This window comes from Mchenga conophoros, linkage group LG6 (assembly GCF_057382185.1).
Source record: "Mchenga conophoros isolate Kocher_MC1m ecotype Shallow Benthic linkage group LG6, M_conophoros_male_GT1.1, whole genome shotgun sequence".
NCBI lineage: Eukaryota > Metazoa > Chordata > Actinopteri > Cichliformes > Cichlidae > Mchenga > Mchenga conophoros.
In genome coordinates this window covers 30,687,765-31,213,081 of record NC_140531.1, presented here as the reverse complement: position 1 = coordinate 31,213,081, position 525,317 = coordinate 30,687,765, and the positions used below count along the sequence as shown (strand labels likewise).

Here is a 525,317-nt window from a genome sequence, read left to right as displayed (position 1 = left end):
CTGTAAACTCGGGCTCTTTAATGAAATGCTAATAACCAATGCCTTCAGTGTGTGAATGTGTGTGTGAATGGGTGGATGACTGGATATGTAAAGCGCTTTGGGGTCCTTAGGGACTAGTAAAGCGCTATATAAATACAGGCCATTTACCATTCAAGAATCAAGAAAAATTGTTACAATCTATTCTAATGAGAGAACACTATCTCTATTACTTTGCCTGCTCACTAGCCCCAAAACCTTTGTCAACTTGCTAAGTGTGGTTAAATATGGATAACTGGATAGCTCTGCTGTCCAACAAACTTCCATTCAGGAACAACTCTAAAACCTTTGCATGTCCACAACGTCAGTGACAATTGGCAACAACTTCTGCTGTAAGAAAAAAAACATATTTTGACAAATTAAGCACTACTACTGTCAAGTTTTTGCAAGATAAAAGTTTGGACCTCTCTCTCTCTCTCTCTGGTCTGTATCAAAGGGATAAAGACCAGCAATCCCCTCCAACACTGATTCTATTTGTTTACTGGTAAGCCTTTGTTGATGTTTGAGAAAAGCTGCAAGATGGGTGCATGATGTATTACACAGATTCTCTGACGTACAAAGAACATGACAATCATCTGGCAATGACATGTCCTTTGATATACTGCAATGAATTCTGACTAAATGAACTGCAGAATCTGTCCAGAGTCTTATCGTCCTTTGTGATCTTGCAAACTTCATATTACTCAGCTTTAAAAAATAAAAGAAACATTATACACCTCTATTTAACTAACTATATAACTATAACTGTTCTCTAAGCATGGGGTGAAATTAAAGCACCATCTCCTGTCTGTCACAGTAATTAGTTACAGAATCTCCAGAATTTTGTGAATCGGTGAAGATGGATCACAGTTATCTAGGTCATACAGAAACAGTAATTAATTGACTGAGTTATACAATAACCTGTTTAGCTGTTTATTTTATCTGAAGACTTTGGACTAACTAGGGACAATTTAAACTGCTTCTGGGCTACAGAACTCACCCAGCAGGCATTACAGAGCTCTAAATGAAAGCTCTCAGAGTACTTAAAGACAAAACAAACGCTTGTCTGACAAAGCCAAGTGGATCCTAAGATGCATGTCTCCTTCTCAGTTTACTATAACATCTCTGGACAGTTCATTGTTTCATTAGAGTCTGTGTTTACGTTTTGTTAACTCAGTCAGTGCTGGACTGAAGGCAGCGTACACAAACACTAAGGTAATTAGTCTTTCAGTTAGCTTTTGACTGAGCTGCACACTTTAAGTTCTCTGGATAAATCGTAGTTTCTTTTCTCTTTGAAACAAAGGGAACTGAAATAAAATGTAAGATGTGTAATCTCTTTATTGAAAACAGCTTATTTTATCCATAAAGAGACACATTGTGACACAGTTCTGCTGTGTAAAAGAATGTAAAAAATATAGCAAAACCTTGCTCAAGTTTCCATAGTTTTTAAAAACATGTGTCTGCATTAAAAACGAGAGTCCAACCACAGCAAGTGTTTTTCTCAAAACTGATATTTCCAATAATTGTCCATTTTCTTTGGCTATCCAAAGTAATCTTGAGTGAAACCAACAATAATCTTCTATCTTTATTTATTCCATTGAAACAAAACAAATCATACACCACAATGTTTGAGACACCCAAATCACCTTCCTACAAAGAGACAATTATACCAGTGTTTCCACAATGAAGACTGATATGGTGCCAAACCTTAGATCCATTAACCTCCACACTGATCTCATTCTTAGTAATGCTTCAAATGTACTGACTCCAGCAGTTACAAATGTCTCACATGCACTGAGACTGGTTTCCTCAGTAATATGAGCCTCATTATGAACTAAATGGTAAGCGGACTGGTTCTTATATAGTGCTTTTCCAATTTACCTGAGCATTCAAAGTTCTTCATACTTCATAAGCTACATGAAGTTTCTGTAAACTCATTCTCCTATGATTCATTCACAGATGGGCCATATAGAGCAATATTCTCTAGACAGATCTTCACTCAGCCTGTACATGCATTAAATTTATGTAAGAGGATGTTTGTTCGTGTATACATCATCCGACATTGCTTTTAAATATCATCATTGTTGGTCATTTGATCTGCAGAAAGATGTCTAAGATATTTAACCTTATTACAGACAGTAAGATTATTATCTGATTATTTAAACTTGAAAATCTTTGATATTCGTCCTCCTTGTTTCTACAAATCATCGTGCAGTGTTCTGGCATTGTGTCTGTTTCTCTGTATTTCTATACTGTTTTCCACACCATAAGCAGAACGTGTGAAGAATTAGAGACTACTAGGACTAAATACCATAAGATCATTTGCATACATAATATTACCAACTATGCACTTAGTGTTATAGGCTCTGAATGCCTTTGATAATTCATAAACATGCAGATTAAAAACTATTGGGGACAAAATTGGTCCTTGTTGAACTCTGTAGCCCACCGAGGGGCCAAAATGATAACCCCCACCCCCCATTTTCTTGCAAAGTTTGTTTTCCATATCAATAAAGCAGAATTCTCACACATAAAGACTAATGAATTTCTAATGTTCAAAAAACAGTTTAATAAATGCACTGTCAAGAAAAGTAAGAGTTAATGATACAGCATTTGTAGAGGAATGTGTCTTGAAAGTACAATAGCATACATTGGTGAGCTGGCAACCCAATAATGTATATATATCACCAGTACAAAGGTAACTAACTAACTATTTTTTTTACCAATAAAGAACATTTGAATGATCCAAGCCAACGGTCATATCTTCATGTGGTCACAAGTCTGAATTAGAAGAGATTCCAAAAGCACATTAATTTCCCAAGAGCTTGTAGTATTGTGATCAAGTAAGCGAACTCACACTGTGCCAGCCATGGCAAACTATTGTTCTCCAGTCAGTGGTAATAAAGACACCAACCCTTTACATATAATTGCAATAAATGAAGTGAAGAACACTTCACAGGAACGACAGATATTCTGATCAGTTTTCATGAAACTAACTTTACATCACACAGTTTCTCAATCCTCCTACCTCACTCTAATGAAAACAGGCATCTCCAACTATCCCTCTGGACTGGGCAGAGCTGAAAATGCTGTACTCGTGTGCACCGTTTAGATTTTGCTGTGTGATTTTTAAGTCAGTTTTATTCCTCTTATTCTTGCTGTCTTAAAATACTCTGAAACCAGACACTGTGACTTCTTATTTTTCCTAAATGTCATTGTCATAGCATTTTTGTACTTCCCACTGAAAATGTGAAAAAGTGATGGAAGGGAAATATGCCAGAAAATACTTTTTTCTTATTGTGACTCATTGTGACTAAGAAATCAAGCCAATGTTAGCAGCCTTGTTTGTGCTAAAGCGCAATTTGCACAGATACTGTGATGGAAACTCTGAGATAATAATAAGGGTCCACAGTTATGGTGCACATCTAGTCAGTCTCTTTAGAAAAGGCATTGAAAATTATTAATTTAATTAACTGGTTAAAACCTTGAAACCATTGAGAAAGACCATAGTTATTATTACACAGGACTAAAGCCTTCTTTGAAAACAAAACATATCAGTGTCACTGGTGTAGTTTGCTGTTTCAAAAAACACAACACAATCATCATATAAAGCTTGTTATCTGAGACACTTACTTGTGTCTAAAATGTGAAAAACACAAAAGAGAAGGACATGGACTTAACAGGGGAACAAGGCTCCCATGTCAAGGTTGACCTGAGTGATAAGGACTTCTCAAGAATTTCTTGCAGGCAGTTTTTATTCTGGGTTTCTGAATGTGGGTTTCCATTAAAATACAGCTTGTTGATTCTCTCGCTTATGCAACTGAAAGCATATCTACTGATTTTTTCATCTCCTATTTTTGTGAGTAAATATTTTAATGTGTCTTTGTCTCAGTTAATGAATCGTTTCTTTGTTTCGTTTTTCAATAAGGGACCAAATGTGTCTCAGCTTCCTCGTTTTCGGGTTGACCGATAGTAACCCGGGTCTCTCTCTTTTTGCAGGATTTAATTAACATGCAACATGTTTCACTTTCAGCCGTGCAGCTCGTAAATTGTCGTCCTTGGAGAAACATATCGTAATTTTTAAGGAGTACCTATGCTTGAAAAATATGCGGGTCCAGAAAAACAGGAATAAAACAGGTCAGGATGAAAATGAAGAAGAACAGGAGGAGAAGGAGGATGATTTTGTCCGATAGTAACCCGGGCAGTGGAGGAAGGGAGGTTTGTCCGATAGTAACCTCGGCACAGAGAATGATGGAGAAAAGCAGAGTAGGAGGGGGTGGTGTACATATCACCTAAATTTAACTCCGCATCGCAAAAATGTGTCACATCTGTTTGCTGTGCTTTAAAGAAATTACTGCCCTAAAACTGCATGGTTTTTAAAACCGTGTCAGTGCCACATTACACCCGTGGTCTTTTGCACTAAGCAATGCGGCGAGATAAACACGACACGGGAGTTTATTATTATTTTTTCTTATATTTGCATATATTTATCTAATGACTGTCACAGATAACATTGAATTGGTCTAAATACAATAGGACACCTTTCTCCTAACTGTGCAGCAGGCGACACAAATGACTCCCGTATTCAGGAGTTCTGTTATACCGACTCCCTGCATGCAACGTAGACATCTTATGTAACATTAAGGAGCTGTGGGAAATTTGATTGACTAAAACATTAGTAACATAACATAATAATGAGGTTCTTTCCCCCACTTGTTCTAAATTCCGGACTATTGTGTTTTATTGTCTGGCATTCGTGTAGGGCAGTATCATTTATGATTATGGCAGCAAGTGTCACTGTTCCTTAAGTGCTCCACAGAATGCAGTTTACCTTCCTCTCTTCTCAGGAAGTGAAAAATGCAGAATGGCCTAAAGACACATGCATAACACAATCAGCGTAGTCTTTAAATTCATATTTGTCAGATGTCAGCAGACATACATATTTAGCCTATCTGGAAAAATGAGCCCACGTTAAAGATGTGTGCTAGTATCTACATCTAGATGAAGGTACTAGCGATTTATCTGTGGACATCATTAATGGAATATAACATCAGTGTGGAAGTCATTGCCTTTAATCATTGCCTAAAGCAGGAGGCTGGCTGGAGTTATTAAAAAAATTAATAAATTAAAAAATGGTACTTTATTCTACTGCAGTCTGTGCCCTGTGATATTTTTTGTGTTTGACTTTTGTGTTACAATATGTATATTTATCATATTTATTGTGTATGTTATTCATTTAAATATTTTTTAAAGGCCCAACAAGGGACAGACATATTTCTTTTTCTATTTCTTTTTCCATCTTTAATCTTACGGTTTTCGGAGGTTAAGAACGGCATTTGAACGCATCGCGGTTTGACCGCAAGTTACCTCGCACTGCAGCCGACGGAGAACTGGGTGAAAGGGGAATGATGTCACTGCTTAGCCGACGGATGAGAACAATAAAGACGCCGAGACTACTGGAAATGGTTACTGGGCATAAATACAGCAGCGAAGACGCTTGAATAATTTATCACTTAAAGCATGTTTTAAATCTGAACAGGACAGAGATACTAAGTTTACATTTCTTAAACTTACAGTATCATTTAACATGGAGTCAGTTATACCGCATAGTTTTAGAACAGTTTTGTTTCCCTTTCCTTTTTCCTGTTTCATAATCATAAACAAAGAGGCTTTTCATCTGTCAACTAATGACTTGTTAATAGTTCACTTAACATGTTTGTTTTTATTTTCATTGCCACACTTCAACACTTATTTAAAGATCCATAGCTGCAGATAATTTAAGATTAAATCTCAGAATCGTTGCTGTTTGTTTCCTTTTTAAACAAGTTGTGTGTTGTGGATCCAACCAGGTCACATCAACAGCAGAAACTGACACAAGCTCAGCTCAGAATGAACTATATATGCTGCGAGGTCAATCCGTGCTTCACTGGATAAGTAATACATCAGATTTAATTGGCTCTAATGTGGCAAGAAGTTCTAAGAGGACCTGGGGTTTTAAATCACAAGAAAGGGTCGAGAAAGGATCACAGCTTTGAATCCATGACCTATGACAGAGTCAAAGGAATAAATAAACTTTTCTGTATTGTAATTTAAAGATCTAAAGAAAAAAAATCACCAGGATGGCACATAAGTAAGCTTTGGGTGACCGTACAAATTTTGTGTTGAGTACAGTGTGGTCACTGAGCTGCTTTCTTGTGTGTATGTAAGGTGTATATGTGTATGTTGTTGTTTTTTGATCATGTGGGCTATTATCAGTTGCTATTAAATATCTCAAAATAGTGGCGACAAAAATGCAAACTGCATTGTTTTCCTTTATTTTGTCTCTTTGTTGATTTATTGCATAAACTCATGACCAGTAACTCACACACTGAATAATGATTTTCCATGTAGCTGCAATGAAGCTCTTTCACTCCACTGGGGACGACCTACATATTCGCAGTTGTTGAATGAGCCTGTTGTTGTTGTTGTTGTTCCACTGGGTTTCAGATTTTTGATTTTTTTTTCTGGGAACCATCTGAAAGAATGTATTCTCACAAGTCATGACCCAAACTAATTTGTATTCTGTTATGTGCCCTATGTCCTGCTTTATTTCTAAGCAAGCATTTCTAAGCAAGTGGTAAACAAGTGTTTCAGCTTTTGGGACCAACTGTACAAATAGATCCATACACAATTATAAAATGTTCTATTTTTTGGTTCCCATTATAACATCTCTGCAACAAATCCAGCTATGATGAAGCTTATAATAAGCTTATTGGCTTCACAGCTTGTTTATACTTTGTTTAATCATCTCTAAAATGATATCAAAGGCCCTTTTGAAGGGTGTGAAAAGTTAAGTCTTGACCTTTGAAATAAAAGCATGGGAAAAATATAGCATTAACTTCATATAGTGACAAAGTGACAAGTGAAAAGTGGACAACTGTAGTTTCTGGTATGGCTACTGAGGGTTTCTTCTATGTTAAAACACCCAACTTTAGTCACGAGAAGGACATGTTTATAGTCTGACACCAAAAAAGCAACAAGAAAAGGTTTAAAAAAACATTATGATGGTTGATTTACAATTTTTTTTAAACTTTTACATTTTGCTAAGGGTTAAGTTAGGTTTATGGTGTGGTTGGTGTGTGTAAACACTGTAGACAGTATCTCTCTGTTAGGCCTCGCCTCCGCTAATGTGAGTCGTTGACCTGGACATCTCAACTGTGTTTGTGGTCTTTGTTCTTTTGGAGCCTTTTAATGAGATTATCTGATGTTATCTCGGCCTGTTGCAAGGTGTGAGCCATCCTGACATTTCTTTATCTTATTAGTCTTTTACTTAGCACTAATTACGAGGTATCTGGTGCTAATGACACTTCAATCTTTCATCAAAAAGACAGCGATCTTTTATTAACACTATATGGTAATAATATGGAGTTAAACTGGATATAATTAGACCTACTGGCATGAAAAGACTTTACATCTTGCCATGTTTGATTAATTTGTGTCACCAAGATGATACGGTTATCTTCAGGCAAGGATTTGAAAACCTTTTCTTTTTATTGTTTTTAGGTCATTCTCACAGGAAACTTTAAAGATCAGTACCTTTTTTTTAAATAAATGGGCTACAGTTAATATTACAGATATATAAACTCATAAATGAAACATTCATAACACCTCTCCTGTCCTTGACACCTTTTCTTGCAATATGAAAAGAAAAGAAACACATTTCCTTTCAAGTTCGATTGATGATAGTACGAAAACATTCATCAAAAGAAATCACATGATTTAGCTTAGGTGAAACTTGTTTGTTGAATACAGTATGTTGCATAATGTGTTTACAGTGTGCTTTTAGTAGGCTGCTATTGTAAACTTTTCTTTGACCTGACCAGAGCGTATGTGTGAGAATTTAAGGATGTTTATGTGAACATATTTATATGTGATTTGATTTTATCTCAGTGGATATCTTAACCGCAGCTGCACTCACTGAAAACTCCTCACAAAATCAGCAAGCAGGTGTCAGCAAAGTGTCAACTAAACTGTTGCACTTTGTTTTTCATTCAAGTTTTCATTGATTTGATGACCTAAAATATTTTCTCACTCACTACCAATGGGCTGTAAACCACACCACGATGTTACTTTTTGTCAGTTTATTCCCGACCTTGTACAGGAATTCCTTTCCTTATAAATGTGGATAATTTATGCCACATGATCAGATATCCTTTTGGAATGCAACAAGTCTTGCATGTTTGGATAACTCTGAAGAAGACTCTTCTGCAGGTCACAGAAAGCAGGTCACAGAGACAAATTTATGCATTAGAGTTGCACTTTTACTGTAAGCTGCTTGCATGTTTTATGTCGTGATCACAAAAAGGACTTAAACAGGACTTAGACACACAAAGTAAACTGGAAGGTGAAATAAACAATAGTGACTTAAATAAAAGCTTTTGGCAAACAAAAAGCCTCTGGAAGAACAGATAAGTCCCAATAAAACCATCAAAGAAACATCTGCAGATTAAAGCTGAAAATCTAAAGGCCTGAATTTGTATAGTGCTTTACACGTTCAGTCATCCACACACACACTGGTGATGGCAGCTACATTGTAGCCACAGCCGTCCTGGGGCGCACTGACAGAGGCGAGGCTGCCGGACACTGGCGCTACCGACCACCACCAGTAGGTAACGGGTGAAGTGTCTTGCCCAAGGACACAATGATCGAGACTGCCTGAGCCGGGGCTCAAACCGGCAACCTTCCGATTACAAGACGACCTGCCAACTCTTGAGCCACGATTGCCCCAGACACAAAACATAAATCATACTGGGAATAATAAAAACCAGCTGTTGTGGATCTGTGCCACTGCTTTTTAGATATAGCAGAATAAGAGAAACTGGAGTCTAGTTTACCCTATTTTTGTGTTATATTAGAATTTTAATGTAGATATTTTATGCAAACAAACAAAGCAGTCACAATTATAGTAATGGTTGAGTCAGTAAAATGGACTTTCTCACAGAATATAATAATTCTAACTGACCTCCATTGTGCTGAATGTGTGAGGAATACAGGAAAGGGACCTCAAACATCTAAAATGATATAGAAGTTATTATATGTGATAAGTCAGACAGTGGGCAAGTTTTCATATTTTGTCATTTGAATGTGTAAATAGTGTGTGTGTGTGTGTGTGTGTGTGTGTGTGTGTCAGTGCTGACTAGCCATCTGCCGCCCTCTGTTCTATATAACGGTCTATTCTTCTCAAACAGCTGGCGACCACACTGACCTCCGCCTATTCTCTCTCTCTGTCTGTCTGCTTTTCTTTTCTCAGTCTAGCATTTAGTAAGTATTTAGGTCCCTACACTGCATGTGGTATCCCAGCCGCACCATTTAACATCTGTTTAAATGCTCTTTACTTTTTCAAAGGTAACGCTCGAGAGCACATTTGTAACTTTGTTTCACTACAGAGCGATCTCACTGAAAACAATAAGTTGCTGTTGTGTTGTTGTCCTGCCTCAGTGTTGTGCTAAATGTTTAAAAGACTAAGAGTAAGCCTGTAACACAGGGGAGTGGAAAGTAACAAGGCGACAAGGTTACTGGGTTCAAGATTAAATGTAACAAACCTACCAATGTCAAACACACTGATTTAACTGTGGGCGAGACCAAAATTAAGGGTGTTTAGTCTTTTTTGCTCGAGAAGATTTGAAATTGTGTAAAATGCATCTAAGTAGTGGTCAAAATATGAGCCTTGAATGTTAAAAAAAAAAACCTGTTTCAAAATTCTTTTCAAAAAGCCCAGTGCAAGTAGAGCTTGAAGGAAGATGAAGTAGAAAAACAATGGGTGTAATTTGTTTGACTGAACCCAGGAGACCTGCTGGCTGATGCCAGCTTTTATAATGTAGAGCTAGGTTCACCAGTTTTCCTGATAATTTTTAACTCAAAACAGATGAGTAACCTGTAGGTGGTGTCATTATTACATTATATCTATGCATGCAAGCAAAGCTAAAGTTAGCTATAAAAGCATAAAATATGTTGTTATTTAAGTAATCTTAATGTATTCTATGTTAACCGCTGGTGGTCTCACAGTCTAAAAAGGTGAACAGGAACATAATTTAAGAATGTTTCTGCAGAGATAACCTGTTTTTATGTGTTCAGATCTTCTTTTCGTTTCCTTTATTTTGCTCCTGTCTCTTTAAACATTTCACCCCCGCTGACAACTTTCAGCCATTTTAGGAATCTCTGCACACTGTTTGCAGGGAAGTAATGCTATGTTATTTTGACCCCCTCTTTCTGTTCTGCCTCTTTCACCCCGCCATTTGGAATTCTTGTCCTATATTTTTCTTTCTCTGATTCTGCTGTCGCGGTTGTTTTCTCCTGTCAGGGCCTCTGTCTGCTTGTGCTGATCAAGCAACATTTATGTCCTGTGCAAGTTATTCATGCTCACAGACACGCACATGCACAACCACACGCACAACCAGCAACACACAGGGAGTCTCATCAACCAAGTTCAATGCCATGCTCAGAGATAACTTATTTAGAAAAGCTAAAGGAATTTATTTCCTAATAGGTTTTGGTTTCAGCTGTGAAAGTTCCCCTGCATGTAATAAAACACAGCTGACAGCTATTCTTTCTCAATCTTAAATGATGCTGTGTTGGGGAAGATGTCTCTGTAAACGCTTTTGAAACTAGGCACACACAGATGCAAGCACGCATGCATGTACACAGACATATACAAACAGATTATTACAGCAAAGCTCTGCTGTCGTTCCCAAAGGAGAACCCGTGGCTATTTTTGGCAGTGTGGAGGACTTAATACTGAGTGAGAGAGGTTTATAGAAAAAGGATTGAATAACCCCCGTGATCCTCTCTAGAGTGAGAGAGACAAAATTATTGCTGGTAAGATAATTTGCATTAACACAAATGACAAAACAGAAGTTTAAAGTTATAAATATAACAAAAAAAAACAAACAAACAAACAGTCTCCTCATTTTTCTCAAGTAATTTTCAGTAGATAACTGGAAACTTGAAAACCAACAAGTCTATCTGTAAATGCCAGTGATAAAAGTATCTGTCTGTGGTACCTTCAGAGGTTAATTATTAACATGCACAGCTCATTTTATGTAATGTACAACAGCTGAAAAGTACAACACCTTATACTAGAGCTGAAAATTCTGGCTGTGTGAGAAACAGCCTGCTTTCAAAAGAAAAACACATTTGCTATTAAATGCAATATCACTAAAAAAACAGAGATAATACTAATGAGAGGCCCAATGACAGCAACCAATCTTAAATTGCAGTGGCACACTGTGGTACATAAAGTTCAACATTTTTAAAAGGCTACAAGTTGCTCTGCTGATTAAAGAACTGAAAAATACAACTTCATAGATGTATGGCGCCTTTAAGGTATTGATTAATATATATATATATATATATATATATATATATATATATATATATATATATATATATATATATATATATATATATATATATATATATACATATATACATACATACATATATATACATACATATATATATACATACATACATGCATGTGTATATATATATGTATATTCTAAATATACATATGTATATATGCAAGAATACCAGAGGCGCAAAACACCAGCTACTGGCAGACCAAGCAGTCAGCCTAGACTGCAGGACCAAACTGACCAACCTGTGCACTGCCTGGATTGATTACAAGAAGGCCTATGACTCAATGCCCCACACCTGGATCGTGGAATGCCTAGAACTATATAAGATCAACAGGACCCTGAGAGCCTTCATCAGGAACTCAATGGGGATGTGCCGGACAACACTGGAGGCCAACCTCAAGCTCAAGCCCATAGCACAAGTCACCATCAAGTGTGGGCTCTACCCAGGAGATGCTCTGTCCCCACTGCTGTTCTGCATAGGCCTGAACCCCCTCAGTGAGATAATTGACAAGACTGGCTACGGATACTACAGCCACCTCCTGTACATGGATGACATCAAGCTGTATGCCAAGAGTGAATGAGACATCGATTCACTGATCCATACCACCAGGATATACAGCAATGACATCAGAATGTCGTTCGGACTGGAGAAGTGTAGTCGGATGGTAACAAAGAGTGGGAAGGTAGTCAGAACTGAGGGGATTGAACTACCAGAAGGCAACATTGCAGACATAGAGGACAGTTACAAGTACCTAGGCTGCTAGGAAAGCTGCAACCACCAAGTACCTGCAGAGGGTCAGGCAAGTCCTGAGGAGTCAGCTGAACGGTAAGAACAAGATCCGGGCTATCAACACGTACGCCCTGCCCGTGATCAGGTACCCTGCTGGGGTAATAGGCTGGCCAAAGGAGGAGATAGAAGCCACTGACATAAAGACAAGAAAGCTCCTTACCATGCATGGAGGGTTTCACCCCAAGTCCAGCACCCTGAGGCTGTACGCTAAGCGGAAGGAAGGGGGCCGGGGACTGGTGGGTGTCGGCACCACAGTCCAGGATGAGACAAGGAACATCCACGAATACATCACGAAGATGGCCCCAACTGACCGAGTGCTCAGTGAATACCTCAGGCAGCAGAAACCCAAGAAAGTGGAGGAAGGCGAGGAACCATCATGGAAGGACAGGCCGCTGCACGGTATGTACCACCGGCAGATAGAGGAGGTGGCTGATATCCAGAAATCCTACCAGTGGCTGAACAAAGCTGGACTGAAAGACAGCACGGAAGCCCTAATCATAGTAGCACAGGAACAAGCACTAAGCACAAGATCCATTGAGGCTGGGGTCTATCACACCAGGCAAGACCCCAGGTGCAGGCTGTGTAAAGATGCTCCAGAGACAATCCAGCACATAACAGCAGGGTGCAAGATGCTAGCAGGCAAGGCATACATGGAACGCCATAACCAAGTGGCCGGCATAGTATACAGAAACATCTGTGCTGAAATGGCCTGGAAGTCCTGGGGTCAAAATGGGAGATGCCCCCAAGGGTGATGGAGAATGACTGAGCTAAGATCCTGTGGGACCAGATACAGATGGACAAAATGGTGGTGGGTAACCAACCGGACATAGTGGTGGTAGACAAACATGAGAAGATGGCTGTAGTGATCCATCTAGCGGTTCCGAATGACAGCAATATCAGGAAGAAGGAACACGAAAAGCTGGAGAAATACCAAGGGCTCAGAGAAGAGCTCGAGAAGATGTGGAGGGTGAAGGTGACGGTGGTCCCCGTGGTAATCGGAGCACTAGGTGCGGTGACTCCCAAGCTAGGCGAGTGGCTCCAGCAGATCTCGGGAACAACAGCCGAGATCTCTGTCCAGAAGAGCGCAGTCCTGGGAACAGCTAAGATACTGCGCAGGACCCTCAAGCTCCCAGGCCTCTGGTAGACAACCCGAGCTTGAAGGATTGACCGCCCACAGGGGCGAGTGGGGAAAAAAATTAAATAAAAATAATACTGGATGGAATATCGGGGGGGGGGGGGGATTGTAATGTTTTACAAAGAGACAGCTTAAGGTGACTAAAAAAAGCATTGTGAAAATTGTGAGTTTGGGGTATTTTAATGAAGGTAAAGTGGGACGTTTGTGCTTGATAAAGGCTACTGTATCATACTCCCTTCTAACACAGCACCACACCCTGTGGACAAACATCAATGAGAGCTGTTTTCCTCCCATAACAGTGCAGTGACCCAAAGCACTGCTCCAAAACTTGTAACAACTATTTAGAAAGTGAAGCAGTCATCTGACATTCTGTCTCTAGTGAATCAGGTAGCACACCAACACCAATAAATTGTTGTGGGACCCGCTTGACCATATGATGCATAATAACAGACAGCTAGAATGCCAGATGTGTGTAAACATGTGACTGATCATCATTGTGATGGTGATAGCTGATTCTTAGATCAAAACATAATCTAAGAAAAACATTTCAATTACATTTTTAAAGATTAGTTCTTCAAGCCTCAGAAATGTCTTTTATTCACTTCAATTTCATGAGTAGATTTTCATTTTTCCAGTCCAGCGACTGTCAAAAACACACAATTCACTTTTATTGGAACCTGCACTTGCCTGCACATGTTTCAGATCTGCTACAATGTTAGTGAAAGCAAATTAAAGGAAAACCTAGTTGAGATCAAAAAGACAAAGCTGAACAACTCAAACGAGAAAAAAATGAAGGAAGCATGGAAAAATGAAGAAAAAGAGCAGAGGTGTATAGATTGTGAGAAGAGAGGACACAAATAGGGGACAGCAAACCAGCACAGCTGCCCCAGTGAAAAAAGATGAGCCTTTTTTTCTTTTTTTAACGTTCCTCCTCATGCTGCTCTCGCCGCATCCACGTGAGAGACAAGGGGAAGGAGGGGAGAAGCAGAGAAATGAGGAGAAAAGGGCTAAAAACCACTGCATGGCAACCTGCGCCATCTCTCAGCCAAAAACCCTCCTTAAGAAGTTATTTGATTAAAGACTTAGGTTTAAAATGTCTTGGTATAACAGTGAGGTATTTAGAAAATATTATTATTGTGCAATAAGATACAAAAAGCACAAGTTAAAGCTAAATATAAGAAAAAAGTTGTAAATTAAATGTTGAATTGATAATAGGATAAATGGAAAGAGAAGTCTAAAAAGGAAAAGAAAAAATGTTAAGAATGGGTATATTTGATAGCAAGATGATGACCCCAAAAGACATCTAAACGCACATGCTTGTGCTAGGGTTTTTTTGCTGTGAACCCGAGCTGGTTTGCTGAAAGCTGGTTTGGCGATTTTTGGCGAAGCCAGTGATTTGGGGATATAAATAAATCTGTCATGTGATGGCTTTGGCCAGTGGAACCCGGGACCAGCTACAGGATTCCATCATGATTTAGTCAGCCTCTTAGTCTCCATGAAACCTGGAAGAATCCCTTATCCTGGTGTCAAATCCATGCACAGCACACTGAACAAAACACACTGATGTGTGTATACATAAAACATATTTAACAAGCGAGTCCAAAAACTTTTGACAACGTGACTGAGGCTGAGGCTAGTTATTTCTTTTACAGGAAAAACTTGCAGCAAGCAGCAGTATCATAATGAAGCCTTACCTAAGCAGTCATGCGAGCAGTTAGTTTGTGGGAGTGGGCCGTTGCCTCAAGGAAATGCCTGATATCTCATACTGAAACTCCATGAAATTCTCTAGGTGAAAAGTAGGAACAGATAACTCTCATTTCTTTCAGCTACATTTACCAATAGGGTGTGAACGTCTCTGCTGTCAGTCTTGTATTTCATTTCCTTTAGCCTGATGTGAGGACGATGTGTTCTCAAAGTAGTTTGCTTTTATATTCCTAAAATAGAACTGAAACTAGAAGAATGGTCTCCAATTTTTCTTCTTTGCACAAAAGGACAAAAACACTATTAAACTTGAAGAATGATGTCTGCAGCCTCACTAATAGCATTTTCTCTCATCTGTTCAAGTAGTCCTTGTGTCTCCCTTAAAGTTTTTTTGAGTTCTCTGGTCACTTCTATCACATCATAACATTTAGCTATATAAATAGACAAAATCTATTGGTTGACAAACATGTCGATCAGTAAATATATACCTATATTAACTGATCGACATGTTTAAACACATTTCATGACATTTCTTTTTCAACAATATTTTTAACAGTAGTAAAACTTCATTACGCCCTGCACCCCAGTCCATAGGGACTAAGTAAAGCAGGCCATTTACCATTTCCAAACATACATATTGCTAATCTGAAAAATCTCATACAGAAAAGGATACATTTTTCTTTCCTCACCTCTTCTCTCTACTATGGTAACAGCATCTTATTCCTGGTAATGCTTCACTGGCAGCATTTTCCCGTCAGTGCTGTTTTTGTATGAAGGCCACAGTATCTTTGTGTAGTCTGCTCTGGTTGGTCCCAGGTGCATTATGTCCTCTCATGAAGGACAGTCTTTCAGTTTAGTGTGAATTTGTTTTTCTGTGTGTTCTTGTAGAGTCTATGTATATGTTGTTGTCCATACTTGTTACATAATATAATTTCAAAATGACCATGAAGGTCTGGATCCGTGGAATGAATCATCTTATTCTCTTTGGACTCCAGCTGCAACAGCAAGACCAGCAGCAATGGCAATGCTGGTCTCTAGCGCCATCTGCTGCACCACATTTGGAAAAGCACTTTTGTGAAACAAAACATCTGTATACATTTTCAGTTCACTTGGTTATTGTATTTGCCTTTTTTAAAAACTTGTTTCGACCTTTCCCACTTTGTACCATTCTAAAAGGTACAAAGATATGACGTATGAAGTAATGAGGCTTATTTAATGCTGTCTTTAACTCTTTAACGCACACAGAGTGTCTTTAACTCTGATCTTTAACTCCTGATGATCTAGTGAGATTATCTCTTGCATCAGTGCGAATGCAGAGTTGACATCAATAGTGTGAAATTAGTCACATTTACAGAGAAATACTGTCATCCTAGAAAAATGCTCCATTGATTTAGTGTATTACATACTCTCACAGCAGAGTTAGAGCATTGCTTTTACTATAACAACAGATTTTTACATTTGATTCAGTTCAGCTGAAGATTGTCAACAAATGTAGTGTATTTTACAACTTTGTCATACAGCTTCGATTTGGTCAGCCTGCTAAAATGTGTTTTAAGAGTTAAGTCCTGAGTTTATTAAATATGTTAGACTTCATGTTCCCACAATCCAAGGAAATTTAATTGCAAAATACTCATGAAGCCTTTGATGGTTTGAAGTATTAATTCACACAGCCAGAGAAATAAAGTTACATTAGAGACTTGAAATAAGATTGATAGCTGTTGTATTTCAGGTAAAATGGAACAGTCACTCAAATCATCTACTGAAAAAGAAAAGAATCAGTTTTCTTGCCTTTCCTCATCCAAGGGTGTTTACTCTGAGGGTTTTTTTTTCCCCAGTTGCAAAAATGAAAGAGTTAACCAAGCAGAACCAGGCATTGATTTTAACATTTTAAATAGTCAGTGCTGCTTTAAGTAGTACTGAAACTTTTACACGTCAAAATGTTTACTTCAATGTAAAGCACAAATTTAGAATTTAGATAGAAAAATGTGGTACCAACAGGTTTGATGCAGCTTTGCTCTACAACCTTTAATGAGACTTCCACAAAAACAGCAACATTCTGTTTTCTCTTCTTTAATGTCACATCTGCAGTGGCAGATGTGTGGAGCAGAGGGAGACAGGACCCAAGTGCAGACATAACTGTGAGTGAGCCTTTATTTACAGTGAGGACAGACAAAAACAGGAAAATGTCAAAGACTAAACTAAAGTAAGCAACTAAAAAAGCAATACAAAGGAACTAAAAACCTGATTGGAGACATGAAACACAGAACAGGAAAACCTGAGACAAGGAACCCTGGAACAAGCAGAGGATGATGCTAAGTAAAACAGGAAACATGAGAGACACGCAATCCAAATTATGTTAATCATATAAACTCCACAAACTGCATCTAGGCTCCTACAATTTCAATGACCCTAAGACTAGAAGGAATCACATGTAATGTTACTCTTAATTTATTGTCTTAATGGGGCCCTATTTGTGGCTTCTTTTCTGTCCAGTATACAGTGCTTTACAAAAGTCTTCTATCACCCCTCACGTGTAGCAAACACAATGGGTATACATTATATAAGAATTAAACGTAGTTTAACAAGCTTGAAGGTCAATATTTGGTATGATCACCTTTATTCTTCAACACAGCCTGATCTCTCTTTCTTTAAGTAGTCTTCAAGAATAGCTATACCAGCTTCTTGAAGCAAATCCAAAGCTCTTTTTTTGTATGTTGGCTGGTGTGATCTGTCCAGTTGATCCCACACTGTTTCAGTAATGCTAAGGTCAGATTCCAGCAAAGCCAATCAATGACTGATAATGTTCAGCTGGCTGTTTTCTCCTATGCTTGATCACAGAGTAGGTGGCTCGACTGAAGGGATGGAGCGTTCAGGTCCTGTGTCAGGTCTTTGTTGGATTTTTCTCCCCTGTTTCTTAAAGACGTGACTTTCTGATACAGTATCATCTGCTGTGGATAATTTTTTCAGGCTTGCCACTTCTTTTTAAATGTTTTCGGAACAGACAACACGCCAAACTGACAGCTCTTTGGGAATCACCTTGCTGATACAAAAATGCCCTCTTAAGCCAAAGTCAAAATTTGTTATCTTTGACATTTTTCATGATTTCAACTAAAGAAACAAATTATATGTTTTTGCATCAGACACTAGTAACAAAGTGCCTAAAGCTACACTTTAAAATGAACGATTTCTTTGCTATGTTTTCTGTTATGTGTAGACACAACATTACTTCATCCTTTGAATTAGGTGCCAATTTTATGCTTGAACGACAACACATTATAAAGTGACTGCAGTGAAGACAAAGAGACACAGACTGTCTTTTGTACCTAGTGCTATTATCATAGTTAACAACACTAAACCGTAAGTGTTGTTGCCATTGCACATTGCACTTTTTTGATGAAAAATCTAGGTTGTTTTATCTGGCTTTTATTATATTATCTTGGTGAGTGTATGTGATGTGTTGGCTGTCTGTTTGTTTGTACGGACATACTGCAAATCAATTTCCCGTTAGGGACAATAAAGTTACCATTGATTGACCATTGATTGGCTTGATCATATTGGATTCAGCCTTGATGGAATGACCTCCTTCAATGCATGAATACAGTCACTGTACAGGCATTTCTATAAGTGAGCTGTGCCACATCAATGGCCATGCACTTTGTAGATTGGTTTGTAAATTCCAAGTTATAATATTAAGAATGGCAATCTACTTCAGGGCTTTTGCCTTCAGCTAAACAGTCAGATTTGATACAATCAGAATCAGAATCGTGTTTATTGGCCGATTCTGATTACAAAGGACTACTTTTGGAACTTGAGCAATTCACACATCTTCCAGCAGAGGGTATTCGTGAGTAGAATTAGTGGCTCCTCAAAGTGCTGTATAAGAGAATTAGAGTAAAGAGAAAATATCCAGTTAGTGACAGTTCTGGGGTGAAAATGCCTTGCTTATGCCAATGGTCAGAGGGGAATGGCTGAACTGCTTCAAGCTAATAGGAAGGAAAAAATAAATCAAAAGTGACCAAACAAAAAAAAAATGTCAGCAATAAGCCAGATTGTGTCATCTTCATGTGGGTCGTGAGGATCCAGGGTGTTGTCCTGCTTAATGCCAAAGCAGAGCAGTTTGAATAGGGAGAAGTATCAGTATCACACAGGAATTGTGTGATCTTGTCTTTAATCATAACTCAGTAAAGTTTGATACATAAAGTTGAGCTATTTTTTCTCTCTCCATGCAACACCACAGCACATCTGTTAAAAAATTAATAAACAATTGTAATTGGATTTAGAGTGAACGTTTTTGTACAAGCACACAAAGCACGCTTGTAAGGTATGTTCAGTGTTAGAGCCAATGGGTACAAATCCTTATAATAATTTCACAATCTTTTGGGGACATCTTTTTTCTGCACCACACTGTACGTTAGATTTGCAAACAAAGTTCTAAAATGAAACATTGTGCGATAGTCCTACATTTAAACTGTTGTTCCTAGCTTTTGGATGAGGTTAGGCAACTGCATATAAAACTGAGAAAACTGAATTTTCACATTTTTACATAAAAAGTTCCTTCCAAGAAAACATGATAAATTGACTTGAACTCCAAAATAATGAATATCAGTAAGGTCAGCACTTATTTTCACAGAACTTAATCTATGGTAAGAAGCCTTACACTGTCAATTAAATCTGTAATAACTGTGGCACGGACACATCTCATTTTCAGGAGCCAGAAGTCTGTTCGTACCATGCATGCATTTCATATTTTATGGATAAGGGCACCCACACATAAATAGGTATAATTAGGGGGTAAGGTGCTGAAGTTAAAAGATAAACTTTAAAAGTCAGAGATAAAAGGTCAGAAGGTTGAATCCAATATGAGAAAATTAACAAGGCACTAAGGCACCATGTGTGATTTCTTAATAAAAAAATCCTTGCAGGTACTCTGTATCTATAGAGTGGAAAGTTTTAATAGTAATCTATAATTTACTGGTGCCTTATTAACGTGTCCTTCAAATTGGCTGATATCATTTCAGTAAGTCAGTAAACTTAGGCAGGTAGACATGGTTAGGACAACCTGCTGACATTCCCAGAATAGGAAAAAGAAAGATGGTTCAAATGATTTTGAACACGGCATGGTTTTTGGTGTCAGACTGGCACCGGTGGTCTGAGTATTTCAGAAACTGATCATCTGCTGGGATATTTTGTTGGCACACTTTGGACCTCTTACTACCAATAGAGCATTGCTTGAATGCCTCAGACTGGATGAGTATTGTTGCTGACCACATCTATCTCTACAGTGCACCCATCTTCCGATGGCTACTTCCAGTGGGATAACACACCAAATCAGAAATATCAAATTATCTTAAACTGGCTTCTTGACCATGACAGTAAGCCCACTGCACTCAAATGGCCTTTGCAGTCACAGACCTTCCAGTGCAGCCAATGATACCATGATAACATGGCAGATGATGAATCTGCAGCTGTGATGCTATCATGTCAATATGAACTCTTAGGATCTCTTAAGAATATCAGTACGTTGTAAAAAGGTTTCCAGCAGGTTATGGACAAATATAACTGATCTTGCATGGAATCTGCTAGTCCCTCTTAAAAAAGAAGAAGAAGAAGAAGCACAGGACAACCTATAAATGGCATACATTTAAACTGGTCATACATTGAAGACATGCTGTACATGTCATGTCATTCCAACATTGTACAAACCTATATTTTTATGACTTTATTTTAGAACCTAAAATACAAAATATATATAAATCATGTTTTTTAAAATGTGCTTTAAAAATTTGAATCTACAAGTGACAGGAGAACATAAGATTTGCAAATTTAAATCTGACTTATCATTTATATAACATCCAGGACTCTCAGATCTAACGCTGAATTTCTTCCTGTCAGCTACTATTTCAAATCAAATTTATATGGCTTGTTTATTAATTCATGGACTCAGAAACCAAAACTTGCCCAGGTATCAGGTTTTCTATCCCAGATATGCTTCAGGAAAAGCCAGTAAAAAAGGCATTTTGCAGACTTCTCAGCTATTTGGCTTTAATGCAGTGTCCTGACCACTTAGGAGACGCCTTCATCTCCTGGTTCAACAGAAAACTTCATTAAACCAGGGAAGGATGATCAAGGTCAGTAGAATCTACTACCACTTGTTTGTTTTTAGATTCAGTTCAGTAAGTCTGATTACCCACAAAAACTATTCTCAGTTGGTTTTTGGTACTCCAGAGGGCAGAAAACACATTAGAGTGAAAAAAAATTGTAAAAGTAAAGATACTAATGCTTTCAAAATGGGCTGGGGAGAATAAGAGAGGCAAAGTGTTTAGAAAGTTTGCTGAACTGCACTTTGTATTCGTATAACTTTTAAACCACAATCCTGTGATGTAAAATGCCCCAGTTTTCCATATTTGAAATTTTTTGAAAGAAGGCAATTCTGAATAGCTCAAATTTGAGGTTTTTCATATTTTTTCTACACAGAGTAGATCACTATTATCAAGGCTTCAGTCATCACAACATTTACATTAATTTAAATGTTGAACATTTAAGTGGTCTAAACACAATCTTCAGTCTAACACAACTGAAGATTGTGTTAGACTTTCAGAATTATTGTAGTGTCTTGCTTTACCAGCACTGTTGCTGTTTAGTCGTTTGTAAAAGATTGTACTGTTTTGGGCTTAAGGATCTGTGAACTCTTCTCATGCTGCTAATAATAATAATAAAAAATCCTCCTAAAAAAACTAAACAAAAACTGTTACAGACCAAAGTTGTTTTACCTCTGTAATTATTCTTCATCTTGGAAACGAACACAGAAATAGGATTTACCGTCCAAGTAATTCAATTTTACTCATTTTATGTGTTAAAATGGGGCGACCGTGGCTCAAGAGTTGGGAGTTTGCCTTGTAATCGGAAGGTTGCCGGTTCGAGCCCCGGTTCGAGTCTCGGTCGTTGTGTCCTTGGGCAAGACACTTCACCCATTGCCTACTGGTGGTGCCAGGGTGGCTGTGGCTACAATATAGCTTGCCATCACCAGTGTGTGAATGGGTGGATGACTGAATGTGTAACGTGCCTTAGGGTCCTTAGGGACTAGTAAAGCGCTATACAAATACAGGCCATTTACCATTTAAACTCTGAAGAAAGTAAAACCAGAGAGTAAAGCCAGTGGTAATTGGAGCACTAGGTGCAGTGACTCCCAAGCTAGGCGAGTGACTCCAGCAGATCCCGGGAACAACATCTGAGACCTCTGTCTAGAAGAGTGCAGTCCTAGGAACAGCTAAGATACTATGCAGGACCCATCTACCTCTGGTAGAGGACCTGAGCTTGAAGGATTGACCGCCCACAGGGGCGAGTGGGGAATTTTTCATATATATATATATATATATATATATATATAAAAATTAATTAATCTGTATATTAATTAATCTGCTAGCATCTGCTAGGATTAATTATGTATATTAATGCTAGCAGAGACATATAAGGTGCATGTATTTCCTGATATGATAACAGCATTCCAGCAGGTTTCACTGGGTGCTGTGGGGAGTGAATGACAAGATAGCAATGGAAGGAGATGTGATAAACCTGTAATTGGATGAATGCTGAATATCTCACTCCACTAGGCAACAGAAAATGAAAAAGCCTCCTACTAGCTAACCAATCACCAACTTTGCATATGAATAGTAAGAATATGAGAAATCATAACCATGCCTTTAATAATAACTACATCTGGAACATGAATTATTTATGAGGTGTGCATCCCAGACTGTGTGAGGGAGCCGGAACATTATGGACTACAGATGTTACCTTCTCGCCTCCTCTTCTATTTTCTCATTAAGTGTAGAGAGGAACAATAATCACAATTTTTTAAAACAGTATTATTTTTTTGGTGCAGCTCAATCCTTTACTCTTCATATCTGTTCTCCATAAAATGGGCTTTTGCCTCAGAGGGAGAGAGAAAAACAAACAGGCAGCTTTTTGTTGAAGTTGTGATGACAGAACGTGGGCCAATGTTTACTCATCTTGGGAATGAAAGACTCCTCTGACTTTACAGAGGATTTAGAAGTTAGACAAGCATGTCCAAACACACACACACACGTCCATACAGCGAAGTAAAGCCTTCTGACTGAAGTCCTTCTCCTTCTCGTCTCTCCTTCTGCCACTTACTCCTTAATTAGTTTCTCTCCCTTGTTCTTCCTGTTTCTTTCTACTAGTTTTTCTCCACTCTCACCCTGCCTGTCCTGCTTTCAAAGCAATACTTCACTTTGCAACAAATAAGTTTTCATGCAGTTTCAGCTAGGGAAAATTGAGCACTCAAGTGACTTAGAATAGAAACATGGTATTTTTCATTTTCAAGATGGAAATAAACTTGTCTCTTGCCTCTTTGATGATGTTTACTATCCAGTCATTGCAGCTTTATCTTGGATGCCCTGAATAGACACTAAGATCTGACTGCAAACCTCTTATTCCTGAAGGTTATCAGCCTTCATCCACCAAGGCAAGAGCTAAGGGGAAATATATATTTCAGTGCTGCTGAAAGACAGCTAGACAATATCTGTTATGCAAATCTGTTATGGTTCATTTCATAAAAACATAACGAAGACAGGCAGCACGGTGGCACGGTGGTTAGCACTGTTGCTGCACAGCAAGAAGGTCCTGAGTTCAATTCCAACATCAGGCCGGGGTCTTTCTGTGTGGAGTTTGCATGTTCTCCCCGTGTTTGTGTGGGTTCCCTCCGGGTACTCCGGCTTCCTCCCACCGTCCAAAGACATGCAGCTTGTGGGGATAGGTTAATTGGAAAAATCCAAATTGCCATTAGGTGTGAATGTGCGAGTGAATGAGAGCGCGAATGGTTGTTGTCTGTCCCTGTGTGTTGGCCCTGCGACAGACTGGCGACCTGTCCAGAGTGTACCCCGCCTCTTGCCCTATGACAGCTGGGATAGGCTCCAGCGCGACCCTGAAAAGGAGAAGCGGAAGCGAATGGATGGATGGATAATGAAGACATAGAGCAAAGTGTAAGGCCTAACCTATTGCACAGATCTAAAAGGCTTCTATAAAAAAGCAAGGGCATTTGGCCTTGCAGAGGATGCTCTTTATCAGTATCATTCAAGCTTTTGTTATGTTTTTAAGGCTATTTCTGGTCTTATATTTCTTTTAAAAAAACTGTATTTGATTAAAAGCACAAAACAAATAAATAATAAATAAATAAATTAAAAAGTGGGCAAAGTCATTTTTAGGCTAAACTGCTCTATGATGTTACATAAATTATCTTTGTCAATCTGCAGTTAAATAACAATAAAAATGTCCTTTAGCTAAACAATAGAAAACAATAGAAAAAAGTAAATAATTAGTAATGAACTAATAACAGTGTATGTTATAGAAATACACTGGTCATTTTGAGTTAATTTTATTATCTTTATGATTAGAATACTTACCCTCATATTTTCATTTTTCATTACATAGTTTACGCCTCCATATATCCAAAACAAAACACATTTAAGGAAAACAAAAGATCTTTTTTTTTTTCATTTTATCTTTACAATTAACACAATCTATTGAGTTTTGGAACTCAGAAAAACAACCCAAAAAACTATACCACCAGTAATTGCAGCACGACTATATCAATTTGAAAAATAGATATTTGATTGTTTGATTTGATTTAGTATCAGATACGCTAGCATGAACATCACTTTTGAAGCTTTTTATTATTGCATTTACTTGACTGCATTATTACTTAAATGATGTGTATACAGCATTGAAATGTTGTAAATTGATAGTTAAGACCAATACCACAAGCAGAGCTATCTACTGAAGTAACACTGGAAAAATAATAAAGATAAATAGAATAAAGAATAAAACATAAGCAAAGTAACGTAACGCCACTTGGTATTGGCTGCTGTGCTACTGCAAAACATCAAGTCCTTTCAGAGTAAATTCATTTACATACTGGACATTTAAGTGAAAAACCTTTGCAAAAACTCAAATGAAATGAGATCAAATGCCATTAGTAATTACAAGATTAAATCACGTAAATATCATCATCATCATCATCACCGCCATCATCATAATCATTTCCATCATCACTGACCTTCAGAACTGAATTTGAAGCATTTCAAATATTTATAGCATTCAAACAGGTAATCAGAGCCATAAGCAGTTTATAGCCTACACACACACACACACACACACACACACACACACACACACACGTGTGCACACAGCATGCCTCCACAAAGTACATGCAGGTTAACAGCTGCTGAACACAGAGCTGATAAATATTTTAAGGGGTACACAGATTTTCTCACCAGCTTGCTTCCCCTGCTGATGTATTATGTGGTGTTATGGCCAAAAAGGATGTGCATGACTTATTGATGTGACCGAGGAGACTGCTAGATGATGAATGATGGAAGGAAATAATAAGAATTTATGCTCATTATGAAGGGAAGGATTGCTTTTGTGTGCTCATTAACACTGACTTTGTTTATGCATGCATTATGAATTAACTTAGGTCTTCGAGTTACCTCGATAAACTGATAAACTTCACTCCGAATTTCAGATCTTTTTCACAAACTTCATGAGCAAACACATATTTATAACTGGTGTTCTTTCCAACTTTGTATTTCTATGATCTGATATTTACACGGCCGTTAAAATATAAGATTTTGCTAAAGTTGTTGCCCAGCAGAGATAGCACAGTAGTGTCGTTTTTAGATAAATGCCTGGAGACTGGAGTTCAATCTAGGACTTTCATGTGCCCCTCACAATGAGTTAGGTTTAGGTTCCTGTCACTGCAGTTTCAGGAAATTACAGTGGCTCACATTCATTTTGTGGGCACAAACCATAACTGCTAAATGCCTAACTAAATCCCTTGTTTCATCTTGACATTAGCATGATTAATATGGTAGGGACTCTCTGGCCTCAGAAGGGAATATGTCCCCTCAATGTGCAATACACGTGCGTGTGTACACACACACACACACACACACATACAGGGTACAGTACAGTTTACTGCTAAAGAATAACATTTGTGTCTTGTCAGCATTTTCTTGTCACTGTATGGGGTCAGGGCAGCTGTGAAGACACTTAAGCTGACTATAAAACGTACTGGATGTACTTTTACATTGAGGACTGGCAGCAGGGGGAAACATTTACTGCGATACCAGCTGAGTGAGTGAAAAATGATGAGAAAAGGTTGTTATTATGAATGTCTATATGAATTTGCAAGTCCATAACTACAAATTCATTTAGATTTTCTTTTATCTTTCTTTCTTGAGTTGCCATGCAAATTGCCAAATAAGAAGCACATTTTCATTTATTGAGACTACACTTCCATTTAAAATGTTTTCCCAGTTGTAAGTGTGAAGTTACTGACAAACATGATCTTGGTCATCTCAAACCCCTGTGGAGAAAAAGGGCCTTGCTGCACTTTTCTCTGTTCCGTGTGCCTTTGATAACTTCAGCTCACAGCTTCTCTCAGGACCTCAGGAGCTATTTTCTCCTTTCTTTCCTTCTTTCATTTCTATCCCCTTTGTCGGACCCACTTTCTGTTTTGATATTACTCTGCTTGTTTTAGTCCAGCTTTGTAATCATGGTATATGACACCTAAACCATCTATTTTTCTCTTTATCTCACTATGCGCCACTCATTCCTCTCCTTAGATTTTTACCTCTGTTATTTCAGTTTTACTTGTTCCATTCTGTTCTCCCCACAATGCTGTGTTCTCTTATACCCGCCTGCCTTGTGGTCCAGGGTGATTACAGTATTTATGTCTTTGTTATTCTTGATTTGCAAAGCTGTCCACAGCCATTGCTTAAATTGTTACGCTTCGTGCTCGTGAATGCAAAATGAATCCTGAGTGTTTCTCAGCAGCAGCTGAAGCTCAGTTTTACTTATCGTGCAAATTTTTCTTTTCTGTCCCACAAATCCAAATGTAGTAGCCTGAATGCAGTGCCGATGAAGAAATTTGTGCTTTATAGATATATGCACACTCTGCCGTGGACGTACCTGTGTGTGGCACTACACTATTAAATATCGAGCATTAGTAGTGCCAGGAAATAAAGAACTTGGCTCAACCCATTCATTTAGATGAAGCCAATTAGAGGAGCTGTCTGGGGATATGGCCCTCACTGGGCCATTTATATATACCGCTAATCAGCACACACACACAAACACACACCCATATGTATAGATATGTGTGTGTGTGTGTGTGTGTGTGTGTGTGTGTATGTGTGAGCTTTTTCATAAGATAAATGAGTGCTGCTTAACAGTGCAGTAAATACTGAGGTCTCACAAGGGTATTGCTCTCTTTATTTCCTGTGTAACTCTCTTCCTTAAACACATGCTTACATTAGGTCTACCACACTCTCTCCCTAATTAATCCCTTAACTTTTTCTTGGTGTCCTATTTTGCCTCATCAGACTTTAAGGGATTAATTTGAGAAATTAGGCCTTTTTAAAAAAATATATAAAACTAAGTGAATAAGAATGAAAAATATTCTGAATGAAAAAATACAAACACAAGAGAATGTGAACTATGAGTGGAAAGATTAGTCTTTATTGAGGCAGATGCTGCTCTCATTGCCCTCAAAGCTGTTTTCTTTTAATCAGAATTGTGAGTGGGGGAAAAAAGGTGAACTGAAAAGAATTCATAATTTTAGAGCCTGATGATTTATATTGGTATTTTTGTTGACCTCAAAAAGGCCTTCGACACAATCAATCACTCAATTTTACTGGATAAATTGGAAAGATATGGTATTCGAGGGAAAGCTAGTAACTGGTTAAAAAGTTACCTAACAGGTCGGGAACAATATGTTAGCATAGGGCATTACCATTCAGAGAAACTTGGTATTACATGTGGTGTTCCCCAAGGGTCAGTGTTGGGACCAAAACTTTTCAATGTATACATAAATGATATTTTTGATGTTTCTCAAGTACTTAAACTCATACTGTTCGCAGATGACACCAACATATTTTTCAGTAGCGATGATTATACTGATCTTGTAATGACTGTAAACAGGGAGCTAAAATTAATAAAAAAATGGATGGACATAAATAATCATTAAATATAAATAAAACTAAAGCAATGTTTTTTGGTAATTTAAAATATAATATAGAATTACCAATTATCATTGAAGGTGTACCAATTGATAATGTGAGTGAAAACAAATTTTTGGGAGTTATAATTGATAACAAAATTTCATGGAAACCCCACGTCAGACACATAAAAACCAAAATTTCTAGAAGCCTCGCAGTTTTGAACAAAGTGAAACAATTCCTTGATAAAGATGCACTTCGTACTCTGTACTGTACCCTGGTTCTTCCATATCTTACATATTGTGTGGAAGTGTGGGGAAATACATATAAAAATACAACTAATCCATTAGTCACAGTACAGAAACGAGCACTGCGTATTATTCACAAGGCTGGTTATCTAGATCATACTCACAAATTCTTTCTTCAGGCAAAGTTACTTAAATTCCAGGATCTGGTTAATTACAATACATCCATAATTTTGTATAAAGCTTTTACTAAACTTTTACCGGCAAATTTACAAACTAGATTTAAAATTCGAGAAAAGGTTTATAATGTGAGAGGCTTTGGAGAATTCAAATTACCCAGAACTCGAACAACCCGTAAAGGCTTTTGTGTGTCTGTATGTGGTGTGAAAATCTGGAACAGTCTGAGTTTACAATTGAAACAATGCAAAAATATTCATAGATTTAAATTTCTCTACAAACAGTTGGTCTGGTCACAGTATACTCAATGATGGGTTTTAGTGTGCTCTGTAATGTCTGTCCTCTTACCATTGCTGGTATGGATTCCAAAATAAAAAATAAATAAATAAAGTGTGCGTATGTATGTACATATATGTACTTGTGTGTGTAGATATATATGTATGTATATGTATGTGTGTTTGTTACTTGTAGTTATTACTGCCTGTTACCTGTGGTAATGCAATTTATAATTTATATATTCTGTATTCAGTTATGAAGGCTCTAATTGTTGGTTGCGAGCTGCCGCTTAGATGCTTGTATCTGCCCGGGGCTGTTGATGGGTCTGTATGCAATGATGGGCGTAGCTGCGGGAAGTTTATTGTTTTTTTTTGTTGATGAGTGAGTATAGGGGTGGGATTTAATAAGTTTTCTTCGTCCCACTCCTTTTTCAGGCAAGTTTTGTTTTTTGTTTTGTGTATTTTATGTTCAATATAGGTATTTGTTGTGCCTGAAAATGAATAAATAAATGAAATGAATGAATGAAATGAAATGAAATGATTTATCCCAGATCTTTTCCATCTTAGGATCTGCGCCCACTTTTTGTTAATGTTCCCGTTTGTCTCTTCATGACTGCCCCTTATTGCTTTTCCAGAGCCATTTTTTCCCCTTTATCTAATATTACCTTTGTTTTTTTCCTCTCTCAGTCTGCGTCTCCTGTTTTAAGCTGTTCAGGCGTATCATCATTTATCTTATCAGAATATACCATCATCATCTGTCACTGTAGGTTTTATGGGATGTGAAAAGTGAGTGCGGCGTATGTGCATGTTTCAAAAAGATATTGTAAAGTGGAGTGATAAAACAATATCAACCGTTATTGATGACGAGAACTCGGATGTTTATAAAGGAAGTAAAACTTTACCAACAGCACCAACACAGGAATAAAGTGATTAATCTGCTTGGGTTGGTAAGTGCTTGCATTTATTTCAGACTGCCACTTCAAAAGCTGCCATAGTTGACAAAAGACCATGTGAATATAAACAACAGTGTCAAGTTAAAATGAATCCCTAAAGACAGGTAGCGTGAACATAAAAAAGCAGGAGGGAAATGTGATTTTATTCTTCAATCAAAGTGGCAGGCACTTCCTTTTTAATGCAAGGAGCAATTTCAACTCAATTTAGTTTCCCATTAAAAATGTAATTGTGTCACCCGATGAGAAAGTGATTCAATCAAAACTTCAAAATCAAAACTAAAATGATAGGAAAGAAATTATTGCTTTTTCTTAACTAGAGTGCTGGGTGTTTTATACCCATAGCCAGACATTATTTTCATGCCAATCCAAGTGCCCCCAACTCACTCTCCAATCTAATTTCCTATCATTTTCTCTGGGCAGTCACAAGTGCCATTATTTTTATGGTTGGAAATCATCAGGCACATGTAAGCAATTTTAAAAAAAAGAAAAAAAAAAAAAGTCAAATCATATGGCGTACGAGAGCAAAATTGGTTGAACTGAAAGTGCTTATACCTTTGCAATGAGAGTTTCTAAAGCACATCAATTGTTTCTTGAACTTGTTAAAAGTTACAGACTTCGTTTCAGCTCACACATGGAACTGCAATTACTGCTGGTGGCAGCTCGCCGCAATCAACACTACAGAAATTGTTCAGGGAGAAGGTGTTCCAACTAAAGGTGCAATCTGTAATATATCCTTGCACACAGTGCCTGTAATTTCAAAAAGAGACTTTGTAAATGGACTGGTTCATATATAGAGCTTTTCTACTCTTCTGAGCACTCAAAGCCCTTTACACAACTTGTGCATTCACCCATTCACATTTTTCTTGGTGCTTTCTAAGTAACATTCACACACACACACACACACACACACACACTCCGATGGATGCATCGGAGAGCAATTTGGGGTTAGTATCTTGTCCAAGGATATTTGGCATGCAGACTAGGGGAAGCCAGGAATCGAACCACCAACCTTCCGATCAGTAGATGACCTGCTCTACCGCCTGAGCTACAGCCACTTTGTAAATGCTGCTGATCAATGGCAGTAACTCCTCAGTTTGCGACTGCTGCAATTTTAAGATTTTTCAACAGGCACATCCTGCCCAACTGGAAATTTTTTTTTTCTTAAGCAAAAAATGTCTTCGCTACAATGGTTCGTTTGGCTATTGTGCACAATTTCATAGATATTTAAAAAAAATTCAACAAGTATTTATTTATTTATTGTCACAACTGCATAAGATTTCGTCACTGTTGGACGAGATCATTATAATTAACTTATGGCTCAGTTGTCCCTTTCTCTCTTTCTATTACCCTTATGCTATATAACCCTTTGGTCTACCAGTTTGAGCCAGAACCAACCGAAACTGTGATTAGCTAAAAATGAAAATGTAATGAATCCTTTTTTTTCTTTTATCCAATTCAAGGCCACAATGGGCGTAGGGCTATACTAGGGCAACAAGTCAGATACACCCTGGACAGCTCGTCAGACAGACAACAATTCACACTTACTGACAACTTAGAATCACCAGTTAACCTAACATGTATTTCTTTGGACTGTGGGATGAAGTCAGAGTACCCAGAGAAAGCCCAAGCAGGCACAAAGAGAACCTGCCAACTCCACGCAGAAAAGCCCCAGCTGGCTGGTGGATTCAAATCCTGGTCTTGCTGTGAGATGACAGTGTTAATCCACTGTTCCACTGTGCTTCCCAAACTAAATAAAAATTAAAGAACATTTTGGATGCAAAAACAACATAGGCATTTGATCAACAATCACACCTCTACAAAATAAAGGATGTGATAGTATCACTGTGAACATTTTGATTATTTGTGACACAATCGAGCACAGAACATTGTCATGTTGAACTGCCATCTTTATTTTTGGATTAGGAAATTAATTTAAAACTACTGCAGCCATTTTTATATTTTATTTTCAGCCAGACAGAAAAGTCTTTGAGGACAAAATACGTATTCACAGCTGCAGGAAATGCCAAGAGATGTTATTTTCCCCACGTTATCTACCTAGAAAACATTTTCAGTTTTCATCAGTCATGATAAAAATATCACAGGAAAAGGAGGCTTAAAAGGTCCCTGTAAAATTTTGAATAAAGAAGAAATGAAAAGCATCAAGTAAAAGAGAAATTTGACATTACGTTACTCAAGTCACTTTGTTTTGTGTTCTTATGCTTTTCTGGAGTTTATCGTGAACATGAAAGCCAATATGGTAAAAAGTAAAACATGGATGACTGTCGGCGCAGATGTTCATGTAGTTTATAATGTCAGCCACTAGATGCTCCTGAAGAGACATATTTCACTGACAGAACCTTTAAGGTCTGCACCATGTTCTCATCCCTTACTGTGACTCAGAGTTGTGACCTTCCAATCAGAAGCTGGATTTTTCAATCTCCAGACTACAAACAACCCAGCCTGGCCCTCTCTGTGACCCACACGACTTGTGTATAAATATAGATGCCTCAAGCCACGGTGTGTGCGAGTGAATTGATTGTAACAACATGAGGCTGCTCGTGGTGGATTCAGGCCTCACAAGGGAAAGAATACAGAACGGGACAGCAGCATGTCTCAAACATGTCTTGAACCCGACTGTAATTTTATTGAGAAAACAAAGAATCTTTTATTTTTTCAGCTGGACACAAGCCACTCTCAGATTAGAGTTGCGGCATTACAAACAGAGAGAAGGAATTGAAATTCAGTGAGCAACAATGGCACTGCTGTGATGCTAGAGTAGACTGTTGGGGGAGGAAAAAAATCTCACTATAATCATCTCAAATCACAAAGTGAGTCTGCACGCAGAAGCAAGGCATCCCATTCCCGTTAATTGAGATACTACAGCGGCAACCTATTTACCCAAATTAAATTTTGATATTGAGCATGGGCATTAAGTGAGGATTTTCTTTGGAAGAGAAGTGATGAAATTAAACTGTTTCATAAGCAGAAACAAAGGCAGTGCACTGTTATTAGTGGCACACTGTGAAGCATTCAGCATTCAGCACCATTTTTTGAACTCTAAAACATAGATCCAATTATTATTCAGTACCATTTGGAGGGAACTCTGAAACCTCAGTGGTTCAGTAATATAATTATTTTTATTTTTTCAGATTTCATTATTTGCAATCTGTGAATGTGACAGGGCGAGGTGGGGGAGGGAAGGAAAAATGAAGGAGAGGGAGGATGCAAAGATCTAACTACTGACGTTGCTAAATGTCTACATTTGGCCATCACTCATTCCCTGTGGTGTGTGTCTGTGCCTGTGTGTTTTGTCCATTAGTCACTGAGAGCTTTCTTAACGAGGTGCTCTTAATTGCCAGAGTCTGTTGTAAGTTACTTTTCCTTCTGTACATCTCACCATCTTCTTTTCTTTTCTTTTCTCATGTAAAAAAATTTACTATTTGTATTAGACAGATAAATGTTTAAGTCATGCACTTAGAGGTGGTCTTTGGAGTTTTCTTTTAAAAAAGAATATTTGGAAACTTTCAGTGTTATTCACCAAAATGCATTTGTATTGCAATGTATTTCGTTCCTCATAAAATATTCACAAACCTGAAATACGCTTTTCTTGAAATCTTGAATATATATTGCACATATATTTTTCTTCCCACTATCCCTGCCCTTGTTCCACCACAAATAAACAAAATGTTTCTCGGCTCTTCTTTTCTCTTTGTTTTGTCACCTCATCCAGGCTAGGCAGAAGGCTGCCCTGCTATCGCTTTTTTTTTCCTGTTAAAGAGAATTGTTTTATCCCCACTGTCCCCAAGTGCTTGCTTAAAGGGTTTTGTTGGGTTCCCTTGTATGTATCATTATGTAAAGCCTTTATCTTACAGTACGAAACCCCATGAGATGACTCGTTCTTAAATGGTAATAAAAGGCTAAACAAATTTGATGTAAAATGTTTAAGCTGTTAAATACAATGTGTAAGGTTACGTTTTTAACAAGTAATGTAAAAAATATATTTTTTAGATAAATAATGTTATGTAATGATATGTAAACCTGACAGCTTGGGTGGAACAATGTAACATGTTAACAATATATTAAAATTCAGCTTACATCCACCAACGTTAATTTAATGATTCATTGGTTGAAAACTGAAAAAAAGCCTTGGAAACCCAAAAACTATCATTCTTACAGTAAGTAGCATTTAAAGATTTTTAAAAAATTATGTCATGTTTGTCCTTTGATCTCTATTTTAAGGTAAATAAATTGATCTGAAGGTCAAAGTGATAATAATGCTATTTAAAACAGTATTTCTAACTGCCATTGTTTGTAGTGACATCATATAAGCGTACAGAGAATGATATACCGGTATAGGAATTGTAAGTATCACGTTCCTTTGGACCCCTGACCACTTCAATGTCAAATAAGGTCAACTTTCAAATGTATTTTATCTTTATGCTTAAAATTGTACTGCCTGTTTTGTATTGAGAACATTTATGGAATTACACTGATATCTGTGGATACTAAATATTCGTGGAAATATGTCACATTTGACCTATGATGGTACCTTTTTTTCAAGCTAACCCCAAAATGCATTATAGGCTCAATAATCTTTTTAAAAAGAGAATTATATACATACACACATCATAGCTTGATGCATGGATTAAGAAAAGCTAAGCCAAGTAATGCTTGCTTGCTACATTATTGCAGGCCAAACACCCCAGGCCCCATTCTGCCACAGGCTGATAAACCAGGATGTTATGCACTTTATATATAAGCACAAGCGAGTCTCTTCACAAGGAAAAGCCAAGTGCCACTGAGTGACAGTCTGTCAGGATATCACTTCATTATTTGCATTTGGGTACTTTGAGTATTAGCATGGCAGTGTGCTCACTTATGTGTGTTATTGTCTATGTGTACCAGAATTCCTACATATATTCATGTCCACTTGGCAAAAAAGTGTGTCTTGGTGAGTCAGATGGTTATGTAGCATTATTGCTCCACTGGGCTGACATTTACATGGTTGGGAAATATCCTGGAGTTGCTGTGGGTAGATATAACCTGAGTCATTGCGCAGGGCCTGAATATGAACTAAATTAGTAGACTGGAGGGACAGAGAGAGAGAAAGAGATGTCAAAATGACCGTTAGGGAGAAGTCTTAATACTGTCTTTCAGCTTATCCCAACACTCCTACCTTCTTCATAAAAGACTTGCCCAGTGGTTAGTGACTGGTGGACAATGGCATAAAAAAAGAGCAACCACATAAAGAGCTATACAGTCAAACGACACATACATCACATAAATACAGCACAAAGATGATTGATGGCTTTATGTGTATATGAAAAAGAAAACAGTTGAAAGGTAAAATGATCCAAACTTCATCATCTACTCTAATGTGTTGGATAATCTCCAACAGCTACTTTGAATAAATTACCAACTACAATTCCATCTGCCACTAAAACAAACTTTAATGCTTATGCAGTTTAATTATAACTTGATTTCAGCAGGGAGGGAACATTTTGATCATTTTACCATCATGATTGCACGTAGAAATTGGTGCTGACTATTTACACAAACTAAATATGTAAAAGCTCACATTTTTATGCATCTTTTCTCCTCGTCTCTAAACCAGACTTTCCAAAAGTGCCTGCCTAATTTTTCTTTATATGGTAGCTTTATGGATGCTACTTACCACACAATAGTCTCTGTTTTATTGGATGTGTGTTAAGGCTTTGAGTTGGCCAACTTGAAGCTATGATATTTTCAGTGTCTGTTGTTTGGATCTTTTCATTGTAAGGACTAATTTTTTTTTTAATAGTATTATGACTGTTAGATTCTGGAAATCCAAGAATCCTGCCCTAGGCATTGATCTCTGGGATAAAGTGCCTTGCTGAGGGTTTCTTTTTCTACACCAACACTTTTTTCTCCCCTCAGGGCTTCCCTTGATTCAAAGTAATCTTGTTGACCCTTGACTCGACTTTGTACTTTGAATCCAGTGCAGTACTCGCCTTACCATTTCTATTTTTCTCTCATTGTCTCTTTCCCCTTGATGCAACACAAATCCTGAGCCAGCATTACTATTCTATTCATAATGAATGTCAAAGCAATGTTAACTTAAGAAACTGAAAGCTCTGCTTCTTGGACTATGGGGTTTGAGATGAAGCAAAAATTCAAATTACTTTTGATTTTTGACAAAAGAGGAAGTAAATATTGCTTTCTTCCTTCTCCCCAAGAACGGTTAGTTGGCAAAAATAAATTATTTTTCTCCCCTCATTTGTCAGAAGTAAAAATGTAATGGAAATTAAAATGTGGATGAGTCATCTTATGCAGCTGGGACTTGCCACGAGGGAAAAATCCTCCAGCAGAAGCCAATATGAAATCATCTTTTGAGTTAATTGTCATTTTTTCCCCCCCTGATATAAATTCCTTCTCGTTATTCTAATACGCATTCTGTCAGTGCAGTTAGTGAAAACTCTTCCTTTAAATAAATATGTGGTATGCAGATTTAGCATTTTCTATTTTACATTTTCTTCTTTATATTATTTTAAAATGCAGCCCAAAATGCAAAGGGACCTTAGGAAAACATAATGCAGATAAATGACTAAATTTAGCATCATCATTTCCATATTCCCACCATGAGAATGCTCTCTCTTTAATATGCATATTTCCATATGGCTAGAGAATACTCGAGTGGATACCATATAGAGCAGATAACGATGATGGGCAGATGATAGCAGAATAAACAAAAGATAGTATCATTATCATTAGGATGTTAGCTCTGTTTCACCATCTTTAATCTTGGTTATCACTTTTCTCTTCTCTGTAAAGCACAGTAAACACACACTTTGCAATTATTTAATGTGTTGTTATTCCACTTTTGCTCTTCCTCAGCTGCAAAACACAACTGAATATAATAATAAAAAGTCAAGAACCAAGAACACGTCAACATGTCTCCAAAAAGGTGGGACAGGGCCATGTTTAGCACTGTGCTCTTCTTTTAAGCACAGTTTGTAAATGTCTGGGAACTGAGGAGACCAAACTTTTGGGAGAGAAATGTTTTCCCATTCTTGTCTTATAGCTGCATGGTGTGCCAAATGTTATCACTTGGTAAAAGGTGTGGGCTACAGGCAGGCCAGTTCAGCACCTGGACTCTGCAGTATGTGGTTTAATATTGTCTTGCTGAAATATACAAGGGGTTCCCTGAAAAAGACAATATCTCCATGGAAGCATATGTTGCTCTAAATCATCTATATGCTTTTCATTAGTCCAGGCCAAAGGTCTATCATTAGTTTCACAGCCTTCTTATCTAAAAGACCTTACAGAGACCCTGCCATTCCACACCAAAGGTAGAGAATTAAGCTGATATTTGTTTATGTTACATTGTTAAATGAAAAGAGTGGCATTGATGAGACATGTTTGAATTTTGAACCAGTTTTCAAGAAGACATTTTTCAGTGATGGTCATTAAATGGTCACATGATCAGAATGGACTTATACTCTTTACACTGAAACATAGCTGGACTGGCCATCGGGCATACCGGGCATTTGCCCGGTGGGCCGCTGGCGATTTTTTGTTTTTATGGGCCGATGGTTTTTTTTAGTTTTTTTTTTAGCGTATATATAATGAAAGGTGTTGGATTGGCCAATTGGTCATGATCGACTCTGGGCTGGACCAATTACAGCCGAGGAGGCCGGATGCACCCTCCCCCTTGTTTAGCAATCACGTGATTTTCGCACATTGCATGCCGGGAACTCGTGGCAAAACAATCCAAGTACCGCATCAAATGCAAGCATTTGCGGCACCGCAAAACGTTCATTCTCCGGTTCCAATACCTTCTTGTTTTTTATTTGCTGCACAACAAAGGAATGTACTGTGGAGCAGGGAAATTATTTTACTGCTATTGTTAAATAATTGTCATCATTACCATTGCATTAATAATATAATCTGGAGTTTATATTGCATTCAGGGGTTAAACAGTGTGTCTTTCAGAAAGGCTAAAAGTAACAGGACAGGAAACAGGCTTGGAGAGTTTTGCAGAAGTGGAAGTTATTTTGAGCAGCAGGCTAAGACGAGGCTTTAACAATGTAACAGATAGCTTTAAGAAGGCCTTAAGCAGTTATGACTATTTTATACACAATGCATATCTGTGCTTATTAAAGAGTTGGAGCTCGGTCAATTAATTGGGGGTCGGAAGCTTTGTTCGGCGCGATGTTCGGACAATCTATTGTGCAAGTGACTTGGAGCCATAGAAGGAATTGCAATACATGCTTACAAAACACTTATATATCAGATCATTTTATATTAAGGTTTTAGTAGAGGTTCTTGGTTAAAACATTTATTTAGTAGAAGACATACACATAGTCTCAGTGAGCCTCTGTCCTGGTGAAAGGTCAGAAGTGCAACAGGTGAATTGAGAAAGAGCATTTGAGGACGAGACACAGCAGGTTGGAGGTGAAGAGGTGACACAAAGAGCATGTGAGGTCAACACATACACACACATTAGTTAGATTTATTTAGAGGAGAGATTAGTCATTTCTGGTTGTAACTGCAAAAGTGTCTCGGTAAAAGAGGAACCGTCCTTGTTGTCTCGGCAAGAAAGAGGAACAATTCACTTTAAGATAAGAACGGAAAGTACCAGCCATGAAAATAGAAGATGATCTTCTGGGTTAAAAGTCTGATCTATGTATAAAATGTATCTGTGACGCATGAAGGGGCGTCAGTAAATCAAACCCTGATGCTATAAAATATCTGTTCATGCTTTGATTGAGTCGAGGACTACTGGCTGTCTGCGTACAGAGTGTCTTCCCACACGTGTGTTCATTAAAATCATTGTTGGACCAAGAGCTTCTGGACCATGGGTGGTTTGTACGCTCCCTCCTCAATTGTGAACCTTAACATTTGGGGGCTTCGTCCGGTGGTTGAGGAGGGAGAATTGGAGGTTTAGATGGAGAAATTTGGTGGTCTCTGAGGTGGTCTGACGGGCAGACATGAATTCCAGTGGTCGAAGTGAGTGGGCATAAGCCGGCTTATCCAAAAGGTAAGGCACTACCTGTTGAATTATTTCCAAAGTGTGCCAAATTGGACATGATAAAATTTAAGTCTACTCACTGAAGTTACTGGTGGATGTCTGTTTTGATTTTGATGAAAAATCTCATGAGTTGAAGCAGTTAGAGTTCTGCTAAGAAGAAATGAAAGCAGTAAAGTCTGCTAAAGCAGTTTGAGTCTGCCAGGAAAAGTTTAAATACTGGGTTGAAGTCCCAAAGAAATTGAGTTAGAGTCTCAAGTAGTTTGGTAGGGTATTTGGTCATTTTGTGGGTTAAAGTCCCGGTTGGTCATTAGGTCAGAGCTTTGTTGGTCAATTTGTGGGTTAGAGTCCCCATTGTCCATCAGGGTCGATCTGCCTCAGTTATACACTTGTTTTGGGTGTTGATTGTTGTTTCAAAGTATTATAAATTATTCTAGAACGGCAGTTCGAGTCTGCTAGGAAGCGCAGAGCCCGGAGGTTATGCTCCCTCCTTGTCGTGGACGCGCGACATTGACCTGTCGGCGAACAGGGTTAGTTCAGTTTGGCTTAACTGTGGGGTACAGGGCATCCTGGAATTAAGCTAGGAGTTAAGAGTCTCCTTACCGTTTGGAATGGTACCTGCGCTTTTTTGGTCAGAAGAAGTTGGACTTCGGGCGTGTAACTTTAACTTAACACTTTGGGGTAAGCCTTGGCTGTGAAACGCCAAAAATAGAGCTTCAGGCAAAGTTTGGGTTGGTTGACGCTTTTAAATTGAGTTAGGGATTTTAGAGATGAGGCCAGAAACAGTTAAAGTCTTGATACTGGTTAATTGGTCGCAAAAAACTCAGGGAGTTTATCCGCTGGGCGGTTATTTTAAATTTGTCTAAATTGTGTAGGCGCTAAAGCTGACAGATCTGACAGTGGTTGTAAATATAAGATGTCTTTGTAATATAAAATAAGAGATCTCTGTGTGAAAGGAGTCTGAGGCAATGCTGGAGCTATTTTTAGACGGTGTGTGTGTGAGTGAAAATGCAAATGAGTAAGCAGTGAACTGTTTAAACCACAGTTGGTTTTACATATACTGCTGCAAACATTGTTGAGTGTGTGTTTCAAATGCCATTCATGTTCATTAGAGGGTTATAAATAAAGTATTGAGTTGCCGTAGTGGATGTATAGTAATTGACTGAGTTTGGATGCAGATATATAAATATATTGAGTGCACTGTATATATTTAAGACTAACACATTACTTGCAGTAGTAACTTTTCTCCAGCAATAGTTGCTGGTGTGTTTTATTTTTTCAATTTCTTGTGTGTGCGGTGAGAATTAATGGAGGTTCCAATTTTTCGTTTGTTTTTTGTTTTTTACGTGCTCTTTTTGATTATGACAAGCATGTCTAAAATACTCTTAGGAAAGTGTGTTTTGAGTTATATTCCTCAACTCTGGTCACACTTTAAGTGTGTGAATGCGGTGACTAGAAGGTTTTGAATGATGAATAAAGGTGTGAGAGGTATTTCTTTGGTGATGTAAAGTAGGATGTTTTAAAGTTTGAAAGTGTTTTTAATTTAAGAGATGCATGAGTGATGTTATAAGAGTTTAGTTTATTTCAAAGGTGTGTGTGTGAGAGGATCATGAAATCATTGTGTGAATGTGGCTACATTTTAGATCAAAAGTTAGTAGAATTACAGAGGGTTTGTAGATTGTAAATACAAAATAAGTTTGATTAGCCTGGAGAAACAGCAAAGCAGCTTGAGCTGCTCTGAGCAGCTGCGTGCTGTGTGTGTGTAACAGGAAATGGTGTGGGTGACAGGAAGTTTGCATGCCCATATAAGGTGACGAGTGAGCACCCAGAGAGAGAAACAGATGAGTTAAACTCTAGGCAGATAAAGCGAATGGAGGTTTTGAGAAAAGAAATAAAAAGGATATTAATTGTATGTTTTAGTGTGTTAACACAGATTACAGATAAATAAAGGTGGACTTCTCTCAACCTGGAATTTTGAGTACGGCGCCAAAACCACTAGAGTAGCATAATTGGGAGAAAACAGGCCAGATTTTGGCTTAAAATTTTACAGCTTGACCTCGCACTTGTCCCCATCCTGAGAAGAAGCTCAAAGGACAGTTAATCTCCTGATGAAGACCGACAGAACATCGTGGACTTCAAGAATTAACAGCAGCCAAAAGACAGTGCAACTGACTCGTTAACACTGAAACCACACTGACGACACCAGCAGCAGCATGTAAGGAACCACGAGGTGGAAACATGTACTGTAAAATACAGGCTGGGCAGTTGAACAGTGGGATAATGAGCTGTGGAAAGCACTGGACACTGATTGTCAGATTTGCCATGCTTGGAGTAATCTTGAAAGAGATGACTGAGAGGATCAACAGAAAAGAAGAAACCACGTGATGAAACATGCACGGTGGACAGCAGGCTGGTAAGAACAGTGTGACATGACTGTTTAAAGGCACTGAATGTGGTATTTTGCCAGGCTGGGACTTGATCCAAAAGGAAAATACTGAAGAGAAACAGAGAAGAAACAGACTGTGTTTGCTGGAATTCAAGACAACAAAAGGACACTGAGAGAAGAGGACAGTGACCAGTGAGAGGTGAAGCCGGACGAGTTCGACTGTGAGAATACAGGGTGTAATTGGATTGAAATGAAAGCCTGAACTCATGATGGTTTAGAGATGTCCACCGTCACAAACAAAGAGGTAAACAAGAATAGAAAACATACATAGACAAAGTGTTACATGTGAAATTATTTCTGGAAAGAATCAGAAGTGAGATAGTTTTGAATTAAGAAATCAGGGAAAAGATGCATGAATTAAACCTGACTATAACATATAGAGGCAATGAAGAAAGCAGCTTACACTTACTGAACATTAACAAAATACATAGGAAAAGCAATGAAGACCTGCTTACACGTATATACATGACATAAGTTGGGATTTCTGACCAGAGAAAGGGAAACGGGTAGTTTAAGTACTTATGATAATAATGAAAATGTCTCAGTTGTGTTTCTTTAGGGGCTAAACAGACCTGGATCAATTCTCCCCATGCAGCGGTCGGAAGAAACCTGTAGGTTAACTTGACTGGACATGCCAAGGCAAGTTTCTGGTTGAATTGTTCACAGCGCCATGTCTCCATAAACCTGACAAGTGGGCCCGAACTTCTGGCTGAGGAGCAGGGATGCTGTTAATAAGGTGGGAACTTAAAATTTGGGTTAGCAGATTTGGGAAAGACAACTGACGGCTTGAGTGGAGAATTGTGCAGGAGTCTGACACACTGCAAAAGCAACATATGCAAATTCACATACACAAACAGAAAATGCATTAACCTTATAAAGACAAGACAAGCTCATGGAGTTTAATGCATAGACACTGATTAAACCTGGCTAAGAACACAAACATATGCAATGAAGAACAGCTTGCTATTTTGTATGAATGATACAATGGTGTGAATGTTTAATAAAATGCATTTGAGTTTGTAATTGAGGAATAGAAGAAGCCATATGACAAAGGGAATGAGTTATGTAAACAAAAAGTGATTAAAGTAGTTTTAAAAAGAGTGACTTAGGAGTGCTCTCTCGTACTGAGTGATCAAAACCAGTGATCACTGTAGAAAGAAATAAAATGATTTAATGAGTTGGGAATGTTTAAACATATGTTTCGGTTGTTACAGCTTTTTGAGAGATGACTCAGTATGCACATTAGCTGGAGTGAGTGGTGACGTAGGAGCTTCCTGTATGTGTGTGACTGAGGAAGTGACTTTCAGAAGAGGAAGCATAGCAGACACAAGAGAAGTACAGATTTGGGTAGGAAATTTATAGTTTAGTGATATGTTGTTGTAAGGGGGTTTTATGCTGAATGTAAGTATGTTACAGAGCATAAGGGGGTGATTTTTGTGTGCAAATTGTGTGGTTTTAATGAGACTTTCGGTGTATTGAGGAGGTGAAATTATGTGGTGGCAAGATTTGTGTGTTTAAGGTTGTTGAGGTTGTTGTGGTGATGGGTTGACTCTGTCAGTTGGGTTTGGGTTGTTGTTTTTGTTTTTAATAGAGGGAGTTTTAGGAAACATGGACATGTCTAAAAATTGGGCCCATTATTTTGTAACAGTGCACTTAAAGAAAACCTGTCAGGTGATTTTGTTTTGTTTTTATGAGCTAACAATCAGCTCTATTTTTTTCATTTCTGTTTTAAGCAGGCCTGCAACAGTGAATAACGGCGCTGAAAATTCTCGGGAAGAGCAAATATAAGGGGGCTTTCCAAATTACAATTGGCTGAGGAGAAAGCTACCTGGGGACTATTCAGGTCGTAAGTCCCTGTAAAAAGGATTTTATGCGAGTCAATCCAGTCCTAAAGCATAAAGAAATATTTTCCTATGGAAAATAAAAATGACTGAGCTCATTTTGCTGAGGGTGGAGAATCTGACGCGGGAAGCTCCACTATTAGCAAAAATATGGAGTGAATGTGTGAGTGAATGTGAGGATGAATAAATGTGGACAAACAATTTGTTTTTACCAGAGAAAATTTCTGTTTTGTTTTATTAAGTGGGGTTAGATTATGGGATTATAGTATATTGTTGGGAGAATGCCAAATGCTAAAGGAGAAATATTTTTTGATGTAACTCAGTTACCATTAATTGAAGAAACACATGACTGATAACTGTTCTGTTTTAAGTTTATTTTTATGACATAGATTGGATCATGAGTGGGGAAACTGAGCATTTTAAGTTTTGTATAGTATCTTGACACATGAAATGTATCAAGATAAAGGGGGGTTTAGGGTTTAATAATTTAATTGTTTAATAATTTAGGATCATTTTAGGACCTTTTGGGGTTTTTGATCATTTGGATATGGTAAAACTGAAACTGTTATTTTTAAGTTAAGGTTAAAGGATTAAAGTGAACTTGTCACGGTTTGCGGGGCAAGCCGTGTGGAGTTGTAGAAAAGGACCCAAAAGGCGGCAGCTCTGGTGCAGGTGAATATTTATTTACAACGGTGGGCACAAAACAGCACTGGTGGAAAAACAAGAAACCGGAAACCTAAACTGGGTAAGCTAATAACACAAACCAGAAACGAGGATGCAGGGAGGTCCGGGGAAATACACAAGAGACGCAGGGAGACCGAGGGGAAACAACACAGACGAACCAGCAACTACCATAACAGAAGACACAACTTAAATACACCCAGAGAACACAGGGAGATTACACACAGGTGGGGAACACAGGTGATACTGATAAACATAACGAGACAGGGCAGGAGTGAACACAACATTACGCATACTGACGAGAGACTGTCAAAGTAAAACAGGAAGTACACAGAGGTTCAGACAGGAGGAGAGAAAGCACGGGGAGAACACAGACATAACAGGCTGGGGGAAACATGGAATAAACACAAAGAGAGACGAGAGCTCATAAATACACAGAGGGGCACAAGGGGGTAAGAGTCACAAAGGGAAAAACACTTAGGGAACACCACAACAGGACACCTCAGAAAACCTGGCCTAAATAAGGAGCGAAAATACAAGGAACCAAGAATACTGGGCCAACATGGCCCAGGACCATGACAGAACTGAATCCTGTTTAGAAGATACAATGCCGGTTTTTCAAAGCTGTGAATAATTCTTAGAGGGAAAATTAGTGAGGGTTGAAGGAGTAGAACAGCTTTGATTTCTTTTTGATTTCTAGAAGTAGTGGTTATAATGTAGGCTTACACAGACAGATATTACACAGAAACACACATGACAGTATTGATTCCAGGCAAAAGGCCTCAAATTCATTTAGCTTTTAACTGACCTTAAAGAAGGACCAAAGAGGAAGGAAAGCATATATTTTGGTTAAGTCTGATAAATTAGAATTAGAAGGTATTGTTACATTAAAGGGAGCAAATGAAATAAAAAGGCTATACCAAAAACAGGTGATAACATAGGAAATGTGAGGTTAAAATGAAGTTAACACATAGGACGTTGAAGAATATATATAAATATAAGTCAATAAGTTAAGAAGATAATTAGGATCAGGCTTTTGATTAAAGAGTCCCAAATAGGATAAGTTAGGGAGATACAGGAAAAGGTGTTTTGTTTCCTTTGCAGAAGATCGATCTCGGCGACCACAGGAGGGGCGAGGATCCTGGAGATCTCGAGGCCTGCTGAACCACCAGAGAGGGACCGAGAAAACCAAAGCTTACACATGGAGTGTTCTCGAATGGGAGCTGGTTGAGCCAGAGGACGGCTAGAGAGGGTCTGAGCGAGGACACAATGTATTGCGACCTCTGGTGTTCCAGAGGTTGAGAGAGGGAGTGTGGAGCAGGGAAATTATTTTACTGCTATTGTTAAATAATTGTCATCATTACCATTGCATTAATAATATAATCTGGAGTTTATATTGCATTCAGGGGTTAAACAGTGTGTCTTTCAGAAAGGCTAAAAGTAACAGGACAGGAAACAGGCTTGGAGAGTTTTGCAGAAGTGGAAGTTATTTTGAGCAGCAGGCTAAGACGAGGCTTTAACAATGTAACAGATAGCTTTAAGAAGGCCTTAAGCAGTTATGACTATTTTATACACAATGCATATCTGTGCTTATTAAAGAGTTGGAGCTCGGTCAATTAATTGGGGGTCGGAAGCTTTGTTCGGCGCGATGTTCGGACAATCTATTGTGCAAGTGACTTGGAGCCATAGAAGGAATTGCAATACATGCTTACAAAACACTTATATATCAGATCATTTTATATTAAGGTTTTAGTAGAGGTTCTTGGTTAAAACATTTATTTAGTAGAAGACATACACATAGTCTCAGTGAGCCTCTGTCCTGGTGAAAGGTCAGAAGTGCAACAGGTGAATTGAGAAAGAGCATTTGAGGACGAGACACAGCAGGTTGGAGGTGAAGAGGTGACACAAAGAGCATGTGAGGTCAACACATACACACACATTAGTTAGATTTATTTAGAGGAGAGATTAGTCATGTCTGGTTGTAACTGCAAAAGTGTCTCGGTAAAAGAGGAACCGTCCTTGTTGTCTCGGCAAGAAAGAGGAACAATTCACTTTAAGATAAGAACGGAAAGTACCAGCCATGAAAATAGAAGATGATCTTCTGGGTTAAAAGTCTGATCTATGTATAAAATGTATCTGTGACGCATGAAGGGGCGTCAGTAAATCAAACCCTGATGCTATAAAATATCTGTTCATGCTTTGATTGAGTCGAGGACTACTGGCTGTCTGCGTACAGAGTGTCTTCCCACACGTGTGTTCATTAAAATCATTGTTGGACCAAGAGCTTCTGGACCATGGGTGGTTTGTACTCTCCCTCCTCAATTGTGAACCTTAACAGTACAAAACAAAAGGAGAACAATGCCGGTCCGTACAAAGACAGACTCGACGAAAAGACAAAGAAAAGATACGAGGAAAAAATCAAAGGAGTGAAAGGGTCAGACCCTTACGAGCACACAGAGTGGACAAAAGACGTTAGCGTGCTGCCCAACTTTCACCATGCTCAGATTTATAATTATACGCTTCTTGGAGTGAGTGCACACACTCATGAAGTTTAGTAACTTCAGGTCACTGCAACAAGCCCAGGTACAGTTTACCGATGGATGGGTACAGGACCTTGAAATGCACCGTGTAGAACGAAAGACCATCGTAGGAACAAAGGTAAGTTTACCAGTCTCACAAATCGTCGTCATAGATACACATTGGTTAACCGTTTATTAATATAACCTTTGAGCTCAACGGTAATTAATTAGTAATGGAAATAATTTCTGGCAGCATTACAGAAATGTAGCAATGACAATAATATTGTATGCTGTAATCGCACTGGACAATTAGTGATACAAAACACCTGTTTTATCCTGTGAATAAAAGTATATGTTTTTGTCAATGTACCATGGTAATAACAGAAGCGAAACGCAATATTGTGTCAGGACAATTCACTATTTATGCACAATAAACAAAGGAGCATAGCGCGACAATTTCTGTTCAGCGCCAGACTTGTTTGTAACCTATATCACCAATTATGTTAAGAAAAATGACGCATTAACTACTACAAAACTCTGACCTTTGTGGGAATGCTTGGAGCAGACTAACATGTGAGCTGGAGTGTTCTGGGACGTTATATTTGGTATATCCAGACCATCCGTCGGCTCTTACTTCGGAAACATGGCTTAAAAAATTTCTCTTCAACGACATAATCCGATAAAAAAAAACAATGATCTCTTTACCCGTCGGCTTCCCGTGGCTGCCATGCGACCGGCTATTGCAGTTAATAATACAACAGCTTCTTGCCATTTTTTGTGTTTCTTTTTATCGCTGTGTAACTGAGTTCAATTGAAAGCCTGCGTGCGCTAGTACCTCTTGCCACAAGTTCCCAGAATCCTTTGCGGTTTTACACCTGAATGACGTCACATTGTCAATCTTTATCCTGGTCTCTAGTCAAAATGCCCGGGCCAATTTTTTGTCCCAGTCCAGCCTTGCACTGAAAGAATATTATGCACGAGTTTTACTGATCTAGCCTACTCTGATAAAATTCATCTGCATGTGTCCCACAAACAGAAAAGAGTTTGATATAGGTGGTCCTGAGCAGTAGTTCTCGGTGCTTTCTGAATGTCATTGGCTGCTTTTTCATTTATTTTCAGTCTAGTATTTGTAGCTCAGCATTTTCAGAAGTTTTTCTTCTCTCTGATCCATTAACAGGGGTGCAAATAAGTGGTCCGCAGGTGCGCATTCGCTGCCAAAATAAAAGACGCGCACCCGATAAGAAGTTGCAACGCGCGTTTGCTTACATATAAAAGGCACTATTTTTGTCCGCTAGGGTGTGATTTTCACACCATATTCTGCACCACATCTCTGTGCGTTCATCATTTCTTTGAAGCCAGCTCACCTCCTGCAACTACTTTTCTGAGAATATGCGCTTCTTTTGTGGTCCGGACTCCTTCTGACATTTCTTTGGAGGTGGAGAAACACCAAAGTAATTGCTTAAAGGAGCTTTCTTCTTCGACATCTTTAAGAGTTCTAAACAAATGTCTGTCCGCCCCCAGAAAATCTTATGTACGCAAACGTGCGTTGCAACTTCTTATCTGGTGCGTGTCTTTTATTTTCACAGCGAATGCGCACCTGCGGACCACTTATTTGCACCCCTTTCCATTAATCATTTAAGGACAACAAGGGACCTAACTTAAGGGATGAACCAAGGTTCATCAGACAACTTAGCAGAGAGCCAATTTTAAATTGTATCTCTATGCTCTTTGTTTCTAGCAGCATATTCCAAAAATATGATTTGTTCCCATTTCTTTGGGGTAGTCTACAAAAAATACACTTTCATATCCAGTTTGACAAGCATAAAATTGTATTTTTGCACCAGCAAGGTGATTCCAAAACTTGGCATATCTTAGCACTGTGTGCAGTTTGTCTTTAAATTGTTTGATAAAACTGGATGGGTGGAGGACAAAGGAAGAACTTCCAGGGCTAATAAATATCTGTAGGAGATAATTGATTATTTAAATAGAAGGAAATACAAACACAGAAAAATCTGGTTTTGATCCCCCGTGCAGTTCCATCTAGGAAGTGTCTCATTGGCAGCATCTTCATTTTAATTATGAACAATCCCAAACACATTGCCAATACAGTAATAGCATACTTGGAGAGAAAAACACCCATTGGAACGCCATTACTCCTGGACTTACTTCCCACAGATCTCAACATTGTTGAATCAATGTGGGATCATCTCCACAGAGAACAGAACAAAAGGCAGCCAAGATCCAAAGAAGAGCTTTGAATGTCCTTCAAGAAGCCTGGAGATCTATTCCTGAAGACTGCTTACAGAGATTACAAGAAAGCTTGCCCAAGAGAGTTCAGGCTGAGTTGAAGAATAAAGGTGGTCATACTAAATACTTACTTTCAAAATCAGAACTGTAGAACTTTAGGAACTCTCTTCTTGCCTTTTATTCTGTATTTCCATGTACACTTGCACATTTTAAAAATTAATTGCTGGACCTATTTTTCATTTTTCCTATTAAAATATGAAGAAAACAGGAGTGGCTCATATTTGCTATACTTTCAACTGATTCTTGCACATTTTCTCAACAATGGATTTAAGTTAATTTAGGTGTAAATTTAGACTTAGGGATTTTTTGTCCTTTGCTTTGTGCAACTTTGTTTTACAAACATGCTGCATCAAGAAGTGTATAAATTGATCAAAAAGTTTCTGTTAGAAAATATGAAGATGTTATTTTTCTGATATTGTTATCCCATATAGGGCTTATAAGAGACTAATGGAAAACACACATTCACACTTGCAGCTTCTTGTTCCTTACTCCTTCTTTTTCCCAACATTACATCTACTTTAGGCAATTAGTCCTGACTACAGTGCTGTTAGTGCACACACACACACACACACACACACACACACACACACACACACACACACACACACACGTTGGTGGGGTGTGCACCATGGAGAACAACAGCATCAGTTACCTGCCAAGCCCCTGAGAGGCACAGCAAACTCCACCTCCCCTCCTTTACACTACATCTAGATAATTGCCATAGAGCGCAGGCATCTACAATCTTCTGTAATGAACTCCTGCATCCCCAGACACCTTACTTCTCCCCCTGACTCCTCTTCCTTATCCATTTTCCTCTTTAAACCCCAATCTCTCAACCGTCATTTGCTCCCTCTATTCTTCCCTTCAGACACCTTGTCTTTCTTCACACTCTCCCATGCCCGTCCCTAAACTCCTCATTTGTTGTCCTCTACTTCTCCTCCTAATATATGTTATCCCCATACCTCCACCTTTTCCAGCTTATTGGATCCTTTTCTCAATTCTTCCTGCTTTGTACTCCTCCACTACTTTTAATAGGATGCCATTTCAAGGCCATTATTGAGCTAAACTACAGGGCTGTTAGCCTTACTATACTCAACACTCTAGACCTTCGACATGGTCATATTTTACAGACTTGATTGTAACCATCCAATTTATTCAATTTATACAATGACTGTTTTATTTAACCAGTATTTTGCTAAATCAGCAAAATACAGTTAGGACATTCATTCTTTGGAATAATTTCCCCGAGGAGATCATATTCAGAATTGTAAAACCTTATTGTGGAAGTAAAAGCCAAATTATGTGGATATTTTGCATCCAACTCATTGTGTAACATTTTATTCGATGGTATTTGATGGTTTGGGCCCCAGGAAGACTAGCAACCACTGTTGTGGAAGCTAATGGGGTTCCTTATAAATAAACAAATAAACAAATATCGGAAAGCTCACTTTCATTTTCTAAATCCCTCTTAAAGACGCATTTTTACAAGACGGCTTTTTCATTGCATCCATCTTGATCTATTTCAATGTTGTTATTTTTATTGTCCTATGAGCTTCTCCTAGTGATCATTTTTAATTTATTTTAATTATTTTATACTTGCTTTTATCTGTCTTTTTAATTAAAATAGTCTTTATTCCTCACGTTTACTCATCTTGTGCTGACTGTATTTCCATACCTTCTCCTCTTAGTTGCTGTTTGTTTCTTATCTTTTCTTGTGAAAAACTTTGTTTTTTAAATTTGCAATAAATAAAGTTTCTTATTTTTATTCTCATTGTCATTCTAAACTGTACAGAGTACTTTCAGCTCATTGTATTGGTGTTATTAACAATTGTCACTTGGATTCACAGTTTCCAGCAAAGTTTTTCATAAGCACAAAATTATATATAGTTGTATTTTTGTATATATAGAAACATATCTTGAAATCGAGACTTAGCAAAAAATCGTTATATGGGAAAGTTAAACTAAAGCAATACAAACTACTCAATCGATACATAGTTTCAATTAATGAAAAAACTCACTGTACATGTGATACAAAGTTGTAACAAAATACTGTAAAATATAAAACGTCACATGCAAAACATTCATATTGAAAAATACCCACTTGTTCAAAGCATGTCTGGTTCTCTATGACTGCCTGGTGGTTGCTGCCTAATGAATGCTTTCACAACAGTCAGGATGGTGGAAAAAGGGAAAATGCAGCAGGACAGAATCTGAGAAGCAATGGTAAAATACAATGAAAACAATTTATGTTTTTTATGGTCCTAGTTCAGCGTCTCCATTGCCGAAGCTGCTGCATTGAGCTGCGGCCGCAAGGTGGTCGGTGCCTGCCGTGGTGGTAATCCCCGAACCAAATGGTGGACACCAGAGGTGAAGGGAGCCACCAGGCTGAAGAAGGAGGCATATCGGGCTTGGTTAGCCTGTGGGACTCCGGAGGCAGCCGACAGGTATCGACAGGCCAAGCGGAATGCGGCTCGGGCAGTGGCTGAAGCAAAAACTCGGGTGTGGGAGGAGTTCGGAGAGGCCATGGAAAAAGACTTTCGGACTGCCTCGAAGAGATTCTGGCAAACCGTCAGGCGTCTCAGGAGGGGAAAGCGGTGCTCTACCTGCACTGTGTATAGTGCTGGCGGAGCGCTGTTGACGTCGACTGAGAAAATTGTCGGGCGGTGGAAGGAATACTTCGAGGACCTCCTTAATCCCACTGACACGTCTTCCGGGGAGGAAGCAGAGTCTGGGGATGAGGGGTGTGACCCACCAATTTCCGGGGGCGAGGTCACTGAGGCAGTTAAACAACTCCTTGGTGGCAGAGCCCCTGGTGTCGATGAGGTCCGCCCCGAGTTCCTGAAGGCTCTGGACGTTGTAGGGCTGTCTTGGTTGACACGTCTCTGCAATGTTGCGTGGAGATCAGGGGCAGTACCTGTGGACTGGCAGACCGGGGTGGTGGTCCCCATCTTCAAGAAGGGGGACCGGAGGGTGTGTTCCAACTACAGGGGGATCACACTCCTCAGCCTCCCCGGGAAAGTCTATGCCAGGGTGCTGGAGAGGAGGGTTCGTCCGCTAGTCGAACCTCGGATACAGGAGGAACAATGCGGTTTTCGTCCTGGTCGCGGAACACTGGACCAGCTCTTTGTCCTCTCGAGGATACTTGAGGGTGCATGGGAGTTTGCCCAACCAGTCTACATGTGTTTTGTGGACCTGGAGAAGGCATTCGACCGTGTCCCTCGGGGCGTCCTGTGGGAGGTGTTGCGCGAGTATGGGGTGTCTGGCCCATTGCTACGGGCCATTCAATCCCTATACAACCGTTGCAAGAGCTTGGTTCGCATTGCCGGCAATAAGTCGGACTCGTTCCCGGTGGGTGATGGGCTCCGCCAGGGCTGCCCTTTGTCTCCGGTTCTGTTCATAATTTTTATGGACAGGATTTCTAGGCGCAGCCAAGTGGCGGAGGGCTTTCGCTTTGGTGGCCTCAGAATCTCATCTCTGATTTTTGCGGATGATGTGGTTCTGTTGGCTTCATCGGGTGAGGGCCTCCAGCTCGCACTGGAGCGGTTCGCAGCCGAGTGTAACGCAGTGGGAATGAGGATCAGCACCTCCAAATCTGAGGCCATGGTTCTCAGCCGGAAAAGGGTGGAGTGCCCACTCCGGGTCGGGGATGAGTTCCTGCCCCAAGTGGAGGAGTTCAAGTATCTCGGGGTCTTGTTCGCGAGTGATGGGAGAAGGGAGCTGGAGATCGACAGACGGATTGGGGCTGCGGCTGCAGTAATGCGGACACTGCACCGGTCAGTCGTGGTGAAGAGGGAGCTGAGTGTAAAAGCGAAGCTCTCAATTTACCGGTCGATCTACGTCCCTACCCTCACCTATGGCCACGAGCTGTGGGTAGTGACCGAAAGAACGAGATCGCGGATACAAGCGGCGGAAATGAGCTTCCTCCGAAGGGTGGCTGGCCTCTCCCTTAGAGATAGGGTGAGAAGTTCGGCCATCCGGGAGGGGCTTAGAGTAGAGCAGCTGCTGCTCCACATCGAAAGGAGCCAGCTGAGGTGGTTCGGGCATCTGGCAAGGATGCCCCCTGGGCGCCTCCTGGGCGAGGTGTTCCAGGCATGTCCCACCGGGAGGAGGCCCCGGGGCAGACCCAGGACACGCTGGAGAGATTATATCTCTCGGCTGGCCTGGGAACGCCTTGGTATTCCCCCGGACAAGCTGGAGGAGGTGGCTGGGGAGAGGGAGGTCGGGACCTCTTTGCTTAGGCTGCTACCCCCGCGACCCGACCTCGGATAAGCGGATGAAGATGGATGGATGGTCCTAGTATAACAGTTAACCACATAAAAATGGCAAAAAAAGTAATTTAACAAAGAATCGAAAGCCTTAATTACAGCTGTCAATATTAGCAAAGCAGTTATAGTCTCAGTTGCTGAAGTCGTTGATTAATATGATGTTGTTGCTGTTTGCTCCAACACTTTTTATAGTTCCCAGGAATGCAAAGAGCCCAAAGTGAGCTAAAACAAAGTGAATATTGAAGTACCATAATATTGTTAATGTTGTTGTTGGTCAGATTGATATGTAAACAGGCAAAAATTTTGTTAAATGCTAAAGTGCTAACAGGTGTGTGTCTGTGTGTGTGTGTCATGTGTACTGTGTGTAATGTTCAGCATGTTGTGTAAGTCTACCAAAATCATCTTTTATGTTTTGATGGTTAATAAGCCAGAATGGGTTCTCAGAGAAGTCCAGATTTGTATAAATCTTTGAGTTTCCATTAACAGTTAGTAAGGTTACAGTGTCCTTTCCTAAATACATTACAAAATAATATACATCCCCTCAAAAGCCCTTGCTCTGTTAGAATCTGATTGTGTATCATATTCATCCAAGATGGGTTGATCAAGGTGACATTTGCAGAGTCGAGTTGAGCGTGGCTCAGGGCCAGTGTTAGAATTGTTCCTGTGTCCTCGATTTGATAATGTGTCTAAATAGTTAGTACAGGATCATTTATCTCAATAAAGACACCACTCCAAAGACACGTTCTTGCCCTGAGACAGGAGAGTGGGGATGTATTTCTGGTACACTCACCGTGTAGTGGAATGACAACCAATAATTGATTACAGTGGCAATTAACTTTTAAATTACTATAGAGATGCAAAAGGTGGTTAAGTGGAACTTGAAGTGGAGTGGTTTTACACTGTCAAGGGAGAGAGCAAATTATAAAGTGGTGTGTGCAAGTGAATGGTTGCACCTGTGTAGTGTTATGAGGGCACACACACACACACACACACACACACACACACACACACACACACACACACACACACACACACACACACACGCACATATTTCAGTCTATCCCTACTTTTCCTAAATCAGAACCTCAGAGACTTCCTTCAAAATATCCAGCTGCCAGCTTGATGTGCTTCTATATAAAGAAATGAGAAAGAGTGTTTGTGCCAACACTCCCACGCAAATAGAGGCGCACACAAACACAGTGTGACAAACAGTATGAAGGCAAAACTAATTATTCATAGCAGGCAGGAAGATATTCACATGGAGAACACATGCGCACACACAAATGGAGGGACACTTCTTGCTAAACAACCTGCCATGAGCCTAAACCATCGAGGACTGTAGCCTGACAGCAGATGTGATACACAGGAAAGTCTGCTTGTGTTATGCATGTTTGTTTGTGTGGGCCCGTGAAAGTTGCTATCAGTGTTTTGTTATGAAAAGTGAAAAAAAAAAAAGAGTTTGAATGAGGATGTTTTAAGTAAGTTCTGGACATTTTTAGAGAACTGATTGCAATCACAGAAGCTTTCCCACATGACAAAGGAAGAGGATCTGAGAGACTTGAGATCATAAATATTACATCGCACGTAGCTTACACTGATCACACTCATGCTGCAACCACATGAAGACCTTGTCAGTTGCCAGCTTGTTTATGCACCGATGTGTGGGGCAAAAGCCAGTCTGTCAATCATTTCAGACACGCTGTTTGATTAAAACAGAACATAAAACAGCAGGCTGGTACTAACTCTACTACTCCTGAAAAAAAGCAGTATTCCTCAATTAGAATACAAACCGTTTTTTTCCTCCTTTCATTTTGCCCCTTTTGAATAATGTCCAGCATTCCTCTGTTTACAGCTGAGCTGCTATCCTTTTGTCAGAAGTATGAAATCAAACACTCTGTTCGTCTTAGTGCTGACAGCTCGGACCAAATCACAGACCACCTGACAAAATGTACATTTGAAGTGCAAATTTTTCCAGAATATTCCTGTGAGATCTTTACTCATTTAGTTTTTGCTTGGCTTTTAAATGACATGTCTGTACAGGGATAAGAGAAACTCATCAGAAAGCACAGAATGAACATTTAAAAGGGTTCTTTTAAGATTTTATTATCTACGTCAACACTTTACCCGTGAAACTGTCACAACAGAGACTGAACCTGCAGGAGATAGAATGGCAAAAACATCACTATAAGAGTCAAAGTCACACTGCAGCACATCACATGCACCAGGATAATAGCTTGGTGAGCCTGATGTTCCTTTAGGGTAACAAATTGCAAGTTTGTGCAATAATTAAGGACTCAAAGGACACGCAGTACCTGAGAGTCTAAACCCACTTAGGTGGTCTATCCATCCACTTTTCTCGCTGTGTGTGTTTGTGTGTGCTTTTTTTTTTTACCTAACTGAACTGCAGGGCCTTTATCTGTCCCACCTTTGAGGTAAAAGGCAGAGACTGTCTATTTATTATGTGTAGCTCTGGAAGCCTAATCTTTAAAAAGGCATGTTGGAGTTTTAGCTCAAAAAAACATTCATACGAGGAAGGGACTTCTCCTGATGCAGAAGGGAGCACATTGGTGGAATTAAACCAATGATTTTGTTTGTGCTTCAGCAGCATAGAGCTTTGAAAAACCCAGGAAGTATCGGTGGATGTCTTTTGATTTGCAGCAATTGAAGTCAGTCTTCACTGTTGATATTAATAAGGCAGGCAGACAAAGAATTGACTGGATTTAGTGAAGGTATATGTTGAAAATGTGCAAGCCTAAGCAGTACGAGGAAAGTTTTAAAAGTGGAACTTCTGTTAATGTTATGCAAATTTTAGGCTTCAAATGTTCTCCAATAGTAGGTCTGTATGATTGACATTTGCACAAGAAATGTCCTTATCCAAGTTCATTTTGTATAATTGAGGGGAAAAAATGTTCTCCAGGTTAATCATCATATTAACAATCTCGTTTTTGGCACAGAGTAAAAAGTGAAGCTAAACTTATTAAATTAGAAAGTAAAGTTATGATATTAGCACTTGTGTGAGCCAATCATCGTAACGGTTATAGCTAGCTAGCAAAGCTATGCAGCTGCTTTTTAAACTTGATGTAACTAAAAATAGTGTCTAATAAGTCAGGAAATGCGATTCTTCTTTCTTTCTTTCTTTGTGGAAGTCGATGATAGCAGGGACTTCAAAGTCTCCCTCTACTCAACAATGTGTTTATTGATCCGTTTTTCTCTACTCAAACATTTATACTTCACTCTGAAGTGTGTATTCTGAGTGTCACACTAAAAACATTTTAGTCATATCAGTCTGAGGAAAAGACTGACGTGGTAAAAGGAGAAAAAGGTTCCCTTCGTAGAAGACATGGAAGAGCATGATTATGCCCACAAAAGCCAAGCTAATCATAGCCGAGTAGGAAAAAGCTTGATCTAACAACATGCAACCAAGCAATGACACTGAGAATGAACTCGTAACGAGATAAGCCATCTTGCGCCCCTCAATTTCTTTTTGAATTATGGCACAATATTCATCAGAGAGTTTTCATATGTGCTTACATCCTTAGTGTATTTGATGAGAACAGCAAACAGTGAAGCTCTGCTAAGCTGCTCTTCAGTTCTACTAAACCTAACTCAAGTACAATCCAAAGACTGTACTCGATACTCTGTGTTCATCTCTACATTTTGGAATTGCTATAAAAAAAAGATTTACACTGCTACTAAAAATTTACAGTTGGCTCAGTAAGTATTTGTGTACAGCTTAATGTTGTTGTAATACCTCAGAATCACAACTGTTTAACTGGAATTGAAAGAGAAAATAGTTGCATTCTTGTTTTTGGCCTTAGAACTCTTCCGGGGCTGCTCAATGGATTTATCTGGAATTCGATCATGTACATGTACAAAAAAAATAAATAAATCCAGTGTTTGCACTTTTTTTTAAACCAACCTAGAAAAATAGCAGTGCTTCCCTGCATTCTCAGGCTGGCTCCTAAAGTAATTGGGTTTATGAGAGTGTTCATTACAGAGTGTTCTAAGCCAATTTTATGCCCTCATTTTAGTTACCCAAATGCCAGTGACACATTTGCCTTGTAATGTTGATTTCCACTGCTGACCATGAGGTGGCAACACAAACTCAGATATCAGGCGCCAGAGTCTTATCAAGGCCAATTCCATACAACCTTCCCTGTAATTCCCATCTTCTTAAGGTGTATGTGGCCACTACATCTGATTATTGTTTTTTTGAATTTTAAATCAGATAATATTATGACACACAAAAAGCAGTCTGATATCGATATTAAAGTCAAGCATTTACGTTTGTTATTTAAACATGCAGATTTAATTAACAATTTTTACATTACATGGAAAAAAATCTACTTTACGTTTGCGTCACTCACTGATAGGAGAAAGGTTCAAAACTCCAAAGAAAGAAAAATGAATGTTCACGTAGTGAATTAGATCAAATGAAATGTAAGTCTGCTTCTGGCTTTTGCAGATAAAAGGCTTACAAGATCCATGTTGCATGACCAAAACATACAACATAGTAATCCCATCTTTGGGAGCCAGTCACTAAGATATTTTACCAAATTTTTTCAGCAGCAGGAAAATCAGTGGAACTCAAACTTTTTAACTGCAGTGTCAGCTCTCTATTTGGTTAATTAGACATCTGTCTAAGGAGCTTGGAAAGAAAGCTAATAGACTTCTTTAAGTTTCATGACGATGTTTCACCTCTCATCTGAGAGGCCTTTTCAGCTCTGAAACCGATGGTGGAGATTCCTAGGTTTAAACCCTAGTGGGTGTTTTCCCTCAAGAGGGTCATTGATCCACTATTATTCATGTCTCTCATCAAATGAGCCAAGGTGTAAAAACTGCCCCAAACCATTGACAACCAGTGTACACCCTGTCAAACATACGCTCAGCAGTCACTTCATTAGGTGTACTTTTTCAGCTGCTCATTAACACAAATATCCAATCAGCCAAAGTTGGATAAGAGAAGACTCGATTACTGTTGCCTGATGACTGGAGTCTTGATATCTGCTAGAACAGGGGTGGGCAATCTCAGTCCACGAGGGCCGGCGTCCCTGCAGGTTTTAGATGTGTCCTCGAACCAAAACAGCTGATTTAAATGGCTAAATTAGCTCCTCAACATGTCCTGAAGTTCTCCAGAGGCCTGGTAACAAACTAATCATGTGATTCAGGTGTGTTGACCCAAGGTGAGATCTAAAACCTGCAGGGACACCGGCCCTCGTGGACTGAGATTGCCCACACCTGTTCTAGAATGTTCAGATTTTGGGATGGGATGTAGGGTTTGGTGTAAACAGCATGAAAGCATGCTGACCATGTCCAACCCTTTGTGACCACAGCGTACCCAAGTTGCCTGCTTTTAGCAGGATAATGTGTCATGTCACAAAGCTGATATCTCAGACTGGTTTCTTGACGATGAAACTGAGTTTACTGCACTTAAATGGCCCCACAGTCACTAGATTGCAATCCAGTAGAGCACCTTTGGGATGTTCAAATTCCAAATGTGTTTTAATGTTTTGGAGGTCACATTATTTATACAAGAGATTAATATTAAATGGAAAGGCTTTATGAAAGCACCCAAACAACAAAACAGCATGTTTGTTTAAACAAACACACTAATTAAAGCTGTAATGCTTGTTGTTGTAATTAATTACATTAACAATTGATCTGGCATTTAAATGTCCCTGTAGAGAACTACATAGCATGTGCAATCTAAGTGCTCTTTAAATGGAATTTAAAAAAAAAAGCACACCAAAAAATGGATATTATCGAGCATGGTGTGTGCGTGTGTGTGCGCGTGCGTGTATGTGAAATCTCCAGGCAAAACTTAGTTTCGTTGTCCTGCATTTGTAGTCCTCAGGTGTTACGCAGAGCTTTGCAGACCACATATACATGTTGTTGCTATGTATGGTTCCCTGTGGGCAAAATAAAAACAAAAAATGTCCAATTATTCAGCCAATCAGCTTCGATGTATGCATAGTCACAGTGGTGACTGGTGAATTGCTGTTGGCTCTTTAGAAGACACAAATATGCCTCCATAGCCACTGCATTGGCTGAATTCCCATAATGCTTCTCTCAGTGTGCCCAAAGAGTTATGCAAATAGACACAAATGTGCAACATGGCATCGCTGACCTACATTATGGGTGTCAAGAAATGAAAAGTAAAGTAGTAATATTTAAATTTCTAAAATAAATTCTTCTTATTTGACAACAATTATTTGTTGTTGTTGAAGAATTAAAGGCCAAGGCACTGTCCTCTTGTGGGGATGTGGTCAATTTTGAGCTGCTCTTGAATATGTTAATGCTTGTTGACAGAGTTTGGGTAAAGAGCGCACAGCCTGAATGGCCTCTGACAAGGGCAATGTTATTTAAAGAAAATTTCAGCCTATTGCAGAAAAACTAGAACTGTTGGAGAGCTTCTTCAGATATGATACAGCATGTGGAAAAACAAACAAACCATCAAACAAGAACAGAAAACCCTTCAGCAACATAGCAAGATTTTCAACTTTTTCCTCTTTCACCTGCACTAAACAATTAGACATACAAATGCTGCTCAACTAACTATACTTGTGTTGGCTTTTTATAAAAACCCCCCAAAAACAACAACTTATGTCTCTGCAACTGCAAGCCACACATGGCACTATTAAAGGGGAAGATTTATTCAAGGAAGCAGTTTTGGCAATGACTGACCCAAACCTGGAAAACTGGTTGCTTCTTATACAAACTGCAATCAGATGCTTGCTAAGGAGAAGCATTTCCAACCATTGCATTGCACAGTTTAGCATGGCATACAGGTTCCGTATTTTATTATAGTCATCAAAACTGAAATTGTCACCATTTTCCAATGTATAGAAATGACAGAACGCGGACCCAAGCGCAGGCAAAATGTAGTGGAGGTGACTGTTTAACAAAAGACGAGCCTTTATTATTGGCTGGAGAAAACACTACAAAGTAAAAGGCAAACAGGGAACTGAAAACATGAAGGAAAACCTAAACTGGAGTTTAGCTAAACAAAGGAACAAGTGCAACATTGAAAACATAGCAAAACCTGACAATCGGGAACGAGGAGCCTGAGACATGAAACACTGAGGAGGAACTGCTGAATGAAAACACTGGGATGACAAACAGAGGTAACGCAGACGATCCGACAAAGAACAGAGGGAAACACACATTATATATAGATACACACACACACAAGGAAATGAGGAAATGATAGACAGGCAGGGAACACAGCTGAGACTAATCAAACAAGATGAGACAACGAGGAAACAAAACTCAAAACACTGAACACAGGATGCGACACTCTCCAAAGTAAAACAGGAAACACACGAACTTGGAGACAAGGATGACAAGAAGGAACACAAGTGAGGCACAGGAACACCTAAATCTGCAGTGCTGGATCAAGGACACATCTAAAATCTGCAGGACACTGGCCCTCGAGGCCTAGAGTTGGACACCCCTGCTCTAAATTGATAGTTTAAAATGTTTAGTTTGCAACAGAAACTCTCGCTAAAGCTAGCAGTAAAACCTGATTCTATCTTGTCCAGTGATCGTTACACTAGCAAAACCTCACTTTGAATATGCCGATTTAGAAACATTAGTGACTCTTGTTCAGCAAATAGTTTGTGGGTTCTATTTTACAACACTGAATTCTCTGAACTGTAAACATCTAGTCTACTTAGCTAGTAATTCTCTTTTGCACAAAGAAAAGACTGAAATTGATGAAGATGTAACTACCAGTTGGTTAATACTTCCTCTGGCCATGACATGGCTGGACAGACAATGCTCCCTTTCTCACAAACACACATACACCCCAATACATGCAGAATATAATTGAACAGCACTGTGACAGCACTCACAGCCATTTGGAAGTAAATATGATCAGTTCCACGTACCAGTACAATTTGCACAGCGGACAATGAAACATTCTTTGGCAGAGCAGCCGTAAGTAAAGCAAACAGATTTATTAATGTAACATTACTAGTCACTGAAAGGGAAATAATGAGCCTTAGGCTTTGTTTTCACACCGTCAATAACACACTCAATACACCGAGTGCCTATTATCACATGCTGCTCCACTTGATTTTAATTTATCTTTTTGAGACCCAAAAATAACTTGGCATTCATTAAAGATTGAGAAAAAGAAATCAAAAGCATTATCTCACAGCAGCTAATAACATTCACAATGAGCTTGTTCTGAGACCCAGTAAGCCATGATAAGGTATATATGATCCCGAATGCAGAATACCTGAAAATTTAGCTATTAATCATTATCAACATATGTGTTTTTTTCTATTACAACATGTCAACAAGTCCTCTGGGTAACAGGAACTTTTTTCTATAAAGGAAAACAAAATAATTTTGCCTGCAGGCTCTAATTTAATGATCAAGGTTTTGTAGAGCAATGTTGTGTCAGATACACACACACACATACATACATACATATATATATATATATATATACATACATATATATATATATATATATACATACATACATATATATATATATATATATACATACATACATATATATATATATATATATATACATACATATATATATATACATACATATATATATATATATATATATATATATATACATACATACATACATACATACATACATACATACATACATATATATATATATATATATATATATATATATATATATATATATTAGGGGTGCACAGAGATGGGCAGTAACGCGTTACTTGTAACGCGTTACTGTAATCTGATTACTTTTTTCAAGTAACGAGTAAAGTAAGGGATTACTATTGCAAAATCGGTAATTAGATTACCGTTACTTTCCCGTAGGAACGCTGCGTTACTGCGTTACTAAAACCGTGATTTTTTTTGCGAGAATGTCTCATGACAGTGACGTAAGCAAGTGCGACGTTGGTGACAGCAGCTGTGTGCAGATCAACAATGGATAATATATCGAGTGCGGGAGAGAGTATGAGCGTGCAGCGTTTAAAGTGTGGAAGTACTGACCTTACTTTGAGTTTGATTCCATAAAAAGTGACAAAAACATTAGAGTCCATCGTGCGTGGGAAGAAAACTTCTTTTTACAGCGAAAAAAACCCCTAAACTTCCGAGCAAGCACCGAGTAGCTACGACGTAATGGGAAACTCACAGAGACACTCGCGCGAATTCTTCAACTGACCGCAGCACCAGGGTAACCCTCCGCCTACCCTGCTCCTGCTTTACAGGTGAAAATAGAGCAAAAGGACCGCTGAGTCTTTGACTTTATTTATTTTCTGCTGTGTTTTACTTGCATCTGTTTGAAAGAGTGAGTGTAAACACAAAAAATATTTTATTTTATGTGCTGGAATGTGTAGAAAATAGGTTTAAATGTTAAACTAATTTATTCAAGTCAGAGAATGTTGCATATAATTAAATGTTTTGCTTGATGCATAAAGTTAAAAGATTAAAACTGATAAAACAAGTTAAAAAAAGAGACTTTTCCATTTGATTACATTTTGTATGATGGATTATGTAGAAAAAGTAGAATTGGGCTGAAAGATCTATCGCTTTATCACCTATTCAGGTTGTAAATCGTGTTTTTAAAAAGTAACTAAGTAACTAAGTAACTAAGTAATTAATTACTTTTGAAAATAAGTAATCAGTAAAGTAACGGGATTACTTTTTTGGGGGAGTAATCAGTAATTAGTTACTGATTACTTTTTTCAAGTAACTTGACCAACACTGGGGGTGCAACGATATTCGTATCGATATTGAACCGTTCGATACAGTGCTTTCGGTTCGGTATGCATATGTATCGAACAATACAACATTTGTAATTTATTTTATCAATTTTCCTTCTGACGATGCTGTCTGTGTTGAGCGCTCAGTGAATCTGTGTTCAACTACTCCGCCTAGGCTGCACTGTCGAGCGCAGATCCACTGAGCGCTCAACACAGACAGCAGAGTCAGAAGGAAGAGCGCAGGGCAAGCTAGCGAGACAGAAGTTAAGCTCTCCTTGCAACAGGCAAGTTGAACCTCATTCAGATCTGGCGTTTGGAATTATTTTGGTTTTCATGTGACGTATGACCCTGAAGGTAAGCGAGTCATGGACTAAAGTAAAACAGTATGTTGGATGTGCCATGCAATGCTCAATTACATTGGTGTGAACTAGTGTGTTAGCGCAGTTAGCTCGTTAACGTGTTGGCAGTCTAGCCCCATGCACGGAGCGATCGGCGGTAGCTCGTTAATGGAGATTTGCCGTGTTGTGGCGTTAAAGTCATGTCAACGAGATTAACCTGAAAGCACTAGTGGGAACACAACGAATATGAGTGCACATTTATGCCGACATCATCCTAGTGCAAAGACAAGTGGAAGCAGACAAAAAAAAGCAAGCATGCTACTAACTTTAGCCGAGTCATTTAGACAGCTGTTAGCACATGATTCTCCTTATGTGTTTAATATGCTGCTGAGAATATAGCCCAGAAGAAGCGGATAGTATAGCTTTTATTTTGGAAAGAGCCATTTCTCTGTAATAAACTCTCTTTTCCAAAGATGAGTGATTCCTCAATCAGATACAGGGCTTGCAATATCGCTAGCCCGACGTCCCGGAGCTAGCGATTTTTTCAGTCGGGCTACCAAAATCTATCTCTTCCCTGCCCGTCGGGCTATTGTAGGAAAAATATATGTCAATGCTTTTGCATTCTTTCAGAAATGTAGCTGGGTAATTATGTCATTGGCATCGGTGAGCCACTGTCAATATGTGACATATTGAAGTCGCGTTTGAATTTGTGCTTGTTTTTTTGCTTTCACTTTGCAATCGTGCGAACTGTGTATAGAGAGCGACAGCACTGATCTGTGAGTCATGATAATTTGTGCACCAATTCCTCTGACATCGTCTTATTAATCGTTAGCTTACTATGCAAACATGACAAGTGAAATCTCCCGCAGCAAGCTTAAACATGTGAGAGGTTGATCGCGCAGAGAATCGCTGAGCTTATGTGAGTGCATGTGTAAAAGCATTTCAGTTCTGCTGAGCCAAATAAGACAGGTCAGGGTGAAGAAGTGACAGCCAAAGAAAAGCTTACCACAAAACGGAGAAGTTATGATAAATCAGACTATAAGGCAAAAAGAAAGTGCAGCTTTATGGTTTCATGGACAAAAGAATTTCTGTGGCTGCAATATGATGAGCTAAATAACCAGGGCTGCACATAAGTGGTCCGCAGGTGCGCATTCGCTGTCAAAATAAAAAACACGCACAAGGGTTAGGGTTAAATTTAAAAACTGTACTTTTGAGTTAAAATATATATTTATAATTTTAATACATGACAAATTAAAAATGCATGAACATTTTTTTGTATCGAAAAAATATCGAACCGTGACACCAAAGTATCGAACCGAACCGAATCGTGAATTTTGTGTATCGTTGCACCCCTAATATATATATATATATATACATACATATATATATATATATATATATATATATATATATATATATATATATACATACATATATATATATATATACATATACATATATATATACATATACATACATATACATATATATACATATACATATATATATACATATACATACATATACATATATATATACATATACATATATATATATATATATATATATATATATATATATATACACATATACATATATATGTATATATATATATATATATATACACATATACACATATACATATATATATATATATATATATATATATATATATACACATATACACATATACATATATATATATATATATATATATATATATATATATACACATATACACATATATATATATATATATATATATATATATATATATATATATATATATATATATATATATACATATACACATATACATATATATATATATATATATATATATATATATACATATATATATATATATATATATATATATATTGGACCCCAAGTTTCTGGTGAGAATAATTTCATAAGGGTTACAGAATTTGTGACCATGTTGAAATGTAGAAAGAAAAAAAATGAACTTTCTTATTTTAGTTTGAAGTTTCTTTCTTTCTTTCTTTCTTTCTTTCTTTCTTTCTTTCTTTCTTTCTTTCTTTCTTTCTTTCTTTCTTTTCAGGAGACATTTTATGCACATTTGTGTTACCTTTGTTAGCAATTGAACACCTTTTTGATCATTTATTTGCAGTGCATGTTTTCATTGAGCGTCTACATAGACATACAGTGTGTGCAGTGCCTGTGCTTATGTACACCTGTGTGTGAAAAATTGCTCTGCCACTGCTTCTCTGTGGGGTGGTTTTCATTTAAACAGGCTCCTATTCCCTTACCAAACACTGAGGCTGATAAATGAAAATTGTCCTTCTGTACATAGTGTATACTTCTGTGTGTGGGTGATGTAGTTTCATTATCTCACTTTTGACAATAATTTAAAGAAATAAACTTTGAACTAATTTACTTTGATAGCTATTAAACTGAAAATGTCCCCCTGCTCTCTCCTACATCTCACATGTTTATTTGTCTGTGTCTTGCAAATTTATGCAAGCTTGTGTAAAATGGTTTGCTCTGTGTGTAGACTAATGCACATCCAGAAATACACATGTATATGTGTGCTTTGTATGCATGTGTACTGTGTCTGTTTACAAGGTAGAAGCACTAACAGGTTTATTGCTGTTTGTACTGCGTCAGTCTGTCAGTGATTGCTGGAGTAATTATTTCCACTTTGCATTGTGTTTGTGAATAATTTAACAGTGCTGAGTGTATTTTAAGTGAACGCATCCTTTTATGTTGTAATATTTTTGTGTAAACTTGGTTAAGGGAATAAAAGAGATAAATAGAAATGGTACAGTGAGATGCAGATGGATAAAAATGACAAGTGCCAAATGTCTTCATTAAATTCTCATTTCTGGGATGTTTCATTCCGTCTGTCTTTGTAAACCTTTAATAGCATCTGTACTTTTGTCTCTGTGTCAGCCTCTTTTGTTTTCTTCATCTGTATCCTCAGCATATTTTCCTGACTTTCTAAACTTTGATAATTTTTGTTCAGAGAAACCAGGCCCTTCTCTAACACTGCATTGTTTCTGGGCCACATCAACAGAACAACCAGGCACAAACTTTCTGTTGCAGATGGCACTTTTTTTCATTTGACATTACAAATCAGCAAATCATGATTATAAAGTATTTATAAACAGTTCTGGTGTGTATTCGGCAATGGCTGGCAAGTGGTTTCTGGTGTATAATTAGCCACAAAGAGGTACTATATATGATTCTGTACTGAAAACCTCCATGTGATTGCTTTAGTTGCTAGCAGGTTTCTATGGTAGTGTTTTACGTGTTAATCAAAGTGTCTGCCACATTTGCAAACAGTGTTGGTCAAGTTACTTGAAAAAAGTAATCAGTTACTAATTACTGATTACTTCCCCCAAAAAGTAATCCCGTTACTTTACTGATTACTTATTTTCAAAAGTAATTAATTACTTAGTTACTTTTTAAAACACGATTTACAACCTGAATAGGTGATAAAGCGATAGATCTTTCAGCCCAATTCTACTTTTTCTGCATAATCCATCATACAAAATGTAATCAAATGGAAAAGTCTCTTTTTTAAAACTTGTTTTATTAGTTTTAATCTTTTAACTTTATGCATCAAGGAAAAATTTAATTATATGCAACATTCTCTGACTGGAAGAAATTTGTTTAATATTTAAACCTATTTTCTGCACATTCCAGCACATAATTTTTTTTTGTGTGTTTACACTCAGTCTTTCAAATAGATGCAAGTAAAACACGGCAGAAAATAAATAAAGTCAAAGACTAGTGGTCCTGTTGCTCTATTTTCACCTGTAAAGCAGGAGTAGGGTAGGCGGAGGTTTACCCTGGTGCAGGTGTGCCGCAGCGGTCAGTGGAAGAGTCCGCGAGTTTCTCTGTGAGTTTCTCTGTGAATTTCCCATTACGTCGTTGCGCACTCGGTGCTTGCTTGGAAGTTTAGGGGTTTTTTTTCGCTGTAAAAAGAAGTTTTCTTCCCACGCACAACGGACACTAATGTTTTTGTCACTTTTTATGGAATCAAACTCAAAGTAAGGTCAGTACTTCCACGCTTTAAACACTGGACGCTCATACTCTCTCCCGCACTCGATATATTCTCCATTGTTGATCTGCACACAGCTGTTGTCACCAATGTCGCACTCGCTTACGTCACTGTCATGAATTCAATTCAATTCAATTTTATTTATATAGCGCCAAATCACAACAAAAGTCGCCTCAAGGCGCTTCATAGATACAGAGAAAAACCCAACAATCATATGACCCCCTATGAGCAAGCACTTTGGCGACAGTGGGAAGGAAAAACTCCCTTTTAACAGGAAGAAACCTCCGGCAGAACCAGGCTCAGGGAGGGGCGGCCATCTGCTGCGACCGGTTGGGGTGAGAGAAGGAAGACAGGATAAAGACATGCTGTGGAAGAGAGACAGAGGTTAATAACAGATATGATTCAATGCAGAGAGGTCTATTAATACATAGTGAGTGAGAAAGGTGACTGGAAAGGAAAAACTCAATGCATCATGGGAATCCCCCGGCAGCCTACATCTATTGCAGCATAACAAAGGGAGGATTCAGGGTCACCTGGTCCAGCCCTAACTATATGCTTTAGAAAAAAGGAAAGTTTTAAGCCTAATCTTAAAAGTAGAGATAGTGTCTGTCTCCCGAATCCAAACTGGAAGCTGGTTCCACAGAAGAGGGGCCTGAAAACTGAAGGCTCTCCCTCCCATTCTACTTTTAAATACTCTAGGAACAACAAGTAGGCCTGCAGAGCGAGAGCGGAGCGCTCTAATAGGGTGATATGGTACTACAAGGTCATTAAGATAAGATGGGGCCTGATTATTTAAGACCTTGTATGTGAGGAGCAGGATTTTGAATTCAATTCTGGATTTAACAGGAAGCCAATGAAGGGAAGCCAAAACAGGAGAAATATGCTCTCTCTTTCTAGTCCCTGTCAGGACTCTTGCTGCAGCATTTTGGATTAGCTGAAGGCTTTTCAGTGAGTTTTTTGGACATCCTGATAATAATGAATTACAGTAGTCCAGCCTGGAAGTAATAAATGCATGAACTAGTTTTTCAGCGTCACTCTGAGACAGGATATTTCTAATTTTAGAGATGTTGCGCAAATGGAAGAAAGCAGTCTTACATATTTGTTTAATATGTGCGTTGAAGGACATGTCCTGGTCAAAAATGACTCCAAGGTTCCTCACCGCGTTACTGGAGGCCAAGGTAATGCCATCCAGAGTAAGAATCTGATTAGATACCATATTTCTAAGATTTTCAGGGCCGAGTACAATAACCTCAGTTTTATCTGAATTAAGAAGCAGAAAGTTAGCGGCCATCCAGGTCTTTATGTCTTTAAGACATTCCTGCAGTTTAACTAATTGGTGTGTGTTATCTGGCTTCATGGACAGATAGAGCTGGGTGTCATCTGCATAGCAGTGAAAATGTATGCTATGTCTTCTAATGATACTGCCTAAGGGAAGCATGTATAATGTAAACAGAATTGGTCCTAGCACTGAACCCTGTGGAACTCCATAATTAACCTCAGTGTGTGAAGAGGACTCTCCATTTACATGCACGAATTGGAGTCTATTAGATAGATATGATACAAACCACTGCAGCGCAGTACTTGTAATACCTACAGCATGTTCTAATCGCTCTAATAGGATATTATGATCAACAGTATTGAACGCTGCACTGAGGTCTAGCAGGACAAGCACAGAGATGAGTCCACTGTCAGAGGCCATAAGAAGATCATTTGTAACCTTCACTAAAGCTGTTTCTGTGCTGTGCTGAGCTCTGAAACCTGACTGAAACTCTTCAAATAAACCATTCCTCTGCAGATGATCTGTTAGCTGTTTGACAACTACTCTTTCAAGGATTTTTGATATGAAAGGAAGGTTGGAGATTGGCCTATAATTAGCTAAGACTGCTGGGTCTAGAGATGGCTTTTTGAGTAAAGGTTTAACTACAGCCAGCTTGAAGGCCTGTGGTACATAGCCGATTATTAGAGATAGGTTGATCATATTTAAGATCGAAGAATTAATTAATGGCAGGACTTCTTTGAGCAGTTTTGTAGGAATGGGGTCTAAAAGACACGTTGATGGTTTGGAGGAAGTAATTATTGAAGTTAACTCAGAAAGATCAATTGGAGAAAAAGAGTCTAACTTAATATCAATGGTACTAAGAGTAGCTGTAGATAATATTACATCTGTGGGATGATTATTGGTAATTTTTTCTCTAATGATAAAAATTTTATTTGTGAAGAAGTTCATGAAGTCATTACTAGTTAACGTTAAAGGGATGGTTGGCTCAAAAGAGCTCTGACTTTTTGTCAGCCTGGCTACAGTGCTGAAGAGAAACCTAGGGTTGTTCTTATTTTCTTCAATCAGTGATGAATAGTAAGATGTTCTGGCTTTGCGGAGGGCTTTCTTATAAAGCAGCAAACTATTTCTCCAGGCTAAATGATGATCCTCTAGATTTGTGACACGCCATTTCCTCTCCAGATTACGAGTCATCTGCTTTAGGGTACGTGTTTCAGAATTATACCACGGAGTCAGGTACTTCTGATTTGAGGCCTTAGTTTTCACAGGAGCTACAGTATCCAGAGTCGTACGTAGTGAGGAGGTGAAATTATTAACAAGATAATCGACCTCTGTTGGGGTAGCGTTCAGATAGCTGCTTTGCTCTGTGTTGGTACAGGGCATTGGAGATGATAACAGTGGGTGGATTATATTCTTAAACTTAGTTACAGTGCTTTCAGAAAGACATCTACTTTGATAAAGTCTACTCTTCACCGCTGTGTAATCAATTATTGTAAAAGTAAATGTTATCAGGAAATGATCAGACAGGAGAGGGTTTTCAGGAAACACTGTTAAATGTTCAGGTTCGATGCCATATGTTAAAACAAGATCTAGAGTGTGATTAAAGTGGTGGGTGGGTTCTTTTACATTTTGAGAGAAACCAATTGAGTCTAATAACAGATTAAATGCCATGTTGAGGCTGTCATTTTTAGCATCTACATGGATGTTAAAATCACCCACAATAATTATTTTATCTGAGCTCAGAACTAAATTAGATATAAAGTCTGAGAAATCAGACAGAAACTCTGTGTAAGGCCCAGGTGGACGATAGATGATAACAAGTAAGACTGGTTTCTGAGTTTCACAGCTGGGGTGGACAATGTTAAGCATCAGGCTTTCAAATGAATTAAAAGTCTGTCTTGGTCTTTCATTAATTAATAGGCTGGTGTGAAAAATTGCTGCCACACCGCCCCCTCGGCCTGTGCTTCGAGATTTCTGGTAGTTAGAATGGCTCGGGGGTGTTGATTCATTTAAACTAACATAATCATCCTGCTGCAACCAGGTTTCTGTAAGGCAGAGTAAATCAATTTGTTGATCAATTATTAAGTCATGTACTAACAGAGACTTGGAGGAGAGAGACCTAATATTTAATAATCCACATTTCACTGTTTTACTCTTTGGTTCAGATGTGGATACTGTATTGTTCTTTCTTTGTGATTGTTTATGTTTAAGTTGTTTGTTGCTGGTTTTTAGTTTGTTTTTTGTCTTTTTGGAAGCTGACACAGTCTCTATGGAGATGGGTTTTGGGGGGGTAGCAGGAGGAGAGAAGCTGCAGAGAAGCGTGTAAGACTGCAACTCTGCTTCCTGGTCCCAACTCTGGATAGTCATATTTTGGGGGGTTTAATAAATTTGTCCATATTTCTAGAAATGAGAGCTGCTCCATCCAAAGTGGGATGGATGCCGTCTCTCCTAACAAGACCAGGTTTCCTCCAGAAGGTTTGCCAATTATCTATGAAGCCCACATCGTTTCTGGGACACCACTCAGACAGCCAGCAATTTAAGGAGAACATGCGGCTAAACATGTCACTCCTGGTCTGATTGGGGAGGGGACCAGAGAAAACTACAGAGTCCGACATTGTTTTGGCAAAGTTGCACACCGATTCAATATTGATTTTAGTGACCTCCGATTGGCGTAACCGGGTGTCATTACTGCCGACGTGAATTATGATTTTACTGAATTTACGTTTACCCTTAGCCAGCAGTTTTAAATTTCCTTCAATGTCGCCTGCTCTGGCCCCTGGAAGACAATTGACTATGGTTGCCGGTGTCTCTAGCTTCACATGTCTGAGAACAGAATCGCCAATTACCAGAGTTTGACCCCCGGCGGGTGTGTCGCAGAGTGGGGAAAAACGGTTAGACACATGAACGGGTTGGTGGTGTACCTGGGGCTTCTGTTTAGGACTATGCTTCCTCCTCACCGTGACCCAGCCGCCCTGATTCCCCAGCTGCTTGGGACCTGCCGGGGAACAGCTAGCGGGGCCTACGCTATTTTCGGCTGCACCAGCTACAGGGGCCTGGCTAGCTGCGGGTGAATGAAGGGTGCGAAGCCGAGTCTCCAATTCAGTAATCCTGGCCTCCAGCGCTGCAAATATGCTACATTTGTTACAGATATCATTACTGCTAAAGGAGGCCGAGGAGTAACTAAACATCTGACACAATGAGCAAGAAAGTGCAGGAGGGACAGGTGAAGTAGCCATGGTGCTAATGAGTCGGCTACGAGCTAAGCTAGGCTAGCGAGACAGTACAGAGACAGTGAGTGAATACTTTGGCTATAAATTAGGTAGTGAGTACACAGAAAGTGTGCTTCGGAGGAAGCACGTGAAGATTATACTATGAAAGAAGAATGTATTTAAAAGTTGTTAATTAAATCGCTAAGCAAATAAGCTACTCAGAAACACCACTGTGTTTGAGCAGGAACAGGAAGTGATACTCTACCACAGAGCGAGCGAACACCAAGTGACAGCGCCACCAAGAGTCGCTCTCAAGAGACATTCTCACAAAAAAATCACGGTTTTAGTAACGCAGTAACGCAGTGAACCTACGTGAAAGTAACGGTAATCTAATTACCGTTTTTGCAATAGTAATCCCTTACTTTACTCGTTACTTGAAAAAGTAATCGGATTACAGTAACGCGTTACTGCCCATCTCTGTTTGCAAACCATTCGCCAAATGTAAATAAAGCCGTAGAAAGTACATTGCAAACCTGAGACCCTAGTCCTTCAAATAAAAATTGTGCCTTATACTTTGTCCCTCTTCTACTGGTGTGAGAGCCTTTCTGTGGATGTGTGGGATTTTGTGTTCCAGTGGCAGAGTGTGCCTGAGGTCTCCACCCTGCTGATCACACACCTGAGCCTCATACCAAATCACACACCTACAGGCTGTTGGACTGATTCCTGTTTGGTGAAAAAAAAAGCTGGAGCATCTTTTCGGTCATAGCCAGACTGTTGCACCGCATGCGGTATTGCAAGCTTAGCTCAAAACGATTACTCGTCTGTTGTTTAATTATTATTGTGCGCTTTACTCACCTTCATGCGTGAAGTGTCCGAAGAGAAGCTGTGGATAGAGGAGCTCATTATGACAGACACGGAAAGGAGAGAACTGCTGGAATTTGATCGTGTAGAAGAATGTTACAAGCAACATAGTGTTCGCCACGGCTTCTCCAGACCCTTTCATGTCTGTAACATGTGCTCAGGGTTAACCTGTTCTCATCTCTGAAAAGCAAAGCGTGGCAGTGGACCCGCCAATTTTATATTCTGGTTGGGCTCCATGGTCCCAAGCAGTGAGCATAAGGCCCACCACAAGATGTAGGGCCTTCAGGCAACCCTCGTGAAATTTGTTTCTGATTGTCCGGTCAGAGACTTTCGCATTAGTGACCTGATGGAGGACATTCTGTAGGGCTCTGAGGGTGCTCATCCCCTTCCTCTCTGTACAAAAGAGCAGATACTGCTCCTGCTGGTTACGGCGCTTCTACGTCCCTTTCCAGATCTCCTAGAGTAACTGCTTGTCTCCTGGAATCTCCGTCATGAGACTGTGCTGGGAAACACAGCAAACTTTGTATTGATGTATTGATGTGTCATTCTGGAGGTGTTAGACTGCGAAACCTCTGTAGGGTTCAGGTATTCCGAGTCAAATACAAAACTAGTGACAAAACAGTCAGAAACTGGTTTTACAGTGGTCTCCATCTGTAAAACCAGTTTCTGTTTTGGGGGTCTCATTGTTTCCCCTGTACTGCACCTGTTGTTAATTTCAAGAGAACCAAAGCAGCTGAATCTGATTAACAACCCCCTCTGGTACTTCACCGACCAGATCAACATCGCAGAGGTTTTACTGACTTGATGCTATAAGTGTTTCTTTATTTTTATTTTATTTTTGAGCTGTGTACAGCTACCACCTCAAGTTCTCCCCAGAGGAAAGAACCAGGTGAGGGATGTGATACAGTGGGGCAAAAAAGTATTTAGTCAGCCACCGATTGTGCAAGTTCCCCCACCTAAAATGATGACAGAGGTCAGTAATTTGCACCAGAGGTACACTTCAACTGTGAGAGACAGAATGTGAAAAAAAAATCCATGAATCCACATGGTAGGATTTGTAAAGAATTTATTCGTAAATCAGCGTGGAAAATAAGTATTTGGTCAATAACAAAAATACAACTCAATACTTTGTTATTGCCAACAAAGGTTATGTTACAGAGGTCAAACGTTTACTATAGGTCTTCACCAGGTTTGCACACACAGTAGCTGGTATTTTGGCCCATTCCTCCATGCAGATCTTCTCGAGAGCAGTGATGTTTTGGGGCTGTCGCCGAGCAACACGAACTTTCAACTCCCGCCACAGATTTTCTATGGGGTTGAGGTCTGGAGACTGGCTAGGCCACTCCAGGACTTTCAAATGCTTCATACGGAGCCACTCCTTTGTTGCCTGGGCGGTGTGTTTTGGATCATTGTCATGTTGGAAGACCCAGCCTCGTTTCATCTTCAAAGTTCTCACTGATGGAAGGAGGTTTTGGCTCAAAATCTCACGATACATGGCCCCATTCATTCTGTCCTTAACACGGATCAGTCGTCCTGTCCCCTTGGCAGAAAAACAGCCCCATAGCATGATGTTTCCACCCCCATGCTTCACAGTAGGTATGGTGTTCTTGGGATGCAACTCAGTATTCTTCTTCCTCCAAAGACGATGAGTTGAGTTTATACCAAAAAGTTCTACTTTGGTTTCATCTGACCACATGACATTCTCCCAATCCTCTGCTGTATCATCCATGTGCTCTCTGGCAAACTTCAGACGGGCCTGGACATGCACTGGCTTCAGCAGCGGAACACGTCTGGCACTGCGGGATTTGATTCCCTGCCGTTGTAGTGTGTTACTGATGGTGACCTTTGTTACTTTGGTCCCAGCTCTCTGCAGGTCATTCACCAGGTCCCCCCGTGTGGTTCTGGGATCTTTGCTCACCGTTCTCATGATCATTTTGACCCCACGCGATTGAGATCTTGCGTGGAGCCCCAGATCAAGGGAGATTATCAGTGGTCTTGTATGTCTTCCATTTTCTGATGATTGCTCCCACAGTTGATTTTTTTCACACCAAGCTGCTTGCCTATTGTAGATTCACTCTTCCCAGTCTGGTGCAGGTCTACAATACTTTTCCTGGTGTCCTTCGAAAGCTCTTTGCTCTTGGCCATGGCGGAGTTTGGAGTCTGACTGTTTGAGGCTGTGGACAGGTGTCTTTTATACAGATGATGAGTTCAAACAGGTGCCATTCATACAGGTAACGAGTGGGGGACAGAAAAGCTTCTTACAGAAGACGTTACAGGTCTGTGAGAGCCAGAGATTTTCCTTGTTTGAGGTGACCAAATACTTATTTTCCACCCTAATTTACGAATAAATTCTTTACAAATCCTACCATGTGAATTCATCGATTTTTTTTTCACATTCTGTCTCTCACAGTTGAAGTGTACCTCTGGTGCAAATTACTGACCTCTGTCATCATTTTAAGTGGGGGAACTTGCACAATCGGTGGCTGACTAAATACTTTTTTGCCCCACTGTATTTGGAGTGAGTGGGTACATTAACTGACTATAGGAGGTTAAATGTAATCACCAAGAATATGAAAGGTGTAATTTAGGTAAGGCAGCGGAGAGGAATTCAGAAAAATACTCTGATGCTTTGATGAAATTCCCATCTTTCTATAAATTAAAATAATCACACAATCACAATCTAATCACAAAACGAAATACTTTAAATGCAGTAAAAATACCAGAAGAGCACTTATAAAGAAACAGCTAAATTTCTCCTTCTTCCACAGGGTTGAGAAAGATACAAGTGATTAAATTCTGAAGGTTGTTTTTAGTTAGCAACTTAAATCAGCCTGAGTGCGAGCAGACCAACAACTGATGGAGAGTGAGTTGAAAATATTTGTTGGTCCACGCAAGAATATCATCTGCATTTATCTTTTATTGAGATAACTGGAATGACAGTATCAATCTGATAAGTTGCTCTTTGAATTACAACAGTTGCCGAAATAGCTCAGTTGGGAGAGCGTCACACTGAAGATCTGAAGGTCCCTGGTTCAAGCTTGGTTTTTGGCATGGTGGTCCATTGACATAGTTTCCTTATGAATTAATAAAGTATTGTGATAATGTTGTAGCTTACATCTGGTGGTGAGATTTACACGGCAGATAATTAAAAAAATTAAACAAATACAATTAATCTATTTTCTTCCACTTATCTATGGACGGGGGCAGCAGCCTAAGCAGAGAATCCCAGACCTCTCTCCAGCCACCTCTTCCAGCTTATCCAGGAGAACAAGATCTTCCCAGGCCAGACTTGAAGGTGCTAATTCTCATTCTTTCCACTGCACATTGGGCTACAAACCACTAGTTATGGTCCTGTAATGCCAACAGGACCACAATTTCTAGCAGAGAAGCCTATTCTGTCCATAAAAATTATGAACAGAACCAGTGACAAAGGATACCCCTGTGGACTCAACACCCACCATAAACAAGTCCAACTTCTTGCCAGCAATGCAGACCAAATTATTGCAGTTGTTGTACGGTGACTAAATTGCACGTAACGATGGGCCACACACTATATTACCAAAGTATATCTCATATGACAATAAATGAGAAAACTGTTTGTTTCTACATTTTCAATGTACAAAACCTTTTTTTTTAACTAGGATGTAATCATTTCATGATCATTACCAAACTAACTGGTAGCTGGTTTATGCTGAACTGCCATGGTACAGTTCCGATCAAAAGTTTAAGACAACCTGAAAATTGGCAAAAAAAATCACATTTTGCATGGTTGGATCTTAAAGAGATTACAAGTAGAGCTTCAACATGCAACACGAAGAAATGGGAGTGAGACAAAACATTTTTGAGCATGCAATTTATTGAAAATGACGCTTAATTCCACCTAAGATGTTTTTTAAGTGCCACAGAGGAGGGGGTGCCATAATGGTGTGAGGTGCTTTTTCCTTCAGTGGAACAATGGAGGTCCAGGGGCATCAAACGGCCGCTGGCTATGTCTGGATGCTGCAGGGAGCGTCCCTCATGACTGAGGGCCTTCGTCTGTGTGATAATGACTGGATTTTTCAACAGGACAACCCTACAGTACACAATGCTGGCAGGACAAGGGGCTTCTTCCAGGATAATGACATCACTCTTTTGGACCAACCAACTGAGAACCTTTGGGGATGGATGGCAAGGGAAGTTTACAAAAATGGACAACAGTTTCAGACAGTAAATGCCCTTCGTGCAGCCGTCTTCACCACTTGGAGAAATGTTTCCACTCACCTCATGGAAACTCTTGCATGCTGCAACGAACTTTGGAAGTGATCAACAATAACACAGTGATGAGTTGTTCATGTGTGTTTGTTTTGTTTGCACATTTTTATTCTAAACATTGCACACGCTTATAAACCTTTTAATATCATAATCCAGAATCGAAATTTTTCAGCCTAGTAATTGTAATTTTAAGCATTTATTGCTTTAGTAAAATAAAATACACTATTTGACACCTATGCTAATTAGGAATGTGCTATAAATGGTAAATGGCCTGTATTTGTATAGCGCTTTACTTAGTACCTATAGACCCTAAAGCGCTTTACACTACATTCAGTCATCCACCCGCTGGTGATGGCAAACTAAATGGTAGCCACAGCTGCTGGTGCCACCGGGCCCTCTGACCACCACCAGTAGGCAACAGGTGAAGTGTCTTGCCCAAGGACACAATGACCGAAACTGTTGGAGCCGGGGCTTGAACCAGCAACCTTCCGATTACAAGACAAACTGCCAACTCTTGAGCCACAATCGCTCCATGAGTGTGAGTTTCTATAAATCATAAAAATCAACTCATAAACAAAATAAGACCTCAAATAGGCCCACATTTTCAAGAAATTACAAGCTTAAAAAAGTTCCAACATATTTCCAAAGTTATAAAAATAACAAATTGCCATCTGATCTTTGGTTTAAGCCCTCTTTCTGCGCTGTAAAATAAATGTTTTATGGGATACTATTGAAAGGCAGGCAGACACACCAAACAGTGATGAGCTCATTACCTCCATTTTCTCAGTGAGGCAACCACCTGACTAAATATTTATATATCATGAAGTTAGAAATTAAATGCTAATCCACATATAAAATTAAACAAAACTATGTTGAAAGAATGGAAAGAAGGCCCTAGACCTGAGCACAAGCCTGTGCCTAAGGCTGTGCAAAGATGTAAGCATATATTTAAACAAGAAGCTGTTCAAAATAATGATGTATAATAATTTCAGAAAAATCTAAGAGATACATTTGCAGAACCAACAGAATAAAACTGCTTGGCCTTGAATGATTTATCACACTTAAAAGGCAATAAAACACCAACGCTGGAAAACAGAGAGAGCACTGATGTTGAATTTTGTTTGAAATGAGCCTTAATGAGCCAGAAATAGTTGCTAAGCAACATCTGTTTTGACATTCCCAGTGTGCATTTTCTGTCCCTATTTTCTTCTACTTTACCCTTTCTTCGTCAAAATATCATTATATAAAACCTATAACACTATCCAGTGTACGCACAGTGAGTAATAGTTCCTAATAGCAGTTATCTTGAATTTTGCTGGCAAGTTTTCCCTTTGAAGTTTTGGTTCCGTGGTATTGCACAAAAACTCATCAAACAGAATAAATATCAGTGGCTTCTGAGCATATTGGAATGATCAGCCAAAAACATTGTCTTTTTTGGTCACTTCTCCAACTCCAAACTGGATATGGCCAGAAATAAATCAAATCACTTTTTATTGTCACATCACATGTGCAGGCACACTGGCACAGCACATGCGAGTGAAATTCTTGTGTGCGAGCCCCACAAGCAACAGAGATGTGCAAACACAACAACACAAACGAGCAAAATACAAGAATGGCCAACCTGAAACTAATAAATATATGTACAATATATAATAGTGTATGCATTTCTGGATGTGTATACTAAATATTTTCCTACGTGTGTGTGTGTGTGTGTGTGTGTGTGTGTGTGTGTGTGTGTGTGTGTGTGTGTGTGTGTGTGTGTGTACACATTTTTACAAATTAAATAGTAAAAAAATAAAATAATAATAATAATAATAATAATAATAAAATATATAAAATATACAGAGTTGAATATGTGCAAAACAAGTGGCATTTATATACAGTGTGGAGTGCATAATGTTGAAGTTCCAGTAGTGAAGCTGAGGTGTCTATGACGTGTTCAGCAGTCTGATGGCCTGATGGAAAAAGCTGTCTCTCAGTCTGCTGGTACGGGACCGGATGCTGCAGAACCTCCTTCCTGATGGAAGCAGTCTGAACAGTTTATGGCTGGGGTGACTGGAGTCCTTGATGATCCTCCCCGCTTTCCTCAGGCAGCGCTTCCTGTAGATGTCTTGGAGGGAGGGAAGCTCACCTCCAATTATCCGTTCAGAGCACCGCACTACTCGCTGGAGAGCTTTGCAGTTGTAGGCGGTGCTGTTGCCATACCAGGTGGTGATGCATCCAGTGAGGATGCTCTCAATGGCACAGCGATAGAAGGTCCTGAGGATGCGGGGGCTCATGCCGAATCTTTTCAGTCTCCTGAGAAAGAAGAGGCGCTGCTGCGCCTTCTTCACTGTTTTGTTTGTGTGTACTGACCACGTAAGATCCTCAGCCAGGTGTACGCCAAGGAATATGACTGAACAGAAATGCTGATGCATAAAAGGAAGTGATTTAATGCTAAGTATATATGCCTGCAATTCTTAGAAAAAAAGTGTAAATGTCTTGCCCCAGTCACTCAGGCCTAGAAATTGGTCTGCAACCAGTTGCTAGGGAAAATATTATCTATTTCCTGACCAGTTGGTGAGTGGTTGCTGTAGATGACTCACTCTGAATCTGTTGCTAAAGCCTGAGTCACACAAGCCCATAAACTAGTTAGTAAACATCTGGCAACCACTGGACTCTAGGGAAAAACCTGCTAGTTGCGGTTTTAAGGCACAACTTTGTTTTTAATCACTATCAGATTTTTGATTGATTTTGCCTGGCAGCAACCACCAACTTCCAGCAACCTTTCGCCATCCTGTTAAGCAATATGCAATATTCCTTGGATAGGGCACACAGGTATAGACAGGTTTCTATGCATGTGTGACTAAGGCATTAGCTTATACTTTCATTGTGGTAATTTTAAATACTGGTTTTGCAGATTTTATTATTTTGTTCTGCTATTCTGTTACATGCTCCAAAAACTCACTCAGCAGCAAAATCCCATACAGAAATTAATGCAGACAAACTGAACAGAGAAAACTATTTCCTCGTTGTCCTTGCTTCACCAGTTATACACATATATTTTTATTTTTTCAGTGCTATTAATATGTAAATTGATATCATCCTTTCTGCACAGACAAACACACAAAGGAGACACCTTCATACAAGTGCTGATTGACAGACCAGTATGAGGCACACACTTCTTCTATTTGTCAGCAATCAATGCACTAAATTAAATAGCAATCCAGGGGATTAACTACTGCATGCAAGAAGAGAGGAGGGGTGAAGATGGTGTACACATACACAATGAAGATGCTGACTTTTAACATTTGAAAAAACTACTTAATCTTGCTGTCATTGCAGATATGAATACATGTGCACATATACAGTCAGGGACAGGAGGTGATATAAGTACTAGAAGAGAATACAACTTGTCCTGGCCACACAGCTATCTCTGTTTCAGCTGCAGGACACACACACACACACACACACACACACACACACACACACACACACACACACACACACACACACACACACACACACACACACACACAGGCCTTCATGTTCTTGTTTTCCCTCCCTTTCAGGCTCTCTCATACACTAATGGCCTAGTTTCAAACTGCTGAATTAAGGGTTTAGTGACTAACAGACTGTGTTTTTTGTGTGTGACCGCTTTAGGTGCGCAGACAATCATCATTATACTGCCATAAAAATATGCCTTCTCTCACTATTTATTCTGATCTGTCCCAGTCTGGGAGAAATAAGATCAGATTTAGCATTGCTAAAGTCATACAAGGATGCCCTAATTTGGCTTCACACATTCCAAATTGTATCATAAAATGCAAAAATTATGCACTTCTTTCATGTGTTTCTGTGTGATTTGTGAAGTGTTTTGAAGCTAGAAGACTGATTTGATCTACGTGTACACAGTTTTCTCATGGGTATGTTACATTTTCATCAGTTAGTTAAAACAAGAAAATTTCGCACTTGTGGAAATAAAGAAGATTAATACTGGCAATTATTTCCAATTATCCTCTATCTAATGGAAGCTTCATAGTATAGTTGCTTACACATTCGCCTAACAAGTGAAAGGTTCCTCATTTAGTCCCAGGAGCAGACACAAATCCCTCGGGGGTTACATCAGGAAGGGCATTTGGTTTTAAAATATAAATAAAAAAAATCTGCCAAATCGAACATGCAGAGCTACCCGCTGTGGCCCTTGGGGTCTACTGTAACAGATAGGCTTACTGTGAATGGGATTTTTTCCTCATGCAGTTTGGGAAATATAACTCTTACTTTCTTTTTTTCCCCTAAAACATTGATACATGATAAAGATGAAAGTTTTCGAATACATTTGACATTAAAGTAATGTTAACTAAGTTTTTAAATGTTCAAAAGTCATCATATCTATCCAAAGACTCAGATCAGATGGTGAAATTGTGGTGCTCTCAGTGATGTCTCCAGATTTGTTTGACACCCACGGAAGACTATTGATGGAAGTAAATCTTTCTTCATCAGATTCATTATGTCTTGTCTTTTATTTGTTTCTTTTCGTGTCCCTATCAGGCTTTGCATTGCAGTTTATGAGGAAATCATAGCTTTGGTTCTGCCTTGTGAGAACGAATCTTTGATATATGGTTTGGTATGTTTCATAGAGAATTTCTCTACAAGCAGAGTTCCATGAAGCACAGTAAAGTGTAAAGTGTCTGGTCTTCTTGTTTTGGCAGATCAGACTGATGATGTTATCAAAGAAACATAAAGAGGCTTTTAAAGTCTCTGTGAAGTCAGAATTCCAACAATAACAACAAAGAAAAGGTAAAATATTTTGGGAAATACTGATTTTGTCTATTTGTTTGTTTACTGCATGTACAGATAAACTGTTTAACAAAACAATTATTGCATTGAAAATCCTAATTTGCATGACCTCAATACATTTAATGTTACTACCTATTTTGCTGTACAGTATTTCTGATTTTTTTTATTGTATTTGATTTTTCTTGACGTTTTAAACTTTTATATTACTATTTCTAGGGAAGTTAGATAACTAACTGCTCGTGTTAACAAACAAAAGAAAATGATAATTGAACACACAGACCTTTACTTTTCAAAGCACGACATAAGTGATGCTGTCATGGCTGCAGAAGCAGACATATAGAGTTATGAGAGAAGGACCCAAGTGCAGGCACTGACGACTGACTTTACTGCAAGTGAGCTTTATTTACAGTAGGAAAGTGAAATACAAACAAAAGCTGAGGGGATAGGAAACAGGAGGGACACACAGCTGGGGCTAATCAGACATCACGCGACAGGGAGGAAGCAAGGCAGTAAACGCTGACATAGGACAAGGACTGTCAAAGTAAAACAGGAATCACGAGACATACGCAAAGACACAGACTCAGAGAGACAGGCTTCACTCTGAGACATGGCTGACTCAGGAACACAGGGAAGATAGAGACAAGGGTGACTAGACATGGGACGTGGGACCAGGACTAGCACAGAGAAGACATAGGAATTGACACAGACTAAGAAAAATAGAAAAATACAGAGGAAGGAAGAACTAAGATCACTAAGCACAACAGAAAAATAACCTAAAACAGCACCAACAATAGTCAAATAATGTTAGGGAAAATATTCTAAAACACTTCTTCAGTAAAGACTCAGAGAAGAGAAACACACAGAACTTCTTGCTAGCAAGGGCAGCCTCCAGACTGAGACTCGCACTAAGAAACTGCCCCAATCTTTATTTATACTTCAGTAGGTGTGTGTGTGTGTGTGTGTGTGTGTGTGTGTGTGTGTGTGTGTGTGTGTGTGTGTGTGTGTGTCCTGCTGATCAAAGGGTCATGAGAGCACAAAAGGTACATCCTTGGTCAGGAAAGGGGGTAGTCTCCCCCACCCTAGATAACATGGTGAGGAAGTCCAGCAGTTCATCTATATGTAAAGAAGCACTTAAACTAAAACAGACATAGCTACGTTAATCCTGCCGTAAAACAATAAAACAAGGTATGAGCTCTCATGCTCCCAGACGTGGGGGTGCATTCCTGGGATGCACCCCAAGCCTGCAGCCTGTTAGAGAACACACACAATTAATTATATGCCTCTAAGTATACATGGTTGAATATTTTCTAATACAAATAACTACATGCAGTATTCTACCATATGCAAACTTATATCACTAAAAGATTATACTGACTACTAAATACAATTTTCCATTGACAAATAATATTAAATCAAGATCTGAAACATAAATACTGGGTTGCAGACCCAGCACCATGACAGATGGAGAGGCTGAAGTGCAACTGACTATTTATTATTTTAATCTTGGCATGTGACGTGTCTTGTTTGACTATTATTTTTCCAAAAGTAAAGAGTAAAGATAAAGCAAAGATAAAATAGTAAAGACAAAAATTAAACAAATATAAAGTAAAAGATGTGGTTTCTACCCCTTTCATCCTGAACTGAAAGCATTCCCCTCTTCTACTTTTCCCTGTTTCATGTATGGTCTTTGATGGAGGGCAGCCAGCAGTGAACGACCCTTTCAGCCACTCACACTCTGAGCTATCAAAGACTGTGATAGATGATGGGAAAGAATTCTCAGTGATGGATTTGGATCACAATGTGTTGTGACACATTGTACGGGGCTGCTGACATAAAAATCCCATTTCTTGACTTACACACATATAACATACACACACGTATACATAGATACACACACTGAGGATGACAGTATCAACTCACTGTGTCATCTTTCTCATTGACAGCATTTTTAAGTGTCTCTGCAGGTTTGAAAGAAAGAGAATCTCTATAGGTTGGTGTTTTCACTAAAGACAAGTTGCAAGAGAATTTGAGTATCTCCTGTGACCCTTCCCTTACCATCAGGTTATAACACCATCTTCCACTTTGGGAAACACAACTGTCAACTCCCCCCCACCCCCTCCCCGCCTTTTTTTGTGAATACCATCTGAGCATCTTATATAAGGCTCTTGTGGCATTCCTTCTTTTCAGCCTCTGTCTTTTTATTCTCACCTGCAGGCATTTCTGAAGGAGCTTCCTCAAACAAAGATCAATGCTGAAAGTAGAGGGAATAGCCACATGAGAAAGCTTTTGTGTCTTTTTCCTTTAGCAAAAGAAAGCAGAAAAAGTAGAAAAAAATGGGGGGGCTTCATTTACTTTATCATCTACATTGGAGTTCAGTGGAAATCCCCAAGGGTAAATGCCATCTTTTGGAAAGATGAATTAAGCACACAGCCATTCATCCACCCAAATCAGAAGGTTTCAAGTTGATTTTTCTGTATGTATGTTTAAAATATACAAAAGTGTGTATTTTGTGTAATGTTTTGTAACCCTCCCTACATAAATAACCATAGAAATGAAAATAATACAAATGACATCCCTACATAAGAGCTAACCCAAAATACTGCAAAATCCAGGCTTGGATGAAGCATTAATATTCCCCTTGGTCAAAAAACATGATATTAACAAGGACAAAAAATAAAATATAGGAGAACTCAAATTAATGCATGCTATCAAAACAGGGATTTGCAGATATGCAATATATACTGTCTATGCTGTTCACTAAGACTATGGAAGGCAAGTTGCCCATTTGCAAGTGTTTTACTTAGTAATACACAATACAAATAAAATAATCTCTTCAGTGTAAACTGCATGAACTGTCTCCTTTTGGCTATCCCTGGGTAATAGATATATGATTGTAGTCCCTGTAATATCCCTTTGGATTGCAGAAGAAAAGGTTTACAGGTCTGCTACAGAACATGAAAATCTGTATTTCTGTAGACTCAGAAATCCAAACCTAATCTCATGCAAAATGACGCAGCGTCTTAAACCATGAATGGAAACCCAACTAAACTGATAGTAGGACACTGCTGACTTTCAAACCAATCATCATGCCTTCTTTGTCATAACCTTTGCCTATCTGACCTTCTGGTTTGTACCTACCTGTACTCCTTGGCAGCAAATAAATGTTAATTTTTAAAAACACTGGAGTTTAAATGTGGTCATATTCAAATGGTAATGATTATCTGAAGAACTGTAGTTTGCTAAGAATGAGATTTTGTTAGAAAGGATGTTAGTCGGTGCCAGGAAAATACTGAATGATATTGTAGACACTGAGCTTTTTTAACTTTATTCTTTCACATCTGTAAGCTGCATTACAAAAGGTTTCTCTAAAGAGTTGTAGAAGGGAACTGCTCTGCTTGTAATGATTCTTCAGCGGCAAACTGTGTGGGACTTAGTGTCATTCTCAGTAAATGGGATGCTGAGAATCTAAGGAATGCTTCTCTATCACATACCCCCGCATTCATTTCTAAAGTTATGTAAGCATTCATTTAACTTTGGAATCGACTAGAGTCAGTCAGGTTCTGTCATCACAAACGCAAGCCCCAATTTTCCCTTTCAAGGTTTACCAAAGGACACACGACAATGGAGGTTTCAGCATCAGGCCTTGTAATTATTGTGAAAAATTCAAGAGAAGGAGATTAATGCCCTCTACCATAGCACGTACTAATTTCTGCTCACTGTGTTACGCAAACTTCTTTCAAATAAACCAAGGGCAAAATATAAAATAGCCCTAATCATATTACGGCAACAAAGTATTTTTGTCATGATCAGGCTGTGTGCAGGCAGGATGGGGACCCAAACGCAAACTCACGGGAAAACAGGACTGAACTCAAAATACAGCTTTATTGCTGACAAAAGATAACGGCGACACAAAATAATATGAAACTGAATTGGGAAGTACTAAGGAACTGACTTACGAGGAAACACACGGAGGGGCACACAGTCACGAGGGAGAACGCGACACTGAACTGAGGGAGATGTGGACATAAATGCACAGAGGGTAAACGAGGGAAGTGGGAGCACATGGGGAACACAGCTGACACAGATAACCGTAACGAGACAGGGCAGGGATGAACACAACATGACGCATACTGACGAGAGACTGTCAAAGTAAAACAGGAAGTGCACAGAGGTTCAGACAGGAGGAGAGAGCACGGACATAACGGAAAACATGGAATAAAACACAAGGAGGGGAAACAAGGGTTCACAGATACATAAAGGGGAACACAGGAGGTAACCAAATAAGGAACATCTTAACTAAACAACCTAGGAACCAAGGCATAAATAGAGAACAGAATACAAAACACACAAAAACTAAGAATACTGGCCCAGGACCATGACAATTTTGCTTTCAGAATAAAAATTAAGTCCGTGGATTATTCTGTGTCATCTCCTTTAATACAATAATAATAATAATAATAATAATAATAATAATAATAACAAAAACTTTATAACAATTTCTCTCTACTAGACACAACTAATACACACACTTGTGCTGTCTATGTACTTGCATATTTCTATACTTATTTGCCGAGATGCTTTTGTGTGTTCTGGTGTATAGATGTCCTTCTGTCTCTGTTTGGAAACAGAGGCAGAATTTACTCTGTGTGTTTACTTCAGTACAAACAAGGATTGTGTTTGTTTTCTTATCTTGAGTGTGTGTTTTTGCACACCGGTGTATGTATGTGTGTGATGAAGTTTGTAATTAAACTCAAATCCATTACATTACAGTGGGGAGTTTTTCAGGAAGATTCATTTCTACAAAGGCACCACCTCCTCCAAGTCCTTTTAATTTGACAGATAAGTTTATCCATTTTTTCCTTTTGGGGGATAAACTGTACACAATACATCCCTGCATGGTGCCGCACAAATGAAAACTATAATTAAAAGTGACATGGCGGGTTTGGAGTAGTCATGAAAGCATTTGTGTGCATTTTGTCTCTCATAAACAACATAGTCATAGTTGACAAACTGTCCAGCACTTTTTGTAGTTGACATTCAATTCAAATTTTTTTTTATATAGCACTGGCTCACAATAATTATAACCTAGAGGCAGTTTCTATTGTAAGTTCAAGACCCACAAATATTAGAGAGAAAACCCCAACAATCAGACAATCATTTACAAGTAGTACTTTGTAACAACAGGAAGTAAAAACTCTCTTTAAACAAGAAGAGACCTCCAGCAGAACCAGTCTTTGGGAGGGACAGTTGTGTCCTACTTCGGGATGAAGGGAAAGACAAGAAAAAAGAAGGGCACACAGAGACGAGGACAAAACACAAACTATGGGAGACAGAAGACAAAGTATTTATGACATGTAGCAGCGGTAGTGAGTGAAGAAGAAACACCCAGAAACCTGAGCCTATATCAGCATAACTGAGGACTGATCCAATCCTAACTATCGGCTGAATCACAAATGACAGTTATAAGTCTAATATTAACAGTAGAGAGTATGTCTGTCTCCTGAATCTGAAATGGGAGCTGTTTCCACAGAGGAGTGGCCTGATAGGTGAAGGCTCTGCCTCCCATTCTACTTTTAGAAACTCTAAGAACCACAAATAACCCTGCAGTCTGAGAGCAGAAGTGTTCTACTGGGACAATATGTTATTATTAGCCTTATAGTAACATAATCAGGCCCCCTCACATCTTACAGATCTTAAAAAATCTTTAAGATGCGACGAGCCATGATGAGGTTTTGTACGTGATAAGAAGGGCTTTAAATTAAGTTCCAAATTGAGTGTAGGGAGGAATCTGATCTTTCTTTTTAGTCCCTGTTAGTACTCCAAAAGTGTGACATTTTAAATAAAATTGTAGAATGGCTTGAGATGCCAGTTGGACTGAATAGCCTAATAAGGAATTACACTAGAGTGAATGAAGAAAGCAATTCTGCATATTTATTTAACATGCATGTTGAAGAACACATCCCAGTTAAGAATAACTCCAGTGACTTCTCACAGTGTTACCGTAGGACAGAGTAATGCCACACAGAGTAGGTTTCTGGTTGGATGCCATGTTTCTGAGGTATAAGGGCAAAGTAGAATAACCTCGGTACTGTCCGGATTTAGAAGTATAAAATTACAAGTTGTCCAGGCCTTTATGGCTTTAAGGCATGCCTGTAGCACTGTGTCTTACATAGGGAAACACAGAGCTGTCCCAGTGCTTTTAATGGAAATTAAATAAAAAAAAGAATTCAAAAATTTGAAATAAAAAAAGAAATTATGTATCTTATTCTATAATTATAATAACAAGTATACAATGATACTACACCCCTTTGTTAAATTATTGAGGTTTAGCAAAAAGTATACTGTCCACAGGTCACATACAAAGCAAATTTACAAAGAAATATGATACCAAAAATACTCATTACACAGGGAAAATTGCAATACATGCATTCAATTGATTGTATATATGTTTTTACCGTATCTGCTATTTTTACATGGTCACTCACTTTGGCCCAACTTCAGTCCCAATTTTGTAATCAAACCAATTTGCAACTGATTTTACAGTCTGGCAAACTTTCTGGTAGTTGTTTTCCTCTGCAATTTACAGGGAGTGTTGATGCCTGATTAAGTCCTAAACCAATCCTAATCTGGATCTTTTGGGTATCTGGCAAGATCCAAAGTCTGATTTCCCACAACCAAGCATGAAATTACCTCAGTGGCCTTGCACAATGACAGAAGTTAACAGTAAGAAACACAGTGTAGACCAAAGAGCTTGTTTTATGGACAGAACACAGGCTAGCATTTTTACTTTTCATTTTTTCCTCGAGGACGAGGATACAGCTATCTTCTTGTAACCCAGCTGGAATAATCTTCTCATCATCCAGAACAAGAAAACAGTCTCGAGTGTGGGGGTAGAAGTATAACTTTAAAATTCACACTTATCTTTTAACAGAAGACAGAAACATGATTTCAAAAAAAAAAAAAAGGTTATTGTTGAAATTTTAGTCAGCAGTGTCCTACTATCAGTTTAGTTGGGTTTCCATTCATGGTTTAAGACGCTGCGTCATCTTGCATGAGATTAGCCTTATGTTAATTATATCTAATAACTCCTGGTGTGACGTGACTCTATGGGCCATGAAAAGAACAAATAGCTTAGTACACACTCTCTCTCTCTCTCTCTCTCTCTCTCTCTCACACACACACACACACACACACACACACACAGGGAGTCGGTGAGTGTTAAATAATGTAAAATGTGATGAGAACCATGTTGGTAGTTTCGCTCACTCGTATGTATGATTTATTCACAAAGCTCTCTCTTTATTTTGATGTGATTTTGTGTGATGCGTTATGTGAGGTGAGAGACACACTTCCTTTCTTCACCCAAGAAGAAAAAGGGGATTTAGTCACAGGATAACACAAGTGAAACGGAACGGTCGAGGAAGATGGGGACGACGAGTTTTCAGGCAAAAAAAAATAAATAAAAAATGCAGAAGCAGGGAGGACAGACAAAGTGCCTTTCAATTACTTTCCTCTAGAGAACATGAAAGAAACTCGTCATTTCACCTAAATGGAAATTGTTCCAGGTCTGGAGAGACCTAAACCCAAAACATTCCCACCCACATTTAAATAAACTAAACCCACTTAAACATCTTATTAGCAGAGAGGTCCAAATAAGATTAGCACTTACTGGACAGCTGTTAGTGATGTTACGCATTCGCTCTTTCCATTATCTCTCTTTTCCCCACTCACTAAGTGACAATAAGAAGTAGTTGTTTAACAAAAAGTCTAGTTTCTGCAATTTTTACTGCCTGTGATTATAATCTACAATAATCCACTCCATAATGCTTCCAAGACAAAAAAGAGGCAGAGAATTTGAATTGGGGATTTGTATTACTCCAGTTACTTTTGTTTTGCATACTTTTGTCTTAGCCTTACTTTTAAGCTTGCATTTGAAATGGAACACCATCTTAATCGAAGTTTGCACTAATCTAAATGCTAAATGCAGACAGTTGAGATGTGAGGACAAAAACAGCAACATTAACAGGAAAATACACAGAGGGAAAGCAAGTTTAGAATTGCAAGTTTATAATACTATCAACATTGTTTGTTGTTTATTGACCATATTTGTAGATATTTATCTGTATTTGTCTGTGTGTGTGTGTGTGTGTGTGTGTGTGTGTGTACACCAGCACTGAGAAATCTGACCTTTACTACAAGTTGTAATATGTTCCTGCTTTTCTCTCTGGTGTGCTTTAGAAGTATATTAATCTGTGGTACTAAACCAAACTCATATAACTCCAATGTCAAGTACCAAAGGGTAAAAAGGGAGCACAAACCTCAATTTCACCAGGTTATCCTGGCCTTATGAAAACATGAAACAAAAAGGACATCATGTCATTTATATACAGCAGTTTGACAGATGATTAGTTTGAAGAGTCACATAGTAATTCACTTCCCAATTTTGGATATATTCAGTAATAACAAAAACAAAGTAGTACGTTTGAACAAGGTTATCTGTTTTTGTAGTAAACATTTATTTCTATATTTTATGTAGACTGGTTCAGAGGAAACATTTCCAACTGAAATCATCATTCAGTCTAGCAGGTGACATTGTGTTGAGTGCTGGGATCCAGTGCATCTCTCTCTGTGACAGCAGCTTTGACAAATTGCCTCCTGTTGCAGGAAGAGTTACATATTTAACATCCAATAAATTCCTCCTCCAGCATTATGGATATTGCACTTATATGCAGCATACATAATGTTTTAAAAAAGTATTGGTTTGCAATGAATCACGGTGAAAGTTACTAGTCACAAATGGAATAAACTTGGAACAGTGGTGAACTTTCCCAGGAGTGGCTGATGTATCAAAATGATTCTAGTATTGCATCAACGACTGTTCCAGGAGGCCACAAAAGTACCCAGAACACTGAGGTCACTTAGGGTCAGTGTTTATTATTCAAAATTATGAAAGAAACTGGATAATAATGGTATCCATGTGAGAGCTCCAAGCTGAAAGCCACTGTCCATCCATCCATCCATCTTCAACCGCTTTATCCGAGGCCGAATGCACTAACATGAGACACAGACCTTCAAAGGAAAACAAGAAGTACACAGAGGCAGCCTGGAGGGGGAAAGAGAACTTGGAGGAGCACATGTTGGGATGAGGAACACAAGGAGTGGGAACACGGCACCAGAACTAACATCACAATATAAACACAGACACACAGAGGAGGACACAGAGGGCAACTATATGAGGGAAACTTATTAAATACTCAGGGAACTAAACAGAGAATACAGGAAACCTAAACTAGAACACTAGACAATATAGGATAAATTAGGACTAACAAAGTAAACTTTGAACATAAGCCTGTAGAGATTGGTACTGTTCTAGAGTTTCCCCCTCGAAACCACTATAACTAAGGAGATGGTGGTGGATCACAGAAGAGTTAGGCCATTCCATCCACCAGTTTCCATGTGAAGGACACTGAGGTGGAGCACTGTTATAAATGTCTGGGGCTCCTATTGAATAACAAGCTGAACCAGTCCCTGCTCTCTACATGAAGGGGCAGAGCCGCATCTACTTCCTGCAGAGGCTGACATCCTTTGGTGCATGTGATAAGATGCTGCACATACTTTATTAGTCTGTGGTGGCCAGTAGTCTCTTTTATGCTGTTCAGAGTGCAGCCTGATGGACAAATATAGCAAGTGGCTGGACAAGCTGATGAAAAAAACACAGCTTGGTGCTTGGCAGGAAACCGGACTCGCTTAAGACTGTGGTGGGGAAGAGCACAATGAATAAACTGAAAGTTATAATGAACAACAGAAAACACCCTCTCCACAGCCTCCTGGCAGGGCAGAGGAACAAAGGTAGATGGCTCCTGTCACTGTGCTGCAGATCTGATCAGTTCAGGAGGTCCTTTGTCCCCACTGCAAAAAAGCTTTCTAAGACTCTCTGTAAGTGTGATAAATGAGGAATGGGCAAATACTTTCTCAAAGCTCCTTATGTACAAATGATTTTAAATCATTTGATTTAAAATCTATAGTGCTGGTGTAGAGAGGCAAAATTACAAAAGTGTCACTTTCCAAAAACATATGGACGTAAGAGGAATTGTGACTTTCTTTTGTTGAAATGAATCAATCTGTTTTTCCTTTTAGCATAAGAGGGATTAAATTGCAACAATTAATCTTAGTGCAGCCAAGCAGCTGTCATCCCTTTGCTGCTGCTTCTTTAAAACTTTGGTAGTTTATAAAACTTGCCTGTTTTCACAAATGATGCATATGCGTGTATGTGTGTACATGTGGGTAATTGTGTTAAATTAGCTGGCTGCTGAATGACGCTACACTTAATATTGTTAACTTTATATTACCATAATCATCTTGCATTTCCTCATTGAATCCTAATTTAATGCATCATTTAAATAAAATGATCACATTACATTAACTTATCAAACAATTATAACAGTACTTGCATTACATAAGTTCTCTGCACAATGAGAGGATAGCAAAAAAATACAAAAAAACCCTTCAGCTTCATAATATAGATATTAATGTGTCTATTATCCACAAAAAGGCAATATGATGAGACATGAGCACACTGCACCTAGACCAGATATAACTATTTAGTGCTGCTAACCTGGCACCCTCTCTTTTCAAGCGTAAAACCCCCAAACCCAGAGTGGTGCTCAAGATGAGTGTATGCTGACCCCGAACCAATCAGCAAAAGCTGGATTTTCAACAGGTATCAAAAGCAGCAATGAGCTGCCAGGTTTATAGTACTGTGGCCTCCACTGTACCAAAACCTCCACCTGTACCTACTCAAAAAATATATGTTGTTTGTCAGTTGTCAAAGGTTTATATTGTTAACTTGTAATTATGAGACAATGCACCGCAGGCCATGTAATGCAAAAGTGATACAAAATAACATAGAAGTAATGTTAGGAATTTCTTTTTAGTTTTAACTGTTTTGTGTAAAAACAAAGTACAAAGTAGGAAAACTCAATAAATCTGCTTCTTAAATGTTTAGCCAGGAGATATTTTAACACACCAGCTTCCACAGACCTCTAAATAAACAGTTTAGCATATATTTGGCTACTATGATAGTACATGATCATGGATGAAGTGTTGTGTAACTTCCTATCTCTTGGTAGCCAGTTGGACATATAGATAGAGTTAAACCTTATGATCTCTGAACTCAAATGCAATAACCGCAAACAAACGAACAAAAAATCAGCCAAAAGTACGTTTATAAAGGATACATTAAAATAAAAAAATATTTAATTTCATATTTTAGCACTACTTAGCAGAAATCTGTCTGTGCAACATGAAGATATAGTGCATGGGTGCAGTTTTCTCACTAAGGTTACGTCATGAATTATGGTTATGAGCATGTTTCTAAGAGATGTGTCAAATCAAGGGCTCACAAATCAATGGGGTAATGCAGTTCTAGCTTTGTCCTCCTTTTCTATACAGTCTGTGACTATGTCAGCTTTCACCAATGCCTTCACAGCACAGACCGTGTGAGGAAATGTTAGAAGAGGATTACAAAAGTTTGAGGCGTGTTTGGGAAAAATGCACATGACCTATCCAAATTTTCCACTGCTTCTGTTTGTGCCAGAATGATACACTGGCACACACACACACACACACACACACACACACACACGCACGCACACGCACACACACACACACACACACACACACATACAGAATAAACATTTTAATTATCTCTCTCCCACATATACACATGCACATAGAGATATGTACGCAAATGCAATCTCGCATCAACAGAGATACACACACTCATACATAAAGGCAAACTCAAAGAGTGCAGACTTAGCAAGGTAAACATAGGCACCATTACACATGCAGTTTAATATGTACCCACACACACACTCACATACACAAACTCTCACACATGCACAGTCCCCCCACAGCCCAAATCCTCTCTGGCTTGTTTAGACAACCCACTGCTTTCCAGTAAATCCTAAATAAGCTAATCCCAGAACATCAACAAATGTAATTTTCAGCTTACCATAAAACACATGCAAATGGAAGGCAACCCCTCTATGCCCTCACTGTGACAATATGTGAGTGCATGGATATGGGTATTTTGTAATGTGCAGGTAATGTCCGACAGGCAAAAATGATGATGAATGTAGGTGAAGAGGTGCATAAGGCTAAGAAGGTCATCCAAGCATGGCATATATAGAGAAAAAAATATGGCTTTTGTTGGAGTGGGGGTAGCAATTAAATCCACAAATTTCTAAAGTAACCTTGACATTGTTAGTGCTGTCTATGTCATAAAGTCACTGAGTTGACACATAACCCAATAATAATGTGTTACAAAACCTGTTACAAAACACATTATCACTGAAAAATACAAAACTGGGATCAACTAGTCAGACACAGACTATGATGTGAATATGAAAATGTGACATAGTCTGAGCTAGTTATTGTGTACTGTAGTTTGTTCCTCCTCTGAGTCCAGGTTGTGGGATGGGGAGGCCCTCCAGCCACCTGCAGGGCAGAGTCTGAGTTCCCATTCACCAGGAAGGCACACCCATTTCTCACCAAGCTGCAATCAACCACCAGTACTTAAGGATCAGTTTGAGCCTCCGGTCTTTGCCAGATAGTCTGCTGCTGTTCAGTGCTTAATCTTGCCTGAATCAGGAACATATCACTTACCTGTACAGCTTACCTGACTCCACAAGACTGGTCTTCTTTACCTTAAAACACTCACCTACATTCAGATTCCTACCCCTCTCTGCTGGCCCTCCTGGAACTCTCAAGTAAGCAATAGTTTCTCAATGTTTTCCCTGTCAACAATCATCTCTGCAGATCTCTCTCTCCTGAAACTGGATTAACTCCCCTCTCCTCTTCCTCAGTGTTCCTGAGGATCCAGCCCTCAGTTCCTGCTTCCCGGCATCTGCAAATTCTTAAAAAATAAAGACTCTGAATTTTATAAAACTGTCTCAACCATGGCCACATTTGAGCCCTCCCTTTTGTTTTTGCCTGTAATAAAATGGCATCTCTTGAAAAAGAAAAACAATCAGCAGATATTTATTTATTAATTTTTTAACAGAATTCAATTGAAAAGTGCAAATAAATTATTAATAAGGGTTTTGGTTTAGGCAGCAGTTGTGCTCCTCTCTTTAGTGATCCCTTATTTGTCAAAAGTGTTGGAACAGTTGAGATGCATTTTTTCTAAACACAGCATCTCCATGACTTTTAAACCCAAAAACACGCTGCTCAAAAACACCCGGTCCACCCCATGGATCGGGTCCCCGACACAAACATTGACTTACCTGGATGATTGAGCATGCATCAATGCTGGAAAACTTCTTAAGTTTAGGCTTGAATCACTAGAATAAGGTCTTTTGTTGAGAATCAAATACTAAGTCACTGATTTTCTTTTCTGGGCCATTCATTTATTAATTATCAATATTCATCCATTTCTTTTCAAGCTGCCAAAGAGTTGTGGAGCCTTTCCAAGATATACTCACTGGAGGGGAGTACTGACTGTTTGCCAGTCATCACATAATTATGGCAATTGCATTCACAAGTATAGACTAATTAGAGTGTCTTGTTTACCTCACTTTGAATCAGCTGGTAGGAAGACACAAAGGTGAATGCAGAAACAGAAATGAAAGTTTTAACACAAATCAAACTGAATATGCTGGCTTTACAGGTTATAATGTGTTACTGATACAGAATCTGAAGGATAAACTCCATAAGTAGCTGCTGGTATGCACAAAGATACTTTAAAAAGTGTTGACTAACCTGAGAATTTTCTTTCTACAACATCCTCCAGCCTACAGTAAAGCACCAGAAGACTTAGCTCAGGATGTCATGCACCAACACAAATGGAAGGAAATCTCATTTTTGATTAACCCAAAAGTGTTTACTAGATCTAGGAAATTTGTGCATTATTGAATCTAAGGGCATGCGTATATCCCAGTGCACAAGTTTCAGTATCTACTAGGGTTATTTATGGATGTGTCTGGAAACCTGTGTGTGCGCTCTGGCCCAGGTAAACATTAATCATTAGCCTTGCCATATGGTGGCCACGTTGATCACATTCCCCTGACAGGCAGGGCAGCTTATTCTGGAAAGAGGATGTACTGGTTCAGGTGAAAGCAAGTACACATGTTCATGCACACGACACACACACACCCAGACACAAAAACACACACGATCCTAAAGCCAACAGGAAACTCAATCTGTAACACAAATTCCCCTTGCTGCCACGTTGGGTTTGAGTATGTCTACAGATATGCTGTTGCTGTTATCAACAGTTAGGAAAAAGAAAAGGACTAAACAAGAGTTGAAGTTTCTTTTCCTCAGTGAAAACTGTGTCTATATTTCCTGTGAAGACAATTATCTGGTGTTGACAGAAAGAAAAATAATATATATTTAAAAAAGGGGGGAAGAGGCAGGCATACCCTGAACAGGTTGCCAGCTTGTCACAAGGCAACCAGAGAGACAGACAACCATTCATACCTATGACCAATTTAGAATCACCAATAAACCTAACCCCACTAACTGCATGTCTTTGGACTATGGGAGGAAGCCAGAGTACCTAGAGCCCAAAAACTATTTGTAAGTGTCTAGAGCTGTCTCTAATTCTTGGTGTGATGTAATGCTAATGTTTTATAGGCCTATCTGTTATCATACAATACACCTCTACCTTCTTTTGGTAATTGTCTTTTTTCATACATACAAGTGGAAATATCTGGTTAGTGGCACAACTTTCATAGATTTTATTTTCAATGCCATCCTGCTTATTTCACTGTGACTGCAGGTGATCTAACATACTTTGGATTATGAGCTGTTCCTCTAATCTTTATCTGTCAAAAAAAATTGTTTTCCAAAGTGATCTGAATTTTCTATTCGACTTTTCTAATTTTCAGATGGATAGCAGATTTTCATGTTTTGTTGAACCTTTGTATAATGATTTCACATCTCTAAAAAATGTTCTTCACTTGGCTGGATATTGCAAAGTCTTTTTCCCCCTTTTACTTTACCAGGTAAAAGACACTGAAAACATCCAGTACTATTTTACCTCATGAGCACATGCGTCTTTTTATGTTGTTCCTTCATATGTGCAAAACTGTCCTAATATTCCCACTATCTCCCTGATAAATTTGTTTTGTTTTTGCAGTTTAAGGATTACCTTCATTTGCATTTAAATGTTTTTGGTTCACAGCAACAGCTTCCAAATGCAAATCCCACACTTAGAATCAACTTCAGACCTTTCACCAGTCTAATTTATGAAGAACTGCACACACCTGTCCATTAAAAAGCTTTTTAGTCAGTTGTGTATGAGAGTCTGAAACTAGAGGACTGTGTTTAAAAGTGACTATAATTCCTTGACAGTGAATGTAGTATTGTTAAATATGTAAACTTTGTTTTCAATTCAATTCAATTTTATTTATACAGCGCCAAATCACAACAGTCACCTCAAGGCGCTTTATATTGTAAGGTAGACCTTACAATAATACATACAGAGGAAAAAACAACAATCATATGACCCTCTATGAGCAAGGACTTTGGCAACAGTGGGAAGGAAAAAAAACCTTTTAACAGGAAAAAACCTCCTGCAGAACCAGGCTCATGGAGGGGCGACCATCTACCGCGACCGGCTGGGGTGAGAGAAAAAAGACCGGATAAAAGACATGCTGTTGACACGCATTTCAAGAATTCAACTGCATACTGATTGTTTTATTTAAAATCTGTTGTGGTTGTATACACGGTTAAAGCTGTGAACATGTCACTGTTCAAAAAACTGTATTTCCCTGTAAGTAGCACAATGTCTTATCATTGGCATCACATAACTGAATAAATGACTTTTTAGAATTGGAAAACATTTGATTTCTTTTGTTTAATACCTTGTATTGGGTGTTACTGTGACCTAGGTTGAGTATGTTTCAGTTTCAGTATCAGCACCCCAACTTCCTCTCCTGTTAATGACCTAAGGCAGTGATTTTTGTGGAGGAAGCTGTACAGAAAGCAATACACTTTTGCATCTTGAGTGTTCTTGTACTTCATATCCAACCTGTTCAAGCACACTCAGGAATGGCATGCTTAAATATATCCAAGTTGGGTACTCAGTTATCACACTAGTTAAAGAAACTGTACTGTCAAACTAGCTTATAATGGATTGCATTTATATAGCGCTTTTCGAGGCACCCAAAGCGCTTTACAATGCCACTATTCATTCACTCTCACATTCACACACTGGTGGAGGCAAGCTACGGTGTAGCTACAGTTGCCCTGGGGCAGACTGACAGAAGCGAGGCTGCCATATTGTGCCATCGGCCCCTCTGGCCAACACCAGTAGGTGGTAAGGTAAGGTGTCTTGCCCAAGGACACAACGACCAGGACAGAGAGCCTGGGGATTGAACCGGTGACCTTCCGGCTTCCCAACCCCCTGAGCCACAGTCGCCCTAATAGTGGTTTAAAATGGAACTGAACCACCCAGAAAAACATCAGCTATAATGTATCTAAATATATACAAGTCTGGTATTAGTGTAATATTACTTTGCACTATGTATTATGTATGACATAGACTAAATTCTTGGGACCAAAAATGAGCCTGTTTTCTATTTATTTTCACCTCAACCAAATTTGTAGTCTCAGTTACTTTAAATGTGCATTTATGATTGTCATGTCATAAATGACCACTCCTCCTTGAATCGCTACCTTATCGTGGTGGAGGGGTTTGTGTGTCACAGGGATCCCAGGGGCTATGTTGTCTGGGGGCTTTTGCCCCCTGGTAGGGTCTCCCATGGCAAATTGGCCCTGGGTGAGGGACCAGACAAAGAGCGATTCATAAGACCCTTATGAAAAGGACACCGAGGGAACAGTTTACCCTGCCCGGGATAGGGTTACCGGGGCCCCGCCCTGGAGCCAGGCCCGGGGAGGGTGCCCGAGGGCGAGCGTCTGGTGGCCGGGCCTTAGTCCATGGGGCCCGGCCGGGCACAGCCCGAAGAGGAGACATGGGCCCATCCTCCCGCAGGCCCACCACCCACAGGAGGCGCCATAGGGGTCGGGTGCATTGTGTGCCGGGTGGCGGCCAGGAGCGGAGGCCCTGGCGGACTGACCCCCGGCTGCCAAGACTGGCAATAGGGACATGGAATGTCACCTCTCTGGTGGGGAAGGAGCCTGAGTTAGTGCGTGAGGTTGAGAGGTACCGGCTAGATATAGTCAGGCTCACCTCTACACATGGCTTGGGCTCTGGAACCAGTCTCCTGGAGAGGGGCTGGACTCTGTCTCAGTCTGGAGTTGCCCCTGGTGGGAGGCGGCGGGCTGGGGTGGGTATCCTAATATCCCCTCGGCTTGCTGCCGGTACGTTGGGGTTTTTCCCGGTGGACGAGAGGGTTTGTTCCCTGCGCCTTAGGGTCGGGGAACGGGTCCTGACTGTCATCTGCGCTTATGCGCCGAGTGGCAGTTCAGAGTACCCAGCCTTCTTAGAGTCCCTGTGGGGGGGGGGGTGCTGGAGGGTGCTCCACCTGGAGACTCTGTTGTCCTGCTGGGAGACTTCAATGCTCACGTGGGTAACGACAGCGAGACCTGGAGGGGCGTGATTGGGAGGAACGGCCTCCCTCATCTGAACCCGAGCGGTGCTCTGTTATTGGACTTCTGTGCTAATCACAGTTTGGCCATAACGAACACCCTGTTCGAACATAAGAGTGTCCATAAGTGCACGTGGCACCAGGACGCTCTAGGCCGTAGGTCGATGATCGATTTTGTAATCGTATCAGCAGACCTGCGACCATATGTTCTGGACACTCGGGTAAAGAGAGGGGCTGAGCTGTCAACTGATCACCACCTGGTGGTGAGTTGGATCAGGTGGCGGGGGAGGACGCTGGACAGACCTGGTGCACCTAAACGCGTAGTGAGGGTGTGCTGGGAACGTCTAGCAGAGGCCCCAGTCCGCGAGATCTTCAACGCACACCTCCGGCAGAGCTTCAACAGCATTCCGAGGGAGACTGGGGACATTGAGTCCGAATGGACCATGTTCAGCGTCTCCATTGCCGAAGCTGCTGCATTGAGCTGCGGCCGCAAGGTGGTTGGTGCCTGCCGTGGTGGTAATCCCCGAACCAAATGGTGGACACCAGAGGTGAAGGGAGCCACCAGGCTGAAGAAGGAGTCCTATCGGGCTTGGTTAGCCTGTGGGACTCCGGAGGCAGCCGACAGGTATCGACAGGCCAAGCGGAATGCGGCTCGGGCAGTGGCTGAAGCAAAAACTCGGGTGTGGGAGGAGTTCGGAGAGGCCATGGAAAAAGACTTTCGGACTGCCTCGAAGAGATTCTGGCAAACCGTCAGACGTCTCAGGAGGGGAAAGCGGTGCTCTACCTGCACTGTGTATAGTGCTGGCGGAGCGCTGCTGACGTTGACTGAGAAAATTGTCAGGCGGTGGAAGGAATACTTCGAGGACCTCCTTAATCCCACTGACACGTCTTCCGAGGAGGAAGCAGAGTCTGGGGATGAGGGGAATGACCCGCCAATTTCCGGGGGCGAGGTCACTGAGGCAGTTAAAAAACTCCTTGGTGGCAGAGCCCCTGGTGTTGATGAGGTCCGCCCCGAGTTCCTGAAGGCTCTGGACGTTGTAGGGCTGTCCTGGTTGACACGCCTCTGCAATGTTGCGTGGAGATCAGGGGCAGTACCTGTGGACTGGCAGACCGGGGTGGTGGTCCCCATCTTTAAGAAAGGGGACCGGAGGGTGTGTTCCAACTACAGGGGGATCACACTCCTCAGCCTCCCTGGGAAAGTCTACGCCAGGGTGCTGGAAAGGAGAGTTCGTCCGTTAGTCAAACCTCGGATACAGGAGGAACAATGCGGTTTTCGTCCTGGTCGCGGAACACTGGACCAGCTCTTTATCCTCTCCAGGATACTTGAGGGTGCATGGGAGTTTGCCCAACCAGTCTACATGTGTTTCGTGGACTTGGAGAAGGCATTCGACCGTGTCCCTCGGGGTGTCCTGTGGGAGGTGTTGCGGGAATATGGGGTGTCTGGCCCATTGCTACGGGCCATTCGATCCCTATACAACCGTTGCAAGAGCTTGGTTCGCATTGCCGGCAATAAGTCGGACTCGTTCCTGGTGGGTGATGGGCTCCGCCAGGGCTGCCCTTTGTCTCCGGTTCTGTTCATAATTTTTATGGACAGGATTTCTAGGCGCAGCCAAGTGGCGGAGGGCTTTCGCTTTGGTGGCCTCAGAATCTCATCTCTGATTTTTGCAGATGATGTGGTTCTGTTGGCTTCATCGGGTGAGGGCCTCCAGCTCGCACTGGAACGGTTCGCAGCCGAGTGTGAAGCAGCGGGAATGAGGATCAGCACCTCCAAATCTGAGGCCATGGTTCTCAGCCGGAAAAGGGTGGAGTGCCCACTCCGGGTCGGGGATGAGTTCCTGCCCCAAGTGGAGGAGTTCAAGTATCTCGGGGTCTTGTTCGCGAGTGATGGGAGAAGGGAGCCGGAGATCGACAGACGGATTGGGGCTGCAGCTGCAGTAATGCGGACGCTGCACCGGTCCGTCGTGGTGAAGAGGGAGCTGAGTGTAAAAGCGAAGCTCTCAGTTTACCGGTCGATCTATGTCCCTACCCTCACCTATGGCCACGTCCTGTGGGTAGTGACCGAAAGAACGAGATCGCGGATACAAGCGGCAGAAATGAGCTTCCTCCGAAGGGTGGCTGGCCTCTCCCTTAGAGATAGGGTGAGAAGTTCGGCCATCCGGGAGGGGCTCAGAGTAGAGCAGCTGCTGCTCCACATCGAAAGGAGCCAGCTGAGGTGGTTCGGGCATCTGACAAGGATGCCCCCTGGGCGCCTCCTGGGTGAGGTGTTCCAGGCATGTCCCACCGGGAGGAGGCCCCGGGGCAGACCCAGGACACGCTGGAGAGATTATATCTCTCGGCTGGCCTGGGAACGCCTTGGTATTCCCCCGGATAAGCTGGAGGAGGTGGCTGGGGAGAGGGAGGTCTGGGCCTCTTTGCTTAGGCTGCTGCCCCCGCGACCCGGCCCTGGACAAAGCGGATGAAGATGGATGGATGTCATAAATGTAAGAACTCCAAAGTTTCAAAGTCTTAACTAATACGCGTTTTAACCTTTCATTTTTTGTGGTAGCTGCTTAATCTGTCCACATCTTTTTCACTCTCTTGCCTTAGTTTGAATTGTTTGACTGTAAACCTATTTTCACAAAAAAACATAATGACTCATCAATGCAGGAAACACACAACTGAAACAAATTTCAGCAATGACGGGCCAGCTCCATTAAGTCATAATAATAATTGAGCACACACACTACCTAGAACCAGAAGCATGAAAACTAGAACTGTATTTACACACAAAGGCAGAGACGTGCTTACGCATTCTTATTAAATAAACAGGTAGGGGTCCTCGTTCATAAATGTCAGTCATTATGTACAAGCCTGGCTTCCACTCCCGTCTCTAGCAATAAACTGATGTAGACAGTCATTTTTTTTTAAACCGCAAGTTATTAGAACCGGCAATGCAAAAAACAGCAAAGAAGTAGCATAATTTCACTGAATGTCAAATTCATGGAATTGTGAAACAAATAGAAACTACTGAATGGAAAAATGGAACAAAATCGACTCGATCAACTCTGCAAGGTCTGCATTGAGGAAAGCAAAAAATATAAAATGGTCACAGCATAAATATATTGGCAAGATCCTCCAACAAAGCCTGAGCAGCCATCATTTTGCACAACTGCAGGAATTTATAGCGTCAGCATTAGCATAATCATAATTAAATAAATAAGTAAATGTGAAAACAGTAATAAGAACATGATAAATTCAATACACAGTCAATTATTTACAAGACTGATTATGAATGTTAAACTGTATATATCAATATTGCTGCATTTGTAAGCTGAATAAATATTTAGATGATAATAAGAAATGCAATAAATAAAACTGGATGTTTTATTTGTGTTCACTTCATCACCGTATTTTAATCTCCATAGCTTCTCATAAACTTGATTTACTCCAAAGCAATGTGTGTACACTTGTCCGCTTATTCTTCCTTTATATTTTGTTAATTCCAGCTTACCTGTGGCATGTTTTTGTGCATATATCAAGATGCTGCAGTTAATGGAAATCAGAATTCATTGTCTTAAGATTTTCAGTTAAAGTTGTGCTCATCCTGTTGCAGAACGTCTCTGGACAAAGACAAAGGTAAGCAATATATAAATGTATGTTTTTTAATAGTTATTTAGAATTTGCACGAGTTATCTGAGTATTAGTTCCAGTACGATGAGTTTGATGTCTTGTGTTACATATCCCATTAGAAATCTTTACAGATAAGTATCATAAAGTAAATCAGGATAATAGTTTGATGCAAATGATGCTTAAGAAGTAGAGTGATGCATTTTGTGCTATTGCTGTTTACATAGGAGTAGATAGAAGCAGTAAAAAAACAGTATTTCATCCACAAAAGTGGATTTTTAGTATATTTTACCCTCAGGCTGTCAGACTCACGGGTCACTCTTGAGAGGCTCAGGAGAGAAACTATAATAACCCCTCAATACAGAAGATATCATTAAAAGCAAATAATAAAAATGATCTGTATGTTTTACATTATACTTTTTCATTTTTCTTTGTAGTTCTTACAAGGACTTAGGCTCAGAGCTATTTGAGGATTCTGCTTTGTTTCTTCTGGTGTGAACATCTAAGCACATTTATTCTGTTTCAGGGTTCAGTCCAGGCAAAACGAAAACAAAAAAATATATGTCAGTGTGTATGTGTGTGTTTGTATTAAATTACTTGTTTGCAGCACAGCACTACTGCAAATCATTAAATGTCAGAGTACAGACTTTATTATTATGTTTTAGTTTAAGGCTAAAGTAAGGAAAGGACCATTTCTAATGAGAACTCCAACTTATTTTTTCTAGAGATATCCAAATTAAATTTAACTTTACAGCTTTTGAACATGTCCTCATAATTCTTAAATTCAGCTCCTGATCTTACTCTCCCATAAGATCTTAAAAAACCCCTCTTTTTTTTCTGTCTCCACTGATCTTTTACTGGATTAAACAGCTACTCATATAAATATTTGTATATAAAAGAGAAATCTTGACTGGCTTATAAATGAGGCTTTATGTGTGTACATGTGTATGTGTGTGTGAGGTCTTGGCTACAATAAAAATACTGTAAGTGTCAAAGAAACTGTACTGTGTTGGTATTGCAGTCCTGTTGTATGTCTTTATGCTTCTTTATCTGAACAGATATGCACATATGTGTGTTTGACCTGGCTTATGCCAGAGCCTAGTTAACCAGAAATAGCTACAAGAGCATCGCATCCCCAGCAAAGTGGTAATGGTTTCAATTCCTAAGTCATTTTTCAAATGTGTGGTGTGATTGAGTCAGCCCGCCCACTGAATTCAGTATTTAATTTCCTCAAGGTCTCATGAGCCATGTCTCTATTTCCAATTTCTCCTCCTCATGAGATCAGGACAGGACACTAAATGAAGGGTTTTCTTTTTCTTTTCTCCCCTTTTTTCAGTCCATCGTTTCCTTTTCTTGCCTGTACAATGCTGAAAGCTCAGGGTTGGATAGGAGGGGACAGGTTAATAGGTGTTCTTGGAGTAGAAACACTTTCCATTATCATCATTTCTCTTTCCCTTTTACTCTTCCACAGCATTTATCAGCCTTAATCCTTGTTTCCTTTTCCCCCTGCTATCTGTCACCTGATGCCATTTATTTTCCCCATTTTCTGTAATTTCTTGTAATTTGTATTAAATTTTTTTAAATGTGCATGCTATAACATAGAAGCAAAACTTTGCCCTACCTAGAATTTGTTTCTGTTCTCTCTCTTTAAAAGTGACCAAATTATAAATTTAAAAATAAGTAGAAAACATTTAAAACCTAAAGAAATCACATTTTCCACCTAAACAATTAACACAATGCAAAATTTTAAAGAGTGGTGGTCTTAATAGTTGCAGCATTTGAAGCTGGAAATCAAAACTCATATGTATGTGTGTACTGGTAAATGTGAAACAAATACAAAAAAGCGTACTGTCTCATGGTTGAAAAGCCTGGAGGGAGACAAAAAGTTGCTATTTATGGTGGAAATGTTGGGAAGAGAAAATAAACTGACCTCAGTCTTTACAGGAAGAATGACTGCACACAAGTAAAGGTAAACATGGTTTTATTTTTTTACTTTTTACTAAGAGGCCTACGTGACCAGGCATGACCAGGCATGCCTCTGGTCAATGGCATCGACCGAAAGCCAGATGACCGCTAATGAATCAAAGATTGAAAACACGAGTGGCTCTTCCCTCACAGGAGGATGCACTTGAAATGAATCACAAACACTTTTACATATCCATCCAAGTTGATTCAAACTTCAAGGGATATACTGTAAAGTCATTACACATACAAACCCAAGCACATGCAATTAGTTTTCAGTTGTAGTACAAGAACTGAATTACAAGTGCCAGAGAGCAAATTATAACTACATTAAAACTGTGAATAGGGATGCAAACAACCCCCTTGGAAGGTAACTAACTGAATATGGAGTTACTATATCACCCTTAGTCTTCAGCTGCTTTGACACGTCCTACAAAAGGCAAAAACTTCCACAGAAAACAGGCACTTTGAGGGATTTTTTTTTTAACCAGATAAACATTACTCATTTTGCTTTTTATTTTATCTCCTGTAGAGAAAAAAATATGAAAGTGTTGACTGCAGAGGTTGGTATCACAGTATGACTTGGGGAGCTCTGGTTGATGGATGGTGCAAGCCCAAAGTCAAGTATGTATAATTAAAAACAAAAACAAAAAGTAGAAGAAAGAAAAACTAATTGAACAGCAAAGTGGACTAGCAATTCAGTTTTCTCTAGCAACAAGGGAATTCACCATAGGGTGCTATGGGATCAGCTCAATTATAAAAATGCTACAAACAATCTAAACAAATGAAAGGGACTCCTGTGGTGCTTTCAATGAGCAGTACTGCTTCATTTCTTTTATTCCAAATGGGAAACACAAGTTGCATGTAAGTGTGTTTATGTTTCAAAAAGAATATGAACACTTCTGAACAATTTTTAACTTTGTGTGCTTTGGATGCCAGTCCTCAAATGGAGAATTTTGGTTTTCACTGTTTTATCATTTAAGAAATTGTACAAGGTATTTCAGTAAGGATTATAAACTTAAATCACACATTGGATTTCAATGAATAAAATATTAATATGTTCTCTTATTCACTGAACATTGGTTTTGCATGGAACGGAAGGGCATGGTGTGAATAAGACTGCAAAAGAGCATAAATATTTAGGACAATAAATATAAAACTGGACTTTGGAGAATGACCTAGTATTGTGTTAAATTTAAATTACTAACAGACCTTGAGATAGTGGCTCAATGACAAAAGGTCAATCAATTATTTTTAAGATCTTTCTCAAATTTGGGGGATTACAACACAATAAAGATAAAAACATGATAATTGCTGTTTCCAATATACCACTGTGATTTTAAATGTGAACCACAAAACAGAGTTCCTAGGAAGGACTTTAATGTGTTTTTAAATATTTATGCCCTTTTGAAAATATTTTCCCCTTATTTTCCAAGAGTCATCCTTTCAGTAACATGCATGAGCTGGAAGAGTACATATTAAAGACTGCTAAAAGGATTCTAATTCATATAGATATAGGAGAATACCACTAAAGCACTTCTGTTGCTTGGAAAGACATGACTATAGTATCACTATCCTTCTTATGATTATTTTGAACTGTATATAAGGTAATATAAAGCTTCAGAAATGTAGGTCTATGCTTGCATGTGTGTATAGAAATGGATTGGCAGTAAAACATCATGAGCTTTTATTAGGAATAAACATTTAACTGATTGAATTTATATCAAAGCCGTTTTTCAGAATTAATCCTTAATCTTTGAGCAAAAGCCATTGATCAGTGACAATTGATCAATGGCCATTAGTACCATTCACAGAGAGTTGGGGAATGGCTGCAATGGTCTTTGATCAGTGGTCATGACAATTATTATTAATAACCAAAATACTGACCATTATCATTATGCAAATGTACTGTTTATAAGGTTGGGGAAACCTGCAGTCAGCTAAGACGAAATCACCTGGATGAGTGATGAAATGTTTCTCCCACTGAACATCCAGATGAACAGAATCCACTTTTTGGCATCCATCCTTCCATTCTCTTCTGCTTATCCTTTTAAGGGTTGCAGGGAGGCTGGAGCCTATACTAGCTCCTATAGGGCAAAATGCAGGGTACACCTTGGGCGGGGCTAACACATGGAGACCATTCACACCTGTGAGCAATTTAGAATTACCAATGAACCTAACCACACTTACTGCATGCTGTTGGACTGTGGAAGGAACATCTACACAGCAAGGTGGAATCGAACTCAGGACCTTCTTGCAAGGCAACAGTGCTAATCCCTGCGCCACCATGCTGCTTGACTTTTTGGCATGTAGATGAACTTTTAAAAGTACTTTTATTGCACTATGTTCATTCACTAATGAGCTTCTGTAACATGAATCAAATGGCTGAATTGCCACTTCAGCATTCGGTTAAGTTCTATAGAGTCTTACTAATGACCTACTAATTGTATTCAGGTGTGTTGCAACAGGGAAGCATGGAAAAGCTGCAGGACACCGGCCGTTGAGGGCTGGAGTTCGAGACCCCTGGTCTAAAAACAGCAGAGCTTATTGACGGGAATGAATATCCTCAACAACTCACCCCAGTACCGGTGTCAGAAGTGAGCTTTACTGACTTACTGACAAAGTTTGACAGTCTCTTCCAGAGTAAATAGAGGTAAAGACCCAGCCTATGGGCAGTAGGGATGGGTATCGTTTAGATTTTATCCGATACCAGTACCAAAATGGTACTTTTGAAACGGTGCCGGTGCTTAAACGGTGCTGGAACCGGTGCTGGAACCGGTGCTTAAAGAATGGAGAACACACACTTTGTCCAAAAACCTCTCATGTTTAGCTTTTTTTGTGTGAAAAGATAACAGTGTTAGCCTTTTCTGCAGCTTTAGGGGATATATGGTATGACTCTTGGCTGGAAGCAGTGCTTAATCAATGGGGAAAAAAAACACAAACTTTGTCTAAAAACCTCTCATGTTTAGCTGCTTCCCACTTTTCTTTGGTCATTTTAGCCTTTTTGGCCAGGGTGAAGGGAGTACCTGCCATCAAACAAGAAGACAACCGCACGTAACTACGACAGTGTTTGCTAGTTCACCTTACATGCATTAATGTAATAACGTGGTTAGCCTACTCAACTTAAATTACACACGAACAACATTAAGCTACTCACGCAGAGAAGAACGGCTGCTGCTGCCATCATCATCATCCGTCATCATTTCTGCTACACTGGCAGGGCTAGGGGCCAGGACTCTCCTCTTCGGGTTCTTGGGGGATGTTGCTAACTCCGGGACCGATAACAGGCACCACACTCGCAGTAGATGTGCACGGTGTGAGGTCTTGCCACAAGCTATCAAATACGGTGCATTTCTCGGCTTTTAACATAATGCTATACGTCGCCAGGTATTTCATCAGATTCCAGGACTTAACTCCTTTGCACAGAATCACAGTATCAGCTTAAAGCACTTGTTGCAGGCTGCTGAGTTTGCATATTTTGCTGTAAAGTATAGCCAGACTTTTGAGCGCTTCACCGTGGGCATTTTTAGTCTGTAGTTCTGCTCTAAAAGAACGTACGTACCTGGGCCTGCCTACTACGCTTGCAAAGGTAAAATGATTGGCTAGAATTCAAAGTGTGTGACATCTCAGGGGGGAAAAAAGCACTGAAAGAAAGCACCGAAATGTGCGCTGCTTTTCGGTCTGGTTACTACCGTTTATGTCAGAACCGGTGCCATTACTGGTACCCATCCCTAATTAGCAGCTGAGTTAAACCGTAGACTGACAGCTTACCCTCACTACAGATGAAAGGTGGCTAGAGTTTTTGAGGTGACTCGGGGATTAAAAACGTAAAATTCTGAATAATATTTAATTGACACACTCTGTTTTTTTGTCTGGTTTTTATATTATTATTCAAATAGTATGTTACAGTGCACTAGGGTTAGTTAAATTAATATGCACAATATGCTTTTGTCTTCAGACACTGAAAGTCAAAAGCAACAATACAAACAATTTAAAATGCCAGAATTAAATCCCATGTCCACTTAGCACTATGTGGTGAGATGTGCTATTTAACATCAATATTTAATAGGAAATCATCTCAAAACGCAACAGCACAAAATGCAGTCAGTTTAAAGAAAGAATGATTAAATATAACTGAGTACATTTCTAAGAAAACTGTCTGCTTTGAGGGACTTTTTCTGCTTTCCTGCCGTCGGCATCACCACTGTTTTTTTTTCTATTTTTTGTTTATTTACTTTTTCAACACAAATTTATTAATATCCACATAGGGAAGGAGGCAACTTGTTCAATTTACCAATATCAGTAGACAGTTTGAAAAGTAACAGATATATTAAGTTTACTTAGCTCTGTAATGTGTTTTACAGCATCATGGATCACAAATCTGTGAATGATATAATAATTTGGGGTCAGGATAAAGTCGATCTTTTCATTTAGGAACGTTGCTGTTCCTCTCCATTGGCCAATCACAGCAGCTTCACCATCATTTGCAAAGCCAACAAACCATACATATAACATTTGTTCAAAGATGCTCCTCAAAGCAAGGCATTCTAACTGTGGGATGTCAAACAACAGCCCTAGTGCATAAACCCATCTCCATTTACCATGTAAGAGTATTTTTTAAACACTCAGATGGTTTGGAAAATGAGAGTGATTGTCAGGACAATACATGGACCCTAGCAATTTTTAACATAAGAGTTCAGCCTTATATCATATAGATATTCACTTTTCCTCAGTTTTCTCTCATTTCTGTGAACAGACATGCTGTTTAAAGCAAGAAACACATGTGTAAAACACATGCTTACACTGAGTACATTACCTTCTCCATCATTTTTGAGCCACAAGCTTGCAGATTGCTGGTCATTATTAAAATGAACTTGGTGCATCTGTTTGTTTATAAATTTAGATAAGGCCTAGTCTGTGGCTGAGAGTTGTTTCTGCCGTGTTGATTTCATGTGATTCACTGGTAGTGTCCATCCCTGGGTCTGTACAGCACTACAAGTCTGATGCAGACGAAACAGCTGAATTGCAAAGGCAACAGATTTGAGATTTATCACAAGTAATCACAGTATTATTGCAAACAGATTGAATGTAATTACCAACTTGACCCCATTCAATCGAAAAAAACTGGTGGCAGATGGATCCCTGTCTTATAGCCATTTTCTCGCCACGTTCATGCAACAGTGTCATTTTGAAAATAAAGTCATCTCAGACCTAGTCCCTGTCTTTAAAGTGACCACTTCAAAGGCAGGGATCTGTGTGTTGATTGCCAAAGCTGTGCTGCATTGTGCTGTTTTCTCTATTGTAACTGAAGCCTGATATATTAACCTGGGGAATTATGGTCTGGCCGGGTCTTCCGTAGCCTTTCACATCCTTGCAGTGTATGAAAAGCTATGGACAGGGTGGAATGACCCATAAGTGTATTCACATAGTGTCGATGATTAAATAAAGACACCAAGACATTCCACTCCATAGTTTGCCTGTTTGTTAAAACTGATGATAACCTTAAGACAATGACTCAACAGAAAGTGCTATCAACCCACTTTCCTTCCACCTTTCCACAACAAGAGGAGCCAATGCATTTCCAGAGAGCTTGCCTCTCTGCTACTGAACCTCGGTGGAAGATCCAAGTGGGTGAGCACCTTTATTGCATCAGAATGAAGCTAAAAAAGACTCACACATCAGTAATGGCAGGAGTACAGACTTGTGGCTCTCAAATAAACGTCCTGCCCTTTCTCCTGTTATCTGCCTGACTCTGTTCAGGCTATAAATTCCTTTCACATCAGGCTTTGGTTGACTGTGGTTTTGAGAAAAGTTTTCTAAGTAAGAAACAGAGCCACACACTCTCTGAAATGATGACAGTCACAACTTTAAACAAAGATTTTTTACTTATATCACCTAATATAATTTCCCTCGTCTCAATAATCCTATCATTGATTGATCAGCTGGTAGGTGGGGTAATTTCTTTCTTGCTACCTGTTTTCCGTCCACCCTGACTTCAGTTAAGGATCTTGTTTGAGCTGAGTAGTTGCTTTCCTTAGAATATAACAACCTTGAACAGGCCTTCAGCAAGGCTGGGCCTCGGATGTTACCTCCCCACTGTCCATACAAGTGCACCACAGATGTCCTCCCTTCGGCTCTGTTTCCCTCCAGCCAGATTTATAATCTATCATGCAGTAAACATGAAGCCATGGAGCAGTTCATTTTATTCTCTTTCATTATTCTCATATCATGTGTCCCCTGTTTACAAGAAAGAACAAAACCAACACGCTTGCAGTTTTTTGTCATTGGTTATACTATTATAATAGTTTTTCTACCATTAATCAGCTCAACTTGTTAACCTCTTCACTGTGGCCACCATAATTGTTGAGAAAAACCCAACAATCATATGACACCCTATGAGAAAACACTTTGGCAAAAGTGGGAAGGAAAAACTCCTTTTTAACAGAAAGAAACCGCCAGCAGAGCCAGGCTCAGGGAGGGGCGGCCATCTGCTGCGACCGGTTGGGGTGAGACAAGGAAGACACTATAACAGACATGCTGTGGAAGAGAGCCAGAGATTAATAAGAAGTATGATTCAGTGGGGTTAGGGTTAGTGCGTAGGCTGTAGCTAAAAAGCTGCAGCCGCGTGCGTAAGTTGACAGCTGCAATAAAGAAGTGTACTGAAAAGTGTGAGTATGTGGTTCGGTCTCTTGTGTCCCAGTCCTGGGTTTCGGCACCACTGTAAATGATGCACGACAGATCCGACCACATGTTCACACTTTTCAGTACACTTTTTTATTGTGGCTGTCAACTTACACACACGGCTGCAGCTTTTCAGCGGATGCGCATATTATAAATGTAACTGCTGTGAATTTCTTTGTTCTGACATAAAAGTGATTCCTATGTTAAACATTAGCGCTGCATGACTTTCCTGCCAGGTAACTTGCTCCTCACCTGTCAGAACTCTGCGCCGCACCAGTGGGGGGCGCCACACACTTTGAGAACCACTGCATTAATCCAACACGTCACACCATAATCACTGCATTTTAATAGACAATCAGCATCATATATCACTTTGTTATGACATGACATTTATCAAATAAAGTAAAAAAAGAAAAATAGAAGTTGCGCTGTGTGTGCACCGCTGAGAAAAGAAATGAGTTTTTAGTAGAAATGTTACTAAAATCCTGAAATACTGGAGCGTGCTCTGTCCACTGTACAGAGAACAAAATGTGTTGGGATTCTTATCTCATCACATAAAGTTCAGTTTAGCTCTGTTCTGTTTTAATAAAATACTAGTGTTAATGCAAAGCATAAATATGTGGGGCTTCACTCTAAACACTTAGAGTGAAGAGTGAGTAAAGGGTTAAGGCACAGAGTCAAAGTTTTAGATCAGAGTTTTGAGATCAGAGTTTTGATCTAATGGCAGCTGTGCCAGTAATGTCTTTGTTATAATAACATCTCCCTGTCTACTTTCTTTCCCTAGCTGTAACTATCACATATATATAAGGTGCTTTTTGGTGCTAAATCAAGCAGAGTTTGCATTTGTGTGATTGATTATATTCCATGCTCACTTGGGGAAATAAATGGAAGAGCAGATGAATTGCACTCACTGGTACAGACGGACTCTGAATGACTGCAATCTGAATTGCCTTCCACCAGGTGACCTGTGCAATTGCCTTGCAACCCAAAGTCTAAACCTCTGGGCAACCAGTGGATCACTGCAACTACTCACTCTCAGTTTTAGACAGATTGCAATGATCTTTCCTGGTTGCAAGGAGGTTGCAGTTCTATGTTTACTATTGTGTGACTGAATCTTTAAAGTTATTTACATTATACATTATATACATTTGGGAGCATGCTGTTCATTTCACATGAACCATGAGATCAAGTAGCTAATTTTATCTCACTGCAGTGAGATAAAATTAGCCCTTGTTACTGCTCTAGACAGATGACATACTGCACACTGAGTAGCAATCTCTTTATAATCTTTATTCTATTTCAGTGAAATTAAATTGAGTTTAAAGTGCAGGATCCTGATCAGAGAGTATATGCATGGCCTCAGCTGGATTGGAGGCAGGAAGCCATATTTAGGCTTTGATAGCTGCTTGTAAGAGGGTTTGAAGTTCATAAAAAGATTTGGGGAGCGTTGTCATGAGCCCAACCCCCCCACCCCACCCCCACCCCCAACCCCTCAGCTTCAGAGTCCAGGGAAGTAAATTAACTTAATTGGAACAAATCATTTTGTACATGCAACATCAGAAGTTCAAGTCTGTAATTATGAGCTTAAAGGATTTTAGGTATGCTTGTTATTGGGTTAATCTAATTTTAGAACACAGATCGTAAAGGTGTTTATTAGCTACTTGATCTCATGGTTCATGTTAAATGACCACCATGCTCACAAATGTATATAATGTATATTTCAACCAGAATGTGTCGTTGTAAATAAATAACAGAATGAGGAAAAAAGGCTTTTAAATATTCTGTCTGTGTTTCTTGAAATAATCTGCAGAAGGAACTGAAGATTATCAGAATTAGTTACCTTGGGGGAGTTTAAGTCCATTTTAAAGGAACCGGATAACTCTTTTACTCAGTGCGATTGTTTTTAATGTCACTCTTAATTGATTTGCTATTGTATATTTTTCACATGTTTGAACGGGATATTGTATTTGTTTTAAATTTTGTTTGTTTTAAATGTACTTATGTGGTACATGTATTTTTGATGTTTGTGGCCATGATGCCAGGTCTCTCTTGGAAATTAGATTTTTAATCTCAATGAGATTTTTTTACCTTGATAAATAAAGGACTAGTAAAATTTGGCTGAAGTCCTTCAAAATATTTCTGCAGATGAGTCAGAAACAGGACAATTTAGCAAGACTGGGGGTCCATACCAACTGGAGAGAAAAAAAGAAACTTATGTGTAATACTGCCTAAAACAGTCCACACTATTAATTTGGCAAAGAATATGAATTAATATTTTAAAAATGAATAAATATATTTTAATAACCATTATACCCAAAGCTATCCTTCATAGTTTAATAACCAGTCATGTTTTTAAAATCAAAAATATCTATTTGCTTTTTGTTGTAAATTGCAATTAAATGTAACAACACATCTTCTGGTATCTACTCCGCACTCTTGAGACTGCACTGGGAGACACACTAAACCTTGCAACTGGCAGACGTGGCAATGGTATCTTGAAGCATTTGGACTCCCTGGGTAAACCTGAGTGGCTGCAGGTAATGTCTCATGCAACAGAAGCGAGAGGAACATTAGCAAATAGCAAAATTATAGAACAAAAAGGTCAGGAGAGAAAAGGAGATGCTAATGGTTTGTGGCAATCACCTGTAATTATTTTTTAGGAGTTGTGTTGCCGCTGCTTTTCCAGTGACCTGTTGCCACTTTCATTTCCATGCAGGTGAAACGGATTCATAATGGTTTACACTTTCAAGCTGGACTAATTGATATCCATGAAGTTTAACTGACTTGGTGTTTCACTGTGATGATTGAGCGTTCTGTTAATTTTACTGAGCAGTGTGTACCCTCAGGCAGTTTTCATCTCACCTACTTAATGAATCTACCTTAAATTTTCTTGCACCCTTCTTCAAACAAAACCAGTATAGTGTATGGTTGGAAGTGACTGAGAGTGAAAGAAAGACAGAGAGAGAAACAGATGGCTAATACTTTTCACTTAGTAGCAGTGTCATTGACTGTCACTGATAACAGAGTGAACATCCCAGGCCAACATACTCTTTCCCTGGTGGGTGATGTACACAACGACAATAACAACGACATCAAGCTGCTCTCACTCTGAGTCTGACAAGATCAGCTACTGGAGGGCATACCCGCTGCCAAGGTGACTTCAGCTGCCTCTGTGTGTGAATGAATCTAGCAAGAGTAAAAAAACAAAACAAAACAAAACATACTGGCAGAAGAAATACAACAGAAATTCATAAAACAGCCAAAACACCTGGCTGTGTATTACTCTGAGCATTTTGGTTTGTTACCAAATCATTCATCAAAAAGGAAAATGTCAAAAGAGAGATTTAATGTCATCTTTAATATTCAATAAAAAAAAAAATCGAAAGCTTAAATAGGCGTAAGCTTAAATATAAAATGAATGCAGGTATTATTGTAAAAGATGGTAAATATTTTTGCGTGTGTTGTGATGCCAGAGAAAATGTTCAGCTGCATTTTCAGTAAGTGGTGCACAGGGCAGTCTGGATCCATTAAATATCTACAGCCATTCACCACAGCCACATTAGAGCGACTGTTGCGTCAGTTAATGGAGGAATGCACATAGTGTTGATTGAAATCACATTCAGATTGAAACAGAAAGGATGATTTCTCTCTGTGAGTAATAGGAGTGCATTTCAACAGCAGTTCAGTCCTGAAGCCACAAAAATGTCACTTCACAGTTACATATCCAGGTTTACACAACTTCCCCAACTAGTGTAATCCACATTTCTTCCTACAGCTCAGATTAAGGTTGCTGTCTCCTGAAAAGTTTTGAAGCCAGTTATGGTCACATTGTGGTCCAGGAAGTGTGAGTATTGTCACGTCTCACTGCAATGCTCCATGAACTTAATCCTTTCACTGTGCTCCCATTGGTCTTAATCAGCTCACCAAGCTCACCCACAATATTGCCCATATAACACCTTACAGTCTTCATGTTTGCAGGTGGATCAGCACCATTGCTGAAAACCCATAATTTCCTCCATAGTTCCTCCTGGATTGCAGTGTAATGTGTAGAAAACTCGTGGATTTGTAAAATTTGACTTTACAACACTTGCAGAACAAAAATGACCAATTAACCTTCACAGAAATCACAAAGCGCAAGAAAAGTAAACTTTAACAGGTGATAAAATATTTTTTTTTAAATCAAGGGATCTTCTGCAAGAGCTACTCCCAATTCAATTCAGTTTTATTCATATAGCACCACATCACAAAAACAGTTGTCTCAAAGCACTTAATATTGTAAGGTAAAGACCCTACATTAATACAGAGAAATCCCAACTATCAGACGTACACATATGGGCAAGCATTTTGGCAGTAGGAAGGAAAAAACTCCCTTTAACAGGTAGAAACCACTAGCAGATCCAGTGTCAAGGAGGGCCAACCATCTGCCGTGACCAGTTAGGAGTGAAAACCACCGCAACAGGCCAAGGGAAAAAAAAAAGGTCACATACCAGAGCTGAGCTTGAGAGATGCTGTCTTCATGCAAATCTGAAACATCTGGCTTGGTCTACCTTGTGCTTTTGGACAGATAAAAATAATATGGCCATTGTTTGGCAAGAATTTCAATAGGAATTTCAATTCATGAAGTCAGTTTCACAAAAAATATAGAACCAGTGGAGACAATTATACATCAGAATCCAGTACAACACTCAGATTTCAGATTTATTAGGAAGACGCAGCTGTCAAAGTTACACTGTTAAAAACAATTCTAATGTTTATGCTTGGTAACATAAGTCTACTGTATAATGTCTCTTTAATAAATACAAAAAAACCTATCACTTTCATTCAGAGGTGTCAAACTGAAGGCCTGGGCCCATACTACACAACAGTAACTAAATAACAGAAAACATCCTACTGATTATAATGATTTCTTTTTTCTTTTCTTTTCTTTTTTGCAATGAGTCCACAATAAGGACATTTTCAGTGGGTTCAGTTTTGAGCTAACAGATATACATATTTAATTCTTACAGTTTAAGCCCAAACAGTCATGCTGACACATTTCTTTCATTTACCAAGCAGTATTTCTTTATCATGTTGGAAGACTGAGACATCCTTTTGGAACTGAAATTCTTTTTCTTATATTGAGGCATTTAATGTGTAATGAAACATCTTTACACTGACAGAAAGGGGAGTTTCGCCGGTGCTGCCCACTTAGCATCAAAGTGGTCTGCATGTTGTCCTCGATATAAAATGAGTTTGAGTCCTGCTTTTATTCACAGCCAAATCTCCCTGACCGTGGTCGTGCTAAAGGTCTCTTCCTGTTCAAAGGGAGTTCGTTCTTCCTACTGTGCCAGTGTATTTGCTTATCATCTGATTCTCTGTAATACTAAAGAGTCTTTAATATCAAGTTGACTCTTATGTGTTGGCACTATAAAACCGAGTTGAGTTGAACTGAGTTGAATATTTCGGTATGATGTATTTTTTTTTACCTTAAAAAATATCAAATTTTCCAGAACAAGTGAATGATTACTTTAATTCTTATAAGTTAAAAGGTTTTTGATGATTTTGTGCTCATAGCACTGTGCTGTTTTGTGCTTAGATTTTGTGCTGTTCAGTCTACTCACTAAGAAACTATGTGATGTTTAATGCACAGTGCAGGATATTTGTTTGTGCTGGTAAATATTTATTTTATTCATCTTTGAGACCTGAATATGAATTAAAACTTCTTGCTCACCTTCCTTATCATGTTCTCTTTTTCTTGTTCTGCTTGTGTTTCTGAAATTGACGTTCATTTACAGTATAATGATGGAAAATATGAAAATGCTTATCAGTAACACAGGATAAAGCACATGTTTGATGCTCTGTGTACAGAACATCTATCTGCTTGTAGGATTATTTTGATAGTAATCCTTCTTCCAATCCTTATTTTGATCATTTGGAATAGACTTGGACTTAATTTTTGGAATTATTTGCATTCATACATGCGTTACACAATACACTGCTATATGATAAAGAAAAGAAAAATGAAATTTTAACAGCATTCCCTTCTAATTATTTCCTGTCACAGTTGTCAGGTTCAGGTTGCCTGTGGTAGGTAAACAAGGGAATATATAGAATTACTTTTTTGTTCATTGTGTTCAGTTTTATGTTTGAGTAGTTGAGCAAAAGAGTACAATGAATCGTTTATCACTGCTTATTGACTGTCTTGGAGATAATTTGCATAGAGACTTTCAGAGTCAACATCAGCATTCATTCTAGTGAGACTTGCACTCAAGACCATTGGCCTCGCAGTCTGCTGGTCTTCAGGTCCAGTTTCATCATATGTAAAATCCTTAAAGTTTTAAAGATAGAAAAGAGAAAAAAAGTAGTAAAACATAAAAATGCTATTACCATGCTGAAAGCATTGACATAAAAGTCACTGCCATCCTTATTAAACACAGCTGATGTTATCTTGTTACTGAAGATGGCATTATAAGGTTTTAGCTATCAATATTTTAATTTATGAATTAAGCTTTAGAGAGTTCAGTAATCAATATATTACCTCAATAGACGTTACTGGTGAAATAACAAAACTGTTAACTGAATAATATGCATGCAAACGCACACACCAGCCTCCCACCCACAGACATCTAAAGAAAAGAAAAAGCAAACTAACTTACCACATGTGCATCTTCCTGTGGAGACACAATTTCTACAAATGTACAACAGGAAATGTGTCATGGACGCTGTACCACATTTTCCATGCACAATGTCTGTGGTGGTGTGTGTGACCTTACCCATTTTTTTTTTTAAAGTTTGCATAAACTTCAACATGACCATCAATACTATCATCACTGTTATGGCAATGATACCTAAAATTAAATATGGCAAAATTCCTGGCCAACAAAGAAAAAAATAAAGTTATTCAGAACAAAATCTTTATCACATTTCATAATATTCAGTATATTCTTTATCGTGCTATCATTGAAACAGTTCATCAGAGAAATTTATTTGAACTCACATCTGAAACTACTGAAAACTGAAGAAAATGCAAACATCAAACTCTGACTGAACATGATAACGTGCATGCACAGAATACAACATGAAGAAAGCATGTGAACCACTGATTTAGTTCATGTGTGTTCTTACCATCTTTTTGAATGGGTGGTGTAGTTGGTGTTATATAGGATAGGACAGACAAATTAGTAATAATATCCAAATGGCTTGAAGGCATAGTCGTTCTGTTTAAAACAGCAAAGGACACAGTTGACCCAGCAGTGACTGTCTTAGCAGGTTTTTTGGGACCTGGAACCACAAATGCAGCATACATTTATAAATAAATTAAGATTGTAAGTTCCTTCTGATTTGAACAAAGGATTTGTTTTGTTTAATTCTTGAAAGAAAAGAAAGAAAAGAAACTCACCATGTACAACTTTTAGATTGACCTCTATAAGTGGATCAGAGGCAAGTCTCTCAACTCCACAGTAATATTTTTTTGAGTCTACCAATTTAAGATTATTGAAAGTCACTTACAAATCATTCCCTTTGTTTTTTAGGATTACTCTGTTTTGATGTTTAGTCTTTCCAGGTGCAGCAGTGATGATTATGTGTTTTTTATCTGAGCATGGACTTTCACAAAGGTACTTATTATTAGTGGTCACACTGAACCAAATGTTCCAGTTTGAACATGTGAATGACACCTTTCCCCCAATTTCACCTTGTACATTGAGTGTCATTATCTCCACAATATTGAGAGCTATAAGCAGAAATAAAAAGAAAACGTTTTCAGTGAATGCATACCTTCAAATATTAACATTTCTATCAATAGTGATATGAATTGTATTTTAATATTTGCAAACATTACTTGACAGCTACCACGTTTATGCACCTGCTTATTGTCTAGGTGCAAATACTAAAAAAAAAAAAAGAAGCAACCCCCCCCCCCCCCCCCCAAAAAAAAAAAACAACAACAACTTACCAGAAAGAATAAAAGCACATCCACTGATTTTTACCATGTTTACGATGAAATCATAGAAATGATCAATGACATAAAGTGTGTGGCAGTATTAACAAATAGCTCCACTGTCGATAATTTCCACTTCCCCTTCCTGTTACTCTTTTATGAGCTAGACCAGGGGTGGGCAATCTCAGTCCACGAGGGCCGGTGTCCCTGCAGGTTTTAGATCTCACCTTGGGTCAACACCTGAATCACATGATTAGTTCGTTACCAGGCCTCTGGAGAACTTCAGGACAGGTTGAGGAGCTAATTTAGCCATTTAAATCAGCTGTGTTGGTTCGAGAACACATCTAAAACCTGCAGGGACACCGGCCCTCGTGGACTGAGATTGCCCACCCCTGAGCTAGATGCTCCTCCCTTTTGCAAACACACACAGACACACAGTCCATTCGCAGTTTTCTCCCAGTATGTTTTAAAGTTGAACAATGTTTTGTATTTACTGTTGTTGACTTTAGAACTTCACTATGAAAAACTAAAAAGACTGACAACAGCAATTGAGAATACACATTCAGTGATAACAGCAATCAGTATTTAATCAAACAATGCGGAACACTTCACAGCTTTACCCACACGGTCGATTAAGAGTGCTATAAACTTGAAACACTTTTCTTTTAACTTGTTTAACACTCATACCACTTAATGTATGCATGTGAATGTCTCAGGATCACTTTGAATCACTGTCAGAACTAATAAATTGAACATGAGCATTAAGGTCACATACTGTAAGAATAAGGTTAAAAAGGTAAAAAAATATTTTTTTTCAGGGTATGGCTATGATACGCTATGATTATTTATTTGCGATCGTTAAATGAAGCCACAAACTGTGTTTCAGAAACTCACAACTAAAATAAATAAATAAATAAAAAATCCTGCCCTCATGCCTGAATGACTACTGGCCACTTGCATTGACTTTGGTGGTAATGAAGATGTTCAATTCAATTCAATTCAATTCAATTCAATTCATTTATATAGCGCCAAATCACAACAAAAGTCGCCTCAAGGCGCTTCATAGATACAGAGAAAAACCCAACAATCATATGACCCCCTATGAGCAAGCACTTTGGCGACAGTGGGAAGGAAAAACTCCCTTTTAACAGGAAGAAACCTCTGGCAGAACCTGGCTCAGGGAGGGGCGGGGCCATCTGCTGCGACCGGTTGGGGTGAGAGAAGGAAGACAGGATGTTCAAAAGGCTGTTGAAGAACATCATCTCCTCCTCCATCCCAATCACCACAGGTCCGCTCCAGTTCGCCTACCGACCCAGCAGATCCACAGAGGACACCATCGCCTATGGCCTGCACACCACTCTCAGCCACGTGGACAAGAAACAGGGTAACTATGTGAGATTGCTGTTTGTTGATTACAGCTCAGCGTTTAACACAATAGTGCCCATCCAGGACTCAACGGCCGTCTATGTGCATGGGTGTTGGACTTCCTCACTGATGGAACTCAGGTGGTGAGGGTTGGTAGGTGTGTCTCCGACAGCATCACCATCAACATGGGAGCGCCACAGGGGTGTGTACTCTCACCACTGCTCTACTCCCTCTATACTTCTGACTGTGTGGCCACCCATGGCTCCAATACCATTGTGAATTGTGACGACACAGTGGTGTTGGGCACCATCTCCAACAATGATGAGGCAGCCTACATGGATGAGGTGAAGAACCTGGTATTGTGGTGCCAGGACAACGACCTCCAGCTGAACGTCTGCAAGACACGTAACCATTTGTGTTTTGCAGTGTACGTGACAGTAAACTTCTTGAATCTTGAACATTCCACTCACACAAAGTACATTTTCAGAATCCCAATTTAAAATTTCCAGATTATTTAATTTAATTTACTTAATGTATATAATTCACTTACCTACTACACATAATGTCCTCTTTTGTATATAATTCACTTACTGTATACAGTTTTCTCTTTTTGCACAGTCGATGAGCGTTTCAGGACACATTTCACTGCGTGTTAACTATACATGTGGCAAATAAAGAATCTTGAATCTTGAATCATCTACATCATAATTCTTTACAAAGATGAATTCTGCATTTTCTTATCTTTTAGATGACTATCACCTCCAATCTACTGAACATGGACAAATATTTATTCTCATAAACTAAACATCTTTAAAAAATCTTGGTGGACTCATTTGAACATGATACAAACACATCCTCTGGATACCATGCATTGTATAGGTCATCAGGAAATTTCAACATTGTAATATATGTGTATCATCATTCCTAATCAAGAGTGCACAGTTATTTCCCTTTCTCATTGAAAGGAGGCAGGTTTCTGAAAACATGTCATTTTGTTTTTTATAACAACAAAAAATTTCCATAAGTGTCACTGAATAGTCAAACTAAGTACAAAATCACTGTGCCAGTCATGTAAATCGAATTGTTTTGAAACGTCATCAGCTCCTGCATTCATGAGCAGATAATCTCTTTTTTCCTATTAGTCACATAATTGTAGTATTTTTGCATGCTCTCTAACATCAAAAAACAAGCTTAATCACACATGAAAATAGGCAGAATTGTAACATAGTTGTTGATGCCTGTCATTACAAAGAACACTGTGTATTGGTGTTTTGGAAGCGCAATTTGTGTTTTTAGACTACAAAGAAACATAAATAGCTCTTTGTGGTGTGTCCTGGGAGCCATAAAATCTTTTTTTCTTTAAGTTTATCTTTTACAGCTGGGACTGGGATTTAAGCACATCAGAATGCTATGGTGATTTGCTATATTTGGAAAGGATAACAAAAGCTGATTAATGCCGCCATGATTGAAGGTAACCTTCACTTCACATACCTGTGGTTTAAAGAATGACCAAAAATATGTTCTATATTCATGGAAACATAGGACCTTTATCTAACCAGTGTCATTCTTCTTCTTCCCATTTCATGTCCACTGTACTCTTTTCTTTTCTCATATGTAGTGACCATAGTGGTTAACCATTCTCCTATTATAAGTAATGTGTCTTAATGTACAAGGAGGAAATGAGAGTATTATCTTGCACCTCTGTTGGCAGTGCTTGTCATTCAAGCACACACATTTATCACACACCGGCAGTACTAGACCTCTTCTTTGTGCATATGTACAACTTGGGTCATCAATAAGTAGAGATTTGTTGGAGCACCTCAGTAAATGCTGTCACTTGAGTACATGGCGAGTCATCTACTGTCTGTTTTGTAATGCAGCATTCAGTTCAAATTTAGACAAAGAAGTGGGCAGGCAAATGAATAAAACTTTTTTAAATAAAACTTACACTGTGGTGAAAATAAAGGTAGCCAAACAAAGATTAGCTGGAGATCCAGAAAAAGTAGGTAAGTCCAAGTATAAATCAAGCAAAAAGGGGAACAAAAACAGGGTAGAGAAAACACAGAAGTTAGGCGATACAGCCAGGGAACATAGGCAGGTAAACACAAGCTGACAAAGAAGGGAAAAAAACAAAAGGCTAAAAAGTAATGAGTGTTGGGAAAAAGAATAATGAGCCTGTTATGTCTCAAACTCTAACACAGAGCACAGAGGACAGAAGGAGTGCAAAAAAAATGTGACATCAAGACACAGTAGAGACTCTCTGCATTGTTTTTTATTACATGCATATTTTGATGGATGCACCTTCCAGTGTGGCCTTCCAAGATTTACTTGCCAAATGGAAAATCTGCCTGGATTTTGCAGTTTGTGGACCCCACATAAACACCACATTTGGCCCATTCTCCTTTTTTTGTTGAGAATCTGAATTTTCTGCCACCACTTTAGGGAATTAGGAATAGGTGGCATAAACAACTTCGAAACCACATTAACAAATAATAAAAATTACTATATTGTGCAAATCTTGACAGAATTATACAAGACATTCCACTGAACACGGTCCTGGAAAGAGGTGACATCCAAATAACAAAAAATGATTAACAAAAAACAAAATATAGAAGGAGAGCACTTTTAATAAGAAAAAGGATTCTTTAATTGTTAATTTAACTTTTTATGTTTTGTTGCTTAGGCAACAAAAATGTTTCATATTGTTATAATATGAGAATATCATCTTTAATAAAAACCTACAGCTTCAAACAGAAATCAAAACCAGTAATGAAATTTAAGCTTCACTAGCCTAGCATTAGCTCACTGACTGCATTATTAATTATAAGAAAACAAACAAAGTAACTTGACTCACCGTCGAGTGGATTGAATGAGGGCACAATGCTGAATCAGTTGGCCGTGTTATTTTATACTGTCAAGCGGTATTGTGTCAGTAATTAGTCAACTTCTGACAGAGCACGCCAACTACAGGGAGCAGCAATGAAGCAGGGGAGATGCAGCAGATCGCCCCAGAACTTATGAAAAGTTCACTCCCACCACAATAACCAGATTGCTGGAAATGGGGTCTGATTTCAGCTTGTTTACACGATTCTCCTTCAGCTGCCTGCTATTGATCTGAATTGTCACATTGTTTCACTATATTACATTATATTCTAAACATTTGCAAAACTAAAAACCCTGGCTCACCAGGCACCATGACAAATAAATTACACTCAAAACATTGTCATTTTTAAGCTTGTAACCTCACACTAATTAGAGCCAATTTGAGTAAATTTGGCCTCTTTCATAAGTGCCCTTCAAAACAAACTATAATGCAAGATAATAGACTTCACTCCCACAAGTTGTCATTGTATCTTGCATCACTATAAGGTTCTATACAAATAAGGTTTAGGTATAATAAGGTTCTGAATCACTTGTCTTTATAGGACCACAACACAATTTTAAATGGTTCTACCTGTACATTTTTAAAATAGGTTAGAGCATATAACATCCTTCCATTACTGTCAGGAAGCCTAAGGGTCATGTGACCCACCGGCCTCACTGATAAATGACAATTGAATGTGCTGGTCAGGGTTGCTCTGCCCCAAAGCATCTATGTGGTTACATGTGTCTGTAAACAATTTTTTTCATGATTTTTGAAAGACACGAAAATAAATGTTTAGAGGGTGAGTTTACCTCTATAGAAAAATGTGTATACTCAGGGGTTAAAGTGACATTTGGCAGGTGGCAGAATCCTAAGATCTGTTTTAGTAGCTGAGCAAGGTGAAAACGATCACAACTCACATTCATTTCTATTGTAAGCTCTAGTATGTTTTCTTGGTGTACAGGGTGTGATGAGCTGACCTGCTTCTGCTCTGAGGTTTACTGCTCTTTGTGGAGTCACACAGCTGAATTCAACAAGATGTAAGCAGAAGTTTCAGGAGCAATCTTGGCTGATTTCCATCCCCTGCTCTAACAGTATACCATTTATACCATGGATGTGAAATGCATTTTGAAGCCAACGTACATGCCACTTTGATCTTAGGTGGGCCGGACCAGTCTAAAGTTTTTTCCCCATTTCTGTCAGTGTACAGTAGTTTAGCTGCACAATTAATCTCTGAGATACCTCAGTACAAGCTGATCGAAACATTGCATTTAAAATGACCTGTTACTTCAAAAAAAAAATACTGCCTTAATTGTTGCCCTTCTTAGTGCCTTTACGTGGTGAAAAGACTCTGAAACAAACCGTGCAAGTTTCTCCTCGTATTTGCTAAAAATAGTTCTTTAACTTTACTTAAAGAAATCCTGATCAACATGCCTTTGCCTCAAGTTTGATAACTCAAGTATCCACCCTGTATTATAGTAAAAACTGTGATGATTCATTCAGAATCTTTTTTTTTTTTTTTACACGACAATACAAACTGAGATGTGAAAATGATTGAATATGTTTTGCCAGCATCATAGTCCATTGCAAGGGGAATATGTGTGATATTATAATTGGGGGCTTGGCTTCCATAAATGTTCGATCCTAAAATCACCCCTGCTTGAGCATTTAGTTGAGTTGACACAATACCCAATGGGAAAAGACATCAGCAGTGATCTTAAAGAAGTAATTGTTCCTTCCCATTGATCTGGAAAAGGTTATAAGGCCATTTTCAAACAACTGTACATTCTACAATGAAAAAGATTATTCACAAATGGAAAACTTTCAAGTGAGTTGCCAATCTTCCCATTAGTAGACATCCGAGCAAATACAAACATTGGATACAAGCACAAACACCTCATACCACCTGTCAAGCACAGTGGAGGAGGGGGTGATGATTTGGGTATTTTAGAGCCAGGATCTGGATACCTTGCAGTCACCGAGTCAACCATGAACTCTGGAGTAAAATCTGACACAATTTGATTGAAAGTATGCCCTTTATCCTTTGAAAGCCTACTAGGAGTAACCCTCAAAGCTCTTTTCTGAACCAAGCAGTTTCATCCACATTTCAGGCATGCTTACATAACAAAATAACTAGGTGTGCATCAAAAGTTAGTGTGGGTGGTCATTGCCTGTGTAGTTACCCCTAGAAAATCCTGGAAAGTATGCTAATGGTCGTCAAACCACATCTTTATTGATAAACACTGAGAGGTCAAAATGTGAAATCAAGGGTACAAGGGGACGATGTCAGTTGTGATCTTTATGGGAGAAAAAGGTTAACCTTGGCTGAAACTGGGCCATGCAACAGGACAAGAATCCCAAGCACAACAGCAAATTTACAGCAGAAGAGCTGACAACGAAAAGCATCAAGGTGTCACAACTGCCCAGTCAAAGTCCATCTGAAATGATGCAATGATAGTCATTTAGTTTTATTCATGTTCAATTAATAATATAGCAAAAAAAAACAACCCATAAAACTATTTTCTTTGGAATGACGTGGCAAAGTGATGGTGTCCTTAACAGACAGTTATATTCTCAGCTTATCTTTGGTAGCAGTTCTGGCCATGTTTGCATTCTAGTGCAAGACCAACCTTTCTGCTTTATGTATTGTTAAAGTGAGTTGTCAGACTGTAATTGAGCGATACAGCTGGCAGCGGTCTTTCAAATTCTTCTCCTGTTGAAACCAAGTTCTTCAGGTAAAAGGTAGCAGACAAAGAAAAGGATAAGAGCAGGGTTAAATATGGTATAGCTTTCCCAAGATAAAAAGTCCCAGAAGATAGTTGTGTTCTTGTCTGACCAAGTGCTTCTCGATGTTCTATATACCTTAAAAAAACATTGTTAGGAACATAAAAAAGTGATGGTTACATACTAATTACAACACCAGTTCAAGAGATTCTTTTTAAAAACAATACTATTTTATTTTGTATTTTATTGGTATTGTTATATACATGGCATAATTTGTGCTTTTTTATTATCAAGAATAAACCATAGGGGAACACATCAGAAAATTAAACTTTAAATGATTGAATTATTCATTGTTCAGCTGGATATACTGAGAGTTCTACAAAACCAGGAGGGAAGGGGCAGAAAGGGAAAACAAACTAGATAGGTAGATTGATAAAATAGATAGTTCAGAGACACTTGCAGATGGTCCACTGAGGGTAGTGTGAATGTTCAGACTGTGATGTGCTTTTACCAACAGTAGCAAAGGCACCTGTGTATCGCTTTGTTTAAAAAAGAAAGTAAGCTGCAGGGCCTTATTCTCGTTGAGTCCATACACATATAAACCAAACCCATCCATCACTTCTTGCAGGGGGATTTCTTCCACACAAATTTTTTTTCCGCCAGCCATTACAGATTTTGGGCACCAGGTTAACCAGCTCATGGCCATTCACACTGATCCCCCTTCTGGGACTGACTGAATAATATAAAAAACAAAAATACACCCCAAAATAGTATTTCCCAAGATTTCCATATTTTCTTGCCCAGATTTAGAGATATTTTGAATGACTATAGAGGGACATTTTCAACTTAGACTGGAGAAAGCATAATGGATAGGATGTGGAAACAACATTAATGTATGCTAGTTGATTGATGATTGGGATAAAAATATGAGATAAACAGGTGAGATGCTTCTTAACTGGGAAGATAAACAATGAATAGTGAGTGGCAGGCATACTGCAATAAAATACAGAAAGGACAAAATGGACTGAGCACAAAGAGTGAAAATGTCTCTTGGTGGCTGAGAAGGAAGAGCACAAACCTGGCATGAAAAGCAGAAAGGTCAAGCAAAAAAGATGTAAAGACAGTATGACCGACAAGACAGCCTGGATGAAGACGTATAATACCCCATAAGAGGACTAAAATTGGTCTGTCTTTCAGCTGACTGCTGCCTCTGCCTGGCGTTGGAAGTTTGGCCCTATACCAGAAAGTGGTCTGTCTGCTACAGCACCTACCTGAGTATGATCGAAGACTGATATCTCATTTTCTCCTCCCTTTTTATGTTCCATTTGCTGTCTGTAGCTAACCATCATATGTCCACATAGAATAACTTGTGAGAAACAAAAGACGTGGAGACAATGGTGGAGGAGGAAGTCGAAGCAGTCTGTATGTGGCGTTTTTTTCATTTTTAAACTACACTGCTGGAAGAAATAGATAGGCCTTTTCCTTACCTGAACAGTGCTAGTAGGTGCATAGACAGAACAAATAACTAGCGCATGGAGAGGGGCACATTTGCAAAATATGAAATGATAAAGGAATACAAAAACATTGATTGGGAAAAAAGAGAAGAAGTAAAAGATTTCATCAGAAAAAACTAAAAGAAAGTAAAAATAGATATGAAGAATGTAAAAAAAAATACTAGGAAAAGAAGCTGGTGAATACAATGGTTAAATCACAATAATTTGCATTAGTTATCATATGAAAAGTGGGGATAGAGAACATTTTTACTATCAGGTGCGGATTAATGCAGAAGAGTCACATGTCAATGTTTGAGTTGAAGGGCTGGAGAGGAAATAGAGGGAGAAGGCCTTTCTGGTATAGATTGGTCCGTTAGCTAGCCTTAGCTTCCCTAGAGACAAAACTATATTTTGATTTTCTTGTTAGCTACCCACTGGGGTAAACAAATGTCATCATTGATGTCTGTTAGCCAACTGATAACCAAGTTTTCATGTCCATGTCACTGCCAAGTATGTGTTCCTTCATCATATTATAGCAACAAGTGTATGTTTTGTCAGGACATGTTGGCTATTTTCTGAACACACAAAGGTTGCTGTTCATAAAAAAAAAAACCCAAAGTCTTTGCGACCTTCAGCAATCATCATGGCAGCAATTAAACAATGGGAAAGACACTCAACAACAGCCCCAGAATGAGACTGCTCACATATGTCCAAGAGTGGTCTAAGCATGAAACCCATCAGCTGATCTTGTTGGCTTTTGTGTCCCACAAAGTTATCCATGCTCTGGACTGGCATTGGCTACCCACCAACACATTAATTCAACCAGTGAGCTGGTATTAGCTTTGCTCAAGCTCTAGTCTCTGTTGATTTAGTCCTTTAGTTGGCATTAGCTTAACACCGAGCTACAGTCTATGTTGATTTGGCCTGTTAGCAACCATTAGCTTCCTGCCAAGCTGTAATCCATATTATTTGATTGGTGAACAGACATGAAATTGTCGCCTTGTTACAGTTCATGCTGATTCAGTCTGTTAGCTGGCAAAAGCTTCCCATCAAGCCATAAATCCATGGTGATTCAGTCTGTTGGCTATATTAGCTTCAAACTCAATCGTCCATATGTCCCGTGTGTATTTCGACCTCCCGCTTTCAGCTCCAGAGACAAAAGTTACTGGTGGTTTGGCAAGTAGAGCCTTTCTCAGCAGGGGACAGGTAGAGCTTGCCGTTAGCACAGGCACAAAGCTCGTACACAGTCTGTTTGGTGTAGGTGGTACCTGCAGGCGCTCCCTCCAGGGGATCCACAGCACTACCAAGGGGAATGTTGCCCAGTCTGATAGTGTTGGCATCTAGAAAGATCTGTAAACATAAAAGAAAAAACATGCATAAAACATGGAAACAAAAGTTACAAAGAATCCAGCTGTAGGGGGCAAAGCTCTTAGGGATGGTCTTGGTGCTGAAAGTAATGCACAAACAAAGAGAATTTGAAAAAGGGAAAAAGAAAAAAAAGGGAACCAAGGAATGCTTGGTGCGTCGAAAGAGAGGTCACATTGCTGAAGGCAATGACTACTTCTTGCTGTTGACTACGGTTGTTATCATGAAAGATCTATGAAGACACAAAAAGGAATTTCTATGTAGAACAGGTCTCTTTTGATAAAGAGGTAGGGTGGGAGTGAATGAGGCAGAGAGCAAGATAGATTATGAGAAATGGAAGGAAATCAGTGGGAGAAAAGAGAAGTGAAGTACTAGCATGCAACAGAAAAAAAACACACTGGAAGCAGCTCTTTTTTTCCAGGTGATTTGATATTGTATCACACTTATCACAAATCAGACTTAAAAGAATAAGACTGTCTAAGATAGATGATTTAAGCGCCACATTTAATTAAAAAAAATGATCACAAACTGTTGAATCTGAATTCTATAGTTTCTTTTAAAAACATATGCTTATTTGAAATTTAACAGACTTCTTAAAGGGTTGAAAGGCCAACAAAATTTACTTGCACAAGTTCATTTACTTCCAAGGTGCATGGAGAAGACAAAGATCTGATGATGTGAAGACTCCAGAGAAACTTAAAGTATTAGGGAACAACTTTATTGGGTGACCAACGCATTTCGCCTTGTGGCCTTCATCAGGTTCATTGCACAATATCAAACAGTTTGTGTTTAAACACAAAAACAGGAAACAGAAGAAAGTGGACCAATCACACATTTGCAAATGCTGACCAATTAGCATTTAACAAGGTGGTACTAGCTGACTGGTTAAGCCAGTACCACCACTACTGGACTGAACCACTACAGATTGAAAGGGGGGAAAAAATCTCAATAAGTCCAAAAGTAGTTCATACTCAAAATTACACAGAAAAATGCAAACAAGTTAAAATAAAAATAAAGTAAGAACAGGGTCAAAAGGCCAGCAAAGTTCCATGTGTCTTGTTTCTAAAAGAGAATAATTTGATTATTATATTAGTTGGCAAGGTCAGTAACATTATTGAATACCAAAAAAGCATCCAACAAATATTCATATCTGAACATGAGATCACTCAAAAAAACATATTTTCAAATCTGTGTTCAGTGATTTTTTTTGTTGTCGTTTATTTTGGATTCTCTAAAATCAAGTAAATATTTATTGATATTAACACAAAAATAAATATAAGGATAATAATATTTGATACTTAAACACTTCTTTGCTATATCTGGATGTCAAGTTAGCTAAACAAATAATTTCCAGTGTTTGAACCTTTGTACAGTTTTCAGCAAGCTGATACAAAAAATGCACCCCCCCAAAAAAACAAACAAACAAACATACAAGCAAGCAAGCAAACACCACCCCCCCCCCTCCCCAAAACCCCCCCAAACAAAACAAAAAGAAAAACAAAAAACCCAAACAAAACCAAACAAAACAACAAAACAATAAAGGCCACTTTTAATTTATTTTAATGCATCCTTTGATGGACTTAATCACTGTTTTTTAGCAGCTTCTTGTTGGTGTCACTGGATCTGGGTTATGTGTCCAGACAAGCTTAGTGAAATACCCAGTCAAAAAATCAAAAATGTATTGCACTCTAATGTTGGAACATTATAAGATCAGAAGTAGTTCAGTAGATTAACATGATAACCTTGGTTTGATTTTTTGAAAATACATTTTGAACCATAATCAAGCACAGTTACTGAAAACATACTGTATAATCCACTATCAGGCTGCACAGAGTGATGTGGCTTCCCAGTCACAAAAATCATGTTCTAAAGAATCACAAGAGATTACAGTAATCAAAAAAGAACACAGTTTCATTTTCAGCTATTGATGTATTAGCCTTAATTACAACTTTGTGGACAGCTAAAAACAACACAATTGTTTCTAAAAACTATCTGTTTTTTCCTTTGCTCTGTCTGCCTTATTTTCTCCTGTCTTCATAAGATACAAGGTGAGTTTTAAGCAATAATCATTAGACAATCTTCGCTTCTATTGACAGCTTCACTTGCCTATTTATTTACTCTGTAATGTTCAAGGAAGCTCTGCTTGTTATTTCTCGCTCTCTCACACATACCCACAGGCTGGACGGTAATCTAAGCAGACATCTGCATCCCTGTTATTTGTCTACTTCATTTTAGAAATGAGGACAGGGGAAGTGAAAAAGTGTGAATATAATTGCCATGAGTGCAAGAGTAAGGAAGAAGAGATGGAAAGGAGGGTCAGATAAAAGAATGAGAGACAAAATGTCATATCAGAAGTGGTTTGAAGAAGATAGGCGACACAGAAGGAGGGAAATAGATGAATGTAGGAAAAAGAGGAAGAGAGGAATGAGGGATTAAGATACGCCGGTAGTGAGGAACCAATTAGTATAACTAATGATTTCACGTTAGCTGACGGGGCACATCTTGAGCTGTATAAACAACATCCGTACATATAGTGTATACACACACACACACACACACACACACACACACACACACACACACTCAAGCGCTCTGTGTGTGCTGCTTATGTTTCCTTTGAGTATCTGTTTCGATAAAAGCAGTACATGCATTAACATGAAGACAAATCTGCAGAACTTTTGAAATGATTGATTTCTTTGATACTTAAGAGACTCAAATTCCTATAAATAAATAAAAACTGGAATTTCATAATCTCAACATTAATTAATTAATCATAAAATTAAAACATGGCCTGATCTCTATCAACATTACACACAAGAGACAAAATAAAATAAATAAAAAAAAATCTCTAAAATGGTTTATAGTACTACCTTTACCTACACTTGCTGCAATACACTCATAAAGTCATAATCGAATCAATTCTGCATCACTCAACAATGTATATTTTACTGAAATGAGAAATGAATCCTGATCAATGTTTTAATAGTCAGATTACAGTAAATGCTATTCCCAGCCCCAATGCGCTCCCTCGTATCTTAATAGGCTTCAGCATCACTTAATAATTTCATTTTATTTAAAAGAAGTTCTTTCTTTTTATTCGTATTTTCAGTAACTCTGCAGTCAAGAGCCTACCAAGTTGTAGAGTGGGGAGTGATCGGTTCCGTTCAGACATTTAATTTGGAAATTACAAGCGGAGAGTCAGTCTGTTCTGTTACTGTAGGGCAGTTTGACATGGGCATTGTGTTTGTGAAAAAGGGTATAATAATTCTTCTACTAACATTAAAGAAAGGCACACAACCGTAACCATGGTAACTGGTCTCACACAAAAAATGGCAACAGCTTCGAACCGCTTAGCCTCCAACAAGTGTAGATAAAATGACTTTAATACAAAATAGAAGTTACTAATATCATAGTTCTGTCTCTGTAGAAATAGATGGGCAAAAAGAAATAGATGATTTTGTGTTAAATAAAATGGGCAACCTCTTTAACAGAGCTGTGTAGAGCTATCTCATTAGCCTGTCATGCCTATTGGTTTTAATGAGACATAGTAACAATGAAAAGGAGACACTTTAAGAGCCAGTGAAAAAACGGGTGTGTGAACTTCTTTACTTATGTATAGAACAAAAGAAAATACAGCAGTATCTCTAAATGTCAAAGTATTCCTTTAACAGGTCCCTGGTGCACACCTGTCATCTTCCCTTTGGCTTCCAACAAAAGCTGCCAGGGCTCAGTTATAGCCTTACAGGAGCAGGACTCAGTCACGGTTGGCAACAGAGCCCAAATCTAATTCTAACAACCTACTTGCCACAGTAACAGAAAGCTACATCTAAAACAAACTTGGGTACGGCACTCGAATGTGGCAGCGACAAGAGTTGGGTGCATGCATGTTTAAGAGAGGAAATGGAAATCGGTTCTCCTCTAAACAATAGAAACATCAGTGCAACAAAATGGTGCAGCAAAAAGAGAGGATGAAGTTGGAGGAAATAGAGGTGAAGAGTAGGAAATAATGGGGAAGAAAACAAGGGGAGAAGAGGATATGACATTGGAAAGACAAAAAGGCAATTAGTGGGTAACAATGGCTTACAAGGAAGGGTAGAGCGAGGAAGAGATCAATAAAAAAAGGAAGTGAAGAAGATGGAAATTCAAGAAAGAGAAATGTATGTACGGTGATTATGTGAAGGAATAAGGATAACAGAAGTGAGACTATGGATGGACAGACAGATGGATTGATAGAAAGGGGAGAAAGTCATTTGATGAAGCTTAAGATCGGATTAGTGATGACATTCATTCTAAATGAAAGTGTCTGTAAGTATTAGGTGGCTCGACGTTAGCTGTCTATACACGTGAGACAGTGTGTGCTTGAGAACAAGTAGTGTGGGAAAGGATGTGTCTGTGAATATAATATTGTTTGTGAACAAGTATGAATAAGTGCTTTTCATTCTTTCTTCTGTTTATACGTGTACTTACTGACATGCCTTCATTACATTAAAATGTGTGTGTTTTACACATTATTTTTATGATTAAACTATTAATTTTCATGGGGTGCACTGAAGTTACTACCATGACTGCACAAAGTACACGTCGTCATGATTAAATAGCACTCCAGTTCAGATTTCACTTTTATAGTCATTGTTATTAAAAAAAATGGTATAATTATAAACAGAAGAATCAATATTCTTTCTTTTGACAAACACTACCAATTTAATTTAAATATTAAATAACATATAAGCGAACTGAAACAGTAAAGACTAACAGTTTGAATCCATCTCCAGTGCTTCTTGCCTTGCTTCACACATCTGTCTAGTCTCTTGCGCACACAATTTATCTACCTTCTCTCCATCCTATCAGCAAACTCTCTCTCTTTACCATCATCATTTAGCCTATTTTTAAAGTTGCTCCTCTAACCTTTGCAGTCCTGCCTTTCCTTCTCTCTCGCTGGCACCAAACATGCCTTCTTCTTCTCCTCTTCCTTTTGTCTTTGGCCAACAGTTACAGCTGTTTTTTCCGCTTTGTATGTAATAGTGTGTTTATAACAGTTATGCGGTAATAACCTAGTTAAAATAGTCCTCAAAGATAAAACATCATTTTGGTCCAAATTTGGTTTTTATGCTACTTCTTTTGGTAAGCTACATATTCCATCTTTCAAGTTAAATGTACAGAATTCTTTAAAAAAAATGTAGTCTCCAAAATAAAACAAAAAAAATTAAAATAAAATATAAACATTGTCATCTTACAAGTTAATCTAAAGCTCTAAAAATAGCAATTTTGGTTTTCTGTGTGTCATATGCATTCCTTGCACATTTCAGTCCAAATATACAAGTCTGTGTGGGTGGCTGTTTATGTGGATACAGTATGAATGGAAATATGTCTACACCCATCTCTTTCCAGCAGCAGTTTAGCAACCACATTGCTAAGGCATTGAGAAGACGGAAACATGCAGGAAGTAGCAATTATGGGGGTTCAAAGCATTTTTCATGGATGATTTCCTTTGGCAAAACAAAGGAACAAAAGGGTTGAAGGCAAGTTAGCTGAAAGAGAGAAGGGGGATGTGGTGGCGGTGAAAGGACAAGATTTTTCTGGGATTAAAAAAGAAGGGAGGTGGAGAGAGCAAAACATCAGAGGACATATCAGAGATAGAACATCTGGAAAGAGACCAGGAGAGGGAAAAAGAGCTCTCTGTATACAGTGGAGTTGTTTCAAAGGAGAAAAAACATCTTTTTAGGACACCTTTTTAGGTGTATTTAAGATGAAACCAGATGCATGAGGAAGAATAGTTAAGGACAAAAACGAGGGTGCAAAATTGCATCTGCAAAAGTAAAGCACATAAGAGTAAAAAAGCCAGAAAAAAGTTTTTTTTTCAAGAATTTATTTTATTACCGCCATAAGGTTTTCCATTAAATGCAAACAATGCCATCTTTCATTTTCTACAAATACCTAGAGGACACTTTCTGCACTTGAATGTGTGTAAGTAGCATGATACTTCTCAGTTGTCAGTGTCCTAAAAAGGTGTATAAATATAGTTTCTGGCATCACTGTCATTAAAGCATCTGTCAAATTATATTAAAAATGATTTTACACAACTACCTTTTCCTTTCAAACCATTCTTGGCTGTCTTTATCTACTTTTTTCATCTGCTAAAAGCGAATCCTTATTGGCACATCCACAAAACCAAGTGGTAATTTCAGAATGAATGGGCTCTCTTTGCAATGGGTTTTATGGATTCATTCTTGCATTTATTTATTGTATCGAATGCCCCAAAGTATTCACATAATGTATGACATGTATAGGAAGAAATGAGCTGTGGCTATTGGGAAAATGAAAGCAATGTAGCTGCCTTCATCAAAAATATAATAATAAATAAAATGGTAATAGATAAGTTTTTTTTATTATTATTATTATTATAATAACCATGGGCTAATCTGAATTTGATTGGTTCCCTATGAACTTCTCTTTCATTTTGCAATTATGTCTGGCATCTGCTAAGAAATACCCCGGGTTTAATAGGGAACTGATAAAATGAACTGATAAAATATGGAAACTTGTGAGTTCAGGTAGTCATAGAAAGTTTTTTGTCTGTTTGTTGAAAGATGTGAGAATTTTACTGATCTTCATATCAACCTTTTCAGCGAGAAACTGAATAAGTATATTTGGTTTCCAGTGTCAAAATATAATCAACTGACTTAAACTGAATCATAACTGAAAAATACTAAAAACTGTGTTAACTTGATAATCTTTGACTGAGAGGATAAAAGGATAAAAGAGTAGAAGAAGAGAGGTTGAAAGGACACTAGTACTACTTCACAACACACACAGAATTCTGCCCACACAAATAGATTCAGTTCAACCTCTATGTTCATCTAGCCTTAGCTCACCTTGCCTCCCATTCTCTTTTTATTTTCCTCTCTTGCTCCCCCTGCACTTGGACATGGAACACACACACACACACACACACACACACACACACACACACACACACACACACACACACACACACACTCCAACAACACCAATAGGTGGGAGGCTGTGAAGCTTTCTGAGTGTATTACACAGACCATTAGGCTTGTTGAATGGACGGACGCTGGAATGGGAGCTGACAACGGACTAAATGACAGAGGCTGGAGAGAGACTGAGAGTTTAGTAACCCAGATGTAGCAGGGACATAAAGCAATATCAGCCTACTCTACTGTACCATACAAACAAACACATTCAGAACACACACAGGTGCAGGCATAGACAAATTCATTCACCCAAACTTCTACAGGTATACAAGAAGAGAGACTATAAAAATGATGTGTACAAACACACAACAAATGCAGGAAGTAAGAGCTGCAGAATAAATGAGCCCCCAAACATATGCAGCGACAGATGGTAAAACAAATGAGAGAGAGAGAGAGAGACAGACAGACAGACAGACAGACAGACAAAACTCCCACACACAATGAAACACTCAGACCGAGAGTGACAAAATAACAAACACATCTATGACGATCACCTCAGGGAGTGTGAAGTAGGCTAATAAATTTCCATTAATCACACCTTTGAAAAAACATACACTACTTAGAGCTATTGGCAGATATCTGTTAATCTATTCCTCACACTCTGATGAAAACAAGTTTTGGAAGTAAACAGAAAGGCTCTGGAGACCAAGAGAGCAGGGGGGCAGCTGTGGACGTGTCCTTTGAGTTCATGTTTGTGTGTATGTGTGTGTATCAGTGCATAAAAATGCATGTGCGTCTCTTCATCTGTGGGTTGAAGATTTTGCGTGCATGTTTTGCATTTAACTTGTATATAGTTATATGTTTGTGAGGCTTCCACAGCACAGCATCACTTGGTACAACAGCGAGTTACCCCCTGCCAGCATTCTAATTTACTTACTATTCTCCCTTACCCGCAGGTAAAACATGAAGTAGTGAGGAAAAAAAAAATTTAGTCCCAGTGTACCACCCCAATAATACCTCCAGGCTACAGTTTCTTAATAAGCCCCATCATTGTGTCAACAAACAATAAAACTCCATGGTAACCTAACTTTGTCAAAAGTTTGTGTAAGCTGACCTGATTTCACCTCGCTGAACTCACTGGTAGAAAGCACATACAGATGTGCAAATGTGCCATGTTGGGTATTGTAGACATCTTTTGAAAGAGTTTAAGGTGATCAAGAAACTTTGCCAAAAAAGCTGCAAGTGAAAAAAGTTGTCGGTTTTTATCAGGTTTAATTCTGCATTTAGAGATTTTGGTCTTCATTTTTTTTTTATTTGTCTTATTTGTTCAGACTGCTTCAGACTTCACACAGCTCTTGCTCCTGAGGTGAGAAAATACAGCCCACACTTAAAATACATGTGGTTGAACTAATTAAATTAAATTCAGTTATCTAAAAATTGTATTTAAACATAGTAACTAGTTCCTATTATCACCATGATAACAAAAATTAACGTGCACTCCCTATATAATGATTATAGTAATAATAGCAGTCATAGTAAAGACCAAATGGTTTTGTTGTGCCAACAACATGATAATACAGCTTTGTGGATTCCACTTCCTGGTGACAGGGGAGGTGTGAAATTGGTATACCACATTCACACCTTTACATATAGAAAAAATGATATCTTTAACCTCCTAAGACCCGAACTCTTCCATATCATGCATTTTTAATTTCTCTTTGAACTTTGGGCATATTGGGAACTGAAGAATGTAAAAACAAAGAATTGCCAGATTTTTTTTTTTTTACCTGATTTTTGTTCCTGACAAAAATGAGATGCACATATGAGGACATTGGTCTTAAATTTTGATAGAACAGTGCAGTATAATGTCCTCGTAAGTGATATCAGGCCGCTGTAGAGCAAAATTTAGTATTTTGGTCTAGACAACCCAAAATGTGATGTCCACATATGTGGACGCCAGGTTAAATAAACAAATGCAGTAATATTCAACATGCAAGCAGCAATATGCAACATGAAGTCACTTTCTATTTCTCATTATTACACATTTTGCAAATGAAAGCAAACTCTACACCAATGTATGAGCATGCAAAAGCTCTTTAGCGTCTGCAAACCAGTATGTAAACTACAATGGTTTGTGTGATTTCTGCATGTAATAAATTGTTAAAAATGGGACTAACACCCTGCCCACAGATGGGGAAGTCATCATGGAATTTATATGTCTTGCATTTATGGAAAACACATCACTGCAGTTGATTTTGTTCCCACTTAGTAAATAAATGAATGATTTCTATTTACAAAGTTGTAGTTTCACTGGAAAACTGCCACTGTTAGAACTCATAGACCTTACTCAAGGGCATTCTAATTGTTTGTAGCTTCCCTTACTGCAGTGGTTCCCAAACTTTTTTTTGCTGGGCCCCCCTTTGTTTTAAAAGAAAAATATTTGCCCCCCCCTCGCCCCCGCCCACGCACGCACGCACACACACGCACAATCACAAACACATCCTCCAACCACACACACCCACATTTTGCTCCATTGTTACGGTTCTGGGTCAGTGTTGACCCAGCATTTTGAATTTCTTATATTTTGGTTTATTTTTGCATTATGGATTGTTTTCTGATGTTCTGGTGCTTTGTTTATTATTATTATCATTATAGATCTGTTTCTGTTATTCTTGGTGAGGGATCAGTTCTTAGGTTTTGGGTTCTCATGTGTATTGCAGTTTCTGTTCAGTGTCTAGTCTGTCTCTCAGTGTCGTGTCTGCATCTTTATTTAGTGGTTCTTGTTTCCTGTCTTATTGTGAAAGTCTTTGTCTTATGTTAGCGTGTGCAGCTTAGCTCCCCTGTCTCATTAGCCCTGATCTCCCCCAGCTGTGTCTCCCTTCTGTTACCCATTCCCTGATTACCACCCTGTGTATATTAGCCCTGTGTTGTCCTCAACCCAGTGTTGCATCGTACCATCAGATTATGCCTGTGTCTTTTTTGGTCTCAGTGTTCAGTCTTCACTTCATGTTTTGTTTTCTTGCCAGCAATAAAGCTGAGGTTTTGAGTTGCATTCCGTTTTCCGAGTCCTGCATTTGGATCCTCATCTCCGCCTGCCCGCACACAGAGCCCTGACAGTTTGTCCGTGATTTAAACAGCCCAGCGCGTGCTCTCGACGCAGGGAAAACCAATTCTGCAGGGGAAGCCAAAGGGAAGATATGCTTCACCATATTTTCGAGTCTTTGGCTTAGAATGAAGTTGGTTTGGAAACATATTCAGCTATGCTTCATCTCCTGCTTTGCGTTTGTGTGGGCGCCCCGTGCTAGCAGTGTCCAAGCGTTGTTTTGTTTTTTCCCTTTTCATGCCGCGCCCCCCCTGCAATGGCTCTGCGCCCCCCCTAGGGGGCGGGCCCCACACTTTGGGAAGGTCTGCCTTACTGGAACATATTTCTGTACTTTTTACGTAACAACAAAAGTGTCTTATTAATTTTGCTCACCTCCAACGCTATGCAGCTCAGTCTTCATGAGGACTTCTGTGTCTTCCTTTTCATTTCTTCTTGCCCCTGCTTTTTTTTTCTGTGTCTGTATTTTGCCCTGTGTAGCACCTCCTTCCAGCTCTTGGCAACTACCAGTTTGGCACAGATGCATTTAATCACTCAATCAGCCTCAGTAGCATATCTACCCCAGTGTTTATTCAGTGCTCGCTAGATTATTCTGTGTGCTTGTTTGGTAGCAAACTTGGCTACTTATGTCAAGTTTGTTGGTTCCTTGTATGTTTACTGCTCCTGACTGAAATGTTGAATCCTGTATGCTTGGTTACTCGACTTCATCTGTTGTTTTCCGCACGTGCCTACTCTGCGTCTGCTGTGCTCCCAACATCCCTCGCGCTCTCGGTCAGGCTTTGTCTTTCCACTGTTTTCTTCTCTGCCAGACCTGATCTAGTACAAATTTCTCCTGTGACTTTGTTCACTGCAAACTTCAGCTTACTTCAGACACTTCTCACTTTTTTTTTATGTATTCATTTGGCAGTCTTCTCTGCTCTGAATTTTTAATAACTAGTCTGAGCTACTGAACTCCCACATCTAAGTGCTTACGTATTCCCTATTTCACAGACACTCACCTACCAAAGTTATTTGTAATTCTTTAAAATGTTAACATTAAAGCAGTCATCCAGATAAAATGAAGCCACATTAATGATAGAAGTGCATTGCTTTAGAAAATACAAGTCCAGTGGTTCAAAATGTTGGGAATTTACTCACCATTCATTATGTAAATGATGAGTAAGGGTGAGTAATTTTACTCTAATTTTACTCACCATTCATTATGTGAATGGTGAGTAAAATGGTGAGTACCTCCTGTGGGACAGAATATAAAAAAATGAAATAGAATAGACAATTAAGTAAGTGCATATTATGTGGCATACATGTCTTCTTGCATCATTTCATTTATGTTCCTTTCAACTTGACTCCTTCCAAACTGATTTTAGTGGTTCCTGCATGAGCCTCCAAACTGTTATGCTCCCTTATTAGGGCCAGGGTGTCCGCAAAACAATAACAAAGTATCTGAGTAAAAACAATGTCAAGACTTTCTTTCAAGGTTTAATTTGCATAGAAATTAACTTGAATATGTTATTTCTCTCTTCCTTTCAATAAACACGGACATTATTGCAAAATACTTTTCTGTTCTCGGATAGAAACAGTCTCACTTATAACTGTAGACTGTATATAAAAAGATGGATATGGATATGCCCATTGGTTATTAAAGTCCTGATGTGCAGCTTCAAACTGAAGATATAATGAAAGGGAGTTGATCTGACTCAAAAACCGAGGGACTGTGTATGCTCATATGCTAGCAATTTGACCATCGCATTAACGTATACTCAGGTTTATCAACCTTCAATTAGTTAACCCTTTAAGACCTACCACAGAATCACATCCGCCAGAGCTTATCTTTATATTTTTACATGCTGCAGTGCCATTTTCAAATTCAAATTTTATTTGTCACGTACACAGTCATACACAGTACGATATGCAGTGAAATGCTTGGGAGCATTTTTGGGAGCATTTCAAGTTGCTATACATCAATACAACCGTTATAGCCCAAATTTTAATAATATGTATGCATTAAGTCCATAATAACTACATAAATTGCAAAAAAGTGCAATAAACTACAAAAAAATTAAAAATCATTTTTCCTTTTCTTTCTTTCATTTTTTGCCAAATTTGCCAAAAAACAGCATATGCATCAAAATAAACTATTTCCAGCAGCGCAATTTGAGTTTTAAGCATCCCAGAAACTATTCAGAAAAGCATCAAGTCAAACATGACTTATAAAAAGGCCAGTATAGGCTTATGAGGCCCCGATGGTAAAAAACCCCCAAAAAAAACCCCTACATTTTCCGCGAAATGACATCACTTCCGGTTTCGGGCAGGTAATGGCGGACATGCGACAGTTCACGCTGACGTCTATTCCAACGTAGGAAGTGTTATGAACAGCTGATCGGATCGGCAAAGCGTGTTTCTGGAATATTATGTTTTTGTTGCTGCAAAGCCATATGTGGAAGGAAACCATGACTTAGGACAAGCTGATGGCATAAGATGTAAGTACAATTCCTCCTGTTTCATATGCAAAAAAAATGATTGCGCTAGCTTACGTGGTTCTGGTTCTACAGGGATTTAAAAAATAGTTTTGCAACCAGAGGAGCGGCCCAGAAAACAGGTTTAGGGACTTCCTACTTTAGCCCCAAAAGCTCTGTCCATCTTTTACTACAGTCTGTGGTTATCACAGAGGGACAGTGATTTCTGAGTTATGAAGACGCAAAGGTGAGAAGTAACAATAATTAAAAGAATAGAAAGCTCACATAGACTAAAGTGTCGACAAAGGGAGAGTGAAAGAGACAGAAAGAGAGAGAGAGATGACAAAAGGGGAGAAGACAATAAAAAAAAAAACACAGGAGGACTGCAAGAATCCTGAGAGGATCTGTCAGCTCTCGTTGGCTTTGATTTTAATGGAAGCCAGCGCTCCCCTACCTCTAACCCATTTGGCCCTAATTCCAGCACTGCTTTCCAAACTTTTTAAACTTTAATGGCCTCTTCTTAAGTGCCAGCTGCTGACAACATTGATTTGGCTTTAAGCCTTGCTGTCCTGCACGCCTTTATTTTCTCCTGCAAAATCGACAGAAACATCTATTTTCTGCCATCCTTCTCCACCTCCTGCTCATCCGATCCCCCTTCTATCCTCCCTTCATCCGCTCTTCTCTGTTCATTTGATGGTGTCAGCAGTCGAGGAACGCTTGTATGAGACTGGATGAAAAGGAATGCTTTTGGATAAAGTCTTCTTTTTAGAATGTATGTATTTTTTGTTTTTAAAGAAAAGCTTGGTTGCCATTCAGTCGTGAATCTTTACAGAACAGAGCTGAGATTTTTTTTTCTAATGTATTTGAATATTCCTGTGTGGTATCACTGCAATACCTTTAGGTGTTGCCCAAAGTGGAACACAAAGGGAAATACGGGTCATGATAAATGTTCTTTAATAAGTAGGTGGATTTACCAGGAGCCCATGTAAAAAACCCAAACAACCTTTATACCCCACCAAACTTACTACTGAAGGAAATTCAGGGATTCAATCTGATGGTTAACTTATAAAAAGTTTAAAAATTGTTGAAGATATTAGTTGCTTAAAAAAAAAACTAACTAAAAAGCAACTTGGACTTGCTTTTTCAAATGGAGCTTCTCTAGACATTGCATCATTGGGCTTCATTGTGATAAAATGGCTCAAGGGTACAGTATGATCTTTAGAATAAACCCTGGATGCCATTTGTTAAAATTATTTTTTTTCCTGCCTTTCAAGCTGCTTATTATCCCATCTCTTTAGGGGCCAGATTTACAAGGGCAAATTAACATAAGGTCTGATGATGTGATAATGTGAGTAATCTAACATAACAGTAATCCGTCAATCATAATATATAAAGGCATAGGTTCTACAGATGTGTTTCTCTTGGGAAACAGAATGACAGCACAGACCAAGGAGAGACATCAGAAGGAGAACATTTTTATGAAAGAGAAACTACAGAAAAATACTTTGCAAGTACAAACTGCTCCACAAAAGGTACGTCTGGAACATCATCATGGGAAAGGCCAGTGTTACCCATATGGAAAAGAAATAGTAAAAACTTATAAAAAACTTGCATACGTTGTGGCCTACTTCATATAGTGAATCATATAAGGCTTATATGATTTACTCATGAAAGTGGCCACTTTCTCATTACTTTCATATATTGTTTTAGGAAGTATCCAAAACATACAAGTTTCATTTATATAATTTTTCAAGGGATCTTATATCTATTTACACTCTTGTATGCTTTTCATACAAGTTTCACACAAGACAGATACAACTTTATAAGATTTATACATGATGTGACGGAGTTACACCGTCCCGGGCCGCAAACAGCTGATCTGGGCGCATACACGCACCACCACCATTAGTTGTACAATTACCGTGGCTGCGCGTCTTTTAGTCGACCGGGAAGATAAACAAAAAGGGGTGAGAGGTATATTTTGAGTAGGGATGGGTATCGAAAACCGGTTCTTGTTGAGAACCCGTTCCCACTGTTTCAATTCCTTGAAATTGTTTGCCATTTTTGCAAACGATTCCCTTATCGATTCCAGTCGCCCCGAATGACGTCATCACGTTGCGGAGCGTCATTTACCTGGGAGGAAACACGGCGCCTAAGCGACTCAAACGCTCAAAAGTTTGGTAAATAAGGTAAATAATCAACTAACAGTGCATATTATGTTAGTGCGATCTGCCTTATTACAAAACCTGCCATTACTGTGCATTTAGGTGACCATGATGAGAGAGACAGACAGAGTCTGGCTGGCTCAGATGCTGGCAGTTCTCGCTGCAGTCTACCGGTAGCGTCTCCTTTCAGGCCATGATAGACGAATGTCACCGAGCAGTGACTAGGTTTGTGGTAAAAGGCTTGCACCCATTTGCCACAGCAGATGCCCCGATTTTCGGTAAGTGAATGCGTTTAATTGTAGGCAGGGACATTACTGGATAATTTATTTTATACTTTGTTATTGCTACAGAAGAATATTTATTTTATTATTTTACATTTACAATTTTTTTTTCCTGGGGACCCTGTGACACCCCATTGAAGAGCCGTAGGCTATGGATCTCTTAAGATCTCACTGTTGGGTTTGTAAGGCCATGTTACTCCTAAATTTCTATCTTGTTCAAAGAGAAGATATAAAACAAAGTTCTAAGCTAATCGATCTTAGTGTTCTCCTTTTTTAAAAAGAATCGATAAGAGAATCGATAAAGAATAGAATCGTTAAACAGAATTGAAAATGGAATTGGAATCGTGAAAATCTTATTAATACCCATCCCTAATTTTGAGCAGAGGGTGGCCAACATATTCTTTTTTGCTTACCTTTAATAAAGCCGGTCGCATACTCTCTGTGATCGCCAATAAGACGAGTGGTTATGCAAGCCGATGGTATGGTGTTCTGGGGTTCAAATAGTGGGTTCGCACGCGCTTGAAAGGTCACATGAACTGCATTATTTTTGTTTGGTTTTTTTGTTATTGTGAAACACTGTAGACTGCCTGGAAGTGGCCATAAATGTCTGTATACACATATATATGTATTGTAGGAATACAGCTGGAAATAAGCTGAGGAAAAAAAGAGTGTTTTGGGAAAAGAAATGGTGAAGGGATGACTATTATGCCTAGTGGGAGGGGCAATGGGGTATAAAAGAAGGCTGTCAGGGCCTACCTGGGCATTATGTGAGATGTTACAGAGAGGGTAACATGCAGACTGGCTCAGCCGCTTGTGTTTTGTACAGATGTTTGTTTTGTGTTGAATTGAGTTAGTTTTCTATTTTCTTTGTAAATAATCTTTTTGTGCACCTGGGAGGCCGGCCGAATAAACTATCCACACTGAATGCTTCCTGACTACGCCTGCATTTGTTGGGAGAAGTTTAGGAGAGGACCCCGCGACACATATATTTTCCATGTAGGTAGAGGCACTGTAGATGAAAAAAAGTGAATGTTATTTGGAAGAAACAATACGAAGGTGGTTCATGTGAGAGCAAATAAGAGAAATTGGCTAGACAGAAAACACTGCGATACACAGTGATGGATGTTGTAGGTTACGTTTAAAAAGTTTAACATCATCATACTTAATTTATAGGCTTATATGATTTCAAAACATTAACAGAGGTACACAGTTTGGAACCAGATTTGGTGACAGTGACTTCATTAAAAAAAAAAATAGACAAACTGAGTAGATGAGACTGACATTGAGGACACAGTATGATAGAGCTATCTGGCTATGCCTGTGTGTGCTCTGGTCAAGGCTCAACAGGCCACAAATGAATCCCTGATGCACTGAATTGGCTGACTCAGGATGACAGCAGAGACTCCACAAGCTCAGGGGGGTGAATATGAACTGGATGACCAGCATTTCAGTGTCCCAAAGGCCATCAAAGGCAATCATGAAGGCAAAAAAGTAATGCAATAAATATGCCACTTTTTCATATCTTATTTGACCTCTTTTTGGGTATATTTATCATCTATCTTCATAATGTGCTCTTAATTTAATCTATTTTAAAAACAGCATATTTTTAACCTTATTTAAAATAGTGTAATCCATGAAAAATTTATTAAGATTTGAACAAATTGACTTCATTTTACTGAATGCACTACTTTGGATAACCTTTTACTTTTGTTCGTTTTGTTCTGAAGATTATGCTCAGCACATTTCACCATGTGTGCCTGGTTGTGTTTGATTTTTTCTAGTTCTGTATATTATATGATATGTGTTTTGCAATTATGAGATTGCCACCTTTTATGTTTCAGATTTTTTTTTTGCCCATTTCCAGATCCTTATTAAGGTTTAATATAGCACTTAGGTTTTATCATCCCAAATGAAAAGTCACTTTTGTTTCTGTTCAAACCAGACTGGTCTTTATTTAACTGCAATCTCCCAGTTGATATTTCTGTGTTTGATCCATGTACTATATCCACCCAAGCCTATGTGGATTTTGTCACTTTTATTATACTGTGGACATTATCACTCTCTTGAGTTTAGCAAGTCATATGAGGTAGAAATAAAATGGAGAATGGTACCGAGGAAAAGCCTCAAGCCAACCCTTATTTCTTTATGTTTTTCTTTCAGGGATCTATACTTCTAATTTTTTAAGTGCTCTTGAGCAATGGTTTATTAACTTTTTTGGTTTCTTTTTTTGGAAATTTCACTCATTTTCAGTCCAGTCCTTGTATCTGGCCATTTTCAAGGGAATGTTTTTTCTTTGTTAGGGCACTTAACACTGACATATGAATTGTTAAACATAAAAAGGCATCTAACTAAATGACACATGCTGATGTCCAACGCATTATAGATGACTTGGGAAAAAACTGTTTTCAAAAACACATATTTTTTCCCTTGTTGAAACTGGACAAGAGGTGGACAAAAGAGGAAGTGGCAGATTTAAAAAAAAATTCTACAGTAAGTGAACAGCATCTGAAAGTCATTAAGAAATAGAAAATCCAGCAAAGACACTGGACCTGAGAGATACACCTGGCCCATCTACTGTTTACTGAATGAAATGGTCTCAATGGAAGTGTTACTCCCTGTTTCTCCTTAAGGAAGGAAAAGGCTGAGGTAGTCTTACACAACTTACCCAAGAACTGGACTAAAAATCAGTGGGAACTGGTCTCATGGAACGATAAAATGAAGTTTATTTAGCACAATTCAACAGTAAGGTGATTCAAAGTGCTTTACAGAGACATTAAAAAACCAAAACAAATAAAAATCATGATTTAAAATGGGAAAAAAAGCAAGAAAGGAACAGTAGATGAATTTAGTAGTTGAAATGTAAATTTTGAATTTGGTGGTTTATTCAAATGCAGCTGAGAACAGGTGAGTCTTCAACCTAGATTTAAATACACTGAGTGTTTCAACTGATCTGAGGCTTTCTGGGAGTTTGTTCCAGATATATGGAGCATAAAAGCTGAATGCAGCTTCTCCATGTCTGGTTCTGACTCTGGGAACTGATAAAAAACAGGATCCAGATGACCTGAGGGATCTGGAAGGTTCATACTGGGTCAGGAGGTCACTGATGTATTTTGGTCCTAAACCATTCAGAGCTTTATAGACAAGCATCAGAACTTTAAAGTCTATCTTCTGACGGACAGGCAGCCAGTGCAAAGACCTCAGAGGTCTTTAGTGAGCTTTAGGTCTGCCTCCATCACTACACCCAAATTTCTCGCCCTGTTGGTGGTTTTAGGTGTAAAGATTGAAGTTCTCTGGTGACCTGTAATTGTTTTTCTTTGGCTCCAAAGACTATTATTTCAGTTTTGTTTCTGCTTAGCTGGAGAAAATTGTGGCACAACCAGTCATTAATTTCCTCAATGCATTTACCAAGAGCCTGTACAGGGCCTCGGTCTCCTGGTGACATTGTGATATATATTTGTGTGTCATCTGCATAGCTGTGATAGTTTATTTTGTTGTTCTTTATAATCTGTGCCAGTGGGACCATGTAAATGTTAAACAGAAGGGGTCCCAAGATGGAACCTTGGGGAACTCCACATGTGATACTTGTCTGCTCAGATGTGAAGTTACCTATTGATACAAAGTATTTCCTGTTTTCTATGTATGTTTTGAACTAGTTTAGTACAGTTCCTGAAAGACCTGCCCAGCTCTCCAGTAGTTTGAGTAATATGTTGTGGTCAACTGTATCAAATGTTACACTGAGATCAAGTAAAGCCAAGACTGACATTTCTCTTCTGACAGGAGGTCAACACCACGTGTCTAAAGCCATATAGAAAACTTGGTGGAGGATCTGTCATGTTTTGGCTGGATTTCATCCAGTGGTTTTGGAGATCTTGTCAAACTTGATGGAATTATCATTAAGTACAGTTAGCCTTTGCTCTACTATACAATGCCAGCATCTGATTGGCCATGGCTTTATTATTAAGATTGACAATGATTTTCAAACATACTCCTGAAGAATATAAAAACACAGTGAAACACTATCATTCATGGACTTCTCCAGAGTTTGGAACTCAACATTGTTGAAGCAGTGTGGGTTCGTCCTGACCGAGAAGGGAACAAAAGACAGCCAACATAAAAAGAAACCTTGGATGTCATTCAAGAACTACTTTATGAAATCAGAAGAAATCTTGCTTAAGACATTTCAGGCTGTTTTGAAGGATAAAGGTGGTCCCTTTAAAATACCAACAAGCCTCTTCAAATTGTACAAACTTGGTTTTGCCTTCTATACTATAGTTTCATCATTTTTGCACCTATTCTTTATTTTTCTAGTAAAATGTAAAGCAAAGATGATTGGCTCCAGACTTTTGCAAGGTATGTATTTCAGACTGAAATCAATGCAGGCAAACCTAATCCATTAAATAAGTAGGTGGAAACTTTGTAAGCTTCAGTATTGACCCATGATTAATTATTCCATGTGAAGATTGACATGAAGCCACAATGTTTTTGACCAGGGTGACACCCCAAATATAATGTACTCCTTACAGAAAATAAATACAAGCTTAATAAGTTAATTCATTATGAGGGGTTCCCAAAGAAAAAAAAATCATATAAAAACCGCTACCACCATCTTTCATTTTCTGGAAAAAGGTTGATGATATTTCAAAATGAAGGAATTGTAGTTGGACCCCGGGTATTTAGCCATGGCACTGGTAATTAAAGTTGTGGAGTTGCACCGTACTTGGACGTTGATAGAGTATTTGTGCTTCCTGCTGTGGAACAGACTCACTTTCAGATACAGTGATCAGCTGAACATGTGTTCCCTTTGGCTACTCTGTAGAAATCTGCAAAAGCCTGCCACAGCCTTAGACCCTTGCTTGAACCATTAGCATTATGTGCTCCTGCACTCTAGTAGTAAAAAACTGCAGCTTCAGACGGTTCTCTTAAGGATACTGTTTGGAGTTTAGATTTTACCATGATAACACGTTTTTCCACAGTAATTATTCTTAGATTCATTCACATCTTCTACTCAAGCTGTATTCTTTTCAAGTGTGACCTTATTCATTTCTATATTTTGATCATTTAAAGCTTTTTATATAAGCCCTCTTTAGCATTTCAAAACTTATACCTTTGGTGAACAAGGTTTTTCTTTCTGTTAATCTAAAGCTGACAAGTGCTGTAATAAAGGGTGAGGAGGTTGAGAAGCAGTGCACCACAAATCCTTCATTTTCTCAAGCCTTTCATGGTATCAAGTCTTGCTAAAGGCCCACACCAAAACCCTTGTTACACTCTGCCTCATGCTAATGTTCACCATCAATAGGGAGACATCTATTTATGCTGGGATGACAGACAGAGATGGAGACAGAAACAGAGAGAGATAATGGATGAACAAAGACCACAAAGAGACCAAAGACTAAACATATGAAACAGAGGGAGTGAGAGAGAAAGGAAGAGATGACAGAAAAGAGGTAAGAATTAAAATTCCCCTCCCCTTTTCTTGTGAAGTGACAGCTACAGTGATGTATAACCCTAGCAGTGGAAAGTTAATTAGATAGGCTGGGTTACTGAGAGATGAAGGACTGAGGGGCTGCAGAGGAGAAGAGGGAGGTGGAGGAAGAGAAGAAGATGTAGAAAGAGAAGGTTACACAAAAAACAAGAGGAGAAAAGAAAGGAGAAGTAGGGCATAGGAAAGGTGAGGAATGAGACAAATGATGAGAGAAAGGAAAATAAGATGAGGTAATAATTCAATGATAGACAGAATGAGAGACTTGCTGAAAAGTAAAGTTGTAGAGGGAAAGATGAAATAAGAGGGAAAAGCCTTGTCAAAATTATTTTCTTATTCTTTGAAGCTGTAAGAATGTACAGAAACAACTACATGGTAGTCACACAAGCCACATCAGAAAAAAATCAGCAATATGCACATATTCAAAATCATCTGTCTCGCAATAAAACTTTCATGATGCTCTCTGACAATGAACTTGGTTAAAAGACAATCTTAAATATATCATCGGCACTGCAAGGCAGGCAATTGAATGTCTCCTCTCCATGCATGACACACATCCTAACAACAATCCTAACAGGATAAAAACAAATGCCACTGAACTTGCAGACTCACGCACTCTCTGTCTCTAGAAATGTTTCACTGTTCGAATGAGTACCCACTCACTGGAACCAGACAGTCCTTGGGGATTTTTAATACTTCTGAACACTCAATAAGTTCATAACCTCCTTTAGAACTCCCTGTAAGCTTGCCATGTATGTCACACAGACTGCTGTCATCTGAGTGAAAACTATATGTTCTGAAAATCTCTTTTGAGTGGAAGTTACAACCCATGGGTAAAATAATAAACACACAAAAGAAATAATAAATACAACATAAAACGCTTTTTTATTTAGTAGCTGAACATTCTGGCTTCCCTCTGGCACTCCTCAAAAAATGTATTCATATTATTTTAATTATTAGGATGTTTTTTGTTTCTTTTTCTATTTGAAGTAAAGGGAAAAATATCCTTCTTCCAGGATAGATCCTTTCCTTTCAAAAACAATTTTCTGATTGACATCCAGACTTTTTACTTGTCATCATATTACTGAGCTGAAATGCCTTTTCTGAAAACAACAACAACGAAAAAAAAACAAAAAAAACATTGCTTGGTGGGATTATCATTCTGAAAAAATCCTTCATCTTCATTAACCCAAATTTACAGCTAATGTTTGGACAGAATGAGAACATTTCAGCATGTACCTGTGCATTTACTGATAATGTAATGATTCCCACATGCTCTGATCCTTTATATGGCATAAAAAATCCCGATCATAAATGAGTGAGGAAAACTGCTTGTTTTCTCAGTTTTAAAAGTTTTAGTATCACCTCTGCTGCTAAAGCAGATTTGTTATTCATCACTGTTAAACATTACTTTCATCCAGTCATCCAATGACCAAAATTGCTTCACTTTAGTCCACTGATATCCTTTGATATCGTTTGTCTACCTGAATATTTTCCTTTTATAACCCTCTCATTTTGTTTGTATTTGAACCAAATCATAGATAGAACTGATTCTGTGTAGTAAATGATATAAATTTTTGATATTGGTTTCCTTCTTAGACTAGATGGATAATCCCTTCCATTGTTTCACCTGACAGCTCTGTTGTTGTGGTCATGCTTTCTTTCAGCGAGGTGCAATGTCTTGAAAGTACTTTAAATGCAGCGTATTAGATTTTACAGTATTTATATTAGAAACAGATTAAAAGTTACAATTCTTCCCTCTATTTGTTCTGGAAAAATATCATTAATTAAAATAATAATTTTAACTTAATCTGTTTGCTTGTGTCTTGTGGAAGATTCTTGGATTGTTAGTTGAGTTACCAAGTGAAGTGGTGAACCGAGAGTACGAATACACATAGCATAAGTAAAGTGGAACAAGTGAGCTGATGGGGCAAGCTGGAGTGACTGGGCATTGTTAAAAACACTGACAGCCTCTGCTGGGTGGAACAGGCAATTAACAGAAAAGTACTAGTAAATCTGGTTCATCAAACTCATGTCTTTAAACGGAATTTCTACTGTGGTGGTGTGGGTTTAAAGTTAAAATGCTGTTAGCCTAAAAACTAAACATATGCCAGGTTTAAATAAATTTAGTATCTATGAAGTGACAGTGTTTCCAGTTAGCTGGAGATACAAACATTTTAAATAATTTAGTCCTGGCAATAAAAATAGTATTGTGAAATAACAGACACTCTTACGATTGTGCGGTTAGATACCTACATTATATATTTCATACGTCATTAAACATGACTTCAAAATTTGCACAATAAAGCACAATACTGTGGAAAATGTCTGTGCAATTTGTCAAAGCCTGATCTGCAATTACTGTTTAGATAAATGGACTATTGTCCAGATACAAACACATTACACTGTCTGCAAAACAGGTGTTTATGTTCATTTAGTTTTATTATGCCATTTTTACTATAACGACAATACAGTGCACTAAACCTCACCATGCCCTCTACACATCATCAACAATTTCACTCCTGTATAGTCCGTATGACTACATATATTGGGGTAATCCTATAGATGTTGTCCTAGCTCTCCCATTTTGTTATTATGACTACTGTATTCTTATCATATGCTAAAGTTAGAATTTGTATCCACAGTATCATGTTATATGTAGCTTTTGTTATGTACTTTTTCCAAGTAAGGCCCGGTGGAAGCAAAAAGATAAGGAAATGAGAATAAGGCAGTAAGAATCAACAGCAGCAGAAGGAAAGAGAAGAAAGAAGAGAGAAGATTGTGATAAAACACAGGAAATGAGAAATGGAGAAGAGAACCCAACTTTTACCTGTTTGTGTCTGTTGGTGTGTGTGTGAGAAAATGTGAGTGTGTGTATTTGTAGTAGAAGTCAGTTTGTGAGTGTGACTGACAATGACAGTGAGTGCAACGAGTGGGGGTCATTCTTCTGTTAATTAGTAAGTTAATGACACACTATGCTCCAGCGGACATGCAATATGGCAGGCTGACACACACTTACATACACACACTTACAGCCACACATAAGGATAATGGCTAAGTCTGCTTCGGTGCTCACGCAATGTGGCAGGCTGCTATGCAAAGAGCTTGACAGTGAGATAACAGGCTAACAATGACACTTCACACATACAAACACACACACAGCAGCAACAACTGACAGGGAATCTCATCAAACCAGCTTTAATGAAGTCACTTTTCCCAAATAGAAAAGAGGAAGAAAGGAGTGATGAGCAGAGGAGGGGAGAAAAAGGAGGACAAGGTCGCATGGATTGATGACGCTCATTAGCCTAATAAGGTACTTTAATGAAGCGGGCCCAACACTATAGAGTGCCACAGAGTCTAAAGAACACACACACACACACACACACACTAACAAAAACACCCAACTGGTTTGTGTTCTCTTGTATTCACATATAAATATAGCTATTTTTGTCAGCTTCTAATAGAGCTGGGCGATATAAGGAAAATCTAATATCGCGATATCTTTTGGCTATATCACGAGACACAATATTTAGCACGATGTTTTTTAAATAACCTCCAAAAAGCAATGTTATTTTCAACCACATGGTGCCTAAAATTGCACTTGTGTACTCATTCAAATCAACCGTTCAATATTTTTTTTCTACTTTAAATACAAAAAAACTGAATTAATTAAAATCTTTCATTTTAACCGCTTTTTAACCATCCATTGCCCACCAAGGTTTTTCACAAATGACTATACTGTCACAGTATGTCTCTTTCTTTAACAAACAAAAGATCATAGTAAGGAAAAAAAAGGACATTAAGCAAGAATTCACGGGGAAAAATAAAACAACCGAAATTAAAAAGGTGCTCTTTTGAGCTTATAACATATAAAAATTGTAAAATAAAAAATGTGATGACCTCAAATTACAGAAACAAAAGTCAAGACAGTGGTTATAAAAATGACTGACCAAGAACAGTCACAAGTATCACTGTTGGTTTATTTAATGTTTTCTTTGGTGTGTGAACAGACTGAATTTTTCAGTGGCTGACTTTTCAGCTGGTGGAATACATTTCTGGTACGCCTACGTTTTGCAGGAATAGTTTAACTGCACATTTTGCAAATTATCGGATTTTGTTCAACATCCTCCTTGTAAAATCCAAACGACAGTGAGTCTCATTCCCTCACTTGTCTGAAACTCCCGCTGTCACCATATTGTCCCTGTCTGGTAGTATATAAACACCCATGTTCAACGCAGTGAACATTTTACGGGTTAATAATACATTCGCAGCATTGGCATAAAAAAACTCATTAAAAAAACTCAGTAAATTACCTGCAGACAGCTTAATATAACCATGGCAACTTATACTCGATGATTACAATAAAGCCTGTACGTGGAAGCACTGTACGTGGAAAAGTCCACAATACATTGAGTATATTCAATATATTGCCCACCCTAGCTTCTAACTTCCATTTCTCTTCCAAACACTCACAGATACCCAACACAGTAAAACATAACAGTATGTACACAAACAGTTTTACATGCAAACACACACATGCATAAACAAATACAATGTAAGCTCACACTCACCTCTCCTTCTGAGGACTGCAAGAGGAGGTCTTTTCTACAAGATGCCGTAAAATCTCCCACTCCAGCACTGACCTCCACACCTCTGGGGGCCTCTAGAGTTAGGGTCCGAGTTGGGGATTCCAACCTGAGAACCATTAGCACAGTCTAGTCATGCTGGAAGCACTGGAAAGAATAGACACACGCACCTGCAAGGATTTGTAGTATGAACATGAGCAGGGTGATTTTAGGTTGATGCTTCAGCTGCCATTAGATGATTTTGTTTTTGTTTTTTTAACTTTCTCAGTGACTGTTTTGTGAACACAGTTTTTTAATCCACCAGCTTTTCAATCAAAAGCAATAAAGGTTCTTGTATAACAACTGAATATTTACTCTTGAGTGAGTACGGAGCATCGTACTCTGTAGGTAAACAAGGTAAAACATTCAATAAAATACAACTTCTTGAACACAAAATTTGAACTTTCACAGTTACTCATTTAATGATTAATGTACACTGAAAATTTTGGATAGAGCCCTACTATATTCTTAAGAAATTTCATGAAATCAATGAATTTGTGATTACTTTGTAATAAGCACTAACATAACCATGTATTTAGACTTCCCTGTTTCAGGGTTATCAAGTAAGCTCTTGAAAAGCTTGTTGAGACAGCCATTTTTGCTAATCAATGAATAAAAGTACACTCCTTTTTTAGCATTGCACAGTAAAGTTTCATAGAAAATTGTATTAAACTTTTTATTTAGTCTTTTTTTTCACATGTTTAATACATATTAAAATAAACAGAATGTAATGTTTACAGAGCGACACATCCATTTTCAGGTTTTGATAAAAAAAAAAGCAATTTAATTTTAGTGAGCAGAAACGTATTTTTCTTTCAGAGAATACAGGTGCATTGAAGGGTCAGTAGGTAAGGTTGTGTGAAGCTGAAAATAATACAAGGTGATTAAACAGTTTGGTGGAGTAAGATAAGCACAATGCTTCGCTCAAGGACATATTGGCAAATTAAATCGAATAAAGAGCAATTTTTGATGTGAAGTATAACAAGTTACACACCACATACACACCAAAGACCAAATAACAAACATGTTTCTTCAGTATAGGGGAAGTTTTCCAGACAAGATTTGCTCAAGGGCACTTCAAAAGATTGGTTTCCCAATCCATACGGAGAGGCTGAAAGGATAAAGTGTTCAAGCCAAAGACTAAATTAACTGAACTCATGATGTTTGTCAGATCTGTGTTCAAAAAACAGATGGACGTAAAAAAGAAATAGGAAAGAAGCCCTTGGCCAGGAGCACTTTGGTGATGATATCAAGCTTCCACTGTTAATGTCCTCACTAGACTACAGTCCCCGGGCTAAAGTCATTTACTTTTACTGTGTAGAAGCTGAAAACTGTTTATTCACACAATTGACACACGCACTGTGGTGGGGAAAAAAATGAACAATTGAAGATTCAATCTGAAAAATTAAACATTCTCTGACAGAAAAAAAAGCTACTTTAGTAGTGTCATGGTCTCTGTGCCTTCACTCACATTTTCTCCCTTATTCTTGCTCATGAAGGCATAACAGGTTGCCACTCTGGGGTGTGGCAGTTAATCAAGACTGGGAGGCAGTGTACACCTGGTTTCCATTATTCATCCTTTGTATATAAAGACCACCTTCTTTCATCCACCTTTACCAGGTTGTTCAACTGCTGTAGCAGTAATATCAAGCTTCACTTGTTTCATGCTTTCTTTAATTCCTTGTAACTTATCTGTTGTTTCTGTCTTTAGAAACCCCTTGGTATGTGCTCCAGATCTTCAAGGCTTCTCTGAAAAGGTTTTGTGGATCCCCCAATCTCACTGGAACTGGACACTGAACACTGACCTTCTAGCCCACTCATTAGTTGTCTGCAACAATTATTCACTGCTCAGATTAGCCTCTGTTAATAAACAATTTGATTTGCAGTTGTGGACTACATATAAAGGTCTATCCATTTTGAGTTCATTATGACAAAATGATCGAATGAGACACAGGAGAACCACAAAGGCACGGTAGTCATGTTTGAACCAGTTGGAAGAATGGACAAACACAGCTGCAATGATCTTGAATATGTACAAGGGGAGGGTGGTTTTAGATTGATGCTTCCGGTACAGGCTTTGCATCAATTAAAAAATTACCTTATTAACCAAGGATTATACTCAGTCAACAGATTATCTGCACATTGCTGGAACAAAATCACATCCCAAAACAAGTTATTGTAATCAGAGCTCTCCTCCAATCTCTAGCTTCACCAAGCACTTTTAGTTTTGTCTCAGTCCGCAGCTAAAACCCCTACAAGCCTAAAAAGATTCCCCACCTCCCTTCTGTGATGCTTCTTCCCCCATGCTTGAGGCTGAGGGAGGTTATATTGGTAGTGGGTAATTGCTTCAGCAATTGCTTCCTTTTAGTCATCAACCCTGCTTGTTTTCTATAGATTCTCCCCAGGTTAGTCTTTTAAAGAGAAGGCCTTTAGAAAAAATAAATAGATACATTTATTCATGAAAGTTTATTTAGCCATTAGGACCCATGCCTATTAATGATTTGTTAGCTGAGTTTGATGACCTCTTTACTCTGGGAGAGTACTGCTCATAGACATGTCAATCTCTGGCAGCATATCTGATTATTCAGCTATGCTACTGCAGCTTCATGTGACCACTGGATCGCAATGGTGAAATTTTGCTCTCCGAGATAATTTTAACAGTTTTAATGGACAATTTAAGGATTAGCTAGCCACTAAACAGCTCCAATGTAGTCTCTCGTGCAAGTTGGTGTTACTTTTGTCTTTCCACTTGCTTTCAGTCAGCCATATCAGCTGTCATTTGACCTTAGCCACTCTCCATCCTGACCTCTGTTCTCTGCCAGAGGTTTACTGTGGTCTAGGTGCCTCAACACACTCTCATTTTCAACACATGACCAGAGATGGGCAGTAACGCGTTACTTGTAACCGCAGTCCTGCTTTACAGGTGAAAATAGAGCAACAGGACCGCTGAGTCTTTGACTTTATTTCTTTTCTGCTGTGTTTTACTTGCTTCTATTTGAAAGAGTGAGCGTAAACACAAAAAATATTTTATTTTATGTGCTGGAATGTGTAGAAAATAGGTTTAAATGTTAAACTAATTTATTCAAGTCAGAGAATGTTGCATATAATTTAATTTTTGCTTGATGCATAAAGTTAAAAGATTAAAACTGATAAAACAAGTTTAAAAAAGAGACTTTTCCATTTGATTACATTTTGTATGATGGATTATGCAGAAAAAGTAGAATTGGGCTGAAAGATCTATCGCTTTATCACCTCTTCAGGTTGTAAATCGTGTTTTTAAAAAGTAACTAAGTAACTAAGTAATTAATTACTTATGAAAATAAGTAATCAGTAAAGTAACGGGATTACTTTTTTGGGGAAGTAATCAGTAATTAATTACTGATTACTTTTTTCAAGTAACTTGACCAACACTGCACATGACACATTTTCACTATGACCGTGACCCATCCTGACGACCAAATTATAGAATCTGTCACAGCCAGAGAAAGACGCTATAGAAAAATAGGTTAAGGAGTCCTTAGAAGCAGCAATCTTATGGCTATCCTCTTCACCAGTGGAAGCAAAACATATATTGACTATAAAAGTCTAAACCAGATCACAATCAAGAATAAACACACCCTCCCCTCAAACAGTACAACCTTATAGCCTTTGCAGGGAGCCACCATCTTCACCAATTTGGGTCTCAGAAATGCTTATCATTTCTAGTATGTATTGATAAGATAAATGTAAAACTGCAGTCAGTACCCCCAGGAAACTTTGCATATGTAGTCATTTCATTTGGACTAACCATTACTCCAGCAGTTTTCCAAACCCCAGTAAATGACTTTTGAGAATCAGTGTTTATATACCTTGATGACATCCTCATCTTTTTCATACTGGGTATCAACAGTATGTGAGGAAGCTATTGTAGAGGCTCCTAGAAAACCAGCTCTGTGTCAAAGCTCCATGTTTCATGTAAAGCTGTGTGGCAGGCAGGTGAATGACTCAAACGTAGGACTCAGAAACAAAGAGAGTGAACTAAAGGAGGCAGCTTTATTTGCTGTAATATGGTACTCAAAATAAAATATGAAAACACTAATAGAAACAAACAAAAGATAAGCTAGGAACTATGATTTTGCAACTAGGAATGTACGACTATTAAATACACACAGGATAACAACAGGATGGGAAACAGGAGGGAACACAGCTGGAACAAATAAAGACTAAAAGGACAGGGGACGAAAAACTCAACACACTGAACACAGGATGAGAGACTGACAAGAAAACCCAAAAAGTATGATACCCATGGAGACAAAGACAAAGGCAGACAGGCTTGGCACTGGGACGGGGAGAAACAAATATAGGAACATGACTGATTGGGGAGACAGAAAGAGTCTTCCCAGATGTCTCCCCAGAATACATAAACGCTGAGTCATAGACCCTAGAACCATTACCACATTTCTTCTTAGTCTCATTTTTGGGGTATATAATTCAGAGTGGGTAAATGAAAGCACATCCAGAAAAGATGAGAGCAGTGGCTAAATTCCCTCTCCCAGAAAACAGCATCAGTGAATCCTGGGTTTTGCCAGCTTCTCCATAAGTGTTATTAAAGAGTTGTAGACACGTTCTCAAAGGCAGCCCACTTTACTACTACCCAAATTGTCCTCCACTGCAGAGACAACTAATTTATCGGTTCACTACAGCATGTTTTCTTCTTCCATAGTTTCCCCAGTGACACTGTTTCTGACAGAGGTTCCCAGTTTATCTCTCAAGTGTAGAAGACATTTTTAAAGCACTACATGCTAAAGTTAGCTTGAGTATCATCCAAAAAGTAATGGGGATGATGCAAACGATCTACTCACAATCTGCAATCTACCTAAAGCTTACATTGGCCTTGAATTGAGTATGCACACAACTCTATTCTGCAACACCTTTTGAAGCATCCCCAGGCTGCCTGCCTCTTCTGTTACCAGCCCATGAGGATGACATAGCAGTGCCCTCAGTCCAACACCATTCATGATGCTTTTGCATGGTGTGGAATCAGACCAAGGTTGCAATTCTCTGGACAGCTGAGTGAAAAACGCAGTTGGCGGACCCCAGGAGTACCCTGCCCCACAACTACACTCCAAGTCAGAGTTTTGCTCTCAAACCAAAGATATATATATATATATATATATATATATATATATATATATACTAACAAACTTGTACCCTCACTTCCTCACTTGAGGGTAAAAAAGCAATTCTATTGCTTTTTGTCTTAAGTTTCCTAAGACTATGCGACTTACCCCACTTTCTATGTGTCCAAACTAGAACCTCTCTCATCCAGCCCACTGCATTATGTTGTTGTTATGTTTAGCTGCACTCAAGTAATGAACATTTAGAATATATTTCTGTTTAAACATTTCTTCAACTCTCTTATCAGGTTTATATTCAGGATGTTTATGCTTCACCTGATGTTGTTTCTGTAACAGAAAGGTGTTCCTTTTAAAATTACTCTCTGGAGAAGTAATTTTAGGTGGACATTGCTTTTCCAAACTCATGTTTAGAGACAAAATGAAAACAAATGTCTTAATTACACTAATTTCAAATGCAGATTCACTTCATTTCAGACGTTTACTTCATTAAGTGCTAAAGTAGAGTAGATCACTAGCATCACGATAATGTTTCCTGAATTAGAAATACTTGAAGTAGGCTGATTTGCATCAGAATTAAGTAATTTCACCACAATTTACCACTCAATACTTTTTAGACTAAATTACTCCTGGTGTGTTGTTCCCATTGTGTGATGTAATGAAAAGCTACATTAGAGCAAATTGTCATTGTTTCTCAGTATTGTCTTTGTTGTTTTTACATTTAATCACTTTTATTAGCATTCAAAATGTTTGGCTTTGTAATGGAAACCTACCAAAAAAAAGTTGGTGGTTTTTCTTTTTGTAGCTGTCTCTTAAAACCTTCATAGCTGAGTAAATGTCTTCTGTCGCACCGTTAGATGTTTCTTTGAGGTCAATTTGGTATTTAGTCTGGGTTGAAAAGAATACAGACTGGCCCATCTGGAACTCTTTGAGCATTCCTGGTAGGCCACTTAATTGTTAAGCCAGTTTTCAAATGGTAAGCAATACAGTTTTAAATCTGAGAGTCAACACATTAGTTAATCTACTCTAATACTAGGCATGTTCAACTAACACATTCTAAGATGTTGGGACAATGAGGAAGGAAACAAAGGATACAAGTGACCACTCTGTAATAAGTACAGCAGTTACTGTGTATCATTATTGCATTGCATTCAGCTGTTCCTATCGTATTGCATGTGGTGAGGAGTTCGATATCTGTGTGTTTTTGCTTTTATTATTTTGAATAAATTATTATTTAAATAATAACCAGCATATGATGGTCTACTTTATGGTGTAAAACTATGGATGCGTCTGCCATTCAGAAATTTCAACCATACTGGATACTTATTAATTTTGGTGTTAAGATTTTTAGAGCAAATATACACTGAACAGAAGCCATAAATCCAAATTTTGATTTGCATTTATTTATTTTAGTTTATTAGTTAAAAATGACTCTTGCCTAGCTGAAGGTGAAGGTATTCAAGGTGAAGAGGAGTCATGAGGTGGATTAAATGTGATGGGAGGTTTGCTGTCGTGCAGTACTGAGCATCCAAGTGACATAATAAGTGTTGTAAGCAGACACTTCACACTGGGTCTGACTTATTGATCCGTGCAAAGAGTATACGCTACTTCAGTCATAGGTTGAGAAAAGGATAACCAAATGGTAGGACAGGCAGGAAACCAAATGGATCAATAGATAGATCATGATATAAGACGGTACATATGCATACGTAAAAAACAGAAGATGAAACAGACATCTAGCAAGGGAGAAAGAAATAGTTTTAGACCCAGTCAAATCTGATGATGTGAGAGTCTTTGGCTGGTTTGCCAGCTGAAGCAATTATAGTGATGCTTCTGCAAGGTGAAACCAGCTGTGATGGACAAGCAGACACTTACATACTATCCTGCTACGACTCGCACCTCTTTCTGTCATTTCTAGCATCATGCCTCATTTTCGTTCACTGAAGGAACAAGTTAGCTTCACCCCACCCTGCCCAACACACACACACACACACACACACACACACACACACACACACACACACACACACACACACTAATGTTCCATGGATGGATTATTGGGAGAATGACCAGGATGGATGGGTTTCATAATAAAATTGCCATGAACATCGATTAACAGCTGAAAAATTGAGTTTGTGATCTCATACAAGTTTCAGCTTGATTAACCTAAGAAATTCTACGTAATAAAGGATATTCTGGAGGTCAATTACTCTTTGAAAAATTATTTTCTTATTTATGAATGGGTGTTACACTTGTATATCACTAGAACTCAATTTCTGCAGGATGCTGGACCTCCATTTTTTCAAAAACTGTAAACAAATGCTGTGCAATTTTAAATTATTAATGTGTTCAATGGCCATTGGCATTCTGTGAATTTAAAGAAAGACTCTGTGACAAAATCTGTGACAAATAATGGGTGGGTATCAAATTCAATCTTTAGATAACTCACATCATTGCATGTTTCATAATTCAGGGATTAGTGATAATGGATGGATCAATTTGATGTAATAGTTATAAAACAAATTACACCCCAAGGATATGTAGCTTGATTATCAGCTATATGACTGATCGTTTACTTTACCTACATTTTTACCCACACTGCATTTAAACAGAAGTAAGTCTACCTCGGAAATATTGACTGATACAATTGCCAAGTGGATTGCAACAAACAGCAGACCGATTAATATCGTTGAGAACACGTGTTTTACATAGCTTTGGTTCCTCATTTCAAGGACTTGAAGTGCCTCCCCAAGAGTGACAGAGAGAGAGTGGATACATGTTTTGAGTGATAAATTGTGATAAAAAACAAACTAAACAAACAAACAAATTTAAAAACTTTAAAAACATATCCCATCAATGTAAGCTTTACTTTGTTTAAATTGTAGCTCGTACATGTTAGCAGGTTGATACTGATTAGGGTAAGAATTTTTCAGCGAAACATCATCAAACATAAACATCAGCATGTTAAAATGATCATTGTGAGCATGCTGCCATGCTTTACACTGTTTCACAATGAGTAAATACAGCTTCACAAAGCCCCCATATTAGTTTATATGCATTCTCTTTGTTTTTTGTCAAACCATATGGACATTCAATTGAAATACACAGAATTTACTATTTTCCTTTCTTGATTTAAAAAACCATAATGAAATACAAGATCTTTAATATGCACACACACACACACGGCATAAAACTTCTGGTCAGCGCCCTAAGGTTGTGTTTTTCATGGTGCAGATAACAGGAGTCTGCAGCTATGCTGTTATCTTTGCAATTCATTATTATTACAGAAAACTGCCTATCCTCCTTCTCAGCTTCCAATTCGTATAGTATTCCTCCCCCTTTTCTCTCTACCATATACCAGCAATCCCTTCCTGCCTTTCATAGATCTGTTTTGACCTTCAGTTGTGACAATGCCTTTTTAATGCACTGTCCATATTTGTCCAATCTGACAAGATAAGCTGGATGGAAATAAATCAACGTGATTTTTTTTTAATATTAGCATATAGAAAATAGAAAAACAACACTGCATGTGTTTATAATATTATAAACACATTTATCATAATTTTCATCTGCAATATCTAACACTAATAAAAAAAGAAGACTAGGTTTGACTTTTGATATCTGTAAGAACTTCAATAGGATATATACTGGCAACTCCTTCAATTGTTTGGCTATGAAAGCATTGTGGAGTGAATGACTGGTTGAAGTAAAAACATCATATCGGGCGAAAGACTGAAAAAAATATATAATTGCAGGACTATTAACAAATCTCCAGTTTATGTGTGTCCCAGTGAGCACAGTGTGCTAGTATTCATAATATGAAAAAACTAAAGTGGATTACCTAGGTGAACATCAGCCCTCATAATTATTTACTTTTCTGCTTTTATGACTCCGTACAAGTGTTGTACGGAGTCATATTGTTGAGCCACTGAGTTTAATTTTCTTGTATTCTGGGCACTCATAACATAAATCCATTTCTGAAACTTGCATTGTAGAAAAATTTGCAAACCACGCTTTAAGACAATTTGTATTTTTGTGCCATTGCAAACTCTGAAAGTAGATTTTTTTTTGAAAAGGCCAGTAGTGGGTTTGACACTATACGAAGCAATTTGTTTGTAAAGCATTTGTAATGCACTCATGTAATTAGCAGTCACATTTGTTAGTAAACATGCATTTTATGACAATTATAGATAAAATGAAAAAAAAAACAACCCCCTAATACATCTTTGTATACATACTTGCACAACCAATGGCTGACCTCAGACAGGAGAAAACACAAGCATGCCAAAGCAAGCTATATTGTTTTATGGGTGAAGATAATTAATTAATAATAGAAGAATATCTCAGTAAAGTGTAAACTATGACCAGGCCAGAAACAGCTATCAAACTGAGAGCCAAATGACAGAAAAGTATATAAAGCGCCTTGAGGTGACCTTTGTTGTGATTTGGCACTATATAAATAAAATTGAATTGAATTGAATTGAATTAAAAAGTAACATGCTACTAAAAAAGCTAGTAGCTAAAAAATTTATAAATAAATAAAAAATCAATAGAACGTCAGCAATGCTCAATGCATTTCAGCAGGTCAGAAAATCAGTTTCTACAATTTTATTTCTTTTTTCATCATTTTTTTCCTCTAAAATGCTCCTTGGAGTAGTTTGAAATAACTTTGCAATGCTCAATTAGTGAAAAAGATTTTGAATATGTTTTTCCTGTAACGGCAGGGATTTGTGTCACGCATATATAAGATCTGATGCTATAGCGTTACTGTGCAAAAAACTGTCATTTTTAGTTTGGTGAAAATAACTTCTGTCCAACTGTGTAATTTTGTAAATTAAAGCAGGTCAGAGAATTTCTGACCAGATTGAGAATGTGGAGGAGCCCAGGATTAATTTCCTTTGTCCATCCTGCTTCTTACCACTGGAAAGAAGCAACACTTAATTTATTCCAAGAATTCATACTGTCCAAGTGTAAAAAAATGTCCAAGAAGTCTGACAAGATGGATATTATAGAACTCCATCCAATGCCTTAGATGAATCTGCATTTCAAGAGAAATTACCCAGTATGGTGTATTTCTGAAAGCAATGAGTGAAGTTGTGCAAAAAATATTCAAGTTTGGGTTTTTTAGTGTGATTTATATTTCCCAGAAGACTTGGCTGACATTCATCCTGCCCTTTTCCTCTTCAGAACTATGAAGGCCAACACCTTATCGCCACCTTGCCATTTGGGACGCAAACCTTTAACCTTTTCACGCTAAATGCTCCATCATTTGCCTCAGTGCCCCTGTCGCTGTAGTCCAACCCCATCCAAGAAGCACTTTAAAAACTTTTTAAATTTTAAAAAATGGTGTTGAGTGATGCATTGAGACAGGACTGAAGATGGGGAAACACGTCAGTCTTTGACTTTTAGAGAGTTAAATTGAGGCAGAATCCAGAAACATGGCATTTTAAAGCTTATCTACCTTTTTCTTTGTTTTTTTCAGTGAGTCTGTGTCTGGGTGAAGGAGGGCGATGCAGCTTGTTTAAATTGCACCATGAATCCTGCAGGTGTGAAAAAAAGAGTGGGAAGAGAAAGCCGTGGGGTGTTTTAAAAAGTTATCTGAGTCCCTACTGAGTTATTGAGGTGGGACAGGAGAAAGTTAAGGTACATTAGACATTTGTCTTTGTGGAAAGAATGTGTGTGTATGTTTGTGTGCCATAAAAGATCAAGAAATATATATTTTTGTGCTGATGTGTGTGTTTAGCAAGTTAAACCTGATATAATAAAAATGGAGATAAAAAATACGGGATGGAATTTGACTTATTAACAATGGATTTCAGCTCATCACCTTTTTTTTTTGGTTAGCATTCACAAATTAAGTTATAAATGATCCATCCGTCCATCTCTTCCATTTATCCAATTCACTGTCATGAGGGGGCTGGAGCTGATCCCAGCTTGCACAGAGAGAGAGGCATAAATGATTAAATGAGTTCTAAGTAATTTTCTACTTCATTTAATTGTTTTCTTGAAAGAATTAACTATAGGTGATGATGGCTTTATTATTGGACAACCTACAAGAGAAATCTTGACAATCCGAAAAAATATTGTGTAATCACATTTGCTTTTTTATATACAGAAAGTTTTAGCAAAGTTTTTATACATCTGGCTCCTGATGGTAAAATTACATTTTATATGTACGCATATTGTGAGAATAGACACATAAAGATTTAGCAATGGGTGTTAGCGTATTTATTTTCAGTTAGTATCTTAACAATCAGCCACTTAATCACATACTTCCCAGAAGTTAGTGCCTTTATACAGCTGTCTCATCATGATGTCCCATACTTCTGTGTCCCTATGCATGATACACATTGCCTGACAAATCCTTAGGTTACTACTAAAAATGATTTTCTGAGGCTCTCGCTGTCCTCCTTGCTGTGAAATGTAGCTGAGGAAATGGCTAATGGCAGAGTGCACAGGGAGAAAAAATGTCAAGCAATTTCATGCCTTTGTGCCTCCGATGGGGTGCCAAGCTGATAATTTAATCAGTAGTGAAAGACTAGCTTCACTCCTCCACAACTTTAACCATTCCATCCATTGTTCATTGACTTGTTTTTGCAAGGAAAAAGGAAGAGTTGGAGAGCAATTTACATGAAAAAGATGGCAAGTAAGAAAGAAATAGGGTCGGCAAATGGATATGTCAAAAAAAAAAGGTTAAAGTCATTGTACAATGTGTGTCTCCATTAATACATGGCGCTTCTCTGTGTTGCACAATATGCACTAAAATTCCAAATTTCAGAATAACTATCTTGCATTTTTGTTCATGTTCTTGATTCACAAAGCAGTGATTGCTAAAATTATTGTGCATTTTCACAATGACATAGCATTGACTTACTTTGTGACAGTAACAAAAGTAACCTGGGGAAATCATGCACTTACGGGTGCACCACTTGGAACCATGACAAAGTCTGACTGTGAATATTCAACTTAAAATATATGCGATGATGTGAACAATGAAAATGAATACTGAAAATCCCATAAATAACTCTGCTTGTACACTGAAGTCCATTTCTCTCTGAACAAAACTTAAATTAGTGGTTCAACTTTTGCAATCCTGTATCTTTTGTAGAATATAAACTAATTCACCCCATGAGAAAAAGACTTATACTACTGAGCTATAGTGCAAAGCTACATGCTTGTTTGCTTAAAAACAAAAACAACAAAACAAGCCTTGTTTTTCCTGATGCCTAAAGATATAACAAATGAAGAAAGGTATGTGCATTTGCTTCTCTCCAAAGACTAGACATAAGGTCAGAAAAACAGCAGGGTATCTTATTCTTTGGTTCATTATTACTGTCTCACAGTAATACAAAGGAGCATAACAGACAACACAGAAAAACAGACTGTCTCACAAAAGCAATAAAAAGGCTACACTGCATTTAGTCTCTGGAATGTGTATTCTCTTTACCCATCTGTGGTTTATTCCTTCTGTAATGCCACATGGCTTTTTTTTAAATAATGAGTAGGTAGCATTCCCAGATAAGAACAAACATTTAATTCCGTAGGTCATATTCCTAATTTAATAGACTTTAAAAATTAAAGAGATAAATTAAATGTAGCTTTTCTGTTTTTATATATTTAGTCTAGTTTATTTTGTTATTTATTTATTTATTTATTCTTATCTAAGGCAAATTTGACATTTTTATGGGACTGAAGGTGCAAATCATTAGCACCAGTTTGGTTCCCCTTTTGCCTTAATTCTTCATGGCATAGATTACACAAGGTGGTGAAAATATTCCTTAGAGATTGTGGTCCATACTGAGATGACAGCTTCACACAGTTGCTGCAGATCTGTCAGTTGCACATTCCACATGTAAATCCCTCATTCCACCACATCCCAAGAGTGCACTGTTGGATAGAAATCGGGTGACTGTGGAGGCCATGTGAGTACAGTAAACCTATTTTGATATCCAAGAAACCAGTTTGAGATTATTTGAGCTTTGTGACATGGTGTGGTATCTCTGTTTCCTACTGCAAGAAGAGATGAGCTGTGGTGATCATACCAGAAGGCGATGATGTGCTGTGGTCACAAAGCAATTGAAAGCAAGAGCACCACCATTCAGAGTGGCTGTAGCATTTAAACAATGGTCAACATGGCCAGTAGTACTAACTAAATGTCACTGCACCACCACAGACAAGACTCTTTTTTTCAATTTTCTATTGTCTGAATTTGGTGGGCTTGTGCCTGTGTAGCCTCAGTGTCTTGTTGTTAGCTGTCAGAAGTGCAGCATTAAGTGTGGTCCTCCCCTACTGTAGCCTGTCTGCTCCATGTGTTATTCATTCACAGATCCTCTTCTGTGTGCCTTGGTTGTAAAAAGTAATATTTGAGTGACTGTTGCCTTCCTATTAGCTCAAGATAGATCATTCTCCATGACCTTTTGACGCCTGCTGAGAAAACTGCTGCTCAATGTATATGTTGTATTTTTTGGACCATCATTGTAAACCCTAGAGATGGTCGCGTACGGAAATCCTATAGATCAGAAGTTCCTGAAACACTCAGGCAACCCCATATGGCATAAACATCCATTTCAAGTCATGTAAATCATCTACACTATTCTGATGCTTTTGCGTGCATGTCAACAGGTTGTTTTGACCATGTTTACATTCCTAAGGTGCATCTTTTACATGTAAAAATAAGCCTTTCTTAAAGTTTTAGAAGTCACACAGCTGCTTATGAGGAGACAAATCATGTTAGCAGACTTTAGGCTCAGTGTGACAGTTGGAATAAGACATAATTTAAAGAGGCTACAATCCCTTGCTGCATTAGTGACATCTGTAGCTATTGTATTTCAGTCCTTGTTATTTAGTATGCCTGGCAAATGTAATCTTGTATTTTGTATGGATTGGATGAAACTTTAATTATCCCTACGGGGAAGCCAAATATTTACTGCAGCAGTGAGGAATAGATCAATAAGAACAGCACAAATACAGAGCACTGAAGGTAATTTGATAAATAATTGTCACAGCAGAACATACTGGAATTAAGGAAACTGATATAAAATGAAAAGACAGGGTGTCCTCACCAAGGAAAGTGAGGGCAGGTCAGAAGTGTATTTGCAGTGTTTGACTTTAACTGTGCACATTACTGATTATATAGATGGAAGAGCATATGTTGGGTATGAGACTGTGAATGTCACTCTGGTCCCATAAAAACTGATAAAGTGCACCTGGGATGGTACCTAACCCCACTGTTCCACTTGTACAGAAAACACTGCCTTGACCTTTGGTAGTGATAATAAGAGCACAGTTTTTTATTGCGTGTATATTTATTGCATCACACTTATACGCTAACCAGAAGTTGATGGTCCTGAGGTTTCTTTAACATAAAATCAACCATAGTGACAAAAATAAAAAATAGAAAGTGGGAAATAGATACAAAAATAGTTAGCTACAGTTTGTGTTGTATTGATGTTAGATTCTTTTTTGAATTCATATCCTTTATATCTTACCTCCCTTTGGTGCCAATTAGTCCGCATTAAAAAACTAAAGAGGATTCTTGTTTTTAACAACTTGAATACATATCCCTATTTGCACTCATGGATTTTCATGTTTATTTAGCTTTTTTTATTTATTTATTTTTTTACATTTGTGGCACTTATTCATGATTACATATTCAATCATTGTAAAATTGCACAATTGAGGTGGGGAAAAAAACCTTTTGGAAATGATGACAATATATTTGTGAGCAATTTTCTCAGCTTTTTAGAGAAAGTAGGTACAGGAAAAAGTTTAATAAGTGAAGAGAAAACATCTACATCTTTCAAGATTCAGGGAGCTCTGAACCTCAATGCTATTATTTAATTCAGAGCTTTAACAAAAATGAATATCAGTAGAATTTATTAGTTCAGTATTCAAAGAAAACTAATTACAGAAAGACATGCTCGATGGATCGATGAAGCAAATGAAGGATTTGAACCAAACAATAGGTGAAAAGATTATATACACGTTCCTCCCTCTGGTGGACACAAAGAAGAGTCAGAAAATGCTTGAGGAATCAGACCAAAGCATGGGGAAGAGAAGAAAAAAAAACAAAAAACGAGAATACTTTGAAATGGAGAAACAAAATCCTCCACAAAAGCAATAGCAATCACAAGATCAGCTCTGTGCTTAGTTTTCTTCATTTCTCTGCCTCATTGCCTGCCCTCCTACAGTCATGCTATCAGTGTTTCTCTCATTTTTCCTCCTCGTCCCTTACCTCCTGGCTAGATTCTGGCTGTGCTCACTCTCTGTTAACTAAAATGTACAAACAGATACGTTCTGGTGGTATAATAACACGCCTTCCCACCACTTCATTTTCCTCTTTTGTTATTATATATTTTATCTTAGTCGTGCACTCAGTGGTTTTTGTTTTAAAGGGAGTTTTTAATTTAATGTTGTAAAAATTGCTGGTAAGTCAAAATTATTTTGACCTGCAGTTCTCATGAAAATATTCCTCTACTCATTAGTCATTGAACATTCCACTAATTTAAACATATTTTCATTCATTCATTTATTGATACACATCCTATTTAAATGTGAACTTATACATGCAATATATTTTATTGCAACTCAAATAATAGAATTAATTCAAAGTCAGTTGTAAAATTCCACAGCATTACACGTTTTGTTTGAGGGCCTACTGCAGAAATATATTAACAATAACTACATGTGATCTCAAAGGGAACAAAGGCCAATGATATATTTTGCAATTTCAAGCAAACTGAATATCCAGAATTTTTTCCCCTCATGTTCCACTACTTCACTAAGTTTCCTGAAATTTAGCCTGGTACTTTTTGCATAACCTTGCTGAGAAAAAGACATACAAATAATGATGATCACATAATGCTTGGCTTTGCCAAGATAATGCATCCTTTTCAAATTTTAGTTCTAAAAACTTTATGGCTACATGAGGGATGATACATTTTAGAGTCCCCAGGGTGGTCTTTGTCATGTTTTTACTGCCTTTTCTTTGGTTTTTTTGTTCCTTTTTTAAAAAACAAATTTTTTCTCCTGCCTTGAAATCCCACCATGAACACTATAAACCTCTCTGTTGCTCTGTTTGGAACAGGAGCATGTGTGTGTACGCATTTGAGGTTTTTGAATCTGTGATGTCTGTGTGTATTTATGTGTTTGTAAGTTCAATAATTTCTAATGTTATTTATTTTCTGTGATGCCAGTGTCTAGCTGAAACAGCCTGTAGCCATTTACAATAGTCTTTATCCACAGTGGAACATTTGGCTCTGTCACAAAATCAGATAATAAACACCGTCTATCTTTGAAACCCACACATTCAAATGCACACACAGTAAGCTATTGGCACTGACACACACACACACACACACACACACACACACACACACACACACACACACACACACACACACACGCGCACTTAAATTTCACAAAAGGAACAGATGTGTTGCAATATGGTGAGACTGTTGAATATTTACTTGTTGTTCTTCCTTTTGCACATCCCCCCCAAGATGTCTACAGCAGCAACCACTGATAAACAGCAGTTGATAAACAAAAATAAACAACAATCAGCAAAGACAAACAATGACAGAACAACACTGTTCATGAGGAAATGCTCCAAAGCTCTATCAAAAAAAGAAGCTCTAATAGGAAGAAGGGCATCCATGTTAATCACTTCAGTGCTTGTTTGCAGCAAATGTAAAGCAGCATGCCACATTTAATTGCCTTGTTTATACAAATTGTAGACATTTGGCACAGGTTGCAGTTACCAGCGGTTGCTGGAGGTAACTGGCAGCTGCTAGGTGAAACTCACCACAAAGATGTTTTGAAATAGATTTGATTTTGAAACATGACGATTGTAGCGATATGGGGGACAACGTTTACTTGAGTACTGTTTTGATGGCATAGAGTAACTGACATATGCAATGGACTCAGCCCTAGAAAGTTAGTTTTTATTCCAGTGTAAAGTATATAGGGAGTGCAGAATTATTAGGCAAGTTGTATTTTTGAGGAATAATTTTATTATTGAACAACAACCATGTTCTCAATGAACCCAAAAAACTCATTAATATCAAAGCTGAATGTTTTTGGAAGTAGTTTTTAGTTTTAGCTATTTTAGGGGGATATCTGTGTGTGCAGGTGACTATTACTGTGCATAATTATTAGGCAACTTAACAAAAAACAAATATATACACATTTCAATTATTTATTTTTACCAGTGAAACCAATATAACATCTCCACATTCACAAATATACATTTCTGACATTCAAAAACAAAACAAAAACAAATCAGCGACCAATATAGCCACCTTTCTTTGCAAGGACACTCAAAAGCCTGCCATCTATGGATTCTGTCAGTGTTTTGATCTGTTCACCATCAACATTGCGTGCAGCAGCAACCACAGCCTCCCAGACACTGTTCAGAGAGGTGTACTGTTTTCCCTCCTTGTACATCTCACATTTGATGATGGACCACAGGTTCTCAATGGGGTTCAGATCAGGTGAACAAGGAGGCCATGTCATTAGTTTTTCTTCTTTTATACCCTTTCTTGCCAGCCACGCTGTGGAGTACTTGGATGCGTGTGATGGAGCATTGTCCTGCATAAAAATCATGTTTTTCTTGAAGGATGCAGACTTCTTCCTGTACCACTGCTTGAAGAAGGTGTCTTCCAGAAACTGGCAGTAGGACTGGGAGTTGAGCTTGACTCCATCCTCAACCCGAAAAGGCCCCACAAGCTCATCTTTGATGATACCAGCCCAAACCAGTACTCCACCTCCACCTTGCTGGCGTCTGAGTCGGACTGGAGCTCTCTGCCCTTTACCAATCCAGCCACGGGCCCATCCATCTGGCCCATCAAGACTCACTCTCATTTCATCAGTCCATAAAACCTTAGAAAAACCAGTCTTGAGATATTTCTTGGACCAGTCTTGACGTTTCAGCTTGTGTGTCTTGTTCAGTGGTGGTCGTCTTTCAGCCTTTCTTACCTTGGCCATGTCTCTGAGTATTGCACACCTTGTGCTCTTGGGCACTCCAGTGATGTTGCAGCTCTGAAATATGGCCAAACTGGTGGCAAGTGGCATCTTGGCAGCTGCACGCTTGACTTTTCTCAGTTCATGGGCAGTTATTTTGCGCCTTGGTTTTTCCACACGCTTCTTGCGACCCTGTTGACTATTTTGAATGAAACACTTGATTGTTCAATGATCACGCTTCAGAAGCTTTGCAATTTTGAGACTGTTGCATCCCTCTGCAAGATATCTCACTATTTTTTACTTTTTTGAGCCTGTCAAGTCCTTCTTTTGACCCATTTTGCCAAAGGAAAGGACATTGCCTAATAATTATGCACACCTGATATAGGGTGTTGATGTCATTAGACCACACCCCTTCTCATTACAGAGATGCACATCACCTAATATGCTTAATTGGTAGTAGGCTTTCGATCTATACAGCTTGGAGTAAGACAACATGCATGAAGAGGATGATGTGGACAAAATATTCATTTGCCTAATAATTCTGCACTCCCTGTATATATATATATCTCGACTGTAAAAGACTAGACCGATCACTCCTAATTTGGAAGGCACTGGTGACCTATCACATCACAAGGAACCTTTGGTATCATATACGCAATTCCTAGACAATTTCTAGATTTATAGACTAAAATCTGAAAAATCTGAAACAGACATAGGTAAATTTTCTCTGCTTGTCTTATAAGAGCTGTGGCACAGGTTCCACGTTAAGCTTTCTGCAGATAGAATTGCCAATTAACATGAGGTTAAAGGGAATATATATATATTAGGGGTACAACGATACACAAAATTCACAGTTTGTTCGATACTTTGGTGTCACGGTTTGATACTTTTTCGATACAAAAAAAATGTTCAAGCATTTCTAATTTGTCATTTATTAAAATTATAAATATATATTTTAACTCAAAAGTACAGTTTTTAAATTTAATGTTGCTGAAACAACAAAGTAATAAAAATTAAATCTATGTGATCGAGAAATCACTCATCTTTGGAAAAGAGAGTTTATTACAGAGAAAAGGCTCTTTCCAAAATAAAAGCTATACTATACGCTTCTTCTGAGCTATATTCTCAGCAGCATATTAAACATATCAGGTCCCCATAAGGAGAATCATGTGCTAACGGCTGTCTAAATGACTCCTTGTTTGTTGTTTTTGTCTGCTTCCACTTGTCTTGTCTAACTTGGTGTTTGACTACCCTTGTCGCACAATGTTGCCTTGAAGCAACAACCCAATATCTGTTTGGGTGATTATATATTATTAGGGACCCTAAAGCTCCCCCAAAATAGAGTGAAATATGTTTTTCCCAAAAAATTAAAAAGGCATTCAGTAGAGGGTTAAAGAAGCACCTTTGCCTTCCTATCTCTTCATGCAGGCTTGATCAGAGGGCAAGAGGTCGCTGCCATGGTAATGGCAGTGTTGCCATGGTGATGTGAGAAACATCATCTCCTTATAGGCAGTGTCCGAAGGAGCATGAGATGAAACGTGAGCCTGACATGGGGTCTAAAAGCTTTCCTCCAACATTTTGACCAATCATGTTAATATTCTATCGTTACCACATGCAATAAAAGTGTTTGTTGCCTGCGTGTGGCAGCACTTGTCTCTGAGCCAGAGAGATGGAAGATCCATGGTGCCATGTAAAACTAATCTGAAATTCTAACCGTTCGATAATAAATTGTGAAAGCTTATCATTTCAGTATATTTGTCTTCTCTCATGGAAAAAAATGAACAAATGTAAGCTTTAAATAGTTTATCAAACACTACTGAGCAGTCCTTACCTTTAAAACTAACCTCTGTTCTTCCCCTTCTGTCCTGTCTTTCTTATCTTTCTCCAACTCTAAGTGAAGTTAGCTGTTTCTTTAGCTCTTTGTCTTTCTTTTCTCTCCCACTGAAAAACAGCAGCTGGACCTTTAGCTAGCAACACACTGTGTGACAAACTACTAACTACAGTTTTTTCCTTTATGTTCGCTACTCTTATGTAGGACTAGCTAGATGCCAAAGTACCGCAACTGCAACTTACAGAAACCTGCAGTCATTCTGGTGTTGTGGAACCCCCCTCAAAAGACCAAACACCGTCCCACTTTTAACGCCTGACTTTGGCACACATCAGGTCTTTTTGGAGGCTCGAGGTGACGAAATAATAACTTGCGCGTTAAACCAAAATTAACAAGTCTATTTTTAAAATGTAAGGAGTAGAAAGTACAGATATTTTTAGGAAGTAAAAGTAAAAAGTTCTCAAAAAAATTACATAAGTGAAGTACAGATTTGTAAAAATTGTTCTTAAGTACAATAACAAAGTCAAACGTACTTGACAGAAAAAGAAAAGAGTAAGTAGGTAACTGAAATTGTACTTTGTTACTTCTAACCTCTGCCTAAATAGCTGCTGAAAACCTATCAGTGAATAAAATGTGAGTTAAAGCTTAAAATTCTAAAAGCAGGAGTCCTAGAGTGGACCTAGTAAAAACAAATGTAGTGCATTGCCCCTAGCCATATCATTATAACATCTGACCGTTTTTTCTGCAGTCATTCGGCAACTTTTTCTTTATTTACTGATGTGAAAGAAATAATAACTGCTTCAGTTACACAACATAGCAGTATAACCAACATAAAAAACAGAAATTCAGATATGTTATGGATTGTTCCCATAACCATCCTTGCTTGACAATTGGCTTGCCTTCCCTCTCTCGTTTTGTTCTCAGTGATTTCCCTGTGCGTGTACTCAATAAGAGATGGATCAAAGGAGGGCTGGACTGATTGTCCTTGTTGTAAAAGAAAGTGATCGATGCATCCAAAATTCAATCACACAACAGCAGATTGTATGTGTACGCGTTTTCTTTAAGGAGCTCAAAATTGGTTTTGGTTTACGTGATTACAGAAAACTCTAGTGTTTGAGAGAAAGACTCGGGATATATTGAGTACTAACGCTAATGCTACTCAAACTGACAGGAGGCCGCAACACAAGTCAACAATTCAGTTAAAAAATAGGCTTCATAAGCAGAATTCTAATGTTTTTTGTTTTTTGTTTATAAAACAATTATTATTAAATACAATCAGCATCACAGTTGTAGATATCAAATATTGTTCTTTAAATTGCTCTGAAGACAGCACTGCTTGTTGTGGTCATGACTGAAAACTTAAAGACAAAAATGAATTGAGTACAAACAAAACTTTTTTCTTCTTCTTCTGTCAAACTTTTCAGTTAACCTTTCTTTCTGCCATTCTTTAAAGAGAACTGCAGTCTGAAAAGAAAAGTGCAAAGAGAATGTGGCTCATCTGAAATTTCAGTGATTTCCAATGGCTTTGACACAAACCTCAGTCTTAATAAAACAAAAAACTGAGCTAATTAGGTTGTGTACTTTGTCATTCCACACCATGCTTCTCAATCGGGCTTCCCGGAAAACATGGTCAAAACTCTGCTGTGAGAATTTGCACTGGAAGACAGGGTGCTTCAACACAGACTGTGTTGCAGGTTTTTCAATGAACAACTGATCTTTGGCCATTAAAGTAGAAATAATCATTTTTTTTATTAAAAAGAAGAATATTACAGAACTAAGGATACATTCTGATCACAAAACTCAACTTTAGTTGTGTGAAACATGAAACATGTTTTTTCTGTGATCTATTAGTTGTGTAGCTGAGGGGGAAAAATGTTAAGAACCAATTTCTTTTCCCCCAACTTCAAATATTCATAATAAATAGTTGTATGGGGGGAGTAAATATTTTAATATAAAATACAATGGCTTCCTTGATGAAAGTGTGTAAGCATACCAGAAAAACTGATCTTAGTGAAGTGACATAATTTATTGTGCTTTCAGAAGTTTTCATTGTGTATGTGGCAACTATCAGATTCCAAATAAAGATGATTCAAATATAAAATGCTCCATAACAAAAATCAGAAAAACTTGTAATGCCCTATACTGCTTATTGTGTGGGTAAATTTAACTATGTTATATTTTAAGATATAGAAGCCAAGGTCTGTCTGTGATAGGTGTTGCTGTGTCTCCATCCTGATGATAACTGTTAGTTGCCCTTTCTCCCTGACATTGTTTTTGTTGGCATCTTACTGGACACTCTTATAAGCTTAATGAGTCCATTCCTAGGAACTGTCCCATTTACAACTTCAGTGCAGTGACATTAATGACTACGTTTTAGTCTTACGGTTTGTGATTCTAATGATTCTATTTACTTGTCGCTAAAATCCTGTAATACTGCACCTGAAATGTAATGTACGTCAATGTGAATGTAAATTAATGAAAACCTTCAGTGTGGATTTAAACTGCCACGATGTTTTCCCTCAGTCTGGAGTTTAAGGATAGTACTTGCATAGATTAGTTTTAGTTCAAAGAAATTTTTTTTTATATTTTTATATTTGCAACTAAAACATGCTACTAGTGAAGGAGCTTAAAAAACCCTTGTTTTGCAAGAGCTTTAAAATTCTTTGACATATCTATTGTTAGTATAGTGCACAGTCTTTTGGCTGTTTTTCTTTTAGAAAATGTAATTCTGTTTTGTGTCTGAGAAACTTGCTGCCAAAGTCCACTTTTGTAAACTGCTGTCTGTCTTATCTTTTCTAAATAATCAATTCTAAATAAAATCCTTTCCCATACCCCTTAGCCTGACGGGGCACTGAGTTCCACTGCAGTCTTCTTGACTTTCTTGGATGGAAGGCTAGATAGATGCATCCAAATAAAGCAATGACTAGGAAGAAGGAGCACTGTGCACAAATTCCTTTCCAATGCCCTTGTCTGAGTTAGGGCTAACTCTCCCTAGAGAGCTCCCTTATGACCCTAGGGCGGGCAGAGGAGAAGGTGGCTCAGAGGGAGGGATAAGAGGATGAAAGGTGTATAGAAACAGAGAATATTGACAGCAGGAGCTTGTTTCCCTCTGCTGTGGAGCCAACTAGATGATACTGGAGACCTGCAGTAACCTGATGTCAACTAGAATCTGCATGATGTTTTTCCTGCATGAGATTCCTTCAACTTTTTTGGTACATTGTTTGTTGGTGTATATATTTATTTATTTAGTATTCTCTGTTGAATCATTACTGGTTAAGGGATACAATATATCTGACAAACTGAACATGGTTTCAGTCAAAATCATAGCACCAAAATAGCATTACTAAAAAACTACTAATGAGACTGTTATGGTCTCAGATAACAATTACTATTCTGTTTTAGTTCCACTTGACTTGCCTGTGGCCTTTGACATCATCCATCAAGGCATTCTAACAGAGAGATAATTTAACTGATCTCAAGTGGTTTTCAATAAACTTATTACCAGACATTAAGATTTATATGTTTTCATCCACTCCTCTCCTGTGTGGGGTAAGCAAACGATTAATCCTTGGATTAGTTATTTTTTATTAATATGTGTTTTCAGTGGGTCATCCACTTAACGTCTTCAGTGTTGTTTCTAACCGGTGTTATGCTGATGATATGCAACTATACATTTCTGTTAAGCCTAACAACCTGGACAGCCTTTTCTACCTCACTGACTGCTTCACTGATATTACTAATTGGATGTCTTTAACCTGACCTGGCAACCTTAATAAGGAAGTAAATCCTCTCTGCAGCAGTATCAAACCATCTGCAAAGAATCTTGGTATTACTTTTCAATTCAATTTCATTAAATTCACTTTTATTTATACAGTCCAAAATCACAACAATGGTTGCCCCAAGGTGCTGTATATTGTAAGGTGGGCCCTACAATAATACAAATACTTACTTCTTACTACTTCTGATGAACATTTGGATTTTTATTTCTAAAATTATACAATATACACTGTAACTTTCTGTGTTTCTGTCTGGATTACTGTAACTCTGTTTTACAACCATTACTCAGTGTTTTCTAGCCTGACAAATGAACTCAAAACTGACAACCACTTGCCACAAGATTCCCATCAAATCCATGTTCTCAAGTGGACCTAAGAGGAGACCACAGCAACCTCCTGGAACAATAACCAGTCAAAGACAAAATTACAGCACGGGGCTGAGATACTGGCTCTAATATTGAAAACTTTACTGTAGAAAAAAGTAGCCAATTTCTCAGTGAATAAAAATTAAAAAGCAGAATGACACACATTTATGTTAATAAGTTAAGACATAAAGGATTGACTGAAGGATTTGACTTCATTGTTTCAGGAATGGAATGCATTCGTATAGATTAAAAAAAATTCTATATTTTCTCTTAGTTCTCTTTTTGATATCTTTACTTTTTTACAGTTTATCTAAGGCATTTTAGGTACCACATATATTAACAGCTCTGATGGGAGCAATAGGATGGATAATTTGAGAAATGGCATTAAAAAAAGTATTCATTATTTCATCATATGGTGATAGATAGTACTAGCAATGTGCACTGCAATGTGTCAGCCATACCTAGATCACACTTAAACTATACTTGCCTTGATGTCATGCTTGTTGATAAATTGGCTGGTATTTATTTTCACAAATGAATAGGATACTTCTGAAATTATCCAATGATGATCAGAGATGGCAACATTTAGAACAGTGGTCCCCAACCTTTTTTTCGCCACAAACTGTTTTTTTGTCTGACAATATTTTCACGGACCGGCCTTTAAGGTGTCACGGATAAATATAACAAAATAAAACCAGTACCGGTACCCAGAAAAAGAAGATTTATTCATAACACACTGGAAAAGACCCCGGGAAACTGAGTTAATGATAAAGAAGATTTAAAAAAAATAACGCTAAAAACCAATAAAACCCCTGAAAACCATCAATTTCACACCCAAGCCTCAACTCTCGTGGCCTGGTACCAAAAGACTCACGGACCGGTACCGGTCCGTGGCCCAAGGGTTGGGGATTGCTGATTTAGAACATTTCTAACTGTAACATCAACAGGTGACCTGTTGTATGGGTGGGTTCAGTCACATGTTTAAAATCAAATGATTTTACTAAACTCTAATATATAATAAGGATTAATACAGCAGGAGATAGAAGTAATTAAGTATTAAACCTAAATTATTCAAATTCAGATAATTGTGAAATAACACAGATTTACAACTGTTTTAGGTATATAACTAATGGGCGCTGTTTCAGTCAGGTATGTGGTACCTGTATAATCAAGCCAGGTTTCCATTAAAGGGATAAAAGCCAGTTTATTACTAATGAGGGTGTCATTAATAATACATGACTCATTTGTTTAATGTGTACAAAAGCAGCAAGTATTTACCGATTGCTTACTGGTTGCTTGTTATTTGTGGAAAACTGGTGTGGTATTTGCAGAATGTCCTTTAGCTGTGCTGCAATAGTCCTCCCATGATGCACTGAGCATTTCTCCCTTATTCACCTTTTTCACTGTATGTCTTTTTTGCCCTGTCCCTGATAAAACTGAGATTTTCTTTCCCCACTGTCATCAGTTGCTTGTTCATATGGGTTTGTCTGATTGTTGGGGTTTTCTCTTTATTATTGTAGGGTCTTTACAACATATAGTACCTTAAGGCGACTGTTGTTGTAATTTGATGCTATATCAATAAAACTGACCTTTATTGAATTTTGCTCATCATGCACCACAACAGTGGTGACTGAGGAACGTTGATGAAGCAGCTGAGGGACAGAGGTGTTTACATCGTTAACAGTAGCACCTGGGGTGCATGAAGTGAGGCATCTGATCATTTTTATGTGATGGACTATAAATGGTCCAACAAAAATCAGACAGGGAGGTTTGGAGTGACCGTCTACAGCAAAAGCACAAGGACAAGGATGCAAAAACCACTCAACCATTGGCTGAGAATGAACCGGGCACCAGTACATCTCCCTGGGTAGCATGTAGACTGGTCCAGTGCTACTAGAAGAGCTGGACAACACCGGGACCTAAAATGATCCATGCCTAATGGCCGAAAAAGATGCCATGAATGACGAAAAGCACCAATAGGTGGGCTGCTAACAGCAGGTACTCATTCATCTAGAGTGCCTAAGGATAGCTGAAAGGACAGCACAGAGGCTTTGATCAAGGCAGCATAGCAACAGGCCCTAACCACTAGAGTCTTCCAAAGCCAAAGGAACCCAAGTTGCACGTTGTGCAAAAGTGCCCTAGAGACTATCCAGCATATACCAGGATATAAGCTGCAAACTGGGACAGTATACACTGAGAGGCACAGCTAGGTGGCTGGGATAGAATAGATACACATGTGGTTTCAAAGTCCCCAAATCCCAGTGAGAGTCACCTCTGAACCACCTTTGGCCAATGTCCTGTGGGACTTTAATCTCCAGACACACAAGTAGCTGCTGGTCACCCAACCAGAGATAGTGATGGTTGACAAGGAGCATAACACTTCAGTTGTGATAGATGTGACAATCCCAGTGGACAACAACAAAACCAGAAAGGAGCATGACAAAATAGAGAAGTACCATGTGAATGGTAAAGTACAAAGAAATAGGTTTGATCTTGACGGGTGTTTGGTTTGATAAAAGCCTTGCTCAGTCAGACAATTTCAGTTCTATTCAGTTTTATTTATATGGCACCAAATCAGGACAGTTGCCTCAAGTTACTTTATATTCTGAGGTCAAGACCATACAGTAATATAAAGAAAATAATAGCAACATATACAATGAAGTGTTGACCAACCACAATGATTTCAACTTTATCTCTTTATCTTTACTTGACCTGTACCTGGTCTTTTTATGTGAAAACATTTCTTTGAATCGTTCCCTGCAATTTCACCTTTTTTCTTAATTGACTGCCAGTGGACATTTGCTCCTGATAAGTGTTGCAGAGATATCTCACTAACAAAAACTACTGACCATACCTTGTGAATGAAGTCACTCAGACTTGCTGAAAACATGAATCCTTGGGTCAAGGCTAACAGACATAAAAAGACACAATAGCAAAATCTGAAAAACTATGCATTTTCTATGGTGAATGCAACTGTTACTGACAAGTGTTTTTAGTGTGCACCATCCTACATTTAACATAAATACTTCCAACACAGTGGCATTTGCAAAACGCTGGTAATATAAAGAGTCTTCTAATATGACTACTGATACATGTGATCATATGATTACAGATACTGACTCATTGAAATATAAAATATTTGACTGGTGAAAGGAAAAGGAAAAGGAAAAAGAATTATTGTCAACAATTGTTCAGCCATTTTACATAGCCATCCTTGTTTTGTTGTGGCAAATGCTCTCATCTATCTAAGGGTGTGCATGTATTGCTGTGGTTCTCATAGGTAAAGCGCTGTCTCAGCAACATGCTGTACTGATAATGAAAAGCGGTTTTCTTATCGCAGTGACCCTTTGCTTCTATCAGTAAACTGTACCAGCTACAACTCTTAAACATTTAGAAATTCCCACATTACAGTGAATGTGCTCCCGTCAGAAAGAAAAAAAAACCAACCCAAAACATGCACCAGTTTTTTTCTACAGCTACTTTCTCCATTTTCAGTTTTTGTTGTTGTTGTCAGCAGCATACAAATTGTCAAACCCAACTTCCTTTTTCATGGTATTTAGTCAATCACTGTCATGAATGCTTTTATAAGATGTTGAACTGAGCTGCTTAAAAAGATGCCAGGCACAGCACTTTTTTTTTTAAAGCAACTGTTTTCCGTTTGCCTTGCGGCCGCATACACTTTAAAGTGGAAAAGCAGTTTAAAAAAGCAAAAGAGTTTGAACATGGCTTAAAGTGGTGAACACACTAGAGGCTTTGAAAACACACGGCATAGCTTTCCTTGAATGTTCTCTGGCAGGCAGACTTCTGAGCATTTTGTTTCTGTACCACTAGCATAACCCAGTTCCTGCTCTTGTATGATGTCTCTCTAGCTGCAGTCACATCTGCTATCCACTGAAAGACTCCTGAAGCAAACAACACAGACAGAAATCTGCTGTGGTCACTGTGATGGCACTTTCCATAACGTCAAGTCTACTAACAGTTACCTCTAGTGTGGCTCAGTAATGGACTGCAAATGCAATGGCTAAACTTTTTCCTATTTCAAGATGTAAAATGTCAATTATATAACTGAGCAGTTCTTTAAACTGTCAATAGCCTTTTCACACACTGAATGTTCCAACTTGATGCTATGTGTTTCGTCCAGTCTTTAACCTATTTTTGTATCTGCTGTCCTGTCATTCTGTCCAAAGAAGCAAAGTTACTCACAGAAAACTACGTGTGTCCGTAAAATATTAATTTGCAGAGGTTATATACCAAATAGTTGCAAATACACTCCTTTTATTGATAGTAGGGCTGGGCGATATGACCCAAAATTCATATCTCGATATTTTTTTAGCTGGATGGCGATATAAGATATATATCTTGATATTTTTTTAAAGCCATAAAGTAAGAACAAAAAGAGAGTTCTTAGTCAAAGCTGTGTCCCAGATGTCACACAGGCACTTTTATTAACATAAAGCATAGATGTACATGAAAAAAACTACTCAAAAATAAATTATGAGCATTTATTAAAAATAATGCTCCATAAATAAAAATAGTATGTTGTTTTTGTCCATAACAAAAAGCTCACAATTGTGCAGTCAAAATGTAAACTAAAAGACGCTGAGCATAATAACATAGGCAGATTTCACAGCTGCTCTGTTCCCAACTTCTACTGCATGACTGACAGCCTTGAGTTTGAAATCCTCTTTGTAACCATGTCTCTTGTTAACAGGTGACATTTATGGTCCTTATACACACACAATACGGTAATATTACGTTGAAGCACAGTGCGTATTACTACGCGAGGCTCCTCGGTAGCCGCTCCGACAGTCCATCAAGTGGTGCAGCCCCGTAGCTTACCAAAGTCGTACTAAAACATTTTTTGACAGATTGCTGAGCGCCGTGTTCCACATAAAATCAGTTCGCGGTCATCAAGCACAACCAGAATTCATACATAAGGCGCGCTGTCAACTTTTGAGAAAATGAAAGGATTTTAGGCTGTGCAGCCCCTGTGGGCTGCATGGCGTTAGCGTGGTTAGCTTGTTAGCGTGGTTAGCTCGTTAGCACGTTGACGCCATCCAGCCCCACGGACGGAGGAATGCGCAGTAACTCGTTAACGGAGATTTGCCATGTTCATCTTGTCGCTGCCTGGAGGTGAAGCTATGAGGGAGGAGGGGGAGTTGTGTTCAGTGAAGGAGAGGCGAGGCGGAGTAACGTTGCGTAAAGGCAAAAGTGGACGAAAGAGAGGCAAACCTGCGGCTCCACAACTATAATTATAACGTATATATCGATATAAAGGATATGGTCACATCTTATATCTCGTATAAAAATATATCGATATTTTTAAAAAACTCGATATATCGCCCAGCCCTAATTGATAGGGATTTTTTGACCTGCACTTCATCATGTAATCATGTAAAGTGTGTGCCATATTTTTTTCAAGGTTTCCCTCTTTACTTCTCTCCCTGTCCTGCTGTTAAACGCTAAGATAGATCATTAGCTTTAAATGGACTTCAGTCCTCTCATTACATGTCCCATTTACCTTCACTGCATAGCACTCTCCTTTCATAACAAGAAGGGGTGGGAGTGGTGGGGTGGGGGTCATATTTAGGATCTGAAGATTTGGACAAAAATATGATTTCAAAATAAACATTTGTTTAAAAAAAGAGTTGGGAATAGAGACTCTTTCTGTGTTGATATCCACCAGTAATCTAAAAGATCGGCTTATATTGAATACACCTCTGTGCTCCAGCAATTTGTTTCTTTCCCTACCATTTGACAGCTAATGATGGGACGGAGGGACTGGGGGAGGGGTATTATTTGAAGCATGTAATCGCCCCTTTTTTCAGTGCTATTTTTCTTTGACTTCCATTAACCCTTCAGTAGATGCAAAGGGTAGTCTATGCTTTCATATGGCTGCACTGCTGTGTGAAGGGTGATAAATGGTTTCACGTCATGCATGCCATATGTACGTGTTATATATGTGTGTATAAAAATTTGGCAACGTGTGGGTTGCCTTTTATTTTGTGCTTTCAATGCTGTGCTAACATTTGTTAAGTGTATATGTGTTATCGTACGTGAGTAATGTCATTGTGCTGTGTTTGCATACAGAGTTAGATGTATGTGCTAATTGTTTTTAGTATCAGTGTATTGATATTGTACTGTACTAAGGTGACACTGATGATGACAAGGTCACTCAAGCAACACTAATACATTAAGTGTTTCTTAAAAGTGGTCATTTGTTCTCATTTTGTCATGTCTATCATGCTAATTAGATACGGTCTGTTAAAACAGCCCAAATACATTTTTTGTGCTGATATTTTAATATCATATACTGGCATGCTAAGCTTACTTTCTTTTTCCTTTACCTTCATCACAGATGTCATCGTCTTATTCGTCTGCATTGACCCAGTGTTCTCATGCCTCCTTTTCTCAGCACCTTTCTATCCTCACCTAACCTCCAAACTTCCCTATATCACTTCTCAGTTTACTTCAGCTAAGCTAACTCCTTTTAATCTACCTTTCTCCAGCACTCTCTATCTCCCCTGCTCTCTTTTGATCCCTGAGACTATATGGGACCCTATTTCATGTATTACATTTGCTTTTCATCCAACTATTATTTAATAACCAAATGTATATCTATCCCACACTCCTTTAATATCGCTGTCTTTGTTTCAAAACTTTACTTTTTTTCTAGAACATTAACTTTCTTTAGTCCTTAAAGATTTGCTTGAAATTCCCCTAAGAAAAAAAGAGAAAAAAAAAATCAATCAAGGGGAACCCCTTGTAGTTTAAAAAAAAAGAAAGAAAAAATATGTGAAAAAGAGTTATCCATTCATTTGTGGTGATATATATATTCTTCAAAATACAAACCCAATTCCCAAAGGTTATGAAGCTGTGCCAAAGGCAAATAAAATAAAATTTAATAATTTGCTAACTGGATAAAATGATTTATTTACAACAGAAGACAGAAAAAACATCAACTGTTTAAACTGAGACATTTCCATGAAATATATTACTTCATTTTGAATGATCTGTTGGCAATAACATGTTTCAAAAAAGTTGGGATAGGGAAACAAAAAAATATGCAAAACTTAATGGTACTGAAAAGAAACAGCCGGTCATGATTGTGTATAAAAAGAGCATCTTAGAGAAGCAAAGTTTCTCATACTTGAAGATGGGCAGAGGTTCATCAATCTGCAACAAAATGCATCAACAGATTGGAACAATTCAAGAATAATGTTCCTCAATGTAAAATTACAAACACTTTGAATATTTCATCACCTATGGTGCATAATTTCTTAAAAAGACAGACAGAATCTAAAGAAATCTGTATGGGCAAATTTCAAGCCTGCACTGCATTGCCAACAGGTGGTTGGCCTAGCCTGACAACAATCCAGCTCTTTTACCATAAAGAAATGGTGCATTATGAAAAGAAAAATACAAAAAAGAATACACAGGACTGTTGAGCAGCTAGAATCCTATATCAGAAAAGAATGGGACAATAACCCTTTTCCAATTTGCTGTTGTAATAATCCTTACTTATTCTTTAAGTCAGGGGTGTCCAAACTCCGGCCTTGGCCCGCGGTCCATTTTTAATTGGCCCGCAAGTAATTTTATAAATAGAATAGAATATGGCCCGCACTTCAACTTTTGCTTGAGTGTATTGCACTTCTTAGTTTTAAATCAGGGGGAGCTGCTGTTGATCAAGGCAGTTGCTCCACCAAAAAGGACAATCACAGAAGAAATTTACCCCCAAGTTACTAAACATGGCAGAACCAAAGAAGCGAAAGGTAGAAAGTGAGTGCAGAAAATTTCAGGGGAGAGTGAATATTTCTTCAAAGTATTCAAGGGGAAGTGTGTCTGTTTGATTTGCACTGAAACTGTGGCAATTATGAAAGAGTATAATGTACGACGTCATTATGAAACCAAACATCAGGCCTATGCATTCTACACTAGTGCTGAGCGAGAGCAGAAATTAAAGCAAATTGTAGCTATCCTGCGGGGTCAGCAACAGTATTTTTTTTGTGCTCAAATTATCCAGGAAAAGGCTCCAATAGCCAGCTATGAAGTCGCCCAACTCATTGCAAGACATGGCAAGCCTTTTTCAGATGGAGACCTCATAAAACACGGCCTCGTTAAAGTCACCGAAATAATATGCCCGGAAAAAGTGAAGGACTTCAACAACGTCAGCATGTCCAGAAATCCAGTTGTGCGACGCATTGAAGACTCGTTTTTACTCCATTGCATGTGATGAGAGCACCGATGCCTCAGACACCGCACAGCTGCAAATTTTTTTTGCGGGGAGTGGACGAGAGCACGAGCACTTTAGGTGAGTAAAAAATATATTCCACAGTACCCGTGTGTTAATAAGCATGCATATGCAGGTACACATGCTTCAAATATCAATTATGCGCATCAATTCTGTCACTACCCTGCTTTTGCGCACCACTTTCTTATATCCGTTTTTCTTGTTGACACACAGAGTACACACCGCTGTGCACAGCGCACGCACACGTAGTCAGCTGATGTCATCTGATGCAGATTTGCTCCTTAATCAAGTGACATTTGTCTGGATTTTTGCCACGAGTGGCGATCAGCACCGCAGCTGGATGGCCCGATTTACATACCCAGCGCAGCTGATACTCACCAGAATAATTTACTAAAATTATATGCACTCCTGTTATTAAGTCCAGTTCAGTCTGTTAATGTTGATAATCGTTTCAAACGGACGTTAATAGATGTTTTGCCAAGCCTAATAACTTAAATAACAAACTTGAAATGTACCCGTCCCATTTTCCCCTTTATTGTTTTTTTTCTCTGTACTGTAAATCTTCTGTCTAAGAAGAAATCTGAGGCTGCTGTTCTGAGAATGAGCTAACAAAGCTTTTTATGAATAAATCAATAAAGATCCATTTATGGAAAGCTGTGATGAAGGAAGTTTTGTCTTTAATTATATTCAACGATACAACACATTTGACCACTTTTAAGTGATTTTTCTAACTTTAATATAGTAAAGTACCTAATTTCTAGCCTCTTCTGTCCTCTTTATTGCTCTTCTTGTATCTTTTGACTGTCCTCTTCATCACCCCTACTCGGCCATCTTCACCCACTGTCTATCCTATTTAATGTCTAATCTCAGTGTTTTTCCTTCCAACATCACCTGAAACTCACTTCAGAGGGTGTATGAGAAAAAGATATGCACATAACTACACAGTTAGCTGCTGTGACCCAAACGAATGCAGTGGCAAAGTGACCAACACTCAAGCTTGACACCATTTTAGTTTTCCTTCCATTCAGTTAGTCAATCATTCAGTGTGCTTTGTGTCCTCCAGTGACCGAGCTCTCTTGTCATTTCAGACCTTGCCACTCCCACCTGTCTGTCTTTTCCACCAGTCATCTGACCTGCCCCTTCTCTCCACTCAACTCCATGTACTTCACTGATTAGTCCTTGCAGCATCACCCCCGCTTACCATCTCTCACTTGTCAGATTGTGTCTTTGTGTAAAGTGCAATTGCTTTCTGGCATTGTGTTGTTTTCTTTTTCTCTTCTACCTCGGCTGTGATCTGGATTTCGCTTCTGTTGAGCACTGTGTTTAGTTTGTCTGTCATTGTCTCACATGTAAAGTTTTTTTTTTTTTTTTTTACTAATTTGAATTTTGAATCATGTTCTTGAGCCTCCACCATTTCTGAACCTGAGACAGTGGGAAAAACAGAATGTGTCATAAAAGCACATAAACCTTAGCATCTGGTATCGTTCTGCATATATCTAAAGCACCTGATAGAACCGTTAGTTTAGCTTGAGCAGCCAAAGTGATTTGAGCTTTAAACCAGAAAATCTCCAAGTTTTGTCTTGCGAATAGCAAGTCTATGTTCCCGATCGTGACTCAAGAGTTGGGAGTTCGCCTTGTAATCGGAAGGTTGCTGGTTCGAGGCCCGGCTTGGACAGTCTCGGTCGTTGTGTCCTTGGGCAAGACACTTCACCCGTTGCCTACTGGTGGTGGTCAGAGGGCCGGGTGGTGCCAGTGTCCGGCAGCCTCGCCTCTGTCACTGCACCCCAGGGTGGCTGTGGCTACAATGTAGCTTGCCATCACCAGTGTGTGAATGGGTGGATGACTGGTTGTGTAAAGTGCTTTGGGGTCCTTAGGGACTAGAAAAGTGCTATACAAATATAGGCCATTTACAACGCTTTTCTACAATATGAATAGCCACATCTTGGTTAGAGGTCTTCTTGTGCATAAGAGGGTTTCAATTCTCTTTTCACATTGCGAAAGGAGCGGCGGTGAAAACTCAGTGGAGTGAAATCTGGGGAGCGAAAATAAGACAAACTGCAGCAGGCTTGGAATGTTAAATGCAATGTCAGTGCAGGCTAGTGGGTAGTGGGTAGGAGGGACATTATGCTTGGGAACGGTGCAACGAAAACCGTGACTAGTGTGAGTACAGCCTAATCCAATCCAGGCTGCTATGTTTTAACAGCAGAGACCTGTATTACTAGCTCACCTCCACCTTGATTAAGCACATCTGTGTGTGTGTGTTTGTGTGGGTAGGGGATCGGAACAGTGAACATGTGCTGTGAGACTCACAAGAAGAAAACTCTGGTGTGTCCCATTTCACTGTAGGTATGTTATGCATTAAAGTTTCAAGTGAGTCGTTGAAGAGTGACCTCTCCTTCCTTTTTTTCTGTTTCCCTGTGTGTTTGCTGCTTTCTTCTTCAGGTGCCGTGGTGTTAAAGCAGAGTTTAGTTTTCTCAAGGCTGAAGTGCTCTGCCAGCCCAATCCATGGGTTGGCTTGGCGTTATTAAGTCCAGTTCAGTCTGTTAATGTTGATAATCGTTTCAAACAGACATTAATAGATGTTTTGCTAAGCCTAATAACTTAAATACAAACTTGAAATATACCTGTCTCATTTTCCCCTTTATTGTTTTTTTTCTCTGTACTGTAAATCTTCTGTCTAAGAAGAAATCTGAGGCTGCTGTTCTGAGAATGAGCTACCAAAGCTTTTTCTGAATCAACCAATAAAGATCCATTTATGGAAAGCTGTGATGAAGGAAGTTTTGTCTTTAATTATATTTGACAATATAACACATTTGACCACTTTTAAGTGATTTTTCTAACTTTAATACAGTAAAGTTAAGGTTATATACCTAATTTCTAGTAAGTGGCCCAGCCCCTCCTATATTTTTATGTATGTGGCCCTCAGTGAAAAAAGTTTGGACACCCCTGCTTTAAGCCATTTAAACATTCCAGTCAGGTATTTTTTTCAGTTAAAAGTTTGTCTCTTAGTCTGATTCTTGTGTTTCTGCATTTCTAACTTCTTTATACTTTTAATGTAAAAGAAAGGTCATTATTTTGCACTCACTAAAAGCTTGCATATTTTGCTGTATCCTATTATCTGCTGTTCCTACAACTTAGTCTCTGTGTCAGAGCCAATTTTGATTTTATATATTCTTCCACAGCCTGACTTCCATCCTCACCTCCTGCATTTTTTTATTTCGTCCCCCTTCTAGCCTCTTCTGTCCTCTTTATTGCTCTTCTTGTATCTTTTGACTGTCCTCTTCATCACCCCTACTCGGCCATCTTCACCCACTGTCTATCCTATTTAATGTCTAATCTCAGTGTTTTTCCTTCCAACATCATCTGTCCAGTCAATTATATCTCATCCACAATCTCTAATCCTTTCTGTTGTATAGAGCATTCAGAGCATCTTTGTTTCCACCACCCCTTATCTGTTCCTCAGTTTACATCAGTCCTCCCTGACTCCATCTTTTTCACCTTCTCCCTCAGTTTGTGTTTTCCTCTCTGGCAAAAAGCCCCTTCAGCCTAATCCTGTCTGACAATTCCCAAATGAGGCTAAGACACTAGTAATAAAAAAAATGCAGCATGCCTCTTAAAAATACCTGAAACTCACTTCAGAGGGTGTATGAGAAAAAGATATGCACATAACTACACAGTTAGCTGCTGTGACCCAAACGAATGCAGTGGCAAAGTGACCAACACTCAAGCTTGACACCATTTTAGTTTTCCTTCCATTCAGTTAGTCAATCATTCAGTGTGCTTTGTGTCCTCCAGTGACCGAGCTCTCTTGTCATTTCAGACCTTGCCACTCCCACCTGTCTGTCTTTTCCACCAGTCATCTGACCTGCCCCTTCTCTCCACTCAACTCCATGTGCTTCACTGATTAGTCCTTGCAGCATCACCCCCGCTTACCATCTCTCACTTGCCAGATTGTGTCTTTGTGTAAAGTGCAATTGCTTTCTGGCATTGTGTTGTTTTCTTTTTCTCTTCTACCTCGGCTGTGATCCGGATTTCGCTTCTGTCTGAGCACTGTGTTTAGTTTGTCTGTCATTGTCTACATGTAAAGTTAGTTTTTTCTTTTACTAATTTGAATTTTGAATCATGTTCTTGACTCCAACCCAGTTATTATCAGAAGCAGCATTGAACTGGACTAACGTCAGCTATCTTCTGCTGTGTAATTCACCATAGTAAAATCTGTGCATCATGCTAGGAGCAAAACTACGGTCCAAGGTTCAAAAATGTACCTTGTTTCTTTGCTTTAATTTACGTCTATCTCCATTACACCATTTCATATAACACCGAATCTACTGTCACAAAACCAAAACAGAATTTTTTAAGTGAAAACTCTTCAGCATATAATAATACTCTAAGTATTTGCCAAAGTGGTTCAATAGCCATATACTGTACCTAATTAAGGATCGAGCACCATTGACACTTTACCTTAATTGCAGTAAAACTGTAATTGAGTGATATTTAAAAGCTGAACAAGAAACAATTTACGTCATGACTTGCAAGTGACCCTTGTTATATATACTTGTTATAAAGACAACAAACCCTACAGCCTGTTTCATTTTGGTTTGATTTGTTTGTTTTGTTGTTTGGTTTTGTGGTTCCAGCTTATACAAACTAAAATTGACTATTTAGCAGTGAGATGAGAAGAACGAGCTGGGGAAAAAAGCCCTAACAAGTCCCAACAAGTCAAAATAAAATAACATTTCAAAAGGTATTTACATATTAATATAATCATTCAGTTAAGGTTAACAAAACCTTTTTTCATTTAGATTCAAATTTCATCATCACCATCCTCATCATCACCATCAGTATCATCTTTTGAAATTCTATGCAATAATAAACGCTGCTGATATACCCTGCACATGTATATACCTGTATATACCACACATGTATATACCTATACATGTGTTCAGTGCTTGTTTCAAAGAAACAGTCCATTCACTGCCTTGTTCACTGGCTCCCAAAGGGCCTTTGTTTCCTCCGTAAGCCCTGACAAACTATCAGTCAACAGCATACATCATTCTGCTGTATACTACTTAAAATCATGTGCATGCTGTACAGCAGGACTGGCTAACTAAAACACCCACTTAAGTTTTTACTTAAAACCACATTTTCACTAAATTGTTATTTGTGGTGTTACTATCTTAGAAATTATTCACAAGAACATAGACTTCATGAATAATAAAGCACAACTAAAATATTAACAAGGGAAACTTGTTAAGTGGACCAATGTACCAGTCTCCCTGTCTGACACACACACCCATACAAATCCATGCTCACAAAATTATTTAGACTACTTACTTTAGGTCCTGGGAAGGTTCTGCTCTTACATGTGACGTCTCTACAGAATGACTGAACACTACTCCTTCATTTCCTGCCGAGAGAATGAGAACGAATTACAAAAAGGAAAGCAATCACTGAACTCTTGAGTTATAAACTTAGCAGACATTTCAAATGCACGCCAGGGTGCTGAGGTATTCTGTGTCAGAAACACAATTTCCTTCAAAAACAAGGTACCACTGGGTTGTCACTGTTAAGAAGTATGTGTCCTTTGTGCTGAAAATCAGAGTTGATTTAATGTTTAAAACACTTTAACCACAGGCATCATATTTCTCTCTTATTAACAAAGCAATTTAAAGTATTTAATTATATCTCAACCATCTTTTTCTCTGTTTTCAGTATTTTTCTGTTCCTGCATGTTAATAACAATAATAACCATATGGCATTACTTTCCTCCAAAATCAAAATTTCCTGATGCAAAATACATTCAAGCATGCAACTGATGTGCATGCTTTTTCCTTGTAAGAAAAGTCTGGCTCTGATATAATGCAATGTTTAACCCCCCGTGTGCAGTAGCCACCTTTGCAGCTGTGAACAGATGCTCATTTTTGGCTCTTGCTGAGACCACAGACAGCATGTTGGAATATCAGCACTGCTGCGGATTTAATACTGCATGAGGCTATCTTTCCCATTGGCAGGCACACAGATAAGAAACTGCATAGTCTGAGCTGTTTGATACTGAAGCAGCATATGCCAAGTTTAATTCTAGAAGATTCAAGGAGGTCCCGTAGGTAGGATGAGAACCTACATCTCCAAAAAGCTGCAACTGAACCCCCACAGGAGCTAAACTTGGAAGTTATTGTGTACTGTTGTATTTTTCAGTTAAATCTCACTTTCTGTGGTTCATTCCAGGGAACACTGAACTATGCCTATGAACTGCCAAGTAAATGAAACAACAGGTAAAATGGCAGATAAGGGCAAACCTTGCTTTGTGTTCTCCTGTTTGACTGTCTGCCTCTATGATGTTCATAACTTAGTCAACCATGCCACAGCTTCTGGCTGATATTACTTTTCCATATTATTGCTACTCTGTCTTTTCTACTATTGTTCTGCTCTCATGAAAACTTTATGAGCTTGTTTGATGACACTTGTTCTTGAACACAACAATCCTTGAACTATTTTTAAAGCGGATAAACTGAAATCAACTTTTCATACTGGGTTTACAGTTTCAGACGCGTCAACTGAGGATAAGCTCGGTATCACTCCAAACTTGCTGCCATGGTATTGGCTTGCATTGGCTGATTCATTATCTATTTACACCTTGTTACTGCAAAGGGCAGCGATATGTGGAAATATGATCTATCTTCATTAGAAAAATACATCAATCTATAAATCTAAAATTTAAACAGTAGCACAGCATAACCCGGCAGACCTCAGTGCCTGAGCTGAATGAATGATGTGCCCATATTTGTATTCTTTTTGCTATCTACGCTCTTTTCGTTCACCTCCTTCAAACAGCAAATGACAGCAACAGTGACCTATAGACCTCGATCTCCTCACCCTCCCCTTGTTCTTCTGCACCCTTATTCCTTCAGAGTGCCTCTAATGAACAAATTACCCAGGTTAGTGTGTGTACGTGTGCTAAGGTGTGCGTAGTTTGTTTGAATTTGTGGTTTCGTAGCAATATACACTCAAAAACTTTTGGGTGTACATGTTGTATTACATACAAATTTTAAGTGTACAGGTGAACAGACATGAGCGGACTCATAATCTTCTGTCAGCTTCCATTTGATTTTCTCACTTCCAATGATCGAGAGAACACAAATGAATAAATGAGAAAAAGACAAATAGATGATGCAGAGTGAGAGTATTTTCCCCTCTCACTTTTTCCATTTTTTAATTTGAGCTAACTACTTTCCCCCCAGTGATGCTTACATGCCATGTCACATATTTCTCATCCATCTGCCTCGTTACCCCTTCTGTCCGTGTCATTATTTTAATTATATATATATATATATATATATATATATATATATATATATATATATATATTTTTTTTTTTTTTAACTGTATGGCACTGGCCTCTTTCTCAACTCTGCTAAAGCTGCTCTGCTTGCTGACCCGTAACTTGTTTGGCTGCACTCATCAACAGCACTCTGTTTAACTGCTTATTCTGTGTCTGTATGTGTGTATATTCCTGTACCCTTGTTACTCAACATGAATAAGTTTGAATTCGCTGTCCACTACTGAAAATAAGCATGAAAAAAATAAAAGAAATAAGTTCCTTATGTGGGGTGGGGAGAAGGTGCAGCGATGTCAATGTCTGTTTTATGCTTTTGTGTAACCCTACCTGTGACTTTGAGTTTCTCAGTACCGATGGTGATCTCTTCTTCATCTGCAGAGAACAGAACTCTCTCTCCATCAGCATTCCTCACCTCAAACCTCTGACACTGAGCCTCCACCATTTCTGAACCTGAGACAGTGGGAAAAACAGAATGTATCATAAAAGCACATAAACCTTAGCATCTGGTATTGTTCTGCATATATCTAAAGCACCTGATAGAACCGTTAGTTTAGCTTGAGCAGCCAAAGTGATTTGAGCTTTAAACCAGAAAATCTCCAAGTTTTGTCTTGCGAATAGCAAGTCTATGTTCCCGATTGTGACTCAAGAGTTGGGAGTTCGCCTTGTAATCGGAAGGTTGCTGGTTCGAGGCCCGGCTTGCACAGTCTCGGTCGTTGTGTCCTTGGGCAAGACACTTCACCCGTTGCTATACAAATATAGGCCATTTACAACGCTTTTCTACAATATGAATAGCCACATCTTGATTAGAGGTCTTCTTGTGCATAAGAGAGAAAGGATTTAAATTCTCTTTTCACATTGGGAAAGGAGCAACGGTGAAAACTCAGTGGAGTGAAATCTGGGGAGCGAAAATAAGACAAACTGCAGCAGGCTTGGAATGTTAAATGCAATGTCAGTGCAGGCTAGTGGGTAGTGGGTAGGAGGGACATTATGCTTGGGAACGGTGCAACGAAACCGTGACTAGTGTGAGTATAGCCTAATCCAATCCAGGCTGCTATGTTTTAACAGCAGAGACCTGTATTACTAGCTCACCTCCACCTTGATTAAGCACATCTGTGTGTGTGTTTGTGTGGGTAGGGGATTGGAACAGTGAACATGTGCTGTGAGACTCACAAGAAGAAAACTCTGGTGTGTCCCATTTCACTGTAGGCATGTTATGCATTAAAGTTTCAAGTGAGTCGTTGAAGAGTGACCTCTCCTTCCTTTTTTTCTGTTTCCCTGTGTGTTTGCTGCTTTCTTCTTCAGGTGCCGTGGTGTTAAAGCAGAGTTTAGTTTTCTCAAGGCTGAAGTGCTCTGCCAGCCCAATCCATGGGTTGGCTTGGAAAGGATTTCCATGAAGTGACACTTCAAATCTGTAAACACTTTACTCCCCTCTGTAGTTTACTGACTGTAAACTACAGACTTTAAGACTGTACAGCGTACCAAAATAATGACGACACTATTCACCTGAGAGCATAGTCAGATTCATTTCACTAATTTTATGCACAAAAATGAACTTAAAGCTAAAATCGGGACTAAAGTTAAACACTTCTTATTTCTCTTCATATTCAATATAGAAGTTATATGAAATGTGAGTCGAGACATACACGTGACTCTTTGCTCAGTCTAGCTTCAGTTTACCGTCTTAATAACTACCTCTAATATTTCATCAGTGTCCAAAATGTGTGTACCCATGCGCGATTTTCTGTATAGATGCACATATTCTCCACTCCTATTTATCCTTTTAGGACCCAGCTGTGAAGTGGCATGCATGTTTCCATTTATATAGACTTTGAATCATTTAAAAGCATTTACTCATCAATGTGCTGACTTGATGTAATGTAACAAAGAAGGTGGGCTGCATATACTATGCTGCCCGGATAAAGATGATTTCTAATCTTGGACCTTAGTGGTAACATTTCACAATTAAAAAAAAAAGGCAGTGTTCCTAATAATGAGGAAACAACAGCATAAATAAATAAATAAAAGCTACTTAAAAAGTTGATTAAGTAGTGGCTTTTTAATAGAAATGTAAAACGTTGACAATTAATTACTAGGTAATTATTCAGGTGATTTTGTGATTTGGCCTGTGATTGGATGGCTTTCCATCCTTGCTGAATCTATAAAGAGGCCTCTCTCCATTTCATTCTATCCCTTTTCTTCACTCTCTAGGCTGCCCAGCTATTTTGTGTCAATTAGAAAGTCAGAGTGCCTTGTCAGTCATAATCAAACGTTATTAGCACCTATCAATCTGGGATTAAGCTCTATTTCTCGTCTCATTCTGACTGCCTTTATCCTGTCCAGCTCTATCTCCTTAAACCCTCTCACTCCTCCAGTGACTGTGTGAAAAAGCAATTGAGATTTGTGTTGTCAAAAGCTCACGCTAAAGTGAGGTGTGTATGAGTGTGTTACAAATATATGCAAAGACGTAGCAGATAGAAGGGAAGTTGGCAGTTAGAGGTGGGAGACGTATGCTGAGAGAGGAATCAAAGGAAGAAAAAGGAGGGTTTATGTTTGAGACGGAAAGATGAATAGAAAATGAAGTTTAAATTGGAGATGTGCTGTGCTAGTTGCTGTCTCAGGCATCTAGCTAGTTCTCTTTGGCTCTTCAGCTCTTGCTCTATAATACATCTTGTAGTGCAGATTTCCAGTATGGGCGCAGGTCAGCATATTTCCAGAGATTTGTGTTTTATTCACAGAAATTGCTCTTCTTGTCTTCTCAGTAGGGGTGAATAAAGGATTCTAAAATTGCAGGAGATGGAAAAGTTTAGTGGCCAAACTTAGTGAAAAGGAAATAAAAGGAACCTGCTGATGCTCCTGACAGACTTTAGTAGTGCAGTGGCACCAGCAAAGACAATATCGAGCTATAATTGAAGTTACATAAAGTCTATTTACAGGTGAAAACAGCAATTGACAAATAGCCAGTGTTACAGTTTCATTCAAGATCTCAAAAAGGCAGTTTGCATGGAAGAGGAAATTCAGGAAATTGGACTTTGCATGAAAACTGTGGTTGTGATAAACTGCTGTATATATATGACTGCATCAAAGTACGAAACATTTTCGGACAGTGTTGAGATGACAGGATTGCAGAGTTTGCCGGAAGAGTTGTGTTTAAGTGAAACAATAAATGCACCCAATGACATTAATGCTCACTTCAAAACTAATAGGAAATGGAAAAAAATATGTATAGTCAACATAAAGCTCTGAGGCAACAACATGATGAGACAAAGTAACCAGAGGTTATTAAATTCAAATGATCGCTTAGAGGACTGACAGAGATTGGCAGGTATAGCTTGCAGAAACACCTCTCCTGAGTTGATGTATTTTATGCAAATGAAAAGTGATGTGGTGTACACTGTTCCAAAAAATAGTAATGTAAAATTATTTTACTGTGTATTTTACAGATGTGTACTGTTTTTCTAGGATATCATTACATTTACATAAGTGGACTGTGATCTGACACGTCAAATGTAAAATAACATAACATCACTGTAAATGTAATACTTACTTTTAACTGTTATCTTGAATGTTGTGTTTACGCCGTGGTGCAGCGTCACTGACAGTTGTTGTTTTGTAGAGAGAGTGCTGTACCATGAGTGACTTCTGTTGTGCTGTTGTTGAACCTTGAGGCATATTGTTGCACTGGCAAGTGTTTTATTAAGGAGCTCCCCCTACCGGCTTGGGGTTAAATAACAAGCTCAATCTCTCTCTGTGAGCTTCTATGTTAAGATTTCTCTGCATGCCACAGTGTAAAACATTGCACGGACACGCTGTGCTAATTATGTATTTTGAAAAAGAAATGTAGAGGTAGGAATTGCAATTAATATAAATAACATGACGCTAAGCATCGGCCAATGAATGTGAACTAACAACAAGGTCGCGGGTAACGCTGCGACCGTAGGAAAAAACCCCTAATATGAAGGTATTTTACTGTGCATTTTACAGTGATGTTCTGTTCTTCTAGAATATCATTAAAGTTATGTAAATAGACTTTGACTTCACATTTTGAATGTAAATTAACGTTAAATCACTGTAATGTAATAAAACATAATTGTCATGATTATTAAATGTATCTGTCTGTACATATGCATATTTAGATTGTTAAAATACATTCACAAATGTATCATGATTTCACAAATATCTGTCCGTTATTTGAAAGATTGAACTGTTGAATTCAAATGTAATGCTATGGAAAAGTATATAACATGAGCCCTATAAGCTTGTGTTACATCACATAAGTATTATTATCATTGCTACTTAGGCCGTTCGTGGCTCAAGAGTTGGCAGTTCGCCTTGTGATCAGAAGATTGCCGGTTCGCGCCCCGGCTCGGACACTCTCCGTCGTTGTGTCTGTGGTCAAGACTCTTCACCTACCGCCTACTAGTGATAGCCAAAGGGGCCGATGGTGCGATATGGCTCCCTCGCCTCTGTCAGTCTGTCCCAGGGCATGCAATCAATTATTATTTAAACCAACTGTTAACGGTGTATTTCTGTACATTTACGTATTATGATTCATATTTCCACATTCAGTGACCTTGTTTATAGGTAATTTCATTGTTTGATCGCGTAAAAATGTTCCTAATTTAATGTCTAAAAGCACTTGGAAAAGGCAGAATCCCATGTCAAATTAGCGCAACAAACTCTATTTTCATTACTGAAAATAACCATATTTTTATGGGACAGTTATTTTCTGTTATTTTACGGTCTTTTTTTTTGGCGCCCCAGCTGCCGGAATATTACCATTTATTAAGATGGTTTTTTTTCCTATTTATAGATGGTTTCATTGTTTAATCACATTAACATGTTCCTGATTTAATGTTTAGCAGCACTTGAAAAAGGCGAGATCCCCTGTCAAATTAGCGCAACTAATTGTATTTTCATTACTGGAAATAACCGTATTTTTATGGGACAGTTATTTTCTGTTATTTCACGGTCGTATTTTGGCGCCCCAGCTGCCGGAATATTACCGTTGTTTTAGGATTTTTTTTTAACAGTGTAGCTAAATAATATGGCAGATGTATTGTGTGTTCAGGGTAACTTTTTTCTGCTGCAAAATGTAGTGATTATGGCTTTAATAGATGTGATAGTCGATAACACTAGACTGTGAAATGAAAGAAAAGTAGTCACTTTTAAAATGCATTGTTAGTGGCTGTTAGGACTAACATAAAAAGCATAAAAAAGCACAGTATGCATCTCCTTCATTTCTAATAATTTCTAAACACTTTGAAATGACATGAGCTTTTTGCATTAACCTGCTAGGGTATAACCCAATGGTGTTATTTTAGGTTCCTTTCATGTTGTGCTTGTTTTTTCAAACATGTTTCTAAGCCTTTGGGTAACAAACAAAATTATCAAGTGAAGAAATATTTAGTTACAAACAACCTAGGGAGTACTTTTATAACTAGCTGATATTTGTTCATCTTGTTAGTGATCCCCAGTTAGAAAATGTTAAATCTGTGTAAATGAAGTGCATTTGAACAATTAATTTGCTCCTGCAAATGTCTCTCCCACTGATAACACTAAAGTAATTCTGCTGTCACCAATAACAGCACGACTCCTCGTTAGGCAGACATATTAATTGATGCACTGATTTAAATAATCACTTCCTGACAGAATCTCCTCTGTTGTCACAAGTGCCTCCCTCAGCAGGATCCTTCAGCAATAATAATGCTTTAAGAATACCTCACTGATGAAAAGAGGTGCTACAGATGAAATAATGGGGAAAAAAGCAGCAGCGCGTGTGTGATGAGTGTGCTCCTGAGTCATATCTGACTTGTGAAAAGACATTAATGTTAAGAAGCATGGTGAATGATTACGCCACAGACTGCTGTGTGTTACGTATACAGCAGCAAAGAAGAAATAACAAATAATAACAAGAATTAAAAAATGAAGAGAAAATAGAGAATATTGGTATTTAGCAGCCAAAAAGGTGATTCAAAAACATTGTACCGAGCAAGGGGATAATTAAGATAGTTCTGTTATTCTATTATTTATGTTATTATGATTTTGGTCAACCTACTCCCACAGACATGAAAAAAACAAAACCTTAAGGCGGCAGTGGCTACTAGATGGTTTAAGTCTGAAACTGATGTGAATCATATGCTATGACCTTTGCAGTCAACATCTCTTAACCCAACTGAACACCTATGGGAGATTTTGAGCATGCAAATGCCATTTGATTCAAATCCCCACTACCTACCAGGAATATGACTCCGCTGCACTATAGCTCATTCTTATTGTCACATAGATATTTCCATTTTTTTTTTCACTATAACTGTCAGTTCAGTGTCTGTCTTTGAAGTCCCGGTTTGTGTTTAAAAAAAAAAACTTTAATAAATGTTCCACGTAGTAAAATTTTGAATTCCCAATTTGTATTCAGCTATTAATGAATGGGGCACATTAAAGAGGTACCTGTGTAACTTTTTTACTACTGCACATAATAGCATTGAGGCCATAATAAAGTTATATGGATTTGCTCTCCTGGATTTTTAATTCAAGCCTTTAAATTAGAGCTTCTAGCAATGAAGTGATATGGTGCAAGAAGAAACTGTAAAAGGCCCGAGGCATAGGTACAAAGAAGAGTATGGCATAGCCAAGCAAACACTGCATGCATGGTTAATTTTCCCAAGCAGGTCAAGATGAATGTTTAATTAAAATCTCTTTTAATGCACTTTTTCATCATGCCATCCTTCCTCCACATCTTTCTTTACTTTGTCCTTCACTGATATTATTCACAATGTAGAATGACTTGAGTCAGATAAGCAGCTTTCTTCCTACAGTCCAGGCCATACTGATTTGACTTTGTGCCTATGTAAATACCAATGACATTTTCAGCCAAGAAATCCATCTAAACTTAGATTGTTTTTGTCTTATGGCTTTATAGAGAAAGGTGACAATGGTTAAATCTCTACAGTTTTCCTAAGGTCAAGATTCTGTGAGTAAAAATAAGGTTATATGAGACAAAGTTATATAACTCATACTCAAATGTCTTTTTACTGCTTAAATGTGGGCTTTGGTTTTGATATTTCTCTGCTCACTTTCAATGCCTGGCTGGTTCTAGCTAATGGCTATATCACTTTTCACCTTTTACGAATCAGAGTACAGCCTAGGAGCTTCAGGCAGGTCCTGTTCTACAGCTACACAGGTTAGACTAAAAGGTTAGAGGAATTTCAGGCATTTTCAGGCATTAGCGGGAAGATCTACTAAAACTGAGGCCACGCTACTTGGCCCAGAAAGATTTGTCTAGTAACATAAGGTACAAGACAAGGGCATTATTGTTTTAACTCCCACACACCTCCTTTATTTAATTGAAATTCAACCATTAAATGTCTATGTGCATATCTAATAATTTATTAACAGGCATCCAAATAATAGAGTGACACAAACAGACAAGGAAAAAAACAGAAAAACAAAAAATAAAAATAAAAACCACCGCTATATCTATTACATGTGACACAAAAGTTTAGTTGTAGACACCAAAGAACATGTCAAATTATTCTTCTATCTATAGCAGTGAATAGAAATGTATATGAAAAGCATTCAGTGTTTTCCTTTATCACATTTTGTCATGTTACAACCTAACAAAGTGAAAAAGGTTTGCTTGAAATTCTTGCAAAATTATTAAAATTGAAAAACAAAAGCATAACACGTAGATGAGTAGCTGTTGCCATGACACTCAAAACTGAGCTCAAATGCATGCTATTTCCACTGATCTTCTGTCAGATGCTTCCACAACTTCATTGGAGTCCACCTGAGGAAAATTAATTTAATGTGATTCGACATGATTTGGTCACAAGGTCACATAGTTGACGTGTCAACTATGGGCATGTCAGAGCGCAAATCAAGTCATGAAGTGCGAGGAATTGTCTGTAGAACTCTGATATAGGACCGTAGTGAGGCACATATTGTGAGAAGGATCCAGAAAAATGTCTACAGCATTCAAGGTCAGAAAGACCTAGTGGTCAGTAAATGGAAAAAGTTTGGAGCCACTAGGACTCATCCTAGAACTGGGGTCCCATAGTCAGAGAAGTGACCAAGTACCCAATGGTTATTGGTTCCTCTGACAGACCTCCAGTGCTTGCTCTGTGGAGAGAGGAGAACCATTTCTGCAGCACTCCAGCAATCAGGCCTCATCAATCAGTGGCCAGACAGAACCCAGTCCTCAGTAAAGGCATATGAGAGCCCACCTAGAATTCGACACCTGAAAAACTCTCAAACCATGAATAAAATTCTCTGATCTGATTAAAGACAGGACTCTTTGGCCTGAATGCCAAGTGTTATGTCTGGATGAAACCAGGCACAGCTCGTCACCTGGCCATTATAATTTCCTAGTGTGCAGAATGGTGGTGGCAGCATCATGCTGTGAGGATGCTTTTCAATAGCAGGAACTAGGAGACTAGTCAGGGTCGAGGGAAAGATGAATGCAGCAATATACAGAGAGAACACTGACGATAGCCTGTTCCCGAGTACTCTGGTCCTCAGATTGGGGTGAAGGTTCGCCTTCCAACAGGACAATGATGCTAAGCACAGAGCAAAGATAACAAAAGAGTTTCTTTGAGAAGACTCTGTGAATGCCCTTGAGTGGCCCAGCAGAAGCCCAGACTTAAACCTGATCGAACAACTCTGGAAACATCTGAAAATGACTGTGTATCAGCATCCCCTATCCAACCTGATGGAGCTTGATATGTTCTGCAATGAAGAATGGGAAAAACAGCTATGCAAATATTGTAGCATCAGACTCAAAAAGACTTTAAGCTATAATTCCTGCCAAAGGTGCTTCAAAGAGCAAAAACTGACTACGAATACTTATTAATCTTTTAATGTATTAAAAATATAAACATTTTTTATACATATTCAAGAACCTTAAGCACTTTTTTATTATGGGGTATTGTGTGCAGAATTTTGAGGAGAAAAATGAATTTCATCCATTTTGGAATCAGGCTGTAACATGACAAAATGTGGAACAAGTGAAGCTTTGTGAATAGTTTCCGGCTACACTGTATGTCAGGCAAATAAGTTTGACAGAATTTCACTCATTAACTGTTCTAATTAGTTATTCAGACATGGTACAACTTATCAGTGGATTAAGATGAGCATTCTGTTGAGTGAGTCAGGCTGATATGCCTGTCAGCTCCCCTCCTGTCTGGAATGTCAAATTTAATGAATATTCAAAAGCCCAGTGGGTCCTTTTGTGAGTATTGCGAAGGGAACTGCTCCTATGGGGTAATTTTGCATTTTGCATTAAGCAACACACAATCCATGTCTTAAAATATTTAGTCAAATCTTGAGCCAAATGTTTCTTCGTTTTCGAACGCGATGTGAGAAGGGTGCATTTAGCTCCATGCTTGCAGGTGAAACTACATTGCTCCCACCAAGAAAATATGTTTCTATTCATCACTTCTTGCCATCTGTTAACTAAAAACATAGGCTTTAACTTTTTAATGATAGCAATAACAAATAAAAGCTCTTGAAAAGAATATCTTCAATATTACTGCATCTTACTGAGTTACTGAAAAACATCTTGCACTACTAAAGTACTTGTTGGATTAAAGTCATTTATAAATGCTGGTACTTGTTATGCTTCTCTCTGGGACCCATTTTATACACAAGCGATCACTTGATGAACCATAATCTAGCACCTTCATAGTGTCTTTGTTGCCATTTTTTGTCATTTAAGTCCAATCAGCTTCAATTTTACTGCTCTTCAGCTGTGAATCACATTGAACAGGCTTTATCAACATTTTCTCTTTCAGTGAATGACACTTCAAAATGCTAGTATACAGCTACTTTGTATTCCCATAATATACAGAATGAAAGTTGACCTTACTTTTATCTGACAGTTTTGCTGCTATGAGTGACAACTGCAATTGTTAAGTGAAGTTATGCTTGGACATATGAGCTAGGATTTGCCAAAAAAGTCCTAAGACACACATGACAATGTTGTGGATTATTATTATTACCCATGTGTTACGCGCTGCATGTCACGTATACTTGAGTATCAGTAAAACAGAAAGAAAATTGACTTGGCTGTGACAAAGTAGCCAAATACTTACTGCTTAAGGGCTATAATTTAGCTACGCATGATGGCTACAATATGGCCACTAGTAATGTTGGCAAGCAGTCATTTCAACAAATTTCACAATATGATTTATTGCAAGAAGTAAATATTTCAGAGACACACACTACATATTTTCTTTGAAATATTTAAAAAATGCTTCTAATCTAATTAAAGTATAGAAAATAATATATAAATAAATGAATAAATATTTGATTAATAAGAAATTTAAAAATATTAACTGATCTTTCATGCTTGCTAATGACTGTTTTTTGTTTTTAAATATTAACTATCCATAGAGCAAATATGAATGAACATAGAAGCTATCAGGAGTTTTTCTTTTAGTTTCATAATTTAAATATGTTATTTTCATTAAATTGGTGACAACTATGCATAAAAAACAATCTGGGGATAAAACATACAGAAAACATTTTTTCTTTCGACTGCCAGTACAGAAACTTTGCTCTTCTTGCCTTTTCAGTGGCAAAGCTTTAGATGACCTTCTTATTAAAGTCAGGGATGTCTCTGACGAGTTTCTACTCCATGGGGAGCACAGCCAGAGCATTAAGACGATCCTGTGTCATGGTGTTTCTCAGGAAAGTCTTGATCCTTTTCAAAAGCAGAAAAGTACCTCTTGGATTCAGTTATTGTCAGGAGTGTGGTGAGGAGAATCTTGAGAAAACTGAATGTGTATGTGAAAGTGCTCTGTAGGCTGTTCTTGATGAAAAAAAACAAACACTGATACCAGGCACAGCAGCACTATGTTTTGAAAGCAGCTCTTCATGCTGAATGCAGAAGAAGCGTTCCATGGCATGCTTCAAGATTGCATCACACGCCTATCAAAAATACATGACAAGATTAAATATGCATTAAATCTTTTTAGATGTAAGAAATTCTACCTGAACACGTGCCCATGTCCATGTGAAGTATATGAGTCATAATGTTTAAGCACTATTATTCACACACTTTACAGTATGTTTACTTTTTAGTGGTTTTGTTTTTAACTTAATTCAATATTGGTCATTAATGAATCATTGTCTACATAGTCATTTTATTACATTAATCATTTTTTCATATTAAATATTATGACATATTTTATACAGAATATATATCCGATGTATGAAGATGACAAAATAATCTTACTAATAATAATAATTGATGATTTAAAAAAAAAATCTGCATCACAACTCTAAAGCCAGTCTCTGCTGTTCTACTAGTCCCAACAAATAACCTCAATTTAAGTTATCAGATATTCATTCTTGTTTATTTTATATAATATAAGTAACATAAATTTTGTGTATGTTCTGAATTACAAAATTGATCCTGAATCTTCCATCCATCTTCTACTGCTTATCCAATGCTTCAAAGAATATAGATATCAATAGGCTGAATAGTTTCAGTGGTCAAATAGTTCCAATGGTCTTTATTGTCCCCAATGGGAAATTAATTTGCAGTATGTCCACACATTAAACAATAAACACACACACACACACACACACACACACACACCACACACACACCACACACACACACACACACACACACACACACACACACAAAATGTAGTATATTATATGTTGCATGCTCTTGAAGAAGAATGACAGGAAAAAGTGAAATTCTCATGTTCAAGGATCCTCACAAAGCCTCCAACCTTTCAGAAAACCAAGGTTATGAAAATGTTATAAAAAATGGGTTTTTGCTTGCAAGTTACGATGAATTGGGCAAGCCAACAACTTTATCATGTTTTATAGGAGACAGTAGCTTTCATTCAATATTATAATATAGTATTTACTTTAGACCTTTGGTTTTGAGTTTTTGTGGAGCTCATAAATTGCTCCTGTAATCAACATGCTGTCCAACAGCTCAATCTAGAGTTTCAATGACTGCGGGTTGGGTCTTGTAGAAGTAGGATTCTTGTCTGCTATTGTTATGTGGTTAATGTAATCTCTTTTTAGTTTATCTGAGGCTCGGGGTGATAAAATAATTCACCTTTTAGTATAAAATTTAAGCACACTGATTGGCTAGGTTTGGATTTCTCTAGACACCAGTGCTGAATTTCGGCTAGTCTGAGAAGACATACACTATATTGCTAAAAGTATTTATTCCCAAGTTAGTGTTCAAGTTACAGGTGTATAAGATTAACCACCTAGGCATGCAGTCTGCTTGCATTTGTGAAATAATGGGTCACTCTTGGGGTCTCATTGGATTCCAACATAGTGCCGTGATAGGATGCTACCTGTGCAACAAATACAGTTGTGAAATTTCCTTGATACTAAATATTCCACAGTCAGGATAGCCCCTTCCTGTTCCAACATGACTGCCCCCAGTGCACAACGTACAGTCCATGAAGACATGGATGAGCAAGTCTGGTGTGAACTCAACCTGACAGAACACCTTTAAGATGAATTAGAGCAGTAACTTCGAGACAGGCCTTCTCCCCCGGGTCTGCCTGCACAAATGCACTTCTGAAAGAATGGCCAAAGCTTCCCATAAACACACTCCTAAACCTTGTGGCCTTCCACAAGAGTTGAAGTTGTCACAGATTCAAAGGGTGGACTGACAGCATATTAAGCCTTTTGGATTAAGAATGGGATGTCCCTCACAGCCGAATACTTTTGGCCATATATGTTAGATAACATAAGCCTACCTGCAAATTACTTGAAACCCAATATAGCAGCTAGTGAGAAGACAAAATGTACCTTGCTTGCTTGTTCTCTGTCACTAGCAACATACTGACTAGAGCACTATTAGGTTTTGTTTTGGAGTCCTTGTGTGTTTCAATATGTATTATGCCAGTAGTTTAGTAGTGATTAGTGGGCTCCATTCCTAAAGAAATGTGATTCATTTTGTCTTTTGTGGAAGGCCTGTTGTTCTTCCCATCTGATGTTTGTTATATGTAAGAAACGTCATAAGGAATCAGGAATGTAAATGGACTACTCTCCCGGAGTACTCAAAGCACTGTGTACAACATGCCACATTCACACCCATTCTCACAAGACTCTAAACTGAGTGCTTTTCTAACGACATTCACACTCCAATGGACGCATCGGAGAGCAACTTGGGGTTGGTATCTTGTCCCAGGATACTTGGCATGCAGACTGGAGAAGCCAGCGATTGAACCACCAACCTTCCAATTAGTAGGTGACCTGCTCTACCTCCTGAGCTACAGCCACCCAATGTGTGTGTAGGGGAATCTGGGTATTTTGTACAGACGCACAAATCTGTCGCAAACCAATGTAAAACCGATCCATGTGTCTTTCCTTTATTACCTCAAGTTAGACTGCAAAAATGATCGTTTCCTAATACCTGCTTTCACATTAGGGTAGTGTTGCAAATTTTAATGCATATGCAGGCTTTGGTTAGCATACACAAAAATAAAGAAATAAGTAAAAATAAAAATGTTTCTTTTGACTTGAAAGTCAACCACAATAATTTTGAGATATACAAAGTAATATGTGACAGTGTTTGTGGAGTGAGAGAATAAAAGTGGCAGAGCAGGGGGGGAAATAGAAAGCAGCTGCATTATTTCGGCCCTTTGAAAGTAAACAGCATGCAACATGACCATGATGCAACAGCAGGAAACAAGAGGGTCACCATATCATTTGAAGTGTTTCTACCAAAGACAAAGACAGGCCCTCTGGTGCGCCACAGCTCACCTTAAATCTCTTCGAGGTATTTTTTCGATGTTTTGTAACAAACAGACACAGATAAATCCGGAAAGAAAACATACAGAGGGTACTAGGGAGAATGGGAGGAACTGCACTGCAAAGCAGTTTTTAATTCAACTTCTGAATTTGCTACAGGTGGGAGGATAAGATTCATGCACGGAGGGACACAAATTATTTATTTAGAGTTGATTATAGTCATTAATATAGTAAGAGAGGAGAGAAAGCGACAGAGGGAGAGACAAATGAGTGCCATTTGTTATCTACATTAATCAACACGATCTCTGGTGTCAAGGCTGTGGGATGGAGGGAAGATGAAGTGGTAGAAGTGCTGATGAAAAGACATGCAAAGGTTGTGCCACACAGCTATACATATTTCTTTATAATTTAAAGCTTCAAACACAACCAAACAGCTACTGCCAGGCTTAACACAATTAGTGATGTTAGTAGCTTGGGGCAGGCTATGCGTGAAAACAGAAGTTATTATTCAGTAAACAAAATATATAGAGTATATATTCCTCTACACTTTATATTCAGCAAAAGATCAACTGAGGATTTATGTTTAAGGTAAATGTGATGTAATCAGTTCTTGTATTTAAAAAAAAAAAAATTCCATGATTTTACTCTTTTCCTTGTCTTGGTTGGGTGCTACTCTCTTTAAAAAATATGATGTTTACCGTAAAAGCATCACACTGAGCAGTGCATGGCTTCACACAGCCTACTTTTGAAGACTTATGTGTAACTTAAATATAATCTATAAAGTATGTGTTCATGACTTAGGCATCAAACACATATCAAGGTAAATATAGCATGAATGTGAAGTTGATATATGATTCTCGTGGTCACAGACAGATTCACATTGACACAGCTAGTGTAAAGAATTTCAAACTGACGGCTAATCCAATGTAAACAGAGACAAGATTTTACAATGAAGTGTGGGCCCTTGATTTGTTTTGGGTTTTTTTTGCAAACTAAAAGTTTTATTGATATTATATTTCACACACCAGCTAAAATTAGAACAATTAATTTTAAGCAAGATGATGGCATATTTACTTATTAAACACATATTAATGTCATAGTTCCTAAACACCAGCTCTCTTAGAAATGATTTTATACAGATGGAAAATGGTGTGCTAAGAAAAAGTGAATGAAGAAATATTTATAGCTTATAAAATATAACACATATAAAGTTTTAATTATTTCCCAAAGAGACACTTTTTTCATCTGGTTCATGCCACCAAGCAGCTTTTTGTGGATATTTTATTGCCCACAAATAACAAATGTGTATTGTTTATAGCTCCATCCACTGCATAAACAATGAAATAATCTTGTAGCTTTTATAATGTTCTCTTCAAGGCATAGTTTACCAGGGAAAATATTCTCCAGTACCCATAATGTTGTAGCTACACAACATGGACAAAATAAAAAAAATGTGTGCCATATAATATAATGCATCCCAATAAAACAACACTATACGCTATTACATGAGACAATTTTTTTCTCTCTCTCTTTTTCAGAAAGAGTCTTAGAGTGGTGACTATATGCCCGTCGGCAGTTAGTCAGATGCGAGTCTGGGTTTTGTAGAAATCTTTTTATTTTTCTGTTATTTTTTGAAATGTCTACCATACCCGAGTAAACAAACCCACAAAGTATGTCATTTAGCCATGGATAAAATCTATTTTGTAATAATCACCACTCCTAAGATAACTGACTGGCATTATAAGTTTTTTCATTTAGCGCAAATATTTATGTGGGTCTTGACTGCTGCATATGTGGATAACAGTTTAAATTGTTTTGATTACTAATTGCCTTTATTCAATCCCAAAATTGTCACTAACTTATTATAATAAAAAAATCATAAGCTATTCAAGATGTCTTTATTGAAATTGGAAAATATTATTAAATCCTGCAGTGCTGGAAGCAAGGAGAGAACGCTGATCTTTATAATACAACATAGCTGTTATTTTATTATTGTGTCCAACCACCAACAGCATGAAGGCCGTAATTCAGTGGTGCAGAAGAATGACTTGATATGGTCCATTAAATCCATTCCTCGGGGCATGCCTACACATATGGGCAAGTTACGAAAACAATATTTGCCATTTTGAAACCCAAACTGTATGCAGACAATTACACTTTGTGCAATTAAAGTGCAATCAAAAGGATAAATGACAACAATGCCAGTAAATCCATGCCTTTATTGAGTCCTTGATGGTCCCTTAAGTGTATTACAGTTTGTTAATGTGCTGCTCTATGTATTTTTAATTGCCTCATTATAGCCATTGATTTGATCTTCGAGCTGCAGCAAAATGAGGAAGACGTGCTGTCTGAACTTTGCTGGTAGGGTGAGGGGAAAGTCATATGTAGAAACAGACTATTTGGTATCTTTGTATTTCTCATCCAGCCAAGCCAGGAAGATCTCTCTTTAGCCGATAATATGATCCCTGCTTAATATGATTGTTATGTACGTCATTTGTTTCTCAGAGGGGGATTTGAAAAGATGTAGATTCATAATTAGACTGTGTGTAATGGAACAATTGAATTTTATGCAAGGCTTTGCAAGTTCTCATTCCGCACACTAATCAGAAACCAATTTTAGCTGGCATTCAACTGTTTAACTACCATGGAAACACCATGTTACTGAAAAGAATGAAAGCTTTTTTTTTTTTAAGTTTAACAGCTATATAATTTGTAAGGCCAATAATGCAGAGCTAAGTGCAATAACTCATAAAAATAATCTTACTTTCTACAACAAAATTCCCACCAATTTTACTACAAGTTGTTAATTATCATTAATATTCTGTATGGCCTTTGCCTTTTAGCCCTCTAATTTTACTGCTTTGATAAGCCGCTTTTTGAGCTACTTCAGCCAAATGCCAGAGTGATTCTGCTAAGATAAAAGGGAACATAATTAGTATAAGAAGGTAAAGATAATGAAGTGATAAATGCAAGTCTGAGTTTAGATGAAGGTCAGTTGGGAAATCATTGGTTTAATATGAGATGGAGGTCCATGCATGTCTAAAACGTGAAAGGTAAAAATAACACAAGAAAAAGGAAGGAGAACGGCAAAAGAAAGAGGCATGTGTGTGTGAATTAAAGGATGTAAAGGGAGGTGGAAAGAAAGAAATTTGATATTGAAAGTTTTTTATTAAAAAAAAACAGACATGTAAGCAACTTTTCACCTGCAGAACATTTTTTAATGTGCTCTTTCTAAATCACAGATTATTCTTCACCCAAGACTAACTGTGACTGAATAAGAATATTAGCAATAGCAAGAGCAGCAAGAATATTAGCTGTAATACAGAGAGCGAGAGAGAGCTACAGACAAATGCAACCACATTGGTAATGAGCGCTATCAGTACCTTTGCATCAAACAGCACAACACGTGTAGGAAAATGAAAAGTCAATAGCCAGAACCTAAATGTACACCCACATAAGTTGTAATGAATGCCAGCTTTCCCAATGGACAGATGCACAGGTAAATTAAATGGAAAATGTGCTGTGAACAATAATTGAGCTGACCAGTTAATGGAGATGTCAATATTATAGATGCAGTGTTTTATTTGTGTTTAAGATTTAGGTCACAGACATTTAAGAGCGTTGCATAATATTTCAGAGAAAGTTGTACATTTTAATTGTTGTACACTTCAACAAAAACACACTTCCCAGCTTGCATGAGTTTAGAATAACTTTTACTTGTTTCCTTTGGTTCAGGTGCCTGCAGTGTGCAACTTGGCTGCACTCTGCAGGCTGCGTACCAAATGACACACACTTCATAAACAAGTGTGTGTCATTTGGTGTGTGTCATTTCAAAATTCATACAATTTTGAAAGTTGTATGAATCATAAAATGTCCTCTATACTACAGTATACTCCTCTGTACTACACAGAGGAAAGAAGCTCCTACGTCCTCTGTACTACATCTTATCAAACTCCCACGGGCAATACTATGCCCACTTACACGACTTGGAGAATATGCAACAGGTAGTTGCATATTAACAAATATGCATTAACAAATTACACTACATTGTTTTTTTTCGCAAATTCCCAACATGAATGTGTTCTTTACATTCAATGTAGTGCATTGGTCTAACATATTCATTATTCATCTGTGTCCCTGTGTTTATAGAAATTCTGGCCATTTTTGCTAATTGGAAATACAAAAACACAACCACATTAGTATAACGTGGGTGCATTCTGCAGACCCCTCCTCTCCTTCCCGCACATCCCACTCAAAGAAAGCCTAAGCTGCCCCAAGTGCCTGTGTGAGCTTCACTCATGCAGGCAATAATTAAAATTAGTTTACTGTCTGTCAGACTGCAAATGGCCAAGATAATAATAGCAGTAATAAGCCCAGACAATAAAAATAATAAGACTGGGAGGTGGGATGTCCATTAATGTGTATTAACATGCCTTACAATTCTATGGGTCCCACACTACCACCACTACAGGGTAATTAAAGGATACAATGTATAACAATGTAAGAATAAGCTCTTCTTTTTTTCCAATCAACCAACTACGACCACTTTCTCTGTACTGATTATAAGGTGCTATTTTATATAAGTAATGTACACATTCTCAACTTAACTCAACCACTCACAATGCAATAGGAAATAGTCTTTCATGCTGCACAACTGCTTCCACAATGCTGTTTAGACACCACTCCACAGCCTGTAATGTTGGAACATGATCACCTAGGTGGGTGAAAGGGTATGGCTTCAAAACTCCAAGTTCACTCATCATCTTTATGGTTGGCCATTGAGAAGACAGAGATGACAGGTTCTCACTCACATTAACGAGCTGACAGCAACACAGCGGATGAGAGGGGATGGAGGGATGAAAGAAAGAGAGCAATAAAACAGAGACGAAAAGCCCAAGGCCAACAAATGTACTCAGATCTTCTCAATCAAAAGATGATGCTTCAGGAGGTTGCAAGCTAAAGGTAGAAGAAGGGCTGTGTGTTTTGTACGGTATTTCTCATTTAAAATACGACTAATTACATAATATGAGCCCTACCTGAATAAATAATATTTGTTTTAACATCACAACACATTTTTTTTTCACCTAGAGCTAATATATGACTTTAATCCCAGTCTTGCTATCCATTCATTTTTAAATATTTGGAGCTTAGTTCTTGTTTTTTTCTTATTCTTCTGTGCAGATTTAACAATCCAGTATATAATGAGGTGTCAGTGTACCTGTGTCTGGATATTAATGCACTACTCCAAACATTTGTGGCCATTTTACCTTTCCATACCACTAACCATGATGATCTTGTACCTCTTGTACAAGCTAAAGCAAGCTGTTCCTCTGGTGAGTTTTAGTGATGAATACTAATAAGGAGGTTGCTGAAGTGGAACTTTTCTGCTTCAGATTTGGCAAGTTTCTGGTGAGTGGAAATAACTGCCTTACTTTAAGAACTGCTGAGAAGCTGTATGAAGAGAGTGAAAAGAAAATGAGGTTAGAGAGGATGGATGTTTGTATTTGTGTGTTTTGTGATAATTCTGGTGATGAGTCAACACAGAAGCAGCAGCAGGATGAGACCAAACGGTTGTGCTGCTAGATAGAAGAAGCTCCTCAAGAAGATTCATTCCCTCCCCTCTTATGTTATTAGTCAGTCTGTGAGAACTTCAAAATGTGATCATATCTGTGGGGGTTTTTTTTGTTATGTGGTTACTGCTAGATCTCCTACTGGCATGTGCCCTGTGTTTAAGGATTCGAAGCTCTAAGCTAGGGGTGTGGAACTTCAGGCCTCGAGTGCTGGTGTCCTGCAGGTTTTAGATCTCACCCTGGGACAACACACCTGAATCAAATGGTATAAATAGTTCATTACCAGGCCTCTGGAGAAATTCAAAACATGTTGAGGAGGTCATTTAGCCATTTAAATCAGCTGTGTTGGATCAAGCATGGAAGCATGGAGTTCGACACCTGTGCTCACCACAGTACTTTTCTATGCTGTGGTGTGCTGGGGGAGCAGCACAGCAAAGAAGGACTCATCCAGGCTGGAGAAACTGATCAGGAGGGCTAGCTCTGTGGTCGGCATGAAGCTGGACACTCTGGTGACAGTGGCAGAGAAAAGGACATTAAAGAAACTGATGGACATTATGAACAATGCTGGGCATCCTCTGCACACGGCCATAAACAATCAGAAGAGTCTGTTCAGTGACAGGTTGCTTCTCCCCAAGACAAGAACTAACAGACTTAAAAACTCCTTTGTCCCACACGCCATCAAACTGTTTAACTCCTCTCTGGAGGGGAGAGGGAGGGGAAACAGGAGGACAAAGGAGGGGGGAACAACTAAGCTGTAGTGCCTCTTCACCTCACTGTACAATACCTTGTGCAATACTTTTTGTAAATAGTCAACAGTGCAATAGACTCAATACTTGAAATGTGCAATTCACTTGTATTTTTATTTTTTATTCCTATTTATTCTATTTATCCCCTTTGTATATTTTATTTATATTTGTCTCTGTATTTATATATGTGTGTGTGTGTGTGTATATATATATATATATATATAACAATTCTGTAACTGTAACTTCGGTCGTTGCTGTGCTTTTTGGAAGTCGAATTTCCCAGAGGAACCCACCCGAGGGATTAATAAAGTTCTATCTTATCTTATCTTATCTTATCTTATCTTATCTTATCTTATCTTATCTAAGCTGTACCTGCAGTTTAACTGTACAAGTGTGTGTAACAGAGGGTAACAAGTACATGTCTGACCAAACCTGACCACTGCAAACAGCCTGACTAGGCTGGTTGCAGTGGGTTCTCTAGCTGTATAGTTTGAAAACTGGCTGATTCTACTGACTGCAAGACAGGCACACGGATACTTATTCAGACACACATAAGCATTAAAATGCTTTTCTTAGTGAGGAAGGGAGCTTTAGGGGGGGTTTTCACAGGAGGAGGTGATCTGTCAGGAATTTCAAGCCCTTGAAGTGTCAGAAATGGAAAGTCTGTGTATATCGATACTGCAAGTGCCCGGACGATCTACAGGAGATGAATATCTATATGCTGCATTAACATCAAATGGAAGACTTTGGATGAAAAGTTTCTGCCTCAAAATACCATTTATTTCACCTGTCAGACTGCAAATGATGTTTCATGTCTGCAGCAACCTGAATTCTGGCATCACCACCAACCACCCAAAGTCAAGTCTTGCTTTTAAAACACTGGTCTTCTAGGTCTGAGAACTGAACCAATATAGACTTGCCGACAGCTCCTTTGGAAGATATAGTAAAAGTTATTTCCCCATTGATCTGTGACGTGGGAATTCTGTCATTATGGTTTAGGTTTTAGTTTTACTATCATTGGTCTTATAAAAAAAAAGAAAGAAAGAAAGAAAGAAAGAAAGAAAGAAAACAAAACATAATACTGATCTTGTGAATGGATTCATTCATTCAGAAAACAGATGATCAAATTGTTGCTTTTAGGATTTGGCTACATTGTGACATTTGAAAGTCGCTACTATGAGAGGACACAGTATACTTTGGTTTATTCTTTGGTTACACTTATGCCCCAGTCATCACATCCAGTTTTAAAATGCCACAAAGTATCTATTGTGAACAAAACCAAAATGAAAAATGATTAAAAATAGATCCTACTGTGTTTTCCATGTTTCAGAACCATAATATATAACAAAAATAATTTGTTTTTCAAAAAAAGCAGGAATTGTATATTAGAAGAACAGAAAACAATGAATTGTAATAACATAAATAATAACATAAAATAACATCCATCCATCCATCTTCATCCGCTTTATCCGAGGCCGGGTCGCGGGAGCAGCAGCCTAAGCAGAGAGGCCCAGACCTCCCTCTCCCCAGCCACCTCCTCCAGTTTATCCGGGGGAACACCAAGGCGTTCCCAGGCCAGGCGAGAGATATAATCTCTCCAGCGTGTCCTGGGTCTGCCCCGGGGCCTCCTCCCGGTGGGACATGCCCGGAACACCTCACCCAGGTGTTTTTAATAACATAAAAAAGCTGACCAGGGCCTTTTGTGATCTATTTTTAATTTGATTGTGTGCCAAATATTTTCAGTGGCTGACTGGTCTAGACTGCAGCAGCCGGTTTATTTTTTACCAAAGAGACATGCTGTTGTAAAAGGTTCAGTCCTGCTATAATAGGCAAGGCCTTTGCTCAAACTTGGCCTTCCAGTCATTTGGATGGTACCACATACTGATCCAAAATGTATTTATATTTCCATATCTTAGCAACAATGTGGATCACATATAAAATTAGGACATACATAGTTATCACAAAACACTATATTTTATTTTATTTTTTTAGAAACACAGTTGCATATCAAAATATGATGTCAGCTATATCTTGTATAAGTATGAAAATGGTGGCAATCATATCTTACATTAGATTATATTTTGGAATCAGTGCACAGCCAGACCTCATCAAACATTTCATTTAAACCAATCAGACCGAATCAAAGGCAAGGAACAGGGTTTTAGTGGATAAAAAATGCCACGGGGTTAAAGACACTGGGAATTGGGTCAGTATTAAATTGAAAAGTCACACAACACACAATGAAAGACTGGGGAATTTATATGGCAAGTAGCAGGACCTTGAGTCAGATTTTTCCTTTTAAAAGAATCAGCATTACAAACATTTGAGACGAAGTAGCTAAAAAAAATTATTTTAATGTAACCCTTTAAAGCAGTTTTGCGTAACTATATTTAAATCCCTGTAGAACCGGAACCACGTAAGCTAGCGCAATAATTTACTTTTTGCATATGAAACCGGAGGAGTTGTACTTACATCTTATGCCATCAGCTTGTCCTTGGTCACGGTTTCCTTCCACACATAGCTTTGCAAATACTGCATAAAAAGCGCTAGCAGGAACAAAAACATAATATTCCAGAAACACGCTTTGCTGATCCGATCAGCTGTTTGTAACACTTCCCACATTGAAACAGACATCAGCGCAAATGATGGCATGTCCGCCATTACCTGCCCGAAACTGGAAGTGACGTCATTTTCGCGGAAAATGTAGTTTTTTACTTGTAGGCCTTAAAAGCCAATGCTGGTGTTTTTATAAGTCATGTTTGACTTTATGCTTTTCTGAATAGTTGCTGGGATGCTTAGAACTCCAATTGCACTACTTAAAATAGTTTATTTTGATGCACATGCTGTTTTCTTTGCAAATTTGCATCATAGGATTGTTTTTCATTTTTTCCTGCAGTATATAAAAATTGGTGTATCTCAAAAATAAAACTATGAAGACACTCAAAATAAATTTCCTGCTGTTGTAAGCTATTTATTGCAATTTTTTTGCATTTAAAGTTTTGAGGGATAAACCTCTTAAATTTCTCCAAGTAGAAATATACGTAAAAAAAACCAAAAACGATTTTCAATTATTTTGTAGTTTATTGCACTTTTTTTGCAATTCATCTCGTTACTGTGGACTTAATGCATACATATTATTATAATATGGGCTATAACAGTTGTATTGATGTATAGCAACTTGAAATGCTCCCTAAAATGGAACTATAGCATGTAAAAATATAAAGTAAGCTCTGACGGCCTTGGTTCTATGGTAGGTCTTAAAGGGTTAATAATATTGTTTTTTCTTTTTTAGATATTACATTGACGTTGACCTCCCTACACTGGTCAACCACAGAAAGATAAATATGACATCCAGACCAGAAAATAAATTCAAAAAGCATATTTATCTTTATGTATTAACTTATTGCTTTATGGGTATAGTTTCCCACAGCTTTTCATTCATGACCTTTTTAGTGAGTCCCCTGAAACATGCTATATAGACTACATGTCATGGTCCTGAGTCTGAGGACTCAGTGTTTTGTGTTTCCTTATGCTTTTGTTCATTCCGAGTGTGTATTCTGTTGTGATTTTGCCATTTGTTAGGTTTCTGTTCTTTGCCTGCCTGCTCCCACTTCTCTGTGTTCCCTCTGTCTGTCCATGGTGTTATTGTGTCTGCTCATGAGTCTGCCTGTCATGTTCAGTGTCCTGTCTGATTCTCTGTGTCTGTTAGTTTCCTGTTTTATTCTGAAAGTTCATGTCTCATGTCAGTGTGTTCAGTTTTACCTCTCCCCTGTCTCATTAGCCTTATTGCTCCCAGCTGTGTCTCCCTCCTGTGGCCCATTCCCTGATTACTCCCCGTGTATTTAAGCCCTGTGTTTTCCTGTGCTCTCTGTCGCGTCGTCTGTTTAACGCCGTGTCCGTCTGCATCATTCTGTGTAACCTGGTGTTTAGTCTGCGTCTCTCCGCCATCTTTCATTGTGTATTTTGTTCCTCCCCCTGTGCGTGTTTGGTTTAAGTTGAGTTCTTTAGTTTTCCCCAGTTTAGGTTGGTTTACTCCCCGCTCTGCTCCTCCTGTTTTTGTCCCCTTATCACCTCTGCAAATAAATATTCACTCGCACCCCAGTCAGTGCCTGCATCTTGGATCCTTTACTCAATTCACCACACGACTGCTGTGCAGCCGTGACAGTACGACGCGACCACAAGATGGATCCAGCGGCCCTGACCGGGGAGAGCGACCTCACACGGGCTCTACGCCTGGTGGACTGGGTAACCCACACCTCCAATGCACGAGCGAAGGTTGTGGGGATAAATGCCGTTGAAGCAATCCTGGCCGGAAATCCCTATCTCCACCAGGTCCGGGGATTTACAGACTTACTCGCTGAGCTGCATAAAGCCCGGGAAGCGGTGCAAGCTCGGGAAGTAGCGGATTGCGCCCAGCAACAATGGACTACGACCGCCACAAAGCATCCGTCTCAGAGTCACCCACCGGAGGTTTCACGGCCCGACCCCCCAGAGGTTTTTCCCTGCCTGTCGGAGCCGTCAACGGTTGGGAGGAAACATTCGCACCACCGGCGCTTCACCCCACAGCCGGATTCAGGGACTCCTGTGCGACCAGCTGTGGTGAGTTTTAAGGACGCTGGTGCTTCTGGGACTGTGTTTTCTGGGGCTGTTCATAGTGAAAGTAGAGACCGTACACGGCGTTTACCTACCTTCGTGGTAACTGACCTCTCACAAGTTGGCATTTTCAAAACATCCATAACAGTAACTGACTGTGTGTCATCCACTCCACCACCAACTCCAGTCTCACTTCAACCAGTACATCAGCCTTTAGCCAGTTCATTAGCCCAGCCTGCATCTATGCCATTAGCCCGATCACCCGTTCCCTCCATACTGGAGGCTGTGTCTGTGCCACCCATTTTGAATCCCGTTCCTAGCACCCATTTTAAGCGGAGAGACAAACCCATTAAAACCACTCTAGTTTCTCAGAAACTGGCTAATTTAGAGACTGTTACTCGCCCCAGGGCCTCCCCAGAGGCTGGGTCTCAGCCCCCAGCAGACTCGGGACCCCTGGCGGTTAAGAAGCCAGCTGGGGACGGCACCCGGCCGTCGCTGCCTGAGCAGACTCAATGCTCTGTGCAGCTGCCGTCTGCCATGTGTTTGCCAGAGGCCCGTGCGCCTGCTGGTTCTGTTGCGTCCCTGCCAGAGGCCCGCGCGCCTGCTGGTTCTGTTGCGTCCCTGCCAGAGGCCCGAGTGCCTGCTGGTTCTGTTGCGTCCCTGCCAGAGGCCCGAGTGCCTGCTGGTTCTGTTGCGTCCCTGCCAGAGGCCCGAGTGCCTGCTGGTTCTGTTGCGTCCCTGCCAGAGGCCCGAGTGCCTGCTGGTTCTGTTGCGTCCCTGCCAGAGGCCCGCGTGCCTGCTGGTTCTGTTGCGTCCCTGCCAGAGGCCCGTGTGCCTGCTGGTTCTGTTCTGTGTGTGCCAGGGGCTCCAGTGCCCACTGGGTCTGAGACTGTTTTTGCTGGGGGGCCCGAGGAGCCCGTCCAGCCTTCTGCCTCGTCAGCTGGGGGGCCCGAGGAGCCCGTCCAGCCATCAGCTGCAGTCTCATCACCAGCTGCAGTCTCATCACCAGCTGCAGTCTCATCACCCTCGCCTGCTGCGGCCTCAGAGTCTTCGGCCTCGCCTGGTCCGGTTTCAGCATCTGCTTTGGCTTCATCCTCGTCGCCTGGTCCAGCGTCTGCTTTGGCTTCATCCGGTCCAGCCTCTGCATCCTCGTCTGGTCCAGCCTCCGCTTCATCCTCGCCTGGTCCAGCCTCCGCTTCATCCTTGCCTGGTCCAGCCTCCGCTTCATCCTCGTCTGGTCCAGCCTCCGCTTCATCCTCGCCTGGTCCAGCTTCTGCTTCAGCGTCCTCATCAGCTTCGTCTGGTCCAGCCTCCGCCTCCGCCTCGTCTGGTCCAGCCTCCGCTTCGCCTGGGGCTGCAGGGGCCACGCAGCCTTCAGGTCCCCTACTACCACCTCCACATCGTCGGTCATCTGCCAGGCCGCTTGTTGGGCATCTCCGCCACCGTGGACGCCCTCCTGAACGCCCTCCTGAACGCCGCCACTACCTTCCACGTGGCCGGCCTCCGGACTTGTTTCCACGCCGCTGTTGCCGTCCGCACGGTCAGCCCCCAGAGCTGTTTCCACGCCGCTGTTGCCGTCTGCACGGTCGGCCCCCAGAACTGTTTCCACACCACTGCCTACTGCGTGGCCGGCCTCCGGACCTGCCCCACTGCCGCTGCCTTTCACACGGTCGGCCCCCGGAACTGAACTGTTTTGGCCTCCGGGTCGGCCCCCTGACCTTGTCCGTCTGGGCCTTTTCGGACTGTGTCCCTCCGTCCTGGACCCCCACCGCCCGCCCTGGTCGGGTCGTTTTCTGTTTTTTGCTTCGTGGGGGGTTTTTTTTGGTTTTGGTCCGTTTTTGTGTTTCTGTTGGGCTGTCTGGTGCCAGCCCTTGAGGGGGGGATACTGTCATGGTCCTGAGTCTGAGGACTCAGTGTTTTGTGTTTCCTTATGCTTTTGTTCATTCCGAGTGTGTATTCTATTGTGATTTTGCCATTTGTTAGGTTTCTGTTCTTTGCCTGCCTGCTCCCACTTCTCTGTGTTCCCTCTGTCTGTCCATGGTGTTATTGTGTCTGCTCATGAGTCTGCCTGTCATGTTCAGTGTCCTGTCTGATTCTCTGTGTCTGTTAGTTTCCTGTTTTATTCTGAAAGTTCATGTCTCATGTCAGTGTGTTCAGTTTTACCTCTCCCCTGTCTCGTTAGCCTTATTGCTCCCAGCTGTGTCTCCCTCCTGTGGCCCATTCCCTGATTACTGCCCGTGTATTTAAGCCCTGTGTTTTCCTGTGCTCTCTGTCGCGTCGTCTGTTTAACTCCGTGTCCGTCTGCATCATTCTGTGTAACCTGGTGTTTAGTCTACGTCTCTCCGCCATCTTTCATTGTGTATTTTGTTCCTCCCCCTGTGCGTGTTTGGTTTAAGTTGAGTTCTTTAGTTTTCCCCAGTTTAGGTTGGTTTACTCCCCGCTCTGCTCCTCCTGTTTTTGTCCCCTTATCACATCTGCAAATAAATATTCACTCGCACCCCAGTCAGTGCCTGCATCTTGGATCCTTTACTCAATTCACCACACGACTGCTGTGCAGCCGTGACACTACATGTCCTTTGAGTTCTGTATTCTGTAGGACATTCACTAATTCAATAAGAGCTTGGAAAGATGATATAGTCAAGACAAAAGCCCAAAGAGCCCGGCTCTCAGCCTCAGTGAAACACGCCAATGGAAACAGATAGCATTCGGTTTGCAAAACAGAAAGCAGTGGAATGTATTTAGGAATTCAAGTACAAACAATGCCTTAGAGAAATGATCCGGTTTGGAGGTTGTTTAAAGAGAAAATCTTGTATGTCTTTGGTGTATGTCTTACCCACAGTTAGCTGACCAGTCAGTTGTCCCTGTTCATTCCGAGCATTGACAGTCACATTTCTGTCTGACTGGAGGATCAGTGGACTGTCCTATAAAGAAGAGGAGAGAGAGATGACTAAAATAACATCAAAATGTAGATTTATTGGACTCTCACAAACATAACCACGAATACCAAAATAGCTTCATAGTTTTCATTTACACCTATTTACTTTACTTTCTGTCTGTGCCTTGTAGGCTCTTGCTTCACTGGACACCTTTCAACCAACCAGCCAGTACTGTCATAACTTGTATCAACCTCCACAGTTCACTCTTGACTCCCTCTCCTCTCTGCCAGCACCGGATCCTTTGCACTCAATTTACATAATCCATTCAAAATGGCATCCATCTGTGATTGTGTTTGCTTGTGTTGAATTGTGTGTATGTCTGCGAAAAGCCAATTATTCTCAACCTAAATGATATAAATACAGCTGTGACCCTGACCTCTGCTTTCCTCTTTTAAAGTCTGACTGGGACAACTTTGGTTTACATTGAGTGGATATGTGTTGCAATGAATGCAAACCTGATGTCTGCCATTTTCATTGGCTTACAAAAACAATCTAACATCGCTCTCTCTCTGGGTCCTTCTCTCAGAGCTACCTCGGCTGTCGCTCCCAGCCCTTCCCAGTCTGCTGACTCTTCCCACTTATATACTTAACCAAGTTTCCACCTCTTTCATTACATCTCTGCACTTGCATCATTTTCTTTTTTTATTCTCTTCCTCTGCCCTGCGTCTCTCACTCTTACCCTTTAAATTGCTTATTTGTTTTGGCTGCTTGAAATGAATAGCTCACAGGTGACCCAATTTCTCTGTTGATTTCCCCAAATTAATATCTTGCTGCATTCTGGTCTGAATTCCAAATGAGTATTGTGTTAAAATTGGAAAGTCGTTGATCCGTTGAAATGGGGGGGGGGGCCCTTTCCATCCTCTTCTGACTGAATCTCCCTCATTCACCCACCCATTCTCTGTCGTGCTATTTGTTATGGATGGATATTTATTGTTCTGCTTATGCAAGTGAAGACCAAATTCCTAATATGGCACACCTGTCTGTGTTCTATTTTAGAGCATCAGGGGCTCCTGGGAGTCACGAATGCAAACATGAACATAAGTGTTATGGGTACACAAAGTTATGAACAGACACACACACACACACATACAACAGCCTTACACGTACACAAGACAACATGTGGCAAACAACGTTTGCGTATGACTGTACACCTCACATACACACTTTGATAAATGCACATTCTAGATATGAACACATGCAAACATTAACACCTGAAAGGGCACTTAGGTGCAGTTCAAAGCACTCAAGCTTGTGTGCATGTGTACGCAGAAACACATAATCCACTCATACAGACTCGGGTAACAAATTTGCTAAACAACAAATGAGTGCTCCACTCAGTTTATTGTGCAATGCGTCTCTCTTCTATTTCCTAACACATGTACGCTGGATTAATTATTTTCAACGGGGCGTGTGATAGGCTTCACTGTATTATCTTTCCACTCTGTTAAAAGCGAAGGGTGCTTTGAAAACTATGACAGATGTAATATGCCTTGAATCATTCCAGCTCAATGGGCGGTGTGGACGAACATGCCTGGTCTTATTGTGTTAGCGCAGGACTCTGTCATTTTAAAGCGCAACCATTGATGGGAAGTCTTATTCTATTAAATGCATATATAATCTATGGATATAAAGTTTCCAAATAATGACTACGTGTTAAACAGTTGCTAACGTCGTTATACGACAGCTGAATGTTGCCCACGATGTATGAAAAAGTAACAATACTGTCTTCTCCTTCTTGATGAGAAAATTGTCAGCTCCCCCTAAAAGACATTAGCAGTAATCAAAGACTGAAAATCAAAAGCTTTTCGTCACTTGCATTCCTAATTCTATTAAAATAAGATCTTTTATTCACTCATTTGACACACAATACCCCAGTGTGCAGCCTTTATTATCTCTGTAGAAAATAAAGGCAACATTTTTACAATGTATTATCTACCCATAGCGCCCACTGTACTAGTTCAGAGCATGTTCCTACCATCTGAAGAACGCTCTATAGACGCAGTCTTCAGATAATTAAGGGCCCAGGGCAGCTGCTTTATAAATACTCAACCTGCTGTTACTGTTTGCTTCCCTTAAAGCTACTAAGAGAGTGCTGCAGATCAAGTTTAAGAAAAACCTCAGTTTCAGCAATCATAGTTCATATTTAGTATGAATACTAATTGAGTTACCATTTGGTGATGTTCAGCTTTGCCTATTGCCCAAAACCTATGCCACAAAAGCACACAAACAGCAAACAATAAGAGTTGTTTGTCTCTTTGCTAGCAGTGACACCTAACACTGATCAAACTAGCTCCAATTTACCCAGAACAAGAAAGCACCACTAGTAGCCTGAACAGTATAAAGGACAATTATATGCAAAAACTGGCTCCTTTAAATATGAGCTAGGCCTCTAGCAATAAACAAATAAATAAATAATTTTAGTCTTGTTTGCATGGAAAAATACACACATTTATCCTGAGATAAATTTTGTTCTTTTCACACTTTGCAAGTTACCACGGAGTTACACACGCACACACATATACACACATATAAAACTAGTGCTTTTAAAACAAAATTTTAGGGGGGAAAAAGTTTACAATGAAACAATAATAAGTAACAAACTTTATTTTAGTGAAGTAAATTAGCTATGGTTGTCAGATTGTGCTTTTAAAATTTAAAGACATTGTTGCGGTCCGCTAATTTATTAGAGGACACATTTTGGTTGGAGCAACACTGAACCCTTACACCAGGGTAGCAAGAAAAAGGTATAAATAAAAGGAAAAACAAATGTATACAATGTGTATCGTATCAAATGCATAGAAAACAAATCCACCAGTACTAGTGCAAAGGTATAGCGTGGAAATATCCATACATATCTCACATATGCTTTGTGTTGTTCATCCATTATTGTCCCTCTGGTTTTGTTGTTAACGTCTCACTCATAAATCTCATCGAATAATGCAAACTATGCACTGAGGAACAAATACAGTCACAAGCACCATACTCTCTCTTGTGAGCTGACACAACATACACCACTGCACCATTAATTAAGTTAATAGTTAAATTTTTGCTTTGATTATGGATACAGGCATAGGGCTGCCAGCCTGAGGTAGCCAATGTAATTAGTCAGGTAATAATAAGCTGTAGACGGGTGGCTCATCATCACAGCCTCCAGCCCCCAGTACAGATGGGTCCTAAAAGCAGCTCTCAGCTCTCCTGTTTCATTGGTATGTCACTGACTGCCTGACTAGTCTGGTCAGGACACATGGTTCAAAAGTGATTTTTATTTAGTTATTACTCCAGCTTTCAACTCTCCTATCTGTCTCTCATGATTGGTCTCACAAGCGGTCTAACTTCATACATTAGCTGTTTCGATAGTAATATAGTCAAGCCTCATACAAGATGCATTTGACTGATTCATCTTTGCCGTCAGCATCATAACAGCTTTTAGCTCTCCTGACTGTCGTGCTGATTGCTTGTCTCACTAACAGACTGACTCTAAATGGCTATGGATGTAAGCTGAACAAGCAACACTTCTGGCTGTCATGCTAATAAAAAAGCTTTAATCTCTCTGGTCTCTGGTCAGCTCGATTCTCATGTTTGTCTCTCCGACTATGCAAGTGACTGCTTCTTCTGCAATATCCCCTCAAACTCAAACCTTTAGGAATTGTTACTTTTTGAATGTGATGCAACATATGAGGAAACTCATTTATGGAAAACTGAGATCTCAATATAGTAGAATGATTATGTTTAGTCTGCTGTGTTTTTATGTCTCTCTATTGATACGTGTGGAACCTTTTCATTATAAATGTCCTCTAAAGCTCTGTTGTTGATGCGGTTAAAATTACAAAGTTGTTTTAATTTATCAGTTAAGTCAAGTATATAGTAAATCGTTCAGGGCTAAATACAATACTAATCAAACACTGTATGATAAAATGCCTGTGGGGGTTTCCCAATTCCTCTTTCAACCTTAATTCAGTTATCTAGCATAGACTATTAAATAAGTAATGTGCTTGGTGGCATGCAGTGCTAATGTGGTGTTTTCTGTTCCCACAGCCAGAGACAATAAACTAGCAGTGCCCTTGTGTGTATGGGTAATGTCCATTCATAAGCCTTATCATCTATTTAACTGGTCACCAGTGTTCGTTACAAGACTTTTATCTACAGATGTGAGATCTGTGTAATCTGTTCAAATCTCAAGACAAGAATGAGATTGAATCGATTAAAAATTAGCAGTTCGTCCTTTTCTACTAAGTAGCCAGAATGGTGACTATAGAGCTCAAGAGATAGGTTATGTAAGTAAAAACCTCATTCATATTCTCTATTTGGATTTTGATAATCCACCACAATCTTGTATCCATCCAAAGAAAACTTGCTATTAGCTATGAGAGTGATTAAGTCAGGAATGGAGCACTGTACCACACTGATGACTAGGATATACTATTAATATTATGATACGGATTAAATCTGAGAAAGTTAGAAGTCCTTTGGGGAATCTGGGAATTGCAATGCATTATGGGATGAGCAGTTCCTTCACTGTCAAAAGGAATGACATTTTTTAAAGCAAATTTCTTCATTGCTTTTATTGACCTCATAGATAGTTGTCTCATTTACATGAGAATTTTCTGAAATGTCCATGAGGAGAATCAATGGGAAATTAACTTTCGTGACTCCAGCTCAGTCACTATTGAAGTTTTCGGGTCAAGAAGTGTATAGCATTCTACTCACATCTGATTCACCGTTATCATACCCTCCTTGTACTCAGAGCAATGCATCTACTGTGAATGCACTAATGCACTTAAAATAGCAAGTGCAGAAGTATACCAAATGAAACACAGCAACTGTGTCACCAGGTTTCATTGCAAGACTAGCCTGCACAAAGCAGGTAATTACTCACCACAGAGAGACAAAGAAAAATTAAGAAAATGTGAGAAAGCCTGAAGGGCCTCAAGAACACTGAGGGCAGAGGGTGGGACAAAGAGGTACGGGTACAGAGGGACAAGAGGTGTACGCAGGGACCTCCCGGCTCCAGGGTTGCAGAGTGATAAATCTTACAAAGAGCAACGAGAGAAAAAGAAGAGTGGGAGAAAGATAGAGATGGGAGGCAGAGTAGGGTAAACCACAGAGCATCTGTTTTAGAGATAGAGACACCAAATAGATCTATAAACTGAAGTCGCTACGTCAGCCCTCTGCTTTCTGCTTCTTCATGATAATGTATGGTGCTTAAGCGACCAGTCAACAAAGTCACACAGCTCAAGGAAAATAAATGCCAGCTGAGAAAGAAATACTTCAAGATACTAAAGTTAGATGTACCACTTTTTACAATACTGCATTACAAACTGGAGCTTTCTTAAAAGAAATAGTGATTATAATGTTTATTTTATTTACTCTTTTTGCTCTCCACATTGGTCTGTATAACTGTATGTCCTCACAAGCAAGGCATTTATAATAAAGTATGCCATTTATATTGAAACATTAACAGGCTTTGAGAACCTAATTCAGACATCTCATTTAGGGAGACACGCAGAACATCCATATCAGTAGTAACAAATGTGTTTGGCTACATCATGGCCATATAAGTAAATTCTCCCTCAAGTCCTGTGTCCTGTGGAATGCTTGAGGACAGGAAAAGAGAAAAGATAAGTGCAGAGGATAGAGGTAGTGAGGAGAGCAGAGAAGATAAAGTTGCAATGCTCCATTTACCATGAAATATTCTCCTGTGGTTCAAATACTTGAGGTGAAAGAGAAATAAGTTTACTCTGTACAAGTTTTTGTTTGTAAAAGTATGCAGGTGACGGTGACTGCTGTTTGCCCGAGTCAATATGTGGAAGAAGTGCACAGTGTGTGTGCAAAGTGTGAGACAATATATTTTATATTCTGTCCATGAATATTTCTAAATGCATATGTTGTGTTTGCTTGCATGCATTTCTGCCTGCCTACACAGACGTGTTGGTGCTCATAGATTATTGATCAGGGTCAGTTTCTTAGACCTTCAGCGGCACACACAGATACACACTTAAACACGGACTTGCGGTTTCTGAATACTTTTTACTGAAAACAATATAATATGGCTACTTCCGGATTTGACTTTTTACTCTTAAAGGACTCGTACTTTGGTAGTTTCCAATACCTGGGTTTAAGCTTGGTTCTGCAGAGTCATAGATTCTGCACAGCAATCTCAGGAATGAAACTGTATTAAAAAATTAATTGAAGATTTCATACCAATCATTATATCTATTTCATTCCTCTGGTATCCGTCTTTCCTCTTGTGGTTTCCTTTCTGTCCCTGTTCAACTCAATTCTCCAAGGGATCATAACAGATCCCTTTTCATTTGTGCTAAACCCGTGTGTGTGTGTGTGTGTGTGTGTGTGTGTGTGTGTGAGTTCTGCTTTATATATATGTGAGAGAGTCCATTTTTTTTTTCTTTAATGGCCACACAGACGCTTCTGTTTAACCCCGTCACCCCTGCAAAGTCAGGACAATCCATTCCATCAAAGCCAGACAGGATCAGGTAGCAGCTACCAGAAATAAATACTTACATCTCTGGTCTATGGTTAGCCTACAGGCGGCAGGTTTACTGCTAATGTATATCAGTTATCATTGCTGGTTTATCCTTTGCCTCAAGGTTATCCATTTCGAGCCTAATGCGCAAACAATAAATTGCACATAACTGAACCTCATGTGGAAATAAGTAATAGCACCACCGCTGTCTGTAGCCGGATAGTTTTGTTTTTCCGGTCACTGATGTATGCAGTCAGAGAATGAAATTATAATAATATAAATCCATCTGTTCCAAAGTGACCAGTGAGTTAAATGTCTTTCACTTTACCCTCAGTACTTACTTTTATCCTGCTCAACGCCACAATCCTATAGTAATAACCACTGAATAATGTATGCTAGGCCTTTCCTACTTACCCTAGAGAAGCAGTGTTGGAAGGATATGGCTGCTTCAAATTTAATACTCTGATTCACTGGGGGCTTGAGGCTGGTGGGAATTTTCATGTTCCTATTTTCTATAAAGACCCAAGCCTTTTAAACAGTACAAGAAAAATGCTGTCCAATTCTTTGTCCGCTTAGAAAAGCTTTGAAGAAGGAATCAGGCAGAATTTCCAAGATGTTTCAGAACTTTTTTTTTCCAATGAACCAAAGTTTTAGAGTGTTTATCTTATAGGATTTGTATAATTTATTCTGTGCCAAAAACCAATTAAGTGTAACAATTAGCTCTTTGGCTGCAAAATGATAAGTCACTAAGCTTGTTTAGCCGTGCAAATTCCATGCAATTTTATCACTCTTTGCATGAAGACAATCAAGCAAGGAAAATAATTGTTTTTTCAAACCCCATCTCTAACATCCTTTAGTGGGGCAACCTTTGTGCTTGCATTTCGTTTCCAAACTGAGGTTTTAATCAGAGCTCCTCTGGGCTTTTTAGCTCATTTTCTAGCAGTTCAGTATATCTTGTGGTTTGTTAGTGTCTCATTGCTGTGACAGGGATTTCCTGATGTTGGCCTCTCCTCAGAGCTCTGAGCCATGTGATGAAATCCCCAGTCGAGTTGCTGCCTTCATAATTACTGGGAATGGTTTACAAGGGTGGGACATAAGAGAGATGAAGTGGATTCTCTTGATGGCAAAACATTGAATAAAATGGGACATGGGAATGGTTTACAGAGATGAGAGGAGAGTGTGAGAGCGACAAGTGGGAATTTACATACTGAGGAGAAATAAGAGATGACAACGACAAAAAGGACAGAATATAGTTCCAACCCGTGGACTAAAAAAAAGAAACCTGTTGGAAATTATTTATTTTTTAGTAACATGCACTGAATACAATGTTTCATTATGTGTCACATCACGTTCATGCTAATTCCTGCCTGACATCTAAGTACCACAGAGATGCAAGAGTGACTTGGACTTAATTTGTTCATAATAACTGCCTCCTTACAGGTAAGTGCAAATTACAGTTGACTTGATCCAGAGGACATGAGGAGTCACTCAATAGTTTAATGAATATAAAATGATTCTGGATTAAAAACATAATCTGATTATTATAACAAGTTGCAAAATTAAATATAATGTATAGCATTGCTAACCTTCAGAGTACACAGTACTCAGTTTTATTCTATTTTATTCACTCATTCATGAAAACCATCTCCTTGCAACATATGCTGTTAAAACATATCAAACCTGTGGATGTTGTGATTATTTTTTTCATTTATTTTTGACAAACTGCAATTGGAGTAGATAGTAAGCTACTATTTGCATTTCAGCATTGGCTAACAGCGCTATGCTATCTATTGCTTTTTTAAATTTTTTATCAGTGCACCATAAAAAAATACAAATACAGTACAACATTGTGCTGCTTTTGTCATGATCCAGGTCTTTGACGTGGCATTTTGATTTTTGGAGGGCTTTTTTATAATTTAAGTTCATGCTCTGTATAATACTGTTCTGAGTTCAGTATTTCCTAGTGCTTCAAGAACTATAGTTCTAGTTCTTGGTTTCTTGTTTGACGATGTTGGTTCCCTTTCATGTCCTAGTCTCATCTCTGTGTTTTTCCCTCTGTCTGTGTCAAGTTCATTTCCTGTTTTATTTTGATGACAAATTATCTCTTGTGCTTAGTATTCAGTTGTACTTCCCGTGTAAATGATGGGATATTAAAGAAATTCAGTAACAATGACCCAAAGGTAAGAAAGCCTAAATAGGACAAACGGAATAAAGGATACATACAAAGACACATTTCTTTTATCTGTCTTTTTTATTTTCTTCTTACTGTTCTCCAACTTTAGCTGTTCTCTCATCACTTAATTTTAAAGTTGTCTAGTGACAAGCTTCAGCTTATTTATTCCTTTGATATACACTCAACAAAAATATAAACGCAACACCTTTGTTACTGCTCCCATTCCCCATGGGATGGACGTAGAGACCTAAAATTCATTCCAGATACACAATATAACCATCCCTCCCAAACAGTGGTCACAAATCAGTCCAAATGTGTGGTAGTGGGCACATCTGCTATATTGAGATAATCCATCCCACCTCACAGGTGTGCCACATCAGGATGCTGATCTGAGATCATGAGTAGTGCACAGGTGTACCTCAGACTGCCCACAACAAAAGGCCACCCTGGAATGTGCAGTTTTTTGCGCTATTGGGGGTCTGGGGACCCAGAACCGGTCAGTATCTGGTGTGACCACCATTTGCCTCATGCAGTGCAACACATCGTCGCATGGAGTCTATCAGATTGTCAATTGTGGCCTGTGGAATGTTGGTCCACTCCACTTCAATGGCTGTGCGAGGTTGTTGGATATTCGTGGGAACTGGTACACGCTGTCGTATACGCCGGTCAAGCACATCCCGAACATGCTCAATGGGTGACATGTCCGGTGAGTATGCTGGCCATGCAAGAACTGGGACATTCTCAGCTGCCATCTGCCCTGAACAATGTGAACCATGATTCATCCGTGAAGCGCACACCTCTCCAACGTGCCAGACGCCATCGAATGTGAGCATTTGCCCACCCAAGTCTGTTACGGCGACGAGCTGGAGTCAGGTCAAGACCCCGATGAGGACGACGGGCATGCAGTTGAGCGTCCCTGAGACAGTTTCTGACAGTTTGTGCAGAAATTGTTTGGTTGTGCAAACCAATTGTTCCAGCAGCTGTCTGGGTGGCTGGTCTCAGACGATCTTGGAGGTGAACCTGCTGGATGTGGAGGTCCTGGGCTGGTGTGGTTACACGAGGTCTGCGGTTGTGAGGCCGGTTGGATGTGCTGCCATATTCTCTGAAACGCCTGTGGAGACGGCTTATGGTTGAGAAATGAACATTCAATGCACGGGCGACAGATCTGGTTGACATTCCTGCTGTCAGCATGCCAATTGCACGCTCCCTCATTGCTTGTGGCATCTGTGGCATTTTGTTGTGAGACAAAACTGCACATTCCAGGGTGGCCTTTTGTTGTGGGCAGTCTGAGGTACACCTGTGCACTACTCATGATGTCAGATCAGCATCCTGATGTGGCACACCTGTGAGGTGGGATGGATTATCTCAATATAGCAGATGTGCCCACTACCACACATTTGGACTGATTTGTGACCACTGTTTGGGAGGGATGGTTATATTGTGTATCTGGAATGAATTCTAGGTCTCTACGTCCATCCCATGGGGAATGGGAGCAGTAACAAAGGTGTTGCGTTTATATTTTTGTTGAGTGTATATTGCCTTGATCTCTATGTAATGTTTAGCCCTTAATTTTAATTCCCTTTGTTGTGTTACTTTGTTTCTAGTCTTTATTTTCTTTACACCGTGACTCTGCATTCACTACTCTTTGACATCTAAACAGAATTTTTTTTAAAAAAAATAAGGAACTGAATAATTTTAAGTGCATCAGAGGTTGTACATAACTTCCATGTGGGTGGATAGATGGATGGATGGATGGATGGATGGGTGGATAGATAAGACTGCATGAAATCCAGTCCTAACAGATGAAGTTGTCCCTCTCTATCTCTCTCTCTAGTTTAAGTCTTTGCTCTCTTTATATTAGGACTGCCTATAAGTTTTTGGTTTATATAGTTTTACTCTACAGCATATCACACACAGTAATCTGGGTCTTTATCTTCCTGGAGATCTAACCAGCAGTTGTCCTGTATGTCTTAACAACTGTTTATGCATTACCGTTTATCAGGACAAGCAGTGGGTACTTAGTCAAACCAAAAAATAGACATCAATTAAAATACACCAAAGTAAACTGATCCCTCTCCTTTCAGCTCAAACAGTGCTCTGTCATAAAGCTTTTTGCTTGTTTGCATCCATTCCTATTTTTGCATGAAGCACGCTTGCTTTGGATCCCACTGGAAACCGTAGCGTGTCTCCATTTCACAAGTTTGTCAGTCCCACATTAACAATGACTAGAACCTTCCAGCAGCTTTTTAAGGGTGCCTGTACATGTGTATTGTGGATAAAACCCAGGTCTTTGGCCGGAGACTGATGCTAGACAGGGTGTAGTTGGCTCTGCTTTCACAGCTCTTAGATTAGCTAGGAGCGGTGCCCTGTGTGGAAGCAGAGCTACAACTAGCAAACAGATAAACTTCTGTGATTTATCATTGTAACAGAAATTTTCTCTTATTGACCACCAACATATTTGTAGAGAAGGAGGAGAGCAGTGTGAAAATCTTTTTAATAATACCTTTAGCACGTTAGGAATGAAAACCTTGATGATGCAGAGGAGATAGCGCATCAAGTTTAATAAAACAGGCAACAGGAACAGGCAAGCCAACGCTTTCATACTAGTGTCTCTGAGAAATCATATTATGTTTACCAGTTGCTTTGTCAACACCCCACCTGGATTTTGATACGTTATGTTTGCCAATAATAGTTAATGTGTAGTCAAGTGTTTTCAAGTAATTCTCTGTCAAAGAAATGATTCAGTGATCATGGACTTAGAGGGTTTTAGGGTAAAAATATGACAATAAACAATATTGTAACATTGTTTATTGAAGAAAATAAAAAATAAATGAAACACACACACACACACACACACACACACACACACACACACACACACACACACACACACACACACACAGTGAATTTCACTGAATTCAATTTCCAAGTGTCTCATATTTGGCCCTTGGATTAAAGTTTAAGGGCATTTTCATTTATTATCCTGTGTGTTGTAATTTCAGAATTCAGGTTTGTAGCATATGGAACAATCCTCTGGCTAAGCTATGAATCGCCAGTTTAATTACAGACAATTTATTGTTGGCTGGAATACTGAATTTCCCAAACGCCATCTTTAGAGCCTCATACTCCTAGAATTTTTCCATTGTTTTGCTATGATAATTGGCTTTCCTGTTTTACAGTTCTGCCAAGTTCCAACATCTTAAGGGAAAACAGGCTCTTCAGTTATCACCTCAGTTGTACCAGTTTGGCATTTGAGTACAGCACAGGGATTGTCTTAGTGGCAGATCTATTGCTGTGTTACTGCGCTGGCTCCAGATCTGTTTGTCTGTCTGTCTGTCTGTCTGTCTATCTGTCTGTCTATCAGTCTGTCTGTCTGTCTGTCTATCAGTCTGTCTGTCTGTCTATCTACGTCTTCATTCCTTAATTAAATTAAAAATTAAATCTAAAGTAGCTTAAATTACCTTAAGAAATCTATCTAAGCACTGAGGTCGGTAGAGTCGAAAAGAAAGACTGCAGCTATTCTGGGGATTGGATTAGACCTGCTTCAAATGAGACATATATGGTTGGCCATAACTTTTCCCCATTCAGTGTGCAATTCTGTTATATCTATTTGATTATGTATGTATTCAGTCTTTTCTGAAAGGTTGTCTGAAGTTCCTCAGAATGTTTACATTTTTTATGTATATACTTTGCTAAAAGCACAAACAAGAAATTGTTGACAGCATCGATTCTGCACGTTAAGAATTTTTGGGGCAATATGGAAAGATCACATAAGAAATGAATAGTAGATAACACCAGCTTAGATAAATAACTTGGCGAACAGACTTCAGGAAAACTGCACACATACTCCCTCATCTAACAAATCTTTGTACTGGAGAATTGCAACAAACCAACAATCCCTAAAACAACAAAACAGCAAAAAGAAGTTTTACTGCTTTGAAGGCAGGGAAAAGACACACCAGAGTCTAAATATGGCCTGGCCTGTATTTGTATAGCGCTTTTACTAGTCCCTAAGGACCCCAAAGCGCTTTACACAGCCAGTCATCCACCCATTCACACACACATTGACACTTAAATATCTTGAATGTATTTATTTTCTTGAATTACTCACTAGACCTTAAGCATTAACTGCTGTCCCTTCAGTTTACATTAAGGTTTCTGCCCATGCATTTGTATTACTCATCCTGAGGCTGTTTTTTATCATGACAGGAAATTTGCCACCTGTAATAAGTTCTTAGCAAAATATTATTAACTTTATTCCCCTTCTTGCACATAGAAATAAAGCATGCTACTATAGTGGTTTTAAGATTAAATGGGTCTGCCCAGGACAGGACAGGACTTTGCTATAGGCAGCTCATGACCTATTTAGCTACGGAATAAAGGCGTCACAGTGGTGTATAATAAGTATAGCTTACATAGCTTGCATGAATGATATTTACTTCTGTGTAAAAGCAAAACCAGACCTGCAGAGAACTTGCCTAATGTGAACACATCGTTGAATTTCATGGAACAATATTCAGTTTGATTATGATGAGTATGCAGATTCACTGGTGGACAATTGGCTATTCTGCACGAGTGAGACAAAAGTTTTTATTTATTTTTGTGTTGTTTTGCTGGGAAACTGGGTCACAATTGTAACGTCAATGAATTCCAACTGACTAGAGCTGCCTATGCTCCAGTGCAGAGCAGAAAGCTGTCTTTCAAGCCAGTGGGTGGGGGAATTGTGCCCATTTTAAACTGAAAACACAGGTATTTGGTCGAATATTAGCTTCTGGAAATTTGTGTGCTTCAGTAATAGCTGCCTGCCACTTCAGCTAAGTTAGCACATACTGTTGTACTCACATTAATGTTACATACACACACATGCAGCCATAGTACAATATGTAATTTGGGATGATCCACATTGTACCAGTGATCTGCACACTGGTAATTAAATTGAATCTGTGTGTATTCTTACTGCAAGATTGTGTGTGTATGTGAGTGTGAGTGTGTGTTTAATGTCATAGGGCCAGAGAAGTGTAATGCCACACTCCTAGTTAATTAATTCAAATGTCCACCCTTAATTAATTTCACACGGTGGAGTGTTCCCATGGAAACAATGTGTGAAAACATAATACCTGTAGGTTCCAAGGTGTGTGCTTGGGTGTGCGTAAACACAATGACTGTCAGTTAGGTATATTTTAACAGTGGTAGGCCAGAGAGTAATTTTAGCACAAGCACATCAAAATAGAAAATATGAATGAATGGTAGTTGAGTGTATAGGCAGATATGTCTGTATACATGTGGAAGTGTGTGTAAATGGAGTTTTTTATGAAGACTAAATTTCATACTTATTGTATATATACTTTAAAAAGTGTGTATATATGTATGTGCTGAATGATAACTGGCTAAGCAGAATCTATAACATATTTTAAAGAAGACGTAAGGAAGTGGATATTGCTAACAGGATTTGGCCATACCAAACCAACCGCTTTACTTAAAAGTGACCATGCTGTATTCATGCCACATGAAGTTAAATTCCTCTCATGACAGATTATGCAGTCTACATGACCTGGTGATTACACTCAACACATGCTTTAAAACACTTCAGTAAACGGGCACTCCGTGGTTGAGAATGAAACATCTCTATCTTGGCTGTCCCTTTACCTAATATAGGCCCTCATTTTCCACTGATGCTATCATTGAAAATAGCTATGGGCTAAAAGATAAATTTGACTGTACAAAGCTATCTGCTCGCCTGATCACTATGCCAATTACTACTCAGAAACCAAGATTGGAGGGTATTCAAAGTTGAAAATACAGAGAAATATCAGCTCTTCATGCTTTAAAGTGAAGCATTGCGATTCTTCTTTTTGCATAAATTATGGCTGCCATAATATATCTGAGGTCATGGTTGTTACTGAAGGATAGAAAAAGCACAGTGCTAAATGGGGCTAACTTTAGATTTAGGTAATGAAATCGAAAATAAAACAGCACTCAAGAAGATGCCCGGCCAGCTATGAATGACCCTGAGTGTGTGTAGTTCACTAAATCAGATGTTAACTGGAGTGCTGGCACAGAGTTGATAGCCTTGTGCTCAATAGTTACTACTGTCTTTATGCCAGCAATGCAGCAATTATGGATGTCGAGGGATGTGCTGCCTTGAGCCAGGACTGGTTATAAGGAAATGAGTTGTTCAAGAGAAGGTATTGCTTTTTCAACATTAGCACTAGAGTTAGCATGTTGAGTCAGATTTAGAAAGGAAAGGCTTAGGAAAATATCCCAGTCTTATTTTCTCCTTTTTACATTGTGTCAAGGTTTCAATAATATAGGCCAATATTATTACACTAATCTCCTTAGCAGGCTTTTTTAAAAATTAAATTATATTCATCCTTGCAGTTTTCGTGCCTATGAAAGTGCAGTAGAGCTCAGTACTCTGCACACAAATTAAAAGTTCTATGCTGAGTTAGTTTAATTCACTTTGATGTTGTCCATATAAATATGTAGGATAAAGCATTTGGATGCTACAACACCATCTTGTTGGCTAATGCAGGGTTTTTGGTTTGCTGCCAAAGGCAGAGGTACAACTTGACAAGAAACTTGGAAGAGTATTTTGATGGACTTTAGGTCAAGCGATTTTTATTTTAATGACAGCATTATTAAAATTCTTAGATTTAACATGGTATGGCATGATGTGCCCTTTCTCTTCAGTCAAGTTTTATGATGAGGGGATTTGTTGTGGCTTTTAGATGATGTGACCTCTGAGACAGCAGCTTGAGGGAGGAATTGAATGGTCTTTAAGAGCAAGGGATTAATATTCTCATTCATTTTGTCTCGTTTCCTCTCTCGTCTCTAGGGCCAATGTGACTTTCATTCTTCTGACATTCTAAAAAATGCTATTAAATGTTAATGAAGTCTATTTTTACATGGGTCATGACCACATCTGGGACACACATATGTATCAGAGACTTATACAATGGACACACAGGAATTTGGACATTTGCGCAGACAGGACAGACACAAACATAGAATCAAATATAAGAGCACATCTTGCAGTGACTCTATGCCGGTTAACATGGGGCTTGCCTCACAGTTTGAGAGCGACTGTTCTAGCCTAACAAAATTTAAGGACCTTGTAAAGTTAGTCAAATATGTTCTGAATTTTTAAAAAATATATATTGCTATTGCTATGCTGTGCATAATGAAATACTGACAGTGTCTAATATCCCTTAAATTGCATCAGTCTCTCTCTGCTGTGCACTTTCAATGACCCACATCACAAACAATTCAAATACAATATTTCTAGCTATTGTACTTGACAGTGTGTCCAATTTTTATCATGTTTTATTTTATTCATTTACTCATTTCAATGAAAGGTGACCCTTTGATGGAACAACAATGAACAAAGATAAATAGCGCTGTAGACATAAAAGCATGCCGAGCTCTATCCCAAATAAAATAGCATAATGAAAAACTATAAAGAAACCAACCTACACCATGTGCTTCAGGTGATTGCAATTAAAATCAAGTGTACTTGACAGCTGAGCTTTGAAACATTTTCTTATCTATAAACAAAAGATGTAAACACAAAAACAAAGGAATAGAACTTTACATGCATTTATTCTTCTGAGAAAGTTGTGAGCCTGAGCTCTCGTAAGTCACATGCTATCAACGTCAAGCAAAACCGTGTGATACCAGCCACAGTGCAACAGTTCCACAGCAACAGCCTCAGAATCATAGTTTATACTAAGGTCTGCATCCGTTCAGTTATATTTATCTGAGACTGTTTACAATGCTGCAAAGTCAAAATCAATAGGTCCTGCCAAGACAGGAACAGCCTAATGCTCCATTAGAACTCTCTGCTATTCAATTACAGCGCCAGAGTTGGAGAAGTTTCAGCTAGCTCAGGTCCCCAGAGGAGAACCACAGAGAAAGTATGAGGCAGAAAGAAGGAGTAATAAATCTAAAACTGACAAACAGCAAAAAATAAAGTTATGGCACCCATCCCCTGTATGTTTCAGCATTCCTTGAAGCTGCAGTACAGGACATGGAAGACTGGAGTTCTTTAATGATTGCTGCTTTGAACTTTTTTGTTGTCATTTTATATCATCGTTCCTATTTTTCAATCTCACACATCTCTTTTCCAGTTCTTTTGTTTTTTTAATAGGTTTTGCTCCATATGACATGACTGTTCCTACATCTTACCTAACTCCTTTTGCGCTGCTCGCATAAAGGAGAAATCAACAATATTCTACATTTGGACACCACGGCGCCAGCTGCTAGGCCCAAGGCTGGAGCCCACCAAAACAACTCCCTGATAACGACTGTGTGATGACTATTCTTCCCATCCCATGAAGGACACCTGGATCGGCTGGAGGACTGTTTACTTAGCCTGATACAGCGAAGGACACTGTCTCAGCTGAACTATGGACACGCACACACATACACTTACACTGATAAGCACGCACTCATCCCCCTCCCTTCCAAACGCCTTCGATGCTTGTCCCTGCGGGGGAAGGCAGCGGGTCTGCGTGCCGCGCTGAAATGATAGCATGGTGCAGGACGACTGCTGTGTTCCTTCGAATCACCCCCCACCCCCTATCCATCCCCTGTGGCTTGTCATGTGCTCTGATGTTGTGATGTGGACATTAATGTGCTCTCTGTGCAGAGGAGTTTTTTTTGTTTCCTGTTCTCATGCTGTCCTCCCATAGGTTGCCCAGCGTGTGAAGAGGTCTCTTTTTTTCCTCTTGTACTTTTCCCAATGTTGTGTAATTTTTTCAGTGTTATTCTCCCAACGCTGCCGGTCTCCGACTGTATTCCCATGTGATGTCTTGTTGTTGTGTGTGTAAGTCGGGGGGGGGGTCCTATTCCTCTGTGGGGCAACCTGCATATGGCCAATAAAGCATTCATTCATTCATTCATTCATTCATATAGATCTCCACTGTGTGTGCAGGTATTTTTTTTTTCCTTCCCAGGAAGTGAAGCCCTATCCAGGCAGTCTACTACATCTAACTATGCCTGTCTCTGGGGAGCTAGCATCAGTACAGGATTGAGAGAGAAATACAGACCAAGAACCGACGTAGCAAGAAGGGTACAGTGGCAGAGAGAAAGAAATGTCATAGACAGGGGGAAGAGAGAGAAAGGCCTAATAAAAGGGAACAGAGGCACATAAAAGAAAAGCTGAATCAAAAAGAGAGGGACAGCAAGAACAGAATAAATTAAGTTTTCTGTGTGCCTCCCGTGGTGGTGATAGGTCCTCATGGGGTCCCTGTGGGGACAATTATAGGACCTACTGGCAAGAGTCAGTGTTTGAGTGTGTATGTGAACGGATGCAGTCATGTATCTGTGTGTCACTAGAGAAAGATCTTTGTGGATGTAAAATAGAAAGAGTGAAATACAGAAGGACTAAAAGTTGAAAAACACCAAAACACCATGAAGCACCCCCGAAAGCTACTTTTAACATCATCCCAAAGCCTTTGACTTTTAGTCTAATAAACACCGAGTTTTAGATTCAGGAGGGAAGTAAAAGGACATTTTGTACTTTAAATTTGCTCAGCTATTAAAGCTAGGATATTTTTTGCTAATATGATTGTGCTCCAGATGCTGAAACAGATTAATGGTATTACCTTTGATTAGTAAAACTGTTTTTTTCCACAGGTTTTACATTTAATTTCTTTTTGTTCAATGTCGTTGTGGCGGGTTGTGGTTTGTGGCTCAGCTGCAGGGGAGGAGGAGGCTGACACACACCTGAGCTCCATCAGTTGATCATGTCTCCCCTATGAACGATGTGCCAGGACCTGAGCTGTGGTTGTGTGTGTGACTGGCACACACCCACACCCGACCGAGTGTTGGAAAAAACCACAAACAAATAAAACGTGTAGTAACATGCGAACTGTGTGTGCGGGTCCTCATTCATGTCACACTCATCTTTGCAAAATGTGTTCAAATATGTTGCATTTTTGTTTAGTATAAGCTGTTTGACTTGTGGTTTAGGCTCAGTGCTTTTTTTCATATTGCTTCCGTGACACAAGCTGGATGGGGTGGAGTCACATGACAACATATCCACTGAGGAAAACATTAACAAAGAAAACAGAAGTACTTAGATTAGTCAGATCACATAGATTACTAATTCTGAATGTTGGGTTTAGTTAATTTTTGATTAATTGCTCAGCATAAATTAAGTGGAAGCAGCAAATGAAGTGTCCTACACTATGCAGCTCTACACTGTCAGAATGCATACAAACTAATGTGTCTGGTGTCTTCCAAGCATGGCTGGCACCTGGATTAACCATTAATCTGTTACGGGCCTCATTCTGTGCCCACACAGCCTTTATATGTACTGGGTACACCATACAAGTATGCTGGGAAGTACTCAAACACTGGGAATGTGTGCTGATGGTTTAGGTGTACTCTAGGTGTTATTTTCTTCCTCATTTGTTCTTCTGGTTTATGATCATGACCTGCAATTGTGCACGTGCACATACACCCCCCACACACACAAACAGCATAACTTCCAACTGTTTCTCCCCCAAAATCTCTGAGCACATCATTAAAACCTGGCTTAAAAACAAATCTAAATAAGTTTGCCGAAAGGTTTATTTTGCCAAATTTGTGAGCAATGCTGATTTATCTGACCTCACACTCAGCCTACACAGTAATCTATTTACCTGTAAGGCAGGTGTAACAAAAATACACTGTATTTATACCATTTGTCCTTCCCAATAAAAATGTGAAACACAATCAGAGGTCTACAAACAACATGCCAAAAATTGCAATTCATGTTGGGATGTTAAACTTGGCATAGTTAGATCTGGTATTTTCAGTCTTTCTGAAGTTGTTCTTTATACCTGCATGTGTCTCTTTGCCTCCCTCTCACTTCTTTACTTCACTGTGACCTCCTTTCCCTCTTTTTTCTATTCCTTCCCTTCCTCTCTCAGCGATTATGTTTCTCTTTCTTGCACTCAGCTTATACAACCCACCCCTCCAATCTACTTTCTCCCCATGTCTCTCTTTCTGTTAGTGTGTGGTTTATATGCAGTTTTCTGTATTTAGCTCTCACTTGGAGTCACAATGTTCCATTTACTGCTCTGACAATGCACTGCTGGGGGATGGCCTCGATTATGCAAAATGTTTGTGTGTAAAGATGTGATGTTTTGAGCAAGGCATAATTGTGTGGGAGGGATGTCATCTTCATCCTTTTCCTCTGTTCTTTTACATTTCTTTATATCATATATTTTTTTCTAAAATTGAAAAAGCTATTAAACTTTTCATATTTGCAGTATTTATTTACTTTTGTGGATTATCAAACTGTCTTTTGGACACCAAACACTTGTGTTGAAAATTGGGCTCATATTATGGGAACAAACCATTTAGTGAAAAATAAATCTGTCACAGTTCTGATTGAAATTTATTCTTTATCACAATCAAATATTTTTCCTCTTCAAATCCTAGACTTTTTCTGGTGAACAGCTAAACACATATCTGAGCTGAAGCCTCCCACTGATCCCACAATTTCAGGCTCTATTTTCGATTTTCTCCCCTGTTTTTGTGGCCCCACTTTTGTGAGTTTTTTTTTCTAACTCTTCCCTTCTTTTTGATGGCTTGTAGAAATACTGTATCGCCCAAACTATACAAAACCTCTGAGTATTAATTAATGTAGCAATCTCCTACCATGGTTGCCAACACTTGAATCTTCTTTGTCTAAGGAGGTTTTTTTGTTTGTTTTTTTATTGCAGAACTTCCTACAGCTGACTACTCATTTAAGTTCAGTTGGCTAAATAAACTTAAACCAAATCCTAATTTACCGTATCTGTGCATTTCTTGACCATTCATTTACATTTCATAGATTGGAAGCACCTTGCTAGAGAAAAGGGATGGTATGTATTTAATAAAAAGTTTTGTTCTGACAAAAAAAAAAAAAAAAAAAAAGTTATCCGCAGTTGAGAAATATTAGCAAAATAATAAATGATGAACTGCATCACTATCTGCATTAATTGCAGACATCTATTTTGGAACACTCTGGAAAACTCCAGTGACAGAACCCTGATGGTTGTGCATACATAAGCATTAAAAAGTCCACTAAACAGCACTAAGAATACTGATGTTTTCAGCTGCATAGATATTTATGGATTTTTCTATATTTACATTGCATTTTATTCTGCAGAGCAAATACAAGCTAAAACAAGCAGTGTTGTCAGAGCAAGAGATGTATTTCACATCATGAAAATGTTCAAAGTGTCTTAGATTTGCATTATAATTTCGCAGGATAACATATCCTGTACACATCTGGCGTAAAAATCTGTCAAATCAAAAATGTGGAGCTACCCCATGAGAATATTTTTTGGTTGTTTTTTTTAAACAAAATGTATGCTAATAACTTTGCTGTTCTTTTGTCTTTAATGAGCTTTTAAGTTTTTAGTACTACTATAGCCACGTGCCAATAAATAAATACACAAACAACACGGTCAAATGATTTGTATTTACAAAGGTTGTGAATGGGTGTGATTTGAACTATTACATACTTGCAGACTGTCGAAAAGAGACAAGATGACCAAATATCATGTATAACAATTAATAATGTGATATGTTTATGATTTAAAAGGAAGCTTATTCCAGTATGTAATCATTAGGGCCAGCTTATATAACTGAGTAAAGGCATTAGAATTGCATATTTATTTATTCATGGTAGTTTTTTTATGGTTAGGTTTGGGCATGCTGTGTCATGGAAAGTTATGGATATTTATTCAGTGATCGCTTCGATTCTATGAGAAGTTGTGGGGTATGTCATTGCACAATTCAAACTTTGGAATGACTGTCTACTAGAAAAAACTTTTGAAAAGGAAATTTGTCATCAGGTGCATTTTAGCCTTTGCATTTGGGGGAAATGTTTTCTCTTTAAATTAGATGCAACAAAATTTCTGTTATGTATCCAGGAAAAATCTGATGATTTGTACTGCCCAGCAGGTGCTAAACAGCGTAAGATAAAGCGACATTTGTAGCTTTTTTTAAATTAACTTTGCAATATACTCCCTTATCACAGCATTTTCTCCTGCACCTTATTTTTCCTCCTAGGCTTATTTCTTTTTCTATTCCTTACTATGGTTCTGTATCAGTTCACAAAACAAGCAGTAGACCTAAGGTTCTTAAGGAGATTTTTTTTTTTCGGGGGGGGGGGGGGGATACTTCTTATTCAACATGCTCTCCCTGAATGCAAACAAACAAACTTCACAGTAAAAGTGTGGCAACTGTCAATATCAAAATAAGAGCATGCATGCTCTTTAGAAAATGTGAGGGCAACCTGCTGTTTGCTTTCATGTAAAGCAATATATTCATACAGCTCAAGCACACAAACTTGCAAATACACAAATATACCTCGGCCTTCACAGAAACACAAAACATCAATATCTATTCAAAATAAAGTAAAGGAGAAACATTTGGGGGTAAAAGTATGAAAGCTATGTAAAAAGGTGCACACAATAGCAGAAAATCACATACAGCCAAAGCACACAGTGTGTTGCTAAAAAGACACGCATAAGCAAACTGTTATCACTCAAGTGACTTAAATTGGCTTTATACCTACTAAGAAAATTTTACTAAGGGACTTCGTGAGACAAGGTTAATAACATGTACAGTGGTCCCTCACCTTTTTTTTTTTTTATTATAGCGCATTGTGTTCTGCGTCCCGAGTGGCTGTAGACCATTGTCAATCAATCTTGTGCCGAGTCTCCTGTACAGGATGCGACGAAATGTTGTTTGGTTTCATTCTATAATACTGGACTTATTTTTCTACAAAGGTTTGAACATTGAGAGTGTTTAAACAAGAGAGAAAATGTTTGTGCCTTTCTGAGAAAAGTGTATAAAGTGTGTAGTGAGGGGTTTTACGCGCCTAAAACATCTATAATAATTGTGAAAAATAAAGTTGGGTACTTTGCAGATTTCACCTATCGCGGGTTATTTTTGGAACGCAACTCCCGCGATAAATGAGGGACCACTGTACTTCAATTTCTATGTTCAGATTAGACAATACTGCGTCATTCATGGCAATACTAGAGAGAGGACATTGAGATAAAGTCGCTGATGTGAGTATAAAGTATTCAGGGGAATACAGTAAGATGGCAGATTACACTTGATAAATATTAATGCTGGAATACATTAACAGCAATTTCTCTGACATCGCTGAAGATATATATTGTTGAATAGAAAGAAGCTACAGTGTTTAGAAACAATATCCATCAAGTAAATCATTTTACTTTCGGCATGCCATTAGGAATTATTACATCAAACTACTGAGTAGGTTAATTCAATCACTTCAGCTCATGTATGAACTCAAGTGAATGAGTAATGAGGACAAAAAAGCAGAAAAAATAGCAATGCACATTATTAGTTTTTGATTGAGATGCCAAATTATAGTTTACTTGCATTCCTGAACAGAAAATTGAATAATTGTTGAATATTATGCTGAATGTTATGGGATCAGTCAAAATGAATGTAATTTTGAATATTATCGTTGCTTCATTTCTGAGAAGTTCAAATTTTGGTATAAAAATGTGAGCTCAGTTTATTATTTCCCTAATTTATGACTAATGCAATTTTTAAACAAGCATTTGACAGATTTCCTCTTTGTGATAAGTGATCAAATACACTTTAAAATATATATTGTAGCGGGTCAGGGCTGTTTGGGGTTTGACAGCTATGTTCTGTTGTTCCAGGTGGCACAGTTATGTTGCCATGATTACAGGTGACGCGCTCTCTCGGCGACTGTGCGTTTCTGGGTGGAGAGAGCGCGTTTTTGTTGTTGTTGTGTTTCTGTGAATGCTAATAAACGGCTGTGCTCCCTGGCTAACTCGCGGGAAGCAAGACCAAAGGACACCTCTGTTTCCTCCTTGTCTGAGCTCGCCACAATATTTTTTTTCTTGATTCTTTCAAATTTCTTCGGATTATCATGCCATATTATGCAACAATGTGAATGTGAATCCAACTAAAAACATTTATGACACTTCTGCCTTTTTCACTTCTCTTCTTTGTTCTCCCCTTCATTTGTGTTCATCCCCCTTTACTTATTCTACAACCCTACTTGTCACACTTCATGTGAAATATGATGGCGCCGGTGAGGTCGGCTGCCGTCACGACTGCTCCGACCACTTTTTCTTTGTCTTTGTTTTTTAAGTTAGTTTTCAGCGTTTCTAAATCGGCAAAATCATCACCATTGGGTACATTAGGTATGACAGTGACACTCTTGTTTCTATTGGTATACAATGTACTCACAATTCGAAGTTTTTAACTCCAGATCCGAGCTGGCCGAGTGAGATCTCGAGGGAGAACAAAGGGAAGCGGCGGCGGCCTAGAGGGAAGCGAGCCGGCGTCAGGAACAGGCTGAGAGCTCGTGCACACCGCACACCTCTGCCTAGCATCCTGCTCGCCAACGTCCAGTCACTGGAGAACAAGCTTGACGACCTCAGGGCCAGGATAAAGTTCCAGAGAGACATTCGGGACTGCAATCTCCTCTGCTTCACCGAGACATGGCTGAACCCAGCGGTGCCGGACCACGCCATCCAGCCGGCCGTGTTCTTCTCGGTTCACCGCATGGACAGGACACGGGACTCGGGGAAGTCAAGGGGAGGCGGCGTGTGTTTAATGGTGAACAACAACTGGTGCAACAGTGCGAACGTTGTTCCTCTCACACGCTCCTGCACACCAAATCTGGAACTACTGTCCATCATGTGTCGTCCTTTTTATCTACCTCGGGAATTTACATCGGTCATTGTAAGTGCCGTTTATATTCCACCACAAGCGGACACGGTCACCGCCTTATGCGAGCTGCATGAGGCACTCACACAGCACCAGACACAACACCGGGACGCTGCGCTTATTGTGACGGGGGACTTTAATAGCGCCAACCTCAAACGCACAGCGCCGAACTTTTATCAACACATCACCTGCCCCACCAGGGGTGAAAGGACACTGGACCACTGCTACACTACGGTCAAGGACGGCTACAAGGCACAATCTCGCCCTCCGTTTGGCAAATCTGATCACGCCGCCATCTTCCTCATGCCAAAATACAAACAAAGGCTGAAACAGGAAGTTCCGGTTCAGAGGAAGGTCGCGCGCTGGACGGATCAATCGGTGGCCGCGTTACAGGACGCACTCGATGACGCAGACTGGGGCATGTTCAGAAACAGCTCCGACGATGACGTCAACGTGTTTACGGAAGCGGTTGTGGGATTCATCGGGAAACTAGCGGATGATACCGTGGAGACAAAGACTATCACAACGTTTCCCAACCAGAAGCCGTGGGTGGATAAAACCATCCGCGACGCTCTGAGATCCCGCACCGCTGCCTACAACACGGGACTCATGACGGGGGACATGGACCCGTACAAAGCCGCGTCATATAACGTGCGGAGGGCGGTGAAAGAGGCGAAGCAGCGCTACGGGAGGAAACTAGAGTCACAACTCCAACAGAGTGACTCTAGGAGCCTGTGGCGGGGACTAAGGACAATAACGGACTATAAAGCACCAACAACCGGTATGACGAACGCGGCCGTGACTCTGGCAGACGAGCTGAACACTTTCTATGCTCGCTTCGAGGCTGCAGCTAAGGTCTCCAACAATGCTAGTGTTAGCGGCGCTAACGGCTACAGACAGGAAGATACTGCCAGCACCGGAAACGTGCTCGTCATCTCCGAGCATGAAGTAAGGAGAGCCTTCAAGAGAGTGAACACCAGGAAAGCAGCAGGACCAGACGGCATCCCAGGTCGCATCCTAAGAGACTGTGCATACCAGCTAGCTCCTGTGTTCACTGAGATATTCAACATCTCTTTATCTCAGTCGGTGATCCCCACATGCTTCAAAGAGTCCATCATTGTTCCTGTCCCGAAGAAACCCCACCCTGCTTCTCTCAATGACTATCGCCCTGTAGCCCTCACCTCAGTAGTGATGAAGTGCTTTGAACGCCTGGTCAGAGACTTCATCATTTCTTCACTACCAGACACACTGGACCCACTACAGTTCGCTTACCGTCCAAATCGTTCCACAGACGATGCCATCTCTCATCTCCTCCACACATCACTCACTCACTTGGACACTAGAAGGGGGAATTATGTTAAAATGCTCTTCATAGACTACAGCTCTGCATTTAACACCATAATTCCCTCCACACTCACCACCAAGCTGGAGCATCTGGGACTCAGCTCATCTATGTGTCAGTGGATCTCCAACTTCCTAACTGGCAGACCACAGGCAGTAAGGATGGGCGGACATGTCTCAGCCTCCACCACTCTCAGCACTGGAGCCCCCCAGGGGTGTGTTCTGAGCCCCCTGCTGTACTCTTTGTACACATATGACTGTGTGGCCACTACCAGCTCCACCACCATCATCAAGTTTGCTGACGACACCGTCGTGGTGGGCCTGATCTCTGATAACAACGAGACGGCCTACCTGAAGGAGATTAGGAATCTGGAGAACTGGTGCCAGAGGAACAACCTCCTTCTAAACGTCAGTAAGACAAAGGAGCTGATAGTGGACTTCAGCACTAAGCAGGAGAGGAACTACCAGACCCCCGTCATCAACGAGTGCCCAGTGGAGAGAGTGGACAGCTTCAAATACCTCGGAGTTCACATCACGCAGGACCTGTCATGGTCCTGTCCCATCAACACCGTGGTGAAAAAGGCCCGTCAGCGTCTCTACCACCACAGACGCTTGAGAGACTTCCAACTGCCCTCCAAGGTGCTCAGAAACTTTTACTCGTGCACCATAGAGAGCATCCTGGCGGGAAACATCTTAACCTGGTTCGGGAACAGCACCATGCAGGACAGACGAGCTCTACAGAGGGTTGTGCGGTCAGCTGAGCGCACCATCCGCTCCGAGCTCCCTGACCTGCACTCAATCTACAGCAGGCGGTGCTGGACCAAGGCCAGGAAGATCGTGAAGGACCTCAGCCATCCCAACAACAGACTGTTCTCTCTGTTGAGGTCAGGAAAGCGATTCCGCTCCCTGAAGACCAACACAGAGAGACTGAGGAGGAGCTTCTTCCCGCAGGCGATACGGTCTCTCAATCACACCACCACACAGTACTGACCCACACATATGGTTCTTACACACACACTGGACTTTCTGGACTTTGGTTTTGCACAACACTGGTCACTATATTCTTCATTTCCGATTAATACTTGTACAGCTGCTGTTATTGTGTATATATTTATTTATATTTAGATTTCTTCATACATTCTTTTATAGTTCTATATTGTGTATTGTGTATTTTGTTGTACAGTTATTTTATTTTCAACTTTAATTTATATATTTATCTTTATCTTATTCTTCCCAGTTAAATTTACCCTTCATTCTAATTTGTGTTGTACAGTTATTTCATTTTTAACCTTAATTTATATTTTATTCCTTCCTAGTTAAATTTACCCTTTTTAATTTTTCATATTTATTTCCTATCTTATTCATAGCCTTTTCCTTTTTTGTTTTCTTTAGGTCACGAGCAGTTGTCCAAGCATTTCACTACATATCGTACTGTGTATGACTGTGTACGTGACAAATAAAATTTGAATTTGATTTGAATTTGATTTGAAGAACCATTAGCTTTATCTGGATAATAGAACATCTCTGAGCAATGTTTGGATTATACACATTTATCTTCCAAGCATTTTAGTTGAACACTAATAAAACAATAATAAAAAAATGGGGTATCATTCATAAATGTATGGTCCTGTTTCTTTCTGTTCTACTTTACCGTACCATTAATCTCTTATTGTGCAACTGAATATCAGCCTCTTCGAATCACATTCGCTCAACATGAATACACCCATACAATATCTTTGTAGCAGCATGACAAAGCCCCCTGCTCGATTTCATATAAAAACATAAACAAGCACATGTGCACACACTGACACAAGTGTTGTTGTAAAGTAAGTTTTCATGTTGCCTTAGCTGCTGAGATCGATGATGACTCTGTGTATGATGAATGGAGACAGCTATATTATGTTACACACATAACAAATAGACCCTGACTGCAGGGAACACCATCTGATGTCTGCTAATTATAGAGGCTGGAAAACAGAGGTGTACACAGAGGCACGCAATCAACTCATATATCTTTCTTCTATAATGGGGCAGGGCTTTTTTTAGCAGTATAGAGCACAGACACACATAATGTTATATATACATATACATCCAAATGGTCACATGCAAATGGTCACACACAAATGGACGTGTTCTTACCCTACGAGACTGGATCTCTTTCACATATAAAGGCAATAAGAATTCTGACACTCCTTCAAGTCTCACTCCTTCTTTGGTCACCCGGAGATTCCCCATACCATCCTAGAAAAAGGTACGAGATAGAAAAATACAGTTTTTAAAAAGTTAATGACAAGCCAAAACAATACAAATGAAATTCTCATCCAGTGTTTTGCTTTGCTTGTCTATTATATATATTAAAAAGGGCACAACAATGTATTATTAAAGTGTACAATGATATTACACACAAGCAGACAAACACACACAGTAATCTGAGAAGTTACACAGTTTTTTTCTTCATTTTATTGTGCATACTGTGTCAGCATGGGAAAAACACTCCCATGCTGGCACAGTTGGAGTGTTTTCCACAAAATTGTTTGAATGCCTATAGTTAATGTGGTTGCCCCTTATTTGTCTACTAATAAATATATTTCATAAAAACAAACATACAAGGGAGCTAAGTTTACAAAATCCAAGCTCCTATGCAACACATGGAGGATAAATAAATAATTTTAAGCTTTTTTGCTTTTGCTTTATCAATTAGTGTGAATAGCAGTACTTGACACAATTATATATACCTGAAGATCTTAAATGGAAATAATTGAAAATATGTTGACAGCTTTTAAGGCTCTGTAGATACCAAATACTGAGTAATATTAGGCACTGACAAGCAGCGTTTATTCTCAAATCCTGGGTTCATCAATGGTCAATATATAAATATTATATTTAATTATCAATGGAGAATCATTATTTTTTATCATTTATTACGTTATCATTTGATTCAACACCAATTATGTTATGTAATTATGAAATAAATAATGACAAACAATGTGTAACTGGAAATAAAGTCATGCTGGATACACATATTCTATTGATTTGGCATTCAGCAACAAAGTCTCATGAGAGCTCTAGTTTTTCTATGCTAACGCAATAGTTGCTTTATCCTAGTCAAAGCAATGGAGTGGCAGATAACCATTTAGTTTACAACACGGAAACAAAACAGTAGAAACAAATTTTAGCTGGTCAGAAAGACATATCAAAGAAATCCATGAAGTTTGGCAAATGAAAAAGAGGATAACTGGAAGAAGGATGTGTTGTGGCAACCATCTTCTAAGAAAGGCTTTGTACTAAAATGAACTTTCTTTCACTTTGCATTGCCTGTGAACTGCTATTAACTTGTATTGCCATTACAATAACTGCCAAGAAAGATTTTGATAATTATAAATTAATGTTTTCCCTAAATTTCTAAAAGCTCTTATGATAACTAAGGGTTATATAAATATGCGCATCACTGCTCTGACTAAATCTGGTTTTATGGTCTCATGAATGTGTCTATATGCGTACATGATACGGGAGGCAGGGGGGGTTTCACCCCCCCCCCCCCCCCAGACACTCCCCAATGCAGTTCTCCAAGATCCTGACTATGCGACGCTGGAAGCAGATGACAGAAGCGATTGTCGAATGTCAATTGGTTGACAAGTGGGCTGAAATAGAGAAAGGCGCAACAGCAGAGTTCGCCCGGAAGAGTAAAAACTTCAAAGATCAAAAATTACAGCATCAAAAGCACAGACAGAGGCTGCAGTGGAAATTTTCATTGTTTTTAACACTCAGTTCCACTTCTGCACTTTGTATGTCATAACTTTGCTCTCCTTACAAGAGTGGCCCACAGACCTGCTGTACCACATACTTGGTACAATGCCTCCATCTGACAACAAAGCTCACTGCAGGCAGACGTGCTGTCCTACTTCTGCTCGACCATAAAAGCAGCTTCAGGCTTGTGCTTCTGCTCACATCAAAGCAATGTTTCTGATGAGCTTGCTGACTATGTTTGATAAAAATGGCTTAAATTCAGTTCCTTTAAAACAGACATGCCGGGTATGAAGAAAGTCAAGCCTCTAATAGAGTAAAAAGGCAGCTCCTGTAGTATATCAGATCAATTATCTCACAACTTAGACATTCACATTACTCACACTCTCATAACATATACATATAGGATCTTAGGGGTGGGCACGCTACACGGACTTCAAATTACCATCAGGGTGTACACCTCACCCCTGACGTCGTTGCCCACCTCTCAATTTTAAATACACGTAGACATTGAGGGCCAGCAGGAGGGGCTATGCGCTTACCTGCTGCTCTCTGGCAGGTAGCTCCATGCCCTCCTGGGTTTTAAATGCACCTTAGAACACACATGCATCAACACTACATATGAGCGGGCAGAGGGAGGTTTGGAGTCTTCTCACACCCCCGTTCTCTGCGGCCTGCTGGAGTGAGAGGGCTAGGAGGAGGAGTTGGCCGTCCGACTGCGGTCTGGAATGTGGGGCCTCCCTGCTGCTGCAGAGTCGGGGCGGTCTGCATCTCCCCACCGCAGGGAAAAGGGTAACACCACCTGGGTCAGGCCTCTCGGCCTGGGGCTCGGGCACTCTGGCACAGCTGGCTGCCGGAGGAGCTCCCAGGCACGTCACTACAACCCCCCCGGCTTATGCTCCGCAGCTGCTGAGTGACCCCTCATCTGGGACTCTCGTCAGCTCTTTCTGGGATACTGGCACGGCTGCCCCTCTGTTGGTCTTCCTTGGTCTCTTGTGTTCTGAGGGCCTCTGGATGTCTGGAGTTTTGATCTCCTCCATACCTGCTTCATGCCCTGGTGGACAGGGCTGTGGCCCCCCCACACCCTCTAGCAGATCATTACATGAAGGAACCTTTTAAAAACAAGCACGTTAATGCTCATACCTTAAAGCACACTGTGTGCTGTCGATCTTACGTGCTGCACAATAATGTTTAACATTTAGTATTTACTGTTATATTCCCATAGATCATCACGATGTTGTTTATTCTATTGCTCTCGTCTTCTTCTGCTTGTTTTCTTTTTTCTTTCTCAACAGGTGATCCAGGAAAAAGAAAAAAAAATGGTCCGTGGCACACAAAAGACAGTGATCCAGCTGCTGTCTACTCAGCAGTGACAACTGACGAAGTCAGTTATGGACAAATAACCATCAGACCAAACAAGACCAGAGACTTTAAACCAGAGCCAGACGTCGTCTACTCTTCACTGAAGTAGTCCACCAGTCCAACCATTGACGTCCAGCTGCTGGTCTCTAACTGGTCCCCCCAGCACCTCAGACCAGAGGACATCCCTATGTTCAAGATTTTTACATGTCTTATGTCTTTCTATCACCAAATTAAAAATCTGTCAGCAGATCGGTGGTTAGGAGAGTGCAGAGTCCATAAATGTGTAACAGATGTGTTGAATATAGTGTTGTTAGAGTTTGGTGAGTCTTTTTGATTCCGTAAGAGTTGTTGAGCAGTTATTATTGTCAGTTATTCAGTTATTAAGCATAAAAACAACTCTGAAGGGTTTACTAATCAAAAGAAATGAGTTAAAATGCTTAAAAAAAAGAAGTAAAAAAAATACAAAAATTGGAAAAATGATCAAGAAATTTTAAACAAAGTAAATAGAGGCTGGGGAGATGGCAACTGTCTTACTGTCTCATTACTTCACAGTGCAATTGCTATTTGAAGTTTTATGAGTCAGACAGTCTGTGAAGTGACTTTTTTTTCAGAGGTGGAACTAAAACATTCTGTATTGAACCTTTTCCAGCTTCAACTGAAATATGTGTTATTCAGTGACAACAGATTAGTCTTGCCTGCTTGGCTTCCAGTTTCCTTTTCATGCTCAAAATGTTTGACAAAGTGTTCATGGAAATAGTGATTCTGATCCCATTGATTATCATTAATTGTTAGCAACAGCAAAGCAGCAGAGCCTTTCAAATTGTAATAGTGCAAGTTGGTTGTAAGAGCAACTTGGAGAAATTTGTAGGACAAAACAATGAAAACAAAGAGTAATGGGGCATACATGAACCCCCCCCCCCCCCCAAATAAATACATAATTACCTACCTTACTGTTGGATAACAGTTGGATAACAGTAACCATTCATTAATGAAAAAAAGTAATATTTTTCAAGCCATGCCTTATACCTTCTTTGTTGTAGGTACAAGTATAAAAAGATAATTTTAGCTTGGTGCTATGTGGTTGCTAGAGAATATGAAGATGTCTAATATGTGATATCAATAAGAACCTTCAGCAGCTGAAGATGTATGTGTTTACCAATTCTCATCCTGTAGGAAGAGTTAGTGACCAAAGAAACCTTTTATCTGCCAACATTCTTTAATTACAATGGCTAATAAGAGAATGGAAATCTACATGTTTTGTATGTCTTTTTCAACTAAGTGTGCTTTGCTAAGAAATCTACAGGTGCTTGTCCCCCAAATACCTACTGGAGATACATTTTCTGTGTCATCATTACACAGTAAAGTACACTCCCTTGCCTCTATACTTACTTAGTACTGACTTATTTTGGAAATAAGTGTGAGCTTATGAAACGTCCGAGCTATTGTTGCAGATAGTTTTTTGAAATAGATATTTTTTAACGTTATTTTAACCCTGAACCTCGATTGTTCTAAACCTAACCAAGCCATTTTCTTGCCTACATCAAACCAAAGTGTACCTGAAAACCAGATGCAAAAGAACAAGAAAATAATTCTGTTAGAAAGCCCTTAAGGCAATCTTCTCCCATTTGCACTCTTGGCCTGAGAAGGACCTGAGGGAGGTTTTCAGAATCAATAAACCCTTAAACACAAAACACTTCAGGGTTAACTACTTTTTCACTAATGCTATTTACTTTAAATAAAGAGAATGGTGAAAGGCAAATATATAAAAAAGGCTGCCATATATGAAAATTTTAAAAGATATATCAAATGTCAAAGACACACTTCCTTAAAACCGCAAAGTCTGTGAAATACAATAATGAAGGGTCTTCTTGTGAAAGAGTAACAACCATAAATAAGAAGTTGCCAGGTAGTAATGGTGTTGCTTGCACACAGGTATGATAAAAGAAAAAGCATGATATTCAAAACATGAACTACTGTTTCTTACTCAAGTCATGAAAACATGATGCAGCATTTCAAATACCAGAATGCTTTTAAGACCAGTTAACCTATATTTCTAAAGTAGGGATGTCAAAGTGATTTTACATCGAGGGCCAAAGTGGGCTGGACAAGTAAAACTTCAATTTTTAACTATACACTTAATTCATGGGATATTTTATATTAAGATAAAGAAGTGCAATATCAACAGCATATGTCAGTTCTTTTACATGATAAAAGTGTGAAAAGCAGAAAACGGTCTGTAATTCACTGCCCAGATTGTCCTCTATTTATAAAACCTAAAGTTTTTGTTGTTTGATGAAGATTTTCTTGTTTTAACCAAAATGTCTATACTATACAGTAAAAAAAACCCCATGAATTTTTCTGTCATTTAACTGTTTATCTATTACTTAACCACTCTGGTTTAGTGTGAATAGCTATGGGGGAGTTCTTCACCAGCAGGAAAAGCTGAAAAACTTCAGCCTCCTTCATGTTTTCCAAACCCACCTAGCACCTCTAATTGGACATTTTGCCAGGCCAATATTGACACTGCTGTACTAGAGCTTAATAGAGAAACAGTGTGATGGCCTTACTTGCAATCACACATCTATCCTGTCGGGAATCCCATGTATAGCTGTGGTAGGGGTGCTGTGGGGTTGATGCAACATACCTAGAATGGGCGTGTTTGTGTTCCCTATACGTACGGTAAACAGAATGTGCACATTTATAGATGTCCTATTCAACACAGTGCCTTTAAAGGGAATGATGGATTCCCTTATCATGACGAGGTTAACTAGTAAACTGTCCCATTAGATGAAACAATACCATATGCAAGGTTATGCACACAGTACACCCACACCAGTCACATACAAACGAAAGACATGTTTACCACAATGACTTTTCAGTGTCCAAACATAGACATGCACGTGCAAAGACACATAATAGGTCTGTGTGTCCCTGCGATGATGGATAGGCTGGGAAACTATTTTGCAGGGGCTTCTAATATTCAGGAGTGTTGTAATTTTTCATACAACCTTTTATGTCAGCAAGTAGACCCAGAGAAAAACAGAGAGCAAGAGGGAGTGAGTACAGTGTCACCTTTGGTTAGAAAAAAACAGCTGGAAAAATTGCTTAAGGGATGCACAAATTGGGAAACTATAAAACTGCTTTGGTTGCTCCTTGGCTTGTTGAACTGAGACACTATGTGAGGGTTTTAAAAAAAGCGTTGTATGGCAAAATATTAACTTTTTTAAAAGTTAATTTGGACCTTTTCATTTTGATATACCACTGAATAAAAGTTGAATTCAAAATAATTTCTGTGAATGCTTAGTGAGTAATATAAATGACCATTTTTAGGTGATAGTTTGGCATATCTATGAATTTTTACAAACTGCAAAATCCATGTCACATTCAATTTTTCACATGAGGCATTAATAGCTTAAGAGCTCCTTCTGGAATGTATGGCAAAAAATATGAACTTATAGCATTTTTATTGGTTATCTTTCTCTTCTCTCACTCTTCCACTGCACCTCTTATCTTTCTTGCTTGCTTTTTCCACATATTACACAACTCACTCGATTTTATGGTGCACCAGCACAGCTCTAACAGTGCCAGACTCAGATTAAAGGATGGAGTCTAAAATGGTTAAACCACACACGTGTCATGCAGTGCAGCCAAAGTAATTTCCTTTATCGAGAAGTGTTTTGTATATATGAGCTGAAATTTTGTTAAAAGTAAAGCTTTAATGTCTGCAAATTACCAAGGTGTCCAGTTAGCTTTCACAACAGCCAAGTAGCAAAGCAGCCATTGAAGAGTAACTAAAGAATTCAACCATAACTGTCCATATTGCACATTAAAAAAGTATATTGTCCTACTTCCACATCAGGCTTTTTAATGTACAATAAATAAAAAAAATAAAGCCATGTGTTTATTATTAGAGACATGCTTACATATCGAATTCATGCTGTTTTAAAATTAGCCATTGTGGATTCCTCTCCCATGTGCTCTGTTAATTTGCTGTTGCTGCTGCCATTTGCTGTTAATGCAAACTCAGCACATTCCCCATCTGTTTCACACTAAAACACATTGAAAGAATTAAACCTCCTTAACTGCTCACTTACCTACAAGGCCTTTTTTTGTTAAATATCAGCAGCAATTCTCATCTATCAGCACTGATGTAGAAAAGTCAGAGACTAACCGCTATTATAAAAGCGATCATAATTATAGCCATAAATGATGTAATGTGTTAATAAGATAAGATAAGATAAGATAAGATAAGATAACCTTTATTAGTCCCACCCACACTTGGGAAATTTGTTTAATAATATATAAAGTCCAAAATGTACTTTTCATCCTTTCCTATTTGTTTCCTTTAATCTAGAGTAATTTTGCATACGCTAGACCGCATGTTGGGAAGTATTTGTTGTTAACTGAACAATCAGTTCTCATACTTACCATGTGGAATCAAGAAGATTGACGAGGGAATAACAATCACAGCCAGATGAAAAGGCATATTTTAAACTGCAAGGCTTCTACTGTGCTTCTGGTCAGAAGTTTCACGTTGCTATGATTATTTTATCTGCATATCAAGCAGATAGAAAGAAAACAAAAGTCAATCAAACAAGCTTTCTTCTTCTTGAGCACTTGTGCTAAAATCAGCGGTAGTGCTGTGCAGTACTAGAAGTTTTTGTATCAGTTTGATAATAAGTAAATAGAGGGCCAGTATTGCTAGAAGCGATACTGATACTTTTTACCTATAAGGGTAACTTATGTAAGGAATAGCAGTGTGTCATGATTTATGAGCTGCATCAGTAACTGAGTTTTTTTTGAGACTGTACCTCTGTATCTCTATAACACTCTGAACACTCTGGGTCAGTTTTCGTTATTTAAATATTCTATAGGCTATAAATAAAGTAGACATGACAGTCACCACGAAAAGGTTCATATGCTGGTATTGATCCAATACCAGTGGTGGTGTCAATACTATTCGTGTTGATGTGTGTGACCATAGCTGTACCTGTTAATTGAACACCGTAACAATAAAGTAATGTAATGTAATGAATTACTTTCTCTGTGGTGTAATGTATTACTTTTTTAAAAAACAACCCTAACAAAGTTCTCAACACAGAAATAAGAAATTGACAGAGTTCAAGTTAAACACACTAGTAATTACAGTACTGTTCCAAGATAGTGTCTTCAAAATATGCTGGCATTCCAGCAGCTCTGACAGGCTAGAGAAACAAGCTAGACAGCTTGACTTAATGTCTCTTTTTCTCAGAATGTGAAGTCTTTTCATTTCTGTTTACATTAGTTGTTTATTGTATACTGAAGGTGCAGTTGAAACTGACCATTTAACATTTTCTATTATAACCTAAGGCACCAGATCAATACCAAGCATAAAAACAGATAGTTAAACTAACCTTGAACTAAAAGTTCCAACCACTCTCATGCAATAGTATGAACTTTAATCAAGTTTTGTAATCTAAACGCATCGTGATGCAGTGGCGCTGTCATCTCGAGCCAAAAGCATTGTGGGTGCAAACCTCCTGGTTTCTTCCTGTGTCTACAAGAAATGGTTAGATACTAAATTGGCTGTAAATGTGGATGCATGTGTGTGGTTGTCTGTCTGTCTCTCTTTGAATGAACTGTCAGCCTGTTAAGGGTTTACCCTGGCCCCACGTTCTGGAAGGGCTTTTCTTTCTTTAGTAAGTGAACTTTCTGTTATGATGATGTAGCTACAGGGGAGAGACTGCTCTACACAGGATGACAAATATTAACCTTTCTTAAGTACTGGGTTGCGTTGACCACAGCTGCACACGAATAGACATCCCTTAGTGTCCACAAATGATACACTTGCTCTGTCTCCTTTGTGTGAGCCCCCACCTGCGTCCTGAATCACCTTTGACTGACAAATGACAGCAAAGAGTTTCCTGCTGCTTTGCCCAGTCCACACAAACCACTCATCCACACAAATTGCACAGAATATCACAAAGGGACAAGCTGACAAGTGCAGTTAACATCACCTTGCTTTCACCAACAGCTGTGCCCCACTTCACCTCTATAGCCTGAGAGACAGTCTGACTGACAAATGACAGCAAAGGTTTAATGCCTTCTCACACTTGTGTTTGTCTACTTGCCCCACAGCTGTCACCCCACTCACTCTTGTTGTAAAAAAATAAAATAAAATAAATCTAAAGTGTTAGGTCAATGGGGAGAGAAAAGAAATAATCCTGCAAGGCTCAGTGGTTAGATGAATGCTTGCCACTCACAATTGGACAAATAATTCAAAAAAACTTGTCAGCGACTTTCAAGACATTGGAGCGCCGAAAACTCACATTACTGAAAGGACCCGTGTATTATTTTGAGGTTTAATGAGTGCAAGATCAATGTATATTTTTAGAAATTCATCATTTAACTTGTTTCAATACTTCAACAAGTCTCCATGTTTCTGTTATGCAATTCTGCCTAAACTTTGCATAGGTTATTTTAGTTTAAGAAAGATTAATGTTCATAGCACAGAACATCAATCATAACAGTCTTAACTCCACTATAATGGAATTAAGACTGTTATTGATAGAGCTATCCTCAGGGGTTAGAGTGGAATTTGGCAGGTGGGGAAAGCTTAGGTTCCAGTGTGGCAGTGCAGCGTAGAAAATCCGACTCAAATTGAAATCGAGTCACTTAATAATTTATTTTTAAAGCTCCAGCTTAATCAGCTACCTGTGCTACTAGTGCTCTGAGGTTTATTGCTCTTCATTGATTTAGCTGAATGCTTATTACAACACATAAGCAGATGTTACATGAAGCATTATTGCTTCTTTTCAACACCTCCAAGCCAAAATAGCAAAAACGGGGAATTAGGTATCATCAGTTTAAACTGATGACTCCTTTCAAAGTCCTTCCAGAACCAACTCCTATTAGTCTGCAAGTATATTAAAACACATTTAGGCATTTATTTGGGCAGTTATTTTAAAATAGTAAATGTAAATGAACTCCATTAAAACTCCTTCCAGTCAATGATTTATATATATCTGTTTCTGTCATATATAAATATGACAGAAACACTTCCTTTTTGCTTGGAAGTTATAGTTCTAGCACAATTTCACAGTTGCAAAATTCTGCAATAGTTTCCATTTCTTCCCTTAAGCTACTTCAGTCTCTGACTGTAGAAGTCACTTGGATGAGAGGTGAAACGCTTCTCCCACTGAAAACGTTACGTCCAGTTGAATAGAATTGACTTTTTTGGGATTTCCTTCCCTAGATGATTGAGCATGCATCACTGAAAACTGTACTGCTAATTACCTAGTTTAGCTTGCATTTACTCTCTGGTATAAATTTGAATAACATGAAGTTATTATCATTTAATTTGTTGCCAGGTGTGTTTCTCTCTGGATCTGTATAATGTCAACACATCCGACCCAGTGCCTGCTTAAAACAAAAACAAAAAAACCCAATCAAAAAAGAACAAAAAAACAACAACATAAATTAGGACCAAACTGTACATGTAAGCTTTAAATTTACAGTTGGGCTTGCTCAGCAATCCCTACCTTTAAAAACAATCTCTCCTCTCCACTGCTCTCTCACTTTTTTCCATCTTTTTCCATCATTTTTTCCCCTTTGGAAATAAAGTAACTATATCTATTGCAGGCATTCAGTGCCGAACTAACATGTGCTGAGCTGTTTGAAATGATGCAATTTAAATTACCTGTAACTTAAAAAAAAGAAGTCACTCTGTTTCCTCCATTAAGTATAACTCGCTGAAAGCTGAAGTTCTGACAGTGAGTGGGAAGAGAAGGAAAAAAAGGACGTGTGCAAAAAGGACTATTAACTGTCTCTACCACATCAGCTCGAAGGACCACCGAGATGCAGTCCATGAAAAAGTATCTGGCGTGACAGTAGCCTTATCTGTAGTATTGCTCTCAACTACACATTAATTCAAGGTTTTACAATGCTGTTCCAGATTATTCCTTCTATTTTAACCTCTTCCTATTCCTCTATTCATCTTTCACTTTACTTTACTTGTTAATCCTTTACTCACTATAGTTGTACATAGCAGGTTTAGAACCTTAGACAAAAGAGAAATAATAATGTGCACTGTTCTTGTCAATAGCTCCTTCCTCTTAATTTAATAGTCAATAAATGCCAATGCAGTTGGGTAATTAAAATGTCATTATTATATTTGGACAACACCCAAGGTATTCTCAAGCATTTATAGTTACACATATGAAGCTAGAAATAACACAAAATGTGGTTTTATTTTTAAAAAATGCTTTAAAAATCACCTCCCACACGCATACAGACATTTAGCAAACAAGGTTTAGCTAAAGTTTATCTAAGGTAACAGCAGAATCCAAACAATTGAAAAAAGTATCTTGAATAGGAAGTAGTGGTGCAACGGATCAAAAATCTCACGGTTTGGATTGGATCACGGTTTTAAGTCACGGATCGGATCAATTTTCGGATCAGCAAAAATAGAAAAAAAAAGACAAAAATTCGACTCGTCATTTACTTATTTAAGTATTTTTTGCCTATTAAAAAACATTCAACTGAAGACTCATTCCACGCACTTATATAAAAACAAATTAAGGTGCAATATGGACATTATGGACCATGCTGGGCAGCCTCTACATCCTCTGCACATGGCCATAACCAACCAGAAGATTCTGTTCAGTGTGTATAGGAATTTCTTTGACTTATGTATTAATCACATTATTTTATTGTATGATGCCTTGGTGCCACTGGATTTTAACAAGTCTCACACTCATACATTAAGACAAATGGTGGGGGTCTAGTAAGGAAGTTGGGGGAAGCAGACAGCTCCACAGGAAGAGTCTTTTGTCTCTTTGAGGACTCTGGGAGGTAGCAAGGGAGTGTGAACCTTAAGATGTGAAACAGCTGTGTACTGCCTTTTGTTCCTGGAGAAGGTATTTAACTGAGAGCCATGCTAGGCTCAGGGAGACTCTGCTGACCGTCTGCCCCGCGGTCATGTAGGCTCTCCATAAGCTTGGTTTTCTGTTCTTTGTGTGTTTTGATTAAAGAATGTTAGCTACCGCTCACCGCTCGTCTGCAGGCTTTATTTAAATGGAAAACTTCCACAACAAGTGACAGGTTGCTTCTCCCAAAGTCAAGGACCATGCAGCAGACTTAAAAAGTCCTTTGTCCCACACGCCATTAAACTGTTTAACTCCTCGCTGGAGGGGAGAGGGAGGGGAAACAGGGACAAAGGAGGGGGGAACAAGTAGCTGTAGTGCCTTTTCACTGTGCAATAGTTTTTGTTAATATCCAACGGTGTAATAGACTCACACAGAGGTGTGGACTCGAGTCACATGACTTGGACTCGAGTCAGACTCGAGTCATTAATTTTATGACTTTTGACTTGACTTGAAAAAATGTTCTAAGACTTTTGACTTGACTTGGACTTTTACACCAATGACTTGGGACTTGAATTGGACTTGAACCGGTTTATTTGAAAAGACTTGATATTTTACCCCAAATATAAAATTTAACATGCATATTATATAGAGATTGAAAATGTGACGTCATTCACGGGTAGAACCGCAAAGGATTCTGGGAACTCGTGGCAAGCGGTACTAGCGCACGCAGGCTTTCAATTGAAATCAGTCACACAGCGATAAAAAGAAACACAAAAATGGCAAGAAGCTGTTGTATTATTAACTGCAATAGCCGGTCGCATGACAGCCACGGGAAGCCGACGGGTAAAGAGATCGGTTGTTATCGGATTACGTCGTTGAAGAGAAATTGTTCGAGCCATGTTTCCGAAGTAACAAAGAGGCGACTGGATTGCAGCCATTCAAAGACCAAATATAACGTCCCAGAACACTCCAGCTCACAGGTTAGTCTGCTCCAAGCATTCCCACAAAGGTCAGAGTTTTGTAGTAGTTAATACGTCATTTTCATAACATAATTGGTGATATAGGTTACAAGCAAGTCTGGCGCTGAACAGAAATTGTCGCGCTATGCTCCTTTATTTATTGTGCATAAATAGTGAATTGTCCTGACACAATATTGCGTTTCGCTTCTGTTATTATGGTACATTGACAAAAACATATACTTTTATTCACAGGATAAAACAGGTTTTTTGTATCACTAATTGCCCAGTACGATTACAGCATACAGTATTGTTGTCACTACTTCATTTCTGTGATGGGTACCAGAAATTATTTCCACTACTAATTAATTACCGTTGAGCTCAAAGGTCCTATTAATAAACGGTTAACGAATGTGTATTTATGAAGACAATTTGTGAGACTGGTAAACTTATGATAGGTACGATGGTCTTTACTTTCTACACGGTGCATTTCAAGGTCCTGCACCCATCCGTCGGTAAACTGTACCTGGGCTTGTTGCAGTGACCTGAAGTTACTAAACTTCATGAGTGTATGCACTCACTCCAAGAACCGTATGATTATAAATATGCATATAAATATGCTAAGATGAGATAGCTGACTTCATCTAACTAGCAAATGTTGTCCAGGCTACGTTGGTGATACAGTTTTTTTTAATGTGTATGACATTTTTGTCATGCGATTTTAAAGCTGGTCCTACAACCGCATCCAAGAATAACATGCAGCTTATCTCAGAACTGTCGGTGAAAATTATTCTTGGAGCTAGGTTTAATTGAGCTGCATTTTAAAGAGGTGCAATTTCACAATTTGTGTATATTTTCTAAGTTCACTATTTTGTCATGTGTTGAGAAAAACACAGATTTTAAAATTACATGGTCTAATATTTACATTTAGCATAACTGCAACATTATTTTTTCGTTTTTTTTTTTTTTTAAAGACTCGAAAGGACTTGAAATTCAAAGTTTCAGACTTGTGACTTGACTCGGACTTTTACACCAGTGACTTGAGACTCGACTCTGACTTGCCTGACATTACTTGAGACTTGACTTGAGACTTGAGGATAAAGACTTGAGACTTACTTGAGACTTGCAAAACAATGACTTGGTCCCACCTCTGGACTCACAATACTTGAAATGTGCCGTTCCCTTGTATTCTTATTCCTATTTATTCTATTTATCCCTTTTGTATTCTCTGTATTTATATATGTGTATATATGGTATATTTCTGCTCACATTCTGCAACTTCTGTCGGTGCTGTGCTGCTGGAAACTGAATTTCCCGGAGGAACCCACCCGAGGGATAAATAAAGTTTCATCTAATCTAATGTAATCTATAGGGCAGTACAGGGCTTTGTATCTACCACTCCGCTGTGATATAACGAGCAGTCACGGTCACGTGGCTTTCCGTTGCCCTGGAGGTCCACCCATTTGTAGTTAGGGCAACAGAAGATGCCTGGGACAGTTCAGCCATAACTTTAAACTTCTCCTGCTCATACATGCTTGGAACGATCTTGTCACACTGAAGTGGACGCGCAACGAGATATCATAGTGTGGCTCAAGCATGTTCATCACAGTTTAAACCCCTTGTTTTGCACAACGGAATACGGCCTCCCGTCTGCAGCTAAACACCCCAGTAGCTTTTGTAATAGCTTTAGCCCGGTCAGACTGGGCAGCAAAGGGCTGCTTAAATGCCGCAAACTCCTCTGCTCCTCCACTACTAGCGTTGGCCATAACTACCATCTTGACAGACCCACCACGCGCACCATACACATACTTTTTTTTTCTTTTTCGAATCTTCGGATCACGTGCGTGCCGAACCGTGGAGTGGGATCAGTTTGGATTTCGGATCAACCGTGATCCGTTGCACCACTAATAGGAAGTGTTATTTAACTTAATCGTATTGACAGTGAACAAATCTACTGCAGAAGTGGCCTGGCTCTGTTGCTTGCTGTTTTCACCAGTCCAAGAACTACTTCAGAGAACTCACACGCTTCTTTAACAATTTGAACTGGGATTGTGTAAAGAACAAGCCCAATGTATTAGGCAGGGTACAAACTAACATAAAGCAAGATGAACAAATAAACCAACAACCAGAAAATGAAGACACATATGTACACGAAGGGAGCTAATATTGACCTGAATGCAGAAGGAAAAGCAATTATCAAAATTAAATTGGAAGTAACAATAGATAAGGGAACACTACAGACAGAAAGATGCCAAGGAGGAAACACAAGAGAAATGGGGAGGAAAGAAAGACAAATGAACTAAAACCAGAAAACAAAACTCAACAGATACTTTATAAAAACACAGCAGTCTGCATTAACAATAATGAAAAAATGTTTTAACTAGCTTCTCAGTTGTTAAACATGTATAATACATTCATTTATATTGTACAAGGTGCTAAAATTTCAGTCACCTTGAGGGTGTTTCCACAATCACTGGTAGCCCAGTATTGTTTTTATTTCAAAAGAGAAGCAAAACTAGTCGTGGGAAGACATACTGTCTGAATCTACAGCGACTTGGTTTCAAGGGTAAAGCCTACATCTTGAAAGCAACACACAAATCCCAACAGCGGTTCAGCCCCCACATTCATGTACTGCATTAGCTAAATAGTCTGAACAGGGACTATTTAAAGGTACCAAGTGAGAAGCACAGAAATGCTAATATTGACTTGCAGATATTCAGAACAACTGCCGTCATTTATTTGCCTTCATAACACAGAGATCATATTTAATCAATAGTGCATCCATGTTGTAGAAGACTGTGAGTCTTCTGCATCTCAGTGGTGTTGTGGGGTTATAATAAAATAATCTGGCCCAGGTAAAACAGAATCAGATTTACTGCAATTTTGATGCTAGCAGCAATCTCACGTTTCAGCATTTATGCAACATCTGCAGGAGTCTGTAGGAGTCATGTACTAGGTTGTTGGCAGTGCTTACAAATCATCTTCAAGAGATTAAGTATTTTCAACCTGAACAGACAGGAATCTCACTGAACCTGAAAAGAGAGTATTAGCCAAAGGACTCAATTTCGCCATTTCTCCACAACAGTTGCCCATAGTGGACCTCATCACAGCCACAGAATCTGCCATACGGATTAATAAATTATCACAGACAGAAGCAGAGCAAATCAGGATGAAAGTCTCAGCCACCCTCTCCAGTGCCAAAGTCCCTCCGTCCAACCTCACAATACAGGAAAAGAAGGCCGTCGCTTCCCTGAGCAAAGATCACAACATCACTGTTTTACCAGCTATAAGGGAAGATGCACCGTGGTCCTAAACACTACAGATTACCATACAAAGATCACTACTCTCCTCAGTGACAACAATACCTATGAAGCCTTAAAGCGAGACCCCACAAGCAGCTACAAAAAGAAAGTTATATCTTGCCTTCAAGACTCTGAAAAGGACAAAATCATTGACCGCCTTACATATCACCGCTTTACCCGTGGGATGCCATACCCTGCATTTACGGACTTCCTAAAATCCACAAGGAAGCTGTCCCACTCAGACCCATAGTCAGTAGCATAAACTCAGCCACTTATAACATTGCAAAACACCTTGCTACCATCCTTGCTCCTCTCGTGGGGAACACCCCACACCACATCAAGAACTCCACCGACTTCACTGACAAGGTCCAGAAACTTACCCTGGATCCAGATGAAACCATGGTGTCCTTTGATGTAGTCTCTCTCTTCACTTGCATACCCACCACGGAGGCAGTAGAGACTGTCAGAAAACAACTACAAGAAGACAGCTCCTCTGCCTCACCACTACATATTTCAAATACAACGAAGGCTTTTACAGACAAAAACATGGCTGTGCCATGGGCTCCCCCGTGTCACCTATTGTAGCCAACCTTTACATGGAGGAAGTGGAAAGGAAGGCTCTTGGCTCTTTCAAAGGAAGAGTACCCAGCCACTGGTACAGATATGTAGACGACACCTGGGTCAAAATCAAGACACAAGAAGTGGAATCCTTCACTGCGCACATTAACGCTGTGGATAAAAACATCAAGTTCACCAGGGAAGACACAAAGGACAACTGTTTGCTTTTCCTGGACTGCGCTGTGCACATTGAAGAGAACGGCAACCTCAACATCGAAGTTTACCGGAAGCCCACACACACGGATCAGTACCTCCTCATTGACTCCCATCACCCTCTGGAACACAAACTTGGAGTAATTAGGACCCTACACCACCGGGCAGAACATGTTCCCTCTAAGCCTGAAGGAAAAAAGAAGGAACACACACATGTAAAGGAAGCACTCAAAACGTGCGGCTATCCTAAATGGGCGTTCTTAGAGTCAGCAAAGAGGCACAGAAAAGAAGACCAGACACCAGCGAGGGAGGATAAGAAGGACAGACGCAACAACATTGTCATCCCCTGTGTAGCCGGTGTATCAGAAAAACTCAGGAGGGTTTTCTCCAAGCATGACATCCCAGTGTATTTCAGACCCAGCAACACGCTCAGACAAAAACTGGTTCACCCGAAAGACAAAACGCCAAAACACAGACTTAACAATGTGGTGTATGCGGTACAGTGCAGCGAGGAATGCCCAAACCCCTACATTGGAGAGACCAAACAGCCACTTCACAAGCGCATGGCACAACACAGAAGAGCCACCTCCACAGGACAAGACTCAGCAGTCCATCTGCATCTGAAGGATAAAGGACACTCTTTCGAGGATGCCAATGTTCACATTTTGGACAGAGGGGACAGATGGTTTGAAAGAGGAGTGAAAGAAGCCATCTATGTCCACTGTGAGCGACCATCTTTGAACAGAGGCGGTGGTTTACGACACCAACTCTCTGCCATCTATAATCCAGTTTTGAGATCCCTTCCCAGACGCCTTAATGCCCACTCACATCCTGGGCCATCTGATCTCAGGAATTCGCATGATAAGCTGGGGCCAGGTTTCACAATGAGCTCACCCGAAACTCTGGCTGATTGGGACCCACATCCAATTTCACACCTTGGCTTAGGCGATTGTCCCTCTGTGGGGGGATACTCCCACTAGGTTTATATCTGGGACTCTCCACCATTTGACCTTAGAACTGAAGAAGCTTCTCGGATGAGAGGTGAAACGTCTTCAAGTAACTTAAAGAAGTCCAGACGCTTTTCTTCGCAAGCTCCTTTGACTACGATGACCTGGATGACTGAGAACCTTCACAGACAACCTGAACAAACTCAGCAAAAGTCCCTCTTTCTTCCTTTTTTTCCTTTCTTTTTTTTTCTTTTTTAATGAAAAAACTGGATGTTAACACTTACACCCCCGGAGAGCAGTCATTTCGGGGTAGTACCTTAGACCCCCGCGGAGTCATCATTTTGCGTTTCTACCTTTAAAAGCCGGAGAGCAGTCAAATGCTGGAAGTGGAAGCTAAATTGGCTAGTCATTCATATGTATATTGGGTCGTTACCTAGGAATTCTGGAGGGAGGGGATTGGGGGAGAAATCAACACACATGAGTCTAGGTCCTTTGTTGCTGACATTTATTGATAAAAACAGTAGTTTCATTTCATGTTATTTCCTTTTTCATTTCAAGCAAGGAAGTGGATGTAGTTAGTAAGTAAGATATTTCAGACATTATTCTGACACAGAGGAGGAGATACTGGAATTATAATTAGTATCTATGCATGCATTTGTGATTTTGTTTGACCTTCCCATTGCTCACAATTTGAATTTGTTCACACTGCAGATGAGTGTCTCAGTCCCCAAACAAGCTCTCTTTTTCGGTGGAGAAGCAGTCTCCTCATCCGCAGTGAGTGTGGAGAAATCAACACACATGAGTCTAGGTCCTTTGTTGCTGACATTTATTGATAAAAACAGTAGTTTCATTTCATGTTATTTCCTTTTTCATTTCAAGCAAGGAAGTGGATGTAGTTAGTAAGTAAGATATTTCAGACATTATTCTGACACAGAGGAGGAGATACTGGAATTATAATTAGTATCTATGCATGCATTTGTGATTTTGTTTGACCTTCCCATTGCTTACAGTACAAAAAACCAACCATTTGTACACATATGTACTAATAATAATAAAAAGTGAGTGCAACACTGCAACCCGTCACCCCGTCGTTCAGTGGTCGTTGATCAGTGGTCCATTGTGGCACCATTCAGAGCACTGGTACAATAGTACCAGCAAGATATGGGAAGACATTGCAAATGTACTTGGATTTTAGGTTGCAAGCCACCCAAAACTTGATCCCAAACTTGTCAGGTTTACTTGCAAACACTTGGAGTGTTTCAGTATGCCATCTTAGGGAGAACTCAACACACATGTAGGTCCTTTGTTGCTGACATTTATTGATGAAAATAGAAAAAAAACCAACCGTTTGTACACATGTTTACAAATAATAACAAAAATTGAGTGAGTACATTACAACATTTTCAGCAATCACTCACAATCCTGGCACTGCCACGGTATCTGTCGCCTGCATTTACCACATGTGTACCTGTAGCAGTGAACACATCGCACAGTGGCCTGATTTTTTTTGCATCTGTGTTTGACCTGACACGTGGCCCTTTTTCCAGGGCTCGGTGTGGAGGGTTGTGTCCGAAGCAACTGTTCTTTTCTTTCCTTCTTCGCAGCTACATGAGAGTGAGCCAATTCGGTTGCAAGGGCTACCAGGAAGTCCACCCGTCTTTCCTTCGTCCCGGTGCATTCTTGATACAGCACATGTGCATTCAGTGCTGCCATGTCAATCATGTTATAAAACACGGCAACTGGCCAGCGCCGTGTTCCTTTGCGGACAGTGTACTCCCGAACCATCTGGTCCATCACATCCACGCCACACTTTGTCTTGTTGTAAAGGGTGACAGTGTTTGGCTTCCTTTTGGTAGTGTTTTCGGTCTGAACCACGCTGTGCATGCTGCTAAGAATATATACTGTCTTCTTCCGTTTGGCCGCATACGCCGTCAGCGTGGCAGCAGAGGTTGAAAACACCTAAGAAATAAGATAAATTGTTAATTCCATAGCCCTTTTACACACAATGAAACACATAAACATAGAACCACAAAAGACCTGCAACATACCTGAGTGGTGAATTCATTGCGATCTGTCTGTCTAGTGGATTGAGGAATTTCCCTGCGAATCTTGTTGACTGTGCCGAGGATGGTGGTTTTCCGTCTAAGAAGTTTTTGCGCAAGTGAAAGCGATGTGAAAAAATTGTCAGTGGTAACATTTCTGCCCTTGTCCAGGAATGGTTCCATCAGCCTCATAACTACATTTTCGGAAAGTCTCTCCCCAGTGGGACGATTGGGGTCCTTGCCAAGATATGGGAAGACATTGCAAATGTACTTGGATTTTAGGTCGCAAGCCACCCAAAACTTGATCCCAAACTTGTCCGGTTTACTGGCAATATACTGCAGGAAACTGCACCGAGTTTTTGATGGGAAAAGCTGTTCATTGATGGTGATATGTAGACCAGGGTTGTAGCACGTGATGCAGTTGGTGACAAATGATCCCCACACACTGGAAATTGCTGCGAACTTATCAGTCTTTGCTCGATCACAGCGGGTGGACTTGTCATCAAAGCGTAGGTGTTGCATGATGTCTTGGAAGCGGTTTCGTGCCATAGTTCCAATTATCTGTGGGTTTCCCAGGTTTGCTGACCAGCAGTCATTTACAGATGGAACCCTGTAAACCCCCCGCAAGATGACAATAGCAATAAATGCCATTAGTTCAGGGAGGTCCATGAACCAACAAACATGCTCCGTTTGCTGTGCATGTTGAATAGTCCATTCTTGAATGCTACGAAGCATGTCAAGAGTGATGAAACACAGGAAGCTCTGAAGGCGACTCAAGATACTTCTCCTGGCCTTAGCCGTTGGCTCTCCATCTGCAGCGTACGGTTCTATAGGGGTGAAAGGGAGACGGGTCCCCACATGTTCTTCACGCCACACTGTGCCATCTTTCGCTGTCTCAGTCCCCAAACAAGCTCTCTTTTTCGGTGGAGAAGCAGTCTCCTCATCTGCAGTGTGAACAAATTCAAATTGTGAGCAATGGGAAGGTCAAACAAAATCACAAATGCATGCATAGATACTAATTATAATTCCAGTATCTCCTCCTCTGTGTCAGAATAATGTCTGAAATATCTTACTTACTAACTACATCCACTTCCTTGCTTGAAATGAAAAAGGAAATAACATGAAATGAAACTACTGTTTTTATCAATAAATGTCAGCAACAAAGGACCTAGACTCATGTGTGTTGATTTCTCCACACTCACTGCGGATGAGGAGACTGCTTCTCCACCGAAAAAGAGAGCTTGTTTGGGGACTGAGACACTCATCTGCAGTGTGAACAAATTCAAATTGTGAGCAATGGGAAGGTCAAACAAAATCACAAATGCATGCATAGATACTAATTATAATTCCAGTATCTCCTCCTCTGTGTCAGAATAATGTCTGAAATATCTTACTTACTAACTACATCCACTTCCTTGCTTGAAATGAAAAAGGAAATAACATGAAATGAAACTACTGTTTTTATCAATAAATGTCAGCAACAAAGGACCTAGACTCATGTGTGTTGATTTCTCCCCCAATCCCCTCCCTCCAGAATTCCTAGGTAACGACCCAATATACATATGAATGACTAGCCAATTTAGCTTCCACTTCCAGCATTTGACTGCTCTCCGGCTTTTAAAGGTAGAAACGCAAAATGATGACTCCGCGGGGGTCTCAGGTAGAAGCCTTCTTGACTTGACTGCTCTCCGGCTTTTAAAGGTAGAACGGTAGAAGCTGGGAATTCCAGTGTTAATCTTCTTATATTACTGCATTTCTAAACTTTGGTTAAGGGTGCAAACTTCAGTGAGAGGGCAATACAGGGCTGATGTCTGCTATTGAATCTGCTGGCATGACTTCAATCCTTCTCCCTGAATACCTGAAGAGAGTAATACTATTTTCAACAGAGTTTGCTCAAGAAAACATGCCTGAGGGCCAAAGTACTTTAGGGAATGCTAGTCAAAATCCCAAAATGAAAAACATAACCACAGCCCAGTAGAACTTGTGGTATGAGTATGTCAACTCACTCTTGAAAGGCTGCTTGACTTACATGAAGTGAAGCCTTATGTAAGTCTAGGGATAATAAATATCTCTATAGCCAGAGAAGCCACCACATTTTATCTATAACATATATATAGTTTACACAGTAGTCCCTGTTATGTGATCCTAGTCTGATCTGAGCCGCTACATTCCATTTGCCATCCATGTCAACAGCCTTGTCCAGCATAAGTGTGCTAGCAGATGAAACATTTTTATAGTTTTTTTTATAGAGTACACAAAATAATGGGCAATGTTAGCTGTAATTCTCATTAAGCCTAAATCAAGTCACTGGAAGCTGTTAATACATTTCTGTAATAACCATGCCATTCAATACAATTCCACAGCTGATTTAGCAGCAATTCACTACATTCTGAGTTTAAATTACACTTGATGCACATGTGATGTGATGTTGCATGGCATGGTTTATATCAGAAAAAAACTGAAACTTCATACATTGCCTGGAGTTGCAAAGACATACTCTACTGAAAGCCAACACTGTGTCATATTCAATCACATCTTTCACTCACTCACTTCAATGAAGGCAGAATTTGGAAGTAAAACCACTTTTGTGTGTCTATGTGACTCGAGTAATGCTTTTTAGCGTTCAAAACATGACAAGCATGACTAGAACACAACCACCACTGAAAGGATAAAAATGCAGAAAAAAAATCATGCTGTGAAAAAGAACCTAAACCAAACTTTCCAAAAAATATTTTTCTCATTTTATTTTTTATTTTTTGTATTTGAGTAACAATGACATTACATCTGTATCGCCTTCTTTAAATTATTATTAGCAACTCATATGACATGATGTCTTGCTGCAGAGTCAGTGCGTCAGTCTATATTGCTTCACACCCTTCACTCGCAGACCAAAATAAACTAGGTGACCGGCATCCATCCTACCCTGGATACCACATATGTGACTGGTTTAATGGTTTGTGGGTGACAGATCATCATTGCTGGATCCTGTGGCCACTAGCTCCCCAGTCTGCCAATCATTTGCCTCCAAAGAGCACCCACACAGAGAGCATGTCTTCTTCCACTGTTGGGATTGTTTCTGAGTGACAAGCATAACAAAAATACATCTACTTTCATCCACAGAGTTTATATTGATCCATTGTTGGCAAACAGGCAGAAAATAAAGGGACAAAGTTCAGTATTTTACTGTCTGTGATGCATCTGATTTTTGAGTGACACAGTGAGTAACAAGTGACAAAATATGTCTGGTTTCATCCATCACCCATCCATTTCTGTCCTTCTTTTCTGCCCAATCTTTGTTTCTGCCATTTTTTTTCAACCCTGTCCGAGACATTTCTCTGTCCTCCACTGGTGGCATAACAAAATAAAGAGAAGAGGATAAGAAAACAGAATAATGTATAACGATGCATAAATTATTTGTGAGCAGGCATTTAGTAGTAATGGCTATGTAACTGCATAGCCAGTGTACTTTCAACATGTTACACATCTGTACTACAACATAACAAAAATAGTGCGTGACAGTGGCTATCTTGAATGACAAGTGACTGTTGATATGGCTGAAATCCCATGCCTACTACGTGGTCACTTGTCTGCCTGGAACTGATATGACCTGAATATCAAACAGAGTGGAAAATATTACTGGCTTCACTGCTGACAGACAAGTTATAGTAGATGCTTGTGTGCTGCTGTCCATGTTAATATCCGGATGCATTATTTGTCTCTGCACATGTCCTTCGTCTTGTGTTATGGGTAGATGAGAGCCCACCTAAACTGACAACAGTCTGTGTGTCCGGTTCACGTCTATGGTTACAATAATGGTATGGTACAATAATGTTATTTTAAATAAGAGCAGGTGGCAGTAAAAACAAATTAACATAAATCAGTTTATGCAGGTTAAACCTTAGTACAAAATTGTAAAAGTTGTTAGATTTTGTCTGTGTAAGTTTTTAGTCATTCAGGAAGGAGCCTGAAAAGAAAGCCACTGAACTTCTTTAAGTTTTTTGAAGATGTTTTACCTCTCATCTAAGAGGCCTCTTCGGGTCTAAAACCAAAATGTGGAGAGTCCCAGGTATTAATTGATGGTGCACATGATTAATAGTGGATCAATGACTCCTAAGGGACAACCCCCACTAGGCTTTAAATACCTGAGACTCTCCACCTTGTGGTTTTAGAACTAAATAAGCCTCTTGGATGAGAAGTGGAATATCTTCATAAACCTTTGAAAAGTCCAGTCGCTAGCTCAGCTGCTACATTTCTAATACACACCTGAAATATAACTTCTTTGTATCTGTAATAGTTTATGTGGAGATATAAAAACATCCTTTCTTGAGCACTGAGTGAAATTAGGCGCTGAGTTTATAGGATTTAAGTCTATTTATCATTAAACATGTATATAGCAGCCAACAGTGAAACTGTGTGCTTTTGCACATCTCAAGTGTTTAGTGTATGTCTAAGTATGCCTCTAGATGATACAACAGTGCAGCAGATTGCAGCAGTGTGATATATAAATATACTGATAGAGAAATGTGTGCATTTGTGTAAGGGCAGAACGCATAGCACTCACATTTGTCTATCCATTTTTCTTAAGCGTTTATACAACTTAGGGTCAAGAGGGGCCAATTTACAGTCCTGACATGTCTGTGAGAGTAAGCCAGAAAACCTAAACTAGATGGAACAGGCACAGGAAGAACATGCAAACTGCAAGTAGAAAGGCCCCAGATCAAGCGGTTCAAACCTTGACCTTTCTTGCAGTGAGGTGATAATGCTAACTACTGCATCACCTTGCTGCTTCAGCAATGATATGTATTACATTCAGTATGTGAATTTAAGTGTCAGTGAGCAGATGGATGTGTGCAAATTTCCTACATGACTTGTAAAATCTTCTTTGTAAGTGAGACTAAGTGAGTGTGCTTGGTTGTGTGTAGCCTTTAGCCCATAGCCAAAAACTCTTTGTTTGTATGCTGTCAGTCACTGCAGACTGCCACTGGGTAAACAATGCGCAAGAGAGATAAATTGGGAGAGATGCAGAAACATGTGGCAGGAAGGAAGTAAAGATGAAAGGAAACAGGGAGATACACACATGGGAAAAAGAGGAAGAAAAACTGAGACACAAAGGAAGTTGGAGACAGAGAAAACTGGAGACAGAGAAAGACAGAGCGAAAGAAAGGGCATCAGTGGCAGAGAGTGCACTAGCAAAAGTGTGTGCACTCTGTACATTATAAATGATGACTCATGTGCACTGAAGCCATACACACAGAGACGTATATAAATGTAGCATCACCTTGGTGATATAACATTCTTTCCCCAAGGTCTACTTGTCACTTTACAAGTAGTGTAAAGGTGCCACATACCCTGTAGAAGAAAGCACCGATAGAAAATCTAAAACGTAAATAATATAAACCAGATTAAATAAATCATTACAGATGGTATGAATATAAAGTCGTTTAAATCTATGATGATTTCAGAGAACTGATCTGATGTTCCTAATTGTTTTTTTGTCCTTCATAAAAAGTCAGAATTCACACAGAATTTATACCTGGATTAAAATAAAGTGAACAAGAAAAGGTGCAATATTAAAGAGTAGGAACGGCAATTTTAGGAAAAGCGTTCAGTGCAGTGTAGCCTTAGTATTTTTGTGAGAATAAATCCAATGAAACTGATAGTAGGACTCCCTAAGCGCTCCCTATGTCTTACTGATTTGTCTATTAAGTTAGAAGACCTTTTCATGAATCACTACCAGTTCCATAGGTGCAGTTGGAAAAAAGGTTGTGACATAAATTCATTTCCACCGGGGAAAGTAAACTGTAATCTTATCATAAGACTCTAAAAAAAATTAGAGAGGCAATTCTTGAAATAGCTTAAGCCCAGCTTCAGCTGGATTCACTGGTCTTTATGACTCGATTTTATGCTTTGTACATTCAGATTTTATTTTATACCAGTGCAATAAAAAGGAATATATGTGTAAAGACCAATCCCTTGTTGACAACAAATATCAGATGACAATTAAACAAATTCAGCAGAATGAGTAAATCTCCTGTAACACTGTCTTAGTGGATGTTGAGAAGACATCCAGCCATTGGATGGTGGTGGTGGTGGTGGTGGGGTCTCTCTCAGTGTGATTGTAAAATAAAATTGTGCCAACATGCAATTTTAGTCTTCCAGGCAGTGGGTGGTTCAATCCAGCCTGCAGTCAGTTCATGACAATGAAGTAACAAAACAACCAGAAAGACCTTTGTAGCAATAATGAGGATGGTTTTCGCAGAAGTGACAAGAGAGGACATGTCTTCTTTTTCATCCTTTGTCATTGTATTTCTCTCATTTACAGACTTGCACAAGTTCACATAAACATGCTGACTGACTGATGGCTCTTATCAACATACCTTAGCCAGAAGTTCGAGCTACGCCTAACCTTTACATGTTCAATTAACCTACAGTAATTTGTACTGTCTATGTCTGTGTGTACATACAAAACAAAACAAAAATGTTCCCTTTGATTTAATGGGGGAAATACACAACTATAAACCTGTCAGTACCCATCATATTCACAATAACTTGCTGGGTTGAATGGTAATTAGTTTACAGAGAAACAGTCCCACTAAGTTCAAGGATTTCCCTTGTTTCTTCATAGAAAAGTACTTATTGTCACATCCCATCTGTCATCTCTGAAAACACAGTGGTTCCAAATTCTTTTAACTCCATCAATCTGTCTGCAGTTTGTCATATAATATCTAACATTAAAACCTTCAGCTGTTCCCTCAATATAATTAAAACTAAATTCCTATTTTGGCATTACTGCATTACTGGAATTGTGCAAATCATCGAAACCTCATGGTAGCTGGCTGTGTTCCAGAATCATTCAAAAATGCAGTTGTCCAAACACTTGGACGACAGATCCTTCACTGTTGAATACAGATCAATCTCTAAATCCCATTTTCCTTCTAAACTCCTGAAGAAGAAAGAGGTCCTGTTCTCAGCTGCTTTTCATCATGGTTAAAGCTGGTTTCAAAGCTCTTCACAGTGCAGAGTGTGCATTACAGGGAGTAAGTAATGACCTCCTACTAGCTGTTGACTTAGGCAATTGCTCTGTCTTCTTATTCTTAAATACATGTGCAGACCACTTTACTGTAGATTCAATCTTAGGTTAAATCAGGGTAGGGGTTTCCAGTTCTACCGCAGCTTGGTGTTCCACATTTGTCAAACAGGTAATTTGGTAATTTGTCCTTATCTTCAACAGCAATTTTCTTGGCTCCTTTACACCTTAATACAGTTAAAACAGTCGTCCTGTTTTGTATATATATGCGTTCATTATTTGATATAATTTAAAAGCACATTGTTTCTTTTAACTGCTCAGTGGAAAACTTCTCTGATGCACATAAAACTCAGTAGGAGATCAAATACTTATTCTCCCATCTTGATTTTTTTTTTGCTACCATGTTTGAAAATTCTGTCTGACAATTGAAAAAAAAAGATTTATTTTAATATTCGTACAACTTTCTGATTAGTGTGATTGCTGCAAACACTGTACAATAAATTATAACAGAAATACTGAATTGATGTGCAGTAAAAGCTTAAAATGGGTGCTGAGTAAAAATATTCAGCCTTGCAGGGTTAGCTGAATGTTTTGCCAGATTGAGCAGGATTGCATTTTTTTTCTTTTTTAGCTCAGAAGTCCTGTGACTTCCCTAAAAGGCACATAATACAGATTGATGACAGCAAAGTTTATAGAGCAGGTCACGTTTCTGCAGCGTAACATCCCTCTTTTCCTGTCACTCTTCGCTGGCTACTGAAGAATGGCTGAGAAAATAAAACGATACCAAGAAAATTCATATTCAAATGCCCTACAAAGAACTATGTGGCCAACAGAGTTATCTATTTGCTACTCCTATGTGCCAAAAATCAATCATTCATTAGATTTACTGCCAAATTTATCTTAATTCGTATCTTACATTGTTTATTGTTTTTAGAGTTCTTCTCACATACTGATAGTATTCAATTGTGACACTGTCTGTAATTATAATAAACAGGTGTTTGACATGTACAAACTAAACAGAAGGTGTAGTCCAGATTGTTGGAGCATAAACATCTGCAAATGGAGACTGAATTTGGCAGGATGCTGTATTAGGACAAACGAACGTTTCCCAGCTCATGCAGAACCACTGTTACTTTGCTGATCTTTTGCTAAACTTAATATTTAAAATATCGTATAAGAAATCAAGGGGTTTCTCAGGCTATTCAACCATATGCCGAGGAGATTTGAAGGAACATTAAATCCCCTTAAGGATTACAGGGCTGTTATATACAGTTTACTTGAGCATACTTGAGTCAGTTCCAGTAGGAACTCTAGTGATAAGTGTTAGAGTGTTCAATAAGTAACAGCTGAAAAAAAAATTGCCTATGTGGAAATGCAAGAAACTGCAGTTCCTCTAATGTCTGGACTGACTCCAAAAGAGATTCAGTTCCCATAAACTGTAAAAATTCCCAGATTAAGCGATGAAATTCAGGTGGTGAAAATCAATCTAATGCCTGAATCAATCAAGGAGATTTTGTTTTAATTAATGTGAATTAGAACTAATTATTAAGTATATCTGTGTCTATTGGTTGCACCCATACTAAGCGCTGCTTTCTATTGTTCAAAAATAGTCATTTCTGGCTAAAAAAACAACAACATGGTGACTGGCCTTTGCAATATTTCTAAAGCTGCTACTTTTTTTTGTTAGTTTATGTCAGTCTTCTTTTTGGTTTTTATTTTTTTTTCTGTTATGCTTCTTCAATCAGAAAATTACTTTACCCCTGTCCCTCTCTATCTGACATAAAAGAAACAAACATGATGGCAGTAAATGTCAGAAAGATTCTCCTTCCTTTCTCTAAGGGGAAAGAAATGGTAAGTTTCTCCCAGTTGGATGTCAGAGGGATGTCTTTTTATCACCTTTATCTGTCAAATGAGAATTTCTGGTGTCTAAGCTGACTTCAAAATGGCACAGAATGTACTCTTTGACACATTTTGTCTTGTTTCGCAACAAAGTCAAAGTGGCACAGGCCATTTAGGAGTTGAACCTTGCTGTTAACTTTGCTGTTTCAAAGAGGCTCGACTGTGTATACATCACTAGCTGGTCAGGATGTACAATCCCATTGCAACATTACCTTGTGTGGATTGTTCCTCTAGAACCTAGCAATCCAAGCTAATAAGTACTAAACAATAAATCAAACCTAAAGTATTTAAAATTCAGCTGAAACAGGGTACAACAAGTACACATACAATTCAGCAACAAGTTTCAACAAAGCACTACATATTCCGCTTCAACAAATAAACGGAATAAATGACTTTGGCTTGATTTTCAACCAGCAGTGTATGCTTAAGGTCAAAATTACCTAGGAGCAGGTTTATTCAGTGTAAACTAACTGGATAATGGACTTAAAATGGCTTTTGTATTTGAAAATTCCCCCAAACATGGCTACTTCAATCTTATGAGAGGAACCTGTAATTTGTATATGTATAGTTACAGTATATCAAATAGAATTTTATATAATTTATTACTTTAAGAGATGGAGGAAATTATACCTTATTATCAGCCAAGAGTAACATTTCCTGGAACACCGCTCACATATTTATGGGCAACATAAAGAAATTAGGCTGCATCACAAGCTCTTTGAAATGGTCTGAGGAAATGTCCAACAAGCAATTTTTTTTTTGCCATAAAATTATATCACCACCACTGCTGCTCAAGTTGACCCTTATCCTTCTTTTTGTTGTACATCATCCTTAACTTTGATTTTCATGACAAAATTTTATGACGTAGTTAGGCTACTGTAGCGTTGATGTAATATGGTTCATTTTTTTCTGTTACAACTGATTGCCACGCTATTGGAGAGAAAACTTTTGAGCAGCATGAGGACTGCATACATGTTTATTGTTCTGTCAGCTATTTGTGTGATATTATTAATATTACAAAGCACTTTGACTAATTTTCTACACCACTACACAGAAATTCTTCTTCCACTGAGGTGAAATTTTGAGCTCTTCCAACTAGCCTTGCTTCAGTAGTATAATTAGCAGCTTGAGGCAATTGTTGTTGTGATTTGGCACTATATGATAAAAATAATTAATTGAATTACTAATCATGTTTATGTTGATCATGAGAGCGCGTGGCTAGTTTTAGCCATCTCTGATGACTGAGTACAGCTGTTATAACTCATTCTTGTGCTCTCTTTTTGAAGTACTAAACTTTTTGAAGTACTAAACAAATCAGATTATCTGCAGGCTAATAAAAACCTTAGATTCATTGAGTAATTTTGGAGAATAGGCCTTTGGCGAAAGGTGTCACTTAAGGAGGATTAACAACTGTTCCACCATCGGATTAAACTGGACTCCTTGTTATCTTGTTTCGTGACAAGATGAAAGAAACTAACTCTGTTTCCATGAGGTAGCAGTGGGGAGCTGAAAACACTAGAACAGACTGTTCCATCCATCCATCCATTCGATTATCCTTTTCAGGGTTGCGGGGGGCGCTGGAGCCTATCCCAGCTGTTATAGGGCGAGAGGTGGGGTACACCCTGGACAGGTCGCCAGTCTGTCGCAGGGCCAACACACAGGGACAGACAACCATTCACACTCACATTCACTCGCACATTCACACCTAGAGGTAATTTGGATTAACAGACTGTTCCCCAGTGAGATATTAAAAATAAATGAATAAATAAAGACTATTTAATAAGTTTGATTATATGTCCCATTAAACTTTAAAGAAGTCATTTTAGCCCCTAATAACTTTTTTTGTTTTAATGTCTTTACATTGCTTTGTAACCTTTTGTATTGCATTAATATTGTTAGAGCAACTTAAAAAAAAAAAAAAAGTTCAAGTGTCTGTAACAATATGAAACTAAAATCAGCCATAACAGAAAATGAATGAGAGATGAATGTGCTCTTGTGTTTTCATTGGATTTGCCTTCATGACTATGGATAAACTCTGAATAGGGGTATAATGCAGAGAATTCTCAGCAGAGAGTTATTCAGTAACCAATATATTGTTCGTAACAAGGACAAAGCAATAGTGATTCCCTTGTTAAAAACACGAGCAGCTCCGACGTAAACAGTTCTTTTTAACTCGATCTCATGCATCCAGTATCATATAAAACAATTTGTAAAGGCATATTTAACTTCGTAATATAGTGTAGACAGTTTTATCCAAGCAGGTGGCAAGTTTGCCCCAAGAACTAATCATTCATAGTTTGCTGTGTTTAGTGCTATGCCCTTCAGTGGTTAATCATGTTTTGAAATGTATTTTTTTTTATAATAATTACTTACCAGACATTATAGGTGGCATCCCATCAACAAATTCCGGTTATATAATGCCAATGGCATTGTTGCAATAGCTCACACTGAGCAATATCATTACATGAGAATAATTCTCTCTTGCAGCCAGGCAGGGCCTTCTGCGATTCTTACCCTGTATGGGTGTGTCCTGCCTTAGGTGCCACTTTTTCCAGTACAGCTGACTCTACATAGCAATTAACCAGAGAACTTAAGGCCAGAGAAAGGAGAATCCAGTGCCAGAAAGCCTTTTTGGTTTTCAGCTAGTGAGCTGTGTGTTATGGCTGCTTACTCTTGGTCTGTGGAGATGTGTGTTTGTTTCGGTTACCTATACTTTTTGACTTACTTTTCAGTTTAGTGACCAGGTCCTGGGTTTTGGGTTTTGTTTCTTTTTTCATAAAGGTGATAGTGGCCTGCTCATCTCTTTCAGTTTAATTAATAATAAAAATATTAATAAACCATTTTCTTAAATCTGTGATGAATATGACCTATAACATCTTAAAAACTGTAGTCATATAAAAAAGAAAAAAAAACATAAGTTTGATTGTATGGAGTGTTGAGAAAAAATAAGTGGACCACATGCAGCCTGTAAGATCACCTTTAACAGAAATAACTTGAAGTAATCATTTTTTGTATGGCTTTTTTTCTTGCTTTACTTCAGTTCATTGAAATCTGTGGGAATTTGTTCATGTACATCTCGCTTAAGGTCCCTTCAAAGCAATTGAGCTGGGTTAAAGTCCCGACTTTGACAGAGCCATTGCAACGCCTTGATCACTTTTGATCACCCCTTAATCACTTAGATGTAGATTTCCTGGTGTGCTTTGGATCATTGTCCTGTTGCAGGACCCAGTTTCTGCCAAGCTTAAGGTGTTGAACAGATGGCTTCACATTTGACTAGAATTCTTTGGGACAAAGAGGAGTTCATGGAAGATTCAGTGAGTGCAACATGCTCAGATTCCATGGCTGTAACAACATAGCCATGTGATCATCACTCCACCACTGTACTCGACAACTCTTTGGAGGTGTTTTTGCTGAAGTGATTTTTTCCCCAAACATGGCACTGTGCATTATAGCCAAAAATAATCGAATCCACTTTTATAAAGGTGGTAACTAGGGCAAGGGACTGAACCAAATCACAACAACAGTTGTCTCAAGCTGCTTTATATTGTAAGGTAAAGAACCTACAATAATACAAGGAAAACAGAGAAACCACAACAATCATATGCCCCCCTATGAGCAAGCGCTTTGGAGACAATGAGAAAGAAAAACTCCCTTTTAACAGGAAGAAACCTCCAGCAGAACTGGGCTCAGGGAGGGACAGCCATCTGCCACGACTGGTTGGGGTGAGTGGATGAAGACAGGACAAAGACATGCTGCGGACAAAGACATGCTGTAGAGAGGAAGAGATTAATAATGACTAATAATTACATGTGGAGATGTTACGCGTTACTGCCCATCTATGGTCACCAGTGATGATGATGAAACTTAAAAGATTGTTCACATCTAGTTGGATAAGTTGTCCATGGGCAAAACAGGGCTTTTAAACGCTAGCATTATTAACACTGGCTTCTTTATTTTGCTGTTTACAGTCAACAAAAATGTAATATGGGATAGCATATCCAAAACCATAGTATGTAACTAGAGTTAATAATAGTCTAACATTAGTATTCGATACTGCAGTATATCACAGTGACAAGGATGTCAACATCATGTACATTGTCAGATAATGACTGGGGCAGCTCAGTGTGATGTAAAACTGTTAAACAAATAACAACATGTTTCAAATGAGAAGTCAGCATACTGTTGCCATGTTTAAGGGTGGAACAAGATCGTAAATATTTTACTCTATATGATACCGTGAATCTACTCCTGGGTGTTACGAGAGAGAGGGTTTAGCCATTCAAAGAAAAGAGCACTTACAAAGTCAAACGTATGCTAATTGATAATGATCTGCTATCCCCTAGCTACTAAATAGGCATTAATATTTCAACTGCTGCAACAAAGGAAATTTCTGTATATTGAATATGGAATTTTAAAATGTATTTAAATTATCATCTTATTATTTTATTTGATTATTTAGAAGCAAAACATTATCAATCACAGACATGGTGAATATTGAGAAGCTTTGATTAAAAATATTTTTTTTAACCCAACAGTGTTTAAGTAGAAGACATCTGAACTTCTTTCTGACTGAACTACTAGGATGCTTCCTCGGTTCTAACTGGCTCGAAGTTAGTAAATTTCTTTCAAGAATAAAACTAATTCAAAGCTTGTTACTATCCAACACTTTAATGATTCAAAGTGTAAATGGTGATGAAAAAATGTGTTGTTAACAGTCAGATGTCTGGCTGAGACATTCTTTTCTTTGACATGCTTGGCTTCTTTCTCTCTCCTTTGTCCAAAATGTCCACACTGCTGCCCTCGGAGGAGTTCCCCTTATCTTTTAGATGCAGGTGGGCTTCTGAGTAGTAAACTGAAGAGCACAATCTCCTGTGTTGTACCATGCACTTGTAGTTATTTAGACTCCCTATAGGTCTATCTAACTCCCCTTGCATTGGACTGTATACACAACATTGTGTTTGGGCTTTCTATCCTTGAAGTGTTGTTGGGTCTGAAGTGAAGCAGGATGTTGTGTTGGGAACAAATCTTTTGGCACTCAAGCCTGGTATACCTCAAAAGTATTTTTTGTTCTTTTTTTATTGAGGGGGTGGTGTCTTTCTTTCACTTTTCTAATTCTATGCACATAATGAAGGCTCTGTTGGGAGAACCACATTAATACCTGTGCGTACTGCTTTTGTTTCCTTCTGCAGGGGCAGGGAAATGCCTTGATTTTCTAAGGTTTTGATAACCCCCAGCTCATGTTGAAGTAGTTGGAAGGCATCGAAAGCAGGTTGGTCCGAGTGTGCAGTTCAGTAAACCCTAATCATGAGTCTTCTGTTTTCACTAGCACAGATAAGAAAACTGAGATTGTTTTTCTTTACTTTAATGTATTTCATATATTTGCTGATATTTTTTATGTTGTGTACATGTTAGCTGGTATGCAAATTAAAGGAAAGGTGGGACACACAAACTACTCTACGGTTCTGTTAGGAAAATGTTGTAATAAATAAAGACTACTCAAGAGAACCACATAATCACAATAATCAAACATTTGGTGGAGACTATTGTTTGTAGTGTTTAATACTTTGTTTCTACTGTGGACAACATTGTCATGTTAAAGGCCGTGTGTCTGTCTATTTATTTGATTTACACAGTAGCCAATACGATACTACTTCCCCAGTAAAAATTAATTTCCCACAGTGTGAAAACACAATAATGGCAATAATTTGCTAGTCATCAGCAATGATCTATCAAGGGTGCTGCATTTGCGTGTGTGTATTTCTGTGTGAGCAAGACAAAAGGAACACAGAGGAAATTGACTACAGAACCAGTTCAAATCAAATGCTTTGAAATCTTCGCACCGGGTTTGTTCCGCTGATACAATAGATGCAATCAGATCACTTTTATAACTTTTCCTCTTCCCCTCATCATTTCCTCTTATAATGTAACTTCATCTACTTTTCTCTCCTCAACCACCAATTATCATTTGTTCTTTTCACTTGCCCGTTCTGTATTTTTTGATATCATCTTCTGGTTCCCTGTGTCCTCATTTTCATTCCTCACTTTCCCTTATCAACAATTTTGATTTATTTTTATTGTGTTTTAAACATAAACCCTCGTTGCATATTTTCTTCTTCCACTTTTGTCTTCTACCAGAAGAGGGCATCTCACAAAGAATATAAAACACTCTCCAATCATCTTCTTTGTAGAGGTGGAAAAAAAGGAGGAGGACTGAAAAAAAATCACTGATCTATTTTGATCCCCGCTGTTTTCAGCCAGGAAGTCTGGCAATCTGTCCTATATAGACACACACACACACACAGACACTGACAGATTTCCCACAAAGACCGTAGACTTTTGAGCTTCCAAAGACAATAACGTAAATGGAGAGAAAGGCAGCCAGGGATATGGATAAAAGACAAGTAAAGATTAAGCATGAAAGAAAAAGATGGGAATCAGGAGCCCCGGAAAAAGGAGGGAGGAAAGGAGTAGCGGGAGGGGTGTTTGCAATGAGTTACGGCTGAGTAAGGTATTTCGGGCAAGAGGAGAAATGACGAAATAACAGACAGCGAAAGTACATAAACATTATGACCACAGGTGATAACTGTTTTTTAATTCGCACAGCTTTAACCTATTATAAAATGGTTTTCTATTTACACATATAAATGAAATGATGGCAGTGTACTATTGACATTAAAGATCACCATTTTATGATGAGTGCTTAGTGACACCCTGGTCAGATATTATTTTATAAGTCAGTGTATAATATGTTTGCCAAGTGTGAAAAATGTGAGACCTAGAGCAAGTATAAGCACCCATGAAATGCACCAGAATATGAGTTTGGGTGTTCATTTTGCTTATGGTAAGCATCTCATGTCATTTTTTTGTGCTAATGAGTTGAGGTTCAGCCTCGCTTAATGGACTATATACATGATTTATGGTTAACAGTGATGTTAACTGCGATGATTTTTGAACAGGTTACTGGTCAAAATTGTATTTGTATTAATATTCTTAACTTTACACGCTTCATTGTTGCAATAATTTTCTTTTTTTAACCTACACATTTTATGTTCTTAGTTACTATGTCTAATCTCTGCAGTATAAATTTTAGATGATGAGAAGAAATGATATAAATGGATAGGCAAATCACAATCATTATGATTGGTGGCCAATGAGAACTGGTTTAATTTAATTTGAGATGTGAGATTTTAATGTAAAGGAATAGTTTCACTTTGGTTTATAAATAAATTGATAACACCTTAATAAACTTCAGCAGATGTGATATAAATTTGGTCTAACTAGCTTGACATTTCAGGCACATTTTAGGTCATTCAACACTCCAAAATGACTGAATGGTTAGGGTAAGAGTCATGGACAGAGGGTCCTTAGTTGGCACTACATGCAGTGAGATGCTTAACAAAACCAAAAAATCTCCCTGGAGAACCTCTGCCAGGTCTTTAGTTGCTGCTTGTTTATGAGTCTCTCTGCATTCAGTTTTGTATTTAATAATTGAAAGGCATGCTCTGTTGCGCAAACTTCAGGTTACTGACTTATCCATTAAGGAATATCTCATTTCTTTACCATGGGAAACTCTTGGGTTGCTTCTACAGTAGGATTTGGTCATTATCCATTTGCACTGTGAAGTGTTGTCTGATTAGGTCTGAACCCTGTACAACTCAGAATTCATACTGCTACTTCTATCAGCACTCACATCATCATAAACACTAGTAACCTGGTTCGACTGGCACCTATACAAGTCCATGCCATAACAATGCCTCCAACATGTTTGACAAATAATATGGTATACTTGAGATCATGCTCAATTTTTCCCTTTTACATATTTTCTTTTCTTCTCATGATTCTGGTACATGTTAATCTTGGTTTCATCTGAGCAAAGAAAAACATCTTTAGAACAGCCTCTTTTAAAAGTTTTCTGGATAAGTCTAAGCTAGTCTTCCTGTTCTTGAGGGCGAACAGTTTTTCACCTTGCTGTAAAGCTTCTGCATTTATATTCCTGGAGGCTTTTCGTCGCAGACCTTGACAATGATACATCAACCTACTCAGAAGTGTTCTTGACTTGCTTAGATGTTGTTGTTTTTTTCAACTTGAATATAATTCTGTCACCATGTGCTTCACCAAACAAACAAAGTACCATGACTGAAAAGAAGCTCACATCCTAGTTCCCTTAGAAAAAGAAAAGAAGAAAGGGAAAAAGAAAGTTAAAAAAGATTACTAATCATTTAAACTTGCCAGAAAGTCTAACCTTTTTTTTCAAAGATCATTCTAAGTCACCTTATTGCGCAAGAACAAAGAGAGAAATCAAAGGACATCATGAATAAGAAATCATACAGGGTGAGAGATGAAAGAAATATCAAAATACAGAATGAGAACGTGTGTTAACTTGTGCATTGATTTTAGTAATCCAAAGTCCACACTTTGATCCTCCACCAGCGCCACTGAGAGTACAAATGCAGAAAAGGTTCATATCAACTAAGGAATAAAATAGTACATTTGAAAGTACAAACTTTGTTGTCCAGACTTTGATCACTGGAGAACAAATATGGTAGATGATAGTGATGACCATGCACTTTAAAATACTATATTGTTTTTAGGATTAACAATGAACATGAAGATCTTAAAAAAAACAAAAACAAAAAAAAACCCCAAAAACAAATACAAGCTTGGAAACCTAGATCATAAAATCCTCTTTTCCCTGGTGTACTCTGGTAATCAGTTCTGACCATGTTTGATCGACGCATATATTAGTGCCCAATATTAGTGAGAATATTCAGTGCTGGAGATGTTTTGACAGACACACACACTACCAGTCAAAAGTTTGGATACACCATTTCATTTAATGTTTTTTCTTTAGTTTCATGACTATTTTAATTTTTTACAATTTTACTAAATTGTAGATTCTCACTGAAGGCACCAAAACTATGAATGACCACATATGGGATCTAGTGAACAAAAACATGTTAAATAACTCAAAACATGTATTATATTTTAGATTCTGCAAAATAGCCATCCTTTGCTTTGATTACTGCTTTGCACACTCTTGGCATTCCCTCGATGAGCTTCATGAGGCAGTCACCTGAAATGGTTTTCCCAGAGATGCTGAGCACTTGTTGTCTCTTTTGCCTTCACTCTGCGGTCCATCTCATCCCAAAGCATCTCAGTTGGGTTTAGATCAGGTGACTGTGGAGGTCTGGGCCAAATAGCCCTTACACAGACTGGAGGTGTGTTTTGGGACATTGTCCTGTTGAAAAATAAATGATGGTCCAACTAAATGCAAAGCTGAGGGGACGACACGTCACTGCAGGATGCTGCGGTAGGCCTGCTGGTTCAGTGTGCCTTAAATTTTAGATAAATCCCCAACAGTGTCACGAGAGAAGCACCCCCACATCATCACACCCTCTCCTCCATGCTTCACAGTGGGAGCCATGCATGTAAAGACCATCCGTTCACCTTTTCTGTTTCACACAAAGACACTACAAGTGGAACCAAAGATCTCAGATTGTGACTCTGACCAAAGCACAGATTTCCACTGGTCTAATGTCCATTCCTTCTATTTCTTGGCCCACACAACTCTCATCTGCTTGTTGCTTTTGTGGTTTCTTAGCAGCTAAATGACCATAAAGACCTGATTGAACAGTTAATGTAAAGACACATCTGCTACTGCAACTGTGGCATTCATCTGGGATTTAATCTGAGGTGCTGTTAACTTGTGATTTCTGAAGCTGGCGGACCTCTGCACAACACAACTGATTGTCCCAACCCCATTAAGAAGGCAAGAAATTCCACGTATGAACCCTGAAAAGGCCCTGTGACGTGCAAAACATTTCAGGTGACTACATCATGAAGCTCTCCGAGAGAAGGCCAAAGCGAAGGGTGACTTTGCTACATAATTCCATATAACTTGCTTGCATAAATTCCCCTCTTGGCCCTGCAGGCTGTCTATCCTTCAAGCTCGGGTTGTCTGCCAGAGGCCTGGGAGCTTAAGGGTCTTGTGCAGTATCTTTCCTGCTCCTAGTACTGTGCTCTTCTGGACAGAGATCTCAGATATTGTTGCTGGGATCTGCTGTAGCCACTCACCTAACTTGGAAGTCACTCCACCTAGTCCTCCATATTGTGTGTGTGTGTGTGTGTGTGTGTGTGTGTGAGAGAGAGAGAGAGAGAGAGAGAGAGAGAGAGAGAGAGAGAGGGAGAGAGAGACTTTTTTTGGTTTTATGGTAGGAGATTTTGGTTACACCATAACTCATACAGCATTATTATACCTGCTGAATATGCTGACACACTGTATTTATCTGCTTTCTTATACTTGAAATCTTGTAATTGGCTCTATTCTTATTTATAACCCTATTTTTCCTTCGCTGTATCTCATTTGCCGCTGCAATGATCCAATTTCCCCTTGGGGATTTTCAAAGTTTCATCTCCTCTAGAAATCATTTAATGCACAATGGAACAGAGAATGCATCTGTTCAGTCTATGTGGAATACATCTGACACCAATTCATGATAGCTCTCGCTACAAGGCCATACCGGTTATATCACATCTGTATATTTTCTACTAATGGATAAATAAGACATATGATGGTTCAACTAAGGAATTTAATGCAAAGTGTCAGCTGAAGTTTAGCTCCCTTCCAGGTACACTCAGTCTTAGTACATTTACTTCATATGGTCATCTGTTTCTCTTTAAATAAATATTATTTTCATTGAAAGTAGAGATCTCTCTGTCTATTTATATATATATTTTATATCAAGTTTAAGATATTTTTCCCAGTCATAAGGCATTGCAAAACATGATACATATTTCAACTGTTGTTTCTCTGTTTGTTTTTTAACTTTTCTGCTTTTACTCAGATGGGAATTTTAAATCTGGGAGCAGAATCAGAGTAACAGCTGTACGACAGCAGTGCCACAGTCACAGTGAGTGCCTGTTTGAAAGTGAGTGTTGGTTAGCATCTTTACAGAACGTCAGTTTGGAGACCAATACAACATGCCCAGGCATGCCTATGCATTTTCTGCAATATTTATCAACACAATGTAAAAGAAAAAATTTTAAATGTTCTCAGCCATTTTATCCTTTTATATTTGACTGCTGCCTGTTTGCAATGCCAAATTTAAAAATACTCTTTCATCTCTCAATAATCAAGGTAAGGTAATGTTCACAATAAATGTAGGGATTGTAGTTTATTTTTAAACTTTCCATGTGATGTTAAAAATACAAACATCTAAGCAAACAACCTAGGACGTCAGCATAAACGTTAACAGCAAACCTCTATTTCCCTGAAGATGCATACACACAAACAAATGTGCCATTTCAGAGTATCTCCATCGAACACACACACAAACGCGCACACGCAAACAAAGTCCATTAACATGAGTGTGTGTTCATTATTTATCATTGTTTATATCTTTGGTTGAATGCCAGCTAAGATAACAAGGCTAAAACTGCTGACTGTTGGGTAATTTGCTTTCACACACTTACACACTAAATTGAACAATCCGGTTTCTTTGTTCAAGCACTCACGTACTGAATTTACAGAGCTGGACAGAAAACAAAGAGGTCTCCTGTGATTATGTCTGCATATTCGTTGTTGTTTTTTTTTTTTTATTATTTTAAATATTGCTACTGGAAATACCAGGACTAAACTGCTGACTGATTCACATTTATACATTACATAAAGATGCAGAAACTCCATGGTTGTCTTACAGAGCCAAAAATACTCTTGGGTCTATGCATAAAAATACACATCACAGTGATTCAATGTTATATTTCTTGTCTCTCTCTAAGTTTAAACTTAAAATGTTGCTGACTCTATAAAAAGATGTCTTTGTTCTGTCCAAAGTGGTAATCAAGGAGATTCTCCTTCTTTTCCTCCCCCTCTCCCTGGTGCTGTGCATTCTTTGTTGGAGTGGTTTTCTCAGAAAATTGTCTGTCAAACTGTGTGGCGACAGTGCTTCGATGAGCTTGATGAGCTTCAGTATTCTGTGTTCACAGTGGCTCACAGTGCTCATGGAATCTCACCACTTGTATTATAAGCTTCATTTATCAGTGCAACATTGGAATATTAAAACCACCTGTCTAATATTGTGCAGCCCCCCCGATTATTGCAAATGAAGTGGTATTTACATAATGTCTGGCACCAGGATGTTAGGAGGTGATCACTGAGGTCATGTAGGTTGCAGGGATCGGGCCACGGTGGACTGGTCTTGATCTGTTGTACCCTGGGAATACTCGATCAAATTAGGATCTGGCAAGTTTTTGTATATTGCATGAGGTGACACTGACCTGCTGAGGCAGACATTTTGCAACATTGTGTTGTACCTTAAATTGGACATTTCAACCATTTTGTTTATTAAATGGCTAGAAATGACAGAAAATGTACAGTATCCTTCGAAGTAAGTTATCTGTGAGAGTAAATCACATTTATGTTAGTCTTCCAAATCTTCCAAAAGGCCTACTTTGAGCAAAAGAAACAATATAACTTGTTTAGCTCTCTCTTCTCTCTTTACCACACTAATCACTTTTTTACAGTAATTTATATTGACATAAAATTTACTTCAAATGGGAAAAATATCAAACCTTACTTATATTTCTTTCATGTAAGAATGTGCACAGTATGTGAGTTTGGGTGTTTACTGGCCATTCGAGAGATTAACATCAGATATGTCAGCAGTCTGATGGATATGTCACATTAACTCTAGTTTTTGTTTGTGTGTGTGGGTGTTTGTGACACTAGAAGACAAGGTATTTCATGCTAGACTCTTCCATTACCTGAGGTCAGCACTGTTACTGACAAAGTGAGAAAAATGTGTGCATGCATGTGTGTCTGTATGTGTGTGAGCAATAAACTGCACAGTGCAGGTGTGAAGAGCCACGGTGACAGTGGCTGGTCTAAACCAGGAGCTGAGTACAGCTGGTCTGGGGTCATGGGAGTTCACTCTAACCTCCCGCACACAGGAGGGTCCTAACAACCTAAAGCCTTTACCATTCACGGGCAACTGTTTGGGCATGTCCAGACAGGTGCATACCTAGCTGCTATTTTTAGATCTCTCTGTGTACTGTGATTGCAGAAAAGAAGCAACTTCTGGTTCCTACTAAGTCGACTTTTTGTGTGGAAGTTACATTCAAATAGTTTTAAGCAGTTTTCTCTTATAGAGTCCACAGTTTCCAAAGCTAAAGGCAGTGCCTCAGGTGAGGAGTGAGACCAGGAGAGTGCTCATTATATTCTTCACCATTTGCTGGGTTGTGCATCATGAAGTGGTCTCCAAGGGTGAGACTAGACTTAGGGAAAACATTCAGTGTAAACGATATTAACTGTGGTGCATGCCAGCATACCATCTTGAGCTACCTGAGAGAACATTAAAAATACAGGAGGTTTTTGGTCATAAAAACATTCTTCACCCATCATATGTCTCCTAGTGAATTCATCCTCTGTCCCAAAAAAAGTAACTCAAGTTGAGGGACCATGATTTTGTCAAAATGGAGGTGGTCCAGTACCCAGACACAAGTCTTATGGGCAGAAACGGCCCTAACCAATCTGGCGCCCTAGGCAAGATTTTAGGTGGCGCCCCCCTACATCAGCAGTGTAGTGTAATGTTGTAACAAATAATATTTCTATTAAATGAGCTTTACTTTGCATTTTAATTAACGTGGGATTATTTTTTGTATTTAGAAATAATAGTACCAACTTTTTTTTTTTTTCAACATTTGTGGCACTGGCGTGGCGCCCCCTGATGGACGGCGCCCTTAGCATTTGCCTATATGGCCTATGCCACGGGCCGGCCCTGCTTATGGGGCATGAGAAGACTTTCATTAAAAGAACTTATAAAAAAAAAGATATAAAAATAGCATCCACACAGAAAATTGTTCAGAGGTGTGGAAGATGATGACCCTGAATTTCATACATATAATAATGGATTGCATTTATAAAGCACTTTTTGGGACCCCTCAAAGCACTTCCACTATTCATTCACTCTCACATTCATACACTGGTGGAGGCAAGCTACAGTTGTAGCCACAGCTGCCCTGGGGCAGGCTGACAGAGGCGAGGCTACCATATAGCGCCATCGGCCCCTCTGGCCAACACCAGTGAAGTGTAGGTGAAGTGTCTTGCCCAAGGACACAACAACCGAGACTGTCCGAGCCAGGGCTCGAACCGGCAACCTTCCGATTACAAGACGAACACCCAACGATTCGGTTCGATATTTTTTCGGTACAAAAAAATGTTCAAGCATTTTTAATTTGTCATTTATTAAAATTATAAATATATATTTTAACTCAAAAGTACAGTTTTTAAATTTAACCCTAACCCTTGTGCGTGTTTTTTATTTTGACAGCGAATGCGCACCTGCGGACCACTTATGTGCAGCCCTGGTTATTTAGCTCGTCATATTGCAGCCACAGAAATTATTTTGTCCATGAAACCATAAAGCTGCACTTTCTTTTTGCCTTATAGTCTGATTTGTCATAACTTCTCCGTTTTGTGGTAAGCTTTTCTTTGGCTGTCACTTCTTCACCCTGACCTGTCTTATTTGGCTCAGCAGAACTGAAATGCTTTTACACACGCACTCACATAAGCTCAGCGATTCTCTGCGCGATCAACCTCTCACATGTTTAAGCTTGCTGCGGGAGATTTCACTTGTCATGTTTCCATAGTAAGCTAACGATTAATAAGACGATGTCAGAGGAATTGGTGCACAAATTATCATCACTCACAGATCAGTGCTGTCGCTCTCTATACACAGTTCGCACGATTGCAAAGTGAAAGCAAAAAAACAAGCGCAAATTCAAACGCGACTTCAATATGTCACATATTGACAGTGGCTCACCGATGCCAATGACATAATTACCCAGCTACATTTCTGAAAGAATGCAAAAGCATTGACATATATTTTTCCTACAATAGCCCGACGGGCAGGGAAGAGAGAGAATTTTGGTAGCCCGTCTGAAAAAAATCGCTAGCTCCGGGACGTCGGGCTAGCGATATTGCAAGCCCTGTATCTGATTGAGGAATCACTCATCTTTGGAAAAGAGAGTTTATTACAGAGAAATGGCTCTTTCCAAAATAAAAGCTATACTATCCGCTTCTTCTGGGCTATATTCTCAGCAGCATGAGGAGAATCATGTGCTAACAGCTGTCTAAATGACTCGGCTAAAGTTAGTAGCATGCTTGCTTTTTTTTGTCTGCTTCCACTTGTCTTTGCACTAGGATGATGTCGGCGTAAATGTGCAGTCATATTCGTTGTGTTCCCACTAGTGCTTTCAGGTTAATCTCGTTGAAATGACCTTAACGCCACAACACGGCAAATCTCCGTTAACGAGCTACCGCCGATCGCCCCGTGCATGGGGCTAGACGGCCAACACGTTAACGAGCTAACTGCGCTAACACACTAGTTCACACCAATGTAATTGAGCATTGCATGGCACATCCAACATACTGTTTTACTTTAGTCCATGACTCGCTTACCTTCAGGGTCATACGTCACATGAAAACCAAAATAATTCCAAACGCCAGATCTGAATGAGAGTGGGGGAGGTCCATGTTAAAAGGAGAGCTTAACTTCTGTCTCGCTAGCTTGCCCTGCGCTCTTCCTTCTGACGATGCTGTCTGTGTTGAGCGCTCAGTGGATCTGCGCTGGACAGTGCAGCCTAGGCGGAGTAGTCGAACACAGATTCACTGAGCGCTCAACACAGACAGCATCGTCAGAAGGAAAATTGATAAAATAAATTACAAATGTTGTATTGTTCGATACATATGTGTACCGAACCGAAAGCACTGTATCGAACGGTTCAATATCGATACGAATATCGTTGCACCCCTAATATATATATATATATATATATGCTATATATATATATATATTTAAAAAAACACCCAGCACGCCCCTGCGGGCGGTTTATCCTTCAAGCTCGGGTCCTCTACCAGAGGCCTGGGAGCTTGAGGGTCCTGCGCAGTATCTTAGCTGTTCCCAGGACTGCGCTCTTCTGGACAGAGATCTCCGCTGTTGTTCCCGGGATCTGCTGGAGCCACTCGCCTAGCTTGGAAGTCACCGCAGCTAGTGCTCCGATTACCACGGGGACCACCGTTACCTTCACCCTCCACATTCTCTCGAGCTCTTCTCTGAGCCCTTGGGATTTCTCCAGCTTCTCGTGTTCCTTCTTCCTGATATTGCTGTCATTCGGAACCGCTACATCGATCACTACGGCCGTCTTCTTCTGTTTGTCTACCACCACTATGTCCGGTTGGTTACCCACCACCATTTTGTCCGTCTGTATCTGGAAGTCCCACGGGATCTTAGCTCGGTCATTCTCCTATATATATATATATATATATATATATATATATATATATTAGGGGTGCAACGATATTCGTATCGATATTGAACCGTTCGATACAGTGCTTTCGGTTCGGTACGCATATGTATCGAACAATACAATTTTTTTCAATTTTTTTCAATTTTTTTCAATTTTTTTTTTTTTTTTTTGTGTCCCGTTTGGATCTATAGCCATCAGAATTGTTGTCTTGAGGCCAAGAAAGATGCCAAGAGGATTTATTTTAAGTGGATCATCATATTGGTCCATTTGATTGACCTTTATTATAATTATGAATTTATTTTATTTTCAGTTGCAAACGGGACAGACATGACTGTGGGATAGGACAGGGGGAAAGAATGAAAGAAAGAGGGGGAGAGAAAGAAAGAAAACCAAAGGGGAGAAAAAAAAAGAACAATACAAAATTTGTAATTTATTTTATCAACTTTCCTTCTGACGATGCTGTCTGTGTTGAGCGATCAGTGAATCTGCATTTGACTACTCCGCCTAGGCTCGAGAGTGCAGCCTAGGCGGAGTAGTCGAACGCAGATTCACTGAGCACTCAACACAGACAGCATGGTCAGAAGGAAGAGCGCAGGGCAAGCTAGCGAGACAGAAGTGGACCTCCCCACCCTCATTCAGATCTGGCGTTTGGAATTATTTTGGTTTTCATGTGACGTATGACCCTGAAGGTAAGCGAGTCATGGACTAAAGTAAAACAGTATGTTGGATGTGCCATGCAATGCTCAATTACATGGGTGGGAGCTAGTGTGTTAGCGCAGTTAGCTCGTTAACGTGTTGGCCGTCTAGCCCCTCTGTATAGGGTAGCTCGTTAACGGAGATTTGCCGTGTTGTGGCGTTAAGGTTATTTCAACGAGATTAACCTGAAAGCACTAGTGGGAACACAACGAATATGACTGCACATTTACACCGACATCATCCTAGTGCAAAGACAAAAACAACAAGCATGCATGCTACAAACTTTAGCCGAGTCATTTAGACAGCTGTTAGCACAGGATTCTCCTTATGGAGACCTGATATGTTTAATATGCTGCTGAGAATATAGCCCAGAAGAAGCGGATAGTATAGCTTTTATTTTGGAAAGAGCCATTTCTCTGTAATAAACTCTCTTTTCCAAAGATGAGTGATTCCTCAATCAGATACAGGGCTCGCAATATCGCTAGCCCGACGTCCCGGGGCTATCTCTGCCCTGCCTGTCGGGCTATTGTAGGAAGGAAAAATATATGTCAATGCTTTTGCATTCTTTCAGAAATGTAGCTGGGTAATTATGTCATTGGGTGAGCCACTGTCAATATGTGACATATTGAAATCGTGTTTGAATTTGCGCTTGTTTTTTTGCTTTCACTTTGCAATCGCGCGAACTGTGTATAGAGAGCGACAGCACTGATCTGTGAGTGATGATAATTTGTGCACCAATTCCTCTGACATCGTCTTATTAATTGTTAGCTTACTATGCAAACATGACAAGTGAAATCTCCCGCAGCTTAAACATGTGAGAGGTTGATCGCGCAGAGAATCGCTGAGCTTATGTGAGTGCGGCAGGATATATATTTCACTACGATGACCTGGATGACTGAGAACCTTCACAGACAGATATATATTTTAGTTCTGCTGAGCCAAATAAGACAGGTCAGGGTGAAGAAGTGACAGCCAAAGAAAAGCTTACCACAAAACGGAGAAGTTATGACAAATCAGACTATAAGGCAAAAAGAAAGTGCAGCTTTATGGTTTCATGGACAAAATAATTTCTGTGGCTGCAATATGACGAGCTAAAAAACAACACGCACAAGGGTTAGGGTTAAATTTAAAAACTGTACTTTTGTGTTAAAATATATATTTATAATTTTAATAAATGACAAATTAAAAAGGCATGAACATTTTTTTTTGTATCGAAAAAATATCGAACCGTGACACCAAAGTATCGAACCGAACCGAACCGTGAATTTTGTGTATCGTTGCACCCCTAATATATATATATATATAATTATATATATATATATATATATATATATATATATATATATATATATATATATATATATATATATATACACGTGTATATATATATATATATATATATATATATACACGTGTATATATATGTGTGTATATATATATGTGTATATATATATATTAGGGGTGCAACGCTATTCGTATCGATATTGAACCGTTCGATACAGTGCTTTCGGTTCGGTACGCATATGTATCGAACAATACAACATTTGTAATTTATTTTATCAACTTTCCTTCTGACGATGCTGTCTGTGTGGAGCGCTCAGTGAATCTGCGTTCGACTACTCCGCCTAGGCTGCACTGTCGAGCGCAGATCCACTGAGCGCTCCACACAGACAGCATAGTCAGAAGGAAGAGCGCAGGGCAAGCTAGCGAGGCAGAAGTTAAGCTCTCCTTGCAACATGGCAAACTGAACCTCCCCCACCCTCATTCAGATCTGGCGTTTGGAATTATTTTGGTTTTCATGTGACATATGACCCTGAAGGTAAGCGCTCATGGACTAAAGTAAAACAGTATGTTGGATGTGCTATGCAATGCTCAATTACATTGGTGGGAGCTAGCGTGTTAGCGCAGTTAGCTCGTTAACGTGTTGGCTGTCTAGCCCCATGCTGTCTAGCCCCCCCAAATAATTTCTGTGGCTGCGATATGATGAGCTAAATAACCAGGGGTGCACATAAGTGGTCCGCAGGTGCGCATTCGCTGTCAAAATAAAAAACACGCACAAGGGTTAGGGTTAAATTAAAAAAATGTACTTTTGAGTTAAAATATATATTTATAATTTTAATAAATGACAAATTAAAAAGGCATGAACATTTTATTTTGTATCGAAAAAATATCGAACCGTGATACCAAAGTATCGAACCGAACCGAACCGTGAATTTTGTGTATCGTTGCACCCCTAATATATATATATATATATATATATATATATATATATATATATATATATATATATATATATGCCACACTTTAACAGCCACACGTCAAGCTTCACACACTTGTCTTTGTCAGCCCATCATCCGCTCCCTTCCATTTCATGAGATGGTGAAATACACACCTCTCCAAGTCCCAAAGGACCCCAGAGTCTGCCAATAGGAGAGAGAGGCTGAGAATGGATGATGGGACGATATTTAAACGACACGAACACATACTTCCTCCTTTCACTCCCTCTCCTTCCTTTTCCCGTCTTCTTCGATACATCACTCACCATCTCCTCTGCTTGCCTCTCTCACTCAAACCTCCCTTTGTTTCCATCGCTCGTCTCTCTTTACCACACTAATCACTCAGATTAGTTTTTTTTCCTTTGGTAAAGAAATTAAGCTTTCAATATCAAGTCTAGTATGAAACACACATACACACACACGCACATCTGATCAACATAAACTGCAATGCAGCTGTGACAGCAAAGACCAATCCATCCACTAATTGAGATCATGTGCCTATTGCTCTGTTTGCCTGAAGGAAATGACAAACATTCTGCTAAACAGCACTGACTAAAAGCTTCAGACAGAGAATGCTTTCCACTCTTTCTCGTCCCTTTAATCTAATTTGGCATAGAACAACACATCTTTATTTACATATAAGCACTGGTACCTCATTTTCAATGAGGTAAGTCTAATTTTCCTTTAGTTGAAGTAATTGAAGTAAACATTTTGAAATAATTTGCCAATAATAAAGATTTTTTAGACAAAAAATTAAGGCATAAACATTTAAAGGACCCAATGCTTACTGCACATCAGATCTTCTGAAACTGTCTTGCATCTCAGTAACTCATTGTGGAGATGTGAGCATCAAACATGATTGGTTAAACATTTTTCTTGGTAGGCAGCTAGTATACATATCTTGAAAATGAAAGCAATCTCAAGTCAATGAAGATGCTTGCTCAAATGTTTACTCTGGAATTCATGCTGAAACAGTGTACAGCGCACATTCATGAAGGGTGACGTTAAGGCCCAAAATCTCAACTTAGTTTTGTAGTGAGTATTCACATACAAAGAAAAGATGGAATGCAGATAAAATACTGAAGTCAGGGCTCATAAACAGGAAAATGTGCATCAACATTTAATTATATCGCATCATATGAGACTTTATAAACTAATTTTCCAAGTCTGACTATGTTAGATCCACTTCAAAGAAAGTTTCAGTAACACCCATGAACAGTCGTCAACTCTGGCAAAAACGGCAGCACTTACAGAAAACTCACGATATCCTCAACAACTCAACTCAGTATCACCATCATCAAAGAGTAAATAAACATTTACACTCTGCACTGTGCATGGTAATAATAAAGGTAAGCAGAGGAGTAATTAATTCAGATGAATGCCACCCAGAGCATTTGTGGTGACTAGGAGGTAAAAATATAAATTACTGCAAAATATCTTATTGACACAGGCCCATTTTTAAATTCCTGATTCATTGCTAAGTATTGATATTCAAGTATGTTAAAATATAGTATGTACAAAAATGCTTTTATCCAAAAGACAGTATTAGAAACTTTCAGTCACAGGCCTTTAAGGAGAAATGTGGAGTGCCTGGCTGGGATCTTGGTGGGTTTCAGGGGGTTAAAGTAAATTGGCTGAGTTTACAGCAAAATTAAGCCATTAACGGGAGTCACGTCAGCCCAGAATACGACAATCAAAGCTGATGACCCTGACCTGTAGTCATTGCTGTCTTTGTCTGTCTGTTCCCTTAGTTTTATGAGATACATGAGCTAGAATTGTTTTGGCCTCTTTTATACCCTGTCGTATTTTTTTGTTTCAAACTATTTATGTAGCTATAACCACATTGCTAATTAATGATGGCGATTTTTATAGATTTTCCAATTGTTGTTTTAAAACCTTTTGTGACACTGATCTGAGAAGTACCACAAGAATACGATTTTATTTTATGACCCCACTGATTGGCAGCCAATCAGGACTTAAAAACAATAAAAGCCCACTGCACTCACTGCCAGTAAAATTTTTATCAGCATAAAAGCTGTGTGTGTGTGTGTGTGTGTGTGTGTGTGTGTGTGTGTATGAATGCTGAAACACACTGCAGACCTCTGACAGTTTTATAGTTATTCATAGACTATTTATCGCTTCGGTGTGGTGAAAGAATAAAGCTTCTGCACAAAGTTACACATAAATGTTTCAACTCAGGAGTTTCAACCACACTATAAAAACGAATTCTGCTGTTTTAACATACACACTTAGCAAAACTGGACAATGGTTTTGTAAGGCCAAAGTTGAAATGCAATTCTCAGTGTTGTAAAATCGCATCTGGTTTATGGCTTAATGTTGTAGCAGAAGTATTTTAATAATTTACGCACATATTAAAAGAGGTCATTATGGAAGCACACAAGGCAGCACATTACAAATTACATTATGCTTAGCCAAAAAGAATAAGCAGGCAAAAAAGAAAACACTCACTCTACACAGTGCACACTCTAAGACACACACATGCACACAAACACACCACGCTCAAGTCCAGACAGGAATTAGGCAGGCTGATTGGTGAGTGACAACTGAAATTGAATTTCTCTGCTGTGAAGGCCCAAAGGACTCAGGGGAGAACATAAACACAATCACATGTGAGTATCGGTACACACAGGCATGAAAAGGCACACACACGTCAGACATATACACACGTCAGCATGAACAATTGCTGAATAATTGCTGGCACACACACAAATACACGCACATATTCTTTCTCCCTCAGCTTCGCTTTCTCTCTTGTTCTCTTTCTCTTGAACAAATACAAACACACACACACATATAAACTTATATCCCCACCAGTCCCTGCTCTCCAATTTACTGCCAAAGCTGTCTCTTCAAAAGCAAATCTCTTTTTTTTTTCTCTTCCCAAAACATCACAATGGCAATCACATCTGGCAGCTCCAAACAAAACAACAAGTTTGAGAAAGGCCATCATTATACTGTGGCCAGCTAGATGTGATTTGAATTGTGATGATGAAAATGACAATCACTGGGCCACACATGATGCCAACTCCCACTAGCCAAATTTGGAAGAGAAATTTAGGAATTATGAAGGGAAATTTAGTTGTGCATTGGTGTTTCTGAGCTTGTAAGTTAAAGAGTTTCTATTCTTATGGCATATGCCTTATAAAATAATAGCAGATAACTGTGCTTGCAAAATCAGTCAACATAATACACCCCAGAGAATCTTCTGCTAACATCCACTGACAGATACCACAAGATACCTGCAGAGCCCCTTTGTCACAAAGGGGACCTATGTAAGAATAAAGGCTCCAGGTCCAGACGGCTTCCCTGCAGAATTCTACAAAGAATTCTGGACAATTTTGGCATCAGTATTCCACAGCATGTTGCAGGAAATCGAGGAAAAGGGCAGACTACCACCAAATATGAATTCTGCCAACATTAGTCTCCTGCTAAAACCAGGCAAAGACCCTTTATTTCCCTCAAGCTATCGTCCAATTTCTCTTTTAAATGTAGACCTTAAAATAATCTGCAAAGCTCTCTCAAAGAGATTAGAGAAAATGACCCCCCTCTTAATTCATCCTGACCAAACTGGTTTCATAAAAGGTCGGCACTCCTCAACAAACACTCGTAGATTACTTAATTTAATAGACTACTCATACGATAAAAACATCGAAGCCATAATATTATCTCTAGATGCAGAAAAAGCATTTGACAGAGTTAATTGGAAATTTTTATTCGCAACTTTACACAAATTTGGTTTTGGAAACTCTTTCATAAACTGGATAAGAATATTATACAATTCCCCAACGGCTCGTATCAGAACAAATGACCAGACATCCTCCAGCTTCTGTCTCCTGAGGGGCACCAGACAGGGATGCCCACTCTCCCCCTCACTTTTTGCAATTTTTATCGAACCTCTAGCAGCAGCATTTAGACAGGCTACAACAATTAAGGGCATAAAATGTAAGAACATAGAACATAAAATCAGTCTCTATGCGGATGATGTGTTGCTTTTTCTGCAAAACACACAAACCAACCTCTCTGAGGTAATTACTTTAATAAACTGGTTTTCAAGAGTTTCAGATTATTCAATTAACTGGCCAAAATCTACAGTTCTCCCCATTAACTGCTCCTTCCATAATTCTTCCTCTGCCCCACTGCAATCCGGAAATATTAAATATTTAGGTATTAATATCTCTCCTAAGCTTTCAGACTTAACTAAACTAAACCACATCCCACTTCTAAAGAAAGTAGAAGGCGATCTGACTAGATGGAAATCTTTACCCATATCACTCATGGGAAGGGTCGCCACTATAAAAATGATGATCTTGCCAAAAATAAATTACTTATTTTTGATGATCCCTAACAAACCATCACAAGATTGGTTCAGATCTCTGGATTCATATATTTCCAAATTCCTTTGGAAAGATAAACCCCCGCGTATTAGCTTAAAAACGCTACAAAGAACCAAGGATAGAGGAGGATTAGATCTGCCTAATTTTCACCAATACTTCTTAGCCAACAGGCTTCAGTTCATCTCAGAATGGTTAAAACATACCTTCTTAGTTGAGCCCTGGCTAGATGTTGAACAGGCACTATGTAAGGATCTAGAGATTTCAGACCTACCATTTATTAGCTCAAACATCAAAAGACATGAATGCTTTAAAAGTATCAACATCAGCTTTTCTCTAACAGCATGGTGGGAGTTTCTAAAAATAACGGAGTCTTCATTAATCCCATGCAAACGTACACCTATCTGGAATAACCCTGACATATTACAAAACAATAATATGATTAATTTCCCAGAATGGAGTTGTAAAGGAATTAAATACTTAGAACATATATTAGAGGGAACAGAATTTATTCCATTTGACAGACTAGTTGAACAATATGGGATCAACAAGACAAGGTTTTTAGAATATCAACAAATTAAATCCATAGTAAAAAAGAAATTTAACCTCAGTCAAGTTGAATTACAAACACCACTAAGTGCGGCACATTTTCTTACTCTTACATCCCCCAAATTATTATCTAAAATATACAGAACACTTTCTAAATTAGATGAATCAATATCCCTTCCTACTGCAAAGTGGGAAGCAGATTTATCAGTCAACCTAGACCAAAACTTCTGGTCTCAGATTTGCTTAAAAACTTTTAAATTAATTAAAAATCCCAGTCTGCAATTAATACAATACAAAATACTTCATAGAGTGCACTATACAGGTCATCGGATGTTCAAGATGGGCTTTACATCTTCCAACAACTGCTCACACTGTCAAGGCAATACACCAGACAATTACATCCACGCTCTTTGGTTCTGTCCACCAGTGCAAAAGTTTTGGCGCGAGATATGTGAAGACTTATCAAAATGTCTGAAATGTAACATTCCAACCTCCCCCTTAGTGTGTTTGTTGGGCAGCTTAGATAATGTCACTTCAGAAAAGAATATAGCCCATATGATCTTCACTGCCCTATGCATAGCCAAGAAAACAGTCCTCATGAACTGGAAAAATAAAAATAATCTTAATTCTAACCAATATAGAAATTATCTATTAGATTACATTAGTCTTGACACAGCCTCTGCCACCACATTAGATCAATTGCTCTGGGCTCCTTTGATCAGCTCCATCACCTAGTGGGGGTGGGGGGTCATAGTTTGGTCCCGCCTTCACTGTTGTGATTGGTGAGGGGGTAGGGACAGGCTTAGGGCGTCGGGGGGTTCCCCGGAGGCATCTTCCTTGGGGGGCTCAACCCGGGGTAGCGGTCACGTCCGGTTGAGGGCTCTGTTGGCTCTCAGGTGACTGTTTCCTCGCGGCTGCGTGCAGCGGGGCTAGGGGAGGGTCTGTGCTGACGGACGCGGGTTACTGACCTGGCAACCTGGCTGCCCCTGGGTGGGTCCGGGATGGGCGTGAGGTTCTGGGGGCGCTCCGTCTCTGGGCTGGGGCCCGGGCCGGGCCTCGGGGGCTCGGGTCCTGGTTGGTGTGTTGCCGGGGTTGTGGGCGGGTGGGTGCATGGGGGCCCGGCCCTGGAGCAGGGTGCCGCCGGTGCATCGAGCCGCCTGGGGGGCTCTTCAACTGGTGGGGGGGATGGTCACATCTTGCAGGAGCTTTCTTCTCTCAGGAACTCTCTGCAGGAGGGGGAGATACAGGAGAGGTGGAGGAAGATCTCAGCCTGGGCGTTTACCGTCTTATGTAGTCTGGAAGATGTGTGGTTGGTGGGGTGGGTGCAGTTTTCTCTGTGGTGGGGTTGGGTGGACTGTCCAGGGCTCTGTGGAGCCGGGGGGCGCTACTGCACTGGGCCCCGGTCTGATGGGCCTGGGCCCCCCTTCCCTGGCGGGTCGCGGAGGGTGGGAGTGCCTACTGGGGTCAGCGGGGGAGCTGGCCCCAGGGAGGGGTTACCTGCCCCTCCCTTCCTTCCCTCCCCATCTCCAGCCGCCTCCCTCTTCCCGCTCCTCCACAACCACCCACACATGCAGGGCCTTGGAGTGGGGGTATGTCACCAGGGTGCAGAGGAGGCTACCCCCCCCCCCCCTGTCCCCTTCTGGCTGCCTCTGCCTCAATTTTATCCCACAACTTAGACATTCACATTATTCACACTCTCATTACACATACATATAGGATCTTGGGGGTGGGCACAATCACGGAGTCCAAATCACCATCAGGGTGTATACCTCACCCCTGACGTCGTTGCCCACCTCTCAATTTTAAATACACTTAGTCATTGAGGGTTAGCAGGAGGGACTATGCGCTTACCTGCTGCTCCTTGGCAGGTAGCTCCATGCCCTCCTGGGTTTTAATTGCACCTTAGAACACATATGCATCAACACTACAATGAGCGGGTGGAGGGAGGTTTGGAGTCTTCTCCCACCCCCATTCTCTGCGGCCTGCTGGAGCGGGAGGGCTAGTAGGAGGAGTTGGCCGTCCGACTGCGGTCTGGGGTGTGGGGCCTCCCTGCTACTGCGGAGTCGGGGTGGTCTGCCTCTCCCCACCGCAGGGAAAAGGGTAACACCACCTGGGTCTGGGTGCAATTCCCCCCTCCAGGGGCAAGGGTACCTAGACCCGGTTTGTAGAGTACGCTTGGGGAGTGTGATTGTGTGTACAGCGTCTCTTTATGTCTGTCTCCACGTTGGTTGAGTGTGGAGTGAGTGCATATGAGAGCATGAGGGTGGGAATGGATGTTTGTGTCTGTGTGTGCCTGTATGTCTGTGTCTATATGTCAGGTTGGGTATCAGACGCCACCTCTCTGGGGACACCTCAGGCCCTCCAAGGTTTGGAGGCCTATCTCCACCCACCACCACTTCCCCTGCCGGTGGCGGACTCCCTCAGGTGTCGGTGTGTTGGTGGTTCTTTGTGTCTGGGGGTGGGCGTCCGGGTACACCCCGGCTCACTCCTTGGCGGCCGCTTGTCGGGGCCTGGGGCCTGGGGCTCGCTCGGGCCCCTTTGGAGGTGGGGTGCCCCCGGCCTCTCGGCCTAGGGCTCGGTCACTCAGGCGCAGCTGGGGGCCGGCGGAGCTCACGGGCACGTCACTGCAACTCCCCCTGACTTCTGCTCCGCGGCTGCTGGGCGAGCCCTCATCTGGGACTCTCCTCAGCTCTTACTGGGACAGTGGCGCGGCTGCCCCTCTGTTGGTCTTCCATGGTCTCTTGTGTTCTGGGGGCCTCTGGATGTCTGGAGTTTTGATCTCCTCCATACCCGCTTCACACCCTGGAGGAAGGGGCTGTGGCCCCCCCACACTCCCTAGCAGATCATTACATGGAGAAACCTTTGGAATGCAAGCATGCTGATCCACACAGGTATGCACACATGGGTATTCACAGACGCGGACTAAAGCTTTCTTGGCTGCTGCCTCAAAGCACACTGTGCGCTGTCTATCTTGCGTGCTGCACAATATCGTTTATTACTTAGTAAATACTGATATCTATGACTAGCTAGTTTATTGTGATGGTGCTTTGTTTTCTCTATTATTATGTTGCTCTTTGTTGTTTGCTGTCTCCTCTGTTTGTTTTTGTTTGTTTGTTTTTTTTTCTCCATACAGGTGACCCAGGAGTTTTTTTTTTTTTTTTTTTTTGTCTCTCTTCCCCCCCCTTCTCACCGTCTCTTCTCCCCTTTGGTTTTCTTTCTTTCTCTCTCCCTCTCTCTCTCATTCATTCCCCCTGTCCTATTTATTAAAAAAAATAAAAAATAAAAAAATGACAAAGGATGAACTGAAGCTCTGCCATCACGTAATGTCGCATACTGCTGTTTCTGATGTCATTTAGAAAAGAAAAAAAAAAAAAAAAAAAAAAAAAAAAGAATAAACCAGTGATTTCAAAGTTGTGGCTGAATGGTATATATTAGCTACCTCTGAACTTACTTTGCTGTGATTACAATGATACAGTACAGGCACATTATTTACATGATGAAAATAGTGTTGTTGTTTTTTTACTTCTTTAGCAAAGTTTCAATAATTTATCGCAAACATTTGATTTTAATGGAATTTTTAAAGCCATTGTATTTGAATTGCTCACTAATACAGTAACTGCACTACATGCAGCTTTTTTTTGGAATACAATGGAGGCTCCCTGGTAAGCACAGCATGAACACTTTTTAAAGTACACTTTGTGCCAGATTGCAGCTAAATTACTAAAAACTCATATTGCCAAATTTCTCTGCTGGCAGACTTAATTTGTCACACAGCTGTGCTCCAGTAAATATAAATACACATCTTCAAATAAGCAAAGAACTATGATGGAGAATTGCATCACTTATAAATTCAGTCTTTTTCTATTTAGCTATTCGCACCATGATTTGAGGTCTAAATCATGCACTGCGCATTTTAAGCAATATACTTGATGGTTGCATTTTTCTGTAAACAAGTTATAGTCATCAAGAAAAAGGGTGCTGCGTGACCATGTTGCTGCTTATTTTTTCAATTATTCATTGATTTCATAAACTAACAAACTACTCCTCTCAGATAAGTCGATCCATATCTCTGAACCAGCTGAAGACTCAGAGCTGGCTGTTAGAAGGGAAATTAGTAAATCATAAGAAATTCCAAAAAAATATTCAGATTTCTCCAGTGAGCAACAATCCTCTCCTGGAATTTTTAGAAGGCGAAATTCTACACTGTTCACTCTTTTATGCACTATAATGTTTTTTTTTTTTTGGAGGAAATTAGTAAGCGCCCGAGGTCTTCTGCTTCAAAACTGCAGTCAATACTAATACTTCACAGTCTAAACTATAACTTTGCTCTGCTCCAACTGTGATCTCATCTGTTGATCTCTATCTCTAAACCAACTGAAGAAACAGGCTTAAAGCTGGCAGGGAAATCATGCAGCTATTACACTGGCACTTCATAGTCTAAATTGCTAATTGTAACTTTCCTCTGCTCCAGTTGCTACCACCCTTTTTTTTCTGAGTAAATTCCCACCATTGCTTGCTTTCTCTTTCTCCATAGGTCAATCACAAACTCACTAAACTTACTTTTCTGTGAAAGAAACGTGCAGCAGCCAGCAGTGGGTTAACAAGTAACACGTTAATATGTCTTCTTTCTGACATGAGATTCATGTTTACTGTGACAGTTTTAAAAAGATAAAATAATATAATACTGTGTATAAGGTGTGTTGCTCCATCTCCTGTTATTTATTTAAACAGATCCTAATGTGGTATACAGTCACTATGTTTTAGTCTGGATGCTAGATAAACCCATGTCTGATTTATTTATCTATCACAGATATAAGTAACTCCTTTCCAATATTACGTCTGTGTCTTCTTGACTTAGCATTTTGCTTATTGCTTTTTGCTAAAATCTGACCTGAACTACTTTCAGGCTGGAATGTGTTAGTGTATACTTTGGTAACAAGTTTTTGCACCAGTGACTGAATGTCAGACTATATGTCAGCTCATCCACCACCCACCTCCCTCCATGAGACACTGAAATAGCCATGCTTCCAGGCCCTGAAGAATCGTCCATTTAAAATAGAAAAATTAATTATTGTCTTTCTGCAGCAGCAAAAACAACATCATGTGTATCATATGCATCATTCATAGACATAGCTGATAATTGGTGCCACATATAAACAATACATAACATAGATGGCTTTTAGTACAATTAACCACCTGAGTCGAGTTTACTGAATAGCTTCCTTAGCACCCACCTATCACATAACACCAGTCACACCTCTAACAGGCAGTTTGAACGAACTACTTTTTTACAAGACTATAAATGTATTTATTTTGATATATAGAATTCTTTGAGGATTGTCTGTGAAAAATATTTGTATCTGCCTCTGTTATTTTCACACAAACAGCATGGCCTATGCCATATCTTCATCTCTTTTATACTTCTTGCTTGCTGTGTCTTCCCTGAGGCATTTACCCATCCACCTCTCGGACCCTTTTTCTCCCATCTTAATATTCTGAAGTTGCTTACTGAAACATAAGGCATTATGTGGAAAGACTTTACTAGAGGTTTACAGGGGTCAAATTCTGCCTCATTCACATTCTACTATCACAGTGTAGTTTCTTAGGCCCCGGGGCAATAATGGATATTGCATGTGTGTATGATGTAAGCCTTAGAAAGTGTTTACAAAGCAGGACATGAGCCTTGGTGTGTATATATTAACAGGATTAATAAAACACACAAAAAATAAGGACATAGTTAAAATTACAGTGATGATGGAACAGAGGAGCAAAGTCTAATACCACCTATACTGAATACACAATGAAGAAAAACAGGTTTGGGGATGAGCCTTCAATGTCTTTGTTGATTCTCCTGGATTACTTTATTGTGTCCTCCCACAGTGAACATGAATCTAGAGTTTATAGTTTCAATGTCAGCCACTATGCAGGTATTTGCTTAGGTCCAAGAGATGTGGACAAAGATATGAACAATGTGTTCATGTGAACGACAATGAAGTGGAATCAGTAACCGTAATAATATATGTTTGACTAAACAAACTTCATATAGAGTGAAGACAACTGATTAAGATTTAATTTGAAGAAAGAACCCTCCCCCCAAACACACACACACACACACACACACACACACACACACACACACACACACACACACACATAAATTATCATCACTCCCATGTTCCATTACATTACAGAAGCCCTTTTAAATGCACTCTCTCAGATTTTTCACATAAACCCCCACATAAACACAAGCCCATATAACATCCTGGCACTTTAATGATATAAACACACACACGCGCTTCTTACCGGAGTGAAGTTCATGACTTTGAGAATCCAGATGGTCAGTGCCAGGTTGACAATCATGGTGACGAGGAGGAGGAGGATGAAAAAGTACAAGCATCTCTTTCTCCAGCCATAGATTCCCACTGCTGGATAAACCTGCGCACCACAAACTGAAGCCCCTCTCTGGTGGAGGGGGTTGGGCTGTGCTGCAAGGATATACTGCTCCTGGGTCATCTGAGGGAGACACAAATATAATGTTACATGTAAGATGTAACATTTTTTTTGAGAAATTTCTCTCATTCTTCAATTTTATTTGAAGAATATCTATATACTGACATTTTTTTTTAAGAAATGGAAATGCAGAGGGTTTATTATCCCTGTTTGTCAGCTGTAGATGCCCTAGTAAAATACTGAACATATGTTGTCTATTATTGTGAATGTTTGTATTCATTTAGTTATACAAGGATGATAAACAAATGTGGAGAAATGTTATGACTGTGAAGAAACAAATTCAAAAACAAGCAATTAATGGAATCTTATTTCTCCCTTTCAGTCAGTGTTGTGGCCATTTTAAGGCATAGGTAAACCTGTACCAGATGCCTCCAGTTGGAGGAACACTGTTAATGTACAATCGGTATTAGCTATTACACCATATAACTGTGATTTGTCTTTTATTTGCAGGTGTGTACTAAAATACAGTCAGATCTAGCCAACGCATAAGATAAATGGTCTCTACATTTTGCATCCAAAATAAGAGTTTTTGGAGCTGATCCACAGGCGCTAGATCCGGGCCAATCTCATACTGATTATAACTGCAGCTCATTAAAAAGAAAACTAGAAATAAGTTACCCTGAGATGTGGATACATTAAAAAAAAAAAAAAAACTCCAGCATTAGACCTTATCATAATAAAACTCAATGATAACTTGGAAATGACTAAAAGAAAGTCTTAGTCATTATTAGGAAGTGTTACATTAAAAAGTTGTGTAGGGCATCAAATTGTTCAGAAATGTCTCTGTATGCAGCATAAGCAACAACAGGAAGAGGAGAGGCTAAACTTTCAGCGTTTTGGAGGAAGGAAGAACAGAAAATACAAAAAACATAAGATAGCAAAAAAGAGGAAGAATGGAAGCATTTTAGAGTTTTGAGAGTGAGATAACAGGAGAGAGAAAGAGTAAGACCAAAGCATGATAAAAATGAGATAGAGGTGGAGCTGTAAAGTGGAAAGATAGCACAGCATTGAGTACTGAGAGATAGGAAGGGAGGCTGGAGAAAGAGAGAGAGGGCAGATAAGATGGTAGAGGAGGACAGAGTCCATTAGTTGTAGTGCAGCAATTGGAGTCATTGGTGGCAAGAGATATGGACACTGGCTGCAAGGCACTATTATCTCTGTCCATCTGACTCCCTAACTCTCTTTCACTCTTTTACCCCACTCGCTATACCTCAGATTCCCTCTTGGTTCCTTCATGCTTTCTCCCTAATTCACCTCCTATCTCACTTTTGCACATCTCTCTCTTCCTCTTTATCAGTCTCTCTCTTTACGTACACACGACACAAACACACACATACACACACAAACACACATTAAGTCTTTATTTGCTGAGACTGCATGACCTTAACACCTCAGTGACTGTTGATTTTTCTTCCCCCCTGCAATGCCTTTTCTCTATATAGTCTCACATGATGATACCCAACAAGCCTTGATGATAAACAAAAAATGCTGACTTTTGCCTTAGCCTACAGAAAAAAAAGAAAAAAAGAAATGCAGGCTTTGCTTGTCTAAGTTTTATTGTTTCATTTTGGGGAGAGGAGCGTCTAAAACAACTATCAGCTTGTGATTGGTGTCTCCACAGGGGTCCTGTTTCTTATACGTAAGAGGCAAACCCCAAGGTCTGCTTGAGTTATTCATGCCATGACAGTGTATAAACACCATGGAAGTCTAAAAAAAACATTAACAAGCTTTTAAAGCTAACAGCTTAACCTTGAGGAGGATTGATAGTGGGGCCTCAGCTCCTCTGTCTCCTTAAGGCTAGGGCTGTCTGACCCATGAGTTTTAGCACTGAAAATAATGTAATAATGTAAAAAATGACTCTTTAATATTTATGAGTCAGAATAACAACATGTTGTGGCTGAAGATTTACTTTGATGTCTTGGGAAACAGCACTGTTTTCTTCCTCTTTCCAGTTCTTAGATGGTCTTGCCCCTCAAACTGATGAAGATTACTAAGTATAAGATGAGGCATAAGATAAATTTTAATTTAAATTATTCATTACATAGTATTTTTTATTGGATTCAGTTAAATCCAGTGTATCCAGTGTACCAAGCAGCAAATACAAAGAGGACACAGGAAAAATATCTTCAGAATGTTTTTTTTTAACCCCAAAAAGTTTAAAAAGATAAAATTCTAAATATAATAATCGGGCCCATAAAAGAGGTCAACTAAATATAACGCTACTCAAAAGTAACTTCCAGAAACCTAATCACACAAAGTAGACACGACCTAACTTACAAACTGACCTAAACACAAAGACACAGGAGGGTAACCTTTATAGTGGTTTGACCAAACCATTTACACACAATAGACATTATCAAGACATCACATATTTGGAAAAGTGCTCCGACGTTTTCGGAGAGCTGGCGAGGACACCGGACTCCCAGCACATCGTTTTCAGACTGTCTTTTGCTAATCAGATGAAACATGATATATAAGTCACTTAGATAACTTAAAAATGTTATTGTTTGGCTTTTTTCAGTGTTTTATTTGTTCCTGAGTAAATCGGTGTGGCTGAGATTAAAGTTATAGTTTTCACACAGTTGTACAGACGTCAAAAAGAAAACAGATTGAACAGAAGTGTGGGATGGTAGGGAATTTACTCCAGTGTCCAGTTATACTTTACATAGCAAGGAGCAGACGGCTGAGTTTATTAAATTCCACCGAGACTGCTTGTGACGCAAATCTGAAGGCTAGACCATCCCATTTCACAGCCTTGCACTTCCAGCCTTCTCGGTCTTCGGAGGACCCGGCCTTCGCAGTCTACATGGGCCGGGATGCGGAAGGATGCAGCCCCTGAACTCATACACAGCTATTGTGTTTCCAAAGTCCTCAGCCCTTGGCCAGAATTTTAGGATATCAGTAGAACTTTTTAACCAAACCAATATTAACTAATCTAATCCAAAATCTTACTCTAATTAACTATAATCTAATAGCGTCATCACACGGCAGTATTACTGTGCTTTCCTTTACATGGCAGGAACCCTTTTCCAACTAAATTAACAAAAATACTGGATGAATAAACTGTGACAAGAGAAAGCAGAAGTACATCAATATGAGGCAGAATTGTGCCCAAGACTGAGTCAAGAGCAGATCAACATTACCATTAGCATCTGTAGCAATCATGTCAGTTTTAAGGCCAATATTTGTTTAAATGGAGGAAGAAAAAAACACTTTTGAATACCAGATTTAAATGAGGTGATGAAAGGATGTGATAGATATTGCAATCTGCTTTTTTTTGGCAAAAGAAAAGCTGAGGCTACTTTAGATGTGCATAAAAAAACAAGCATTCAACCTTCTATCAAAATGTAACCCAACTGATTTATATCCAAGCGTAATTTGGGTATGCAACACATATTAATGCCAAGTGCAATGAGGGCTTAATATCTGTCAAATGGGCTAATGGATTACAATATTTTTTGCCTTTTCACAGTGAAAAGAAATCTCCTGCAACAGACACAGCAGTTTCAGCTATTTCTCTTTTTGGGTGCATCTGTTCAGTGTGTGCAGACACAATGCATATGAATCAATAGCACAGCATCGCTGTAGAATAGGACAGAGAAATGGGCTGCTGATGATTTTATCTCTGAATTCAGAGTCCACACTTAATCGATAGCACACCGTGTGTAGCTCTGTGCTGATATATGTGTGTACTGAACTTTAATGAAGTCTGTACTGACCAAGAGTGCTTATCGTTTTTCTCCATGCATGCATCAAGAATGGGAATCAATAGATATTCTTGTTCGTCGATGTGTATATATCATCTTTGCATGTTTCACTGGGGCCACACTGTCACTTGGTAAAATGAACGTCAGATGTGTTTTTGTTTTTTCTTAAATTCCACAGGTGGCAGTCAGATGCATAATGTCACTGCTTAATTGCGTGTGGTCAGTTTTGTGACTGTGCCATTTGTCACTGTGTATTTTCCTGTGAACACCCCACATTACACTCTTTCACTGACACACTCATTGTCTTGCAAGTGTATTTATGTCTCATTTCACTCAGAGATATCCAAGGTTATCAGTCTAACAGTCTGACAAAATATTGTCTGTCCGCCCACTAGGCCCTTTGCTACAGAAAAGCCAAAAGAAAAACAAATTGTTGCTTAATCTTTTCTTTTTTTTATTATTCTCCTGTTCACCTCTCCTTCACTTATCTCTTTCAGTTATCCTTGCTAACGCACATTTCCTTTCTTATCAAGTAACATAAATTGAGCAAAATAACATAAAATAAGCTTGTGCTATATATAAAACTATTTTTTATTTTCCTTTTTAGCAGATTATTTTAAATTTTCCTTCTTTTCTTCCTCACTGCATTTTTTCTTCTATTTTCATTGTTGCTAATCAATCAATTTTGTTCTCCCCTTTCTCCCCCTCACATCTTCTGCCCTACACTCGTCCCTTCTTCTCTTCTAATGCATTTTGTAGATTGAACTGACAAGAGAGCCATCAATCAATCCTATAGTGTACCACAGCCTAGAGGCCTTGCACTGTGTGACCTAACTTTATTAATATCATAATGCCATGACAGCTGTAAAAACAAGAGGCACTATAGCTATATTGCAAGTGATACCATTATAGCTCACTATCAGCTCCATAACAGTGATTTCTTTCAATTCAGTTAGTCTGCTTCATTTTCTCTGTTGTATGTGTTGTAGAGGTGCGTAAACAACACTTTGACTTTTACAATTGACAAATATTCAAAAATATAAGTTCAACTATAGAAATTAGAGGTTGCACACTTATGAACAAAACTGCCAGCATGATGAGGTTGGTGTGGATGTGGTGTATATGACAAACCTAAGTACATACTACGATAGCGCCATCATATTATCTATCTTTTTAAGCAAGAGAAGACAAAATACGAGAAAAAGCTGATAGGAGATGACACGTGGATATGAACAGTGGGGAGAAGAGACGACAAATGAGAAAAATGAACAGGAGAAAAATATGATTGTGATCCATCCATGTGACATCTCCACCCCCACAACCTCCCAGAAGAAGCAGCCCAAAATGAACAACATTAGTTTACAAAAAGCTAATAATGAGAATTAGAGGACAGGAGATAGTACTAGAAAAAAATCTTTCCATTATATTGTAGTTCATCTTTCAAGCAGTGACATTTTGCATAAAAAGAGACATTCAAAATCCATTATGACATGAGAAATCGCAAATTTGTCTTCATATGGAGGTCTTGTGGGTTCCTTGCAGATACCAGATTATAGTTCAGTACAGACTGAAAGCAATGTCATAGAAAATATTATTTTAATAATGGCAAAAATAGCCTTCAGTAAAGTTGTGTTTTATAGTCCCAATAATTAATATTTTTTTCTACTTTGAAAACAAAAAATCTAAATGAATTGAAATGTTTTATTTGTACAATATCAGTTGCACACAGAGGTGTTTCACAGATGACAATACTGTCACAGTATCTGTCTCTCTGTGGTCAACACTTGACCTCTAACAAAAGATCATAGTAACAAAAAACAACATCAAGCAACAATTGACGAGACAAAACAAAACAACCGAAATTAAAAAGGTGTTCTTTTGTGCTTATTACATATGAAATTGTAAAGTAAAAAATGTGATGCCCGCTAGAGCAGAGCGATATGACCAAAAATATTTATCACGATATACATTTGAAAATTTGCGATAACGATATAACCGACGATATAATTGACACTAGACAAAATACTTTACAACTCCACAACTTTATTCATGCAAAAAAAAAAAAAAATCAACGTATTTTCACTTAAACAAGCAGCTGTTTTTTATGTGCATTAAAGTTATATAAAAATGTAACAGTGCAAATGCAAATTCCTTGCTGACAAGTTTAACCAAAAGGCATTTCCAGTGGAAATTGGCCAACATATCCTCAGCATAACCATGCTTAAAAAGAGGTTATACACACAATATACGGTAATATTATGTTGAAGCACAATATGTATCACTCCGCGAGGCTCCTGCCTACGATAGCCGTAATGCTCCAACAATCCATCAAGTGATGCGGCTTCGTAGCTTAGCAAAGTCGTACTAAAACATTTGACAGATTTTCGAGCGCCGTGTACGACATAAAATCGTTTCGAGGTCAGTAAACACAACCAGAATTCATACATAAGGCACACAGGATTATAAGGGGCACTGTCGATTTTCAGAAAAATCAAAGGATTGATTTTAAGTGTGCCGTATTTTCCAAACAACACGGTAATAACGATGGCCTGCTAGCATGCGCTACCAAAAATAGTGCTTTGTTGTGTATCTGACGGACGAAAGCTAAACCAGTTCCACACCACTGAAGTTGCAGCATTTTTACAAACCAATTCTGGTTCATCTGTTTCATTCACCGATCCGCTTTCGCCCTTCTCGTTCTCTGTCGCCGCCATGCTTTTTCCGCCATGTGCGTATGAAAACAAAGGTACGCATGCGCGTTTTACCCATATTCTATCGCGATATTTCATTTTCTTATCGTTGCCCGACATTATACCGGTATTACCGTGAACGGTATGATATGGCCCAGCCCTAATGCCTGCAAATGACAGAAACAGAAGTCCAGATAGTGTCTATAAAAACAGTCACAGGTATCATAGCTGGTTTATTTAGCGTTTTCTTTGGTGCGTGGTTAGACGTTGACATGTGGAGTTTAAAATAGTCTTAATTGTGCAGTGGATGACTTTTCAGCTAGTGGAATAAATTCGTGGTACTGCTACCTTTTGCAGCAATAGTTTTACGGCATGTTTTGCAAATTACCGCATTTTGTTCGACATCCTCCTTGTGAAATCGAAACGACAGCGAGTCTCATTCCCTTCCTCGTCTGCAACTCACACTGTCGCCATATTTTTCTGGCAGCGTATGAACACGCATTCTCACTGCAGTGTGCCAGGTAGAACGTTTTCCAGTGGGGTGGGGTGGTGCAAGGGTGGATAATAAATAGAAGAGTGAATGGACTTGCCAAAAGAAAATCAGAAAACTTGGGAATTTTGGTTCACAGCTGAAATCCAGATCAAAGCGTAATTTAACATGCATGCATAGCTGATTGGTACTGCTGCTGTGGAATTTCAAGTGCTGTGGGCATGCCACTGTATCTGTCAGAGAGCAATGAATGAAACAGGCAGGACAGGGCCATGTTTACCATTACATTTTAGAGTTCTGAGGAGACAAAGTTTTCAGGCCCCTCTTCTGTGGAACCAGCTTCCAGTTTGGATTCAGGAGACAGACACTATCTCTAATTTTAAGATTAGCCTTAAAACTTTCCATTTTGCTAAAGCATATAGTTAGGGCTGGACCAGGTGACCCTGAATCCTCCCTTAGTTATGCTGCAATAGACATAGGCTGCCGGGGGATTCCCATGATGCATTGAGTTTTTCCTTTCCAGTCACCTTTCTCGCTCACTATGTATTAACAGACCTCTCTGCATTGAATCATATCTGTTATTAACCTCTGTCTCTCTTCCACAGCATGTCTTTTATCCTGTCTTCCTTCTCTCACCCCAACCGGTCGCAGCAGATGGCCACCCCTCCCTGAGCCTGGTTCTGCCGGAGGTTTCTTCCTGTTAAAAGGGAGTTTTTCCTTCCCACTGTTGCCAAAGTGCTTGCTCATAGGGGGTCATATGATTGTTGGGTTTTTCTCTGTATCTATGAAGCGCCTTGAGGCGACTTATGTTGTGATTTGGCGCTATATAAATAAAATTGAATTGAATTGAATTGAACAAATTGTTTTATCATTAAAGCAAAATGTATTACTAATTACCAAGGTTTTCAAATTTTGTGGTCTTAAAAAATGGAAGATGCAACAATTATTCCAACAAATGTAGAAAGGTTAGCTAAGCACACAAAGTCTTTAATTATAGAAACATGTGAAAACAATATGGTTTGGCATTGTGCTTCTACTACATGTGATAAACCACTTGCACTTGTGTACCATGATGGATGCTGGTTTTTGAAACGGTCATTCATACTAAGTTGAACTTTACATTATCACTTTACCCTGAAAAGGAGAGTGTCCATGGTTTCAAAAAAAAAAGGAATTTCTAAATGGGATCAACCATTCAATCTGGAATTCATCGATTTCTCTTGCAAACAAAGATTTGACCAGATTCTCCGAAGAAATGATATGTTACTGTACATAATAAAAGGCACAGTGAACCCAGGGTTTGTTTGTTTTTTTTGCTTTTTTAATTTATTTTTATTTTGTTTTGTTTTTTTAAACCCTCTTCCATTTTATAAAAGTTAGCCCAGGTAAAATTAAACTTTAAAGCATGTATACATTTCTTCACGCTATCAAAGTCTGTTTTGATTTCATACCCAAAGCAACCAGTTTTCTCACCATCCATTATCGTTTCATTATTCACTATGATAGCTAAAAAATATCAGACTTATTTGCCTTTTAGGAAGACCATTCTCCTTGTTAACTAAGGATACACAAACAAAATCAGTAGCAGCACTGTAGGCATCAGTTGTTATGATGTGTGCTGGTCATTATAACAGGGGATTGAACGCTTACGCATGCAAAATTGTCACAGGCTGGGTCTCCGACCCAGCACTTTGAGCTTTCGTTGTATTGTTCTCATTTTTTGAGATGTTGTTAGTTTTGTGTTATTTCCTATTTGCCTTTAGTTTAGGCAGTTATTGTTCCTGGGTTTTCTGTTTGAGTTCTTGCATTATTCATCACATATTTGGTATGTTAAGTTTGTATTGTCATGTCTAGTTTTAGTGTTTCCTGTTTTATTCTGACAGTGTCATGTGTTCTTTGGTCATTGTATTTAGTTTCACTCCTCCTGGTCCTGTCATTAGATTCATGTCAGTCAGCTGTTTCCTCATGTGTCTCCACTTCCCCTGATCACCTCATGTGTGTATTTAAGCCTTCTGTTTTCTTCATGCCATTGTCAGTTCGTCTGTTTATTCTCACCAGAGTCATAGTCTGTTTATTTTTCCACCTCTGTCATAGTTATAGTTTTTGGTCTTAGTACCTTTAGTGTTTTGTTTCTTAGTGTTTTGTCAGTTCAGTGTTTTGTTTCTTAGTGTTTTGCCTGTTTGCTTTGGTCTCTTGGTTCATTTCCTGCCGTCATCGCAATAAAGGTTCACTTTTCTGTTAATCATTACTATTCCTCGTCATCATCTGCTTTTGGGTCCTGTTTCCGCACACATCGGCGCACCCCGCCGTGACACAAAATACTATTGATGTCGCAATGCTACATTTGTTTTTTGTTTTTGTTTTCATGTGTTTGTGTGAGTGTGTTTGCACTAGTGTGATAAAACACTAAGCCAACTGAATTGGGAGCCCTCGCTGTTGGCTGTTGGTTGTTGGTTTGGACAGCCTGCCATTCCTCTCTGTCACTGTGGGCATTCAGGTGTTCAGCCACTGGAATGGACAACACACACACACACACACCACCTCTACCACACACACACATGTATACACCAAAAAAAAAAAAAAATCCACACAAACAAGTAAACACAATCACAAAATCACACTGCAGCTACATGCACCAGCAAACACACAGGGATGTATTCAAATATAAACAATGTGTTCACACCTAAATATATTCAGACACACAAACGGGGCTCCTTTGCAGTGAGCCGTTCAGTATTCCAACAGATTCAAGAGGTTCTGCTGTAGGCCGAGTGTAAAAAGGGAAGACTAAAAAGGACAGGTCTTGTTCTCCTGGTCAAACACATTCTTAAGTAAAAGCACAAACAGGTGTCCTCATCTACCCTTCTTATGATGGACAGAGAAACAAGACAACATGATAGCACTATCACTGAGAAGTCCAGCTACTAAATAATGGCATCTACTCACTGGTTAAGATCAGAGCTCAAAGTAAATGGTTAACACACGTATCAACCCACCACATTACCATACTTGTTCAACTTCACCACTTGGCACCAAATTAAAACATTCAAGCCATAGTTTGTAACAATGTTGGATTGTCAGCAAACTATAAAGAAACAAGCCTTTTCTTTTCTACCCTCCTTCATTTTTGTTTATCCTGTTGTTCTGATGTTTATGCTTTTTGAAACCCTGCTTTGGAGCTAAAGGGATGTTTTACAGTCATCTCTATTTATAGAAACGAAACTGTCTCTAGACAGAGATTTGTCTCTGTCTAGATTTATCTACCTCGAATGAGGTCTTTCGTTTGTTCGGGGCCCACGAGACTAATTAGTGGGTGATTAAAATGGAGAAGGAAAATGGGAAAAACCAGAAAAAAAATTCAATTTTGAAAAAGAGCTAAAAAAACAGCAGGCAGAGAATTAAATAAATAAATCTGCATTGTGTTCTGATTGGCAAGTTTACTCCCCCCACTGGGATGTTTCCCCACTATGGAGCAAGTGTCCTCTCATGCTATTATATAATCATGTGCTGCTAGCAGGTAGATGATTGAAGAAGGTCTTTTTACACTGCTTGGCTACTCAAAATCGTTAAATAATGGTTAGAAAAATGTTATCTTTTTGCCACACACTCACAGCAGACCTGAACTGCATGCTTACACCAAAAAGACACTGTACTGTTTCAGAATCAATTTTAGTTTCATTTTAGAGTTAGCTCTAAGACAGGCAACATTAAATGAGGCTTGAGTTATAATGTTCTTGCCCACCAACTTATCATCTTTATTAAGAAGACATATTCTCACTTAAATATTTGAATGGATACAACACTTTTTTTCTGCATTGTGTAAACAGCGATACCCTTATATTTAAAGTCTTACAAACTGACTTAATGCTTTCTGCTCTACAGTATTTGCTCAAACCTCCAGTATCTGTAAATTATTAAGGGATGACAGCTTTGTAATAATAATAGGAGTAAAATATGATTGATAGCTGGTTAGACAGTAGCTATGAGCTGTAGTTTAGAGGCTCAACAATCATCGCTCATCTCACTTACTCACTGACAGCTGGCAAAGATTCCCACACACTGATTCATGACACCCCATGACTTTTCAGATGTTCAATATTCAAGTTGAACAATTTTTATTATTACAGTATATCTTTCTTAACTCTGAACAAAACACCCCACACAGAATTCTGTAGAGTTTGTCCATTAGTATTTCAAAGGCTTGAGCAGCTCTGTCACGAAGATGTCACCAACGTCCTGAAATAGAATCTACTTTTCTAATAATATGATGATTTGGTTTTAACATACAGCTCCGTTTATGTAGTTATTTAGAAGATGAATGCTGTACTGAGACAGATATAACACCGAGACAGAATCCACATAGTCCCATATGCAAAATGTGTAAATGCAGTGCTCTCCAAAGAGTAATGTTATTTTGGTTGTCATTATGTGTGCATCTTTGTGAGTAAGATCTGTAAAGCACATTGCGGTTTCCCTTTTGTTTCTTTCTCTGTCATTATGTTTGCCTCTCTCTCCGCTTAAATTGTCTTCCAGCCCCCTTCTTGCTCTTCCAATATTGTTGATTTCTTTTTTCCCTTCCTCCCTCTCTTCCCTTCTCTCTGGCATGTTGCCTCCCGCTGAGTCAGTATCTGTCAATCAAGAAGCCGACACTGTTAAACACCGCCAACACCAACAGCAGACTTAAAATCCTTTCTCTCTCTCTCTCTTGTGCTCTCTCATCACGAGGAGATAGATGGAAAGCCTCATGGAAAGAGACTTTGCTGGCAATGTGGCCTCTTTTTTTAAAACTCTTTGAAAACCACCAAAAAAGATGGTGAGAGACTAAACTGTTTTCTGGGATGCTTTTTAGCTCGGTAGCACAGTACACAACATAAGGGAATCATTATGATTGGCTGTGATTTGCCAAATATATATTTCAGTGTTTAACCCTAACCCTGTCATATGTTTTTTGTGAGCAATAAGTTGCATAAAAATGTTGCATTTTTTATGAGGGTAGAAGTAGAAAATACCACCAGTATTAACATAGTTGACATTTATTATTAACATTTATTTCTTGATCAAACATAAATAAATGAAGAAAAAAAATAGCAAGTAGTCATCCGTCCTGCAAGCTAGTTTACCACCACAAAAACAAGTCAACTCACATTATCACTGTCACACAGTCATGATCTCATATTTATATACGTCAATGACAAAACGCTAAACGAGTCCCTTCTACCATGTAAGGAAACCTAGTGATGGTGTGTCAGTGTCCATTGGCTGGTGTCTGTGTGTGTGTCTGTGTGTGGCATTACAGTCGAGAAGATAATCGCTGTGACTTTGAGAAAGGGACTAAAAAAAACCAAAAAACTGTTTCTGTTTCCCACTGTGTTATTACTAAGAGGGGGTATAACAATGGTGTAGACCACTCTGTGTGATTGAGATAGCGACACTTAGAGAATAAAAATACAACGAGGAATAACAAGAGGGAGAGAAAGACAATTTCCAAGGGGAGTCATACTCTGAGAGATGTGATGGACGCCTTCTGTAAGTACATCACATGCTTGTGTGTGTGTGTGTGTGTGTGTGTGTGTGTGTGTGTGTGTGTGTGTGTGTGTGTGTGTGTGTGTGTGTGTGTGTGTGTGTGTGTGTGTAAATCTTCTGGTGACAGAATCAGCACACAGGCTTTATGACCCCGTTCAGGGCCTCCTCTATCATTACCCCACCACCCACCCAGCCATCATGCTTTTGGAACTTTCAGCAAGCTTTCGCCCCAGCTTTTACGTTAAGAATGTTCCTTTTAAAAGAGCACAATAATTCAATGATTTTTGTCAATTTCATCATGCCTTTGATAGAAAAGCAAAATAAATACAGGCCAAAACAGCAAAGAGGCATATAAACAATAAAAAAGGGAACAACACAAAATGCATCTGATTATTCTTTATGATGCATGCAAGGGTCACTGATGACATCATTTTTTTAAACTACTATGTCCTAGTAGCTACTTTTTATTCTATCATTTCATTTCATTGGATTTTGTTTTGTTTTTTGGATTTTTGCCCGTTTCCAAAAAACTTTCAAATTAGTAACTCAAAAAAAAAAATAATTGATGAGTTTGATTTGAAACTGCCATAAATTATAAGGCAAGGGCATTGTTGCATTACAGTGTTAATGTCTTTGAACTCACAACTTTAAACTGTACAAATTTATCCCTTGCATGTTACCTACAGTAGTAGTTAGACCATAAAATGTAAAAGTACTAGACATGTTTAGTATTAGCATGAAGCATAATTCACTCCATCTTGTTCTTCTACGCTGGCCGCACCATCACTTAAACCTCATTCTTCTTTGAACACCAGCTGCAATAACCCCCCACAAACACACACCACACACACACACACACACACACATCTCCGTTCACTGTATTACAGTACTTGCATTTCTTTATGCCTTCTATCTTAATTGAGTTGTGTGTTGTCAGCCAAGCAGCTCCACTCAAAGCTCCCTTTGATGCTTTTGACCAAAGAGTGTATGTGTGACTGATGTATGTGATGAATGTCCAGCAGTCTCTCATGTCCAAGTCCCTCAATGGAGCACTCATACATCAACCTCTGAGCCCCTGCACCATATAATGGAATGAGGACAGACTGGCTTACAAAGTGGGGATGAAAAGGAGAATGAGAAAAGAGTTTGGTGATATGGAATTTAGTGAGAGGGAGACAGGCAATTGACTGTACGATTCCCTCTCTTTCATTTCTTTATCTTTTGTTTTATTGTCTAAAAAAAACATCTTTAGACACTGTTCAAGTACTTTACACAGCACTTTCAACTCTTTCATTTCTAAAGGGCTAAATGCTGTTAGTCATTTTCTTTTCCCAAGTTTTTAATCTTTATTGGATTACCCCGTCTAGTCTCCATCAACTTAATAGCCTTTTTTTCAGGCAGCACGGTAACATGGTGGTTAGCACTGCACAAATCTGGATGTGATTTCCCATTTCGCCAGGGCCTTTTTGCGTGGAATATGTGTGTTCTTCACACGACTGCAGGCGTAGTCGGCTTCCTCCAACAGTCTAAACACGTGCAGTTAGTGGGCTTAAGTTAATTGGTGATTCTACATTGGGAGCAGGTGTGAATTTAGATGTGAATGGTGGTCTGTCACTCTGTGTTAGCTCTGCGACAGAGTGGCAATCTGTCCAGGGAGTACCTTGCCTCTCACCCTATGGTAGCTGAAGTAGCTCTAGTGCCCCTGCCACCCTGAATTGCATAAGTGGAAGAAAATCATGTTACTCTTTCTCACTCCCCTCTTTTCAGAGAAAATCACAAGACATATTAATTGTGTGGATGCCCTCAATGGGCATCCACACTATTGAGTTCCTGTTTCTCTTTATTCTTTATTATTCCGGGTGTTTCCGTACACTTTTCGCCGCAGAACTACTTCCACAATTTTTGTGCTATTTTCACCGTTCAAACTCTAAACTGTTCTGCTCTTTCTGCTAATGCCGGCTATGACTTTTGGTGTTTATTACTATTATACTTTTTAAAATATTACACTTTTTTCCTTTAATTTGTCCCATTGAAATGAATGGGAAACTTCCACAATTTTGCTAAAACTTTCTTGTCTTTGAAACTTAACTACTGCCTCATACTTTCACCTAGAAACTCCATTCAAACTTTAAAACGTTCTCAAATTATTGGGCTATTCCTGTGTGATTCAGCTTTTTCAGATCTTCTACCGTTTTAATCTTATCTCTCTTTAAGTCTTCAGTTGCAAAATTGTGATTTTTCAGAAAATACATGCGTTGCTATGGTTGCTATGCAATTAACTCAGAGGGGACAGTGAAACTGTTTGAATTTTCTCTTCATGTCCAAACAACTTCTTGCTACTCGCTCAATTTCCACTCAATCCCCACAAATTATACATCAAAACGTAGGTATCTTTGCTGGCTTTCAGAAAATGTCACTATCATTGTTGTGGTATTCATAGAACTTTCGCAAATCTCCTCAGACTAACACAAGGTCAGAAAACTCTCCATATAAAGTCAATGGAGAGTTTGTTCAAAATCACCGCTGGATTTCTCTAATGAGAGGCATTTTCAAATTGTCATATCTCCTTAACGAAGCAAAGTTAAGACATGAGGCTTGTCCCCGTATATCTTCAGACACTCCTGATGCTCACAATTCAAGAATTATTTTCTCACCTATTACCGTTCTGAGATGAGTTAGACTTGTTTGAGGGGTGGAAATTTGTCCCTCGCTCAGATTTCATCAGAATTCAAATTCTGGAAATGAGGCACTTATTTCTCTCATCATATCTTTTTGATGGATTTCCACAGAGCTCTGAAAATTTCCATGACTGTTCACCAAAGCCTGCTGTTTCTTATGGTGAAAGAATGATATCGATACTCCAAATAGATTTCGAGTTACAAAGCGTTGTTTGAGGGCAAGTCAAGGCAGTTTTTGATTCGCCTCTACTCAGTTACAGTGTATTACAAGTCATATATCTTTAATAATTTATATTTTATCTCTGAATTATGAAGACCTGAAGATTCCCCCATCTCTTCTGAACAAAACAATGTCTGAATGACCGTTCTAGCCTCTACGGTTAGGAAATTATGGCCATTTGTTCGAGGGGAATCCTGAATGTCAGAAATACACTGAAGAAAACTCACACCTCTCTCTGTGTCTGTGTGTGTAAGGGCTGACTACAGCAGGTGCAGCTAATTTAACTGACCTACATATACCAAGCCCAGACTCTCCACAGCTCCTGTTCCCTTTACTGTCAGTGTATGTGTGTCTGTGTATCAATATTTCTCCTATGTTTAGGTATTACTCCTCAATCATAGTATTTCTGCTAAAGCAAAGTACTTCTACTACATCTTAGTACTTCTGCTAAATCATAGTATTTTTTGAAAAATCATAGTATATTTGCCAAATCATGGTATTTGTGCAAAATCATGGTTTTGGGGCCAAATCATAATATTTCTGTTATTTTATAATATATGTGCTGAATATATTATATGTGCCAAATCACAGTATTTATACCAAATTATAGTATTTATGCCAAATTACAGTATTTCTGCTAAAACGCAGAAATAGTACCTTTTAGCAGGAATTTCTACCAAAAGATAGTACTTCTGCTAAATCAGAGTATTCCTGCCAAATCAGAGTATTCCTGCCAAATCATAGTATTTGTACTGAAACATAGTACTTCTGCCCAATCATAGTATTTGTACTAAATGATAGTACTTGTGCCAAATCATAGTATTTGTGCCAAAGCATCGTATTTGTATGGAGTCATAGTATTTCTTCTAAATCATAGTATTTCAATCAAATCTCAGTAGTTGTTGTTAAAACGCAGTATTATTGCCAAATCATAGTATTTGTACCCAATCATAGTATTTCTGCTAAATCATAGCATTTGTGCCAAATCGTGGTATTTGTGCAAAAACATAGTATGTCTGCAAAACCATAGTATATCTCTTATGTTATAGTATTACTACTAAGGCATAGTATTTATGCCAAATCATAGTATTTAAGCCAAATTACAGTATTTCTGCTAAAACGCAGAAATACTACCTTTTAGCAGGATTTTCTACCAAAAGATAGTACTTCTGCTAAATCAGAGTATTATTGATAAATCATAGTATTTGTACTAAATCATAGTACTTGTGCTAAATCATAGTATTTGTTGCACTTCATAGTATTGGAACCAAAACATAGTATTTGTCCCAAAGCATCGTATTTGTATGGAGTCATAGTATTTCTTCAAAATCATAGTATTTCAATCAAATCTCAGTAGTTGTGTTAAAATGCAGTATTATTGCCAAATCATAGTATTTGTACCCAATCATAGTATTTTTGCCAAATCGTGGTATTTGTGCCCAATTAATAATTCTGTTATGTTATAGTATTACTACTAAGTCGTAGAATATCTGTTATGTTATAGTGTATCTGCGGAATATAGTATTTGTGCCAAATCATAGTATTTATACCAAATCACAGTATTTGTGCTAAAACATAGTATTTCTGCCATATTGTGGCATTTGTGCAAGAACATTGAACTGTTATGTTATAGTATTACTACTAAGTCATAGTATTTCTGCGTTGTTATAGTATTTGTGCTAAAACGTAGTATCTCTGCCAAGTCATAGAATTACTGCAATTTCATAGTTTTTTTAGGAAATCTGTTATGTTATAGTATTACTACTAAGTCATAGTATTTCTACCAAATCATAGTATTTGTGTGAATTTGTATACTGTAATATCACTGTAGTATGTAGTGGCTAAGTAGGGAGTGTTTACAGTGTAAATAGGTCATCTCTTGTGTTGGAGTGCCCTCTTGTGGCGCGTTTTGGGTAGTGCCTTAGTAAACGTGAACCCTGTAAGAAGTGGTATCAGACTGATTTGTAGTGGAGGAATTTGTTGCCAGTTTTCTTAATCATAGAAAACACACCATATCACCTCTCCACATCCTCCTACTGTATGCCATGCCTCATAGTCATAGTATTTATGCCAAATTACAGTATTTCTGCTAAAAACGCAGAAATAGTATCTTTTAGCAGGAATTTCTACCAAAAGATAGTACTTCTGCTAAATCAGAGTATTTCTGCCAAATCAGAGTATTCCTGCCAAATCATAGTATTTGTACTAAATCATAGTATTTGTGCCAAATCAGAGTATTCCTGCCAAATCATCGTATTTGTATGGAGTCATAGTATTTCTTCTAAATCATAGTATTTCAATCAAATCTCAGTAGTTGTTGTTAAAACGCAGTATTATTGCTAAATCATAGTATTTGTACCCAATCTTAGTATTTCTGCTAAATCATAGCATTTGTTCCAAATCATAGTATTTGTGCAAAAACATAGTATGTCTGCAAAACCATAGTATATCTCTTATGTTATAGTATTACTACTAAGGCATAGTATTTCTGCCAAATCATAGTATTTTGTACTAAATCATAGTACTTGTGCCAAATCATAGTATTTGTTGCACATCATAGTATTGGAACCAAAACATAGTATTTGTCCCAAAGCATCGTATTTGTATGGAGTAATAGTATTTCAATCAAATCTCAGTAGTTGTGTTAAAATGCAGTATTATTGCCAAATCATAGTATTTGTACCCAATCATAGTATTTTTGCCATGTCATCATAATCGTGCTGAATCATGGCATTTTTGCCAAATCGTGGTATTTGTGCCAAATTAATAATTCTGTTATGTTATAGTATTACTACTAAGTCATAGTATTTTTGCGTTGTTATAGTATTTGTGCTAAAATGTAGTATCTCTGCCAAGTCATAGAATTACTGCAATTTAATAGTTTTTTTTAGGAAATCTGTTATGTTATAGTATTACTACTCAGTCATAGTATTTCTGCCAAATCATAGTATTTGTGTGAATTTGTATACTGTAATATCACTGTATTATGTAGTGGCTAAGTAGGGGCTGTTTACTAAGTGCATCAGTGTAAATAGGTCATCTCTTGTGTTGGAGTGCCCTCTTGTGGCGCCTTTTGGGTAGTGCCTTAGTAAACGTGAACCCTGTAAAAAGTGGCATCAGACTGATTTGTAGTGGAGGAATTTGTTGCCAGTTTTCTTAATCTTTAATCTGTATGCATGTTGTAATGCATACCCTGTTCTTAATCATAGAAACCACACCATATCACCTCTCCACATCCTCCTACTGTATGCCATACCTCCCTGTACCATCCATCTGACCGCAATAAACTCCACCTGTGGTAATCTAATCTCTGGATGTCAGCCTCTCCTTCTGACCAAGGATAGTTACTATTGCAGCACCACCCAGCATTAAACTGACGTACACCATTCTGTACAATAGTATTTGTGCTAAAAAGTAGTATTTCTGCCAAATCATAGTATTACTGCTATTTTATACTATTTAAGCGAAATTACAGTGTTTCTGCAAAAACACTGCATTTCTGCTAAATCATAGTATTTCTGTAAACTTATAGTACTTGTACTCAATTATAGTATTTGTGACAAAGTGTAGTATTTGTTCCAAAACATAGTATTACTGGTAAATCATAGTATTTGAGCCAAATCATAGTATTTGTGCTAAAACATAGTATTTCTTCCAAATCATAGTATTTGTGCCAAAGCATAGTATTTCTTCCAAATCATAGTATAACTGCACAATAAAGGTTCTTGAGCCACATCAGTGTTTGTGCCAAATCTTAGTATTTCCTCTAAATCCTAGTAATTCTGCTCAATGATAGAATTTCTGCTATGCTGTAGTACTTTTTTCCTAGATTGTAGTACTTCTGCTAAGTCAAAGTATTTCATGTAAATCATAGTATTTCTACCAAGTCCCAGTGTTTCTGCTAAATCATAAATAATGTTTTAGCACAAATTGTAGGATTTGGCAGAATATTCTATGTTCCAGCACAAATGCTATGATTTGGCAGGAAAAAAAAATTATTTAGTATAAATACTAAGTTTTAGAAGAAATACTATGTTTAAACTTTAAAATATTCTGCTATTTCTGCTGATGTTTGTTATGACTTTTGACCATTGAAATGAATGGAACACATTATCAATGGCCTCACTGATTTTGCATGCTGGACTGAGCTGTGTTTTAGCTCAGTGAGATAAGCGTCCGTTCTCAGACTGGGAGGCCTGGGTTCAAATCCCGCTTATGGCAACATTTCTTTCAGTCAACAGTTAAACTTTGTTAACTCTTTTCAACACAAATTTAAGCTTTTTCACCCCTTTTCAAGACAATTTTCTTTTTTTTCACCACTTTTCAGCACAAATACCAGCTTTTTCAGCTGTTTTCAGCAAAAACCTCTTTTCAGCAGAATTCTGCTCATTGAATTCTTTTCAGCACAAATTCTGCTCATTCAACTCTTTTCAGCAAAATTTTCAGTTTTTTCTGCTGTTTTCAGAAAAAAACTCTTTTCAGCAAAATTCTTCTGATTGAACTCTTTTCAGAAGAAATTCTGCTGATTGAACTCTTTTCAGCAAAATTTTCAGAGTTTTCACCTCTTTTCTGCCCAAATTCTGCTTATTCACCTCTTCTGAAACATTTTCAGCCTTTCCACCTCTTATCAGCACAATTCTCAGCAGCTTCTGCTCATTTCAGCACATTTCAGCACAATTGTCAATCTCTCCACCTCTTCTTTGTGAGCTAAATAGCTGCCCTTAGACCAGGAGGGCCAGGTTTGAATCCTGCTCAGGGCAACCTTTTTTTTTTTTCAACTTTTTGAGCTTTTTTCTGCAGACATCTTCAGCGTTAAGGCATCCACACAGCATTTTCGCAGGAAATGCAAATTTTTCTAGTTAAAAATTCATTCTTGAACAGGTACATACTTTTCTCTGGTATTTTTTGACACAAAGTCAGACTTTGTTGCTTTCTGATGCTTTGACAGCGTGTGAACATCAAATCCCTGTTTACCCTTTCAGTCTCGTACTGACTTGTCTTTGAAAAGGTCTCTCCTTCTGCTTCTGAAACTGTATGAAAATGTATTATTTTTGTGAGTTTTCAATGGATTTAATGGTAATTTAAATAAAACTTATGACCACTTTAACTCAATAATTAAGTCAATACTCTTCACACATACAGTAGTGTACAAAAGTGCATACATACATAAACCACACAGGAATAAGAAATAAAAAAGAAATAAGAACAGAGCTAAACCCCTGAGCACTTTGTTAAGATGTGTTACTTTGCCATAAATCTCCAGTACTTTATAAAAGTTTGGAACCATGCCTCATTTCTTTATAATTTGCTTCTAAGGAGCCAGAAAGAGGCCTTGAGCAACAGTTCTCCAGGCTTTCTGAAGGTCTTTCAAAGTTTTTCAAAGGACATTGGCTGTTTTTTCCACTCATTTTCAGTCCAGTACAAGAACATTTTCAGTTCAGTTTGTTGTTTAATATTGACCTATGAATCAGTGAATCATGAAAAAGACACCAAACTCAAGAGCAGCTTCGTGGGTAACTTAGCAAAGAAGCTGTTCATGTTAGGAACTAGAAACTGTGTGACCTGGGGTAGGAAGAGACTGAGTAAGTTCCCCCTGGTTGCCTCTACAACATAGCAAAGAAAGGTTAAAATGTCTTAATATCAAGTTTTATGTGAGTAAAACTGACCAGAGTGCTAAAACAGAGCTTTACTATATTATCTAATAATAAAGCATTTTTATTCTTAATCAAAGAAAAATAAAAATATAAGTTTCATCAATATATAAATGAGAAAAGTACTTTGAGTAGTGAAACGTGTGGTGCAGGATGGGCATGAAAGTGACACACTGGAGCCACTAACTGCAGAGAATGTTTGACCTACACAATGTATGATTTAATACAAGTTTCATAAAATGCAAAAATAAATATATACATTTATATATCTATAAAATATATAAATAAATAAATGATGACTGACAAACACAAAGTTTAAAAAAAATAAAAGTATTCCTCAGTATTTGAATTGCAAAGGGATTATGTTATAATAAATGTTGATGTAAAAATGTCCAAAATGTGAAGATGTGACATCCAGTGAAGGAAGGGGAAGAATGGGTGAGCAGGTATAAAGTGGGGTATAAAAGAGATTTGGGATTCTTCCCTTTTATCCTCTGCAAGATGAGTGTTTCAGAAGATTGGATCTAAGAGGTTCACAGCTGAAAATTCCAGCAGAGACGCTAGAGGGGGAACAGAAGTCCAACCTGTAAATTGAGTTTGGAATTTATTGCTTTCATCTGCTCATTTTATGCCGTGTTAGATGGTTAATTCAGAAGGATTTTGATTTACATCATACTTCCACTGGATGCCCAGCTGCTTTCGTGTTCGGTGATTATCATCAACTCGGAACACAGGGATAAGTGCATCTTTGGATCCAGATATGCTCATCCTTTCTCAAACCTTTTCTGACTAAAGACAAGAACAAACTCAGCATTAGCTCAAAGTAAGTTCATTAGATGAGTATCGTTTAAGTGATTTGATGATTGTTTTGTGATTTTTATAATTTCCTTGTGCTTTTTTGCCCAGATGATTTCTAGGTGGTTAGTACTGAAGGAGTCCCCTCACCCACATTGGCTCACACTGACCGTGCCTATTGGGTAAGATTAACAGGATTGGGATTAGGACTTTTTTTTTTTTTATCAACTTCCTGTATTGGGGTCAAAAACTTATCACTAAAATATGCATCAGTAAGGTGATTCCTAAGATGTTAATAGCCAAAATCTTGACATATTTTTGCATGGTGGGACGTATGTCCTTAAAAACTTTTAGGAAACTGGAGAAGTGGAGGAAAAAATCTGCCAACAGTCGATGAACTGTATCTGAAAGTTATGTTATTAAGAAATAGGGGAACATTTTTCCAACAAAGACCTGACACAAGACCTGAGAGATGCATCTGGCCTAGATACTTTGATTTGCAGTAGCTTCATCAGTAATGATCTCAGTGGAAGGGTTGCTGTCAAGAAGCCATTGTTAAAGAATGGAAACGGGGTATAAAGGGTGAGGTAGACCTATGTCAAATTAGACAAGAACTGGACTGAAAATCAGTGGCAGACTGTGACAGAGATTTTTGGATCAAATCATCATCAGTATAAGGAGAGAGGTAAAACAGTGAGCATCTACAGCCACTGATTTAAAAGCAGTGAAGGCTCTGTCGTGGTTTGGGACTTCATTTCAGCCAGTGATGCCATGGATCTTGTCAAAATTGACAGAATTACAAATGCAGAAAAGTATGGTCAGATTTTGATCCACCATGTAAAGCTTATTTTCAATTTTCCTAGAAAAATATTAATGAGAGGTGGCTCAAGACTTTTGCAGAATAGTGTATATTAAATGAAAATAATATAATAAATATTGTTGCCTAATCTTATTATATCATTGTTTTACACACCCATTCCCCAAATAAAGTGTTATACCACTTTATTTAATTAGATAAAGATCTCATTAAGTTGTTCAGACCTAGTTTTGTAAGATGGTCATCGGTCCTTCTACAGTAAAAGTTAATGTTATATAGTAGTTTTGTTTGGGACATACATGAATTTAATTAACATGAACCATTTAAATAAGAACCTTTCCATAATGACATACAGTTAAATCCTAATTCAGTGGAAGCTTGGATAAAAATTATTTACACATCACAGTACAAAAATAAAGTCCACAGCAGTGCAAGTACAGCGCTGTAAGCATGAATTTATGAAATCTCAATCTGTGTTAATACTAACCATCTTTTGTAAGATAAAAATAGTCAAACATGATTGAAATAGTGCATGAAAATGTGATTACTGGACGAAGTGAAAATATTTAGCTAACTAATTAATTCATTAATCAATGCATAGACATATGGCATTATATCTACATTTAATCTGCACCTATATCAACTAAAATAAAAAAAAAATAAAGTTTTCTTAGCGACACAAATAGGAACACACACACAAATACACACACACACACACACACACACACACACACACACACACACACACACACACACACAAATACACTTGCTTCTAAAAGCAGCAAACAGATGCCTCTTTCCCAGGATGCATTGACCTGTGGCTGCTGTTACCGTGGTGATATGATTTATTAATTAGAGTACTGTTTGATTGGCTTGTTAAAGGACAAATCTAATGAGGTGCTTGTAAATGAGAGAGGTGGAAGTGATTTATCGCTGATGCCAATCACCTTCACACAAAAACACACAGTTGAGATAATCTTTGCTCACAGACATGAACACGGACACAAAAAATCGCACACACGACACTTAAAGAGTGTTAACCTTGTACTCCGGCAAGGTGTTCTTGTTTGCGTCTGGGTTCACTGCGCATGAACCAGGTTCCCGTCTACTACAGCAGGATCTCGCATCCAGAGCACAGCAGTTTAAATAGAACTAAACAGTGAAGTGTGGCGGAGAAAAGCAGTGAGTTGTGATTAACTGCAGGAGAAGAAAAATTAGAAGAACTGTTAAATCTCCAAATGTAACAACGCTGTTTTTTTGTTTTGTTTTTTGTCAGAGCAGAGTTACACATTGGTGCAGTGGCCACACAGCAAGAAGGTTACTATTTTGAAGTTCCTGGTTGTCTGGGCTCTGTCTGTGTTTGCATGTTCTCCTTGTGCCTCCAGGCTCTCTGCTGCTTGTTAGGATAATTGGTGATTAAATTGGTCATAGGTGTGAATGTAAGAGTCTGTGGTTGTCTGTCTCACTGTGTTAGTCCTGTGATGGCCTGTCAACATATCTATAGGGACTACTGTGGCTCTCACTGCCTGTCAGTAGCTGGGACAGGCTCCAGCCAGTTGCCACTGTATTGGATAGGAAGAAAATGGATGAATGAAAGTTTAATAAGTTTAATAATACATGGCAAGCTGGCACATGCTTTTTTTCTTAATTAATAATATACTAATAATGTGTGTGATTAATTCATAAATGGCCATGCTTATTGAGTGGCATCTTAAAGCTGAACCAATACACCAATTCATTTCAGACCATATTTGAAATGACAAATCCACAAAAAATTCCTAAAGAGCTTAATTAATAATATATGAAATATGTAAATGAATTAAGTTGCATTGCCAAAAGTAAAAAAAAAGCTCACACTCATGTGACCTATTTGCAACAAGCAGTAAACTGTAGATGCCTACTCTTTACATGAAATGTGCAATTATATAAATGCTTGACTTATATTACAGATGAAAAGTGTTTAAAAACATTTCACCTTTTAGTGAATTTGGATAGGAAGGGGCAGGTAAAGGTCGGAGTAAATCAGAACTATCTTGAAAAGAAGACTTTTTTTTGCTGCTTGTATACAGTATATACAGAAACATACACACAATGATACCAAGACACATGTGCAAAAATCATTGAATCATATCTCAGTAAGTATCATTGTACTTGAGTGAGTATCAAAAATACTAGACAATGTTAAGCATCAGAGAGATGTCCCAGGATTGGCATAAAATAAACCTTCTGACATTTTATTTTTTCCCTTCGGCAATCTATTGTGGAAAAACATGTAGGTGGTATGAATATACTTAGGATAATCTAAAAGCATCAGGGTAAGTAAAAAAGAGGAGAATGTAAAGGAGGAACATACAAAGATGCTGTGAAAAAAGAAAAATCTCCCTTTCACATCCTGGGGTAGTATGTGTGCAGTCTGGGAGTTTGGTCCTGCGCAGTATCTTAGGTGTTCTAAGGACTGCACTCTTCTTGGCATAGAGCTCTGATGTTGTACCTAAAATCTGCTAAAGCCACTCTTCCAGTTTTAAGGTTACTACTCCTAATGCTCCTATTACCACTGGGACCACTTTGGACTTCACCTTTCACATCTACTCAATTGTTCCTTCAGCCCCCGGCACTTTTTTTTGTGCTCCTTCTACCTGATGTTGATGTCCTCTGGGATCACCTCAACTATCACAACTGCAATTTTCTGCCCCTTCTTAACCACCACAGTGTCTGGTTTTCAGTGGGCCATATTCTTGATGTATATGTGGATACTTGAAGTCTCAATCTGGATTGTGGTTTTGCCACTTGTTAATTCTTACCCTCTCTCTTTCTGTTTCTCAGGATGCTGGTAGGTGATGACTTGTGTGCATTTTGAAGAGTTTTCATGTCTTAATATAAGTGGCATACATCTCTTCTTGTTGTTCACATTGGCCTGTGGGATATCCAGGTACTTGTAGCTGTCCTGCAGATCTGCTATTCTGCCTTTTGGCAACTCCATCCCTTCAATCTGGATCACCTTCCCTCTGTTCTGCAACAATTCAGCCATACTTTTCCAGTCTGGACGACATCCCGATATCTTCACTGTAGATCCTGGTCGATCAGTGAGTTCATGACAAACTCATGCCTGGCATACAGCTTGATGTCATCCACATATATGAGCTGTATCACTTCTAAATCTGCTCTTAGAATATATATATATATATATATATATATATATATATATATTTAACTAAACTGCATACAGAATATGGGGAAAATAAAAATATAAAAAACAAAAAAAGTAGTGAGTATTGCAACGTGAAAGATAACTCTTCAGCTCTACTGCAGCGCTGTCATGGCAGAAAATGCACATGGCTGTTTTTGTGTGTGTGTGTGTATATGTCAGCCATGTGATCTAAGGTCTTCAGTGTCATTACACTGCCGTTTCTGTGATAGCAACCCATTCATCATCTGAGCATCTGGTGCCCTTGCAATAACACACACACACACACACACACACATGCAATCACACGCATGCAAGCACAGGGAAAAACAGCCACACAAACTACTTCCTAAATTTCTTCTCTTTGCCGCTTTGTGCCATTTATCCCCTATGCTCTCTTTGTTGATCTTTTTTTTTTTTGGTATTTCTTCTTTTTCTCTCCGTTACTTTTCTTTCCTTCGTTTTTAATGTCCTCCTGTGACTTTTTTTTCCTCCATCCTCCTCAATCCATCCAAAATATCCCTTCCAGCTTTCCTGTTCATCTTACCTGCCTGCTTTTCTCCATTTTTTCATCAATAATCTTCTGACAGAGCACAACATGCATTACCACATAAATAAATTCAGTTGAAAAAGTTGACAACACATGCTCTTGGCAGGTGGATATCTGAAAAAGGAAATGAAAAATGATCATTTCAGAATAATAAAACCAAGAGTTATTAATATATTTAAGGTAAAATAATTAAATAAATAAATAAAAATACCCTGCAGATTTTTTTTGAAAACCTATTATATCCTACCAGTTTCTAATAGTATTTTTTAAATGATTAGCACTGTCTGTTTTTGGAAGAACTTGTGCATGTATTGTGCCTAAAGGACACATAATCCTAACAGGATAAACACTGAATGTCAAATAATGTATAAGACATAGAAGAAACAAGAAAGTTTGTCGCTGATCAATATGTAAGGAATTCACATAACTAACTGAAACCAGTGCTAATATAAGACAATACAAAAAAAAAAAAATACACCTCTACTCTATACCTCTATGAGTTTATTCCTATGGCAATGAGTTAAGGAGTATTTTAACATTACTGTCTACTCAAACTCTTGTTATATATGTAATAATTAGTGGAGATTTTGAAGGACTTTATATTCAGGTGCCATCTAGCTAAATGTTTAATACTGTCACAATGTCCCCTGTTGCCAAAATATAGCACTAAATAAGTGTTTTTGCAGAATATTATCGTGTCAATATGAAGCTGACCATCAACCCTTTGGATGTAAAATGTCATAAATTAATTATTTGGGGTGATTTTTTTAAGCATTAGGATATGAATTTTTGAGTTATGGCCCAAATTTCCTTTGTGATGCTACGGGGATGCCTGCAAAACCACTTTTTTTCACACCCCTAAATATCAGCATGTGTCAAATTGATAAGTTTAACTTTTGGTAATTGAAAATGTATTTGACACACTGAAATGAAGGAGTCAAAATTCAAAATTTGCCACAAAAGAGCTGCTTGATCCAGACACTAAAAGTTCAAACTGTAATTATAACAAAGAAGTTATTTGGTGTGTGCCATTAATTAACCTATAGGTGAATTTGTCATTTTCCTAGCTGTGGGATCAGCTATCTAGAAACCAAGCGAAAAAAGAACATCAGCTTGTACACCACTTGATGATACTAATAGAGGATGGAGCAGCTTACATGTTTGTTACTGTTACTGTGTTTTTTTCTAACCCAGGTGTCAAAACAGTGTCAGTCACTGGTGATTTAGGAAGAAAATGCCACTCTTACATCCACAATACGTGAATGAACCTAATGAGATAACCGTATACATTGTTTCTCATTTGTATTTTTTTAGTGATAAAATGAGATTAACATTTGAAATGTGTTTGGCCCTGGGTGATTAGGTATGCAGCATCTTACAATTTTTAATATTACCAGTGGTTACATAAAGGTCACGAGATGCAAGGGTGGGGCAATTTCATGTTTACATAGTGATATGGTGATAACGATGGCATTCTTGTACCCTTGTTCTAATTAGTTAGAGAAAAAAGAGAATTGAACAAAAACCTGACTACTTTGTTACATGTATGATGTGTAAGTAAACAATTTCATGAGTCCTTTTTGAGATGAACGAAATTGTCCAGTCATTGTCCAGTCTTCCTTTATCCATCCAGGAATATGTTTAAAAATGTACACTGTGGCAATTCAAAAGCAATGAATCTGAAACTATGAACTAAATACACAAACCGAGTCTAACTGTGTTTCATATGAAGATCTTTAAGTTTCAAGTCATTTTAATGAAAACAAATATGGTGCTGTTCATGTGAATTCAAGACCTAGAAGCATTTCAAGCATTTTCACATGCTTGTGTGAGTCGTTTAAAGTACGTATATAATGGAAACAATTAGGTATGTATGAAAACATGAAAAAATTAAAAGCTAGCGAGAGCTAGTAATCATGCATAAGAGCATAAAGTCACACACATTTACACAACATTGGTTTATTGCTAAGAGGCTACCAGTAAAATAGACGGGCACAAGAGAAGAACATTTACATCCAATTTTCAAACACACACATGAAATGTATACAAAACAAAAGCCACACACGGAAATAAAAACAGCACCAGGCTGTTGTGGAAAATAGCACAAAAATCAAAAACTGGAAGACAGCAAAGATATAGGTTGACCACATTGTTAAGCTTTACTGGATCTAATTATATGAAAAAACCGAAGTGACAAAACCTTCTGAAGGGTTCAAGCAAGTATACATTTTTTGACTGACAACTAAGCCGGCAGAGTCATGGAGATACAACATAAAGACACTCGCTCTATTAGTTGGTGCTTTACAAGACAAGGAATAGACCATGTAATGTCAGCAAGACTATTTTAAACACCCCACCACTTTACATTTAAACTGGCCCATCTTGACACTTCCAGGCAAGTTAAGCTCTTCACTGCTGCAGTCTATCTGACAAAGCTAATGGGCAAAATTGCATTAAGTCAGTACACTTTCCCCTGGTGGACATTTCCGTGTCTGCCCATTAAACATGACGAGACAGAATATGTGTCCATGCCTTATGCTTTCAGCAAAAAAATGTGTGTAGCAGCTAACACTCTGTGGCTTTTTATGTCTGTGTGTAGTTTGCTGTTAGTTAGGACTTTTTTCTAAAAGGCATTTTTATATGAGTCATGAGTATTTTCACCAATGAATATGAAAGCAGTGTGATGAACATTACTGTCAGTTCACTTACACACAAGAAGAAGGCAACCGTATCCCTTCATTTATTAGCAAAATTAATATTGAATGTCGGACAGTGGCTATGACCCTTTGTTACATCTGTTACAATTACTCATTTATGTAATGATTAGGTATGTTCATCAAACATGTTGGCTCAGCAGCATGCTGCCACATGGCTATAATCATCCAAGTTATTGGCCTAATTAGCATTGGTGAGATGACTGTAATGAAAATCATTCTCTCTGCCAGTTCTGGAGATCACTGAAGTACCAAACTAATTCTGAGGAGTGTCTGAGCATGTGAGGACCTACGAAACATTTGCTTTCTTGTAGGAATATCCACATCCATCACTGTCATCAGAGCACTGATTTATATTTTTCATGCCTGGGAAAACAGGTCTTCATCCCAATATTTATAAATATGCTCCTATTAAATAGGTATTGCTATAACAAACTATACCCAGTTTTCCCTAAATTTGAGCAAATTTAGCAGTGCATTAGAATTACACCACTAAATTACAAACAACAAATATGAACAATGAAATACTAAGTTGTTTTGCTGCTGCGATAAATAAGCTCTACTTTGAAATGCTTGGCTAAACAGAAACACCTTCATATAATTATGTAATATAAAGTATAAAGAATTAAAAAACAGTCCTACTATTAGTGAGGCTAAATGTGGAAATACATTTTGAGGAAATATTGCTGTTCGGCAAGCAAAATAGCGTCCTGTTATTTTGTTCATACTGATCTCTTTATTTGTCAGACACAACTAATCGAAAAAATGTAGTACTCATATATGTTTTTTATATATGTTTGTTTTTATTTAAGCAACAATGCTGAAAGAATAAAATTTGACTAAAATTATGAACACACAAATATTTTAGCTTTAATTTCCTAATGGAATAGACAGTGCATTAACTCCATTTTTTTTTTGTCTTTTTTCATTTCTTGCATATATTGGAAGCATGAAGGAGATATGTGTAAACTGCAAGGGAGAGGAAAAAACAGCATATGAAAGAAGAGGGCATAAAAAAGCTGGCAGAAAGGAGATGACAACAGGGCTAGATGAGGACAGAGATATAGCGCACATGGCACAAACTCAAACACACCCACCCACACACACAAACACACACAGAGTACCCCAATGTTCCAGCTCATTTCAGTACATTCTGACAACAGAGAGGCTCCAGAAGCATGTGGTCTCACACTGGTTTCACATCCATGGGAAACAAAATCAAAAAGCCAATTCACTTGCAACACTGGCCAAATATAAACTTTCCTATGTGCGAAAGAACCAAACAATATAATATATATAATATATAATATAATACTTATAATTTAAGTAATGATCTTTTCAGGTTAGAGAAGCCATGCATGGTCCTTTAGCTCTAATTTCCTTGCAATGTTCATTATAACTGAAAGTAGTTCCTTTACTTCACCTGTATTGCTTCTTATCCTGCAAAAAAGAAAAAAGAAGTAAAAACGTATTTCTTGCCTTTCTTTTACATCAGCACTTTTTATTATTAATACGATCTTGTTTATATGGCCTTTGATTTTTTTTTAGTTTAACAGGATTGTATGTTGAGTGAGAAGATGATGTGTAGCAAAAGCTGCTGATTTTGACGTTATGGATCAGTTTACAGAGGTTTTACTGTGTATGAAAGAGGTGTGTAACCTCACTGAGAGCACAAATACAACCATCAGTAGGAATCAAATGGATGAGTTAACACTTCTTTTCAGGGCTGTTTTTTCTTTGAAACATAGCAGAAACGTGAAACTGGCTTACACTCCTTGCGAAAGACATGATAGTGACATGATAATTAAAGACCGATGAATGTGTATAAAGAAGCATTTTTCAGTTTTGAAAACTATAACTGTATCATCTAAAATATATAAAAAAAACATGTTTTGGTGAAAATAAATATTTTTGAGGTACTAATATATAACTGCTTAAAGTACTGTTCAAAACTCTTGAGCCACCCCTTACTTCTACATGATTTGATTTCAGTGATCCAGACTTTATGATATTTTTAATTGGTTTTGAAGAATCATGCGCCAACCTTTGTAGAGGTCCAGTCTTACCTCAGTACCTGAGCATTTTTAAAGAAACTAATTCAATTTTTTAAATTTTTGTTAAGGTTTGTTAAGCCTATTAACACTGACCTATAAATCATTCAAGTATAAAAAGTTATCTACACATAACAAGCTACTTTTCAAAGAACAAATTTTAAATTGTATCTTTAGGCACTTTGTTACTAGCAGCCACTGAAACGCATAACTCTTTCACATTTCTTTAATTGAATCTACAAAAAAATGCCAAAGATAACACAGTTTGACAGGCATAAAATTGTACTTTTACCACATTAATGTAATTCCTAAAGAGCTATTAGCTGAAATCTTGGCATATCTCAGCTTGGTGCGCAGTCTGTACATAAAAAACCTAAGGCAACTGGAAAAGCAGAACAAAAGAAGGAATGGCCGGTCTGAAAACTATTTGCAGCAGATAAAGAGTATCTGAAATTCATGCCTTTAAGGAAGGGGGGAAAACTCAGCAAAAATCTGACACTGAACCTGAGAGATGCATCTATTGTTCACTGGAGCCTCATCAGAAATGGTGTCAGTGGAAGAGTGGCTGTCAAGAAGACATTCTTAAGGGAGAGATGCAAGGAGAACATGCTGAGGTTTGCCAAATTAGTCCAAAAATGAGTGGCAATCAGTGGCGGCATGTCTTATGGAGAATAAATCCAAATTTGAAATTCTCATTAAAGAACACAGAAGTGGTCAGTAGAGAGGTGCAACAGTGAGTGACTACAGTGAACTGTAAAACACAGCAGAGGTTCTGTCATGGTTTGGGGATGCATTTTACCCAGTGGCATTAGGGACCCTATCAAAACAGATGGAATAATGATGAACGCAGCAAATAACCATCCAATTTAATCCACTGTGCAATTCCATCTCTAAAGCATTCCATTGGTATCAGTTTCACTTTTCAGCATGACAAAGATCCTAAACACTGGCAATGCAGAAAAGAAGATAAAATAACACATAGTGGAAGAGCCCAGATCAACATTATTGAAGCAGTGTAGGACTGTGTTGAAAGAGACAAGAAGCCTGGAGAACTATTCCTGAAGACTACTTAAAGAAATTACAAGAAAGCTTGCCCAAGATAGTTCAGACTGTCCTAAAGAATAAAGCTGGTCAAACTAAACACTGACTTTCAATCTCTTTACTGTTTCACTTTGCCGTACATAATATGTTTCCATTACCATTTGCATATGTTTTTTTTAAAGCGCTACATCTATGACGTACACAATTCCCTAATTCTATGTTTCTCTTTCTCTTTGTTTCCTCTTTGTTTTGTCCTTAAAAAAAAGTTTGTCCCTCAATGTATCAAAAAGAACATAATATTGGTAGGAAAGAAGAGCATGTATATGTGCATCCTACCATAGAAGTTGGGAAATTACAGTTAAAACAGTCAAACAAATAAACAAATTATCATGAAATTATCAATCCAAAGAGTCTCAATTTCCCTATTGCTTGGTTCAGAGTGATAACATAGAATGTGACAAGTATCTGTCACCAAATGGATGTTTGATTTTTAATTAATTCGCCTCCTCTCTGTTTTTAGTCCCCCCCCCCCTCCCTGTCTTTCCATCCTGCATTAAAAAATAGCAAAAGCTTGGCAGATAGGAGATAAGGTAGGGCTGCAGGGCTTGCAGCTGGTACCCTGGATGAGGGCCTGGCGCAAGACAAAAAAAAGAGCAGATAGAGAGAGAAAGGACATTGAGAAAGAATGGAAATTGGAGATGGACAGATGGAGGGAAAAATGAAATAGTGGCTAAAGGGAGAGAGAGATAATGATGATGAGACTTCAGCTGGGCAGCATAGAGCTACTGGCTGGATAGAAGTGAAACTGATTGGGTTGAGAGAGTTATGGAGGGTGAAAAGAGGAAGAGAAAGCGAGACAGAGAGGTTGGGCAGCAGATGGGTACACCCTAATACTCTCAGCTGACCACTTGGTTTTCATTAAAGAGATTTTTGGGCACAAAAGAGAGGCACAGAGATGGACAAAATAAAGAAGCAAGAAGTGAGAATTGTGGCTGTACTTTTGTTATTTCCTTGGTACATTTTGATTTTGTTGGAAATATTACGAAAAGCTTGTCTCCACCCATCTGTCTACATTCCTGGTCTGCCTCACTCACTATTCCTGAGTGCTAAGGGCTTATTAATCAGCTACTTACTATTCAAACAATGCAGTAACACTTTGAAGGATCTTTCCAGGTTAACACCTGTGTCCTCATCATGGCTTAGACCTAAATCAACTAATTAGTTTATCAGTAGTTGCTCATTACACCTCCAGCAGACAAATAGTTGCAGAATCAAATCATAATTTCAAACAAACATCTAACTTTCACTTTCGGACATTCCACCCCATCCAAACCCATACACCTCTTCCTCAAACCCACCACCAAAAGCTGTAAGAGCCACACACTGTCATATTGGCTGTATGTGTTTGGCTGTCATCCTGGACGTCTGTCTTTCTGTGGTCAAAATGTGCCAGACTGGACTGGATTCACCCAATTCCAGGGTCAGCAACATACAATACATCACAGACCTCTCGCTATCTCTCTCTCTGTGCTTCTTCAGGCTGTACTCTCCCCTTCATCTATCTTGTACAGCGGCTGTCTCCTCCTTTCACTATCTCTGACTACAAATGCAGCCCAGCTCAGGGGGAACTTCGTGCTCTACATTGCCTCCTTTCCTCTCTGCCTCCATGACTCACTTTTCTTACGCCTTAGCCTCTGCTCTTAATTTTTCTTGTTTTGCACCATCATCTCTTTCGGTTTACCATGTGTTTCTTGCCCTCTTGTTCTTTTCCTCACTCAACCTGTATTGGCTTCCCTCCCACCTTCTCTTGCTTTACTCCATCTTTCTCTCACCTTCTCCTTCTGTTTTCTGTCTACTTGCCAGCAGAGCCCCGGGGTTAAAACATGCTGTCATCCACTGGATTGGTAGTTGTGTGCAAGTGTGAGTGTGTGCCTGTGCATATGCATGTTTTTTGCATGCATTTGTGTTTTGGATAAAATTAGTGCGTTATTACAGAGTCAACATCTCTAGTGTCCTGTATGCTACTTCTGCATCCATTTTATATAAAGCTTCATAAACCGTGTAAGAGGTACCAGTATGTGTGTGTGTGTGTGTGTGTGTGTGTGTGTGTGTGTTTACCAGTCTAAAATTTTGTGTGTTGTTTCTCTATGCACAATATCATGTAAACATACTTCAAAGGTGTCATTTGGGGTGTTCGTTTAATCTTTTAATATATGGTATATAAGTGTTGTAATCATTAGGTGACATGACACGCAGTCCTGCCAATAGCATTTCAGTATTTAATAGTTGGAGGAAGTAGGATGCCAAGAAATTTGGTTATGCCCCAATAGAAGCAAAGGAAGTGACTTTTAACATGTTTTGTTAGCTTCATTGTTAGAACTTTTAAAAGCGTGATTGCCACTTAAACAGCACATGCTAGCTCACTGACTTGCTCTTAATAACGTCACTGTATGTTAGGCAGGTGCTTTCCGTTGCTTCCTTATTTCCAAGAGGTCACCACAGTGGATGGATTCATATTTTTATTTGGCAAAGATTTTATGTTGGTTGCCCTCCCTGCCTCCCATTTATTCTAGTCTGTCATCACCCTCAGGCGGTAACAATGTATAAATAACTACAACAACCAGTGTCACAGTGTTCGTAACTATTCAGAGAAGGATAAAAAAAACTCCAAAATGCTAATTTATTAGTGTTCTTGGAATCATCAGTCCATCAAGTTTGACTGATGTGACAACCAAAGGAGCATTTTATAGGTTAATTTCACACATAGCCATCTAATAGCACCCTCATTTTTTTGACTCACTACAACAAAGGTTAAAGAACCCTCTTTTTTAGTGAAAAGCGATTTTTTTTTAAGTTTTAAATGACAACATTAAACTCGGTCTTGACACATAAACATAAGTTTAATCACAATCTGTACCCAGGTAGACACACATTTTCCATCAGCACACATCCTAAAATGCTTCAGGCGCACACTCAGTCACACACACAAACGCACAGATGCCCCCCCAACACACACACACACACACACACACACACACACACCATGATTAAAGACCAAGGCCATCTGGCGCTGTAAAACAGAGCGAAGGGAAAGCACCCTCATGGATGCTGATGCAAGCCTTGAGACATGTCCTTTGTATCCTCTCCTTCCTTCCTTAGTTCTTTGCTTCCTCTTTTTCTCCCTGTATCTTCCTTCCTTTGCTCATCCTTCCCTGATTAAACACCATCTTTAAAACAAATTATTCATATTTTCTCATGTTTTGGAACGGATGTCAGAGATAACCTATGTACCCACCAGGTATCACTTTTCAGCCAGCAGCACTAAACAGATGCTCAGCGAGATTGCTGGTACTAGCTTCTGCTGTTGCTATGAGACTAATGAAAATGTGTGAAGCACTCAGCCTTTCACTAAAAGTTAGAATATTATTCATACTAAAACACTAACACTGTTGAGATTTTGCATTTAAAACAACAGAAAGATGAAGATGAAAACCCAAAGTTCCCACGAGGAAGCAGTTCAACGGGTATGTGGAAATCAGATGTTTTAAATGAGCTACTCAAGCTTTCAATTTACGGGATGATTTATGCTCCTACCTTCACATATGGCCACGAGCTGTGGCTAGTGACTGAAAGAGAAAGATAACGGAGACAGGATGGGCAAATCGGTCTTTGAGGAGTGTGTCAAAGCCGTTGGTGTTCTGCATCAAAAGGAGCAATCCTGTTGTTCAGGCATTTGACTGGGATGCCACCTGGATACCTCCTACATGATAAGTTTTGGGAGGATGCTTTTGGGACAAGACATGCTGCTAAGATCATGTCTCTGGGAAGGCTTAGGAGGACTTCGGCCTGTGCTGGAAAAAGTGGAAGCAGTGAAATGCAGTTACTGCTGCTTCTGTGACATAGACCTGGATGAACAGCAGAAAATGGACTGATGCATGCACCAAGCTCAGGTGCAATGCACTTATAACAATGATTATCGAGATATAATTTTTTGTTTTGTTTAGCCTTTGTGTGTTTATTTTGCATTTCATTGCAGCTGAAAAAAACAAACAAATAAAAATATATCTGTTCCACTTTGGACTTTTTGTTTTCCCTAAAGAAAATCATTTGAATGTGGCAACAACAAGGGCCACGGTTCGTTGAGATAATAATTTTTGTTAGTATGATGAAAGGCAGAGAGAGTCGGTACTCAGCATGGTTCCAGAAGACTAAAACACTAACAAAAAAAAAAGGAATTATTGACAGTTAAAAGAGGATCAGCTGCACTTATTTATTTCAAAGTTGAATAATAACAGCAAAAGTTATCACAAGTAAAAAGCATAATTTAAGAAAAGCAAATCCAAATGATCACAAACGGTAAAAACATACTATTTTCAAGTCACACTTAAAAAGCTTAGATGTCTGTCACTTGGGTCATAACAGCTTTGAGCAGTTCTGACTGACATGTTTGCCATAGCTTTCAGTCTCTTATCAAAAGTATTTTAAAGCATTACCATATGATTGTTATTTGACTCATTCATTAGTTAAGGTCTGTGCAATGTACAGCCGGGGTCAGGCATTTTTCGTACACTCATCAGGTATGTCATGGCAAGCTCTGAACTGTTGTTTTTCCAGGGTGAAATGATTGTACAACATATGTCTTTACTGACTTTTACAAAAACAAGAATTGAGTGCACAAGTTTGCATTTGTTTTGGATATATCATTGGAGTGTTTCTGGCATAACTTGACAATCTTCTTTAGTGTGAATTGTAAAATAAATAGAAAAATAAGTGCATACTATATTACCAATAATAATTTATATATAATAAATTAAAATAACAAGTGGTGGAGTTTTTTTTTCAAACCATTCCTTTAGGTAAAGAAATAATAAAACACTATGAACAGCTCACTACACATAACAATTTATTAACGGAAAATTATGCATAAAATATCAAAAGTAAAATGAATAATTCTTCAGAAAAATGTAATTCATCAGTGTTAAATAGATTAATATCACTGCTGCATGTATTTAAGACAAAGCCCATTTTAAATAATTTATTTTTTAGTGTTTAAGGTTCAGCATCATACTCTATAAATCACGTTTGTGGTGACGGTTCTGTGAGGGATACGTATCTCTGAAAAAAAAACAAAACACAGTTATTCATGCACTTAGAAACACAGGTCTACAACTTGATTTTTTAAGCATATTAAAAGCAAATATTAATAACAAAGAATTCAGCTGGATTAAAATGGTTGATCCATGTGTGACATGGTTAACTGTCAATTTTCACAGGGGATTTAAAATATGAATAGAAATGTTGGCAAACCAGCTGATTAAACTTATTACATGCTAATCTGAAAGTGCTGCTTAGCCTGCACCTGGTCAACCTGCCTATTTTATTAGACTGGACGTGTTCAGAGTTACTTTTCCCTCCCATCATGGTCAGAGCTTTCCTTGTTAATGTCCTAGAGTAGGTATTAACAACTCCACCTTGTTCCGGGCTTAAACCTTGGGGGTTCCTGGGTTTTCCTAAATGTCCGAACCAGTTTCCTCTAATCTGAGGGTGACAGTTTAGGTCTTTTTCCAGACCTTGGTAACACATCCAAATACATTGCACCGATGTAAAGTTGTTTGCAATAGTTTAGTGATGTCAGAGAGAAATTACCAGTTGTTCTCAATCATGATCACTAAGAAGAAGCTAATAGGCCTCGTCCTTGTCAAGTTAAAATACACTGTGGAAACTTCAGTGCCACTTACTAAAAAATTTAAGTGAATGTATGTATACTTCTGACCCTCTGCAGATTATCTGATTACAAACGTTTCCACCTAATTCACATTTTTTTTTGTTATGTTTTGCTTTTTTATTTTTAAATCTTCACAAAGTGCGGATTGCAATGAAAGCAGAGCCATCAACAGCTTCCCTCTCACACTGGTCTTCCTGTTAGTTTACAATGAAACATGAGAGGTTTGTCCACAATGTGCAAACCACCAGAAAAAAGCTGCTAGCCTCTCAGGTTACTCAGCCCAAGGCATTGTTGATGGGAAATAGACACGCCCATGAAATGGAGAAAGCAACAGCTTCTTATGGGCACGAAACAAGCTGAGATTTCAGTGACAATTGTGAACTGCAACCAATAAAAGGAAGGAATATAAAGAATGGATGTAAACAGGAAAGGAGCTTTCTGACACCACTGTCTGAGATTAAAAGTTAAACAGAGAGACCACTTTGTTTTAATTTACGTTTAATTAAATTTATGTTTTATTATATATATATATATATTTTATATCAAGAACAAAATATAGTCTTTCTGCATTTAAAGGAACTGCTTTAGTACAATAGCCACTTGTTTTTCTCCTGACCACTGTGCTCTCGGAAGAAAATTGTGTTCTATATGACCACACTGCTTTGCATTGTATACAGATGGTTCTCTCATACACATTTTAACCTCCTGTTGATAATCCCACTAGTGATACTTTTTCTTCCTAAAAAAAAAAACCACACACTGCAGAACCTATGCGTCTCTAATTTAGGGTACATTGCATTTTAATATGCCAAGCTATATGCTAATCACGAGGAATGTGATAGTGAACATCTACTTAAATGCAAACATAGGACCCCCCATCTGTCCCTGAGGCAAAAGAGGAGGAGGTAATTTGCATGATTAATTACCTATACCTAACAAGCATTGGCAATGTTCGTGGCACCTCAAATAGCGTGCTGAAATTTGTGTCTATGTGTTTGCAAGCATTTTCCAGACTTTATAGTCTAGTCAGGCACGGATCAAAATGCAACTATGTAGTCATATTTTATTGTCTGTAAGAAAAAGAAACTGAAAAAGTTTGTTTTAATTCAGTTTCAACATTTTCAACAATGATCACTGCATGGAAGTTTTGACTCAGTTTGAATACCATGGCCAAAAACATCTGAATAATAAGGCATATCACATAACTCTTATAACTGCTGACTCTCATTTAAACTAAAATGCTCTATAACCATAGAATCTGTAAAATGATCATAGATGAAACAGTATCCAGTGTTGTAATCCACTTATAGGAGTGGAGCATTTTAAGAAATGTAGAAACTGCTCGAGGATCCCAAAAATAAAAAGGTCCTAAAAGTTACAAAAGTAATGATTAGTCCACTTATGTGTACAGTATTATGAACATCGGGTTTTCATGTTTGTGTGTTTTTTGGAAAATTACATAAAGATTTTTTTTAATTCAACAGATTTATGTAATTATCTGACATTCTTTCATTACTGTCATTTTCTTCTTATTTAATCTGTCTGTTGAATGAACGATATCCGAATGATACTGCAATTTTCAACTGGCATGCCTAAATAAAGCATTTCTATTACCCTAAAGCTGAAATGCATATTTATGAAGCTTAGGAACCTCCACTGCTTCATTTAACATGTAATGGAATAACGTTGTGTAAATATATATTTTATTATTATAGAAAAGCCTAAACAATATCTTAAATGCTTGAAGTTGCTTAAGAGTGTGTCCACCATTAACTGCATCTAGCTCTGGTAGGGTTGCACCAATTAAAAAAGAAAGTACTGTACTTGAAGATGATATTCTTTAGCTTTGAATGCAAGTGTCAACACAAGAAGTGATTCACAGTAAAGTGCTTATTAGAAACCTTTAATTGGAGATTATGTATTGGAATTTCGGAGCAGGACCACGCCTCCAAAAATGCTCCTTCTGGTTATCATCTATATAGGTTCCCCCAGTTCTGCAAGCTGTTCATTCTCGTTTATGTGCCCCACCGTCGCTCCCTCCTTGTTCTCAATTCTTTAATTTCTTCACTCCTATGTAGTACACGGGAATCTGCCAGGCCCGTGAGCTGTCGTCAGTCCCCTTCGAGGCCTTCCCCAAACCGCAGCTCAATTCATGTCCAAGTGTTCACCTTTACCTACTAAAATGCTGTCAAACCTAAAATGAGGATGTGGGCCCAGCTAGTGAAAGTCAATATTATTCAGTGACTAGGTCCTCAGTTAAACTTTTCATACTTCAAAGCAACTAGTTGATCATCTAGTGTTAAGTACATTAGAAAGTAACTAGAAAGTAACAAACCATCTTGCTTCTAAGCAACACATGATGATTGAATGATTGGTTGTGCAACCTAAGGAAGCACTGAAAGTTTAACTTTTTAAAGTTTAAAGTCAGACAGAGCAACCATGATTAGAAATGCGATGCACAGAAGCGATAAAAGGGAGAAATATGGGTTTAAAACAGAACAAAAAAAGTTAGTGATACCAGCAGCAATCTACCCTCTCACTCACTTTGAAACTGACTAGGAGCATATGGGCTTCTTCATTACCTGTAATATGACATAATAGCAACTTCCACAAGGGGTGCGCAAATGTGTCTGTGTGTAAGTGCATGCAGCTGTGTATAAGTGCTAGCCAAAATGACTAACCATGTGTGCATAATATTGTGTTAGGTTTCTTCTATAAATGACTGTTTACATACACACTGCTTCTATATGCACAGGTGTGTGTGTGTGTGTTATAGTAATGGACTGCACCACGATGCCACTGTTGTGATTAGGCAGCAATCAGAGCAGAATAAGCCATAGATATGAGCTATCAAAAGGCACACACCATGGAGAGGACATTGTCATACACTCTCACTGAGATATAATGGCTTTCATGTACATAAGCCGCGGATTCAATTTCATTTATGCCTGTTTATTAACACTCACACATGCTGACATAAACACATGAGTGCATGCAGTGAATAAGTGGCATACATATTGTCAGTAAATGTCAAAACTATGACAGAAAGACTGGGAAAATATTGTAATGTGTTTTACAGAAAATCAATTCTAAATAATTTATCCACTGCTGTCTTTTGGGAAATTAGTAAGGAAAACTGCACAGATCCATATTTAGCTTGAAGCTTTGTTGTAGGATCAATGACAATTTGGAGATTTCTTACAAAAATACCCAGACAGGCCACCTTAAAGTGACATTATGCTTTCACAGATAAAATGTATAAAGTCAAACATGACAGAAAATAAAAACAATCGCTTTTATGGTGTAGTTTGAATTAAGTGCCTGAGTTAAAGAAGACATAATTTAGTGAGATGTCTCTGATGAAATCCTAGTCTGCAACTTGTGATGAGCAGTAGTGAGTGTGTGTCTACATTGTAAGTTATAACTGTGTGACTGATCCTGAAAGTTTGCTTAATGTGACAGATGGAGTCTGAAAAGTTTATCGTAGACCTTTAGGGGTGGAATGTGTAAAACATCTTTATCTTTCAGAGATCTATGTTGTTTTATGCCAGGGTATGCATACCCTGATTTTTAGTTAATTTTTTGATTATGTTGTACTTTCTACAGTGCATAGATATCAAGTTGTCCAGTATAGGACATATAGTTGTCCATATAAGGAAGTCTATTTGTGCCGTACCAACTGTGGCAAACAAATCTTGGGTAAGAAAAAAAAAGACTACCTCTCCATCAGCATGGATTAACATAAACTTGATAATCACACGCTATATAAAAGAAAATCGACTCTCTGGGCAGTGCAACTTGTTCTTCTACTCATATTAGACAAGGGCTAGATTTGATGTTACACTGACTCACAACTCCACTGTGAGGTATACAGTTTTATAGTGGGTGGACACTAGACATATAGTTTGCCAAAGTCGTCAAATATCTCTGCAGCTCGATTAATAATATGATAATCAATGACCTATACCCTCAACCTGCATGTGTTCCAGGTCCCTGGTGGGTGGAGCTGGATTCTTTAGTGCTATCTGGGAACACCTGGGCCCCGCGTTCACAGAATGTAAAGCTGTGGCTCTCACTTCATTCTCTCTTTCACTCACCTACTATATTTCCCTGCCTTCATGCTGTGTGTTAACTTTATTGCAGTTATAAGAACTATACACACCTTTACACCCTACAACACTGATCTTATTGATTCCCACACCTCATTTAGTTTAGTTAAATGCACTTCATAAATGCCGAAGAGTGCATAGTCACGCAGCAGCAAAAACAATCTACTGTTGTCCAGCCACCTTTACAGCTCCATGCATGCTTATTTTCTCTATGAATCATAGTCGACTGATACTGTAATCAAGTCATCTCTCATTGTTTCACTACAGTAAAAAGACAGAGAGAGAGAGAGAGAGAGAGAGAGAGAGAGAGAGAGAGAGAGAGAGAGAGAGAGAGAGTGAGAGAGAATAAATAGGGGTCTTGAGTTGCTGCGTGGGAGTGTGTGGGAAGAGATTGGGCCCATACATCATAGAAAATGCACAGGTAAGACAAACCTAATGCTCTCCCATCCCATAAGGAGTTTTATAGTCATTCTCTGTTGTCCCACTCAAACAGAATATACACACTGGACAAACAAAAGTCTAGCCTGGATGTAAGAATATGTAAAATTAAAAGTATGAATATGTAAAGGACACATGTTTGGTAATATAAGACAAATGTACCAACATTTACTTATAAAATACATATAGTGTAGTCAGTCCCCAAAGTCCTTAAAAAGAATCAGAGATACAACCCTTGTGAGGCAGCAGCATGTTTATTTAAATTGTGCGGCCATTACTGTGGGAAATTACAGGCATATTGGTTAATATTCCCAAGCAGACATTAGTGCAACAAAAGGTGCATCCAAATGTGCGGGTATGTGTGTTCCTTAAGAGCACAGTGAGTGTTCGGTACAGATTCTCCAACTGTTAAACCTTGTCTTTCTGCCAGTACCTGCTGTCATCTCCACCTGTGCCATGAAAAGGCACACACAGACACACAGCTTTGCAGCTGTCTCACAACAGTGCACACACTGAAGGAAAGGACAAATTTCAAGAGATGAGACTTAAAAAAAATAGTAATAATAATAATAATAATAATACAAAGTAATAGTAAAAAAAACCCAAAAACTCTCAAACTGCAGTTTGATGTATGTTTGAATTGTTACCATTAGGACTTTCAGAAAGACAAAGGAAACTTTTAGATTAAGGTCTTTGAAGTTACTTCTCTAAAAAAATAACTTTGACCTCTCTTATCTCTCATTCTCCTGGATTCCGACTTTGTCATCATCTGCCTTGGACTATTTCTCTTTTCCTGTAAGAGGCACAGATATGCAGATATGTTCCAGAACAGTGAAACATTATCTCTCCCGCCACTGACTTTGTCTCATTCACTGCTACTATATTTTTCTTGCACACAAAGACACTTTCAAAAAAACCAAGTTGAGCATGCTTAACCTGGCACCTAACATAGATAGATTAGACTAAATGTACTGAAACAAGGTGTATCCAAAGAGCCATGGTCTTTGTACAGCGTACAGTAATTACTGAATAAATAATTTGTACATTACTCTATAGTATTGACAATATAACACATGGGCCTGGTGTCCTGCTCAGTAAAATTAAGCCAAAACATGAATGACTAAAACCTTGGAGTCTACCAGATACCAAATCTGTGGTTGCAAAAATTATTTTGGTCCTACAGAAGTCTATGAGAAAATGGCTTTCTGCCTTGACTTACGTAAACACTTTCATTGTGAATTTATGGGCTCACTCACTTGTTATGAGACACATTGAATGCAAAAAAAAGTTAAATATATTTTTCAAATCTTGGTCAGTATTATGAACCCACACACTTACTAGCTAAAGAGCTGTCAGTCATTAGCCAATAAGAATGTGGTTTCACAATCAGACCTGCCCTTCCTTCTCACATCTGTTTTTTGGCAACCAAGATGGCAACAGTGGAAAGGCTTATAGACCCTCAAGGCTCCAAAAGAAGACTTCAGAAATCAGTTGGTGATGTCATGACAGCTGCATCCAGCTTCTAAACTGATTATACATTTCATCTGTCAAGTCTGTGTGACACAGTTGTAGTTTATCTACTTGCTTTTCTACCAGGCCTAAAAAACTAGTAGTACCATTTGCATGTGGTGGACTTGTGGAATCCATTACTTCAAATAATATTTGTTTCTTAAGGAGATGTGGCAGCTGAGCCAGCAGAACCACCTCAGTTGTGTTTCCCCTAATCTTAACCCGGGGGTTCTCAATTTAATTTTTTCTTACTTAAGAACCTGGAAACAAGTTTATGGCCACAATCTATCTCGTGATCAATTAAAAATAAACCAAGTTGAATTTTAATTAAATGAGGGTCAGCACATGCTATCAGCAAATGCTTGTTTTTCTCAGTGGTAAAGCCACATATGAGACGGTGGAGCACACAAAACTGAAAACACTGACGTAAGACACAGACCTTCAAAGTAAAACAGGAAGCTCAACACACATGCAGAGACAGACTCAAAACTGACTGAACAGGAACAGAGGGAGTACAGAACCAAAACCTAACAAATAGCAAATCTAAACAAAAGACATAACCAGAATAAACAAGAACATAAGATAATATAAACAAACACAAAACACTGAGTCATCAGACTCAGGACCATGACATCCATGACAGTATCCTGGAAATAGTTAGTCAGGATGGCTAACGCAGCTGCACTGTCGTGGTACAATACGGTTCAATAAGAAGAGAAAGAACAGATGCTGATAAAAGTGTACAAAACAGACCAAATCTCGGCCAGAAGGAACTTACCACAAAATTACTTCCTTTTAGTTTAGGTTTTTGATCAGTAAATCAGATTTTGTACACTGTGCATTCTGTTACTGTTATTTTGTTTCATAAAATTACTCTCAGAAATATACAGTTGGGATATATGATTATAGAACAGCATTACTTGTGAGGTTAGGTTAGGTGTTTTTTTGCTTATAGCACTTGCATTACTATTCACCCCACACTAAAATAAAGGAATTCTATCACAAAAGGATTAGATCCATTAGAAATAAATTCTTAAACCCCAGCAATGTTATTTCACATTATTCTTATGCTGTGGAGAGCAACCAAGCTTCATTCATCCAATGTTTTAAAACCATAGATATAAGAAAAAATGTGCTTTGAAAGAGGGAAAGTAAAAGAGGGAGTCAAACTTAATGTCACCTTTCTACTAGAATCAGCATGAACTTTTTCTGCAATTTTTTCTGCACACATGATCCTGTTGCTGGTTCACTAACTATTCTGCTGTTTTGATAGATACTGACCACTGAGAACGAAAGAGCTGCAGTTTTGGAGATGCTCTGATCCAGTCCAGTTGTGAAGCCATCACAGTTTCGCCCATGTCAAACTATATGTCACCCACCAACAGCTGCCATGACTGAGAAATAATTACTGTTTATCTATCTATCTATCTATCTATATATATATATATATCTATATATCTATCTATATCTATATATCTATCTATCTATATCTATCTATATATATCAATATCTATATCTATATCTATATATATCTATATATATCTATATCTATATATATCTATCTATATCTATATATATATATATATATATATATCTATATATATATATATATATATATATATATATATATATATCTCCCAGGAACAACATCGGAGATCTCTGTCCAGAAGAGTGCAGTCCTGTGAACAGCTAAGATACTGCGCAGGACCCTCAAGCTCCCAGGTATAGAACGGCACCTTTTTGTATACATTTGTACATCACCTCAGTCGATTGTAAGTCAAACAGTCAAGTTGTGTTTAAAGGGCAGAATTTCAACTTTAATCTATAAGATTTAACAAAAGTATTTCACTCATTTTTGAGAATTACAGCCATTCTTACATGTGGTCCAGTTATATCTCACTGAGTGCACAGAGGGAATATTATTTTTTAAAAAGAGCATTTGTCTATACATTATAAATCAACAGCAAAAAGAGTGTCTACTGTGCTATTCAGTTTCATTTTTAAAACATGTCAATTTTATTTTCATCTACTAAAGATTAAAAATCAAATTACATGAGTGCAAATCAGGAAGCTCAACCTTTACTTTATTTTACACTGTTTGAGCTATAATCTAACATTTTGTTGTACAGTTTGCTGAAATTATCATACAGGAAAACCATCCGTTCTTGATCTGGTATGACTGCTAGTGAGCAAAAATGCCTTTGTTCAGTTTTAAGGCCACAAACTGACAGAACAAAGCCATTTCCTTGAATGCTGCTAGTTTTGAAGAGTCATTTAGAGTTTCATTAATGTCTGCCTCTTGAGTTTTTTTGTCCCTTTTTCTAGTTGGTTCTTTTAGTGTTTTAATAGCTCAGGACTTGAACTGATATATAAAAGCACTATAAAAGAAAAGAAAATGTATCTGCATACAGATTTGAAAACAAATTACATTAAATTGTCCTGTTAATCAGAAGTCCTAACTCTTTCTTTTCTTTTTTTTTTACTATCTTGGTTGTCCCTATTGATGCCAGGTGATACTTCTCCACTTTCCAGTGTGCTGATTACAGTCAGCCAGTTCACAGGAAACTAATCATCATAAATGGAGGCACTACTATGGAGTAATTTGAACACCGGTGTACCACAAGGCTGTGTGATGAGCCCTTTTCTCTACTCCCTCTTCACCCACGACTGCAGACCTGCTGATGGTTCCAACACCATCATTAAGTTTGCAGATGACACCACGGTGATTGGCCTCATCAGTGACAACGATGAGGCCGCCTACAGGGAGGAGGTGGATCGTCTGGCTGAGTGGTGCGACAGAAACAACCTGCTGCTTAACACCGAGAAGACCAAGGAGCTCATCGTGGACTACAGGAGGAATGCTGACCCACATCCACCCATCCACATTAAGGGGACGGCTGTGGAGCGTGTGAGCAGCTTCAAGTTCCTGGGAGTCCACATCTCCGAGGATCTCACCTGGACGACCAACTGCTCCAAGCTGGTCAAGAAGGCTCACCAGCGCCTCTTCTTCTTGAGGACTCTGAGGAAGAACCACCTGTCCTCAGACATCCTGGTGAACTTCTATCGCTGCACCATCGAGAGCATCCTGACCAACTGTATAACAGTCTGGTACGGGAACTGCTCTGCCTCGGACCGGAAGGCGTTGCAGAGGGTCGTGAAAACTGCCCAGCGCATCGCCGGAGCACCACTTCCTGCCATAAAAGACATCTACAGGAAGCGGTGTCTGAAAAGGGCTGGGAAAATCATCAAAGACCCCAGTCACCCATCACATAGACTCTTCACCCTCCTGCCCTCTGGGAGGCGCCACAGGAGCCTCCGGACTAAGACCACCAGGTACCGGAACAGCTTCTTCCCCACAGCTGTCAGACTCCTGAACTCTGCCTCCTGACATCTGACCCACGTTAAACTCATGGACTGAACATACACACACACACAATGGACAACTGTACCCTCAAACACAATAATAACATGGACTGAACCACCACTCACAACCACTAGCACTTTATATAGCCTCTGTAGAAACTATCTACACCCTCACTTATCTTAACTGCACTACTGTATAGCTCTGTGTAAATAATCATTCTGTACATTCGATAATCTTTAATCCTACAACTGTTTACAACTTGCATAGTTCCCATTTCTGTATAGCTGTATATCCCAGATTCTGTAAAGTTATTTATTTCATATTCTGTATAGTTTTTCATATTTATATCCTGTCCATATCCTGTACATAGCTTGTACTCACTACAGCCTGTACATACTTATAGTTATAGAATATTCACAACATACTTCATACCGTGTACATTATAACATACCATAATAGACCCATTTCTGTAATATACTCACATATCTATATTATTGCTAATATATCTATATCACTAAAGCACTTCTGGATGGATGCAAACTGCATTTCGTTGCCCTGTACCTGTGCATGTGCAATGACAATAAAGTTGAATTCTATTCTATTCTATTCTATTCTAATTTCTTGCTTTTTTAGGGCCATTTTTGCTCAGACAATGTTTTTTTTTCACAGTGGAGTAACTCAGGATGGCATAAAAGCATAAAAGCTAGACCAAGTTGTCAGGGTGATAATATAAAGAGATGAACAGAAAAGTACAATTAAATAGTGACAACATTTAGCATGCAACACACATCCATGCATTTGCATTTCAGAGAATGGGAACTTTTAACATCCTAAAAGGTAACACACACACACATAACAGCATACCTGTTGGACAGGCTTCCATCCTCAACAACTGTTTGCTTCATAGTTACAGAATCTTTCTTTCTTAATCAGATTAACTGGTGAGTTTATCTGATCAAAGAGAAAAGGGAACACAAGAGAATTAATGGTAACTTCTTACTGCTAAATTGCTCTTTATCTCCATCTATTGTTGCAGGTAATACATATATGCACAAACACACATCTGCTCACACACACCTGTCAAAGGAGACCATTGAGGATGGTAAGTGAGTTGGCTGCTGCCAAAATGGCCGCCTTTTGTTTACAAATCTCATTATCCTCTTCAGTTCATGGAGAATGCGATGAGTAATTACTCCACCAGTGAGCAAGTCACACGGTTGGTGTGAAATTCACACTCTAGTAGGGATGTATAATAGCTCTTGGTAAATACATACCACTTGCCGATGACTAGGCCATCACTCACAATAGAAAGTAATAAGGGTGTATGGATTCACAATATTCACCTGAATGCAAAAACGTATGCCGAGGGTTATCACTGAATATAAGCACCACCATGAATGTCGCTTTGCAAACTTATGTACTAAAAAATGATCTTCTTGTTTGCAAGGAGAATATTTGTTCTCTCGTCAATAAAAGCTCCCACACTCTTACAACAGAAGTATTAAAAATTACGCTTTCTGTTCATTTTGAACACCTGTGTGTCTGCTTAATGAAAGAAAAACAGGCTTACACACAACCACTGTGCAAGCACAATGAAATTACTGTGATTTTTTCCCCATTCTTTTAATATTTTAACACAACATGCATTCAAGTAAACACAAAAAGCATGTAGGATTTTGAATGTATACACATTAAAGACACAGAAAGCCTATGAAAGAATGTGTAGTGGGGGTTTTAAGTAAGAAAACATTCAGGCTAGCGTTATTTGTGTCACGGTCTGGCTGGGGCAGACCGTATGTGTTGCAGAGGAGGACTCAAACGCAGACCAAAACGTAGTGTGGATAAACAAAACAAGCCGTTTATTGAGGCTAGCAATGAGGGTAAAAATAATCGGGCATCGGTGAAAACTAAACAATAACCTAAACTGGGTGAACTAATAACAAAACATGAAAAAGCTTAACCATAGTGAACTGACATGGGTACCTGGGGATGAGACATGGATGAGCAGACGACCTGACAACAAATGACTGAAAGCACACGGACTAAATACACACAGGAGGATGATGAGGGAAGTGGGAACACATGGGGAAACAGCTGGCACACATGAACATAATGACGTCACAGTGGGAGAGTAAGACTGAACACGATGAACACAGAAACACCAGACCTCTTCACAATAAAACAGGAAACATAATGAGACATAGACATGACAACCCGAACTAGACAACGTAAGACACAGACATGAAACGCATGAAGAGCAGGGGAGATTTAACATAGTTGGAAACACGAGGGGGAAATAATAAGAACTAGAAACACCTAGGCATGATAACAAGTGAACTTAGGAAACCTGAAGGGCTTACATAAACTAAAACTCAAAACGCTGGGTCAACAGACCCAGGGTCATGACATTTGACCCATAATTTAATTTTTGCAATATGGCAAACAAACCAGGAAGAATTATGTTAAATTTATAAAACATGTTTAATAATGCAGGCATCAAGCTTTGCTGACAGATTTCCATTTATTGTACATTTGTATTCAATTAAAGCTTATATTTAAATATGGGTGATACCCAATGGAAATTGACCTTGTAACAAGAGCAGTGGTAATATCTTGCTGTACTCTGTGCTATAAATTTGCTTAAAGAATACAGAATGGAAGTATTCACTCTTACTCACTTGATTACAGAATAACAATTTATTGTTGCATACCAAAGCGGGAGCTCTCAGCAAATATAAAACTCACTGATGGCAAAACACTAACTTTAACTGTAAGACTTAACCTCATAGCGCTTTACACTATAGTGACAAGGCATGTGCAATAAAATTTTACTATGTCTCAAATTATTTGCCAGGTTGCTAGGAGGATTTTATTCGTATTTGTGCATTTCTTTGGTGTCAAAAGCAACAGGTGACTGCCTGCATCAGCATGGGTAAAAGTATGAGTGAAAATAATGACTACCTCAATGTGTAAAATTAGGATGTCACACATTATGTGTGTTTAGAGATGCAGAGTGCATAGAGAACAAAAGCTAACATGACAATGTGTATGTGAGCCATCAGAAAAAAACTAACAATGTATCAGCAAAAATTCAAATAATGTCTTGTGCATAATCGGTTAATATTTATGCTCCAGAGGATTCATAAAAGGGGTTTCCTCTATTGATATTTCACTATATAATGCCAAGCCTTTCATACATGGCTGAAATGTATGCAGGTTTCTTTTATTTTTTTCACGGAAGCTCAGGCTCATGCTAATAGTTCAGAAAAGGGTATTCAAGATGAGATTATTTGTCGGCAGAAACACACTCTAGTTTTGCAGTTTCAACTGTACTAAAAGTACCTTGTAGAAAATAAAACAATTGCATTGTGCTAAAAAGCATCTGACACCAGATTGTTAACGCTGCAGCTCATCTAATTCCATCACTGCCTTGACAAAAAGACACCGACTACAGCTGTGACGCAAACTTCAGAGACATTCAGTCACAAAGCTTGCAAAACAGTTTATATCTGTAGGTAATGTGCAGAAAGATGATTGGATTTGGATTCAGGACACAGTGTTAGATACAAGACTTTTTTTTTCAGAGCAGCTTGGAATACCTCTTATCTCAAGCCTCCAAGCATGGATTTTTAACTTGCACTGTAAAGTTTTAATAGGGTGAAGTGGTCTTGGAAAATTTGATTTAAACACAGAAATATGCATGCACAAATTTGTTTGACTTCCAGTTTGTGTAATCCAAACCATATAGAGAATACTTAGAATTAGAATATAAATAGAATTTTAGCCACACTAGTGTTGTAGCTCTAGGCGATGGCAATGCCTGTCCGTCAGTCCTGTCCACTATTTGGTAAAAACTGAAAGCTTAAGCCCACAGGGTGAAACCTAACATTATTTCTTTTTTCCTTTCCAATATTTTGGTTTGTGATCACATTCCTGCTACAGTAATATAGCTCACATCAGCTTAACCCGTTGTGAAGAGTAGGGTAATATCAGCTAGTGGGTATAATGGTCACACCTGGATGGACGACAATACAAAGTTTTTGGCAAAGTTTTTTTCCACATTATCCAATTTTTCTGAAATAAATTTGAATTTTATTTATATTTGCATTTCTTTTCAAACAAGCACAGATAATTAAAAGAGCTGGCAATTTCGCCAGAAACAAAATGTACAAGTGTGGCTGTCAAAAAGTCAGGGAAAGTAATTACAAAAGTAGCTACCATTGATAATGGAATTGAAGGAAAGAGTGGGAGAAAAGGTGAAATAGAAAGAAACAACACTAATGGACTTTAGGAGTCTACCCATTCTTCCATTTTCTTATCTAAGCAAGGGGCCTTGGATTGGCTGGAGCCATCCCAACAGTCATAGAGTACGAGATGTTTTACATCCTGTATAGCAGTCATAGATGTTTTTGAAACTTACTTTAATGCATCTCACATACACAAAGCAGGTGTGCCCTTAAAAATGACTGTGTATTTTCTATCAGACTTTTGAGTGAATTAATTCATCTGCGTGTTTATTTGTGTATTACTGTGCATCTGTGTGTTCCCCGTGGACACATTCACTGACTCCCTGTACTGAGCTGCATTATTGAATTGATTAATTGTCACTGATAACTGATGGCTGCAATGACTTGCTCTCTTGTTCTGTGTAGCAAGTGGAGATCTACTAGAAAATGAAATATGCCTTCAGTAATTGGTTTTAAATGGAAAAGCTGACTTGGGTGGTTTGAGAAGTTTACTGCATTAGCACAGAGGTTACCGTGTGTGTGCGTGCTGCTTTGTGTATAAATAGTGTAGCAATGTTTCTGCTTATTTGTCTGTGTGTGTGTGTGTGTGTGTGTGTGTGTGTGTGTGTGTGTGTGTGTGTGTGTGTGTGTGTGTGCGTTCTATATGTCTCATCTTAGGTGGACTTAAGACACTCATTAATTGCCTGAGGACTTCATTAGCCAGGCTGATTACCCCTGCATCAATCTGACAGCTTACGAGCTTACATACACACACACATACACACACACACAAACTTGCAGAACCTGTGACAATTCTATGGCACATCACTGAGAGATATTTGTGTACTAAGAGCCAAATTCAATGCACAGGGATTTAACTATTCAGCCAACTGCCAGATCAAAACACTTTCCCAGAGGCATCTATGAAATGCTGAAAATATCCTTAATGTCTACGTATGGATAACTTGTGGTAAAACAGAAAAAGAATGATGTGAGGTAGAATCAATACTTCAGTTCTCAGAAGCTTTGCCAAATATTTCCCTCTGCTCTTACATTATTTGAAGACTTCCTCAACCTTTACTTCCCTTTCTTTACTTGTTCTTTTCCTTTCACCCCTACCTCTTTTCTTTGCACCTTATTCCCTGGTAACTGGACTTACCCATTTCTGTTCTGCACCTTTCTCACCTTAAAGATGATAAGTTCCTGTTCACCAGAAGAAAGAAGAGCAATTGGGGGTTGAAGAGCCCAAAAGACTGGCAGATTGTATCAGAATGTAATGAAGAGGGGCACACAGAAGCAGAAGAGGGTGGAGACAAAAAACGTGTTTGTGGATGACGACAGAAAGTGGCAGATATAGACGGTAAGACAGAGAACTACAAGTAAGTTAAAAGGACTGCCTAGGTTTTACTTTTAAAGGGGAATAAAGGCAATTTTATGTGCCATCCAGCTGAGATACTTTGTCATACAAAAATTGACTCATATCTTAGGTGACTATTCTTAATCACTATATTTGCAAGGCCTTGTGTCTCTAGTTCTCTTGTTTACTTTGTCACCTTTTCCTCCCCCTTTTTATGTCTGACTATTACTTAGTTCCCAACATTTTTTCTTAGGACTTTTTTTTACAGGCTGCAAAGCGTGTAATATTCATGGGAGGCTTCTTCATGCTACCAGTGTAGTTTTGTATTAAGGACAGTGTTCTGAATGTTTCAAGTTCAGTAATGTTCAACTCTTGAACTCCTGAACACAGTGGCCATTGTAATGGACAACCTTAGCCTGGAACCGCTCACTTCCTTCTCAGTTTCACAGGTATGAACAGGTACAGATCAACCAATCACAGCAATGTCATTTGGCATAACACTGAGTAAAGAAAAATTGTTGGCAAGCAAAAATTTGCAGAGATGAGCTGTGACCTGTTAGAGACATTTAAGTACTTCATATTTAAAGAGATTCTGAATCCACACAAAGAAGGATTCATAAAATCTTTTGTCATCACTGGTTGGTTTTTGTTGTTGTTGTTTTCTAAATATGTGTCCATGTGGAGTGTCTCTTCACAGTCATTGTATGTAATCTGCTCCATATTAGGTAAAAGTTGGTCCATCTGGCTTGGGCAAGTATGGGTGAAAATCTGCTCATTTTGTTCATTTTTAGGTTACCTTCCTCCTGAAGTCTTAACATTTTATAATGTAGTACTATTTACTATATTCAAGACAAAAATAGTTCAAAATAGCTGTGAAGAATGAAATAAATGACTCAGCCTTTTATTCAGTTTCACTGCTATCCTCTCAGTTGTTCTATAGACTCCATGATTTAGAGTTATTGGTAAGGGAGTAGGATCTATTTTACATTGCACTGCATTTGTTTAAAAAATAAAGAGGCTTATGAAATTTCATTTAAATTTCAAAAAATGAATGGGATGCGTTAGGGGTTATGTTTGTTTGTTTGTTTGTTTGTTTGCTTGCTTCAGTTACCATCAAGGGTGTTTCACATAGCCACTAATTGATTAGCAGCTTGCATGTTGCCTGTTTATGTTTTTGATTAACATGTGGAATAACAAAAAGGAAGAAAGAAAGAAAGAAAAAATAAAAATAACCATTGACAAAATACGACAAAACCAATTAATACTTGGAAAGCACACCACCCAAACGAGAGGGGAGCAGAACCTCTGGAGCAATTATTCATTATTCTACCATCAAAGTAAAGAGAATTCAGAGCAGCTGAAATATTCATTTCTCTTTGTTTTGACCCTCAGTTTCTGAAAGAAAGAAAAATATGTTTTTTTTCTGCTTCGTCTCTCACTGCAGGAGATCATCACCTGTTAATGACCAATGTCAGCAGGACTGCTACAGTGTCTGTGTAGTGTGTGTGCTCGTGTGTGCACTAGGTTATTCACACTATAGACTGCCAGTAGTTGGAAATGTATGCATTTTTGGAGGGGCTATGTGCTGCAACATATTCTAAATTAAATAAACAGATATCTACTACAAATGGAGATTTCAGCTTTAGCTATGATGGAAAAAAGGAAAGTGCAAAGAAAAAAAGCGGAATTTGAGCTTGAAACCAAACCACACAATGTTATCTGTCAAAAATACTGTCATCTGTGAAGACTTGGATGTAAATGGAATGGGCTCAGTGGTACATGATATTTCAGCCAATGACTATTCGAACTGAAAGAGTAACGTTCCATTTGCCGGAGGAAAATTTTAGTGTTGTAAAACAATTGCAGCATGTAAAACAATTTTAGCTTTTTTAATGTCCTGTTGCATATCAATTTCCGCATTTAAACACAAATTTGGCTGAAGTCATAGAAAGTCTTAAGGTTTACTGAAAAAATTACCACACATACACATATTTTAACCAAGCTTTACAGTGAGGTGGGGGAAATGATGAGATGGGAAAGGGAGAAAAAGCTTTTCTCTTCTGGGCAGTTCCAGTCACATGAAAAATGTAAAAGTGCAAATGGAAGTGGACCATTTTCTGCATATAATGAAGGACACAGACAGAGGTAGTATCAAAGAATTTCGGAAATATGTCTTTAAAATTTCGAGCCATTACTGGATTTAATGTTAAATTTATAAATCCATGGATTTATCTACTCATAAGACGTTGCGAGATCATAAACATAAAGCAATTGATAGCAGCTCCTGCAATGAAAATGCAGTTTATATAAGTGAAAATACAGAGCTGGAATATTTGTATCCCTTTTCCCCAGATTTTTTCTTTTCCGAGAAAAGTCTTAATGAACTATTCCTACCACAAAACCAAATCACTAGAGCACAAAACATTCTTTGAGCTTTTACTTCAGTACAATAATTACCTATAACAGCCCCACTGTATTGATTTAGTGGGGGCTCATTTGACCCAAGACATGTTTTTAAGGAGAGTGATGGCATTCCATTGGTAATACGTCAAATCCACTGCCACAGTCACTCACTGATCTGTGCTCAATCATTTCATCCCAGGAAAACACAAAGGAAATCAAAACATGCTCAGACCAAATGCAAATAAGAGCAGACAGAGTGGATTGAGATCATTTAAGGCTGTCTACTAGTTACAGTACTCCAGCTGAAACCTCAAATAGTGTTTTGTTGCAGCAACACAAAGGCACTTTTGACTTAATCTCTATGGGCCTCATCTGCTGTTTGCCTCTACATTACAGCGACATAGTGGAAAAATGAGGTGAAATTAAATCAAATTTTGTAATGCACGGATTTTCCATACAGTAAGTCTCCCTTTTCACACAAGATTATGTGAACAGCAGGCACCTTGTAAAGTGGCACTTTGGTGAAACTAGATCTTCTAATCAACAGATAATTAGGAGTGCAACTAGACTTGAATAGTCACTCTCTTGGATGTTTGGAAGAAAGAAAAAGCATGGGAACATGTTTTGAATAAGAAATTGCCAATATGCACACATGGTCAATGTGTCTGATGATTATGAAGAAAAAAAGAAAGAGATTCAGGAGACTGAAAGGTCATGAAGATCCAGCAGCACTGTTGACAAAATGGGAAAGACATAGAGAGGCAAAATGTGTGTAATTTGAGGTGTTTCCCCAAAGCAAGGTTGCAATTACTAGATTACAATTACAAAAGGTCTTTAATTTTTCATTTGTATCACCTGTGTCAAAGCACCACACACCACACACACAACTAATTTTGTCTTCCTATGAAACTGCAGCACACAAAACACAGGGACAAAACTGTGTGTGTGTGTGTGTGTGTGTGTGTGTGTGTGTGTGTGTGTGTGTGTAAATATGAATTATGTTTTATTTATATACAGTGGTAGGGTGCTGAATGGAGACGTTCCCCAAACAACTATCCATGTGGGTCAGCAGAGATGACTGTACATGTTTAATATATGAGTCATGTGTGCGTCATGTGAGTCATGGGTTTTGCATGTGTGTGTGTTTTCCCAATAGAAAAGTAATCTTAACAACAGATGAAAAGTAAAAGATTTTAAAGAGAAAAAGATTTTAAACTGGATTTAAATTGATCAGATTACAGATTACATCTGCATAGGTATACAGAGACCAGTTGTCAAAAACAATCACTCCAGAGAGTAGTACACTTTGTTGTATTAAATCTTGTTCTGTGATTTGTTTTTTTGTTATATTTGTTTCACTTATTTTATTTTCAAAACTGTATCGTGTGAGACTATAATCCAATAACAGATGCTGACAGTTTAGACATTATATCATCTAATTCTATTCCTTCTGAAATTAGCAGTGATCTCATTTTGATAAACTTGCATTTGGGAACCATTCCCCAATGCAAAGATAGTTTCAGAGATTTCTGAAAATGGTCCTTTTATTACTAGACTAGCATGAGTAGATTAATAGATTCCATTGCATTGGATAAGCCATTTCTAATTACTAATTCCATCAATTTTTAATTAGTCTGGTATTTACAACAGTTTGTGATTAAATCTGCTTTGCATAAGTACAATTTTAAATTCACTCCAAACTTTTAACCATACCAACATGAATATCTGAAACATTAACTCATGTACTGTAAACAGTAAACGATGTGTGTAGGTACGTGTATTTAAATATTAAAGATACATCATGTAGACTTACAGTGGGGCAAACAAGTATTTAGTCAGCCACCGATTGTGCAAGTTCCCCCACCTAAAATGATGACAGAGGTCAGTAATTTGCACCAGAGGTACACTTCAACTGTGAGAGACAGAATGTGAAAAAAAAAATCCATGAATCCACATGGTAGGATTTGTAAAGAATTTATTCGTAAATCAGGGTGGAAAATAAGTATTTGGTCAATAACATAAATACAACTCAATACTTTGTAACATAACCTTTGTTGGCAATAACAGAGGTCAAACGTTTACTATAGGTCTTTACCAGGTTTGCACACACAGTAGCTGGTATTTTGGCCCATTCCTCCATGCAGATCTTCTCGAGAGCAGTGATGTTTTGGGGCTGTCGCCGAGCAACACGGACTTTCAACTCCCACCACAGATTTTCTATGGGGTTGAGGTCTGGAGACTGGCTAGGCCACTCCAGGACTTTCAAATGCTTCTTACGGAGCCACTCCTTTGTTGCCCGGGCGGTGTGTTTTGGATCATTGTCATGTTGGAAGACCCAGCCTCGTTTCATCTTCAAAGTTCTCACTGATGGAAGGAGGTTTTGGCTCAAAATCTCACGATACATGGCCCCATTCATTCTGTCCTTAACACGGATCAGTCGCCTGTCCCCTTGGCAGAAAAACAGCCCCATAGCATGATGTTTCCATCCCCATGCTTCACAGTAGGTATGGTGTTCTTGGGATGCAACTCAGTATTCTTCTTCCTCCAAACACGACGAGTTGAGTTTATACCAAAAAGTTCTACTTTGGTTTCATCTGACCACATGACATTCTCCCAATCCTCTGCTGTATCATCCATGTGCTCTCTGGCAAACTTCAGACGGGCCTGGACATGCACTGGCTTCAGCAGCGGAACACGTCTGGCACTGCGGGATTTGATTCCCTGCCGTTGTAGTGTGTTACTGATGGTGACCTTTGTTACTTTGGTCCCAGCTCTCTGCAGGTCATTCACCAGGTCCCCCCGTGTGGTTCTGGGATCTTTGCTCACCGTTCTCATGATCATTTTGACCCCACGGGATGAGATCTTGCGTGGAGCCCCAGATCGAGGGAGATTATCAGTGGTCTTGTATGTCTTCCATTTTCTGATGATTGCTCCCACAGTTGATTTTTTCACACCATGCTGCTTGCCTATTGTAGATTCACTCTTCCCAGTCTGGTGCAGGTCTACAATACTTTTCCTGGTGTCCTTCGAAAGCTCTTTGGTCTTGGCCATGGCGGAGTTTGGAGTCTGACTGTTTGAGGCTGTGGACAGGTGTCTTTTATACAGATGAGTTCAAACAGGTGCCATTCATACAGGTAACGAGTGGGGGACAGAAAAGCTTCTTACAGAAGATGTTACAGGTCTGTGAGAGCCAGAGGTTTTCCTTGTTTGAGGTGACCAAATACTTATTTTCCACCCTGATTTACGAATAAATTCTTTACAAATCCTACCATGTGAATTCATGGATTTTTTTTTTCACATTCTGTCTCTCACAGTTGAAGTGTACCTCTGGTGCAAATTACTGACCTCTGTCATCATTTTAAGTGGGGGAACTTGCACAATCGGTGGCTGACTAAATACTTTTTTGCCCCACTGTATAGCATATGTCATTATTTTGTGATACTTTTTTTTTTGCAGTATTTTAGAGTGTATAAAAATATCTAGGAAAATTAATAAATAAAAGGGAATAATAACATGGGGTACTGTTCTATACTGTTCTATAATATAAGTCCTTTGCCCTCTACAGTATATTAAGTTTAGTGACCTTGTAGACTTAAGATGGTTTCAATTAAATGTAAACACTGTATTTACTAAAAACATTGAATTATCTAAGTGGTGGGCGTGGTTGTGGCACGGCTGCAGTGGAAGCAGACGCACCGGAGCTGCATCGGCTCATCACCCCGCCCTGCATACACGGTACTGGGTCCTGAGTATGTGGGTGTTGTTGATGGTGATGTGCATGGCTGCGGGAGAGCTGCAGCTGTTGAGTGTACTGTTACAGCAACCATGTGTGGGAAAAGTGGTTGAATAAAGATGCGACAAAGCATGAATGTACATCCGGATCTGCTGTGGATTTAACTAATATTGCTGTGGATGGTTTTCCTGTGCCTTTTGGGTGGAAGCTTTGAAGGTAAAAAAAAATGCCCCCCCCCCCCCCCGAAAAAAAAAAATGTTTAAGTAAATTATTGTATAAATAATTAAATAATTGATACGGTATTTTAATAATGTGATGGGTGAGGCTGACAGTAAATGAAATAAAATGAATTTATGATGCACTGTTTAAAAAAAATCAATTTACATTTAATTAATTATGTATTTGATTAATTATTTTTTTCCAATCTTAATTAATTTATGACACATTTAATTATTTATTTTTAATTTGATTACTTACTTTACATATTTAGTCCTCCGTAAAAAACAACAATATCTGGATATGCATTAAACTAATGATAATAAAGAAATCATTTTGAGTTGACTTTTGTGTGATGAGTCCGGCATCTTGGGTCCTGCTTCTGTCTGCAACATGCCTGTTCCAAGACATTCTGGCTCTCTTCCAAAGTTTGTCTTTTGTCCTGCCTTCAGCTCGCATTGAAAACACTACGTCCAGATGAACAGAATCCACTTTTTGGGACTTACAATATAAAGCACCTCAATGTGACCTCTGCTGTGATTTGGCACTATATAATAAAATTAAATTCAATTTAAGTGAATTAATCAAAGTGTTAAAAATAACTATTTTGTCATTGTAGATGGGAATTTACAGTTACACAAAGCTAAATGATCAAAACATATTTATTTTATTTTTCACATTCAAGTGTTTAACAGTCAATCTTTTTAATGAAAGAGATTCCCTAAGCTCAGTGTGGTGTGTGTGCACGTGTCTGTGTGTCTAAGTTCATGTATTATGTAGACATATGAACACCAGGACTGTGTCTGTGATGTCTAACTGAATAATCTGAGAAGATGCAAAAATCATTAAAAGAGTCATTCCTCTGAGAAATTCCTCTCTCCAATTTTGTATCCAAGCCAAATCCCCCAAAATACTTCAAACATTCACTCACTCTTTCTCTCTCTCTCTCTCTCTCTTTATTTGTACTTTTTCATGCAATACAGAAAATATTTTGCAATATCTTTATGCTAATTTTTCACAGCTGGAGTCAAAGGAATTACAATAAATAGTAATATGTGAAAAGCCAGATGGAGAACAGGCAGTCTTATCCTGATTTTGGGCACCACTGCCAACTGCCCTGCTAAATAATTGGACTGTCAACGCACTGTGCCAAAGGGACAAAAGAGGAGGTTTAACTGTGTGGATCCATTCTGATGAGCACTGGTCAAAGGGTGATTTGTTCCAGTTTAACTAGCATAAAGCTGTTTGCCTTTCTTAGAGGTAAGGATACAGCAAAACAAGTAATCAGCTTTCCACAACAATTTTGTGGCTGTTACCAGGTGTGTGCCCTTGTGTTAAATGAGTGTGGGTATTGGTGTTAAAAAGCACAGTTACATCATCTAATGTGATCATGCTATTTTTACTCTGCTATCATTTTCTTTCATTTTTTTGGGAATTGTTCAGTAGCTGGTGCTCATCTTGCCTAACGGGACTGTTTGCTCATGCAATCTAGCACTCTCACAGGGACGAGACTGAATCACTTCTGAGAAACATCCAAAATCTGCACAGCAGAATGATTTAAACAGGCACCACAGCACTGCAAATAACAACAGATCCTGACAGTGTTTCCTACAGTAACAAATACTGGTCCACTGGCATTTCTGCAACTGCTCATCAAGAAAGCCAGCGGTAGTTTTACTGGTGATCTTTTGGTTTATTAGCAATAAAGCTGAATAACTAAAACTACTGATTATTACTAGAAAAGGAAAAGGGTTATCTGGCTATCAGGCCGCTTTAATGATTGGTTTAGTGACGCTGAGAGACTGGCATATGTTGAAGCTATAAAAAAGCTTCACCATGTGATCTGTTTTATATATATATATATATATATATTAGGGGTGCAACGATACACAAAATTCACGGTTCGGTTCAATACTTTGGTGTCACGGTTCGATATTTTTTCGATAATTTGTCATTTATCAAAATTATAAATATATATTTTAACTCAAAAGTACAGTTTTTAAGTTACATTTTGCTGAAACAAAAAAGTAATAAAAAAATTAATCTATCTGATCGAGAAATCACTCATCTTTGGAAAAAGAGAGTTTATTACAGAGAAATGGCTCTTTCCAAAATAAAAGCTATACAATATGCTTCTTCTGGGCTATATTCTCAGCAGCATATTAAACATATCAGGTCCCCATAAGGAGAATCATGTGCTAACGGCTGTCTAAATAACTCGGGTGAAGTTTGTAGCATGTGCGCTTGTTGTTTTTGTCTGCTTCCACTTGTCTTTGCACTAGGATGATGTCGGAGTAAATGTGCAGTCATATTCGTTGTGTTCCCACTAGTGCTGTCAGCGTTAATCTCGTTGAAACGACGTTAACGCCACAACACGGCAAATCTCCATTAACGAGCTACCGCGGATCGCCCCGTGCGTGCGGCTGGACAGCGTCAACACATTAACAAGCTAACTGCGCTAACACACTAGTTCCCACCAATGTAATTGAGCATTGTGTGGCACATCCGACATACTGTTTTACTTTTGTCCATGACGCGCTTACCTTCAGGGTCATACGTCACATGAAAACCAAAATAGTTCCAAACGCCACATCTGAATTAGGGTGGGGGAGGTTCAATTTGCCATGTTGCAACGAGCTTAGCTTCTGTCTCGCTAGCTTGCACTGCGCTCAGTGGATCTGTGCTTGACAATGCAGTCTAGGCGATAAAATAAATAAGAAATTTTGTATTGTTCGATACATATGCGCACCAAACCGAAAGCACTGTATCGAACGGTTCAATATCGATACGAGTATTGTTGCTCCCCTAATATATATATCTATATATATCTATATATATAGATATATATATATATATGTCAATCACCTTTGGAGGTTTTTGTGGGAGGCTCCCGGTCTGCCATGGACAGTTTAAAAAAAAATGGCCAAGGAAGGAACACTGATGAACCAGAGACAGGGTCATGGGTGACAGCCAAGGTTCATTGATGCACGTAGAGATTGAAGGGTGGCCCGTGTGATCTGATCCAACAGATGAGCTACTGTAGCTCAAATTGTCAAAAAATCTAATGCTGGTTCTGATGGAAAGGTCTCAAAATACACAGTGCATCACAGTTTGTTATGTATGGGGCTGCAAAGTTGGAGGCCATTGTGCCAAATGTGCCAACAATGGGCACCCGAGCGTCAACATGCTTGCAATAACATGCTTTTGGTCAATGTTCTGCTGGGAAACCTTGGGTCCTGCCATATGGATGTTACTTTGACATATACCACCTAAGTATTTTTGCAGATCATGCACACCCTTTCGAGGAAACCGTGTTTCCTGACAGCTGTGGCCTCTTCCAGCAGGATAATGCCCCCTGCCACATAGCAAGAGAGATTCAGGAGTGGTTTGATAGGCACAACAACGAGTTTGAGGTGTTCAACAGGCCAAATTCCCCAGATCTCAATACAATCGTGCATCTGTGGGATGTGCTTTACAAAGAACTCCCATCCATGGAAGGCTCAACCTCGCATGTTACAGGACTTAAATCTGTTGATGCCATCTTAGTGTCAGATACAACAGCACACAGTACCTTCAGGTGTCTATTGAATTTTATGCCTCAATGCATAAGGGCTGTTTTATTAGCGAAATAGGGCAAAGACAATATTAGGCAGATCATTATATTATTATGCCTGATTTGGACATCTTGAAGATCATACAAAACTACGTGGTAGTGAGCAGTTCTGCCCTTTCCTTTTTTTACTTTGTATATGTAAGGTAATAACTTAAATAAATCACAGGGTGTCGCTGATGAACTGCATATACACTGTAGATTTGTGCAATTTCGAATATTTGTCCTCTACAGGACACCGTTGTTCAAGTTTCTCGCGCGAGCACCATATTGGCTCAGTGTTTGGTAAGCATCATCACTGACATCCCGCATGGGTTTTGTTTAAAAATAAGTATTCTACTTTGTAAGATGGCGATTGTCCAGTCAAACTATGTATATATTGCGTTTATTGATATGTTCATGTACTGTCCGATTAGAGTGTGAGGAGTTTGTGTTTATGGCCTACATTTCCGCTTGTTATCAGAGCACTTATGCAGGCAAAGTATTGTAAGACAAAGCATTAGCTATTCAGCTAGAGTTTGGTAGTAGTCTTGTTATGTTATTTTCATGTCAAATGCGATACATGAAACCAAGGAATGTTGTAAAGGTGAATTAATTACATGTTTACACAATATGGGTTTTTGTTGTTGTTGTTGTTGTTGTTGTTTTGTTGTTGCACTTAGGCAGTGTTTACTGTTATTGCTTTGCAAGGGCTAACACGAGAGTTGGAGGGGTTTATGCCCCAGTGTCTAAATAATGGCGCGGTCCGAGCCACAAATTCAACGCCTGTGTCCGACTGGTCTCTCTACTCTGCACCCCAATCCAACACAAAAATTACACAACGCAGAGTCCGGAGTGTAAGGAGGCCCCTGCACGGTTGGATTGCATATATATTACCTACACATGTGGGTTGATTGTTCCAATTTTCTATGTAAAAAAATGTAATATTGAAACCTTTCAATTTTTTTCCTTTTCAAGTTATTTCAGTGATGCATCCACCAAGTACAGTCAGCTGCATTTTTATCCACAGAGCATGAGCTAAATTATAAGCACAAGTAATATCATCCAATGGAATGTAATAACATTAAAAGCCTCAAAAAAGACTATAAAAGAAAATCAGCACCTCAGTTACACCAACATTTTTTCTTACTATCCCAACCAGTGTAACCAGCTGTTGTTATTTTGTGCACCAACTTGGATAATACATACAGTACAGTCATTAAGTACCATCCACGCTGCATCTGTGGACACCAACTGCTGGGCTCGTCTCTAGCTGTGATTCATTTCTGCCCAGGCACAGAAACAGTTTATTGATAGACAGTCGCACCGCATCACATCATGTCGACACTTTGATAACAAAGTCATCTGCATTGTGACATTGCTATCCCACTGTGCGGCTGTGCCTGCTTAGATGGGACAAATGATGCTGAGAATGCATGCTGTGTTTTTGCTCATAAGGGTGGCATTTCAACAAACAACCCAACATGTACCAAGGTTATTTTGCAGCAGTAACCCTACCATCTATACCACCTGCAATTTTCTAAATGCTGTTATGTTACATACCCTTTAACATATCCCCAAATTCTGGTGTATTTTTCTGTGTAGACTGATTTGTGTAGGTCACAATGTGAACAAATTGAGGATCATTAGTTCATAACTATTTCAACTACCATGTTATGCCCTATTTCTTTTAGGTTTCAGAAAATGAGGAAATCACACAGGTACAAGATTTCTAAAGGACATTATTCTATATCAGCCTGACATGTTGTACAATGCAATCTTTTTGTCCAGTCAAACATTCACATTTTACAACATCTCAGCATATTCCCAACTACTCTCATGTCTAATAGTCATCCAATATTTACTGTGTGCCTCCAGCAAGTTAATAATATATGCTGTCTTGGCAGCCACTGCTGTAGCCTTTATACATGGATTGATTTTAAATGCAGAGTACAATAAATAGTGCAATGATGTACCTCACTGATGCTCATGCAGTTTTCTCAGTCTTTGCTTTAGTTGATCACATATTACATGACTCTAAACTGTAGACAAGGTCTACCGTGAAGTACAATTAAAAGGAAAAAAAGATACAAGAAAGTGGATCTTTTCTTCAGGATGCTGACAATATGCAGAGATTAATCTGTCATAGTCTATTACCATATGTGTAGGCTTTCATGCAAAAAAGTGCCATTTTCATGTTTGAACTGTCTTTACGATCTAGTTTATCACTTTGTAGTGGCATCAAAAAATATTCTCTGTGACAATTCAGCGTGCTAGCACATCACTTTATATCACTGCCACTATATGCAGATAAGTCCCTCAACACAGATCAGTAGTTCAGCCGATCTAGCTATCTGTCCTGTTCAAAAAGACAACTCATCCAGATGAGCAGTTCAATCTTTTATCACAGTATGTTCCTATCAAGAATGTACTGTTTGTGAAATTCTACAGGGAACTTGATACATAAAAAAGTCAGCAGCTGTCGATATTTGTCAGTCTTAAAAAATTTGGACACCTCATACAGTACTATCGTTGTTCATAGATGTTACATTTTCAATAGCTTTTATTATTGGTATTCTATACACAACCATTGTATGGGATGGTTCCAGAATTCCAGAATTGGTAGGAATTCATGCGATCTGGTATTCTTTGCAGTGTCTTTATGTAAGAGATTTATGTTAGATTTATATTTAAGAAGAAATGCCTGTTGAATTAAAGTGAACATTTGCTCTAAGATTTGTGGAAAATCTTAGAAATGGGGAAATATGTTTTTTTCTTTGTGTTTGTGCCAATACAAAAATCTTCCATTTGTAGTGGCATATTACATTTACTATTTCTAATAATAGAAGAAAAGGTTTAAAATAAACAACTCAATTAATTGTAAGTTAATTGGCTCATTTACTGTAAAGCCTAATATTGTGCTTAATAAAAAATATTAAGTAGACTCTTTTTATGAACTTGTTATCAGCACTCATTTTAAGTAAGTTACCAGTAATTTTTCTTCAAAAAGCTGATGAACTCAGTTTATTTGAGTTGGCTTAAATTATAAAAAAAAAACCCAAGTAAGCTGGAAATATTGCTTTTCTGTGGTGGAATGTAACTAAGTGCATTTACTCTATATTGTACTTAAATAGGTTAAAACTCAGGTAGCCTGCATTACCTGAGCTTTGGCTCCCCTTTTATGCCTCTGTCTATTGTTGCTTCACTATAATTTATATTTTACTTCATTATCTGACAGTTTATATTACTGTTGTAATTTTGTATATAAAACATACAAATAAGTCTTCCAGTGGAGCTGGGCACTGGGTAGTGCGTGAGGCTGAAAGATGCTGACAGTAAGGTATCTGTGGCTGTATGTTCTGCATACTTGGGAGATGAGAGGAGCTGAGCTATCAGCTGATCACCACATGGTGGTGACTTGGATCAAGTGGCAGGGGAGGATGCCAGACAGACCTGAAACACCCAAATGTGAAGGGTGCACTGGGGGCACATGGTAGAGGCCAGGTTCAGGAGATCTTCAACTCTTGGTGTTTTCGATTATGATTGTTTCCTTCCAAGACACCAGGAGAGGTGAGCGCTCCGTCACAGATGGTGTTTTCAGTAAAGATGTTCACCTGCAGCATCAAGGTCATTGCCTCTCCAATCAACATCTACTACCACTGTACTTAAGGGAAGTTGGGACAATGTTAAAGACTTTCTTGAGGCAACTGCATTTTGGATCACCTAAATCCATGACAGTCATTCAGGCGGTAATGCCTGGTCTGGGAAACAAACCACTCTTAAAATATTACAACATACCAAGCTTCTGTGTCTGAATGCAAAACAAATGTGTTGTTTGCGCTAAAGAGTTGTGGCTGAACAATAAATAAAATTTATATTGATTATATCAGTAATGTAACTTGCAATACAAAGTTATTGGAAGCTCAAACTTAGTTACAGAATAATTTGATCTTTGTTTTGTGGTAAGGTTATTAAAGGTGTAAGCTGTGTAACAAACAAATATAAATTGTAAATTTGATTATATTTAAAATATTATTGAATAACAACAGCTACAACATACTTTTTTGTTGTTCAGCAGAACATTGTCCAGCATGTTGACTGATATACGTTTTTGCATTTGAAAATAAAGTTGGGCTGATTTTAACTCCGTTACAAGAAGTGTTTTTAATTACTATTATTATTATTATTATTATTATTATACATACAGTGTTTATATTAATTGAGTACTGTTGCACCAGAAACCACTTAAGCTCAAGGTTTAGTTGCATTTAATTTATATGTAATCAAAGTAAAAAATGGTAAGTTGCAAAAAATAGTTTGTTTTAATTTAGTAAGTTAGTTGAACTTGAAATTTTTGTCATTTAGTATTGCTCACTCAGAAAAATCAAGTTATTCTTAGTACTGTGTACTCACAATAAGTTGTCGTAACTTAGTCCTCTTAAGTACACTCTACTTTGTTTATTTGAGGCAACGAGTTTGCATAATGTTTTAAAGTTCTGGGAACTAATTAGATTTTTAGAGTGTTATAAATAAATGCTTTGCTTTTTAACTCATTCATGGCATGCATTTTTAATTTCTCTTTGCTATTTGGGCTGATTGGGACCTGATGAATGTAAAAACGAAGAATTGCGAGATTTTTTTTTATTATTTTTACCTGATTTTTGTTTCTAAGAAAAATGAGATCCACAACAGAGGACATTAGCTTTAAATTTTGATAGAACAGTGGCAATATAATGTCCTCGTAAGTGGATATTTATTATTTTGGTCTAGAAAACCCAAAATGCAATGTCCACATATGTAGATGCCAGGTCCTAGGAGGTTAAACCAAGTGCCTTGTCCCAGTCCCAGTTGAAAAAAAAGGTTGAAGTGAATTCTTGATGAAGCCTCAGCTAAATGACCACAGAATGACAGAATGGCCACATAACACTCGCTGACTTTATGGGCTTAACAGTTTTATACTTGCACTTCAAAGAAAGTACTCTATTGCAGCAATGATATATTAAACCTGAAATGAATCGGGATAAACAGAGTGAAATTCGTAGGACTGAGGACTAAAATGGGCTGATTGAATGAATAGGATTAGATAGATTGTGTTGAAGCCTTAGTTTGTTATTTGTACTGATAATAGAGGACCATTTTAAAACATTTCTGCTGGTGCACTTCTAGGTGTTTATTAAACAGCAGACCTATGCACTATATGCACTATATTTTGCTTGTCTGGTGTCTGCTAAAGAGCAAGAAAGCACTAATATAATTTATGTAATGGCTAAGATGGAGGAAAACAGATAAGGCAAGCCAGGACTCAGACATACAGAGTAGCAGAAACAAAAAAGAAAATGAAGCAGGTCTATCCAAAAATCACAAAAAATAGTAATTAATTTTTTCCCTAAATACATTTATGGCTTCACGAAAATAATAATAATAAAATAATAATAATAATACAACTGTTTACCTTTGCCTTTTAAGATAATTTTAATCTCTAGTCTTCTGAGTGAGTTCAAACACATAATTCTTACACTCCTTCACAAACTGCAAGTCTGTCTTATTATTTTGTAGCCTTTTGTTTTGTAGAATGAAACATAAATATATCATATCATATGTAAGAGTAGGCTGTGTTATCATGTATTATGACTTATCAAGTTCAGATTTCTAACACATGCTACAAATTAAACAAATTTTACTGCCATACTATAAGCTTTATATACTTTATATGATGTAAGGCCAAGTGGAAGATCTAAACGAAATCCATCATTAATATATTTAAGTTTGGTTTTCTTTAGGTTCTTTTGTATTTTAGTGTTTGATCTTTTGATTCTAATTGTTACTCATTAGGTCTCTTTTCATCCCTGTAATGCTGATCCTTAGTTTTTATTGTATTATTCAAGTTCTAGTTCCTGTTTGTGTTTGTTTTTTCTTTCCTTTTGATTTGTTTTTGTTTTTTTAATGACTTCTGCAAGCCTTTCAAGATGATTTACCATTGTCATTTGTCTCAGTGTTGATATTTAATGTGAATGTTCTTGTGTCTGCATTTAACCCTTTGATGACTCCTTATTTGACTTTGAAGCAAGTGCAGGATTAGGAATTCAGTTAATTTCTATTTATTAAAGGTGGGTACATGGTGTGTATACATTCTTAAAACAATGCCTGATCTGTAATTATAAACTTTGCTGTGGATTGTGAAGACCAGTGTATGCCAATCTTTCACTTAAAACACCTAAATCCAAAGTATGAAATCTTTTGTCAGGCCATAAGTGGTCATTCACGTTGCTCATGTGTGAAAACACAGACATGAATGTCAATTTTGTCATCTTATCCTTTTTATGTTCATTAAATCAATATATATAGTGGGATGGCAAAAATGTCTCTTCATAAATTCCAAATAAACAATAAAAACATGTATTTCTTTTTCTTTGTAACCTATATATTTATTGTATAAACAAAATCCTAACTTGAAGGAAATTGATTGAATTGAATCTCTCCTAGAATATTTTCATGTTATTTTTATTCACTGACAAGATGTCAATACATTTTATCATAGTTTGTGTCTGTGTTTTTGTAAATTTTGTATTGTAGTTTTTGTGTTATCTTGCTTTTCTCAAAAAGTAATTAAATAAATAAAAAGGTTATTAATAAAAACTGATGAAAATTATTGGTCATTGAGATTGTTGAGTAAGCTACATTCACACTAACACAGAGAGCATTTGTGCATTGCACTGTAAATTCATGAACTTGTCTCGTGACAAATGCACTGAGGTTGAGTTACATGGTAAATGGTAAATGGCCTGTATTTGTATAGCGCTTTTCAAAACCAAAACCCTAAACTCAGACTTAGTAAAACATACACGTCACACACAAAGTTGCTTCATCTTGTGCTGAGAAACTTGATAACTGAACCAGTATTGATCAAAGTGAAATGGCTTGTTGGGGTTAGTCAGAATTTGCAAATGATAACTTAATAAACACTGCCTTTTGTTTTCATTTTAGAAAGGAAAACACATTTAGAGTTTTTATATTATGGTTTAAATATTTAAGTCGTATTCATTGAAAATAAGAAAATACTTCACTGGGGCTATTAAAATGAGCCCATTGTTGAAGCGGGTGGGCCCTGGCCTTAGGCCCACTCTCTCTTCTTCAGTGTTAGCTTTAATTCCAGTGTTTTCCCCTGGTTCCCCTCAGCATTCTCACCTGGTTTAATGGCTGCCATCTGTGTTATTTCCCAGTGATCTATCAGTGTATGACTAGACCTGGCCTGTTGTTTTTTAAATGTGGTGTGTGTATGCATTCTGGCTCGTGTTCGTCCTTGTGCTGCTCTATTCATATTTTGGATATGTTCTCTGTTTCCTAGTGTTTACCTACCTGCTTTGCCTACCTTGTCATGTTTTTTGGACTCTTGTTAGCTTTTCTACTTTGGGACTTTACAGTCAGTTATTAAAAGCCCCCTGCACCCTCCACCTTCAATATATAATTATATCATCAAATAGTGACACACTATGCCTTTCCTGAAACAAGAAGAAGAAGCAGATCACTGTACTCTATTATCACCAATATGTTTAATTGCTCAGCAGTATTGAGGAGACAAAGCCCACTTAGTTGAGATTCCATGAATACATTAAAAGTTCAACAAGCTTCTGTTTTACATAACTTTGCACAAACAAACAAACAAACAAAAAAACAAACAAAGATTTTAGGAAAAAAGAGAATGGATTCAATATTCCAGCCATGTCATTAGAACTCTCAGACTTCATACACACCCCCATAAAGTATCCAGGGCAATTACAGGATGCTGTTATTTCACGCCTATGCAGCATAAAGTGGCAAGGGCTTCATCTAGACCTTGTGGGACCCCCTCCAGCTTTTCATTACAGCCTCTCAAGCCACTAATGGCTACCCCGGGAGTGTTTCCGAACTGCAGTCAAAAGTTAAAGAATTGGAACAGTAATCTCAACCTATTTCTTTACTTGACTCACTGAAATATGCATCAACAAAGTGATTATAGCACAAAACGTGAGAAGCTTGTGATTAGTGCATGGGTAAGTTGTTGTTCTTCGTGTCGGTATAAATATTTATGTCAACAAAGCGCATTACGTTCTGCTCACTGATCCTAAACTGGAAATACAAAAATGTTGGCTAGAACAAGACTGGTAATAGTGTGTAATAATCACAATTTCATTTTAAATAATAATAGGGTTACAAACTGGGTGATGAAATAGGGCACACTTCAGCATATAAGAGGGCTCAAATACTGACCAAGACTTGCTGCTTGAATCCACACAAGCAAACAGTTTTTTACAGCTACCTTTCAGAGTTTAATTAGTGCATGACTGAGACAAGATAACACAGATTTTGTGTATTGTGTAAAAAGCAGTAAGAATTTAATAGCAGTCTAATAGCAATGGATATTTTCAAACTGAAACGCATGAATAAGCATATAAATAAATATACTCCCATGCTGAGATATACTGTACTTAAACACAAATAGAACAAAGTAACAAAGCAAAAACACATTTAAATCCAATCAAACACCCACCACGATGCACTGAAGTGCACAGAGTTGCAGGTAACGTGATGTTGCCATTTTACCCCTGTTTGTATGTGTGTGTATGTGTCCTAATCAGAAGAGCCCCATAAACTTCTCATTGTCTCAGTGGGTGTATTCTAACACCAGATGTGCTTCCTTATTTCATTTTCCATCCACCACTTTGTACCTCCCAGTGAACTCAAATATTTCCAGAATAGGTTTCTTTTTCTTTCATAAAAGTATCTACTAGTAATTAAATAAATAGGGAAGGGATAGGGTTATCAAGTCTTCGCAAAGTATCTAGGAGCTGCATGTTTCTTTTAACACTGAAAGATGTAATTCTACTTATACTCTAAATTGGATAGTGGATAAAAGTTGTTTTGATCCCCAACTTTTTACAATTTAATCACAATGGCAGTGACTCTATTTAACGTGAAAGGCAGTAAAAGGAGACATTCTAAAGAAATGAGCAGAGAAATATAATTGTAGATATTTTCATACAAAGCATTACTGAATCCTTCCATATAACGTAGTACTGACGTTACCATCAAAAGCAGTAAAAGACCATTTCTTGTCCGGCTCACATGTTATCTGTTCTAAGGCACATTGTTTTTGCTGTACCAGGGGAGGTGAACCTGTCTAATTTCCTGCCTTCTTTTTCAGAGAAACCACAACATCAAATGCTGTATGAAGTGAGGCTTTTACACTATTAACAATTTAATTCGCTTCAGTTTTATTTATATAGTGCCAAATTACAACAACAGTTGCCCTAAATGGGCTTTTTTATTGTACCCTACAATAATACAAAATAACCATGCTCTAGAGAGTAAAACTTAGATCCTCTGCATTGTTTTGGCACATGGTGTTATGTGAAAATAATACTGAAGTGTCCTTTACTTAAATTTAGTTAGAGCACTTTTAGATATACATCTACTGTAATGACATTCCCCCCCTAGTGCTATGAAGTCAATTTTTGTACATTTAAATTTAAATAATTGAGAAATTGTCAGACAAAAGAGAGTTTTGAGGATAATGTATTAAATACAGAGTTTTTATGTGTCAAGACAAACTCAAGAATGTGATTAAAAAAGATTCATTTACATTTTGAGAGAAACCCATTCACATTCATCCCAACAATGAATTAAATGTACTGTAGTATTGAGGCTGTCGTGTTCAACATCAGCATGGATGTTAAAGTCACACACAATAACTGAACTGAACACTAAATCCAATAAAATAACTGTGAAACAAGATTAAAAGTGAGTTAGGGACAGCCAGATAATACATTAAATAACAACAAATAAAAATTTGTTATGTTATTTCTAGTTAGGGTGTAGAAGACTGTGAGTCTTCTACACCCTAACTTAGGGTGACCATATTTTGATTTCCAAAAAAGAGAACATTTGGCCAAGTCTTGAAGAACTTTAATAATACTGTTTGCTTAAAGAAGATTTTAACATATTTAAACGATGCCTTCTCTGTGCGGTTAATGAATGGTGAAACAAAAATGTCATAGTCTTTTACAAGTCACAAACCCGGACATTTTCTTCAATCTCGAAAATCCCCCCGGGTGCCCTGGACAGAACGTGAAAAGTGGACATGTCTGGGGAAAAGAGGACTGTTGGTCACCCTACCCTAACTGGAAATAAGGCTTTGGGTGATTGCTAAGGTAGCATGAAAGATTGCTGCCAGTCCTACTGGCTTGGGCATTGAGGATTCTAACATTAGGAACCTCATGAAGAGTGGGAAGGGGCAGACTCAAGTTTGAATCTTCATGGGGAGAATCTGTAAGTTGAGAAGACAGTATTTCTGAAGGCAATCCTGTTTTTTTGGACACTTGATGGTTGAAGGTAATGTAATGGTTGAAGGACAACATGCAGCCACATGTCATTATTGGTCAGAGTATCAACGAAAACTACACAGCCTGACATTGTTTTTGCAAAGGTGCGCATGGTTTTAATTTTAATGATTATTGCCAGCATCAAGTACAATCTTATTTGATCTACAGTCATCTTTAGCCAACCATTTTAAATGGGATTCATCATTGTCTGCTCTTGTTTAACTAAAGTAGTTTCATGAGTATGAAATCACCAAGATCCACAGTTTTTTCTTCACCGACCAAGTCACCAAGACTGTAAGACTGATTAGAAACATAAATAGGTCAGTGGTGATGTACCAAGAGCTTATTTGTTTTTCTAGATTATTTGTTTTATATTTTTTCTAGTTTCCTAGTTTTTTTTTTCAACAGCGGAGGGCTGTGCTTCCAACTCACAAAACCTAGCCTACAAAACTATGGAAAGTCTGCATTTATAACAGGCACCATCATCCTTGAAGGGGATTAAGGAGTAGCTAAACATTTGAAACAGCTGGAAAGCTTAAAGCCATTGCTAATGCTGTTAGTAGCTAACCTAAAAGTTAAGCAGGTGGACCCAGTAAAGCTTCATGAATAAACACTGCATCTACAGTTTGCAGCTGATTAAGCAGAATACATGCACGATGCATGTGCCTTTTACAGTTGACTAACAGCAGTTTTATTGCTTCATTATCTGCTATGATTGGATCTGTCTCTGATTGGAGATGTGTGAAACCTTTTCCTGATTTTATGGTCTGAATTTTAATCAGTAAATATAATTCCTGTGACTGAAAAGACTAAAACTGTAGGACGGGTTGTGTGTCTGTCAGGTTGTTTTGTCAAACACAGAGTGACAGAGAACTGTTCCCACTTCTTCTCATACCAAAGGGAAATTTCTTTTAATATCCTACATTGCACAACTCCAGGCCCTGTCTGTAATCTGAATCATCTAGAGTAAGCCGATGTGAACACACAGGGTATAAGAATTAACTGAACCAGATTTTTATCAGAACACCCAATGTGAAGTCATTAGTGCACAAAATGAGGTTTGCAATGAAACAGTTTATTAAATATCACAAACAGCCACATTTTATGTTAAATTTGTATCAGATTGCACATATAGACCTCGAACAGATGGCAGCTGCAAAATGCAAATCAGATTCATGTCTCTGAATTCCGAGCTTACATTGGCATTACACGGGCTGGGCAAACGCAGGACCATATGTAGAAGGACAGATGAGATGACAAGATGGTGAGAAGACCCCTTTCTCTCTGTCTGAATACTTTAACCTTCCTCTCTCGCTGGAGTCATACTCTTCTTGCTTTTTTGTTTTAACCAACATTGATGATAAGAACCAGCAACATCACACCATTGGAGCATTTTAGGTTTTGTCACATGTTCTTAGTTCTCTATGTGAATATATGCGGAATGGATATGTAAGCTGAAACTATAAAATACCACTATTGTGTGTTTATGTCTGTATGTTTGTGTGTGTGCATGGAAATGTATGTTTCATTTACATGAATGCTTGTACTTAAAATGTGGATGTGTTTCAGTGTGTTATCATATTTAGCAAAGGTACATGTGTCACTTTAAGCCCAATTTTGATTCAGGTGCAAAATAAGAGTAATGTATTTCTACTGTTAGCCAAGCTTGATTTTGCAGGTATGACACAGAAGGATGCACTACTGTGAAAAAGCATCATGAGCATTCACACTTAGGGACTCACACAAGCATGAGCAGAGAACAAATCAGACAGAAATTTAGCCACACACACACACTAACCAAAATGTAAATAGCTGGACAATTACCAGCAGACTCTTCCGTGGCTAGAGGCTTCATGAGAAAGTCTGTATATAAACATAAGCAAAAACAAACAACAGAACTCACATATGTCAGTCTCTCTCTTTCTTTCAAACACACACACACACCATCTGCTTTCAGCCCCTAACCAGCTCTTAAGTATCCATGTCTTTCTAGGAACACATCCCATTAGTTTCCGGAGAGACACAGCCTTAGTGTGTATGTCTGTGTGTGTGTGTTTTAAGAGTGCAAGCAAGTGAGAGCATTAGCACTGTGTTACAGCGATAATGGCATTGTGTTAAGGCCATAACGGCGTCTCGGTTGCATACCCAGTCATGCTATGTGCCAGCCACTGTTGGAAACTATTTGGTTCTGGGACACGGGGAGAAGCCATTACCGAATCCCCTTAGTCAAATATGGACAAGCAGCAGCATGGTAGAATAGAGGAAAATACCCCCAAGGCTCAATTTATTCTTTCAGACACATTCAGGGTTTGATCAGATTATTAGTTATGTGTTAAAACCAGGTTTTGGTTGTTTTTTTGTTGTTTTTTTTCCCAGAGCTGACATTTTAGCCTCCTATATTTTACCCAAGAGCAACAGATAACCTTTTTAGCATTTAATCTCATTGGATCAAACATTCAATTCAATTCAGTTTTATTTATATAGCATCAAATCACATGAAAATAAAGACACTACAACAATACAGAGAAAACCCCAACAATAAGATGACTCTCTATGATCAAGCTCTTTGGCGACAGTGGGAAGGAAAAACTCCCTTTAAACCAGAGGAAACCTCCAGCAGAACCAGAGTGAATGCTGTGAATATAATTATCTACTAAATCAACACAGAGTGTGCTTTGGACAAAGCACGTGAAGATTACACAATGAAATAAGACGTTATATATAAGTTTTTTCATTAAATTGGCTACGCAGATAAGCTCAATGTAAACACACTGTTAAAGAGAACAAGGGACTGGTTGGTGTCAAGAATAAAACAAGTAAAAGAACAAGAAATTAACCAATTTTTCTTGTTCAAAATTTTAGTCACCTGCATGGTTGTGAAGCAAAACTGCAGAGCCGTGACATAATCTGTTTTCAGTCACTAATGGATCTGAAGGACAGATTGTCATATTTTTAAATTCCATCACTCTCTATTTTTTTACCTCTTCATTCACTCCTTCCCGCCTCACTCTATTCAGACAGGTGACACGTGACAGGTTTAATCAGTTGTTGTGTGTCTGTTTCAGCGTGTGGCCTTCCTGAATGCGAGTTGATAAAAATCACTTGCATAAAGTGGTACTCCTGTTTTGTCGTTGTTAACATACCTGCATGAGTCAGCCTGGTCTAGTTCATTCAAATCACTGTCTATATATGTGTTCCACGAGTTATCTGTGCATTTGTTTGTATATTTATGTAGGCACGTGTAGGCATGTGTCTATGAAAGTAAAGATGGAAAAAATAAATGAATAAATTCTTGAGCAACATAGTGCTATGATTACAACAGACACAGAATATAACACACATTGGACTGAGACACCAAACTATCCAGCTTGTCTAAAAATTATATCTTAATTAAGCATGTAAATCTCTTTATGTAAGATTACCCCACAAGTGTCTTATGATGGCAAACTGTGCTCTGTGATAATGTTGTGTTTGTGTGCTTGTTTCCTCAAATTACTGTGAACCGTAATATTGGCTCTAAAATAAACAATGGAAACCTTTTTTTGCAGCAGCATTCAATCCACAGCTTCTGAAAGTATTTTCAGATTAAAGGGTGGCTCACATTGTTTTGGAGCTCTGATCCCAATCCTTTGTAAAATTTAATGACAAGTAACCAACATAAAAGGCTTTTCCTGTCCTTAAGTGCTGATAGTACAGCTCCAGGCACATTTTGTAGAAGGCCCTCTTTTGCTCAACAGTGAAGAAGAAAAAAACAAAAAAGAAGAACAATGAAATGATTAAATAAGAGTGGAAAAAAGTGTTTGTAATCATTTACATGACTGTGAGGGTTTTTAACTGGGTCCAAGGAGGTTTGGCATGCAAAGAAAAAAAAGGCTTTTGGTTTGCTGTTTGCTGTTCTTAAAAAACAATACCTCTCTTGTTGTTTCTCTCAACAAAACAATACAAACAATACAACAATCTTCACAAGAAACTTGGCCATACCCAACAATTGGAGGTCCAACACAGATTTACGTAACCTCTGTCAGTATAAATAAAAATTAGTAGTTTCCTGAGTCATAAGGGTTTTAAGGATCAGTGGAAATTATTAGCAGCATCTAGCATCCCGTTCTGAAAGGACATGGACTGCTAAGTTTTTTATTTTTCTAAAAGTTACTGGGCGAGCAACTGAATTTTTTAACAACCAGAATTTTTTATTTTATTTTTCTTTATTCACCAAAACAATCCTTCACAGTCCAAAAGCAGTCTTCACAAATGGTTAGTATGTCCAAGAAACTTGGACATATTCGAAATATGGATGTCGAACACAGATTTTTGTCACCACTCTCAGATAGCAATTAGAAGAGTTTCCTGAGTCGTGAGGGTTTTAAGAATCTGTGAATGGAAATAATTAGTCGCTTTGAGTATGCTGTTGTGAAAAGACGTGGCATCCTACCCGTGGTACCCCATAAGCTTTTGTTTTTCCTAACAGTTATATTGGAGCCTTTCTTGAGTAGCTGAAACTGTAACAATCAGGCTTATTGTGAAAGATCTACCATTGTCACATTATCAGAGAGAGTAAGGAAACGTGAAAAGATAGAATGATGGAAACCAAACGAATGAACAAGAATGAACGGCAACAGGCATTCACTTGAGAGAGAGAGGTACAGTTATCTGTAATCTGGAGTTATCCTCATATTAACATGTAAAGCAGGGGATAAAGTAAAAAGATAAAGGAATGAAAACAAATTTAAGGGGTTGTTTGCAGGAGATGGAATAAATGCAAGGGCAGACAGAATAAAAAGCCCCACATTAACCTCTGCAAGAAAATGGGTGGGTTGGCACACAGCACATTTGGATGTTACTGTCATATTAAGAATTCTATCTGTAATTTTTCCTCATTAATAAATCACTATGAAATTAGGGCGAGTGACACATTAAAGCATCGGAAAACTGTCTGTATTTGCAACTTTACCCTTTAGGATCATTGTTGGCTCTTTGAGCCTCTTTTGGAGGTTTCTGTGTACAATTTCTATTTTTCCACTGCCTGTTAACTCACTGGCAGTTTGTATCAGAAGCAACTAAGAACACTGAATTTCAGAAAATTCAAATTAAAAGTATTCAAGCAGTAAGTAGCAAATTGGCAAAAACACAGTATACTTATAGAAAACCCTGCACCAACACAGGGGGAAAACAAACAACGTGGAATAGCAGAGGAAAATGAGTGAATAAACAACAGATTTGATGACAAAGTGAAGTAAATCTTAGTTGAAAGATTCAAACCTGCACATTATCTTGCATATTTTAAGGGTGAGTAACCACAGCTCTGAGAGTGGTACCCAGTCACATAAGCAGACAACAATGAGATGATGAGAGAGCCTGAAAATGAGAGAAATGTTTGAAAATGTCAAGTAGGAGAAAAGCAACAGTACCGAGAGGGGAAGTTAATTCTATCAGCTAGAACTAAAGCCATACATTAGCCTTTCTAGTGGAAGGGTGAGTAAGCAAAGACAAGCTATGAATAGGAATCACAATAATTGTGCAATTGTGTTAGTATATATATGAACGGAGATATGCATTTTAAGCAGGGATGAGTAAGAGAACGATCAAAAGGGTCACCAGTGACTGTTTCACAGATGGCTGTACAAACATTTCTAAAGCACAGCAACTTCCAACTTCTGCTGACATTGGAAGTAGAATTTGCCAGCAGCAGCAAAATGGCTTCATTACTTTTTGTTTAATATTGTTGTGCAGACACACACTTAACAGATACTTTATTAGGTACTTCTTGCTAATACTAGATTGGTTCCCCCTTTTCCTTCTTAGCCTAGATTCAACAAGGTACTGGAAATATTCCTTAGAGATTTTGGTCCATCGTGGCAAGATAGCATCACACAGTTTTGGCCAATTTGTTGGGTTCACATCTCCCTGTCCACCACATCCCTAAAGCTTCATTGGACTGAGATCTGGTCACTGTAGAAGCCTTTGAGTTAAGAAAAAAAAAAAAACAGGTTGAGATGATTTGAGCTTTGTGACATGGTGCATTATTCTGCTCGATGCAGCCATCAGAAGATGGTCAGGAAGCAACAATATTCAGGTAGACTGTGGAGATTAAGTTGTGCTCACTTGGTAGTAAGTGCCCAAAGTGTGCCAAGAAAACACACTTTGGGCAAACCATTAAGCTACCTACAGCATCCCAGAATGTTAATACAAGGCGAGATGAATCCGTGCTTTCATGTTGTTTACGCCAAATTGGAGCAGAAATCAAGTCTCATCAGACTAGACAATGTTTTTCCAGTCTTCTACAGTTTGCAATGGCTCATGCAAAATGTAGAAAGCTGGGAAAACATTGTCTGTATCCTGTTCTTAGCTCATAGGAGTGTTACACAGTCTGTCCTTCTCCCATTCTGTAATCCATCTGTTTCAAAGTTTGATGTGTTGTGCATCCACAAGATGCACTTCTGCATATCTTATGTGGTATTTGGTAAAGTGTGATTATTCAAGTTCCTGTAGCTTTCTTATCAGCTCTGACCATTCTCCTCTGGTCTTTTGCTGCATTTCATTTTTGTGTAGAAAATGGACACTTATTGAATATTTTCTTTTTTGTTTTTGAAGCTGTTCTCTGTAAACCCTAGAGATGGTTGTGTGGGAAAATCCACAAATCAGGAGATACTGAAATACTCTGACCAGCCTGTCTGGCCATGGCTCGTTCAAAGTCACTTAAAAATCTTTTTTCCCCATTCTGATGATTGTTTTATCTTGACCATATCTATATGCCTAGATTTATTGAACTGGTGACATGTGACTGGCAGATTAGATATTTGAGTTAATGAGCACCTGAATAGATGTACCTAATGTTAGGTTTTGTATTGTTGATTGTCGTTTATGCTTAGAAATATCTACTTATATATGCTTAGAGTTTTATAATTCGTTGTAGATTGGTAGAGGTTTGATCCTTGATAGCCTGCAAACTTTGTGTGCATTGGAGAGCACTCTGGGAGCATGGGAGAGGTCGTACCTTCTCTTATTGTTTTATGGTAGGATAAACTCTAAGTGCCTTTGGTTTGAATGAACTGCTGGACTTCCAGACCAGCAGGTTTAGGGAAGTCATTTATGGGGTCACACTCTGACCCCCCCCCCCCCCCCCCCCCCCTCCACACACACACACACACACTTACACAACGCACATGAAAGGTACTCTTTGTTTGTATGTAGACGTCATATGTTAATGAAGCTATGTATATTCATGTAACCTCAATAAAAGAGCAGTGTTACGGGGGAGCGGACGAGAGCAACTGGGGTCAAGTGAAGGAATGGCGTTTGTCCGGTTCTCTCCCGTGCACGAGAAACATGAAGAACTTTGCCTACTTCGTGTCTTGCTTGCTGTGTAATTATATTGTCTTCAACGTTCCAGCGAATAGGTTCAAGCTACAAACCTATCACCTAATATGGCCAGTGCTAGTGCAAGTCTGTTGTTCAGCATGAACATGCACAGCTAATATATTTTTACTTTTCTTTTCTTTTTTACATTTTGCTATACTTTCCACATTGATGAAGGCTGTATATAGTGACATATGAAATACACAAAAATGTGTGATCATTAAAATAACCTTATTTTGTTTAGATCTACTTTCACATTGAGGTGGGAAAAGAAATTTCAAATGCAATCGTTGTTTTCAAAAGGAAACAATATATCAGTGGGGCAACATTTTAATAAATAATGATGAAGAAAGAAAGTGTACTTTATTGGTCCCCGTGGGGAAAATCCCTCTCTGCATTTAACCCATTCACTCAGTGAAGCAGTGGGCAGCCACTGGGCGCCCGGGGAGCAGTGTGTAGGGACGGTAGCTTGCTCAGGGGTACCTCAGGGTGGCTGTTCAGGGGAATCGAACCCCCGACCTTCCGATCATGGGGCCACCACTCTACCTACTGAGCTCAGACGGTAGCCAAGACTTGCCTAACCTTTAATATCCATTCAGAGTACACATGAAGCCATAGAAGAAAGAGGAAAGAATACAAAGTGCTGTTATTATGTGAAACAGAACAGAGAAAGTGATTCAGGCATGTGATGCTGGTAGGGTGGGGTCTGGCTGGATGAGGGGGTTGTGTAGACAGAATCTTAGAGAGATGAAGGGATCAAAAAGAAAGCTGGAGAGAAAAAACAAGCAAGATTTCTGGTTAGCTGCTGTCATGAGTCAGACAAGATGCAGCCTAAAAGGGATTATGGGAAGTTTGACAACAAAGTGTGCCTTAAGACCAGAGTGTAGGAAAAAACACAGGAGCTTAATTGGGAAGACAGACAGCAAGTCATGCAGAGAAAACTCACATTCATTCAACACTCGCACATGCACATGGCACCTTAAAACTCGGCAATAGCTGCCGTTAAAGCATATATTTCTTCATTCATCTCAGAAAGTAACACATTAAGCTGACATTTAGCTGACTTTTCAACAAAAGACACTGACAAGGAATGTGAAATCACTGAGCATGACTTTTCAGAAGACTAAAAATCAACTTTAAAAGTGCAGCACCACAAAATCTACACATACTGATATTCACATAAACCCACACTCATAAATATATATGGATAATAAAAACAAGAGATTCTTATTTCTGCAAAGAGTATCGTGCTCCCTGTGACTGAAAGAGAGCATTTTCGTTCTCTTTTAGTAGACGGATAAAAACCAAAGACAAATCCTTTCAAATTACTAACACCTTTTTTGGCATTTCTTTCTCTCCTTTTCTTCATTTTACATATTAAACTTGCTGCTGTCTACACCTTTGTCATTAGCTTCTGTCTCTCCTTCTTAACGTTAACAAATTCTTCCAGTCAGAAGGTTCTTCTCCTGCTTTTGACGATCTCCTGCATCTTGTTTTTCACCACTTCTAGTTATCCTTCTATCGCTTCCTTTGACTACTCTCCAAGTTCAGCTGTGGTCATTTCCAGTTGTGTCAGTTTTACTTGTGACACTCTCACTGTCTATTTGTAGACACTGGAGTTATTATCCTCTGCCTTATCAAGGTTCTGACCAACAAATGCTGCTTTGATTAAGCAAAGGAAGGATTTTTGTCCCCCCAAAATCTAACATGTAGTAGAAAATTAAAGAGGAAACAGAGAGTATTCAGGACTATGCTAAATATAAATGTTTTAGAACTTTATATCAAAATAATAAGTTTGCTGTTGCAGTCACTTGGGATTCTGGCAGTGTAACAGAAATCTCCTCCATCTAGACTTTCTGCTTTGTAACACTTCATTTTATCAATGTTAATAATGATGTTTTGTTAATTCTGCTGCTTATGGTTTCACTCTGTCTTATACAGCCCCTGTTTTCTTCCTTAATTCAAGCCCTCTTCCCTCTGTCTTTTCCAGCTATTCACAGTGGCAGAGCAGTGCTAAGATTTGTTAGACATTTTAAACTGTTACATAAGACTGCAGCTCAACCAGACTCTGCATACTGTACAACGTCTAGTGTGTATGCATGATCATGTGTGACATAATCAGTTTGAATATAAACATTTCTGCCATGAGCTAAGAGCAAACTTATGATTGGTCATTTAAGAACAAATATTCAGGAGTTTATGATCAGTATGGATACCTGCTGATTTATTATAGGTTTTATGTTAAAAGCCTCAATGTGATTCTGAAGGTTTTATGGAAAAATATTGGATTTAACAAGTGAATTTTCCCAGTCTATGTATATCATTTCTTTATAATTATCATTTGTGTCATGTTCTATTTCTTTGATTTCCAGACAAAAACTATCCATTTTGCTCAAATAAGTGAAATACACGGAAATACACATCTCAAAAATAATGAGTGAGTTTTTCACAAATGTGCCTTTATACTTGTAACCGTGTATTTTTTATTTTGTTTTTACCTTAGTTATTATGTTCCTAGTTTTGACTTAGATTTTATCAAAAATTCCAGCATCACAGGCTGTTTTGGGGAGCTTTCTGGTTGTTTTTGCCAATACTCAAATTACAGTTGCAATCTGTAAAAACAATATGTGAAACTCTTCACAACATTTTGTTACATGTGCTCAAACAGAAGAACATAAAATAGCACAAAATATGTTTTATTCCTCTCAAAGTCAATATTGGTATAAATAAAGGAGAAAATCTCATTAAAAAAATAATAATATCAAGATAAAGTAAGTCAATAAGATAAAAATGACACAAAGATGTCATTGTTATTTATTTCCATTTGCTGATGTTTTAGCATATTTATGAAATAATTAAATAAAAGTATCTACTTTTTGAACAATTACAAGTGGTATGAGTCTTTGTGACAAATATGATGATGATGTTCTTTCTCAGTTGTATAGTTTTAAGCTTAAAAGTATTTATTTTTTTATTTTAGAGTGGGGAAATGTTTAACTGAAACTATGCTGTATTAACTTGCTTCAATCTGCCAATCTTTCATTTACACTTACAGTTACTGACATGTTGACAAACAAAAGAAAACACGATTTCACTAACAGTGACAGCGTGAATGGTAAATTGACTGGTTAAATTACTTTCTACTCTAACTGAGCCCTCAAAGTTCTTTTTTACTACAACCCTCATTCACCTAATCACACGTTCATGCAAGCAGGGTTTTTTTTTTTATGTACCTACAGTAAGGGCTTTGTCTAACATTAGCACATACACTCAGACTCCGATGGATGCATCGGGGACGACTGGCTGCTCCAGTTGGGAGGCAACCTGATCTATTTCCTGAGCCACAGCTGCTCCGATAGAGTGATATGTCTTTTCTCCTATAACTAACTTTGGTAGTGTTACTTTCAGTCAGTAGCTGTTGTAGTAGCTGTTATTAACAGCCGAATTTCACTAACATGAGCAAATTAGCTTCATCTCACTTGTACTGGGTGGAGTGGAAAGACATGAATTTATAAAAGAAGTTGATTTTAAAAATGACCAGCATTCTACCAAGACCGTGAAAATGGATTCTTGCATGTCTTGTATGCTCCACCAACATTGCACACATGCTTCAGCATAATTAAATTTACAGTAGTAAACACCTGTTGTAAAGGGTTCGGCTAATAAAGAAAATCTGGCCTCGTGAATTATTATTAATAAGAGGTTTATAATTTGCAAGGATGCGCATTTTAATAGTTAAAATGGAGGCATCTGAACTTAACACATTTTGGTATTTTGCAGACTAGGAATAGGATCTAAACAGTACTGGTATCTTAGTGTCTTTTCACACAGAATAATGTCAAGTGTTTAAGTTTGAAATGATGAAATGATACTAAAAAAATGAAGATGGCAAAAAAATGTATGCAGCTGAATCAGCTACATGCACATTTATGTCATTTTATGTTAATTTGAGCCTCTTTGCGAATGTCTGATGATAAACTGCGTTAGAAGTCGAGAGCGTGCTGCCTATATGCAGCAGCAAGTGGGAGATCAAGCGAACACAGTAAGAAGGAATAATCATTCCGAAAGCAGCTCACATCTACACAGATCATGACATGGCAGGCATTAATGATTCAGTGGGAGACAAATGAAAAGGGTGAACAAGGGAGATAGACAGAAAAGATGCCAGGTGGAGGGAAAAGGACAAAGAAAAGAGAAAGGGGGTTGATAGAAAAAGCAGAGTTAAGGAAGGAAAAAGATGAAGAAGAGGGGTGAGAGGCTGATGGGAAATAAAGTGGCAGAGGAAAAGAGGAAGCCTTAGAGACTTTTTTTCTCCCCTTCTCAGCTCCGAGCCATTTTGGTTGGTTCACTTGTGTTATATTTTAGGAAAGCGTGACGAGACAGAATGTGAGAGTAGAGAAAATGCTGTTTGACATTACAGCAGCCTGAACACCAGTTTGGGCATTTAACACCTCATTTTCCAATATTTTCTGTGGCTGCGCCTGTATTTTTTTAGGTATTTAGAACAGTGATTTCTCCTGCAAGAGTGTTGAAATCAAATGAATATGGTAGAAGAAACTAACTAAGAACAAGACAGACAGACAGACAGACAGACAGACAGACAGACAGACAGACAGACAGACAGACAGACAGACAGACAGACAGACAGATAGATAGATAGATAGATAGATAGATAGATAGATAGATAGATAGATAGATAGATAGATAGTCCAGCATGTCCAAATTAACACTGTCGGATTTGATTTCAACACTATTAAAGTGTCTATATGGGTCCACACCAGAGAGTGTTAATTTAACTCTTTTTGGAGAGTTGGTACGTTAACTCTGATTTAGTGTTAAACACCAAATCTGTCTGGAGTTGATAATTTAACACTTGGTGTTAAGAGATTATATATTAACTCTCAAAAGAGTATTTTAGTTTAACTACGTAAGAGTTATCTTCTAATTAATTCTAAACAGCGGGAATTTTACTGTTCTGAACTTCTAGAAATTTCTTTTGGAAATAAACATTTACTAAAAAGACGCAATGGTTTTTGAAAAATATTTATTCTGAACTGTGCACCACAATTTCAAAACATTTTCTGAAAGATGTAACAGTGTACATGTTCTCACTTTCATTAGAATTTTGTTTATCAAAAGGTCTGACATAGGTGAGCTGGTAAATGCAAATAACAGCATTCTCAACACTTATTTCTTCAATACAATATGCATGTCCTTCATTCATCCCTTTGTGGAACTTCAACGCACTTCTGCTCTCCCCCATATTCCATCTTCACAAGCATATCCTGTGCGGAGATCGAATAAAAATTAGTTGACACTAATTAATGGCACAAATAATCCAGTAAACAATTGCAGCACAGTAAAAAAAAAAAGGAATCCTCTTTGAGCCATTACTTGTGTAAAGTATTTTCCCAAAAGACAAGGACACAGGCAACAGGTAATACTGAACTAAATGTAAAACCTCAACCTTTTTCATTTTTACCTAAACCGTGTGCACAAAACTCTGGAGGGATCTAAATGCTAACGTAGAACCCAGTCAGGACGTCTGCTACTGCTGTTTGCTCGTTTTTTTTTTTAATTTTTATGGGAAATCGTTTTCAGGCTTCAAGTAGCACCATTATACACACATTCTAGACATTGTTTTAGGTGTATTTGACCAAAGGTTTGACTGAAAATTCACATGCAAGCTTTTTTTCAAGGCTGTGGTATTTGCCTGCAAACAACACCTTTCAGCTAGCTAAAACAGAATATTATGCTATCACCGAGCAACATGGCTAATGCCTTTCACACAGCTTTGTCTCAACTCCAAAGAGCCACAGAAGTAAAAGCTAATAACAATTGAAACAATCTTTGAAAAAATGACTTACCAAGCATGGCAAACAACTCAAATATGTAGAGCAAAATGTTCTGAAACGGCTTCACTTCAGCTTCGATTGGAGCCGTGCTGGGGGCGGAGTCTGTGAATTTACTCTGTTGGTGTCATAGCCCCTCTAGGAGTTCAGAGTTAAGAGGTCAAGAGTTAATGTTTCCATTGTAACACCTCCAGATTTGAAATAGAAACACTCATTTTAACACTCGATTTTAACTACTATCATTTTACACCTCAGAGTTACATTAAAAGAATGTGACTCTACTTAGAGTAAAATTAACTCTACTTTTGCAAGAAGACTATTAACACCAAAACATTTAACACTTTTGAATTTGCTGTGTAGATAGATAGATAGATAGATAGATAGTAGGGGTGCAATGATACTCGTATCGATATTGAACCGTTCGATACAGTGCTTTCGGTTCAGTACGCATATGTATTGAACAATACAAAATTTTTTATTTATTTGATCAACTTTTCTTCTGACGATGCTGTCTGTGTTGAGCGCTCAGTGGATCTGCGTTCGACTACTGTGCCTAGGCTGCACTGTCAAGCGCAGATCCACTGAGCGCAGCGTAAGCTAGCAAGACAGAAGCTAAGCTTATTGCAACATGGCAAACTGAACCTCCCCCACCCTCATTCAGATCTGGCCTTTGGAGCTATTTTGGTCTTCATGTGAAGTATGACCCTGAAGGTAAGCGCGCCATGGACAAAAGTAAAGCAGTATGTCGGATGTGCCACGCAATGCTCAATTACATGGGTGGGAACTACTGCGTTAGCACAGTTTGCTCGTTAACGTGTTGACGCCATCTAGCCCCACGCACGGGGCGATCCGCGGTAGCTTGTTAAAGGAGATTTGCCGCGTTATGGCATTAACGTCATTTCAACGAGATTAACGCTGACAGCACTAGTGGGAACACAACGAATATGACTGCACATTTACGCCAACATCATCCTAGTGCAAAGACAAGTGGAAGCAGACAAAAACAGCCAACACGCATGCTACAAACTTTACCAGAGTCATTTAGACAGCCGTTAGCACATGATTCTCCCTATGGGGACCTGATATGTTTAATATGCTGCTGAGAATATAGCCCAGAAGAAGCATATAGTATAGCTTTTATTTTGGAAAGAGCCATGTCTCTGTAATAAACTCTCTTTTCCAAAGATGAGTGATTTCTCCATCAGATAGATTTCCCTTTGTTGTTTCAGCAACATTAAATTTAAAAACTGTACGTTTGAGTTAAAATATATATTTATAATTTTAATAAATGACAAATTAAAAAAGCATGAACATTTTTTTGTATCGAAAAAATATCGAACCGTGACACCAAAGTATCGAACCGAACCATCGTTGCACCCCTAATAGATAGATAGATAGATAGATAGATAGATAGATAGATAGATAGATAGATAGATAGATAGATAATCTCTGAATCTAATTTAGCATCAAATGTAGGCTGAAAATAATATACTGAAAACGGCTGAGCCACACTGGCATACAGACAAGGTGGCAAGGGCCTGCTGCCAACCCTGTCAACCCGATTACACACATACTACACTCACACACATAGACACAGACAAACACACAAACTTGTGATGTTTACTTAGTCCACAGGGCACACACATAGACACAAATACACAGCCTGGCACAGCATCAAGGTGGCATGGCAAGGCAGTGCTAGTGGCCTTGTCAACTCTCGTAACTTCCCATAGGAAACACAGAGGCATTTAGTCCTGAAAGTGTACATCATTTGTAAGAAGTTGAAAAGAAAGAAAGACAAAGTGAATTTTGGAGGTAAGAAGAACATACAGAGTCAGCAGAAGTAAAACTGGAAGAGAAGACAGACGTAAGACATTTTAAAAATAGAGAAGAGACATAACTCAAGAAAAACAGTAATACGAAAAAGAGCATACAAGAAAAAAAAAGACAGCAAAAATATTGTTGGCCAAGCAGCATAGCAACAGATGGACAAACTAAGGAAATCAGAGAGGGAGAAAGACTGAAAAGAGACTGGTGGAGTGAACAACACAGACAAGTAGAATGAGGGAGAAAGGTGGAGTAAAAAGACCATCTGCTGTTATTGGGACACTCCAGGCAATTTTGTATGATGCTGTGTGCGTCTGTGGATGGGTAACTCAGTGTCTCACTGTCACTGCATGTGTACATGTGGGTAACAATTGTGTGTTAGTTTTTGTCTGGCAGTGTTTTAACAAGAGACTCATCTAAAATACACATAAAGGTTCAACGCATTAATGTGCATGTTTGCAACAGACTACAAATGCAGACTGACAAATGACTCGTTTCTTTTTTTGATCTTTATCATGACACTATGCCTAACTACTCTGTCTTCATTTGTTAATTCTGACTGCTCTGTAACCTTTTAGAATTTTACTGAAGCTTTTAAATGACCAGCTTTCCAAAACCTTATAAAGAATGATTTTACACGTTAATCTTAACACTTATCAGGTTATGTCACTATAATAAATCCTTTTATAAAACTGGTATGTACAAATTCTTTCAATAAAAAAAAACATGCTTCTTTTTTTTATTACATGAAAGGTTCTTCATTTGTAAATTTTAAATTTCTGAATTAATTATTGCATATTTATTTGTTAAGTGTAACCAATGACACACAATCTTATTAGCTTTGCACTACAACACAGAAACCGAGTACTGTCCTCAAGGCACAAACAGATTTTAGGTTTCTGTTAATGGCAGATGGTTGAACAAGTGGATGACGGATGGCAAAATCATTTCCAATATGTGCAGCCTCTTAAATAAAGCCAAAGATAAAAGCAAATACACATCAGTGCTGGAGACAAGCCTGGGACAAGCTACAGTGTTTACTGAACCATTTGCACAAATCATAGTGTTAACAGGAGATTAAAGTAAGTTTGACTTTAACTGTGTGGTTCCAATTACACACAAAGGTGTACATGTCACTGACACATTATTTGTTACCAGTGTACTTTTATTTCCACAATTATTTTCTATTTGGAATGATTGTACACTATACAACTTTACTGACAAGTTTTGATGTGTATTTGGGATTATTGTCCTTTTGGAATTATGTCCAAGTTTCAACCATCATGCTGCTGATCTGAGGTCAAGCTGAAGACTTTGGAAGACTTCCTTCTTCATTATTCTATCCACAAATATTGCAGTGATTTTGCTTTAGTTCGCTTTAGTTTATTTTTAGTTGCGTATGTACTTTTTCATAATTATCTGAACCGCATGTAAATTTGTACGTTTGCTCACTTACAAAGAGATGAACAAGGGGGAGACTGAGACAGTAAATACTGCAATTTCTTCATGTAATCAGGAAGTCTTCTACAGTACACAGACGTTAGTCAGGGTTCTGTGCTGAGAACATTTCTATTTACATTATACATGCTTCCCTTAGGCAATATGGCAACGCATGTACATGCAGTGGCTCAGCACTCCAGTGATAGTGGGGTCATTTATGCTAAGGCAATATTAGGTCGGTATTCTGACTTTGCACCATAATTTCATTGTACAGTCTTGTCCAATGACAATAAAGTATATTATTTTATCTTATCTTATTACAAGGCACTACATACATTTTACTGTCACATAGACCAGCTTTATCTCCATGAAGACAGATAATAAACACCAATTATTCAAACTATAGTTATATATTACAGACATAAAGGTCTGGATTAAGGCTTCAATTTTTTCCTTCTTCTTATAAATTGAGACAAAACTGAGGTTATTGAACTCAGCCCTAAAGATGTTAGAAACACAATGTATAACCAGATGCTTACTCTAGATGGCATTACCCTCGCATCCAGTAACACTGTGGCGAATCTCAGAGTTATTTTTGACCAGAATATGTCCAGAATGCTGCAGCAAGAGTACTGACTGGGTGTAGAAAGAGAGACTATATTTCTTCCATATTAGCTTCTCTTAACTGGCTGTAAAATTAAATATAAACTAATTAAATTAAAAAAATATTTTCCTCACATACAGGGTTTTGTGTAATCATGACACATCATATATTCAACTCCCAATTTGGTTTGGGGAGAGTCAAATATCCTATCTATTTTTAAGATTAGGATTACCGTTCTATTTGATTAAACTTATATTCACGGCTTGATCAGGTGACACTGAACCAACACTTATGGGGCCATTAAGCTAACCGGGTTGCCTGTGTCTTGTGGCACATTGGCTGGTTGTGCACCTCCTGATTTTTGTAACCTGGCACATACCGCCACAGCAATCACAGCTGGATTGAAAACATGTGTATACAATCGTGTTGGTTTTTACCACCATTTCAATGATATTCAGTACAGAAACCCAGAGACATACAGATAAAAACTTTTATGGAAAAAACTTTGCAAAAAAACACTTGACAAAGTCTTGACTTCCGGTTTTGACTTCTCCGACAATAGCAGCACTTATGTGGCCTTATTCTCTGAGTGGCAACACCTATTATTCGGCAGAATACTGCAGTTGCTTCTTGTGCTGATAACGGAGGTTATGAAAACAAGTGACTGTGAGACGAGGTTGAGGCGGTGAGTGAAGTGACCATTCTGGCAGGTATACTGGCGCCTTTAATTACACTGCAGTAGGTCTAGACTGCTGCAGGCTTCCCATGATGCACTGATCATTTCTTCTTCACTGACTTCTTTTTCACTCTCCATGTGTTTATATACAACGATTGCATTTACTCATTAATCATTCATTTTAAACTTTCTATTATGTGTATCTTTTGTCATTTTTCCCTCTGCTCTCTTGTCTTTTCCCTCAGCCACAACTGGCCACAGCAGATGACTATGCCTCCTGAAGCCTGGTTCTGCAGGAGTTTTCTTCCTATTAAAAGGGAGTTTTTTATTCCCACTTTTGCCAAGCACTTGCTCATAGGAGGCTGTCTGATTGGTGGGGTTTATCCTGTAATATTGTAGGGTCTCCACATGTCAATAAACAGCAACTATACAACAATGCACAACTATTGCAATGAATTAAATGAAGTCTTTGAAAATACTACTTAAAGAGGAAAACATAAAAAAGACAAAACACTTGAGCTGTAACTAGGGCTGCCACAAACGATTATTTTGATAGTTGACTAGTCACCGATTATTTTTGCAATTAGTCAACTAATCAGATCATGCATCCATTGGACGTAAAACGTTCGGCTTATTGCACCAGCATGCATCTGCTCTTATATAACTATCATTAGCTTACAGCTTGAAGTGTTTAAGGTATGTGCTAACTAAAAATAAAGACAAGATGATAGTTTATTGAATTTTAATGAAATTTGCAGATTGTTTCGGTGGAGTTTAATAAACTCAGCCCTCTGCTTCTTGCTATCTAAAATAAAACGGGACACCGGAGTAAATTCTCGAGCATCTCACACTTCTGATAATCAGTTGTCTGCTTGACGTTTATTCAGCGGTGTAATAACCATAACTTTAATCTCAGCCAAACCAATATACTCAGGAACAAATAAAATACTGAAAAAAGCCAAACAATAACATTTTTAAGTTATCTAAGTGACTTATATATCATGTTTAACCTGAGTAGCGAAAGACGGCGGTGGGTTTGAAAACGATTTGCCGGGAGTCCGGTGTTCTCACCTTGAACCCCGGCTAGCTATCGAGCTGGTGGGTAACCACTGCATTTTCTCCGAAAATGAAATTTACGCAGTCACATTCTCGCCTGAAAATATGTTAAACGTTTATTTTGTGACCCAGAAAGAAAAATAAGAGTAATATTTTTTTTTTTTTTTTTCTAAATGACATCAGAAACAGCAGTATGCGACATTACGTGATGGCAGAGCTTCAGTTCATCCTTTGTCATTTTCTTTTTTTTTTTTTTTTTTTTTTTTAAATAAATAGGACAGGGGGAATGAATGAGAGAAAGAGGGGGAGAGAAAGAAAGAAAACCAAAGGGGAGAAGAGACGGTGAGAAGGGGGGGGAAGAGAGAGAAAAAAAAAAAGAACTCCTGGGTCACCTGTATGGAGAAAAAAAAAAAACAAACAAACAAAAAAAACAAACAGAGGAGACAGCAAATAACAAAGAGCAACATAATAATAGAGAAAACAAAGCACCATCACAATAAACTAGCTAGTCATAGATATCAATATTTACTAAATAATAAACGATATTGTGCAGCACGTAAGATAGACAGCGCACAGTGTGCTTTGAGGCAGCAGCCAAGAAAGCTTTAGTCCGCGTCTGTGAATACCCATGTGTGCATACCTGTGTGGATCAGCATGCTTGCATTCCAAAGGTTTCTCCATGTAATGATCTGCTAGGGAGTGGGGGGGGGCCACAGCCCCGTCCTCCAGGGTGTGAAGCGGGTATGGAGGAGATCAAAACTCCAGACATCCAGAGGCCCCCAGAACACAAGAGACCATGGAAGACCAACAGAGGGGCAGCCGCGCCACTGTTCCAGTAAGAGCTGAGGAGAGTCCCAGATGAGGGCTCGCCCAGCAGCCGCGGAGCAGAAGTCAGGGGGAGTTGCAGTGACGTGCCCGTGAGCTCCGCCGGCCCCCAGCTGCGCCTGAGTGACCGAGCCCCAGGCCGAGAGGCCGGGGGCACCCCACCTCCAAAGGGGCCCGAGCGAGCCCCAGGCCCCAGGCCCCGACAAGCGGCCGCCAAGGAGTGAGCGGTGTGTACCCGGACGCCCACCCCCAGACACAAAGAACCACCAACACACCGACACCTGAGGGAGTCCGCCACCGGCAGGGGAAGTGGTGGTGGGTGGAGATAGGCCTCCAAACCTTGGAGGGCCTGAGGTGTCCCCAGAGAGGTGGCGTCTGATACCCAACCTGACATATAGACACAGACATACAGGCACACACAGACACAAACATCCATTCCCACCCTCATGCTCTCATATGCACTCACTCCACACTCAACCAACGTGGAGACAGACATAAAGAGACGCTGTACACACAATCACACTCCCCAAGCGTACTCTACAAACCGGGTCTAGGTACCCTTGCCCCTGGAGGGGGGAATTGCACCCAGACCCAGGTGGTGTTACCCTTTTCCCTGCGGTGGGGAGAGGCAGACCACCCCGACTCCGCAGCAGCAGGGAGGCCCCACACCCCAGACCGCAGTCGGACGGCCAACTCCTCCTACTAGCCCCCCCGCTCCAGCAGGCCGCAGAGAATGGGGGTGGGAGAAGACTCCAAACCTCCCTCCACCCGCTCATTGTAGTGTTGATGCATATGTGTTCTAAGGTGCAATTAAAACCCAGGAGGGCATGGAGCTACCTGCCAAAGAGCAGCAGGTAAGCGCATAGTCCCTCCTGCTAGCCCTCAATGACTAAGTGTATTTAAAATTGAGAGGTGGGCAACGACGTCAGGGGTGAGGTATACACCCTGATGGTAATAAATAAGAGTAATATTAAAACTAGCTGCCGCCATTGTTGGAAACTGAGCAGGGTTGCGCTATGAATTCTGGGATAGTTTGGGCCACAAAGTATACACCCGACCCATCCTTCAAATCTGGGGAAATGAAGGGCGCATTTGTCGGCCACATTTGTCGGAGTCTTCGAATTTGGACAGTCTTCGTCGTGCTGCTGTAATGTAATCAGCCTACAAATGCGGGCACAGGAGGATACGGTTCCTGAATTTGGACACAGCTACGATACCGGACACTGCTTCTTCTTCTTTGAGGTTTAATGGCAGCTGGCATCCTTGTACATGCAGTGCTGCCATCTTCTGTTTCAGTCCGTTATTACACTCTTTAATCCTACTACTTATTCCTGCGTCTTTTGGGATCTTACAAAGCTTCAAACGATGCGTCGACTATTAAATTAGTCGTCAACGATTTTGATAGTCGACGTAATCTTGATTAATCGTGGCAGCCCTAGTTGTAACACAGTCAAATCAATCCAATTTCCCCCTAAAAATGAATATTCAAATTACAATCTAGCCTATAGTTTTTATTATTATAGGAGCAACCTTAATTTATTTCTATAACTATGTATGGATGACAGTCTTTTACTCCAATTTGTACATGCTGCCTGTGGCCAGATAAAAATATCAACAAGTATAGGTGAGATATTATCTTGACAATAGTAATCAAGTCTTTGCCAACAACATTTGCCCACTCCTCATACATGCACAAATAGTCAGTCACAGAGATGTTTTACCTGACTCACATCTTATCTGTCTGCTTTTACTGTTACTCATACTGTCATCCACACGCTCACTCTGGCCCTTCTCTTCATCACTCTGTAAGCCTTTTAACCCACTCATGTGCCCGTTTATACAGAAATATAACAGAGCTCAGGCTGGCATACAATAAGCACACACACATTTTTCAAAACTGTACATCAGTATGCCAGTGATAAGGAGGCACGGCATGATGTTAAAACATTCTGATCCACAATTTTATGGTAACACCTCTGCATCATTTACAGGATTTTTTTTTTTACATATCATTGACTTGGTTACCACTCTTTTAAATAAATATGCAGCCTCACAGTCAGAAACTAACATATAAAGCATAAGTCAGTACACTCCCATACATCCTGGTGCATACATAAACACAACACTTGCATACAGAAAAACCTGAGAAAAAGTTTCTGGGATGGTTAAGAAAACCTAAGGTAACTGAAAAGAGGTTGCTTAAAGTTCCAATGATTCTATTATTACTGTGGTTAATTGCCAATAGCTTTCTTCTGAAGGTAAATTAAATTTTAATTAAGGGATTAATTAAGGCATTTAAAATAGCTACAACTGTTTCTTTTTAAGGGGCATTATTCACTTTTTGACATTCTAGAACTCTACATTGGGAGATTTTGACATAGTAGTAATAGTGTTAGTCCTAAACACATCCTATGTTCAAAACTTTCTAGTAATATCCATCTTAAGTCAGTTTACCTATGGGTATGTTGTGTTTATCAAAAAACAGATAAATGAAATCTGTCTGATTCAATAATTCAGAGGTAACAAGTGAAAATATAATTGCACGGCCACGCTGTGCTAATTATATATTTTAAAAAATAAATGTAGAGGTAGGAATTGCAATTAATATAAATCTCAAAGTATTCACAACATTCCTGAACAGAAATAGGCCTCTGCACCTGGGGTGAGGGTGTGGCCATGAAAACAATGTGACATGCCATTGGATGTTGGGACACATAATAACATGACGCTAAGCATCGGCCAGTGAATGTGAACTAACAACCACAAGGTCGCGGGTATGGCAGCACTGTAGGAAAAAATCCTAATATAAAAGTATTTTACTGTGCATTTTACAGTTTTGTTCTGTTCTTCTAGAATATCATTAAAGTTACGTAAATAGATTGTGATTTCACATTTCAAATGTAAATTAACGTTAAATCACTGTAATGTAATAAAACATAATTTTCATGATTATTAAATGTATCTGTCTGTACATATGCATATTTAGATTGTTAAAATACATTCACAAATGTATCATGATTTCACAAATATCTGTCCGTTATTTGAAAGATTGAACTGTTGAATTCAAATGTAATGCTATGGAAAAGTATATAAACATGATTCCTATAAGCTTGTGTTACATCACATAAGTATTATTATCATTGCTATTTGCTATTTAAACACTCTCCATCAAGGCTTTGAATGTGATGTCACATCATGCCAAAACGCACCACTTACATGGTCACCACCAACAGACTCCCTGTGGCACAGAACCCCTCCCCAATAAACAAAAGTTGGGGCGATCGTGGCTCAAGAGTTGGCAGTTCGCCTTGTAATCAGAAGGTTGCCGGTTCGATCCCCGGCTCGGACACTCTCGTTATTGTGTCCATGGTCAAGACTCATCACTTACTGGTAATGGCCAGAGGGGCCGATGGTGCGATATGGCAGCCTCGCCTCTGTCAGTCTGTCCCAGGGCATGCAATCAATTATTATGTAAACCAACTGTTAACTGTATATTTCTGTACATTTACATATTACATATTATGTGCCACATTCATTGACCTTGTTTATAGGTAATTTGTTTAAAATCACTTGAAAAGGCAAGATCCCATGTAAAATTAGCGCAAAAAACTGTATTGTCATTACTGGAAATAATCGTATTTTTATGAGGAAGTTATTTTCTGTTATTTTACAGTAGTATTTTGGCGCCCCAGCTGCCGGAATATTACCGTTTTTTTAAGATGTTTTTTGTAACAGTGTAGTTGTAGAGACACAGACTTTACCCCTTGTATTTTCTGCTTGTCTGCACACACAGAGCCTTCTTTTTAATTTTAAAGTTTCACACAGACACACGCATACAGAGAGACATAAACAACACACACAACTGCACCTAACTACCCGAATGCACAAACAAATAAAGCCACCGTCTGTTTGCCATACACACAAAGAGCTTACCTTCCATTCATATGCAGACAGAAGCCTTCTCCATCATCCCCCACTGTTATTTTCAAGTAAGTTTACAGTGCTCATAAACAGGTTTTATGTAGTCAATATGGCTGACTGTCTGGTACACGGTGTCCTCTACTCACAAGGCCTGACTGTCAATATAACAGTAAAAATCTCTGTAAACACCCTCTCTTCATACCACGCTGAATCAAATTTAACTGCCAAGTTAGTTGTTTTCGTCTAAGGTGTTTCAGATCCATTTTCGAAAAGGTTAAAGAAACAAATCCATATTTAGCTGTAGGCAGTTTTGTTAAGCATAAAATCTGTATGTGTATATTTCTATTACCGGTCATCACATTTTACAAGGAAACTCAAACTTTGAGCTACACGTTTGTCTATTACTCTTAACCCAGGCATCACAGTGCATTTTATATGTTGTCTTTGTGGGTACTTATATACTGTGAACAGCCAGGTGTTTCATGAATGGCTTTCTGTGACATACCCTTTTTCTGGAGTGGATCACTGATCCTCATTTGGACAGGTGCAAGTGCTTATTCTAAAAAACTGAGATAGTGAATTTCTGATTTGAGCATGAACATGAGCAATACCTCTTTTGCCTGATATCTGACAAAACTGTCACAATCAGTTTGTGGCATTAAAGCCATTTTTCTAAGTGATCAATAAAGATCAATTAACCTTGCCAATATATGCATTGAACAGAGGGAAGTATTAACTTAATGTAGTATCAGGCAAAATTTTATATGCCTGTAAATACATTTACCATGCAGTTATTAGTCTTACTATTATTCCCTGTTGCCCATTACTTTTTCTTCTTGTTATTACTCCACTTTGACTGAAGCACTAAGCTTGACATTAGCTTCACAACAGTTGATTCTCAAAGTTTACTTCAGTGCTATTACTTTTTCATTTCAGAAATGTATTTAATGCTGCGATACCAGATGAATCACTCATCTTGAAGGAGTAGAAAGATTCAAAGTTCTGGACCCAGGAAAGCTATAATTTTCATTGTAATAAATGACCATGTATTGTGGCTAATGTGTTTTCTCATCAATGGAGCTTTGTGGCACAAAGGACTAAATTATATCACATCATAGATTCAGAAGCAACACTAATTAGTAATGTTACTTTGGGCTTTGATCTTTTCAAGGAATCTGTCGACCAAAGGAAAATGCAACAAATCAACAGCCTTACCCTTTAATGCACTCACTTTATCCTTCTTCTGCCTGACCAAATCTTTTCTTTTCTTTTTTTTCAGAAAGCCCTGAATAGGAACTTTTAACATATAATTGCCTCAGCTGCCCTGTCCAAGAAAAGATTCAGACCAAGGCCTACACAAACAGACACACAAACACGCATAGCTTCTTCTGCTGGTCTTTGAGTGGTCCCTAAGGAGAATCTACTGTTAGTAGATAATTGGTTTCCAGCCATCACAATACAGCCGTTCCTCCCTCCTATTTCTTTCTCTAAAGCAGTCTTAGCCTCCCTAGGTCTCTCCTTTTTACATTGCTGGTGCAGCATTTTGCAGTGATACTCAACTACGGACATAAAACATTCTCATCTTTTGTCAGATGTAATACTACAAGTCTACAAGTTATTTAGTTCCACACTTTTATTTAACAGTATTTAGCTGTTTTGTCATTAATGCTCAATTAAAATTAATGTTAAAGCAGAATCAGAATCAGAATCAGAATACTTTATTGATCCCTGGGGGAAATTATTTTTTGTTACAGTGCTCCATTTTAAACCAACATTAAGACAAGACAGACAATACGCTAACTAAGAATAGTACAATATATACATATATATACATACATACATACATAAGTCACTTATAAATAAATATTTGGAAAAGAAACATGTGTAGTTGTAGCAGCAAACAGTGTGTTAAGAATGACTTGCAGAAAGCATTTAGGGCCTTGACAGTCCATCTGTTCTGCCTCTGTAGCCCTGGCCCACTTTCTGTAAATGTGTGGAGGGAAGTTCATATATACTGTTACTTTTTTTTTCTACTAATTTGACCAGGAACTGATCATATACAGTATATGACAAACCCATGCTATTCTAAAACGCAGTGATTACAGACTCGGCTATCTGAATTCACGCACACATGGACTTCCTCAGTGGCACCATCAATTTTCTACTCACCTGCTACAGCAGACAAAAATTTCTAACTCTAAATATGGCATTTAGTTTTCAGCATCCCATATGGGCCAGTTACTATGACAACCCCTGCATTCATGTCCAAGCAGCCTAATATTTACTCAGTAGATACATTTTTGCAGACTGTCTCTGAGGTAGGTGATGATACCCACCAGGTGTTTTCTATATAACAGACTCAATCTATAATACATGAAGTAAATACAGCCTTGCAGAATTCAGGTCATGTGAATGCACTCAGCTTAACTTTTTTTTTTCAGGTTTTCTTACTCTTACATAGTGGTAAATATGAAGATGAGAAAATTATAACCATCAGTTATCCTAAAGGATCAAGTTCAGTGTGAACATGCAACCAACTAAACTTGGCATCCCCTTCAACTGTTTTAAGCCCACCATAAAACCAAGACTGCCAGACTTATCTTTATATTTTTTCCATGCTGTAGTGCCATTTTTTGGAGCAATTCAAGTTGCTATACAGCAATATAACTGTTATATCCAAAATTCTAACAATATATATGCATTAAGTCCATAGTAACTACATAAATTGCAGAAAAGTGCAATGAACTACAAAGAAATTGTTATAAATAATCAAGGTTTAATTAAAACGCATTGTGGCTACATTAAAATTGCTAAGTAGTTCATATTTTGTCATAGCTACAATGCGCAAGTGAGTACATCCAATACCTTGAAAGTAGGACATGCCTTATATTAAATTTGCTTCGAAAAATGTTGCAGTCAGACATGAGAAATTAGAAATGGTGTTGCTATTTTTAGGGATAGCTGTAGCTCAGGAAGCAGAGCAGGTCATCTGTTAATTGGAAGGTCAGTGGTTTGGTCCTGATGAAGCACCCTTGAGCAGGATACTAAACTCCAAATTGCCGATTTAGCCAATCTGTGATGGAAAGTGCTCAAAGGTACAGAATAAAACGCTGAACAAATTTTGAACAAATTTGTCGACCATGACCTCTTCTCTATTCAGCCTTTTTGACTCTATAATGATGCCACCCAGCATGATTTTATCTGTTATCTTAGAAAAGAAAACATCAAAATGATTCTCTACTGTTTTCTGTTTCTTTCTTGCTTTTCACTTTAAAAAAAAAATACAATAAACCAAAAATGTTCGTGTCTTCAGATTTTGGAATTCAAATATATTTACTTAACAGCATAACAGTAAACCTACACACACTTTTAGAGCAGAAGAGCATATGTGATTATTTCTGGTCCCACCCTGTCTATTCTAGGCAGGTCTTTGGAAACAGCCAGACACTGCTGTGTGGATATAACTGTGTTTGAGAAAAAAAAATAAGATGGGGGTCAGAACTGATGGAAGAAGAAGAAGGAAGGAAAGAGAGAGCAGAAGATGGAGGGGGAGACATGGAGTGAGAACAACAGTGATAGATTTGCTCTCTTGAGTGAGAGAGAGAAGGGGCAAGTAAGGCTAGGGATGAGTATAAAGTCATTAAGAAGCAGCTATAGCAAGAGGCTACTGGTCAATAGGTCAACACTTACCTGCAAGTGTCAAGCATTAAGCCGGCACCATCTGCACCTTTAGGGGTAATTTTTTGTGTGTCTAGGTGTGTGAGTGTAAGTGAGTGTGTAAAATGAGCAAAAGAGCTTTTTATGATATTTAGCTAACGGAGAGCAACAGTTAAAAGACACAAACACATATTTAAACACCTTCATGGTCAAACAAAGGATAGTGATGAGGATGGAGTAGCAATGGTGAAACATTAAAAATGGAAAAGACCATGGATTGGAGAACAGCAAGAAAAAAATTTATGAGACAGGTTTAAAATCATTTGACAGTGAGGAAAAATTATGTAGCCAGTGACAAGAGAGGCAGCGATGGAAATCACAAAGATAGAGACCATAACAGAGGAAGAGTGAGATGTAAAGACAAAGGAGCAGGAGGGTGCAGGAGAAGAGTATCCGGGAAAGAGAGAAAGAAACAATTTGATGCTTTTAGAGCTTGCATTTACGCACATGACAACTATCGATTTTCCATAGACTCTAATGGACATTATGGGTTCTATACATTCTTAAAAAGCTGTTAAACAATTTCCTAGTTGACTGCACACATATATACACAAAAATATTAAATGCACTCACTAGCATAAGGAAAGAAAATCTTATAATAATATAATAGTAAGCTTTGGCATTGGTATTGTTTGCTATAATGCGCATTTGTACTATTGAAACCTTATATTTGCAGACATTTTGCTGCATTACTGCATCTGTTGTTAATTTGGTAACACAAACTTGGGGTCAGTGTTAAAAAACTAAATTTTTGGTAATTCTGTATTTTATGTTTCAATTTACTATAGATTGCAAACTTTGTCAACTATTTTTTAAGAAAATCTTTGCTTTTTTCCCCTCATACTGATACACACCAACACACCATTTCTGCTCTTTGTGTTCCTGCAACATTTGACTCTATCTCAGTCTCTCTCTCTCTCTTATACACGCAAACACACACATATACACGCATGCATTGACACACAGCCACAAAAACACTTCCATTCTGGTCTTGTCAAGTGTAATAGAAGACACTGGAGAAAGACAACAGGATAATAGGATTATTATTCTCCTCTAATCTCAATGAGTCAGCACCAAGCAGTTTGTGTGTGAGTATTGGTCCTGACTATGTACGTGTATATTATGGTCTGTGTATGTTTGCATTCAGTTTTTCACTTTAAAAAATTATGAACAATTGACAGAAAATAAATACACAATTACTTAATTAAATAACGAGTGTTGCCACAATACTGGAATTATTCATCACCAAAGCTACATGTAAAATTCTTATATTCAAAGAAGCTAAAGCTCATAACTGACCTGATAGTCACGTTTTCTAAACCTGAATGTTATATTTAATAATAATTTATGGCTTGCTGTAGATTAGAGGTTACCGTTTTTGCCAACTGTTGACAACCAGTTAAAATATCTTAGCAATAGGAGATTTTCATTTGCAACCAAAGTAGTGACCATGAGAGTAAAAGTGCTGTTGATTCTGCTTCCTGCCTCCAAGCAGGACCAAATGTGATTACATGGAACACACATGAGTTATTATCTATTAATTATTTCACATTGACTATTCAAAGCCATCATAACTGCTTTGGTGTCTCACTTTATGCTTTCTAGCTAAAAAAAAAAAAAGTGTCCACTCCAGTTGTTTAGCTAGCTGTCCACATATAACACTATTTTCTCTCATTCTTTATTTGCAATCTTCTTGTTGATGAGCTGTTTCTTCACCTGCACTCTCCTGTGCACACACTAATTTAAGCTCCAAAGTAACACGTGAAAATATTCCTCTCAGTAATAAGTATTACGCTATGTTATATAGCAGGTAACAAAATTGTTACTAGAGAAAATACAACTGCATTTGTATCTGTAGAACATCATGTTTCTCTTAGCTAGTACTGTGTACCCTAAGTACTGTGTAAGTTATCATGTTGCTATTCATCCAATTTTTCCCAAGTACTTACTTACTACACTAATGACTTTGTTGCTTTGGGGTCTTTACTTGATAAATTATTAGTACCCATTTCATTTAGTTTAGTTCCAAGCAAAACAGTTTGGCTTTAGCACATTTTCATCTATCAATGACATGTTTTCCTGAGAAAAGACTGATGTTCTTTAGCTAAGGGACTGTTGAATCTTAATGAATTAGTAACATTTTAGTTGAAGAAATAATAGGTGCAGCTCTGGCCAAGGGAAAACTCTCCACTCTCAAGTACTAACAAATGAGTTCCATTTTATCACGCAGAAACTCTAGCCAGGGGACTATTTAAGTTGTAATGGGTTGCACAATTTTATCTTGAGAAGACTGATTTGACCAAGGGACTCCAGAACTCTTTAGAAATTAGTATAATACTGAGCAAACCGTGGTTTGGGACTATTGATTTCTTGATGAATTAGTCTCACTTAACTTTGGAAAACCCCACATCAGCTTTAACTGAGGGACTATTGCATAAAGTCAAGAGAAGTTACTAATATTTAGAAGTCAGAAACATCTTGTGCTGGTGGAGCATGATATGTATGAGTCAGCATGCCAGAGTTGGCGTTAGAATGAGTCACAATGGATAATACTTTTATTAATAGAGCTAGTGTAGGTGGTAGTTGGTCACTTGCATATGCACACACATGCACATACAGAAGTGCAAACGCAATTCAGATAAATTTGATTGCATTATCATTCTCAGCATTCATAATTTTAGATATTTTACATAATCAGATACTTCTATTAATGTTCTCCACAGAGAAAGCGCTTAGCAGTAGCCAGCATAACTTATTTAAACATTGCATACTGGAGGGAAACCTGACATGATAAAATGGTGTTTCAAATGTCTTTCCCACAAGAAACATTGCTAGGAACCAGACAAATGCATCCCTGCTTCTGTGCCTTGCTCAAGGACACACTGAAATTTTCCTAACACTACAGTCCTGTATCTTGGATTGGTGGGGTAAAAACAGGCTCTGGAATGTCTTTAGCAATAATGAATCAGGAGGAGGGGTTGTTCATAGCACTGGCTTAGAGAGGGCAGGAGAAGGACACACATACAGACTATACCTTGTATATTAATTATTGTAGCCCTTGTAAGAGTGTAGACCAGTCATGTTTTACAATATTATAAGTACTACATTCACATTAATTTCCTGAACTAATGAAGTAAGTGTTTTAATTACATCAACAGAACCCAGAAGACTCATACTTAATCTCCACTATCAGTTGAAGCATGAAATGCTAGCTCCTATACTGCCTAGTAAATAACCACGTTGTGAACATGCTTCACACCTGCACATTGGAACAGAAGCTTTTCAGCTCACTATTCCAGTCTCAACTCCAAGCTGACATTTCTACAGTGACATCAAACCACAGAAGACATTATACAATTATTTTTCAGAGGCTGAGTAATAGTCAACTAAGCTGACCTTTATGTGCAAAAAATTAGAGTGCTACTTTTAATTTAATCAAAGGATAAATAAACAGGATTTTGAATGTGACCAGTCATTTTAAACCTTTGGTATTTGGCATTTTTGACACAAGTCTTTGCTATAAAAATATAGTAAACCTTAATGTGTAGCACTGCTGTGGGTTTTGATGCTTATGAGAGCCCCCTGAACAACACATCAATTTATACACAGCTCACACATGCAAACATTAGATTTCTACTTGGTCGTATCTTTTCCCAAATGAAAACTTGTAGGACATACCCATCAGTTTCGCCCATCATTCTATCCATTATTTGGGTATATTATCTATTATTCAGACTCTTCTCAGTTTCATCGTCCTATCTCTTCCCCTTCACTTACTCAGCAACAAGCTCTCGTTCCTCTCTCTCTCTGTTACTCTCTCACACTCTCCCATACACTCTGCGTTATCTGCTGTAAAGTAGATAAGCATCAGTTTTCAGCAGCAAGAGAAGAAGGATAATAACACACAACATGTTCATGAGAGGTAGAGGGTAGCAGCCAAAGTCAAGGTCAAATTGCATCTGGTGCGTGTGTGTGTGTGTGTGTGTGTGTGTGTGTGTGTGTGTGTGTGTGTGTGTGTGTGTGTGTGATTTACAGTCCCATCTACCTGCCTTTATCTGTACCCTTATCTAAGCCTTGGCACCATTTCCACATAGGGGCACAATATAAAGTGTTCACACAATTTCACACACACACACACACTTTTCTGAGGACATGGTAAATCATGAGCTGGTGGATATGAGAAGATACAGAGTAGCCTGACTGACATGAATCACAGTTGTTCTTTACTTAGCAGCCCCTGTCGTTTGTCTTTCTTCTCCCTGTTATTTATTTATTTCATTATTTTGCATTTCTTTTCTCATTATCTCTCATTTAGTCTCCTGGTCACTCTTCTCTTTATATCCCTGGCATCCACTACACAAATATTACTTTTTTTTCCTTTTTGTTATCGTTATTCATTTCTCATTTCCTGTTGATTTGTCCCTTAAGGTTTATATCTTCCTCCTTTTTTTGGGACTGAATAATAACTGCTACTTATCTAGGGACTTTCCAGAAGGTTCAGTATAGGCTCATATTTTATTGTTTATGATTTTGTGTTTTGATTTACTCACATATGATTGCATATCACTTTTTAAACTCAAGGGGATATCAGCAAAAATTGAGGAAAATGTTTAGACAGATCTTTATGGCACACTATTTGCCAGCAAAAACACTATAGGCTGCATCCACATGTACACAGGTAATTTGGATAAACTTAGCTTTATCTTTGTGGTTTGGCATTTTTATCCACATGTAAATGACACTTAAAACTGAACTTTTGATAAAAACTCTGCCCGACTCAAGATTTTCATAGGTTACATTCCTACATTTACATGTGGACAAGGAAAACGTCAAAGTTCACCATAACCTCCTTTTCTCATGTCAGGCTGTGCACCATGTTATTCATTCTGGGCTTTTGACTGACCAACATGTCTTCACAGCAATATATCGCCACCTATCAATTAAGTTGTGTGTTTTGTGTTTTTATATAGACTCAGATATTTTTTTCTAAACAAACTCAGAAAAATCACCATTTCAAAACATATGCTAAAAATTACAAGTAAAATTATTAAATCCAAAATTGCATAATAATGCATATGTTTTATAAATATTAGATCAAAAAACTCTGCTGCAACTGCATTAAGTAAGTTTTGTTTGACTCACTGGCTGTATTTGGAATATTTGGACTATATTTGCCAGATAGATAGATAGATAGATAGATAGATAGATAGATAGATAGATAGATAGATAGATAGATAGATAGATAGATAGATAGATAGATAGATAGATGGGGTGCAACAATACTCGCATCGATATTGAACCGTTTGATACAGTGCTGTCGGTTCGGTACGTATATATATCGATGTATTTATTTTATCAACTTTTCTTCTGACAATGCTGTCTGTGTTGAGCGCTCAGTGGATCTGCGTTCGACTACTGTGCCTAGGCTGCACTGTCGAGCGCAGATCCACTGAGCGCAGCGCAAGCTAGCAAGACAGAAGCTAAGCTCATTGCAACATGGTAAATTGAACCTCCCCCACCCTCATTCAGATGTGGCCTTTGGAATTATCTTGGTTTTCATATGAAGTATGACCCTGATGGTAAGTGCGTCATGGACAAAAGTAAAACAGTATGTTGGATGTGGCACGCAATGCTCAATTGGTGGGAACTAGTGCATTATCGCAGTTAGGTAACTTGTTAACGGAGATTTGCCCATTATAGCATTAATGTCATTTTAACGAGATTAACACTGACAGCACTAGTGGGAACACAATGAATATGACTGCACATTTACGCCGACATCATCCTAGTGCAAAGACAAGTGGAAGCAGACAAAAACAACAAGCGCACATGCTACAAACTATGCTGCTGAGAATATAGCCCAGAAGAAGCGTATAGTATAGCTTTTATTTTGGAAAGAGCCATTTCTCTGTAACCCTCTTTTCCAAAGATGAGTGATTTCTCGATCAGATTTATTTATTTATTTTTTATTATTTTGTTGTTTAAGCAACATTAAATTTAAAATCTGTACTTTTGAGTTAAAATATATATTTATAATTTTAATAAATGACAAATTAAAAAGGCATGAACATTTTTTTGTATCGAAAAAATATCGAACCGTGACACCAAAGTTTCGAACCGAACCATGAATTTTGTGTATCGTTGCACCCCTAATAGATAGATAGATAGATAGATAGATAGATAGATAGATAGATAGATAGATAGATAGATAGATAGATAGATAGATATGATGTTGCAGTGGTTAAGACTTCTTGATTTTTATTCATTAAATTTGAAAAACTTCACCCATAGAGTAAAACTTGTTAAGATTTACATTCTTATAGATGTTTCACTTATGGCAGCAAAGTAGCAGAGTTCACACTTCTAGTATTCATAGAAATATAAAGGTCATTCAACTGAGAACAATCTATCGTGTTTTGGTTTTTTTTCCTTTGCACTGCTGGTTCTGCCCATTGCTTCTGCCCACCAGGTCGCTTAGTGAAAATGCTCTATTTGGTTTTCTAGGAAAATCAGTGTACCAACATCACAATAGGTGAAAACAAGTAAGACACCATTTATCTCTCCTTTGCAGGCATTCATTGTAGAGTTGATGACCCAAATCTAAGTCCCCACGGTTCAGAGGCATTGCATTGCTTTTGTGTGTATCTGTGTGTATCTGTGTGTTTACAAGGTAAACACAGTGTTTTAAAACTTAGGGGGTAGGAGGTGAAGCTTTTCACTGAGGGAGAAATACAAAAAGGTAATCATTGTGCACCTGTGCCTCAGATGCATATGTCTGTACAAGTTGTATTTGTGCTTGTATGCATAAATTTTGCATTCTCTCTGTGTGTGCAGACATCAATGCCTGGCTGTTTTTAGACATGCTGAGTGTAGACACCTCACTGCATGTTGTTGCACTTTCTTATGCAATTGTGTGACCACGTATATTCACACACATATATCCAAACACACATACTCACAAACACAGTATCGGGGAGCTACTTATTCTGTGATAAAGGCCGAGCCAGAGGGAACCCAGTAATTGAACTCCAGTGAGCGAAGCTTGAAAGCACCATGCCGTATCCAGGGTAATAAGAAAAAAGTTATTATTCACCTCAAAGACACACACACACACACACACATTCACAACAGAGCACATACAGTGGAATGTGCACAAAATGCCAGACTTAAGCAGAAACAACAACATGCCATACATACAACTAACTCAGAGGCCTGCAGTTACTAGGTTTAGACTCTACTACTGAGCCAAGTTTGAAGGATGATGAAGATCAGAGAATGGAGCTGTTGCATAAGCAAATAAACTTTGAAATTATTGACTTTCACACTCTCTACCTCCTGCTGTTCTACTGAATAAATCAGAGCTCTCTCTCTCACACATTGACTCTCTTTTTTGTCTCCCTCTCTGGATGTATTTAGTACATTCGCAGAAAGGAATCTACAATGTGTTCAGCTATCACTTGGGCTGCAGTACTGCAGTCTGTACTCACACACACAGGCACATTTGCACACAGCATAAGGCAGGGTACGAGTGCTTGTATAAAAACTCTGAATACATAAATGTGCAGCAGGCCTGTATGGTGGTGCATGGAAGTTCTTGTGTGTCATTTTTACTGCAGTCTTTTTTTCTTCCTAAATCAGCCACATAGGCTGTCCATAGGCTCTTTGCTCCTTTGAATCCATTCTTCATGGCTGCATTCTCATGGAACCAAGTGCCAACTGAACCCAAGCGCTGACATGTTACATGCTACTTGGAGGAAAATGCAACCATCTTCCCAAAATGTAATCATCCATAGTCCTCTTCATTCCCTGTCCACCTCACACTTCAATACATAACAGCCTGAGCCGTGACTAACTGTAGACTTATTGACCCACTGTGACTAAAACTGTATTGATTTATTCATCAAGATTTCTTGTCTGTTTGTGTGTATGTGTGCCAGTGTGTGCTTGTTTGTGTGATCTGTCCTCAATGCTGGGTTTGTATGTTAAATATCACAAAGAAAGTAATTTTATAAATGTATCAAGGAATTGCCTCATTGTATATGCTGTCTTCACGAGTTTGGGCCTAATGTGCATGTGTGTGCTGATAATGGATTGCATTTATATAGCGCTTTCCAAGGCACCCAAAGCGCTTTACAATTCCATTATTCATTCACTCTCACATTAACACACTGGTGGAGGCAGCTACAGTCGTAGCCACAGCTGCCCTGGGGCAGACTGACAGAAGCGAGGCTGCCATATCGCGCCATCGGCCCCTCTGGCCAACACCAGTAGGCACCAGGACAGAGAGCCCAGGGATCGAACCGGCAACCTTCAGGTTACAGATGCGCTTCCCAACTCCCTGAGCCCAAATGACAGAACATGTATGGTTTACCTTATTTGCTGACTTTTTAATGGGCATCTCATAGTGGTGCAACGGATCATAAGTCTCACGGTTCGGATCGGATCATGTTTTTTTCGTCACGGATCGGATCAATTTTCGGATCAGCAGAAAAAAAGAAGAAGACAAAAATTTTACTCGCCATTTACTTATTTATGGATTTTTTTGCCTATTAAAAACATTCAGCTCAAGACTCATTCCATGCAATTATATAAAAACAAATTAAGGTGCAATATAGGGCAGTACAGGGCTTTCTATCTACCACTCTGCTGTGATATAATGAGCGGTCATGGTCACGTAGCTTTCCGTTGCCTTGGAGGTCCACCCATTTGTAGTTAGGGCAACAGAAGATGCGTGGGACAGCTTAGCCATAACTTTAAACTTTTCCTGCTCATACATGCTTGTAGTGATCTTGTCACTGAAGTGGACGCGCAACGGGATGTCATAGCGTGGCTCAAGCACGTTCATCATACTTTAAACTAGTGCTGTCAGCGTAAATCTCGTTAAAATGACGTTAATGCCATAACTGCATTAACGCAGCAAAATCTCCATTAACTAGTTACCGCGGATCGCCCCGTGCATGGGGCTGCATGGTGTCAATGAGTCAACTAACGCGTGGACTAGTTTAAACCCCTTGTTTTGCACAACGGAATACAGCTGCCCGTCTGCAGCTAAACACCCCAGTAGCTTTTGTAATAACTTTAGCCTGGTCGGATTGGGCAGCAAAGGGCTGTTTAAATACCGCAAACTCCTCTGCTCCTCCCCTTGGACCGCTAGCGCTGACCATAACTATCGCTTGACTGACTACGCGCACCATACACATACTTTTTTCTTCTTTTTCGAATCTTCGGATCACGTGCCGAACCGTGGAGTGGATTGGTTCGGATTACGGATCAACGGTGATCCATTGCACCACTAGCATCTAATCATCTAGTAATCATTTTTATAACTTTCATGCATGCATACTTTCACACAGACAGACACACAGATGCGCACATATAATGAAGGACAAACATGTCAGGACACAGATGGCATGTCTTACGCCAATACTACCTGGAGAATTGTTGGGACTGTATATATGAGTACCGGAAAGAAAATGACATGGAGTGAAAGCGGACTTTATTGGAATTCAACAACAATGCAAGGTAACAGGTTCTTAATCAATATGTAGTGAGGCACTTAACATGGAGAGAGCTGGACGTGTGACATCAATTGCTGCTGAAATGCCAGGAAAAGCTACATCAGATGGTAAGCACTGGTAGAGATAATGATGTTGTTTGCGTAATCATAAGATGAAGGGCAAAGTCCAATCTGTTCTCTCTCCAGAAGTTTCCTCCTTCTACAGTTATCTTTCAATGAGAAAGATAGTCAGACAGATGTCAGGGGAATTCCCTGAGAGTCTGGAATAGATTTGAGGAGGCTTTAGAAAAAAACAACAAACGTTTGTGTGACAAAGTGGGTGAGAAGACCATTTGTCTATATTCTTAGTTAACATTCTTGTTTTGATTTAACCATATTTCACATGTGGTCTGCAATAGGCAAACATCTACTATCCCAGGTTTGTTTATGTTTTGCACTTTTACAGATTATATAATATAACATCTTGGTTTAAATCAATCTCTACAAGTTTGTTAAGTTAACATGTTTTTATTTCAACTGTTAATTTGTATTGTTTAGAACTCATCTTACCTACCTGTCTTCCAGAAATAAAAGGAGGAAATGTAGTTTTACGTCCTGCTTTATAGCTTCTGGGTTCATCTGAGGTCACAGGAAGTGCAGAAGGGGAAGAACTCTTATAATTTAATAAAGTTGATTTTAGAGGGTTTATGAAGAAATAGATTTATTGTTGTAATATGTATTATTTACACCACAGAGTTTATGTTGCCAGTAAAGAGGAGTAGTAGAGGTTTGAATATAATCATGTTCATCTTACCTACCTACTGAATGGAATAGTCCAGAGGAGAAATTGTTTGGTTAAGTGGACTATTTAAGCAGAAGAACTCAGGTGTTTCAAGAGAAAGGTTCAGGTCAGTATAGCTGTGTGTGTGTGTGTATGTGTTGTGTTAGTCCCCATAGGGAAATACTTCCTCTGCATTTAACCCATTCACCCAGTGGAGCAGTGGGCAGCCACCAATGCAGCGCCCAGGGAGCAGTGTGTAGGGACAGTACCTTGCTCAGGGGTACCTCAGGGTAGCCGTTCAGTGGAGTTGAACCCCCGACCTTCCGATCATGGGGCCACCACTCTACCCACTGAGCTATCCCTGCCCCGTGCAGTTTGACCTTAATTTCCGTTGAATAAGTTCAGTTATGTTTATTTGAACTGAGTTAATTATAGAGTTGAGTTTCTTATTTGTTTCTTTGTAAATATTGTTTGGGTCACAAAATGGTGAATAAATCACTTGCTACACTGGACAGCATCAGTCTCCTGCACTTCTTTGACCGCTTAAGTCAAGTCCTACCACAGTTTGTCTCATAACATGTGGTTAACATTATGATATATATGTTTTTCTAAATTTTGCCAAGTAGTTTCCAATTCTTAAATCAAACCCCTAACCTAACCAAACAGTGACAGAAAAGAAAGTTAAAAGTTAAAAATGAACGTATAAGAAGAGTAACCCCAGATGGTATTGAAACATGTGGTCTTTGCTTGGAAGTCATGTGATCATGCCATCTGTCATCCCACCTGCAGACTTTTGGTGATTGTTGTTCTTCTTTATCTGGAAAATGGTATGGTGCAGCAGCAGTGTTGGGTAAGTTACTTTAAATTATTAACTTAGTTACATTACTAGTTAGTTCTATCAAAAGTAACTCAGTTACTTCAAGTTACTCGTTACTTTCAGAGTAACTAGTTACTAGGGAAAGTAACTTTGGTTTTACTCAGAATTCTCTTGTTAATGTGTTGCTTCCAAAACTGGATACCCAGCAAGACTGCCAGTCTTCTAGCTTGCTTACTTGCCACAAGTGCACTGTGCCACCTACCAATAGAAAGGAAAAAATAATCTGCATATTTCCACGAGAGAAATCCCACACCTGAACCGTCGTTGTTCGCCGTCATGATTCAGCATCATGTGCGCTTTTTGTTGTAAGATTCAAATAATTATTTTTTTTTTTAAAGCTAGACATTTTAAATGAGAATAAGAAAGAAAAGTATATCTTTGTGCCCCCCTTTCCCTGTTAATGCCCTACCTGGCCTTCTGGCAAAACTTTGCTAGATCCGCCCCTGCACAGTTACCAGCTGTCAGCTACTTAGAAAATGATCCTGGTGTTATTTGTCTCTCAGAAACAGTTCATAACTTCCCTTCAACTCATTCATGTCACCCAAAAGATAAACCTGTTTCTCCATCACCTGTTCAGCTCTGATGATTCAGTAAGGACATCTCCTGGTTTCATCTTCATGTTTCCCTCTCACCACATATCCAAACAGATATCATGACCAGCAGCTTTTACAGCTGTGGCTCCAGCAAACATCAGCTGATACTAGAAAGTAATATTAAATAAATTCTAATAACAGCTGATCAAGCTTAAACGTGCTACTATGGTTAAGCGCGACATCCGCTGGTTTCTTCTTTCTGGCGCAAAGTGGGCGATAAACAAGAGAGAAAAGCCGATCAGCTGATCATTGATCAGTTTCATGATTGAAGTAGCAACAGGAGAGAGAGGGGGAGAGAATGAGAGGAGAAGAAGCAGCTATGCAACAAAGATACAGAATAACTCCAGCTTTGTGTCTTTTTCAGTGTAACTGAAGTATAGGATAAACTGTGTTTCTTTTCACCTCAATACGAAACGCATAATATTTTCTTTGACTACGAGACGATTCAGTTTTTTACGGGACGGTTGGCAACTCTAATAATTAACCTTATGAACAAAATAAAGTTCAACATCAGTAACATCATAGTGTGTGAATGTGTGTGTGAATGGGTGGATGACTGGATATGTAAAGCGCTTTGGGGTCCTTAGGGACTTGTAAAGCGCTATATAAATACAGGCCATTTACAGGCCATTTACCCACCCAGCTGTATAGAAACTCCGTCATGCTAGCTAGTACTCAGTACAAAAAAGTCAGCATAACGAAAATAAACTCCACCCAAACTTGGTTTATATCTGACCCAGATAGACTGCAGGTCATAACTTCTTACCTGAAGTTCAGTTCACCTAACACTCGGGCCGGTGGCCACCTCGGGTCTCTGCTCCTGCTTCCGGTTTCCCTTTTCCTCATCCACCTGCTGGCCTCCACCACTTGCTGATGCCACCACACCAAGTAACGAATAACAACCCTATCTAAATCCCAGTAACGATTAACGCGTTCCTGATTTTGGCATAATAACTAGTTACCGTGCTCGTTACCACAATAATAACGTAGTTACTGTAACGCGTTACTTAATAATGCGTTAGTCCCTATACTGTGCAGCAGTGCACGTTCCACATTGGATGGGATTCTGACCAAACATCAGTATGTATAGAGTTAGGAGTGCATGAGGATTTGAATCTCCTCTTGCACAATGTGTTCAACCAGCCATTAGTAACCGCACTCATATCCTTGTGCTACTCTCTGTTGATAAGTGGGTGTACTTCACTTGGCCTTTATACATGTTGGGGTTTGTGGCAGAGCTGGAGGGGAGGGGTGGTGCAGTGAGCTCAAGCTGGCAGTGCCAGGAGGCAGGTGAGGCCACAGGTGGTGATCATCTACCTAACGAAGAGTCTCTTTATTGATAGTGAAGCCGGAGACCGGAGCGAGAAGAGTGTGTGCTTAGACCGGCTGTAAAGTAGGCGAATCGTGTGTTGAACCGAGAGACACTGCAATAAACACTCCCAAATGTGAACACAACAACAGTGTGTCAGGTCCATCTCTACAGGGTTTGTTCCCTGTTTTTATTTTCTGTTTTTCTGTTTTTTTTCAACTAGCACTGTTTATGTCTTATAGCTGAAACACTTTCATCTTCCCTATTAAGAAATATTAAGAAGCATACTTATCAGCAAAGCCAGTATTCTGTTTTCATATCCTTCACATCCCCCGCATCTTCTTACCAAGAAAGTGAGGTCATACAATATCTTTTTTTTTTTTTTTTTTGCCCCATACTTAGTTGCTTCCTATCACATCAAGTATTCTATATGTGGTCAAAGTTACACACATTAGATTGGAATCAGAATTGGAATGAAGTAATACTCAGTGTTGGGTAGGCAATCAAACACTACCTCCACACACGGATGTACAATATATATTCAATATTAAACAAAATACATTGGAACCAAAGTGAATAAATAAACGCTGGAATTGTCACAATGTATTTTCTTCCACTTTTGACTCAGACGAGCTATTCCACCTCCAAACATTACACTAAGCAAACACACAGCAGAAGATGCAAAGAGGAGAGAGAGACTGTACCAGTCTTTGAACCATTCTCTCCTCTGATATGTGATGTATTATTTTTTGGCAATGTTAAAACTGTCTTAAAATTGAACTACAGAGGATGCATTTGCACGGCGAAAGTCTATTCACCATTTGATTCAAGATCTGAGGAGTACTTTGCTAGGGGTGACGTTATTAAATTATTAAATGAATAAGCAATGTTTATTTTTAAAATGTCTGTTGATCTTTTCTTTTATTATTATAATTACTTCAAATTCATACTTATGGAATTTGAAAAGAAAAACAGTTTATTGGTGGCATCTTAAAAACTGTTGCCTTTCACAGTGACACCAACTGTACTTCATCTCCTCTAAAAAGGAAAAGGAGCATGCTCACAGTGTTCTAATGTGTTTCAGTAATGATATTTAGGGTTGTAATACTGTCCATGAAACATTTCTAATTGTAATTACATTGGTGAGGGTTTTGCTTGCTCTCACTAAAAAAAAGCCAGATGTCAGAGTTAACTACTGATTAATAAGGTATTCAGACTATTCCTGGACATTGCAGACTGGGTTGTGTCCCCTAGCACATGACTTTGAACATCAGCTGTCTGAAGATGATCTTTAAAATCACTAGGCCACCCAGCATCTTGTAGCAACAATGGGGATATCAAATCCCATTTAACACTGAGGATGTAATTTAATTTCATTCAGATTTAATTAAATATGCTTAAAATGATATTTTTCCTCAATTTCTGCCTTATCCATCAACTCTTTGTGTTTGCTGGCCCTCTTGGGTGATCCCACAGGGTTTCTTTTTCTTCTTTTTTTCTGTGACATTTCAGAGCAATTAAAAATTTGGCTTATCTCACAGTTTTCAACTTACCACACCGCCACTGCTGTGACTACATCAAAAGGTTGAGTGCAGCCTTCAATAGTGTGAGTGTGAATACGAAGGTCTTCGAGTGAAAAGTGGAAAGGTTAAGCAATTAGGACTAAGCTGAAATCACTGGATATCATGAAAGAAGAATATGTTTCAGTGGAGCTTTGAATTGACTTCTCAGTGACTCTGAGCTTAAGAATTAAATTGTCTATACTTACTTTTTTTAAGGCTCTTGCAACCAAGAACAAAAAAAAACCCATGTGATTGTCTCATTAGGCACATCAACAGTCACATACATCCATGTCCTTAAATGCAGTGCTTGAGTAAGCACTGAGTTTAACAAGTCTATTGCTATTGGAGAAAGGATGTACTGTAGAAAATAGGATGATGCCATAGATGGATGAATTTGGAAGTAACCTCTGGTGCTTGAAGATGTTGGAGCTGATTATCAAGGGCTTAATCTAATAGAAGAATATATTTAATGGATAGCTACCAACACACGGTGCAAGGTAGGGCACCTTAAGCTAATGGAAGACAATCTCACACACGTATTTTGTAATATGTGAAGCCCCACTTTAATATTATTAAATTTAATGATTCATCACCTCACAGCAACAACCTAAGTTAGAATACACCAGCCAGCTGGGGCCTTTCTTAGTGGACCCTGCCTCTATACCCTATGACAGCAAGGAAAAACTCCAGCCCATCACTTCACCAACTGGAATCACTTTCCGAGATCACGCCAAAGACTCACTCTGGGTTTAAAATGTCCAAAAGTATTGCTTATTCATGAATCAAAACACTCTGTGCAGAACAATCCCCTCCTTTGTCATCCTCGAGTCTCTCCTGAGATTGAAGGATGGCGAAGCTGAGTCAGGAAGTAAGCTGTGACAGTGCTGAGGAGTAAAACAGTTTTAGCAAACACCTCTGTTGCTATCCAGCAGTAAGTAGAAATATGACTTATGTGAGGAGTTCAGTGCTGTCAGCACTGAGGAAGTGTAAAAAAAGATCACCCATATGGTCAGTTTGAAAAAGCTGTGCTCAAAGCAAAATAAAATGGACTGTAAAGTCACCTTCAAAAGTACATCTAAAAGAAGTCAAGTGCATAATGTGAAAAGTACTGAGTGTGCGTGTATCTTGACATCTCTTGCTGTGTCAGGGGCCTCTGCTCTGATCCCTCTCCTCCTCCTTTGAGGGCGCGAGGGAAGGATCACTCCTTCTTCAAAGTCTCTCTTTCATCTCTACCCCATCACACCATCCTCTGGGGGAGGGGAAGCGGCACAAGCAGACAGGACTGGCTTTTTATACATCATTCTCCTCCCTCCCTCATTCCTCTTCTCATTCGCCTTTGCCTTGCATATTTCCAGGGGACTCTTAGCCCTCTTTGGCCTGAAAACTTTATTTGATTTGGGTTTTTGTTGTTTTCTCTCCACATTTGGTTTACATTTACTTCACCCTCCTTCTCTCTTCCAGTGGCCTTCTTTACTTTATTTCATGTAGTAAACATATATAGATAGACTTTTAGCATTTTTTTTCAAATATGTATTGCTTTTCCTGCTTTGGGACTCAGCAACAGCAATTTTAGCTGCAGCACCTGTTTCCCCCAGTTTTCAATCAGAAACCTGCCATGTGTTGTATTTTGCATCTAGACATTAGCACATTCATGAATTCTTGGAAACGATTAAATTACCAATACTTTACTCCAGGAGGGAAACACACGGTTCTAAAATGGCACACTGTACAAAGTGTGGGTGGCAGGCTGTTCTCTAGTGTCTCCTCACTTCACAATTGAGCTGTATGCTTTCAGAGCTCTCCGAACCCCCAACACACCTTCTTTCCTCTCCCGCTTCCCTCACTCACCACCCCTGGGGACAGACTAAATTTACAGCCTTTGGTTCCCAGGAGTTTGTAAAATGCTGTTCCAACAGACTAACACAACCTCAGGGAGGGTTTACACTCAACTCTGGGATTTACACTCTGCATGATCACTTAGCCACATTATGCCACACAGGCACAGACTCACACATACTCTATACACACATGGCTGTGTGATGGTGCCAGTCTCATTGCTCTCCAAAGGGATTTGACTGGGATTAGTGTGCAAAAGCCAGTATCCACTTGATAATGGTGTATGCCTGTTTATGGTTTTAGTCTTCTCACTGTGTCTTTATTTGAGACAGTGTTCTTGTGCTTTTGTGTCCCTCCTTTTATTTTGGCCACTAGTCAAGGAGGGCACTTCGTTATCTGCAAGCTGCCTTTCATCCCGTGGAAAATCTCATTTAACTCTCTCTGATCCAGTATATTGATGCTGTTTTCTCTAACTTAGACTAAGTAATTGTCCTTGGTATTCAATCTATTTTTGATTTACTCCTAGATTATCATAAATTATCTCCGCATTATCTATCTATCCATACTTATCCTACTAACATTAGTTAGTGGGATTAATGCAATAACCTCTTATAATTTCTTTGATCTAATTAATCAGCATGTTATCAGTTGGGCATTTTTTTGTCAGTTTACAGTTTCAGAGCGAGCGTTATTACTTTAAATATTTGCATCTTACTAGGATATCTTTGGTGATGCAAGTCATCATGGTTGTCTAGTTCTCTGGAACATCTTAAAAAAGAATTTCAGTCCTGTTTCACTTCCAGAAAGAGACAAGATTATCAACACAACTCCTCTTTCTATATTATTGCGAGAGGTAGGGTTGTAAGTTACGCCACCATATTGTGAAGATGATTATTTAAAAAGGGATATGAAAAGGCCAGACTCACTTACTGAGGCAACGTGACCAGTGATGTGAATATAATAGTTCAAGAGAGCAGTTGGATGTATGATGGCTCTCTGTACACAGTTACAAGAGCATTTGTGTGAAAGGTGGTTGGGGCTGGAGCTATTAAGCTTGGAGGAAATAAGGGAGCGTTATCGCCATTCGGTTGTGTTTAACATTAATGCACTGCCATTTGTTCTTTACCGTGGCTGCTAACACAATATATGAAGTATGAATGATTGTGAAAATGCAGTGACTATCTGCCTATGGCTTTCTTCACCCTATGATTTGTTGGTTTCCTCACATGCTTAGATTGGGGTGATGGTTATAGTCATATTATTAGATTCAAAAATCAGATGTAAAATATCCTACAACCATGACATCACCAAAATAAATGAAATGTGTGAGTAGCACTGTTGAATAAAGTTAATGAAAAGGTTCCTACTTGTTTGTCATAGAGTTATGACATATACAGACGTCAATACATGCATGCTCAATAGGAAACTCTTTTTTTGGTGGGAGAAAGGTTTCATCACTCGTGCAAAAGACTTCTTCAATCTCAGTTGACCTGGTAAACAATGACTGTTGTCTAACAGGGTAGTGGCATATCCTTCCATGATAACGACTAACATCATGAACAGGGAGGAACGCTGGTTTGGCCATTTTTGTGAAAAGGAAACAATCATCCCTGAACCAACGTGGGGGTCTAAGAGTTCACCTTTCACCATATTACAGTGCTGTGATTGCAGCCATTCTCCAACACTATGTGAACAGTACTCATGGCCGCTGATCAACGGTCATCATAAGTTGCATATTAACAATTATGAAACTGAGCTTGTGGCTCATTGTAAGGCACTCGTGCTAGTTTTAGTCATTATTTAACAATGTTGTTTATAAGACTGATGAAACCTGCTGTTTGCTGAGACTGCAGAAGTCCTGTGGACGAGTAATAAATGTTTCTCCCTCTGAAAACACTGATGAACACAATTAGCTTTCTGGGAAAAAGTCAAAACACTTTCATGAGCAAAAATAATGCTGCATGAGTAACCCAAAGAATTTCAAAGCCTGCAACTAGCTACGATTGAAATTGCTGTTTGAGGTTGTGCTTAGTGCCACACACCCTATAAAACCTTATTCACCATTAGAGCACATTAAAAGAATTAACTAGTAATAACTAGTTTGAGTGCACTGTATGCTGGTTGTGATTGCTGATAGTAAATTGACAATTAAAACCTTGTAGGATTAAAAAAAAAAATCATCAGTTTCCAAAAATAGAACATTTTGATTCATGTATTCCATCTTACTGACTTTTCACTGTGATCCAGAAAATGCCCCTGCAGTGTGAAGAATTATACCGTGGCTGCAGAAACAATACACTGTATCTCAATCTTTTATAGTGTAATTGACAGCTGACGTTGTGTGACATATGAAGTGTTGAGACGTAACCAAGCCAAATAACTGAATCTTATCGAACACTCTCATGGCTGTCAATGGAAAATTTAACCAGATATTGTGTATTCTAAACAATCTGTCACTTTAGAGATTCCAGATTTCTGCAGGTCATCACTGAAAAGCAAATCTCATTCATTTCTTGGAGCATCTCACAATGGAGATAGACTGCCTTTCATAAAACCTGCCAATTTACCCTCACACCAGCACAAGTTATTTACATTTTCTGCTATGATGTCTTGCCAAGGCACATAGTGTCTACCTCTTTCATCGTCTGGGATTGTGCTTTCTACAGGTATGCCAAAGCCAAGGGCCGTGCTTTAAATTCATTATCAGCTGTCTTAATGATGAGAAGCCAATCTGTCTGAGAGGTGTCTGGGAGGCTCAGTAACGTCATAACAGAATAAGCTGTAGTGAAATGCCAATACACTCCCTGGAGTGGGATGCGTGTTGCATGTGTGTGTTTGTGAGTGTGTTTGTGGATTTGTGTGTGTGTTTATGAACGTGAGACACAGACAGCAGTATGAGTAAGAGGGCAAGTGCTTATTGTTTGACACTGCATGTGTGTTGTAAGATGGGTTTTTAATGCTAATCTTATGGCTTTTGCAGTGTGGAGAAAAGCAATATTTTGTCTGCCAATAACACTGAATAAAATAAAGTAGCTAAGCATCACATTATATCACTTGTACTTCCTGTCCTATTGCCAATATGCGTAACCCTGACTTGATCAAGGTGTATGCTTTGCCACATACAGCATTGCAATAAGCTCTTTTTTTGTAATGTTAATAGGCTTGCATCAACATGAAATTATTAACCAAGTGAATAATTAAGCTTCAGCCTTTGCAATTTGGACACTACAGATTTACGAAGTGAGCCAAATTAGCCTGAAGCTGCAAATCCCAAAAAATATGCCAACGGAAGTGAAAAGTTCTGTGTAAGAACTACTAATAATGTTTGAATTTATAAACAAAAAGCATAGTTTATTTGAGTAATGACCAATGCAATCTACCAAAACTACAATTTAGTGGGTCATTATCAAGTAGACCCAATGAGGGGCAGCGTAATCTACTAACAAAAATAACACAGTGCAGGCGCAGACTTTTAGCATGTGTTCCTCGCCAGAAACAGTATGGTAATTGAGATCAATGAGATGCAGCCAAAGGAAAATAAATATGTTTTTGATAAAAGGACAAACGTATCTCTTAAGAATTGACAAGAATTGTGTGTGTTCTTGTAAATTTAGAGTGCATGATAAAAGAAAAAGCTGACAGTCGAGATGGAGTGAGGGATTATAAACCTATGTGATTATAAATCCATGTGTAAGAGCTGATTTGCAAAAGATAAACAGAAAATATTTTGTGCTGTCACACCCTTACTCATGCATGTAGTAATTAAGGATTTATTAAAGCAGTCTTAATCTAAAACACTTTCGATTTGAGTAATAGTTTTATGTTAAAAGGCATTTTAATATGTACCAGGTCTATACTCTGCTGTCTGTAGTGAATGGGCAGTGTAATGACAGGAATAGTTAAGCTGATTTGCCAGGGTGATGGTAGCACTCTGAAAAACCTTTCAAATGTCACATTACCAGTCAAAAGTTTGGACACACTTTCTCATTTAATGGTTTTTCCGATTGTTTTTCTACTTTCTACATTATAAATACATACTAAATAAATACATGACACAAGATATACGTAATTATGTAGCAAAAAAATAAATTAATAAATAATTATGTTTTATAATGTTGATTCCTGAAAGTAGCCACCCTTTGCTTTGTTGATAGTGCTGCAAACCCTTGGCCTTCTCTTAATTAGCTCAATGGTGTAGTCACCTGAAATGGTTTTCACTTCACAGGTGTGCCATGTCATTTCTAGAATTTCTTGGCTGGGGTTGGGACTATCAATTGTGTTTTTCAGAAGTCAGGCTGGTACACAGCTATTTGAAAACTGTTAGAATTCATATTATGGCAAGAACCAATCAGCTAAGTAAAGCGAAACAACAGTCCATCATTACTTTAACCCTTTGAAGCCGGTCGGAGCGGACACGCTCCATTTTGCGTAACTATTTTTAAATCCCGGTAGCACTGCAGCCACGTAAGCTAGCGCAATAATTTTTTTTGCATATGAAACCGGAGGAGTTGTACTTACATCTTATGCCATCAGCTTGTCCTAAGTCACAGTTTCCTTCCACATATAGCTTTGCAAAAACTGCATAAAAAGCACTTGCAGCAACAAAAACATAATATTCCAGAAACACGCTTTGCCGATCCGATCAGCTGTTTGTAACACTTCCTACATCCATCAGCGTGAACTATCACATGACCGCATGACCTGCCCGAAACCGGAAGTGACATCATTTGGCGGAAATGTAGTTTTTTACCATCGTGGCCTTATGAGCCTATACTTGTGTTTTTAAAAGTTATGTTTGACTTTATGACTTTCTGTGTCGTTTCTGGGATGCTGAGGACTCATATTGCACTGCTGGAAATAGTTTATTTTGATGCAATTGCTGTTATTTTGCAAATTTGCACTATAATATATTTTTTCGTTTTTCCTGCAGTATATGAAAATTGGTGTATCTCAAAAATAAAACTATGAAGACACTTAAAATAAATTTCCTTTGGTGGGAAACTAGTTTGTGCAACTTTTTTGTATTTACAGTTTTGAGGGATAAGCCTCTTAAATTTCTCTAACTAGAAATATATGTTAAAAAATCAAAAACGATTTTCAATTTTTTTGTAGTTTATTGCACTTTTTTGCAATTTATGTAATTACTATGCACTTAATACAGACATAAGGCTATAATTGTTGTATTGATGTATAGCAACTTGAAATGCTCCAAAAAATGTCTCCACAGCATGTAAAAATACACTATAAGCTGTCATCTCTGCTCCAAACAAATTCAGCCAAGTTGCCAGCTTCAGAAATCACAAGTTAACAGCAACTCAGATTAGAGCCTAGCTAAATGCCAGACAGAGTTCAAGTAGCATACACATCTCTACATCAACTGTTCAGAGGAGACTTGGGAAATCAGACCTTTATGGTCAAATAGCTGCTAAGAAACCACTACTAAGGAAATGCAACAAGCAAAAGAGATCTGTTTGGGCCAAGAAACACAAGGAATGGAGATTAGACCAGGAAATCTGTGCTTTGATCTGATGAGTCCAAATATGAGATCTTTGGTTCCACCTGCCGTGTATTTGTGCAACGCAGAAAAGGTGAACGGATGGTCTCTACATGCATGGTTCCCACCGTGAAGCATGGAGGAGGAGGTGCGATGGTGTGAGGGTGCTTTGCTGGTGACACTGTTGGGGATTCAAAATTGGAGGCACACTGAACCAGCATGGCTACCACAGCATCCTGCCATTCCATCCGGTTTGGGTTTAGTTGAAACATCATTTATTTTTCAACAGGACAATGACCCCAAACACACCCCCAGGCTGTGTAAGGGTTATTTGAGTTACTATTGGGATGCTGCCCCAGATGGTCTGGCCTCCACAGTCACCTGACCTAAACCCAATCCAGATGTTTTGGGATGAGATGGACCGCAGTGTGAGGGCAGTGTGAAGGCAAAGGGGCCGACAAGTGTTCTTCATCTCTGGTAACTCCTTTAGGACTGTTGGAAAACTGTTTCAGCAGTAATCAAACCCAATGGTGGCTGTTTTGGTGAATCTAAAATATAAAACATGGTTTGAGTTATTTAAGGCCATACTTCAGGCCAAACTCTGTGCCAAGTATGGCCTGGAAGTCCCAAGGTCAAAATGGGAGACGGCCCCTAGGGTGGTCGAGTGGGACTCCCAGATACAAATGGACAAACTGGTGATGGCTAACCAACCGGACGTAGTAGTGGTGGACAACTAGAGGAATATGGCCGTAGTGATAGATGTAGCGATACTGAAGACAAAAACATCAGGAAGAAGGAACACGAGAAGCTGGAGAAGTACCAAGGGCTCAAAGAAGAGCGCGAGAAGATGTGGAAGATAAAGGCATGAGTGGTCCCAGTAGTAATCAGAGCGCTAGGTGCAGTGATCCCTAAGCTAGGCAAGGGGCTTAAGTACAACTTAAGGTGTGTTGAGTGCGAGAGCAGCTGGTAATGGAGATCATGGTGAAGCTGGGATATTTAAATCTGTTTAAGACTAGAGCTTCCAAAGGGGTGGTCATGCCCACTTTTCTCCTTAAAATCAAGCTGATGATCAATAAGAAATGTATCTATTTTTCTATGTTGTTTTGTCCTTACAGAATTACCTCTGACTAACTTGAGGGATGTTATGTACATTGTAACCATCAACTTTGCAAAGTTTCAAAATACATTGCCATTTCTTTTCCTCATTGAATCATTTTTATCGAGTTCAGTATCTCAGATTCTTGCTTGCTATCACAGTTTAGGTTACCTTTTCTCCCATATTTTAACCATCCCTCAGCATGCAATCACTCATTAGTCTTTCAGGAGGGTAAAAAAGGAGACGAGCATGAGAGAGACAGCAGGCAAAATGACAACTGGCTGACAAAATGACATTTACACGCGACAAAGGGAGGGAAGAAGGATTGAGACAACTAAAGAAAGACAGGCATGGTGTAATAAGAGACTGACAGGGCATGGAGAGAAAAGAAAAAATCAACTGAAACAATGAAGGGTAGAGAGAAAGAGGGAGAAAGATAAAGAAACAGAGGCAGAGCCCTGTCACCTAAGTAGTGCTTTTATTTTGCTGTGTGAGCAGTGATACAAACAGCATTATGGCACAGTTACAACACCCTGACAACAGCCTTTCACAGCATGATAGCTGAGTGTCTTTTTCATACTGTGAGTGCATGTGTTTCAAAAGATTTGTGTGTGCACACATCGTATTCAGTCTTCTAGTTTCCCCATGGCTACTCAATGGATAGGCAGCACAGTGCTTCACACAGATTTGCATTTGTATGTGTGGCAAATTCTAGAGCAAAATAATCAGCTGCCTCTCCACATACAATATGTCTAATCTCAGAGATGAATTCCAACTCCATGATCACAGACTGCAGCTGACAGTCCTTGTTCTGCTACGAAGGTTCAGTGAGCTTGGGGCAGTGATACATGAACCAGCGCTTTACCTGCTGCAGTTTTTGGAGTGGGATTAGAGATTCTGTAATGAAGTAGAAAGAAGGCATCAAGAACAGCCACAACAGTAACCTGACCACCTTGCTGTGAGGGAATCACAGTGAGGGAAAAGCCAAGCCAGCCTAGCTGACTAGCAGCACTTGGGCTTTTGAAATCAGACCAAAAGGATCTTCCACAGGTAAAACTACTGCCAATGATTTCACAGTCTTGGAAAAGAAAGGACATGGTAGATGAGTTGGCAGAGATAATTTGACAGACAGTAATTTATGTTTGCATTTGGGCAAGGAAAGTATCACTGTCAACAACATGAATAATGCGTACCTGCCAGTATGCTTTACTCATTATTCCCAAGAAACTCACAGAATGTGTGTGATCCTCAAATTTTGTTTTGAACAACTGAAAATTTTTGAATTTAATGTTATTCTGAGAGGTGAAATGTACTGCAACATAATAAAACACCAGCAAATCGAAAAAATGTTGCAAAAGTACATGAAACACAATGGAAGTTTAATAAAATACAACGAAAACAGAAATAAAAATTGCAACTAAACCTCACACACAAACACACACATGCACACACATACAAAAACCTGTCAATAACATGACAGAACAGCTGCGGAAGTAACAAGCTAACATATATCTACAGTATTATGTGAGCCATGATATTAAAACACACAACACCACATATCTTTTTTCCATAATTTCTATCACTTCCACATTCAACTTTCTTTGTTGTTTGTGTGCTTTAGCAGAGCTTTGCAGTGCTTTTTTCATTTTGCTGGTGTTTTCTTAAGTTGCGTGTGTTTGAACTCTCAAGGCCACCATGAATTGAAGAATATTTAATTTGAATATTTACACATGTTAATAGCTGACCAGCTACAAAGTAATCTCACAATGAACATGCTTATGCTGCCTCAAGGTAAGATTTGCCCAGTGACAATTCAATTCCCGTTAGAGGGCTTTGTTTGTTCTTTCTAAGGCTGACAACGGTTTTTGTACTGACATGTAAAAAGTTTCAAATGTAGCAACAAAACAAGAAAATTTGGTTCATTTAAAATAAAAATAAAAAATTCAAAACCTTTAGGGAATGTAATTGTTTCCTAACCCTAAGTGGTATGTATTTCTTCCTCGGGATGTTGAGGGATTTGCAAGTTGCTTCTTAAAATGAAATTAAAGTCACAAAGAATATATTTTTTTGGTTGGGACCAAATGTGTTCAGTACTCATTTTTTACATTTTTTGTTTGTTTGTTTGTTTGTTTGTTTGTTTGTTTTCTTGTTTTTTTTTTGGGGGGGGGGGGGGGTTGTTTTTGGGTTCATGCCTTTCTTTCTTTCTTTCTTTCTTTTTTTTTTTTTTTACAAAAATGTAAAGTTGCATTATATTATTCATATCTCTATTTTGTACCTTTAAGAATTTCAAACTATGCAGGAATGCACCAGTGCAGGAATGTCATCAGTGCCCTCAGAATAAACTATAAAATACTTTGCGTTGATAGACTAATTCAGTGTAGAATATATATATACTGGAAGTGCTGGGTATACAAGTCTGGCCTAAGTCTTCGGTCAGAAAGACTGCAGCAGTCCAGGAGTTTAGTTCACCGTCTTTAATGAAGCTTCACAGAAGATATGCACTGATAATTGTGGCAGGTGCAGTATCGGTGACTATAAGCATGTTTGTAGTCTCATTAACGCACATGGAATCACACAAACTGCGATACAACTGCCATGCTCTGCTGCTGCTTTTCGTCCCTCAATCTCCCTCTGCGTGATGCGCACATGATCACTGGTGCGCTCATTTGGGTGCGCTTGGTTCTTGCCTCTAGACATCCTGAGGCCGAGTCAGCAGGGAATTTGCACAGCCGCCCCCAAATTCACTAAGGGAATTTTCTGGATAATATATATACATATATATACATATATATATATACACCCCTTCAATTCTCTGGCATTTTTGGAAGAGTAATGAGTTTAGTCACGGGGCGAATGTATTTAACTCCTTTGATGTCAACCTCAGCTGTGCGTATCTTGCCATCATCACTGGAGATTACTTTAGTTACCCGCCCAACTGGCCACAGGGCTCTTGGGAGCTGTGGGTCAATCACCATGACCACTCGATCTACTGTGAGATCTGGGGTACTGATGCACCACTTGTGACGAAGCTGAAGGTTAGGTAGGTAATTGCGAGTAAACTGAACCCAGAAATGGTCGGCAAGCACTTGGCTGTGTCTCCAGCGGCGGTGTCCCAGTAGGTCACTCTTGCTGTACACTGCTTGTGGTAGGGATGCATCTCTCCGCCCCATAAGCAGAAGGTTAGTAATGGGATCTGGGTCCGCAATGTCTGATGTTGCATAACCAAGGGGTTTCGAGTTAAGAATACCCTCCACTTCTACGAGCATAGTCATCAGCACTTCTTCTGGGACAGCTTGGTCTTTCAGGACAACACGCAGGGAAGCTTTGACCGACTTGATTTCCCTCTCCCAGGTGCCTCCAAAATGTGGAGCAAGTGGTGGATTGAATTTGAAATCAATACTCTGTTCAGCGAGCTGTTGCTTCAAAACTGGTTCCATGGCAGCAAAATCTTCTCCGAGCTCCCTCTCTCCTCCTCTGAAGTTGGTGCCACGATCACAGAGAATCTCAAAGGGTTTTCCCCTCCTTGCCACAAAGCGCCGAAGAGCAAGCAAGAATGAACCTGTGTTCATGCTGCACAAAAGGTCTAGATGTACGCATCTGGTGGTCAGACATTTAAAGATAATACCCCACCTTTTCTCATGCCTCCGTCCTATTTTTATGGTGTAAGGACCAAAGCAGTCGACTCCAGTGGACCAGTATGGTGGTTTAGTGATGCGGAATCGTGCAGCTGGTAGGTCGGCCATCTGGGGAGTGACTGGTTTGCTGCGCCATTTACAACATTCCACACAGCTGCGTTGATGCCTCTTGATGATCTGTCGGCCGCGAAGTATCCAGTAGGTCCTCCTCATCTCTGCAAATATACGGTCAGGACCTGCATGTAACAGACGGTTATCATAGTCCTGCACTAACAGCGTTGTGACAGGGTGGTCTGGTGCAAGAACTATAGGATGGATGGTGTCCTCTTTCAGATTTTCAGCTCTCCGGAGCCGACCTCCAACTCTGATCAACCCTACAGTATGGTCTAATTCAGGTGAAAGCGACAGTAAGCGACTGTTAGGGCTGATAGGTTTACCTGACTGCAATGCAGCCAACTCTGCTGGGAAACTCTCAGTTTGTGACCTTTTCAGTAGGGCAATTTCTGCCTCCCTTTGACTGGAGGCAGTCATGGGTAGAGCGGCCGCCCGTGGAGGGCGTGATATGTGGCATGTACCAGCTCAGTCCAGGATTTGAACTGGGTCAGATCAGGTATCAGCGGGCTGCTTGTGGAAATGTTGCCGCAGAAGGTGGTGTCGCGGATCTCTTCCTCCTGCACCGAGCTCACTATGGGGTGCGTAGGCCAGCTAGCGTGAGGCTGATGGAGGAATGCTGGGCCATCTGTCCAGCGGTTTGGCTTAATTAAATCCTTTAAGGATTTCCCACGTGTGATGTCATCAGCAGGGTTCTCTTCAGAGGGAACATATCTCCAGCTCTCAGCTCCAACAAGCTCTTGAATCTCTGCTATTCGGGTTCCCACAAACACTTTATACTGCTGGGATTCAGACTGGATCCAGTGGAGGACAGTGGTCGAATCGGTCCACAGAGTAGTTGTCTGTAATGGCAGGGTTAGCTCGGTCTGCAGAACTGTGGCTAACTGTGCTCCTGCTAGGGCAGCACAAAGTTCCAGGCGAGGTATTGAAAGCTGCCTTTTGGGTGCCACGCGAGATCGGGCCATCACAAATGCCACTTTAACTTCATTGCTGTCAGCCTCTACTCTCAGGTATGCAACCGCACCATAGGCTCTCTCTGAGGCATCACAGAAGATGTGTAGGTTCACAGGGCTCCCAGCCGAGATACCAGGAGTGTAACACCTTGGCAAGCTGAGGTTTGGCAGGTATGGCAGCTCACTTTCCCATGCTAACCACACAGACAGGAGCTCGTCAGCAATCGGCTCATCCCAACCCCTCTCCTTCTTCCAGAGTGCCTGAACTAGAACCTTGGCTCGTGTTGTAAAGGGTATGATATAACCTAATGGGTCATATTGACTTGCCAGTACTCTGTAAACATATCTCAGGGTTGGTGCAGTACGTGGAATGGTACGGTGCTTGTATCCCAATGTGTCAGAGCTGCATCGCCACAGGAGACCAAGGGAAGACTCTTCTGGATCAGTCTTGCTAGTGGTTAGCCATAACTCACACTCAGTTGATTTGGCTTCAATTGGTAGGTGAGAGATAACCTCAGGTGCGTTGCTAGCCCACTGCCTTATCTCAAATCCTCCACTGGCAAGGAGGGCTCTCATCTTGTCTATCAGGTATTTTGCCTGCGTCTGAGACTGTAGAGACTGTAAGCAGTTATCCACATAGAATGCATGGAGCACAGAGTGCAGTACTTCTCCATTGTCTTTGCTGTGATCCTTTACATGGCGCTGCAGGGCATATGTAGCACAGCATGGGCTACATGTGGTCCCGAAAGGAAGGACATGCCACTCGTACACGTCTGGGCTGCGCTCCCTCTCCCCATCTCACCACAAGAAGCGTAGAAGTGGCTGGTCCTCAGGCAGAAGACGCACCTGATGGAACATGTCACGAATATCCCCACTGATAGCTACAGCATACTCTCTAAATCTCAACAGCACGCCAAGCAGTGTTGACCCAAGAACCGGGCCTGGAAGCAGGTTCTTGTTAAGTGAAGCTTGCCTGTAGTTAAAGGAGCAGTTGAAGACGATTCTGGGCTTGTTGTTGTGGTACACCATGTGGTGCGGGATAAACCATGATTCCGCAGAGCTGCTCACCTCATTCATGCTGATCTTTACTACATAACCAGCTTTCTCCAACTTGTGGATTTCCTCACTGTAGACAGCAGCTTGATCTGGACTGTTACACAAACGTCGCTCTGTCGCTCTGAGGAGTGCCATCACAGCTGTGGGAGGTGCCCGAAGAACAGGTGCATTCTTTCTTCGCAGCAGTGGAGTAGCATAGCGAGCCACTCCATCGACAGTGACCCGGACAGTCCCTTGCTCCAGTCGTTCTATGGCTGCTTTATCTTCGCATGATCGCGTCACCTCCTTGTTGGTGTGGAAGGGTAGGGTGTCCAGCTGCCAGAGTCTCTGGACGTGTTGATGCAGCTCATCTGAGGAAGAGAGAGTGGACAAATGCAGACAACTTCTCTCATCTGTTGATTGCTGCAAAAAGCTTGCTGGTCCCTGAATCGCCCACCCCAGCATTGTGCACACAGCCACTGGGCCACCAACTGGACCGGTACGCACAGGCTGGGTAGGTATTATCAGGTGAGGGTTATCAGAACCGATAAGTAGCAGGGGCTGGACTTTGTCAAAAGACTGCAGGGATAAGCCTCTCAAGTGTTTGTATCGTTGTGTCAGGAGGTCAGCGGCACGTGATTGCTCTGCCAGAGTTACTTCGGCGGCTGTAAAAGCCTGGTGAATGTCGTATTTCACTCCCTGGTTTGTCATACCTGACACCTGAAAGGATACAGTGGCTCCCTTCAGCTGTACGATTTCTTGTCGAATCGTCCTGAGGGACAGAATCTCTTCTGTTCCAACAAGGCCAAGGTGATGGACGGCAGCAGGTAGTATGATTGTTCTTTCAGAGCCATCATCCAGGACAGCATATGTGTCCAGTGTTTTCTCCCCATTATGCAACCGCACGGGGACAACCTTTAGCATTACTCGCCCAGAATGGCTGACTTGGTCCAAGAAAACCATGTTAGAGGACGTATTCACGGTCAGGATGCTCTCAGCAGTAGCAACTTCATGTAGTATGTGCAGATGTTGTTCTCCACATGTTGCACAGGGCTTCTTCAGAGTGCAGTTTACTGGGGAATGTCCTCTCCCACATTTCCAACATCGTTTTTTCTCTTTTATCCAGGTAGCTCTGGCAGTACAGGTTAGCGTGGCAAAGTCAGCACAGGCATTGAGGTAGTGCTCCTGGTTATTACAATAAGGACAGAAGGGCTTGAAACGGTCCCTCTTCTTCAGGTGTGGTACAGTGGCAGGGCTCGGAGAAGGATTAGTGGGCTTCGATCCCTGCTGAACCCCAAGCAGAATAGTAGCAGGTTTGAGCCTCTGTTGTCTCCCTGCTTTCCGGTCCTTGTACTCAGTATGTGCTGGTATAGCTGGGAAGGGGTTTGTGATTTGGCGAGACACCTGCAATGTCTGGGCCTTCCTTTCCAGCCACTCTGCTAGATCAGGGAGAGTGTATGTACGATCACTGCCACTTTGGATAATTCCTCGATTAAAGCAATGTTCAGCAAATGCATCTCGATAGTTAGTGGGGAGTTTGGTGAGTAGGGTGTCCACATGAGACCCACACTTCAACTCTGACGATGAGGGGCCCTCCATGGTGCTGAGCATTCCCACCAGAGTTCCAACTGCGGTAGCAAAGTCCTCAAATGCTTGATAATCTCCAGCCCTGACTGGTGGGGAATTCAGAATGGCCTTCAGTTCCCCCTGCACTAGCTGCCTTGGCTGTCCGTACCTCTGCGTGAGCGCTTGCATGGCACTTGTGTATGGGATCTGACTGTTGACATACCTCTTTGCCACTTGAAGTGCCGAGGGGAATGTGAGATGGTCAAGCAGGATCTGATACTTATAGTCTTCACTTAAATGCTTGTGCGGACCAAGTAAGCTGTCTAGACCCTTTTTGAGCATAAGAAAATCACTCTCTTTCCCTGAGCTGAATACAGTCAGTTTGGGTTTAGGAATGCCAAATGATGAAGCAATCGCCATCTCCATCATACTCGGCTGATGTGAACTATCTACTGGGTGAGGTGTTGGATAATAGTGCTGACCACGGGGTCTTCTAGGATGATGCACAGGTGGATATGGCAGTGGAGCAGACTGCCAGGCCCTGGGGAGTGCATCATACTGCTGCTCTGGCAGGACATGCTCAGGCTGTAACGGTGTGGTAGAGGGCACTGGCGGGGGCACATGTGGTTCTGGCTGCGGTGTGATAGGAAACACTGGCGGAGGCACATGTGGTTCTGGCTGCGGTGTGATAGGGAACACTGGCAGAGGCACATGTGGTTCTGGCTGCGGTGTGATAGGGGACACTGGCTGAGGCATCATTAGAGAAGCAGGAGGTAGTGAGAAGGGCAATGCAGGCTGTGTTAGCCACGGCGGCGAGCAGGCTGAAGGAGCCGTGGATGCGGGGGCTGGTACAGACATCGCTTCTGAAGCAGGTTTTGGATTTGATGCGGCAGTGTCAACCTGCACTTGAGGAGCAGGGGCTTGTGTTGGAGCGTGCAGAACCTCGTGCTGGATGTTAGGTGCAGCTCTTGGACTGGGGGGCCGAACAGGGTAACCCAGTTCTAAATGGGGGAGGCTACTGTAATGTGGCTGAAATGCTGCATAGCGGTATGAAGGGTGAGGCAGATGTGCACTCTGTGGATACGAAGTCAATCTGACCCTGTCCATTTCCACTTCAAGTTCTTTCATCTGCTGGCTTATCGTTTGCCAACGTGCTTCCAGCCCCTGCCATCTTTCCCCTGCACTTGCCGTACCATAATGACCAGCTGCAGGGTAGTTAGGGGAACTCCCAGGGCTGAGTGGTGCTGCGTAAGTTGATGTCAGTGGTGATGCTGGTCTTACTGTGGTACTATAAAGACGGTGAGCTGGGTAGGTGAGTTCAAAGTCCTCCAGATGTCCGGGAATGCGTCGCACCCTGCTGGGACGGGGACTCAGTGCAGGCTGGTTGTCGTTGAACTCTCTGGGTGTAGCCATAGCGCAGCTTGTATAATCCAGCTCGAAGGACCACTTGTAGAATATATATATACTGGAAGTGCTGGGTATTGTCGAGGAGGGAAATTATTTTACTGCTATTGTTAAATAATTGTCATTGCATTAATAATATAATCTGCAGCATGGATATTGCATTCCAAGGTTTAAACAGTGTCTCTTTCAGAAAGACTGAGTTGCAGGCTGACAGGAAGTTGTATGCAGAAGTGAAACCAGGAAGTTATTTTGAGCCGCAGGCTAAGACGAGGCTTTAACAATGTAACAGATAGCTTTAAGAAGGCCTTAAGCAGTTATGACTATTTTATACACAATGCATATCTGTGCTTATTAAAGAGTTGGAGCTCGGTCAATTAATTGGGGGTCGGAAGCTTTGTTCGGCGCGATGTTCGGACAATCTATTGTGCAAGTGACTTGGAGCCATAGAAGGAATCGCAATACATGCTTACAAAACACTTATATATCAGATCATTTTATATTAAGGTTTTAGTAGAGGTTCTTGATTAAAACATTTATTTAGTAGAAGACATACACATAGTCTCAGTGAGCTTCTGGTCTGGTAAAAGGTCAGAAGTGCAACAGGTGAATTGAGAAAGAGCATTTGAGGACGAGACACAGACAGTAGGTGAAGAGGTGACACAAAGAGCATGTGAGGTCGTGACACACACACATAGAGTTAAATTTATTTAGAGGAACCGTCCTTGTTGTCTCGGCAAGAAAGAGGAACAATTCATTTTAAGATAAGAACGGAAAGTACCACGCCATGAAAATAGAAGATGATTTTCTAGGTGAAAAGTCATGATGATGTTGATCTGATCTATGTATAAAATGTCCCGGTGACGCATGAAGGGGCGTCAGTAAATAAACCCTGATGCTATAAAATATCTGTTCATGCTTTGATTAAGTCGAAGACTACTTCCTGTCTGCGTACAGAGTTGTCTTCCCACGCGTGTATTCATTAAAATCATCGTTTGACTTCACCCGGCCGGATTGGTGTGGTTATTCTTCGATCACCTCTTGTACCCTTCCTCAATATTGAATCTTAACATTTGGGGGCTTCGTCCGGTTATTGAGGAGGGAGAGTTGGAGGTTTAGACGGAGAAATCCGGGGTCTTAGGTGGTCTGACGGGCAGACATGAATTCCAGTGGTCTAAGTGAGTGGGCATAAGCCGGCTTATCCAAAAGGTAAGGCACTACCTGTTGAATTATTTCCAAAGTGTGCCAAATTGGACATGATAAAATTTAAGTCTACTCACTGAAGTTACTGGTGCATGTCTGTTTTGATTTTGATGAAAATCTCATGAGTTGAAGCAGTTAGAGTTCTGCTAAGAAGAAATGAAAGTAGTTAAGAGTCTGATAAGAAAAGTTTAAATATTGGGTTGAAGTCCCAAAGAAATTGAGTTAGAGTCTCAAGTAGTTTGGTAGGGAATTGGTTATTGTGTTGGTTAGAGTCCAAATTTGGTCATAAGAGTGGACCTGAGCGGTCATTTTGTGAGTTGGAGTCTCCATTTGACCACTAGGTTGCACCTGCTTCAGTTATACACTTGTTTCGGGTGTTGATTGTTGTTTCAAAGTATTATAAATTATTCTAGAACGGCAGTTCGAGTCTGCTAGGAAGCGCAGAGCCCGGAGGTTACGCTCCCTCCTTGTCGTGGACGCGCGACATTGACCTCTCGGCGAAGAGGGTTAGTTCAGTGTGGTTTAGCTGTGGGGTACAGGGCATCCCGGAATTAAGCTAGGAGTTAGAGTCTCCTTACCGTTTGAAACGGTATCTGCGCTTTTTTGGACAGGAGAAGTTGGTCTTCGGGCGTGTAACTTTAACTTAACACTTCGAGGTAAGCCTTGGCTGTGAAATGCCAAAAATAGAGCTTCAGGCAAAGTTTGGGTTGGTTGACGCTTTTAAATTGAGTTAGGGATTTTAGAAATGAGGCCAGAAACAGTTAAAGTCTTGATACTGGTTAATTGGTCGCAAAAACTCAGGGAGTTTATCCGCTGGGCGGTTATTTTAAATTTGTCTAAATTGTGTAGGCGCTAAAGCTGACAGATCTGACAGTAGTTGTAAATATAAGACGTCTTTGTAAAATAAGAGATCTCTGTGTGAAAGGAGTCTGAGGTAATGCTGCTGTTATTTTTAGACGGTGTGTGTGTGAGTGAAAATGCAAATGAGTAAGCAGTGAACTGTTTAAGCCACAGTTGGTTTTACAAATACTGCTGCAAACATTGTTGAGTGTGTGTTTCAAATGCCATTTATGTTTATTAGAGGACTATAAATAAAGTTTTGAGTTGCCGTAGTGGATGTATAGTAATTGACTGAGTTTGGATGTAGATATATAAATATATTGAGTGCACTGTATATACTTAAGACTAACACATCACTTTCAGTAGTAACTTTTCTCCAGCATTAGTTGCTGGTGTGTTTTATTTTTTCAATCTCTTGTGTGTGCGGTGAGAATTAATAGAGGTTTCAATTTTTGTTTGTTTGTTTTTTACTTGCTTTTTTGATTATGACAACCATGTCTAAAATACTCTTAGGAAAGTGGGTTTTGAGTTATATCCCTCAACTCTAGTCACACTTTAAGTGTGAATGCGGTGACTAGAAGGTTTTGAATGATGAATAAAGGTGTGAGAGGTATTTCTTTGGTGATGTAAAGTAGGATGTCTTAAAGTTTGGAAGTGTTTTTAATTTGAGAGAGGCATGAGTGATGTTATAAGAGTTTGAGTTTCTTTTTCTTTCAGTTTAAAACACATAAGTACATACACTTGGTACACCGGTTTACTCTTTGACTTTATTAAAACAAACGGTGTATTTGAGTTTGAATTTCAGTAATTGTATGTTGATATGGTAATTTAGTTTTATGTTAGGTGAAGGAGATGTCCATCTCTGCGTCTTGCAGGATCGAAAGTGAAAGTTGAAGGTTGTGATGTGAATGCTGTGAGTACTCGATTTGAATGATTCTGTGTGAGGTGTACAAAATACTAAATAATAATAACACTATGAAAGTTGATAGTAGAGTGAGTGCAAGGTGATGTGTGAACAGAGGAAGTCTGAGAGAGAAGTGTGTGCGTAGGCAAAATGCAGAGTGTGTGCGTGAAATAAGGGAGTATTGTTTTTACATCAAGGTTTAGTAGAGCTAAAGTAGAACGTCACAAACAAACAAAAGAAGGTAAAATGAAGAGAGAAAATAATGTGGTTCCCTGACCGGGAGAGAAAATAACTGACAATTACATTAATGAATAGAAAACACACATACACAAAGTGTCATATGAGAAATTATTCTAGGAAGGAGTCAGAAGTAAGATAGTTTAACATAAGATGCAATGAAGGAAGCAGCTTACATTCCTTTAATTCCCAGAGCCAGTGTGTTCCCTCCCCTGCCCACTTGGGCCCCGTATCAGGCGAGTATGGAAGGCTGGATAGCCCATGACGGGTAAGATCCCACCTCGAAACCCTGGGACAACCTAAGGCAGGCACAGTCACGATTACTCTCGGCTTCAGTAAGAAGACGGGTCCTGACGGGTAAGGCCGCTGGGCTAGGGTGGAGGTGGAAAGTGGCAAGTGGAGCCCTACCTTCTGGCTGAGGACAAGGAATGCTGCTATTTAAGGTAGGAAATCAGAATTTGGGTTAGTAAATTTGGGGAGGAGAAAATTGACTGTTTAAAGGCAAAATTATGAAGGAGTCTGACACACTGTAAAAGCACCATATGCAAATTCACACACACAAACAGGAAATGCATTAAACTTATAAAGACAAGACAAGCTCATGGAGTTTAATGCATAGACACTGATTAAACCTGGCTAAGAACACAAACATAGGCAATGAAGAACAGCTTGCTATTTTGTATGAATGATACAAGGGTGTGAATGTTTAATAAAATACATTTGAGTTTGTAATTGAGGAATAGAATAAGCCATATGACAAAGGGAGTTATGAAAACGAAAAAGGGATTAAAGTAGTTTTAAAAAAGAGTGACTTAGGAGTGCTCTCGTACTGAGTGATCAACACTAGTGATCACTGTTGGAAGAAATAAAATGATTTAATGAGTTGGGAATGTTTAAACATATGTTTCTGTTGTTACAGCTTCTTGAGAGATGACTCAGTATGCAAATTAGCTGGAGTGTGTGTGTGACTGTGACTTTCAGGAAGAGGAAGCATAGCAGAGACGAGAAGTGCAGATTGGGGTAGGGAATTTATAGTTTAGTGATTATATGATGTCGTAAGGGGTCTTATGCTGAATTTAAGAGTATAAGGGGGTGATTTTTGTTTGCAAATTGTGTGGTTTTAATGAGACTTTCGGTGTATTCAGGAGGAGAAATTATGTGGTGGCAAGATTTGTGTGTTTAAGGTTGTTGTGGTGATGGGTTGATTCTGTCAGGTAGGTTGTTGTTGGTGTTTTTGTTTTAAATAGAGGGAGTTTTAGGAAACATGGACATGTCTAAAAAATTGGGCCCATTATTTTGTAACAGTGCACTTAAAGAAAACCTGTCAGGTGATTTTGTTTTGTGTTTATGAGCTAACAATCAGCTCTATTGTTTCCATTTTTGTTTTAAGCAGGCCTGCAACAGCGCTGAAAATTCTCGGGAAGAGCAAATATAAGGCGGCTTTCCAGATTACAATTGGCTGAGGAGAGCTACCTGGGGACAATTCAGGTCGTAAGTCCCTGTAAAAAGGATTTTATGCGAGTCAATCCAGTCCAAAAGCATAAAGAAATATTTTCCTATGGAAAATAAAAAATGACTGAGCTCATTTTGCTGAGGGTGGAGTCCCTGATCGTGCGGGAAGCTCAACTATCAGCAAATACATGGTGTGACTGCATGTGAGTGAATGTGTGACTGGATGAAGGTGAGGATGAATTAATGTGGATAAACAATTTGTTTTTACCAGAGAAAATTTCTGTTTTGTTTTATTGACTGGGGTTAGATTATGGGATTATAGTATATTGTTGGGAGAATGCCAAATGCTAAAGGGGAAATATTTTTTGATGTAACTCAGTTATCATTAATTGAAGAAACACATGACTGATAACTGTTCTGTTTTAAGTTTACTTTTATGACATAGATTGGATCATGAGTGGGGAAAACTGAGCATTTTTAAGTTTTGTATAGTATCTTGACACATGAAATGTATCAAGATAAAGGGGGGTTTAGGGTTTAATAATTTAATTGTTTAATAATTTAGGATCATTTCAGGACCTTTTGGGTGTTTGATCATTTGGATATGGTAAAACTGAAACTGTTATTTTTAAGTTAAGGTTAAAAGATTAAAAGTGAACTTGTCACGGTTTGCGAGGCAAGCCGTGTGGAGTTGTAGAAAAGGACCCAAAAGGCGGCAGCTCTGGTGCAGGTGAATATTTATTTACAACGGTGGGCACAAAACAGCACTGGTGGAAAAACAACCTAAACTGGGTAAGCTAATAACACAAACCAGAAACGAGGATGCAGGGAGACCGAGGGGAAACAACACAGACAAACCAGCAACTACCATAACAGAAGACACAACTTAAATACACCCAGAGCACGGGGAGAACACAGACATAACAGGCTGGGGGAAACATGGAATAAACACAAAGAGAGACGAGAGCTCATAAATACACAGAGGGGCACAAGGGGGTAAGAGTCACAAAGGGAAAAAACACTTAGGGAACACCACAACAGGACACCTCAGAAAACCTGGCCTAAATAAGGAGCGAAAATACAAGGAACCAAGAATGCTGGGCCAACATGGCCCAGGACCATGACAGAACTGAATCCTGTTTAGAAGATACAATGCCGGTTTTTCAAAGCTGTGAATAAATCTTAGAGGGAAAATTAGTGAGGGTTGAAGGAGTAGAACAGCTTTGATTTCTTTTGATTTCTAGAAGTAGTGGTTATAATGTAGGCGTATACATACAGATATTACATAGGTTTATCTTTAGGATAAAGGGGGAGCTTATAAATAGAAATGATTTTTATACATATTGCATTTTGTGCTTTTAAAGGAGTTGTGGCTCAAATTTGTCTCTGGAGGGTCACGAGCCTTTGGCTAGCGCTATGATTAGCCAATCTACTGTGAGGATAATATGAGTTCATGAAGGATTGCACACGCTTACAGACACAGAGTTAAGAAACACACATGACAGTATTGATTCCAGGCAAAAGGCCGTAAATTCATTTAGCTTTTAACTGAACTTAAAGAAGGACCAAAAGAGGAAGGAAAGCATATATTTTGGTTAAGTCTGATAAATTAGAATTAGAAGGTATTGTTACATTAAAGGGAGCAAATGAAATAAAAAGGCTATACCAAAAACAGGTGATAACATAGGAAATGTGAGGTTTTAAAATGAAGTTAGTGTTAACACATAGGAGTTGTTTCAAGGCAGCATTTAGCTATGATGAAATGTATACAGGAGTAATTGCTTATATGCTTAAACTTCATTGATTAAAGTGGTTGTTTTCTTTTAGAGTAGAGGAACTTGTAGCAGCGACAATTTGTGCACAGGATGTTGATGATCAGATAAGGGAAAGTAGAGCGAGCAACTGGACGTGAAAGCAGGGCTTAAAGAGTTTAAAGTGATGAGGAACGTTGAAGAATATACATAAATACAAGTCAATAAGTTAAGAGCATAATTAGGATCATGCTTTTGATTAAAGAGTCCCAGATAGGATAAGTTAGGGAGATGCAAGAAAAGGTGTTTTGTTTCCTTTGCAGAAGATCTCGGCGACCACAGGAGGGGCGAGGATCCTGGAGATCTCGAGGTTCGAGACCACCAGAGAAGGGTCTGCGTGAGGACACAATGTATTGTGACCTCTGGTGTTCCAGAGGTCAAAAGGGGGAGTGTCGAGGAGGGAAATTATTTTACTGCTATTGTTAAATAATTGTCATTGCATTAATAATATAATCTGCAGCATGGATATTGCATTCCAAGGTTTAAACAGTGTCTCTTTCAGAAAGACTGAGTTGCAGGCTGACAGGAAGTTGTATGCAGAAGTGAAACCAGGAAGTTATTTTGAGCCGCAGGCTAAGACGAGGCTTTAACAATGTAACAGATAGCTTTAAGAAGGCCTTAAGCAGTTATGACTATTTTATACACAATGCATATCTGTGCTTATTAAAGAGTTGGAGCTCGGTCAATTAATTGGGGGTCGGAAGCTTTGTTCGGCGCGATGTTCGGACAATCTATTGTGCAAGTGACTTGGAGCCATAGAAGGAATCGCAATACATGCTTACAAAACACTTATATATCAGATCATTTTATATTAAGGTTTTAGTAGAGGTTCTTGATTAAAACATTTATTTAGTAGAAGACATACACATAGTCTCAGTGAGCTTCTGGTCTGGTAAAAGGTCAGAAGTGCAACAGGTGAATTGAGAAAGAGCATTTGAGGACGAGACACAGACAGTAGGTGAAGAGGTGACACAAAGAGCATGTGAGGTCGTGACACACACACATAGAGTTAAATTTATTTAGAGGAACCGTCCTTGTTGTCTCGGCAAGAAAGAGGAACAATTCATTTTAAGATAAGAACGGAAAGTACCACGCCATGAAAATAGAAGATGATTTTCTAGGTGAAAAGTCATGATGATGTTGATCTGATCTATGTATAAAATGTCCCGGTGACGCATGAAGGGGCGTCAGTAAATAAACCCTGATGCTATAAAATATCTGTTCATGCTTTGATTAAGTCGAAGACTACTTCCTGTCTGCGTACAGAGTTGTCTTCCCACGCGTGTATTCATTAAAATCATCGTTTGACTTCACCCGGCCGGATTGGTGTGGTTATTCTTCGATCACCTCTTGTACCCTTCCTCAATATTGAATCTTAACAGTATACAAGTCTGGCCTAAGTCTTCGGTCAGAAAGACTGCAGCAGTCCAGGAGTTTAGTTCACCGTCTTTAATGAAGCTTCACAGAAGATATGCACTGATAATTGTGGCAGGTGCAGTATCGGTGACTATAAGCATGTTTGTAGTCTCATTAACGCACACGGAATCACACAAACTGCGATACAACTGCCATGCTCTGCTGCTGCTTTTCGTCCCTCACTCTCCCTCTGCGTGATGCGCACATGATCGCCTCTGGTGCGCTCATTTGGGTGCGCTTGGTTCTTGCCTCTAGACATCCTGAGGCCGAGTCAGCAGGGAATTTGCACATTCAGTATCGCTTGATCCCTTTTGTTAAAGGTTGAAATGGAAAGAATTTATAATTAAATATCTGGTCCACACATCAAGTGTAACATTGTTATGAGACAATATTCAGAAAATGTATTATATATATGGATGAAGGTTATTCTCCAGCCATACATAGATAACATGGTCATGGACTTTTATGAAGGCCACAGCTGTATTTATACTGAGGTCAGTTATTTTGACCTATTCCACTTCCCACTCATTATGTTACGATACTTATTTTAACTTTGTATACACAGGGGGCAGAAGTCAGTGTTATTTCCAGAAGAGCACCACTAATGCTGGAAGTCATTCAATGTCATACCTGAGGACATATAAGAATGTTGGATGACTGCATATATTCACTTTCAGTAGATACTTCCAGTTGGCTAAGAGAGGCATTGTTTTGGTGTTTTTCATTGTACCTTTGATATGTGAAGGAAAAAAACAAATATTCTCCACTTTCCCTTATCAGTTACCACTGTGGCAGCATATTCAACTCTGAAGAACAATTCCTTGTTCTAGATTTATCTTTTTCAAGTAATACAAAAGCCCCACTGCACCAAGCAATTACTATACATTTACTACATAATAATGAGGAGCTGTTTACAAATGTCGGTTTCACTCTACTGTTAAGGAATTTCAATGTTACAGTTTTATATCGGACTTGTTCCTTCTTCAAAACTCCCAAGGTTAGAAAACGTTTTTTCTGGTGAATCGCCTGTATTACCTTGAATGTCAATGAGCCTCTGTGGAAATCAGGTTGGAAAATCTGAGAATCCTGCAGATTAATGTAGGTATTGATAACACACACTCAAACTGAATAACCCGAGTCAACTTGCACACATTGTACTCGCTCCTGTATCCAATACTTTGGCTAATGCAGGGTGCGAGAGGAAGAAGGGAAATGTACACTTTGCTCTCTTTCACCCTAAGGTGGCAAGGACACACTCATGTACCTCCCGCCCCCCTCCACCACCACCGACACACACCCCTCTTCCGGCTTAGCTTTCGCACACACACACACTAACGGGGGGCAGCCACACTCAGGCCTAAAAATGGAGCCAGTGAGAGTATAGAGAGACCCTGTAATGTCAGGTTTCTTTGCTGAGAAGATGAAAGAAGGAAGATCAAACAGGCGGTGGTACGTGATACAGGAAATGTCACCCCATCACCACCCCACCCTAAAATACCCACCCACCCACACACACACAGCACAGACAGACATATGAGCCCCCAGAGGAAGGGATGATGATCATGGAACATGTGTGGGTCAATTTGAGTGTAAATATGTGCAAGCTATATCCATGTTGTCTATGTACTAATTAATCACCAGAAGCTCAGAGCAGCTACATAGCACAGCAGTCTGTGTAATGTATATAATATATATATCTGGTTCCAGTCTGCACTGGGAAACAAGGTCACAACAAGCTTAAAATTATTTTTTTAATTACACAGTCACAACACCGTACCACAGTAAAGATGAACTACTGCAACCTTTAGAAAAGCAGTTGGTAACTATAACCCACTGTAATGTATATAATAGCTATGTTTTTAGAGCTAAGAAAAATGATTTTATTGCACTGTGCCACACTCTGTTTTTCTGATCATGGATGGAAATTAAAACTAATGTAGCTGAAGGCAGACTTTGCTCTAACTGCCATTTAGCCAGTCGCTATTTGAGTGATCTCTAGGAAGTCTGCACTTTCTGGCTTCTCTTTCTGGCTGCTCAGGTAGGAGGATGTAGTAAGAGCACACTGATTGTAGTTGGTTTGAAAACAAAAATCGAGGCCATTAAAGTGTTTATTCCCATTGTTGATTTTATTCAATAATTCATTTTACAGCATTAATATTTCAATATGTAAGACTACTTATTTCATATTCTTTTACTTTACAAAGTGGCCTCTGTGTGCTTTGTGGACCAACCACAGATGTAACTTTGTTACTTTGTCTTCCTCTTTTCTCCCTCTCCCCCTCTTTCTCCTTCACACACACACACACACACACACACACACACACACACACACACACACACACACACACACACACACACAGATCATACCAGTAGCATCATTCCAGGTTTTGATCAGCACCATGGGTAATGTGGATGTTAACTGGGCTAGCAATCCAAATAATTTAATGTTCCTAGTAGCAACTCTCATACCCATAGCAGGAACAAAAATAACATATGCTTTTCATCTGATTTAAATAATGATGCAATTTGTCCAAATTTGTCAGTCGTAAACTTTAGAAAATTACATTTTAATTATTTGTTTAATTAAAAAAAAAGATTTGAGGAAGATTTGTAGGAAACTACTACAAGTATTTGTAAGGAGTCCAGATGGAAATATAGCTTTCCACTCGTGTCTCTCCTAGCCTCCTTTTTTTCCCTCCACTGACACAAATTAAAAGTCTGAAAAGAATGTTATTAAATCATATCTAAAGTAGTTATGGTACTGTTGTAAATAAGGTCTGTGTGCATTCCTGATGTCTGTTGTTTCAACAGCTACAAAATAGCCACTTTTTTAATAAATGTAACACACGTGTCCTGATTAGCAAATGTTACCCGCCATTCCTGCTGTTAAAGTCTTGCCCAAAGGCTTTGTTAAGTGAATGTCACCCACCTACTTTATTTGATGAGTGAATCACATCTAACCTGCCTGATTTGTTTGGTAAATGTCTGGGATCTAGAGATGCCTATCACCATGCAGCCCCAACTGTGTCACCACCAAATCACACACCGGAGACCATGATGAGACATTTGAGGCTCAATAATCTTCTGCACATCAGTATGTGGAAAAAGTCAACTATTATACTAACACAATGACACATCACTCAGCAGAATTCAGGCACTTTCTCCAGGTCCCGTGCACACAAAGTCTCAAACACACACTAACTGGTTAATATATCTTCTAGTCTCTGTGTGTGCCTATTGGGTTGTGTATGTGTACAAGCTGGTTTAGTCTGACAGGTTTCTATTTAAAGGGTCAAACAAACCCATTCAGCATATTCAATTTTCTTTCCCTGCTGAGGGCCGAGTGAGAAAGAGATGAAGAGAGACAGAGGGAAAGAGAGAGGGAGAGAGAGATGGCAAGCTAGTGTTTCAGACTTCTTTTACCTGAAAAGGATGTGATGTTATAGCAATTATCGATCAGTTCAGATATATTACACAACACCGGGACGCTGCGCTTATTGTGATGGGGGACTTTAATAGCGCCAACCTCAAACGCACAGCGCCGAACTTTTATCAACACATCACCTGCCCCACCAGAGGTGAAAGGACACTGGACCACTGCTACACTACAGTCAAGGACGGCTACAAGGCACAATCCCGCCCTCCGTTTGGCAAATCTGATCACGCCGCCATCTTCCTCATGCCAAAATACAAACAAAGGCTGAAACAGGAAGTTCCGGTTCAGAGGAAGGTCGCGCGCTGGACGGATCAATCGGTGGCCGCGTTACAGGACGCACTCGATGACGCAGACTGGGGCATGTTCAGAAATAGCTCGGATGATGATGTCAACGTGTTTGCGGAAGCGGTTGTGGGATTCATTGGGAAACTAGCGGATGATACAGTGGAGACAAAGACTATCACAACGTTTCCCAACCAGAAGCCGTGGGTGGATAAAACCATCCGCGACGCTCTGAGATCCCGCACCGCTGCCTACAACACGGGACTCACGACGGGGGACATGGACCCGTACAAAGCCGCGTCATATAACGTGCGGAGGGCGGTGAAAGAGGCGAAGCAGCGCTACGGGAGGAAACTAGAGTCACAACTCCAACAGAGTGACTCTAGGAGCCTGTGGCGGGGACTAAGGACAATAACGGACTATAAAGCACCAACAACCGGTATGACGAACGCGGCCGTGACTCTGGCAGACGAGCTGAACACTTTCTATGCTTGCTTCGAGGCTGCAGCTAAGGACTCCAACAATGCTAGTGCTAGCGGCGCTAACGGCTGCAGACAGGAAGATACTGCCAGCACCAGAAACGTGCTCGTCATCTCCGAGCATGAAGTAAGGAGAGCCTTCAAAAGAGTGAACACCAGGAAAGCAGCAGGACCAGACTGCATCCCAGGTCGTATCCTAAGAGACTGTGCATACCAGCTAGCTCCTGTGTTCACTAAGATATTCAACATCTCTTTATCTCAGTCGGTGATCCCCACATGCTTCAAAGAGTCCATCATTGTTCCTGTCTCGAAGAAATCCCACCCTGCTTCTCTCAATGACTATCGCCCTGTAGCCCTCACCTCAGTAGTGATGAAGTGCTTTGAACGCCTGGTCAGAGACTTCATCATTTCTTCACTACCAGACACACTGGACCCACTACAGTTCGCTTACCGTCCAAATCGTTCCACAGACGATGCCATCTCTCATCTCCTCCACACATCACTCACTCACTTGGACACTAGAAGGGGAATTATGTTAAAATGCTTTTCATAGACTACAGCTCTGCATTTAATACCATTATTCCCTCCACACTCACCACCAAGCTGGAGCATCTGGGACTCAGCTCATCTATGTGTCAGTGGATCTCCAACTTCCTAACTGGCAGACCACAGGCAGTAAGGATGGGCGGACATGTCTCAGCCTCCACCACTCTCAGCACTGGAGCCCCCCAGGGGTGTGTTCTGAGCCCCCTGCTGTACTCTTTGTACACATATGACTGTGTGGCCACTACCAGCTCCACCACCATCATCAAGTTTGCTGACGACACCGTCGTGGTGGGCCTGATCTCTGATAACAACAAGACGGCCTACCTGAAGGAGATTAGGAATCTGGAGAACTGGTGCCAGAGGAACAACCTCCTTCTAAACGTCAGTAAGACAAAGGAGCTGATAGTGGACTTCAGCACTAAGCAGGAGAGGAACTACCAGACCCCTGTCATCAACGAGTGCCCAGTGGAGAGAGTGGACAGCTTCAAATACCTCGGAGTTCACATCACGCAGGACCTGTCATGGTCCTGTCACATCAACACCGTGGTGAAAAAGGCCCGTCAGCGTCTCTACCACCTCAGACGCTTGAGAGACTTCCAACTGCCCTCCAAGGTGCTCAGGAACTTTTACTCGTGCACCATAGAGAGCATTCTGACGGGAAACATCTTAACCTGGTTCGGGAACAGCACCATGCAGGACAGACGAGCTGTACAGAGGGTTGTGCGATCAGCTGAGCGCACCATCCGCTCCGAGCTCCCTGACCTGCACTCAATCTACAGCAGGCGGTGCTGGACCAAGGCCAGGAAGATCGTGAAGGACCTCAGCCATCCCAACAACAGACTGTTCTCTCTGTTGAGGTCAGGAAAGCGATTCCGCTCCCTGAAGACCAACACAGAGAGACTGAGGAGGAGCTTCTTCCCGCAGGTGATACGGTCCCTCAATCACACCACCACACAATACTGACCCACACACAGAATAGAATAGAATAGCCTTTATTGTCATTGTACAGAGTACAACGAAATTGGAGTGCCACTCCCTTGGTGCAAGTTTCAATAATAAATATAAATGTAAAATATAAAAAGTACAAAAAAACAATCATAAGTACTCAAACAATAGTATATACAATATATACAGGATAGCAGCATTAATATAATGACAGTATGAATAGCAGCGTAATATAATGACAGTGACAGTATGGAATAGGTTCAATTGTTTTTGTGCTTATTTACTACGGTGATAGCTTTGGGAAAGAAGCTATCCCTGAATCTGTTTGTCCTGGTTTTATGTGACCTGTACCGTCGGCCTGACGGTAATAGTTCAAACAGTTGATTGCTGGGGTGAGAGTGGTCCTTGATGATATTGCCAGCTCTGCTGAGGTACCGAGAGTTTGCAGTGACCTCCAGGCTGGGCAGAGAGCAGCCAGTGATCTTCTGGGCTGTGTTGATGACCCTCTGCAGTACTTTCCTGTCCGCAGCTGAGCACCCTGCATACCATGTTGTTATGCCGTACGTTAGGATGCTCTCTATGGTGGCTCTGTAAAATGTCACCAGCAGCCTCTCCTCCAGGTTGTTCCTCCTGAGCACTCTCAGAAAGTGGAGACGCTGCTGGGCCTTTTTAAACACCGCCGTAGTATTTGCAGTCCAGGAGAGGTCATCAGAGATCTGCACGCCCAGAAACCTCATGGAGTGTACCCTCTCCACACACATATAGTTCTTACACACACACTGGACATTCTGGACATTGTTTTCACTTCATCACTTAAATCACTTTAAGCATATTTGCACTGCACAAGACATAATGTGGATTGCACAACACTGGACGTTATATTCTTCATTTCCAGTTAATACTTGTACAGCTGCTGTTATTGTGTATATATTTATTTATATTTCTTCATACATTCTTATATAGTTCTATATTGTGTATTTTGTTGTACAGTTATTTCATTTTTAACCTCAATTTATATTTTATTCCTTCCTAGTTAAATTTACCCTTTTTAATTTTTAATATTTATTTCCTATCTTATTCATAGCCTTTTCCTTTTTTGTTTTCTTTAGGTCACGAGCAGTTGTCCAAGCATTTCACTACATATCGTACTATGTATGACTGTGTACGTGACAAATAAAATTTGAATTTGAATATTAAGAGAAATTACTTTTTTTGATTAAACTACCATGAGCTCTGTAGAACCGAGGGCCTCGATCCCAATATTGAACAAGGTGAATATAACTTTGCATGCCATTGTGCAAACAAAAAACAAAACAAAAAAACGACAAGCTTTTTCAAAGCTGTTTAGATTTTTTAGCTAAAAATAGACCCCGTTTCAGCCATGAAGAGCCATGTCACTATAATGGTACTGAGAACGACATATTGAGATACTCAAATAAAATTCCATTCAGCTCCACTGCATTGGATCAGAAGCAGGAAATTTAAGGGCATATGAAAACCTGAACAACTATAACCAAGTCTACCTACCATTAGAGTTACAGTAACCAGCTTGTAAGGAAGTAAAACATGGATGTAAATTGTCTGAAAGCACAAGAGTGAAACGTTACAAATGTGAAACTCGACCATACCCTTTCTGAGACTGATGCTGATCCGTGTCATTTGAAAGTAGAGTCAGCAAAGTATGACAAATGAGGGTACAATGGCAGTGGAAGAACTGTGGTTTGAAAAGGTCGCTCCATCTCCCCTACCTCAAGTACAGGACTCCTCTGTTCGTCTCCTGCTTGTGAATTCTTTATCATCTGTCTTTTGAATACCAAAGCTCATGATGTCTTCTGTAACTTCAACGCCCACGGCTTACTGTGTCACTCACTCTGAATTAACCTCGGGATCTTTATGCAAAACCATGCAAAAAAATTCAGATGAAGGCAGTTAACTCATTTGTTCAGATCGTGCCATGCTTGTGTTGACCTTTTATTCTTGGTCTGTGTTGCGTTACCTTGAGTGGAGCAAATAAAAAAATGGAATTAATCTAGTATCAGCAATGTACTTGCGTGCCATAGAGTTGCACAAGACCATTTTCCACAAGTAACATACAAATGGTTTGTAATGTCATTGTTTCACAACCTCTTTGTGTAGTTACAGTATATGTGGAGAGCTAAGAGATGCAGGTGTTTCTTAAATCTAATTACTTTATGCTCACCAGCACTGGAACATACTCGTACACACACACACACACACACACACACACACACACACACACACACACACACACACACACACACACACACACACACACACACAGCCCTATTCCCTTATTACAAGAGTATAAAGTGTCAACTGCTTCTGCTCTACATGACTAATGAGTTGAAGAGCTGAGCATAGTGTAGTTATTTTGTGTGTGTGTGTGTGTGTGTGTGTGTGTGTGTGTGTGTGTGTGTGTGTGTGTGTGTGTGTGTGTGTGTGTGTGTCCCACTGAGCTTAGCTGTAACCCATAAAGTGAATGTCAGATAGTGTAGTGTGTGGGCTTATCAGTTTTCCAGTTGCCTTGCAGAAAGTTTGTTAACACTGCTGAAGCATTAACAAAGCCGCTTAAAGGATTTGTAAAATCTTACACTATCCACAAAAGGTAAATATGAGACAGATGATTGATGGTGATAAAAAGGCAACTTGAATATTCCACATCTTAATTTACTGAGCTGAGAAAGGGGAATATTGGTCACCTTTAATACTGCTTATCACGGCAGGAGAGGCATTAAGCTTTGAACATTACTCAATTATATGTAGGCTAGATAAGCTAGTTTTAGAGTCTGGGTCACTGTCATGATTCACTCGGATACTTGAATTCTAAGAAATGCTCAGCAGTATATATTTGCCTTTTAATATCATCAGTTACATCTTTGCTTTCTCTGTTGAGACATGCTGAAAAGTCTACCGTGGAAAAATCTTGATCATTTTGGTGTACCTTAATAGTGGCTCCGTGGTTTACACATTCACCTAATAAGCAAGTGTCTTCTACTGGGACTGAATCAGGGGAAAATACAAGTTCCTAACTTTTTCTATAGCACTTTTTTAAATAGACTGTTCTTCACAGTTTCAATAAAATATATATTATGATATTACAATTGAGTGTACATAACCCAACATACAACATACAAACATGTGGCCAAGTATACATAAATACATTTAGGTCTGTAAATATTTAGACACTTTTTTTGTATTTTTGCCTGATAAAGATAAAAGATAAATCTAAGATGAGAGAAGCAAAAGAACACTTTGTGATCTGAAGCATACCATATCATCTGCAGTGGAGGAAACGTTATGGCAGGGGCATGTATGGCTGCCAGTGGAACCACATCACAAGTGTTTACCGATGATGCAACTGCTGATAAAAATAGCACTATTAATTCTGAAATGCTCAAATTCAGCCAAATGTTGAAAAACGGATCGAACAGTAGTTTACAGTGTAAATAAATAACGACCCAACGCATACTCCAAAATCAACCCAAGAGTTTCTCAGGGCAAAAAAATGGGATGTCCTTCAATACCCACGTCAGTCATCTGATCTCAATCAATAGCCTTTTCTTTTCAGTTATTAAATAATAAGCTGAATGCAGAAAGACTCACAAACTGGTGGCAGTTGAAGGCCTGGCAGAGCATCTCAAGGGAGGAAACACACTGCAATAAGAGTGTAGCCATCACTAGCATTTGGTGATGTCTATGGGTTGTAGACTTAAAAAAAAAGTGATAATCTGATTTTTTTTTTAAATCTTTATATTTAAAATTGTGTTAATTTCTTTTTACATTTATTTTAGCTCGTGAAAAAAAGGGGTACTATGTACAACCACCCCAAATTAAAGCTGCAAGTCTGCACTTCAATCAAAACCACACTATTTGATTTAAAATTCACCATGTTGGCATACAGAGGCAAAATAATAAAATTTGTGTATTTGCACAAACACTTATGACCAAAAGCTTAAGGAAAAACTCACCTATAATTATTTTTTTTTTAGCAGATACTTAAGACAAGCCACTGATTCAGATGACCTGGGCTCTTGTTCACTCAAAGTTTTGGTGCTACGACCTCAAAACAGTGGTGACCTTTGGATTTAAAATAAGTGTGTAACAGTTAAAATCCTTGATTAGGTAATCAGAGAGGAACAAGGAAAGGAAGAGGGAAATAAGTCCTCAGCAGGTCTGCTACATACACAGGGTCCACATCTTTAAACACCCTGGTCATTGTGTCTGTGGCGCATTACAGAGATGCATTTGATTCTGTCCTGTATTTTAAATTAATTTTCATAATCTCTATACTATCTTTGTAGAAAATTCATATTTGTCCCCTTTATCTCTTTGGAAGAGCCCCATGTGATGGAGGCTAGATTTGAGAACAGAACTGTAGTACCATTACGTCAGAGCTGGCACCAACATTTACCATCATTTGACATTGAGAAAATAGCGAGGGGGAAAGAAGAGGTTGGAATAAAATGAAAGAGTTTATAGCTGAGTTTTATTAATTGTTGAGCCTGGTGCCTAAAAGGATTGCAGCGGTTGAAAAAAGGAGAGTAAAGTGATGGTGTGATGAGGTAGATTTATGCCAATGTAAACAGGCAGGCTTGGCCCAGTGGCAAGGACTTCTGGTAAGGATGAAGAAGCGGTGGGTGGGGATGGGGTGGGGGCAGGGAAAGGACAGAGCAAGAGGCAGAATAGAGTAAGAGCAGGGAATAAATGAAGGGAAGCTGTAGGGGGAAAAAGAGCATGTACAGAGATGTAAGGGTGACAAAGGAAGAGGAAAGGCTGACATTGAAAGGATGAAGAAATCAATGAAAGGAAACAAACAATAAGACAGTGAAAATAAGGGAGGATGACTGAGAGGACGTTGTTAAATAAGCACAGGGGAGGAGAAAGTAAAGGGATGAACAAGAGCAATGGAGGAATATGAGAAGTCAATGGAAGAGGAATAAAGGTCCCGACTCTTCTATATCTGCATGTTAGATAAAACTGTAATGGGAAGAGTGATAAAATAAGTCTATATGAAACGACAGGGGGGAGAGATTAAAGAAAGGAGTGGAAGAATAAGTAATAAAGTGTCGCCTGTCAAAGATAACGAGGAGTAAAATAAGGTTGCAGAAAGGAAGGAAAATGACAGGTGTTGTGGAATGAAGTGAAAGCACCCCTTGAAATGAAATGAGAAAGTATGAGAAGGAAGAAGTTACGGAAGAAGAAATAGTAGCGACAGAGGAAGAAGAATTAAAGCAGGAGGAGGTCTCATCAGTATCTAAAATAATGAATAAAACAAAGGGGATAAAGACAGGAGGCACTGAACACGGGACAACCACAAAATATAGGGGTTAACAGTAATCTACTGCTAACAGTACGAAAACGGGCATCATCTCCTCAGGTACTAAATCCCAGTCTAGTAGAAAAGGGGATTATCATGATCATCATTAATAAGCAAAATGCCAGCAACCCTAAGCCTTTCTCTATCTAATAAATCCTCCCTGATCCACAGAGGAGCATAATTAATACAGACAGCAGGGGGTAGGAGGTTAGCACCAACAGAGCACGAGTTAATAAGACGGTAGTGAAGGAGGTATCAAAACTTCCAAGTTTGGATACCTCCATTCTGGATGAGTAAAAGTTCATAAAGCACAGAGTAAAGAGTTTGCGCCAGTGGGAGATCATTATTATGCATACTGCTGCTTAGAAAAAAGTACACCTGGATCGACTGGAAAGTTGAAAATTCAATTTTTTAAATTTTATGTATTCATTTATTTATTTATTTTTTAATTTTAGTTTTCTGTGGGAGAAGTGTCTCATTTGCTGTGAGGTCCACAGAAGCAGTGTCTTGTCTCCTGCACAGCTGACTGAGATGAGGCTGAGCATGGATAAGGGCCATCTCAAAATGTTAATTGCACAAAACCAGAGTAGTGAAAAATAATAGCACAGCTTGCAAATTATTCCTGTTGGCAACATCGAGGGAAGAGTAATTGTATTTTGTTTATGCATGTGCATATGTTCAAGTTCAACTTGTATATGCCCAAGTGCATAAGAAATAAAAAAAAAAAAAGCAGTAATTTGTGTTAACTGGCGTTTGAGCCCATTTTGGGTGGTTTTGCATCTTTTTCAGCCTTTTAATTACAACAAATGGAGGAAAATTGTCACCAATCAGTTATGAAGCATATTCAATATTTAAAAAAAAATACATTTCAAGAAAACTCTTATATTAGTATCTATTGGTTAAATCTGTGGTCCTATGGATGCACACCTGTAGTGAAAATTCTCAGAGTGCAATAAAGACTTGATGAGCACTACACATTAAGACTCAAAGTCCTTGTCAAAGCCCTTTACTCCATGCTCCCTAGAGAGAGATTAAAAAGGACTAAAATAAATCTGATAAAGAGGGAAAAAATGTTCCCAGCAGTGTAGACCTTGACATACTCTTTAATAACGATGGCTATGCTCTTTGACTGAAATCTTAACTCGAGTAAGTTGAGAGTAAGATAAAAATGCATCTCAGGGCAAGGGTCAAGGTGAACATCTTTATCGGAGCTCAATGGAAAGGAAGATGAAATACCTGAAGGTACTTTCTGCAGCTAATAGCTTGTGGTATTGTGGATCAGAGATGGGCAGTAACGCGTTACTGTAATCCAATTACTTTTTTCAAGTAACGAGTAAAGTAAGGGATTACTATTGCAAAAACGGTAATTAGATTACCGTTACTTTACCATAGGAACGCTGCGTCACTGCGTTACTAAAACCGTGATTTTTTTGCGAGAATGTCTCATGACAGTGACGTAAGCAAGTGCGACGTTCGTGACAACAGCTGTGTGCAGATCAACAGTGGATCATATATCGAGTGTGGGAGAGAGTGTGAGTGTGCAGTGTTTAAAGCGTGGAAGTACTGGCCTTATTTTGAGTTTGATTCCATAAAAAGTGACAAAAACATTAGTGTCCGTTGTGCGTGGGAAGAAAACTTATTTTTACAGCGAAAAAAACCCCTAAACTTCCAAGCAAGCACGAGTGCGCTACGACGTAATGGGAAACTCACAGAGAAACTCGCGGATTCTTCCACTGACCGCTGCGGCACACCTGCACTAGGGTAAACCTCCGCCTACCGCAGTCCTGCTTTACAGGAGTAGGGTAGGCGGGTAGGGTAAATATTAAACAAATTTCTTCCAGTCAGAGAATGTTGCATATAATTAAATTTTTGCTTGATGCATAAAGTTAAAAGGTTAAAACTAATAAAACAAGTTTTAAAAAGGGACTTTTCCATTTGATTACATTTTGTATGATGGATTATGCAGAAAAAGTAGAATTGGGCTGAAAGATCTATCGCTTTATCACCTATTCAGGTTGTAAATCGTGTTTTTAAAACGTAACTAAGTAACTAAGTAATTAATTACGTTTGAAAATAAGTAATCAGTAAAGTAACGGGATTACTTTTGGGGGAAGTAATCAGTAATTAGTTACTGATTACTTTTTTCAAGTAACTTGACCAACACTGTTGTGGATGCATAATAAGGGTCACTTTTGCATTGATGTGTTTTTTTGCACACTTGCACATTTTTACATTCAAGGGTTTTACTGAACTCATTTAACAAAATGACTATCCTATACTTTTACAATTCATGTATTTCAGCAGGTGCATGACCCACATCACTCTGCACTCTGTCAGTAAATGACTAAGAATACCTAGCTTTAGCAATATAAACTCATCAGCCGTATGTTGTTTCTGGTGGTACAGATAATTATTTAAGTACGAACTGTTTGTTAGGATGGTGCTGAGTGTCTGTTTCTGGATTTGGCTCCAGCACGACTTCTTGTTTGTCCACACAAACAGTTTAAATGAAAAAGAAAAAAAGGCTAAAAAAGTTCTTCTCACTTTCAGTCAATCACACACATATTCAGAAATCCTTGTTGTGATATTTTAAAGCATTGATTTTAAGTTAAGTTCTAAGGGTACCTAGCATTCAAATGCAAAGCTGAGAGTACTGCACAACAATTAGTATGTAATAAATCTGCATTTGATATTCAGATGTCTTTTCAAGGCTGAAGCTTTTACACTGCTGTGGTAGGCAATCAAATATTTATGTATGCTAAAATGGCTTTGAAAAAATAAAGAACACAACATCCAAAGTATAATAGAACACTAATGGAGAAATTATTTATTTCAAATAAACGTGGATAGGAGAACTTCAGGAATTAGTATTTCCAACAAACGTATGAATGTGGCACTGATTGTACCAACTCACAGGTAACAATTCACTCACTTTTAATTCTTATGATGGAATGCTGATTATAGATTTTTTTTATTGCATATTTGTCACACTTACATGTTTCAGATCATTGAATACATTTTCATATTGGGCAAAGGGAACCCAAGTACATACAAAGTGATTTTTTTCTAAATGATAATTTCATTGATTAAGGTTTTTTAAAAAAAGTTATCCAAACATACGTGTCCCTGTGTGAAAAAGTAATTGCCCCCTCAGTTAAATCATGAATTAAAACATGAATAACTGTAATTAACCACAATTTTTGGAAAGCTGTGTTCATTTTCACCAGCCTCATCCAGGCCTGATTACTGTCACCTGTGTGGCAAAGTGAAGTGGGCTCAAATATCTCATGAAGCAACACATGATGAAACTGGTAAGGATGTTGTAAAAGTGGCCGTGAAACTTTGTGAGACTGCAGATTTAGAGGGATGCTGTCAGTAATGTAGTATGTTCTATAGAATGATCCCTAATCACAATCGGGAGAGGTTCTGTGCCACAGGCTGCCTGTTGGTGGTGACCATGTAAATGGTGCGTTTTGGCATGATGTGACATCACATTCAAAGCCTTGCTGGAGAGTGTTTATCTGTGAAAAGCAGTGTGTAAACTAAACGCCACTTTCAGAATTATATTGGAGCATAAATGTGCTAAAACTATGCTATAAGAGCACCATTCTCACTGTAGGCAGTGACACATTTAAGTGATGGCACTGAAAGCAACTAACAGTAAGGAGTGTAAAGGCCAAACTCTCTCTAGTTTATCTTCAAGTGGGCCTGGAAACAGATTAAAGCTTCGACCTTTGTAGTTTATCTTCATGCATGTTTTCTTAAGTGCTGTTGCAGTTACTGCAGTTCCCCAAACTGACACTCCTACTAAAATACTGCTAAATGCATTTCTTTCTTTTTTTTGTATGTGTGTCCTAATCCAAATCTGGCAAATGGCACAAGAAAAGCTGGTTCTAAACAACAATGTGGGAACAAAACGGGACGGTATGTCATGACAGCATTTTTGCCAAATTTATATCTTTTTTTCAGATAAAGGGAGAATTAAAACTGCACAAGGATTTTTTTTTAAACTAAACCATATCACAAGGAAAAAGGAAGGTCAGTGGAAACTCGTGAGACTGAAAATTGGTTGTAGTTTAAACTGGTGGGCAAGATAGAGGTCCCCAAACATGCATATATCTTGTAACTATTTTAAACAGCCAGCCACAGTACTCTATTCTTTTTCTCCCAAGAAGCCACTCTTGGGTCACACAGGACTATTTGCTTCTTTATCACAGGCAGAAGTCTTAATGTTTCATCACAATACCCCAGACGCTATTTCAAATATACCTGTGCCCACTTACGCACATGCACACACACACATTCACCTCTGCTAGCCCACAAGGCTCACTGAGAGCCTTGATTAAAATTTCCCCAATGTTCTGCTTCAGTTGGTGGCATGCTGAATGATGTGTGTCCCCACACAGATGGAGCTCCCTCCATCCATGCATCCACACAAACACACACACACACAAACACACACACACACACACACACACACACACACACACACACCTAACATCTTGTAGTGTCTCAAATTCTTCATCTGCATGTGAAAATGGGAAAACACCTTTAATAAAAATGCCTTCCCACTTGCCCAGTCAACTGTAGAGAGCCTATGGAAATCACCTTTTTTACTTCACAAGCCAGCTGAACAGATGAAAGAAAGGTGACTTTTGTCTTCTGTGTGTATGGATGAGTTCAGGGAAGCATTAAGGTAGGCTAGAAAAGTATGGCCATGAAGAATGTTCCTTCTGACATAAATACTTGAAATAAAACTGTCAACAGAATGCACGTTAAAAAAAAACTGCTTTACATGAATGCAGTGGAAACATATGACTGCGACATATCTTAACATTCCAGAGTCAAACCTCACTATGTATGGGATAAAGTAAACATCAGTGGGTGCCCCACATAGTTGACCTTATGACTTACATACACTGCAGATAATAAACCATGTCCTTTGATATTCAGATCCTAATTCAACATTTATTCCATTGTAGATTAATTAAATTAAAATTTCACATTAACCTTACTCAGACATACAAAAGAGGCTATGTATATCAACACGAAGAGGGAAAATGTGCATTGGAGTTATATATTTATACTTATTAAACACTAAATATATAGTCTAAGGAGCTTGGAAAGATAAATATAAATATATAGATATTTTTTTTGTCTGGTAAAGTGAATATATAGATAAGTGATCAATTTAATGAAACCCTCAGCTCTGTTATGCTACATGTTGCATTTTACAGTCATGATTTGGGTCAGGTTTGCCCCTTAGAGGGAAGGGTCACTGCCAACCCATACAAAGTAGCTCTGAGTGATCACTTTTGTTCAATGATGAAACACTTCTACACCCATCTATAGGGCACTAGGGGTCACTGAATGGTTTGATGAGTCTGTAAATTATGTGAACAATGCTTCGCCTTCACAGTCACCACATCTCCACCCATCTGAACACCTATGGAGACTTTGGTCCATTGTGTTTGACAGAACACTTCAACACCATCATCAAAACACAAAATAAGGCAATATTATTTGAAAGACTTTTCATTCCTCCGTTAAAGTTCAAGAGTATCACAAGATATGAAACACAAATAAACTAGAGTGAGTCAGGCTGATCGAGATAACAGATGAAATCAAAAAGCTCTCAATATGCGCTGTAATGGTAAAAAGAAATTACAAACTGTGTGAAAGTCTAAAGATTTAAGTACCAGAGCAAAAAGAATATAATAAAATATTTAATAAAGCATAAAACCACTCCTCAGGAGGTCTTAAAATTGGGTAGAAAAGCAATCATCAGCAATGATTTTAAAGAAGCAATTGCTACCGCGGACCAGTTTGGGAAGGTTTATAAGAACATTTCCAAACAATTTGAAGTCTATCATACCTATCATGCTACAGTGAGAAACAGGAAAACATTCAAGAAAGTTGCCGGTCGTCCCAAGAGGGATAACCCAGCAGATTCACTCCATGATCAGAGAAGTCTGGCCATATTGCACAGCCACACTTTTGGCAAAAAGCAAAAACAGCATATCAGCACAAACACCACATACTAGCTATCATGCATGGTGATACAGAGGTGAAGATTTAAACTTGTTTTGCAACTAGTAGCTCAAAACCGTGCAGTAAATGAGTTAACTATAAACCCCTCTGTATACCAAATTATTCTAGAGTCGGATGTGAGGCCAAAGCGTCCAAGCACACAAGCAAATCTGTAACAGACTGGCTGAAAAAGAAAATAATTAAGGGTTAGAGTGAGAGACCAATAAAGTTATACAGAAACATGTTACTTCAAGATATTGCTGCTAGAAGTGGTTAGAAAAAAGCTACTGAATCATGGAGTATACTTCGTTTTTCCAGACACTGCTTCTGTATTTTGGATTATTTTTTAAGTAAATAATGACATGGTGCAATAGGTCATGTGTTGTTTCACAGAAAATACAAAACATCTTTTAAGATTGTAAGATCTAAGAGCTCGGATGCAGGATTAATTTAAAAGAATTGCCTTGCTTGTGTTGAGATCTCTGCAGTTGTAATCATTTGAGGCCTTTGTGGTTAGATTTTTTTGGCATTTCATTGTCAAGACAAGAGACAGTCCAAATTGGGCAGACATTCAACATGCCTTTTTGATCTCCCTAATTCACTGGTGCCATATTTTATGCTACAAGCTCAGACTGCAAGATTTCCGATTGTTCTGTTTCCGACTAACATTTGAGATCTGACAAAAAAAAAGAGACAAATCTCTGCTTGTGATTCTTTAAACTTAAACACGTGTCTTCTCCAAGAGTGTGGCTTTCAGGTGTCTGGGGAAAAAATACACTTAGGCAATTGGTGAGCTTTATTTGCATTTGTATTATTGGGCACTGTAAAACGACATCAGAAAACCATACAGTGAATGATAGATTGCTGCTAACTTGGTTTAAGTGTTCATATATTTCACTTCAGCTCATTTCAGAGGAAGCACCCTGGTGTCACTCATGTAATATTAAACAGTTTTTGTCATGACACATCACAACACACGGTGCATATGATTTTCTCCTCCTACTCATTTGAACTTACATGTAGCTATTTAAGAGAAAGCAGTCCCACTTTTGAAAATGAAAAGTGCATCTCCATAAGTGGAATCAGAAGATAAATCCCAGAGCTATAGATCTGAAAAGGTTATAGACATAAATAGAAAAAACAAAAACAGAGAATCATCGGTTGAGTGATTACAGATGAGCTGCTGTTTCTTTTACAATCGCAGTATACCTTCCCTTAAGGAATGGTTCAGTTCATCATGTAGAGTTTCTGTTGTGCTACATTAGACAGAACTAATTCATTCTACAAATGTCTACATTCTAGGCTCACTTCAGTCCAGGTAGCAAATATAAGTCCAGACAAAAGTAGGAAAGAAAATCAAGGAAATGCTGTTACAGTATGTGGTACAGTATGATTACCAACACTAGAAGTGCAGTTACAGACATCATATTAACTGCAGTTTCCATAATTAATCATCATGGGGCCAAGCAACTCATAATATCCAGAAACAGAAACTGCAGTCATTAGATAACATTGGTAATGGATTTCTGCTACTCTTCCTTCTCTTTTTCTGCTTGTAACTAAGGGAAAAAGTCAAACTACGCTCATCCCTCTGCCCCTTCACACTGCTTTTTGTCTCTTGGAATATTACTATTCAAGTCACACCCAGTAGCTTCTGCATGCCTCTGATCTTTCTGCAGCATTTTTTTTCTTCTTCTTTTTTTTTTTGCATGTATTGCTTTCTCTCTCCTTTTGCTCTTCCAAATCACCATTTCAGCACAACCACCTACCCTCTATTGATATCTAACCCGTTCTTTGATCGACATTCCCATGGTAAAATGTTGTCTTTTAATAAAGATTTTTTTTGAAAAGCATAAAATTCTAAATAATCTAAAAGTAAGAGAAAACAAAAGTTTGAATAAAACAGAGAAGAAGAGTGTTACAAGTTTTACAATTCATTTCTGCTTTCAGCTTACATAAAGTAAACATCAAGGCTCACAAGGCTGATTAATGGTTATTAATAATATAATTTTATGAAATTAATCATTTAAAAAAATGGATTGTTACACATTATTATGTATTAATTTACATTATTTTTTAGCATTTCTTTAAGTACATGTGTTGACACGATTCAGCAGCATCCACATTGAATTATAGCACTGAACTGAAGCACAGCACTGGGTTTTTTATGCACAAGTAAAACAAAATATGCATGAAAAAATCAATACCCATAAGTAAGGAACCACAAGCTTGAAAGATATCCTTTTCAAATTCTCAACAGAGACATAAACAGAACTCACTCCTCCCAAAAAACTGTGTGGGTGCCCTTGAGCAGGACACTTAACCCCTCAACTATTTAAGGTGCCAAGAAGACTGCTGTTGTTCAGAGCTGCCTTGGGGTTATTTAATGTTTGGCAGTATGAATATGCAGAAGCGCTGTTTTAAAAGGAAGGCTTACTTAGTTGGACGAACAGAAACATACAGCTATAAAGAAAAGTGTTTCCATCATCACTCTGTTGTTTGTGTTTACTTTATTTATCTGAAATACTCATAGCAATAATTCCTGGTTCACCTTTACAACAAAGGATGTTTAAGGAAATTGATGCTCTATAAACAGATGGCATTTCTAAAAATAAGTATTTCTAATCTTTTCATTGTTTTGTTTTTTTTCATTGCCCTGTCCTTTATTGTCTTTGAATAAGTATTGAAGTACAAGCATACTCTGAGATCATGTTTTGATATTGGTTTACCTTAACAGAAGCTGTCATTTGTTTACCTCATGAAACGCACACACACAGACACACACACACACAGTGTGATTCACGGATTACAGCCTTACTGAGGCGTATAAGAACACATCTCTATCCTCCCACCCAGCTAGCTGGCATACTGTTTCACATCACAAGAGCCCATGTCAAAACCACAGAAAGGCCTCGAGCTGCCTTATAGCATGGAAATCTGTGTGTGTGTTTGGTGCTTGCTGATGCTTTAACTATATAACTGCTGATATAACAGCTGTAAGTGTGCAGCCTGTGCTATTTGTATGAAAGACAGTCACTGCACTTAAGCTGAATGCTGGCTTTGGACCTCCCGTCAGGGGTTGCTGCCCTCCCACACCCATTCCTGCCCTCCCACACCCTGGACGCTGATACTGAAAAAGACTTCAGTGAGAGTTATAGTAACTGTGTGTGGACTTACATTTTTTATGCTCTGTGGACTTACAGAAAATCTTTTTGTATGAGGGGAATGGCTTATCATTTCAGGAAAAAAAATGAGGGCCACTAAATCTTACCACAAAGGCATGGCTTGGGTGAAGGTGGGTTACTGGTTAAGGCTGGTAAACGTTAAATGAGTAGTAATAGAGGTTAGGATTGGAGTTTCAGTATAATTCCATGTGAAAGATGGAATTACATTTCTCGCTCTCTCCCGTGTGTGTTTGTGTGTTTATGTGTGCATGCATTATACAAGTTCAAGAGGATTCAAATTCAAGCTTGTGTTTTGGCAAGCATTCACTTTGATAAATTGTCCTTGAGCAAAACACTAGAGCAGTTCCAGCTGCTGGGCACTGCTCTGCAGCAAATATTGTCTTTTAACCTTCTTTATAAGAAGTGCAATAGAAAACATAATTTGCTTAGTAATTTTGCTGTGAGATTTAATGAAGAAATACATTAATCACTTTGAAAGGTATCTGTGTAGTGTTAACCCATAGCAAAAGAGGAAAATGTTGGTATTCCCTGTTTATAAAACACACCAAATAACACAGAAAACAGCTCCAGCTCAGTCAGATTAGATGGACAGCGTTTGTAAACAGCAGTTTTCAGATCTTGCCACAGATTCTCGATTGGATTTAGATCTGGACTTTGACTGGGCCAGTCTAACACATGGATATGTTTTGTTTTAAACCTTTCCATTGTTGCCCTGGCTTTATGTTTAGGGTCGTTGTCCTGCTGGAAGGTGAACCTCCGCCCCAGTCTCAAGTCTTTTGCAGACTCCAAGAGGTTTTCTTCCAAGATTGCCCTGTATTTGACTCCATCCATCTTCCCATCAACTCTGACCAGCTTCCCTGTCCCTGCTGAAGAGAAGCACCCCCAGAGCATGATGCTGCCACCACCATATTTGATAGTGGGGATGGTGTGTTCAGAGTGATGCGCAGTGTTAGTTTTCCACCACACGTAGCCTTTTGCATTTTGCCCAAAAAGTTCCATTTTGGTCTCATCTGATCAGAGCACCTTCTTCCACATGTTTGCTGTGTCCCCCACATGGCTTGTGGCAAACTGCAAACGGGACTTCTTATGGTTTTCTGTTAACAATGGCTTTCTTCTCGCCACTCTTCCATAAAGGCCAACTTTGTGTAGTACACGACTAATAGTTGTCCTATGGACAGATTCCCCCACCTGAGCTGTAGATCTCTGCAGCTCGTCCAGAGTCACCATGGGCCTCTTGGCTGCATTTCTGATCAGCGCTCTCCTTGTTCGGCCTGTGAGTTTAGGTGGACGGCCTTGTCTTGGTAGGTTTACAGTTGTGTCATACTCCTTCCATTTCTGAATGATCGCTTGAACATGGGATGTTCAAGGCTTGGGAAATATTTTTGTAGCCTAAGCCTGCTTTAAATTTCTCAACAACTTTATCCCTGACCTGTCTGCTGTGTTCTTTGGACTTCATGGTGTTGTTGCTCCCAATATTCTCTTAGACAACCTCTGAGGCCGTCACAGAGCAGCTGTATTTGTACTGATATTAGATTACACACAGGTGCACTCTATTTAGTCATTAGCACTCATCAGGCATGTCTATGGGCAACTGACTGCACTCAGACCAAAGGAGGCGGAATAATTACGCACACCCCACTTTGCAGTTATTTATTTGTAAAAAATGTTTGGAATCATGTATGATTTTCGTTCCACTTCTCACGTGTACACCACTTTGTATTGGTCTTTCACCTGGAATTCTAATAAAATTAATTCATGTTTGTGGCTGTAATGTGACAAAATGTGGAAAAGTTCAAGGGGGCCGAATACTTTTGCAAGCCACTGTATAACACAACTGCAGAATTAATCTCAACTTTAAGTTGACATAAGGAAGAAAAAAGGGTGACATTTCAGATTTTTTGACAATGGAAGGCTGCAAGCCCAATTATGCAGTATTTCAAAATGTTGCTAAACAGAGATCTTTTTGAACACGATCATTCAAAAAGCTTCATAGAGTGTCTGTGAAGTGGCTGAAAATCTAATAAAGGAATGTCCATTACCAAAGCTCCTCCTGAGCTGAAAGCTTTGAAAAATGTCACTAAGCTCAACATATTTCTGACTCTATTTGTGATAGTATAATGAATCCAGACAGAGCTCACTTAAAAGGGTCTCTTTTTTCATTATCATTGTTCAAATATCACAGTACTAGTACATTCAAAGCACATTCAGTGTATCCCTTCAAGTGTTCGGTTCAATATGTTTCTAATCCTCACAGAATCAAAATCAGTGTTACTTTTCATTTGGGACAATATGATAATCAATGGATTTCCATTCTGCCTGGCCTGAATGTTCCACTTTACACCAGTCCCTTTGGAATAAAAACAGATTTGGCAACAGAAAAAGTAAAATTGATTACAACCTGGGTGATATAGCCTGTTCTAACTAGCAAACTGAATCTACAGATAAACCCTAATACTTCATAACACTTTCTGCTCACCCTGCTGACAGTCCATCTACCCCACAGCTTCTGTGCTATCAGTGATTAGTGCAGGGTAGGTTTGTTGCCAGCTAGGATGGCGTGTTACTATGGAGTCCTGCAGAGAGAGACATCTGGAGCTGGGTCGCCAGGGCAACATGGCAGTACAGGTCAGGACTGCTGTAGCAATGGTCCTGATCACAGATCTCAGAAGTGCATGTCTGGGCAGTGCCAAAGTGTTTTGGGGAAGTGTTACCACCAATGCCCACCTGCAGATACTGAGTACCAGAACATAAGGTTAATCCTGAAGGCCAGCAAGTGAAAATATTGTGGTTGGTACACACATCTTTTAAAATGGTAATGTCCCTCAGGTTTGTATGAGCAGAAAGCAGACACATTGAAAGAGATAGAGAACGATAATGAAAAAGTCTGCTGCAGTCGTGAACTATACATTGGCTGCCCACAAATGGCCCATCCACTTTTTACAACCGCACAAACTTCAGGTGCCACATTAAGACATCTGAATATGACTCTAGGAAGCTATATCTCAAGTTCTCTTCCAGGAAGCCTTGATGCATTGATTTTCACTTTCAGCTTAAGAAACCAATATGTACATTTTCTGCGAGGCAAACCTGGAGGATATTCAGAGCAACACCCTCAAATTCCACCATGGCCAGTGAGGAAATGTTCATTGTGAAATCCTTTAAGTCTGATCCTCTGCCCGGTGCACTGTCGACTGGAAGCTTCCAAACTCAAATGATGCCAGGCTTAAATTCCCAAAGGTTGACACAGATGCTCTTCCTCATGTAGTGCATTTAATTAGTGTTAAATGAGAAAGTGTTAGAGAACACAACCGTCAGCAAAACACTAAACTGCTCTCCTATAGTGTTCTTCTTTTTTTTCCCTGAAAACACTGTTTGGATGATGTCTCTATCTTTAGATACAGAAGCATTTCAAAAGCGGCTCAAATAACAAATACAAACACCCAAAACATGACTTTTAAAAAAGCCACTAATATATCCATCAGTAGTTTTGGGGTTTTTTTGGTAAATTGTGCTAACAGACAAAAACATGAAAGTAGTTGTGTTAAAATTGATCCATAGTCTTGTATAAACAATATTTATCAGAGAATGTTTTAATGTAAAAATTTGTATCCTTATGCCTTTTTGCTGAAACATACATAACATATAACACATACAGCATATACAAGAGTCAAATTTCCCACTAATGCAAATATGGTGATACTGAGGGTAGGGCTGCTCAATTAATCGAATTTTAATCTCGATTACGATCTGGGCTTTCAACGATCATTAAAAATGACTGAGCCGATTATTAGCCCCTCCCTCGTGCTTTACTCTCGCGCTGCTCCGTGTGGCAAATCGAGCGCACCTCTCCGCATTTCGAACACGTGTCACAACAATTAAGAGGACCCGAGGGAAGCTCGGAAAGCTAAGCAGAAGTTATTTGGAGAGGAGAGTGACTGCCGTTGGTTGAAAAGAGGTAAAAAAAAAACTTCAGTGGTGTGGAAACATTATGGGTTTGCGGAGTCAGACGTGGATCAAGTAGACATAGTGTGTAAACTTTGGTACAGTGTCGTAGCTGCACCACAGAGCAACACTGCAAAGTTCACTAAACATAGATGTTTACATTTTTCATTTATTTTTTATATTGCAAACATTTGCACTGTTATCAGTATTTGCACACTATTTTATATTATTTTTTGACAAGCTTTAAAGTCATTATTCAACACATTGTTATTGTTAAATAAATATCGTCAAATAATCGAGATCTCAATTTCAGTGAAAATAATCGTGATTATCATTTTTGCCATAATCGAGCAGCCCTAACTGAGGCTTAACTTAGAACTTAGCATAAGACTTCTTAAGACTTATTAAACAGATAAGTCATTGCCCATTTCTGTATAGCAATAAATCATTATGTTGACTATAACTAAAATCTGGGGAACCTCAAATCAGTTAGAGGCTGCATGAAAGCAAGTAAATCTTGTCAGGTCTTGTTTTTTCAGCATATTTATTTAAACGTGTTATTTTATCTACCTATTACAAGGATGTAAACACTCTTGACCTAATGTGTTCTTTTTATCTTATCTCCTGCTGTTGCTGCAGTAACAGTTTTCCCACGGGAATCATTTAAGTATCATCAGATAACTGTCAGACATATTAGAGACACTCGGTGTCTAAAGAGGCCCTCGTGGAATGATGAACTAAAGGGCTGCTATTTTCTTAAAAGTGGCCTTTAATGGAAGGCTTTGCTCTTTGTCCTGGGAACATCTATGGTAGGTCTTGATAAATGAGCCACTTGTGATGTATTCGAATGTTTTAATCCAGGCACAAAAGAGGCCTCTGAAGAAGAACATACCTCTATCAACAAAGGATGAAGACGTTTCTGGCACTTTACATTGGACATATAAGTCAAACAAGGCGAAGGACAAAAGGAGTGAGAGGGAGGACCAAGATGGGAGGCATGAGAGGAGAAAAAGAGATGAGTGTGAGGATAGCAGATTAGACAGCTTAAGGTTTTAAGACAGGAGTCTGAGGAGGTGGGGTCATCTCAGGAGTTTGGTGGGGAAAGAAGAAAAAGGAGAGCGAGAGTAAGGGCAGAGAGGAGTGTGAACGGGAATCCATTATGGCATTCAGTAAGCTTACTCTCATCAGTCCTGCCTCTTGGGCTCAATACCATGTCTCCTGACCCACGCACACGTACGTGCGCACCTGCAGACACACTGCCATATTGTAACTTTCCCTGAGAATTCAGTACACCAATTCTCTGTATTGATTTTGATGGAGATGCTGAGCTGCTGCTGAGTGAGACTCACTTTAAACCAAGCAGACCTAAGCTTTAACACAGACAGACTTGCCCAGCCACGCTCTGTGTGAGCAGGTATGTGTCAAGAAAAACAGACAAGGCAAGAAGAGAAAAAAAGGCTGTATGGCTCGTGCCACGTGTGTGCCATGTCAGTACATTTGGGTGTTTGTGTGGTTATATTGTGTTATTGTTTCTGTTGCCTTTTTTTTGTTTGTTTGTTTTTTTTGTATTAAAGTAGACATGAGAACCCAAAAGTGTGTCTGAGTGAAGTCAGTGCCATTTAAACAGGCAGATGTAACATTTCATACAGGGCAAAGAGGGACACAAACACAGAGACATTTGCAGGCCTTACATATACAAGCAGGCATAAGACAGAAGTATTTGCAAATTTACAAATGTGACATTAGAGATGAGAGTGAGGAATAAATGGAAGTAGCTATAAACCAGAACTGATATACCAGTGAAGGCAGCATAAAAATAACTTTCACACAATCATGTTATTGAGTAGATAATTTCTATTCTGGGTTAAAAGAAAGAAAATAAAAGCATTGCTTGAAGCAATTGAAGAGTGCAGCACATTCATCCATCACTTTCTCCAGCTATGATGTGCTTAGACATCTGAGGTTTCTACCTAATGGGCTGCTAAATAATGCACATGCGTGTGTTCATTGGTTTCTACAACATATACCAGATTTTGTAAGCTAAAGTTGAACTCATTCATGTGTAAAATTAAACATTTCTAGAGAGGATAAGCATTCAGATTGTGCAATGTTACATTATATATAATATAGCCGTATTCAACAAACTCGCATAAAAAGTGATTTCAAGCAAGGATAAGCTGAGAACTCATTCACCAGCATGGTTTTACTTAGGGTCATCTACACTAAAAAACAATAAGAACAAATAACTCCCAAGAACTTGTAGTCATGCAACAACTATAATGCAATATCTTTAAGAATATTTTTTCTTTTTAGGCTGCATGAGGCAGAATATATAATCTGCACTAGTTAACTGGCCTGTCGTCTTTTCTCCTCAGGGCCAAGCTGAGTCACAAAGCACTAACCCTGAAATCTCAACAAATTTGCAGCTTGACAAAACACATAAGCTTACCTTCTCTCTAAGGGCAAGGTTGCCTCATATGCTACATGTGTCAAAATGATACAGCACACAAATGGATTCATAACTGCTTAAACGCATTCATTCCCATGCAAAAACACGTACACTCTCCCCTGACCTTTTCTCCAGGCCTTTCTCCAAGCATTTCTTTGAGATACACACAGTCCATCACAATGACTATAAATACCTACAAATAGAAAGACAATGCTGACCGTAGACCTCCTCACTTACACAAGTATAATATGAGCCATATTTTAACACGTGTGCGTTTTGATATTGGCTCAGGATTTACTCACGCACATACACGAGTACCATATGGTTGCACAGTGAAGTCAGGTGTTACAATGAGTTACATCAGACAGGTGAGCCAAGACAGTGAGCCAGCTGGCCTGAAAACAAGCTCTGACTTCATACTATGAGAAGGTATTAAACAATAAACAGAATTTCACATGTAATGTCAGCCCAGAAAATGGATATTTATCAACATCCACATAGCTTTTAAGTTTTCATTAATAGAAATGATATATATACAAAAGATTTAAAAGATTATAGACGTTACTGGCATAAGGAACTTCAAGTGATTAAGGTGAACAACAGCTCAAAGTGGTGGATGAACTTTATCTGGCCTCTAAAGTGTTTTATTTTTTTAGTTCACCATCTGTTTTTGCTGTGTTGTTGTTTTTCCCCAACACCTGACCTGATCCTTGAGCAGATCAAAATACAATTCCTCTCCTTCTAACTTCTCTTTCCCATATGAAGACACTTTTCAGTAACCTCACACTGTAGGATTTCAAGTGGTAAAATAAATAGCACAGTTGACCCCATTAAGACTGACTCAGTGGCAGTATTGAACTATCAGTATGAGGCTACATGACACGTGATAAAAGGAAAAGGGGTCTGTCAATATATTATAAAAAATATGCTTTAACTTTTTACCAAATCTTTCAACAAAAAGATTAGGTAAAAAGAAATTGTGTCAGCTTGGGTGGGTGACATATATTTATGGAGGAAGAGAACAATTTGTCCTCAAAGTTGATGTGTAAGAAGCAGAAAAAACATACAAGCATAAGGTCCAAAACTGCAGCTCATGTGGGGTGTTCCCAGTTTGCAGTGGTCTAACAAAGAAACAGTGGTGAACCAGCGACAGGGTCATGAGTGGCCAAGGCGCAGTAATGGAGGTAGGGAGCAAAGTCTGGCTTGTGTGGTGTAATGCAACAGACAAGCTACTGTAGCTCAAATCACCATAAAGGTTAATTCTGATTCTGATGGAAAGATGTCAGAATACACATTTGTAAGCCGCAGATCAATGAGGGTGCCCATGCTGACCCCTGTCCACTGGTGGATGCACGAGCAATGGGCACGTGAGCATCACTCACGGAAACTGGAAAGAGGAATGGAAGAAGGTGCCCTGGTCTGACATTTACATTTTCATTTTGCATCATGTAGATGATGTGTGTGTTTGTGGCGCTTTTCTGAAGAACACATGGCACCAAAGCGACTATGGAAAGAGGCCAAGCAGGTAGACAGTGTTATACTTTGGCCAATGTTCTGCTGGGAAAGCTTTGGTCTTGGCATCCATGTGGATATTACTTTGACACGCACCACGTACCTAAGTATTGCTCTTTCATGGAAATCACATTCGCCGACAACTGTGGCCTCTTTCAGCAGGATAATATGCCACAAAGCAAAAATGGTTCAGAAATGGTTTGAGGAGCACAACAACAAGTTTGAGGTGTTGACATGGCCTCCAAATTACCCATTTCTCAATCCGTCCACCTCTTTCAAACAATTTAAATTAAAACTCAGGGACTACAGTGTTTCCATAGAGCTAAATCATCATGACTGTAGACTCCCCTCCTTCTCTGTTAGTATGTCATGATTCAGCTAGCCACCTTGAAACAAGTGAGGAAGTATGAGTTGACAAGTGAGACATGCTGCATTGATCCTAACAGTCAATGGATGTCCCCTATTGCATCTGGGACAACAGATCATATGTCCTCACTTTAGTCTCAAAGGGGCCAATGGGCCTCTAAAGAGCCAGGTATCAATAAAGTCATAAGGAGGCCTCTGGGTAAATGAGTCTATTGTTCATTAGTTAAATGACCTCTTAATGCATCACCTGCAATTGTATTGGCTGAGCATCAGCAAGGAGCTCAAAAATCACAGTTCAGGTTTGTGGGCTCTTAGTCTGATTTTACCCCATTAGTTAGAAAGATACAAGCAGTGATAGAGAAAGATTTTGCACACAGGGTGATGACAGAAAAAATGTCTTACTGCATCACTCTGTCTATTAACAACAAACAGACACTAACAGGCATACACACACACACACACACACACCCACACACACAAAGCAAAACTGCTGGCTTGAGACTGATAACAATGACAATGAACATCTGCACTTCCCTGCCTATATTTACTGTGTGTGCGTGCGTGTATACATATATACATACATACAGATAGATAGATAGATCTGTGATATACATGTATCAAAAGGATATAGTCCCTGTGATGAGTGTACATACTGTATTTCTTTTTGTGCAATGTGTGTGTCTGTAGTCCCAGTTTAACTGGCTGTGGTGTTTTATTCCATTTGAAGCTGTTTATGCTGCCTGCTTAAAGTTTGATGAGACCTCTAAATGAACACAGTTAGGAATTCTGAGAGAGACGCAATGCGGAAAATACATCAAGTCTGTGTGTGTATTTGTGTGTCTACCATACTCTCAAGTTTTGTTCCTGCCAAAAACACACTGAACATAGTATTTTTATTACTATGGGATGAATTCACATATGTATTTGGTAAAGAGCCAAGTATCATTTCTTGTACTGTATGTAACTGTAAATAGTGTGTTTGTGCATGTCTGTGTATGGTGATGCCGGAAATGAGAGTGTGTGAGATTGGCATGTAATTATCAGTGTGTCAGCTCAGTGATACTCCTCTGGGTCATTCATCCTCTGACTGTCATCACTCTACACACTCTTGGACTATGCTATCCTTCAAAGTAGTGTGTGTGTGTGTGTGTGTGTGTGTGTGTATGTGTGTGTGTGTGTGTGTGCGTGTGTGTGTGTTCATGCGTGTGTGTGTGTGTGTGTGTGTGTGTGTGTGTGTGTGTGTGTGTGTGTGTGTGTGTGTGTGATACATGCCTCAACTCTTAAATTGCAGTTGGACACAGGAAGTGCAGTTACCCTTAAGAGAAAAGGAAAACATTCTGGAGTGATTTGTGGTGGTTCATCCACTAAGTTGGGTGCAAAATGTATCCTGTAGCTGTTCTTATCTCATATAATTATGCAATAACCCACATTATTTTAAAATATAATGATTATCTGAGATTGATCTGAGAGAGTTGAATGATCCTGTACCTGTTCAATTTGGGGGTTTTTATTACACGGGATTAGATATACCCTCCCCTTCATCGAGGCTTTCGTTGCTAACATGCTGAAGGAGTTATTAAAATGTTTTCACTCTATACTCCCCTTCATCACATAGGTTGGACAATTTGTTAACAGGAAACCTACAATGATAAATCACAGACTGCTCACTTACTTGCTAATGCTAGCTGTGTTTCCACACCATATAAGATTGTAACTGATCTCATAGCAGATAAAACAGAGCTAGTGACAGCTTGTCTAGCATGCTAGTCACCCATCAGTTTGTTGTCAAAGACTGGAAGTTTATCCTCTAACAACCAGATAAAGCTACTGGCCTCTCAGATTGACATATTCAAGCCACTTGTTGATGAAACATATACCACAACGCTGGCCCTGTACAGATTTCAGTGTCTCTTTGTAAAGCAATAGCTAACAGAGACAGAGACAATAGCTAACTGCAGTGACAAGATGGCAGTAATTTACAGAACGGGGAGAGACTGCTTTCACTTTGACATATCTTAATTAGTGCTGTCAGCATTAATCTTGTTAAAATGACGTTAACGCCATAACCGCATTAATGCGGCATCTCTCCGTTGGCGAGTTAGCGCAGATTGCCCCTTGCGTGGGGCTGCATGGCGCTAACCCGTTAATGAGCTAATCGTGGTAACGCGTTAATGCCGTGCAGCCCTGCACTAACTCGCTAACAGAGATTTGCCACATTGATGCGGTTCTGGCTTTAACGTCATTTTAACGAGATTAATGCTAACAACACTAATCCTAATGGATTTTTATTTTTTCGTTTCACTAGACAAGCACTGTTTGCATTGCTTATCTTGACAGAATGCTATTGCGTTAACCTTACTTTAGGATATAAAAGATGTGGGGGAAATTAAATAACAAAATCAGCATAAACTGTAAAACTAAAGTTGATGAAATTGGAAGTAGCTCAGAAGTCTCATTTTTAGACAAATGAAACCAAAAATGGCTGTGAGAATGAATACCATATTTTTTTATTACTATTTTCAAGCAATGCTGCACTTCCAAAAGCACCAGTTATTACTACTCCATTCTTAAAATCTTCATTATCACAAATAATAAGTTTCTATAACACTGAGTCATATCCGTCAGCAATAAATGTTAAGTGTGTGATTTCATTGGTATACTCCAGCCCCTAAATAATAGCGATTTATAAATAATTTAAGTCCATTGTCAGAGGATACACAATTCTAGCTGAGTAGACACACTACAGTATATATTGCCTGAGCCACTCTTTGGAAAGCTGACAGTCTCTTCCCCGTTTTCATCCTGTGTGTACTGCTTCTTTGCACTGAATATTATTTGATAAAATAACTGAATATTTTTTGGAGGCCGAGTCACACTCAATGCTGTTCATGTAGTATCGTAGGATTCAGTAAGCTTGTAATATTCGTGCTAGGAAAACAAGCCAGAACCCTTTCACCACATGATAGAATCTAAAATACTTACTCCTTAGATATAAAGGAAAGCCACCAAAAACAGTGAGTGTGCAGTATTTGTGATAACAAAGACTGTCCTGTTTTTGTGCAACTCAGCCATAAGCATTGGTCAGCAAATCAACATCTCTAATTCTCAATATGATGACTGTGAGAATGTTATAGAGGTACATTAATATTTGAAATGTATTGGCAAACATTGCAGGGAATCAGCTCCTCTGTTGCTGACGCATGTGAAATATAGTACCATTCAGTAGACAGTTGGGTGATTACCAAGTACACAAAACAGAGTTGTTTTATTTTACCACTCTAAGTATATCAGTTGCTACAAACATTTTATTTGTGTTATGAATAGCTTACAATTGTTAATAAAATATGTAATTACACTGTAATTCTAGCTCACACAGCTGAATGACAATGATAAAAATCTTGCAATGTTTCATAATATTACCCTCACAGTTGCAGTCATTGTGATGTATGTTTTATATACCGAACATTCAACCAGCTTGCATGCTATCATGCTTTGTGAACCATGAAGAAGAAGTAATTACATAAAACTAAATGGAGTCAGATCTTTATTGTTAACTTCGAAGAATCCCTGTGGACACATTGAAAAGATGAATGGATTTACTGAGCGTCAAACAAGTGTCTTTAGATCTGTGGGAACCCCATCAGGCATCATGAAAAATAAATACCAAGCAATGAGGCAGAAATGGAACAAACTGCTTTTTCATGTTGATATCAGACATTACAGCGGCAGAGAAAGCTGTTTTTTTGTCTCGTTAAGTTAATGTACTGTCACGCTCTGTGAACAAGTAAAACTACCTGAGATTTTAAAAAATGGTCTATTACAAACTAAAGTAGCAATAAAAATATGGTAGCTTAGCTGAATATCTTAATTTGCATTTATGAAAATAACTTTCTGGCAGCAAAAATGCAACTCTAGTCGCTGAACACAGGCAAAAAAAAGAGAAAGGAAATCACTTTTTATTCTTATACATCATCATTTTTAAAGGTGGTGTATTAACTGGTGTTTAAAATGTCTATTAGTCATACAAAGCAAGATTGTTATCATGCTCAATGAATAGTAAAAGCACAACTCAGCAGAAACGCAGCAAAGGAAAGAGTCAGTTATTTAACGTTATGGTCCTAATGTCTGATTAACTTTTGGAGTTTGCAATGCATGTACTTCAAAAATGGCTATAATCATAACTGAAAATTTGTAATCATATATTGATTACGAATTTTCAGTTATGATTATAGCCAGTTTTGAAGCACATACAGCAGGTACCTATATGGTACCTGCTGGTGTGGTCTGCTTATATCATCTAACCTTGAGGCGACTTTTGTTGTGATTTTGCGAAAATTGAATTGAATTGAATTGAATTGAATCTAGCAACTTTTCAATTTTGTTGGTTTGAAAGTTGGCGTGTTTGACATATGAAATACATTATTACTTTAGATTATCTGCTTCTCCGCGACATCCCAAAGATGCTCTATTGGGTTGAGATCTGTGGAGCCCATCTGAGTACAGAGAACTAAAGAAACCAGTTTGAACTGACTTGAGCTTTGTGAGAATCCACACCTTTACACCAACAGCAACAGCCTGAAGCGCTGATACATGGCAGGATGAATCCATGATTTCATGTTGCTTATGTCAAATTCTGACCCCACCATCCAAATGTAAAATCAGAGACATCAGACTATTTAATACTTTTCCAAGCTTCCATTATGTCATTTTGGTGAGCTCATGCAAACTGTAGTCTCAGTTTTCTGTTCTTAGTTGACAGAAGTGGCATTAAGTCTGCTGCTGGAATCCATCTGCTTTAAGATTTGGTGTGCTTTGCATTGAGACATGCTCTTCTGCATACCTGAGTTGCAACAAGTATTTGAGTTGCTGTTGCTTTCCTGTCAACTTGAAGAAGTCTGGCTATTCTCTTCTGACATCGGGCATCAATAAGGCATTTTCTTCCAGAGAACTGCCATTCTCTGTAAACCCTAGAGACGGATGTGCATCCCACATTCAGAGTCACTTAAAAGTTAAATCACTGTCTTTCTCTTTCTCTGTCACTCACCCACACAGATATATATTGACTTCACCACTTAGACATTGAAAATAAGGTAAAAAAGAAAATATAAGTTGTTGTTTGCTTCATTACAGTGGTGACGATAGTGAGATGACATTCACTGAAGTTCTCTTTTACTCATGTAAAGTAAGTCAAAGAGGCAAGCTAAGCTAACGAAAGTGACCACCCAAATCTGCAGTACTGCAGTCAAAGCATGAATAGACACCAGTACAATGTTATATAGAGCAGCTACTTCCAAAAAAATTTAACTTTCTTTGCAGAATGACTTTTTAACAAAGGAAAATAAAGCATACTAATTCTTTTCCCACATGGCCATTAACACTCTTGGAAGGAAGATGTTAGCTTAGCGGTGTATACTAATTATCTGTTGGAGAGCTGTGTATGTCAAACTGATGGCAATCGATAAAAAGCAAAAGGGGAAAACAGCTCTGGCAGAGATAACTGTTACTGCAAAGCAACAGAATGTAACCATATACACAGAGACACACAAACATGCAGAGGGAGAAGGAGAGACAGATGTGCACATGCACACAGACACAAACACTCAGCATCCCTTTTTCTTGACTTGCACTCATTTCCATGAGTCTTAGCCATAATTACTTTCAACACTAACCTAAACTTTACTTTGACTATGAACCAAGTTTTAACCTTGAGATTTTACAATTTACATTAGTCACAATGTTACTGTCATATACTTAAAACAAGTATTTATGATGAGCATATGTGAACAGCAATACCTTTAATATAATCAACAACAACAGGCCAAACTGATTTATTAAAGTTTATATTTACATTACATAATGTAGAAAAACTTGGTTTGAAAAGACAGATGACAAAAAAATGATAGATGAGATTTAAATAAACAGGTGGAGAACAATAGAGGAAGCAGAGTCAGGTAATGCACAAACATGCTCTTTCTTCTCTGCCCACAGTCCCGTCTCTCTGCTCTCATCTGTACCTCTTCTCCCTCTCAATTAGTTGTACTGCTGCAGGTGTTTTCTCGTAGTTCATGCAAAAGTCACTCTCGCCCTTCATTCTGTATCCTCTCTTCATTTCTTTATCTTCATGTCTTCTCATCATTTCTCTTGCTCATCTCTTCAGCTCTCCCTTCCTCTCCTATCTCTTTCTCCATTGTCATCTCCTTTCATGTCTCCTTTCCTCTACTTCTCCCTTCACCTCTGCAATGAATGGCAAGCGTGGAAGGGAGGTTTATGCCTGACCATTTTTAGTCAGATTAACATCCTCCTGATTTATCGCCTTATGTATTAAAATGAATATAACATATGTATGTGTACCTAAATTTCTGTAATGGAGCCTGCACAACTAGAGCCAGCTGTGCACAGGCAGAATTGCATTTCTTACTTGGAAATTCCGACACCACTTCAAATTTAAAAAAGAAAGAGACGGGCAAAATCTGTCCGTTCAATGCAAAACAACCAGCAACCAAGCTGCACTCGGCATCAAAAGACTCCACCTCCAACCTAAATAAACATCTGGAAGTAAGTTTTTTTTTCAAAGCCTATTAGCCTATTGTTTTAGTTTTTAGTTAGTGTAATTCATCAAAAAATTAAGAACCCACCCACCGAGTTCATTTACTTGCATGACATTAAAGAAAAGGCATTCCACTCTGCAGGACCACAAAATAACAAAAACCGGTCTTGTATATTTTTACAGTGTGTGTAAAACCTTCCTAAAATCACTTTTCTTACTCGTCTGTTCTTTTCCCCTTCATCTAATGTCATCTCCTCTTCCAATCTTGTCTTTTCACCCTCATCACTGCTTCCCCAGTATGCTCTTTTACTTCAATAGAAGGACAGTAAAAAGGCAAAATTCTAGATGGCCTTTGATATGCTGGCCAGGTCTGGCTATCTGCTCTCAAAGTAAAACGGGAACGGGATTGGGAATAAGGAGGAGAGTTATCACTTGTTCGTTACTCCCTTCAATTTAAGTCGAGATATGAGCATTGCTGTCCTAAGACCATCCTTCTGACTTATTTCACTGACTCCTGCTTCCTTCCTTTCTCACTTTTATTCAGCTATCCTCTCATCCGGGCTGTACAATCGATCGAGTAGTTCTTACTGCAGATCTTGTTGATGTACTAAGACTCACTCTACTCATCAATAGAACCAATGATCACTAGGGAAGAGGAAGATCGAGTGAGACAAACAGAGGAGAAGCATTGCAATCCTCACATTTTCTGCAGCACACTCATGGTTTAAAAGAAGCTTAAATATAAGTAATTGCCTACTATGGCCCGAGTTACATTTAAATTTGCAATCGACTGACAACGATGTTGCACCCAGGCTATGATGGGTCTTTTTAACTGGTCCCTAAAGTCAGAAGAGGAAAATATAGTGCAGTCATTATGTATCTGTAGTGCTGAACTAATAGATGTGATGTAGAAATATGACAGTTAAAGAGCTTTGTAACATTTACTCAGCGATCAAAATCAAGAGGAAAGACATTATTTAAAATGCTAATTAAACAGATTGATAATTCTACCATTCACGATACAGTGTCTGTCCTGGTAGGACAGCATGTGTGAGCCTTAAAAGGGGCGATATTTCACTTTAAGTAAATCAATTCACTTATAAAAAAGTTACACTGGCAATGGCTGAAGTGGACTGTCTGTAGCTTCATTCAGCTGCCTATTTTTGGAGATAACTTTAGAGCCTTTAATATCCTCTGTAAAAAATATTCTTAATCGCTAACAGATTTAAAACACTGTTGCTTGTTAACCCTATAATTAACAATTGACACCCGAAAGTGTTATATCTATTAAAAAGTCAGCATGTTTAAGGTTAAACACTTCATAAAAGGGATGTTTCCCACTGAAAATAAGCTGATGGCCATGTTTGAGATAATATCATGACTATAGCATTTTGTTCTTTAAATTTATTAACGTTTCACTGAAAGCTCATACCGATGTCGTTAAACTTCATAGTACATAGTAGTAAATATTTGACTTTGGAGAGAAATAGAAAATAATTTCATGTATTGGAAGTTGCTGTCATTCCTCCATCATAGACTGTCATGCAGCACCTGCTCTTCATCTAAACTCGCTAATAACTTACTTTTATACTTTTAGTGGTCAGTGAATAACTATTCTCACAAGCAACTTGGCTTTCAAAATGAACTCCACAGCCATGTCACAATAAACTGAGAAAGCTGCATGTTGCACCAATCAAGTGTCTTTCTCAATTCAATTCAATTCAGTTGCCTCAAGGCACTTTATATTGTAAGGTAAAGACTCTACGCTTTCTGCTTCTGAACCAAGCCTACTACATATATAATGTGCAATACTGGTGTACACGCTCATGACTTACAAAATTATAATATAAAACTGCATGTTTTAAAGCAGAAATGAACAAAAATTACACACAGAACAAAGGTGCATATTTGTACAATGTATGTATGCTGAAAGGTAAAAAAGCTTTTGTGCTTTTTCTATTTTATGCTCAAAAGCTGCTATATGCACATTTGTTCAATGCTTTGTTTACTCGTACAGTTAATAACAAGAGATGATATGTGCATGTATGTCAAAAATCTGTTAATCTGCTTTGAGGCATCAAAGTGGCTCAACAGGTTTTGGAAACACATGCACATATGCAGAGCTCTGTATGTGTGTAAGAGAAAGTTTAACCAAAAGCACTTTCCCCAGTTTCCAGTTTAGAAAGCGATAGAAAGCCTACATCAATACTAAGAGTCAAAGTGCTGAGTGCCACATCACACGTGCACTCACACACTCACCACACACACACACACACACACAAATATGTGCATGCACAAACACACACATACATACACACGGCTCTGGATCTGTACACAGCATAGCGAGCTGTCACCAGTAGACTGTAAATAATAGGCTGAAGATGAAACCGTTTCCAAACAAAAGCTGTATAGTTTGTGTGTGTGTGCTGGTGTTTGTGTTCTGTATGTCTGAATACCCTGTAGAGGCCCAGGCATTTGCCCAGTCCAATGCTCTTTCTTCCAGTCTGGCAGGCAGACAAGGGGAAGTGAAAGAGATAAGTTGAAAGGAGAAGTTCCTGGAGTCCTGTATGGCCAGGATATGGTCTGATTAAGATAGACGCTGACTGATTGCTATTTGGACACAGCTTAAATCATCAAGTCAGTTCTCTGTCTGGGGTCAATTCAATCAATTTGAAATACAAATCAATTTAGGAGCAGCCAGGAAGAGATGAGATTTGCAAGCTATATTATGTATTACAGTATGAATGTTAGGCAACTGTGGAGTATGTGAGTCTGCACCCTTGCACCTATTTCTTTTATGACTGACAGTCAGTATAATGCTATAGTGATTCAGCTATCAGACACCTAATATGGAAGTCTTATACGGAGTCACAGCCTTCCCGAAGTGTCTCTGTTAGTCAGCGTATATGACTATACACTGCAAAATTTATGCGACTATTACCTGATGATTTAAGCATTTAACATGCCTCCAAAATACTGTACGCATTTGTGCCATGATGTATAAGGTATGTTATACGTTATATGTACATGTTATATAATACAATAGGATATTATAAATACAACTAATATACTCATGCAAATGTAGTCTTTTAACTTTTTAGCTAACAGTTTACAGTTGTTCAGTCCTTAGAGCCACATGATCATCTGGGAGAAACTTAAAAATAATTACATTTGTAATGACACACAAACAGGAACAGCCCTGTTTGTTGTTTCAAACTCATCTAATTACCTCTAGCCTTACTCAGCAAAAAAAATGTTCATGGAGAGCTTATTCTTCTTTAGACTTCTCCTTTAGGGGTCGCCACAGGGAAATATCTGCACCCATCTCCCCCTATCCATAGCCAGTGTTGGGGAGTAACAGAATACATGTACCGCTGTTACGTATTTAAAATACAAAATATGAGTAACTGTATTCCGTTACAGGTACCGTTTAAAAAGGTGGTATTTAGAATACAGTTACTTTGTTGAAATAAATGGATTACACGGCGGTACTTTCTTGTTTCATATTGTGGCGGGTCAGGACTGTTTCGGTTTTGTTTGACAGTTACGTTCTGTAGTTCCAGGCGGCAGCGTTACGGTTGCCATGGTTACAGGGTGATGCTCTCGCTCTGCGTGTTTCCTGGGTGAGAGAGCGCCTTTTTGTTGTTGTTGTGCTAAGCTAATAGGCAGAATGTAGCTTCGTGGGAAGTGTAGTCCGTGCTGCAGGGAGAATGGACTGCCATACCCGTTATGTGTCTGTGAGCGCGAGGTGGGAGAAAAAGGAGAGTCGAAAAGTAAGAGTTGTCATCGAGCAGAAACAGGAGCTGGAAGCATGTAAATATAATAATAACCACTGCAGCCAAGAAGAGTGCCTGACGAGCCCAGTTGTAAGTAAGCTATTAAGACTCGACTGTACGCTGTGTTCGTGTTTTCCTCCGAAACAATAAGTTCCGTTGGAGCAGCCTTTCAACGCCTCTCTCTGTCTCTCGCAAGCTAAGTTGACCCAGACAACAAAGTAAAGCTAGTTTTCGGCTACGAGCCCGACACGGAACCCGTATTAGTCAGAGGTCCCTTTACTACGGTTCGGAGCCGGGGACCTTCAGTAATAGTAATAAATCACACAGCAATAGTACATTCATGTAGTTGTAAAAAGCATGACAATATGTTAAGTAATCCAAAGTATTCAGAATACGTTACTCTCATTGAGTAATGTAACGGAATACGTTACAGAATACATTTTAGGGCATGTATTCTGTAAACTGTAATGGAATACATTTTAAAAGTAACCTTCCCAACACTGTCCATAGCATCCTCTTTTGTCACACAAACCCTCTGTGTGTCGTCCTTTAGAATCCATGAATCTTCTGTGTGGCGTTCCTCTTTTCCTCCTGCCTGGCAATAAAGTTTATCGTCTATGAAAACCAAATGTTGTTGAGGATTTCTTTAGACAGACCACATCAATTATTATCATTATTATAATAACTTGTGTTTTAATAGCAAATGACTAATATGTTATAATGCATGAAGTTTATGTAACTTTACTGAATGTTTTCTAACTTACTCAACAGAACTACTGTCAGCAAGTGATTCAGATTAAGATTCATTCATGTAGTTAATTGGCATTTTTTGAAGGTAAAATACATAGTGATGCTAATCACCTGAAGTTATGTTCAAGGTTACTTGTGGGTCATTTAAAAGTAACAGACAATAATATGACAGATAATGATAGCACAAAATAACATTGTTATGTTTAAAATCTTTACAGTAAAATATGTGCTTTCATTAATTTGTTGAATTGTATTTTCTTGTGTGGTGTAATCCCATATCAGTTCTTATTTCTTCTGATTGTCACAAATAAGAATCCATCAAATGACATGTATTCTTTCAGCTGCACCTGCCTCTCTTTTTGGGCTGTAGAGCTCATATTACACAATTAAAAAGTAATATAACAATCATTGAATCATCACAGTTTTGTGTTTGCTGTAAAAAAATCTATTTAACATGTATTTGTGTGGATTTTTTTTTTTTTTATGTTTGGAGGTTTTTTTGGTTTGGTTGGGTTGGGTTGGGGGTTATCCGGTTGTTCAGTCTGACGTCACTAGCCGTGTCTGGACCTAAACTCCACTGCAGGTCCATATATCAAACAATCACTATGGCATTACTGAGAGTTGAAAAACTGTCTAAAGTCTTTCATCTTTAATAAAATGATCAGCGTTCTGCTCTACCAGGTGTAACAATTGAGTTTAACATCCAGGCATCCATGAAAACGAAATTTATGACATTTAACGATTAGAAGTTAGCAGGGAATTAGCTCGCTAGCTTCTATCTAAATACAATATAGCATGTCCTGACTGCGGGGTTTTGGAAACAAATTAAAACATACAGCTCTGTTATCACTTCCAGCATAAATGAAGACAGAAAACTAAAAAGCAGTGACGTTTGTAGGGTTACTGAAGTTTGGCTAGCTGGTATATAATGATGTGCTACGTGACCGCTAGCGACACAGCTATGCTAGCATAATATAAACAAGCTAACTTTTTTTCCACTCAATAAAAGTTAACGTGAGTGTTCTCGGTGGTCAGGAGCAAATGTAATCGCATGGCAGGATGCTGTAAAAGGACCAAACTTCAGCCAGGACAACAACTGAGATAATCCATCCATAATACCAGGTTAGTCATTCATATACTGCTGCATGGGCTGGGCTGTAGTTACAAGGTTTTAAAAACTGAGCTTAAATAAATGATTAGCGGTAATAAAAGCCAAGGAAGGTCAACAGTGATCACTGACTGTTTTAGGAGCTTTTTGAGATCAAATAGAAGAAAATACATAACATTAAACATGTTAACAACACAAAAGCCATATTAAACGCAGACTACTTTAGGCCCGGAAGTAGGATTCGTCGTGTCATCACTGAACAACCGGATTAGGGTAAGATGCACAGTGCTGCTGGTGGTAGAAAGTCCTGCAGGTGATCTAACTAACAACATGCAAAATTTATAAATAGCCTTCATTTGAATAATGACCAAGGGCAAGCACACATTAGCAGGTCACAAACAAGCAGACCTGATGAGAATATATTTAAGCTGGAAAAACGTATGAGGGCTGGTGCTGATTCACAATGATGCTGAATACTTAAGATGACCCACGAGGACTGACATAAACAGTAAATAATACGGAACTAAAACTAAAGAAGAAAAGATACAAAATAATGTGATAGGTGTGTGTGTGTGTGTGTGTGTGTGTGTGTGTGTGTGTGTGTGTGTGTGTGTGTGTGTGTGTTTGGTAGAGTTATGATAAGTCTTGACGCAACAGTTTAAAGCCGTGTGTTGTTACCAGTAAAACTGTGGAAAGAACAAGGATGAGTAAGTGAACCCACGGGTGCTGTCTGGTCAGTGATGGGTGAAAGTCTATAATCTGCAACACATGCTGACACAAAGAAGTACACATATATTGGCAAAACCACTTTCCTACATGTGGGTATCTCAACACACACACACGAGAATATCAAATCTAACACTGAAAGAGCTGCAAAGCCGCCATCAAGGGGGTTTGAGGAGTATCGGTGGCATGAGCCTTATGGCTGTGATGTTTCTTTTCCACTTTGTAGACTAAGGTTTAAATTGTAAACTGGTAATTATGTGAAAATGCATCTACATAATCCATTACTTACATTACTTTTTTTTTTTTTTTAAAAAGCATCAAGGAATGTGCATCAAATTACTTTCTCCAGTATAACGACCCTAACAAGAGAGATGACAGCCTTGAAATTAAAATCGCAATTAACTGCTAACTCTTAGGGGTCAAGAAGTTAAGTGGTAAGGATTTTTACGAGTTTCCTAACTAATCTTAATATTATTCTGGTGGTAGTGCGGCTGTGAGAAAACGTTATGTAAGATACACAATCGCACAATTACAAGATCAGAAATATATTCGCATATACAATGGGGACTTACATATGCATGTGGAGGTGTCATTATTTTAGGTGCATAGGAGAACAGCTGGGCAGCACATAAATAAAATTTTAATGTGTGCGTGTGGGTGCGTGTGTGTGCGTGTGTGTGTGTGTATTCTCCTCCAAAAGAAAGAAATGAATGCTGAGCTTCCACATCTTTCATTAGCTCAGACAAAAAATAAAATAAATATATAAAAAACCTAACTGAAGTCAAGTCACAGTACAGGAAAGAAAGCAACTGCATGAGAGAGGGCAAGAAAGAGAGAAAGAGAACATAGTAGTGTTACTAGGGCAAGGTATGAGGACACAGGCAATTCACTACTTATTCATCTGTTTTTCAGTTTGTGTCACAGGAATTTTTGTAACACAATGACAGCATTGTGTTCAAGTGTTTCTGTGTGTGTGTGTGTGTGTGTGTGTGTGTGTGTGTGTGTGTGTGTGTGTGTGTGTGTGTAATCTGAAAAAGCAAGATGTCTAATACAAGTTCTACACATGTTTTAAGGGACCTGAGAGGGTATTCTACAGCAATACCCATCACACATAAATAGGCAAAAAAGGCCGACTAATAGGAAATCAAATTGAAAAGATTAAATATAGGTTCTTTGTTTTAATGTTATAGGAGAAGTGCCTTGCTGCAGGGAGCATGGTGGCGTACTGGCTAGTGGTGGCCTCAAAGCAAGAAGGTCTGGACTTTACTCCACCACCGCCTTTCTGTGTGGAGTTTGCATATTCTCCCTGTGTTTGTATGAGTTCTCTCTGGGTACTCCCGCAGAACAAAGACATGCAATTAGTGGGGTTAGGTTAATCAGTGATTCTAAACACTTACATTGTGAGTGTGAATGGTTGTCTCTCTTTCTGTCTTAGCCCTGGATCAGATTGGTGTGCCTGTCCAGGGTGTAACCCAGCTCTCGCCCTATGGTAGCTGGGATAGGCTCCAGCCACCTGGCGATCCTGATAAGAATAAATGGAAGAGAATAGATGGATGGAGTGCCTTGCTGCTAATTTCATAGAGGGAGGGGGAGATGAACTGTAAGCTAGGGTGTGGGATGGATAAAGAAGGAGAAAATGGAGATAGTGATAGAGGGCCAAAGGAAGGTTTACGAGCAAATGTCAGAAGCTATGAAACAGCAATCAAAGGTGATTGATTTTAATTTACCATGGCTTTATTGCATACTTCCCCTGATCCCCAACTTCTATGAAGCGTGCCTGCTGCAGAGTGACTACTTCCTTCCAGTATAAAGAGAAGTCATTTTAACGAGATGTGGATTTCCTTTATCATTTGAAGCCACATCCTTCTTCATTACTCCTGAAATAGCACCCTGCAGATGCATTGAGCCTCTTTTCACAAACAAATTGATCCTTTTGTCATCAAATGCCTGAAATTAGTTTGACAATGCAGGAAAAGTGATGGAGGCGTTGCCTGGGTTCTATTTCCTGTGACAAAACAGGACAAGACTACAGCTGCACTTGATAAGCTAGCAACCAGAAACAAAGGCATGCTGACACGCATTTCGTACGGCTAATTAAAAAGAAAGCATTTTATGATAAATGTACTCACCTCCTCATGGAGTACCGCTGAAGGAGTTTGAATTAATGCGTCTTCTAAAACAGCTCCTTACAGCCAGGAACCTTAGTCAGCAGCCGAGTTACACTATTCCCCCGTGTGCCTTTTTACACCACAGACTCAGCTGTCTTAATCAGGTGAAGGCCAGAGAGAAATGCAGCATCTGCCATGTCAAGCTACACTGCTTAATGAACATCAAGTTGGACCACATTATGGCGACAGCACAATGTAGTTCACTACATCAAAATGGATATCACTCGCAGCATTTTAACATGGATGTCCTACTTTGCAATAAGAACTAAGACACAGATTCTCAATATGAGACTCAGGGTTTTTCGAAAAAGGGTCCAGTCATATTTGGCTGCCTGCAGGTTTTTCACAACTACCATCTTAAATGTTATGTAGATGAAATACCGTCTAGATTACTGATGAAAAATGCCTTTAAAATTGCCTTTAATCTCAAGGCCAGAGCAAAGTGAGCTGGAGTATAGAGTTGGTTGCTTTGATTCAGGCACTGCAGCAAAATCACCACTAAAAGTTGAAAAACCATGAGTTAAGTACACATACTTGGAGGCTGTTTTTATGCTAACAATGTAAATGGTATATTTTATGTTTAAATTATAAAGTTCTGCCCTTTTACACCTCATGTTCCAGAACCCTGCACACAAGTCATGGATTTAGGTTTTCCAACAAGAGAACGACTCTAAGCATAAAACCGACACATATTATTATGTGTGTATATATATTTTTTAAGCATTTTCCTAAATTTAAATTACCTGTTTAGATAAGTAATACTACTGCTTCCTGTAGGGTGAGTGCGGCACAGCTGCCCAGGTGCTTTTGTTGGTATTTGATACTGAGGCAAGAGGATACTCTGTGATTTTTAGCTGAAGTGAGCAGAATATTAATTAGATTGAAGACAGGACTAAGATGACGGAGAGTTGTGAATTCATTACCTCTGTGTTTCTGCTAGATTTTCTTTTCAGTTCTTGTAAAGACACACTTCATAACATTGAGCCCAAGGACACAGAGAAGCATAGAAGACCTGCAGCTGTTTGTGTATAAGGTAAACATGATATTTTAAAATGTAAATAATTTCAAAAGTCCTGTCTGTGGCTTGGCACTCAGTATGGCTACTATCAGTGTCTGGGTGATTGCCTTATTGTTCAAATAAATGGTTTTCTCCCTATCACTTGATAAATGCAATTTCCATTTAGTTTTTCTTTTTAATTACTAACAGAACAAGAATATGGAATGCTATTAACAACATGTCTCTTTAAGGGATTTTTCTTTTCATATCGTATGTCAGGAGGACTAATAAATTCAGAAAACATTGCCTAAGGCTTATTGGAATTAAAAAGCATAATTAAAGAAATGAGAGGTGGAAGCTCTGTCCCGCAGGAACAGAATGAGAGGGAAGAAAATGAGCAGAGAAGGAGATGAAAGCCAAAATGGAAGAGAGTGTAGCCCTGGAGATGCCTAATATGAGACTAGATCATCATGGTCACATGTGACAAACATACACAGACACAGGATGCTAGTTTATGCACACGAACATGTTTGTGAGCATGTGTGCATATGTCAAAGCGGGGACCTAATCATAATGAGAGAAAAGTAAATTGGAGGGGATGAGATAGGGGATGAAGCGGTTACATGCAGAAAGTTACCAATTCAATAAGTCAACCCATGGTTTGCTAATTTAGCTACAACTGTGAATGAAGAGGTTACACACACACACTACCAGACCATTCATATGAATGAGTGCATGTGTCTGAACTTTTGACTGGTACTTTAATACAAGGTGGAAGTGGAAGTGAACTAAATTAAAAGGTAGGTCTACATGCAAATGCAAAGGTTCAACCCGTGGGTTAACCATGAAGTTACCTGGATAAGTCCAAATCCTGCTTTACACTACAGATCTCTGTCAATATTTGCCTTGGTGACCAATATCCATCTATCAAAAAAATGTCATAAAAATGTTAAACGTTTTCAGTGTAAGTAGCTAATGTTTAGGTGTTGTGTCGTTTTAATTTTAAACTGGTTACATGTGCAAAAGCAAGAGCTGAAAGACTTTGAGCTCAGCTTTGAGTGCTGCAGGTAACTCATAACACAGCCACTTCTATTTATGCACGCTGTGGCGATGCAGGTAGCACTTGTCGTTCTCCTGAATGAAAGGTGTCACCACTCAGACAGTATTGCAAATCAGCGCTGATACAGGAATAGAAGAAGAATAGCAAAGAACTCAAAATCCGAATCAAAGACAATGTTGAGCCTTTTTGTTGTTGTTGCAACATCCTCCTCTGTATAATCTGTGAATTTCTGAATGTCTGCATAATGTCATTAAGATAGCATTTAAATTCAATTTGATTCAATTGTATTTATATAGCGCCAAAACACAACACAACAGTTGCCTCAAGGTGCTTTAAAAGGGACATAATCACACAAGCGTATCATCATCAATTTTTAGCTGTGGCTCCAGCAGCACAACATGCCAGGCTGAAAAAATTGAGAGATGCAATTTTGGCTAAAGCAACACCAACATGGCAGCTCGTGCAAGTGGATGTAACATCATTATTGTCCCACAGCACCGTACAACGTGATGAGTGGCAAGCATATATAGACCTGCAAGACCAAAGACCTGGTGCCCATCTTTTAAGTTCTTATTTGTAATAGTTTCGTATTCTTGACATTGTGGTTTCCTAGCTACTATCGTAAATTTTTCCTATTTTAATATTATGAGCATAGAGGTCATCAAAAACAAAACCCATAAAAAAGGTCATTTGTTCTTACCTACGTTTTCCTAATGCTGCTGCCTCTTTTGTAAGTGTACAATATGCACACTCCTTACAACTGTTCATGTAATCTGCCCTACCTATTGTTAAAGTTTACTTCAGGTAAGGAGAATATTGCAGCTCTGGGTAAGAGGAAAAATAAAAACTACCAGGAAATATAATATGAACCACAGCCTCCTGTGTCAAGGTCATAGGCGTAGTTGCTGACCTCTCTATTAAGAAAAAATATTCACACTAGTTCTGCAATTGTTTTTAACAGACTCATGAATCACACTGGCATAGGCGGTTCTAATCATTTGACCCAGTGGGAAAAAAAATGTTATTTTCCCTTGATACACACAATAAAAATGAACATGTTGCGTATTTATCAAGTGATAGGGAGAAAAACATTTATTTTCATGTTGAACTCATCTTACAAACTACTGGCTCTTCGATTTGTGCTAATAAAGTTATAGACCTGAACTAAGGGAGAGAGAGGACAAAGACAGAAGAAGAAAATAGAATATGTCTTTTTGTCAGAGGGCAGCAGTGACAGATTGGGAATGCACAGGAATAGACTCCCGCCTTCGAGAGAAAGTGAGTGGGGGCGAGAAGGGAAAAAGGAGACTGGCTGTCTCAGTTAAAAAAAAAACGAGTGAGAAAGAGTGCTACATGATGATGAAGACGTTGATTTAGAATGAGAAAAATAAATTTGCCAAATGGGGAGTGGTCATGGGGGAGGAATCTGGGGAAGGGGGCTAGCAATGAAGAATGATGAGTAAAAAGGGGGGGGGGGGGGGGGGGGATGAGGTAAAGAAGCAAGGAAAATGATCTACACACCGAGAGCAGGATTTGATAAATGAAAGGAAAGATTAAAAAATGGGAAGGGGGAGAGTGTGTAACGATAAAGAGAGAATTCAAATGAGGGACTGGTTTGGATGCAGAAGTGGGAAGAGCCGACTGAGAGAGAAAAGGTGGTACAAAGGGCAATCACAGAAGAAGGGAGGAAGATGGAGAACAACTATGCATTGCTGACATATTGATCCATATCGTCACCACCCTCCTTCGTCCAGCCCCAACACGGATTACTGCTACAGGCCTCAAACCACATAGGTCACTGGTCACACGACACGCAAACACACACACGCAGACATATGGACACTCACAAAAAACACGCCAGCAATTCCAACTACCACAGAGTTGACAGGAAATATGTTAGATGCACTTGTTTGGGGAGTTCAATCCAAACAAGACACGCACGCACATGGGCACACATGCACACGCATACAAACACACACACATACATGAAAGTGCATACAGACAGACGCACACACAGATTCCTAGGGGCAGTGTGGGACACCAGTCTTTGTGTTCATTGATCCACAGCAAGAAAAGTCAGACCACTCAAGCTGTGACAGATTCTTGGCTCACACACACTTTTACTTACACACACACACACACACACACACACACACACACACACACACACACACACACACACACACACACACACACATACAATGCACACTCACACACTTGGCCTTCTCATCACACCTTTGTGTATATGTGTCGTGTGCCCAGGGTGGGGGTGGGAAGATAAAGGGATGACAGGAAGACAGAAAGGTGGTGGAATGGATGAAAGAGAGATTAGATCGGAAAAGAGGAAGCAGTGGAAGAGAAAGCAAGCAGGTGGAGATGGCTGGGGTGCAAAGACAGGCATAAGGGTGAATTAGAGGACAGAAAAGAAGAAAGTCTGCAAAGGATGAGGGGAGTGTTGTAAGATGCAGAGCTGGACCAAGGAGAAAGTATAAAAAGAGAGAGAGAGAGAAGAAAGTGAAGTAAGGAGAGTGCTAGCTGACATATTTAGAGGACAAGACAAAATAGTCTATCTCACCTAAATGCATGTTAGATTAAAGTGTGATCTTCTCTCCGTCCCTCTGTGTGTGTGTGTGTGTGTGTGTGTGTGTGTGTGTGTGTGTGTGTGTGTGTGTGTGTGTGTGTGTAACAACACTAATCCCTACTCAAGGCCAAACCTATATAGATCATATCCCAATCATCATATTATTGCCTTCACACACACACACACACACACACACACACACACACACACACACACACACACACAGACACACACACACATTCTCTCCACCCTTGTGATATTTTCTCTTTTATTGCTGTTTTCTGTTTATTCCTAATTTTCATCATCCACTAAATGTTCTTGTCCCTTCAAGAATTTGAACTCAAATTCAACCCATACACTTACAGCAGCTGATCACAGCAGAGCTGGAGAGACGCAGGAACTGCCAAAGACAAAATCTCTGGGTGGTGAGCAGCTTTGAAGTACAGAGAAACTGCTTCCTTGTGGTTCAAAGTATTTCCTGTTTTTTGTTTTTTAGTTACATTAAAAAAATTCTAAAAATTATTTAATGGGTGGAGGCATTCATAGACTACAACAGAAAGTTCTGTTTATATTGTAATATGGTATTGTATGGTATAACTACAATGATAATTTAAAAAGAATAACAATAATGCTGAAACTAATTAAAACTAAACCAAAATGAGCAAACATATTGTAAAAACTAAATTGCAAATAAAACTGCAAATAAATTGAATTATAAACAAAAGCAGAACAATATAAAATAAAAACTAACAAGAAAATACAAAACTATAAAACCTATATATAACTTGTGATTTACAAGTTGATATGAGCATATGAGCGTGGGATTTCTACTGTTTTTCTCAGCCAGGCCCACTCCTCAATCATAATAGGAAGAAAAGAGAAAGATCACAGTGTGAGTAAAAATTACTTTATAAAGGTTATGGTAGCTTAGTCGTCATGGTTTCCATCATGATCACTTTTCATGAGTATGTTGGAAGTTTCCCGTCAAAGTCTGATATTTTGTTGACCCATCCATCTGCTGTAACCTTGTCTTTCTGTGGACTTCTTTGTCATTTTTTAATAACACCGACTCACTTCCTCCTTTGCTCTCAAAATAAATATCATGGCTGCTACAACTTTTTACCATTTAAAATAAAAGTGTGTTAACTTAGTGCACTAGCGAGAATATCCATTGCTGTCGCACTTCCAGAGATAACAGTCTAAAATAACCAGGCATTTGGTCCCCAAGGGCAACACACAACAATTGTGGGTAACATGTCACAACACCCCTGCCTACTTCTCCTATGCAGGCTCACACACCAGCAGTGTCTTAATATGAGCTGACAAGCGTCAACACATCAGCATATGCCATCATTCAAGATCAAAGAGATCGGGTGTGTTCAGGGTGGTATGGCCGTAAGCAAGGATATGCCATATCTATTTCACAACATCAGTGGATGGTAGCTATTCAGAGAAGTAGCAAATGCATTTAGTTACTGGAGTGGTGTCACAGCTACTGTATACAGAATACTTCCTCTGGCTACAGGGTCACTGTGTGTTGCACTTCCGAAATATTTTTTTTTCCTTTCTTCTCCATTTCCCTTTTATTTGCTGTGTATCTGTTACTGCCTCTATAATTTCACACAGTTTGCTAGTATCACTTTGTGCTCAGGCCATTCCCTCTCTTCCGCTTCTCTGTCCTTCCTACCTTCACAGAGTGTTTCTGTTGGATTTGTTCCCAAAACAGGAGGACAGCGGTTTGCTTTCAGTTTGTAATTGCAGTTGTAATTGCTTATATAGACAAAAACCTGAAATACCACGCATGGATCCATACCATTAACAGAAGCTTCTCAAGAACAATGTTGCAAACTAGGCCTATACGGAGGCTAAATGCAAGTAGAATTAAATATTTTGAAATGTAAATAAAATAGCTAATGACACTAAACGGCACAAATTACCTCTTATACCACTTTTCTTCTATTATGGGTTAATAGGAACCACCTTTTATATATTTTATGCATATTTTATTTTATATATAAAATATAAGGTCAGTCTATTACTCTTTTTGACAAAAGGAAAAACTGACATGTTTGTGTCTGAATTCACCAACAGTGACAGGTTTGCTCTTTAGATTTTTTTAACATTATATGTTAGAGTGGGGGGGAAACCTAATGCTTTAAACACCTACTGTAACTAAATAATAATTAATTCCATTTTCATAGTAAGCCTCCAAGAAAAATGATTGCCAAGAACTTTCAAAAGCCTACAGCTGGTCCTGCAAAACCCCCCTCTTCCTCCTTATTGCTCTCTCGCCCCCTCTGGTGAGACCAGCTGTCTCATAGCAACAGGATGACACTGTTCCTGATTGCCTGACCACCTACACACACACAAATGCATTGTACACATAATCATGTATCCCTGACAACATTAAATTGCCTTACATTTAATTCCTGAAAACCAACATCAGCATAACTACTGCTCTCACTTGAAACCAATCCGACAGATTAATCTAACCCTAACTACTGAATTTAAATTGTATTGTTAAGCAGAAACTGGCTATAAGTTTAACTCAAACATGGCCTAAACTATACTGTCACTAGTTTAAAACAACTCTGAAAAAACAAACATACTTAGTGTCAGGCAAGCTAGACAGTTAACTCCAATCAGTTAACGTCTTCATCAAAACAAAATTATTCTGAAATCATTGATGTGAAACAACACTGTTCCCCATTTTAATGAAGATGGATATAAAAGACAAAGAATAATTCAATGGGTAACATGGGCTGCAGATAACACACCACTGCATTGCCTTTGACTGAGTTTACGACTCACTGCCTGGACTGGGAGAGGATGAACAAGGTTACACTGTCTAACTCTAAACTCACTCCAAACTTAAAACATCAACCTTAATTTTAAGGATCTACGTGTTGGGGACTTGCTTTTCGATGAAGACATTATCAAAATGTCACAGTGCAAAATTGTAATAAATACATGTTCCTAGCTCTAGTCTTTTTTCTTTTGTATTTTTTTCATTATAAGAAAACATATTTTATGTTTCCATATGAATGTATTTTCTGTTTTTCCATTTCAGCAAACTTTCATGAAATACCCACATATCTAGAAAAAAGCGTGAGGTTAATGTGTTTACATGTGTTTTTGTGTAAAAGTGCTTTTTGTTGTTAAGGTGGACTGATAAATAGATTCAGCAAAAACTCCTTTACAGTTAATACAAGCTGCAGATCTATTTTTCAACCAGACCTTGGTCTCCGAGAGGCAAGTAAAGCATGCTGCTGTGATCAATGCCCATTCATAACAGCAAAGTTAAAAATAATAATAATAACAATACTCTTTGGGCTTTTTCAAATAAAGTCTTTATTTTTACATTACTTTTAGTTGAAAAAAGGCAAGATGGCCTCTTCTTGGTGAAATTACAAAAAACTGTGTGCATAAAGAACTTCAAAGTGCAGGAATGCAGAGCATACACACATACTTACAGATGTAAACTGAAAAAGAAACACACACGTCGATGCATGCATGTGCCAAAATCCATCTAAAACAGAAACTATCTGCACTTTCTTTCATGTCTTTGGAAAAGTCAATACAGACAAAAAATATGCAAGAGGAAAAAAAATTAAAAGAAAAAGTTTGAGAAAAAAAATCCTTTTTTCTACTGAGCTGGTTCTCACAAGGAATAGCAGAGTATCTATTACACATCAAAGGCGCAACACTCTGTTTTTTCCTTTTGACTCTGTTTCCCTTCTAATAAAGAGAAAAAGGGTTGAAACTAGCAATGAAAAGAATAAAAAGGGGAATGCTGTGGTAAGGAGCTACGGTGGAAAGAGATGCTCTTTAAACTTTAATAGATTGTTTCTCTCTCTTCCAGGTAGCTTTTTTTGCTGATGACATTCTTAAAATGATTTCTTTGTATAGAAGTTGGTAAAATGTGCTATGCTACACTGTTGCACCCTCAAAAATGACAGTAAGGGCATAAAGATTTTTTTAAAGGGTCTTTTGTAAAAAAAAAAAAAAAAAAAAAAAAAGAACAAACACCTGATATCAAACTATTCAGACACTGGCATTCCCAAAAATAAGCACACACACGTAGCCTGATACCATCAAACATTAATATTGCAGAGACAAATGCACACAAAGCATCAAAAGCAGGTAGAATGACAAGATCAAGAGAATCCCTGCATGGAAAAAGAAATAACATCACAACAAAATATCAAAAATAAGTCTCTTTCATGTCATGACAAAAAGGAATAAGTAATTTTACCCACAATGCAGTTTTTAAGTTCAGGAATGAAAGACACATAAGCTGTCCATCTTCTTTTGTGACATGAACAACATGTAAAGCTATTTCTGAGCAAACAAGTGAACAAATAATGAGCTCAAGTCACAACATATGGATCAGGCTCTGATCAACACACTGGAGGTTCAGTATATTGTTGTAGTTTTGCTTTATTTGATGTTGTATTGATGATAGAAGAGAACAACAATCCTTATAGTTGTCTCTATGAGCACATGCGTACACACAAAGACATTCATTTAGGCCCCAGTTACACAGGCCTAGACCATCTGATTAAACTAGTTACAGTGGCATAACGTGTATCCTTCGACTGGTTGGTTGGTTATTGGAGCTTGCCGGCTGGTCCATCCGGGAGAACCCTCTTGGCGTTACTTTTAGTTGGAAGAAAAGAGTAAAGGTGGCCACTTGTTGGTAAAATTATAAAATATTTGCAGACGAGTTGGCATGGAAGATTCTAACTTGCCAACTAACCCTTGCCAACTACTTGGCAAGTGATAGTCAAAGTGTGACACAAATAAGAACCAGTCACATTTGATAGTAAATTTCCTTTTGAAGTGTGTTGACACAACAACTGACTCAGTGTTCTCTTTTTCCATTTTGCATTATTTTTAAGTTTCACTAAAGAGTAAATGGCGAGAAGTTGCAAGCCTTGGGTTTCATCAAAACTAAGGGTGACCACAGGTCCCTACGACATGAGCGGGCCCAAAACTGGGACTTTCTCTCTCAAGTAACTTTATATTTAAGATGCTAAAGCTGGATCGGGTGACCCTGAATCCTCCCTTAGTTATGCTGCAATAGGTGTATGCTGCTCGGGTATTCCCATGATGCATTGAGTATTTCTTCTTCAGCCACCTTCTCACTTACTATGTGTTAATAGACCTCTTTCCACTGAATCATACTTATTATTAATCTCTGGCTCTCTTCCACAGCATATCTTTTATCCTGTCTTCCCTCTCTCACCCCAACCGGTCGCAGCAGATGGCCGCCCATCCCTGAGCAGGAGGTTTCTTGCTGTTAAAAGGGAGTTTTTCCTTCCCACTTTTGCCACAGTGCTTGCTCATAGGGGGTCATATGATGTGATGCCATTTGATATTATACAGCAATTTAATTCACTGGCAACATGCTATTAATTTGTAGTTATCTTAACTACAAAAAAAGACACACACTGCTCTGACATTCGAAATCAAAGATGTGATGCCAGAGACCTCTGTGGGTGGTCAGATCTCAGCCAAGAGTGTGTGCACATTCACTACTTGATGTTCTAATTTGTGTGAGAGTCCTGCCTTCTGGGTAGAAGCCTCACTCTGAAGTTTGCCAGCCACTGAAGAACTCCTGCGTGATCTGCTCCCATAAGTCACCACTACTTTCCTTAACTATAGTGAGGCAATTGTGCGTCTTTTCTCCTCACGCCTTCCTAGGAATGATAAAACAGAATCTATTTGTCAGTCACACTGAAGAATATCAATTGTACATATGTTAACGAGCATAAGCTGCAAATTCAAAGGTATTGATTTAAGTGATTATTACCCTGATAGCGCATTCAGAGACAGATATCAATTACATAAGATATATGGCACAAGACGCATGGTTATCTTAGCTGCCAGTTTCAGGATCTGAATCAATTTAGCAGATAGAATCAGGCTTAAATCTGGCCAGCAGCCAAGGATATTTTTACAGGAGTTTGGGTCAAGAAGTTAAAAGCTAGCATTTTTCAGTCAATTTTACAATTTTAGGAAGCATCCATTTTCTTTGTTTCTGGCTCTTTTATGTTCATTCTGACCTTCACTTTTTGCCTTTAATTCTTACACTCAGCTCTGGCTTTCTTTTTTGCATTCTATATACCTTCCTCTACACTTCTTGCCTCGATCTTGCTTTCTTCTTCTGTTTTGCGTGCTCTCCTTTCTGCCCTCTGTCTATTGCTGCATTATCATCCATCTGTAGCTCTCTCAGGTGAAACACAGTCCTCTGTCCTCCTTTCCATCACTCCATCTCTTTCTGTCCTTCACTCTCCCACTTCTGAGTTACGAGAACAGACAGTGACAAGTACCTTGTCCTATTCTGCTTCATTTCTCTCAATTTATTTTCTCTTCCCCAGCCTTTGGGTCCCTGTTTTTATTTAGAAATAACATTGGCTCTGGAAGATCACAGTCATAATCACAAACTATAAATACTCCTGAATTACTTTCAAGATCAGTTGATTCGTTAGTGACATGTGACGCTACATTTGGCCACATTTAAACCCAGCACATGCACAAAGCTCAAGACCTGTATTTATATTAAAGTAAATTGCTAATCCAAATCAGGCAGTACATTGATACATTACATGCATAAGAAAAATAACATTTATTCACTATATGATGGGAAAATTGTAAAGTAGGTGACTGCTACATTTTGTAAAATGGAAATGAAATCCAATTTTAATGAGTTTAGAAAAGGCATATTTTTCAGCTGTGAATGTAATCCAAGCAAATTGAAGGAGAAGCGTGGTGTGGAAAACATGTTAATGTTATCTCTCTCCTTTTGTCACACTTGCTATCTCAATTAAACTAAGTTCCTCACAGTCTTCAATGAATTACTGCAAAAGCTGGCACAAATAAGAACAGCACATAAAGGAAGCAAGAGAGCGAGAGAGAAAGGTGTCTAGAGGTGTCTGTACCTGGACTAGACTGGACACTTCATTCCCCCCATCACCTCACTTTCTGTCTGTCCCTCTACATTTCCCAGAGCTTATTTCATGCCCCTGAAATCTAGCACCAGGTGTTGGTCGCCTTGCTGGCATATAACTCAACTCAACCTCCTCCATATTACTCTGTCGTTCCGCTCCATCCAGCCCTCGATCTCTCCTCTTTCCCTCCTCTTCTCTGTGCTGCTCTTGCTTCATTTGGCTCATGATGAGGTGTCACCACTCTGTCCTTGAGTAGACGAGAATCCCCTCTGACAAAAAGTGTTTGTGTGTGCGTATGGATCCCAGCATGTGTGTAATGTGTTTGCCTGTTCCTGCCTTTCGCTGCAAATGTGTATGTGTGTATGTGTGTGTGCATGCGCGTGTGTGTTCAACATGTGTGTGGCCTACCCTAGCCTGCAGAAGTGAAAGACATCAGGATTGTGCTGTCACAGCAGGAGAAGAGATGATTTACTTGTCAGGGGGCTGAGGGACAGGAAGGCAGATACAGCTAACAGATAAATGCACTGCTGCTGGTGGGATAATGTAAAGATGCTAGGCAATACTGCAGGGACAGTACAGCTGAAGGACCATTGATGCAGAGCGAGTTGGGGCACAGGTTGTCTGGCTCCTGCAGTCATGTTTGTTTCAAATTATGATTCATATGGTGTCACCTTCGTATCTTCAGCATTTTTGGCTGTACCTTATTTTCCAGCTTAGAGAGTTAGAACGTCCTGTGGTCATGTGGTTCTAACACAACGCTATCCAATTAGGCTGAACAATCTTCAATTCACAAATGCATATCGTTAGCTTCATAGCATAATTGCCTAAGTCATTTGACTAAGTCAATGACTTAGGCACTTATGCTATGAAGCTAACGATATATTGGATCTTAGGGGCAATCTTAAGGCAATGCCCTACAATGTCAAAAATCGTCATGTTATATATTAAAAACAGGCTGAAGTCATCATGTTGTAATAAAAACATCATAAAACATAAAATTTTTGGTATAGCCAGTGCTCTTCGGGAGGAATTGCACTCTCTGAGTGCTCTTTGCATTTGGGTTGGACATCACCTGCTTCTAGCATTTCCTACTTTGTTAAAATTATAATTAATAGTGTATTTTTTATACAGCTGTCATATCAAATCACAGTTGATATGATAAAGCACAATGTAGTAAACTGATTTTTAAATAAAGTAGAAAAATTAACAATATAAGGACATAATAAAATGTTCACAAAACAGGGAGCGTAATTAAGCTATTTTAATATAGGCTGTGTGTTTTGGCTGTTGTGACACCACAACCGCTGGGATGAATAAAGTATAACATGCCTTATTGAATCCTATCTTGTCTCATCTTAGAGATTCAAATTTGTCACTGAAAAAGCAACCCAACGTAACCCATTTACCCTAACAGAGAATTTTGCTAACAAGATTGAAGTATCGTGAAATTCTTTAAATAAGATTTGTTCAGTACTTTTACTGTTTGTTAATAAAATTAACACAACTGAACTTTTTAGAGTGTTAACAGTGCCAAGGCTGGTATTTATCAACCTGGGTCAAAATCATTTAACCCTAATATTTAATTCAATTGTAATATTGAGCTAAATTTATGTCATAATGGCATCAAAGTCTGTGCTTTGGGACGTGACAGACAGGACAAGATGGTGTATACGGAGACGAATATTACCCTGTCATTTCAGTGTCAGTTCCACAGTCTCTGTAAATGATAACCAAGCTGGGGCACATGATAGCTGGCTTGCTGCAGGGAAATGACAAAATAAATGTTATCAAGGAATAAAGGTTACGCCGCATGTGCAAGTTGGAGGCTGAGAATGCAGGGAGTGAAAAGTCCATATCTGCTTACAGCATTTGGAGGTATAGCCTCCTGCACAATCATGAGGTAAAAATTAGAGAAAAATGTGTTGTCAGTATAAAATAATCAGATTTTCTGAAGAGTGGCTAAGCTAAATACTGCACTACCATTTAAGTTAAGTTTAGTTTATGGCCTGTGTGCATTACAGAATATGAGTCCAAGTGCAGCGCTAAGGCTTGCCCAGTGTTAAAAATGTTATCTCAGCCAGATTTACACTAAAGCCACAACAAAAAGCCACTGATTTGTGTACCTGACAAAACAGGCGATCATTAGCTTGTCATAGCTGGACCACATAATTACCAGATCATGATTACCTTGTCATTACAACATAATTCAATTTTGAAATAAAATTGTTGTTGAGAAACAGAGTCATGTTGCAATAAGCTACAAATGATCATAGCAATTTGTGAAGAATTTAATGACTGAGATCTGAGACTGTTTAGCACCACTGTGCAAAGCAGCATATTAACTTGTCATTGCTGGACAGGGGGACATAGCCTGCAGCAGTGCACATGATGACAACTGTAAAGGTCCCTTCATGGTGAGCTACACCTCAAATTAAAATCTAATATTGAACAGTGAACAGCCTTGTGACATTTATGCTGCAGATGAAATGGCACCACATCGTTTCATTCTTTTGGACAGAGACAAATTTGTACATCTCTCAAAACCACTATCTCTGAAGTAGTCACAGTGGACAGAGGAAAAATGTACAAGATAATGAAAGTCTGCAGAACAAATGCACACCCGCTATTTCCTTGATTGCAATTTTCAGTGAATTAAGGAGAGACTGTTGTGGTCATTTGCAACACAATTTCAATAGTGCTGCAATACTGAAAATAATTCATTCAATATGTCAGTGACAGGTCAGCTGAAACAAGCATTTGAGCGTCAATGCCAGAATCAGGGGTATAGAAAACATCAAGGCCATGTAGTCGAGCTATGTGACATATCCAGGATGAACTGTGCCATGAGCCTTGATCATGATGCTGATACTGCAATGTATTTTTCATATGCCACATTTCATGGTAGAGTGCTGATAATACTGCTCCTCATAAAAATGTTTCATTAAACTGAGGAAGGATCCTTTATGCACTGACATACCATGGCACCTGTTGTGTCTGCTGTATAACATTTAAAATTATATTGATATTTACACTGATACAGTGTTCAAAGTGATATTTTGCTTTTAGACATTGCGGTGTACATGCTGCTAGTATGGGCCACTACTCTGGCCAAGACTAAAAATGCAGCAACAACTATTAGATTATTTAATATGAAAGCTTGTAAATGTATTTCCTTTTCTCCCACTGGGGCTGAATCTTAATCACTTACCTGATTTCCCCCTTGCATCAAAAGTCGATCAGCGTTTTCAGTTTACCAGTGAAATATGTCTGCAAAAAGCAATAGATGAATGTGAATGCTGTTTGAGGTAATTCTGGATGATTTCACTAAATTCCACTCCGCTCAAAATATCAAAAAAATAAGAATGATGAATCTGGCGTTGCTGAGCCACTCTTTCTCTGTTTGCTGTTCTTGCTTAATGCTGTGTGCAAAGTGACAGAAAAAGTGCGTTTTTTCACCAGTTCTTATTATTTCACCTTTTCTCAGTTATACTTTGGAATTTAGACAGATAGGTATCAAGCTGAAATAAAAGATTTTAGTAAACGGTTTCAAAGAAGTAATAAACATACCACTGCACTACAAGGTTTTAAAATTGTTTACTGTTATTAGTGCTCTTATTTCGGCCTAACTGGAGAAATAGAAGAATATTTTTTAAAAGAAACCACTGTAACTTTGGAGGTATTGCGTATGCTGTAATGCTGCTGCAAAAATGTGTATAGCTTTATAATATACACTCACATTATTAACGCAGCAAAAACCCAAATTTTCTTCCTTTCATTCACACACTCTACAGTAAGTGCAGATGTGATTGCTGTGGAAAAGGAAGAAAGTAGTTGCAAGAGTATGAGAGAACATAAAGTGGACAGAGCATTCCCTTGTGCAAAACTGGCTAACATAGGGTATAAAGGTCACACAATGAGAAACAAATGCACAACACTGAGGCTTTCACAGGAAAGGTTGAGTGGCAAGTAGCGAGGTGCGGCATCAGTCATTGTTAAGACTGATCGCTCGTTTGGAAGCTTTAGGCTCCACTGGGATATGTGTGTGTGTGTGTGTTGTGTGTGTGTCTGAGTATGTATGTTAGTGATTACTGCCATGAGTGGTGATCTGGGGACAAGTACACAGTAAATGCACCACAGGCAAACACAAATGGATTCATTTGTGTTTGCCCGTGGATGCAAAAGGTTTATATAGTAATGCATTCACACATTTACACCTATTTCCTCAATGGTTATTATATGCATAAAGTGGTCGTCTGCAGGACTCTGTCTGGCCAACTGTGTGTGTTTGTAATTGTTTAAATCATATAGTGATGCGGACCCTAGAGTCTCCCCAGGGCCAAGATCAACCCCACCATGTTTTCTCTCTGCTAACAAAACATGTCTGCAGTCTGCTCTGCCTTTTTCCCCATGTATCTACTGAGTAATGCATCCCCAGACAACTCCCATTTCATGATTTCTTGTATATCGACGAATGTGACTTAGGTATGCTGCATGCATTCCTAAAATATCCCTGATGCTTAATTAAATTCTGCAGGCCTCACATGCCTCAGTTAAGCTTAGTGATTCAACAAAAGGTGAAAACCACTGCTGACCATAAAGATCTCAAATTTTAAAAAAACAACAACAACATCTTGATGATCTGCAAGGCTTTTAGAAAAATATGCTGTGGACCGAAGTTGAACTTTTTGGAAGGTTTGAGTCCCTTTACATTTTGTGCATTTCGTGTAAATTTCTTAAAAAGAACATTGTGCCAACAGACCAACATGTTCGTCTAAGGCTGTTTTGCTGCTTCGGGACCTTGATGACTTAATTGATGTCGTAACAGATGGAACCATGAATTCTGCTCTGTAACAGAAAATCCTGATGCATCTGGCCATTAATTAAGTTGCATAACCCAACTCAAGCACGGTTGGGTTATGCAACAGGAAAAGGATCCAAACCGCACTAACAACTCAACCACAAAAAAATACAAAAAATATAATAAAATAAAGAAAACAAAATGAAGATTTTGGATTGCCCAAACCAGGCACTCCTAATTGACGTCCAATTGAAATGCTTTGGCATAATCTTAAACGGGGCATTTATGTTTGAAAGCTCATCAATGTGGCTGAAGTAAAACAAAGAAGAGTGGGCCAAAATTCCTCCACGCCAATATGAAAGACTCAGAAGATTGCTGTTCTTGCTCCCAAGGGTGGCACAACCAGTTATTAGATTTAGGGCTCAATTGCTTTTTCACACAGGGCCAGGTACAGTGGGGCAAAAAAGTATTTAGTCAGCCACCGATTGTGCAAGTTCCCCCACTTAAAATGATGACAGAGGTCAGTAATTTGCACCAGAGGTACACTTCAACTGTGAGAGACAGAATGTGAAAATAAAATCCATGAATCCACATGGTAGGATTTGTAAAGAATTTATTCGTAAATCAGGGTGGAAAATAAGTATTTGGTCAATAACAAAAATACAACCCAATACTTTGTAACATAACCTTTGTTGGCAATAACAGAGGTCAAATGTTTACTATAGGTCTTTACCAGGTTTGCACACACAGTAGCTGGTATTTTGGCCCATTCCTCCATGCAGATCTTCTCGAGAGCAGTGATGTTTTGGGGCTGTCGCCGAGCAACACGGACTTTCAACTCCCGCCACAGATTTTCTATGGGGTTGAGGTCTGGAGACTGGCTAGGCCACTCCAGGACTTTCAAATGCTTCTTACGGTGCCACTCCTTTGTTGCCCGGGCGGTGTGTTTTGGATCATTGTCATGTTGGAAGACCCAGCCTCGTTTCATCTTCAAAGTTCTCACTGATGGAAGGAGGTTTTGGCTCAAAATCTCACGATACATGGCCCCATTCATTCTGTCCTTAACACGGATCAGTCGTCCTGTCCCCTTGGCAGAAAAACAGCCCCATAGCATGATGTTTCCACCCCCATGCTTCACAGTAGGTATGGTGTTCTTGGGATGCAACTCAGTATTCTTCTTCCTCCAAACACGACGAGTTGAGTTTATACCAAAAAGTTCTACTTTGGTTTCATCTGACCACATGACATTCTCCCAATCCTCTGCTGTATCATCCATGTGCTCTCTGGCAAACTTCAGACGGGCCTGGACATGCACTGGCTTCAGCAGCGGAACACGTCTGGCACTGCGGGATTTGATTCCCTGCCGTTGTAGTGTGTTACTGATGGTGACCTTTGTTACTTTGGTCCCAGCTCTCTGCAGGTCATTCACCAGGTCCCCCCGTGTGGTTCTGGGATCTTTGCTCACCGTTCTCATGATCATTTTGACCCCACGGGATGAGATCTTGCGTGGAGCCCCAGATCGAGGGAGATTATCAGTGGTCTTGTATGTCTTCCATTTTCTGATGATTGCTCCCACAGTTGATTTTTTCACACCATGCTGCTTGCCTATTGTAGATTCACGCTTCCCAGTCTGGTGCAGATCTACAATACTTTTCCTGGTGTCCTTCGAAAGCTCTTTGGTCTTGGCCATGGTGGAGTTTGGAGTCTGACTGTTTGAGGCTGTGGACAGGTGTCTTTTATACAGATGATGAGTTCAAACAGGTGCCATTCATACAGGTAACGAGTGGGGGACAGAAAAGCTTCTTACAGAAGACGTTACAGGTCTGTGAGAGCCAGAGATTTTCCTTATTTGAGGTGACCAAATACTAATTTTCCACCCTGATTTACGAATAAATTCTTTACAAATCCTACCATGTGGATTCATGGATTTTTTTTTTCACATTCTGTCTCTCACAGTTGAAGTGTACCTCTGGTGCAAATTACTAACCTCTGTCATCATTTTAGGTGGGGGAACTTGCACAATCGGTGGCTGACTAAATACTTTTTTGCCCCACTGTAGGTTTGGATAACTTTGTTCCCTTAATAAAAGAAATCATTATTTAAAACTGTATTTTGTATTTACTTTGTTTTTGCAGGAAAGAGGGAAATACATATTGGTAAGGTTCTCTTAGGGAGCCTCTGATGGCGCTAGACCAGCTGTTTCTAGTTCTTGTTTCAAGAAACATTTTTTAAGAAACATTTTTGCTAAGAAAAAACAGTCCATTTTAAGTCTAAGAAGAAAGAAAACAGCATTACTTTCCAAACTACCAGTGTATTTTCCTTAATTATTACGCAGCACAGCTGTGTTAGCTCATCTTCAAGCAATTCATAATGTCAGGTGGTTTAAAGTTCACATACACATAGAACAGAACACATACATGCCTACAAGCAATGTGAAGGAGAGGGGTTCATACTGTGAATTACTTTACTGTTCAGCAAACATAACAAAACTCGTAAACTCCAATATGCACACACACTCATGAAGTCTAAACACTGTAAATTAACCTTTAAAAGGCCAATTCTAGCCCCATAGCTATTAGACCTTTAAACACTGCTACCCAAGCAATACACACACGCACACCCACCCCCGCACACACTCACACGCACACAAACATGAATAAACATAAACACAGAAAAGCCATGATTGCGAGTGAAATTCTATTTATGTAACACACACACACATGCACAACCACACTATATTGTGTAATGGAAATATTCTTTCTGCAAAATTGGGTAATTAACTGTAAAATGAACTGATGTGGATAAAGAAGGTTACTGACTACTTCACTCTGAAACTTACCTTCAATATGGCACACTCCTGCTCCGGGCCATCTCTAAGTGAATGTGTGGGCATGTGTGCATTATTGAATTTATAATGAAATTAAAAAACACTGTGGTATGAGTAAGAAAAAGGTAAAAAAAAAAAATTTAAAAAAAGGAAGCCTAGAGTAATTTGGGAATAGTTTTAACCTGTACTCATTTATATACTGTAATGCCAAGTATTCACAAGTCTGCCTTTACACACATACGAACATGAGTGAAATCCCATTCTTAATGCATTTGGTTTAGTATGATGCTGGCCCACCCTTTGTAGCTCTAACAGCTTCAACTCGACCATTCTTCCAGAAGTGCATGCATTTGTGGGGTTGAACACTGATGTTGGACGAGAAGGTTTGGCTCACAAATTCCACTGTAACTCATCCCAAAGGTGTTCTGTTGGGCTGAGGTCAGGACTCTGTGCAGGCCAGTCAAGTTTTTCCACAGCAAACTCGCTCATCCATGTCTTTATGGACCTTACTTTGCGCACTTGTGCGCAGTTCTGTTTCAACAGAAAGGGACCATCCTCAAACTGTTCCCACAAAGTCAGAAGCATGAAATTGTCCAAAATGTCTTGCTATGATGAAGCATTAAGAGTTCTTTTCACTGGTACTAAGGGGCTGAGCCCAGCTCCTGAAAAACAACCTCACACAATAATCTCCCCTCCTTTACACATGACACAGTGCAGTCGGAAAAGTACCATTCTCCTGGCAACTGCCAAACTCAGACTCGTCCACCGGATTGCAAGCCACAGAAGTGTTATTCGTCACTCCAGAGAATCCAGTGGCAGCATGCTTTAAAACATTTAAAACATTGCATTTGAGTTGCTGCTATTCCCAATCACTTCCATTTTGCTGTAATTCCACTAATAGTTGACTATCTTTTTCAATATTTTTTCATTGTTACTCCAGGTGTTAGAAAGTAGGGGGAAAAGTAGACGACTGTTCAATACAGAGGCAATGGTGATATTAATCAACTGAAATACATTTTTAACTCTGCATACATGAGAACTGAAGTACACTGGCTAGCTACTAAAGGTTGCCTCTGTTAAGTGAAATTAAAATACATCAGTACCTTACCAGTCAACACTGATTATCACTTTAACCCCAAATGTAACGTAAGTCCGTGTCAAATTTATCAATGAATGATAGAAGGGAGGGATTTATCTTAGTTCAAAATAGTATAGGTTAATAAGTTACCTTGATTTGAGCAAGTGTTGATTAGTTTAATTAGACAAACAATTTTGTCTAAATACCAAAATTGAAAAAAAAAACAGAAATATTAATATGTCAGTCTTGTGTTTTCTATTCATTTGCACATTATGCAATGCCGTGTGATGTTCCAATTCCAATGGCTAAGAAACTTCAAAGTGGTTAAATTCACATTCAGCTGCCTATTGCAGTGGAATAATTTGCCACCCGGAAAGGCTTTGTTATTAATGTGATGCCACAGTCAGGAATCGTAATGCATCACAGCCTATCTGTTATGGATTCAAAACTGAAAATGAGGATGCATGCAAATGTTTGGGAAGTCTCCACTACAATAGGAATGAAGTCAGTGTGGCTGAGAGTGAGGCCCCCACTTTCAAATTGTGCAGCTGTCACATTGGCAACCTCAACAAACATGACTGTCACTACAATATAATGTATTTCACACTGGAGCACATTGAGTAATCAGTTCACGTGTGTTTTTGCACTTGTAACATAATTGAACTGAACTGGTGATACACAGATGAAGAATTGCACTCTCTAACTTGGAGGTTAGAGAGGCAAGCTGCAGCCCAGCTCACTTAAATGAATGAGTAATGTTCTCCCATCCCTCAGCAGCTACTTTTGAAGTGCCCTTGGAAAAGGCACTGAACCCCCAATTGCTCCAATTGAGCTGCTCAGTGGCCAGAAATGCAAAACTGTGGCTGCACTGGGTGGTTACCAAATGGATTTAAGTGAAAGAGTGTAACCAAGGTGGGAAAACAGCCACATTGCAAATGCTGTTTCATTCAGTTTCAGGCTTGTATCATAGGTTGGTTCATTTGGCTGTCCACTTTGTGATTAACTAACCATAATTTAGAAGTTATGTTCTATGGTGGCTAGAAAAGGAATTACATTTCCTTGTTTTTTCACCAGTCACAAATTTATAGACACTATTTATAATGTATAGTTATAGTTATATCAGTGTTAACTCATAATCTGTAGACTTACGAAAGATAAACTCCAGGTTTCCTTTGCCTGTTGCAAGTCCAGAGCTTCTGATCTAGAGGGTCAAATTCAATCTGACTGCCCTTATTATACTGTATATAATTTATGGTGCAGCTATTACTAAAGATCAATACCACTTAAACTGCTCTATTGATATTGAAACCTGCACTGATTTATGACCCCATAGGTCTTTGGTTAAAAACACACACATTCACATGCACACACAAACACGCACACACATACCAATTGTAGATTTTATATAATGCAGTGTCTTATCAATGTCCCGATGTTGTCCTTGTTCTCTGTTCATTTCCTGAGAGTGCTTTTTGAAACACACACACACACAGGCACTAGACACACACACATTTGACTAACTGAAGAAAAAAAATCTGGTTTTTCATTAGATTGGATTGCTGTGTGTATATACTGCATGTGTTTGTCTCCACTAGTCCAGAAGGCTATGTGGTCAGTAAGCCTGTGCAGTTTCTCTCTTTCTCTCTCCCTCTCAAACACACACACACACACACACACACACACACACACACACACACACACACACACACACACACACACTTTTGCTGTATTAGAAAAGCCACTACATTCATTTGCAGTTCCTACACTTTTCAGCATTTAATCATGAATTATGATTTCTTGCATATAAACTCACTCAGATGTGCATACCTTCAAACCTTCACTATACAGAGCATACTGCAGGAGTGTGTATGTGTGAGTACTTCTGAGTGCCAAAACCCAATGCACTCAAACTTAGGGACTGTCACCATTGCCAAGGACATGTCACCAGCTCTGCAGAAAACATCAAGCAGATAGATAAAGAGATGGACGTAGCAGAACTAGATGGAAATACTTTAAACTCAATATGTAGTGTGATGTAGTAGTTCTTACGTGGGATGGGAGGTACGGGTGATCATTATTTTTAGAGAATAACAGCTAGAAATCCTGCATGGTCATTTACTTTTTTAAGGAAAGGAAAGGTCATTATTCTTTTAACATAGCGCTATAAAACTAGAGCCACCAACTTTTAATATGCAATCACAGTAACATTCAGTAAGTTCCACTGTACAGAGATTAACTAAACATAATCTAATGACAGCAATGACAGCTTAACTTAATTATTTACCTTTAGTCATTCAGAGAGAATGGGAATAATACATGCGATGCTGAATTTTATTCAAAAAGCTCAGTTGCATTAGCGGCAACCACATTGCTGTTTTAAAAGTTTTAAAACTACACATTTGCTTTTGCTGTTTAGGTGTGTATCCAACACAGTTGTGATTGTTGGTGAGCTGTGCAACTTACAAAGATTCATAACAGAGATGCGCATATATATGTCTTCATATATATCTTTGCATAAATGTAACTATCAGATTGCCATAATATTTTTACACAAAGTTCCCAGAGTTCTTATTTAAACTTGTTATCAATAATTACCTTTGCCGATGATTAATAAGTCGGTAAGTGATTCATCAAATTAACAGAAATGAGTGCATGTCTAAAAGGAACAAGCATCAAATAGACACCAGAAAATAGCAGAGACAAAAACATTAGTACTCACAAAATTCTGCAGGTCAGTTTCATTGGCTAACAGTTAAGGTCATTTTAAAATCCGAACGCCAATTTTGATCTTTTAAATCAGCAACCAGCCAGCTGAGTCCAAGTCCGTCTGGAGCTCTGCATCAGTGCGGTATCAAGGTTCCCTTCTCAGAAATTTGATCACATAAAATGTTGCTTGAAATGTCAAACCTCGGAGGAATTTTATTGATTTGTTAATTTATCTAGTTACTGGTCACCAATAAATGCAGCAGCACGCAGTAAATAGACATTTCCACCCACAGTCTGTGTCTAAATTGTATTCCCTATTGAAAACTCAGTGGTATAATAGGTGTACAATGTATGTGGCCATTAATGGCCATTAATGTGTATACTACAGTGAGCTTTCTTAACTAGAATTATTTACTTATCTTTCAATACATGTCCATGACTGCTAACAATGACCTACTCTAGAGTTAGAGTGAATGTATTTTCATTATATAATTCAAATGTATAATGAATTGAATTAGCATATATAAATAGAGAACCGCATTAAAAACAGCCAAAATACTGAGTGAAAGTTGAGTGATAAATGACTAGCAAACATTAACAGAGGTGGCAAAAAGTACAAACATTCTTCACTTAGGTAGAAGTACGGACACTTACACATACACATTGTTTAACAAAATGATTTGGCAAAAGTAAAGTACTGATTCAACTTCTTTATTCAAAGTGGAAAAAGTTCCGAAATTCACTCAAAGTATAAAAGTAAAATATAGTTCTTTGGAGGACATCAGCTACCAGCTATTTTGTTCAAACGAAACTGAACTTCATGTCACAAAAAAAATAATACAAACTTTACTTCAACCCAAATTCTAATTCTAAACTATTTAGTCAGCTTGAACAGGTGTTATCTAGAACACACAGAGATTAAAAGCAAATGGAGTTCATCTCTATTTTCTGTTTCCTACAGTGTGAATGACTTTGCCTCTGCACCAAAACAGAAAAATGAGTAAAATCGAGTGTAGTGTTGTAAGGTGGTGAAAAGAATTCATATGGACAATATTTTCGATATTTTCTATTCTGAGCTGCAGTGGATTTTTTTAATGCATCAGCTGCCATGTGCTGGAGCTGCTGCTCCAATATTCACTGCGCTTTCTGGATTTACCAAACAGAATTCAACATAAGCCGATGTTACATGAGCAAGTGTAGCTGATTTCTGACACCTAAACATTATAAGGCTGGAATTCAGTGAATGAATCTAATCAGCATCCCAATCTTTACCTTAAATGAATTTTGAGCTCTCCTACCATTGATGTAACCTAACATTGACCATGAACATCTCATCTTCTCTTCACCAGTCCAACATAGCTGATATTTGTTGAGCTGTTAGAAATGTTGCATTTGAAATTACCTGCTGCTTCAAAAAAAAAGTGATTTCCTTCACGGGGGAAAATAATTATTTGATCTCTTTCTCAATTTGTAAGTTTGCCCACCATCAAAGAAATAAACAGTCTTTCATTTTCATGATAGTTAATTTTGATGGCGAACCAAAAATCAAGGGGAAAAAATATATATGTAGAAAATCTGTGGAGGGAGCCAAAGCTTTGAGTTGCCAATCAGCAGCCAAGAAATCTAAAGGATTTAAAGTTTATTTAAAGAGGAGTGAGCCAAAATTCCTCATTTGATGTTCAAATCTGGTGACCAACTTCAAGAAATGCCTTACTGCTGTGCTTGCCAACAAGGGTTTCTCCACAAAGTACGGAGTTATGTTTTGCTTGAGAATCAAAAACTCACTTCACTCAGTGACATCCATGACAGGATATAGAATTTATATAATGTGCTTTTTGTAGATTTTTTGGTTAATATTCTGTCTTGCTCCATTAAAATGAAACTACCATGAAAAGAGACTGCATGCTTGGTTCTCTTCTGAATTGCTCACTCAATAATATCATGAACACATCTTTTAAACTTGTGCCAAAAATGGACTGTTCCAGACTTTAACCCCTGAATATAGTGACTACAGTTTTAATTGGTTTGATACTGGGAATTCCACAGTGATGTGAAATAACAACACAGATCAAATGCATTAAACCTAAAGTAATGAGCCTGTTCTGAAAATGTAACAAGCAACAGAAAGGAAATATATCTGTGTTAAAATATGAGGAGTAAAAAGTAAACAATTGTCAGAAAAACAAATATTCCAGTAAAGTACAAATACCTGAAAAGTCTACTCAAGTAAAGTAACAAAGTAGTTGTACTTCATTAATTCTTACCTCTGGTCAAACGTAACTAGAAGCAATGTCTTATTATTGTTTTTTCCCCATTATGTTGCTCTCATTGTGAAGTGCAAAAAGATTCATCCCACAAAACACCGAATTTGACCTACATGGACATGCAAATGCCTAGGAAATTGGACAAAAATGTCAACGGTTAGAATAAAAGGATAGCGCGAACTATATAAGCGTCCTTCACAAATATAGTCGGGAAAGCAATGTCTACACAGCCACATAGCCTAAATCTGTGGGCACAAGTACACACAGGTATTTATTTCTTCCCCTTGACATTAGGAATCGCCAGCTTCACTTTTAAGCCAGTAAAAACCTGTATTACACCGAGGGAAATGAAAAGTAAGATTAATAACTCAAGAAAGGGGATAGAAATGATAAGTCTGGTGGCAGTCTTACTTCTCTATCTGTTTCTATGAATGTTTGCTAATTCATTTACACGTCGGGCGCATTCGTCCCGTCGATCGAATGTCCCAACACCGCACAACAGTTCACTGCAACAAATCTTTGTGCAAGCAAAGCTTAGTGAAATTTACCTTACACGCTGAATGCTGACACACGCTCGTCCTCACACTCCTCTTTTAACCAACATGCACGAGTGTGGTTTTATACTTAACAGAAACAGAGAGAGAGAGAGGGAAAGCATATCTTCGATAGTGCTGCAACTACATCCGTTTACTCGACCCGAATGTTAAACCCCATTTGATGATTGTACCTCAAGACTTTCAGATACCAGTTAACCTCCCAGCATCGAAAAGTCACTTGGTCCCCCCAGAAAGAACAAACAACCTGCTGGCCGCCCATCCAACTAACCAACAGTTAACAAGCATCGTCTCATGATATCAGCTTTACCCTTCAGCACCAGTCAGTCATTTGCGGATTAATCCAACCAGCCAATAACAGCCATAAGACAATTCACTCATCATTCCAAGTCACCCAATACGCCACCAGTGTCTCCACTCATCCACCCATACAGAAGGGTATTGCAACTCTCTCTGCAGGAATAAGTGCGCGTCTCTATGCTGCGACTGTCTTACCTTGAGCGCTTCTATATCCAAAGACGTCGAGCGGTCCATGACAGAAAGTGAAGTAGCTTACTGCTAATCAGTCACGAAAATACAAGTCCCACAGGCGGAGAAGATAAGAGGGGAAGAGATTAAAAACGGAAACAAAAAAAGGAAGAAAAAAAGTTGGGGTGCTCTCGAGAGTCCCAAACTCTGCTGCGATATCCCCTTGATTATTATTAGGATTTGGCTATTAATATTCCAGCACGGCACGACGAATTTTCTCAGTTTCAAGCCTCCCTCTGGGTCGCTTGGTAAAATCAGGACTCCATAGCATGGAAGTACCCCCCGCCTCCAGTCCCCGGTTTGTCCGTGCAGAGAATTGATGGGTGAATTTGAAAATAGATAGAAAAAGAAAAGAATTCGCCGTGCGTAATGTTTTAAGCTGCGGCTTTTGCGCACTTGGTGATCCGTTACGTGTTTTTGTGTTGTTACATCTGACTAAGAAATATCGCCCCTCTGCTGGAATGAAGCCGGGATTTAGACTCTCCTGATAGTCGGTCAGCGGATAAATGCCGTTATATCCCGTGGAATCCCGGTAAATGTGAGTGTGCTGTGTCTGGTGGGCAAATGGAGAGAAGACGTCCGGCTCAGAGAGATGATATTCTGCCTTGCCTGGGCGACTTCCATGCGGCAAACCGCCAGAGATATCAGCTCTCCCTGAAAGAAAAGGGAAAGAGAGAGGGCGAGAGAGAGAGAGAAGGGGGGAGAGAGAGTGAGAAAGAGACACAGAGAGAGAGACCGGATGGAAGAAATGCTGAAGATAGGAGATGGAAAACTAGAAAATAGGCAATGATGTTGACGTATATAATTTCAGTGTCTGACGCCCCAGAGTGTGATGTTAGCTGTTTCTTCTCTGTGTGTGTGTGTGTGTGTGTGTGTGTGTGTGTGTGTGTGTGAGTGAGAGATGGATTGGGGGGGGGGGGGGGGGGGGGCATTCTAATCAATTAGATGAATGGACAATGCTGCTTGCCACAGAACTCAAGAAGGGTATTTAAATGCAGAGGCTGTTGGAAGAGGGTTGTTTCAGAAAGTCTGGGGAAGCTTGTGTGTGGTTTTGTGTGTGTCTGCATTTGAAGTGTGTTTGTGAGTACAAATGCAATGCAAAAGCATTAGTCTGATACACTATCAGTCTTTTGATATTGCAGAAGACGAATCATACTGTGATTGCCTGGGAACAGAAAAATACTGTAAAAGAGTCAGTGAATAGATCATATATATAGATTGACAAAATTTCTTTCTTTTTTGTTATGTTATGGTGTAAACTGTCCTAATTCCTTTACTTAAATTGTCGCCGCCTGCTGACTGCCAGGGCTTTTCCTCATCCATAAAACACCTTTTAAAAAATGTTTGCAAGAAGGTGTAATCATAAAATGAGGTGAGGAAAAGAAAGCGAAGAGAAGAGGATGACCAGAGGAGAGCAAAGCAAACTAATACAGAGCTGACGGGGAAGAAGAGCAATGTAGTTGGGTACAAAAGAATGAGAGGAATATTTAAAAGAGGTGACGATAACGGCTTGTCAAGCACTAAGTTGCACAGACCAGGAAGAAAATGGGAAACATAGGGTGACAAGATGTTGGGAAGAAATGTCAGAAATGCTGACTATTCAGTCTAAAAATCTTCAAGACCTGTGCTTTAAAAGTATTGTTAATATCTATAATTGACTTTAGCATCTATCACTAGCCCTAAGAGATGTGTGGTTATGATACATAATATTGTCACAGAACGCATTCCCAAGTGAAACAAAACATATAGCCATACAGTTACAAGAAAGATTTGTTTATCATTTTGCACAGTCATATCATATTTAGCAGTAGTGCATTATTGTTGTACAGAGCTAAGACTGAGAGTTGATGAACACATAATCATAGGAAAACACACAATAACTCCCACTCTCTGTTTCTCTGTCTCACACACACACACACAGCCATAGACTTATTGAATGGCACACTAGAGAACAGAGGAACATTTGTTGAGGGAGTCCGTCAGAGATAACGAACATCATATTAATGAATGCCTCAGTCAATCTCTTTGCTCCTCCCTCTCTGTTTGTCTGACTCTTTTCCTATGTACGCTCATTCGATACATGACTCGCTCTAACTTCCCTGCTGCTATCTTTGCCTCCAGTTCCTTCATATTCCAATCTCTCTGTCTCTCTCGCTCCTCCACTCTCTCGTTTCCCTTTTATTGTTGCATTCTCTCAACCTTTCTGTTGGCTGCACTATTTTCCTTTTTCCTGCAGCTCTGCAATTCAGAGACCACAACCACCTCCATCTAGTTCCACGGTTTCTGTTTTTTTTTTCCTGTAAACTTTGTGTTGCAGAGCAATTAATCACTTTTCTTAGTCCTTGTGATTTTTCATATGGGAGAGTCTGACCCTTGTTGCGGGTACTCGCTACTGTGCTAGCTGGAAATGCCATCACCCATCTTTCCCCTCTCCTGTCTCTGCTTCCAAGCTCTCTCTTTGCCTCTCATTTACAGTGGAGGACATAATTATTTGATCCCCTGCTGAATTTGTAAGTTTGCTCACATACAAAGAAATGAACAGTGTCTCATTTTTATGGTAGCTTCATTTTAATGGAGAGAGTAAAAGTTTCAACCAAAAAAATACAGAAAAGAAACCACATTACATGAAAGTTATAAATTCATTTGCATGTCACTTAGTGATATAAGCATTTAATCCTCAAGAAAAACATGACTGAGTACTTGGTGGATAAACCCTTGTTGGCAAACATAATGGTAAGATGTTTCTTGTAGTTGGTCACCAGTTCTGCACACAATTCAGGAGAAATTTTGGTTCCACTCCTCTTTACAAAAACATTCTCAATCCTTTAAATTTCTTGGTGGACACCTGGCAACTCAGACTACCGTTTTTTCCCCCCCAAATTTATATATAGAACCTACGTCAGGAGACTGACTGGCAACTTCACGTTGGCCTCTCCTCTCTTGCCTTTGTGGCCCTATGAATTGGGCTCTCAGTGCAGCAAATGCATTCTGTGCAGATGTCTTCAAATAAAAATGAAAATGGATTAGCACTGTACTGAATGCAATTTTTACTTTACAAAAAATAAGCAAAAAATTTTTATTTATTTATTTAAACTTAGTTACAGCACACAAAATTCCTTAAATGAGATGGAATTCATTTTTTCCATCTTTCACACTAACCTCTCTGATTCTATGTATCCCTCCTTGTTGCTTTGTGTCAGTACACAAACCCCCATCCAAAACATGCAGTGTGTAATTTTACCTGTCACACTGGTCTAAAGAAGCATGACTGAGTTCTGCAGTAGCAGCAACTGACTTAACATGATTCTCTGTGTCTCTCTCCCCCTGCTCTCCCTCTGCTCTCCCTCTGTTCCTCTAGCTTCAGATCAGACAGGAGTTTTATTCTACTTAAATGCAAAGTGCGGCTGTTTGCTTTGCTAGATGCAAAGAGAGCAAAAACTCAGGAGAGGGTCACTTTTTTCCCCTGCCTCGCAGTATAAAGTTTGACAGCAACTTATAGGTCACTGCTGAGTGCTAGATACTTTGAGAAAAACATAGAGGATTGACATGAAAATGCTTCAGTGCCCCAGAGAAGAATTATGGGACAGTGAGAGAGTTCCAGTAATCCTAATTTAACTAAAGCAGTGCTTCCTTATCCTTATCCAAGAAAAATGGATTAGATGAAATTAGGGCTGCCACGATTAGTCGACTAGTCACGATTATGTCGACTATTAAAATCGTCGACGACTAATTTAATAGTCGACGCATCGTTTGAAGCTTTGTAAGATCACAAAGGACGCAGGAATGAGTACCGGTAGTAGGATTTAAGAGTGTAATAACGGACTAAAACAGAAGATGGCAGCACTGCATGTACAAGGATGCCAGCTGCCGTTAAACCCCGAAGAAGAAGAAGCTGTGTCCCAGAATTCATAGCGCAGCCCAGCGCAGTTGTCAACAATGGCGGCAGCTAGTTAGTTTTAACTTTACTCTTATTATTCTTTCTGGGGCACAAAATAAACGTTTAACATATTTTCAGGCTTGAATGTAGCTGTGTAAACCTCAAATATCTGCTCAGTTTATCAGGACACCACATATTTTCAAAAGCGCTCCGACGTTTTCGGAGACGTCTGTTACCCACTAGCTCGTTAGCTAGGCGGGGGCAAGGCTAACTGGAGCCGTGAGAACACCGGACTCCCGGCAAATCGTTTTCAAACCCACCGCCGTCTTTCGCTAGTCAGGTTAAACATATATATAAGTCACTTAGATAACTTAAAAATGTTATTGTTTGGCTTTCTTTAGTATTTTATTTGTTCCTGAGTAAATCGGTTTGGCTGAGATTAAAGTTATAGTTTTTGCACAGCTAAAACTGTCAAGCAGACAGCTGATTGTCAGAAGTGTGAGACGCTGGAGAATATACTCCGGTGTCCTGTTATATTTTAGAAAGCAAGGAGTTTATTAAACTTCACCGAAACAATCTGCAAATTTCATTAAAAATTAATAAACTACCATCTTGTCTTTATTTTTAGTTAGCACAAACACTTCAAGCTGTAAGCTAATGATAGTTATGTAAGACCAGATGCTGCTGGTGCAATAAGCTGTACGTCCAATGGATGATGATCTGATTAGTCGACTAATCGCAAAAATAATCGGTGACTAGTCGACTATCAAAATAATCGTTTGTGGCAGCCCTAGATGAAATTGCATTTCCTGGCACAATACAATGCTGTTTTTCTATATCTTGAAATAAAGATTTAAGGAAAACAGAAATATTCCAGAGGTCATCTGATCAAAACTTTTACCAGGTGCAATCTGCAGTACAACTTAAACAATAACCAAGTAAGGTAATTCCCAGGAAATCGTTTTGCAGCCACGGCCAACAAGTCTGGGAATGTTTCCATGATTGAGCGCTATCGAGTGAATGAACTGTGAATTAACAAGTCTGTAACATGTACTGATTGTTTCATGGTGCACTGGCTTTAATAGTCCATTATGCGTTTAATTTAACACAGACACACGCGGGTTTTTGTTTGTGTCTGTGTGTTTTCATATACTCATTATTTATTCATTCACATACACATATATTCATTTTCCCCTTAAAAACAGTGGTTTAGATGAGAAGCATTGGGGGAGGTTTTTTTCTCTCCAGAAAGCCATTACAGTCTGCAACAGCCACTGGAACTGAGCTAGTAACTTCTCTCAGTCCTTAAAAAACACATGCTTCAGTTTTCGATTAAATATATCTTAACTTGACAGACTGATTGATTGATTTATCAATCTTTTGATTGATTTATACGGAATGTTTACTTGCCCTCTGCTTATATTTTACACTAAAAAAAAAAAAAAAAAAGACTAAAGTTTTTGGTAGGCCAACCGGAAGGCTGGCGACAAAGGTGGGGACCCTCAGGCGACAGGCTGGGACTTCGCAGGGCACATAGTAGGCTCCGGTGACCCCTCAGACCACAGGTTCAGGCGGCACGGGTCCCTCTGGCTAAGTCACTGAGGCATGCGGAATCTGCAGGAAGCTGGAATGGGTCAGCTGAGCACCCAGCAGACGCAGGAAGTTGTGTTCAAGGACTACTGGGGTTCCAGAGTTGGCTGAGGCCACAAATTCATTCTCTGGATAGGCTTTGGGCAGAGCCTCAGTCTCTGGGGGAATCCAGTTTTCGCAGCAGGGGAAACAGTCTCAGAAGGATCTGACCAGGAGGCACAAGCATCATTACTAGTCTCAAAATATACAGTTACAGGAGTAACAAGCTTAGGAACACAATATTCAGTCTCTGGGGCTGTTGGCTGATACACACGACACACTGACTCAACTTTCTCAGGCTGACCAACACATGACAGAGTGGTGTAATTGACTCGCTTAGGAATATGATTAACTATTTTACATGGTACTTGCTAGGAAAAAGCAGTTTTAGGCAGAGCTGGCTTGGCAGCAGAAACAGTTTCAGAAACAGGGGTTCTGTACAGACACAAATTTGAAAAAAATGTGTAAGTGTATCTTAAGTGTATCTTGTACTACAGAAAATTAAGATAATAAAGCAAAACATATTACAGAATTTATGTAGCTTGCCACTGCAGCTAAGAAATTACAGAGTTAAGTTTGTGAAAGCTATTAAAATGCATAAAGGGACCAAAAAAGTTAAGACCCATGTCCGGTGCAATCCACTCTAGAGACCCCTATTCTCCTTCTGACAGCTAGAAAGGAAAGCATCTTCACCCTAACACGCTATGTTGTACTGGGCAGCTTGTTATAAATGTAGATAAATGTTTAATTTATGCTACAGTGTTGTATCTGTTTGCCCACAGACAAACATGCTCCTGTGAAATCCTCCAAAATCCAAACTGCACATTGCCCAACATGCATAATGCTGTGTATTGGCCAAATACTGATTGGTTGACTAGTGGACCTGTCAGGAAAAGAAGTGACAGCAGTTTAGTACAAACGAGAGACGTGCAAAGAAAAAAAAGAAAAGAAATCAAAGATCAAAAATTACATTATGAAAAGTAGGCAGTGGCTGCTATGGACACATCTAATTGCTTTTAACACTTGGTTTAACCTCAGCTCCTTGTATGTTTTAACTTTGCTCTTCTCTGTATTTGTCTGACAGATCAAAAACAGCACAAGGAAACCCACAAACCGGTTGTACCACATTTATTGATACTTCCACATCAGAAAACAGACTCTCTCTCTCTGTGTAGATGGGCGGTCTGAAGCTGCCCACAGACTGCCAACGGACTGTGACTTAAGACCACAGAATGAATAAACAAGTCAATTATAATATAAAATGCATGTTGCTTTAAAAGTTGATTATTTATTTATTGCAATATTTGCAATATTTATTGCAATATTGCAATTGCAATATTTATTGCAATATTTTTTATATTATTATATAATATTATTGCAATATATTGCAATATTTATTGCAATATTTATTGCAAGATCAGTTTTGTTAATGTATTTTTTGATGTATTCAAATAAGTACTTATTTCATATATGTATATTTTTACCTTCACTTGGTTGCCCTGAAATCATAATTCTACAGAATCATGATGTGACTACAGCCTGGCTTTTTTCAT

General features: G+C 38.9%; 1 protein-coding gene across 2 annotated transcripts; it reads right to left on the bottom strand.

Moving 5' to 3' along the window:
• Positions 1–126,129: 126,129 nt before the first annotated feature.
• On the bottom strand, positions 126,130–518,896 carry LOC146572915 (zeta-sarcoglycan-like). Of its 2 annotated transcripts, XM_085277367.1 has the most exons (8): positions 518,226–518,896; positions 308,101–308,310; positions 248,863–248,964; positions 220,900–220,987; positions 193,751–193,873; positions 191,422–191,494; positions 153,740–153,863; positions 126,130–128,737 (listed from the first exon to the last, which is right to left on the bottom strand). In XM_085277367.1, the coding sequence occupies exons 1-8, from the start codon at positions 518,262–518,264 to the stop codon at positions 128,531–128,533; spliced, it is 966 nt and encodes a 321-aa protein (XP_085133493.1). In that variant the 5' UTR covers positions 518,265–518,896; the 3' UTR covers positions 126,130–128,530. The 2 variants fall into 2 exon arrangements, with proteins under 2 accessions (XP_085133493.1, XP_085133494.1); XM_085277368.1 differs by lacking the exon at positions 248,863–248,964.
• Positions 518,897–525,317: the final 6,421 nt, after the last annotated feature.

Coding starts and splice junctions, on each gene's coding strand:
- LOC146572915 (XM_085277367.1), bottom strand. CDS start 518,264: ATGGACCGCTCGACGTCTTTGGATATAGAAGCGCTCAAG. Junction 248,965..308,100: donor AAGTCATGAACTTCACTCCG/GTAAGAAGCGCG, acceptor ACCTTTTTCTAG/GATGGTATGGGGAATCTCCG. Junction 128,738..153,739: donor TGCAGTCCTCAGAAGGAGAG/GTGAGTGTGAGC, acceptor TTATGTTTACAG/ATCTTTCTAGATGCCAACAC.